Consider the following 532,406-nt stretch of genomic DNA (forward strand, 5'->3'; position numbering starts at 1 on the left):
CAGAGAAGAACTTCGTTTAGTAGCAGACTCATGTAAATAACTAACACGTACAGCATTTTGAAATCTAATTGCACTGAAGATTCAACATTAACATGACATCAAGTGACAGTTTAAAATACTCCGTTTCCATAAATGCATTACTACAGTTTCTGAATTTCTATATATTAATTGATCTTTTTTCCTTTTTTCTCCTTTTTGCAGTCTTCTTTTTATCATATCACTACAAGTAAACTGAGACTAATGCCAATGTTTACAGCTACATGTAAGATGCTGCTGCAGAATACATAAGAGAAATTGAGTTTGCTTTGTGACAATTCTTGTATCCCAATAGCAATAGCATTTTCCTCCAATCTTCTTTGAAGCTTGCTGTAGTTAAGGAGATGGTTGGAATTCTGCGCTAAAATATTATCCCTTCTCATCCAGGAGAAATAAAAAACTGGACACAGAATCCAAGTCTAATGTATCTTGGGGTAATAGAATGTCCCAGCACAAAATGTGTGTTGTGTCATAAAAGCCCTTTGGTCTGTTTCCATGGATCGGTTTTCTTGAAAAATCATGTGTGACTTTTTTTAACCCCAGTACAGAGATTCTGAAACTAAGAAACTGACCCAGTTAGTTTTAGGATGGTATTTTTTTTTACTCACAAGCAGATCTGGGGGATAAATTTGATTCCAACCAAAACAATAACCTTCCATATTCTATCCCACCATGCCTTCAACGGAACTGAATGTTGAAAGATTCACAACAGGTACTTCTCCATGCATCACATGGGTAAACTATAAAACTTACTCCCACAGGAGGCAGAGATGGCGACCAACTCAAATGGCTTTCAAAGAGGATTTGACAAATTCATGGATAAGACAGTCAGTGACTACTAGCCACTAGAGGCAGTATGCTTCTGAATATCAGTTGCTGGAAACTACAGGAAGGGAGAGTGTGCTCAGGCCCTACTTGCTGTTTTCCCACAGGCATCTGCAAATGGGATACCAGCCAAATGAAGCACTCTTGGCCACCTTCACCATCCGCTGAGCTTCCTCAGCACCAAGTTGCAAGCTTGGTACTTGAGTTCCACCTTTCTTGAAGCAGAATTCAGTTTGCAGAGAACGCACCATCTTGGGCAGTGTTTTTCCACGTGAGCTTTTAAGGCAAGGGTCTGTCGTCTCTCCTTTTTTTTATTTATTATGTGCATCAATGTGTATACACAACAGAGTAGAAAAGGCACACGGGTGGCGCTTTGGTCTAAACCACTGAGCCTCTTGGGCTTGCCAATCAGTAGGTCAGCAGTTCAAATCCCCACGATGGGGTGAGGTTCCGTTGCTCTGTCCCAGCTCCTGCCAACCTAGCAGTTTGAAAGCATACCAGTGCAAGTAGATAAATAGGTTCCGCTGTGACGGGAAGGTAAACAGCGTTTCTGTGCGCTCTGGTTTCCGCCACAGTGTTCTGATGTGCCAGAAGTGGTCTAGTCATGCTGGCCACTAGACCTAGCTCCCTCGGCCTGAAAGTGAGAGGAGTGCTGCACCCCATAGTCACCTTTGACTGGACTTAACCATCCAGGAGTACTTTAAACTTTTTGTTTTGTTTTGTTTACACACCAGAGTGACAAATGCTTGCAAAGTCCCCTCACATTTTCACAACACAAGCAATTTTTTTTAATATAAATGCTACATTCTCAACAAAATGCATTCTGTCTGAATACATTGAATGGATCAAGCCTTGAGCTCAGCATTCTGGGTCAGCACATCACTTTGCTTCTCTGGAAACAGACAAAGAGGCAGATGAAAAGACAAGGATGCAATCTGTTTTTGATGGTCCCCTCCACTGCAAAGTGCTTCCTTGAAGCATTGGCAAGCGGTCATGGCACTTGAATATGGCAAGCTAAGCATTAGCCGTGGGCACCAGTCTCACAGAGCGATGAAGTCCTGTGAAGTAGCAACCTACTTCCAAAGAACTACTCAGCCAGTGCTGAATGCATCAGACTTCAAGTTAACCAGTGAGTAAAAGGAAAGGAGTTTAGTCAGAAGAATGGCCAGTTATAGATAGCCTTAATCAAAGGGCTCAATTAGTCCGACACCTCCCATGAATTAAGGGCTAATGAAAAATTTAAAAACCAATCTTTAAAATTCACCTGTCATGTGATGTCTTTAGCTCAGTCCTCCATGCTTTACTACAGTGATACCCAATGTGATGCCACCCAGACATTGTTGGACTCCACCTCCCTGTTGCAGATATTGAATATTGTGCAGTTTGAAGCGACTGGAAGCATTAAGAACTGACTCCTTTGGAAATGAAACATTGTCCATGCCCATGGAAATATTATTCAAATTTTACTGGCAGAGCTTTCTTTAAAACAGAAGTGTGTGTGTGTGTGTGTGTGTGTGTGTGTGTGTGTGTATGCAATACCTTGTGCTGTCCAGCACAGGCTCAGCATATGAAATAATCCAACCAGACCTATGAGCAAAGGTCTCTCTCTCTCTCTGTCTCTCTCTCTCTCTCTCTCACACACACACACACAAAAACACACACCAACCTGCTTTCCAGCCTCCAGGCTGTTTGCTGTTCCTCCAGGAAAGCCGTTTGCATGCATTGTTCTCTCTGTGGGGTTCAGAGAGACAACTCCATTTTACATCTATACTCTATCCCAAGGACAGATGACACACAATGGCATAGCAAGGTCTGTAACAAAATGCCCTAAATATAGAGAGAGGTGGGCGGGTGTTCCGATGCACGAGCTGAAAGAGGAAGCTCTGGGTCACGTCCATGGGCATAAATAGGTCCCTCGATCCATTTAGACTGCACCCATTGGCCAGATTAAACCTACCAATCGGGCATTGTGGCTGTCCAATATACCCACCCACAACCAAGAGGTTAGTTTCCAGGTCTCACCGCAACATGTGCCCTCTTTTAGAGAGGGCATGCTTTAGTTAGTTAATCGTTAACTCTGCAAGAAGCTCAGAGTCCATTGGAAAACTCTCATGGGGGCAAAAACCCAGCGTTTGCAACACACATTTAGCCATTTTCAATTTTAAACCTTCATTAATACATCTCCCCCCATTTATGTGTGAATTAAACCATTATCCTTAACACTCCCATCATCCCTGACCATTGTCCATGATGGGAATTGGAATCCTGTCACATGTAGAGAGCGCTAACTTAGCCTTGCTTGTAGAAAGGCATGGAGAGTCAATAATCAAACCTAGACACATGCACCTGAAACAATCCCATAGCCTAACTTGATCTGTCAATTTCCTCATAAGGGTGATGTGCCACACTTAAATGTGATGAGGTTTAGACACCATGTTTGCAAAGAGTGACTGTGCCAGATCCCCATGGTTATACTTTGACATAAATCCATTTCTATAAAAGTGTCTCTGACACAGCACAATGTTATTTACATGTCATTTATTTATAAAGAATTATGAGAATCTATAAGTAACTCATTTACATTTATAGTGTTTGTCTTCCAGAAAGGTTTTTAAGTGGGTTGAGAACTTTAGGCGCTCTTCTTCTTGTTGTTTTCAAGTGAATCTTAGCATGAGAGGAGGGAACTGTATTGTTACATTCAATTATAGCTATTCTTTGATGAAGGGCACCACAGCTTTCCTCTGTTTTGAATTTCAGAAACTGGATTCCATTTTCTCTGACATTTAACATAAAAAAATAGTAATCAATATTTTACACTCTGCATTCAGTGGCCACCATCTGCCTACCTATCAAACAAGCATTTGTGTACATTTTAGACATTAAAAATTCCTTTGCCACGTAAACACTACATCTGAAAATAAAATATCAGGAAGGCTTCAGTGGATTCAGGCTTCACTGCAGAGGGATTACGACGCTTAAATCCAAGCACCATGCACATTGATGGCGCTGCGTAAATGAAAAATAAGCTTGCTTGCTTTGCTGGATTAACTCCTCCAAAGCTTAGCATTGAAGCTGCAGTGTTTTGTCATTTGCTTGGGTATGAACAGGATTATTCCTTTGCTAGCACCCAACTTTCCTATGCAGCATTTTAAACATTCATGTTTGAGAAGGAAGGGTCTTTGTTTCTTTGGGGTTTCCCCCTTTCGATACTGTGCCTTCCTACATATATCACTTTTAATTGTATATCTTGACAAAGCTGGAACATGAAGAATATTTCTCAATGCTGAAGGCAATGGGGCATCTCTCAGCAAAGCCAAAACGCATAGACTTTATATGCAGAGCCTGAGTCCAAAGATTTGCTTTCTGTATGCCCAAAGGCTTGGACAGGCTCAACGATGAGTGTTTTTTGATTTAAAAAATGAAAAATTGAATGGCAGAACCTCTTGTCATATTACAACCTGCTTGTGCAACTCTTCCAATGAGGTATTGGTTTGAAATCCCCCAAATCTCCTTGGAATAAGGAACTAACCATGTGGTTATCTGGATTCAGGCCAGTGCGAGGTGCGAGGTGCCAGTGAAGCAGCTCAACTCAGAAAAATCACCGGGGATTGCTTCTATGATTGAGTGGGAAGGCAAACTCCAACCCATACTTTTGAGCTCTACAAAGTGTTGCAGTGTGTGCAAGTGGCAGTCTGTGCTAGGGACTGCTCTCACTTGCACAGTGCTGAATGAGGTATACCAGTGTCCATCACTACCTCCCGGTACTTAAAGACATGGACAGGATTTTTTTCTCCCCACTCAGTCACCATGCAGCAGCGACTAGTGGCTTGGCCTAGCAACCTGTGTTGGCCTAGCAACCTTGGTGGTATACACCCTAACCCATCTGTAGCACAAAAATGTAGTTTCCCCCCTCAATCCAGAATCATTTGCGCTCATCATCAATATGCTGCTTTCAGTCTAGATTGGTTATAGATCCTGCCATCCACAAAGGTGGATGTGAGCAGGTATGAATGCACTCCCAGTGGCATCGCAACAGGGGGTGGGGTGGGGAAGGCAGTTCACCTGGGTGCCATGTCTGGGGGAGGGGTAACAAGAAGGCACCCTGCGGGGGCTCAACCCACTGTGGTGGCGTGAGCAGCCATCACGGTGCCACAGCCACATATAGAGAATCCTCCGTTCGCAGCTGCAGCCATGAGCAGAGGATCTTGGCACCGGTGGCAAACCACTATGTACAGCGTATGTGTGGCGTCGCTACATACGGTGCATGCGCCCTACGTAGCAAAGCCCTGCCCCGGGTGTCACGACACCTTCGTTCACCCCTTGTTACAACCACCTACATCTGCTTTCATCTGTTTCATCTGCCAGTTGACCACTATGAGAGCAGGATGTTGGACTAGTTGTGCCACGGGCCTGATCTGGCAGACTCTTCTTATGTTACAGAACGTGAAACTTACTTCCAGGAAAAAATATCTAGGACTTCACTGTAAATGGCTTATTGCACTGTAAATGCCCAGGCATGTTTGTGAAGAGAATCAGAACTTACAGGGTTAACAGTTCTGAGTGACGTCTCACATCATGAGGCGTGGCTATGTTCACATACGGGAATCTTTCTCTGTGTGTGAGTTCTCTTTCGGTTTTGACCGAGAGGTGAAAGATGTGCGCTTTGTCGCCGGGCTGATTTATGATGTTTTTCTACACGATTAAAGACTGTTGGAGATAAGCAAGAAAGCCTGCGTGCAGTCTGATTTATTACCCACACACTGCAACAGTTTCTACCGCTGTGTAAACTCTGCTAAAGGGCCAAAGAGGCTGGAAGAGGTTTTGACCGGCGTGGACAGCACAGTGGAGCAGCTGAGAAGAGTGCCGGACGCCATTTTGGCCCCATAATGTTTACTTGAAAGTAAGCCCCACTGTTTCCAATAGTGTTCACTGCCATGAATTCTACTCATATTGACCCAGAGCAGATTCCAACATATAGTAGTACTGGTAGTAGTAGTAGTAGTTGTTGTTATTTGAATTTATATACCACTCTATATATACCACTCACAGAAAAGATCCACATAAAAACCGCAATTAGCAAAGTAAAAACTTAAACACGTTGCAGGATTCCCCCCAAAATAGACTAGAGGCAATTAATATTTCATGTGGCAGAGTTTGCTACTGCTACTGAAGGCAAATGAGCATAATGGTCACAAGTCCAATACATTCAGGATTGGCACTGTCTATAAGAAATCCAGTTGCAGCAGACTTAACTTAAACTTTACAATAGCTTATCATAAAACCGTAACACTAAGCATACTATATACAGAACACTGCACCAGAAAGAAAGAAAGAAAGAAAGAAAGAAAGAAAGAAAGAAAGAAAGAAAGAAAGAAAAGAGTGAAGCCCAGGTTCCTTCTGGCCTTATTATTATAGTCAGCATGACCTTGCCAGAAAGAGATAACAGAACCAGTTTAAGCCAGCTGTACTCAGCTCCTCTGAAGGAGTAACCCAAACATCATGAACTTTCTGCTTGCACCAGTTTGTATCACACAAAAAGAAGCTTCCTGAACCCTCTTGAATCAATTAGAACAGGCAACACATCAGATCAATACTTTCTGTACCAAGAAATGATTGTAGGCTTGGTGTATGTTTACTCACAATGTCATTGGGCAGGTGCAAATAGACTCCACATCACCAGAAATGCCTGCATCCATGTTCATCTTTTTCAAATGGACATACTGTGGGGTATTGCAGAATCAATCTGCAATGAGCTTTTGGTTTTGGGTTTTTTTTGCAATGAAACCAGTTTCTCAAAAAGAGCTTTACAGGGACAAAAAAAATATGCAATAGCTCTAGATGGTTTGTGGACTATGCTGAAAAAACAAGCAACCAGTCGCCCTTGATTCAATAATAAAATGTTGTATGCATGCAGCCACTGTAATGCTGCCAAGGGGGTCATAGACCAGCCATATATGTATATGTATTCCTTTTCCAACAATGTTTAGACCATGGGTAAGCAAACTAAGGCTGGATCTGGCCCAATTGCCTTCTAAATCCAGCCCATGGATGGTCCGGGAATCAGTGTGTTTTTACATGAGTAGAACGTGTCCTTTTATTTAAAATGCATCTCTGGATTATTTGTGGGGCATAGGAATTTGTTCAAATACATTTTTTTCAAAATATAGTCTGAGGGACAGTGAGGTCTGAGGGAAAGTGGACCGGCCCCCTGCTGGAAAAAAAGTCTGACCCCTAGTTTAGACCTTTTGAGGCACAATTTACAGATCCCTGGCCGTCACAGAGCATCTATTGTTTATCGTGCTTCCAACTCAAATGACAACACCATTGGTCTAATGTGGCAGAGCCATCATTTCTCTACGTTAGGTGCTTGAGGATCCCTTTCATTCTGCGAGCCTGCTTGGAGGTATATGGGCATAGATAAATGCTTTCCCTTTCTTTGGAGGTGCAAATTATCTCCAGGCTAGGTGAGTTATGAAGGGCCACCAGGATTGCTTATGATGCACCTACCCAAAGTGTGGACTGGGCACTGTATATTTCTAAGGTGGCTAAGACTCTGTGTTTTGAATTTGCATTTGCAAATTTGAATTGCATTTTGAATCTTTGTTTCTTCAATACTGACTGATTGTGTACAGTGGTACCTGGGGTTACAGGCGCTTCAGGTTACATACGCTTCAGGTTACAGACTCCACTAACCTAGAAATATTACCTCAGGTTAAGAACTTTGCTTCAGGATGAGAACAGAAATTGTGCTCCGGTGGCGCAGCGGCAGCAGGAGGCCCCATTAGCTAAAGTGGTGCTTCAGGTTAAGAACAGTTTAAGGTTAAGAACAAACCTCCAGAACGAATTAAGTTCTTAAGCCGAGGTACCACTATACATACCCCTCCTTTCTACAAGAAGCTCAGGGTGGTCCCATGGTTCTCCAGTCCTCATTTTATCCTAACAACAACCCTGTGAAGTAGGGGGAAGGAAGACAGAGGTAAAGGGGGGAAGAGAATATGGTCCAAGGTCACCCAGTTAACTTCATGGCTGAGTGTGGATTTGAAACCCGATCTCTTCAGTCCTTGTCCAACCACTATATTCTAACCTCTATGTCACTGTAATGTGGAGGCAGGTATACTTTTTCTCCCTTTAAGCCTGTCTAAGACAGACATCCATATATTGCATCACTCATTGCCATGCCTTCAAGTTATTTCTTCCCTTTGACAGAAGGCAGCTGCACACCAGCAATTCGCTGTGCATTGCCAGATGGCAAATTTGTCTGACCAAAAGCTCTGATACCAAAGCCTTCCCCTTAAACAATTGTGACATTCCTTTTAAAGTGCACCATGGTTGAAATATGCCTTCCAGCTAGTGTGCGATAATGGCCCTTAATGGGCTTTTTAAAGCAGGTTGTTCATATTAGCTGGTTACACTCAATAAGCTTAAAAGAAAAATTAAATAGAATTTTATTACACATAAAGTCTGTATTATATACTACATTGACTCAATACCTTTCATTTAGCTCTTTCCTACACTTGTTTACAGTGCTTAACTGGATTAGTTTAAAAAGTAAGGGACTTAAGAATCTGCCTTCTGCTAAGTCAGGTCACTTGGTGCACTCCAGAAGTGTTGGACTACAACTCCCATCAGCCCAGCAATTGTCTGGGAAACGGAAGGTACAAAATATCTGGATGGTACCAGATGTGGAAGCTTAGTCTACATTATCTAGCAGCAGTAGCCCAAGATTTCAGACAGGGATCTTTCAGACTTATCCTGGAGAACCTAGGAACAGAACCTGGGACTTTTTCCTACAGAACCTCTGCTCTGCCACTGAGCTACAGAAACAAACATTAGTTCACCCACAATCAGAGAATGGTGGTTTTGGAAAATGTGTGTAACAGGCTACTGATAAATGACTGGTGGACTATCTTTCATTGGATGGTGCAATAAAACATACTTCTGGCCTTTAGAAAACAGAACACAAGTTGAGCATCCATGTTCTGTGGATCTGAAAGGTCTTGAGTCTAAATTCTTACTTCAACCTTTGTTTAAAGTCGCTGTCTTCTCTGCCTTACAACTGCTGTGTCAAGATGTGTTGTCTAGTGGGAATAATGCTTTCTTTGCTTATGGAAATTGCCCTGCAGTTAATGTCACTGGTTCTCTTGTTGCTTTTATCAGATATCATTCTGGCCAGTCAGGTTAATTTGTTTCATCTGAACAATGCTGTGTTTCCAGCTATTGCTTGAAAACTGATAAAAGCTGGTCTAGTCTAGCCCTATAATATGTGTTTGGCATTTAATTTACATTGCCTATTCTGGATGGAAGTAAACAGTTTCAGACATTTTCCTCTAGAATCTAGGGAGAGAGAGAGGGGTGGAAAAAACCTCCACAAAAGCCAGACCATGGCGCTTTGAAGTATACACAGGGCTCCCTCTGTTCTAAGCATGGAAGAACAGGACTTGCCAAGTAGATAGAAAAAGAAGCTGGTGTGCTGAGCATAGAATGGCTAAGTACTGCAAAGTTGGACAGGGAAAATAGTGAAGAGTTGATGTGGCCAAGAATGAGAATAGGAAGTAGACTGAGAAGCATGGACAGGGCAGTTTTCAAGATACACATGGCTGGGAAAAGAAAGGACCCCAAAGAAATAAGGTCAACACCTGTCAAGACTCAGGCTCCTACAGGAAACCTATCACCAAGAAATGCCTACTGTCACTTGCTGCCATCAGTTGTCAGTATTGCTGCCTGATAGTTTCCCTGCCCCCATTTTCCTCTGCTCCAGAGGAGCAAAGCTGAGAATCAGTTGCTCTTGCTTGCCTTCCCACCAACTCACGAGATGGCCATAGTCCCTGTGCTGAGTAGAAGCATCCAATAGCAAAGGTGGCAAAAGGGGAGTTGGGTCCATTGAGGGAAGAGGATTCAGTCTTGTCCAAAAAACTGGAGCTGACACTGGGTAGGAAGAGCTTTCGATGGTTGGCAGAAAAAGTGGACAAGTAATCAGAGGTCCGTATAGTTAAAGCTATGGTTTTCCCAGTAGTGATGTATGGAAGTGAGAGATGGACCATAAAGAAGGCTGATCGCCGAAGAATTGATGCTTTTGAATTATGGTGCTGGAGGAGACTCTTGAGAGTCCCATGGACTGCAAGAAGATCAAACCTATCAATTCTTAAGGAAATCAGCCCTGAGTATTCACTGGAAGGACAGATCCTGAAGCTGAGGCTCCAATACTTTGGCCACCTCATGAGAAGAGAAGACTCCCTGGAAAAGACTCTGATGTTGGGAAAGATGGAGGGCACAAGGAGAAGGGGACGACAGAGGACGAGATGGTTGGATAAGTGTTCTCGAAGCTACCAGTATGAGTTTGAACCAAACTGTGGGAGGCAATGGAAGACAGGAGTGCCTGGCGTGTTCTGGTCCATGGGGTCACGAAGAGTCAGACACGACTAAACGACTAAACAACAACAATCAGAGGTTTAGGGTCCGGAGAAATGTGGAGCAAACGAGGAGGAGAAAGTAACAGTGGGTTGAATTCCCCCCCCCGACATTTATGGCCCAGCTTTTCTATTATGTGCTTGAGGCATCATTCGTTGCTCTCTCTGCCTATTTCATCCTCACAGGCTGAGAGACCGAGGCAAGAAGAAGCTAGGACTGAACCTGATTTCCTAAATCCTAGTCTGACATTGTAGCCATGCTGACTCTTAAACTAATCAGCTAAATCTTGACCTCTGACTATACTATGAATCCTACTGGCCAACGAAGATGTGATTAGTTTAGACTAGACAAGGTAGCTGATTAAATTATACAGTGTGGATAATAATGGTCTGATACTGTCGGAGGTTTGCAGGAGAGAAAAGATTTTCTTGGTTCAAGGCAACAGTATTTGTCTTGTGTTGTGCTAGGGAGGTCATAAAGCAACACTCAATTTGAACTGTGATATTAATCAAACCCGTATTTATTTTATAAAGGTCTTAGTATCTCCTAATTGAAAACTTCAATTTGCTGCAAATACCTTAGACCTTTGAAATGGAGACACCTTGAAGAGCTGCTCTCATACATTAGTGCTCTCCATATCATCAAAAGGCTATGACCTCAAGGGCGACTTTGAAGTGGCGCAGAGAAGCATAAAATGGAAGGGTCACATGTTCGCAGGAGGGTTCCAGGCCTAAAATTTTACTGTACCCTTTAAACTAGCAAATTATATAATCTGTAATTTTTATCAGGCATACAAGGAGCTCTCTATTAAAAGGCTCAATTAACTTTAGAGCGCTTTTATTAAGAGAAAGGTCATTTGAGTGATACTTTTGGAATCATTGTCCTGTACTTTTCCATAATGCCATGCAATGATGCTGCAAAAAATAAAAAAGGAAGTAATTAAAAAACAAACAAACTTGGGTTCCCTAGTTAAACACAGGAGATAATTGAGTAATAAGCCTATATTTAGAGAATTCCGCTGATTCACAAAAGCTTTATACAGAATGGAACAATAGCTGCAGTTTTGCATTCAATAGGAATACTTTTGGGGGAAGAGAGGGATTTATAGAAATGTTAAAATAGTAATGAAATAATAGAAATGTTGGAAAGGATAGACAAAGTAAAGAATAATTGCTTCTCGTATATATCTAAAAGGAGATCTTTATTAAGAGAATTAATGATTTTAAAATATTATTTTGGTTTTGTTGTAAAGACACTCTACACATAGATGGCTAAAATTCATTTAGCTTCATCTCAGAAGAGAAAGAACCACTCAAAGCTAACCTTTTCAGTATGGCATTGATCCTGCAACTTTATCATTAACAGGTCTTCTAGGAGGAAGGAGCAATTTCCAATTACAGGGCTACTTAAGGTAGACCCATTCAAATGAATGGATATTAGTAACTTGGGCCCATTAATTTAAATGGGCTTACTCTGAGCAGGACTTAGCTTAGGTAAATAAATCAATGATAGATGCAATCCAGCCTTTCCTGAACATTTAAATATAAGTGCCCCATTGCAGCTGAAGTTAGTTGTCCCAAAAACTGATGAGACAAGCTAATCATAACTGAAGTCCCATTGCTTTGAATGGGGTTCTGTCAGACTAGGGATGAGCACGTCTGTCAATTCATTTTATCTCTGTTTCTCATCCCTTCCACCCCCATCTTCGTTCACTTCTCCACATTTCCACATAAGTTTGCAATTTATTTTTTTTGAAAAAATACCTGCGAGAAACCATCTCGGCATTTGTATGTGAATTTCTTCTGAATTTCTTCCACAGTTCACCTCCCCTCCCCCCCCCCCCAAAGTAAGGTTGAGGGGTGGCTTGGTGGAAGGGGCAGAAGCTCCATTTTGATTATATATATTGAGGTTTTCATGTTGATCTTTTCTGTGAACTGCCCTTAGACTTCCTGGTATAGGGTGGTATAAAGGTAAAGGAACCCCTGACCATTAGGTCCAGTCGTGACCAACTCTGGGGTTGTGGCACTCATCTCGCTTTATTGGCCGAGGGAACTGGCATACAGCTTCTGGGTCATGTGGCCAGCATGACTAAGCCGCTTCTGGTAAAACCAGAGCAGCACACGGAAATGCCGTTTACCTTCCTGCCAGAGCGGTACCTATTTATCTACTTGCACTTTGACGTGCTTTCAAACTGCTAGGTTGGCAGGAGCTGGGACCGAGCAATGGGAGCTCACCCTGGGAGCTCACCCCATCACAGGGATTCAAACTGCCGACCTTCTGATCAGCAAGTCCTAGGCTCTGTGGTTTAACCCACAGCGCCACCTGCGTCCCACAGGGTGGTATATAAATTCAATAATAATAATAATAATAATAATAATAATAATAATAATAATAATAATAATAATAATACAAAATTTCAGATTCAGAAATTTTGCACAAACCCAAGTGTGAACATCCCTGGTCTCCTCAGCAGATTCTAGCTTTAAATATTTTCTAAATAATAATGCACACCAGCTAAGGTAGCAACAAACAGCCTAGATGATGATATTCACACTATTCTAACTGAGCACAGCCTTCTGGTAAATACTGCTTTGTAATACCCAAACACCTTCTAGATTTTATTTTAGCTCTATCTTCCCACTGGATGTCAAAGTAGATTTTTCTACACAAAGGATATATGTAGCCACATGTACCAGAGCAATAATCCTCAACATCTTCAGACCAGGGACCCACCTCTAGCCCAGATATGCCTTTGGGGACTCACTTTTTATTCTACACCACAGAATTTGTGCAGAGATTGTATTGCTGCTGCAAACCACCTTAGGTCAGGCCATGATTCACTTGTAGATCCCAAGGGACTTAGAAGTATTTTCTCCATCTGAGAATTATGGCACAACTAATTGAGGCAGCAAGACATCTATGATTGAATCACCCATATTTTTATTTAAATGGCAACCACAGGACAGAGGGCAATTCCAATTTACCCTGCAAGCCCTTGCTGCCCAGATACCTATCATCCATTAGGAGAAGCCGTAGGAGTTTAGGAAGCAATCTGGGTTTATTGTTGCTTGGCAGGGAAAGGAGCCATTGGCTGCTGGAGGGCATATTTAGCTGACCAAAACTGAAACCAAGTCAGGGAAGTCATATCTGGAGAAGGCAAAATGAAAGCAAGGAGACATATTGAGCAAGAAGGCATCATAGAACAACGATTTCAAGTGGTAGACCCACAAGAAAGCTAGTTTATGAACTGTGTTGCTTGCATTTTCCTGCTCTACTACAGAATGTCAGCTTATGCTTCAATTCACAAACAAGCACAATGGAAACTCTAACATTGCCCTTTCTGCTTCCTTCCAGTGTGGGCAGAATACTAATGCTACAATACAATCAAGCAAGGTGAAATAGCTTGCTTGGAAACCCTGAGAAAATATGGGCTGGTGCTAGCATGTTGGTGTCATAGATCTGTCCCGGTATTCATCCTGTTGGACCTTTTCCTAAATTGAATCTCTCCTTGCCAACAAGAAAAGTGAGAAAGGTAATAGTAATAGTAGTAATAATAATAAAATCCTTCACATGCCAGCATTTTTTTATATATATTATTTTTTTTGTGAAGGAGAAAATCAGTTTGTTCTATTCCTGCTGTGTATCATTTTGGAGGTTCGAAAATCAATTTGTGCTTTTTGCTTGCAAGTGCTTCTTTTCCTTGATTAAAAATGTTATAATCTCTTCTGCTCACAGCCGGGAGGTTCCTATATGGTAGTTTAGGAAGCATTTTGTACAATGGCCGTTTCTTGAGGGATAGAAGTATTTGCAGTCTAATTTGTATCAATATACCCACACGTTTCCATAATGTATACAAAATGGTTTTACAGACATAATTTGCAAAGGTCAGATTTGACCAAATATACACAGAGAGTGAATTTATATGGTGGTTTTTGTGTGTGTTCCCCCCCCCCCGCCTTTTTTGCACTTGATTGAAACTATTACGTGTTAGGCTGGTGATTCTGAAAGGTCTATCATGCATCAAACGTTTTGCACAGCCTCTAGAATATAAAACAACATATTTCTGTTCTTGTTAAATTTATTACCTGCCCTGCACCAGCAGGTCCCAGAGTGGGTTACAATGATTTTAAATTCAGGCAGAAACAGATTACAGCCACAAGAATAGGGCGGATCCTGAAAACAAATGTCTCATGTGTCAAAAGGCAAGCGTAAGGAAGTGTGTCTTCAGCACACCAGCGAAGGAAGCAATCTTGTGATTCGTGCCTTGCAGGGGGTTGGACTAGATGACCCTCAGGGTCTCTTCCAAATCTACAATGATTTGCCAAATGCTAAACAATATGAAGAAGCCAGACATACTTCTTTGCGGAGGAAATTCCACAACTGGCTTCCTCAACCTTGGCCCTTTAGATGTTTTGAGACTACAGTTCCCATCATCCCTGACCACTGGTCCTGCTTGCTAGGGATCATGGGAGTTGTAGGCCAAAAACATCTGGAGGGCTGAGGTTGAGGAAGCCTGTTCCACAACTTAGGGGCTGCCACAGAAAATATCCTCTCCTGCCCAACTTCTGAGGCAGGTGGAACTAGATCAAGTTTTATTTGTGTGTGGCACAATGGTTCATTCATTAAGCTGTCGCAAGAATTGTACAGAATCCGCGATTTCAAGCAGCCTGGCAATTGAAATTTTGATGGAATAATCTACAACTGGTGCCAGTGCCAGGCTATTTTGCACACCAGGCAAGGTTAACTGCTTGCACACAAACATACCCCTCAGCTGGAGGACTGTAGGCCCAGAACAGGTGTGTGTCACCTGCCTCATCAAGCCCAGGTGCTGTAATCAGCATGCGGAGTATAAAAGGGCAACAGAGCTGAGGTGCTGGGTCTGCTCAACAGTTGGTGGGTCTCAGCTTGGGTGCGCCAGGATCTCTGAGGGACTTTGGACACATGGACTGACCCTGGGCTGGGAACTTGATGTACTGACTTGCTGCCAGGTAGGCCAGGGCTTCAAGACCTTCACAAAGAACTGTCTAACAAAACAGATTTGATCTTTCTGTATTTTATTAGGATGTACCGTTGACAGTGTAAGAGCACCCACTTCTCACTGAGGTCAGTGGCAGTTTGGGGTGCATTGCTCTTGATTTATTTTTTTTATTTTAAAAACCCCACTCCCCTCAGAAGCACTCTTCCCATCTCCTGGCATCAGATTTGAGGGCAGAGCTGGTGACAAACTAAACCAGAAGGACAGGGCAGCTCCTGCAATACAGTCCTTTCCTCAGATAGCTATATATTTAATATTTCATGTTGCAAGACAGTCATCTATCTATCTATCTATCATCTATCTATCTCTATCATCTTCACATGACAGGTCAGCGCTATAGTTTTGCTCACCTTTTGCTTAGGAACACCACTGTTGTGTTTGTCCCTTGTTTTCTAGTATTGCCACTTTAATTACGGGAGCAGATATATGCTTTTAGTGTTAATCTGGATAGAACACGACTGCCAAAAAATAAAATTAGATGTTCAATTATATTTGGGCACTTTTCAATTCTTCCCAGAGGCTGATGACACTTATTGGATTTATTCCCCACCCCCTCTAACCCTGAAATATGTGGAAATTGGAACTTTATCCAATTTACTAGTTATGGGCTGCACAAAGAGGCAGGATAACCCTCAAGATCATTTTAACTATTGGCCTGATGTGGAACTCCTCTGAATCAGAGATTGTACATTTATCTGAGAATGGAACTTCTCCTAATAATATGCTCCAGGCTTGAGATAAAAAGCCATGGGACAGCCATTTCTGCTGGTTCTGCATAACTTGGAGCTATAGCATGAATTCACAATTGCCTTTATGTATTTTCTAAATAGTACTGAAGCTGGAGCATACAGTTTTGATTTTAAATAACTGAGCTGAAATTACCCCCCCCCCTCTATATATATATTCAGCAGTGCTGGGAAGTCTCCTCAGTCCAGGGACTTACCATTTACATTGTCTTTCTTTCCCCTTCCTTTCCATTCTTCTCTTTCGTGTTTGGTAGTGTAATGCTGCTAACTAATATGAATATTTGTGCAGCATTGTGATGTCATACCATTTCTTCTTCTTTGGCAATCACTCATAGCCGAGTAAGATTGTCTTCCATAAACATGGTTTCAACAATGAGTCCTTAAGTGACTGTGGAGGCCAATTTTGAATCCACATGTCCTTCCACAGTGGGCACATTGCTTCCCGGGCAGGAGTTGATCATGGTGTGGATTTGCCAAGCATGCCTTCCTCTTAGCACGTTTCTCCATTGCGCTCTGAGTTCAAGTGTCTTCAAAGTCCATGACACCTTTGGTAAAAGCTGTTCTCCAACTGGAGCGCTCGCAGGCCAGTGTTTCCCAGTTGTCGGTGTTTATACTACATTTTTTAAGATTTGCCTTGAGACAGTCTTTAAACCTCTTTTGTTGACCACCAGCGTTATTGTCAGGGGTTCAGGAGCAGAGACAAGGGAAAGGGAGGAAACAGAGAGCGAGGGGGAGGAGGCAGAAGAAAGGATGAGTGATGACGACGACCCGAGATCTCCGAGTCTTTCCAGTGAATCAGAAGATTCACAGAAAGCAGCACCAGTGGCCAGGGCAAGGGGGGAGCCTAGGGGGACACCCCAGGAGGAAAGGGCCAGAGGGGGCTCAGAGGGGAGCAGTTGGAAATCGGGACCAGCGTCACCAACAGAGAGCAGGGGAGAGGAAGGGCGTCAGGTATCAAGCGCTGGCAGCTCACAACAGGAGGGAGGGCACGAGTCAGGAGTGGCCACACCTCCATCGGGGAGCGAAGAAACGGTCAGACGGAAAGTGGAAGGTTGGGCGCGTGCGCCAAGTTCAAATGCACAGGAAGGTGGCGCAGTAAGCAGCCCGGAAAGGGAGCCAGGTCCTAAAGCCCAGCGCAAGGAGGCAGGAGGGTCCGGGGGGTCGGCGTCAGAAGAATCCAGGAAGGAAGAGACCCAGGGGGGCAGAGGGACCCAGAGAAGAACAGTCAGGCGGAAAAGGTGGAGTAAGGCTAGGATATTAAGTTGGTGTACAAGGGGCGGAGACTCAGACGGAGCTTCGCCGGTCTAACCCATAAGACGTAGAGTTGCACGCAGCAGCTGGATAATGGAAACTGTAACTCAATAAAGACTTTTACAAAGTGATTGCTGGCTAGCGTGATCCTCTGTGAGCTAGGATCTGGAAGCAGCTCTGACAGTTATGCTTTCCATTTTTAAGTTCAGAATAGAGTAGTTGCTTTGGAAGACGATAATCAGACATCTGCACAACATGACCAGTCCAATGAAGTTGATGTTGAAGAATTATTGCTTCAACACTGGTGATCTTTGCTTCATCCAGTATACTGATATTAGTTTTCCTGTCTTCCCAAGTGATGTGTAAGATTTTTTGGAGACACCGCTAATGGAATCTTTCAAGACATTTGAGATGGCGTTTGTAAGTAGTCCATGTTTCACAAGTATACAGTAAGGTTGATAGTATAATAGCTTTGTAAACAAGCATTTTGGTTTCCCTGCGAATGTCCCGGTCCTCAAACACTCTGCACCTCAATCAGGAGAAAGCTGCACTCACAGAGCTCAGGCGATGCTGGATTTTGGCATCAGTGTTGACCCTTGTGGAAAGATAACTGCCCAGGTAGGAGAAGTGACCGACATTTTCCAACATTACATCATTGAGTTGGATTTGTGGCACTGCAGAGGGGTTATTTTGTACTTGTTGGTGCAGCACTTTTGGTTTTTTGGATGTTGAGTGACAGGCCAAGCTTTTCGTAAGCTTCTGCGAAGATATTTAGCATGGTTTGAAGGTCATCCTCTGAGCGTGCGCACACTACGTTGTCATCAGCATACTGAAGCTCTATGATGGAAGTTATGGTAACCTTACTTTTTTGCTTTCAGCCTGCTCAGGTTGAAGAGCTTTTCATCTGTTAAACAGGGTTGTGTTGGTGCCCCAAATCTATTAATTATTTCCATTGCCATGATCCTACATGTCGAAGGGAAACTCCCTACTGGGGTAGAAATCATATATCAAACGTACCGTTTACCATGATTTTAAAGGGTGAATATTGATGCAATCAAAGTGTTTTTCAGGAATGATGTCTGCCTCACCAAATTTGCTAATTTCTACCCAAACAAATAAAGCTGAAGAGTGCCCTATGTGGCTCAAATCAGGGGATTTTTATTGCTAGAATTTATAATTGCACCCAAGAATTCCAGTTCGACTATCCTTTATGGGGTTGCTGACTCCAGATCCACATAGTGCTTCCAGTTGTAAAGGCTTCCACATTCGCTTCAGTAGGAAAGAAAGTTTAGCCCTTGCAAAGGGAGGTCTACAATGAACTCACACATTTCTTCAAAGTGAATAAGCCTAGTTACGCAACCTATGAGCATAGAATTCAATTCCAAGTGATACCAGGAAGGCCCCATCCCTCATTAATTTCATAAGGGCCTAAAAAAAATTCCCCAGCATGGTCTTGGGGGCTAACTGGGTGCTGTGTTTTTAGAGCTAGTTGGGCTATTTTTCTTTTCCTTTATGGTGGTTTGGGTATTTTTGGATTGGTGCATATGTTTGAAATGTTTAATGGATTTAATTTTAATTTTATGGGATTTGGATTTTATACAGCCGTAAACTTTGGGCAGGATTAATCTCATGTGTTCTATCAGTGCAAGCCCTATGTGAGGGCTTCTACTTGTGCAACGAAGTGCTTGCTATTTTGTTGAAGATGATTTGAACTCTATTAAACTCTATCCTGAATCAGAGAACAATATAGTCAAGTTTTGCTTTTACGTACCATTGATTTCAGTCAATGCAAGTAGCTCTTTTGCTTTGAAATTACTGAAACGCAGGTGATCTTAACTTCGGATGGATTATGACCACAAATCTACCTGGAGTATTTCCATGTAGTTATTTAACATATTGCCGTCAAAGTTATGACTACCCAAGGCTAGAAAATTAATGTTGGTCTAATTAACTAAGGAGAGGAGGCAGTTTTCTCTGTGAACTGTAAAGTATTCTGCAGCTGGGAACAGGTTAAAAAAATTAAGATTTCTGTTGAAGTCCATATTATAATAGTATGCTGTATTTGGCCTCAGGTGGTTGGGAGTCTTATGGTGATGACCACAGCCATTTCAGATAGATTAATTTCTAATCTCCGGAGTTAATTTTAGCTAATTTGTTTAAAAGTTTAATTAGTATTATATCTCCACATTAAATTGCATAATAATCTATTTTTTAAGAAACTCCATTTTTCAGCTGCCTCGTTTGAAATTTAGTTAATAAGTAGAAAACTCTTTTCAGAAATTAAAGGCACGTTGTTGATATAGAAAAGTTGCTTGCATAGTGGCAATATAGTTAATTCAACAGCAAATAAACAATGGAGACTTTAAAACATGGAATTAGTCAATCTAAATAAAATATTTGTTACAAACACAAGTAAAATAATAATCCCAGTATGACCCTTCTTTGCCCTCCTTGATGTACAGAACCCATGCATGAGCAGGTCTACATAGAGGGATGACCTCAATAGGCCTCTGAAGACTTTAAGGGAATGAGACCTTCTTCTCCCAACCAAACTACATCTTGGCATGCTGCCGCAGTGCAAGGTGCCAGATGATATGCCTGGCCAATGACCACCCATCCTATATACATGTGGGGCATTGTTGTAGTCAAACCAACAGCTCACGATTTGCCAGATTTGCACAGGGCTGAGGCTCGCAGAGCTTTCCTGAAAAAAATTGCTAGAGAACTCTGTGAAATTGCTTTCTTGTCTGTCTTGGCAGAAAGCTGTAACACTACATACTTCCTTCATGTCTGAGCAGCCTCCTCTTTCTTCATCATGCTTCCAAGCTGACCACTCGTGCATCTCTTAGCTTTGCAGCTCAGATAGCATTTTGTAACTTAGCAGTTATAAGCCTGCCTTCATTTTGCTACTGTAATTGCTGCTTCAAGACCTAGATTATGTAAGTAAATACTCCTTTTATTTCTTTACAAAACAATGTGTGGGGGGTTGTTGTTTTTAAGGTGGAGAAAATGGATACTACTGGGGAGAATCCAGTCTGCCTTAAAGAATCTTGCATTATTGTTTGTAGAAGGTTGTATCATCCTTGTCTTAGCTTATAAACTTAAGCTGCAAAGGAAGGGTAGTCTGCTGATCTAATGTGAGCATGGAAAAATAATGACTGCTCCCCGCTTAAAACGGAGGGCACCCTTTGTGTGGACGCGCGCAGCCCTGGATCTGGAGCGGCCCCATCAGCATAGGCTTGGCTTTGCCTTCCCTCAGGTGGGATACCTGGAGGTCCCCGCCTACCTCAGTCAGTTGTCCAATCCCACCTGGGGGAAGCGTTGCCAAGGAGACCAGGCCAGGTAGGGAGAGGGATTACCTGCCCACACGATAGAGAGAGGATCTTACCTGGGAATCCTCACTTGGCTCCAGAGCTTCTCCAACCCTACCCACCCTCAGTTAATGTCTTCCTTTGCAGGTTAACTTTTCTTCATAGGTTTTGCAGGTTAACTTTTCTTCACAGGTATGCAGGCGCTGCTACGTTAAGGTCGCTGTTAAAGGGCCGGAAAGGAATTTCCCTGCATTGGCAGGTTTCGCCTTTCCCGTAGCAAAACGTCACAACTTTGGCGGTATCAGGCCTTGGGCAGAATCCTTTAGTCCATCTTCCTCTTTTCGGTGGCGATACCAGGGTTCCCCATTAAAGGGGTTTCTGTTGGGAGGCTTTGACCGTACGCCGAAGGTCGTCATTGCTCTCCCCTGCGGCAGCGGCGTAACGGGGGCGGCTATCTCTGCTTGAACATATGTTCTCCAGAGCCGGCCCATCCCCCCCCCACACACTGGATAACCCTGATGCTCCCTAGGTCCCCGGCTGGGGACTGGGGAGGGAGAATGCTCAATGCCTGAGCCAAGGTCTACCCACATTTGAAATTTAATAAAGTTGTGGCCAATTTAATCCCATAGCACGTTGTCTTGAGTCATTATTACACATGACGGCGGGGACCGCTCAGGATCTGGGGACTCTGCCTGTCCACGCAATAACTAAACAATACATAATCTCTTGGTGTCTAAATCCATTCCTACAGTATACCCTCTCTCATTTGTGGGTATTGAATTCTGTGGGTGAGGCCTAATAACCTTCAGATTGTTTTGTCCCAACTGCTAGCACCATGATTGCGGGAGGGGGGGGGCTGAAAGAAGTGGAACATGCAGACTGATAATACTTTTATGTGCTCTGATCTTCTTGAGTATCCTGTGCAAAATGGCAGTGGTAGGATGGTGAGGCCGCTCTTAGTCCTAGGGTTCATGGCTTCCTTGCTCCATTACAGAGCAAGCCATAGATTGAACCAAGCATAGATCACTAATCTAAATTTACTCTAACTCAGGGCAGTGATTATACTTTCTTCCCAGCTCCTGAATCCTTCCCTAGGCAGTCTAACAGCAAAGGTACTTTCTTTTGCTATTGTTTAGTCGCTTAGTCGTGTCCGACTCTTCATGACCCCGTGGACCAGAGCACGTCAGGCACTTCTGTCTTCCACTGCCTCCCACAGTTTGGCCAAACTCATGCTGGTAGCTTCGAGAACACTGTTCAACCATCTCATCCTCTGTCGTCCCCTTCGTCTTGTGCCCTCCATCTTTCCCAACACCAGGGTCTTTTCCAGGGAGTCTTCTCTTCTCATGAGGTGGCCAAAGTATTGGAGCCTCAGCTTCACGATCTGTCCCTCCAGTGAGCACTCAGGGCTGATTTCCTTCAGAATGGAGAGGTTTGATCTTCTTGCAGTCCATGGGACTCTCAAGAGTCTCCTCCACCACCATAAATCTTCATACTCTCTCCTTTTGTTTTTCTTCCTGAAACCAATCCTGAACTGCTGCAATCTTTTCCCTCCCTTTTCTAGGCAACCAACCCTCTCTTCCCAATGGGTAGCTGGTTCCTTCACATTCTCAGGTGCCACACTCTCTCCAGGGGAGGCCTGTATATTTGCCCTCCTAGCTGCCTCTCCTGCTCTTTGTACATCTCCTGACTTTTTCTAAAACCACGTGATAATGCCATTTTTAGAAAAGCAATAGCTGTGGCTACATCTAAGTATTTTTTTTAAGGTTATTTATTTTCATACAATTTAATTTCCTGTCGTTCAGTTCAGTTGGAACTCTCAAAGTGTTTCACAATTAAAAGATAAAGCAACCGAAATGCACAATCAATTACAATGCACAGGAAGTAAAAGCAGCAAATAGACTGGGGGGGGGTGGAGTTGGAGAAGTCAGCAAAATTAAAGTTTCAAAGCGGCTTATAAAAAAACTAAAAGGTTAGATGAACAAAGGAAAATTGCTGAAAATGGGCTCCAGGCAAGTGTTTCTGGGAAACGACTTGCACCACTAAGAATGTCCTCTCCCTCTTGTTATCTCCCACCTCTACAGAAGATGCTAGTACCTGTATTAGGACCAGTGAAGATGATCTCAATATTTTGGAATGCTCATGTTGAGTCTACACTGTAGAAGTAAGAAGCCCTTTAGATATCCAGGTCCCAAGCTGTATAGTCCTTTAATGGCTAAAACCAACTGCTTCTACCAGACCAGCAACCAATTAAGCTGAGGACCTGATACAGAAATGCTTTGTGATTTAGAAGAGTTATTGGAGCTTCAAACACTTACAACCAGAAACGAACCAGGAACTGAAAGATGGGAATTAAGGAAACAACAGGTTTATACAAACATATTATGGGTAAAGGTAAAGGTAAAGGGACCCCTGACCATTAGGTCCAGTCGTGACCGACTCTGGGGTTGCAGCACTCATCTCGCTTTATTGGCCGAGGGAGCCGGCGTACAGCTTCCGGGTCATGTGGCCAGCATGACTAAGCCGCTTTTGGCGAACCAGAGCAGTGCACAGAAATGCCGTTTACCTTCCCGTCAGAGTGGTACCTATTTATATACTTGCACTTTGGCGTGCTTTCAAATTGCTAGGTGGGCAGGAGCAGGGACCAAACAACGGGAGCTCACCCCGTCATGGGGATTTGAACCGCCGACCTTCTGATCGGCAAGTCCTAGCCTCTGTGGTTTAACCCACAGCGCCACTTGCGCCCCTATATTATGGGTAAAAGAAGATAATATCCATGGCTGGCCATACCATTAGACAACGTGAGGTAGCCACCTCAGGTGGCAAAGGCTGGGTGGCAGAGATCAGCAGCAACATGTTAGAGGACTTGAGGGCTGCCCTGAACTCCCTAAAGTAGCCTCCTGCCCCCGGTTGCAATGGAGAGCACTGTAAGATACAACTACCAGGCTTCTGGACATAGACTAGAGGGTGCTCTTCCTGAGACAGCAAAACACCTTGGGATGACTGTCAATGCCAGATGTTTTGGAGCTGCTAGAGGGCTGTTGGGATCCAACTGAACCTGCAGAGTCTCCTTTTAATAGACTTCATCCCAAGGCAACAATTATTTCAATATTCAGACAGAAGACAATGAATAAAACATAGAAAATAGGAATAAGAAAAAGCTACTGTGCTGCTGAAACTGATGCTGGGAACAAAGATCAGGAGCTCTTATCCATTTTGTCCTGTTTATGAATATCTGAAATTCAGAAGCAGATCTAGGTGGCCGCTGTCCTGAAAAGATGGACTTGGACGGTTCCCAACACGACAATGCCTATGTTCTTGTGCCTATATGAATGTTAGGGAAATGTATTCCCTTTCATATTGCTTACACACACCTCAGCCATAAATCTCTTTAGTCTCTCACTAGCTCATATTCCCATAAACATTTCATGCAGTTTTCACCTGCTTTGTAAATCACTCTTTATATTAGCAAGGAGGGTTTGCAGTGTGCAGGGAGTATTAACAGCAGGAAGACAGTGCAGGAGTGGATGACTAAATGGTGGATTCCCTGTACATTTGAGGGGAAAAATGTCCCGGGTTTGGAATGATGCCAAACTATTCCCCTTTTCTCCCCACCCCCCTGCCCTGCAAACACACAATAGGGTTCAAAAGCGATCTACATGCTACCATGAAATTTTGGCATCAGTCATATGCACACAGAACCCTTCAGGTGGATAGAGCTAGGCTGAAAGAGAATGGTGGAAGAGAATTGGGATCATCCGGAATGGATGGTTTTGATAACAAGTGGTGACCCTTTACATTTTAAAAGTTTGGGAGGAGTAACTGATCTTGGAGGATGAATTTCCTCTGAGGACAATGCCCCCTTCACCTGCAAAATATTTTCATGGATTGTTATCTATTCACCCCATTGAGACCCATGGGAAAGTTGTGGGGGCTGCTATACAGTTAACAAGAATGAGGAGGAATATAGGATAAACAGTTTCGTATAACTTAGCTTAACTAATGCATGAACGGGTTAATGCCAGTCTTAGTTAGGTCACTCCACCCCCCACCTTCAGGAAAAGGAAGTTGACATATACTCGGAGTCGAGTGTGGATTTCATGCTCTTTATCCAGCTCATAGGAGTGAGGAATGCCAGTTCCCCCAAAATGTCTGCCTTATATACATTATTTACACAATGGGCCCCACGTGATTGGCTAATTCCGGGATTCTCCTGTAGGCTGTGGATTGTGGATTCACTTCCACCTGGAGTTGGATTGGGTGGCTCCTGCGGACCAATCGGACTGCTGCATTCTGAATCCTATTGTTCTAGGACCAATCAGACTACTGCATTTTGGATCCTATTCAACTCAGTACATAACAGAAGTCAAGCCTATTGTTCCTAAGGTCTACATGGGAACTCTGGTGTGGAAAGGCATGTGGGCTGGTTGATCCAAGCTCAGACCATATGGCCTTCTACAAGACATTCTTGTGTTCCTGTACCAATAATTTGGCAACCTTCACCACTGTAATGAGCCCAAGTCTTACTGCCTGTGTTTTCTGAATGCTGTATGGAAGAGCACATGAATTTGACTTGTGGAGAGTTTGTAAGTAAACAGATTTTAGCTTTCCAAATGTGTGGTCTTTTTCTATGCAGGGAAAGTGAGAAACTTTGGAAGGAACTCACAAGGGCATATTTTAAAGGTCTGACAGCCTATATTGCCACACTTTACTTTGCGGCATATTTTGTGATTTTAAATCTCAGCTGGGGTTCTCCTACCAAAGTGTACTTGCCCCACATCTTGATCTTGGCATCCAAGGAATTCTCTTTTTATACCTCTATTTTTCATTGCCAATGAACAGGGGAGAGCTCATCTCCTTCTGTGTATTCACTAAGAATCAAACCATTCACAAGGCCTCTTGCGTACTGCATGCACATCTCCCCTCAGTCTTGTGCATGACATTTTCAGTCTGCAATCTGTTGAATGGTGTGTGACTGGTTGAATCATCACCAGTGCTGGTGATAAGGCCTTAATGACAAAAACAATTTCTCCAAATGCAGCCACTCTGAATTAACAATATCTGATGTCTCAATTAAGATTTTATTTTGTTAAGTAAAAGGGAAAAAATCTAAAAGAAAACACACAAACAAACTTATGCTTTATTTTAGATATGAGACATAGGATTTGAGAGAGCTGACATAGAATTTAATGACTGTAGGAACTTAGCTTGCTATGTCCCTCATTTTGCTCCTTAACCCCTTTAGCCTTTTGTCTAGTGTCAGTTTGCAAAGTTTGACAGCCATCCCAAAGGAAGCATCAGCAGTAGAAAGACACTATTGCCTTCCTAACCTCTTGTACTCTCTATCTCATCTACATCCTGAAGCTGGCTGAGAGTCTCAATGATTATGGAGAGAGAGAGACAGAGAGAGAGAGAGAGAGAGAGGCTGTTGAAAATTTAATTTAAGGATATCCAATGCAGATATTAGTTCTACTGCATGCACAAGTACCCTTGACAATCTTGTTTCTGGTTCCATCCAATTTAGTTTTTGTTGGTACATGTTTGCAGAAACTACAGTGGTACCTCGGGTTAAGTACTTAATTCGTTCCGGAGGTCTGTTCTTAACCTGAAACTGTTCTTGACCTGAAGCACCACTTTAGCTAATGGGGCCTCCCACTGCCGCCGGAGCACAATTTCTGTTCTCATCCTGAAGCAAAGTTCTTAACCCGAGGTAATATTTCTGGGTTAGCGGAGTCTGTAACCTGAAGCGTATGTAACCTGAGGTACCACTGTATTGTGCTTGTTGACATTGTGTGTGTGTGGTTGGAAGCACTGTAGAGGTGAAATTGACAAGGAACAAAGCTTGCCAGTCTCAGTGCATAAAAGCAGGGTAAAACTTGTTGGTTCTCTTGTGAGCTGGTGTTCTGAGACAGTTTGATCCTTAAGTATGTATATGTAATGCTAATACTTCCTTACTGAAATGTGTTTATAGGAACTACAAAGCAAGAGCTCCTTTTTAGTTTGATGCCAAAGAGCTCCCTCTGTGCACCACAAGGAGAATAGCTCTTTAACACCGGTAATTACAAAAAACAGATCTATTCATCCACTGTTCAGCTCGACATCGATATTAATAAACACAAACTACTAAATACCCCAAGTCTCCAGATTTACCCTGGACCAATTCACATCCCAAGGTTTCTTAAACAATTGCAAATATCATATGATGGATTAAGTAAACATGGCTTTCATAGCTCAGCTGGGGTGGACTGCAGGTTTTTTGCTCCAACGTATTGATGAGAGTGACAGGACGCGGGTGGTGCTGTGGGTTAAACCACAGAGCCTAGGACTTGCCGATCAGAAGGTCGGCGGTTCGAAACCCCGCAATGGGGTGAGCTCCTGTTGCTTGGTCCCTGATCCTGCCAACCTAGCAGTTCGAAAGCACGTCAAAGTGCAAGTAGATAAATAGGTACGGCTCCGGCGGGAAGGTAAACGGCATTTCCGTGCACTGCTCTGGTTCGCCAGAAGCGGCTTAGTCATGCTGGCCACAGCTCAGGGAGGTGTATGCTGGCTCCCTCGGCCAATAAAGTGAGATGAGCGCCGCAACCCCAGAGTCGGTCATGACTGGACCTAATGGTCAGGGGTCCCTTTACCTTTCATTGATGAGAGTAAAAAAACTCATTTGAGAACCACTTCTTTGACTTGCTGTGTGAAATAGCTTGAGGATTATATTTCACTTTTCATCACATCACTTCAAACGATAGTTGCTATACAGGGACTTCCCACCCTGTAGGTCAATATTTTAAAGACATGCTAGTACACCCTTTGGCTTCTGTGTATCTGGTTGAATTTGGTTTTTTGTTTTCTCCAGCTACCAAACGCAGGTGTTGAGTTTACTTGAGCAACGTGACTTAGGACCATCCTTTTCAATAAGCTTTAGTTCTTTGTAGAGCCGAGGCTCCAATTCTAACTTTGATTCTCACTCTTCCTTTCATTTTAAAATGTTCAGTCATTTTTCTTCCATTTCACAGCTTGATATTTCCCACTTCTTCTTTAATTCATTAATTTAATAAAGTAGAAATGAAATACCCTATGATCAAAAGCCCTTATTTCATGTTGGGGATTATCACCCTCTGTTCCCATACCAAATCCTTGAGTTTGACAAAGACTGCTTTTAATTTATAGCACAAGCCTAACTAGTGTCTACTTGGAAGTAAATCCTATTAAGTTTAATGGGACTTACTCCCTGATAAGGGGGTTAGGATTGCAGCTTTAATGCTTAATGCTGTTTAGAAATTTGAATGGGGGGTACATGAAATCACTTTATCTGTGATTTTAAAAATATGGTCTGCCAGCAATCACAGTGAAACAGCCCCATATGCATCTGCTCAGGGTATAAAGCCATGGAAAGCAGAGGAAGCCATCTTAGCCCATTAGAAATAATTCAAGAACCACAGTTGGGCAATAAACACCTTTTTCAGGACAACCCAAAATGTCACAACACTTTGGTAATGAGATTATCTCTTCTACTTCAGTGTTGCTGTCTTAGCCCATTGCTTCATTCCTCCAGCAATATGAGCTGATAATGGAGCTTCATTCAACATTGAGCCAAGATATCTCAGATTTTTTTTTCAACATTTGGGGGAGGGGCTGTTGGAGGATTCCACCCCCCCCTTCTCCCTCTTCAAAAAGAATATTAAGAAATATGTCTTTTCATTTTACTACCCACAAAGTTGCCTGGAGAATATTGCATCACTCAAAGCATGTATCACTTAGTTCTACCTTGATCAACTCTTTACTAGAGGATGGACATTCTAAGCATCAGAGTCACTTACAATGTTAATTACTTTAAGGGGAACATTAAAGACTGAATATTTCTCCATGGAGGAGGAGTACTTTCAGTTCTAAGCTCTAAGCTTGGTGTGAGCACCAGGAAAATTTTATTTGTGTTCTATGAAACTAAAAATTCATACATACGTTGATTCCAGCTGGACTTCCTTCAGATAAAGTTGCAATACAACTGTGAACAAGCTAATCAGAAGTATGTCCATATAACTTTGTATTTCACAGTGATCCCTAAAGCCTATGTCAATTATCTTTGTTTGAAATGATTCCTTCACAACATGAACAATCGCTCCAACAATAACCTCACAATGGCAGCTTACTGCAAAAACTAATCCATCCAATACAACATTATTATTTCTTTGAACCGTTGCCTGTCAATTTTGCAGTACCTGGTGTGCCAAGATTTAAAAACAATCATGATCAATTTTATATTTCTTCTTCGGTGTGTCAATAAGTCTGGGATCATTTTCACATTTTGTCTAGGATGAATGCAAATTTGAACTTTCAGTGGAAAGCTATTATATTTGACAGAGGAAAAAGTCTCCATGCCTTACACTACAGAGAATTAATCCCGGGTTTTAAAAACAAAATAAAGATATATGTACAAAAAAAGTATACTATTAAACTAGAAAAAAAGAATAAAGACAGAGTATGAAACGACAAATTCTTTGAAATTCGTCTTCAGACAAACTGCAAAACTCCATTGAGAATATAAATGGCAAACACAGTAGTAAGCCCTTTCTAAAAGTATAACCACAACAGTTTCCTTTAAATTCACATCAGATATATGTTGTTTCTTTCTTGACAGTTGTTATGAGGCCCAACATGTATTTAAAAAGACATTATTAAACAGAGAAAGGAAGCTTTCACTGAATATGAATGATATGGGATTATTTTGAAAATATGTTTGAATTTTTTGAAAGTTCTGAGAGCCCAACATGGCTATCCACCCATTTCTGAAGAGCTTTGTGCATACACACACACACACACACACACACGATTGGTGAGATCTTTATAAAGACCATGTTAATAAGTCTATAGATATAGTGTGACAAGAGGTGGAAAAGGGACATGAATCCATTCAAGGCAGAAAAAGAAGAGTTCCCCCCTCAAGATTGTATTTACTTCTGCATAAAATTTGTGTTCCCCTTGGCATGCTTATACAGTGGTACCTCGGGTTACATATGCTTCAGGTTACAGACGCTTCAGGTTACAGACTCCGCTAACACAGAAATAGTGCTTCAGGTTAAGAACTTTGCTTCAGGATGAGAACAGAAATCGTGCTGCGGCAGCAGCAGGAGGCCCCATTAGCTAACGTGGTGCTTCAGGTTAAGAACAGTTTCAGGTTAAGAACAGACCTCCGGAATGAATTAAGTACTTAACCCGATGTACCACTGTATCTCCTCCTTTTTTCTCAGTACCCATCATAGAAATATAGGGAGCTGCCTTACTGAGTCAAGCCATTGGTTCAGCAAGCTCAGTGTTTACACTGACAGGCAATGACTTCAGGGTTTCAGGCAATGAATATTCCCTGTCCCGCCTGGAGGTGTTGGAGAATGAATCTGGAACCTCATGCATGAAAAGCAGATGTTCTACCACACCTCAGTTGAGTCCTCTGTTAACTTGTTCAGCAGTTGCGGCCTTGAATTTCAGAGACTTGGGTTCAAACCAGCCAAAGGCTTGCTGAAATTTGGCTCAAGTGTATCCATATGTTATGAGGCACATCACTGTTTAACCTCAGGACACAGCCTGCTATTAATCTAAATAGAGCTCCTGGACTAAAATTGTCTATCAAAAACTTCACTTGTGGTTTATCACTACTGTTAAGTTGTGGGTGAACATATCAGACGACACAGCGATTCTTCAAACAGCTCTTGTTTATTCACAGGCCAGGACAGAACTGAACTGAAGGGTTCAGTCAGCCTGCTTATATAGAACTCCAGTACAACGTAACTGTAACAACTTTCTAAAACTATCCAATCACTGAACGTCACTTTCGATCCCTTATTTACATAACTATCTACAGTATCCCCCTGCTGGCCCAGGGTGAGAACTTCAGTACATAACTACAACAGCTACTCACTTTGGGTTTTAGCAATTTGTCAGCGCCTAAATGATATTGAGGGTCAGAACAACTTGGCCTCAATAAGGAAATTTTGCCCATAGTATGACTATTTTCCACCTTCCCATCTCGACACTCTGGCCCCTTATCTGCATAACATAGCAATTCTAAAATATAGACGTGTTTTTACTCATGCAAGATTGACTGCATTGCCCTCGGCTGTACTTGAGGGACGATTCCGACAGATTCCACACGAAAAATGCTTATGTCCCTGTGGAGATGGCAGTACCGAATTGGTGGCGCATGCCCTTCTGGCTTGCATTCTTTATAAAGACTTGAGGAATAAGGTTATCGCCCCTCTTCTATTGCCTATTCTGGGTCACCCAACCACTGCCACAGTGTCCTTTCTTTTGGCAGATCAAGATGAGCAGGTGACAGCAAAAGGTTGCAAGGTTTTCAGCTGGGGCAATCAAAATAAGACCCACTGTTTGACTATTGATTCAAAACCCTAAAATGTATTTTATATAGTTGACTTTTTATTTCTATTCTTTGTATATCATATTTGAAATACACTCAGAGTCCTGCAGTGATTTCATGCTCTTTATTGCAGCTTGTAAACCGGTGATTGAATTTCCCCCCAAACCTCAGGCTTTTATATACATTTACACAATGAGTCCCGTCTGATTGGCTGATTTTGCTTCCCTCCTGGAGCCTGATTGGGCTGCTACTGCAGGCCAATCAGTTGTTGCATTCTACGATCCTACCAGCTTGATAGGTTGATTAATTTCCTCCTGGGGTCTGATTGGGCTGCTGCTTGAAGCCAATCAGTTGTTGCATTCTAGGATCCTACTTGCCTATTGTTCTAGGACCCAAGCTTAGCACATAACAGTATTGTTTTATTGCTATGGCTGATGGCTGATGCCTGATGCAAATAAAGATTCAATCAATCAATCAATCAATCAATCTAAATAGAACATTACAGGGTAATGGGCACATCTCTGCAATATATCATACATAGAGCTATTTGAATTTGGGAGTTGCTTCATTATGGACTTAGATAATTTCACTTGCAATGTGCTTCATTTTTAGATCCCATGTACTGTATTTTTCCATGTATAAGACTTTGCTATTTTATTCCAAAATCATGTTCAAAATGAGGAGTCGTTTTATATATGGGCAGTGCATTGTGGGGGCGTGGGATCGGTTGCGCGTTGGAGATTGTTACTGGTGGCTGCTGTTGTTGTTGATTGGCTGTCGCTGCGGCAATAGGGCGGGCGATTTGCTGTTTTTTTCTGCAATGAGACAGAGGATAGGTTGTTTTGGTGAAACATTGTCAGTCTGGCAGGTGAGCGATTTTTGGCATTTCCCCCTTAAAAAAGCTCAACAACTTTGGATCCCCCCATATTTTCTTAATTTTAAGTCCCCCCAAATAGGGGGCATGTTATAGACGGAAAAGTACGGTATATGAGCAAACAAATTCAAGTTGGTTGTGTATATTTTCCCAGGATGACTTGGTTGTGTCAGTTACTGCAGTGCTTAAAAAATCCTCTTGTATTTTTCCCTGATCATTTCTCCATCAATAAGGCAAGAAATTGCACTCAGCTATTATTAAAGGAGGAGAAATAAAATCCCCATGGGTAGGGTGCAGTTTTTTTTATGCATTTGCTTTACTTTTGAGATGGCAAAGGAGTTTTTATGAGTTTCATTTTTCTTTCCACAAATTATCCCAGTGGTGGTCTCTACTCTTCAGTTAAATCCCAGGGGAAGACATTATGAGGCATTTCCTCTCATGGGGCTGTTTTTTTCTTTTCAGAAAACATGGGTGCTTGGGAAGGCTGCAGAGTTCTGGATATATATATATATGAAAGAAAAGCACATAACCACTCTGGGTTGCTTCACAGTGATGATGCAAGTTTAAAAACATCAAATTCTAAATGAATTCTCAAGCACTCTGAGGTGCAAAGATGGAAGCCTGTTTCACAGAGGAAGAAAACATCTGAGAAACTGGAGGATAGTTTTACTCTGCGCTAATTTGAGCCCCTGCACATGTCCAAATAACCTTGGGGCAAACTTTTTCATAGCTGTGGCAGTTTGTACAGTACCATCCTGCTAACTGGCAGGGAAGATTTTCCTCCCCACACACATCAGGAATGTATAGAAAAATATCTGGTAGAATGTGCAGTCATAATTTGTGTGCTCTGTCATGTGAAATATCACTCTCTATAACAGAGAAAATCTGTAGGTTTTTTTGTAATATATGCTGCTTCAGGTTGATTTGTTTTTTAAAGAAACCCAACAGAATTAAAAAAAAAACGCAATACAGAAAATATAATCTGAACAAAAATCACCCTAACAATGTACAGTGGTACCTCGGGTTACATACACTTCAGGTTACATATGCTTCAGGTTACACACTCGGCTAACCCAGAAATAGTGCTTCAGGATAAGAACAGAAATCGTGCTCTGGCGGCGCGGCAGCAGCAGGTGGCCCCATTGGCTAAAGTGGTGCTTCAGGTTAAGAACAGTTTCAGGTTAAGAACAGACCTCCGGAACGAATTAAGTACTTAACCAGAGGTACCACTGTAATGGTATACATGCTATACAAGTTCAGTGGGACTTACTCCTAGGGAAGCGTGTACCAGGATACGAGTCTAAAACAGCTCAAGTTTAAAATCCTAGGAAATGTATTCAGAAGTGTGCATGCTTCTGATATGGGAACAGTTTCATCATCTATTGGAGGGGGGAATGTAAAATATCTGTTTCAGGGAAGATTGAAAAACAGTGAGGGGCTTGTTCCTTTTGTCTCATCTCCATTCCCAACCTCCTGGCTTAATCATTTTGGAATCTGCTCAGAATCCTTTACAAGACAGAAGATGCTGTGCTTATCAGGCCACTGTTTTGCTTTGCTGAAGCCACGAAAGCTCAATAAAGCTGAGTTCTTTACATTACAAACAATTTCACTGCTAACTCACTCATTAATAATACTCAGAATTTCACTGGGCAGCTCATTAACACCAGGGTGCTTCAGTGCCACTGCTGTTGATGAAACATTTTTCTGCAGCCACATTCTGCCTTATTTTTAAAGGAATAATGCAATACCAAAGTCTCCCCCCCTTTTTTTGTTTTGTTTCCTCCCCCCCCCCATCAAGGACTCATTGTTGGTGGTATTGTTTTTGCTAAAGAACACCATCTCAAGTATTCCTTTAAACAATGCACAAAGGCATCTGCAGAGTAACTGAGCTATAGAAGAAATCAGTAGGATACATTGCCACACATTTGAAATAAGAAGTTGATAAATGTGTGGCATGACAGAGTGAATAAGAGATATATAATGAGAAGCTGTTTTCTTGCCTGAAAGAACACACACACGACAACAACAAAAGCAACACAAAATGTCCTCAATGGAAAAGGAAGTCTAGAAAGTGTTGGTATTTTTAGTGTTTGTTTTCAACTGGTTTACAAGAATAAAAGGAGAATTGCCTGCATGCCTAGATCCAGGTTTGGGGGCAAATACTCGGAGTGAGACAGCCCCAACAGAGATTTAAAATCACAAAGCACGCAGCAAAGTAAAGTGTGGAAATATAGGCTGTTAGACCTTTAAAATACCCCCTTCTAAGTCGCTTCCAGTGTTCCCCTTACTTCTTCCTTAGCGCAAAAAGACCACAAACTCTTCAAAGGTCACACAGGAAAACAAACATGACTTGCTAAAGTCATGGAGTCTCGGCCTGAAGTGATCAGCCCAGAAGTCCTTTCTGGCTGGATTCACATGGTTGAATGAGGGGGCGTGACCTAGTTAATCCTAGCAGAACCGCTTACTCTATGGTCTTAACCCCTTCGTGCATTAACTAGCACTAAGTATGCTGGTTATATGAGGCTGATATTTATCCACAGGGACACGGGTGGCGCTGTGGGTTAAACCACAGAGCCTAGGACTTGCCGATCAGAAGGTCGGCTGTTCGAATCCCCACGATGTGGTGAACTCCTGTTGCTTGGTCCCTGCTCCTGCCAACCTAGCAGTTCGAAAGCACGTTCGAAAGTAGATAAATAGGTATCGCTCTAGTGAGAAGGTAAACTGTGTTTCCGTGCACTGCTCTGGTTCGCCAGAAACGGCTTAGTCATGCTGGCCACATGACCCGGAAGCTGTATGCCGGCTCCCTCAGCCAATAAAACGAGATGAGCGCCGCAACCCCAGAGTCGGCCACGACTGGATCTAATGGTCAGGAGTCCCTTTACCTTTTTATTTATTCCACAGGAGTGCCTGGTCCATGGGGTCATGAAGAGTTGGACACAACTAAACGACTAAACAACAGCAACAAATTTATCCCACAGAAAGCACCAAAGAATGCAAATGCTTCATTGGTGCTGAAAGGCACTTAGTAAGTTACACTGTGCTGAACTTTGTAACTGCTTTGTTCTGGAGATCTAAAGCACTTATTGTTAGCTGTCTGCTTGGCATTCATATTGTGTGTGACAAGTACTGGAGGGAAAACGTTCATAAATATATCATTTAAACAGGTGTGTAGTATTCTTTGGTATAATAAAATTGTACAAAATGGAGGGCAAAAATCAGTTAATCAAGGGTAACATGAATGTACAAATTGATATTGATATGTTGTATTTACGAGTGGCTAAATCTGGTCCATTAAACCACTGCAACCCTGACCACCGGCTCACTAATATATTTAAAAGGGTCAATAGAAAAAAGAAGCATGTCAGTTTATACCTGTACCCAACCAGCCATGTGTTGTCAACAGCATATGATCTTAATGTTCTCAAACAGTCGTGATGGATGAGTGTCCTTTCATTCTTTATTATTGACATACAGTGCCATCTCTGATTAAATTATGGTGACATTCTTTTTCTTTTCTTTTTTGTAATGTATCAAATGTTGCCTCCTTAGGGTTGCAAGATCACAGCAGAAAACAGTTCACAATAAAAATATAATTGTTTTCAAAGCAACAAGAATAGGGGGAACAGCAGCAGTGTTGTTTCAGGCTGATGACTGTTGAAGCAGAAACATATTATGTTGGCAGGGACATGGATGACCAGGGAAGAGGGGGCAAGATGGGTTTCTAGGGCTAAGAGCTCTTCATTTTGGGTGCCATGACAGAGGAAGGTGTTTCCTGTGCCTTCAACTGTGCTTCAGCTAGTGATAAAACATGCAAAAAAGAGCCTCTCCAACTGACCTCAGTAGATGCACAGGATTCTAAAGAAGATTGTGGGCCTTGAATGAGTTCCACTCTGTGTGGGGCAATGTCTTTTGGTCTCATGCCAGGCTTGATGCCTCTAAACAGCATCTCCTGAAGCTGGGCCTTTGTCTTCCCAACTGTGGCTTCATAATCAAGCTGTTAATTGTCTCCTGAATGCATTCCCTTAACCTCCATTTAGTTTCAGCTCTTGCTGCTTTTCCTCAAGTTCATGACCCAAAGCATAATTAGTAGTTGTAGTGACAACTCATTGGATCTCTTATGGTCTGTTTTATTGTCGGGGCTGGATGTCTTTGTTAAAAGTGAGGAATATCATTGAGGCAGGCAGATATTGACTTTCCCCGACACTTCCAAACAGAGTCACAATGCTTTGAGACACAGATCTAAACTTTAGTCTCCTATAGAACCATATTGCCTTCGTGGGCATCAATAATTGCCAGTGGATACGCTCTCATCATTCGCCCTACAGCGGAGTCACATTGCAATGAAACATGAGAACAAAGAGCAGCGTGAATAATTCAGTTATTTAGTATTTGTTGAATAGATTTTTATTGACAGCTTAATTTTGTTGCAGACGTCGGAGAAAAATATATGATGATGGCTGCAATGCAGTCCCTGTTAGGAATTTTTAAATTCTGGAGAACTCACTCTGTCATGCAGCAAAATCTGTCTACTTTGTAAGTAAATCTGAGTTCCTTGGCAAGTGTGTTTAGGACAGCAACTTAAATTTAACCCATATGATCCATTTACCGGTAATTCCATTTTAGACTTTTTCTTATTTAAAATCCATGCTTGCAGTGATCAGAAAAGGAGCATGTTCCACGTCATTTGTGGGGCAAGTGGCCAAACAATACATGTATAAACCATTCACATCTTTTGTATGATGAACTCTGGTGTCATGCTTTGTATGATGCACTTGAGAAGAGAATGAAGGGGGGCAAGGGAGGGAAGCTTTTGGCCTAGAGGGTGCCCCGAGGGCTGACAGAAAGGAACATTTGGTTCCTGTGCCTGTTGTAGAGCACACCCTATGGCGCATTTCCATCTTCCATTTACATGTCACTCACATTGCCCTCTGAACAAAATCCATTGTAAAATTTTGCACAGCAGTACCCTCCTTCATTTTATTTGATTCAGTTCTGGATATAATGCATTGCCTTCTCAATCACAAAGGGTGATGGGCGTAAATTTATAAGTGGCTTTTAAAAAAAAAACCACTATAAGAACATAACCCAAGTATTTCAGGCAAGATTCTGATATTTCTTCAAAAGCGGTGGCATGTTACCATAGAATTACACAAATGGGAAGGTGAAATGTCACAAGTTTGAGATGACAACATCCATTCAGTGGTGAACAAGCACAGGCAGATGTTTCAAGTAATGCTAAGATGATAATATTCTTTATATATAAAAAGTACTTCTCTTTAAGCTCTATATGCTTGTATTCTGACTGCTTCTTCAAAATGACTTTGGCCTTGAATGATGATCAGTCAATCAAGTGAAGCTTTCCCCAGTTTTTTTTAATAACCCCAAACAACCAAGGAGCTGAAATTTTCAGGGGGAGCACTTCCGGGTGAGCGCCATCGGCGAATGGCGGAGTTCCTCCGACTGGAGGAACTGGCTCCGTGGAAACTGGGTCTTCCCGCCGTGGCGAAGGTGGGGACCCACTAGAAATCCCAGGCGGAGGAAGCCTGGGAACGTGGGGTTCGGCGGGGCACCAGGAGTGCCCCCCCTACGCACCGGGAACCCCATTTTGGGGCTCTGGAGTGAAGTGGGGTGAGCGGCACGGTGCTGCGAACTGATTGCTACTTTCACGGAGTGAAGCTGCACAGCCATTGCCGGAGAGTGCTGACTTTTTCCTGTGGACAATTGGATTTAAAACAAGTACCCGTGAGTAGAAACGGAAAATTGGATCAAGAAATATCTTAATTTGGCACCGAAGCGGGAAGGTTCAAAACAGGAAGTCCACCTTCCGCTTTTTGTACATAGACTGAAGCAAAAACCTTGTAAGCTAAAGCCTGGAAAGTCGTTAAAAAAGTTTAAATTTCCTTCATTTATAATTACTGAAACCCCCTTGGAAGCAGGAGAAAAGGGGGGGGGGACTTTGTTTAACGCCTGCAGGAGAGGGAGTGAAGAAAGATAAGTTTCCACCGTCTCTAACCTGGGAACGGGGTGTCAGAAACAGAGATTCTTGGAGAGGTTCATTGACTGTGATGGGATACTTTGACAGATAGCTAAAGAAGAGAAATAAATTGATTCCAATGTTTCCTTCTGCATTCTAAAGAAACAAAATATCTGAAAAATGAAAGTAATTTTCCTTTGTTGGACTTGCCTTAAAAAAATGGATACAAATAGAAATTGTCTCCTCTAGAGGGAGCTTGCTAAATTGTTGCTGCGTCTACTTGAGGATTCTACAGCTGTCAGATTAAGATCGTGGGACCAGTCCTTTTTGACCTTGACTAAATATGAGCTGGGAGGAAGTTTTGGTGCTTGCTTTATGCAAGACAAGTGCCTTGCTGGAACAGATGCATAAGAAGATGGATTTGATGAATGAGAAAATGGATTTGATGACTGTTGTGGTTAATAACTGTGGACAAACAGGGAATATTGATACAGAAACTATTCAGGGACCAACTCAGGAACCTGTACTGATTGGGCAAGTGCAGAAGATAATGGAGGAGGTTGCGGTTGCACCTCAAATAATACAAATGGAGAGACCCGAGGCCCTACAGGAGCATAAGCTGCTGTCTTTGAAGATTGAAGTTGGAGTCGGCCAGGGGGAGTCTGGAGCTGAGGAGGTTCTTAACTTTGGAGAGACCTCGAAATATGTTTTAAAATATTTTTTGGACTACATTGATGATTGTGGGGAGTGGGACTCTGGGGAATGGGCTGGTTGGATGAAGGGAGACGAAGATAATTTTGGGTTGGAATCCCCCAGAGACCTACTCCCCAACGAGAAAGGAAAGAAACTAAGAAAGAGACCAACAAAAGACAAGGAAAAGTGCAAGTATAAACAAGAAGAAGAAGATCTGCAGAAGGTACATGGAAGAGACTTAAGGGCCTCGGACATTAGATTACCAGGTTGATGGACTACATAGAATGGACAGTAAGGACTGACACGACCCCGAGACCAGGAAGAAGAGACGTTGGATGAAGATTGGAAGAAAATTTATAAAGATTTTTTTTGGGGGGGGGAATTAGCCTAAAATTAATGAACATTAGGGAAAATGTTGGAATGAAACTATATGACTCTAGTAGAAAAGATATCAGGAGTTATGTGTAATCGAGTATTAAGTGTTAAGCTCTAAAGTATTTTTTGGTAAGATAAGGTTAAATAACTTAAGGTAATTTGAATAACAGAATATGGGGAAAGGATGGAAAGGATTTGTTGAGTTAATTAATAGGTTAAATTGTTTTTGATTTTTCTTTTCTTTTCTGTAATTTTGAAATTATTAATAAATATTATTATTTTTTAAAAAAGAAATTTTCAGGGGGAGATTGGAGTTTCCCACCCAACTTCCATCTCCCCGCTCAAAAGTTTATTTCAGAGCTGCCCTCCCACACCCAGAAGAAAAGATATAGGTATCTACAGAATTACAGGACAAAAGAGAGAGGTTGATTCTACATCATACACACAGGGGTGGGTTTCTGTTTGGCTACATGCTTTTCTTCCTGGTAGCTTGGTAAAGCAGCTGAAGGGCAGTTTTTTGAAGAAGTACCACAAAAGACAATAGCGTTAAGAAGGATGCTCCCCACCGAATTCTCTGATGCAGGATGCTTTATCAGTAAATATAAGAAAATAGACTGTTGTAGAAATAAGACATTATGTGGCTGCATGCCGTAAAAGTAAGAAAATAACATGTTAGAGGATAACTGCCCAGTACCCACAACTGGGTGTTGTTTAACTTCAGTCCTGAGAAGAAGAAATTGTGACTATTCCATAAATGTAGAGAAACAAAACAGCTCTCATTAAGGACTGTTGTCTGGCTCTCATAAAATGAGATTGGTTCTCCTCTGCACCACACCCAACCTGTAGATGATTGATATTGTTTCAGTTTCGTTCAACAGTGTTAGCTGAGGTTTTCTTGTATGCCCTGCTGAATGGTTGATTTCTTTACAGAAGGCACAAAAATGCAGCCAAAACCTAGTCTCTTGGTTTTCTTGATGTTCTGTTCTTTGACTTGGGCTATGATCCTAACCTCGCTTACCTGGAAGCGAGCCCCATTGAATTCACTAGCACTTACTTCCAAGTAGTAATGGCTAGAAATCCCCACAGGCCCATTTTCAGCCCACGCTTTCTGTTCCATGGCATTTGCTCACTTATTCTGGCCTAATAGGCAGAAGGAGTTAGAAGCAGGTTCTGGCAAGGCAAAAGTGCCAGTAAATATATATATCTCTATCCTTTAGGTTGATTGGTTGACTGACTGAACTGCAAACTCACTCTTCCTTCCAAAGTGATAGATTTTCTTTTTTAAATAATAATAATAATAATAATCTAAAGTGAAAGGCATTGTACGAAATCCCATGCTCCTTGAAAAGCTTAGATTTTCTATAGCCATTTTTTCCCTAATGTTGTTTTCAGGGATAACAGGTTCTTCCAAACATTTGGTGCCTGACGATTTCTGCTAAGTTAGACATGTGGTCTGCTGATCCCAAGTTTCTCAGAATGTTGTTGATTTTGCACAGCCATATCAACAAATCACACCATGGAAAGGCAGTACCTCAGTGGGAGAGCATCTGCTTTGAATACAGTAGGTCCCAGGTATGGCTGGGAGAGATCCCTGCCTGAACCCCTGGAGCGCTTGACATAAGGTTCCTATGGTACTTGTAGGTTGTCAATTAATCTTCTGGCTGTGTTATGCCTACTGCTGCCAAGCTCTAATGCAGGGATGTGAACGTGTGGATCTCCAGATGTTACTGATTGTGGCTGGTGGGATGTAGGGCCATACATACCATACATTTAAAGCACATGACTTCTCCCTCCCTGCCCCCACCCCCCAAGAGTCCTGGGAACAGGAATTTGTTAAGAGTGCTGGAATTTGCAGCTCTGTGAGGGTAAACTACAGCTCCCGGTATTCTTTAGGAGAAGACCTCTTCTCCTCCCAGAGGGGAGGGGTTGTGAGTGGGAGCCGGTTCCTGCGTCGGCAGGGGGGCGTTCCCAGTCCCCTGCACCAGTCATTCCGGCTGCCATGCCGCGCCCCTGCCACCAGCCAATCGGCCTGGTTTAACTACACCTAAGCAGCCGCGGCAGCGCTGCGTACTCACTTTGCTCCGGATTTTCGTCAAGCAGATAGCGGGTCCTCGACTCACAAGCGATGTCCTTGAAATGTGTGCATGAAGCCTTAGAGTCAAACATCTGGAAGAGCAACAGCTTCCCTATCACTTCTGTAATGAGCAAAATTGTGCTTGTTTTGTTTTGTTTTGAAAGCAAGTAAATGGAATCTAAAAGTAAATGGATGCGGGTGGCGCCGTGGTGCAAACCACAGAGCCTAGGGCTTGCTGATCAGAAAAGTCGGCGGTTCGAATCCCCACGATGGAGTGAGCTCCTGTTGCTCTGTCCCACCTCCTGCCAACCTAGCAGTTCGAAAGCAAGAAGTGCAGGCAGATAAATAGGTACTGCTCTGGCAGGAAGGTAAACAGTGTTTCCGTGCGCTGCTCTGGTTCGCCAGAAGCAGCTTAGTCATGCTGGCCCAGAAGCTGTATGCCAGCTCCCTCGGCCAATAAAGCGAGATGAGTTCCGCAACCCCAGAGTCGTCCGCGACTGGACCTAACGGTCAGGGTCCCTTTACCTTTACCTTTAAATTGAATCTAAAGTAAGAAAGCAAGCTAATGTTGACAGTAAAAGTGTGTCTATGTGGGGTGTTCAAATGTGAATTAAGTTTCAGAATGAGAAGGAAGGAAGGACAAAAGTGGTTTCCCTCTGGCATCAAAAGATTCACAGATCACTGCAAAAAGTTTCAGCTCTCCTTAGGCTCAAGTAATTAAAATGAAACCACCGTGCCATTTCTAATTAGAGTTACAGATCCCAGAAACATTTTCTGGTCATGGTGACAAAATCCATCATAATTTTAAAAAGCAGGATATACACTGCATATTCTGGGTAGTGGCATTGTAATGACGTGAATGGTGTCGAGCTTTTCTGATCTGTTCCGTTCCTTTTATTTTCTTGTTGGTTTTGATATGAAACAAACAGAGACGGAAAACAAAACAGAAACAAGCAAACATAGGGATGATGGATGACACAAATCGCATATTGTATTCTGTGGCAAAAGAAAAGTTAATGCAAGAATTCCAGATCTCATAGGAAGCCAAAATAAAGTGTTGTTGTAAGTGGTGTTTACTTGTATACGAAATAAAATTCCTCCAGACAATTGTCTGGTGTTGCCATCTTCAAACATAGAATATAACTTTTTTCCAAAATAGCAATGTTCCTGTATCAAAGCATAAATTGAATTCTTGTAATGTTTTCCGTTCAAACATGCATCAACCAATAGAAAGATTTCTAGATCTTTTAACATAAACATCTTATCATTATGTCCAAATTAAATAGGAGAGCAAGAAGGATAACCGAATCCACTTCTTAATAATTGTAGCCATTTCTTTGAAAATGAGGAACTAAAATGTATGGACCTTTGGGTACTCCCACCACAGTTGGAAGTATGTTCCCCCTGCACCAGAGCCTTGCCAACAAATGGGAGGCGTGTTAGATGTTATTTGTGACATCCGCACTGGGGTCCTGTACCACCTATGGTTAAGTGTGGTTTCTCTAGTATGGCCAAGATTGAATTTATTGGCTAATCAGACCATATTGCATTCCAGTGCTCTGGTTGTGCAATGCTCACCCTAGAGAGGCTTGCTTGGTGTCTAAGTTAGGGGCCTTTTCTTGCCAGGTTGCTTTCCCAGACATTTTTAATTCTTTAGTTCTTTTATAATTTTTAATGCTCTTTATAAGGTTTGCCATTCATGGTTTTCTATTTTCTGTTTTTATTATCTGTGCTTGCTTGTTCTTTTTTAAAAATAAAATAAAATAAAATACGGCATTCAAACTGTATTTTTCTGTGCCCCAGAGAATGTAAGTTACTGGACAGTATATCAACATAATAAATAAACTAAAGTACACCAGAGAGAGCAACATATGGTCACTGTTATATTATTGGAAGCTCACAGTGGGATGGGAGGGACCCAGATATAGACTGCAATGGCAAGTATGCGAACCCCAATAATATAAACAGAAGCTTCTGCCAAGCAGATCTGTTTTGTTGTTAATCAGGGTAGTCAATATGTGCATGTGTGTGTTTTATCTCATGTGTAGGAAGTAGCCATAGACATCCTATTACACCAGGTGTTTTTCTTTGGCTAGCTTTAGTAATCCGTTTGGCTGAATCCACGCAGGGAATATTAAATCGTGTAAACTGTTGAATGACAGCCCTGACAAATGCCATTGAACGGGAGGAGGCCCATCAGCTCTCCGCTCTCCGTTCGCTAGCTCTTAGCTAGCAGCCAACGAATGGAAACTGCCTTGGCATCCAAGTGGTAAAGTTTAGCCATGCTCTTGGCATACAGACAATGCTTTTAGAGTGCCGTTGGCCGGTTCCCTGCATTTTCATGCAGGCGCTTGGAGCTTTCCCAGCGACAAGGTTTTGGAGAAGTGGCACAGATGTGTGATACACTTTCTTTTCAGCTTAATTTTTCCCTGCATTCATTCATGCCACAGGTCTCCTTACAGAGTCAGGCATCGGAGCCAGAGCCTGAACGCCGAGGCCCAAGTGAATTACACAAATGTTTCAAGACCTGGAAAGGCGTTCAAAGGGGCATGGCTGCCAGAGCCGTATTTCTTTGCCTGGTGGCTGTTTCAGGTGACGGCGATGCGCTACGCCTCGGCGACTCTGGAGGAGGAGGGGCAAGCTGCGAGCACGACAAAGAAAATAATATGTGTTTATATCATTAACCGCAAGGTTGACTCCAGCAATAGAGGTCTAAATCACAAGCTCATATATTTTTTGACATTTTTAATGCTTATATGAAGCAGCATAACGTGCTCTCTGACAATTTCAATTAAACGGTCAGGATGTGTCTAGGAGGGATGAAACAAAGCACAGGTAGGGTTGAGTCAAAAGGAGAATTCAGCTTGCCTGAAGAATTTGTATTAGGATGCAGACTCAGGACTGGTGATAGGTTAGTTCCGTTCAGGGTGGATTTAGCAGGGATGTGGAAGCAATTCAATTCAATTCACATCTAAAGGCAAATCTACCCAATCTGCACTTTTGGAAACAATACGTGAACTGAAACACAGCCGCCAATTGAAATTTAAAGTTCTCCGGATTTTGCAACACAGTTCTCCAGTCATGTAACGTGTAAAAAATGGCATGTGTTAGTGAAAATAACATTTAAAAAAGTGAATGAATTTTTAAAAATATAATTTTTAAATTTTAAGAACTGGGGTTCCATTTCTCCCCTCCTACCTGGTGCTGTGGTCTAAACCACTGAGCTTAGGGCTTGTCAATCGGACAGTCGGAGGTTTGAATCCCTGCGACGGGGTGAGCTCCCCTTGCTTGGTCCCAGCTCCTGCCAACCTAGCAGTTCGAAAGAACGTCAAAGTGCAAGTAGATAAATAGGTACCGCTCCAGCGGGAAGATAAACGGCGTTTCCGTGCGCTGCTCTGGTTCGCCAGAAGTGGCTTAGTCATGCTGGGCACATGACCTAGAAGCTGTACGCCGAGTCCTTCGGCCAGTAAAGCGAGATGAGCATGGCAAACCCAGAGTCGTCCGCGACTGGACCTAATGGTCAGGGGTCCCTTTACCTCTACCTCTCCCCACCTGTACCCCTTTGTGTTAGTTATGCCTTTAGGTTGTAAGCCAGGAGACAGGGGTGGTCTTGTTTTATATTGATCTGTATGATGCTCTGGAAGCGTTGAAGAGCAGGGTAGAAATGCTTTAAACAAATAAAAAGACACAGGAGACATGAGCAATTGGCCATTGGCTTAAAAAGATTGCACCATGCCCAGCCGTGGTTTGTGACTCCAATTTTGCTTGATGCATTACCAAATCATAATATGTAGAGCAACACCGTGATTGCATTATATTATAATTCAACAGTGGCAAGCAGAAGTAATGCCAGGCAGGTTTGCAAAATTCTGTGGGTACTATTGTCAGAGAGAGAGAGGTTTCTTTCCCTATTTGTTTTCTGTTATCATTCTGTAAGTCTGCTGCTTGCCTGGGTTTGAATGCCTGTCTCTGTGATGGAATAAATTGTGCTTGGTATGAGTAGCCGTTCCCTTCCATCACAATACATTTAGGTGAAAGAGGGATCCCCTGTGTTTACTCTCACATTTCTACAGTCTAGACAGGACAAGTAGGTTTTAACAATACTCATATTAAAAATTCATTGCCTCTGGAGAGCTGCCACATGGCTTTATTAGGCTGTAACCTTTTCAACCCAGGTAACTATGAGATAAGTTCCAAAGAAACGAATGTGGTAGTGCAGAGACAGCAAAGACACACAAACACACAACACCAGCGGCAGCATACCGAACATCACTACTGGGAAGCTACTGTGTTTCAAATCCTTCTGAATATACAACCTCTGTAAAGTATTTTAGGGTGAACGATACTGCAAGTATCTGTCAAATGGGGTCTTTTTAGATGCCGTGACCTGGAAGCAGGAGTGCAGTTAGGTAAAAATGCTACTTTCCTATCACCACTGTTTGGAAGACAAAATTAGGAAGGAGGAGGAAGATCTAGAAGGTCAAAATATGCTGATTTTTGGCTCTGTTTAGCAATGTTTCGGCCCTGAAATATCTGGTGGCCAGAGATTTCTGTCAAGCATGGTGGGAGGAAGCAAAGGGACGCAATTCAGCTCACATTTCAGCGCAAAGCTACCCAGTTTGCACTTTCTGAACCGAAATGCTGCTGTTTGGGTCGTCGTCCCCCCACCAAAAAATGTTGCAGTTATGTGATGTGGTTAGCCAAATGTGCACCAAATTAGAGAGAAGCGCACATAATGAGTGCAAGTAACAACCACCAAACCATAGTATTTGGCAAAAAGTGTTCCTAAAATAGCAATGAACACTTACCTGCAAGAAAGCAGGAAATATGAATATTGTTCTAGATTCAGTTTATTCCTCAGGAGTGCGAATGTGAAGGATATGAGACTTCAGCATGTTCCATGGTGAGCCAGTGTGGTGTAGTGGTTAAGAGCGGTAGTCTCGTAATCTGGTGAACCGGGTTCGCGTCTCCGCTCCTCCACATGCAGCTGCTGGGTGACCTTGGGCCAGTCACACTTCTTTGAAGTCTCTCAGCCCCACTCACCTCACAGAGTGTTTGTTGTGGGGGAGGAAGGGAAAGGAGATTGTTAGCCGCTTTGAGACTCCTGAAGGGGAGTGAAAGGCGGGATATCAAATCCAAACTCTTCTTCTTCTTCTTCTTCTTCCATTCGAGTGGTTTTTTTTTTTAAAAAAAAAAAACAATGTTCTGCTTACTTATCCCATACAACACTTGTTACTTGTACACAGTTGATGACAAAACAAAATTAAAAGAGAGAAATGCTGCTGCTGTGCTCTCTCTCTCTCTCTCTCTCTCTCTCTGTGTGTGTGTGTGTAGACTGTTGTAGAAACATAGTGAACTGAATTTAAGATTGGAAGAAGTCTGCTCCTCCCTCTTGGTTCAGCAGTGTTGCAGGACGGCTGAGGCTTCACTGGGGCCCCAACAAGGGAGCTGGAACAGCGGCGCCCCTTCTGATAGGTGGTGGGGGCTTAAGCCCCCTCCACCTATCAGGAACTAGATCCTGGCCTGCACCCAGCTTTGGCTAATGGGGATGCAGGCTGGGGACTTGGACTATGCCAGGGGGTGGAGCCAACATAGCAGGTAGGCTTCCGTCGGATCCACCCCTTGCCCATTTAAGCAGTCCGCACCTGGGGCTCAGCCTGTTTGTTGCTGCACCAGGTTTCCCTGCCCACCCACGCACCCTCGGTTTAAGCCGATGGTCAATGACTTTGCTGTGGCTACAGTGGTCGTCGTCAGTGTGGTGTAGTGGTTAAGAGCGGTAGTCACGTAATCTGGGTAACCGGGTTCGCGTCTCCGCTCCTCCACATGCAGCTGCTGGGTGACCTTGGGCCAGTCACACTTCTGTGAAGTCTCTCAGCCCCACTCACCTCACAGAGTGTTTGTTGTGGGGGAGGAAGGGAAAGGAGAATGTTAGCCGCTTTGAGACTCCTGAAGGGGAGTGAAAGGCGGGATATCAAATCCAAACTCTTCTTCTTCTTCTTCTTCTTTCAAGGGGCTGGGTAGGAATTTGCCCACTGGGATAAATGACTCTTACCCGGTGGTTTTGCCTACCTCATAACAATCGTCACAACTGGTTGGGCGTTGGGGCAATCCTTTGTTTTGGATAGAGGGGAGGTTGTAGTCTTCGCCTGCCCCTGAGGTATCCCATTAAAGCAGCGGTTCTCAATTTATGGGTCCCCAGATGTTGTTGGACTACAACTCCCATCATTCCAGAGCTCTGCCTTGCTAGCTAGGGGTGATGGGAGTTGTAGTTCAACAACGTCTGGGAACCCACAGGTTGAGAAAGGCTGCATTAAAGGGATCCGGGTGTATATAATGAAATGAAAAAGGTACTTAAATGTACCTTCCCTAAGAAACCAGAGGCCTTTCTCTTGGGCATTGTCGGCCAATTGGTGTCAAAGAAAGATAGAACATTTTTTATGTATGCCACAACAGCAGCAAGAATACTCATAGCAAAGTATTGGAAGACACAAGATCTACCCACTCTGGAAGAATGGCAGATGAAGGTGATAGACTACATGGGACTGGCTGAAATGACTGGCAGAATCTGGGACCAGAGGAAAGAGACGGCGGAAGAAGATTGGAAGAAATTTAAAGTTTATCTTAAGAGATATTGTAAAATTAATGAGTGTTAAAATGTTATGATTATAGAAAGTAAGTGGACTACAGCTGTAAAGATTAAGTTAAAAGAAAAGAAAATAATATAACTAGATAAAATTAAGGGTGAGGATTTGCTGAATTAAATTTGAAATTGGAATGCAGAAAGGGGAGGTATGAGGAGGTCGGTGAAGTAAGGTTTAAGAAAATAAGATTTTGAAATTATACTTGTTTGTTTTTGTGTTTGTTTGTTTGTTTGTAGTATGTTTATATAATTTGTGAAAATTCAATAAATATTATTATATAAAAAAAATAAAGAGATCCGGGTGGGGAGTGGCCATGTCCTCTGGTCCAGGCGGGCCCAAGACATACCCCCAGACGACAATCCTTGCAGGGGTCACCCTATTTGATGTCAGTCTAAGGAATCTGGATTGACCACACGTTACTTCCGGCAGGTGGTATTTTGATTGCCCCATGCCCAAGCCAAACCTCTTTCATCTGTATTCAGTAAAGTTGTGGCCTGTTTTGACCCAAAAAACCCAGCCTCATTGGTCTCTTATTTGCATGGGTTGGGGTAGGGGGAATCCGACACCTTATCCTGCAAAAAGAAACCAAAACTGACATATTTGTTTCTCCCTGGGTAGAAGCATCAGACAGAGGGAGGCATCAGAAGTGGGACTTTGCAGCTGCCAGGCACCCAAGTTAGCTAAATCGGAGTCCTTTGCTTCTGTTTTCTTAGCTATTCAAGTGGAGGTTTTTAAAAGGGTGGGTGAAAATCCTGCTTTCCTGGCCATGCACTTCCCTCACTCTCTCAATAAAGCAGATTAATGGCCTGGGCTGTAGGTGAGGTATTGATGAGTCCATAATGACTACCATGTGCTTGTCTACAAAATCTTTGCAGCTTCACTTCCTAAATCATCTTCCAATGCTTCCTGTGACTTATATGCGGGTTGCCAGCTCGGCTCAAACTCGCCTCCTGTGAGTTTTGCTTGTGAACCAATTTAGCAATTGGAAGGCAAAGTCATTTATTGTTGTTGTTGTTTTGCTTAAGGTTTAATTTACCTGGAGTTTAATTAAATAACTTTGTTGAAAGCAAATTGCCCAATTTAACATAATAGAATGTGGGTGAACTCGTAAGTGATTCACGCCCTGTGCTTACCCCTTCAGGGATGTGCCTCAGCTAAAGGCACCAGTTCATATAAGAAGACCTCCATTGTTTGTATTCACAGCTGTAGACTTTGTTTCATATTATCCATCAGTAACTATTTTCTGTGTGGAAGAATTTCTTGGGTAGGATAGTAAATGTGGGTATCCAGGATAATTTCAGTAGCATATGAAGAAGCCTCGTGAAATGACACTGTTCTGTACTGAATAATACTCAGCTTAGAAAATTGAGGTAATTTTAATCTGTTTTAGCGTTTTAACTTTTGTATGTTTTAAAGTATGCCCGTAATTTTTTCCCTGGATTTTCCTGTCTTATCCTTTCGTAAACTGCTTTGAGGCTTTACAACCAAGTGGTGTATTTTATGAAACAAACATTTGGATCAGAAAGACTGTTTGAACCCCAGCTCCAGTGTAAAACTCATGGTGTGATGTCAGGCCCAGCGGGGCTACACTGGGCAGGGCCCTGCCCAGCACCAGTGACATAGCTGGGATGGCACGAGGGGGGTAGCAGCTCCCCACTCCCATCCTGCGTCACTGAAAAGGCCCGGCCACAACACCACCCACTGAAAAAGGTGAGCGGATGTCTCACAATTGTGCAAAGATCAAATGGACAGAAACCCATTCCGAGTTTCTCAGGCGCAGGGTGGAATGAAAATAAATAACATGCATGTGATAAAATAAAAAGTGCCTGTTTGCTGGAGTTCCGCAAATGGCTGAGGAATTCCATGGCCGGTTAATAATTAAGGGATATTGATTACTAGGAACATATATCAGGGATGTTCACATATATTAGAGATTTTCACACCGAGAGGGGATATGGTTCCAGGTCTTTGGGGTAGCGACACACAAGATACTGTCTCACACAGACTGAGCTGCTTCTATTGCATTGTTGTGCATGCTTCATGTTGCGCCAGTGATGGCTGGTGGCAGAAGACAAAGACAGCAGCTGGAGACAGAGACAGCTAATTCTCGTTTTGTCTCCACCCTTTCCCCTGTAACAGTGAGACCAAGGAGGAGGAAGTTGACAGACAGTGGATGTAGGAAAGAAGACCGGCACGTGGGGGCTTGCTGAGGGCAGGCTGGTGTCAGTGTGGTAGCACTCTGTTCACTGCAATGAACTAGTCTGCATCAGCTGCATATTATTGCACAACGATAGGCGCTCCCCATTCCATCAGCTTCTCCCAACTTCCTAGGCATGCCTCCCTCCCATGGCCACAGGTGGGCAGTTTTAGTGCTAATTCTTGGGCGGGAGAAGTGTCAAAGGGGTGGGGATGGGGTTAAGAGTGAACTACTATATTCTACAGCATTTTGGCTGCAAAGGAAGTCTGTGGCAGTGTATGGGATTAATAGGGACGGCTGAATCTTTCAGTTCTAGCTGCTCTGATTTTTCCACCTTAAACTCAGTTCTCCATATTTCCATTGCAATTTGCCATATATATATATATATATATATATATATATATATATATATATATGTTTTATTTTGAAAATCCATATGAAAGTGGCTCAGCATTTCTGTGCAAGTTTCTTCATTTTTGTATACAGTTTTGTCTGTCCCTGGCATTTTTGCAAGCAATTTTCCCGTGGGTGTTGTTTTCATGAATCGTATCCACAGACTTCCCTAATAGATGCAGTTTTGTGCACAGTGCATCTCAAAGCTCAGAGAAATGTGGATTTCAAAGGATAGCTGTGTTTTGGTTTGTATATTAGTCTGAGAAGTGTGAATTCGGTATCCTTATGAAAATACAAACATTAGATTTCTACCCCCTCCATAGGGACTAGTGCAGTGCGAGGAGGAGAAACCAAGGAGGTACTCCAGCAACTTGGGACTCTCCTAGTGTTTTGGACTACAATGCCTATCAGCCAGTCCAAAACATCCAGAGGGCACCTGGTTGGTGATGCCAGAGGCTTTTCCCATTCCTGCCACCCTTTATTCAGCCCTCCCACTTCTCCCACTCAATCTCTCCTGGTCTTCAATGCATCCCATGTCAATGCGCAGACTCCAGCTCCACGCTGATTAATAAGAGTGCAGGGCAGATTTGGCATAACCTCAAATGCTCCTTCGACGGTACAACCATTAAACAAGTCACTGGGGTGGCTGTAAATATTCTGAACAATTGCTTTTCGAATTACAGCATTCCACAAATGAATCACTGGACTCTATGTCCTTATCATGAAAGAAAGGTGAAGGACCAGCCAGCCGATTGTCAGATGCTGAAGAGTGATGCTTGCACTGGCTTCCATTAGTGTATTTAAAGCTTTCAGCTCACTGATTAGTATAGTCTGCCTCCCAGCTCTCTCAATATCACGTCTGTTTCAGTTCTCCCGAGCCCCATTAAAAATCTTTACTTCATCACTTTCTTCTTATAGCCTCCTCGGTGGTTTTGAGAGTGTAGCAGAGGCTTCACAGCTACCCTTATAGTCTGATAAAGTGGGCAATTTCCAGATACCTGCTCTGCCTTTATAGTCCACAAGTAACGTTAAAACATTTACTAGCAAGGATCCGTTCCAATCGTTATGAACTGTTTGTAAGATTCAATGCACATGAGTGTTTGAGACAATCCTAATTGCAACGTTCAGAGCTCATTCAAAACAACAGGCAATCCTTCCTTGCCTCTCTCTTAGGAATGATAGTCATAAAGTAATTCTGTTCTTTAATTTATTCGGGGCCTGCCCAACCCCAAGTTAAATGTATCGTCTCTCACTTTCTCTGGCGGAAAGCATTCGGGAATAAAAGAGTTCTTCACTCTTAGTGTTTACTAAGTCATTGAAAGCAATTCTGTTTTAATGCAGTAAAATTTGTCAGGGCCATCTCTCTGTCCCCAGCTTGCAGTGTTTAGCATTGCAGCCGAAGGCTTAGATCTCACGAGGAGCATCAGTGGAAAAGCTACGTCTGGGCTGTACCACTTCAGAATGCAGATGGGGCTGAAATGATTAAAGGCTTCTCTGTACTACAAAATGGGGCACGGGTGGCACTGTGGGTTAAACCACAGAGCCCAGGACTTGCTGATCAGAAGGTCGGCGGCTCGAATCCCTGCGATGGGGTGAGCTCCCGTTGCTCGGTCCCAGCTGCCAACCTAGCAGTTCGAAAGCACAAAAGTGCAAGTAGATAAATAGGTACCACTCCGGCAGGAAGGTAAACGGCGTTTCCATGCGCTGCTCTGGTTCGCCAGAAGCGGCTTAGTCATGCTGGCCACATGACCCGGAAGCTGTATGCCAGCTCCCTTGGCCTATAAAGCGAGATGAGTGCCACAACCCCAGAGTCGGCCACGACTGGACCTAATGGTCAGGGGTCCCTTTACCCTTCATACTACAAATTAATAAACTAAAAATGTCAGTCCACATTAAAAACAAGATCCCAGGAAGGAAAGTCCCAATGTGCCTTTTCCCCATGCGCAGGAGTTTTTATTGCATGGGGTGTATTCAGGCATGTGAGTGAGTGTGTGTGCGCGCACACACATGGATGTACATATGAAAACCCCAGGCAAAGTTTGCTAGTAATTACCCTTAATTATTAGCCAGTGACAGAATTCCTCAGACATTGTGGCTCCAGCAAATGCACACTTTATTTATCCTACATTTATTTGCCAGAGCCCAGCACATGTCTTCGGCTTCTGATCTATTAGCCAGTCAGTCTTTTACCTTCCTTTCATGGTAGGATATAAAGTCCAATGGCACATTTAAATGCTGCATCCCCAATCAATCTATTCCACTGGCGACTCAGATGAATTAGAAAGGTAGGAACAAACAAGCCCTAGTCATTTCAGAAGAGTCTGGCTTCCCTTCATCACTCAGAACCATTGACAAGGTTTTAGGTCCCTGCCTTCCAACTTTCCTTTCAACATCTATTACACGTTTTGGAAAGCTGTCTGTTAGCTATGTGTTTGGACACCTCTCAAGTTATCCTGACCAAATTATGCATGGTGGTCCCTGAACTCAAGGAGCAGATATTTGGATGCAGTTGGGTGCCATTTTGAATCAAGGTGGTGAACTGAACTTTTCAAAATGGCACTGATTTCAACCACTTCATTTCAAAACAGCATTGTGGGGGTTTTTTTGGGGGGTGCCTTAGAATTTCTGAGCAATGCAGGGTACAGGGCTGCTAGTTTAAAATAAAACATGAAATGTTTTGGGCAGTGGATATATGTAATGCCATTGATGCTTCCAAGGGAGTTATTTAGACCGGGATGCCATGGTTACAGACACTTAACTAGCTGGTATACATTTAAAATCCATATAACTTAGGTGGAAACATAGCAGTATGACTAGGGGCCTGATCCTCTAAAGGGCAGATATGGTTGAGCACTAATGAGGCTTACTTTACTTGTTACAGTATTAGGCATATGAATAAGATGTTTTATATGCACACTTAAAAATGGAAAATGGGATTCTGCATGGACCAGGAAATAAGGAGATAAAAGATGTTTGGGTCTTTCAAGGGTTAGGGATATGTAATGGGGTGGAGGTGGTAGAGATAATTTTGCTGTTCTTTGTTCTTAAAAGCCTCATTCATTTAAATGTGTTTGAATCAAATTCATTTCATTATTCATTAGCTGCTATGCCATTCATTTTTAATCCAGCCCCAGCTTGAAGCTAGGAATCTTAGAGCCAGAGCATCCTCGACCGATGCCTGCCAAGCCTCTACACTGCAGATGCTCAGCTGAGAGGCTGAATATTTGAGTGTGCCCAGGAGATAGGCTTCTGACCTCAGGAACCCAATTAGGGCTAAGCCTTCATTGGCCAGACTGTACAAGGAAGAGGCAACAGAGTCACCTTAGTCCTGCTTATAATGCTGTGAAGTCCTGGTTAGGGAAAGAGCAGTAATGTAACAAAAACGTTTACAAACACAGGGAGTCAAGGAGTTGCGGTTGGCAGTAGCTACCCACTGGCCATCCATTTGATGGCAAACCAAGTTTTGCCTTGACACGTCTGAAAAAAATCCTTAGCCTAAATGTTCGCGGCAAAGGAACTGTAGTTTCTGCCTTTTTGGAAGCGGGGCAGTTAATAAAGTCATGAAGAATTAAAAACTAATTTGTATTAATACCTTCACCCTAGCCTTTTAATAAAGTCTTTTCATCTTTACTCATATTAATGCAACTGAAAATTCACAAAGAATCACTGACTACCAAGCATGGATGTGCAAAAGAGTGTGTACAGCCCTCTCCCTGTATTTATGAGAAGGTCATGCTCCTACAAATCCAGTCAAACGAAGAGAAGGAACACCCTCCAAATATAGGCATGCAAACTATAAAAATTCTGCAGAGCAGAAAAATATGTTTCTGACTACACAAAGCTGCTGAAAATTTGATGAGCAATTAGCCAAGTGGGATTTGTAGACTGTAAAGTTGATTTTTTAGTAGGTTACATTTAGTAGGTTATGCCAGCCTACTGTTACTTTTGAAGAAATGTTTATTTTTCATTTTGCTGGTTTTAGCATAACTCATGATGAATATTCATAGGGTCTTAGTGACAATTTATATATATATATAAATGTGTGTTCTATCAAATTAAAGTTTCAACCTAAGAATCTACAATCTTAAAAAATAAAATAAAATAAAATATGAGCTCACTTGCTTGCTCAAGGCCAATATGTACATAAGCTTTTGCAGTTTGATCCTATGGGAAATGCCATAGAGTTTTGCAATTCGTATTCCAGTCTTTTAAAGAAAGCAATAAGAAAAATATCTAAATCCTTTTCCATTATCTGGGATAACTCATTTGATCCTTTGACTTGAACCCTCATTATTTCTTGGCAGATTGGCAATTAGATAAACCATGAATATAATTTGATGCCGGGGGGGCGGAGTCTCAGCAGAGTTAAGTTTAGGGTGGCATCATACAGGTTTAGGTTCAGGAACATCAGAGTAAGCAGCAAGTAGGAAGGAAAACAGAAAACACAAGAAGACAACAGGAACTCAGAGTAGGAAGCATCTTTTGAGGAGGGTCCATAGATCAACCACAGAACATGCACATTGTAAGATAACGTTCTATCAACAGAGAAGGGAAGATCTTCAAGGATGGGAAGCTGGGGGAAGAAAGGAAAGCTCCTAGGTGAGAGCCCACCTTCTTTGTGTGGGACAAGGTGTAAGATACAACTCTAATAAAGGCTTCATACATCCTCCTCCTGTTCTTCTTCTGAGATAGTTCAGTCGGGAGAACATGACACTGTTAATCTCAGAGTTGTGGGTTTGAGCCCCACATTGGGTAAAAAGATTGGCATTGGACTGGATGACCCTCATGGTCCCTTGGCAACTCTACAATTCTGTTCTTCTTTTTCTTCTACTACTTCTTCTCTTTGTGTTTTTCTGCCTTTCTTTTCTTTTTCTTTTTCATTTTGTTTGCTTCTCCCTCTTCGGTCTTTATTTAGATTAGTTTGCCTTTTAGTTTATTCTATCTTGAAAAGTTTCAATGAAAAGAACTGATAAGCAGAAGACCCTTAGTTATTCCTTGGCTAAAAAGACACCAGGTAGACCAGGTAGCATGTGTTGGAATGAAGAGTGTCTGAAAATCACTGCTTATCCATGTAGGCAATGGTGGACTGAGTTATACTTCACCACCTGGTGCCTTACAGATGTTTTGGACTACAACTCCCACCAGCCCCAGCCAGCAGAGCCAATGTTCGGGGGGGGGGGATGATGAGAGTTATGGTGCAAAACATCTGAAGGGTAGCATGTTGGGGTGGTTAGAGTAAATAAAGGCACCTTCCCAAAGTTCCAGGAATGCAGGACAAGCCGAAAAGAACCAAAGCCTAGCAGTTTATGGAAAGCAGATGTCCATGTGAAACAATTAGCTTGTTATTTCAGGAGAGGATGTAAGAGAAAAAAAGTGGTCATGGGGATGCACACAGAACCTTTTATTGTGGGTCCCTCCCCTGCCTTCTTCTTAGGGAATAAGACCACAGATTTCCTCTATCTTTACATTTGCTGCTGCAAGGACTGATGAGACAATAGCATCTTTCTCTGCCCATCCCAGTCACTTAGGTAAAGGGTAAAGGGGACCCCTGACCATTAGGTCCAGTCGTGGCCGACTCTGGGGTTGCGGTGCTAATCTTGCTTTATTGGCTGAGGGAGCCAGCGTACAGCTTCTGGGTCATGTGGCCAGCATGACTAAGCCGCTTCTGGCGAACCAGAGCAGTGCACGGAAACACCGTTTACCTTCCCTCCGGAGCACTACCTATTTATCTACTTGCACTTTTGACGTGCTTTCAAACTGCTAGGTTGGCAGGAGCAGGGACCAAGCAACGGGAGCTCACCCCGTCGCAGGGATTCCAACCGCCAACTTTCTGATTGGCAAGTCCTAGGCTCTGTGATTTAACCCACAGCGCCACCCGCGTCCCCCCAGTCACATAGAGGCACGTTTAAAGATGGCATCTGCATCAGAGAAGCTTCGCAATCCTGCCATCATTGATGCCAGCACCCAAAAGCAAGATGACAAAAGTGGCTATGTTTCTGTTGACTCCCAAATAAACACTTCCCTGTTCAGAATATCTATCTGACGTATTGTGGGTGCTAAAGCTAGATCAGTGTTTGACTGGCAATTGTACATATGGGGCTGCTAGTTCATCTCGAATATATCCAAGCTTTTTCTCACCGAGAATGGGGGGTGGGGAGAAAGCTAAGTGAAAAAGTGATGTTGAGGTGTTCCTGTTGCCTGGCATTCATTCTGCATGGCAAGCGAGAATTCTTCTTCCAAGTTCTCCTGCTCTTTTATTAGGAAGGGTGTCAGTTGCCGTGAGCTCTTTTAATTGCCCCTGTTTCACTGCACTATGTTTGGAAGTAAAGAAAGTATTTGATGAAGAGGCCTCTTCATCACAATTAAGAAGACTGAGCAAAGTGGAGGTCAGCTTTGTACCTGCAAGAGATTAAATGCAATCACTGGAACCAGAACCATGCAACCTTGACAGTTAGCCATGGAAGGTAATAAATCGCTATCGTAAGAAAAGAGGAACCATTAAATTGTCTGACTGATTGCAAAGGGGCATTAATTCATTCAATTAGTAATGAGGAAAACAATCGGCAAAAGAGAAGTGACAGACAGAGCGCTGCAGGAAAATGCTGGCCTTTAATTAAACACTAAAGTATCTATAGCATAAATTATTGTAATGGTTGGCTTTGAACATTCGGTGTTCTCAGCTATCTCTTCAATTAAATCAAATGAAGAGATCAGAAAGTGATGTGGGTGGCTTGAAAGGGGGGGGGGGATATTCCCAGCTGTTGGCGTGATATTTTATTGATATAGAATTTTAGACAATGTTTGTTCTACTTAAAGTAGACCCAATTAAATTAGTGGGCATGACTTGGAGGGCTCATCCACACTTTCCCTTGTCTTGTGCCTAGAAAACATGGGTCTTGGCGGTTTTGCCTTTGTCTCACTGCTTTTTCCAGAAAACCTGTTCTTTAGAGCTGAATCGGAACAAACAGCAATCCACGGAAAACTCGATTGCCGTTCGTTCTGGTTCAGCACTAAAGATCGGTTTTCACCAGGGGAAAGCAGCCGGGCAAGTGGAGGTGTGAATAAGCCCTGAGTAGAACTTAGGTGGCTGCAACCCATAATATTTACATTATGTTCTCTGAGTGTGACACAAGTCACCCTAAAAAGGCAGGAGGCATGGCGAAAGGAGACATACCACTTTTGACGTCTGCCACTGTAGAATTTGAAGGATGTTTTGATCACTTGATGGCTGTTTTTTTGTACCTGATTCTCTTAATTGCATTTTTGAGTTGTGATATATTATTTGTTGTACAGTGGAACCTCGGTTTTTGAACATAATCTGTTCTGGAAGACCATTCGACTTCCGAAACATTTGAAAACCAAGGATCAATGGGCAGTAAGCAAAATCCATTGAAAAAATGGAAAAACGCACCTCAGAAGCCGTTCGACTTCCAAGGTGCATTCGAAAACGGAAGCAATTACTTCCAGGTTTTTGGTGTTTGATTTCTGAATTGTTTGGCTTCTGAGATGCTCGAAAACCGTGGTTCCACTGTACTTTGTGATACCCCTATAACAAGCAGTGCAAAAATATTTAAACAAATATTTCAGGGGCACCATTTTCAATTGATTGAGGGCTTTTATTCTCTCCCCCTCTCTCTCTCTCTCACACACATGAATGCTTGTTTGCATACATTTCAGACTCAGTTCGTTCTCCTAGGAAATAACTGTGTCTCAGTTTATGATATGTGCAGGAGTAAAAATCCAACAAATGGTCTTAAAATACACTGCTTTTAACTTGTGAGAAGAGGCCTTTGAACCTTGCAGTCAATCATGCGCTGCCACAATCTCTTTGCCAACACCTCCACCAACACTGAAACTGGACATGTTACAAACAGAGATACAAACTCCCCCTAGTGGCACAAGAAACTGGTTTCTGTTCTCACCCACTTGTATATTAATCTGAGTGAGAGCACCTCATATCCCAGACATTAGCCATAAAAGTATATAAGTCCTCCACTAAAATGGAAACTCTTCACATCTATTTAGGCTACAAGCCTTACATGGCAGAATAGCCTATTGATTCAGTGGGATTTCATTATTAGTAGTAATGCACAGAACTGCCCTGTTAAAGGACTGTATCCAGTGTCCAGGCTGTAGCCCTAACTCCATGGCTGGAACTGAGAGCTTGGGCAGCCTGTTCTCTCTTTCTCATCAAGATCTTGGGTCCTCTTGGGTCCATTGGTGTTCTTTCCTTTTTTGCATCTTCAAACAGGCAGGAAGAGCCCTGCTCTTGTTGAACTAGCGCCCCCTGCTGGTGACAAATTGACTTTCTCAGAAGAAATCATGTTCTTTCCCCCTTATTTTAAAAAGAAAAAAAATCACTTGTAAACGGAGGTAGTATGAGCCACTGAAATTGATGTCACAGGACTGTCAATTTGTTGATTCACAAGTGACAACCAGTTTAAAAAAGCAATATAGGTGTGTATACATTTTAGTCTCTGCTGCAGGCACTTACTGTATTAGATAGTGCTCACTATAGGAAGCGGGGAACCATTTCTACCCATGCTATGCCTGGAACAGTTTTGTAATTGTTTTAAAGGATTATTTTAAAATATCTTACTGTGTTGTTGTTGTTGTTTTAAAAAAACCCACAAGGATCCTTGTGCAGCCTTACAAACGATCACATTTGTTACAGCAGAAGTTTTCTCAGTCTGTTGTAGGACATGTTGTGCTGAGTTGCAAATAAATGTATATAGCATACCCCACAAATGTCCTGGAAAAACCAGGACATCCCTTTTTTTTATTGCGAGAGAACGGCGTTCATTTTGGTTGGCGTGACCTCTTGCGATTTCACAGCACGATTCCCACCCCCCAAAGCACTTTTGTGGGGGAAACCAGTGGTGCAAAATTGCACGAGATCACGGAAACCAAAATGGCCGCTGTGCTTTCGCAACTAAAAAGGGGAAGATGGTGACCAGGAAGATGGCATTCTGAAATCTGGCTTCCAAGTATTGGAGTGGGTATCATATAAGGCTATATATGTGTGTGCAGCTGTTAGGGTGCTTAGGGGAACACCCAGCTTTACACATATTGTGTCAGTATTTGAAGATCTGCATTGGGTTCCTATTAGCTACGCAGCTAGGTCCAAGGTTTTGATGTTGACAGATAAAGCCCTAAACTACTTGAGATTAGGATACCTTCTAAACTATCTCTCCAAGCTGATCTTTAAAATATTCTGAGGAGACCCTGCTGGTTTTTCCATGACCAGCAGATTGTCCCTTGTTGACATTACGAAAATTGGCCTTCTTGCCCTCCCTTGAATTATTTGTGAGACAGGGACAAACTTGAAGCACCTCTTAAAAGCTTTCTTCTTTACCCAAGCTTTCCTGGACTCTTAATTTTTAATTCTCTGTTACACTAGTTTTACTAGTGATACACAGTTTTGCTTTGATCAAGTTGTAAGAAAATATTTTACTGAATGTTATTGTTGTACCTTAACTGCAGTTACGAGAACCACTTAGATAATTTTTAAAAGTTATATTTTGGGGGGTACAAAAGATTTATAAATAAATGAATGAATTGTGCGCCAATTTAGGGAGCTCACAAAAGAAGAGTTTTGTTTCTTCAGTTGTTTACAGAGGAAGCTTGTGAATAACAGACATTCTGCCACCCAAGTTAAATATTAGTTCATCCTTTTGTTATCAGCGAGGAAGTTAAGCACCTTCTAAAATCTCTTCTCCTGGAACCAATGAGATTTAAGGAAGAGTAACTTTGGCTAGATCATGCTTGTGCTATTATATAATAAGTTAAAGGAATAAAAAAGATGCAATATTAGAAGCAAAGGCAGAATAAGGTACAGTCATAGGAGATTATGCAAATGTATAAAGCTAAAAGAAGGAGGCGGCATTTTAAGAAACACAACACAAACCACAGCCTTGCATGCTTAATAACTTTTGAGACAAAAAGCGAAATAAATCATACCTCCATATACACACTTAAGGGTTCTCAGCCAGCTGTGACTCACCAGAAAAAGGGATCTTGGGCTTGTGGTGGATGGCTTAATGAAAGTGCTGCACTGGGGTGTGGTAGCTGTGAAAAGTGTATTTTCTATGTTGGGGGTGATCAGAAAAGGCATTGAAAAATGAACCTCCCAGTATTGAAATTTCTTCATACATATCTGTGGAGCAACCACAAATGTAATACTGTGTATAGTTCTGGCTGCAGAAAAGGTCCTTTATACTAGAAATGTTTACTACTCTTGTGTCCTTTTAGTTTAGGAAAAGGCAGGTGTCCTGGGCCAGGAGTCAGCTTCACCTGCTGAACAGCAGCCTGAAGGGGGAGAAGGCAGAGTGACTCCACCTGCAACTGATCAGCCTTCAAGGACAACAGAGGAGAAGGCACTGATGAGAACCAGCTGGCTTCAGACTTCTCAAGCAGAGCTTCTAGCAGAAGTCAGATGCTGGAAACAACTCCTGTAGTTCCTGGCCAGACCTTGTTGCTTCCTGCTCATCTTGACCCTTGACCATCGGATTCCCTGATCCCTGGACTGTCTGACCATGTATATTGCTGTTCACCCAATCCTAGGACTGGACCTGACTTTGGATACTGCCTCGTCTCCAGGCAAGTCCACCTCAGAGACTCTTCTAGTTGGCTGGCCTTCCCCCTCCACTAAGCTCCGCTTGTTCTTGCTCAGCACAAGACTACCACAACAGGTAAGGCAGGGGGCATGATAGAGGGGTGTCAAATTCTGCATGGTGAACAAAACATGGATAAATAGAAGCATTTATTTTCCTACTCCTCCTGTCCTAAGGCTGGAGCTGGACAACATCCAATCAAGCTGAATGATGGGAGATTTGGGACAGACAAGGGAAATTGCTTATTCACACAGTTAAAAGTATGGACTTTGCTACCACAAGATACAGTGAGGGCCACCAATTTAGATAGCTTCAAAGCATGGTTAAATGCATTCATGAAGGGTAAAACCATTAGTAGATGCAATGCTTTTTTCTGGGGGGAGGGAGCGGGTACGCAGGGGTACGCATACCCCTAAACATTTTGTGAATCTTTGTACTTTTGTCCATTTACTGTATTTATTTTTCCCAATTTGAACTATAAAATGGTGATTTTCTTGAGTCAAAATGAGAGTACCCTATACATTTTTTAAAGAAAAAAGCACTGAGTACATGTCCTCTAGCAACTTGCCTCTGATTATTGGGGAACAACAGTGGGACAGGATAACTACCTTGCGCCTTGCTTGTGGACTTCCAATAAGCATCTGTTTGGCTACAGGGAGAAATAGGATGCTGGACTTTATAGGCCATGTGTGGGGAACCTTAGGCCCTCCAGATATTACTGAGCTACAACTCCCACGGGGTTCTTCATGTCCTCTTTGAACCACCAGTTCCAATTTTCTGTTTACAAGCATGAGAAGGTGCCTTGTATTCTCCTCGCCAAAGTTAACGGAATGGGAGAAACTGAGGGAATTGTCAATTAGAATAGTTGCCAATCTGGCATGAGCTGAATGAAATGTGTAACATGGATAGTATGAAATGGAGACAGTCTGGGGAGCTAACTATAGTTAGAACGGAATTTATTTTGGTGCTACTAATCCGGCTACTTGATAGCTCTCCAAGACATGACAGTTATTGTGCCACAGAACTGAATACTCTGCAGAAAGGCAATTATTCCCCCTCTGCCTCTGCAGGCCTGCCACACAAATGTGAGTTGAGGAACACAGCCCTTCATTTAACGAAATAATTAGCTCAAATGGAAACTTGTAGCTGGTGTTCAGGTCAGTTTCAGTTCATGTAGCCTTTACAAAACCTACGTGTCACGATCTAGTCATAAATAGGTCTCTGAATCTAATACTGTAGCTATCACTGGAATCCTGTTTAGGGTATTGTGATATCGAAAGCACTGAGGGATCTTTGATCAGTCATGTGGTAGTTGTGCTGAGAGATGGTAGATGGTTGCATTCTGCAGCCCCCACCACAATGATGATTCCTTACCTAGCTTCCTCCAGATTATTTTGGAATCCAACTCCTACCATCACTGAATATTGCTGATTGGGATGGATGGAGTTGTACTCTGAGACATATTGAGGGCACCAGATCAGAGGAGGTTAATCTATATGAGGCCACTGAGAGAGGTCATCTGGTAATTTGGGGCAAGGTGTTATCAGTATGTTGATGCTACCCAGCTCCCTCTCAAGTTGGAATTGAGCAATGTACTGAATGAGCTAGATCAGTGCCTGGGAGCACTGAATGGGAACCAGTAAACTGAAACTGGGTCTAACAAACTACAATAAGCTAATCAAACCAAACTTATTTCCCAAGGCTGAATTCTCTTTGCATCAGTTCTCTAATCCAGATTACAGATTACAAAGTGCCAGTCTTAAATAACAATGGAATTGAGACCCAAGTACAGTGGTACCTCGCAAGACGAATGCCTCGCAAGACGAAAAACGCGCAAGACGAAAGAGTTTTCCGTTTTTTGAGTCGTTCCGCAAGACGAATTTCCCTATGGGCTTGCTTCGCAAGATGAAACGTCTTGCGAGTTCTTGCGAGTTTGTTTCCTTTTACTTAAAGCCGCTAAGCCGTTAATAGCCACTAAGCCGCTAAGCCGTTAATAGCCGCTAAGCCGTTAATAGCCGCTAAGCCGCTAATAGCCGTGCTTCACAAGACGAAACAACTGCAAGACGGAGAGACTCGCGGAACGGATTAATTTCGTCTTGCGAGGCACCACTGTACCAAAAATAGTACCTCCTCCAATATCAGCTCTTTTGCAGGGGTGGACTAGTTGATGGTGCAGAATAGATTTAAAGACATTCCTGATCACCCAAGGCACTTAATGAATGCCAACCTTGAAATTATTTGCTGTGTGGGTATTGAATCTGGTTTTTTTACATGTTTTCAGCTGTTTGATTGTGTTTATTTTTAAAAAATACATATAAAAGGGTAGGATAGAAATTTAATAACAAAATAAATAAAATAAATAGCATGCAAGAACAGCCCAGCAATCATGGAAACAAGGCCATCATGGTACAGTGGAACCTTGGTTCTCGAACGGCTTAGTTGACAAACAAGTCAGCTCCTGAATGCCCAAAACCTAGAAGTAAGTGTTCCAGTTTTCGAACATTTTTCAGAATCCGAATGTCTGTTGTGGCTTCCACGTGATTACAGGAAGCTCCTGCAGCGAATCGGAAGCCACGCCTTGGTTTTCAAATGTTTTGGGAGTCGAACGGACTTCCAGAATGGATTAAGTTTGAGAACCAAGGTTCCACTGTACTTCTTATTGGTGGAATACTGCCTAAGTATTTCCCTTGTGGTATATGGCTTAGCTGAAACATTTCTGAAGAAAATTTGAGAATTTCCCCTCTTCCCCTGGAAAATTTTTGAGAATTTAACCCCCAGAGAATATTCACTTGCATGTCTTTCCTATTTTGTTGCCAGCACATAGGGTGGAGAATCTCAGGCACCACTGTGGAATTACGTGAACTCTGCAGTGCATAGACTGTGGAACTCAGTTCCACAAGAGGCAGTGGTGGCCACCAACTTGGTTGGCTTTAAAAGAAGATCAGATAAATTCATAGAGAATGAGGCTACAAGTGGCTGCTAGCCACGATGGCTATGGTCTGCCATGGTTGGAACAGTATTGTTCCAAGTACCAGCTGCTGGAAGCCACAGGAGGACAGGATGTTCTTGTACTCAGGTGTCCTACAGCTGCTTGTCAGAACAGGATTCTTGACTTGATTAGTCCGATCCAGAAGGCTCTTCTTAGTTCTTATGATCCACCCCAACCTACTTCAGTACTGCTGATGCAATAAGTTTGACTCCTGTTCCTTCCAGCCCTTCTCTCTTGGCTCATTGCTTCCTTCATTTACCAACAACACTATAGTTTCGTTCACTATTAGCCAATATGCAGTTTCTCAGATTAGAATTTTCTGATAAATTTTCTGAGAATTTTCTCTTTGTTCTCCCCACAACTGTTGGAGAATTTGGAGTCTTCTCAGGCAGTGTTTTCTAACTGCCCCTCCATTCCCCCCAAATGCCAAGCTATTTCCCCATCTTAGAAGAAAATTTCAGAAGTGTATTTTACAAGTGAATGGTATAATAATACTCCTTGCGGCTGAAATACTGTACATTTCTGCCTTGTTAGTTTCACACACACACCCAGCCATAATAGCAACCTTTGTTTTGATACAGGATATTTTCCACGGATTAATGAGATTTTGAATCATTAATCTCCAGGAAATGTCCTTATTGATTAGGATATCTTTGACCTCTAGAAATGCCACTTATCTCCCAGAGGTTGTTTAGGTTTCACAAATATATATATTTCCAAGGCAATGGCAAGTAGATGGAAAGGATGCATATTGGCAGAAGCTCTTAAAGCTGCCCTTCAGAAGTGTTCTGGGACATAATGTACAATCTTACGCTGTTGTACGAAGCACCATTTTGATTATGCGTACTGAAGACTCTTAGAATGTAACCAGAAGCCCTGCCAAAAGCTAATTGGACATGTGTGTCTCTGCCTGCTTCCTGCTTGTGACATTTACATCAGATGTGAGGTACTTAGTCAATATTTGCTTTTTACCTTGATCATTTCCTTGACCTTTTCAGCATGAAATGGGTTCTCTTCTTGTAAGCCACAACACAGAATCTCTCTCTCCCTCTCCTCTCTCTCCCCTACTTGACAAGCTTCTTTTCGTTCAGTGCTTCCTGCGGCGTTACTGAGTCACAAATGCTGCTGCGGACACCACAGTCTCACAGGGCACATGTTTTGCACTACTGAGATTTGATAGCTATTTTTTAATAAGAAACACCACCACCTGTTCAGCAACTGCGCTCTGAGAAGTTTGTTCTGTAATCAACACAACACACGCATCAATGCAGTGCTTCCTGATACAGCAATTTTGGTCTGACCTGCAACTCATGCTAGCTGACGTACAAATATAGGTCGTGCTGATTTCGCCCTGGAATGCTAAACCAAAAGTGGGGGACATTAAGTAAGAGGCCACTCTCCCCTCCCCCTCCCCAATCCCAATACTGTGCTAATCCTGCTGAATCTAACTAGTACGTTTCCGAGCACAATTCAAAGTGTTGGTGCTGACCTTTAAGCCCTAAACGGCCTCAGCCCAGTATACCTGAAGGAGCATCTCCACCCCCATCGTTCAGCCCGGACACTGAGGTCCAGTGCCGAGGCCCTTCTGGAGGTTCCCTCATTGCGAGAAGCCAAGTTACAGGGAATCAGGCAGAGGGCCTTCTCGGTAGTGGCACCTGCCCTGTGGAAAGCCCTCCCACCAGATGTCAAAGAGAACAACAACTACCAGACTTTTAGAAGACATCTGAAGGCAGCCCTCTTTAGGGAAGCTCCCAACCCTTCTGGGATCCCCAATATTTGCGGGGAGGCAATGTTCCAAAAAACCAGGGCCAAGGGCAGAGCTAAGAGTGATGCAGATTCAGTGGCCAGTTCTTCCTCCTCCTGCTGCTGCCATGGAGGGGAATGAGGGTGAAAGCAGCTCCCAACCAGTAGTGGTGGCAGGAGGAGGAGGAGCCACCAGCCATTGAAACTGTGCTGTTGCTGTGTTTGGCTCTGCCTCTTGGCTCCTCCTGACATCTTGACACCATGTTGGGATGTCACATGCGCAGTGTCGCCCCGCCCACCCCAAATCTCCCTCACAAGTTGACGCCTCTGATCTTGTAACAGCTACAGCCGTGTTTGTTATAGAGGAGAGGGGAAACAGTGTCATTTAAAGCAAATGGCTATATGCCATTGGGACGCGGGTGGCGCTGTGGTCTAAATCACAGAGCCCTAGGGCTTGCCGATCAGAAGGTCAGTGGTTCGAATCCCCGTGATGGGGTGAGCTCCTGTTGTTTGGTCCCAGTTCCTGTCAACCTAGCAGTTCGAAAGCACGTCAAAGTGCAAGTAGATAAATAGGTACTGCTCCAGCGGGAAGGTAAACGGTGTTTCTGTGCGCTGCTCTGGTTTGCCAGAAGTGGCTTAGTCATGCTGGCCACATGACCCAGAAGCTGTCTGTGGACAAACGCCGGCTCCCTTGGCCTATAGAGCGAGATGAGCGCACAACCCCAGAGTTGTCTGCAACTGGACCTAACGGTCAGGGGCCCCTTTTCCTTTACCTATGTGCCATTAATGGGCACCTCTTGTGCAGAGGGATACTTGCATGTTCATTATAATAGCCTCTTTGTAAGTAGACCAGCAAATTCACCAGAAGTGTAGGTGCTCCTGACAAATAATCACATGTGGGCTGCAGCACACTGGGAAGAATGGTGCTCTCTTATTCTCCCCAAATGACACTGCTGTGTTAGGACTCAAAAGCAATCATCGCAAGATTGTGGGGAGGGGCACACCTCTGTATATAAGGAACTCATTATCAACGTGTATGAACCAGCTTCTGTTCACCCCCTTTAAGCACATCACATGGGATCCAATCAAGCGATGGCTTGCAGATTGAGGAGCTTTGGTGGACATACAGAGCTTTGCACTTCACATGGGCTCCTTTAGGAGAAAGCACTTGAATGTGTACAGTAAGGATAAAAAGAAGTAGGATGTCTAGAAGCTCCACATGGGTGCTGCAATGTGTAGGGATGTGTATAGATGCTAGGAGATGATTTATTTATTAGATATTATCTTTCCTTCCTCACGTGTGTGGGTTCAGCAGAGTGCAACTCCTTTGCAGCTTAAAAGGGAAGCTTAGTTAAGCTAGTTCTCTCCTTTTAGCTTAAGTAACCCAGGATACTTTAAGGCAGACTGGATTATCCTGGTATTTCCCACTTTTCTCCCCCTTTAAATAACAATCATACAATCTTTTGAAAGGTAAAAAGCATTTACTCACTCAAAGTGTAACAGATACAGTAGCTTTGTTCAGGCAGGTTTGAAGTGATAATCCAGTTGCAAAGATATACTTTAGTCCAGGTTTTTTTAATTAAAAAAATTAAGGATTTTCTTAGTTCTTTTTTCAGGTTGTGTTTTCTACAGATCAGTTACATTTGTTGTGAGACATTAGTGCTGTATGCAGTATAAGGTTGGGGAGAGGAAGGGGGTGGGTGGGATGGTAAAGTTTATATTTTTCTACTTCGTGTATGTGTGGGGTTTTGTGTCAGCATCACTTGGGTAGGTTCACTTCCTATTCGCTTGGTAGTGAGAGAGGTTGGGGGTAGACTAGGGGGTAGTTGGTTGTCTTTGGTAGGCTTCAGTGACAATTGTTTGTGTGTGTGAGGAAGTACCGTATTTTTCGCTCTATAAGACGCACCAGACCACAAGACGCACCTAGTTTTTGGAGGAGGAAAACAAGAAAAAAAATATTCTGAATCTCAGAAGCCCGAAGAGCAAGAGGGATCGCTGTGCAGCGAAAGCAGCAACCCCTCTTGCTGTTCTGGCTTCTATGATAGCTGTGCAGCCTGCATTCGCTCCACACATTTCCCCTTACTATTTAGGAGGGAAAAAGTGAGTCTTATAGAGCAAAAAATACGTTAAGTTGTCGGATCAGGTTAGCCATATTGATTCGTATGCTGTTGATGGATTCTTGTTTTGTTGGGCTGTGTGTGTGATAAAGGGGAGCCATACCAGAATGAAGGCGTCTTCTTCTGTTTGTTCCATGTCGATTTCATTCTATTGGTGAGCTTTTCTAGTGTTATATACTAACCTTGGATCCTAGAACAATAGGCAAGTAGGATCCTAGAATGAAACAACTGATTGGCCTGCAGGAAAAGACCAATCAGGCTCCAGGAGGCAAGCAGAATCAGCCAATCAGACTGGACTCATTGTGTAAATAATGTATATAAAAGCCTGAGGTTTGGGGGGCAATTCAATCATTGTTTTACAAGCTGCAATAAAGAGCATGAAATCACTACAGGACTCCGAGTATATTTCATCTAGTAAGGCTGTTTCCCATGCAATTTGATACCAGTGGTCCATGTTTACTTCTGACCAGTCTCTTCAACGTCTAGCTTTGATGCTTCTGGCTGCTGAGATTTAGTTCAGTTTAAAATGGAGTATGAGCTGTGGTGCAGATTTGGAATATGTTCTCACATTGCTGGAATGAAGGTGAAAGAGGAAAGGGGAAGCGCCTATTCCTCTCCCCCTGACAGGGCAGAATGGGAATGTCTTTCAGAGTTATCTCTAGGAAACTTACAGGACTCTGAGCTTCAGTTCCTATCAAGTGCCTATGTAGCAAACATGCATTCTTGGTTTGACTGCTTTTGACTTCTTTGTTAATATCCCACAGAGTGAACCAAGACTTCTGGGCTAGGGCAAGTGTTGAAGCCTTAGTCTCACCAAATATGCAATTTTTATGCAACTGATCTTTAACCAAACCTCTGGGGGACATCAATTCCATTCCCATTTTACACATTGAGAGATGAGGCTAAGAGATAATGACTTGCCCAGGTTACAAAATGAAATTATAGGCCAGCAGGGAAATCTAGGGTCCCTCTGCACGGCACTTTGCTTGTTGGATCACGCTAGCACCAGGACAAAGCCCAAGGGTGCACCATGAATGCTTAATGGATTAGTTAAAGCTTCAGACCTAGTATAAATATCTTGACTCTACCATTGAGATAGCCATCCATGACTCTAATCTCCCTCTCCATTCTTTAGAACTTGGGAAAAAGAGGGAGATATATTTCCTTAAAACTTTAGAATGCCAGATTTTTAAAGAATGCCCCATAAGAGAAATCTGTCTACTGAGAAAGGTGCTTTACATTTCAAAGATACTACAGTCTTTCACTTTTGTGCACTATAGAGACTATCTAATGGCTTCCAGTGGGATACAGCATTCATTCCACTTAAAATGAAAAGCGCCTTTGGTATTTGAACATATTTATGAAACCATGAATGTAGAGATGTGCTTACAATTCCACAGTAATCCACAAAAGGATTATGCTGAGGCACAAGATAAGTACAACTGCCTGAAGTAATATGAGGACATAAAATAAGAAACATCCAGAAGAACATTAACTGTTTTTAATAAGCTGCAACTTCTGCATTTCCATTTTGGACTAAAATTCAAAAGGTGGGTGGCAAGAATTCTCCATTATGTTTTTTGAAGCAAATCTTTGATCGGGTAGCTAAACTACTGATGGCCTTGCGTCTGCCTGTGAGCTGTAGCCCTCATGAATTAGTGAGCATATTTATTCTTTTCACTAATGATGTGAAGCTCTCAGAGGGCTGCAAGGGAGAGAAGACTTTTTTTGCATTGTATGAATTGCATTAACCTGTTCACAGAAACTGTAAACCTGCTAGTTTGATCCAACTTCTCACTTGGTATCTGTAAAGTAGCAGCCATCATTCAAAGTAACTGTAAAAAACAAATATTTTGCCATTGTTTTAGCTGTGAATTAAGCGCTGCTTTCCTGTGACTAACATTGAGTCTATAAAGCACCCTTGGACATGAAAGGAGGAAGTGAGAGAGGAAAGAAAGCCTCTCCTCCTTACAGAGGGGAGGAGTTGTGAGAAGGAGCCATTTCCCGCATTGGCAGGAGGCGTGCCACGCCCCCAGGTAGCCAACCAACCAGGTGGAGGCTTGGGGCAGGGCTTAGCCGCTCAAATGCGACTGCGGCAGCATTTCCCTTTCATTCTGCTGCTGGTTTGCGTCGGATCACCCATCCTCCCTCCCTTTAGTTCATTGCTTGGTTCTTGACATTGCTATGGACCTCTGGTGGGTTGCCTTGGTTGTCCAAGGGGACTGGTAGGAATTTTTATCCAACTGGCAAATTGGCACCGACCACTTGGTTTTTCGCCTACCTCGTATCAAATCGCCACAACTTCTAGGTATTGGCGGTTAGGCATTAGAATATTTTTGTGTATTGGAGGGCAGGGTGTGGCCATCACCTACCCCTCCACTTTATGGGTATCCCGGTAAAGGAATCCGGTGGTTGTGGATCCTGTCTGACGCCCTTGCTAGCGGCGACGGCCATGGCACAACCCCCAGTGACATCAGGGGGAGCTTTCAGTTTTTCAATCAACCCACTGGTGGTTAACCCTTGTTAGACTCACCCCTTCCTGAGGGGATGGAGTCATGCTCTGATGTTTTATCCAATGCCTAAGCCAATACCTCTCACATGCTGTAATCAATAAAGTTGTGGCCTTTTTTAGCCCATTAACCTAATATACAGTGTCCATGTGTCTTTCTTATCCCCAAGCGGGTGGCGGGTCCTTGAATCACAAATATTAGGGGCTTGTGCTTTTCCCCATCATTCTACTAGACCGGGTGGCGCTGTAGGTTAAACCACAGAGCCTAGGACTTGCCGATCAGAAGGTCGGCGGTTCGAATCCCCACAACAGGGTGAGCTCCCATTGCTTGGTCTCTGCTCCTGCCAACCTAGCAGTTCGAAAGCACGTCAAAGTGCAAGTAGATAAATAGGTACTGCTCCGGCAGGAAGGTAAACGGCATTTCCGTGCACTGCTCTGGTTTGCCAGAAGCGGCTTAGCCATGCTAGCCACATGACCTGGAAGCTGTACGCTGGCTCCCTTGGCCAGTAAAGCGAGATGAGTGCCGCAACCCCATAGTCGGCCATGACTGGACCCTAGTGGTCAGGTTTCCCTTTACCTTTAAGGTAAATGTTTCCCCCCCTGGGGGCCCCATTCCCTCCTGGAAAACCTCTCAGGAAATGCAGACGGTTGAGGTAAGAGGCAAATGTAGATAGATGAATGGATGTGATTGCTCCCTTTGAACAGTAGGCTATAATCCCCCACCCAAATCAGAGGTTTCCAAAGCCACCAATTCCCATCTATTCACCCTCCATCCATCCAGGAAGGCAACATGTATTATTACAGTTAAGGAAACATTCCAGCCAGGCAAAGCACTCAAGGAGCTGGGTTAGCAAGGTCTGTGAGGGTAGTGGAAAAGAGACTGTGCCCTAGTGAGATTCCAGATGGCTGGATTGTGGCCTAGAAGACTGCAGTTGACTCCTGGGCCTAAAAAGCTAGCATCACACAGTTTTCTGCATTGTATTTTACAACTTCTAACTGAATTGCAACCATCACGAAGATTATATGGTCTTTGTGAAGAAGTCTTTTATCCTCCTCATCAAATAGTAATCATCTGAACTTAAACATTGGCTAATTAACAGAATGTCTCATAAAATACTTGCCCCACCACAAATCTCACCACATTTTCATATTCCCAGCTCATGTTGCAATATGTTACATGAGTCTTATACCTCACACCGATATAGTGAACACAGATCTCCGCTCATACAGAGGTGTGCATCATTTTTTAAAAAAGCTGATTCTCATATATTGGCTTAAATAGAGCACATTGCCTGCTTGCTTCAAAAGGAGGAGCAGTCATTGTCTGAATCAGGCTCTCCCTGAGCTCTTCTTCCCAGACTCTTTTAACGCACCCCATGGCCATATATCTTAGCAACTACTAAAGATGAAATTGTTGATTCCTGCAAACCACATAGCCATTTGAGATTCCCATCCTCTGAAATAGTGATAAATAGTGATATTTACTTTTGGTAAAAGAGTTGTGTTGTGGCATTTAGGTCATTGTTCTGGAAAATAGCAGAAGGCTTCTTTTTTCTTTTTACAGCTGGATTTGCTATGCACCAACCAATGAAGCATGGGAAGTGATCAGTCAATCAGTCTACCACATTGCCAGTGCCAGCTGTACTTCCTATGGCTTCCATGCACAGTAGGATTCCTGTTTGTTGAACTAAAAACTGGACTGAGGAATAGATTGACCATTATTAAATCTGAGTGGTGGTGGTGGTGGTGGTGGTGGTGGTAAAGAAAGCAACTTGTTACAGGAGGAATCCAGTTGGTCCCCTGAAGCTCACGGAAAGGCTTTTGATCCAGTGGAGACACCCACTAATAATGGAAGTCATAAATGGAAGCATTTGTCCCTCTTTCAACTTCCACACTATTTGGAGTGGCCTCCTAACTCTTAGGAGATGATGGGGAGTAGGGATACAGGTGTCATGGGGGCAATCGCCTCTTCCTCTTCTATTAACAGTTTCTCTGCTGGATCAAAGGCCCTTCCATGAGCACATACGGGTGCCAACTGAATGTCACCATATATTACCATTTTGATTTTGTTTTTCCCCTTTCTGAAAGGAGATCGGAGTGGCAGGCACTCCACTCACCCATTTTATTCTCAGAAGAACCTCATGAAGTTAGCTAGGGTGATAAGGGACTGTCAACCAATGAGTTTCATGCCTGCATGAGGATTTAAAACGTAGTTCTCCCCTGTTCTAGTTGACACTCTTAACTACTGCACATGAATATAGAAAACATTAGTAGCGACAATCTTAAAAAGGCCACTGATGACATGAAAAAGCCATGTTCCTCTTCTTGAATTTGGCTACTCCAGCTTCTGCAATAGTTCTATGACTTGAGTTTTCCCCAAGAACCTTCTGGGCATCATATTGAGAAAGAAAACCTCAGTTTAATGAGTTACTGATAAGGAGGTATATTTTGATGTGAATGTGACCTAGGGGGCAGGGGGAATGGAGGAGTGGCTGTGGAAAGAAAGAAAAGAGTGGAAGGGTATGTTTGCAAGCAAATTTAAATACTCAAAACAAAGGCATTGCAAACATACAAGCATAATGGTTTTTAATTCAGGCAGTTAACCTTAACTACTATAGCATGGCATAATGGAAACAAAGATGAGGAATGCTTGCAAATGAATCAACGTAAAAATGATCTGTCATGTCATTGGGAGCCATCCAGGAATGCGTGGACTAGTTGAAATTGAAGGACAGAAATAGAGGTGGCATTCTATGACCTTCAGTTGTGCTAAGATGTTGGACCATTGCTTCTGGTGATTTCTGTAGCACTAAATTAGGGCATAAAAGTTTATGTTTCTAGAAATTAAATGGTTCTAGTATAAACATAAATAAAAAGGTGCATAGCTGAAGAATGCTGCTCAGTGTCAAACTGATGATATTTCAACATAATTTCATTTTGTTACCCATTTATAATCCCATTAAAATAAATTATTTTGATTCCATAGTGCACGCTTCCAGTCAAATTACAATATTAATATTTAAAACTGTTATTCTTATGAAAATATATATACAGATCCGTTCTTCTATTTAATATTTTAAAACTAAACAATTTCTCTCTCACACTGTGCATATGTTTGTGTGTGAATATATATGAGAGGGAGTTTTAGTTGTGGGCCCCTTATATTGAAGGACATGGAATAAAGCCTCTTTAGATTTAAAGAAACCAACATTTATTTTATTTATGAAAAGATTTTTAACTTTCTGCCCTGCATCAATTAAATATCAGGGTGGTGTACAAAATAAGTTTTACAGCCTTAAATACAGCCACAAAATAACCACAATATATTTCATAGGAAATTATTCATAAATGGAAATATATAAACAAACAAAACACCCACAAAATATTGTCAAAATGGATGGGAGAGAAGTTTGGAAAAGAGATTCTTACTGTCCAGTAATATAATATAATAATAATAATTTATTATTTATACCCCACCCATCTGGCTGGGCTTCCCCAGCCACTCTGGGCGGCTTCAAACCAAATATTAAAATATAGTAATACATCAAACATTAAAAGCTTCCCTAAACAGGGCTACCTTCAGATGTCTTCTAAAAGTATGGTGGTAGTTTTTCTCTTTGACATCTGGTGGGAGGGTGTTCACAGGGCAGGCAGAGTTAAGTACAATGGTCATTGCTCCAAGGACATTAAAACTTGGTTAGATTTACATTTACCCTCATCCACCTTTAAACAAACATTCCCCATGAAAATACATAGGCTAGAATAAATCACAGGGACTTTGCTTTGCAAATAAGTGAATGTTTAACTCAGTTTCCAGAAGTTGCAGCAAGCAAGTCTCCATCTCCTGGCAGAAAAAAAGGATCTAAATAGCTTTTTTAAAAAGCAACAACTTTGCATGATCCTTTTTGTGGGGAAACAATCTTTGAGTTATCAAAGATGCAGACTACAAAATCTCCTTTTAGAGAGATTCAGTTCATTTGCAGAGAGCCATGTCCACATTGCTTCTTGCTTGTTCCAGGAAACACAAAGAAAGGGAGAAAAGAGAGTGGGGGCAGAGGAGGGCAACCAGGATCGTCAAGTGTCTGGAAACCAAGCCTTATGAGGAACTGTTAAAGGAGTCGAGTATGTTTAACATGGAAAAGAGGAGAATAAGAGAAGATATTATAGTCATCTCCCAATACCTTAAGGGCTATCACATAGAAGATGGAGGAAGCTTGTTTTTGCCTGAACACAAGCTTGCTCCTGAACCAATGGTTTCAAGGTACAAGAAAGCAAATTCCGACTAAACATTAGGAAAAACTTCTTGACAATAGCAGCTGTTTGACAGTAGAACAGTCTCCCTTGGGAAGGAAGTTGTGGACTCTGCTTCAGTGGCGGTTTTTAAGCAAAGGTGGGATGCCCACCTGCCATGAACGCTTTAGTTGAGGTTCCTGCATTTCATGGAGCCAGACTAGATGACTCTCTTCCAACTCTACAATTCTGCGATTCTAAGCTCAGATGGAATATGAATAATACATATTATGAAAGTCACACAAACAAAGCCAAGAGGATGCAAGTGTGGTTAACAGCCCATACATGCTTGGCTTAAAATATTGGTGGGAAACTGAGGGCTGAATGCAACTGTCCACTCTCTGCTCCCTTTGCCACAGGACACACCCCTCTCTGTCCCTGCTGTGTCCCCAGGGGAGATATTTCCCCCCTGGCTGCAATATGTCCTCTTGCTTTTTTGGACAGAGGATAAAGAGGGATGTGCAACTAGTCTACTGTGCAAAGATAACATTGATATTTGTTGCTCCATCTACTTTTGCATTTGGCCCCATCCACCCCTGGCACACAGTTCTCAGATTGCTTCCCAGGAGGGGGCATAGCCCTTAGGCTGGAAAAGCCACCCCCCCCACTCACCTAAACGTTTTGCCCATATGAGCAAAATATGGGTCAAATTACACATTTTTTAAAAAGAGAGAAGCATGCACATTCTTTTTCTTTGATCTACAGCAAATAGCCATACGCCCCCCATTTGTTATCAGGATCAGAGTGTGCAAGTCTCCTCCCCAAAGGCTACATGGCCTAGAAAACAATCCCACCTCTAACGAAATACAAATAAGAGATGTAACCAGTACTTGCTGGTGCCCATTGAGAATGGAAGGACAGAAGGCTGGAAGACCAACAGTAGGTGGAGCCAGAGGCAGTGACAGGTAAAGCTAGAAAGCCAATGACAGGCAGAGCCAACCAATTTTACTTTTGTCCTCATCCTCCACTCTGCTGAATTCTTCAAGGACAACACTGAGGATGAGGAGGAAGCTGACAGCCAGTGTTCCCTGATTAGTTGTATGAAAGAAGGCAAGAGATGGGACACGGGTGGTACTGTGGGTTAAACCACAGAGCCTAGGGCTTGCCAATCAGAAGGTCGGTGGTTTGAATCGCCGTGACGGGGTGAGCTCCCGTTGCTCAGTCCCAGCTCCTGCCAACCTAGCAGTTCAAAAGCACGTCAAAGTGCAAGTAGATAAATAGGTACCGCTCCAGCGGGAAGGTAAACGGCATTTCTGTGCGCTGCTCTGGTTCGCCAGAAGCGGCTTAGTCATGTGGCCACATGACCCGGAAGCTGTACGCAGGCTCCCTCGGCCAATAAAGCGAGATGAGAGCCACAACCCCAGAGTCGGCCATGACTGGACCTAATGGTCAGGGGTCCCCTTTACCCTTTATCTTTAAGAAGGCAAGAAGAAAGGGGCTTGAAGGCAGAATGAGGTTGGTGGGGCAGTGTCCTATTTGCCCTGATGGAACAGCCTCCACAGGATGCAGTTACATGCTAAGAAATAAGCATAAAACAAAACTTGATCCTAAGTAGGAACACGAATTCTGGAACCCAGCGTGGGTCACGTTTCATCAAGGTAGGCTGGATGACTAGTGGGAAGTTGCTGGTTGACAACTCTGAGGTGAACAATGCTTTCAGTGTACAAGAGCTAGTTGGTGCCCTTTGACTGACTTTGTTTTATTTTACAGTTCCCATTTATTCAAAACTTTTGGTTCTCAGATGCTGCTTTTCATGTACAGTTTTTCCATCTTCATTTTCTTTTGTCCAAATTAATCTCCCGCTGGCATCATGCTGTCTTTTGCTGTTAAGAAGCATGCTAATTGAAAAAAATAAGCTCTGATTAAATTATCAAAGACCTCATTCTCCCCCTCTCTAACTGCTTTATAATTTCAATAAAACTTTTGGAAAAAAAGTTAATTGAAATAGTAAAACATCCTAAACATTAAAAGCATAAATACATAACCATCATTCCCAAAAGGTGGTAGATTAGAAAATAGTTAGAGCGGTTTATGAAAACGCAGGATTATCTCTCAACAAGTGGATTAATATAAAATGTGAATTTGGGGAAACTGTTGATCAATCTGCATCTCAATTGCATTTTATTATTCTCTTTGTTATCTGGGGTAACAAAGAAAATATATATTTAAATTAGAATCCTATACACACGGAACATGTGTACTGAATGCAATTGAATTTACTCCTGGGTATGGATCGCATGGCCTTCATTGCACATCCTCTTTCTGTTTGTTGAATTTCATATCATTTTAGGCTAGGTTTTCAAGGAGCTTAATTTCCTTTAGTGTTTTCTCTGCTACACAGAAGCTTTTGATGTCTTCCTCACCTGCAGTTCCATTTCCCAGGGTGCTTTTGGAGCCCTTACTTAGCATGGTGGTGGGGGGTGTCATTGTAGAGGAAGACCAGTTTCTGGATTCTAGTTATACGACTTGTTAGATATCATTCCACCAGCAGGTGCCCACTTCAAACCTTGTGGGCGGTAATTAAATAGTTTTCTTTAACAGCAACAATCTCTTTGGCTCACTGCTCCAGAGAGGGGCGGAAAAACAGAGTTCTTCCTCCAGCTTCTGGGGCAATTCAGCTTTGAGAGTTCGTCACTGCTGTCTCAAATGATCAGGTAGTGATTGACATTTGTGAAGGGGTGAGACCAGTTGCTACAGACATGACTTCCATGTTGCTTTGCATCATCTCAATCGCAACACTCTTCAGCAGAATCAACTGACATTCATATGTCAGCCAGGAAATTCTGAGAACTTGGTATGTGAACCTAATTCATCTATATCTGTTATACTGCTCCCTTCTGCTGTAGTAGGGCTCTTCTTTTCTTCCTGCTCATTCATTTTTTCAAATTTGATTTTTGAGAATTCTGATACACAATCTCTAGATTTTGCAATGCAGTTCTCAGATCAAACAGGTATCAAAGTGCATTTTTAAAATGTTTGATTTTAGATAAAACACACTTAGAAATCTCTATTTTGTGGTAAGTTGCATATGAATTTTCATGCAGATATTTTAAAAAAACAATACAGAAAAATGTGGAAAAAGCAGAACAACCTTATGAATGAACACATAACAGTGACACAGACCAGAAATAAACCTGCCCATCCATTCCTAATCATCCATTAATTTATATCATATCATTGCCATGCTTTTTCAGCCCCAACGCTGTTCAGTATCAGCTGAGGTTATTTGTTTTTGCTAGGAGAAAAATTGTTCTTCTGCTGCAACACAGCCTGCAGGTAAACAATGGAAAGTGTCCTCTGACAAAAGGTCATGAGGTGACCATTTGGGCTATCCGATGATCGTTTACTAAGCAAACACCTGGGAAAAAAATGAGTTCTGAAATTGCACATCACACCAACCTTCAGGCTAGGCATGGCAGAAAGGAGATCCTTGCCACTTACGCTGACCCATCGGACCAAATCAAGCATCAAATCCATTTATGTTCACTTTCTCAAGAATGGTGCCTACAGGCTTTGACATGGGAGCGATGTCCAGTATCTAATATAAATAGAAACCAAAGAGCTCGAAACAATTTTATGATGTAGCTTATTCACCCAGGAATCTTTGGACAGTACATTTCATCTGCCCTTCAGGAAGAATTGCAAAACACTCCTTACAATATTTTATCCCCAACCCTTTGTATCAGAGTTGGGGAACCTTCGTCCCAGAAACTGGATGTTTCTGGCCCTCTGGAATCTCACTAGATTCCATCTCAGTGGTGCTGTTCCATACCTTTTTATCTTGTTAGAGTGTTTCCTTAACTGTGTTAATGCCTCTTGTCTGCCTGGATGGACGATGGAGAGGCGTGAGTCAGTGGGGTGTGTCAAACCTCTGACTTTTACATGCCTGAAATGTAACCTACTGTATAAATATAAAGGTCACATCCATTTATCTGCCCACTCTTGTCTCTTGTCCCATTCATCACTGCCAAGTGGCCCCTACACAGCTGTCCACACGGTAATGTGACCCTTGGTCTGAAAATTATTCCCCACCCATTTTTTTTAAATGTCCATTGCTGCACTGTTGTGTTTTTTTAAAATGTCCATTGCTACATTGTTTTTTGGGGGAGGGACGCGGGTGGCGCTGTGGGTTAAACCACAGAGCCTAGGACTTGCCGATCAGAAGGTTGGCGGTTCGAATCCTCGTGACGGGGTGAGCTCCTGTTGCTCAGTCCCTGCTCCTGCCAACCTAGCAGTTCAAAAGCACGTCGAAGTGCAAGTAGATAAATAGGTACCACTCCGGCAGGAAGGTAAACGGCGTTTCCGTGCGCTGCTCTGGTTCGCCAGAAGCGGCTTAGTCATGCTAGCCACATGACCCGAAAGCTGTACGCTGGCTCCCTTGGCTAAAAAAGTGAGATGAGCGCCGCAACCCCAGAGTCGGTCACGACTGGACCTAATGGTCAGGGGGCCCTTTACCTTTACCTTGTTTTTAATAACTTCTATAGATTTATCCCTAAGTACAAAGTGCTTTACCATTCTTAATTCCATTTATACTCACAACCAGGGCTTTTCCCCAGCCAGAATATGCTGGAACTCAGCCCCGCACCTCTCAGGTGGGCGCCATTGCCATTCTAAGAGAACGAGGGAGGTGTTCGTGGTGAGTTCTGGGACCTCTCTTTCTAGAAAAAATAGCTCTGCTCACAACAACCCTGTGAGGTTGCTAAATCACGACTCCCTGCCCCCCCCCAGACTTCTTGGATAAGTGTAAGGGCTGAGCACAGTTTTTTATGTAAGTTTCCCATAGTCAAACTGTTGCATTGCCCTGAATTTTCAGCATGTTGCAAGGCCCATAAAAGGTATAAAATATTCTCAATGTTAAGTGCTATGATACAAGCTCTCCTGGGTAAGCTTATTGTCAATATCCACAGATGGTGAGCACTAAAGCAGCTGGTACTGAAAAATACTGCCTGCCTTTACTTCGGTGCAAATAGCAATGCAGGGACTGGAATATTTTAAATTCAAAGGCTAAGAAATATTGCTCCCCTTGTTCTTTCCTACCCCATGATAAAAACTTAATCCTAATCATCCACTTAAAAGTAATTGTAGTCTATAACGATCTCCCCTCCCCACCAGGAGTCTCTCAAGCTCTTTATCCTGCTTACAACAATTGTATCACCTGATTTCTTAACAGATAGGTAGCCGTGTTGGTCTGCCATAGTCAAAATAAAAAAATTCCTTCCAGTAGCACCTTAAAGACCAACTAAGTTAGTTCTTGGTATGAGCTTTCGTGTGCATGCACACTTCTTCAGATACACTGAAACAGAAGTTGCCAGATCCTTCTATATAGTGAGAAGGCGGGGAGGGGTATTACTCAGAAGGGTGGTGGGAATGGGAGATTGGCAGATAGCTGAGATGAGCCTGTTGACGACTCTTAACGACTGTAATAGGTCTTACAGGAAAAGGCAAGGGGTGAGAAGGTGAGAAATGGCTTAGTCATGTATAATGGGATAAGAATCCAATGTCTTTGTTCAAACCAGGTCTCTCCATGGTTTTAAGTTTGGTAATGAGTTGCAATTCAGCAGCTTCTCTTTCCAGTCTATTTCTGAAATTCCTTTGTAGTAAAACTTCTGTTTCAGTGTATCTGAAGAAGTGTGCATGCACACGAAAGCTCATACCAAGAACTAACTTAGTTGGTCTTTAAGGTGCTACTGGAAGGAATTTTTTTATTCTGATTTCTTAAGGATGGGAAATGGTCAAAACAACCAAGCAGTGTGACTTGTTTGTATGGGGGGGAAGGAGGTTCTTGGGTCAGGTTAGCCATATTGATTTATAAACTGTTGGGGGGGTAGGTGGATCATTCTGAGGGGGGGCAGTCCACCCCAGGTACCAATCCAAAGGGGGGTGACAAAATCCTGCCCCCTTGTTGGCAGGCCCCCCAGGGCACGTGCCACGCCCCCTGGACATGCGCCACACACCCCACAGGTGGCACACCATGTCCCCCATAGGAGGCATACTATGCCCCCCATGGGCGGAGCGCCATGCCCCCTGGGACACGCACCACGCCCACAGGGATCAGCGCCACTCTGGGTACCGGAGCAGGTTGCTTTGCTTCTGGGGATAGGTCATTGTCCTGTTGTGCTGCATATGTTATGAAGGGGAACCACCCCAGGATAAAGGCGTCCTCCTTTGCTTGTCCCCATGCTAGTTTGTTTGTTGCTTAACTTCTCAAATAGGGCTGTTTCCCATATATTTTGGTACCAGTGGTCTATGTTAACTCCTGCTAGGTCCTTCCAGTGTCTAATTGCTATATTTCTAGCTGTTGCGAATAAGTGACTTATCATCATCATCATCATCATCATCATCTTTGTTGGAAGCCACCCAGTGGCTGGGTTTCCCCACTCTGCCACTCTGTGCAGCTTCCAACAAAGATTAAAATGCATCAAAATTTCTCACATTAAAAACTTCCCTGAAGTTCAGATGTTTTCTAAAAGTCAGGTAGTTGTTTATCTCTTTGACATCTGATGGGAGGGAGTTCCACAGGGTGGGCGTCATGTGCTTGTGTGTTGTTCTCTTGGAAAATATTTAATAGGGCTAGTCTAGAATTGCTTCTATTACCTGTTTTGTTATTTTGCAACCAATTGAACACAACCAAGCAAGCTCTGGATCCCCTCTTGCAATACCCCCCCTCTCTCTAAGGACCTACCCACACAATGCTGACACAAACCCCCACACTAACACTAGGCAACAGAACAAAAGAACAATACCCCCCACATCTGTCTCCTCCCTCTCTTTTCCCCTAACCACAAGATGTCTATGACAAGTCTCTCTCGCTAAATGAAACGAACTGTGAAAATGACTCCGATTTGAAAGTGGAGACAATAGATGTACCTTTACCTGTTCATCTGTTTGTTTTGCACCACAAAAAAAAAATGTTTCATATAAACTACTGTTTAAAAAGCAGGCCTGCCAAAGAGGATTGAACTAATGAAATTCATCTAATTTGTCAATCAACTCTCAACTCCATGCTTGGCTATTGTCAGAGGTTGTTAGAAAGTCGGTTCAGCTGTTGAGACTCCAGTGAGTCCCGAAGCCTCATCTTGCACCTTAAGCTGAAACTCCGGACCAGAGACAAATCTGCCCTTATCACACTCACCCCATGTTGATGCTGATTTTGTACATAATGGTTTTTAGAAACAATAATGGTTGCTCCAACAACCAGGGTTTCAAAACACCCTACCCTGGTCAACTAGTGATTTGATCATACATTTGTGAAATTAACCCAGATATGGTTTCATGAAATTGCCTACTCAATTTCTCCTCTCCCAACCAGAAGGCTGAAAGCCAGCCAGCCTTGGAACTTTAGATCGAGACTACCAGTATGTCATTTCTGAGACCTAGTTTCTGAGTGCTAATATTAAAGGACTTGGGGGTTTCAGATCCAATCGAAGTCAGATGACACAAGAGCAATGCTGATGCCACATCTTGTTCTTCTGTGCACCTTACAGCCCTCCCTGAATAGCACTGCTGGAAATTTGGGGTGGGGTTCTTCATCAGAAAAAAATACTATTAAAGTTAATAAAAAGTAGCACAACATTTTCCAGACCCCAATGCTACTATTTTTAATGTTAAAGGTAGTGTCAAAGGGCAGCACTTTTTCCACTTTTGAGGTGACACTCTTTGGTTTAAAAAAAATAATGCTCAGAGGTATCTGCCCAGATGGACAATTGCTCCACAGGAAGAGTCAAGACACATGTTTTCCTTCCCATAAGTCCTTATATCTGCTCTGCCTCTCCAAAAAAATTCTGCATGAATAAAAAAGGTAAAAAGCTGCGCTAATGTTACTGAGTGCAAAAATGCCTGATTAAAATGTATGTTTTCATTGTACGGTAATTATTTGAACAAATCAGTCTTTCATTGCATTCTGCCATGGCACACTTTGCATTTGGTGTAAAGCAACATGTAAAAAGGGAATTGGAAGCAATGGCCACATTTATTTCCAAAAGATAACTGCGGTGCCCAGAATTATTTGAAACTCATCTGAAGCATGATTTTCTCCATCAACAAATTCTGGGCACTCTACTTTACCACTCACTGTGTTACAATTCCCAGCAATGCTGTGAAGCACCCAGAATTATTTGAGAAGAGAAGTGCACTTTGAATGTGCTTCAAAGGTATCGTTTGTACTCAGTATAAGAAACCTAGAGAAACTACGATGGTCAGATTTGTCTACCCCTACTCAGAGGCACTGCCACTGTCTTCAGTTGAACTTACCATTGTTTAGGACTGCAGCCTAAGTTACAACAATGCAGCTAAGTGTAATAGACTGGCTGGATACAGAGGAGTGGTGGGAGACACCAGCTGGGGAACCCCCAGGGAAACCCCTAAGGGAAGAAGGCTCAGAGCCAGGGGATTGGTGGTGGGATAACAATGAGTGGTCAGAGGGAGAAGACTGGGAGAAGATGGTGCCGGAAGCTGAAAAGGTAACAGTCTAGTGAGCAGGAAGAGTCTATGGCAGACAGCTGTCCAGAATCAGTGGCAGAAGTAAATGCTGGAGAGTAGGGAGCAAGTGGCAGCGATGAGTCTGGCTGGGGAGGAATCTTGCCTGTCTCCCCCTCCTGCAGTGACCAGCTCCCTTCCCCCCTAGTCTCCCAGAACCCATAGAGGTATGCAGAGTGTGGAGCAAAGACAGGCAAGAAGAAGGCGCCTCCGATTGCTTGGGAAAGGATCTGGGGTAGGGAGGAGACTTACGAGAGATGTGGGGACCATCAGTCCTTGCAACTGCTTCATTGGGGCAAGAGCGACCCAGAAGAGTTGCTGTGTTCTATAGCAGGCTTACTCAACCTCGGCCCTCCAGATGTTTTGGGACTACAATTCCCATCATCCCTGACCACTGGTCCTGCTAAGCTAGGGATCATGGGAGTTGTAGGCCAAAACATCTGGAGGGCTGAGGTTGAAGAAGTCTGCTATATAGACTTGGCCTCCTGAGCTGTTTGCCGCTTTGAATAAAGAGTTAACTTCCCTGATGCGGTGTGACTTACTATTGGCCTGCTCCTGGCTCCCACCTCTGACACTAAGTTTGCTAAGGGGAAAGGAAGCAAAGGCAACAAGTGACACTTGAAGCAGCACTCTGCTAATGCATTGCACAATAAACTCTGCACCTCTGTGCCTCCACTGCTTATTCTGCATTGTAGAGGTGTCTTGCTGTATAAGTAGCTCTTGACAACACTGCACTGCTTATTTCTTTTATTACATTGTGTGATAATTAATCTCTTGTGCATATGAGAGTGTGTGGTATATTTCTCTAAGAGAACCTGCAAGTTTTAGGCCAGCAGTAAAAATATTTTCTAATAACGGAGGTTAAATCACTAGTCTACAACTGGGGTTGTATGCTTTCGTACTACCTTTTATTTTAAAGCCATATTTCTCCTATAAGTGGTTTTTATTCCAGTGGAACCACCTACATAGCCTTTTCTGTGTGTTCCTTTGTCTCACCATCAGCATTAAGTGGATTTAAATACTTCACTTGTAGCAGAAAGCGTGTGGTCAGCCACTCTTCACCCACGCCCCCCCCCAAAGAAAGGTGGTTTGACAAGTGACCCTGAATGTCTTCCAGAGCTGTCTGTAGGAAAGGGAACTGGCCCCAACCCAGCTGTCAGACTTTGATTCAGGGGGGAAGGCTTGCCAAGGCAGGAGTTATCTATCAAAAAGGCAGCCATAGGCTAGGGGAAATATATCTGATCTAAAGCTGATAGTGTGTGAAATCAAAGGTTGTGAATGGCTACTCAAGGGAGACCAAATACATTTCTATGGTGTTGCAGTACAAATGGTGTTTGTAATGGATTGTGGCAGGACAGAGGCCTAAAGAATTGAACACAAAGCTCCAATGCATGTTTGCAATATTGGAGGAGCACCTTGTAAGATGGCAAACTTGGCAATGATAAACATGACCCAAACATATATGTGCTTAGTCAGTGATTAGCAATTTTTTTGTACTCACTTATCAAGTTGCTTGATGAAAAATTGAATACATTCAAAACTGGCTTGCAAATTTTTGTTGATTACCATCTAGAACAGCTTGGAAGGCTATTTTTTGGGAGGCTATTTTCAGGCTCAGTTTTTGAACAGACATTTGACAACATCTAATAAGGTTTTGGGTGTTAGGACACGTTCCAAGACCAGGTTGGATCTGCCAGAGGTTCCAGGCAGCATTTCCTCTCCAAAAATTGCAGATGTTCCATTCAGGCAGAATCCCATAATCCAGACAGAATTAAACTCTTTGGTAGAATATCTTTCAATCATATCGAAGAATCTTTCGATCAAGAACAGCAACCGGTGGATCTAGAGTGCAAAATGGCCCCTCCAAGTCCAGTTCTCTCAATGAATTGATCATAATGAGATCAACTGTGCTAACTTGTTAATCCTCATACTCAAAACCAAGTTTAACTATTTGTTTTGTAAGCATATTTATCATATTTGTTTCAGTCCAATCTTGTCTTTCCTTTGTTGCCTCCCCACATTATGAAGTTCAACTCCCAGGGGGCAGTGGTCCTTTCTACTGATGATTTATGAAACATGGTAAAATGCCATGTACACTGATGGTGCTGTATAATGTTGTGAGTCTGGACATCTTTAATTCCGTGAAGTGAGTGGCCTATTATTGTGACTTGCTTAATATCACATCTGTTGGGTTGTTAATGGCTCTCGCAGACTATGGGTGGGTTGTGGGGTTTCCCCTCTTTGAATAACAGACATTTTACCTTCTGTGCATGTGGAACACACAGTTTAGACAGAGAAAAGATTAAGCTTAGAGTTTAACTGTAGGTAACTAAGCATGGATTCAGGATCTCTCTCTCTCTCTCTCTCTCTCTCTCTCTCTCTCTCTCTCTGCATTTTATTCAGAATTAGTGGGTATAATATCTGTACAGTGTATTTGCTTCCATTACAATCTGCTTGTACATTTGTAACAGCACTAAGAAATCCCAAGCTTCTAGTGATTTCTCATCCAAAGAAAACCGAATCCTGTAGCACAGTCCTTAGGGATCTGGGGATATATTGACAACCATATAATGACAACCAGGATGAAAAGGATGTTAACAGTGGCATGCAGATGGATTCTGGGAGTCATGTGAATTCCTTTCTTGGAAGATTCAGCTTCCTGACTGGATTAGATTATGCAGAATACAATCCCCTGACCAGCTGCTAGAGTAGCACATGTAACGAGCCAGTAGATGTGAGGTTGAGATCCATGATATTTGGACAACTATTAAATAATAAGTAGTCACACAGCAAGGATATTCTACATTTTGCTAATGATTCGATTTTGTCAAGTTATAAAAATTGGACCCAGAGTGTCCTCACAATAAATGAAAATGCTGTCCCCCGGCTTATTGTACATTGGTGCTATCTTTATTTCTAATTAGTGATCTGTCATCTTACTAGATTCATCCCATCCAGCCATATTGACCATTAAAGGTAAAGGTAAAGATACCCCTGACCATTAGATCCAGTAGTGAACAACTCTGGGGTTGCGGCACTCATCTCGCTCTATGAGCCAAGGGAGCCAGCATTTGTCCCCAGACAACTTCCGGGTCATGTGGCCAGCCAGAGCAGCGCATGGAAATGCTGGAGTGGTACCTATTTATCTACTTGCACTTTGACGTGCTTTCAAACTGCTAAGTGGGCAGGAGCTGGGACCGAACAATGGGAGCTCACCCTGTCATGGGGATTTGAACAGCCGACCTTCTGATCGGCAAGCCCTAGGCTCTTTGGTTTAGACCACAGCACCACCTGTGTCCCTATATTGACCATTATGGCAGTATAAAACAACAGACAGTCAGATTTGGTTATGTGCTAATGTCACTGATGGAATATCGAGGGTGATGCTTATTGGACCTGATAACATCTAACTAATCAGAAATCATATAATATTACTAAAGGAAAATGAAGCCTTTTCAGGATAATGCTTCCTAAAAAGTGAGTTCCATTCCCTTGCACAACAACACACCAAAAAGTCACTAAGGGCACAAGGCACGTTTCATTCTAATGAAAACACTGATGAAAATTGCTCTCCCATTGACTCAACCTTGTTTATAAACTGCTGAAATTTGTTTGTTTTTAAATAGCAAAGGTTGTGGGTTAAATGGGATCTATATATTACATTTATAATATCATGCTAGATCTTCAGGGTAAAGTGATTTCATGGAACAATTTTTCATAAAGCAGTGTATGGAAATTAGATTCGAAATTACAGTTCAGATATTACGAACAGTTAATAATATTTACATGTGGGGGAAAAATGATTTTGCAATCCTCAAAGGTACTTGCTCATCTTGAAAAAAAGAACTGAAATTGGGTTTCATGTCATTCTTGGCCTCTAAACATATTCTGTATGAGCAATGCTTAAACAGTTATTGAACCATTTTATTCTCCAGCTTGATGGGAGAAATGAGTTGTGTTGGGCTAACAGGAAAACACATCAGTAGGAAACATGCCTCTCAAACGTAACTGCCCTTTATTGTCCTTTAATGCTACATAACAAGAATGGAAAAAGAAACTAACTCTGGAGCTCTGCAGCACGCAAACTATAGGAGCTAAAGAGGTCCAAAAAGTACTACATTGAACACACAGAGCCCCCTGAATACATAACACTCCTCCCCACTTAGTGAACATAATATTTTCACCAACAGAGAGGTACCCATTCATGCTATAGTCTGTGTATCACTGATGGGAGTAGAAACCCCAGGTGACTCTGCTTCATCAGCTCCTGTGGACAGAGGGGTATTGTTACTTCTGTCAGTTAGTGGCTCCAGTAAGTCCACAGGAGTTGTAGCAGGAACATCTGCTCCAGATTGCTCTAGGTGAGAAGCCTCTGGTGGCTCTGCTGTTGTAGCATCACTTTAGGCAGAACGCCTTCTCAGCTGATCAACAGGGCGAAGCCACACCAGCCCATCTGTGCTCTGGACCGTATATGACACAGGTCCTGTAACTTCAATTACAGTTGCAATGTAGCCTTATTGGAGTTCACCGATTGGGTCTGCGTTGCTCCGGGACAGGAGGAAGGAAGTCAAAATGACACCGAGGTTGGTTCAAAGAAAGAGTTTATTCTGCTCTCCGGATAGCAGAAGGCACTTGCTTGATTAGTCCCCAGCAAGTCCAAAGAAATGACAGGTTTCATGCAGTTTATATATCCTCCAGGCACCCTCTCACTCCTCCCCTAGGAGCCCAACCACGTCGGCGTACATACACAGGTTGACATCACATATGTTCCTGCTCTGGTACTCTCAACCATAAAAGGATCTTCCTTCCTGTACTTCTGACCATAAAAGGATATTCCTGTTCCTACTCCTATCTTGGAGCAAGAGGTCACTACTTCCGAGAACATGCTCTGGCGTTAGTCCCAGACTTGGGTCTCTGCGTCATTTGTGGCCAGGACATAAGATATGTCTGTGTCTGTTCTACTGGTAAAGTCAAAGCCAGTCTTGCCGTCAAACTGATAAGGAGAGAGCTGTGTTCTTGTTTTGCATTTGCTCAACAGCTAAAGTTTATGCATTTTAGCTAAGGAGAAATGGGGATTTTGGTGCAGTTTAAAAACTGCCTGCACAGTCAGTTTTGGGGTTTTGGAAACCCATTCCTTCAACAAGAGCTCACTTGGGTCCAGATCCATAGTTCCTAGCAAAAACTAGGTCTTGTGGCACAAATGAACAGTGATTAAGAGCTGAGAAAGCATCCTCAAAAGTACTTCCTTAATTATCCTGTAGAGTCCTCTGCTAAGTGTGGATGGAGATGGGACAAGTCTTGAGCTGTTGCCCCATTAGTAATTAAGCAGGATTTGGCTCCTATTGTTGAACGTGAAGTAACATGTTGAGCAATGAGGAGCTTGGCAAGTCTTGTTGGCCAGTCACCCCCAATAATTATTGTTGTCTTCATCATCCATTCTGCTTGATCATTTGCTAGAGGATAACGGGGTGCAGTGGTGACTGCTCATATAAGGTTTCTGTGCACAAATTCCTGAAATTCAATTGATGCAAATGTGGACCCATTGTCAGAGACTATAGTTTCAGGCAACGCATGTGTTGCAACTGATTGTCATTGGGTATGAATGTTGTTTAAGTGCCTTATTCACAGTGTATTTGTAATCTCCATAAACTGGCATTTCTCTGCGGAGGCTCCACAACTTTGGAATAGCTTGCTTTCTGAGGTGTGGCATGCTCCAACATGGCTTTCATGTTGACTACCAGCAAAGATACAATTCTTGGACCAAGCATTTGAAGTGGGATAGTGATCTGAGCGTGCATTTATTTTGCTTTCTACAGTCTGTGAAATTTCTCTTTGCGATTGTTCGTTCTTCTTTTGGTTTCCTTTATTGTTAATTACATTGCTTACCGTGTGCTAGCCTGGAGCCTTGGAGCGAAGACCAGATCACAAATATCTAAAGAAATAAAATAAATAAGCCAATCATTGCAGCACAAATTAATAAAGCTAAAAGCAGCAGTGGAAAGCACCAACATGATGATCAGCAGTAACGTGCATCAGAGTGTGAAAGCCTGCTTCAGTTGCTGGCAGAAAGCAGATAAAATGGAAGATGGCCTAGCCTCTTTGGGCATGGAGTTCTGCATGTAGAGGACCACTACAGAAAATCCCTTATTGCCGGTTGCTGCTGAGAAGCACACCAGCCAATGTAAGAGGGGCACGCCAGCCAATCTTAACAGATAAGCAGATTCCCGTACAAGGTAGCGGTTCTTTGAGTAGCTTGGTTTAGGGCTTTATAGATAATATCAAGCACTTTGATTTGCACTTGGAAATGGATGGGGATTTTTGTGCAACTGATAGAATGAATAAGTCACACAATCCTAGCACCTTGTCTCAGTCAAGATTGAGCCAAAGCTTTCTGCACGAACCTAAGTAACTGAATTTATGGCTGAATTCTATACGGTTCAAAGTGAACTAGCTTTTCATCCTGTCTGATTAAAATATCTGCACAACTTGAAGATTGGCACACTCCATTATCAGCATAAATTAGCTCGGTAAACAATATCAGGTTATCAATCTTGTATGAATTATTGTTTGAGAGAAGCATCCATGGCTACATTCAGAATGTCATAACACAGTAAGGCATCTTCGTTAAGAAGCAGTGAAGTCTGAAGTCGGAGACTAATGCCCATTTTTTTGCATCTCTATGAAAAGTGCATTCCTTGTGCGATGTTGCATTATCATTCATGAACATATGGTTTCTGGAATGAATTATAATATTAGAAATTAGATTTTAGCCATCAAGACATTGATTTGCACTGCTCTGAAATAGGTTTCCAGGAACCATCACCTTCCAGATGCAGTAGTTCTGGGAATTAAGTCACAAGACATTAGGTCAAGCAGGTAAATGTCGAAGGCGGAGGATTAAATGCTCAAGGGCAGCGGACATCCTTTACTGATTTTAGACTTTATTCCAAATGCATCATGTGCAGAAACGTTCTAAGTCCCACTTACAAATGAACCCAGTCTGTGTGTGTCTTCAAACCAACTTGAAAAGTATAAGCTGTAATTTATTGGGGATCAGGAAGAGAAAACACGGTACTTTGGGTGGAGGATTTGCAAATGAATCTCTGAAAGCCTTATAAGCCACTGCCCCACAGACACCAAGACCTCTCTTTCTAATCACTAATGTGTCCATCCATTTCCACAGGCATTTCCCTGTGCCATCCATTAACTGAGAAAATGAATTCAGAGCATTCACGACTTGTGGAAAAACCTCTGGGGTTTAGCAGTTGTCAGCTAAAGCTGAGTACGTCAAAGGAACTTGGTTGCCATTCCTCCTGTTTCATTTCCCCTTACGTTTGCATCATTCTTTCTGCCCCCACCCATGGGATTAATAACCCGCTTTCTCAATTTTTGACAAATGGATTCCATTCTCCCCAATGTAATTGCATTCAATATTTAGTATTTTGCAAATATCCTTTTGAGTGTTCTTTGCACACAGTTTCTCCCTCACCCCACCCACCCCAATTTTTCATGCTATTATTTCTGGGTTGTTATAAGTGGTGTTGCAGCATTCCTGTATTTCTCCTCCTCGCTGTGCTGTACTCCAGAGGAAGGAACACATCAGAAATACAGCGCTCCATATTTTCCAGGGGCCCACAGCTAACTATGGGAGAGATGAAGAATTATTTGATGTTATTCTATTGCCACAATTCACTTACTCCAGAGCCTTTCGCTCTGAAGCAAATGGGCTTCCAGACTAAGGTTTCCAGGACACTGCTAAAATATGCTCCATAGGGGATTCTCTACAAGAGCATTTAACAGGGAGTCATTATGCCTTACAAGTTTTAACTATCTTCTCTCTCCTCCCCACCTCCCAATAATCAGAGCAAAGTGAAAATGTGCCTCTTTTTCTGAAGGGTTTTGAGAAGCTGGATTTTAAACATGTGAGTAACTGTGAGGACAGGAACGCGGGTGGCGCTGTGGTCTAAACCGATTAGAAGGGCTTGCCGATCAGAAGGTTGGTGGTTCGAATCCCCACGAATCCCGTTGTTCGGTCCCTGCTTCTGCCAACCTATCAATTTGAAAGCACGTCAAAGTGCAAGTAGATAAATAGGTACCGCTCCAGCGGGAAGGTAAATGGTGTTTCCATGCACTACTCTGGTTCGCCAGAAGTGGCTTAGTCATGCTGGCCACATGACCCAGAAGCTGTCTGTGGACAAACACCGGCTCCCTTGGCTTATAAAGTGAGATGAGCGCCGCAACCCCAGAGTCGTCAGCGACTGGACTTAACAGTCAGGGGTCCTTTACCTTTTAACTGTGAGGACACTACAGTTAATTAAACCAAATGACACTGACCAACATGGCTTTGTGTTGCTACTTCCCAGGGATAGCGAAAGGGTATCATAGTATCGTATTTTAGTGGAACTTTAAGGGGATAATATTGACCCTAACCACCACCCCCTCCCATAAAACAGATTGCAATATACTTTTAAAATACAGAGTAATTAATAATCAAACCATAAAAACAATATCTGTCATATGAATCATTCAAATAACAAATAAGTTAGCAGAGGAGATAAAGCCCCAGTTAGAAGCTCACTGCGCAAAACCTAACTAAACACAGGCTGGAGGGTTTTCTTTTTCTATTTTTAATCTTTAAAATCCATCTAAAGGCCAGTAAAGAGTAAGACTTGCATACTTCTCAGGGGAGGTTTTTTCAAGTGCACTGTGATGGAAACAGTAGGTTCCTACATCATGTAGGTTCAGGGTCCAGTTGTAATGTGAGACTTGCAGCGGCAGTTTCACCAACCGTAATTTGCAGCTGTGTAGCTGAGTCCATAGACTATGTTCCCCGACTTCCAGATAAATGTTGCAGGAGATCAACATGACACAATTGCATTACCATGATTTCATTTCTATAGGCAGGAGGAAATGATTCGGGTAATTATGCTTTTATAATGTGTAGTTAGATTAATTCAGATCAACTACAGTTGCATTCATGCATGCAAATGCACCAGGGAATATTAATTACGACAGTAATAAGAGAGAAAGTATTCTGTTTTTAGATACTTGATTAAGTCTCAAATCAGCTGGGTCACTGCTGTAAATTCCACCACAAGCCCTAAGCTGTGCTAATGGGGACAAGAGTGGTCAGTGTTCCCCAGTCTAGGTTTACTGGTTTTATGTTTAAAGTGACCCAGCAATTAGTCTTTCTGTATGTGATAAACATCAGTTTGAACAGGAAGGAGAAAGGGCATTGATTGATCTGGGGACTTTATTTTATTTTATTTATGGCGTTTCTATCCCACTCTTTTCTCCAAGGAGCTCGAGGTAGCAAACATGATTCTCCCCCTCTTCATTCATTCCTCACAACCACCTTGTGAGGTAGACTAGGCTGAGAGACTGAAGGTCACCCAGTGAGCTGCTTGGCTGAGTGAGGATTTCAACCATGGTCTCCCAGGTCATAGAATCATAGAATCATAGAGTTGGAAGAGACCACAAGGGCCGTCGAGTCCAACCCCCTGCCAAGCAGGAAACACCATCAGAGCACTCCTGACATATGGTTGTCAAGCCTCTGCTTAAAGACCTCCAAAGAAGGAGACTCTACCACACTCCGTGGCAGCAAATTCCACTGTCGAACAGCTCTTACTGTCAGGAAGTTCTTCCTAATGTTTAGGTGGAATCTTCTTTCTTGTAGTTTGGATCCATTGCTCCGTGTCCGCTTCTCTGGAGCAGCAGAAAACAACCTTTCTCCCTCCTCTATGTGACATCCTTTTATATATTTGAACATGGTCAAATATATAAGGTCCTTTTTATGCAATCAAGTATGGGCAAGAGAGAACAAGAGAGAACTCAAAAGTGAAGCTTTGTGAATTCTGCTGCTTTTCTCAACTATCAGAATAGTTAGCCTCACTGATCTGTCAAGTGGCTGTTGGCTCTCGCAGGAGAATTCAGTCAGTGGGGAAAAACATGCCCAGGCAGACTGCTGAACCCAGTGCTTGGATTGCCAGTTGACTGACTTTGTTGGACTTTCTTTGTCATGAGGTAGCCAACAACCTGGATTGGCAGTGAACCACTCAGACTGACCCATCACCTACAGCAGCCTTTCTCAACCTGTGGGTCCCCAGATGTTGTTGAACTACAACTCCCATCACCCCTAGCTAGCAAGGCCAGAGCTCAGGGATGATGGGAGTTGTAGTCCAACAACATCTGGGGACCCACAGGTTGAGAACCGCTGACTTACAGGAATCAACTTGGGTTCATTTCAGCTTGAATTCCACTTTGTTGCAAGTTGCAGACATTGACCCTTAATTTTATTGATTTATAATAAGGAAAATAGACTGAAGATGTTGACATTATGAATTGCATCATGTTTTGGATAGGCAATACTATAGAATTAAGGCTGCAATCTTCCCCCTGCTTTCTGAAATTACATAAGACTTACTATTCAGTAGGCATTAAGATTCCCCCAAACATGTTAAGGCACTTGTTCCAATTTAACAGGTGGGGAACAGAGGCTAGCAAGTAATATCTATCATAGCCACGGTAAGATATGAGCACAGGCCTTTCAATTCCATGCACAACACTTCATTACTGAACTACACCTGTATTCCTGTAACTAGAATATGATGCAACAAAATATGGTAACCTGCTAAGTATTTCCTTATTATTAGGTGAATTGCAGGTGGTGTGTGAGAGCTCCAATGACCCAAGGAGTCCAGATGAAAGGAAGAGATAATGCCCTTATTCTATTTCCTTTAGCCAAAATGAGGAGGCGAGGAGTAGGAGAAGAAAGCAGACGAAAGCAGCAGAGTCTGAGAGGTAGATTTTGAGCTCTGGACAGGCAGCAGCATCTTGGTGTGCTGGCTGTGTCTCTGGAAATCAGATGCAGGGACAGTGGATTTTGGGTGCCGGTGGAGTGCTTAAGCTGTACCTCCATCCATGTGTCATGGACTGTATGTATGGACACAGAGGAATGGTGGGAGGAACCAGCTGGGGAACCACTAAGGGAAGAAGGATCCAGGGAGTGGTAGTAGGACAATGATGAGTGGTCAGAGGGAAAACAGGGAGAAGACTGGGGAGAGGAGGTATTGGAAGCTGAAGAAGTAACAGGTCTAAATGAGCTGGGAGAGTCGATGGTAGAGAGAAGTCCAGAAGCTGAGGCAGAAGCTGAAGGAAGAGAGTGGGATGTGGGAGACCAAGAAGCAGAGATGAGTCAGACTGATGAAGAGTCACGGGTGTCTCCCCCTCCTGCCTAGACAATCTTTCCTCCCCCTCTTGTTTCCCAGAACCAGAAGAGGAATGAAAAGGGCAGATGAGAGGTTGGTTGGACGCAGGTACAGTCTCCAGTTGCTTGGGTAAAGCCTTGGAGAGCAGGGGACCTTCAGTCTCAGCAACTGATTTTCATGGAGGAAGACTGCCAGGAATGAACTGCTCTGCTCATCAGGCCTGACACTTAACCAAGTCTGTGGAGATCGTGTTTTTGCTAATATAGAGTTAATTCCATCTTGGAATTGTGTGGATACTGAATGGCATGCTCCCCGTGACACCCTGCTTAGATACTTGCAAATAAACACAGGATGTTGGCATGTCCTGAGTCAGGCTATTGGTCCATTATATTGTCTACTTTGACTGGCAACAGGCTCTCCAGGGTTTCAAACCTGGAGTTATTCTCAGCCCATTCTGAAGATGCCAAGGATTGAATTTAGGACCAATTGAGCACAAAGCATGTGGCCTGCTACTGAGCCATGGCCCTCCCAACCCCCCAACATCTCCAGGGATCTCCTTCCAAAAGCTAAGCACTCTACACCTAAGCCACTTACTGCTTAGAGCAGCCTTTCTCAACCTTGGGTTCCCAGATGTTGTTGGACTACCACTCCAATCATCCCTGACTGCTGCCCCTCCTGTTTATGGAAGGTGAGATTTGTAGTTTAACAACATCTGGGGACCCAAGGTTGAGAAAGGCTGGCTCAGAGAGTTGGGGAGAGTGTAGCAATATAATCAGAAGTCTTTGAGTCACATGGGTGTTCCATCTCAGGCCGACGTCATTGTTGCAAGGCATCCACAGAGGCAGTGACAGAATCTGATCTATCCTTTTCTTTGTTGAGAGTGACAAAATTAATTTTTGATGTTAGTAGCTTGCAATAGATTGCAGCAAATATGCTGCAGCTGGCAAAATAACCAAGAGGGGGGAAAGCTGCTAATATATTAAATGTCATGCTGGTAATGAACTGTCAAAATTTTGTTACCGACAGCTGAAGTTTGCAGCTTGAGTCAACAACAAAAATAATTTTAAAAATAATTCCAAGCTTCCCCTTTCTTTAGGCAAAATTATAATTGATTTTTTTAAAAGTCTGGGGTATAAACAAAAACAAATCTCATTGTGCGTGTTTTTCACATAGCTTGTTTAAAAATGAATATACTTTCAAATAAGAAACCCTTGCTTATTCATTCAGCTTGCACCAAATGTATTAGTCATGCTTCAGTAGAATCTACATGTTTGATACTAATTATTTCCCTTGTAATACATCCAGTTCACTTTGGGATCTTAATGACATTTTCTTGGGATATAGCTTTTTCTTGGGGTTTGAATTCATTCTGAAATACAAATGGATTTCAGGCAATGCAAACATAATGGCCTTGCAAGCCATTAAATCATCAACTTTTAGCATTTTAAAATAGTCCCCAGATGGGAATGCTCATAATTTGGTGTAAAAATTGAAAAACCCAACTGTGGGCACATTCCACCAAGTAATACTGCTTTTAAAAATCCTGATTTTATACTATTGGGAAGTAATTCCCAAATAGCACAGTGTGGCAGTATGCCTTAAAAAAATAATAATGGATCTACAACTTTGTGTCTGTTGGAGTGGAGAGATCATGTGCAGCACTGAATCCCACATATATTTGTCAGTATGTGGACAGTGACACAGCTACAATATCTTCCTAGCTTCCCAGCAGATGGGTCATGGGTGTCTATCAAAAGGAATGGAGGAGGCAGGAGGGACGGCAGCATGGTGGAAATGCACCAGCAGGAGTGTTGATAGGCTCTGTCTGTGAGTTTGCACCATGATGACCTCCCTGCTGTCTTCTCACTCTCCCTCCCGGAACGTAACAGTAGCCTACCTACCAGGAAGTTAGCATAATGGCTTTGCTCCACCTGGTGACATAATTCAGAAGAACTATTTACTGGGTTTTAGTTGACAGGTGATTGGGACAATGAGAGGTATCAGTTCGACCTGCAACAAAACTGTCCAGTGTGGGCCATGGCTGTTCATGGCTCCAGTCACTCCACTCAGTTCTTTCTGCTGCTAGTTTCCATCCCCACCTCCAGCAGTCAGCCATTATTCTTCCTCATAGGGCTGTTTCTTTGGGAAGGAGCCCCTAGAGTTGTTTTTTTGGGGGGAATATTTCTGAAAACCTTGGGATTTCCCCAAGTGAGCTGATACACCCCTCCTTTTGTGTGTATGTGTGGTGCCATTTTGGCTATGTAATAGTAAAAAGGAGAAGCAATGCCCCATAAACACACTTATATTCTAGTAACCTGAGTGACTGCAGGAAGGAAGGCAATTGTGGCATAGCCTCTCCTCCTCCCGGAGGGGAGGGGTTGTGATCGGGAGCCATTCCCGCCTTTGCAGGGGGCGTTCCGGCCCCTGCTTGCCGCTCCCGGGCAGCCTACCAATGGAGGGGAGGCTTGAGGGTGGGGTTTAGCCACTCAAATGCAGCTGCGGCAGCTCCTTCCCCTCATTGTGCTGCTGGGGAAAATCCAGGAAACTCTTAAATCGTGTGGTAGCGCGCAAATTGCGTTATATGAATGGCCAGGTTATTCCGCATGCTGACATCCGGATCGGCGAGGAGACTTTGTTCCAGGATGACGGTGTTCATCTTTCAGATCTTGGCAATGATATATGGCTGGCTGACATCATCCAAAGCCTTAGGGATTGGTTGCAGCTGTGAGGGTATTGGCGGCGAGCCTCTTTGGCCCGGGTGGCGGTTAGGCATTGGAATATGTTGTTGGTGTATGGAAGGGCAGGATGTGGCCATCGCCTACCCCTCCACTTTATGGGTATTCCGGTAAAGGAATCCGGCGGTCATGGATCCTGTCCGACGCCCTTGCTGGTGGCTAGGGCCATGGCACGACCCCCAGTGACATCAGGGGGAGCTTTCAGTTGTTTTTCCATCAACAGGCTCCTCCCACTGGTGGTTAACCCTTGTTAGACTCACCCTTCCCTGAGGGGGTGGAGTCAAGCTCTGCTGTTTTTTCCAGCGCCTAAGCCAATACCTCTCTCATGCTGTAATCAATAAAGTTGTGGCCTTTTTTAGCCCATTAACCTAATATACTGTGTCCATGTGTCTTTCTTATCCCCAAGCTGGTGGCAGGTCCTTGAATCACAATCTGGGAGGCAATGCTAAAAGGGCTGTCAGGAAGGAAGGAAGGAAGGAAGGAAGGAAGGAGAGAAAAAACAGAGCCCTACCAAGAGCTGACTGGGAATATGGTTCAGATAAATATTCTTTAGTTTTAAGTGTGGGATTTGCTTCCAATTATAATTGAAAACTGTGTTGCAGGTATCAAAAGTTTAGGACATACTGCTATAGGAATTGCCCAGAAATAACACTCCAGCCTTATCAATGGTGAATGGCATCTTGCAACTCAGCCGGGCTACGTATGGAGTATGATGGCTCAAGTGAATGCAGCTCAATTCATAAGTACAGCTCCTGTTAGCAAGTGAAATGGCCAATGAAACTCGTTGCATCCACCAGAAAGAAAGAAATGACTGAGCTTGTCTACCAGTCCAGGTGGGGCTGTAGAATACTTGTAGTTTTTTGACACAGTGTAAAACTTGTTCTGTTGATCAATAGCTGCCACGAAAAGGGAGCTGACCAGTTTTGGACCGCTCCTACTTGTTGTTTCTTTTACAAAACAAACACGCATGTGCATGTGATGCATGTTAATCTGTACATACAGGGCATGATGCTTCCCTGTACATGGGCAGTAGAAATATTCCTGCAGAGTAGACAGGTTCAACTTATAGACTCCAGGCAGCCCCAATTGCTGGGGATGATGGGAGTTGTAGTCTAACAGAATCTGGAGATGCCCCACTCCTGACATGGAGCAGAACAAATTCCTCCTTGTCCTAGATCATGAACATAGGCCCCTGTACATAACAGGGGACAGTATGTCTGGGCCCATCTCCTGCATTCCCATTCAACCCTTTCTCTGCTTCATAAAGGAACACAAGCTAATGTTCCTTGACAAGGATATGGGAAGTGAGCACAGGCCTCTCATTTGTGATAATCCTATTGCCCTATCTGGATATTTAAAGAACATGTGAGGGGTGGCAAAGTATATAGATGGTGCTGTATGCACCAGCACCTGTTGCAATATGTCCACATGCACCAGCCTTGTCGGTTTCAACTCTTCATCCTAAACCAGGAGGGAGCAATTTACCACCGGCTGCACCTGGCGTCTGAGGCAATTACCTCAGTTTGCTTCATAGAAAAGCCAGCTCTGGGTCTCAGACTACAGCTGGCAGGATGGGGATGTTGGGGCCTGTTTAATATAGGTGATGTGGCGATCACACAGGGTCCCTGGACGTTCCACCATCTATTGATCCCTGTGCCACCACTTTATTTCTCGCTGCCACCACCCAGGCCCCACCTGGTACAATACTGAGTCCAGTCAGGGTTAAATTGGAACATAAACTTCTGTTTATTTATTGCGGTTTAACAAGCGTGTGGTTTCATAAACGGTATCAGTCAATTACAGTCATGGGGCGCCTATCCAGACCTATAGCTTCCGCTACCTGCTCTCACTCACTAAACCACCTCTCAGATTTTTACTTGTCTTCCTAGTTCCTAACTGTTCCTGACTCAGCTTATTTCAGTACACTAACTCAACCTACCCACAGACTCTATCCCAATTCACTCCCACTCCAACCAACCTCCCAACGAACTCCTCCCTTTGCCCCTCCCAGAGCTGGTTTTATAGTCCCTCTGACTCCACCCCCCTGGGTTCTGATTGGGTAACCTGTTTAACTATTTTTCCTCCAGCAGTCTCATATGTTAATGTCACAGTGACCCTCTTCCCCCTTAACACCTTTTTCAGAAAAATGGTTAAATAAGGCTTAAGTGTTGTGTTGTGTGTGTAGCTAGGAGAATGAGGAGGGTGGGACCTGTTTTCTGTTGCATCTTTTAGAGCTCCATCCCTACATAGGTCCTGTACTGACTTGGGGAAGGATAGTACTTCTTATCTGTTACTGAAAATGTGACACACTACATTTATAGAACTCAACTGGCCATTACAGGAGCCTGCTATTAGGTTTATAGCTTGATGAGAAATAATGGTGACAGGCTGTCTATTTCTATCTTTTCCTGCAGGCATTGTGTGCCAGTCTCCAGAACTAGGTGAAAGTAGGGGGGGGGACCTATGCCGATATTCAGGGTGCTGGGGGGGGGGAGAGAAGCTGGCTTTTTGAAGCAAAGAGCATCAATCATGATCAAAAGCAAACTTTTACACAGGTCCTATGGGTGACGGATAATTAGTGGATTCTAGTTCTGATTCCCCTTACTATCTTTCAGTAAAACCAGGATTTTTTTTCCACCTGGAAACCTATAACACTCCCACCCATGGGATCTGTTGTCTGTTCTGGAGACCCTACCCATTCCATGCTTGGTCCATATTGAATATTATTTCTAGACCACGCTTCCATAAAAATACAAAAAGGTGGTATGCAACATACAAAACCACAACAAAATTAATAAAGCCATCAATGAAATCTTGTTGGGAAGACAAATTTAGGTTTCAGAGGCCTACGTGAATCGAACAGTGTTCAGAAGACTGGGACAATTCATGCCCACTCTCTTCTGGCAGGGAGTTCCACAGGACAGAAACATGCATGTTTCTAACTCTGTTAGGCTGGGAGACAGAGACAGCAACAGATCCATGATCTACTGGTGAGCTTTGTGGCTCAGTGAAGATTTCAACTTGGATCTCCCTGGCCTAGTGCATCACTCTAAGCTTCACCTCACAACTCTGATCTCTTCATCACTCCCAGATGCATCCAATCAAAAAATGTGTTCAAATAACATGTGCTTAATGAAAGCGTTGGTTGCATTAGTGGCAGGCCACATCATATCTTGGTGGGACAGACCCAGGGACAGCCTGACCTTGTCTTCCCACCCAGTGCCAGATTTACGTATAAGCTAAACAAGCTATAGTTTAGGGCCCCACTCTCTTGGGGGGGCCCCAAAAAATTTAAAGGAAAAAAAAACCCTGGATGTACATTTCCAAAATATAAGATAAAAAAATAAAACCTACACACAGCAACAGTGTTTTGTGTTGTGTAGGCTCCTGTGATGGCTCTAGCCTGCTCTGGATAAACAAGAAGAAAGAAGCCTCACTCCAGGATTGCCTTGTCCTCTAAACTAATGCTGCTGTGTGTTGCTGGCCACATGGGCAGAGGGCCTGATGCTTCTATTAAGAAGGTGCAAAATGATCAGCTGAATTACTGTGGCATCACCTTGCCCTGGCTCCCCGCAGTTCACATGCCTGCACACAGTAATCCTTCCATTAGCCCCACCCACAGGTGGGCAGGAACATCATTGCCAGAGCATGCCAGTTTCTGATTTGAGTCATCCCAACAGAATGTGCTGTGTTGTCTTAATAGAAGGCCTGAGTTTCTGTGACCAGCCCGGAATAACAGCTAATTGAAATTGTGCAGAGTACTGCAGAAATGAGTATTCTGCTGAAGTGTCATCTGAAGTATATATCTCTCCTGTAGCTGTTCTGACCATTCCACTACTCTTTCCTAATGTGCTCTACCTCTGAATTTAAATCTGAATCCTCAGTGGAAATCGTCAGGTGGAAGCATTTCCCTTTAACATGTTCTACTAATGTTTCTATTCTACTGATCCATATATGGTGGTACCTCAGGTTACAAACGCTTCAGGTTACAAACTCCACTAACCTGGAAGAGTTACCTCGAATTGAGAACTTTGCCCCAGGATGAGAACGGAAATCGTGTGCTGGTGCTGTGGCGACAGCAAGAGGCCTTATTAGCAAAAGCATACCTTTAGTTAAGAACAGTTTCAGGTTAAGAACAGACCTCCGGAATGAATTAAGTTCGTAACAAGAGGTACCACTGTATTGGACAGTCATAATGGTATCATTTTTCAAAGAATGTTGCATATTCCATGCCTCTAGGCAACCAAATGATTACTTTTTGAATATGAAAAAAGACAGGAAAACAGTTAATGTTTTCACACTTGGACACTTTTGCTTGTCAATCTACTTTGTGTACAACTTCCCTTGAACTCGTTTATTTTTTCATATATATTTTCTGTGTGTGTGGGTTTCAAATGCTCTCTGGTAGAGCTGCCCCTGATTTCACCAACATTTAGGGGTGAATTTTGGTAGAAACCCAGGTTGGTGACAATTAACAAAGCCACCTCCTGGGTCTTCTAGACTTCTATTCAATATGACTTCTTCTTTAAGCTGTGAGGTGAAATCAAATCTTGCTCAATGCCACAGGAAGCTTAGTTTTTGTTGCATACAGTATATACCATGCTGAATTCTTATTTCATTCTGTAAAAAGGCATCCTTACAAAATGCATTTGAGAAATGAAAGAAGCAGTGTTAGAAACTGAGATGTGAAAGCTAAATGGAACCTTAAACCTACTCCTTAAGCTGCTCCTTAAATTAAAAGCAGTATTATATCACTTATAACAGTCATGGCTTTCCCCCCAAAGAATTCTAGGAACTGTAGTCTGCAGAGAGGATTCTGAGAGTTGCTGGGAGACCCCTATGCCCCTCACAGAGATGGTTTAGTGATCATTCCCTCTTCCCAAGGAACTCTGGGGATTGCAGCTCTGTGAGAGGAATAGGATGTTTCCTAACCATTCTCAGCACCCTTAACAAACCACAGGTCCCAGTATTCTGTGGGGGAAGCAGTGACTGTTTTAAAGTGGTATAAGGTAAAGGTAAAGGGACCCCTGACCATTAGGTCCAGTCGTGACCGACTCTGGGGTTGTGGCGCTGATCTCGCTTTACTGGCCGGGGGAGCCAGCGTACAGCTTCCAGGTCATGTGGCCAGCATGACTAAGCCGCTTCTGGCGAACCAGAGCAGCGCATGGAAACGCCATTTACCTTCCTGCCGGAGTGGTACCTATTTATCTACCTGCACTTTGATGTGCTTTCAAATTGCTAGGTGGGCAGGAGCAGGGACTGAGCAACAGGAGCTCACCCCATCGCAGGGATTCAAACTGCCAACCTTCTGATTGGCAAGCCCTAGACTCTGTGGTTTAACCTACAGCGCCACCCACATCCCCAACTACCACTAGTCAAGTGCAAAACTACTGCAATACAATTTTGCTCTTGACTAGTGGTAGTTGACTGATTAAATGCTGCTGTAGCCTCCGCTATCCCCCCAGGGATTCCTGAAAGAGCAGGGGCAGCCCATCTCATTTAACCCCCTGACGTAAAATGGGAAGGTTCCACCCTGCGTGCCCTCCTTGCAACCCCCATTCAAGCCTCGCTGTGGCTATGCTTTCCAGGCTCCGGTGATTTTGCAGCACACTTGTGAGTTCTTGCTGGAGCTGCTGCTGCAGCTGCTTCTGCTCACTTTTCGGGCAGTTGAGGCCTGGCTTAGTTTGCCTCGTGGAAAAAGAGACAGTATTGTTATGTGATTAACAAAATGCTTGTTTACAAAACTATTGTACTACCAACCTTACTATATGCTTGTGAAACATGGACCGCTTATAAACGCCATCTCCAACTCCTCGAAAGATTCCATCAACGGTGTTTCTGAAAAATTTTACACATCACTTGGGAAGACAGGCGAACTAATAGTGTACTGGAAGAAGCAAAGATCACCAGTGTTGAAGCAATGATTCTTCAACATCAACTTTGTTGGACTGGTCATGTTGTGCGGATGCCTGATTATCGTCTTCCAAAGCAACTACTCTATTCTGAACTTAAAAATGGAAAGTGTAATGCTGGTGGTCAACAAAAGGGGTTTAAAGACTACCTCAAGGAAAATCTAAAAAAATGTAGTATAAACATTGACAACTGGGAAACACTGGCCTGCGAGCGCTCCAGTTGGAGAACAGCCTTTACCAAAGGTGCCATGGGCTTTGAAGGCACTCAAACTCAGGACGCAAGGGAGAAACGTGCTAAGAGGAAGGCACACTTGGCAAATCCACCCAGAAACCAATGTCTCCACTGTGGAAGGACGTGTGGATCCAGAATTGGCCTCCACAGTCACTTAAGGACTCATTATTAAAACCGTGTTTATGGAAGACAATTTTACTCGGCTACGAGTGATCGCCAAAGAAGAAGACCTTTCCTCCATAGCAGAAATAGATGACTAGAATGACCTTTTCAAAGGCAGCGCAGTAGGCCACCCTCCATTCCAAGACACCCTGTGGAATCCCCATTCTCAAATTGATAACTTTATTCACTTCTTCTCTCCTTCCCCCTGCTGTGGAAGAGGAAGAGAAGATGAGCTCATTGGTCCTGCCTCTCACCTCACCTATGATGCTCCTGAAGCCTTCTATATGTTGGGGGCAGGGCTGGATGAATTGATCTGACTGAATTGAAAGTGTCTTGCAAAGAGCCCCTGTATGGTGCTTTGAAGCATTGTTGACCAGCAGGCTAGAAGTCACCACCTATCAGCTCAAGTAGAGTCCTGGTGCAATATAGAACCCTGTTCTTCTCAGGTTCATAATGATGAGAGCAGGCTTTCTGCTGCAGAAGTTCAGCCCCCCAACATGCGTGAGCTTCAGGAATAGTGAAGAGGATTGGCAAGATGGGTGGGGCCAATCATCTTGAAATCATTGGGAGTAGGAGTGCATGAATAAGGCTATAGTTGTGGGTCAGCACCCTTGACCCACGGCCATACTGGAGGGGAAATGCACTCGGAAGAAACTAATATTCTGTTTAGGCCAGTCTGAGAGGGAAATTGGCAGTGAATGTAAACCAAGATGTATTGTGAGGGATGCACAAATCTGACTGCTTTTGATCCATGTCACTACTGCACATTTTAACCTTTAATTCTGTTCCATTCCAGTTCTGCATTATCATTTTATTTTTTAAAAAAGCAACTCAAACTATTTTAATATGTATTTTAAGTATTTAAATACATATTTTATCTCAAAATACATATTTAGCTGTGTGTATCCTTTCAGCGGAGTGGAGGAAGTAGCTCCCTCAGTGGCATGAGATGAGAAACTACTTCAGGTCTCATTTGCAAAACCACACAGGCTTACGTGATACCAGCAAATATGGGGGTCACATCTACTTTTCTTCCTGGTGTGAGGGCAGATCCTAGCAGAAGATCAGTAGCTTCAGTTGATACAGTGCAGAATCAAAGTACTTTTCTGCTGAGGCTGATGTGGGAACAAAATGCTGCTATTTGAAAAGTTAGGTGGCAGTAAATCATCAATACAGCCACCTTTATGCTTCTTTCAAAGGAAGTACAGAATTCAATATTGATGAGGTGGAGAACTAGCGAAAAGGATTTGGCACGAAAGGTAATCTCTTAGATGTCCAACTTGCTTTGCTAATCGTCTGGCAACCACTTTACATTGCTGGCTTTCTGCTTAACTAATGGATAAACACTATATTTTAGTACATGCTGTTTTTAATATATTCCACTAAGGCCCCATACTGTTACCATTGTCAAAGGTTTAGCCTAGAAAGCCACGAAGCATTGAGTGTTGCTATATAAGGTAGCTGTCAAAAAGTTGTGTATATGTGCAACTGATACAGTAAATCAGGGTCTCTGAATGAACATTTTTGTACAATACAGACAAAGAAGATGCAATGTTACTGTAAAATAGCCAGTACATAGGCCTGCAAATGGATTGATAAATCTGTATTTCTCTAATGTTTTTTCTACACGCATTAGCTCCAAACTTGGTCATGCTCAGTCAATGGGGTTCTTCTGCCTTCAGTGATTCTACTCTCAAGGCTGGATATCACCCATAGCTCTATTCCTTTGAATTTCCATATTAATCTGGCTTTGTTAGCATTTAAATTGTCTTAAACATATCTGTTTTAGTATGCATTTAAATGCATATTGTATCTCAAAAGATATCTATAAATAGTATTCTCTGAATAAGATAATCGATTCATTTAAATATATTCAATGCACATTTTGATGTGCTTCAATGGCCAAGAACAATATCCAAACATCTGGAGAACTGTGAGATCTATTTGATAGCCAAATTCCGAACTGTATATTGCTCTGATCAGGACATTCCATATTGGAAATTGCAAAGATCAATTTCTCCCAAGTATGCCTAGACCTGTGGAGTCCCTTTCAGGTATTTAGTTGTAAATGCCTACCTGCTGTTATAACACTATTGAGAATGGCGATGCTCAGAAATGCAAGTATTGAGCTAAAAATATAGGGTATACCACTGCTAGAGAATTGAATGAAGCTGTAAAGTAAGCCTTTTTTGGAAAGTCCATAGAAAACAGGGTCCCTCAAAAATGCGCCCTTCTTCACTACTATTATAATGGCTACCAGTGCACCCCCCCACCTTCATGACTCACGTTTCGGTTCTCCTGTTTTTGTAAAGACAGGCACAACTTCACTGAAATGAAGAGTTTGGTGCTGTTCAACTCCATTTCTGAACTAGGTAAAAAATGGATAATTCCAACTGCTAATGTAGTGGTTTGACTTCACCCCCAGAAGCGCACTCCATTGTCTATCAAGACAGGTGGATGCGAACAACAACTATATGCGGGGTCACATTGTTTTAGTGCTCAAGCTATGAAAACAATGCCATTTTATGCTCTTTATATAGCAATTCATGGATATGTGATAAATGTTGCTCCTCTTATTGCTGTAGTTATGGTTTTACTCAAAATCCCACTCCCTTGGGCCACACCTTTTGGTCACAACCAGAAGGGAGGTGAGATACAGCAACACAACAGGCATGTTTTGCCCATCCAGCTTGTCAACATCCTTCCTGAATTGTGGTGCCCATAACTGGACACTAGATTCCAGGTGTGGTCTGACCAAGGCAGAATAGTGTGATACTACTAATTCCCTTGATCTAGACACTATACTTCGGTTGAGGCAGCCTAGAATATCATTAGCTTTCTTTTTGCTGCTGCATCACACTGTTGACTCATGTTCTGCTTGTGGCCCACCAAGACCCATAGATCCTTTTCACATGTACTGCTAGTAAGCCAGGTATCCCCCATCCTATATTTGTGCATCTGGTTCTTCCTGCCTAAGTGCAGAACCTTACTTTTGTCCCTACTGAAATCCATTTTCTTAGCTTGCGCCCAGTTCTCCAATCTGTTAAGGTCATTTTGAATTCTGATTCTGTCTTCTGTGGCACTAGCTACCCCTCCCAATTTGGTGTCATCTGCAAATTTGATGAGTACCCCCTCAATTCCTTCTTTCAAGACACTGAACAATAACAGGCCTGATCCCTTTATTTCTGGGTCCTGTCACAATTCTTCAGGTGTTTCATCCAAGCAAGAAGATACATCAGTACAGATTTTGCATTACTTGCTCTTTTAATGGCAACACTAGATAGTATTCTATCTTCCTTGTGCATTATGCTCCTGATACAGATAATCATAGTTTTCTCGAGTTACACTGTGTCTGTGATTTTCTTAGCATTTTCTCATTGCCATTCCAAAGTGTCTGTCATAAAACCAAGTAAAACAAACTACTTAATCCTCTTTTGAGTTATTCATTATTGTAGCCATTCACTGCATAGAAAACACCAATTTCTATAATGCGCGAGGCTTGGAGTTAGCAATGTTTTCCGTGAATAAAAAGCAAACAGTTGAGTGTTCGTTAATTATAATTTGGCTACACAAATCAATACCATTTCTAATTCAAGTACTCTCCAGAGGCTATGTGCAGAGTGCTGAAGGAACGTCATGTTAAACAATATGAAACACTGCATGTTTACTGACACATGTGCTTTATGCAATTTTTAAATAACGTTCCCTGAGAACGAACATGTTTGTTCTGCAATTAGCCGTGACAGAAAACATGTTCTTTGCTAATCTGCATATATGCCTTCAGTGTTTGCATAAAGTATGGGAAATCAAGGTATGCTTTGAAATGCAACAAACCTCCAATAATATCATACATGCCCAGAGCAGTTTACCACTATAGCTGCTATAGAAATGTATATCCATAAAAACAACAGGTTCCCAGGAGATTTACATGGTGCTGCTTTCATATCCCATTTGTAAAATTTACCTAGTTATGCCCTGCTTCTGAGAGAGATTCGTTTAGTTGCATAAGAGAATAAATTTACATTTAAAAGTATCCAGGAGCCTGGGCACTCAAAACATCAAAAAAACAAATAATGCCTTTAAAAGGTTCATAAAAAAATTAAAATTCATTGGGGGGGGGCTACAATCTCTCTGGCAGCGGTACCTGCTAGTCCTTCCCCTGTAGGAGGATGGAACAGTAAATTATGGGGCTCTCTCTAACCCACGGTGATACTGTTTCTTATCTAACTGTATGGGTTTTTTTCTTATAGTGAATCAGGCTGCTTACCAGTTTGATAGTGAGATAGACTCCCCAAAAATTACACTGTGGTTTCTACATCCCCAGGGGAGGAGGGCCTATCACTTTAAGTGGGTTGTGCCAAAGTGAATCAGATGAGACTGGAAGGGACATCTGGGGAGGAGAATGATTCAGCAACAGAGAAACCATGGCTTCCTTTAACAAGGCACTATTTGGTTAATAAGTTTATATCATGTTAGGGTTGGAGTCAGGCGTAGGTCAGCAACAAAACAAAAATTCAACCAATGCCAGTGAGTTCTTTATTTTTTTTAAAAAAAATAATATTTATTAGCCAGTGAGTTCTTTATTCAAGGAAACAAACTGCAGCTCTGACCTCAGCAACTCATTCTAGGAGGTCTTGTAGTTGCAAAGACTGGTGGTCTCCACCTTCCCAGTAACCCCTAGGATTGCTCCTCTCCAGGGTCTTTCTCGTGCAGTCTCTGTGCACAACTCCCCTCCCCTCCGCTCTGTTCATTTGATTTCTCTCTGTCTTCTAGGAGACCAGGGGAGAAGGGAACAGGTTGCAGCAACAGGGGGAGACCCCCTGGCTTCTTCAGTTGCCTGCCTCTCTGTCCCATCTGCCTTGGAGTCTGGACAATGCTCAGGCATAGCCCCTTCCTGTTCACTAAACCCTGCCCCCTTTTCTGCTTCTGACACCTCCCAGTTTGCTCCTTGTCCACTCCTTGTCATCCCACCACCACTCCCCTGGCTCTGAGCCTTCTTCCCCTGAGGGTTCTCCAGGGGGTGCCCTGTTTTTTGTGCCTCCCACCACTCCTTTAGACCCAGCCAGTCCATGACATCTTACAGTACGTTTATAGGCATCCTGGGTTCTGCAAATTATTAACCTAAGAATAACACATGAAGTTTGTGAATTAAAAAGGGGGGGAATGGATGTTAACTACCAAGGGCACCTCCCCTGGCCCTGCAAAATATGGCCTGAACTTCTAGGAATACACCATGTTGTCGTGTTGTTTTGGGATGCTGGTAGAGTTGAAACTGGAGGTGGTGGGAAATATAGGGGTGATGATTTGGGGAAATGGGAGCCATGAGGTAGTACTGTTCTTTGAGGAGGAACATCCACTCAGAGCGCGGGCCTGTCATCTGAAGGAACATTTTGGTCAATACAGTGATGCCTCGCAAGACGGAAAACTCGCTAGACGAAAGAGTTTTCCGTTTTGGAGGTGCTTCGCAAAACGAATCTCCTATGGGCTTGCTTCGCAAGACGAAAATGTATTGCGAGTTCCTGCGGGGTTTGTTTCCTCCCCCCCTTTTTCTAAGCCGCTAAGCCGCTTATCAGCTGATCCGATAAGCCGCTAAAAGCCGCTAATAGCGCTAATCCGCTAATCCGTCAATGGGCTTGCTTCGCAAGACGAAAAAACCGCTAGACAAAGAGAATCACAGAACGGATTCTTTTCGTCTTGCGAGGCACCACTATACAATATAATTCAATGTCTGCAGTGGCAAAGTGAGAGGGAAATTTTATATTGTTTCGTTTATAGACCTAGACGGTAGTCTTTTGTGATGTATGCATGTAAGATTGTATCTAATTGAGTCATACTCGCGACTTAAAGAGAAGACTCATTGGCGTCTATGGACTTGACCAGTGCTATTTTTCTATACAAAGAGGTGCTAGGGCTCACCATAAACACCTCTTAGAATGGCAATGGTGTCCACCTGAGAGATGCCAGAACTGAGTTCCAGCAAGTTAAGACTGAAAAAGAACCCTGGACTTAACTTAGCTATTGCTAACTTAGGTCCATTGATATCAAAGAGTCTTTTCTGAGTATGACTTAGTGAGATCATATATATATGCACACACCCAAGGGAGTGCCAGTTCTAAAGCATAGCTCAAAATAGCTTTAAACTAAGCAGTACAATTCTAAATCATAGTATATAGTCTTTTTGATACTTGTGTAATAATCAAAGCTATAGAACCTGGGTTCCAGTACAGCTGCATGTCACAATAACCCAAAATGTAGTTAGGAAACCTGTGTCCTAATCTGCATTGTGAATTCAATGAAAAGGTGTGTTCCATCTGCACTGTGCCTCATATCAAAGAGCCCATCCAGCAAGGGAAACATTGGGGAAAGGACCAGGAATTGAGTATGTGCTGCCCCAATACCTGTAGGCCATGAATGGAAGTAGGTAAGCAGGGGAGACAAATATGTACAAATGGAGAGGAAAGCTCTTTTACTGCCTCGGTAGTTCAGTGCCTGTGATTCCCCATATATATGTGAAAGAAAGAAAACTGTGGCAGAGAGAGCCAGGGAATGTAACATACATAAAAAGTCAAAAGAGGACACAGCTTTCCATGAAAGTAGCATATGCTAACAGAGGAAAATCTAGAAATGATTACCGGAGGTTACAAGCACCTCACCATAGCAGGGAAGATTGGGGCCAGGTGATCTGTATGCCTGCTCAGTCCATAGTAGGGATGGGAGATAAATTTGTTTCAGTTTAGATTCAAAGTCAAACCTACCTACTGGTGATTTGTGCTTCCGGAAACAATACGTGAACCAACAAAAAATCCATTCTTTGAAATTCTCAGTTCACTGAATTTTGCAACAGATTTCTTCAACTTACCGATGTGTGCAAAAAAAGCATATGCTAGGGTAAAAGTGTGCATAAAAATGCATATATTAGTGAAAAGTAGCATGCAGAAATGTGTTAAATTGGGGAGGCATGGCTTTGCAAAAATTATACATAAATGTGCTCGCTAGGAAACATGCACTAAAATCTTGGTGAATTTTCATGAGTACATTTTAGGGAAGGGGACGCAAACTGGTGTGGAAATGTGGAGACCTGAATTTAAGATTTGAAAAATGAGAAATGGAAGGAAACCAAAAATGACAGAATCACCCATCCCTAGTCCCTACTCACAAGGAAGCACTGTGGGAATTTGTCAGTAGCATGACTCCACAGTGACAGTCCCCTATGCTGGCGTCTTCCAAGAGCAGCCCACTAGTTTGGATAGTATCATTTCAACCTCTGGCCAGTGGTAGCACTGGTTCAAGACTCTCGAAAAGGTCTATACCAACACTTTGTTTCCTAATACAAGTGTAACCAAATGATTTTTATTCAAGCATTATATATGTGTGTGTGTGTGTGTGTGTGTGTGTGTGTACTAAAGATGGAAACACATAATTAAATTTGCAGGGGAGGGTATCAAATAATACCTATAGTACCTGAGATATGTTGAGGAGGTTGTAATACTTACAGTAATGAAGTTCATTCCAGTCTTTTGGAGTATATGTTCTGAGAAAAATACAGATGTGCCTAGCACTTCCACATTTCCATGTAAACAGATCTATATTGGAACATATCACCAAGTTGTCACATTTCGATGAGAATATTACTGACATTTCTGATGATTGCAGCATCTGTAGAACATAGATTTTCCCAGCTGAACCCGATAGAAGCCTACCTCTATTCATCCATGTCAGATGAACATCTGTCAGCATTAGCACTCTCCAGTTCAAGAGTAATGGTGCCAGTTTATCGGAGTACGTCTGTTTTATTGATGACTCAATTTCAGAAAGACACGTATGTTTGTTTGTGTTCTTATTTTGGGCAGAGACGTATCGTTCCACACTTTAGTTGTGTCATATTTACAGAACAAAAGGACACTCCAGTGTTGCTTTCATTCAGCAATGTGAAATTACTACAATCTGTTTAAACTTCTGCATGTTGCTATTGCAGCTGTGATTTTAATTTTTCATCGAGGGTCTGCATATAAATTTTATTTTCTTGTTTCAAGGCTGGGTAACAAGCCCTGGCAATGAAAATGATTTGTGCAGTTCATGTTGATGCCCTTGTTTGCTGGTGACCATCCTACAAGGACACAATGAGCTGAAAATATTGAAAGAGGATCCTTGTCAGTAAACTGAGCTGCTTTCAATATTTAAGAAAAGGATATAAGCTTTTTTGAAAGCTGACCAAAACCTTTCATCCAGGTCTGAAAAGAACAATAACAAAATTCACTGAAAACTGAAGTTTTGCATGTTGTTGAATGGCTAAGAAAAACATTCTAACTTCTAAAATGTTAACCGAGGGGGCAAAACCCTGCCTATGAATTTGACACATATGATTAGATGTACTCTACACTTAGGAAAAAAATATTTTTGAATGTTTATTCATTTCCTTTCATCTTACTAAATAGCTCACCTAGATTTTAAAATATTGAAATGAGTCCTTATATTAATCACTATGCAGCATCCGTGTTTATGTATCGGCATTAAGGTTTAAACTCTTATATTTGAGAGCAGTAAAATGATAAAATATTGCTGAACTTTTCATGCAAGCTCAGACACACTGGGATTTAATTTTGTAACTTGGAACCCTATTAATTCATTTCTGTTACCTCCAAAAATTGCCGCACTCTAGCTGTTTTTCCATTATTCCTGCTCCGTTCCCAACAGGATTATTTGACTACAAAGTAATTTACCCTAGCTCCATAACCTCAGAACCTGAACTAGCATGCATTAACCTCCTGAAGAAATAAACTAGATACACAGTTCTGCCTGCTTACGTGTTTGAAGCTTTCAACCACATTTATCTGTCCTCCCTAAGGTATCAATTATATTGAAATTAAAACTATCCACCTGTCAGATTTGATGCTCGTTTGCAGTATGCTCAAACTCATCTTTCCAAAAACACAGTCATAAATCTAGATTTTATTTCTCAACGTAGTGTTGACAATTACCTGTGTTACACTAACTTCACATAAAGCAAAATGAGAAGAACCTCACGGGTCAAATCCAAATCTAAACATGCTAGCCTCTAGGAGTCCTTGGATCAGAGGTGTTTGCTGTAATGTTCTCTGCTAAACCCCCAACATCACTGTTTCAATCAATGAGTTTCTGGCATGTTTCCAAAGGACTCCTGCAGAATGATTTTGGTTAAGAAGATGGAAACAACTTACAAACATTATAGCCTAAGGTTGAGAACACTTGCTGCATTATACCTGCAGGCCTTATGCCTCTAAACCTGAATACAGATTTTGCTATCCATGGATAACTAAGGGGGTATAGTGGCAGTTATTTCTTTAGGGTGAATTCTGGCATTACATTTTCAACAATTTTTTTTCCTATCAGATGTTTGCATGAGAATTTTACATGCATATTTCTGATCCACTATGAGTCATGCATTCCAGAAAGAGCCTTAAGAAACTAGAGTTTGTGTGGCATGTTTACATTGCTGTGATTATCCCAAGTTCAACTAATGAGAACACACGTGAACTGAGAAGTTAATTAAGCTCTTACAGTCCAAGCTGAAAACCTATCTTACCCTTCAGCTTCTTCTGAAAGCAGCAAAACATCATTCAGAAAGTTCAACAAGGGTATGCTAATACTGATTTTAAGAGAAATCCCCACAAATAAACATAGGTATGTATATTTGAATTTGTGTGTATGATTTGCATAAATTGTTTTGGACCAAAATGTGTGGTTTCTTATCACACGCACAAATCCTTTGTGTTCTTGTTGCAGCTGTTTCACTAATGGTGCAATCCAATGTTTGTCTATTCAAAAGTATGTCTGACTGGGTAAAAACAGGCTAAGTTTGTATATAGTTGAGTCTTTAGTGTGTAGATATATCTGCTCATTACTGGGACAAAAACAGAACCATTTGTTCTAAGGAATGTGGACTGGCTAAATATAATTTTTCTTTTCACCTCTTTATTTCCTGCTGATACCTGCAGATTTTTTAAGATATAGCCCCAAAGCAGAAAATCTTTTTGTAGTCCTTTTTTAGGGCTGTGTGATTATTTGTTTAAAGAGCACCCTCTACCAATACTCATTGGGTGTTTCTCTTTACGGTTTCAGAGGTGCTGGCATCAAATGTGAACAACAGAGGATGAAAGGATTGTTTGAAATGTAGTGATATGGCTCCTTCATTAATTAGAACCATCTTTCAGTTCCTTAAAAAAGAAGAAGTTATGTTAACACTTTAATCATTTGGAAATATAATTTTGATTTCATTTTACTGATGCCTTGTTGAAAGATACAATTTACACAAGGAACAGGAAAGGGGGAAATGAGAGAGCGTGTGCATCTTTTCCCAAATCTCCACTTGCAGGCTAATATTTCAATGTACCTTGAAGTTATTAATAAGGAAAATTAATTAGTGCTAAAAAAAAAATCCCTCATCATTCCTGCTATAAATTTAGAAATGTAAGAGCTGCATGATAATAATAATTTGCATGGCCATCTGCCTGGAAGTGAACTTTAAGGAGGATGGAGAAAATGAGTGGGTCTAGCATTTTACCTAATGGAACAATTAATCCCTATTGACATGCCTAGGCCTAACCCCAAGGAATAGTAGAAGCTGAGGTGAAATACGTAACCTCGGGTCCCTGGCCTAAAGAATATGATACCCTTAAACTAGGGCTGCCATACATCCAGATTTTCCCAGACATTACTAGGATTTCAAAGGCGGAATTGACATCCAAGGGGAACTTTCGGGGTGTCCGGGTTTTTACTTTTTGAAATACAGCAACCCTACTTTAACTTATGCTTGGTCAGTTTCAATTCCATGGGCAGAACCTAAGCCAAAGGTCTGATATTAGCCACCAATCATTGATGTTGGTATCTAAAGTCTCCACTGTTGGGGCAAAAGTGATGGTCATCAACAGTTGTTAACACTAGTCCAATCTGGTGTTGGTGGTGTTTTTTTGCCTTGCCTTCACAGGAAGTAGAGAAACTCCCTGTGTGATTAGTGGTAGGTCTACTTGTCAATAAAAAATAAAGGGTGATGGCTGGTTCAGTGACTCTCTGCTAAATATAATGTTTGGCCTCAGGGATATGTTTCATCTCCAATTTCATGTATGGCAATCCACATCTACACCCACTCTAGGGATTCTGGGGTCTGAAGATCACAAGATACTAGAGAATGGTATGATCTCGTTTTGAATCTTTCTTCACCATGTCAACATTCCCTAATGGGTATTCACTAAACTATGGGAATAATGGGAGTTATTGTCTGAAAGGTACCACATTGGGTATCCTTGTACTAAGATGTGACCTTGCAAGGTATAGGGAAGGGTAGAATAACATCTGCTTTTCATGGATTGGGTCCGATCCATGGTGTGTCCAAGTAGAGAGGTTTGGCTGGCACCATCATTACATGTCTTTAGAGGCTAGGCAAAAACATTCTTCTTTACTCAGGCCTATGGCTATTAAATAATCTATGGCCTGTAAAAGTGTAGGAGAAAGAACTGCTATTATTATGATTATTTTACTATTAGGCTGTCTGTCAGTATGCTTTTTACTATGTTTTTATCACTGATGTTTTGTAATGTGTTTTTAATGTTGTACACCACCCGAGATCTTTTGATGAAGGGCCGTATATAAATTGAACAGATAATATAAGAATAATAAATAATAGGAGAGAACCTTTTCTCATATCCTAGAGTCAACGTAGACAACTCATGACAGGGCAATTTCCCAGATTCCTGTTTGTGACTTCAGTGGGACATCGGAAAGTTGATGTGTTAACAAAAAGATTATACTGAGAGCAGCCCCCCCTTGAAATAAATTGACTTTAGACCCACTGAAATCAGTCGGCATTATTAGCTTTTCTAAGAAATCGTGTCCTCCTCACAGAGAGCACGTGTTGCAGTGAGATCATCAGGACTGACCTCACTTCTTGTGTGGGTGGGAGCAATTGGATAGCCACAACAACCCGATTGGTGGTTCCTTGGTTGCTGGGGTAATTCTGGCCATTGGGATTGTTTATACATTAACTGAGGGACCTATATATACTGCTGCATGTTGCGTTGAGCTTTCTCTTTTTGCCTTGTGCCTCAGAACACCGTCCCTATATTTAGGGTCCATTATGACCCTGCTATGCCACTGTGGGTCGTCTGTTTTTGGGACAGGGGCCTGGTAGCAATTTTCCCACTTGGCGGACTGGCTGGTGCCACTTGGGTTTCACCTGCCCAGTAGCAAATCGTCAACTTTGTAAGGTTTGGCGGTTAGGCATTGGTTCAACATGGAGTTGAGGGGAGGTTGTCACACTTGCCCCTCCAATGTGCAAAAGGGTATTCCGTTAAAGGAATCCAGGGGCTTGCTTTGCTTTTGTCCGATCCCCTTCCAGGAGTTAGGGCCACGCCAGAGCCCCTGGGAGCATTTGGGGTGAGCTTGAGACTGCGCCTGGTCCAATGCTCCCCCAGGATGTTTACCTGTACTGACCTCTGTACTGTCCAGTCGTCAGTGCTGCCTTGCCAAGGTCAGTTGCAGCTAGTCAGGAACCAATTCCTAAGCCAACCACTCACAATCTGTAATCAAGAAAGCTGTGGCTAAAATTATGCCAATAACCTTAAACTAAATTCTGTGTCAATTGTGTCTTTGTTTATTGGGGGAGGTCTTGGGATCTTAACATGCAATAGCTTATTACATACAACCTGTACTAACCTGCAGGTCCAGTATCAGCATTCTTAAGCATCCAACGGAGCATGAGCAAACCAGTTGGGTGTTGATAGCTCCCTCAAGCCCTCTCGCTTGGCAGCCATGAGACCCTGTGCTAAAAACTCCCCCCTATGTCCTGGAGCACTCAACACAGCACCACTCTGTGGCACTAGGGGATTTTAAATGGCATTTTCAAACTCACCAGCACTGTTGTCAAGGAAGGCTGCAGCTCGGGAACTGAAGAACAAGGTATCCCTCCACCTTCACCCTACAGGCAAACCATGGCAGCCAAGAATGGAAATGCCTCGCTGTGGAAAGTTTGGCCTCTTCTTCCAGCCAAGTTGCTTGAGTGCTATTCATTTCCCTTTGGCCTATGAACATTAAAGCCGAGGGTGAGCTACACCTAGTTATTAAAAAGATGTGGCCAAGTGTGACTGAACAGCTGTATGCGATAATGCCCTTTTCTTGCTGTCGAAAAATAAATAAATAAGTGGCCGCCGTTCTGGGAACACAGCCTATCAGGGTGTGCTAAAATAGTTTACAGCTTAGCTGTTCATTGCTGGATTTGGATTGCCATGAAGCAGAGTGCTAAAAACTCTCTGAGGAAAATGACTATACCTCCCTTATCATTTACTCCCTGTCCAGCCGTACTGCCATGATACTAGGTATATATATGTGTGTGCGCGCACACACACACTGTTTTACTCTTTAAAAACCATTAAAGCTCCAAAGTTAAAAAAATTCCCATTATGTTTACTTCACAATGTAGTGTGAGAGTATGAAATAATGCAATCTAGCGTAGAAACACGGACACTAATAACAGAGAAAGTGAGTCACAGGATTGCTTCCTTCATTTCCCCATCTTAACATTTGCAACAGCCCATAAGGCAAACCATGAAAGCCTATTCTTCATTGGCTGAATGAGTCACAACAGAGCATTGACTCTATCTGTGGGGAAATGGGTCTTCTGCAGCTTGCCTATATTGGGAGGGAAATGCCTCTGAATTCATGCAGGCCTCTTACCCTGTAGAGGAGCCAGGAGAGTATATTGGGGTTTTTTAAGTGGATGGTTTTTCAGAGCTGCTCTATGCTCAAGTGAGGTGCAGTAGTCTCTCATTCTAAGCTTGTTATTTGCAATGTTAGGGTAAAAGTTATAGGGCAGTTGTAAACACTGTAGAATTATTTGAGGAATGCTGAATGGTTTTCTTTCTACAATTCTAAGATGAATTTATGAGATTTGCTCATCCCAGATGAATGTATGGCTCATGAGATCATTCCCTTTTAGATTTGATACGTCTCCAAATTATGTATTGCAGTTCTCAGCTTTTAAATGTTACTTTTTGTGTGGAAATATGCCTTTAAATAGCAGGTAAATGTGATTTTCATTTTGTTTTTATATTGTTCACAGATTAATGAGGAAACAGGATGAAATGAATTTACTAGTGAATGTATGTGAAAGTTACACCAACTGGAAACAGATGCATCTGTCCATTACTATAAGGTAAATACATATATAAGGTATATAATTTATAAAGTATATAAATTGCTTTGAACACTTGGAACACACTATATATGTAGAGTAATATTATTTTGCTAATTTTAGTATTTTTCTGTGAAATATCTGCCCTATCTGTCAGAGATAGAACACTGAACAACAACTAATTTCTTGAACCAATATGACAATTCCTTTGACATTTGACATTTCTGAAGTGTAACTGACTATGCCGGTTTGACAAATGACATTTAGTCATGTTAAAGTAACAAGGTAAAGAACATCTAATAATGTAAATGTAATCTGATGTGATTTCTCAAACTGAAGGCTGCAACCTTGTATCAGCTTCCTGATGCTAATGTTTATGAAGAATGAAAGCACCGAGAGACATTCTGTGCACTAGTTTTAGTGTGGAAATCCATAAATCAATAATGGGTTTCCATTTCCTTATTATTCTAATGTTTGCTATATTTAGAAGCGTCAGATACTGTTTAGCTGTAACACTCTTCGAAATAATAAGTACTGACAAAACAGATTGTTATCTGTGGACATGCATTAGAATGGTTCTGGCTGTAGTTAAATATAGGTTTTTAATTGTTTGATTATCTGTTTAGGAAACATTTGTATCAAAGCAAAGGATCACAGGTCATCATGTGCAGCAGCAAAGTTCTTCACACAGCACATAGTTAAATTAGGAAATCGTTACCACAGAAGAAGTAGTGATGGCTCCTAACTTACATGGCTCTGAAGGGGAACAATGGAGTACACCTCTGGGGTGAAATCAAGCTATTGGAGAACCACACAGACCAGTAATTCATAACTGCTACTGACCATTAGCAGCAATGAGGTGACCTCTCTGGAGTGCAAGCCTGGGCCTTGTGTATGGAGGTCCTGGGCTAACCATACAACAAGACCCCCTTCTCAGCTTTGCTGATGTGGTCCAAAGGAAAGCAGAGCAATACATTTGGCATCAGCCTGGCTGCAGGAGTTACTGGAAAGAGGCGTACAAGACATCACCCTTTAAGGACTCCACTCCGGATTTGGATTTAATGATTAGTCTTTTCTTCTACTGAAGATGTCCCACAAGGAAGTGAGTACAGATTTTTCCTTGGGGTTTTCTCTCAAAGCCTTTCTCATGAATGACCATAGCCACAAGGCAGAAGAGGTTTAGGATCAGTGTTTTCCATCTCCTAGGTGGGCTGCCTTCCCAGGCTGATGAGCTGTGGCAGTCCCTGATTGCCCTCTACAGCACGTGCAGAAACCGCCTTCTTGGCCATTGAACCCACAATTAGTCTCATCCACTCAATTCGCCAGAGCCTGTCTTCACATTCAGGGGAAGCTCCTAACTCACTGAGGGTTTGAGACCCATCAAACCCTCAGTGTTTCCTGCTTGGCAGGGGGTTGGGCTCGATGGCCCTTGTGGTCTCTTCCAACTCTATGATTCTATGATTCTATGATTCTAACTACAATCACTTGGTTAAGCCAGCCAGTCAAAGCCGTTCCCAGGCTGTCTGGCAGCTTCTAGGAGCCACAGGTGATAGCTGAATAGGGATCAAAGGTGGACAAACTACCCCAGAACGATCATGACGTGTATGCAAAAAGTAAAACATAAATTAAATGTCAGGGATTGAAATGTCAGAGCGGCATTTATGGTTCAAAGACCTCCTGGAATAAAATACTTTTAACTAGGTGTCTGCACCTTTGCAAGAACAGTCCCTGCCTGATTTCAACTGGGAGGGAGTTCCATAAAGGGACGCGGGTGGCGCTGTGGTCTAAACCACTGAGCCTAGGGCTTGCCGATCAGAAGGTTGGCGGTTCGAATCCCCGCGATGGGGTGAGTGCCCGTTGCTCAGTCCCTGCTCCTGCCAACCTAGCAGTTCAGAAGCACGTCAAAGTGCAAGTAGATAAATAGGTACCGCTCCAGAGGGAAGGTAAACGGCGTTTCCGTGCGCTGCTCTGGTTCGCCAGAAGCGGCTTAGTCATGCTGGCCACATGACCCGGAAGCTGTACGCCGGCTCCCTCAGCCAGTAGAGCGAGAAGAGTGCTGCAACCCCAGAGTCGTCCGCGACTGGACCTAATGGTCAGGGGTCCCTTTACCTTTAGGCGACTGCACCTTTGCAAGAACAGTCCCTGTCTGATTTCAACTAGGAGGGAGTTCCATAAAATTGGGCCCGCTAAACTGAAATCACAACTCCTCATTGACATAAGTTGTGCTTCTGGTCCATCAGGAACAACTAACATTGCTTCCCCATGATGATCCCAGTAAATGGCTTCAAACACATGGGGATAAGGCAGCCCATAAGATGTACTTGGCCTAAGTTGTTCAGGGCTGGGCACACTAGCACAAGAACTTTGAACCTGGCCCAGTGGCAGATGAGAAGCCACTGCAAGTCTTTTAACACTGGCGCCATGTTTGGGCAGTGGTCTTCTCACACCACCAGTCTAGCTGCTGTGTTCACTAGCTGAAGCTCTCAGACATAACTGATCAAAATAGCCACTAAAACATAGCATGGAAAACCTCCCTAAGAGCTGCTCATATATACAATGATGGTTCTTATGTTTGTTGTGGTGTACAGCTATATATCTCCAGAATAGGGTCCAGATGGTAGGGAGCACCATGTAGAGAAAGCTAAGCCCCAATGCATACAAAGTCACTCTGTTCCAGGGATCAGAGGAAAATTGCTAATCTCACCCTCACTACCTATGCCATCATGACAATCTTTCTTGACAGGCTACGCAAAATGGAGTTATATTACTATAAGGAATGCATTCCATCATCCTCAATTTTGGAGGGAGTTTCATATGGTGAGTGCCGTCATGAGTATGTTTTTCATTTAACACAATGTCTAAATGGTTTTAATTTTTACTGAGGACATCGCTAAGAATTTTTTTTAGCCGTAGAAGAAGAATGCTAGAGCACGGACGTGCTGTGAGATATAATGAGATAGCATCCCTGGGGTTGCGTCATGTTAATAGTTTGAAATATTTGGTGGTCCAATTTCAGATCCTAGCAATAGATCATCTGCTGTAATTAAAGAGAGGAAGTAATAGATAAAATAGAACAGAAGAGAAAGAAGCTTTCTGGATTTATAAGTTGAAATCAATGTCTCAGCTGGAACTAAGGAAGAAATTGATTTATATGCTTATTTGGAAAGGCGATGAAAAAAGCAATACTAAGCCAGAAGGCTTAGTAGATCCAAGTAGATCTATTAGACATTTATTGTGTTTTTTTAATTTTGAAAAAGTGTGAGACTTAATTGTATTTAATCTTTGCTAACATTTTGCTGAAGCATTATTGAGCTATGCACACATGCAACTTTCCCCTCAAAATGGAAGGTTTAGAACTACTTTTAACCAGGAAGCACTCCAAAGGAATTTCCATGTGCAAATTTGAATGAGGTGGATATCCTCCCCAATCTATGGCAAGCTTTGCAAAGGGGAAGGGAAGAGGAAGTACCGTATTTTTCGTTCTATAGGACGCACATTTCCCCCTCCAAAAATTAAGGGGAAATGTGTGTGCGTCCTATAGAGCGAATACAGGCTGCGCCGCTAAGCCCAAAGCCAGAACAGGAAGACAGAGCACTGTGGAGCGCTCCGTCTCGCTGCTCTAGCTTGGGGACGGCTGCGTGCAGACCTCTGCAGGGCAGCGGGGTGCCTTCACCCCGATGTCCTGCAGAAGCTAGCAAGGCTGTTCCCAAGGCAAAACAGCGAGATGGAGGGCTCAGTCTCGCTACTCCGGCTTGGGGACGGCTGCACGCAAACCTCTGCAGGGCAGCAAGGTGCCTTCACCCCGCTGTCCTGCAGAAGCTAGCAAAGCTGTTCCCAAGCCAGAACAGCGAGACGGAGGGCTCCGTCTCGCTGCTCTAGCTTGGGGATTGCTGCGCGCAAACCTCTGCAGGGCAGCGAGGTGCCTTCACCCCGCTGTCCTGCAGAAGCTAGCAAGGCTGTTCCCAAGCCAGAACAGTGAGACGGAGGGCTCCGTCTCGCTGCTCCGGCTTGGGGACAGCTGCGCGCAAACCTCTGCAGGGCAGCGAGGTGCCTTCACCCCGCTGTCCTGCAGAAGCTAGCAAGGCTGTTCCCAAGCCAGAACAGCGAGATGGAGGGCTCCGTCTCGCTGCTCTAGCTTGGGGACGGCTGCGCGCAAACCTCTGCAGGGCAGCGGGGCGCTGCGCTCCAAAGGCTTCAGGGATCTTTGAGGCTGGCGGTGGGGGAGAGCAGCGCTTCCCCCCACCGCCAGCCCCACAAGCTCTGGTGAATGTACCTTGAACGCACCTTGTTTTAGAGGGGGAGAACAAGAAAAAAAATTCCCCTGTTTTCCCCCTCCTATGGTCCGGTGCGTCCTATGGTCCGGTGCGTCCAATGGAGCGAAAAATACGGTAGCTAAATATTGCACAGATATGTGCCAAGCAGTTAATTAAACTCCACAGTAGTTCAAATAGGTCTAAACCAGCCCAACAAACCAAGGTTTTCAGTTTGGGTGGGAGGGAAATAAGATTTTGAGAAACTATTTCTGTACAATGGAAGTAGAATAATAAGCTAGGTTTACCAATACTGAGCTAGATAGACCAATTGTCTATTTAGCATAATAAACACACAAGACGTAACTGGCTGTAATTTTGAATAAATAAGGTATACTATTCATGGTATCAATTTGTAGATTTCAACAGAAGTCTCATAAAGTTCAACATAAAAAGCATAAGACCCAGTGGATCAGTTCATTCTCTAGTCAGTTCATGCATAAGGTCCATACATGTATTCCACCTGTCTGTTCAAATAGTCCAAAATCCACATGAAGGGTTGTTACAGTTCCACGGAATCCTTTCACGGTCTAAGACAAGGATTTCTGGAATATTAGCCTTGTTTCGCCATCCTAGGCTTCATCAGTAGAACAGGCTCTGGGTAATGCAAATAAATACAATATCGTAATCTCACACATTTTTACAGCAAAATTAATGTAAAAAAACCATAAACAACTGTACATACCATATGTAATATTACAGGATAGTGGGTCTTATAACATAGTAGTGGTTGCAGTAAACAGTGAGATGAGAAAGACATGAAAGAGTTTGAAAGAGTGGCTGGGGCAACCAGATGGGTGGTGGTGGTGGTTGTTGTTTAAACTAAGAAAACGCCTTTTGAGAAATATTGCTGATCTTATAGAAACATTCTGGGCTTCTCTTGAAATCCTTTGTTGTTTTGGCTCAGGAAGAACCCACAAATGCACTTTTGGCAACATTTAGTGGCAACTTGAATTGAAACTGTTGAGTAGTATAGCACAGTGTTCTTCAGTCTTGGGTCCCCAGGTGGCGTTGGGCTCCAACACCCATCATTCCTGACAATTGTCTAAGCTGGCGGAAATGATGGAAGTTGTAGTCCATCAACATGTGGGGACCTAAGTTTGAACAGTGACTATAGGGAAGTGCAGTTTTCGTACTTTTTCATAGCAGGAGCAGTGATGTCATGTGCTGGAACGGCAGTGGTGTTAGCTTGGTGGTTGGAGGAGAGGATTGACTAGGCACATGGCCTCTTTGTGTTCCTCAACCTCAGCCCTTCAGATGTTTTTGGCCTACAACTCTCATGATCCCTAGCTAGTAGGACCAGTGGTCAGGGATCATGGGAATTGTAGCCTCAAAACATCTGGAGGGCCAAGGTTGAGGAAGCCTGGAATAGGCTAACCTATCAATTTCAGTATCTCTGTGTTTCTCATTTTTCCACTCTTAAATTCAGTTGTCTGCATTTTTCAGTTCACTTATTTTTTTAATCTACATTTTAGTGCAAATTATAAACACTCAAACAAACAAACAAACAAACATAAATCATAACCTTATTAAAACTAATCTTATTAACATTGTTAAGTGACTTCCTCGTATCCCCCTAGCTGAAATTCAATGCATATCATTTTAACGGTTTTCCAAATCAAAATTCTTATAAACTTAACTTAATCACTTAAAATCTTTCTTTCTTATCAATTCAGCTTTAAACATATTAATTCTGTTGATGGATGGCCATCCTGACTCGGCCCCAGACACACTGATCAGATGCTTGGAAGCTGTGGCTGGATGGTTACGTGGGAGCTGGTTGAAGTTAAATCCTTCGAAGACAGAGGTCCTCTGGCTGGGATGGGATGATATGGGATTGAGGAAGCAATTCCCATCTCTTGCGGGGGTGCAATTAGTGCCAGCACCGTCCGTTAAGAGTTTGGCTGTAATCTTCGATACCTCCCTCTCCATGGAGGCGCAGATTACAGCTATAACAAAGACGGCATTTTTTCATCTCCGCCAAGCTAAGCAGTTGGCTCCTTACCTCTCTCGCCCTGACCTAGCCACTGTGATCCATGCGATGGTCACCTCCAGACTGGATTATTGTAACTCGCTCTATGTGGGGCTTCCCCTGACCCAAAAACTCCAGCGGGTGCAGAATGCCGCAGCGAGACTCCTTACGAGGTCTTCACTGCGAGATCACATTCATCCGGTGCTATACCAGCTGCACTGGCTCCCGGTGGAGTACAGAATCAGGTTTAAGGTGCTGGTTTTAACCTTCAAAGCCCTATACGGCCTAGGACCCTCGTACCTACGGGACAGCCTCTCCTGGTATGCCCCACAGAGGAACTTATGGTCTTCAAATAAAAACATCTTGAAGGTCCCAGGCCACAGAGAGGTTAGGCTGGCCTCAACTAGAGCCAGGGCTTTTTTGGCTGCGGCTTTAACCTGGTGGAACACTCTGTCACAAGAGACAAGGGCCCTGCAGGACTTGACATCTTTCTGCAGGGCCTGCAAGACAGAGCTGTTCCACCAGGCCTTTGGTCAGGGCGCAGCCTGACTCCCTCCTTTGGCAATCTTTACAGAACTTTAGTTTATGGTTGCCATCAATTTTGATTTTAATTAATTTTTATAATGTTTTTAGAATGTTGCACTATTTTAGTGTTGTTAGCCGCCCTGAGCCCGGCTTCGGCTGGGGAGGGCGGGATATAAATAAAATTTATTATTATTATTATTATTATTATTATTATTATTATTATTATTATTCTCATTACATATTTAAATCCTAAACCTATCTGATAATTGCTGCCGAACGGTTTGGAAGCCAAACGCTGAAAACCTAGAAGTAACTGCTTCCATTTTTGAACGTGCCTCAGAAGCCGAATGGCTTCTGAGGAGCGTTTCTATTTTTTCCCCATTGAACTTGCCGACGGCACTTTGTGCCTTGGTTGTCAAACGGTCTTCCAGAATGGATTACATTCGTCAACCAAGGTTCCACTGTATACACATCTGTGCAAAATATTTCCCCTGAATATATTGCATTTACCGTATTTTTTGTCCCATAGCACGCTCCGTCCCATAGGACGCACCTAGTTTTTTTTGGGGGGGGAAATAAAGGAATTTCCCCCCCTTTATTTCCCCCCCAAAACCAGGTCAGGGAAACCAAACCAGGTCGGGGAACAGTGGTATGGCGGCACTGCACCTCCCCGCTGTCCCCGGAGCTTGTGGGGCTGGCCGATGCCTGCCCGGCACGAGGGGCGCTCTGCTTCAGGGTGCCCCTCGCGCCGGGCAGCAGGCTGCTATCCGCAGCCTAGGGAGCCCTGCGGGAACTCCCACAGGCTCCCCAGGCTTGCTCATAGCTACCTGAAGCCTCTCGCTCTCCAAGCTTCAGCGAAAGCTTGTATTCGCCCCATAGGACGCACACAGATTTCCCCTTCATTTTTGGAGGGGAAAAAGTGCGTCCTATAGGGCGAAAAATACGGTATGTATGCTGTTTTGATGAATATATGCATTTTAATGCACACTTTACCCTAGTGTATGCATTTTTGTATAGATGGCTTGGCTGAAGAACTGCACTGCAAAATTCGAAGGATGATTGTGTTTTGGTTCATGTACTCTTTGGAAGGTGTGACTTTTACTCAAATTTCTCCCTGGTCCCTAGTCCTTTGTGAAGTTGGTTAGGCTAAGACTCAGGGTAACCCAGGAAACATCATGGCTGATCAGAGATGTGAAACCTGCTCTCCCCACCCCAAGTCCAACATGCTAATCAATATTCTACTATTGCCAGCTCACTATTCTCTCACTGTCAGCTGGTCTTAATAAATTAGATTCTTCTTGGGGGTTTGGCTGTGAGAATTTGTCATGATGAACTCCTGCACTAAACATTCACCAATACACTGATTAATTGGGCTTAAGTGAAAGATTGGACCCCTTTTAGAAGACTGAGCCATGAAATGGATAAAGGTGGAAGATAAATTTATGGTGCTTGTATACAATCCCTCTGCCCCGGTATGGTTCAGAATATTATTCTGACTCCAGTTATTTAAACTTTGTAACTTCTGGCCTCAAATGAGCAGCAACTAAAAAGCATTATCAGAGTTAAATGATGCCAGTTTGACAGATTGACTATGAAGAGCAATATCCTGCCCGTAACATTATTTGACTTTTAGGAAGGAGTGTCTCCACCCCCGTTGTTCTGCCCAGACGCTGAGGTCCAGCACCGAGGGCCTTCTGGCGGTTCCCTCACTGTGAGAAGCCAAGTTACAGGGAAACAGGCAGAGGGCCTTCTCGGTAGTGGCACCCGCCCTGTGGAACGCCTAATAATAATAATAATAATAATAATTATTATTATTATTAAATACCTCGCCCATCTGGCTGGGCTTCCCCAGCCACTCTGGGCGTCTTCCAACAAAATATTAAAATACAGTAATGCATCAAACATTAAAAGCTTCCCTAAACAGGGCTGCCTTCAGATGTCTTCTAAAAGTCTCGTAGTAGTTGTTCTCATTTCTACTGAAATGAGGCTGCATTTTAATGTTGTGCTTGATCTTGTTTTTAATTTGCATTTTAATCAATTGTTTTTATCTGGTGTTAGCCACCCTGAGCCAGGTATTAATAATAATAATAATAATAATAATAATAATAATAATAATAATAATTAATACCTGGCTCAGGGTGGCTAACACCAGATAAAAACAATTGATTAAAATGCAAATTAAAAACAAGATCAAGCACAACATTAAAATGCAGCCTCATTTCAGTAGAAATGAGAACAACTACTACCAGACTTTTAGAAGACATCTGAAGGCAGCCCTGTTTAGGGAAGCTTTTAATGTTTGATGCATTACTGTATTTTAATATTTTGTTGGAAGACGCCCAGAGTGGCTGGTGAAGCCCAGCCAGATGGGCGAGGTATTTAATAATAATAATAATAATAATAATAATAATAATAATAATAAGTGTCTTTAACTGGATCTCATTCCTTTTTTCCAACAAATAATTGGACTGAAGTACCGTATTTTCCGCTCTATAGGATGCACCGGACAATAGACGCACTTTGTTTTAGAGGGGGGAGAACAAGAAAAAAAAAATTCTCCCCCTCTCTGCCTAGTGCCCCTTCAGTGAAGCGGCAGGAGGCGCTGCGCAGAGAGGGGGAGAATTTTCCCCCTCTTGTTTTCCCCCTCTAAAACAAGGTGCCGCTTAAGGTGCGTTCAGTCGTCTTCAGGCGGCTACCTTGGAAGCCTGGAAAGCGAGAGGGGTCGGTACGCACCGACCCCTCTCGCTCTCCAGGCTTCAGGTTCCTTTCAATCTGCTCTTTGGGGCTGGCGGGGGGAAGCCCACCACCAGCCCCAAAGAGCAGGTCGGGGAGCAGCGGAAAGGCGCGCAGTGGAGAGGCTGCTGCCATAGTCGCGCGTCATCTCTCCAGCTGGGATTGGGTCGCAGGGCTATGGCTTCTTTGCTCCATAGGACGCACACACATGTCATGCAGCGGTGACAAAAAGAATCAGTTGAGATCACAACTCTGTGAGATTTTAGAGGGAAATATTAATGAGTATGAAAATAGTTGTGCTTAACAAGAGAGGGAAATATTTGTCAGGCACTCGTTCCTGCAAACCGCTACTTCCATCATAGAACTGTAGAGTTGGAAGGAAACCCAAGGCTCCTCTCGTCCAACTGCAATGCAGGAATCTCAGCTAAAGCATCTATGAGAGTCGGCCATTCAACCTCTGCTTAACAACCTCCAATTTCAGCTCTCATCTAATCAAATTTCAGTACTTCGCCCACTCAGTTCCAGGACCTTTTCATGGTTCTCGTCCAGAAATTGTTGGGCGCAATGCACAAGACTCACAACTTGCATTGTGATTATATACACACACACACACACATATATTCCAAGAATCATATCACATACTTTCCATAGCTGTCAACGTTTTCCTTTTTTTAAGGGAAATTCCCTTATTCCTAATAGGATTCCTTGCAAGAAAAGGGAAACGTTGACAGCTATGCATATTTTCTTATCTTATACAATGTTTTGGTCTTCCATCAACCACATCTGAAGATTTTTCAATCTTTATCACTTAATCTACATTTCTTAATTTCTCTATTGCTTTTACTTATCCTTAACTAAGGTCGCCCCTCGCGCTGGGCGGCAGGCTGCTATCCGCAGCATGGGGAGCCTTGCGGGGAACTCCTGCAAGGCTCCCCACGCTGCGGATGTCTGCCGGGTGCGGGGGGCGCTCTGCTTCAGGGCGCCCCACCCGCCGGGCAGCAGGCTGCTATCCGCAGCCTAGACATCCCTGCGGGACCACCCGCAGGGCTGCCTAGGCTGCGGATGTGTTCCCGAAGCACCAGGCACTCTGCTTTCAGGACGCCCGACGCTCCAGGAAGCAGGCTGCTATCCGCAGCCTAGACAGCCCTGCGGGACCTCCCAGTGGGCTGCCTAGGCTGCGGATGTCTTTCTGAAGCCTGGAGAGCGAGATGGGTCGGTGCGCACCAACCCCTCTCGCTCTCCAAGCTTCAGCAAAAGCCTGCACTCGCCCCATAGGACGCACCCAGATTTCCCCTTCATTTTTGGAGGGGGAAAAGTGCGTCATATAGGGCGAAAAATACAGTAGTTCAAATATTTACTCCGGTCCTCTGAGAATCTCTAGTCCTGCAGGTTTCGGATCCTTCCTGTCATCTAATTCTGCATAGTCCATTAATTTCGTCTGCCAATGACTTGCATTGCTAAGGGGTTGTGAAAAGCATGCACAGTAACCAGTCCCATTATGTGAGTGTTTCTCTGGATGGAACCTGTTATATAATCGCTGTTAGTTAGCTAAATAAATTTAGCTAACCAACTACAGTGGTGCCTCGCAAGACGAAATTAATCCGTTCCACGAGTCTCTTCGTCTAGCAGTTTTTTCGTCTTGCGAAGCAACCCTATTAGCGGCTTAGCGGATTAGCACTATTAGCGGTTTAGCGGCTATTAAAGGATTAGCGGCTATTAAAGGATTAGCGGCTTAGAAAAAGGGGGGAAGCGGAAAAAAATTGGAACACTTGCAAGACGTTTTCGTCTTGCAAAGCAAGCCCATAGGGAAAATCGTCTTGCGAAGCAGCTCAAAAACGGAAAACCCTTTCGTCTAGCGAGTTTTTCGTCTTGCGAGGCATTCGTCTTGCGGGGCACCACTGTATGTCCATCTAGTGAAAGGGCAGATTGCCAAGGACTGGGTAAGATTTCTCTCTAGTGAGTGACATCTAAACAGGTCCTCTGCATGTGTAAATGAACGGACTGGGGACCAATAAAGTTAGGTGCAAAAATAAAACATACAATTCATTAAAACAATTAAGGCAGCAGAAAATTTATCCTGATCTGCATTGAAATCAGAAATTTGTTTGCAACCCTTTCAGTAACATGTAAGGAAACAGAAAGTCATGCCCTCCAACATTTCTGCAATGAAAATAGGGAAGTCTGTTTGTTGTTGTGGTTGTTATTTATACCCCACCCATCTGACTGGGTTGCCCCAGCCACTCTTGACATAAAACATGATAAAATATTTTAAAAAACCTTTCCTATACAGGGCTGCCTTCAGATAACTTGTGCAGTTAGGTCGTATACTTACTTATCTCCTTGGCTCGGGGGTCGTATAACTCCATACCCTCCAGCATTTCTCCGATGAAAATTGGGAAGTTCTAAGGAAAAGCAGGACATTTCAGAATCAAATCAGAACCAGGATGGCTTCTATAAATCCAGAACTGTCCCTGCAAAATAGGGACACTTGGAAAGTCTGGAATGCTCCCAAATCTTTGGGAAATCTTCCCAGGAAAGTTCTTAGTAAAGGGAAAGTAAACTTTCTCTACATACACTACAGTGTAGAAGAACATGGTTAGCAGATTCCATTGCCCCATTTCCACCCAAACATAACTGTTCATTAACTGTCTTGTGGAGGCCCTTTCTGTGATTTCCCTTTAGTCTGTCAAACTACTATTCCTAAGCCAGCCTTCGCCAGCTGGTGGTTTCCAGATGTTTTGGACCACAACACTCAACAGCCTCAGTCAGCACAGCTGTATGATGGGAGCGTGCTTATGCAGTTTGGGACTGTTAGGAGTTTAGTTCAAAAAAATGCAAATGAAGTACAGTGGTACCTCAGGTTACAGACGCTTCAGGTTACAGACACCGCTAACCCAGAAATAATACCTCAGGTTAAGAACTTTGCTTCAGGATGAGTACAGAAATTGTGAGGAGGCGGTGCAGTGGCAGGGGGAGGCCCCATTAGCTAAAGTGGTACCTCAGGTTAAGAACAGTTTCAGGTTAAGAACGGACCTCCAGAATGAATTAAGTTCTTAACCTGAGGTACCACTTTAGCTAATGTACCACTTTAGTACCATGTCATTACAGAGGAGGCAGGTTTAGTCGTTGTCTGAGGACTATCCCTGCCTCCGGGTCTGGTCCTGACCGGATGGATACTAGAATCAGCAAGGGATACCCACATGACCTGAAGGTGCTGCTGTGCAATGCCAGGTCAATGATTCATAAGACCACTGCCATCCATGACTTGATCATGGATGGAGGATCTGACCTGGCATGTGTAACAGAGACTTGGCTGGATGAAGCAGATGGGCCTGTCCTTGCCGCTGCTTGTCCACCAGGTTTCTCTTACGCACAGCAACCCAGGTCATGTGGGCGGGGAGGGGGGGTTGCAGTGATTTTTAGGAAGTCATTAGTTTGCACCAGGCGTCCTATTGGGAAGACCCAGTTTTCTGAGTGCATGTTCTGGAAGTTGGGCAATAGGGGCAGTACAGGATTCCTTTTGGTGTACCGACCTCCCCGCTGCGCCAAGGATTCCCTGCCCGAGCTGCTTCAGGTCGTGGCGGATGTTCTCCTGGAGACACCTAGCTTGGTCGTCCTGGGGGATTTTAACATCCATGCCGACACGACCTTACAAGGGGCCGCTCGGGACTTCGTGGAAAGCAAAATGGCCTCCATGGGGCTGTCCCTGAATAAGTCTGGCCCAACCCATAGCCGTGGACATGCCTTGGACCTGGTGTTTACCTCTATGGATGTTGGTGATCTGACACTAAGTAAAAGCGAAACGAAAGAAGTGCCATGGTCAGATCACTTCCTGGTGCAACTGGACTTCTCTGCGACCCATCCCCTCTGCAGGGAGGTGGGACCAATTCGGATGGTCCGCCCCCGCCACTTAATGGATCCAAATGGTTTCCAGAGAGTGGTAGGGGATGCTTTATCCCATGTTGATGGCCTTTCAGCTGATTCCCTGGTGGCCCGCTGGAATGTGGAGTTAACCAGGGCTATTGACTGTTTGGCTCCGAAGCGCCCTCTCCGATTGCATGGAGCCCGGACAGCCCCGTGGTTTTCCACAGATCTGAGGGCAATGAAACAATCGTTGAGACGGCTAGAGCGCCGGTGGCGGATAACTCATTCCGAATCTGACCGGACACAGGTTAGAGCTCAACGTCGAGCCTACCAAGTGGCGATAGCGACGGCGAAGAAGAATTTCTTCACCGCCTCTATTGCATCTGCAGAAAACAGCAGCAGGAGACTTTTTCAGGTGGTTCACAATTTAGCGGAACCACCTGCAACATCGGGGCCCAGTACGGGCCACATGTTCTCCTGCAATGATTTCGCAAAGTTCTTTGCAAATAAAATCGCTCAGATTCGGGAAGAAGTAGACTCCACCGTGGGAGCAGGGCCGGGGCGGGAGAGTGCAAGAGTTCTGTCTAGTCAAGTTGAGTGGGATCAATTCCAATCTGTTACCTCCGAGGATGTGGACAGGCTGCTTGGACGAGTGAAACCAACCACCTGTCTCCTGGATCCTTGCCCATCCTGGCTTATAAAAGCTAGCCGGGAAGGACTGGGCGATGGGCTTCGTGGGGTGGTGAATGCTTCCCTCCGTGAGGGAGCCTTCCCAGACCCGCTGAAAGAGGCGGTTATTAAACCGCTTCTTAAAAAACCATCTTTAGATGCGGCCACGATGGCCAATTATCGCCCAGTCTCAAATCTTCCATTCTTGGGCAAGGTGATTGAGCGAGCGGTTGCCGAACAACTCCAGGCACGCCTGGAAGAAGCGGACCATTTGGATCCCTTCCAGTCGGGATTCAGGCCTCATCATGGGACTGAAACTGCCTTGGTCGCACTGGTTGATGATCTCCGGCGGGCTAGGGACAAAGGTGAGAGCTGTTTCCTAGTTCTGCTGGATCTCTCAGCGGCGTTCGATACCATCGACCATAGCATCCTTCTGGACCGTCTTGGGGGGCTGGGAGCTGGGGGCACTGTTATACAGTGGTTCCGCTCCTTCCTCCTAGGCCGTGTTCAGAAAGTGGTGGTGGGGGATGAGTGTTCAGACCCCTGGGCTCTCACTTGTGGGGTGCCTCAGGGTTCTGTCCTCTCCCCCATGCTTTTCAACATCTACATGCGGCCGCTGGGAGAGATCATCAGGAGGTTTGGGCTGGGTGTTCATCAGTATGCGGATGATACCCAGCTCTACCTCTCTTTTAAATCAGAACCAGTGAAGGCGGTGAAGGTCCTGTGTGAGTGTCTGGAGGCGGTTGGAGGATGGATGGCGGCTAACAGATTGAGGTTGAATCCTGACAAGACAGAAGTACTGTTTTTGGGGGACAGGAGGCGGGCAGGTGTGGAGGATTCCCTGGTCCTGAATGGGGTAACTGTGCCCCTGAAGGACCAGGTGCGCAGCCTGGGAGTCATTTTGGACTCACAGCTGTCCATGGAGGCACAGGTCAAATCTGTGTCCAGGGCAGCTGTTTACCAGCTCCATCTGGTACGTAGGCTGAGACCCTATCTGCCTGCGGACTGTCTCGCCAGAGTGGTGCATGCTCTGGTTATCTCCCGCTTGGACTACTGCAATGCACTCTACGTGGGGCTACCTTTGAAGGTGACTCGGAAACTACAACTAATCCAGAATGCGGCAGCTAGACTGGTGACTGGGAGCGGCCGCCGAGACCATATAACACCGGTCTTGAAAGACCTGCATTGGCTCCCAGTACGTTTCCGAGCACAATTCAAAGTGTTGGTGCTGACCTTTAAAGCCCTAAACGGCCTCGGTCCAGTATACCTGAAGGAGCGTCTCCACCCCCATCAGTCTGCCCGGACGCTGAGGTCCAGCGCCGAGGGCCTTCTGGCGGTTCCCTCACTGCGAGAAGCAAAGCTACAGGGAACCAGGCAGAGGGCCTTCTCGGTAGTGGCGCCCGCCCTGTGGAACACCCTTCCAGCAGATGTCAAGGCGATAAACAACTACCTGACATTCAGGAGACATCTTAAGGCAGCCCTGTTCAGGGAAGTTTTTAACGTGTGATATTTTATTGTATTTTTGGTTTTTATGGAAGCCGCCCAGAGTGGCTGGGGAGGCCCAGCCAGATGGGCGGGGTATAAATAATAAATTATTATTATTATTATTATTATTACCACTGTATTGGAATTGCTGTGAAAGTAGCATGACAACTCTTTAAAGGTAGCTTGGATATCTACAGTCTCAAACACGAACCCAAGACAATTCACTATATTTATACCACAGAGCAAGGATGTTTCATTCTCGGCTCTTTCTGTCACTGCCAGTGACACATTAGAATATCTGCCACTTTCAGGGAACCTAGCGTTACCTCATTAAGTCTGAGGAGCTAAAAATGGTTTGAAAAACCAAGGAGAAAAAAATAACATCTCCTCCCCACAGCCATATACTGTTGCTCCTCCAGCAAAGTCAGGTTTCTCCATATAAACTGAACACACTGAAATATTTGATTGGGTACAATGTACTAATTAAACAAGGTTTCATGGATTTGACAACTTGCATTGGTTTATAAAGAAACTGAAATGTGATGCTTTCGTACTGTGGCCTGTAGTAGGGCATGGGAAAGAATATAGCGAGTTGCTTCATACTGAGTCAGTTTTCAACCTAGCCAGCCATTCCAGCAGCACTTGTTGGGAATGGTCAAACAAGTGGGATCTCCAGGCAGTGGCGTAGTGTGGGTTACCAGTGCCTGGGGCTGCTTGGAGGACGGTGGGTGTGAGGGATGGAAACAGATGGAGTATGCATGCACATTCAGTTGCCTAATGGCATCCACATCATCCAGGAGATTACAGTTCCATTCACTTCTTGGTTTGCATGGAGAAGCTGTTTTTGACTGAGCCCAGTGATGGAAGCATGCAGCTGTATTGAGGCAGCACCAGTTGTTGAATTTTTGCACTCCTAATAATTTTGCACCCGGGGCAACCGCCTCTGTGGCCCCCACTATGCCACTGTCTCCAGGTAGGGTTTGGAAAGAAACTGTCATTCAGTGTAGAAAATAGTGATGGACCCATGGTCCCATAAAGCAGCTTTTTATTCCACTGTGCAACATGGAAGTAAAGTGAGGTGCCCATGGAGAAGATCACTCTCTTCCACCAATGGCATTCGCTGTGTTTCTGTGTTGAGAAAGGAAGTGTCTTTCTCAGTGCACAGCACTGAAGCCAAATAAGTGCATGCAAAGTCCTAATAATCGAACCATCACTCTATTTCTCCTTCTTCATGTGTTTCTGTTCTTATCCCTTTCTCTTTCCTCAAAACTGGCTTTCTTGGCTATGGGTAAACGAAGAGAAAACCCAATTACTTCCACCATTGATCTTGGTAGTTCAGTGTTAATTAGCTTCTGTAACCCCAGCCATTAACAAAATGATTCAGAGTTTCTTCTCTGCATCACAGTGAATGAGGTCTGAAGGTCATATAGAAGATGGCTTGAGTTGTTTTCATCCATAGCTCCCTTGGTTTCGCCTTCAGCACACACTGGAATGTGCCACAATGGCAGTGGAACAAAGGTCAAGGGCATTTTTTTGCTGGCAGAAATGTGATTCGATTCTTCAATGCAGTTCTATCCTTTATAAAGACATGGGGTTTTTTTATCACCGTTTGTCTTTTGATAGCCCTCTGTCTTCAACAGCATGGTAACTTTTATTTTCGTGGCTGGGAGAAACCCATGAATTCCATGATGAGAGAAAGATGGCAGATAAATTGGAGGCTGGGGAAGAATGGGCAGGAATTCTTCAGCTCTTGTAAAAGAGTACCAGTAATCTCACTTATGCTTAAATCAACACATCCATTTTCTTTGGGGATGTCCCAGTTATAACACAGAATATGGTTAGACTTTTAAGTGCCCCTTACCTCCCTTGCACATATTTACATAGAGTAGACCCCTGCTTCAGACCTTTCCCCTCCAAAGCATGGAGAACAATGGGGTCCAGATAACTGGGATGCTTTAGAGCAGTGGTTCTCAACCTGTGAGTCCCCAGATGTTGTTGGACTACAACTCCCATCATCCCATTATCCCTGAGCTCTGGCCTTGCTAGCTAGGGGTGATGGGAGTTGTAGTCCAACAACATCTGGGGACCCCACAGGTTGAGAACCGCTGCTTTAGAGGGAGTGGAGCCACTGAGTGTAGCTCCATTCTGCCCCTCAAATGTATTGCTCAGTGCTGGTGTGATGACTATTATGGCTCAGTGGTACAACACCAGTTCAGTCCTGGGCATCTCTAGCACACAAGGCTCAGGCAGCTAGAAAGTGATGGGATTTGCTACAAAGCCACTTCCTGGAGTAGGCAATACCTGATTAGAATAAACTATCTTCCTAGGTTCCCTTTTAAGTATTCACACTACTGTATGCTGCTGAATAAAACAAAGCCACCAATGTACAGTGGTACCTCGGGTTAAGTACTTAATTTATTCCAGTGGTCCGTTCTTAACCTGAAACTGCTCTTAACCTGAAGCACCACTTTAGCTAATGGGGCCACCCGCTGCCACTGCGCCGCCGGAGCACGATTTCTGTTCTCATCCTGAAGCAAAGTTCTTAACCAGAGGTACTATTTCTGGGTTAGCGGTGTCTGTAACCTGAAGCGTCTGTAACCCGAGGTACCACTGTAAACTCCTTCAAAAAGACAGCACAAGGTAGTTGGCAATTATGACATCATCTGGCCACAAGAGACCTTCCTCCCTAAACCAATTTGTTAGCTGACTTTATGCTCCGAGGCACGTCTAATGTAGCGATGGATGTTCTCATTATTCCTTAAAAGCCGACTCTAATAGGTTGGAATTTTACTAAATTATTTGGCCTTAACGGTGTTTTGCGGTAATGAGTTCTCCAAGTTAATTAAGGGTTAATTAGTAATCTAGTAATTAATAATTCAGGGCTGCCTAAGCTGTGCTTACCAATAGTTTTGACTTTCCTGTCATTTGCACATCGAGGAGGCTAATTCGGCGCCTGATTCTTCATTTGCCCTTTACGTTCTTGATGTTATAGGTGTGTTTCTTTTTGATTTTGAAGACATTTGCAAAACATCTTACTTCTAAATCATCACACGATATAAATTACCAATATTATGACCCCCATTATAATTAATACCTTTGGCAGAATGTTTTAAGAAACACATATGCACTTTTGCACAAAGGGGATTCAATGCAGTAAGAACTAGCTTATAATCTAATACTCTAAGCACACTTTCAGAGCTGCACCATACATTTAAAGCACTCTTATACCACTTTCACAGCCATGGCTTCCATGAAATAATCCTAGGAACTGCAGGCTGATCTGAAGAGCTAAAAGATTTTGATAAGTTCAGAATGATGACACTGGGTTGCAACTGCTAAGATTGCTGTGATCCTTTGGTTGGTGAAATGAAATCATGTGTAATCTGGAAATGTTTAAGAAACATTGTGTTGGATGCGGTTCTTTGCAGCCTCCTTATTTCTGAGGCTGTTCCTATGTACATCTGCATTTCAATAAAGGGAATTTCTTGCATTTATTTTCCCTGGGAGCCTGCATCCTTTTGGGTTTCTGGGTAGAATACCTCCAGTCTAGGAACCCCATTTAAATTTAACATACTGGCATTGGGTCAATGCTAATTACGAACAGCTTCAGTAACAGCAGTTTTGCACACGAATCATAGTTGATGCAAGTCATTGCGAACTGTTTGGTTTCCAAAGACTTGTTTTATTAACTTTGCTAATGTCTTTACAATCACAGGGTTGCATTGAAACAGGTTATTGTTGTTGTTTAGTCATTTAGTCGTGCCCGGCTCTTCGTGACCCCATGGACCAGAGCACGCCAGGCACTCCTGTCTTCCACTGCCTCCCGCAGATTGGTCAAACTCATGCTGGTAGCTTCGAGAACACTATCCAACCATCTCGTCCTCTGTCGTCCCCTTCTCCTTGTGCCCTCCATCTTTCCCAACATCAGGGTCTTTTCCAGGGAGTCTTCTCTTCTCATGAGGTGGCCAAAGTATTGGAGTCTCAGCTTCAGGATCTGTCCTTCCAGTGAGCACTCAGGGCTGATTTCCTTAAGAATGGATATGTTTGATCTTCTTGCAGTCCATGGGACTTGCAGTCCAGCACCATAATTCAAAAGCATGAATTCTTTGGCGATCAGCCTTCTTTATGGTCCAGCTCTCACTTCCATACACCACTACTGGGAAAACCATAGCTTTAACTATACAGACCTTTGTTGGCAAGGTGATGTCTCTGCTTTTTAAGATGCTGCCTAGGTTTGTCATTGCTTTTCTCCCAAGAAGCAGGCGTGTTTTAATTTCGTGACTGCTGTCACCATCTGCAGTGATCATGGAGCCCAAGAAAGTAAAATCTCTCACTGCCTCCATTTCCTCCCCTTCTATTTGCCAGGAGGTGATGGGACCAGTGGCCATGATCTTCGTTTTTTTGATGTTGAGCTTCAGACCATATTTTGCGCCCTCCTCTTTCACCCACAATAATAGGTTCTTTAATTCCTCCTCACTTTCTGCCATCAAGATTGTGTCATCTGCATATCTGAGGTTGTTGATATGAAAAAGGTAGATAGCAGCAAAGAAAACCAAGCTCACCGGCCACAAAACTGTGGTTACACAGTGACAATTGCATTCCAGTTAAGGAAACAGAGTGTGCAATCTGCCATTATAGAAGGAGCAGAAAGCGTCAAAGCCCAGCAAGATTGAAACAGACAATGCCAGTTGCTGCTCAAGAAAGGTTGGAGTCCCACAAATTTGTTGCAGCCCTCATGCCTTTTCTGGAACTGAAGCAGGGAAAAAGGTCAGCTTCCAAAGGCATCAGTAGCAAACTTTAAGTATTGAATGGAGAAAATTGCAAAGGAGTTGTGGGACACATAACTGCCATCAGTTTGTGATTTAATGGCCGCCGACACACTTTTATCATCTGAAATGCCTTGCAATGTTCTAGAGAGTTGCCAGCCCCAAGGCCAGGCTTTGAGAAAAGGAGCATAGGGAAAGCATGTTCCGTGTCTTCGCTTTTGTGCCCTTCCAAAGGCACGCAGAATGGCACTAACATTGTACTCTTTTTGGCTAAGACATTTTTATTTGCTCAGGCTGTTAAAATTGATGTGCACTATGTTGTTTTATTGCAGAGTGGAGAACTTTCTTCAGCCCGTCTTGCCACCGTCTTAATCATAGACTCCCCTCCCCCTATTTAACATGTTAAAATAATCATACATGTTTATTATAGGATATTATTTGGCTCTTATTTTTACTATGCATTAAACGTAATGGGTTGTTTGGACCTGAATGGTAAATGGTGAACCTGTGAAGTAATTATAAAAAAGCAATGTATTATACTGAATGAATCAACAATTTAGTAATTAAGCAAACTTCAGCATCGTTTTCCTTAATTAATGACTCTATAATGTGGCAGAGTTGGGTTATCTTCTCTGTTCCCAGAGCTCACGTGAACTTTTTTACCAAGTGGAGCACTTTCACTGAGTAGATTTAAACCAATCGGTTGTGAGTAGCTAAGCGCACATCAAATTAAAAACATCCCACTCATTTGGAATTCTGTATTGCAGTTAATTAGAGCCAGAGAAAGACCAAAAGCAGAATCTTAAATTGGTCTCTGTTGCATTCTACTGTGAGAGGGATGGCAATGAATCCTTGGACCTGCTCAGACTCCTCCAGGGCACAATGTGTACAAAAATAAATAAATAAATCCCAGAAGAACAAATCTTGAGAGTCTAAACCCACTGAACCCTCACTAATTAAATCTTCAGGCTACATTCTCGACCAAACCAAATCGCCACTCAAATGCAGTCTTTCAACCGTTGTTGTTGTTTTTTTAAAGTACAAAGTCAATGTTTAGTGAAAATCTAAGAATGCTGTGATCCCAACAAGGCAAAAAAAAAGCTGTCTCCCTGTTTCCATAAACTGCTAAGCTAAGCAAAAAAAAAGAATGCCAGAAATTAAAATGCATGTCTATTAATTTACAGACAGGAAAGCAAGCCACACAGAAAATGATATAATGATGGAAAGGAACCTGCATAGGAAATCTAGAGTCATCTCGCTGATCCTGCTTGAAAGAGAATGCTGGACCATACAGTCTCTGCGTAATTATTATTTTCTTAACATGAACATTTGATAAAGCAGTAACTACAAAATGGAATCGAGTTCTACAGTCCGTTGGCTATGATTGCAGTGTGTATGACCAAATACATAATTACTAATTTCAATTGGAGGTGAGCGTGATCAGTTTTTCATTTAGAAAACTTCACTGTGAAGGTATAGTTTCTACAGACAAATCTTGCAACCACTGCATATGTCAATATTTTCACTAAGTACTACATTTCCAATATTCCATGCTGGTAGCAACGTTGACTCTCTTGTTTGCCAAAGGCTGCAGTAATCTTGAGATATCCTAGTAGGATAAATCAAGATACTGAAATTCTTCCCACATGTTTGAGTTTTTGGTGTGAGTCCATAAAACTGGGGTGCGAAACTTGCAGTCCTAATTTCATGAGCCCTTGAGTCACTTTCCACTCCAGGGCTACCTGCTATTGGAATGTGGCCTCTCATAGATTACCTTCAAGGAAATGTGGCTCCATAACCAAAAACAGATTCCCCAATGCTCCCATAACAGCTTGAAATAAGATTTTCTCCAAATGGCAAAAATTTTATGTCCCATAAGGACATTAAAGGACTTGCCCTGAGGCACGTGTCCCATAAAACCAGGGGTCTGCACTAGACAGGACTTAGTTGCAGACCACCATAGTTTGGTTGGTTGGTTATTTGTTTGTTTGTTTCCCACCCTTCTCCCGGAAGGAGCCCAAGGTGGCAAATGGACCCATAATTTCAAAACAAAAGCAAGATATATACAGTGGTACCTCAGGTTAAGAACTTAATTTGTTCTGGAGGTCCGTTCTTAACCTGAAACTGATCTTAACCTGAAGCACCACTTTAGCTAATGGGGCCTCCTGCTGCTGCCACACAATTTCTGTTCTCATCCTGAAGCAAAGTTCTTAACCTGAGGTACTATTTCTGGGTTAGCGGAGTCTGTAACCTGAAGTGTCTGTAACGTGAGGTACCACTGTATTTTAAAACATTCTAAAATAAGTTCCACTTAAAAACATTATTCTATCCAGTGATCTCAGGGTTGCCAGGAACAGCAATTTTCGGCCGCCTGAGTAAACAGGGATGCTTTCAAATTTCTCCTAAAAGTTACTATTGATGAAGAAAGGTGTACCTCACTAGGGAAAGCATTTCACAACCACCACTGGAAATGACCTGTCACAAGGCAATGCCAACTGGTATCTGAGCAAATATACATACAGTGGTACCTCGCGTTAAGTACTTAATTCGTTCCGGAGGTCCGTTCTTAACCTGAAACTGTTCTTAACCTGAAGCACCACTTTGGCTAATGGGGCCTCCTGAAGCGTATGTAACTTGAAGCGTATGTAACCTGAGGTACCACTGTATTCCTATCACAATCAAGAAGTTCCATGAAGAATTAGGGTCCTCTTCTGCTTCAAGGCTTCACTGGTTTCAATCAGACCTGCTTAGAAGTTGGGGGCAGCTGTGTACACTTACCCTGGGCCTTGGAGGGCTAAGCCAGCCAGGGGGTCCCACTAGGGACCAGCTACTTTTTTGTTTGAGTTTATAACTTTTTTCTAACAAGACTCCTGCCCTGAGCATCAGACAAGCTCTGCAAGGGCTGGGTTTCAAGGCACTTCCACCTGCAAAACCCTGCCTACAGATGTCCCATGAATGGGGCAGAGTCCTGCGTAAGGTGATTCCTAACCATTTCCTCATTCCACACACTGGAAATCTGGGCCAGGACCAGACGTAGTTCCAAGAACATGTACTTTCAGTGAGGAAGTTTCAGGATCTCCTGCACTTCCAGAAATGTCTTTGAAGATTCTGAACAGCTGAAAAGACTTTGAGAGCCTGAAATGAATTTTTTAAAAGCACCAAATGGCATAGTGCAAATGGCTTTTAAAAGGAAACAATCCACAAGGCACACGCTTTACAGCAGTGTTGTGTCATATTTCTACCTCCAGATCAAAACACAGGAGCAATTGCCATACTTGCGCCTGCCATTCATATTCTTAAGCGCCGTCAATAAACCCTTAAGACAAGCAACTCACTTGTAATGTACCAATTTCTATGCTTGTGGAACACAAACTGTTTCTTGGTGATAACATTTTATTTAATTATGTCTGCGAGCATCATAACTTATATTGATGAACATGGATTGGTGTAGTTGTTTAAGCCTATAATGAACTAAATGTTACACAGAATACAATTTTCCTCTTCATTTACTTTAATTTATTCTGGTTGTAAATGCTGTCGCTTCCATGATTATGGAATAAATCTCACTGTAGGATCAATTACTACAGTTTAAAAATTAGACTTAAGAGGTGTTTAGTAATTATGGACTGGTTTTGTGCCATTAGATCTCAGCATTATTCTTCATAAACTATTTTTTAGCCCTAATGACACACATCATTAAAGTTAACACTTTTAATGTGGAATCTTGTCAGAATACAAGTAGTGTCTAAATTTGTTGTTGTTATTATTTTTCAAATGTACATGTTAAATCATACTCATTTGGCCAGTTCAAAGAAAAAGAACCACGTTTAAGACTAACTGAAGTCCAAGCATAGTGAAATAGGTTCATTTTGTTACTTAAGTGCATATAACTTTGGTCCTAAGCTACTGAATCTAGCCAATGCTAAGAGCTTTTAAGGTCCAGTGATTTGAAGCAGAATTTTAAGCATGTCCTCAAATTTCCCATTGAAAATAACAGGACTTCATTTTAACTCTCATAGTAATGCACCAGTTGTGTGGGATGTTTATTTACTTAGAAGATTTATAGCCCACCTTTTATCAGTACTAATGTCAGGGTATTATAACATAAATTTGGGTTTTTTAAGAAACAACAACGATTTTTTTGGGGGGAAACAACCAGTCAAGGATGAAATGGTTTCTCATTAAAAACTCCAAAAGACCAAGGAAACAGAAAAAGTGGATTAAGCATGGAATCTTTTGTGTTTCTGTACAAATAACTTAGAAAGATTTACCACTTTTACTCCTTGTGCTTTCTTACTACTGTGTGGGAAAGCACATTAATCTGACCTTTGAACAGTTTGTAAGTAAACAGTTTTTAACTTCCCAAAATGTGTGGTCTCTTTCCATGATAAGGAAAGTGGGGAACTTTGGAAGCAACTTAGAAGGGGATATTTTAAAGATCTAACAGCCTATATTTCCATTTGTGGAATATTTTGTGATTTTAAATCTCTGCTGGGGTTCTCTCACCAAACAGTACTTGCCCCAAACCTGGATCTTAATCATCCAGGAAATTCTCCTTCTTATATATCTACTATATTTATATTTAACCCAATCAAATTATCCATCAGAATCCATACACATTCATTTCATTCGTACCTTCCCTTTCTCAAATACACACTTTCCCTCACATCGCTGTCCATATGCTGTGGTTAATAATGTCATTAAATATATTAACTGCTGAAAACATGCCATGTCCTTTTGTTGCAAATGTAGACTGAACATTAATACACATTTGAATAAACCTGCTGTCATATTTAATATAAATAAGCCTGCCCTCTTGAAACTTCACAGCTCTGCAGAAGAAATAAAATGAAATTATGCCCCATATATTAAATTTATAGTACCCAACCTTTCAGCATTCCAAGAAAAATGATTTAAATGTCCCTGAAACCAGCTGACAAAGGCAAATCTTTAATTCTTGCTGATGTCTACTTGATTTTTCAGTAACGTTCTCCGACTTTAAAAGCTAAGATCCACTTGTCTGTTAGAGAGACATAGATTAGGTGGTTCCCTCAGTTCATTTTCTCCTGTGTATTTTATTTGGGATTTGAGCTGTTAGTGAAAGGTCACAGTTGTCCTTTGGCTTTTTGGTAGAAACTATCCATTTGTCAAATATCAAGTTCTTTACAAAGGTTCTTTCAGCCATTACAACTTTTTACAGCTATGTTCTATGACGTGAAAGTATCACCAACTTCTGCTTATAGAAGTGGTTCATTCATGTTCTGTTGTGTTGAATTTTATAGGTGCTCTGCAATGCATTTTAAAATAAAAAAATTCCCCCAAGCTCACAACATAAAATTGACTGACACACCAGTTATGGGGATCAGAGCAGAGAATCTGGGTAAATGATGGTGGCCCCGTTCCCCAGATTAGTAAGAATCTTTAGGCATTTTGGATTGGTAATTTTAAGACTGTGGATGTGTTAATTTGTGGTGGTATTCGTGAAATCAGAGAAAAGTAGCAGAAGCAGGCAAGTGGAGCGTTGGAATTGAGGAGAATTTCATTTGGTCTGCATCTTAAGGGGAACTGATCTAATGTTAGCACCTCCCAAGCTAAATAAAGACCGAGCAGCAGAGAAAGGGAAGGTATGAATGAAAGGAATGTGTATGGATTCTGATAGATAATTTGATTAGGTTAAATATAAATATAGTAGGTATATAAGAAGGAGAATTCCCTGGATGATTAAGATCCAGGTTCGGGGCAAGTACTATTTGGTGAGAGAACCCCAGCAGAGATTTAAAATCACAAAATATTCCACAAATGGAAATATAAGCTGTTAGATCTTTAAAATATCCCTTTCTAAGTTGCTTCCAAAGTTCCCCACTTCCCTCATCATGGAAAGAGACCACACATTTGGTAAGTTAAAAATGGTTTACTTACAAACTGTTCAAAGGTCAGATTAATGTGCTTTCCCACACAGTAGTAAGAAAACACAAGGAGTAAAAGTGGTAAATCTTTCTCAATTGCCCTACACCAAGTTAGACCATTCCTAAGCACTGTCTACACTAAAGACCACACACAATTTGATGACTGTATGATACATGGTTATCTTATACACAGGAAAGGACAGTGTTGCCATTAAGACACTTAATAAATAAAATCAATGCTAAACTATTGTACAAAAATACTTAATGTTGACTGTATCATTTACATTGTATATACATGAGATGTTTCTTCCAGGTTGGGGGTATATAAGGCTTGTTTGTTAGGAGGGTTTTCAGAAGCTGAAAAAGAAGGTTTTTTAAAAAAAAGTATTGTCTACAATGACAGGCAGAAGCTCTCCAGATTTTCAGCCAGTATTTTCTCCTAGCCTGGGATTGAACCTGGGACCTGATGAGAGGTTTATCACCCATATGAATTTGAAAATGGCGTAATATGACATCAAAACCATTTTCGGAGCCAACAGAAAACTAATAGTACTACATCCTGCTGTCTCAACTGGAAAGCCTATATAGGCCGGTCTCAAGCTGGTTCCCTCCAGACACTTTGGACTACAACTTCCATGAGGTCCAGCCAGCATGGCCGTCATGGCTGCACCTGATAGGAGTTAGAGTCCAAAACATTTGAATGGCATCATCTGTAAAATCCAAGGCAAGGCAAAAAGCCTGTTAAACTACTACAACAACAACAACAACAACAACAACAACAACAACAACAACAACAACAACAACAACAAAACTGTGAATACAATTATTTTTAGGTAGAGCTGTATGTGTATATAGTATCACTACCATTTGAATTTGTTCTCTTTTCAGCCGGTATAGTGCTAATGAGTGAGCAGTTTATATCTACTCCATTTAATTGCACTCCTTCCTTTTCTTTCTTTTTTCTCTTTCGACGGGGGGATGTCTACTAAGGATAATTGAAAAAAGTAGCAAAGAAGGGAACTGAAGCTGAAAGACACAGCAAGGGAGAAGAGTCGAGGAGAAAAGCAATAAGTGGATGTAGAAGGGGGAAAGCCATACTCCTGAACTCAATGGTTCTCATTCATGAGCTAGTGAGTTCAGAATCATTCCCTAGACGTTTAAGCCACAAGATCTACGCAAAGCAATGAATGCACCTCATTGTCTTCAGAAAAGACGTTTTTCGATGAGGCTGCTCTCAAGAAGGGGAAAGAAATCTGTAAAATGGCCTGATTGTGATGCAGAAAGGGAACTACTATTTAAAATGCACCTCAGCATCTTATATTGGTCATTCAGAAAAATGTGGCTTCTTGCTCCCTTTATTTATAGCTGTGGTGCAATCTGAAGGAGAGCAATAATTTAGCTACAGGAGGCAACCAGTTTGGAGCTCCTGCAATTTATTCTGTGGAAGGGCAGCTTTTTCCGATGTAGGAAGCTGTTGGTGCAACGCTAAAAGCTACCAGGAAAGGGCTTCTGACTATTATCCAAATCAAATCAGGAAGTTCCCTGATTTCTCTTAAGTGACTGGAGTGGCCAGAAGATATTATCGCAAATTGATTTCCCCTTATTCTAGAATATTGCATCCCAAATCATTATCATCATCAACAACATCATAATCCTCCTCCTCCTCATTTATTCATTCATTCCTATTATTTGGCTACCTTGTGTGATTTCTTTTCCAATTCAGAAATAAAGCTCTTTGTTGAGATTAATCCATAGAATCTCACCATGTCACAGAATATAATGGATGTCTCTCATTGCACACCCAACACAGCTATACAGGAATACAGGACCAGTGAGAATCAAGACTATAGGTTCAAACATAGCCACAACTTCCTGGTTGACACAGCAGGGGGAATGGATCCGTCTAATGAACAACATGGGTACTGGCCAATATAACCCAGCCCATCTGCTGGGTAACCAGAAGGAGTTGCAAACAAGTAGGACCAACCATAATGAAGGTTGCTCCTGGAGGTCCTACTGACAACCAGGTGTGTATGATAACCAAACCCTCGTCTCCTAAGCTATCTTTACAGTAAATCAGCTCTGCCCCTTATGACGATCTCCATGTAAACTACAGGCCCTGCCAAGGGACGTCATGACAAATTTGCTGCAACATCTAAACCAATGCACACACAGCCTTGCTTAGTGGATGGCAAGCCCGCCAGGCCAACTATGACAATAAGTAAATTTATTTCCCAATCTCTTTGACCCAACCTTTGTCCACAGCAAGGGTGATTCTCTCGAAGGGAGGATGAGTGAGAAGCTTACTGCCAGAAACCACCCTGCTGTGGCCAAAGCCTGGGCTCTCTATATATGGCCGGGTGGAGTCAGTCCAGTCTATGCTTGCAGTCCTCACCCTCAGGGAGCCAGCCATGACTGCTGATTGGCTCCCATGTCCCTGGGATTCGGACTTGGATGCTGAACCTAAGGAATCCCATCCTGCACAGGATTCCCCGTTTCCAGAACCAGCTGAGCTGGGACATGAGCCTGAAGGGTCCTCACCTGTGCTGGATCCTCAGGTGCAGGCATCAGCTGAGTCTGCTCTGGCTCCTGAGGTGGTGGAGAACCCATTGGAGGTTGCCTCTGGGTCCGGTAACCCTCCAGCCTCTCCTGAGCTGCAGAGGCTCAGGGCAGAGAGGCGGAGGGAACTAAGTTCCCGCAGGAGGAGTGCTCTCCTCCAGGCCAGGAGAGGTGAGTCACCTGAGGATTGGGGGCACCCTATGCCTCGGGGCAGATAAAAGCCAGCCAGCCTCAGTCCCAAGTTGCGTGAGTGACATTGTTGGTTGACATTTCCTGCCTGAACCCTGTCCTGCTTTCCTGCCAGAGCTCCTGACCTGCCCTGGCTCCCTGCTTGCAAGCCTGTTTCTGACTTCACCTGACTCCCTGCCCTGCAGCCAACTTCAGCTTTTATGGACTGCCTCCAAGTAGCACCTTTGACCACGACTGGACTAGGACCTCGCCTCTCGGTTTACCCACAGGACCAGCACACTATGCCAGTAACAACTAGGGAGCCAGCCAGCTCCCACCTGCCATTCCAGAGGCACAATGCTGGCCTGAAGTGGAGGAGCAGCTAACCAAGCATTCCTGTACTCACCCATTTCTTTGTTGATAGCTCAGAATGGGGTTCCCAGGGGCAGCATCTAGATCTTGACGTGGCCCCACGGCCATCAGCTTGACTGGCCTGGACTACACCAGCCTTTGCCTGCTCTCTTGCTTCCCATCCTGGTCAGCATGAGTGATGGGGCTGCAGATGCAGAACTGACTCTGCGGCTCCATCATGCTCTGCCACTGCCAAGCTGCCACTGGGATTGCTCTGCCAATGCATCAGACAGGTTTGGCTAGGCCAACTATTTCTAGGCATTGAAGTATCTGCAATGATTTAGAAGGGAAACTTGCAGAGATAACCAATCCAGAGCTTTTCCTATTTCCCAGGATGGAATTACACACACACACACACTATTCATTCTTACAATATGAATTTCGAAAATGAAATTAGTGTGTTTGTTTCTCTTTGTTCTAAAAGTACCCCATGAATTCTCTGCTTTTACTTCTTGCAGGGCTGAGAGAAGTAGCTAGGGTTGTTGTTTTGCAGTGCTGAGAAGTATTAATATATCTCCATCTGACAGGATTCCTCCAGTGCAACATATATTTGAACAACAAGACAGGCCACTTCATATAGAGATTTTTCTTTCCAGAAATGTGAGTTGCTGACAAGATCAGGGATTTTGGCCTCTTCCAAGCAGAAGTTTCGAAGCAGCACCAAATCAGAAAAAAGGAACGTTGGACTTCCCTTTGTTAATCAGATAGAAGAACATTGTTCTTTTGCTGCACAAAAGTTACATGCCCTCTAGTGCAGGGAGTGACAAAAATCTTGAATTAATTAGCTGAAAAACCATACAGATGGTGAATAATTCTAGACTGTTTATGCTCCAATGAGATGCTATCAGGGACTACGATGAACACCAACCTTGGCCTTTCAGAAAGGAAGTGCTGCCTGTCAGTTTGAATGGTCTCTCTAAAAATAGAGATGGAGTGAGTCACAGAATAATATAAATCTGTTAAAGGTATTCCATTTTGGAATATCATCATAGGATAGAGGTGACAGGCATCAAATGGTATCAATGAGGAGCAAGAGAGCAGTTATCTACCTAGTGCTTGTTAAAAATATATCACTAGTGATATTTATTTCCTGGGCATTTCATCACAACAGAACAGAACCATTTCATTTTCATGGTATTCTGACCTTGTTCCAAGCCACACACACACTGTGCATTTTATAGGATCTGGGGATGTAGACCTCCTGAACCGAAGATGACTGCTGCTGTCAGTTTTGATAGTGCTGGCCACAGGAACCGGATTAGTTTGTTTCGTAAAAGCATGAACATGAACTGAAATTAGTTCCTTTCGGGACATGCTGAACCGTTGAACTAGAACTAGCTCCTTTTAAAAATGAACTTTTCCGTGCTCTGATTTACACTTTAAGATACACCAGAGAGGACATCCTTATACCTCACTATTCAAGTTTAGTGCAAAGGAACTTGGTGGTGTTGCCCGCACATTTGTGGCAAGCTAAAAACTCTGCCCAACTTCTGTAAACTTCTACCCTTCAGAACACTTGCCCTATCTTTCTTGTGCATGACGGCTTCTACTTACTGGAAGTTGGAATCTAGTGATATTGATGTAAATGTGTAGTTGGTTTAGTTATTCCATAATAGTTTTTTTTAACTGCTTATTGATTTTATTAAATTTTGTGTATTATTATTTTGTGTGTGTGTGTGTGTGTGTGTATTGTTGTAAACTGCTACAAGGATCTTTTGGTCTAATCAGCAGAATATTCCACCGAATGAATGAATGGATTAGCATAGATTACCGCACATATATCCCCAGGTGCCTGATATATTGTTTTTATACCATACTGCACCATTATGTATACATGGCTGGAGATGATCTGCACAGAGAATCCTGCTTTTGCATGCAGATTAGCCGGAACACTTAAATACAATTATTTGTAATTTCATACTGGAAGCTACATAAGGTACTTTGCAAAAACACAAAATCTGTCTACCAGTTCAGGCAAATCTTATGCAGAATTACATACAAAATGGATGGCAGCCTTCTGACTCATAACAATGTTGCCTTATAGCTAAAATGAGATGGTTATTTCTGAAACTGAAGCCGCAGTTCCAATATATTCAAATCTGGAGCAGAAATGGGAAATGTGGACAATCAGCAGCATTAAAAGATATGCCACAAAAGGCTGATTAAGAATCATATCTGCAGTGACATCTTGTGCACTGGTTTATTTATTATGCCAATGGGAAATCAAACACTTCAGAAACTAAGAGTCTGGCTGGTGTGGTGCATAAGGCCCAGACTTAAACAACAGCAAAAATATTATAGTGGAGGATGAGGCAAAATCCAGTGCTTACTGATACAATTGGTACGGGGCAGGGGGAGAGAAATAGCCAAGAACAACCATCCACATGCATCTTAATGCATATACACCTTAGCAGAGGCGCGCACACACACCTTTACAAATACATACACATTTGCACATTAACAAATGCAGGAGGATAGTTACTAGGGATAAGGACTTAAACTGGTAGATGGATAGTCTGGGGCTGGATCTACACATATATTTAAAAATGCTGTGAAAATGCCTTAAAAACAACCCAATGATTTAAAATATATATGGAATCTGCCATTACCTCACCAGTGACATCTACTGTCACATTTCTATAATGCACTTAATACAAACGTAAAATGTCATATTTGCAGCTGTATAGCTGAGTCCTAGGTCAGCTAGAGGGAGGAGGAGGAAAGAGGAATAGAGATGAGGCTGTGGTATAGCGTGTTCTCACTAAAAGAGAGCACGTGTTGCGGATGGGGCCAGCCTAAGCACCCTTTAGTTGCCAGCCACTTGATCCAAAGGGACTTGGTTCAGATTGGTGGCTGGTGTTGCTGGGGTAAAAGCGATGTTGCCAATTTAGGGGTGGGACCAGAGGTTATTTAAGCTAAGCCCGTAGAATGTTCCTTTCTCTTTTGCTGTGGACACCGGATCAGTACCGGAGTGATTGCAGCAGGAGATTGGTTGTATACTCTCCCCCCCTTTTCCTCGTAATTTCTCCTTTTTTCCTCTTCCTTCCCTTATCAGTTACTGTTCTTATTCTGCCTCAGCTCATTGCTTTCTATAAATCTATCATTACTGTTATTATTTAATTTTAATTTATTTTCTTCCCTGTGTCTTTGTTTGACTTGGGGGGGGGGTGGTCTCCTGGTCCCAGGCAGCGTACGGCCCGATTCTCGGCCGAGCCTTTCACGGGCCAGGGGCTAGGCCTCCCTCCCGGCCCGCCCTCTGCATAGGCCCTAGGGCCCAGTGGTTTGGCGGCCTCGCCGGGCCTGGTAGGGGCCCGTAAATTTTTTGCATTCCCCCCTATTCTCCCGCCCCTCTTCGGGTGCCGCCGGGGATCCTCGGGGGAAGCGGGCTCCTCCGGGCCCTCTCCGCCTGGGGAGCGGGGGTTCCGTTCCCGCCCGCCCGCTCGCCCGCCTGCAGGCTCCCGGCCGGGGTACCGGCCTCGGATCGCGGCGCGGCGGCGGAGCCGCCATCGGGTGCCGCTTCCCGCCCTACCGGGCGCGCTTGGGTCGGGGGACCGAGGGCGGGTGGCCTACCTTCAACGGGGTGGGCCTCCCGGGCTCCTTTTGCCAGCGCGGTGGTTGGTGGCGCCTTTCACTCCCCTGGGGTGCGCTGCCGCCGCGATCCCCTTTGGCGGGCCGGAGGCTCGGCGCGCCCGCCTCCTCAGCGGGCCTGTGGCGCTTTCAGCGCCTGGAGTGATAATTCCAGCCCCGTCCGCTGCTGGGCCTGGGGTGCTGGTGCTTTGGTCGGCCGGTGGCCTCCCATTTGGTGGCAAAATTGGCGGGAGCGCCATTTTGCCTTCCCTTCTCGGGCCACGTGGCGGCCTCTGGTGGCCAGGACGTGCAAGAGCAGGCCTGGCCTGCTTGAGTGGGAGCCTTTGGGGCTGAGCTGGCCTAGTGTAGGCTCAATTTAAACTCAGGTGGTGGCCTCTAGTGGCCGTTCTGGTAATCGCAGGGTTTTTTAACTACCTGTTTATTGTTGATGGTGTGGCTGTTTATTTAGCCACTTGTTTGGTTTTACTTTAATATAATAATTAGCGTTTGAATTCACAGTACTTGCAGCCGTATATATTTATTCTAATTTAATTTATCTTACTTTATCTAATTTTATTTATTTATTTATTGTTATTTAGCTTTAATTGCGGCTATATAGATATTGCCTGTTGATTGGATATTTCTTTGTTTTGCCAATATCAGGAATGGCTCCAAAGAAAGCGACGGCGAGACCTGGACTCGCACGTACTTCAAAGCGCCCTATTAAAGGCCCATCTCAGGCTTTACGTTCACCTGAACCCAGCCAGACACTGAGCCGTTTACAATCCATGGTCACTGGTTTGGTGGGTGACCCAGTCGCAATGGCGCGGGTCGAAGCTGAGATGGAAGGCTTGGTGCAACGCTACGCGTCGCCTTCAACCTCCTCTGCGCAACCAACGCCTCCAGGGGTCGATTCTTCTTCAGTGTCTTCGGCTAGTGAGGCAGAGGGAGAACCTTTAGCGTCTGGGTCCTTCTTACCTGCCTCGCAACCGGCGCAGTCCCCGGTCTTACCAGTGTCGCAGGTTGCTGCGCCAAGGGGTCGGGGCCTTGCCGGGGGAGGGGCCAGGAGGAGGGCACCGGTGCGAGGTCGGGCGGTGCGGGGTTCACCCGCTCGGCCCCTCCTAGCTGGCAGTCCGATTCCGGGTCCCTCACAGGTTGTTTCTTTCCAGTCTGTTGCAGGCACTGTTCAGCAAGATGATTTATCGGAATCTTCAGTGGAGGACAGCCTTCTGCCACCGCCGAGGTCCTCTTCAGGCGGGCACCGCCGCCGCAAAAAGAGCTCCAAGAAACGCGTTAAAAGGAGACGGAAGGATACTTCGTCTTCCTCTTCAGGTACTACCTCGCAGAGTTCCAGCAGTGATGAGGAAGCTTCCTTGAAGCTTTATTGGGGCTTTGGCGAGACCTCGGGGCTCCCTAAGTGGGTTTGGGAGCGGAGGGCAAATTCCCACAGGGCAAAATATGGGGCGGTGCAGGAGTGTCGCGAAGGGGTCTTGGTGCCTGACGTAAAAGTCTCCACCAACTCAGCTAGGGACCTTATTCCCGGTGCCCACTTGTCGACCAAATTGCGCTCCAGAATTTTAAACGGTAGATACGTAGATATATTCAGCCTAGCTCCTCCAATCGATGGTCAGGAGCCTTTGGATAAAGGCTTTGCTGCCTCAAAAAAGCGGGTGGTGGTTGCTAAGGCTGATAGGACTTTTGAGCGTTGGCTAGATAGTTTTCAAGTCTTTGCCGGCGTCGTTTCAGCTGCCTACCCTAGAAGGTCTTTGCACTTATGGGTGTATCTCTCTATAGTCCGTTCGGCCTTCACGATGGCCGGAGAATCGGCTGCGCTGTCCTATGATCAGAATTTTAGACGTAGAGCGGCCAAGATTCCCACGGCTCGCTGGGATCGGAAAGACTTGGATGTTTGGACCACTTATGTGGCCCCACGTATTGAGAAAAAAGTCCCTGAGCCGCAGAAGTTTAAGATCCTCCCCCAAAGGGCGGGTCGCAAGTCGTTCTGTTGGGACTTCAATAAGGGTGCGTGTCAGCGCCAACCCTGTAGGTATTTGCATTTGTGCGACAAGTGCTCTGGGAATCATTCAGCGTCAGGGTGTTCTTCGGGGCGGCGTCCCTTTCGTAAAGGAGGGGGCTCCCAGCAGCCCCCAAAAGTTGCTCCCCAGGTTCCAGCTCCGGGAGCCGGGAAATAGTGCCCTATCTACATTGGCATATACCCCGGTGCGGCTTCAGCCGTTGCTGTCTTTATTAGAATTGTACCCGGACAAGGAATCAGCGTCTTATTTGCGGGATGGTTTTTCTTTAGGTTTTAGGATCCCAGTAGCATCGAACCCTGTAGCGGGCATTCCTGTTAACCAGAAATCCATTAAGGATATGCCGGAAGTGGCGCGTAAGAAGATAAAAAAGGAACTGGCTTTACATCGTATGGCCGGCCCCTTTTCTGTTCCCCCTTTCCCCAACTTGCATGTTTCACCTTTGGGTATAGTTCCTAAAAAAGCCCCGGGGGAATTTCGCCTCATTCATAATCTCTCTCATCCTAGAGGCACGTCAGTAAATGACGTGATTCCCCCGGAGCTTTGTTCGGTGAAATACGCTTCTCTTGATCACGCGATCAAGATGATTCGGAAGTTTGGGACTGGTGCCCTTTTGGCCAAGTGCGACATTGAGTCGGCATTTCGGCTGCTTCCGATCCATCCCGATGATTTCTGGCTGCTTGGTTTTCAGTTTGAAGGTGGTTTCTATGTTGATAAGGCCATGCCCATGGGCTGCTCAGTGGCCTGTGCAGCATTTGAGCGTTTTAGCTCATTCTTGGAATGGGCCTTGCGTTATAGGACTGGAATGGGCGGGGTCACTCATTATCTTGATGATTTTTTATTGGCTTCCGCGAATGATACAGGGGACTGCGTAGCATTGCTGCAGTCCTTTGCCTCCTTGACGGAAGAGCTGGGCGTGCCACTGGCAGCTGAGAAGACGGAAGGCCCCTCCACTCAGCTGACTTATTTGGGTATCTGGTTGGATACCGTGGCTCAAACCTCCAGCCTGCCGGCAGACAAGATTACCGCCTTGAAGAGGGTCATTGGGGAACTCCTCCCCTTGAAGAAGGTCACATTGCGGCAGCTGCAGTCGTTGTTAGGTCATTTGAATTTTGCGTGCAGAGTTGTTGCCCCCGGGAGGCCGTTCTGCTCCCGCTTGGCTAGGCTCACCTCAGGATTGAGGGCTCCGCAGCACAGGGTGCGCCTTTCCTCTCAGGTGCAAACTGACCTTCGTGTCTGGTTGGAATTTCTTGAGGATTTTAACGGAGTGTCCTTGTGGCAGGATACCTTGAACCTCCACAATGATTTCCAGGTACACTCTGATGCAGCGGGTTCCCTCGGGTTCGGCTTGTTTTGGGACGGGAGATGGTGCGCTGAACGGTGGCCTCCTGCTTGGCGTGGGGAGGCCATAACTCGGGACCTAACTTTTCTTGAGTTTTTTCCTATTGTAGTGGCCGTGCACTTGTGGGTTGAGCATTTCAAAGACCATCGAGTTTGTTTCTGGTCTGATAACCAGGCAGTGGTGAATATACTAGCCAAGCAGTCTTCACGATCGCCTAGGGTATCAGCCCTGCTTCGGGCTTTCGTTCTACATTGCTTGCGTTTTAACATTGTTTTTTCTGCTCGCTTTGTGCCGGGTGTATCTAACGAGATTGCCGATGCTCTGTCCCGTTTTCAGATGGAGCGATTCAGATCCCTGGCGCCAGTGGCTCGAGAACGTCCGGAAATTTTCCCGGATCATCTCTGGAACCTTGGCAGCATTTAGTTTTACAGGGAGTAGCTGCATCTGTTGCCCCCTCTACTCTTAGGTCCTACAAGAAGGCCTGGACTGACTTTTTGTTATTTAATGGTCAGTTGGTTGGGGAGGTTACTGCCCCCCCTTCCACTTCTCAGGTGCTCAAGTACTTGGCGCATCTATTCCAAATGCGACGGGCCGTTAGGACGCTGCGGCTCCATTCGGCAGCGATCTCCTTTTTTAGCAGGGCCTATTTTAACAAGGATCCATGTGGAAAGTTTGTAGTGCGCAGAGCTTTGGAGGGGTGGGGGCGACTCACCCCTTCGCGGGCTGTGCCCAGACGGCCCATCACATTTGAGTTGCTGGGTCAGATGCATAAAAAATTACGTGGCATCTGTTGGTCCAGGTTTGAGGCTCGACTATTTTCCGCAGCCTTCTCATTAGCTTTCTTTGGGGCCCTGAGAGTGGGTGAGCTGGTCCTTGAGCCCATGCGGGATGGAGGTTCCAGGGGCTTGCTGTTGCAGGACGTGAGCGTGTCTTCGACCGACCTGCAGATTCATGTTAGGAATTCAAAGACGGATCAGCTGGGCAGGGGAGCAGTCATTAGGTTATCAGCAACTGGGGAAGCCGGGCCTTGTCCGGTAAGGGACCTCAGGAAGTACCTGGCCGTGCGGCCTGTGGGTGAGGGGGCCCTGTTCATACATGAAAATGGGCACCCACTGGTGCGGCACCAATTCGCTAAAGTGTTGCGTAAATCTGTGGCAGCATGTGGCCTTGTGGCAGCGGAGTTTGCTCCTCATTCCTTCCGGATTGGTGCCGCAACGACAGCTGCGCATTGGGGTTTATCTGCAAAACGGATAAAGGACATGGGCAGGTGGAGGTCGGATGCGTTCAAAGCGTATGTGCGGAAGTGATGTGGTTTGTGTACTTACATTTCTGTTTTAACCCTAGGTCCGGGCACTATCCATATCTGGATAGTGGGGCACAGTATTGTGCACTGGGCTGCTGTCAGAGCTCGCCAGTCTGGATTGGGAGATGGCCTGGGCCTACCGCAGCACGTACAGGTGTCCTGGATCTCCAGAAGGGGGATGCTGTGGAAGGAATTCTTACCACTCATGCAAAGGCGTGTCCTCTTGGTTGGTCCACCTGCGGCGATCATGGTGCAGCTTGGGGAAAATGATCTGGTTTCCTCTTCTTGCTATGGGCTGCGTACTGCTATTGTACAAGATCTTAAGGATCTGGCGGCTATGGTTCCCAATTCCACATTGATTTGGTCACAGTTGCTGCAACGCCGCATTTGGCGTGGTAGTCCCAGCCCTCAGACTGCCGAACGCTCAAGGAAGCGGATTAATTCCGCGGCAGGCAAGCTAGTGGTGGGCTTGGGCGGATTCGTCATTCCTCATCCTCTAATTTCATTCAGGGCTGCAGAATTCTATAGGGCCGATGGGGTCCATCTTTCCTCAGTTGGGAATGATGTGTGGCTGGATTCAGTAGTAGCCAAGTTGAGGGTGTGGTTTGATTTGTGAATGGTTGGCGGCGAGCATAAGGGCTCGGGTGGCGGTTAGGCATTGGTTAAATTGGTTGGTGGAGGGGTATGGATAGGCTGGGCCTGCCCCTCCAATGATGATGCTGCATGGGAATTCCGTTAAAGGAATTCTGGGGCTTACCATCCCCTTGTCCAAACCCCTGGAATCGGGTGCGGGCCGTGTAAGACCCCAAGGAGCATGCGGGGAGGAACTGAAGGGTCTGTGACGCAGCCCCAGTTGCCCTGATCTTGTTCCTCCACACTGACTTCCGCTGGAATCCGGGAGTCAGTGCTATCCCCCAAGGCGGGGGGGGATAGATAGTCATAACCAATGCCTAAGCAACCATTCACAATTTGTATACAATAAAGTTGTGGCCAAAATCATGCCAAAAACCTTAAACAAAAATAATGTGTAATGTGTGAGTTATTTGGGAAGGGTGTTTGGGGGGACCTCAGCACGCAAAGCGTGTTCTCACTAAAAGAGAGCACGTGTTGCGGATGGGGCCAGCCTAAGCACCCTTTAGTTGCCAGCCACTTGATCCAAAGGGACTTGGTTCAGATTGGTGGCTGGTGTTGCTGGGGTAAAAGCGATGTTGCCAATTTAGGGGTGGGACCAGAGGTTATTTAAGCTAAGCCCGTAGAATGTTCCTTTCTCTTTTGCTGTGGACACCGGATCACCCGCCCGCCCTCCCTTGATTGGGCTTTCGCTTTGACCTTGCTATGCCTGTCATGGGGTCGTTCGCATTGGTGCGGGGGCCTGGTAGGAATTTTTCCTTTTGGCTGATTAGTGCGTGCCAATTGGGTTTTGCCTACTGCGTAGCAAATCGTCACAACTTGTAAGGTTGGCGGTTAGGCATTGGTTAAATTGGTTGGTGGAGGGGTATGGATAGGCTGGGCCTGCCCCTCCAATGATGATGCTGCATGGGAATTCCGTTAAAGGAATTCTGGGGCTTACCATCCCCTTGTCCAAACCCCTGGAATCGGGTGCGGGCCGTGTAAGACCCCAAGGAGCATGCGGGGAGGAACTGAAGGGTCTGTGACGCAGCCCCAGTTGCCCTGATCTTGTTCCTCCACACTGACTTCCGCTGGAATCCGGGAGTCAGTGCTATCCCCCAAGGCGGGGGGGGATAGATAGTCATAACCAATGCCTAAGCAACCATTCACAATTTGTATACAATAAAGTTGTGGCCAAAATCATGCCAAAAACCTTAAACAAAAATAATGTGTAATGTGTGAGTTATTTGGGAAGGGTGTTTGGGGGGACCTCAGCACGCAACAGAGTTTTTTGCTCCCAGTCTTACCACCACAACCAAACCCTGATGCTCAGGGGATCAGCTGCTTAAGCTGCCTTCTTTGTTACCTTGATTATAGGCTCTCAGTGTGTGATCAGAGTGGTATAACAGTAATCAAGTATGTGCTGTTCTAGTATTATACTAATACTTGTTACAAAACTATCATCATAGCCCTGGAAAAAGAGGCGCAAGCGTTCTGGGAGAGTCCAAGGGCCTTGTACAAGCAAAGGACTGCTTATGGGCCACTGGGAAAGAGGCATAAGGACTCATGAGACCTTCCCAGAGCCCAGGAAGTGAAGCAGAGGGCAAGGCCCATTCGCGGCAGGTAGGGGTGGTCATGGGACAGGAGGTTCTGGGGGTTCCTGGCTTTACAAGATTTTGCTTTGTACATGGACCCCTAGAACTGAAGACTTGCGTAAGTGGCTTTTTCATTAAACTATCCACCATGACCCCAAAAACCTCTTTCACCAGCTCAGATGCCATTAACGAATAAGTGAAGCTTTAAATTTATTTGCCCAATGTGCACTAGCATTCTTCATGGTTATTTGATGATTCCTAACCAATATTGTTCAGAAATGTTGGTTCACATTTAAAATGGCTGGTGTTTAGATGAGAACTTTGTGACTCTTTGCAGGCACCCCAATCTCTGAGCAGTGATGCCTGCTCTTACCTAGGATTCGGTTTCTTTGGAGTAAAGGTCAGTGGAGAATCTACTGTCTTTGGAATATATAGTTTTATGTGCACATATATCCTCTTCATGGATCACTACCTTGTCGTGGCGAAGGGGCTTGAATAACTCAGAGAAGCTATGAGCTATGCCTTGCAGGGCCACCCAAGATGAACAGGACATAGCCAACAGTTTAGACTAAATATGATCCACCTGGAGAAGAAACTGGCAAACCAGTATTTTGCCAAGAAAATTCCATGGACATAAAAAAGGAGAAGGTTTGAGAAGAAAGTGAGAGTTTCCAAGGCATGCTCTGATTCCTGGGGTCATGGAGAGTCGAACACGACTAAGACGACTAAACAAAACAAACAAGTGCACATATATATTACCTGAGCACAGGGTGGAAGGGCTCACAGCATTAACACTCCAACAGATATTGCTTCCCCATTAGGTTTCCAGAGGAAGGCTCCGAAATCATAGCTTGGAGCTAAAAAAAAGTGAAGCTTTTCTCTCTTGTTTCTAGTCCAGCTAAATGCATACACACCCTAGCCAACCTGGTCTAATGTTCTCCTTCCCAGGATAAAATGGTACCCAGCCAGGTGAAGGCACACCCACCTGCCTCTGTTGCAGCAAACTCTTCAGTTGGTGGTACTTAACAGGGCCACCATATTGACAAAGAAACTGGTTTGATCAGTTAAGAAGATTCCCTCTTCTACCAGCCATCAAAGGCTTTGTTTGGACCTATGGGCATAATCTAAACCAAACTCCAATCCTACAGCAGCAGCAGCAGCAGCAGCAGCAGCAACAACAACAACAACAACAACAACAACAACAACAACAACAACAACAGCAACAGCAACAGCAACAACAGCAACAGCAACAGCAACAGCAACAGCAACATTGATTTTTCAACATGGCCCAAAGAAATTTAAGAACACAATGCTGTTATGCTAGGTTTAAGGATTCCCATTTTCTTCACTTCATTCTGTTAAGTACTTACCAATAAGGCTGTGAATTATTCCTCTCCCACACTATTTAGCAGCTTATGCAATAGTTTTAGATTCATCACCTTGGGGATTTTGAGCAGCAAACACACAATGATCAGCATTATGTTTCAGTGCTATGAAAATAAAATACTAACTACCACCGCAAACCAACCCCCCCCACCTTTATTGACTTTTAACTTTTAGAAGTTTCTGAGCCAAGAAGTACAGTGGTACCTCGGGTTAAGAACTTTATTCGTTCTGGAGGTCCGTTCTTAACCTGAAACTGTTCTTAACCTGAGATACCACTTTAGCTAATGGAGCCTCCTGCTGCTGCCACACAATTTCTGTTCTCATCCTGAAGCAAAGTTCTTAACCCGAGGTACTATTTCTGGGTTAGCGGAGTCTGTAACCTGAAGCGTATGTAACCCAAGGTACCACTGTATATGCCATTTATTCTATTAAGTATTGTTAAGAAACCAGGATGGCTTTTTGGTTAAAATTATAATAAGCACTTTACCAAAGAAGGTTACTTCCTACCCTTAGTTTCTTCCATATTTGTAATAGTAGTAGTAGTAGTAGTAGTAATAATAATAATAAATTTCTACCCTGCCCATCTGGCTGGGTTTTTATTATGCAATATATATTTTTATACTATAATAAGGAATATAATTTTTAAAAAAAAAATTATATTAGTAGCTAGTATATAATACATTTTGGGGGGTTTGGGCAGGGAATTAAATTTCTCTGTTCTGCTACTTAATATTGCTTCATACAGGTGTTTGTGTTTGATTTTATATATTTGTTTTATTTAAAATACTTTCAACCTACTTTTCATCACAGGGTGATACCATGTCTGTGGTGCAATAAAATAAACTGAACTGGGCATGTGCCATTAAAAACATGTGCTTCATTCTCTATGACAATAATATGACATCAAAACCTGGCAGTTTTTGTTTTGTTTTTTTAAGAAAAAGGTTTTTATCCCAAAGCAAAAAGCGTTCATTCTATTTTTAGATTTATTTTACCATCAGAACTTCACAGACGGGGCCAGGAAATGCTGCTTCAGCGTAGACATGTCATAGTTAGCACAATATGAATACCACAATGTGATGCAGATTTGTGAAACAAATTCCTTGCGGGGATTGCAAAGTGAGTAACCTCTAACGTGTTTCAAATTGTAAGGGAAGGGGCTTGTAATTGAGGCAACAAGCTTCATCTTGTCCCTCCCTTGTGCCTCTTTGTCTTCCAGGCTGTTGATGAATTTTGGAGGAAGGAAGGAGGACGGAAGAAACGGCTTGTTTATTGGAACCAAAGAACAGATGTGTATGATGAGCATCTGGGGTGAAATAGAAATGTGTGCACCGATATATTACACAAGAATTTCTACCCCTATCACTCTCAATTAGCTTTTGGAAAGCACTGACTACAATGTCACCAGCTGCTCTCCCAAGCAACTGGGTACTGTCTGCAGAGGGAAATAGACCTTGCATAATGGCTGCTGCCTGACATTTCATTCTTGCACCTTCCGATGAAGGGCTATTAATCCTGCCTCCCTTTGAAAGCAGTGGCAATGGCCGTGCACTTCCCAGCTCCTTGTCTACATTATCCTGATTCATGTCAAACCCAAAAACGTGGTATCAGCTTTCACCTGCCGCAGCTCTGCCTTGTTCACGAGTAGGTGGACCAGATGCTGGAGTTCCTGTACCTTTTAAGGATTTTTCAGCGGTGTGTGCAAATCAGGGATGAGAAGTCTGTACCCCTCCAGTTGCTAAGAAACTACAACTCCCATCATCCTTGATCATTGACCATGCTGACTTGGACTGATGGGAGCTGAAATCCAATATCTGGATGGCTGTAGGTTCCCCATCCCTCATGTATATTCAGTGCTGGATTTACATATAAGCTAAACAAGCTATAGCTTAGGGCCCCACTCTCTTGGGGCCCCCCAATAAGTTTCACTATTAATTTACGTCTTCTTAATTGTATTTCAGTTCAACAATTACTTTGATAAAATACATATTTTGTTATGTGCAAATGGCTTTAGGTCCATAAATTTCCATATAGCATATATTCAACACAAAAACCAGTGATAATTTGTTGTTGACAAAGGACAGTTGGGCATATAAAGGGCCCCATTACCTTCAGTAGCTTAGGGCCTCATCAAACCTAAATCTGGCCCTGTGTATATTGCTCCATGCATCCCAATCTCTGATTGGGGTTTCATTGGAATAAAGGTCACTGTAGACTATATAGATATAGTTTTCTCTACACATACACACAATTTGAGCATAAGATGGTAGGGCTTCCAGCATTAACGTTCCAGCAGACCTTGCTTCTTCATTAGGTTCTTAGGGAGGCTGCCCCCCAAAGCCAAAGCTTTGGATTCAGCACAGACACAAGTCAAACCTCTGTGTCTCTTTTCCAGTACCCTACATCAGACCAGACTACTCCAAGACTAGCTCTCAAGCCTATAGTTGACCAGTTCAACAGTTACTTCTACTTATAGGTAGGTAGCCATGTTGGTCTGCCATAGTTGAAACAATAAAACATTTTTTCCTTCCAGTAGCACTTTAGAGACCAATGAAGTTTGTTATTGGTATGAGCTTTCGTGTGGAATGATTTTTTAAAATTTTGTTTCAGTTTCAGTTACTTCTGCTGTTGACTACGGTCTTACAGATATAAAAAACAGGCATGGTTGAAACCACCAACCCTGCAGTACTATAGCAATACGATGGTAGAGCTTTTTTGCGGCTGTGGGTAGTGGCTGTGTCATTAACTGTGTACAGGACTTTGTTTTAAAGATCTTCCAACCTTTTGCCACAAGAGGTGGTCTTAAACACTAGAAGGAAGAAACTGCATATTCCCACTGCTCCATTCCTATCTTGATCTTCCACGTCTTAGGGCCCAGATGTCCTACCCTATACTTTTCTGGACCTATTTCTTCTGTTGCTTCGATACTCCCTGTTGCCTTCGTGGTGTAGTGGTTAAGAGTGGTGGACTCGTAATCTGGTGAACCGGGTTCGCGTCTCCGCTCCTCCACATGCAGCTGCTGGGTGACCTTGGGCCAGTCACACTTCTCTGAAGTCTCTCAGCCTCACTCACTTCACAGAGTGTTTGTTGTGGGGGAAGAAGGGAAAAGGAGATTGTGGGCCGCTTTGAGACTCCTTAGGGTAGTGATAAAGCAGGATATCAAATCCAAACTACTACTACTACTACTACTACTACTACTACTACTACTATTCTTCTTCTTCTTCTTCTTCTTCTTCTTCTTCTTCTAACTAGCTGCAGTCTGGGACCCAGGCAGACTTTATAGCGTGAAGCCCAACTGTCTCTACAGTGTTACTGTTGGTTTAAGGTTTGGGGCATGTCTCTGAAGTTCCCACCCTCCTTGCTCTGTGGGACTCTATCTCCTTGGGCTACATGACCCACCAGGTCCCAGCTGCTTCCCAGTCCTGTAGAGCTAGAAGACGGTCAACTAGACATCCTTGTAGGTAGTTGCAAAGGCATAGGAGAGGTTTGGGGGTATTTCAAGGAAGGCATGCAAAGCCCAGTTTCTTTTTAAAGCTGCTTCAAATGTATTAATCAACACAGGTCTAATAGATCTCACAGTATGAAACGGATGTTGGGAGGGGATACAGCTTAGAGAAGAGCACATGTCTTGCATGAGTTATCCTAGATGTAATTGCTGACGTCTCTATTTAAAGGATCACAGGCTTGCAAAGCTTGGAAAGCCTTTTGCTCAAAACTCTAGAGATAGGCGTGTCAGTCAAAAGAGGCAGACCTTGCTAAATGAGTTATTGATTTGAATCAGTATAGGGAAGTAGTTCTTAACATAAGATCCTCTGCTTTTACTGAATGCCTAACAGTATCTCATATGAGGTGACCACTTGATGATGGTGGGTAACATTGGAAGCCCCCAAAATGTTCCTCCTGAACTCACCAGCCATTCCGCTCTGTGGGGGGAGCAGAGCTGTCTGCGTCACATGACCTGTCTTGCACCTGCTAAACTAGCCTGCTTCCCTGAGGTGTCATGGAGGACACTTTTCTATTGCCGTGTTGAAGCTAGATACAATTGTCCTCTGTGCATTTCTTTTGCCCCAGGCGGCAAAATGTCTTGAGCGAGTCATATGTGTGTGATCTGCAGATTTCCATTCTGGGTGATGCAGAAAACGTGTGAGTTGAATAGGTCAAATCATGTGTGTTTCTGCTTTCTCTGCTTGTTATGCACATCCGAATCAGTTCTGACAGGATATTTCATATTTCATTTTCTTCCAAAGAGCAACGTGACAAATCCTTTGATAGGGCCAGCTTTTGTGGCAGCACATTAATAGTCAATTACTTGCCATTTTTAGAAGTGTCTTCTGTGATGTGATCAATAGATTTCCCCCTCATCCCAATCCTATGTTAAGGTGCCATCTGTGTGATGAAAATCTGTCTTTGATATGGACACAACTTGCCCACAGGTCACCCAACATAATGAGTGTTTTTCACTAAATTAGCATTTCATTACTCATCCCTAACTCATTGAATATACAGGCCAGCAAAAACCATGGCAGAAGTGAGAGCGTGTGCTTATTTCACCTACAGCTAAAACTTTAATTCTATTAAAGACATGGTTGGTTAAATTTCTGTGCTCCATTATTGCCACAGTTAATGCAATGCATTATTAAAGTTTAATTCTTCTAAATATTACAGACCACCTAACTCCCCAGAATCAGAATGACAAAGTGAAGGAACTCTGCCAGAAGTTGGGTAAACCTGAGTGGGTTGGGGAGGGTGGAGAGAGAAACATATAAAATACCGTAAGCACATCTTCCTTTGCCATATTCTGAAATGCTAGGAAGAGTACTAGCAATCTGATTATGGGCAGTGGGTTCTGTATATTTCAATAGTAAATTATTCACTTCGAACTACAGACCATTTTCTGCTTCAACCAAAATTTAATGAAACTTAACAGCAGTAGCAACACTGCTGTTAAGGTAAAATGAATGACTTTGTTTCACATTACTGTGTTTGGGAAACCGTGTAAGTAGGCTTCGAAGCTGGACTCATTAATACTGCAGAGTTTTCATTTAACACAGGTCTAACACTTTTTAAGTATGGGCCTAAGGTTTCAACTGTTGGTTGCACCAAAGGAATATAATGATAGATGATAATGATGATGATGATGATGATGATGATGATGATGATGATAATAATAATAATAATAATAATAATAATAATAATAATAATAATAAATTTATACCTTGCCCATCTGGCTGAGTTTCCCCAGCCATTCTGGGTGGCTTCCAATCGAGTGTTAAAAACAATACAGCATTAAATATTAAAAACTTCCCTAAACAGGGCTGCCTTCAGATGTCTTTTAAAGATAAGATAGCTACTTATTTCCTTCACATCTGAAGGGAGGGTGTTCCACAGGGCAGGCGCCACTACTGAGAAGGCCCTCTACCTGATTCCCTGTAACTTCACTTTTTGCAGGGAGGGAACCGCCAGAAGGCCCTTGGAGGTGGACCTCAGTGTCCGGGCTGAACAATGGAGGTGGAGACGCTCCTTCAGGTATACAGGTATACAGATAGATAGATGATAGATAGATAGATAGATGATAGATAGATAGATAGATAGATAGATGAATAGATGATAGATAGATGATAGACAGATAGATGATAGATAGATGATAGATAGATAGATGATAGATAGATAGATGATGATGATAGATAGATGATAGATAGATAGATGATAGATAGATAGATGATAGATAGATGATAGATAGATAGATAGATAGATGATAGATAGATAGATAGATGATAGACAGATAGATGATAGATAGATGATAGATAGACAGATAGATGATAGATAGATAGATAGATAGATGATAGACAGATAGATGATAGATAGATAGATAGATAGATAGATAGATGATAGATAGATAGATAGATAGATGATAGACAGATAGATGATAGATAGATGATAGATAGACAGATAGATGATAGATAGATGATAGATGATAGATAGATGATAGACAGATAGATGATAGATGTGAATGTTTTTATTTACCGTGACCGGCTAATGGGTTTACGACCCAACTTAGCTTTTAACAACAGCCCGGCACGCTTCCTTCAGCTGCGCGTTCTTGCTTCCTCTGGTCACGGCTAGCAGAGTGAACACAGCGGTCAAAGCTGTCACGTTGCTTCCCACAGACACACAGAGCCTTCTTTTGTGTCTATTTACAGTTGTTTATTGCGACATTTCTCAAAACTCTCCAGGACTCCTTGCAGACATGGCAAAACGCGTCCTTTCCTCTCAGCAACCAAGAGAGAACGGAAAACTCCTCCCAGCTTCTAAAGTTGACGTCAGAATGTTGAGGCATCATGGGACAAACTTAACCTGTTAAGTTCCGACTCCAACACCCCCTCTTGCGTCACATTCTGACAAAACATGCGGATTTACCACATAACTCTCAGGTTCACACTGTGCGAAACTTATCCACGCACCAGTGGCCTGATATCTTTCAGGTGGAATACCCTTCGTTGTGCGACTTGACCGTCTGGGCACAAACTCAGATGTTTCCCTTGACACAACATCACCAGCAGGTGTGTCCTCAGCATCCCAGGATTCCCCCTCTGACTTATAACGACTTCGAATCTTCTCCCTTACACTCACCGGAGAACTAGGCTCACTCTTGACCTCCCTTTTAATAACTTGTGGAGATGCCCCACCCTGCTCCAGACCTTGGTCTGTGACCTGGTCGTCATCAGCAGACTCAGCCTCTTCTTCCTCCTCAGAATCTGAAAGACATTCTGAGAGAACATCACGCCCAACAGGAGTCTTTGACCTTACATCCTGTTCATAGAACTCAGCGTGTTTGCTGATCAGCAACTTACTCTGATCACCTGAAGGGAAAGCAAACCTCCATGCACGTGCTGCTGGCTCATACCCACAGAAGATCATTTTCCGGAACTTGGATCCATCTGGCCCTTGCAAAGCCTCAGGCACTGGCACAGACGCGTGCGAACCAAACTTGCGCAAAAAATGAATCTGGGGTTTCCTGCCATGCAACAAACCAAATGGTGTGTCACCTACCATTGAATTGTAGGTACGATTCCAGGTGAAGCTTACATACCTGATTGCCTCCAGCCAAAACTTTGGTGGCAACCCAGAATCTGTCAGCAACACCTTTGCAGTCTTAACCAGAGCTTCACATCTTAGCTCAGCCCACCCCCTCTGATTGGGTGAAGTCACTGTGTGACGTATCCCTTTCTTGTGAAAGAACCTCTGCAAAGCAGATCCTGTAAACTCAGCTCCTCTGTCACTTGTGACAGCTTGCACTTTGGTGGAAAACCTTAGTTCCACTTCCTCTACCCAACTTTTGATCAGTTGTGCTGCCTCTTCTCTGGATTTTAGACCGTGAGTCCAGGTGTTCTGCGTAAAGCTATCCTGCATTGTCAGCAGAAACCTTGACCCTCCCAGACTTGGTTCCTTTACAGGACCCATCAGATCTATGTGAACCATTTCAAAGGATTTGGTGTGTACCCTCTCAGTGTGTACTGGGTAACTGCACCCTTTCACCTTTGCCTGTCTGCATGCTTCACAATCTATGACACATCCACATTCGACAATGTGACAACCGTTAGCGACCTCGGGTAGAATCTGTAGTTCTTCTACAGAACCATGAGCTGTTCTAGCATGCCAGAGATGGGCACATTGCTCATGAGCGGGAATTTCAGCACACAGGGCTTGTGCTTTCTCAACCTTCCCCTCACCCTCCAGAGACGTTTTAAGAATGAAAAGATCATTCTGCCCCTTTTTAACCTTGGCAAGCATCCTCCCTCCTTTGGAGATTGTGCAGGTTTCACCCTGAAAACAAACCGTAAATCCCTTTTTCAGTAAATAAGGCACAGATAAAAGACAGCGTTGCATCCCAGGAACAGTACAACACTCCAACGTTTCCTGTAAAACACAAAAATGCAAATTTACAGCATTAGTCACATTATTTCTCTGTTCATTTGCAAACAGTACAGTTCTCCCGGCAGGAATTGCCGTGCAGTCCCACTTCTCGACAGCAGGTGTCTCTGGAATCAAATTATGATTAGCTGCAGAGTCTATAACAAAACAAAACTCAGAGCTTTTTTCACAGCTGTTCTCAAACAATGCCATACTAGCAGTTATTTGATAAATCTTCCCCTGGTCGTCACGTCCACCAGACTCAGTTGCTCGCCTGGCTCCTTTCCCAGGCTGATTTCCATGGTAACCCGACTGGTTCCCATGTGATTTGACCTTGACAACATCCTGCCTTGCCTCCTTGCTCCGGTGGGGGCAATTTCTTCGCAGATGTTCTGGAGAATTACACACGTAGCAACGACGAGTGGAAAAAGCCTGAACTGTGCATTCCACTGGCCTGGCTCCGCCCTTACATCCAGAGCTCCCGGTGCCAGCTTTGCCCTCTTTCTGGCGTCGTTCTTCTTCGTCCTGCAAGCGCCCAGACACGTAATTCAGCGTCAGCTGTTGTGGATCCATAGACTCCAGAGTTAGACACAGATTGTCATAACTCTTGTCCAGAGAGCTGAGCAAAATGTACACTTTCTGCTCCTCTGGAAAAACGACATTTAACAGTTGCAGCTTGTTAAACACGGCCAGCATATCAGTTACATGCTTCCTGATGCTATCCCCAGGACGTAACTTCATCTCAAACAAGCGTCTGGTGGTGTGTATCTTTGCCCCAGCCGTGGTTCTGTGGTGCACCCGTTCCAACGCTTGGTAAGCGTCACAAGCATTATCCAGCCCCTCAACCAAAGGTAGCTGTGAGCCATCCAGGCTAAGGATGATTGCTCCCAGGGCCCTTTGATTTCTCCTCTGGGAATTCCGGGCATCTGCTATTTCAGCTGCTGTAGCTCCAGCCCCTGGTGTGGGCAATGGGGGTCCCTGCACGGCCTCCCAAAGACCCTTGGCCACCAGCCATGCCCTCAGCCTCCTGCTGTATTCTTCCCAATTCTTGCCGTCCAATTTTTCGAACGGTACAGAGTATGAATCATGTCCTTCTGCCATCTTCCCCCGGGGCCCAGCGTACTCACGTAAACAAACAGCCGCTCTCCAGCTCCCGGTCTAGCAGGTTAGCTCCCAGCTGAGATCGTCTGCCTCACCACTTCAGGCAGGACTCAAAGCTGTCTCAGGCATCGGCATCAGCTTGCCTTCAAACGCTAGGCACAGCTCTCAGCTCTAAGTAGCCTTTTTCCAACAGGCTTTCTGTCCATAGAGAAACGATTCCTGGCAACACAGCATCCAGCAACAGCGTCTCGCAGCTTGCTTGCTTGCTTCAGACACAGGCCCCGCTTCCGTCAGCGCCACTGCCTCCGAACGCAGAACTTCAAAGCATTCCAGCAGCCCCAGCGACAGCTTTACAAGCGGTGATTTATGGCTTCCATAACCTGTGAATGTTTTTATTTACCGTGACCGGCTAATGGGTTTACGACCCAACTTAGCTTTTAACAACAGCCCGGCACGCTTCCTTCAGCTGCGCGTTCTTGCTTCCTCTGGTCACGGCTAGCAGAGTGAACACAGCGGTCAAAGCTGTCACGTTGCTTCCCACAGACACACAGAGCCTTCTTTTGTGTCTATTTACAGTTGTTTATTGCGACATTTCTCAAAACTCTCCAGGACTCCTTGCAGACATGGCAAAACGCGTCCTTTCCTCTCAGCAACCAAGAGAGAACGGAAAACTCCTCCCAGCTTCTAAAGTTGACGTCAGAATGTTGAGGCATCATGGGACAAACTTAACCTGTTAAGTTCCGACTCCAACATAGATAGATTATAGATAGATAGATAGATAGATGATAGATAGATAGACAGATAGATGATAGATAGACAGATAGATGATAGATAGACAGATAGATGATAGATAGATAGATAGATAGATAGATAGATAGATGATAGATAGATAGGTAGATAGATAGATAGATAGATAGATAGATAGATAGACAGATAGATATCTCCTGCCTGCCTTTCTTCCACCAGGAACCCAAAGTAGCACACTTGTGGCTCCCAGAAAATCTCCAGTCCAGATGCTGGATCAGACCTGGACCTGATTAGCTTCAACCAGGTGATGGCCTCTAGTAACAACAACAACAACAACAACAACTTATAATTTATGTGCTGCTCAAAAAATACTAAAAGCACAATACAACATCACACACTAAAACCTTCCCTGAACAGGACTGCCTTCAGGTGTCTTTTAAAAACTGCATAGCTGTCTTATCTCTTTGACACATGCTGGGAGGGCATTCCACAGGGCCAGTGGCATTGCGTGAGCCCACAGCACCTGGGGCGGGCAGGTGAGAGTGCCAGGGGGCGTGGTGTGCTGGGTGCAGGGCGCAGTGGGAAAAGAAGCCGAGGGAGAAACGACCTTCCTTAGCCACAGCACCTTGCAGGGGCAGGGCTGATGGAGCTTGTTCCTCTGCACTCTGGATTCCAGCTACGCCACTGCACAGGGAGGATGTGACTACCGAAAAGGCCCTCTGCTTGGTTCCCTGTTAACCTCGGCTCTCAAATGAGGGAACCGTCAGAAGGCCCTCGGAGCTGGATCTCAGTGTATACAGGGCAGGAGCTGTTTGGGGCTTTAAAGATCAGCACAAACACTTGGATTTGTGCTCAGAAACATACTGGCAGCCAATGCAGTTCTTTCAGGACCGGGGTTATATGGTCTCGGTGACCACTCCCAGTCATCAGTCTAGGTACCGCATTCTGGATTAGTTGTAGTTTCCGAGTCACCTTCAAAGATAGCCCAACGTAGAGCACATTGCAGTAGTCCAAGAGGCAGGTAACCAGAGCATGTACCACCCTAGTGAGAGGTAGGGTCTCAGCCTGTATACCAGATGGAGCTGGTAGACAGCTGTCCTGGACACAGATTTGACCTGTGCCTCCATGGACAGCTGTGAATCCAGAGTGACTCCCAGGCTGTGCACCTGGTCTTCCAGGCACACAGTTACCCCATTCAGGACCAGGGAGTCCTCCACACCTGCCCTTCCCCTGTCCCCCAGAAACAATTCTTCTGTTTTGTCAGGATTCAAACTCAATCCATTAGTTGCCATCCATTTTCCAACCACCTCCAGACACCCACACAGGACATTCACTGCTTCCACTGGCTCCTAGAGCTGAGTATCATCTGCATAATAGTGAACACCCAGCCCAAACCTCCTGTGGCATTTGTCAAATTTCACATGGTTCCTAGGTCATGAGACTTAATTATTTTACTTTATCATTCATGCATGAAGCATTTTTAATTTCCCCTTCCCTTCACAATGGATGAAACTGAAGGTTTGAAATTCTTTGTAAAATGTGTTATTGAAAACTGCACCGTGGAACTGTTTGAGCATTCCAGTAAGGCCTAAGGGATGAAATTATTTCCTGATCTCTCTTTAAGGGAAGGGAGCTCAAGTTATTTTTATGATAAATTTTACATTCAGTGGTTTGAAAAGTCCTGTTATTAATCCTTTCCATGTAGGCCAGCCACTCCAGATTGCCTTTCTAGGAAGTACATCTCGGCCTCTTAATTAATATGAATCTGTTTGACTTACACAAAGCGGATCGTCTACCTATTGAGAATCACCTCAGCACACACTTCGGGTTCCTTATGTGGCATTAACAACCAGCAATTTTTTAAATTAAATTTTAAACACCTAATCTCATAAGAGTTCGCTACAGAGACAGATATAACTACAGGAAAATTGGCAGTCCTTTTCAAAGGCTGGTATAGGGACAGTTTATTTACCTAGATGCTCTGAGAAGACGAGCTTCCTTCAGACCCTCTTTGATCATGTGACTTGTAAACATGTCCCTTATACTGAATGCATTGTAAATTTATGCTCACTGGAAGGGCAGATCGTGAAGTTGAGGCTGATTGCCAAAAATTGATGCTTTTGAATTATGGTGCTGAAGGAGACTCTTGAGAGTCCCATGGACTGCAAGAAGATCAAACCTATCCATTCTGAAGGAAATCAGCCCTGAGTGCTCACTGGAAGGACAGATCGTGAAGCTGAGGCTCCAGTACTTTGGCCACCTCATGAGAAGAGAAGACTCCCTGGAAAAGACCCTGATGTTGGGAAAGATGGAGGGCACAAGGAAAAGGGGATGACAGAGGACAAGATGGTTGGACAGTGTTCTCGAAGCTACCAGCATGAGTTTGACCAAACTGTGGGAGGCAGTGGAAGACAGGAGTGCCTGGTGTCCTCTGGTCCATGGGGTCACGAAGAGTCAGACACGACTAAACGCTAAACAACAACAACATTATCAGAATTGTAGAGACTGATGCTGTATTATATTTGAAGAACTCTGAGCTATTAGGAAACTGCTGCAAAATGCTGCATTTGGGTGCCTTTCGACTGTGGCTGTTTTGTGAGAAGGATTAAAACACATACTGGAAATGTACTGCTAGGAGTTTGAGGTTGGGGGAAGTAAGCAGTGGTGGCGGCTGCCCAGAGGACTCCCAAGAAGAAGGGAAGAGGAGAGGAGGCCAAGGGAACACTCCCCAAAGGGAGGGTGTTCGAAAAGGGGTGAAGGGCTGCCAGCTCTGCTTGCAAGGGGTGGCGTAACTGAGTTTCTGAGGCTTGGAACACATCTCTCCACAGGGGAGCCACAGAAAGAATGAATTTGGTCAAGGGAGCCATGGACTCAAAAAGGTTGAAAACCTCTGTCTTAGACCCTTCTAATCATTGCATCCAGCAAGTGTCAAAATATGAGCCAGGCTAGCTTTCTGATGAAGTGATTCCTCACGTGACGAGCCATTAAGGGAAAGGGGCTCTGTGTGAGATGGCAAATGGGTGGGGGACCCCAGCTCGTGGCTAGTTAGAAGGAGAAAGAAGAGTTTATAGATGGAAGCTGCAGTGATGGAAAAGCAGCAAGCTGGGGAGAGAGTCAGAGCAACGTTTGATTTCTGAATCAAAGGCTCTAGGAGAAGCAAGACTTTCTTGGAGTGTTAATGCTGCAAACTCCTCCACTGTAGACTCAGGTTGTATATATGTGTAAATAAACCATATATCATGTAAACACTGCGGTCTCTGCTGTGCCTCATTCCCAAAAGGAAACACAAATTCTGGGTAAACGCCTGGAACCCCTGGAATCTCACACTACTTGGAAATTGGGATGGTGCGCAACTGTGTGCTTGTGCAATTAAAGTGTTCTTTTGCCCTAGAACAACAAATCCACCTTTAAAAAAAAGGACTTGTGAGTTAAGGAAAGTTAAAGCTCTAAATGGCCTTGGTCCAGTATACCTGAAGGAGCGTTTCCACTCCCATCGTTCTGCCCAGACACTGAGGTCCAGCACCGAGGGCCTTCTGGCGGTTTCCTCACTGCAAGAAGCCAAGTTATAGGGAACCAGGCAGAGGGCCTTCTCGGTAGTGGCGCTTGCCCTGTGGAATGCCCTCCCATCAGATGTCAAGGAAATAAACTGCTATCTGACTTTTAGAAGACATCTGAAGGCAGCCCTGTTTAGAGAAGTTTTTAATGTTTGATGTTTTATCGTGTTTTCAATATTCTGTTGGGAGCTGCCCAGAGTGTCTGGGGAAATCCAGCCAGATGGGCGGAGTATAAATAAATAATAATAATTATTATTATTATTATTAGCGAATGCACTGAAAAGTGAGGGGTTGAAAAGTGAATGATTAATGGGAAGATGTGCAAACACCCTGCAAGCAAACTAGAATGAATGCTCACCTTGGTATGACCACACTGTAAACAAATCAGAATGAATGCTCAGTAAAGCCCAGACATAATCTCACCACCATGTAAACTTTGTGCAAACAAGTGAGGAGGAATCTTGAATGAACAGGCTATTTGGAGGACTTCTTTCATCATTACTACTACAATGGGGAAGAGCAAACATTGCAATAATTGGTGCAAGGAGGCGGGGTACACCCACAAAATTTGTTTCCAAGAAATGTTGAATTGCAGATGATAAATCCTTTATTCTGACTACAGTCAAGTTTATTCAAGCAGCCAAGGTAAATCAATTTAGATTGCTTTTAGCAAATGGATTTTTATGTTCATCTACTTCATGATGCATTCTCATTGCTCTCAGTGTCAAAGTATCTAATGTAGCCATCAGAAAAGTGAATGTCTGCCATACTGTGTTATCTACTAATCTTTGCCCTAATCTGGACAGCTGCAAAGCCCAGGAAACTCCTCCACCAACATGGAAATCTCCATTCTTTTAACTGGGTAGAGCTCAGTGCAAGCAAAAGGAATATGCGTATACAACCTGTTCTCCACTGAAATTAATGGGGAAGAAGGACACGTGTGCCTCAAAATTCCTGTAGACACAAGCGATTGCTTCAGGGGTTGCTATCCTTTTTGAAACAATGGGCATTTTAAATTTTGAGAGTGCTAAGGGTCACAATCACAAAATAACAGCAGTGGGCAGGGGGGTGGCATAACAGAGAATGGGTGGCAAGGGGGCATGGTGCAAAACAAAATTAGTCAGCCACCTCCGGCGACCTTCTGCTTATCATGGTAAATCAGCTATGTCCTGCTGGTCCTGAGTGCGTGTTGAGGTCCCCAAGCCACCCCAATAAAACACAATTCACACAGAATTTTTGTTTAAGGTTTTCGGCAGAATTTTGGCCACAACTTTATTAAAATACAAAAAATGTGAGTGGTTGCTTCGGCATTGGTTGCAACTATCTGTCCCCACCCGGGGACAGACTGACTTTCGCACGCCCGCAAAAGTCAGAAAGGGAAAACATTTTGGGGAGAAAGATGGAGCTGGGTACCATGCCCTCACCTCTCCCCAAATGCTCCCAGGGGCTCTTGCATGGCCCTAGCCCCTTGACAGGGGTTACGACAAAAGCATGGTGAGCCCCTGGATTACTTTAACGGAATTCCCTTGCAGCAGCAGCATTGGAGGGGCAGGCACAGCCAATCCATTCCTTTCCACTAACCAATTCATACAACCAATGCCTAACCGCAACCGTACAAGTTGTGACGATTTGCTACGCAGTAGGCAAAAACCAAATGGCACCAGCCAATCAGCAAAATGGACAAAATTCCTACCAGGCCCCTGCCCCCAAAGCAGATGACCCAAGGACAGGTATAGCAAGGTCAAAGCAAACAACTCTAAATACAGGGAGGGTGGGCAGGTAATCCGATGCACGCAGCGAAAAGAGGAAGCTCAACGCTGCGCGCTGGGAAAATAAAACTTCTTGGCTGTCAATCAAAAAATGGCAACATCAAATTCTCCCCAACGACAAGTGGAGCCCAATCGCAATGGTGGCCAACTACCTTTACCCGCCCAGCAACAGTGGGATGTCTTGTAAGACCCCACTGCAACATGAAGGAGAACACGCTTTGTGGAGATCATGCAATATTCTCTCTCTCTCACACACACACACACACATACACACAATCTTACAGCAACAGGAAGCATTCCTCAGTGCTGTACCAGACAAAATATACAAGGTGTTCACATCACACTCACTCTCATTTTACAGAAATTCCATAGCTTCCTTTCTAGGAGGGCAATTGACCATTGTCAGTTTCAAATGCCAGAAAGAGATCATATAGGTTGGGGTGAGGGAAGTGCGCTTGTTCAAGCAGTGTTCCCAGAACCTGTTTGTGTCCATAAGTCCCCAAAGGGGTTGAAGTGGTTTAGGATTTGGTGAAAGACCATCTCTCAGTTAGTTCAGGTCTGGACAACACAGCAAGCTGGAGCTTGTCAGAAATGGAAGTCTGCAAACACTACTTTGTGTCCACACTAGAGAAAGAGGCAGGGTCACCCTCGCATCACTAAACCAGTATTACATCTGAACCAGCCTATTATAAGACAGTCTTCAACGTCCCTAATAGCAGCCTCGGTGCAGAACTGGAGCCATATCTGTAGAGTTAATGGCAGCAGTGAGGTATCTCATCCCGAAAGGATTTAGAAGGGATTCACATAATGCATATCCAACTTTTCTGCCATACTGCAGATTTGACAAATTTGATGGATTTTTGTTTAGAACAGCATCGACAAGGATGATTAAATGATTATACTCTTCAGAGGATGATGATATATTTTCCTGGGGGTGGGAGGGGAATAATGCTCTTTTCTGTTTAATATTCTGTCAGGTCTATTGAAAGAAGCTTTTGCCTTTAAGTATTCAAGCAGTTCTAAGAAAAAGTGTCATCTTCTTGATAATTATGTTTTCAAATAAATTCAACACACTAATTTTCTTGCAGGTGGCATTGACCAATTTGCCAATCAGGAAACACCTGAAAGCAACTCATTTATGCATTCTGAGACATTATATCTTCCCTTAATGTACCTACAGCAACATACCGGTATATATTGCGACAAAAGAAAGTAAGTTATTCACACAGCACAAAGTTGAACTCTGGAATTCATCCACAGAAGACATATTGATAGCTTTATCCTCTAATCCTCTTTTAAAGTAACTTCTAATATTGGATGGCTTTAGCATACTCAGGAATCAAAAGTTGTGTGTCTCTTTTGTAGGAAATGTACACTTTTTGTGCATTCTGCATTGTGCATACTGGCCACATTCTTCCCCCACTGTCAGAATTCCAACTGCTGGGAATCACAACTGGGGAGAGTGCTGTTGTACTCAGGCTCTGCCTTTTGAACTACCCATAAGCCACTGGTTGACCACTGTGACAACAGAATGCTTGACTGGTTGGGCCTTATCAAGCTGGTGTTCTTACATGCTCCCTGGTTCCCCAAGCACTGAGAGGTTCCAGGGGCAGGACTACCAGGCATCACTACCACTAGATGAGAGGATGCTAGAGCCTTATTGTCAGGCTTCAGGGGATCGACTTCCTCCCCACCCCACCCCCCAGTGGCAATAGATAAGAGATCATACAAAAGGAATGCCTTACCAGTTAGAATCTTTAACAATCACAGCAAGAGAACAAAGAACACATCTCATAGAAATGGTGGTGCTCCCAGTTAAGGGACACTCCCCCCTCCGTCCCTATTAATCTACATCACTCCTACGTTTTGTAATCTGAGTTTGTACCTTCTATGCTTTCTGTTCTGACACTTTCTGAGCTCTTCGTGACTTTGGAAAAGGGGGGTGGGTGCTATCCAGAGACTGTGCATCTGTTAAGTCTCTCTCTCCTAGTGTTTCTTCTCCTAGCCGTTCCCTATCCAGTACTTCCCAGCTTCTGCCTTCTGAACTATGCCCCTCTGCAAACCGCTGTTCCAAATCTATGCTATCCTCCTGCTCCTGGGAAGATTCAGGATCAGGGGGAGACTCCCACCATTCTTCCTCAGTGCTGCTCTCGTCAGCACAGTCCCTGACACTTCTCATGCCATTTTTGTCACCTTTCCTTTACACACAAATATTCAAGCAGAGCTTAAGTGGAAGCTAAGGCTCACCTGCCGAATCCAGTACATCAACCGCTACACAGATGCCCAGAAATACAACCTGCATCTCTAAGGTGACCTCACCCAACTTGCAGTTCTCTCTGGGTTGCATCTAACATTAGCCATGCTCAGAGTTGGAGCAACTGAACTTCATGGACATGGATAGCTCAGGGTCTATTAATTTCAGTTGGTTGGTTGGTTGGTTGGGAGTAAAGGTGAGTGATTTGCCAAGATTTGAATTTGGGAAACAGACAGGGACATGGGGTTGTAGCCAACTATTTATTGCATGCAAGAAATCATTGAGGACCCCAGTGCTACAAGTGAATTGCTCATTTAAAAGGCCATTCACAGTTCTAAATGCTGTGAACATTCTCTTGTCAAATCTCAGACTCTAATCGGGCAGCATTTTAAGATTAAAATCATCGTGATCAGGCAGCAGGTTCACAGCAAGATATGTGTATATATGTGTTTATATACTGCACCAAACCCAGACTCGAGTAGACATCCTTAATATGAAATGGAGACAAGGACAATAGGAGGCAGAACCAAGCTGTGGAAGAACACAAAATGGGGAGAAGTTTTTGCCCCTCAACTCATCTCATATTGGGTAGGTGATTTGCTTTCCTGTTTCCCATGCATGATAAATCTGCACTGTTTTCCTCTTGGCTTTCAGATTAAATGTGCTCTCCTTAATGCTTATTCTCTTCAGCATTTATTATCTCCTCCCTTTCTTCAGTCCTCTGAATCACCGCAATGGGAAGCGATATTAAGTGGGTCTTACTGAAAGTTAATGGATTTAGGAGCTCAGTGAGATGCGCACACACAAAGATTTTAAGTTCTATGAAAAGCCTGGATTCAGATGTGACCTACATATGCTAAAACAGCTCAGCTTATTAACATAACATATCAAGGAATAGGTCTTCATTCCAGTAGTCACTTCAGGAAACTGGGCTTCTTACAGCAACTATTCAAGGGGGAAAGATTGGGGTGTTACTCCCACCCAGGAGGACCCTCTCATTACTCTGATATTATAAAGAAGCAGAGAGAAAAATCGTGCAGTTACTGTCATAAGTGTATCTATTTGGGGTATTTATACCGCAGAAAGGATCAAACAGAACTTTCCTGATACATAAACAACATTCATTATAAAACTATATAAAACAGCACAAACTGAAGTACAACCTCCTTTTCCTACAAATGGAATAAATCCCAGATTTGGCTCATTTCCCATGGGTTGCAAGCTCTCCACTCCCTTCTTCCCCTGTATTAAAGGCTCATTTGAGCCAATTCTTCTTCTGGAATAGCCTCGTCAGTCTCGTTTCCACTGATACGGTAAACTAGTATCTAATCTGCGCCATGCCAATTCAGACTTCAACATGGAAGTCACCTGAGGAAATCCTCCACTACAGTGGGTAGTTACACTTCAGGTTACATACGCTTCAGGCTATACACTCCGCTAATAAAGAAATAGTGCTTCAGGTTAAGAACTTTGCTTCAGGATAAGAACAGAAATCGGGCTCCGGCGGCATGGCAGCAGCAGTTTCAGGTTAAGAATGGACCTCCAGAACGAATTAAGTACTTAACCTGAGGTACCACTGTATATCCAAATAAAACAAATCCCTGCACAAAGAAAGCTAGAACTCAGGAAAGTTCTAGGCTAAACATCTCGTTCCTGACACCTAGCTTTCTACATGGGAGGGGGGTCCATGTTTGCCTTTGAATTGACAAAAAGCACAGGTGAAGAGGCCATGGACAGCTCTTGTGCAGAGCTCAGGCTTAATATTGCAATGAAAGCAGAACTCAGATGTTGCCTCAGCAGTAGTTAGTGTCAGTCCAAGCCGTATATAGGAGCTGCAGCTCCGCCACAGAGCTGTCGTCTCTGAGAGGTTCCTCTTAGAACAGCCCAGTCTTCTCCTGAAAACTTTATGCTGATAGAGTGGAGGAGATTTTGAAGATGAGTTCTCTAAGTCGGAGAAGGACAACACGATGTCTTCATGGCTTCCTGGGCACTTCTAGCAGGTTAGTTGTTTCTGCTGTCAGTACTGAGGGAAATTCCATCTGCCACACTAAATCCTAAGCCTCACTTTCTGAAGAAGTGGAGTCAGGCCCCACTATCATAACATGGAGGAGAGTTTTATTGCAAGAAATGCAATTATCAATCAGAAATCGTATAGTCCAGATTAGGGATAGAACAGAAATTTGACCCAGTTCTACTTTCAAGGTGAATCCATCTAACCTTCCAAAAACAAATGCAAGAACTGACACACAACCACCCTTCAAAAACCACACATCTCTGAATGCAGTTCTGCAGCACATATACAGTGGGAGAAAATGCAGGTACAGTAATAGGGTTGATTGTGCAGAAAAGTAATAGAATCATAGAATTATAAAGCTGGAAGGGATCATAAAGGTAATCTAGTCCAGTCCCCTGTAGTGCAGGAATTTTAACTCAATCCTTCATTCTTCCCACATGCCAAAGGTGGTATGAAGTTTAAAGACAAGAGGAATATAAATTTCAAACTTGAGATTTAAAACTCAAATTATACAGAAATGTATAATTTGTGTGAACAAAGTAAAACCGCAATCTGCAGCAAAAATAGAGTTAAATGCTTCTACTGCCTTTAATCTTAACACTGAATATGCCTATATAGGGGTAGACCCACATTAAACAGTTGTGCTTAGCTCCCATTGAAATAAATGGGAAATGATCAAGTGATGAATTTCTGTTTAAATTTATCTCAATGAGCCCTAAGCACTTAGTTTCTTCATCTACCTCATATTATAGTTATTGGTATATATAAACCTGCAACCAAAAAACATGAACACATTGGGAGCTGGGGGAGTATACGACAGAGGTAGGCTAAATGATCACTGATGAATTTAAACAAAAAACAAATATTGGATATGGAACTGAACTTAAGACGGAAAAAGAAAAAAGAAAAAACCCCAGAGAGAAATGGTCAGAAACTGAAATAGACAAACTCATTTGTCCCCAATGCAGACACAGATTTATCAACTCACTGAGAAAGAGGCATTTTTCCTCAGGGTTGGGGAACCTGTGGCCCTTCAGATGTTATTGGATTTCAGTTTCCATCAGCCTTTGCCAACACGGTCAAAGGTCAATGGTGACTGGAGTTGGAGTCCAAAAACATCAGGAGAAGCAGTGGTTGCCCATCTCCATGGTAACTAAGAGGCAGGTTACCCTGACTGACCAGGCACTGAGGATTGGGGCGAATGTTCTCAACTAATTCCACCGCACAAGCTGAAAGACAACATGAGATAAATTCGACATACCATTGCTAACCAACTGATTGCACGTTTTCTACAACCGTTGCATTTTTTTAAAAAAAGCATCTCACTTGTTTTTTCCTTCAGAAACCAAGACCTTTTCCTAAAATGTGGCTTGGTCCTGCCATTTTAAACACATTATGGAGTATGATATGTAAAATGATAATGCTTTCTCTCTCTTTGAAGACAATCAATTTATTTTATTTTTCCTTCCAGAGCCTTTCTGTGCTGACGGTTATCTGAAAGTAGCACATGCTTCTCTTGGAGTCTTAGTTCTTACATGAATGAACGGTTTTGTGAAGGGAATCAGGGGCAAATCCGTTTATTGTTTGCCTTTCTTAAGACCAAAAAAAAAAAAAAAACCCCTCTAGAATTTACTTCTGTTTTCTCTCCTCCAGTTCAAATTACTTGATATGCTATGGATGAGCTTGAATGTACTGTAAATGTATTGTTCTCTGCATCACAATCTGCAGCTGTAGATCAAAGGGATGGAGGGCGGAAACTACTCACAAGGCATAGTAAACCACAGGAGTGTTTATGTACAGTGACTGTTAACTGGGCTGGAGGAAGGGGGTGCGGTGGGGGCGAGTCGTACAGGGTGTCAGCACTGAGGGGGTGACAAAATGGCGGGCGGCACTCACCGCGGGGCCTGCAGCACACCCGAGACACGCGGCTCTCCTGGGAGTGATGCAGTGGCTTGGGCGCGCACAGGCTCTGCGCTGCCCCAAACGGTCCACCTGCTGCCTCCCCCCACAGCTGTAGGATGGCTGAGTGGGAGGAGGCAGGTGGACTTTTCTGAGGCACCTCCCAGGTGGGCACCATCGCCATTCTAAGAGAACAAGGGAGAAGTTCATGGTGTGCTCTGGCACCTCTTTTTTTTCTAGAAAAATAGCACTGTGTATAAGATTGCTTAGATTGAAATCCTAAACATACATAACCTGAGAAATCATCCCCACTGAACTCAAAAGAGCTTATTTCCGAATAGATATGCATAAGATTTAGCAGTTAATCATGACTGGGTTGGGCCCCAAGAAGGCAGAGAACACAAGTCTTTTTGGGTTGTTTTGTAACTGAGTTTAGAAAGTGGTCCATTTCATCATTATTCACTTTTCTCCAACCTGAATATTTCATCTGTACCTTTTATTCAGCCTTTTCTTTCTAGATGCTTTGAATTTATATTACACTAATTTAATAAGATGTTTCAAAGATATTAACTTCTTTCACTTATGTTTGACAGTAGACTGGTTTGATTTGTCCCACACAGTGGCAAAAAATAATAAAAAAATGACTGACATATCAATTTTATCTAGCTTCCACTTATTTCTGTAACAGGAACCAAATATTATCCGAAATCTCCAATTAGAGTTACTATTATTTTTACAGAAATCCATTGAAGCTGTCGAAGGCATCATGGTCTTATATAGTTTGATTCATTATGTCCTAGCCATGATGACTATATACTTTATTCATTTCCAGTAATGTTTTTGCATTTTGTTAGCATATCTAAAGGCATGCTCCTAGACTATGTTCCAGGAAGAGTGACTAAAGCTAAATAAAATATTTATGGTTTATCTAAAACGTGGTGTCAGCTATTCAATTTCTATAATGATTGGCATAAACTTTTATTACTTCTGATTGCCACACATTTACATAAGTATAAGTTAATGAAGATCCCGTTACCGTAATCTAAAATGGGCAAAGAGAAAAGACCCAGAGGGTCATTTAACAATAGATTCTGAAATTATGCAAATGCACTGCAAAATATTTTACTCAACGTTCGGAAAGCACGTCAGGACTAAATCTATAGTGGCTGTTAAAACAGATGAATGAAACATGTCATAATGTATACATCCCGTTGCCTCCATTGCAAATGAGAATCTCTCCAGAGAAAATCTCCTGAGTCCAAGAGTACAGAATTATAGTAGCTTCCTACATTTTGAGATATCATTATGATTATCATTATGATTATCCACTTTCTGTCTTACACGTCACAAGGTCACAGGGAAGATTGCAACAGTATAAAAACACTATATTAATATCAGTTAAAATAATTTACAATCAGAAGAAAAGAGTGGGCCCTAAAAACAACAACAACCCCCCCCCACCAAAAGCCCATAATCAGTTCCAGGAAGAAGAGGAATAATAACAATAATTTACAACTAGCAACCAGGAACATACAACCAGCTGATGACACACCCACACCCACACTGTAAGAAGATGTACATCAGGGCCCTACCATTGGGCAGAATGAGATGAGAAATGCTACGAGGTGGGTAAGAGCGTTGAGATGTTGGCAGACAGGCCTATGTGTGCCACATGGTCTGGCCTGCCATGCACCTAGGGATAGGGACGCGGGTGGTGCGGTGGTCTAAACCACTGAGCCTCTTGGGCTTGCCAATCGGAAAGTCGGCAGTTTGAATCAACATAACCGCGTGAGCTCCTGTTGCTCTGTCCCAGCTCCTGCCAACCTAGCAGTTTGAAAGCACGCCAGTACAAATAGATAAATAGGTATCGCTGCAGCGGAAAGGTAAACAGCGTTTCCATGTGCTCTGGCTTCTGTCACGGTGTCCCGTTGCACCAGAAGTGGTTAAGTCATGCTGGCCATGTAACCCGGAAAGCTGGCCACGTAACCTGGCCTGAAAGCAAGATGAGCACCTCACATCATAGTCTCCTTGGACTGGACTTAACCATCCAGGGGTCCTTTACCTTTACAGTGATACCTCTGGTTATGAACTTAATTCATTCCTGAGGTCTGTGCTTAACCTGAAGCTGTTCTTAACCTGAGATACCCCTTTAGCTAATGGGGCCTCTCACTGCCACCGCGCCGCCGGGACGCAAATTCTGTTCTCACCCTGAGGTAAAGTTCTTAACTCGAGGTACTACTCCAGGTTAGCGGAGTCTGTAACCCGAAGTGTTTGTAACCTGAGGTGTTTGTAACCCGAGGTACCACTGTACTTTGCACCTAGGAATGTCTGGACTCATTAAAGACCATCCTAACCCATTTCCATTAATGGAAAATCCTGAAGACCTGCCTGGAAACACATAATTAAAATCACTTACGATGTGGTCCAAGGGTTGTGCACTGTCTCCGTTCCCGCCGCCCAATTCCCCAACTTGAAAAATTGTTAAATCATGCATCCAGCCACTCGTTTATGCTTTCCCCATACAATTCCCCTTGAACACGATCTGATCTTGTCCCTCCTAGGGTGGCTAGCTCCCAGAGGGAGGCCACTCCCAGGAGCTAGTCCCACATGCTAGAGAGCAATAGTGGCTGCTTCTTTCAGACTGCTGTCATCCCAGAAAGGCATACCGTATTTTTCGTCCTATAGGGCGCACTGGCCCATAGGATGCACCTCGGGGTTTGTTTGTTTTTTGCCGCCCGCAAGCCTTGTGAGCCTGCGGGAACTCCTGCCGGGCTTGCAAGGCTTGCGGATAGCTTCCTGAAGCCTGGAGAGCGAGAGGGGTCGGTGCGCACCGATGCCTCTTGCTCTCCAGGCTTCAGCGAAAGCCTGCATTCACCCCATAGGACGCACACACATTTCCCCTTCATTTTTGGAGGGGGAAAAGTGTGTCCTATGGGGCGAAAAGTATGGTAATTCATGGCCTATAGTGCTCCAATTACCCACCTCTAGTATGTTGACCCTGTGATGAATGATTAGTCCCACAGACATAGATTGATTGAAATTTGAATCCATATACTGTACACAAGATGCCTTCTGATGATGACTAAAACATAACAAAATCAAATACTTTTCTTCTCATGGCTTCAAAATTCTTCCCTTATGTCTTATTATTTCAGACAAAAACACTTCTAGTTTTCTTTGTTCTCTTACAATAAGGCTGTATTGAAAACACTGTTGCAGAAAGAAGAGGTTGAGAAATGTAAGACTTTGCTTCATAAGATGACTCTAGAAAAGTAGGGCATGGATTTATATTGCCAGCGAGTATAAAGACCAGTATTAGAGATTTGTCTCTTGCATAGAAAGGTGTTATCTCTATTCATAGTTCTTATGAGATGCTTTTAATTTTTGAATATGCAATTTCATCTAATATAAAACTTCTGCACCTATAATAGTACTAATGGTCAATTAAGTGAGGAAGAGTGGAACTTCTAATAAAACATTTTTTAAAATCTCATTAAAAGATAGAGATAAAAGTTGGAGAGAAGAAACTTAAAAAGTGAACTATCTCCCTCAAGGTAGTCTAGTTATTTTTTAACAGTAGAAAATCTGTTGGTGAAATCTATCCAACAGATAATGTATTAGCGGTCTCCTAGAATTAAAAAGATAGATGGCTTAGAAAGCATGTGGATGAAATCAAGAACACAGCAAAATATTATAAAGTTATTAAATGATTATTTTGTTTTGAATAAACACATGACTTAGAATCAAGGGCACTTTGAAGACTGGTGCTGCACCACCCTGCATTCTCAAGTTCATGCTAGAATAGGGGTAGCGCTATTGACACCCGCAAGATGTTGTTGCACTCCAAACTCTCATCAGCTCCAGCCAGCATGGCTAATGAGCAGGGATCATGGGAGCTGTAGTCCACTAACACTATGAAGCTGGACCATAAAGAAGGCTGATCGCCGAAGAATTGATGCTTTTGAATTATGGTGCTGGAGGAGACTCTTGAGAGTCCCATGGACTGCAAGAAGATCAAACCTATCCATTCTGAAGGAAATCAGCCCTGAGTACTCACTAGAAGGACAGATCCTGAAGCTGAGGCTCCAATACTTTGACCACCTCATGAGAAGAGAAGACTCCCTGGAAAAGACCCTGATGTTGGGAAGGATGGAGGGCACAAGGAGAAGGGGGCGACAGAGGACGAGATGGCTGGACAGTGTTCTTGAAGCTACTAACATGAGTTTGACCAAACTGTGGGAGGCAGTGGAAGACAGGCGTAGCGTACTGGCGTGCTCTGGTCCATGGGGTCAAGAGTCGGACACGACTAAACAACAACAAGGACCATGAAAGGACACCATGTTGGCTGCCTGGAATTTCCAGACACAACTGTGAACATAATGTATGTTGGGTTGGGAACTTGTTCAGCACAAACAGACATCTTCAAAAGGCAAACAACAAATTCACATATCTTTCCCTCCACTTCTGATGGTAAAAGGTGAGTGTGGATGCTTATATAGTAGTGCTGTCATATGTCTGGACATTACTGGGATTTCAAAGGCAGCAATGACATCCACAGGAAATTTCCGAAAGGTGGGGCTTTGTTCTGGATCTTAGGCAAGTCAATTAAAAAAAAAATCACGGGTTGTTGTTTTTTGGTATTTTTTGTAAAATAAAACTTTGGCCTTTCTCTAAAAAAAGTTCAACAGCTTTGGGGGTTATCTTAAAAAGAAAATATGAGATGAGGGAAACTACAAATTGTAAAGGTCATCTATTCATCTCTACTGGTGAATTCACACTTCATATTCTCTTCAACTAGAACAGGATTTGAAGATGCAAATTACTGATTTCTGGTTGCATATTATTTTTATTAGCGTAGAAAAAAAATGGCATTCAGAATCTCTAGAGCTGTAGCCTCTCTCACTTGGCAGAGACTCTAGAAGGTCTCAGACAGAGTCTTTCCTGGCCCTAACTGGAAATGCCAGTGAATTAATTTGGCAAACTTCAATTTTCCAGTCTCCTCTTCCTGGATGCACCCCACTCCGCTGTAAGCACATCACTTTTTTTGGAATATCTCCAGGTGGGAAAATATTGCACTAGCACGGGAGGGAAAAAAGACTTTGAAAGATGACCCACTTCTTCATGCCTGCTTCTCAGTGCAAAGAATATTGGCTTGCTGCAAGGTTAACTCAAGCTCATCAGGTGATTTAAAAGGGGTGACCATGTCACTATAGGATCAGCTCATGAATAAGTGTGCTTGCTAACATGTCCTTTAAGTCTTCTTGACTGCGGTGAGGGTGAATTGGGTTTGCTGAGTGATATTGGTAGTAATGGGGACTGCAAATAAGTAAGATTAGATCCCAGGCTGCTTATTTGAGAACATTTTAGGAACAATGGTGTATGTGTTAATGACAGAGGTTCCTTTCTTTTTCTTTTCTTTTTTTAAAGTGTGTGCCAAACACAACTGCTTCAGGTAATGGGATAAGTTTAGATACTATATTAAGATAATTATAAATGGGGGGGGGGTTCAATTAGACCAATTCATGGAGGATAAGGTTTTCAGCAGCAAATTGAGTCCTCCTCACAGAGGGCACGTTTTGCGGGAAGATAATCAGGACTGATCTCACTGTTTGTGTGGGTGGGAGCGATTGGATAGCCACAACAATCCTGATTGGTGGTCCCTTGGTTGCTGGGCAAATCTGGCCAATGGGAAATTTTATGTATTAACCGAGGGACCTTTATATACCACTGCACATTGTATAGAGCTTCCTCATTTCGCTTCGTGCACCAGATCACCCACCCACCCTATATTTAGGGTCTTGCTATGACCTTGCTATGCTGTCGTTGGTCATCTGTTTTGGGGACAGGGGCCCAGTAGGAATTTTCCCATTTGTTGGATTGGCTGGTGCCACTTGGTGTTTGCCTGCCGCATAGCAAATTGTCACAAGTTTGTAGGGTTTGGCAGTTAGGCATTGGTTCAAGGTAGTCTGGAGGGGGGGTTGGAGCCCCTGTCCCCTCCAATGCGCAAAGGTGTTCCATTAAAGGAATCCATGGATTCGCCATGCTTTTGTCGACCCCATTCGTGGGGTAGGGCCACGCAAGAGTCCCTGGGAACATTTGGGGTGAGCTTGAGTCTGTTCCTGGACCATTGTTCCCCCACGATGTTCCAGTCATCAGTGCTGCCTTGCCAAGGTCAGGCGCAGCTAGTCGGGAACCAATGCCTAAACAAACCACTCACTATCTGTAATCAATAAAGTTGTGGCCAAAATTATGCCAATAGTCTAAAAACTAAATTCTGTGTCAATTATGTCTTTATTTATTGGGAAGCTCCTGGGGATCTTAACACGCAACTAGCTACAGTGGCTATGTTGAACCTCCACAGTCGGAAGCAGTATACCTCTGAATACCAGTTGTTGGGACCCACACATGGGAAGAATGCTGCTGCCCTTGGGTCCTGCTTATGGGATTCCCAAAGACCCCTGTGAGAAGAGGATGTTAGACTAGATGGGCCTTGGGCCTGATTCAGCAGAGGGATTCTTACATTCTTATCATCTGTTCATACCCTCCAACATTTCTGTAATGAAAATAGGGACACATTATTCCATAATAAGGGATGCGGGTGGCACTGTGGGTTAAACCACAGAGCCTAGGACTTGCTGATCAGAAGGTCGGCGGTTTGAATCCCCGTGACGGGGTGAGCTCCCGTTCCTCGGTCCCTGCTCCTGCCAACCTAGCAGTTCGAAAGCACAATAGTGCAAGTAGATAAATAGGTACCGCTCCAGCGGGAAGGTAAGCGGTGTTTCCGTGTGCTGCTCTGGTTCGCCAGAAGTGGCTTAGTCATGCTAGCCACATGACCCAGAAGCTGTATGGCGGCTCCCTTGGCCAATAAAGCGAGATGAGCGCCGCAACCCCAGAGTCGGCCACGACTGGACCTAATGGTCAGGGGTTCCTTTACCTTATTCCATAATAATAACAACAACAACAGTAATTGTTAAATTTATACCCCTCCCATCTGACTGGGTTGTTCCAGCCACTCTGGGCGGCTTCCAACATATATAAGAACATAACAAAGCATTAAACATTTTTTTTTAAAACTTCCCTATACATGTCTTGGTTTGGGGGTCGCTTAACTCCAATAGTTCTCCCCTTAAAAAATAAGGACGTCCTAAGGAAAAGAGGGATGGTTGGACAGTGTTCTCGAAGCTACAAACATGAGTCTGACCAAACTGCGGGAGGCAGTGGAAGACAGGAGTGCCTGGCGTGCTCTGGTCCATGGGGTCACGAAGAGTCGGACACGACTAAATGACTAAACAACAACAAAGGAAAAGAGGAACATTCTGGGATCAAATCAAAAACTGGGATGGCTTCTGTAAATCTGGGACTGTCCTGGAAAATAAGGACAGTCTGTGTGCATTCAGCACTCTGCAAAGGACTAATGAACAAGCAGAAAGAATATATATATATATATCCCTGCCAAAAAAGAGAAAACAATTACAGAGATACAGATTGTCAGAACAATTTCTATAGAACAAATGATAGCGAACCATTTGTTAATTTAACGTACTTTGTTTTCTTACAAATGTTTCTCCAAATGGCTGTCAGACAATGTAGTAGCTGTGAAATGTCTTGGGCTATTTCATTTTTATATATTTACTGCCATAATATACAATGGAAATGGTAGGAGGGCTATGAAACCGGTTTCTGTATATTTGATTTATAGAATGCTTATAAACAAGAGTCCTTTTAGCAAATTACTGAGTATATCTGCAATGTCTCTGCTGCAATAATTTATATGTATTCTCAAGTGGATGTTTTTTATATGAATCTGGCATCCATTCCTGAAAACATTTAGCTCATCATCAATAATGGTGGTATGCTAATTTATCAATGCTTCTTTTCTTTCTTTACTTTATTTGCAAAATGTAATCTAAAAAGTTAACACACCACTCAAAATCTGAACTGCTAAGCAGAAGTAGTTCAAACAGTCCCTTAAAAAAATATCCATTTTCTTATTAGCACCCACTATGAGAGTGACAAAGTAGGAGCACAGAAATGTCAAGCCTGCTTATCAAATATTATTAGAGGTGAATTGTAAAGTCTGCATTAAACTGGATGTTGGTGTTAAACACATGGTTGGAAGTAAAATGAAAGTTCCAAAAGGTTAATAAAAATGGCAACAAGAAAACACTTTTCCCGTGGAGGAAAATAATTTCTTTCTCTATTCTACGATATCAAAATTGTTGTCAGGACAACATGTTGTAGTACAGAATTGCTTAATCTGGCAATTACTTGCAGGCATGAGTGCTCCTAGGTAAAAGAAAGGGATCTGCAACAGTACACAACTCGGTGGGGAAGACAGGACAAATAAACCTTCCTAGCTAAGCTTAGTCCATTCCCTCTGTGAGGTGTCTTCCCCAGAATGATACAGTTCTACCTCAGAAGTCGAACGCCTTGCGAGTCAAACGTTATGGCTCCCAAATGCTGCAAATTGGGATGTGAGTCTTGAAGTTTGCAAAAGTTCTTTGGAACCTGAACGTCTGTCACGGCTTCTGATTGGCTGCAGGAGTTTCCTGCAGCCAACTGGAAGCCGCACCTTGGGTTCTGAACATTTTTAAATTTCGTTCGACTTTTCAGGTACGACTGTACAGCCTTCACGCACATGACATTGCTGCTCTGAAAATACACCCCGTAGTTTCTTTTGCTATTTTCTAAAGCTGAACCATAAAGAAGGCCGATTGCCGAAGAATTGATGCTTTTGAATTATGGTGCTGGAGGAGACACTTGAGACTCTCACGGACTGCTAGAAGATCAAACCTATCCATTCTGAAGGAAATCAGCCCTGAGTGCTCACTGGAAGGACATATCCTGAAGCTGAGGCTCCAATACTTTGGCCACCTCATGAGAAGAGAAGACTCCCTGGAAAAGACCCTGATGTTGTGAAAGATGGAGGGCACAAGGAGAAGGGGACGACAGAGGATGAGATGGTTGGACAGTGTTCTCGAAGCTACCAGCATGAGTTTGACCAAACTGCGGGAGGCAGTGGAAGACAGGAGTGTCTGTTATGCTCTGGTCCATGGGGTCATGAAGAGTTGAACACGACTAAACAACAACAACAAAGCTGAACCATTATACAGGCTCGATTATTTCACACATAGGCCATGCACACATTACCGGGTTAAAACACAAGTAGGTCATTCTTTTTCTCATTTCGGATAGAAGCTGGTTTGGTGGAAAATCCATCAAAATGCAGTATTTCATTAAAAAAAACTATGGGAGAAATACAGGAGAAGTTGGGATTGGGCACATTGCTTCTAAACCTGCAGCTTGAGTGCTATGAATGCAGGTGAACACATGGGTGTAAACAGCCAAAGTGCCTCTTCACACATGACAACCTTTTACAGGCAGCGCATGGGGGGGCAAGGAGGGCTGTGGACCTGGGCGCAGAATTCTGAGGGGGTGCAATCCAGTGCCCCCACTCGCTGCGGGGAGGCAAGCTGTGCCCAGGCTGCAGCGCCTTCTCCTTGCAGCCAGTGAAGGGGCGCTTGCCCCTGGGCAGAACTTCTGCTGGCCAGAGCCCAGACTTTTCCTGGTCCATGCCAGTTGTTCCCAGGGCCTCCCTCCTGGCATGTGTCCTTGGGTGGGGCGCACGCCCCACAGAGGGGCATGGAGAGGCGAGCTGCATACTCGCCTGGATCTGCCAGCCCCCGCCTTGACATTGCATGGCCAAGGAGAGGTGGCCAAGGAAGGGGGAGAGCTATCTCCACAAAGCAGCTTTCAGATACAGTGGTACCTTGGGTTAAGTACTTAATTTGTTCTGGAGGTCCGTTCTTAACCTGAAACTGTTCTTAACCTGAAGCACCACTTTAGCTAATGGGGCCTCCTGCTGCCGCCGGGCCGCCGGAGCACGATTTCTGTTCTCATCCTGAAGCACTATTTCTGGGTTAGCAGAGTCTGTAACCTGAAGCATATGTAACCTGAAGCATATGTAACCTGAGGTACCACTGTATTGATAAAAATCCATTTCTGGAGTGCAATATAAAAACATTTAAAATACCCTCTTTATACCAATGCCTAAAGCCAGTACAGAAAAAACACACAGTAAATTCAGCTAGGTCACACATACAGTCCCACTTTATAAACCTACCCTGAAGCCTTTGAGCTATAGCTCAAAGGTATGGGGAACTTTTGGTGCTCCCAGATGTTGCTGGACTACAACTCCCATCATCCATGGCCATTGGCCATGCTTCCTGGGGCTGATGGGCATTGCAGTTCAGCAGCAACCAGAAAGTAAAAGGCCCCCCACAGCTGAGCTATAGGATGTGCTTTCTTATCAGTATATTCAGGTACATGTTGATGTCATTTAACACATCTCTAAAGCCCCTGATTGGGACACGGGTGGTGCTGTGGGTTAAACCACAGAGCCTAGGACTTGCCAATCAGAAGGTTGGCGGTTCGAATCCTTGCGACGGGGTGAGCTCCCGTTGTCCCAGCTCCTGCCAACCTAGCAGTTCGAAAGCACGTCAAAGTGCAAGTAGATAAATAGGTACCGCTCTGGCGGGAAGGTAAACGGCGTTTCCGTGTGCTGCTCTGGTTCACCAGAAGCAGCTTAGTCATGCTAGCCACATGACCCGGAAGCTGTCTGCAGACAAATGCTGGCTCCCTCGGCCAATAAAGCGAGATGAGCGCCGCAACCCCAGAGTCGGCCACGACTGGACCTTTATCTTTACCTTTAAAGCCCCTGATTGCACAGACCCATGTTCAATCCACTAACTTCTTTTCCCCCTTCCACCTAGAACATTCATTGCAGGTGTAAAGTTGATGGTTCCTAAATCACATAGGTGGATTGTTGTTTTTTTAATCCAAAATAAAAGACACCAGAAGCGTTCTCAGGAAAACTGAATGTGCAAGGTGTCTGATTTATTACAGGGTATAAAAACAAAATAAGGTTTTGTTTTTAATGCGGAAAAGTACCTATATTATGTTCCCTGCTGTTATGAATTATGCAGTTTTTACTCCTTCTGAATTGTCATGGAAATTTCATAGAGCTGGTGCTGAATTTAGTGAGCATTGCTGCAGACATTAGCCCTGAAGAGCTGTGGATTCCTGCCACTCTGACGAGAGCCTGGATGTAAATGTAATACACGTTTCTATTGCCCCAGCTGTTTTGCTTAACCACCTGGTATTATGTAAGTTAATGAAAATCAGATTTCAAATGAGAACGCTCATCACAGGCAAAAAAGTGTGATGAGAAGTCTCAGCACAAGCACACCAGATTTTTTTTAAAAAAACAGGACCTTATTCTGCATTGAATATGTTCTGTATTTTCCCACAATTTTATTCTAATGCATGTCATCTTTTTAGGGGGGTGGCGGCTTTATTTCTTTGCCATCTTTCCATAGGCATTGGGTGCAAGGCAGCTCAGAAAAAGAAATTACATAAAAACACCAACGATAGATTACTATAGAAATAAACAAAGCAATATTATAACAAAGCAACAGCAATAATGCAACAGATCTATTAAATCCACCTAGCGCATATTGACTACATTTTGTATATTCTTTGACCATTAGGCATAATCCCCCATCAACATACATAACGGCTGGGGATTTTGGTTGAATGTATATTCCTCAAGGCCTGCTGGAGATTATGTATAGTGGAAAGAGAATGCACAGAATTCAGCCAGGATATGTACATTCCCCTAGGGCTTGTTGGCGGCCATGAATAATGATCAGAAAATGTACTAAATTCCATTGATAGATAAGTGACGGCTGGTAACCCCTGGACCTGGTGAGTAGCCAAGGAGGTCATTCAGGGATGGCCAGTAAACTCACAAGGTTGGGACCAAGGAGATGACATGGACAAGGTCAACTTGTTCTGCTTTTCTTCCCCTCCTCCTCCATTGCAATGTTCTGGACAGAAAAACATCGCAGTTGTGTATTACTCAGTGCCTAACTAAACTGAAGAGTGACTGGCCTTGATTTAGAAGCAGTCCCTGCTATCACAATTTCAAGTGTGGATTAATGTGACATTAACTGTACATTATTCAGATGTAAGCCCCACTAAATTTCACAGGGAAAGCTCCTAGATAGGACTGGGTCTTGAATGTGTTAGTCTTAAAGGTGCCACACGGAGCTGTTAACAAGACACACGACCCCGAAGAAAGGCTTAGCTCCCACCCCAGTTTATTTATTTCTATGGGGTCATCCGGAGTTTTGTAGTATGTTGTCAGCAATATGCTGATGACACAAAGCTCTACTTCTTCTTTATATCTGCAGGCGTGGCAGCGAATGGGCTGGACTGTCGTCTTGCCTTGGTAATGGACTAGACCAAGCATGTCCAACAGGTAGATCGTGATGGCAGATCATTGGTAGATCACCGCAAAGAAGCTCAAAAACTTTGACCCGAAACCCTAAAAAATGGGCCTTCCTCCTCTCTACAAAAAGCTCAAGAACCTTGACCTGAACCCCCCAAAAGGGGGTAGATCACTGCCAGTTTTTAACTCTGAGTAGATCGCAGTCTCTTGAGAATTGGCCACCCCTGATGAGAGCCTAAAAGACTGAAGCTCAGCCCAGAAAAGACTGAGATGCTATTGGTGGACAGTTTCCCAGACTGAATAGATGGGAAGTTGTGTGCTCTTGATGGCGTTACACTCCCTCTGAAGGAGCAGGTACACAGCTTGGGGGTACTCCTGATCCTTTGCTGTCACTTGAAGCTCAATGACCTCAGTGACGTGGAGTGCCTTCCATCAGCTTCGGCTGGTGGCCCAGCTGAGCCCCTATCTGGACAGGGACAGCCTAACTACTGTTGTCTATGCTCTGGTTACCTCCAGGTTATATTACTGCAACAAGTTATATGTGGAGCTGCCTCTGAAGACAGTGTCAGAAGCTCAGCTGGTGCAGAATTCACCGGCCAGGTTGCTCACCGGGGCAAGACAATTTGAGCATACAACGCCAATCCTGTACTGGCAGCCAACCAGTTTCCAGGCCCAATTCAAAGTGCTGGTTTTGACCCATAAAGCCCTAAATGGCTCAGGACCATAATACCTCAATGTCAGGGACTGGGCAGAGAAGGAACGGTGAAGACCGCGACCCAGGGAGGAGGAAGAGAAAGACAGTATAGATTTACAACAGGTGTTTGAGGGAGGAAGCAGGTCAGAAGAAGATGAGGGAGGAAACTGGGAAATCACGGGAGAGCCAGAACAACACTGGAGGATTCCAGACCCTCCATCTCTCAGAACCCAGCAAGCCTTAAAAGTAGGAGAGCAAAGAGCTCAAAGACAGATGACAGGTAGCAGCACCCGTGGAGGAGCTGATGAGAAAGACAAATGAGAAAGTGGGAGAGACAGGGATGGAGATTCACTCAGGACAACGCCATTATCCAAGAGGCTGGGTTCTATAGCCTCTCTCAATCTCTGTAAAGATTGAAATAAAAAAGGATGGTAAGAAACTTTTCCTTGTCTTTATACTTTCCTGGGCAACCAGCCGGGAGCCACTGACAGCATCCTGACACTCAAGGGCTGCCCCTCCCCATATGAACCAACCTTATCTGAGACCCTTCTACGTGTGGCTCCTCCATGAGAGGTCTGGAAAGCGGCAACACAAGAGAGGGCCTTTTCTGTGATGGCTCCCCACTTATGGAATGCTCACCCTCATTCATATCTTTAGGCACCAGGGGAAATCATTCCTATTCTCCCAGGCCTTTGGCTAATTAAACAATCTATGGCCTTTTAAACTATGGAGGTATTGGGTCCCGCCCCCCATGGTATGTTATTTTTGTGTTTTTACATTGTAAACTGTCCTATGTTCTTTGGATGAAAGGGGGTACAGAAATAATAATAATAATAATAATAATAATAATAATAATAATAATATACATTTTTTTTCAAAATGTGGAGGGATATACAGTCCTACCAGGGTGTAGGAGACCAGGGTTAAAATCACGACTAATCTATGATGCTCCCTAGCTGACCTTGGGCTATTCACTGCTATCCTACAGCTGAGCTGATATTTCAGTCTAGGTCCAAGTTTTTCGGTTTGCTAGACCACCTGATTTACATTCTCAGCTATGGTCATGTTTTGGTATTGATCTTCTTTCTGGCCTTGAATCAATCCCATAGTATCCTGCTCCTTCCTGCCTGGGTCCTGACACCTCCAAGTATATACTGCAACAAAATATTTGCAAGAAAAACATGCTTCTTTCTCATTATGTATTTCTTCGGCTTCTCCATTATAGTTGAAGCCTAGCCACACCAGGCATTTGGGCCCTTAAGCTAGCAGCACACAAAAGTATGTGATTAATTTTAATCATGAGAGTTGTTCCATTGAAATCAATGACATTATTAATTTGCCTATTAGATGTTTCCAATGAAAAATAAAGCCCACAAAAAGGCAGAAAGTCTCCAGGCTATGAGAAAAGCACAAAAGTTTGCTCTCAATCAGAACAATCAAAGATTAGATAACTAGAAAATTTTGTGCAGGGAACATTCTCTATTACTTTGCACATCATTATTTAAGCAAAGCACATTTCTTGTAGCTAAAAGGAAGAATGAATTATTTAGAAAGCTCTCATTTTACAAATAATGTAGTTGTTTGACTTCTGCACCAGAATCACATTAACACACAATAAGTTGGCGCATGTTAATCATGATGGAAACTTTGCATGTTCCAGAGCTTGCATGGAGAGTTTCAGCATAAAAGGGGCCATTGTCCACATTTAGATGCAACACCGGTGCTATTTTTCAAGAAAAATAGGTGCCTGAACTCACCACGAATGCCTCCCTTGTTCTCTTATAATGGCAATGGCACCCACCTGAGAGGTGCTGGAAAGGAGTTCGGGCGAGTTCCAGCTGAAAAAAGCCTTGCGCAACTCTAAGCAAACTATTCAGTGCATGAGCTCAACACTAGTGCACATAGCTTGAGCATTCTCTCTTTGCTCTCCACTTCCTCCAGTGGAGAAACAACCAGCAGGGTGGCTGTTCTAGTATCACATCCGCTCCAATGCTCACGGCTTGTTGATCCCAAACAAACCAAGATTAAGGAAAAAACCTTGGCTTCAGTTCATGGTTTGTTTCAATCAAAAACAAATGATGAATGTTTATTAGACATAACACTAAGCTCCATGGTTATTTCAGATCGGGGGGTGGGGAGAAGTGTGGGAGAGCTCTGCAGTTGCACACCACCCCACAGCTTGTGCAACCATTACTTTGGTTTGTGTCTTCTCCACAGCTGGTGGAGAAGGTTGGCACTGTGCACCTGGCTTCCTGTCAATCACATCACTCTGCTTACCAGGAGGGGGACAGAGAGAAGCAAGGGCAATGAGGACTTTGTGCGAGCAAAAAAGTGTGAGCAAAAAAGCATCAGGAGCACTGGATTGGCTCTACCACATGCTTCTCCCACTACTTCATCGCTACTTGGACTACTGCAATGCGCTCTACGTGGTGCTCAAGGTGGTTCTCCCCCTTCTCATTTAATCCCCACAACAGCCCTGTGAGGAAGGTTAGGATGAGAGGCAAGGTCACCTGGCAAGCTTCTAATATTATTTCTCACAAAAAGCTTGGGGGGGAAAGTTTCCGAATGCAACCGAAGAGACAACTGTGATGTCAGCATAAGACCAATTGCCTGAGGAGGCAGTTCCACAATGGGAACACGATTACAAAATCAGTTTTATCACAGTTGATAAAACTGATTTAGGGAATGTGTCTATCTGGTTCTAACATCCTGTGCTAAAATACTCCTAAAGTCTGCACACTGGATTCCCACAGCCACAAAAGACAAATTTTGCAACCTATAGAAATTATGCAGATTGGGCAAATGCATACCTCTTTCTCAAATAGTCATGGGATTGTCTAAGTCAGGGGTCAGCAAACTTTTTCAGCAGGGGGCCAGTCCACTGTCCCTCGGACCTTGTGGGGGGGTCAGACTATATTTTGAAGGGGGGGAATGAACGAATTCCTATGCCCCACAAATAACCCAAAGATGCATTTTAAATAAAAGCACACATTCTAATCATGTAAAAACACATTGATTCCCAGACCGTCCATGGGCCGGACTGAGAAGGCGATTGGGCCGGGCCTTAATTTGCCTACCCATGGTCTAAGTAATTGCTGGAAGTACAGCAACAGTGATCATTCATTTTGTAACTTATGAGTTAATTATGTAAAAGTCAGACAACTAGCCAAGGAGGAGATGAGTAGAGGTGTTGATTAGCAACCAGAGTGATATTTTATTCATTTTGGTAGCAAGTGCTCTGTGGAGTTCTGTATGCTTAGCTGAATGTCTCTGTGCTATGTACAAGGCCAGACAGAAAAAAAGATGAAATATCTCTGCTCTTTTCTCCTCAAATTATGCACTACTTTTGTTCTGTTTCCTCAGTAAAGTGTTATCAAGTTTTATTTTCTATCTGGACCCCACATGTATTATTTAAGTGACTTCCTAGCAGCACCATGCAAGGCCCATTCAAAACCTGCTGGGCACTGAAATCTTCAATAGAGGAATTTCTCAGGTACCCTTTTTGTGGGGTTACAGGACCCCAATGATGGCATGCTATCTCTGGAGAAATCATTCTGAAGCCTCCTTTGGCAAATTTTGGTGCCAGGTAAAGTATTTTTTAAAAAAAAAAATCTCAAAGCTTTTATAGTTTGACAGCATTTTTAGAGTAAAAAATGAGCTTGGGTTTCTCTGATGAGAACATTTTTGCATGGATCATTTTTTATTCTCTTATCTGCTGTTTTACCACTTTTATCTCTGGTTCTGCGATTAGTCATCTGACCTGCTGCTCTGCAAATAAATTACATTTGCCGTTACATCCCCAATGGAATTCTGTTTTGCATTGCTCACTGCTTTGGGAATTTGGTTATACGTTTGAAAGCCAGGTCAATTCTAAGCAGGGTCAGCTCCAGTTTTAAGGGAGCCTTCAGCACAGAGCCCTGCAAAGAGTCGCTTCCTAAGCTCTCATGAACCTTGGTGAGTTCACCCTGGCAGGCAGCAGAAATAGCCCCGTGAATAACACATGGCCTGAACTATATTCAGGATGCTGAATTCCAGGGCTAAATTCTCTCTTGTGTAATGAAATCACAAAGTTGCAAAAGAATACCTATGTATCACTATCTGTGTCTATTGGTTGCACACACAAACACACACACACACACACACTTTAGAAGGTGTTGTTTCATTGGATTAAACTGCAGTGTCTTCCGAAAGGAGTTGACAAATACCATGAAGAAAAATGCCTGTTTCCCTTCCTTCAACTTAAATACAGGGCAAAAAACCCATCCCTTCTCTTTACCTAGTAGCCTATGAAGCACTTTACCTGCCTTCCAAAGGATGTCACTGGAAATAAAAAGCATTTCTTTCAGCTGCTGAATCTGATGGTTCGTATATGTATTTTGAATTTGTTCTTTTTTACTTGTAAATCTGGAGGATTTTAGGATATACTTGGTGGAATAAGATCGCATTGTATTAGATCTTTATCTTCCTTTATATATTGAGCCAGCTTTTTCAGTGGTTTGGTCAGTGCCAGATTTATGTAAAGGATAAGTAGGGCCTCTAAATCTAGGGGGCCTTACTTCCGGGTTGGCGCCATCGCCGAATGGCGGACTCCCTCCGAGCTCCGGAGGGAGTCTGCTCGGCAGGGGCTGGGTCCTACCGCGCCGGCGACGCGGGGACCCTTAGAAACCACGGGAACGGATCCCGTGGACATGGTGACTCGGCTGGCACCGTTATCGCTCTCCCGGCTTGTGAAAGAGCCTTTTTAAAGGCTACGGATCGGGCGCCGGGGAGTAGCGTGGTGCTTTGAGTCCTCCGCTTCCCCTGCCGGGCGCAGCCGCATGCCATTCGGCGGAGAGCGCTGGCTTCTTCCAAAGGAAATTCGGACAATTGATCAACAACCCGTGAGTAATTGGGCAACCGGGTTTAAAAGGAGGAAAAAAGAAAAATTTTTCCGGATTTGGCACGAGCGGGAGGGGATCCAAAAAAGGAAGTCAGTCCCCTCCCTGATTGTAAACATGCTAAAACAAGGACTGAGAAACCAAGATCTATTCAGAAGCTTATTGATGATAAAAATTACCAACTCCACGATGTGAATTATAAGAACTGTGCTGGAGGAGAGGAGTCGAGGGTGAGGAAAAAGCAACCCCCCCCCTGGGAACCGGGGCGATTCGGACAGCCTGGCGAAGAGAGATGGAGATTTTGACAGCTGTCAAAGGAGCTGTCAAAACTGGAAATTATAAAGAGGACTTTGCTACAAGTTCTTTGCTGGTTAATTTTGTTACAATTTGATATAAATTGGATATAAACTGTCGGGAAAAAGAAACAACAAATTGACTTTTGGATTAGAGGATACAAAGTTATTGTAATCCCTCTAGAGGGGATTCGGGACATTACAAGTGTCGTATGTGGAAAACTACTCTGGGATGTGTAAAGGTCTTATCTCCTGGGAAAGCTGCAGAACTGAAATATTATTTTGTCTACAGAGGTGACTATAACACAATAGAATCTTCCATTGAAGCAAGAAAGGAACTGGACGTAAGTCTGTGTCCCTGAATAACAAACCTCTGTAGAGACGTTAAATTTTGGAACAAGAATGTTTTGACAGCTGAACAAGACAGAAACCTGAGAAACCAAGAAATAAAAGAGTAGATGACTGAATACGACACGGAAAGAATAATGGGAGGAGCAACAAAAGATTAAAGAAAATTATAGGCCTCTATTAGATTGGATTTTCGACGTTAAACATCATTAAGACAATCAAATCCGAAGAAAACAGCATGATGGACTGAGATAAATTTGGCTGTGGACTTAAGATCTCCAGGCCGACAACATACAGACAAATGGACATGGGGAATCAAAACCGGGGAAGGGAGGGGGAACCTTAGAATCCAAAGGCTTTGTAACCAACTTTTTGAATTTCTCTATACTTTCTATCTTATATTCTTTATAACTTTGATACTTTACGTTTCTGTTTTTTTTTTTTTTTTTAGAAAGGGGGAACTCGTGGAAGAAATGAGAGCGGATCTTGGGGAAAATTTTGTTCTATTATAAGACGAGGAGTGATGCTAAGATGGTGTAAATTTAAATTGGTTTATGAGTATAATATATTAGGTTTAATTGGGGATGAGAACTTGTGGAACCAACTTGGATAAAGGGGAATACAATCGGGAGGGGAAGGAGGAAGTCCCAGAAAGAAGGTTATGAAAAGAAGGGTCTAAGTTAGTTTCTCTTTTTCTTTCTTTCCTTTATCTTTCTTATTTTCCTATTCTGTTATTATTGGAAATTTTAATAAATATGATTAAAAAAAAAAAATAAATCTAGGGGGCCTTGCCAGCCTGCCCGCTCCCCAGTGCCGCAGTCTCCCCACTCCCAAAACTGTATACCCAAGGCTTCATGCAAGGGCAGGGCAACTCAGACACAGCAACTATGAGATTCAGGGCTTGCCAGTGGAGCCCAATTTGAAGCTTGAAAATTTTATTGTCTGGCTCCAGTTCACAGCCAAAGTCTGCAAAATCTTATAGATATAAACAAAATCCATCTAGATTGCCCTGGTGCGGGGGGCCCCTTAGGAACGGCCCACGGGGCCCAATTTCACCCAATTGCTCCAGTTGCCCTAAGGTCAGCCCTGATGAGACTGTGCAGGGGTTGGACTGACAAGCCCTGCACCTTTTAGGTCCCTGGTGTCACTATTCAGAGTACAGACTCAAGGACTTGTTATGGAAATAAAGGAGGGGGCACTTATTGGAAATCAGTTTTGTCATCTCTTCCCAACCCCGAGACAATGAGCCCAGTCACCTTTTATTCACAGTCGCATAAGCACTACATTACAGCATGGCCATAAACCTGTATGTTCAACCGCTGAAATATACACCCAATATGTAGCAATGGAGATTTATGTTACTGCATTATGAATGAACACTGTGTTTTATGAATGGACTCTGTATTTTGTGAATTACCTAAGAGCCACCAATAGGGAGCTCTAGAATCTGACAGCTAACCAATTGGGTACTACCAAACAGTGACCCCTATTGCTGAAAGCAGGTAACCAGCAGGAAACGCTTCAGCTCAGCCTTTGCACTGTTGACTAAACACCCCCTGCTGTGCAGATAATGAAGAAAGCTCATTAATTGTATCCCTTCTGGCGTCCTGGCCAACTCTATTATGCTGGTGTAAACCCTGGTGCACCAGAAGCCCAGAATAGCAGCAAATAAAATCTGTTCATACGTCAGTGACTAATAAGACTTGTCAACCAGTTCTTCCAAAGTCTTCCTAAATTATAAAGTTCCAAAATACAGGCCAAAAGAGAGCAGGTCTGGGAAGAGCAAGCCATACAGTGGGCACCACCAGTGAAAAGGCGCTGCTCCGTGTAGCTCCGGCACTGTCATTTGATAGGGTGCCTGCTTGCCATCCTTCTTGACCTGGAATGCTCTCTATTGGAGTCTCCAGATCCAGTACAAAGACCATAAGAAGGGAGAGTAGGGACCTTGAAGTTCCCAACAGCTGTTAATCAAGCAAGCAAGCACACAGGTCACCTTTGTCACAGTCAGGACACCTATGTCCTGGCCAGGCCTGCACCCAATCTTGTTTTTCTACAATCTTGTTTGTCCTCAGTAACCAAAATGATATTATCAACATATACAAGCAGAAAAGTTGTTTTCCTTCATTTGAAGGAATCGTACAAAACAAAGTGGCACTAATAAAGAAAAGTTCCAGGGTGGCAGCAGAAAGCAATCTAAAAATGCTTTTGCAGCTCATTAAAACTGACCAGCAATATCAAGTTATAGGGAAACTGGTGCTATCAACAGTAATCCTTCTAGGTGGTTAATTGGTTCGGCAACTTCCATGCACATGACGTGTGATGCTAATTATTTCCCCCAAGATTTAAATGATAACTAATCAGTGGCAGCTACAGTTGCAAATGACAACAAAATATCTGTGAAAGGAAGAGGAGCAGATTTGCTCAAGTGTGTTGCAGATAAAAATACTGTTTGTAATGAAGTGAGAGCAGTAGTTTACTTGCTCAAATTAACAAATAATAAAGTTTTGAGAATTTAAATTCTAGATTAAAATTGATTACTTAATTGAGAAGGGGATTGTAACAAAAACACTGGGGCCTAATTTGAATAGTAGAGTGCCTGGTATCAGGTGGGCAATCTCATCCTTTATTTCCACACTGTGGCGGCAGACCAAGGCACTCGTCAGGGGAGCTATGAGATTCAGGTGAGGGTCAGATGCCTTGTCATTCCCAGCAAGTATATACAGTGGTACCTCTGGAGGCAAATGGGATCCGTTCCAGAGCCCCGTTCGCATCCTGAAGCAAACGCAACCCGCGTCTGCGCGTCTTGCAATTCGCTGCTTCCGCGCATGCACGTGACGTCATTTTGAGTGTCTGCACATGTGTGAGCGGCGAAACCTGGGAGTAACACATTCCATTACTTCTGGGTCGCAGCGGAGCGCAACCCGAAAAGGCTTAACCTGAAGCGACTTCAACCCGAGGTATGACTGTAACAGGATGACTCGGCCTGCCCAACATATACAAGCAGAAAAATTTTTTTCCTTCATTTGCAAAGAATCGTACAAAACAAAGTGGCAATGTGGCCTGCCCACAAAAGGTCACAGGCAACACAAAGTTTACAAAATTTAGTTATTGCAAAAGTTTTTCAGTGTTAATTTTATGCATTTTTAAAAATCACCATGGCTTTTAACAATAATATCTTACGTTCTTTAAAGGAGAATTGTGAATTGCAGAATTTTAAATATCCCATCGTCGCTTCCATTTTCTTCTAGTTGTGAGGGGGGGGAGGGACCTCACAAGTGGAGTAGCCTAGGGCTTCTCTTCATCTAAATCCAGCCCTGGTTTTGGTGTTTTCAATTCTCTTTCCTAAGGGGCTAAACTCTGTTCCGTAGCCATTACAGCTGAGTATTGATTGGAGTTTGTGTAATTTCAAGGACTATCTATCTAACTTGGAATTTTGGATCTATGTTCCCACTACTCTTGCAGTGGGTTTTGCCTAAGCACTACTACATTACAGAAAAAGGGAAATGTGCAGCTTCTGGATTTGGGTGGAAAATCTGATTCAGTTAATATTTAAAGCCCAGTCTAAACAAATCACACTTTCTGAAATAATGAGAACCCAAACATACTGTAGCTATCCTTCTAAATTCACACCAGGCCTTCTCGGCAGTGACGTCCTCCCTGTGGAACGTCCTCCCATTGGATGTCAAGGAGATAAAGAACTACACAACTTTTAGAAGACAGCCCTGTATCAAGAGGTTTTTAATGCTTGATGTTTTTATTGTGTTTTTAGATATGCTGTAAGCTGCCCAGAGTGACTGGGGAAACCCAGCCATATGTGTGGGATATAATAAAGTTGTTGTTGTTGTTAGATAGATAGATCAATTTTTAAAACCGCAGAAACTGAGTAAATTTAAATTGTCAGGTCTCAGGAATCATTAATATTGCAGTTGTTGTATAAGGTATTGTTATTTTGACTGCAGTGTAACTGAGATAAATAAAATAGTGGAACATGGAAAAAAATAATAATCAAACCATCAATTATAGCACATGGGCGGCCACCTAAATTATAGAATGTGGCATCTGAATGATTGGAATAAATAACTGTGTTATAATTTGGCATTGTTATAATGAGGCTATTATTGCATTGTAACTGAAAACTAATAAAAACTATTATCATAAAAAAGACACAGAGGTGTACCACCCAGCGGGAAAGGCTCAGAGCCTGGGGAGTGGTGGTAGGACAACAATGGGTGGTCAGAGAGAGAAGAGGGAGAAGACTGGGAAGAGGATGTGTTGAAAGGTATAGCAAGGCTCAGTGTGCTGGGAGAGTCGATGGCAGAGAGAAGTCCAGATTAAGAGGCAGAAGCTGAAGCAGGTGAGTATGAGGAGGGAGGTTAAGAGGCAGAGAGAAGTCAGGCTAGTGAAGAGTCACAGGTGTCTCTTCCCTTCTTGCTGTGACAACCTCCCCTTCTCCCATACTCTCAGAACCAAGAGAGGTATGAAACGGGTGGAGCAAAGGCAGACTTTACATGGGCACAGTCTCTGATTGCTGACAAGCAGCCCTGCTGAAGAGGAGACATAGATGGCTGCAGGAAAATACTGACTTTTAGTGTTGGCAACTGATTTCATTGAGTAAGACCTACAGGGCATGAGCTGCTGTGCCCATTGGGCCTGAAATCCAGCTAAGTCTGTGTAGCTCATGTTTCGCTAATAAAGAGTTAAGTCTAGCTTTGAATTGTGTAATTTACTGACCGGCTTGCTCTGCAACAGGTCTTTCCACCCTTAGTAGATTCATAAGCTACAGTGACATAGCTTAAAGAGTGCTTTAACAATCAAGCCTGCTACCTAGGGAACTCTGAGAATGGCAGCTCTGCGAGGGAAACGGGTCTTTTAACAAATGCCAGAGCCCTTCACAAACTACAGTTCCCAATATTCTCTGGGAGACGGCATGACTGTTTAAAGTGGTGTGATGCTGCTTTAAAGGTATACAGTGGTGCCCCGCAAGACGAATGCCTCACAAGACAGAAAACTCGCTAGACGAAAGAGTTTTCAATTTTGGAGGTGCTTCGCAAAACGAATCTCCTATGGGCTTGCTTCGCAAGACGAAAATGTCTTGCGAGTTCCTGCGGGTTTTTTCCCCTTCCCCCCCTTTTTCTAAGCCGCTAAGCCGCTTATCAGCTGATCCGATAAGGCGATAAGCCGCTAAAAGCGCTAATAGCGCTAATCCGTCAATGGGCTTGCTTCACAAGACGAAAAAACCGCTAGACGAAGAGAATCACAGAACGGATTCTTTTCGTCTTGCGAGGCACCACTGTAACTGCACATGGGCCCCTAATTCTTCAACAGGTAGCTGAAAATTAAGGATTTGATATTATCTCTCCACCTCCAGTGACTGGGACAACCATTTGTCTTTGCTTTCCCAATGTGGCTAGACTGCGCTAAAGGTTAAACTAGACATGACATTGAATATGTTTTTTGTACAGTGGTATCTCGGGTTAAGTATTTAATTTGTTCCGGAGGTCCGTTCTTAACCTGAAACTGTTCTTAACCTGAAGCACCACTTTAGCTAATGGGGCCTCCCGCTGCTGCCGCGCTGCCAGAGCACAATTTCTGTTCTCATCCTGAAGCAAAGTTCTTAACCCGAGGTAATATTTCTGGGTTAGCGGAGTCTGTAACCTGAAACGTATGTAACCTGAAGCGTATGTAAACCGAGGTACCACTGTATTTAACATTGCTTTAAAAATATGGAAATAGACCACATTTCATATGGAGGAGCTAAACAGGATTGAAACCACAACAGCTGAACAGGATTGCCACTCTTCTATCCTGCCACTCTTCCAATGACTGGGAGATTTCCACCCAATCTTTCGGGGGGGTAGGTTCACAGCAGGAGGGAAGAATTAAAAGTCCCCCACCTGCATAATGTGATTCCATTCCTGTTGCTGCTCAGGGACCATAGAGGTGGCTCTTACCATATTTAGAATACGTATGCCCAATGCAATAATGTCGGACCAAGTGCAGCCCTGAGTGGCAAGTGACTTTTGAATCTGGGAGAAGCCTCTGAAGCAATTTGTGATATTGCTCAAAAATCGAAGTCCGGGATGCCACTGGGCCTGTGCAACCCTTGAGCAGCCCTAAAGTAGCTCTCTGGAACCCAGCCACTGGAAATATTGCAAGCATCCCTCAAATTAAAATTATGTGTAATATGCTTTAATCATCACCTCCTGACAGGGAATTGGAGAAACTGTCCACATTAATTCTCTTTGTGACGTGCTTTAAGCCAGCTAGAGTCTGGACTTGCCCAAGTAAATAAATACAGCAAAATAGAGCCACTCGGAGAACTGAATAAATTGTTTTTGAGATATATACCTCAAAAACACACACACACTCTCTCTCTCTCTCTCTCTCTATATATATATATATGAGAAATGTTGATTTAGATTTTAAATCATCAGTGCTTTCTCACATTTGAATACATTAATTAAATCTACTAAGCTATAAATTTTAACCGTCTTAAATAGCCTTCTCAATTTTATGGATTTTACAATTACAGAAACAGTTTCCAATAGCAACAGATCCCATTTAAATCCATAACAAGCATCTTAGAAGCATTTAGAGTCTGAACTCAATTGAAACTCTAGCCAAAAATAAGATTTGGCTTTCTAATACTGCCTTCCAGAGTGGTACTTCCTAAATCTCTTTGCAGCACACAGTTTTTCATCATTTGGTTTATGAAAAAAGGTGGTTGCGTTTACATAATAAATGGCATAAGTACTCAAAAGCAATCCTCATCTGTGAAGTAAAGGAATAATATTTATGTAATATACAACAAGAAGGAAAATTCACCATAATTTCAAAGTTTGGATGAGTAAGGATAAGGCTTGTTCAACCTTTGGAAGCACACAGAACCATTAACAAGAGTAGTTCCGCACATGCAGATCTACTAAAAAAAATGTTGACCTATGCTTTTTAAAAACCAGACCTGTGGTCAGTCCTTTCTCAAAGCTTGAGCCCTCTTTTACTTCTCAGCTATTATGTATGCAGGTACATTGTACAGTAACAGCTGAAGAACCACCTAAAATGACTCCCAATTTCTTCTGGTGATGCTGATGGAGGAGCTTTCCTTCACATCTGACCGAACTCAAGAACTTTCCGGGATTTTACTAAAATCGGGAAATCACAATTTCAAAGGCGGATGACATGACAACATGTACCATGAATGGAAAGCTTCAAACCATATTCAGAGGTAACTACTCAGAGGAAGCTGGGAAAACACTTGTTTTCAATAACGTAAACCTGAAAGCCTCTGGCAAGATGCCCAGAATGAACTAATCTCAATTTCTACAAGCCATTGTGGGTGATATGGGGGCAAGACTGTTCACCAGTGCTACAAATAAAGCCAATTGAAATGCAAATAAGTAAACAGCACTGCAAAAAAAGGGGGGAACCATTTATGTAGCAGAACTCAACGGAAAGCTAAATCATGGCTGGGAGACCTGGAAAGCCCATGCTTTTGAGAGGAGGATTAATTTATGAATCCTGGCAACTTAATTCAAAAGTGATCAGCAGGAAGCTCTTCTACGTTTCTGTGGAATGCAGGATTTGCTTTGGAAGGACCATAATAGCCTGAAGAGTCTATTTACTTTTGAGTAGACATGGTTAGAATTGAACTGTGACTCTGGAAAGAAGACAAAGTCCCTACCAGAGAGGAATGGCAAACCAAGTTGATGGACTATGCCAAAATGGCAAAACTGACTGGAAAACTCAGGACCCAAGAGGACAAAAACTTTATTAAAAAATGGGAGAAAATTATAAGTTATTTAGGAGACCACCATAAGCAGATGGAAACATTGGCAGGATTTTGATGTCACTTGTAGTGTAACAAATACCATGGACAATATGGATTGATAGAGTATGGAAGAATATGCAGTTGTAAATGGAGGGGGTGGAGGGAAGTCGTGAGATTCGGAGTAATCTCTGTCTATGGATATATATTTGGATTTTTATAACTTTGTATTTGTAAAATCAAATAAAAATGATTTTCAAAAAAGGATTTCACTGTATCTCACTGTGCTTAATCTAAAATACCGTATGTAGTTTGCACTGCATATCATTGGATATACCAAGAATTAATTACAGGGGACAGTGATTATTAAATGATTAAAGGAATCGTAGATTTAAATGAGTGAAATACGGCCTCAGTGTAGAGTGTACAGATACACATCACACACCCCCAAAGAGGACAAATAAGGGCGCCAATTTGCATAAATGTTGCATATGCTGATATACATGATTAAACACACTACGCTACGTCTCACCATATTGGTGAAGACTGTGGCTGGATGGTGTCTTCTCAGTCTGCACTTCATGTGCCAAACTGTTGACGGGCAACTTCAAGGGCAATCCTCTCAATTCTTAGGGTTCTTTATCTTTAAATTGACTTGGGCCGGACAGCCTTTCAAAAAGAGGACTCACTAGGCAGCCATTCAGATAGAGGACACAATGACCCTCTGCTTTAGTGGTACAAAGCCGTTCAGTAAAGAAAATGGTGCGGCTCTGTCTCTCATTTGCTCATAAAATAACATACATATTTTGGTCCCTCTCGTCAGAAAAAGAAAATCAGCTATGTTCAACAATTTTTTATTTATTTATTGTTACATGGATGCATTGGCCCCCATCCATACCTGCACATAGGAATTGTTTCATTGATTCATTACTGTTGCGAAAGAGCAAGAGATATTTCAGCCCAAGTAATGAATGAATTTTGCATGAAATGAGATTTCCATTTCTAAAATCTTTATATAGTCTTTCTGTGCCATTAAGCTTTCTGAAATGTCTTTAAATGGCTACAAATCATGTTGGTCATTTTGGAAAGTCACCTGGTGGATTAATGCTAACGATTCAATCACCTAATGGTTCTTAAGAACAAAATATTACATGAAGATCAACTTTTTTAGATAGGGAAGAATTTGTTTCTGAAAATTATTCCATCTAAGAAATTTGGAATTGACCTTCTAAAACAGTGAATAACTCTCCCTAAAATATTGATGGCTTTCCCAACTCCCTGTTGGCTGAGAAGCAATACCACTATATAGTACTCAAGACATCAGCTATACCCATTTCTTAGACATAGATTAAGTTTCCACTGTCACTGAAGTTATTTGGATTCTCTTTGGGGACCAGCCAATGAAGATTCAGTAATCAGTTAAATGCTAACTGGTTTCATGAGGTAAGAATTGTAACGTAGATTTGTGAGTGCAATAAGATATTTATATTTTGATAAACTGTCATGCCAATGTCTTTTTAATGTTTACCCTTACTGGTATTTTTAAGGCATATTTTAGATTGTTCTTTGGAAATCACGGTAAGCAAGAATCCTCTGCACACGTTCTAGCTTGTCAACATCATTCTTAAATCGTGGTGCACAGAATTGAACACAGTATTCCAAGTGTGGTCTGACTAAGGCAGAATAGAGTGATATTACTACTTCCCTTGATCTAGACACTATACTTCTGCTGAGGCAGCCTAGAATAGCATTAGCTTTCTTTTTGCTGCTGCATCACACTGTTGACTCATGTTCCGCTTGTGGTCCACCAAGACCCATAGATCCTTTTCACATGTACTGCTAGTAAGCCAGGTATCCCCCATCCTATATTTGTGCATCTGGTTCTTCCTGCCTAAGCGCAGAACCTTACTTTTGTCCCTACTGAAATTCATTTTCTTAGCTTGTGCCCAGTTCTCCAATCTGTTAAGGTCATTTTGAATTCTGATTCTGTCTTCTGCGGCATAGGCTACCCCTTCCAATTTGGTGTCATCTGCAAATTTGATGTGCATCCCCTCAATTCCTTCTTCCGAGTCATTTATAAAGATGTTAAAAATACAGACCCAGGACAGAACCCTGTGGTTCCACTTGTCACTTTTTTCCAGGATGACAAGGAACCATTAATGAGTACTCTTTGGGTTCGGTCAGTCAACCAGCTACAAATCCACCTAACAGTTACCTCATTCAACCCACATTTTATCAGCTTCCTGTTGCTGGTTTATAGTTGTGGGTGCGATTTTATTCTTTATTTGTGGATGAGATTTTATTCTGCTGATTTCTCCTTTTAGATTATTTTTTAAAACCTTATGATATTTTAATTGAATCTGCCATTCATCACCCTGCATTCTCAATATTTTGATTAAAAGATGTTATTGATTATGAAGGTGTCCTTGATTAAACACTGCAAACCCTTTTGCAAGTTTTCAAAGTAACACAGCAGTGTTCCTTGGCAGGTTAATTCTTTCACCTAAAAAACCACTACAGCTTATTGCTGGGAGCTGATTAGCTTGCAAAGAAATTGAGCTATGTTGCACTGTTCGCTGTGTTACAAAAGGCCATTCTGTCCCAGGATAGACCTGAGGACTCCAGGGAAGGCAAGCTGCATGATGTTGGAATTTGGTACATATCAGATGCACACAGAAAACCAGTACAGGCACCTGGAATAAAGTACTGTATTAGAAAATCAATACAGTTGCACAGTATATGGTGTTGGGTCAATAATACTGTCTCTACGGGAGGCAAGTCCAGGAAGTCACACTTATAAGTGTTGATGTAGCAGTTTTGCCATAGGAAATTCAAGCCAGGATCCCAACTTCTTACATGATGATGACTGCGCAATACTTCACTTTCTGGCCAACAACCAGGATACTAAAGTTTACCAATTCATTTCTACAGTCTGGAAAACTGCTGGTGAATGCAGATGGTTCTGGCCCATTGCATTTGTAATGCAACTGCTAAAGACTGCCTCCTTATGAGCTGAAATTACAGCTTATTGACAGCAGTGCAGCTATATAAGTTTTTATTCATTAAAAATAATAATACAAGTACAAATTGAATGGAAGCGAGCTGGAACAAGGAAACAACAGAAAAAGTACTTTTGCATGAGGGGGGGGGGAGTATGGAGAGATCCAATTTTTAAAGCTAAACTAATGTACAGCTTCTCTGTGGCAAGTGATCCTTGTCCCAGTGGCCGTGTTATCTAATGTTGGCTATGGAGCTTCTCTTCATGTTGTGAATCTCCAGTCTAAATGTAACGATACCATTTAGGGCACCTGCCGCTTCTATTTAGGAGGTGAGGCCCACGTAGGAGGCAGAGTGAGGAAGTAGCGAAGACCTCTTGTATATAGTTCTCTAAACTCTTTTTCGTTCAACTCCTCTGACCTGCTCATCATTAAGCAGAGAACATTACACGGTACCAGGAGAGGGATCAGCAAGAGGGCAGAAAATTGAGATTGAAAGATGGAATGGCTTCAAGGCCCAGGGGAGTTGAAACTGAGTGGCAATGCAGCAGATTCCTGGAAAAGGCTTAAGGAAGAAGACTGCATGCAAGCTACAGGAGTGGTTGAAAGAGAAGATCCGCAAAGGTGGCCATATTTTGTATATAGCAGGGCATGGGGTAGTAGATAACTCCCAGTACATTTCCGAGCACAATTCAAAATGTTGGTGCTAACCTTTAAAGCCCTGAACGGCCTTGGCCCAGTATACCTGAAGGAGTGTCTCCACCCCTATCGTTCAGCCCGGACACTGAGGTCCAACGCTGAGGGCCTTCTGGCAGTTCCTTCACTGCAAGAAGCAAAGTTACAGGAAACCAGGCAGAGGGCCTTCTCGGTGGTGGTGCCCGCCCTGTGGAACACCCTCCCATCAGCTGTCAAGGCAATAAGCAGCTATCTTACTTTTAAAAGACATCTGAAGGCAGCCCTGTTTAGGGAAGTTTTTAATGTTTAATTCTGTACAGTGGTACCTCGGGTTAAGAACTTAATTCGTTCTGGAGTTCAGTTCTTAACCTGAAACTGTTCTTAACCTGAGGTACCACTTTAGCTAATGGGGCCTCCTGCTGTTGCCGCACTGCCGCCACACATCTTCTGTTCTCATCCTGAAGTAAAGTTCTTAACCCAAGGTACTATTTCTGGGTTAGCATAGTCTGTGACCTGAAGTATCTGTAACCTGAAGTGTCTGTAACCCAAGGTACCACTGTATTGTGTTTTTAATATTCAGTTGGGAGCTACCCAGAGTGGCTGGGGAAACCCAGCTAGATGGGCGGGGTATAAGTAATAAATTATTATTATTATTATTATTATTATTATTATTATTATTATTATTATTATTCAACTAGTTTCTCAGTAGTCCATACCCAAATTCAATAAGGCTTATGAAAGATTTAAGTTCTGCCTCAGAGTACAGCAGAAAGGGTTCTTGACTGGCCTTAAACTAATGAGTTAGACATACAACTTGGGGTCCCTAACAGAGTCATTATTTAGAGATCAGATAGTGTTGGGAGTTAGAGACTGCAAACTGAAAGGGAAAAAAAAGTCTCATGCAATCTGACTCTAGAAAGGGCAGTCAAGACTGCACAAGTTGCTGCTGCAACGAAGGTAGAATGCAGATCTTAAGAGAGAGAAATGCTAAACGTTTCCATTAAAACAGAGGAGACAGAAACCCTAGGAATCCAGGATGCTGTAGGAGTTGGTTTTCACAGAAGGGACAGCTCCGGGGGAGGGGGGGGAGTCGGAGAAACAGGGAAATGACAGGTTTATCGGCATGCAACATGCACACACCTCTGAATTAATGTCTCACCGAGAGAACCATGTGCATTTGTGGAGGCAATCAAAGACACAACACTCTTGCAATAGGGAATCACTTCATTGGTTGCCCAAAAATATGCAACTGCTTCGCAAAAGTATGTTACTAACTAAAGCAAGCTCAACAGAAAATATAGTGAGTGCAAGCAGGCACTTCATCCCAGGACAGTGCAGAGGACGACTTCTACTTCAGTGCTGTAATAAGAACAGGGCAGGTGTCAGACATATGGACCATTGCCTTAGAAATAAACGAAACTGTGCTGGAATACAAATTGGACAAATGTGACCACTGACCATACAATCTTTCAGAATCTTAAAAAAACACACACAAGAAAAACCTGTCCTGTCTGAATGCAAAATGTAAGACTGAAGGTTTACACTGGGGAAATAAGTCCATACAGAGGTGTCTGTGAATTGGAGATCAGGTTCCAATATCAGATAGGGGCCCTCCCATTTGTGATAGCGTAGGAGGAACACAGCAGAAAAGACATCAAGGTGAAAACACTGAGCTAGTCATGTCATTGGCATACATCTGCATGGAGAGACAATGGAGGAGTGCGCCTTTGGGGGTGAAGTCAAACCACTGGAAGGTTGCAGTACATGCAGTGGCTGTAGTAACATGCTTTATTTCAGCTGGGGCAGATGGAGGCATACATTTTTGCTGTTACTGATGCTTCTTCTCTCTGCACCCTTCCCAGCAGTTATTTCTCCTCTGGTCACTACGGTGGATATGCAACCTAACTGTCTCAAGGCACTGCAGTCATCTGCAAGAGATTCCCACATGGTGGGGTTCATGTTTCCAGACTTCTTGTCATGTCTGCTGACATCTTTATAACACAGGATTGGTCATACATCAGAAAATTAAGAATCTTCTGAAATGAGCCTGAGGGGGGTCCAGTTGAAACCAGAAGGATTCACAGAAACTTACACACACACACACACACACACACACACACACACGGCCAAAATTGTGGAAACTTTTGGATAAAGTGTATTTCCAAGGTCTGGTGGCTCATAACACCAATTTTCTTTGGAGTGATACCATAAAATTATATATCAATGGAAAAATAATTTAATGAAGAATGTAATGCAACACAGTTTGTTCCATTATCTGTATCCTATCAACAGCTATAGCCAAATAACCAGAAAAAGGAAGGGCAACTTGCTTAGGTTGATTTGCAGTAGCTTTCCTTCATTTGAATGTAGCCAATGAGCAGGAGTGTTTAGAGGAAACATGTGACTGTACCTTTTAGGGCACCTCCCATATCAAGCTTAGGAAGTTTAGAAGCATAATACAAAAGTAGCTAAAGGAGAAACATAGTTGTACATTGTACACAGTTCTTTAATGAAACAATTTATTCTTCGACTCCTCTGGGCTTGCTCATTCTGAAACAGAGAGCATTATAGATCCCGCACCACAACTTCCAGGAAAGTGGAACATGAAGCCTCCATCACAATGTGTGCAGGGAATACATTGCAAAATTCCCTGCAGGGAATTTGATTGCTTCCCATGGTAGGGATGGGAGGGAAAGCAACGACGTAGTTCCATTAGCGCAAATATTTCCATTTGAGCAATGAGGATTCCTATCCCTCTTCCCTTGCCCTCCCCAAATCTGCCAAGGAGTGTTGGTGGGGAACAAACTGAAGCTGTGGGTGCACCATATATTGAAAGCATAACTTTCCAGCATAAATCCTGGGAAAGCCTCTCCTCCTTACAGAGGGGAGGAGTTGTGAGCAGGAGCCGTTTCCCATGTTTGCAGGGGGTGTTCCAGCCCCTGTCCAGATGACCTGGCCGCCACGCCCCCAGGTAGCCAACCAATCAGGGGGAGACTTGGGGGCGGGGTTTAGCCGCTCAAATGCGGCCACGACCGCACTTCCCTTTCATTCCGCTGCTGGTTTTCGTCGGATCACCCGCCCACCCTCCACTGCTTGGTTCTTGACATCGCTATGGACTTGTGGTTGGTCAACTTGGCTGTCAAAGGGGCCTGGTAGGAATTTTTATCCATCTGGCAAATTGGCTCTGGCCACTTGGTTTTCCGCCTACCTCATAGCAAATCGTCACAACTTTTAGGTATTGACGGTTAGGCATTGGAATATGTTTGTGTATTGGAGGGCAGGGTGTGGCCATCACCTACCCTTCCACTTTATGTGTATTCCAGTAAAGGAATCCGGCGGTCATGGATCCTGTCCGACGCCCTTGCTGGTGGCTAGGGCCATGGCACAACCATCAGTGACATCAGGGGGAGCTTTCAGTTGTTTTTCCATCAACAGGCTCCTCCCACTGGTGGTTAACCCTTGTTAGACTCACCCTTCCCTGAGGGGGTGGAGTCACGCTCTGTTGTTTTATTCAATGCCTAAGCCAATACCTCTCACATGCTGTAATCAATAAAGTTGTGGCCTTTTTTTAGCCCATTAACCTAATATCCTGTGTCCATGTGTCTTTCTTATCCCCAAGCTGGTGGCAGGTCCTTGAATCACAACTGTAATTTACTGCTCACAGAGCTGCAATTCCCAGTACCCTTAAGAAACTACGTATGTGCTGCAAAGTATGGAGTGTACACAGCATCAGAGCAGGGAGAGGAGGGGAAGATCCAATGCGCAGCCAGGAAGTTGCAGTAATTGAACTATTTTGTTGGATGTCCTACTTCGTTTTATACTAACCCCAAAGTATTGGTTTCTCCTCAGACATACTGAAAGATTCCTGTCTCAGGTTGTTTTCAGCAGACGATGAATCACAGGGTGAGCTGTAAAGGCTCGGACTAGGCAGTATAGTTAAGAGATTAATTAAAGTCATGCACATAAAATATTATGGAACCATCAACCCAAACGCCTATTATCAGCAAAATCCTGACAATGAGAGGGCAAAGGGGACAAAGCAGAATTTGAAAGTGGAGGGGACCAAAAGAAACAAGTTCTGAACAGATGTCAAGAAGTCTTTTTTCACGTAGAGAATTATAGAACTGTGAAGCTGCCTCTGAGGCAAAACTATTGAGGCAAAACTCCAGGGTCATTAAAGAAACAATTACGTACCATCATGTGGGAAGTAGTATACTAAAGAAAATTAGCTTTAATAAGTCAATTGGTTTTTTTTGCTAATTTGCTGGAAGACTTTTCTCTCCTTAAATCATATTTATTTGTTTAGGCTTGGGGATATAGTGTTTGCTTACACTGTCAGTGGGGGAAATGCAATGAGATCTTGAGTGAAGATGCATGAAATAAATATACATATATAGCAGAAACTCAGCTTATAATAGATTCTCCCCGGCTAAACATATGGGCTATGCTCCGTGTACTCAGTGTTGAAATAAAGGCTGATGATGTAGACAGAATTATGATAACATCATTTGCAAACCTTGTCTACACCATTGCCGTGGTTATCTAAACTTTTCATTGTGCCAGACTTAACTTCTCCACGGAGTGCGCTCTCTCTCTCTCTCTCTCTCTCTCTCTCTCTCTCTCTTCCCTACAGCAGAGGCATCTGCTGCCAGACAGTTAAACACCAAATGAGACAAACTGACACTTCCCAGAAACCTTCCAAATCCTCCATCCTATGAGACTCAGTTTAATGCATCCTCACTCAGCCCAGAGCCAGTATCAAGAGATGGTTATGCTGGGCACCTGCTAAGACCCACAGGCCACTGGTGGGGCTCTGCCACCAACCCCCACAACTGCCGTTTCTGCCTGTTCAACTTGACCTCTCTGAGCACTGAGAGGAGCAAAGAGAAAGATCAGTAACAACCTCATGCCATATTCTCTCTAGTTCACATGTTACTCACTTGTAGGGCATAAGTGTGTGCAGAGAGAAGCACAACCATGCTTTCATCCTCACCCTAGATGCACCGGTGGTATTTGACTCCTAGTAAGTTAGCGGGACACGGGTGGCACTGTGGGTTAAACCACAAAGCCTAGGGCTTGCTGATCAGAAGGTCGGCGGTTCGAATCCCCATGACGGAGTGAGCTCCCATTGCTCAGTCCCAGGTCCTGCCAACCTAGCAGTTCAAAAGCACGTCAAAGTGCAAGTAGATAAATAGTTACCGCTCAAGTGGGAAGGTAAACGGTGTTTCCGTGTGCTGCTCTGGTTCACCAGAAGCGGCTTAGTCATGCTGGCCACAGGACCCGGAAGCTGTATGCCGGCTCCCTCGGCCAATAAAGCGAGATGAGCGCTGCAACCCCAGAGTCGTCCACAACTGGACCTAACGGTCAGGGGTCCCTTTACCTTTACTAAGTTAGCAAACATGTATAAGACAAGTACAAATACCTGCTGGAAACATAAAGAAAAAGAAGGCACTTTCTACCATATGTGGTGAATGTGTAAGGTAACAAAAGCGTTCTGGGAAATGATAATGAATTGGAAAAAAAAAGCTCAGGAACCAAGAAGACCAAAACTTCAATAAAGAAGGGGAAAATTTATAATTTGCTTGAGAGACCACTGTAAGCAAATGGAAACATTAGCAGGATTACAATAACACCTGTAATGTAAAAGATATTATGGACAAAATGGAGAGACATAAAATTTGGATATGAAATAATACGCAGTTGAAAAGGTTTACAATAGGACCCATGGAGGGAAAGGTGGGAAGTCTAGAGATTTGGAGAAATCTCTAAATATGGATATGCATTTTGTATTGTTGTAACTTTACACTTGTAAAATCAAATCTATCTATCTATCTATCTATCTATCTATCATCTATCATCTATCATCTATCATCTATCTATCTATCTATCTATCTATCTATCTATCTATCTATCTATCTAAATTCTCATCCTAGATGCCGCATTGTTTGCTTCCCACAACCACATGTTGCTGTGGTTGTGTGTGGAGTAAGTGTCTGTGAATGCACAAGCACCTATTTGCTTGGCAGATCAGGATACTTGATCGTGCAGGTCCCTTCATCACACACAGCCCCTACTCATGGACTGGCCTTTGTTCTCATAACACAATGCACAATATTTAGTTGTGCGGAGGGATGCTGTGAATATTTAGTTGTTGGGTGCTGTGAAAGTGCCCACATTTCTCTGTACTGTATGCATACATTAATTTCAACAGGGCTCATTCCCAGGTAAATGGGCACAGCCTAAAGATATACACAGTGCTATTTTTCTAGAAAAAGAGGTGGCACAACTTGGAATGACAATGGCACCCACCTGAGAGGTGCCAGAACTGAGTTCTGGTGAGTTCCAGCTGGGGGGGGGAAAGCCCTGCATACAAAGAACTCATGAAAAGGGCTTCTGTGTTTCTCAGAAGTGGTGTGGTGTGGATTGGGTCCAGAGAGAGAGAGTCAAGTAAATGATCAATGGTAGCAGTAGTGAAGAGGGAGGGAACACTCGGAGGTGCTGATAGTATCTTGCCCAATACGATGCTAATGAATAACTGATCTTGCTTTATTCATCTTAGGGCAAACAATGTCTTCTGCAGGGGGAAAGGGGCTCCATGCATTATTTTCTTTTATCTGTTCTAACTGGAATTATATGGGGGAAGCATTTTGCCTTTATTCACACAATGATAAGGCTAGCATGCTGCGGTAAGGCTTTAAATCATTGTGGCAGAACATGTCAGTCACACATCATCAACTGTACATCTGCTACAAATGAAAAGATTTAGTGGGCGGGGGGAGCAATTGTGTTCTGGCTGAACATGCTCCATTCTCCCTTTCTCTGTCCCTGAACAGGAAGCCAAATGTTTTCTGTACAATAATCCATTCAGAATTTGAGTTTGTTTGTTCACAAATTAACTGAATATGCAGAGATATGTTCGCTATTCAGAACGGTTTGAAAGGCCTTTTGATGCAAACAAATTGCAGAACAGCAAGTGTCTGTTTGCTTTCCAAAAAAAAGGAGGGGGAGTGTGAAAACAGCCCATACTAAGCAGCAGGGCTGGTCCTGACAACTGAAGTCTTGCTTTTTGTCTGCCAGATCCCTGTCCCTGACATAAACAAGGCCAGTTTAACTGCTAAAATGTTATTTTTTGGGGGAGGGGGAAAATTATCTGTTGATCAATATGCCTAAGGACCCTTCCTTTCACTTCACATCCTGGCTCAAATCCACCTTTGTGACATTTGACCGGCTCTGAAGCAAATGTGCATTTGGGAAAATGAAGCGAAGCACTCTTGCAACTTGCAATGTTAAAGATTTTCTGTTTGCTTCATTCATTGTTTGCAAATATAGATGAAGACAATTGTGTGAACATTCACATGCCCTATTTGTTATTAATTTAAATTGTGGGGGTGGGGTGGTCATGGAGGATGAGAGTATCTAATGGTTCACGGGAGTATTCAATTCCTCGGTTATTTTGCACCCAGCTAGGATAAAATAAAATCACTCTTGGATTTGATTTGATTGTAAGCCCCCAAAATGAACAAGTGAGGAAGAGAATATATACTACCAGTCTTGAAATTGCCAACATATAGATAAATGCATTTAGCTCATTTGTAATCTTGTTAAATGACAGGCCAGGTGTGGCTGTTGAGCCAACAAAAGAAAAGAGCTATTCAGCACAAGATTGTAATTAACTTTGTGTCAATCTTCATTCCCGCAACCGAAATTAAATGCATTTATTTGCTCCAAAAATATTGCTTAACCATTTACTAATCTTACCTGCAATCCTCTTGCAAATTCCTTAACAGATCTGCCCATTTTTACAATTCATTAACCAGAGATACTATAGCATCATCACAGCATTCTTATAAGATGCATTATAAGATACTACCTAGGCAGTTATCTTTGCACAAGAGCCAACATTGATGCCCAAATCCAGCATTGCCTGAGCTCTGCAAGTGCGACTTTCTCCCGATTGAAGTGCAGAGTGTTTGAGGACCAGGACATTTGCAGGGAAACCAAAATGCTTGTTTACAAAGCTATTGTACTACCAACCTTACTGTATGCTTGTGAAACATGGGCCACTTATAAACACCATCTCCAACTCCTTGAAAGATTCCATCAACGGTGTCTCCAAAAAATTGTACACATCACTTGGGAAGACAGGCGAACTTGTATCAGTGTACTGGAAGAAGCAAAGATACCCCGAGTTGAAGCAATGATTCTTCAACATCAACTTCGTCGGACTGGTTATGTTGTGCAGATGCTTAATGATTGTCTTCCAAAGCAACTACTCTATTCCAAACTTAAAAATGGAAAGCAGAATGCTGGTGGTCAACAAAAGAGGTTTAAAGACTGTCTCAAAGCAAATCTTTAAAAATGTAGTATAAACATTGACAACTGGGAAACACTGGCCTGCGAGCGCTCCAGTTGGAGAACAGCCTTTACCAAAGGTGCCATGGGCTTTGAAGACACTCGAACTCAGGATGCAAGGGAGAAATGTGCTAAGAGGAAGGCACGCTTGGCAAATCCACGCCGTGATCAACTCCCACCTGGAAACCAATGTCCCCACTGTGGAAGGACGTGTGGATCTAGAATTGGCCTCCACAGTCACTTATGGACTCATTGTTAAAATTGCGTTCATGGAAGACAATCTTACTCGGCTACGAGTGATTGCCAAAGAAGAAGAACATAAGATGCATTCCTGCATAAACAGTGATGCTGTAACAGCTTTGTTATTCAGAGTCTTGATCTAATGACTATATTTAAAGAACAATGGTGTGTCCTTTTCGTTTCAGAATGTTCTTTGGACCAGTGCCAGGGTGTTTGGGTCTTACAGATTCAGGTGATATGGGGAATGCAGAGGATTAAGGAATCATTGAAAACTATATCCATCTCCATTCCAATAATGGATGTCTTCCATCCCCATGATAACACTATCACACACCACTTATTTGTGTGCATTTTCATGGTTTTTATAATAAATTAATTCCACCGCACTGAGACCAGCTCATAGTTCTTCTGAGTCCTCAGTCCTGCCAGTCGGGAGGGTTTTACAGCCACAAACGGCCTGTGTTTATAACCGGCAGGCCATGGTTCTTAAAAAAAAAACAGCCAGCCAGCCCACATTCTGATGGAATAAATGGCAGAATTGTCAGAATGATAGAACCGTATCTGTTGTGGTGGAGGCAGGAGGAGTGTTTGGTCAGCCTATGGCAGAACAGTTGGGCAGACTCACTGCCAACACATCCATTTTGAATATCTATCAGAAACCATTTCACAGTCTCAGATATGTTTGCATAGTGGAGAGAAGTCAATGAACATATTCGTTTCATGTTAAAGATCATTTTGATAGTTTTTGTGGGTATGTCTTGACCATTCTTCAAATGCCTGTATATTTTGAGAGAGTCTCAGAGAGAGATCGGATGTTTAACAAGTAAAGTTAGAGGGAACCACAAGCAGCCTTCCTGTCAAATGTCCAAAGCTGAGGCTCACACCTATTCCCCAAAGGCACATTTGTGGGTTCTTCCAGTGTATGGAAACCATACATGTCTACTTGGGAAACGGAAGAACTGGTGTTGCTTTTGGTCCCCCTTGCAAGGTTATAGCTTCAACCCAAGTCAGAGGAGGTCATGGATAGCGCAACAACTTTGACTTCCTGACAATTTTCAATGAATGATCTGCAGAATCATAAAACTGTATGGGACCTTGAGGGTCTTCTAGCCAATCTCTTGCAATGCAAGAATCTCAGCTCAGTCATACATCACAGTTGGCCACCCAAACTCTGCTTAAAAACCTTCAAGGATAAAAATCCATGAGTTTCATTCTGTTTAAGGACAGTGCAAGAAACAGATGACTTGTCAGTAGTCACCTAGGTCATCTCCTCCCCTTCTTTTTCTTTCTTTCTTGCGGAAACATTTGATTGTCTGTAGTCTGCAGGGACCTTGCCTGTTCTCCAAAATATCTCAAAGATCATAGACAGAGGCTCTGAGTTTACATCTGCAAGCTCCTTGCACCAGGCCCTCGAGATCTGAATTCTAGCTAGGTGTTCCCTTACTACCTCTTTTCCTATCTTGGGCTGCAGCTCCCTCCTTGCATCATTGATTCTGTTATCACCAGGTTGGGCACTGCTTTCCTTTGAGAGTGAAGACAGAGGCATAGATCTCCAATCCTTTGATCAGGAAGGTGGGAATTCACAGTTTGCTGATAATTCAAGGCTTGGCAGTTCAAGCTGGCACAATTTCTTAAGATGGTTGTGGGCCTTTGGAATTGGAATTGACCCCCACGCACTCTCATTCATGAAATGAAGGTGAATAACAAGACGTTCAAACAGTAATTAATAATTTAAATTGCTGCATTCACACAAACCATTACCTTCATTAATATTAAATGTCATTGTTCACTTGGCAAAGGCAATTCTTCTGTAAATATAGAAACTAGGTAATTATCAGTTTGGATTATTTGTTTGCAAGGTCAACAATCCCTAATGTACAGTAAACGTAAGCCACAGAATAGAAAATGAAAATCCCCTTTGCAATAAAGAGAAGAGTTGTAGGGAACAATTCTTTTTAAAAAAACCCAAAGAAACCCATCAAATTAGAAGCATATGGAACTTGTTTGGTATATGCTCTAAATCAATGGTTTCACACTGTGTTCCCAGAATCTGTAGGAAGCTTAGGAGGGGTGCCTCAAAGAGAAGATTAGTAATGACTGATAAACTTCTCTGAAAGACAGCTTGCTTCTGTCTCCTGATCCTCTAATGCGATGGGAAGGAGTGTGGCACAGGAAAGCATTGGATGAATTCCAAAGTATAACCACATCTAGTTGGGTGACTGACAGTGACACTCAAATGGTTTGGACAGGTTTCCATGTGAATTGAATTTGCACCCTCCAGAATCTTCCCCAGCACACAGGGGGTTCCTTCATAGACAAAGCAACATTGGGAAGTTTCCTTAGAAGTAGAAAGTTAGAAAAGAAATGTTCTAAATAAATAAATAAATACTGATATGGCTATTGCGAGATGGGAATAAAACCTTTATAAATTAGTCAACTAAACCACTGTGTGACTGAGGTAGCAAATCCTCAAAATTCATGGTGTGGAATTTTTTTTATTTTTTTTTTATTTTTTGCCAAGGTAACTGACAATTCAAAAGTTATGAAGGCTAAATTAGTAAGCATTACAATGTAGCATTAACTCAAGGAATGCTTCTCGCTTTGGAGAAGCTGATTTGCAGCAGAGAAGGGTGGAAGGGAAAATTATGCATGCAAACATGAGCTTAAGGCATGTATGGAAAAAACTATTTTGTTTTCATCTTTAGAACTGAATTAGTTTTTTTCTTATTTATTTGAATTGCATTAGTTCATATGGTTCTGTCATGGTTTTCAATGGAAGACCCAGTCAGCCTTCCACTGCCTGTAATGTTGATGTTTTCCATTCATGTGACTTGAAATTTGCAGGGATTCTGCTTCATTTCATATAGAGAGAACAAATAATCTCATTTTATAGGTGGTTTGTAAGAATAGACAAGACACACTCTAATTGTGCATTTCAAACCAAGCAGAGATTTCCTCCACTCTGTCAATTTCACTACTCTCGCTTTCTTCTCTTTTCCTGTGACTTATCCATAAAGTAAGTATTGGTGTTCTAGCCTATTTCTGCAGTGCAAAGCAATGGGTGCTATCCAACTAACAAGCCACATCAGTGCAAACATTTCCACTTGCACAATGAAAGTTTCCCCTTCTCCCCCACATGTGAGCCCCATGCTCCCCCTAAATCTGCTCTGGAGAGTTGGGGGAATCCTTAGAACACATTCAGGGAGTATGTGGGGGAAGGAGAGAGGGACATCTGATTGTACGAGTGGACATCATTGTGCTGAAGGGAAGTGTCTAACAATGCAAGCAAGTTAGACTTGGTGAACTTATGCATGAACAAATTTTCATTTATATTTATTTGATCAAATGAGAAACAAATAAACATTTGTTTCATTTTTCATTCATTTTTTAAAAAATTCTGAAGCTGGAGAAGGAAGTTGATGGTGGTTTCAGGGTAAAATAGGTAGCAGAAAAAATACCAAACCCTCCCGTCTTCACCTTCTAATATTCAAGTGTCAGGGACAGGGCAGAGGAGGAATGGTGGAGACCGCCTCCCCAGCCTGACCCTTCCAGAGAAGAAGGAGACAGTTCAGAAATAAAACAGGGAGTTTGAGGGAGGTCACAGCTCAGAGGCAGATGAGGGGAAAAGCTGGGAAGTAATGGGAGAGGAGGAGGAAGAAGAGGGAAGAGACAGCTGACGCACTCAGTGTCTTTAGAAAGCATTCCAGACCCCACTTCTCCCAGAACCTGGGGGGCCTTGAAAGTAGGAGAGCAAAGATCTCAAGGGCAAAAGGCACTTTTCAGCTCCCCGTAGTGACGACATGAGGAAGTGGGAGAGACAGAGGGGGTGTGGTTTCATTCAGAGCAACACAATTACTAATTTCTAAGCCTCTCTCTGTGAATATTGAGTAAATAGCATTGGTAAGTACTTTCCTTGTCTTATCTGTTCCTGGCAACCTGCAGTGGGGGGTTGGATCCTCTGACGCCTGACATCAAGGGAGAAGCCCTTACAGTGGTACCTTGGGTTACATACGCTTCAGGTTACATACACTTCAGGTTACAGACTCCGCTAACCCAGAAATATTACCTCGGGTTAAGAACTTTGCTTCAGGATGAGAACAGAAACTGTGCTCCGGTGGCGCGGCAGCTGCGGGAGGCCCCATTAGCTAAATTGGTGCTTCAGGTTAAGAACAGTTTCAGGTTAAGAACGGACCTCTGGAACGAATTAAGTTCTTAACCCGAGGTACCACTGTACTTGCTAACTTCCCCTGCTTTGTCTCTTTATTTGACTTTTACAGTTCCACAATACACAAAGACATTTAGAAGTCCAATCAATTAAGTCATATTGAATACATCCACAACTACTGCTTCATTTGATTTGTGTTGAGTCCAACACAACAAAAATGATAAACACCCCCCACTGCCACCTCCCTCCCACATATCTGGGTATGTTTATACACAATTGCATTATAATGTCTAGTTTGTCCCTGATGTGTGGCAATTGGCTGGTTAGGATACAGATCACTACATCCTGGAAATCAGGACTGAGCCTGATGTGGCAAATTACAGACTTCCCATTCGTTGCCTTGGGCAAAGGCATTCAAAGGACTGGCCAGCACACCGAAACAATCATTCTATATTCCTTCACAATGTCATCCACCACTAGGAATGAGCAGAACCTGCTTGCTCAGATTATTAATTAATCTCATTATAGTAATTAATTACAAAGTGATGTGTCCATGCTGACTGAGCGGATTTGGGGCCTGGAATTTAGACTTTTTGTGCTCTGTTGCTCAAGGCCATCACAAGGTGGGAAACTGTCATGAGGATACTCCTTGACAGGAATTAAAACTGAACTAGTTGAGTTCCGCGTCTTCTTTTTACAGACGGTTACCTGTATATGGCATTAATATTCCCATAACGGCTGCATTATTTTACCTCTTACTCCATAGACAGTTGTGCTTCTAAATAATGCATTCCAAACATAGCTCAGAATTCCTTTCTTTGTAGAAGTTGTTAAAAGGATAAAATAAAACAGGTCTTTGTGAGCTATTCTAACCCAGAGATGGGGAACCTGTGGCCTTCCAGCAGACCCTCCAAGTGTCCCTTTTTCCATGGACAGTCCCGGATTTACAGAAGCCACCCCGGTTTCTGATTTGATCCTGGAATGTCCTGCTTTTCCTTAGGACATCCCTATTTTACCATTGTACTGTGGAGAGTGTATAAACTTATGGTCTGTATGTGTGCTTTGGGAGCTGCATGGTCAGGGGAAAAACAATGCTGTCCAGGGTTGTTAAGACGGCGGAGAGAATAATTGGGTGCACTCTTCCCACCTTGGATCAAATCTATGCTTCCAGGTGCCATAAGAAAGCTGCAGAGATAGCAAAGGATAGTGCGCATCTCAGAAACTATCTCTTTCAGCTTCTGCCTTCTGGAAGAAGGTACAGGGTTATAAAGACTAGGACTAGCCGCCTGAGAAACAGATTCTACCCAAATGCGATTTTGGTTTTAAACGCATTGTAAGGTGTCTCTGTGGGAGTATATTGTATTTAAAAATGGGGTATCAGAGTTTTTAGGGGGCTAACCAGGTTGGGATAGCAGGCTTGTTGGTTTTTGAATGTCTTATGTAGATTTTTCAATTTTGGTGTTCTGTATGGGACAATGACAATAAAGATTATTGTATTGTATCGTATTTTCATCAGAGAAATGTTGGAGTGCATGGAGTTATGCAACCACTGAGCCAAGGAGATAAGTAACTATACAACTTTAAAAAAATATCTGAAGGCAGCCCTGTATAGGGTAGTTTTTAATGCTTAATTTTTTATTATGTTTTTATATATGTTGGAAGCTGCCCAGAGTGGCTGGGGAAATCCAATTGGATGGGTGGGGTATAATTATTGGTATTATTATTGTCCCTATTTTCATTGGGGAAATGTTGGAGGGCATGTTTCCAGATGTTGCTTGATGCCAACTCCCATCATGCCCAACCAGCATGGCCAACTGTGAAGGAAGATGGGAGCTGTAGTCAAGCAACATCTGGAAGGGCACAGATTCCCCAACCCAGCTCTAATCTCATATCTCATTCCCAAATGCACTTGCTCAGAAGTAGGTCCTGCTGCATTCAATGGGATTTATTCACAAGTAATTGCATATTATGGATTTTGGCCATTGACCATACACAAGGCAGCTATAGTGGTTTGTGGACTTACTTCTAAGCAAACATAAATAGAGTTAGGCTGTACAAATCAGGCAATGTCCATTCCTTATGCTTATGTCCACAGCCTCTAATCATTTTGCTAGCACTGACTCCAATATTGACCCTAATTTTAATTTCATTAGTTTGAATTTTGCCTTGTGGTTTGGGCTGGGGTTTTTTTTGTGCTGCTTTGGATTCTTCTGGCGGTTCCTATTGGCTTTCTGTGCTTTTTACGCATCTTTTATTTGCCATTTTAGGCACCTCTAGATAAATCTCTTTAAAATTAAATAACTGTCTTTATTGTTTCTGGATCCGAGCACACACACACACAAAAAAACAACCCAAGAAGAAATAGATCTATCTATCTCATTCCGCTCTTCAACAGTTAGAACAGTTCAGATGCTCCAGGGTAAGAAAAAGTTGACCCCCAGACCGTAACAAAGAGCAAATCTTTATTGCAAAAAGCTTTATCATTTTATTTGGCCAGAGGGCTTAGATGAGCCCTTATCTGTCCTGATAGAAGGAACATTCAACTCTCCTTGTAATATATGTATTATTTATATCAGTAGCTGATCCAATTTGTCACTGGAATTTACCTGCCACTCCTCCCCATACTGGGATCGTTGCCTGAGCTCTATTCAACATATTAGGAGATTTGTTGCGGCAACAAGGGTATGGTCTAGCTAGGGGGAAGCCCATAAATCACTAGATTTACAGATTATAAACGTACAGCGTTTCTTAAATCTACCTTTGATATATGAGTCTCTCTGTCTCTCCGCCCCCCCTTCCTGCTTATGGCTATACTTGAGCACAACACCTGCATGGTGTCTTCCGTCTAATGGCCATTTCTCCGTTTTCATGGATACATCTCCAGACCATGGTTTTACCTGAACCACCATTAATCGAAGGTCCTTGAAAATCTAATTCCAGTGCCAAGCTGTGGAACACGTTAAGCAAGCACAGAACAGAGACACTTTGGAGATGTGCAGAGACTATTGGCATTATTTTGCACAATTGTCCAGTTACTTCTGAACAGGCGTCCTGAAGACTGCACTGCACAGGTTTATTATAGTGGAGTAAGTTCAGCTAAGTCTCCCCATTGGTGTCAAGATTACCATAATAACGTAGTTAATATTAGTACCAACTTTCCATGCAGATTCAATTCCTGGCACCTCTAGGCAGAGCAGGGAAAGATTCCTGTCTGCTGCCAGTCAGTGAAGACCAGGGATAGGGGAATCTCTGGCCCAAAAGCCTGATGCATACCATTCCAGGGACAGTCCCAGAATTATGAAAGCCATCCTAGCTTCTGATTTGATCCTGGAATGTGCCTATTTCCCCTGCCAGGGCTGCCGCCACTCAGCTCAGGAAAGAGGATGAGCAGCAGTTGTCCAGAGTGGCAGTTGTGTGGGGGCATCCTCCCTTGGGCAGCTTGTAGCAGACAGCAGCTGAGGAAGAGGAGAGCCTGCCATTGCAAGGCCCAGTCCCACGTCATGCACTGACTCTGATGGGCAACAGAAATTACAGATATGGGATATGGAAAAATCATGGATGGAGAGTTGGAAATTTACGGCTTGCGAGGCCATAAAGGACAATTTGATAGGGATGTTTTACAGGTGGTATTTAACACCAACCAAAATATGTAAAATGTATAAAACAAAATCATATTTATGTTGGAGGTGTAACCAAGTAGAGGTGATACTCCTATATATGTGGTGGACTTCTGATAAAAATTAAAGGCTTTTGGGATATGGTATAAAGGTAAAGGGATCCCTGACCGTAAAGTCTAGTCACAGACGACTCTGGGATTGTGGCATTCATCTTGCTTTACTGGCCGAGGAAGCCGGCGTTTGTCCACAGACAGTTTTTCCGGGTCATGTGGCCAGCATGACTAAGCCGCTTCTGGTGAAACCAGAGCAGCGCACGGAAACGCAGTTTACCTTCCCGCCAGAGCAGTACCTATTTATCTACTTTATATATCTACTTTATTATTATTATTTTTTATTATTATTATTATTATTATTATTATTATTATTATTATTATTATCTACTTGCACTTTGACGTGCTTTCGAACTGCTAGGTTGGCAGGATGGGATATGGTATACAAAGAGCTAAAGAAAATGTTTAAACAAAACTTTGTTAAGAAAACAGAAGCTTTTTTTACTGGGGATATTAGATACGAATATAGCCAGAGAAAATAAGAAAATATTTATTTACACTACAGTGGCTGTGAGAACCCTAATTGGAGGTCTCTCCTCCCCGCCCCCCGTGCAAATTAAAGTAGCGGGAAGAACAGCTGGGGGCACTAGGAGGAAAGGAAACTATGCACAGATGAGGGGCACCCGCTTTCTTCCCTTTCACGTGGCGGCTTGGATCCAAGCCACTGTATCTCTTATATCTATGAATGCAGCACAAATAACACTATATCTTCATACATTTGGGATTCGGAGGGGTAGGGGAAAATGTTCGATGACAGAATATCCAAGTTTCTGGAAAAGCTAAAAAGCACAAAAGTGTTTGTTTTAGAAATTAAACTGTTCACTGCAACAGAAGGTTTATCATGACTGTTTATGGAGTAGGCCAAGACGACAATAATGTAGAAGTTACAGAGTTTTAGTAAGGTCAGTAATCAAAAAGTAATTATTCTATGTAGTGTTGTGTTAACACAGGCCATGGAGAGAGCCCATTTTTTATTGGCTACCAATAATTTTAGCCTCGATATCCAAAGTATTCTATATAAGTGGCAGACTAATAGCAAGACTTGACTGAGTAAGCTCATTGCGACCTGCTAATAAACAATGCATGCTGGCAGAATTCCAAAAAGGCTTTTATTTGCTAATCATAAACCACTGTCTTACAATTTCAGCTGCTTGCAGAATATATATATATACTGTATATATGTGTGTAGTGTGATTCATTGAACAAGCTGGTTGCAATAATACTGGGGCAAAGTTCACGTTGACCTTCAAGGAAAGCTGAATGCTCCCACTTTATATTGATTGTGGTTTGATCCTGAAAGCACTTACACTCCCAGGCTTCAAATTGAAATAGGGCAGGACTTGTGCTGCCAGAGGGTTTTTTATATATATTATGAACATTTTTGCTAGTGCAAGAGGCAAATCACTTCTATATATCAAATCACAACCTATATATTTTTAGTTTAGGATCCAGTTATTTGAATAATTGAAGACTAGTACTTGATTTTGATCTTCAGACATCATAGTTGTCAAAATGCAGAAGACATCGCTATTTTAAGAAGCAGTTCTGAGGATTGCCCTTCCTTGCTTTTTCTTTTCTCTTTTTGGAACAGATTTCTGGTACAATGTGTCACTGGGCCACTTTTCAAGTCAACTTCTTTCCTTCCCACTTTTTGTCACAGAAACATAAATTTGTCCAGGTGTTCTGTGTTTGAGACTAAAACCTGACCTCCATCTCAAAGCTGCTCCTTTTCAGTCTTAGCTTGCTGAAATGTCAGTGTTATTATTCTTGTACCTCAGTTGTTGAATTGATAAAGAAGAGGTTTGGATAGTTCTCCCACCTACCTTGAGCCTTCTGTTTCTTAGAACAGAACCCACTCTGGCGGTCTGCGGCACCATTCACATAACAAGAAATACCATATAGAGAGATCAATATTTTCAAAAGTAGGGGGTCTGTGGTTTGGCTTTTGACAAAACATGGGGAACCACTGGTCAACGGTTTGGAGGGCTGGAGAACGTGATCTCTGAATGAGACGGCCATATTTTGGACAGGTTATTTTAGATGGTTACACAATATTTCTTGTTCTCTTCCTGGCATGGACGTAGCCAAGGGGGGCAGGGAGAGGCAACTGCCCCCTTAAATCAATAAAAATCAATAATAATACATAGTGAACTGAGGTTCTCCCCCCCCCCAACAAAAGGCCTGTCCCCCTAACAAAAATCCCAGCTATGGCCATGCTTCCTGGTCATACTGTACGACCAGCTGGACTTGCTCACTTTCCCAGTTTTGAGCTGACAAACCTGACAAGTTGTTTCAAGAGAAAATGTTATTGTGAAAGTAGTATACATACCATAAAGATGTGTCGTGTGTGTGTGTGTGCTGGTATTGTTTCGGTTTTGGTTTATTATGTATTCTGTGCTATCATTTTGTGTTTTTACGTTGTGAACCACCCAGTGCTCTTTGGATGAAGGGCAGCATACAAATTTAAGAAGTACAGTGGTACCTCGGGTTACATACGCTTCAGGTTACAGACGCCGCTAACCCACAAATAGTGCTTCAGGTTAAGAACTTTGCTTCAGGATGAGAACAGAAATCGTGGTCCGGCGGCGCAGCGGCAGCAGGAGGCCCCATTAGCTAAAGTGGTGCTTCAGGTTAAGAACAGTTTCAGGTTAAGTACAGACCTCCGGAACGAATTAAGTACTTAACCCGAGGTACCACTGTAATAATAATAAAGATTTCCTTAAATTTGAGACTTCCCCTTCCTAACTGCTAATGGGGAGTTCCAATGATGTGAAATATACGGCACGTGCTCATTCACTGCACTTGAGATGTTTCCATCTGACTTAGCCCAAGATTTTTAAACATTCTTGTAAATCAAAGCCAAAGAAGGAGCAGTTTATTTGATTTGTATTTTAATATTATGAAATAGCTGCCATTTGAAAAACATTCTGCAACAATGTGCCTGAGATTAATTTGCAAAAAGTACACATTTTTGAATATCTAAAAATAGTGTTGCCAAGCAACAAGGCAGAAATATGAAAGTATCTCACTCAGAGGAAGTAAACCACTTGTACCTTCTAAAAGCATATGCAGATGAATTCTGTCCTATAAAGCTGAGAGTCATTTCTGAGGTCTCCCCCCCCCCCACCCCAGCATGTAATTTTCAACTAGGATTCATGGTTTAGGCCCTTGAAAGCCTTTTCATTTGTGAAATACTTGTTATATCTGTCATGAATATGATTTGGAGATATTGGGAAAATGTTTGAAACAATGCCAATTTGCTTTTTATTATTCATTACACTACTGAGTTGGTATTAGTATTCTGCCGGGCTCCAGAGTAATATTGAACAGTAGTTTTAGAGATGTTTCCAGATCCAGTTTATTCTCTGAAGCTTATGCCTTTGTAGACACACTATCTCCAGAGGGACAGAGTGATATTGGCAGGCCAGCAGAAATGGTAATTGTGTCGAAGAAACACAGCAAATGATGAGGTGCTCTAGTGGGAAGCTAAAAGAAAGTGCAAGGTTTAATTACAGTCTGCCGATCCACAAACTGTGAAGAAGGAGAAGCCTGTACTATGTATTTGGCATTGATTTGTGAGTCATTATTAACTTTCCAGCAGCCTCTTCAGCATTACAGTAGATAAAGCTTTGCGCAACAAAAGTGGCACCTTTACTTTCTTTGTACTGTTAAATGCCCCCAACAAGTCAGAAGCGAATATGAGTATTTTTCGCTATTTTTCTATAACTGCACACACAATGGAGAGAAAGAGTTCCTAGTCTGTCTCAGAATGAACCCAGAAAGTTTCCAAGTTCTAACCTTACTGAGTTCTTAATAAAGGTTGAGCCATAACTTCTGACACCATGCAAATGCAACCTCCTTGGGTAGATGGACATATGTGATCTGGTATCACATTTTTCACAGGCTACCTAATCACACAGAAAGAACTTATATGCAGATACGGCTTGCATGCACAGACCCAGAGCCCATCACTGTGTGAAGATCCGTGGCAAGGTCTACTGCCCTCCCACAACCTCTGCTCACAAGCTGATTTAAAGAAGGCCCTTCAGCTAGCTATACAAACAAATCCTTGGAATTTTGCAATCAACATAGCAAAATCCATCCCCATCTTAATTTGCACAAATTGTTGTAAGCCGCTATGATATACTTCCATGATACAGCGGTACAGAAATATTTCTATAAATAAATAGAGGTAAAAAAATAAATAAATTTATGTTTGCTTGCCTATTTGTGTGGATTTATTTGAAATGTGAATGCTCAGCCTATAGGCCAAAGTTCTCAAGGTAGCTTACAATATATTTAAAGCATGTTTAAGATGTCCATTATAGGGTGTGGCTTCCTCCTAGAGGCCGCTGCAGCTGTCACTCATACTTTCTGGCTCTTGACAACAGATACAAGAGGCTTAGATGCAACAGAGGCAAAAGCACCCACCTAGTGCCCAGATATTCCAACTGTCCACAATGAATGGCGACGTAATTCTGTTTCAGAAGTGATTTCCCATGTGTTTGCGTCCGTTCCAACCACACCATTCACAACTCTTCTTTTTGGGGTGTTTGTGCTGACATAATTCATTCTTTGTTCGCTTGAAAATATTTGATTCCCACCTTTCTACCTGATAATAGCCAGGGGTGGCATACCATTAAATAACTAACATACACAATATACTTAAGGTTTTTTAAATTCTGTTAAGGCTGCTGCAGACTGGAAAGGGTGGTCACACCCCTAAACGTCCCCCCCCCTTTTCCTGCACACAGCAAACTACCACGTTGAACTAGATGCAGTTGCTAACGCAAGATTGCTGGACTAATTGAGTCTGGAAGCCCAGTCACTTTGATAGGCCTTGTGTGCAGACTCATGAAACAACTTTTCATATCCTCCAGGGAAAATGGGTGGATAAAGCCTGCCTTTCAATTATATGTTCTAAAAGCTGTTTGTTTTCTGTCTGTGTGTTTTTTCTCAAGACAGTCAGCCCTGGCCTAAAAACACTGGCACTTTTATATCAAATGGCTGTTGGATTCCTCGTTTCCTTGATATCAGACCAAGGTCTACAGGTTAACTCTTCTCTCTGAGGAAAGACCTTTGGAAAGGCATCAAATGAGGCTCCATTTCCCATGGTAAACATTTCCCCCCCCCCATATATAAGCAACAATATATCTGCAAAGATACACATAAAAAAATGTCCCTGGGTGGCAAATTCACACAGCTGAGCTGGAAACCCACTTACTTGTTTGTATGGATGTGGCATTCTTGTGTGGACATGAAAGCATGCCTTTGTAGTTGCTCTTTCTGCTGGTCGGCAGGTCTCTCTCCCCGTCTCTTCCTTGCCAGGGTTATTTCTCTAGTTTAAAGGTTCCTCTGCCTTTGAGAGAACAAATACACTGCTGGAAATTAGCCAGGAGGAAACTGAACCTCAATGGAGCTCTATGTTAAAAGAGACAGACAGAGAGAGGGAGAGAAAATCTCATCCAGTGTTTCCTCCTCTGTTTCTGCCTTTTTGGAAGCAGAACTCAGGACCCAGGTGGCCTAATTCTTCCGTACACTGAGGCCCTTTTAAAACAGCTACAACTTTAAAGCTTCTTTACGTTTCCAGTTCAAACAGAGGTTTCAGTGTAAATCAGAAACGATGCTTGTTGTTTTATTCAGAATTTCCCTTTTCTCATCTTATTATGTTCATTATTAATACCATAACTAACTGCTAACTCAGTGCTTCTTTCTATTTACTTTTTGTTAATCTGGGATATTTCCATATATGTGGAGATAAAAACAACCTATTCCCAACACAGTATTGATGGAGATCGCTCTCATAAAAGATAAAGCAGCTGAGTGATGCTAGGCTTAGAGAATGTAAAAGCCCAGACCAGTGCGTGTTGGATTCATTATAAGAATCTCACTGGTGGTACAAACGAACCATTCAACTCATTTATCCAGCACAGAGATACTACCCTACCTACAAACACATAAGCTTGGCACCCTTTGGGGGCAAAATCTCTGTACTTTCTTCTTCTTCTTGCAAAGAGTAATGTAATTACACAAAAACACTATAAAATAGAACTATGTAACAAGATTTTACATGTCAATAAAACTTAACCATAAATTAAAACTAGGGATCATAACCGTGTTCTTTGTGTGGACAGGCGGAGTCCCCAGATCCTGCACGGTTCCCCCGTCATGTGGAATAACGACTCAAGACAACGTGCTATGGGATTAAATTGGCCACAACTTTACTAAATTTCAAATGTGGGTAGACCTTGGCTCAGGCATTGGGCGTTCTCCCTCCCCGGTCCCCAGCCGGGGACCTAGGGAGCATCAGGGTTATCCAGTGTGTGTGGGGGGATGGGCCAGCTCTGGAGAACATATGTTCAAGCAGAGATGGCCGCCCCCGTAACGCTGCCGCCGCAGGGGAGAGCAATGACGACCTTTCGGTGTACGGCCAAAGCCTCCCTTCAGAAAACCCCTTTAACGGGGAACCCTGGTATCGCCGCCGCAAGAGGAAGATGGACAAAAGGATTCCGCCCAAGGCCTGATACCGCCAAAGTTGTGACGTTTTGCTATGGGAAAGGCGAAACCTGCCAATGCAGGGAAATTCCTTTCCAGCCCTTTAACAGCGACCTTAACGTAGCAGTGCCCGCATACCTGTGAAGAAACGTTAACCTGCAAAACCTGTGAAGAAAAGTTAACCTGCAAAATAAGACATTAACTGAGGGTGGGAAGGGTGGGAGAAGCTCTGGAGCCAAGTGAGGATTCCTAGGTAAGATCCTCCCTCTATTGTGTGGGCAGGTAATCCCTCTCTACCTGGCCTGGTCTCCTTGGCAACGCTTCCCCCAGGTGGGATTGGACAACTGACTGAGGTAGGCGGAGACCTCCAGGTATCCCACCTGAGGGAAGGCAAAGCCAAGCCTATGCTGATGGGGCCGCTCCAGATCTAGGGGCTGCACGCGTCCACACAAAGGGCGCCCCCCATTTCAAGCGGGGAGCGGTCATTATTAACTGTCTGTAATTTTAATTATTAGCTGTTGCATTCATGCAACCTTCCATTCCCTGTCTTGGAATAATGTGCAGCCCAGAACGTAATCATACTTTGAGTTTTGAACTTCTCCAGATTTGCAATGCAGTTGCTAGCACAAACAAATGTACAAAAATGTATTTAAGAATGCATAGTTTGATTTTTAAATGTACCATTTAAGACAGAATCTGTTCAGAAATGCACATTTTGTAAAAAATACATTTGAAAGCACATAATAAATAACAGTTTAGTGTGAATTTTCATGCAGATTTCACTTTGAAAAATTGCAAAAATCATGATTTTAAAAATGCAAACAAGAAATGGGTCATATGTGCTCAGTAGCAGACCATGTGCTTTGAAGACAAAAAGTCCAAGGCTCAATCACTAGCATCTTCAGAAGTGGCTTGAGAGATGTTGTGCCTGAAACTATGGAGTCAGTGTAGACTGTGATATGTTTATGTGCTTCTTTCTGCACCTATTTATGTGATTGCACACCTCCCTGTTAACCACGTACCATGGACTCCTGGAAAGTAGCTGAACAGTTGACTTTATTAAGTGGGCAACAAACAGAATTGGCTCTTGGGTCTGCATACACAGAAATGGAGGAAGAGGAAACACAACGTTCCATCCACTGAATCATAGGAGCAGAAATGCATGCAGTCCATTGCAAACCTTCCTATTTCCAAGGGTCAGTCCCAGATTTACAGAAGCCATCCTATTCTCTGATTTGATCCCATAATGTCCTGCTTTCCCTGTTTTTATCAGAGGAATGTTAGAGGATATGGAGTTATGTGACTCCTGAGCCAAGGAGATAAGTAACTATACAACTTTTAGAAGACACCTGAAGGCTGCCCTGAACAGGGAAGTTTTTTAATGTTTAAAATTTTTATCGTGTTTTTATATATGTTGGAAGCCACCTAGGGTGGCTGGGACAATCCAGTCAGAAGAGTAGGGTATGATGATGATGATGATGAAATAGGACATCCCTGTTTTCATCGCAGAAATGTTAGAGGGTATGCCATCTCCTTTTACACACCTTATACTGAACTAGAAGGATCAATGGACTGACTCAATAGAAGGCAGCTTCCTATGATCCAAATTAATATGGAAACAAGATGGAAAATCCATTGAGTTTTATAAAATAGGTAAAGAGTAAAGGGGCCCCTGACCATTAGGTCCAGTCGTGACCGACTCTGGGGTTGCGGCGCTCATCTCACTTTACTGGCCGAGGGAGCCGACGTTTGTCCACAGACAGTTTTTCCAGGTCATGTGGCCAGCATGACTAAGCTGCTTCTGGTGAAACCAGAGCAGCACACGGAAATCCCGTTTACCTTCCCACAGGAGCGGTACCTATTTATCTACTTGCACTTTGACATGCTTTCGAACTACTAGGTTGGCAGAAGCAGGGACCGAGCAATGGGAGCTCACGCCGTCGCGGGGATTTGAACCGCCAACCTTATGATTGGCAGGTCCTAGGCTCTGTGGTTAAACCCACGGTGACACCCGCATCCCTTTATAAAATAGGCTTTGGCTAAACAATGGAAACTTTGCCTGGACCTGCTTTTTCTGGTTCTAAGTGTAAGAGACAAAGCACAGAGTGATCAGTGATATGCTGAACTTTGAATAAAAATAAAAAAATAGATCTACAATCTGGAAGAAAATTAGAGGCCTTCAAAGAAGACAGGCCCTGCTAAACTAAACAATGAACAGAAGGGGTGGGGGGAATCTCAAGCACAATATCCTAGCATTTCTCACAAGAATCTGATTATTAGTGTTAAGGACTCAACATTCAGAGTTATAATTAAACAGTAAGCCTCTTTTAGCAAAGGCTCTAAGATAAGCCCCGGCTTCAAATAAGAAAATGTGAGCCTGAGTAAACATCAATCAGTTTCTCCTTCGGTGCAGAGATCTGCGTTATTATTATTAACCCCAATGAATCTTTCCCTTTTGTCAAACATGGTCAGGTGGGGATGAAGGATGCTAAAATGCTAAAACTGGGACCTTAATTCTGCAATCACGTCTTCCTCTATCTGCGCCTTGCTTTCTTTACAAAAATCATAATACTGCTATATTCGAAATGACAGGCGTAGCAGAGGCTAAAGGTAACAGCTAACCAAAAATGAAACAAAACTATCTCTCTGATAAATCACAGTTGTTTCTAAGAGAATTTCTAATGTTACTTTAGGGTGTTTAAAACTATATCTGACTTTTATTTTCAGAAAAAGCAGTTCTTCTTTTCAGTCATTCAGCTGTGGCAGTAGAATAAAACTAGGGAACTTTTTAAAGGCACCATCTTGCATGCATGTATTTAGCCATGCACGGGTACTTTATATTTGGGATGCTTGAAATTATATTGAAAGAGATCTAAATTGCAAACTATCCTGGGCTTTTGTAACATGTCATGGGGCCAGTGCTATTTTTCTAGCCAGGACCCACCATCAACACCTCCCTTGCTCTCTTATAATGGCAATGGTGCCCATCTCAGAGGTGCCATAACTGAGTTCTGGCAGACAAAAGCCCTGCCTGGGACCATTTAGTGAAGGTGGGCTATAATTAATCATCAATAAAGGAAACACATAAAAAACCACTGGGACAAATGAAGGTTGGGTACTGGCTGGAGCTTATGGCATCATCATGACTCAACATAACCTGGCATGATCATAATTCCTTCCAGTAGCACCTTAAAGACCAACTAAGTTAGTTCTTGGTATGAGCTTTCGTGTGCATGCACACTTCTTCAGATACGTGTGTGTGCATGCACACGAAAGCTCATACCAAGAACTAACTTAGTTGGTCTTTAAGGTGCTACTGGAAGGAATTTTTTTATTTTGACTATGGCAGACCAACACGGCTACCTATCTGTAACTGGCATGATTATGTCATCTTGGGCCTCTTTGCAGCAATGGTAACAGTCTGGCAAATTGACAACCACTCCTGTCAACATGCCAGTTTCAGTCTCATACTCCCAGAATTTGGACTGCTAATTTGGGACTGTTTCAAACCATTCCCAATCTGGTATCATATCTGGACCACAGCTAATTAGATTTGTCCATTCCAGCTATCATGCTCTAGAACAGGAGCCACCAACCATTCTGAAACATTAGGCAAATATAGGCTTTTGAGAAAGTGCTGTGGATGCCAGTCACAAAATGGGTATAAGGTTGCCACTCCATACTCACTGTCATACATACTCGCCGCACACATGCATACATACATAATTTTATTTGTATGCCACCTTTCCACAGTTCAAACCATGCTCAAGGTGAAAAACATACTTAACTCCAACATAATGAAAGCAGTCACCAATCATCAGCAAAACATTAAAAATACAGAACCAAGACGAACAATTTCCATGTAAATCACAAGATCTAAAACAAAGACACAAAAATCCAACAGCAACATCCCCCCACCCAACAACACCCCAGACCAAGAGTTTGTTCAGCAGCCTCAGCTTTTGTAGCTGGAGTCAGTCAAGGCCCTTGTTATGTACTCTGTGTTTGCCTGAGCTTAAGTCTGGGCTAAGGATTCTGAGCCCCTGTGTTCTGATTCGATACATGACATCTGGTCACAGAACATTTCATGATTTGGGCCTCTGCCATTGGACCTTAAACTCTGGGGTATGATTCACAGCTTGGAAGTTTAGACAGCCAATCACGTTGGGAGTGGGAGTGGCCCAGGCCTCCAGAAATGTATATAAGCAGTTGCTTTGCCCTTGTTGTCCAGTTCTGTTAGTTTAATAAAGGTTCTTGCTGTTATCACTGTGTTTTCCCTCATGGCAACCCACCTACACTTCAGCTCTGCCCTCTCAGGCCAAGTGGGAAAAGGCCTGCAAGGCGGAGGGCAAGTCTTCCAGGACTCACAGGCACACATTCATATTTCTTTCTCTCTCACACACTCGTGTACTTCACGTATACACAGCTCCACATACATCTCCCCCTCACTCACAGAGAACACAACCTCCCTCACTGCCTTTCTCACATACACACCACATACTTCTCTAGGTACACACCTTGCCTTTTCTTTCAGAGACACAGGCCATACATAAATATCCCACTCTCTCTGCCCAAGTGTATCTCTCCCTTTCTCACACAGACCAGTTGGGTACACAGAGGACATGTCCATATCCCCAAAGTACATTACTCTCAATCACACACTCATAGAGAGCATATTTGATAACACACACACCCTATTCAGAAAAGCTCCTTCGTGGACTTTTCTGTCCTTTAAACAAAAAAAATGAGGGCCACTAGTCATGTTGGTGATCCTTGCTCTAGAAAGAATGAGACTCATATAGGCAGTGAGATGACCTTCCAGTACATTTTATCTTACATAATCTAATTGAAAAGAGACACAACACAAATTGGTATATTAATAAAGATGCTCCAATACAGAAGTCATGGGAAATCCTGAGTTCAGACCTAATGGTTAAAAGTACATCTCAGCCCAACCCCCAATCAATAATCATAGCAACAGTACAACAATAAAACACTAAATAAAAATCAACAAAATTAATTTCCCGCTGTTTAAAATGCCTGGGCAAACAGAAATGTTCTGTTTCCTGGCATGGAAAAGAATGCTTGGTTGCGATAACTTTTCCATATCTATATTTCTGTGGAACCATATGAACGCTTCGCCTAATCAACAATATGTAAATACCATAAATTACTATCAACCTTAATGTTTTCCTAACATAATTTTCCCTAGGCATAGAAGATTCACTATTGCTCAGGAAAAAACCCACCAAATTGTAAATAAGGTTTCTAGGGCTACGAGAGATGCTGGGCCCTGAGTTATTTATTTTAATAACTAATTCATAGCTCGGTGAGTGTACTTTACTAGTCTCGCATTAACAGTTGATATGCCCCAAGTTACTTTCTTCATTTAGAAATTCCCTTAGAAAGCAGTAGCATAATATTATCGAGGGAACAATTTCTCCTGTTTCTCTGTATAAATCAGATGACACTGAATGATAGTCATTTGTAGGAGCTCCATAGATCTTCACTGTCTTTAATGGTTTTTTCATACATCCTGTCTCCTTTCGGATTCACTTTAATGGTCTATTCACAAAGTGTAAATTAGTCCTCAAAGCAACCAAGAGAGATATGTCAGGGAGGGGGGAAACGTATGCAAAATAGAAGGAGGATGGATAAATTGCTGGAGTGTAGAGTCACTTTCCCTTGTTAAATCCAAGCAGTTCCTAGGCAAATTTAAGAAATTCTCTATGTGTTATTCTTCTGGCCATCATCATCTACCTGTTGTAATTAGTAATCCACATGTTGCAATTGTTGAGAACTAGTGATGGCAGGGAAATTTGATTCAATAGACATTTAAAGGCAAATCCACATAATTTGCACTTTCTGAAATAATGCAAGAACTGAAATTTGCAAGTATAGGGAGAATTCTTTGTGCCCCTCACAATCTCTGTTTTGGAGGATAACACACAAAGGAGAGCCCACACACCATTACAGAAGAGGCGGATTTAGGGCAGCATGCTGCACTGGGCGTCGAGCCTAGGGGGCGCTGCAGGGCAGCGCAACTATGACATTGTGAATTGGGCAGAATGGAAGGGAAGGGGTGATGGGGCACCGAATTTTGGGCTCATACGGGATGCCGCTAAAATTTGAAAGACCAAAGTCCACCCCCGATTACAGCACCCACATATGTTCCTCAGCAGATCACACAAAAGAGGCAACACACAGTATTAGGAGCCATGTGAAATTACTGTGAATGAAAGTTGTAAAAGCAATTGGAGAAGGAACGGATATTTGGGGATATTTACCAACCCTTGAAGGGACGCGGGTGGCACTGTGGGTTAAACCACAGAGCCTAGGTCTTGCTGATCAGAAGGTCGGCGGTCTGAATCCCCACGACGGAATGAGCTCCCGTTCTTCAGTCCCTGCTCCTGCCAACCTAGCAGTTCGAAAACACGTCAAAGTTCAAGTAGATAAATAGGTACCGCTCCGACGGGAAGGTAAATGGCGTTTCCGTGTGCTGCTCTGGTTCGCCAGAAGTGGCTTAGTCATGCTGGCCACATGACCCGGAAGCTGTATGCCGGCTCCCTTGGCCAATAAAGCGAGATGAGTGCCGTAACCCCAGAGTTGGTCACGACTGGACCTAATGGTCAGGGACCCCTTTAGGTAAAGGTACCCCTGCCCGTACGGGCCAGTCTTGCCAGACTCTAGGGTTGTGCACCCATCTCACTCAAGAGGCCGTGGGCCAGCACTGTCCGAAGACACTTCCGGGTCACGTGGCCAGCGTGACATCGCTGCTCTGGCGAGCCAGAGCCGCACACGGAAACGCCGTTTACCTTCCCGCTGGTAAGCGGTCCCTATTTATCTACTTGCACCCAGGGGTGCTTTCGAACTGCTAGGTAGGCAGGCGCTGGGACCGAACGACAGGAGCGCACCCCGCCGCAGGGATTCGAACCGCCGACCTTTCGATCGGCAAGCCCTAGGCGCTGAGGCTTTTACCCACAGTGCCACCTGCGACCCGGGACCCCTTTACCTTTACCTTTTACCAACCCTTGGAGTCCTCCCTGATATAAATGAATACAAAACATACTTCCTAATCTACAGTATTTGCATGAGAAAAATGACTGTGGACAACATTTCCTTTATATACATTTGTTGGGGGGTTATTTGAATATTGGGCTTGGAGAATGAGACTACCTGCCTTAACAGTTGATGTGCTAACTAGCCACTAAAGATTGGGTAACTAAATAAATATATCTATGCTACCATATTGAAGCTCAGAAGGCAGAATAGCAAAAGAACATGAGAGGTCTCAGCAGGGTTGTGTCTGTGCAGGTGGACCTACTACAGAAGCATTTGCCTGATGCAATGTGACACTTTGGCCAGAGCATATAGTCAATGGACCCCTCCAGATGATCTGTTTATTATACATTCATCCACATTTGCTTGCACAAGTAGTCCAGCCTTCCTTGAACCTTTGTTCTGATTGGTTTACTGGGAGGTTATATGACAACCAGCATTCATCCTGACTTGCTCGCAGGGTGTGCATGTCTTCCCATTAATCATTTGATCATTCCACGCTTTTCAATCTGCAAAAGTCCTTCCTTAAATAAGGAGTGGATTTGTAGTACCAGGCTGACAAAGCACTTTAATCCACCTTAATTGCACAAACTTAAATTCCGGTGTATGCTTGAATCCCTCCTGCAAAACACTTGCAGTCTGGCGGGACTCGCTATCTTTCACACAGTGTGACTTCCAAAGTATACTAGAAAATGCTGAACTGATATATAAGGAGAATATTGGTTATTATCACGACTGTTTCCATTTCCTATTCACTGTTTTGTCTTTGATCTTCTCAAAGCCCTTTCATCTTTCTCCGTAGGATATGCCCCCCCTCCGCCCACCCAAGTGCTCTCATTTGAATCTGGCCTACAAACACCAGAGTCCACTTGAATTCTTCAGAAACCTTGAATCCTTTACCACCAATGCTCAAGTTAAGGAAAAAATATCTTGAGGGGCAGAAAAGCAGACTACAGGGCTTTCCACAAAAGTCTTCCACCACACTCGCTTCAGTTTTTATTCATTTCTTCTCAGCTCTACAAGAAACAACTGCATAGTGTCAACTATAATAAGATCCACTGTGGCTCAGAGTAACAGGCTCCCTCTGTTGTTCAAAGAGGGTAAGATCTGTCCTTTCAAGTCCATGAAATGTGGAGATGAGTGGTTGGGTAGATATAGGAATAGAGAAGATAACCATTATAAACTGCGTTTGGTGGTTCTGACCTGGTTGAGCTTTGCTCCCACCAAACTACTTCTTTTATTGAGCACCAACTGATGTCCAAGCTACTCATGCAGCTAATCTTTTCTTTTCTTAACCCTATCAAAAAAGCTTAACTCATTTCTTGAGACTAAGAAGTGAGAAGGGAATTATTTAAAATTTTAAAAAACACACACATGGAGATATAAATAATTTACTCAATACTGATATTTATTTATTTTTTTAATTCCATTCCTAGGCAGATACAGTGCACTTCAAAACCATCCATAGCTGAATTTCACAAAGAAATGGATCCTCTGGAGAACTCATATCCCGCTCCTAGCTAACCCTGCCCCTGACTTCTGAGCATTTGGTTGAAAACTTTCCACAATATTCTCAACTGCATATACAATCCCAGGACTTCAGGATTGCCAAAGTCTATTTTTTTTGCCAAGCGCATAAAGCTGAATATGCACGTTAAATGTGTGTAAGTTGCGAGTTACCTGTACGATAGCTTCCAAAGGGCATGTACAGTGATACCTCAGGTTAAGTACTTAATTCGTTCTGGAGGTCCGTACTTAACTTGAAACTGTTCTTAACCTGAAGCATCACTTTAGCTAATGGGGCCTCCCGCTGCTGCTGCACCGCCAGAGCACCATTTCTGTTCTCATCTTGAAGCAAAGTTCTTAACCTGAAGCACTATTTCTGGGTTAGCGGAGTCTGTAACCTGAAGTGTATGTAACCTGAAGCGTATGTAACCCGAGGTACCACTGTATGTGGGATAAACTTGCCGCAAGTTTCCAAAGATTCCGCCTTGTCTTTTATTTCCGGCCTCTCTGTCTTTGAATGAGCTCTTCTTCTTGCCCTTTTATGAGCTCTTACATCTTTGCAGGCCTCTGTGCGCCTTCTGTAAGGTGATATTTTCCAGCTGACCTTAGGTGCACTTTCATTCTCGAATCTTCTAAGATGTGTAGGAAGGAGACATCAGGCAGGAGATGGCTTAAGCCACTATCCTCAGAGGAGTATATTTAAATCATGAGAAAGTTAAGAGTGAAATAAAGGTAAAGGTAAAGGGACCCCTGACCGTTAGGTCCAGTCGCAGACAACTCTGGGGTTGTGGCACTCATCTTGCTCTATAGGCCGAGGGAGCCGGCGTACAGCTTCTGGGTCATGTGGTCAGCATGACAAAGCCACTTCTGGCGAACCAGAGCAGCGCACGGAAACGCCGTTTACCTTCCCACCGGAGCGGTACCTATTTATCTACTTGCACTTGACGTGCTTTCGTACTGCTAGGTTGGCAGGAGCAGGGACTGAGCAACGGGAGCTCACCCCGTCACGGGGATTCAAACCGCCGACCTTCTGATCAGCAAGTCCTAGGCTCTGTGGTTTAGACCACAGCACCACCTGCGTCCCTAAGAGTGAAATAGGTTCATTCAAATTGGCTGAAGCTGTAGGATTGTATGTGGGAGATTGATCAAGTCATCAAAATGTTGAAGGAACAGAGACTATCCGCCTGGAACAGGGAGCTAGGAAAACTGCAATTCTGCGCTTGCAAAGGTCAACTCTTTTCTGAGTCCTTAAACAGGAAGATCCCAGGCTATGACTCATTGTCCTATGGCTAATTCTGTTGGAGAAACTCTTAAATGGGCAACATACACACTGCCAGTTATGCACTCCAATGGAGGCTGGCTTGGACCAAACCTGTCGCTGAGCTCTTTAGGAAACAGAGAGCTGGTTGGAGTGCAATGAACAAATGGACCTATTTGGAAAGCCTAGTGGCTTGTATCAAAGACCCCCCCCCCAGCTGTAAATGTGATCAGAATTGTTGTGAACATCACTCAGGGTCCATTAGTGCATCAAGGTTTAACCCCTTCAGTAAGTTGCTTCCGTCCCAAGGTCTTGCTATAGTAATCTCTGCTCCCACCTATTGCTTAGCATCTGTTCTTCAAAGAATGTCTATTTGGACCAGGACGCTGCATAAACTTTGCATTTTTTTATGTGGCTGGCCTTCTCTGTCTTTTAGACTTTGACCTGAAAAAGCATACTGTAGGACTTCTTAACCTGATTCTACAAGGCTGGTTCGTGATCCACTGAAGCGGTTTTACCAATGGATTGCAAGAGTCCTGTGGATGGCACTTAGTCTTCCGGTAATGGACGGGTGATTTTAGTGCATTATGGATGAGTGCTGTGCAGGATAAAGTGCACTTTACACCAAGGAAGGAGGGGAAGGCCCCCACACAGGAGAAAACAAAAACGAAGCCTCCTTGCTGTCCAGTACAAATGAACAAACCCCAGCACAGTGCGAACATACTGTAAATATGCTTGAATATATTCAAAGGTGTAATCACTAATGTAAAGCAATTTTAAGCTGGGAACTGCATTTAATTGTTCAAAATAAATATTCTGCAGTGCTTCACCTGCCACTTTCTGCATTCTGCTGCTCTCTGATAATTACACTCACACGCGAAGCCTGCATTCCTTTGCAATGTTCCTTTCGTTTTAATTTTGTAAGTCGCATGTAATATATTATTCTTCCAGCAACAGAGCACTTCTGTCAGGTTTTAGACAACCTATTTGCCACAGAGCACAGCTCATGCAGATAGACTGATAATTTTCTTGTTGCTTTTGGAAATCTAGATGCAAATGGAGAGAACTGTCAACATCTTTCTTATAGTTCATTACTTTATTGAGAGAATCCATGTATAAATAAAGGATATCTCTTAATAGACTCTATCCAATTCATATGCAAGGAAGTTGCCATTTCATCCCAGGCATAAGTGACTAACCATTATTTTTTTGTGTCTGGTCTCAACCCCATAGTGTTCCACCTTGAGGAAGAACCTTGGAAGGCATCCAGTAACTAAATATGTGAGTGCCTTTCTGCCACATTTATCTCTTAGTCCTTAAGACACATTCCCATTAATGGAAAACTCTGTCTCAATACCCTTGGAGGAAATCGCTATCACTTAAAGAAGCCAAGTGTCACCAATTTTCCATAGTATTGGTTATGTCTGTGCAATCAAGCAGAAATCAGAACCAAGACCTCTTGGATCACATTCTGAATTTTATGTAAAATTAGAAGCCCTCTACAACTCAGCAGTATAAACTATCTGGGAAAGTTCCAAGATCCATTTGCTGGCACCTGGAAAAAACACGTGGAAAGCGCCCAGACTCTGATTAAATGAGGTTTGAGATTACTTAACCTGATTGTTGTTAATTTTTCTTAAATCGTTAATGAATTCCAACACTTAACACAAGTTACTAATTTTGTGCCACAGTCCTGAGTATCTAATTATCTGCTTCCTTGTCTCTTAAAGTTGATCAGTCATTCTCTTGAATCTGAACCAGAGGCTAGTGTGGTAATGTGAATTTAAATGAACCAGCATAGCCACGGCAAAATCTGAAGCTTTCTTTCAGCCAAAAAGAGAGAGGAAAATATCATTGTTTTTAGATGATTCACTAATGTTGTATTCCTTGTTGAAGAAAAATCAGTTGTAGGGGTTGTTTTAATTACAAAAAAAGCCTACATTTGCTGTTAAGTACTAATATTCCTTTTTCTTCTTTAGAACTTCAGAAACTGATTGGCTTGGGAGATATCTGGGAAAATCACTTCCAGAAGATTTTCATATCCAGACCCAAAGAATCAGCAAATAATATGTGCTCAGTCCTTAGCACTAAATATAGGAAGCTGAATCACAAACTCTGTATTCCTTTGAAACAAATTACTAGTCAAGTTTCCATTTCTTAATCCTATATAATTTTATTTTCTGCCTAAAAGTCTTCTGCCTCGAGCTAAAATGCCACCACCTTTGTTTTCTAGGGATGGTGGAGAAGATTTAGGAGCAGGAGTGGAGGAGGGAGAGGAGACTCTTTCCAGATGTGTTAGATACAGATTAAAATTGCAGTATTACTATAATAACCCTTCCTTCACCTTCAGCTTCAGGCATGGAGCATAAAGTACCAATGGCAATAGGATGTAGGGGAAGTTGAGCCATTAGAACAAGTGGGGCACTGCACCACCAACCTCAGTCTCCCCATAGCTGGTCCCCACTTGCCTACACCATGTTTACAACCAGCCCAGGGGGCTGCCCTGGCTGTTAGCTTTCTCCTCCTTGGTCTCAGTTTTGCCCTTGTAGGACTCAACAGGGAGAAGGATGGGGACAAAGCTCTGCCTCCCATTGGCTCTTGCTCCATCTACTTTTGGGTTCTCCGCCTTACGACCTGCAAGAACCAATGGGCATCAACCAACACAGACAGGATGGCTGTTTTTGTAAGTTACTGCTGCACTGGGATTCAGAGCAGAAGATAATGAGGTGATAGATGATAGCTTTATTGAAACAGACTGTGAGAGAATAAAGAAGGTGATACAGTAGTGCCCCGCAAGACGAATGCCTCGCAAGACAAAAAACTCGCTAGACGAAAGGTTTTTTCGTCCGCGATTTGCCTCGCAAGACGAATTCCCCTATGGGCTTGCTTCGCAAGACGAAAGCCCATAGGGAAATCTCCGGGGACCTCTTTTAAATGCTAGCGGTGGGGAGCAAAGCCTTTCCCCCCCCTCCGGCCTTCAGAAGAGGTCCAGGAAGGCTGGCGGGGGCCAAAAGGCTTTGCTCCCCAGCGCCAGCATTTTAAAAGCAGTCCGGGATAGCAGGGAAGCGCTTCCTGCTATCCCGGATGGCTTTTGAAGGCAGGAGAGATCCGCGAAGCCTGGGCGCGCTGCGCGCAGGCTTCGGCATGCCGGCAAGTCTCCGCCAGCAGCGGCAGCGCTGCCGCTGCTGGCAGAGAGATCCGCGAAGCCTGGGCGCGCGGCGCACAGGCTTCGGCATGCCGGCAAGTCTCCGCCAGCAGCGGCAGAGCTGCCGCTGCTGGCAGAGAGATCCGCGAAGCCTGGGCGCGCTGCGCGCAGGCTTCGGCATGCCGGCAAGTCTCCGCCAGCAGCGGCAGAGCTGCCGCTGCTGGCAGAGAGATCCGCGAAGCCTGGGCGCGCTGCGCGCAGGCTTCGGCATGCCAGCAAGTCTCCACCAGCAGGGGCAGAGCTGCCGCTGCTGGCAGAGAGATCCGCGAAGCCTGGGCGCGCTGCGCACAGGCTTTGGCATGCCGGCAAGTCTCCGCCAGCAGCGGCAGCGCTGCCGCTGCTGGCGGAAAGGTCCGGGATGCCTGGGCCGGACAGCTTTTGAAGGCAGGCGGGGGGGGGAGCAAAGACTTTCGCCCCCGCCAGCCTTCAGAAGAGGTCCAGGACCTGTTCCGAAGTGGGGAGGTGGGGCGGGGACACCTGGCCCCGCCACCCCACTTCAGAAAGCTCTTCCGAAGTGGGGAGGGGGGCCGGGGACACCTGGCTCCGCCGCCCCACTTCGGAAAGGTGTTCCGAAGTGGGGAGGGGGGGCGGGGACACCTGGCCCCGCCGCCCCACTTCGGAAAGCTGTTCCGAAGTGGGGAGGTGGGGCGGGTACACCTGGCCCCGCCGCCCCACTTCGGAAAGCTCTTCCGAAGTGGGGCGGGGGGCGGGGACACCTGGCCCCGCCGCCCCACTTCGGAAAGCTGTTCCGAAGTAGGGAGGTGGGGCGGGGACACCTGGCCCCGCCGCCCCACTTCGGAAAGCTGTTCCGAAGTGGGGCGGGGGGGGCGGGGACACCTTCTGAAGGCGGGCAGGGGGCGAAAGTCTTTGTCCCCCCTGCCTGCCTTCCCAGGGGCTTTTAAATCGCCCCGGACAGCGGAGAAGTCCTCCGCTGTCCGGGGCGATTTTAAAATGCCGCCCGCCAGCATTTTAAGATCGCCCCGGACAGCGGAGAAGTCCTCCGCTGTCCCGGGGTTTTTTAAAATGCTGGGGGTGGGAAGAAAAGCCCTTGTCCCCCCCCCAGCCTTCAGAAGAGGTCCGGGGACAGACTGTCCCCGGACCTGGCCTGAAGGTGGTTTCCCTAGGAACGCATTAATTGATTTTCAATGCATTCCTATGGGAAACCGTGCATCGCAAGACGAAAAAACCGCAAGACGAAGAGAATTGCGGAACGAATTAATTTCGTCTTGCGGGGCACCACTGTAGTTGGTGTGCACAGAAGAAAAGCTGTAATGGTAGCTTCTTCATAACTGCCATCAAAAACAAGGTTTGCACGGAGCAAGTATAGCAAAACTCTATTATGAAGGAAGAGTGGCACATATCTCTCCATACTCCCCTACCTACCCATAGCATGCTCATGCAGCAAATGGTTCATCTATTATTATTATTTTTAAAATTTATATACTGCTCTATGCTTGCAGATCTCAGAGCAGTTCACAACATAAAATCACAATATAAAACCACAAAACACATTATAAAAATGAAAAGCAAGAACAACCCAATAATCCCACCTCCACAACACATTTCAAAAGGGCACCAGATGTCTATCTATCTCATTACACCCCCAAAATAAATATAGGAGCTTTGATGGAAGCAGCAGAGCCTTAACACCTTGACTATGGGGATAGGGGGAATCAATATTGTGTGAACTACACAGCCAGGATTCCACCAGCAGGACATAGCTAAAGTATGAAGCTGTCCAGTGGTGAGGGGGGAGCAGCAATGACTGCACCATCTCAAATGTTGTGTTATGCCACACCTCACAGGAGCCATGTTGTGTTACGTCACAGCCCCACGGCAGCTGTTTTCTGACGAGGACCCAAAACACTTCCTCAGAATTTTAAATGTGCCCACTGGTCCAAAAAAGTTGGTGACCCCTGATTTATATAGAAAAGATGAAAGGTGGATCTGTTTCCTACGTATTTTTTAAATGATCCCCCCTCCCGACTTATGACAGATGTTCATGATGGTCTCCATTTTTTAAAAAAAATAACTCTTCCCTGATTTCTGTTCTAGAGCAAATTTTGCTGTTGTTGTCCTTATTCCCTAAAGGACCGGTCCTAGTGATCCCCATCCTGCTTTCGTAGCGTGTAGGATCTGGCTCCAAAGTCCTAGAGCTGCCATAATACAACTGTTGAATAGTGGAAGAGATGGACAAAGGACACAGCTCTGTTGGATTCACAGCTCTTTACTGCAGCAGTTAGAACTGCTCCTGGAATCAGACTGACTGAAGCCTAGCTGGCTGCTTTATATAATACAGTGGTGCCTTGCAAGACGAAAAGAATCCGTTCTGTGATTCTCTTCGTCTAGCGGTTTTTTCGTCTTGCGAAGCAAGCCCATTGACGGATTAGCGGATTAGCACTATTAGCACTATTAGCGGCTTTTAGAGGCTTATCTGCTGATCGGATCAGCTGATAAGCGGCTTAGCAGCTTAGAAAAAGGGGGGGGGAGGAAAAAAACCAGCAGGAACTCGCAAGACATTGTCGTCTTGCAAAGCAAGCCCATAGGAAATTCGTTTTGCGAAGCACCTCCAAAACAGAAAACTCTTTCGTCTAGCGAGTTTTCCGTCTTGTGAGGCATTCGTCTTGCGGGGCACCACTGTACTAAGTAACTTGAAACAGTAACAACTCACAACTAGCTAACCAATCAGGAGCGACAGTTTTCAATTCTTCATTTACATACTGGTGACCCTGAGTGAGAACTGCAACTTAATCTTAATACATAACAACAACAACAACTTCCTTTTTCATGCCAGAACTAGAAAGAAAGGCCCACTGCTGCCTTTGGTGCTGTCGTGCCACTACTTCTCTTTCAAGCCCGGCATGATACCACTGCCTTCAAAGAAACTGCAGCTTCCTCCTGGGAGCAGGATGTAAGAAACAGAGAAGAATGTGAGAGAGCTCCCTTTATCCTTCTTGTATGACTTTCTCTGGTATTCTTTTGGCAAAAGTAAACGAGATGGCATTTTATGGCAAGTGATGAAGTGCTGCTTCCTTAAAAGAAGTACTGGAACAAGATTTCTTAGAAAATAATTATCTGATATTTGTGTGTGTTTTTGGAGGGGAGGTGCTCTGCCTTGAGAATTTCAGCCCACATACAGAATATTTAGCAAAATACTCCCTTTTTGCCAGCCACAAATAAGATAAAGATTTTTGAGTGCACCTAGTTAAGTATTATTTTAATGTTGAGGAAGGAGGCAGTGGGCTTAACTCTTTCTAGTTTTCAATTCATAGTGCACTGCTGCTTTCATCCACCAGTTTCATTCAGCATTAACTGAGCCAAAGTATAAAATCTCAAAAGAGAATGTTCTCAAGAGATTTTCCAAGAAATTTATCTCCTTCCCAAATCGTTAGAGAATTCCACCCACCCTAAAATAACATTCACTGAGAGCTAAACACAAACACGCACACACACAATCTCTGTCTGTCTGTCTGTCTGTCTGTCTCTGTTTCTCTCTCTCTCTCTCTCTCTCTCTCTCTCTCTCTCTCACACACACACACACACACACACACACACTCCTGCAGCACACAAATAAGGTGGAGAACTTTTGGAGCCCATTTTTGCTTAGACCTAATTCACACCCTGCACTATTTCCACTTCAACCAATCCATGGGATTTACCAGTAAGAAACTTAAGTGACAATGCTTTGAGCAAAAGGTAAGTAAAGAAGAAGAATCCTGATGTTATCGCAGCATGAGGGGAAATGTATGCCAGTTCTCAAACTCATGTTCTTTGAGTTGCTGGAATTAAATAATTACCATAAGAAAGAGGCAGCTTACATTCCTGCATTGAGCATTAAATCTTTTATGTTTCAAATGCTCGGCTAATAGTAGAGCTTTGTTCCAGGCACTATGAAGGGTGTAGATCATCACTTATATTCCAAGGGGGACTTCAGTAGTATTGCAAAGCCTCTTCTCTTGAAAAGATTAAATAATTAGAACTATTATTCACAAGAACAAACCCACTGAGCTGTAAATGACAGCCCTAAGTGTAATATATGATCTGATCCCCAAACATTTCACATTCAGCATAAAAAGTAAAGCTGAACAGAAACAGTCTTCTTTAATCTTTGTTTTCACTCTGGAAAGAATTTACTTCTGTTTGTTGGTGAGCTTTTAAATTGCCCCTTCAAAACTTCGCCTGTTCTTTGTTCAAGATCTGGATTGCTAGAAGGATATGTGGACTACATGCCTGCCCCCGAGACACACACACACACACACACACACACACACACACTGTTCAGGAAACAGTAGCTATGACGTCTTAAGCCGTGGTGGTTGGTGCTGATTGTGACTGGCAGGGCTGGAAGTCCAGATGGAGGCAGTGCCATTGAGAGGCAGAGCCCATTCATTTTAGTTCTGTCCCCATCTTCTTTCCTAAAGACTTCTGCAAGCGTAACACTAAGGAGGAGGAAACTAACAGCCAGTGACATCCTTGTTAAGTAGACTGGTTGTTACGTAGGGAGGCAAGTGCAGGCTGGCTAGCGGCAGACTGAGGATGATGAGACAACATCCCATTCGCCCTAATGGATCAACCTCTACTGATAACACTGACCCTATTTGGGCATTCTTTGCTCCTATGTTGAAAAACACAGGAGAGCAAGGAGTGGGGCTACACTGAGTAGTCTGTTCCTGACACTACATGCTCCTCAATGGATATTCTCGCATAATGCACAAACATCTGTAGCAAAAGAGCCTTGCCTGCACGAAGGCTTCCCCAATCATTCACTCACTCTTTTGCATAGGCTGGGCGCTTCCCCTCACCCATGTCTGACTCCTGGGAAATGTACAAAACAACATTATTTGGGGGGGGGGTCAAACCAGCTGACAACTTTATTGATTACAGATGCAGAAGTTTGGCATAGGTATTGGGTATAACCATTGAACCACCAACTCGCTTGTTGATGTATAACTGTTAGGAATCAACCTGAAGAGGTCCTATGATGCACATCAAGTAAGAACCTCCTGCTGGGTTACTGCCTTGGGAAGTGCTATGGATCTAGCGCCCCACCTGGGGTTCTGGACAGAAGTAACTCCTTCAGGATCCCTTTATCAGGATACCCCTGGAGACTAGAAGGGATGGCAGAGGCTACAACCTCCCCTTCACCCAAGACTAAGGCTTAACCAATGCCTAACCTACCAAAGTTGTGAGTGAAGCCCCCCTTGCCACATACATTTGTGCTGTTATGGAAAAGGAATCAAATTGGGTGGAAAGCGAGATGTGGGGATTAGAGGTCTTGGGGATACTGATGTTTGGTGAAATTCTGTGCATGACTGGAAACTTTTTCATAAAGCATCTACAATGGGATATTTGTTTGTACGGATGGAGGTTGATGAGATGGGCAATGGAAACCTGTGTCCATATTTTTTGGGGGATCAACAAACTGTTAACACACCATAATACCTCCAACCTCCGAAGAACACCACATACAACATAGACCAAGGTCACCAAGAAGATCAAAATGGCACCAACTGAGGGGAAGGCAAAAGACAAAGAGACCACAACACACACACACTCCATGGTGACAACGATCCAATGACAGAACAGGAGCTGAGGGAATCGGAACTGAGACTAACAGAAATCATGAATAAATTGCCAACTCCTCCAGAGACAAAGATGAACGACCTGGCTTCCAAAGTGGAAACCTTCACTGGCACAATCTCCACTCTAGAAAAGAAGACCCAGATGCAAGAGATGCAAATAGATCAGCTCCAAGAGGAAAACACAGAAATGAGAAATAAATTAGCTGACCTGAAAAGTCGTCTGTAAACCTGTTAACACCAAGGAAATAAGTGGCTTTTAGTTATAGAGCAAGTATCTTCTATCAAGAATGTTTCATTCACAAACAATCGTCACCAGCATTTATCTTCCTTTATCAGCTTCACACACTGATACAATCTGCAGAATAATTTCAACTTGGGTGCTTAAGACCTGACTGCCAAGTCCCGTTGGGAAGCTTCAGAGGGTTGCACAGCAGAGGCTGGCATAGAAATCTAGGACACTATCCAGCACAAACCCTGCAAGGTCTCTATGGGAACCTTCCCCACTCCCAGCCCTCCACTTCCCCGCAAGTCTCATCAGCGCTTGACAGACTGGGAAACCTAATATTGAAGACAGACATAACACCGAGTGTGGTGAAAATGATTTGAAAGCACATTTTATGAATTCTTGAAGCATTATTAGTACTATTGCAGGGCAGTGAAAAGCAGATCCACCACGCTTAAGCAAATGTTATGTCTATGTTCAACCCCAAAACAGGTGTGGTGGACAACTGATTCAGAGTAGCAGCTTGTTTGTATCTCCACCACTATTGAAACTTCCAATCCCCACCCCCAAGCTCAACATTTGTTTCCTTATAAGTCTCCCTTTTCCTTGAGAAATGGTCACTTGCTATAATATAAAGTGTTGCCACCATTTTTGCCATTACCAGTACACCTCTTTTCTCTCCTCTCCTGGAAATGTCCACAAACCTTTTAATATTTTTCTCAAGGTTAGCTTACTGTTATTCCCTAATGGTATTTATGCCTGGGAGGCTTTTAGGCATGCCACCCAATTCCAGCGATCTAAGCCGCGAGGTGCTTTGCAGATGTTTGCCGTGTCTTTTTCTGCGCTCCTTAAGAGCGTACCAAGTGTGCTGCATGCTATCTGCTAGAGGTCTGTGTGCAGGCGCAGATATCCTCAGGCACAGACTTCAGTGATACTGCTACATAATCAAAACTGCACTCTGAAGAAACAGGCATCATCGGATTGCAATAGAAAGCCAGTGATTCCTCTTGCTTCGGCCTCGTCTCAAAATCCTCTTTGATTATTTGCCCAAGGTTGTACAAGATCAGGAGGGCTTGTAATTTAGCTCAGCTCTCCAAACCCAAGGTCAGTATCTTGCCATTGGACTTAGTCCCATTTAACTTTGCTACACTGGTCTTCTGCTTCTTTTCCCCTTTTAAGCAGCATAGGAATATAATACTATTTGTGCAATTTTCTCTTTCCTAAAGGGCAAAGCAATTACCATGCACAGTGGTAACTGGAATGCAGTTTTGCTACCAACTGTTTACTTCCTCTCCTCTCACCGCTGCTCTTCAGAAAACTCTCTGGTCCCTTTTCTCATATGCTCTTGCACTGGTGCCAGTCAAATGGTGTACTTGGCTGTTATCTGATCCATATGTCAAAGCCTGGAATGGGTTCTTTTCCCTACCTCTCTGCTGAGCAATGATCTGTGTCTAGCTACCTGCAGCATCTAATGCCTAACCTTTGTTTTGCCTGACTTGAAAGGAAGCAAAGTAAACAACTACTAGAGGCAACATGGTGCCTGCCTACTAATGGCTGCTTCTTTCCCCACATATATCTTTGGAATGCGTTTACGAGCCGATTTTGCAGAATTGTGTGCTTTGAAAATCAAGCCAGTGCCTAATGAGATCCATATGCAAGCTCATCAAAGGGTTGTGTCCCTACAGCCACATAGCGCTGAAAACACACACAGGCCAAAGAGCCGTTCACAGAGCATTAATCAGGAATCATGCATCAATGTGAGCCACTTCGCCACACAAAGGCAATGAATTTTTACTGGCTGCCATTCAGCTAATGGAAGGATTATATTACTCATGATAGAAATTGCCTATCCAGCTGGCTCTAGGCATCTTTCTTGCACAGTGAGAACTCTGATTACAGTTGTGCTCTTTTTCCTTGCGTGTTCCAAGAATTCTGTGCAGTTTTATTTAATGCTACCTAAGGAGAGCCAGAGGGACATGGGTGGCACTATGGGTTAAACCACAGAGCCTAGGGCTTGACGATCAGAAGGTTGGCGGTTCGAATCCCCGCAGTGGGGTGAGCTCCCGTTGCTCGGTCCCAGCTCCTGCCCACCTAGCAGTTCGAAAGCACATCAAAGTGCAAGTAGATAAGTAGGTACCACTCCAGCAGGAAGGTAAAGGGCATTTCCATGCGCTGCTCTGGTTCACCAGAAGCGGCTTAGTCATGCTGGCCACATGACCCGGAAGCTGTATGCCGGCTCCCTTGGCCAATAAAGTGAGATGAGCACCGCAACCCCAGAGTCGGCCACGACTGGACCTAATAGTCAGGGGTCCCTTTACCTTTAAGGAGAGCCAGAGTTCTGAAGCACCATAGAGATGAGTGTGATGAGCTTTCTTGGCAAGACCATATAGCCCTATTCAGACACTCCTCCCCTCCTTCTCTCTCTCTTGTTTCTCCATCACCTGCCCTGCAGCCTTCTATGCTGGAAGATCAGGGTTGTAAATCACACAAGGTGCCTTCATGGGTCCCCACTGCAGAAGTTCAGCCTGGAGGATGGTGCCAAAGAGTGCACCTTTGCTCTAACTCCTCACATGATTGGGATTGCCTGAGCACTTTATCCAGAAATAGCCTGCCGCCTATGAAATGTAACATCACAGCAGATTTATCCGTCTTTAATATGCTACAGGACTCTTTGTGAAACTCTGCAAAGACTTTTCTCCTGGAATTTAGCTAAGGGAAACGTTGCGTTGCCGCAGATCTTTGACATTTGTTTGCTACAAAATGCGGAGACACACCCTTTATTAGTTCTGCTGCCTCTGCGCCACAGCGCAAACACTGCAGGGCTTACATTGAATATTATCTGTCTATTCAGATGAAAGGTGAAAGAGGTCTATGTGGGGTGGAGAACCCTACTAAAACCTGCTCTCTGTATTTCATTCGTACCTTTATATTTTCACAGTCTAGTATCATAGAAGAGATTAAACTGAGGTGAATTGCCATCATGATTATGCTGTCCATTTATTGTGAGTGGCTTGGCCACTAAAAATGAATGTTAATTAGTAGGCAAGCATGAAAGGAGAAAAAGTGGGTGGATTCACGTGCCCTGGCCAGAGCCTGCCTTCTGGCGCTACCACATACCTGGACCAGAGAAGAGCCTCACCATTTATTTGCAGATGTGTACACACTCACATACCCTCCAAGTTTCCCAGGGGCAATTCTGGAGTTATGGAAGCCATCCTGGTTTCTGATTTGATCCCGGACTGTCACACTTTCCCTTTGGATGTCCCTGTTTTCATTGGAGAAATGCTGAAAGGGATGGAATAGGATGTCCTGCTCTTCACCTGAGAAATGTTGGAGGGGGGGTGCCCTCCACCACCCTGGGAAAACCCTTTTCACCCAGAAGCTGGTCCAGGAGCATCATTATTTTTGCACACACACCCTGGGCCTGCTCTGTTGGAGGGAGCCAACTTAGCCAGCCACTAGGTACGCCCCAAGGGAGGAGTGGAGAATCATTAAACAATGTGTTTAGTAGAGGTGGGGGGTTGCTTTAAGAAATGGCTGCCTCATAAAGCACCCCGGGTGGAATGCAGTAAATTAAATAGGGCACACTCCATGCCTGGGAACACTTAAGACTGACCTTTTCATCAATCATTGGGACTTAAAATGCCTTAATCATCAGCTGTATAATACTTAATTTACATGTTAACTCATCAGTTGAACTTACACTCAGAATTATAGAACTGGGCTGTCTTCAGGTCAGAGGAATCGCTCAGCATAATGTGGTGGTGTCCAATTTTGGAATACCCTCTCCAGCAAGGTCTGACTGATGCTGACACAACAGTCTTTTCCAGAGTCACATTTTTCTTTCCCAGGCATTTTGAAATTGGTTTTATGGCCTCTGTCTGCTTAATAGTTCTGCTGGTTGGTTGCCTCTCAGTGTTTATGTTTATATGAAGAACGCAGGGTGGGTGTTTGGTTTTTTTTGTCTTTGTTTAGTGTATTGCATTTTAATTATTGTACACTGCCCTGGAATCAACTTAGATGATGGGTATTTTAAGCATTTCTAACATAAATAGCAGAATAATCTATGTGGGATTTTTCTTATGTCTGTTCCCCCATTCCATTGAGCTATAGCAAGCTTACCTGGTGGTGGTAGACTTTGGCAGGTGTTAGTTGTAGCTTCTGCTAGGGTTCTGGGCCTCTGCACATTACCCTAAAATGCCAAGTGCATCTTGCTATAGAACTATATTGAAACTTCGTCTGTCCACCCAAAACTTATGTATGTTTGTTCCTGTGGCTTTATCCAATTCCCTTGAGGTAACCTGCACCTCACTGGTGGAATATATGTTCTTTGTCCAGAAGGTCCCAGCTTCAATCCCTAACATATCCCTTTCTGTGATACCTCAGCAAGTCACTCCTACCCCCAGTAGACCACACTGAGGTGGGTGCTTCGTATATACGTTGTTAACTAAGTACAGTATGAGAAAAGTTGGCCAAACTTCGGATATTAAGCTCCTTGTTAAAATGTCATGAATTTATAGTGGTTCTTGCAGGTGTTCACATTTTATCCCAAAGCATATTGTTAATGCTTTCCACACACCCCCCTAAATTACAAATTACATTTTCACTTTGACCAGGGTTCCCGCTACCTTATGTTTTTGTTAATACATTTTCTTTTGGAATTTGGGTGAATGTGCATATGTCAATATGGATAGATATGTACATTTGTGGATTCTTCTTAAAAGCCCAGCAGCAGAAATTGACTTTGTAGCAGTCTATTTATAGCATGATGATATTCACACTAGCTATAGATCCAAGACTTTTTCAAATAGTCCCTCTCCCCAATGCATTGCAAGAAAGTGATGCTATGTTTTTCCTTTCCTTTTTTTTTTAAAAAAAGACCAATATTTGTTGTTTGGTTTCCTGGTGAAATTTAACACGTGGTTATGAGCTTGTGGGTGCCAGACTCCCTTAAATTCCTGGGCCCAGTAGGTGTTGGAATTTAATCAAGGCTTGGGGAGTTAAATTGGATTCCAAACTGCTAATCCCTGGACCCAGATTCCAGTGTTCAGGAGATTGCCTGGGAGATGGGCCGTTCAGAGAACAAGTGGGCCATTGAGGCAACCAATGAGAGTGGGCTCTGTGCCAGATGGCAAGAGGGTGGGGCCCCAACTCTGAACCACAGCCAGAGATTGAAGGAGGGCGAAAGCTGGCTGTGACATCACCAGGGAAGGGAAAAGCTTGCAGGCTGGTAAGGGCAACAAACTGGAGACATGGTCAGAGCATGATGGCTGATTTCTGTTTGAAGGGTATGGGAGGCTATGGAAAAATTAATGTGAAACCCTCCATCATAGGCTCAGGTTGTATATATGTGAAAACAAACCATATATCATAAGGACACATCAGTATCCGCTGTGCCTCATTCCCCAAAAGGAAACACAAACCCTGGGTGAGCGCCTGGAATCTTGCACTACTCAGAGATCTGGGTGGAATATACAAATTTTGCACCATACTTGTTGGGGGTCAAGACAATCAACTGAATTTGTAAAGGAAAACTTTTGACCTATTAATAGAAAGGTGAAAAAACAGGATGCCATACAAGGCTCTCAGTAAAGCTTTTTTGCTGGGTAAATACAGAGGGAAACACAGTTTAAAGTGCACAGTGGTGATGAATTATTTTTTTTAAATCTGAGGACATGTGAAAGCAAATAATGGTAAGCGAATTGTATTGTGTTTTTATCTGCTGTAAGCAAACTGGGCACCTCGTAGCGGGTAAGAATTAGTTGTTGCTGCGTTAATCTCACTTCTTCCTTATTCTGCAAATCATTTTTGCAACTGATTCTCCATTATAAAGCTGCCAACAGTCTAGATATATATATATTTTTAAAGCTGCTCAAGGCTTATTCTTTGGTCTTTAATTACAGGTTGATTTACAGAAAGAGGCATGTGGATTCGTGTGTGTGTATGTCTGTGTGGAGATAACCTTCATCATCAGCTACTAATGTCAGTAGATCAAGCAGTTGTTAAAGGCAGTTACAGTATACAAGCCTGTTACTTACCCAAGTCCCTGTAACAATACTGCAGTAGCACTCATAGACTTCACCCTTCTGAGAGGTTATCTATGCCCCAGAAGTGGGCTCACCCTGTGGGGTAAAGCAGCAATCGGCTCCCACCAGTTGAGTTTCTGACCCTTTCTGAAAGTGAGGAGGAGGCAGTGAGGTGTGAATGCACATGCAGAGCCAATCTGGAGCCCCCAATCTTGTGTCAGTGCAACAATAACCTCACCACTGCCACACACCGTCTTCTCTCCTTTCCACTGACTTTGCTGTCTGGAGGCTGTTGCTGCAGCTCCACTCCTCCAGGTGAGCTTCTCCCATTAAGCTCAGGTATGTGCTAAACCCCACTCTTGCAGCTGTTTACTGAACAGTATAAACTTTAAACATAAAATGGAAGTGGTGTATATTAATGCACCCAAACAAGCAAAATTCAAATATTCCCAAATGGTGCGTCGTGCTGTTGCTGTTTGGGGTAGGGCTACCAGACGTCCCCGGTTCCTGGGGACAGTCCCCGGATTTGCAAATCTGTTCCCGGACAAATTCCATCCCCGGAATGTCCCCAGATTTGCCAATCTGTCCCCGGGAAGCATGGCAGCGGCAGGCTCAGCAGCCCGGAGCGAACTTGGTAGTGCAGTTGGCTCTGGCTGGCTCCGGGCTACTGACTGCTGCTGCCACAGCCGCTGCTGAAGGGGAACTGGGGACGTTCGGCGGTACAGATTGTCGTGATTCAAGCCTGCCTTCAGGAGAAACTGGCCACTCTCCAGGCACCCAGCTTAAATCACCAGTTGACCTCCCTGTCTGCATTCCCGGCAAGATTCAGGCAAGGTCACGATCGGCGATCCTTCTCAGCGTGAGAAGAACGCACCACTCTTTCCTGCCCCCCCAGGGGCAGGGGAAAGAGATAGACAGAAACATATTTACATGCCTTTATTTCTGTCTTTGCAGCATTCCAGAGAAACACGTCTGCTCTCTTCAAACTCCAACAGCAGAGAGACAAACTCCACCTACTGTACTTCCAGTACAGCTCATATTACACTGTGAGCTAATTCCGGTGCTTTGCACTGTGAAAAGACTGTCCCTTTGTTTCCCACGGAACAGTACCCAACATTCCCATTATGTTTTGCTTCCAAGCTACATTACTTCTTTTCCTGCCCCCTTCCCCTGTTGTTTTGACTGATGGGGGAGGCTCGGGAGTTGCGGGCAGGCAGCTGTTGCCCAGGAGGGGCGCAAGGCATGCGGTTTCTCTGCCAGGCAAGGTGCAAAGCTCTTCTTTCACACCCTGTGACACATAAATGTGCAGAGTTTTTTTAAAACTGGGCAACGGCGCGCCACCCACCCATGACTCCTGAGCCTCCCCCAATCTCCTTCCCCCTTCCCCCTTCATTTTGACAGAGGCCCGGGAGCCACGAGCGGGCAGCCATTGCCCAGTTTTTTTAAAAAAAAACCTCTGCACATTTCTGTTTCACAGGGTGCGAAAGAAGGGCTTTGCACCTTGATACAATATGCATGTGTGCTTGGGCCCAGGGTCTTTTGCGTCACCACCCCCTCTACTGACTCCCTGTTGCTACTCGGTTTTTTTTTTAAAAAAGTGCCCCCGGATTCATTAAAAAAGATCTGGTAAACATAGTTTGGGGTGTGCTAAGACTGTCTGAAATCCATGTCAGGATTCCTCAGGGTGGATTTTGGACTCACTCAAGTTGAATTGCAAAGCAAGGCATCCAGAGTCTTGTGTTGCCCTGATGACTTGCTCACCAAGAATTACTGCAGACTTTCTTTTACTTTTTGGTGTAAGTGAAGCAAAGCTGATTACCGTATTTTTCGCCCTATAGGACGCACTTTTTCCCCTCCAAAAATGAAGGGGAAATGTGTGTGCATCCTATGGGGCGAATGCAGGCTTTCGCTGAAGCCTGGAGAGCGAGAGGGGTCAGTGCGCACCAACCCCTCTCGCTCTCCAGGCTTTGCGGACCTCTCCGCAAGCAGCGGGAGAGCTCCCGCTGCTTGCGGAGAGTTGCCGGCATGCCAAAGCCTACGCGCGCTGAGATCAGCGCGTCCAGGCTTCGCGGACCTCTCCGCAAGCAGTGGGAGCCAGCGCTGGGCTCCCACGGCTTGCAGAGAGCTGCCTGTTTGGGGGCTGGGGTCGGGGGAAGCTCGGGCCTCCCCCGCCCCAGCCCCGCGCCTGGGGGGGAATAATTTTTTCCCCTTTATTTCCCCCCCAAAAAACTAGGTGCGCCTTATGGGACGGTGCGTCCTATAGGGCAAAAAATACGGTATGTGAGAAATACCCCATTGCAGCTTCTGTGGGAAGGAGAGGAGCGGGAGAGCATTTGAACAGGGAAAGCTATTTCACAAGGAGTCTCCAATCACATAGCTTTGGAGAATATATAACATTCTTATAGCTCTTCTACAATTTTTGTCTCTCTGGAGCTGGACATTTATGAGTTCTGGTGGGCAAAGCCGAATCCATTTTCCTACCCCCTTCCTCTTTTCCAAACTGCTTTCTACTCCAATTACAGGGTTAAGTACTTAATTTGTTCCGGAGGTCCGTACTTAACCTGAAATTGTTCTTAACCTGAAGCACCACTTTAGCTAATGGGGCCTCCTGCTGCCGCCGCACTGCCGAAGCAAGATTTCTGTTCTCATTCTGAAGCAAAGTTCTTAACCTGAAGCACTATTTCTGGGTTAGCAGAGTCTGTAACCTGAAGCGTATGTAACCTGAGGTACCACTGTACTGACAATGCACCCTATCTCCTTTTAATTATTTTGTTTTCATTCCATTTTTCTTGTTTTTTTCATTTGATGTTTGTGGAAATATTGCCCTTGGATAAGTTGTTAGAGTACACGTTAGAGTATAGTGCTATCTCTTGACAATCCTTCATTATTTTATTTTCCTATTGTTTTAAAGGGTTCCTCGCACAAAAACCTCTTTCTCTATGATTTGGCTGGTTTCTTACCCAGGGGTACCTCTCTCATGTCAGCAGTTTTCAGACTGATTGCCCACAAAACTAAAGGAGATAAAATGATTCCTAATTTACTCAGACCCAAATGGTAAAGGCTTCCGCAGCTGTCATTCTGAAATTTGGCAGGCTTCATCCCCTTTGAAGGTATGACTGTGGCTGCATTTTTAAAAATTCTATCCCGAAACAATAAAAAAAAAGTTATAGACATTTCCTTCTGGGGGGTGGGGGACTTAAAAGTAAACAATTTTACCCCCCCCCCCTCTGAAATTGTAAGATCTGGGGACTTCCGGGTTGGCGCCATCGCCGAATGGCGGACTCCCTCCGAGCTCCGGAGGGAGTCTGCTCGGCAGGGGCTGGGTCCTACCGCGCCGGCGACGCGGGGACCCTTTAAAACCACGGGCACGGAGCCCGTGGACATGGGGACTCGGCTGGTACCGTCAGCGCCCTCCCGACTCGTGAAGGAGCCTTTTTAAAGGCTACGGATCGGGTGCCGGGGAGCGGCGTGGTACTGTGAGTCTATCGCTTCCCCTGCCGAGCGCAGCCGCATGCCATTCGTTGGAGAGCGCTGGCTTCTTCCATTTGAAATTCGGACATTTAACAACAACCCGTGAGTAATTGGGTAACCGGGTATAAAAGGAGGGAAAAAAGGAATTTTTTTTCGGATTCGGCACGAGCGGGGGGGATCTAAAAAGGAAGTCAGTCCCCTCCCTGATTGTAAACATGCTAAAACAAGGACTGAGAAACCAAGATCGATTCAGAAGTTTATTGCTGACAAAAATATCAACTCCACGATGGGATACTACAAGAATTGTGCTGGAGGAGAAAAGTCGAGGGTGAGAGGGAAAAGGCAACCCCCCCCCCTGGGAACCGGGGCGATTCGGAGAACCTGGCGGAGAGAGATGGAGAGTTTGACAGCTGTCAAAGTAGCTGTCAAATCTTGAGAATACAAAGAGGACTTTGTTACAAGTATTTTGCTGGTTAATTTTGATACAATTGGACATAAATATGGATACAAAATGTCGGGGGGGGGGAAGAAACAACAACTTGACTTTTGGATTAGAGGACACAAAGTTACTGCAACCCCCCTAGAGGGGCTTTGGGACATTACAAGTGGCGTATGTGGAAAACTACTCTGGGATGTGTACTGGTCTTAGCTTCTGGGAAAGTAGCAAAACTGAAATATTGTTTTGTCTACAGAGGTGACAACACAATAGAATCTTTCTATTGAAGCAAGGTAGGAACTGGACGTAAGTTTCTGTTCCTGAATAACAAACCTCTGTAGAGATACTAGATTTCAGAATAAGAATGGTTTTGCAGCTGAACAAGATAGAAACCTGAGAAAGTGAGAAACAAAAGAACAAAGGACCAACTACGCCACGGAAAGAACAATGGGAGGAGCAAAAATGACCAAGGGAAATTAAAGGCCTCCATTAGACTGGATTTTTGAAATTAAACATTATCAAAACAAGCAAATTTAAAGAAAACTGGCAAGATGGATTGAGAAAAATTTGGCTGTGGACTTGAGACCTCCAGGCCGACAACATACAGACTGATGGACATGGGGAATCCAAACCGGGGAAGGGAGGGGGAATCCTAGAATCCAAAGGCTATGTAACCAACTTTTGGAATCTTCTTCTATCTTCTATCTTTTATCTTTCTATATAACTTTGGTATTTTGATTTGACATGTTTTGGAAAAAAAGGGGGAATTCGTGGAAGGAAACGGGGTAGATCTTGGGGGAAAAATCTTTGTTCTATTTTGTTAAAGATGAGGAGTGATGTTAAGATTGTAATTTAAACTGGCTAATAGGTACAACATATTAGGTTTAAATTGGGAACGAGAACTTGTGGAACCAACGTAGGGAAAGGGGAATACAGTCGGGAGGGGAAGGAGGGAGTCCCAGAAAGAAGGTTACGAAAATAAGGGTTTAAAATTGGTCTTTCTTTTTCTTTCTTTTCTCTATCTTTTCTATTTTTTCTATTCTGTTATTATTGAAAATTTTAATAAATATGATTATAAAAAAAAATGAAATGGTAAGATCTGTCTTTGTGGAAGACCAACCATAGATACCATTCAGGAGGGGAAACTGTGTCAGCAAATGGCATCGGATTCTACCAGAAAATTTAAAAATATGGTTTTTTTTTTCTCATTTAAAATTTAAAGGTGCCCAGTACAAAACGAAAAACCCAAGATGTATCTTCCCGTCAATTTGGCAAGTTTAATCCTCTCAGAAGGGGTCACTGTGCCTGCAAATTTCATCCACTTTCATTAAAGGGGAGGCCGGTTATAGACATTTATTGATTCACTATAATAGTGAATGGTGGGAAACACCAGCTTGTTTTTAATTAAGCTGAGTTAGACCAGAATCATGATACAAATTGGGCAAACCACAGATCAATCCAGAACAGATGGGGCCGTAACCCAGAAACAGAAACAGATCCCTACCAAATCTTGAAGCTAGTGCATATCTCTAAGAAGTACACATTACGATAATTCTAAATACACATATGGTGCACACTTTCATCCAATTTTAGTGTATGGCCTAAATAAAGCAGCAGTTTTAGGATGCATGTAAACAAATCTATTAATATTTGCAACTCAGAATGAACTAAAGCCCTGCAATTTTTGAACTTCAATGGCTTGGGAAAATATCTATGACATTTTTATCCACCCTTCTAAACATCATGCTGAATTGTTTTTTATCTGCTGCCATTATTTTATGTGTTTGTGTGTGTGAGAGAGAGAGAATATAAAAGTGTCATTGTTCTACCATTCCACTGCTCAAAATTCAACATTGTTTAAAGCAACTGCTTCCACCTCTTTGATTTCACACCCTCCATTCCATACGAGGAACAAAGAACTCCATCTCAGACTCACTATCGCAATCACTGGCTGATGTCGCAGCACTCACGTGTAGTATAAAAGTACTCTACAAAGACACATCAGAGCTACAATGGAATAACAAGCTTAGATAGGAACAAGAGGCTCCCCCCAAAAGGAGTTTGCTTGAGACAAGTGCTCGGCCCACTTCTTCAATCACAAGATGGTGTTACTGGGCACCATGACATCTTCATAGGAAAGCATTATCTCAAACAGACAGTTGGTGGAGACATAATGCTTATAATGCCTCTTTGGGTCGTATGACGTGGGCATGTTCAGTGATGTTTTTTATTGGGGGAAAATCATTGATATCTGCAGAGGTCTGCTTACTTTTAAATTATACCCCTGTGATATGGGGACTAATGGCAGGATAACAAAAGTGGATTTTGTGAGCCCTTTTGGTCACCTGGAGCCTGAAAGGACAAGCACCCACCATCCCTTATGTAATGGTCCGAAGTCCTGACTGACTGTCAGGGACCGTGCTGAAGAGGTCTGCACTGAGGAGGAATGGTGGGAGCCTCCACCTCCCTCTGCTCCTGATCAGGATCCTGAATCTTCCCAGGAGCAGGAGGACATAATAGATTTGGAATGGTGGTTTGCAGAGGGACATCGTTGAGAAGGCAGAAGCTGGGAAATACTGGATAGGGAACAGCTAGGAGAAGAAGCACTGGAAGAGAGAGAGCTTTAACAGATTCACTTTCTCTGGAAGAAGAGCTGCTAAGGTGGCAGAACAGAAAGCACAGAGATTATGAGTTCAGGTTACAAGACGCAGTAGTGACGTGGGTGACTAGGGAGGAAGTGGGTGGGGCCCTTAATTGGGAGCACCACCATTCCTAGGAAATGGATTCTTTGTTCTCTCGCTGTGATCATTAAAGTTTCTAAATGGTAAGAAGACTCCTTTTCCTTCGTTCTGCCAAGGCAGGGAGGAAGCCAATTCCCTGAAGCCTGACACTGACCTTGCGGCATTTGTACATATTTCTTATAAACGTCAATTTCATTTGGATATCTATCCTGATATTTGAATAGCATATATCAACTTACATATTTAAAATAAGCTGGATGTATTGATAGGTATTGTATTTATAATGTGTGGCTTTTTTGCCCTTTCTTGGTTAAACTTGCTATAATTTTTTTTTTAAAAAAAAAAGATGCTAGTATTGTTTTGTGGCAGGACAAGTCACTACAGTGGTACCTCGGGTTAAGAACTTAACTCATTCCAGAGGTCCATTCTTAACCTGAAACTGTTCTTAACCTGAAGCACCAATTTAGCTAATGGGGCCTCCCGCTGCCGCCGTGCTGCTGCTGCTGCACAATTTCTGTTCTCATCCTGAAGCAAAGTTCTTAACCCGAGGTACTATTTCTGGGTTAGCGTAGTCTGTAACCTGAAGCGTATGTAACCTGAAGCATCTGTAACCTGAGGTACCACTGTACTTCTATTCGTCCAGCTTCATTGGATTACTGGGCTAGTGCTGCCACAACCAAATCAGTCCATCTTTCTCGTTTGTGCAATTCCACAAATACCTGCAGTGTGTTTTGTCAAAACAGCTCGACATTGTCAGTCAAGCCAGCTGAAACTAAGGAACATAGCTTCACACCTGCATTGGCTATTCGGTGTGCGTAATTGAATTTTTGTGCTCATTTTACAAGCAGGTTTTACATAATGTAAACCCATGCTTTGCTACCCCACCTCCTCTGCGGAAGCTCTTAAAAATCTGGTTTCAGAATCATGGTGCACTGACTCTGCCCTATGCCTCGTAAAACAATAGTCACGAGAGAAAGGAGGCAGACTGCACATTGGAGTTCAGATAGCAGTTAATTTCCTATCTGTCAAGAAATCTAGTCATTGAGCATCAGGATAATTGGAAATAATGGCTGGTGGCTGCAGTAATTCTGAATAATCTAAATTTATACAGTGTGAGATGTCATGACAGACATGAAGCAAAATTATGGCACTATTGTACTAGGAGCACAACACTGATGTACTCATGGTGCTTTGAAAGAACTGAAACTAATCTCTCAAAATTTCCTGCAGATCTCTGATATTTAAATGGAATACATTGGGACTAGGGCTTGGCTATCTGTATTCATAGAATTGTAGAGTTGGAAGGAACCCTAAGCATCATCTAATCCAACCCCCTGTGATGCAGGAACATGCAGCTTTCCCATATAGGGGATCAAACCTGCAGCCTTGGCATTATCAGTAGCACGCTCTACCCAGCTGAGCTATCCAGGCCCCAAACTTTCTCTCACACTGATGTCTAAGGGGCAACTCCGTTGCTACAAAGGGAACAAATATTTGGCTTGCAGTACAGTGGTGCCCCGCAAGACGAATGCCTCTCAAGATGAAAAACTCGCTAGACAAAAGGGTTTTGCGGTTTTTGAGCTGCTTCGCAAGACGAATTTCCCTATGGGCTTGCTTCGCAAGACGAAAACGTCTTGTGTTTTTTTGCAAGTTTGTTTCCTTTTTCTTAACACCGTTAATACAGTTGCGACATGACTTCGAGGAGCAACTCATAGAACGCGGTGTGGTAGCCTTTTTTGAGGTTTTTTGTGATTTTTTAAGCTTTTCCAAAACTTTTCCGACACCGTGCTTCGCAAGACGAAAAATTCGCTAGACGAAAAAACTCACGGAACGAATTAATTTCATCTTGCGAGGCACCACTGTACTAGGTACCGCTCCGGCAGGAAGGTAAACGGCATTTCCGTGCGCTGCTCAGGTTTGCCAGAAGCGGCTTAGTCATGCTGGCCACATGACCTGGAAGCTGTCTGAGGACAAACGCCGGCTCCCTCGGCCTAAAGAGCAAGATGAGCCCGCAACCCCAGAGTCATCCACGACTGGACCTAACGGTCAGGGGTACCGTTACCTTTTTACTTGCATATGAGTGCATGAACACGGCAATAATTATGTATCTAGCAATTTTACTAACATTCAGTTCAACCCAAATTCTGCTGGAAAATTTGGGGTTCCACCTCAATGGAATTGCAAGCAAAATGACAACAGGAATTTAAGTATCCGTTTCCGCTTCCGGCAATTGCACGACCCTGTCACCGATAGACTTCAGCATACTGTGCATATAGATGACATCATCATTCTGTCTCCTTACATAGCAAAGCCATTAATCAGGCTGTTTTGATGGATTTGGGATATGAGAATCCAGATCTGAATGGAAATAATGTGCTTGACTTTCACGAGAAGGGATAATAGTCTAAGTGTCTACTAGAAATTAGATCAGGATTCAACTGGGGTTGTGTGCAGTTGTACCCAAATCTAGACCTGGCTGGTTTGAGGTGGAAACTGAAAGCGGAAAAAGCATGCAAAAAAATAAAAAAATGCTGGGTATGTTAACTACTGGAAAGCAAAAGTGTATATACCAGGCTTGGCCTATCCTTCTAATTATAAGGCATACGTCACAACACCAGTAGGGCGTCTTCTGCCCATCTAGACCCCAAGATGGCTGCAAGTAGACTTGGGAAACATATTTTCCCCATGGACTTATGCTATTTAAACTGGTACTATTTCTGACATTGTTGCAAGGATGGTACACAGAGTCCTTCTCTAGTATAGCTATGAATAGCCTGATATGTAAATCAAATCATTTTTACCTTGATCCTATGGAATGCTTTCAAGAAGCCTTAAATTCATTTACCAAGGAAAAGAATAAATAAATTTTCTCTAGATGCTGCCATAATAATAAATCCATATAAAACACCAGGGCAGATCAGAACACTAGAATAATTATTTATTAAACACATTTGACAGCCAAGACAGAGACAAAGCAAGTGCAAAAGCGAGAAGAGAAGGCTACCCTTGATCTAAAACTCGGTTTGCTTGGGGAAAAGGTAAATTAAATTATCTATCTTCTTGATGAAAGCCATTCTTGTTTACTTAGGAAGTGGATATTCACATTACAAGAATTTATTCTTTCACTTAATCTAATAACCTGGCCTTCAAGAGATTTTGCCCTATGATTGAGCCGTCAGAAGTACACTAACAGCACCACCGCTATTAGTTCCACTAATCAAACCTTAAATGTTAGTGATGTACTCTATCTAGCAGGGTGAGCCGGAGAGCACATTCTAAAAATAGGTTGGGTGTGTGGTGGACAGAAAACAAAACTTTTGCTTTCATATATCACTGTAGCTTTTTGCAGCTGGTTTCAAGGAGAGTGTCCAATCCAATTAACTTTATGCTGTGAAAAGAGCTTCATGCTCAGGTTTCCCAGCTGAGAAGCTAAAAGGAAGGACATTGGTTCACCTTCAATGAAAACAGCAAGGCCTCAGCGACCCCCCTCTCCCACCAGAAGCAAACCAGGAATGCTCCAAGAAAACGCATGTGGCAAAAAGGAGCGCTAGGCTGCCCCTTGGTGGGCTTACTCACTTGTGATTGGCCAAGCAGATAGCCAGCCAGTCAGGATTCTTTTTATTGAAAAAATGATATATATATTTTTCGCTTCTCACTTCCCTCTGTGGCCCCATAGCCTCGCGCTGTGGTCCCCCGTTTACGCAGTTTTCACCTGGGTCCCCCATCGGAATATCCTGGGGTGTCCCAGGGGGTCATAAGGCCCCCAGTTGGGAAACACTGCTCTATGGCAGTAAGAGAGATGTGATACGACTGGGAATGAGATGCCACTGTCACATCCCTGAAGGCCTTGCACACCAACCTTTGACTCTCTCATCTTCTTGGTCAGCTGCCTTAGCCTCAAGGGAATGAATATGCAATCATACCTCATGTTACGTCTGCTTCATGTTACGTTTTTTCAGGTTACGTCCCACGGTGACCCAGAAGTACCGCAAAGGGTTACTTCCAGGTTTCGCCGCTCGCACATGCGCAGAAGCGCAAAATGACATCACGCACATGAGCAGAAGTGGTGAATCGCAACCTGCTGCGGGTTGCATTCTTTTCATGTTGCGAATGGGCCTCCGGAACGGATCCTGTTCACAACCAGAGGTACCACAGTATTCCCTGAGAGTCAGGAGCTCATTGTACCAAGCACCCAACCACGTCAACTGCCTGGTAGGAAGAGAGTGATACATGTGGCTTTCTGTACAGCACATTGAATAAAACCCACACCACTGCTGGCTTTCCACATGCATACCTGCTATTGTTGTTTATGGAGCTTCCTTACTTTAGTACTTGTAATTGTAAAAAGGTGGGGGCGGGGGCCATAATCTTCCCAGATGTGCACACCTTGCTACCAAAGTCACACAGTTGCCTAACTTGATTGCTACCTTGACAGTTTCTCCCTTTGGGCTAAGGTATTTAATCAGGTGGGAATCCTCTCTTGTTCACAGCAGTTCTTTTGGGCAGGCGAGAGGCCTTCAAATCCTTTCCTTCCCACTAGTGGTCTAGAAGCAGCTTATTGCTATCTTCTCTGTTTGTTGTTTTCTGTCAGGGTCTGGAATAATGGCAGGCCACTCTTTTACAACAGGCTGAACACACTCCTCATTTAGTAATGTTACTGGAAATCGGCTGCATGGTTTCTGGAAGAATCATGCTGCTTTAAGCCCAGTCAATTTGTATTCGTTTTGTGTTGGTCACTTACATCTCAATATTAAATGAATAGTATTACTGTCCCTTTCCTACTCAATGAACATTAATTATCATCGTATCTTGAATTCAGTGGCAATTTCTGATCGAAGATATAAATGCAAATGCAGTTTGTTTAATTATGCAAATTAATCAGAAGGTCTTTTGTCTTCAGAGTTTGTACTTGCTCACCTAAATCCCTGAGAAGCAACATTAAAACATGTTGAATCAATTTTCTGCAGTTAAATACTTGACTTCAGGACCCAATTGTATGTGTCAAAGACGAAGTCAATAACAAGAGTGCAATACTGCCGGTGAAGAAATAAACAATAAAAAGTATGTTTGAAATGGGACCATTATCGGCTGTGGCACATGTGCCAATTTGATATATATTGACATTTCGGGCATGTAAATTGGCTTCTAATATATTATCCTGCTTCATTCTCTAATTTATAATATTTTAGATCCAAGCTCTCAATAGGAACAAAGCCATACAAATGACTTTACTGTATTTTTCTGTACCTTGTTCATAATGACAGTGAAGGATCTCATTATTCATCTCATTTATAAAACTATTGCAAACTGAAGTGTGTGTGTGTGTTTTAGCTAGTCTCCAGTATTGCTGTAATTTAAAACCATTGAGCTCCTCCGCTTTTGTTTTGAAGAAACTGAATATTGCCCTGGGCTAATTCTGCCATACTATCTCCAAATATGCTTCTCTAGCATATATTTTATTTGTTGCCTTGGTTGTAAAAATTGACAGAACTCAGCTGTTTATTGAAGCAAAGAACTATCACTACAGCAATAAAGGGATAAAAAGAAGCAGAAAGGTCACTGCCGGTATGTTGCGTGCCTTAATAAAACCTCATATTTGAAAACCACGTTTATTTGACAATCCAGGCTTCACTTTCCCAGTTGAAAGCAGTACAAAAGTTAAGTGTACAACAGTTTGACCCAGTTCCTGGGGAGGGAGAGAGAGAGGAAGCACAACAGACTCCCTTGCGGTTCAGACCACTGGGCAAGCCTGACCAGGAAGCTTTTATAGGGATAGACAATGCTATATGACCAATTCTAGACAGTTGCTTCTGAAACTTATTTGCTAGTCTGTTAAGCTTTTCATCTTTGTGAAGAGGTTTGTGCTGTTCGGACGCTGGCCTGACTCTCCTCATATGCAAGACCAGCTGTGGGACTGAATTCTGATAGCTTTTGTGAGACGCTGTGGCGCTGTGGGTTAAACCACAGAGCCTAGGACTTGCCGACCAGAAGGTCGGCGGTTCGAATCCCTGTGACAGCATGAGCTCCCTTTGTTCGGTCCCTGCTCCTGCCAACCTAGCAGTTCGAAAGCACGTCAAAGTGCAAGTAGATATATAGGTACCACTCCGGCAGGAAGGTAAACAGCGTTTCCGTGCGCTGCTCTGGTTCGCCAGAAGCGGCTTAGTCATGCTGGCCACATGACCCGGAAGCTGTACGCTGGCTCCCTTGGCCAATAAAGCAAGATGAGCGCCGCAACCCCAGAGTAGTCCGTGACTGGACCTCATGGTCAGGGGTCCCTTTACCTTTATATACCTGCATGGTGTCTATACTTTTATTTGCAATTCTGCTCCAAAAGAAGTCCTCCTTTCTTCCTGATAACCACTCTTTCTCAAACTCTTAATATCTATCTAATACTGACTCCCAGCTCAAGAAGAAAGGAAGAAGGGAAAAGTGTGGAAGATGGAGCAACCATCCTCCTACCTTGTTCCCTTTCAATAGAGTTGAACAGAACGAAATTATTTATGCCAGGTCCTGTCCTGGCATAGACTTCTGGCATGCTTGTGGGTGGCTCTGAGAAATGGGGAGGTTAGCACTTGTACTTGTTGACTAGAAGGGAAACCAAAATGCTTGTTTACAAAGCTATTGTACTACCAACCTTACTGCATGCTTGTGAAACACAGACCACTTTCAAACACCATCTCCAACTCCTTGAAAGATTTCATCAACGGTGTCTCCGAAAAATCTTACCCATCACTTGGGAAGACAGGTGAACTAATGCCAGTGTACTGGAAGAAGAAAAGTTCACCAGTGTCAAAGCAATGATTCTTCAACATCAACTTTGTTGGACTGGTCATGTTGTGCGGATGCCTGATTATCATCTTCCAAAGCAACTGCTCTATTCCGAACTCAGAAATTGAATGTGTAATGCTGGTGGTCAACAAAAGAGGTTTAAAGACTCTCTCAAGGCAAATCTTTAAAAATGTAGTATAAACACCCACAACTGGGAAACACTGGCCTGCAAGCACTCCAATTGGTAAACAGCCTTTACCAAAGGTGTCATGGGCTTTGAAGATGCTCGAACTCAGGACAAAATGGAGAAACGCCCTACGAGGAAGGTATGCTTGGCAAACCCTCACCATGATCAACTCCCACTCGGAAACCCAGTGCTTTTTTTCTAAAAAAAATGTTGAGGGGTACTCTCATTTTCCTACTCATATTGAAATACTGCCTCTCAATGAAGCCAAACTTAGATTCACAAAATGTTTAGGGGTATACGTACCCCCATGTACCCCCAGAAAAAAGCACTGAGGAAACCTATGTCTCCACTGTGGAAGGACGTGTGGATCCAGAATTGGCCTCCACAGTCACTTACAGACTCACTGTTAAAACCGTGTTCATGGAAGACAATCTTACTCATCTACGAGTGATCTCCAAAGAAGAAGATGAGGCAAAATATGGTTTTGTTTTCTCTTCAACTCCAACCTGTGCGGACTGCATCACTAGTGCAGAGCCAAGACTTTCTGCTGCCAGAGAAGAGACAGTGCTGATAATAATCAGATTATGCTTGCAGAAACACTCCCCATAGACATCTGGCTGGCCAGGATAAGAAGCGAAGAGGCCTATGATCTGATCACCAGGGATCCTCTTATGTCCTATCTAAACAACAGGCACATATCAAAACCTCACAAACAATATCTTAACAGCTCCCAGCTGAAGGTTTAAACAAAATGGTTACATTTTTCTGAAAAGAGAAAAAAAATGGCAGAAAAGTTTTGCAGTGATAGCTGACGACTTGCTGCGCCATCTCAGTGGGCGGAGGGCAGTTTCTGCTATATCCATGGCAAAAATCATAGTGCTGCAATAATATTGTTATAATAAAGTGTCAAGCAGATATGCTAGTCACTCGTGGAAATATTTAGATTTGATGTGCCAATTTGTCACATTTTACATTCTACACCTCATTCATCCTTCTAAAACAGCTAGAGAACACATGTGAAATAATTTGTCAGCACAAATCCCTCAAAGCCCAAGTGCTCCAATATGCTCAGATATCTCAGCGTTTGTTAACAAATGTATGGTGACTCTCTTGTTAAGAACTGTATTAATGCCTTTTCCTGAAGAATACTATAAAATAGCTAAATGTTAGAACTATTTTTCCATTTCAAATTTAATCCTTAGATGGGAAAATGAGGAAAATGTGTGCATGCTAACAAGAAGTGTGATACCCTCTGTTCTAAGCACAGGAGTCTTGAACTCAGTTCACAATACTTTATTCCTTTAATAAGAGGTCCAGGAACTGGCTTCAGTTACAGGATTTCTGCCCATGCTAATCAAAACGGATGCATGCAACATGTCTACGAGCATGACTGCATTTACTCCCATCTGTCAAGATGGCATCCTGCCTGTTCACAAAATATAATGCCAATTTTAGTGATTCGTAGGTGCAAATCAAAGGACGAGTGCAGAAAGTGGTAGACATAAAAAATGTAGGATGTTAAAAACCATTTTTAAAAATTCAGTATATCCCTAGAGACAGTCATAACACAACTGCTGGAGAAGGATACAATGAAAATGGATTTTATGAGGTAAACATTTAACCTTTCCCCACAACTACAAAAGGAAGCTGACCAAAAAATCCCCCAACATTTTGGCATAGATAAAACACTTGAAAACTCTCTCTCTCTCTCTCTCTCTCTCTCTCTCTCTCTCTCTCTCTTTACATGCATTCTATATATTTGGTTGCATAGTTTCACACAAATGGGTGTTAGCACTCCAAATGTATGTTTGTATATTCTTGAAGGATGTTTTTAAATTCAAACCTTACCTATGAATTACAATTCATTGCTTATCTGTCCAGTAACTTTGTTTCAAAATTCTGTGCAAGTTTATCTGAATGGCACAATGGAATATAAATTACCCCTAACAGCAAGCAACAAGGTGAACCAATTACTTGCTGGCCTCCATGGGAAGAACCAGGCAAGTTAAAGCCAGTTAAAAATAATAAAAAAGAAAACGTTTCAGACGAGATTAACACTGAAAAGTGAAGCCACGTCCACACACAAAAAAGGAAGCAGACGATGGGGGGAAAGAACAATGCGCAGAAATGGAAAAGTCTAATGAATTGTAGTAAGACGATCGTGGGAAGATGAACGAACCTTGGAGAACAGAGTCAGAAAATCTATATGTGCCGAGGCGAGGAAAGGAGAAGAGAATGATCCATTGTGTCAAAAGCAGCAGATAAGTCAAGTGGAATAAGAAAGGAAAGGAGCCTTCTGGATGTAGCCACAAGCAAATCATTAATAACTGCAGTGGGCCTGTCTCAGTAGAACAGCCAAAGAAAAAGGCAAATGATAAAAGTTCAAAGACAGAATGGAATGCAGAAGAAAACTCAGAGGACAAACCGACTGCTGAAAGGATCATTCTAGCGACAGATCAGCTAGTAGCTGATTCTTGAAATACACATAAACAGGGACTTATTTTGAGTTGTTTGGGAAATTGGATAACATGAGCCTACCAGTTGTCACTGAACTGCCTTATTTGTTTACTCAGCGGTGTAATTCCAGAAACTATGTTATTACGGTAGCAAAAAGTCTAGTGAGATGCACAAATATCAGCAACCAAATGCCACTTCCCAGCATTGGAAAATCTCCAAATGAATATCTTGATGCACTGCCTGTCATTCAAGATTGGGACGTGCCAGGGTAGAAAGACAAAAGTATAAAATACATTTGTTTTTGAAGATTGATTGATATATAAATTGCAAGGATCTGTCCATAAACTGGAGAACCCTATAGTTCTAAAGATGCTATTCCGTTTTAACAATTTCTAATAGGGCCGTCATTCTTACAAAGTAGAATACATTTCTGCAATAACTAATCGGGCAACTATAGATAAAGTAGTGTGAGAACTGCAATCTGTATTATTAGAACAAAGTTTTCATGCCCTATAGTATTGAAAGAGGTTGTGATAAAGCTGTTTTTAAAAGCAATAAAACATTTGAATGAAATAATTCTGCTAATATGCATGTAAAATGAAAAGGGTATGAAGATAGAAACAATGTACGAGACAACGATTTTCTTTTTAAAGCAAAAGCTAAAACTTTAGTATATGTTTTATTAATTTTCAGAATCAATGGCCATCTGTTCAAATGATATATTCTCTCAATTAATGAATTAAAAATAAACTCTCCCAGGCTTTACTCTGTTTGTGAATCCCCAAGCATATGCATTATAACACTTATTTTTCTAAATTACCGTGTGAATAAATACTTGCACTCATGCTTACTTCCTCAATTTTCTCATGAGACCAATGCATTCTAAAAACCCTTCTTTGCTGAATTAGATTCAAATTGAACAACTTGTTTTATTTTCCACAAAGTTAACTTTTCAGACACCTGTATAGTTGTCTATCCACATTCTCTGAAACCTCAGTCTCTTCTCTCGCCACACAGAACTACATACACCACAAAGCACTGGAAGAGTTATTTTGGAGACCTGTTAGGAACATAAACCACAGAGCCTAGGACTTGCCGATCAGAAGGTCAGCGGTTCGAATCCCTGCAACGGGGTGAGCTCACGTTGCTCGGTCGCTGCTCCTGCTAACCTAGCAGTTCGAAAGCACGTCAAAGTGCAAGTAGATAAATAGGCACCGCTCCGGCAGGAAGGTAAACGGCATTTCCGTGCACTGCTCTGGTTTGCCAAAAGCAGCTTAGTCATGCTGGCCACATGACCCGGAAGCTGTTCGCCGGCTCCCTCGGCCAATAAAGCGAGATGAGCACCGCAACCCCAGAGTCGGTCACGACTGGACCTGATGGTCAGGGGTCCCTTTACCTTTACCTTGGAACATAAATAGATCTCTGAAGGACAGACTAAAGTCTAGGCTCAGAAAATCATTGATTAAGCTAGGCATTAAGACTGGGTCTCTCACACCTCTGGAATTATATCATAGGCATTGCATTTCCATGAAAGTGAATAGGGAGAGGCACTTAAAATAGGTAAAACTAAAGGTAAAGGACCCCTGGATAGTTAGGGATGTAAGAATCCCTACTTTGCTGTCTCACATGAAGCTAAAATTTGCACTCCTCTTGTCCGAGCCCACATTCAAAAGCAGGATTTTTCATTGTGTGAATTATAAAGTGTTTTTGCAATGTTTTGGTAAGTAGATAGCATGGCACATTCCCTTATGTGGAGAGATGGAGCCAGTAGCTAATGGCTAGAGATGTCATTTGGAAACGGTCATATCAGCATAAATATACATGGAGGCTGATACTTTTGTAGTTGTGGACCCCCTTTAAAAAACAAAGAAACAAACAAGAAACCAGCAACACATGGAGTGTTATTATGGTGCCCTTATGAGGCTGAGACTCATAAATCCCCCTTTAAAAAATAATAATGCATCGACTCCATTCAAACCTGAAGAATTTAAGTCTGCAGAACATGAAGATTGCAAAAAAATGTGCAAACCTGTTTTTCTTTCCTTAAGTAGATAGCCTTGAAGATTTCCCTTCGTCAAGAGAATGACCTTTATATAACAAAAGACTGGTTAGGGATCAGTGATTTGTTGCCATAGTAGCTAATGGTCAGAGATGTTGTCCAGAAGTACAAACATCAGCATAACACACTACATTATCATATTAAGAGTAAGAAATCCATTTTTTTTTGCAGTGTCTCAGTAATTTGCCACAAAAATCACTGAGCAAATAAAATGGGGGTGGGGTTAGTTCCTAGGCAGATTTGGCGTATTAGAACACCTAAAACCTGTATAAAAATGCAAGTTTGCAAAATTTCTCTGTTATCCTTAACTCTGAATACACTACACTTTCTTTAAAGCCCACTATTACTAAGAAATTGCATTGTACACAATGGCAGATTTGCAATTTTCAATGTTGGAAGTATTCTGTTAATCTTTGGAAGCTGCTGGTTAAATGCAGTCTCTTTCCTTAGCCATCCTCTTAAGGCAACAATCTTACCTGTTCCTTAAACCAGCTTTATGATTGATATTTCCATCTGCAGCAAGCCCTTCAAAACAGCAGGTTTCTTATAACAAAGCAGAGAGCCCTCCTTTCTATACTGATATGTGTTCTATGACTGACTGTTGCAAGAGCCTAAGACTAAGTGCTTAATAGGTCTGGGGATAGCGCACGAAAATGTTTCATAAGGTGCCAAGTGAAATAGGACTTTTGAAAAGTTTTACATGGGAAAAACAAGCCCCCCTATGAGGAAAACAAACAGAACTCTGCTACAGTAATTGCAACCATTTATTTATGTATTTGTAGGAGTATTTCTAAATACCTATATCTATAGATAGATAGATGATAGATAGATAGATGATAGATAGATAGATGATAGATAGATAGATAGATAGATAGATGATAGATAGATAGATATGGTAAAAAGTTAAAGGACCCCTGGATGGTTAAGTCCAGTCAATGGTGAGTATGGGGTTGAAGCTCATCTCGCTTTCAGGTTAAGGGAACCAGCGTTAGTCCACAGACAGCTTTCTGGGTCATGTGGCCAGCATGACTAAACTGCTTCTGGCGCAATGGAACACCGTAACGGAAACCAGAGAGCATGGAAACACCGTTTACCTTCCCGTCACAGTGGTACCTATTTATCTATTTGCATTGGTGTGCTTTAGAACTGCTAGGTTGGCAGGAGCTGGGACCAAACAATGGGAGCGCACCCCGTTATGGGGATTTGAACCGCCAACGTTCCGATCAGCAAGCCCAAGAGGCTCAGTGGTATAGACCACAGCGCCACCCACTCACCTACACACACACACACACACACACACACACACACACCCTGTAAAATAGAATCTTCAGTGAGACTTACTTCCAAGAAAATATACGTAAGATGGGGTTTCAGATTTGGTTGATTCATCGATCAATTGCCAAGATGGCTTCTAAGTGTTTTACAAGTATATATCAAAGACAAAGAGAGAACTGAACCAGATGCTCCTACTACCCCTGTTGCAGCTGTTTTCGTTTCTCTTTATGCAGAACTACATGGCCATTTAACGTGCCATCCGATGAATCTCCACATTCGCTTCATGTGGGGTTTGAAGTTCCATCCAACAACAAGCTCCTTTAATTAGTTCAGCATATGCCATTCTGTCACTGATCAAGTGCCAAGAACTTCCAAGATTTTGGAGGCTTTTGAGTGTGCTCTGGAGATAAAGTCGTGCTGAGAGCCACATCATCAGTACGGTACGAAGACTTGTCATATAAAAAAGGGTTTCATCCGGTGTGGCACATGGAGTCCTGTTCACACAACAGGACTGCCCTCATGCACTCCCAAAGTATGTTCTGGAAGATCCCCCAGCCCTCTGGAGCAGATTTTGGGAATACCAATTTGAACAGTTATGACTCTCCCCACAGAATCTTGGGAACTGTAGTTTGTTAAGAGAGTTGTTAGGAGACACTCCCCCCATTCCATTCACAGAGCTACAATTTAAAGAGTGGATTAATAATCAATCCCTCTTCCCAGCAAATTTAGGGAATCGTAGTTCTGTGGGGGGACTAGCAGTTTCCTAACCTCTCTCAGCACCCTTAACAAGCCACAGTTCCCAGGATTCCTTGGGAGATATGATACTGCTTTAAATGTCTAGTGCAGACAGGGCACAAAAGCCTGTGACACGGAGGCCAAAGTTTAATGACTTAGTTTCAGTTTAATTACTTAGGTTTTGTCTTTAGATGATAGATTTGAGGTTATCTCCATACCCAACCTCCACTCTTACTCCATACCCTCCAACATTTGTCTGATGAAATTAGGGATGTCCTATTCCATAATTTTATTATTTATACCCCACCCATCCGACTGGATTGCTCCATAATAAAACATTAAACATTAATGGTCTGCCTTCAGAAGTCTTCTGAAGGTTGAATAGTTACTTATCTCCATACCCTCCAATATTTCTCCAATGAAAATAGGGATATCCTAAGGGAAAGTGGGACATTCTGAGATCAAATCAGAAACGGCTTCTGTAAATATGGTACTGTAAATCCATGAGATTCTGCTAACCCTTTCCATATTTTGCAAAGTAAAAACCAGGACACCCCAAAAGCTGTTGAGCTACAAATATGCCCCCCCCCCCAATTCAATCGACTTGCCTAAGATCCAGGAGAAACCGCCAGAAAATCCCCTCAGACGTCACTTCCACCTTTGAAATCCCAGTAATGTCAGGGAAAATCTGGGCATATCGTAGCCCTACCTTTCCTACATTCCTACATTGCTTGAATACAAAGTATAACTTTTATTTTAGCAAAGATCACAAAGAATTTTTTAGAAGATTGCTCCCCCCCTTTTTTTTTTTTGCTGGTATCACATTTATAGCAACTGACAGAGCTGTATACAAGAAGCCATTGACAGGTCTTCAAAGATGTATGGAGAACAAGCTAGTCCAGGAGTGTTTAAAAGCTACTGTGAGAAGGCTAATGGTCACTTTATTTTCCGCACCCATAGTAAATCAGTGGCAAAAAAAAGAAAAAAGTTTAAAGGCAATACCCTATGGCTGACATAAAGTAAGTAAAGACAGCATTTCACAAAGGTAAATGCCAGTGAACCTTCCAAATGCTTTAAGGAAGGGATTGAGGGTGAAAGATAAATTGGTTGCTGCAGATGTCAAAGAAGGATCACTGCTAAAAGCAGTCAGTCAAGGACTGCCAGTCTTCCCTGACAGGCAGAACTGAAAGAAATCTTCTGGCATGACAAGTTTCCCATTAACATTAAAAATCGCCTAAGAACTCATCTGGAATATGCAGACGCAATATGGATATGAAAGCAGCTTCTTAAAGAAATGAAGCTTCTTGATATATTACATGCATTTCCCTGCTCCCCCCGCAATGCAATTGTGTTCCCATGCCTGAAATTTATTTGCTTAAAAACTTAATATCCTTCCTTCCAAACTATGCATTTGAGGCACCTTAGGTTGCACGTACATATTCACACATTGCCAATATGTGTTGCATTTTGTGGAACTGGCAAAGCTGACCGGGAGAATCCAGAACCAGGGTGGCCAAGCGTTCCAGAGAGATTGGAGTAAATTTATACTATATAGAGAGAATCACTGTACAAATATAAAGACACTAGCAGGATTGAGATAAAACTCACAACAATTAAAAGAAGGATCATTCTATTTGTGAATAAAGTGGTTAATAATATAATATAGATATAGGATAGAGCTGAAAAAATGTGTGGAAATAAAATAGAGATATAAGAAAATGGAGATATAAGAAGATGGAGGGAGGGAAGTTGAGGGCTTGGCAGAGCAAATGATATCATGGTGTTATATTGCGATGTTATAAAAATTGTTAAAATTGGAAAATTACTTTCATTCATATATATATATATATATATATATATATATATATATATATATATATATATGCTTTCGTAGATTTTCACGGGTACAGGAATGCAGGTTTTGGTGTCTTCGGGTGTCTTCCCGTGTAAGAGTCGGGGTGTCTGGGCGACGTTTCGACGAGGTCTCACTCGTCATCTTCAGGCTGGTGCTTTCGGCTTCTTGTTACTGGAACAGAGCAGAATCTGGTGTTTGAGTTCCTATAAATACTGTTGAGGGGTGTGGTGTATAGCCTCCAACGTTTTGGGCAGAGAGGAAGTTCCTAGATTAGTGTGCCTTTTCTTCTTTTGTTCCTTAATTACTTGAGGGATATCTTGAGTGATTTCATGAGTGATATTCTGAATACCACTGGGTGGGTCATTAAGTGTATATAATACACATTATATAATATGTGTTGCATTTTATGGAGAAACAAACAAAAAGGCATGTTCCTGCTGCATGGAACTAAGAGTTTCCAGGATCAAGCAGTGTATAATGTTAAACACATCACTTGAGGGCTAGGGTTTGTTATTATTATTAATAATAATAATAGGTATAGGTTGTCGAGTTTTCATCAGTGTGCAGAGAGGGGAGGCTTAATTCTTCCCCACTCCCCCAGCCACCATCTTCCTGAATATTTTCCCTGCTCTGCTGCTAGTATTTCAAAAATAAAAGATAGTTGAATTGTCAGCAATGGATCTCATCATCCACCACCCCATAGCAGCACAGAGGATTTTTGCTGTTGCCAATGGGAGCTTTTTTCTAAGACCAATGGAATTTTCATTGGTGGCAATGGGAGCTTTTTCTCTGAAACTAACAGACATACTAGAGACAATGAAAATCAGGATCACAGCAGGGGAGGGAACGGTTAAGCCTCCGTTCCCCACGCAATGATGTCCCAATGGAAATCTCCCCCCACGCATTCACGCACACAAACTGATGCCTACTAATAACAATGTTTTAAACCCCAATGTCCCCTCAAGTGCACCAGAGGTGGTTTGGCCCACCTAATCAACAAGATGCGGAAAAAGGGAGAGAGGGGAATAAAAGAGAAGGGACACATATTCAGAGTTCAGTTGCACCTCCGGTATATTGCAAGACTTCTAGGAAAGGCAGGGTGCGTAATCTATAAATAGAATCTCCAGCAACAGAGTCCTGGATGGAGGGGAGTCTAAAAGCTGGAATGAGACAAGTCCCAAGAGGAGAAGGTTAAACATGACAGTGAAATCTGAGAGGGCAGAGAATCAGGACTGCATTTCGGCAGTTTTTGCACAGGAAATGAGGTGACCTGGCAAGAGACTGGATATGGGGATGCAAAGCAGAGGGGAAGAATAAAGAATAGGCTTTGTGCCTGCTCCACAAGTTGTTAGTACCTCCATGTAATTGACACAGAGAGTATGAGGAGGAGAAGGTTTCGGAGGAAGGATGAGAAGTTCCGTTTTCGACATACTGAATTTGAGACAGTGATGAAACATCCAATTACCTATGTTATTCTTGTGTTTTCTCAGATGAAGGCTGAGGTGCTACATGCTGGGAGCAGGAACAGATACAGTATGTGCGCCACTGCCATCTCGCTAGTTTCCTTTATTCCAACGTCGATGAAGAATTTTTCCTGCCAAAATATTATTGCCAATGTTGAAACCCAGGTGGAAACCTCAGACAGATGGTGTGCAATGTGGAATCGGATGAAAGGGGAGTGTTCTGTGCAATCAGCTTACAGGTGGCACTAAAAGCCATAAGATTTGATGAGGGCTAGAGTGTAGAGTGGTGCCGTGGTCTAAACCACTGAGTCTAGCGCTTGCCGATCAGAAGGTCAGCAGTTCGAATCTCCGCGACGGGGTGAGCTCCCATTGCTCGGTCCCTGCTCCTGCCAACCTAGCACTTCAAAAGCATGTCAAAGTGCAAGTAGATAAATAGGTACCGCTCTGACAGGAAGGTAAACAGCGTTTCCGTGCACTGCTCTGATTTGCCAGAAGCAGCTTAGTCATGCTTGCCACATGACCCAGAAGCTGTACGCCGGCTCCCTCGGCCAGTAAAGCAAGATGAGCTCCGCAACCCCAGAGTCATCCACGACTAGACCTAACGGTCAGGGGTCCCTTTACCTTTACTAGAGTTTAGAGTGAGAATAGCAGAGGACTGAGAATATATAACTGAGGGATCCCAACTGGGGGGGGGGCTAAAAAATGCATTCTCGGTGTACAACTTAATTCAAAAGTACCACTATGCATTAACTCGCCTCATGTTTTAGATATGGGAGATGACTTGTGGGAGTACCCTCTGTTTCCCTTCCTAGATTCATGTCAGGGGACTGAGGAGGAATGGTGGAAACCACACACACACACACACACACACACACACACACACACCCCAATTTCTACACCTACCCAAGAAGAGGAGGACAGCATAGATTTAGAACAGTGGTTTGCAGAAAGGCATAGCTCAGCGGCTGCAGAGGGGAGGAGCTGGGAAATATTGGGGGAGCAGCAGCAAGAAAAAGCAGCACCAGGGGAGAGACAGCTGACAGACTCGGTGTCTCTTGAAATCTTTCCTGACTCCCCCTCTCCCAGGCGTGCCTTGAGAGTAGTAGAACAGAAAACTCAAAGGCAGAAAGCACAGATCAGCCAGTGCGGGGGTGATGTAGAATAAGAGATACTGAGGGGGTGGGACTTTACTTGAAGCTATCTAAGGGAGACTGCATTCTTTTGTCTCTGTGAATATTTAATAAACTACTTGGTAAGAGCTCTTCTTGGGTTTCTTTGTTTTTTGTTTTGTTTTGTTTTTTTGTTTTGTTGCTTCTTGGCATCTCACCCTGAGAGGGATAGGATTCCCTGAAGCCTTAACAATTCATAGTGGATGTCAATAGACATAAAAAAGGAGAACTGAACATTTCACCAATATTCCAGGAGAGCTAAGTGACTACTCTAGGGTAAGAAAATTCCAGATGTTGCATGATTATTGTGCTCACATGACTCTGCCCTTTCTTGTAATCTCTATGAATGCAGAAAGGCTAGAGGAGGTCTTTTGTGAGTCGTTGTTCAGAAGGCCAGAGATGAAGAAATTCTACCCTGGAAGTAGTGTGTGGAAGACCATGATATGAGATAGAGAGTCCTAACAGCTTGCAAAGACAGATGAAAAGAGGGAAGGCAATGTCATCAATGAAATATCCCAAGACATTCTGAACTGAATCTTTTTTGTGTCTTCACTGACTGACAGAAATAATGTTTAGAAGATGACTTTGAAATGTGATCTGTCTCATACAGCAGTGTCGATAAATTAAAGGTTATGTGGGACTGTGCTCAAGGGTCCAGAAAATGATATTGTTGTGATTTTGGAGGGTGGGCGGGCTGCATGCCTGAGTACCTTCTAATTCCTGGATCTATCAAGGATCCAATTGCTGGAATGGTCAGACAAGTTTCTTGGTAATGGCCCCCTAAGAGTGGGTCATTCAAGGTAATGAAGGGAGTCCCTCTGTGCCAGAGATCAAGTAGGTGGTTCCTCCTCCCTCAACTGCCAGTCAGAAAGACAAAAGCTAAAGTTGAGGTGTATGAGTTAGAGTTAGAAGCAGGAGGCTACAGGCTGGGCAGCTGAGAGACAGAGCCATGCCTGATTTCTGCTGGGATCCAAGGCTGTAGTTATGGGAGAAGCAAGAACCTCCTGGGGTGCTAATGCTGTGAACCCCGCCATCGTAGACTCAGGTTGTGCACATGTTTTTTAAAAAACCACATATATCATAAAGATACCAGTCTCTACTCTGCCTCATTTCCAAAAGAAAACATGAACATAGCAGCACTGCAGATCCTGGACACCATCTCAGTGAAGAATGAATACACAACAACATTGCCATCTCATTAGCTACTCCTTTACAACAATAATAAAAGTTTTTCACCCTACCAAAATATTTCTCCATTTGTTGTTGTTTAGTCGTGTCCAGCTCTTCATGACTCCATGGACCAGAGCACGCCAGGCACTCCTGTCTTCCACTGCCTCCTGCAGTTTGGTCAAACTCATTCTGGTAGCTTCAAGAACACTGTCCAACCATCTCGTCTTCTGTCGTCCCTTTCTCCTTGTGCCCTCAATCTTTCACAACATCAGGGTCTTCTCCAAGGAGTCTTCTCTTCTCATGAGGTGGCCAAAGTATTGGAACCTCAGCTTCAGGATCTGTCCTTCCAGTGAGCACTCAGGGCTGATTTCCTTCAGAATGGAGAGGTTTGATCTTCTTGCAGTCCATGGGACTCAAGAGTCTCTTCCAGCACCATAATTCAAAAGCATCAATTCTTCGGCGATCAGCCTTCTTTATGGTCCAGCTCTCATTTCCATACATCACTACTGGGAAAACCATAGCTTTAACTATATGGACCTTTGTCAGCAAGGTGGTGTCTCTGCTTTTTAAGATGCTGTCTAGGTTTGCCATTGCTTTTCTCCCAAGAAGCAGATGTCCTTTAATTTTGAGACTGCTGTCACCATCTGCAGTAATCATGGAGCCCAAGAAAGTAAAATTTCTCACTGCCTCCATTTCCTCCCCTTCTATTTGCCAGGAGGTGATGAGACCAATGGCCATGACATTAGTTTTTTGATGTTGAGCTTCAGACCATATTTTGCGCTCTCATCTTTCACCCTCATTAAAAGGTTCTTTAATTCCTCCTCACTTTGAACTTATTTCCACTATTCATACGTACCACTTCATTTTTCAAGCTCATGTTTAGTAAAAAAAGATAGATAGATGATAGATAGATAGATGATAGATAGATAGATAGATAGATAGATAGATAGATAGAGTATCTATCTATCTATCTATCTATCTATCTATCTATCTATCTATCTATCATCTATCATCTATCTATCTATCTATCATTTATACCCCACCCATCTGGCTTGGTTTCCCCAGCCACTCTGGGCAGCTCCCAATCGAATATTAAAACACAATACAGCATTAGATATAGGCAATGGTGGGGCAGATCCATCCCATACATTTAAAGTGCACCCAATACACAATGGAAGCACATTACTCCCCCCCCCCAAAAAAAAACCTTCAGTTCCCAGTACCCTTAACAAACTAGTTCCCAAAATTCTTTGGGGCAAGTCATGTGCTTTAAATATGTGCGGTGTGAATCTGCCCTGATTGTGTGATGCATTCCATTGTAAAGAGATATTTATAACCCAAGGATTGCTTTGCTATATACCGGTAATTGCAATATATACTAAAGATTGGAATTCGAGAGGTATTTTCTCCCCTTTGAATTATGCCTTTCTTTTGAATTTTCATGAAAAGGGGGTCATTATGAAAAAAAAATTGGAGGGTTTGAACTGTCAGTGGCTTTCCACGTCTCTCTATTTTCCACATTTAAGCAAACCAACGTTCCATTGTTGGGTTATTTTATATCTGATACCAGATCTATGCCTGTGCATTCCCTTATATTTGTTGGGAATAGATCATACAATGATTAGTATTATTCTATATTTGCCTTTGTCAATGGGTAGCCCCATTGGTTCCAGACTGTCCACTTTGAGCAGGTTTGCTATTTTAGTGTCTTGAATGGAAAAATGATTCATGGGTGTGAAATTGAAATTACTTGGCAGTTCTTACATCCTCGTGGTCTACTTTGCAGGCACAAAATGTGACAGATTTTGCTGTTCACTAAGAGAAGAGAAAGTTAATACCAAAAACCAGAGACATATTTATTTCTGGCATAGGTTCGTCTAAGGAACATCCTGTTTGTCATGGTAATAATTGCAAAAGAGGGCATGGGATTCATTTCAGCATCTTGGTTTGGAATATAAGTGTGGGTATTAAAAATATATAGAGTGATGGGTAAAAAATGCCCAATATTTAGGTCATCATCAATGTTGGGGTGGGGTGGGGAAGCAGTCCAGTGCTGTACATGTGCAGCTGTCGGCTTAATTTTCATTTGCCACAATAAATGATGGCTTCTTTAATATTGCCTGAAAATGAGGCTGGAGCAAGTTTCAACCTTTTCTCATAGTACTGAGAATTGCACTGAGACTCAGATGCATTCTGCCTTCATGTGAATCAGGGCTGACTTCAAGTTCTCATCTATCATAGGGATGAAGAATTTCAAGCCTGGATCTGAAATGGGGTTTTCCAGGCCTCTCTTTCCAGCCTCAAGTCTCTCCCTGGGCACTGTCACTCCAGAGCCACATGCCTCACCAGACTTGCTCTCCCCCTTGTGTGTTTTTGCTTACCTAGCTGCAAGGTCATAATAAATAACAAGATGCGCTCTTGAACTCTGATAATGTTCCTTGCTTATCAGAATGGAGGCTAGAGAAAGTGTGTGTGTGTGTGTGTGTGTGTGTGTGTGTGTGTGTGTGTGTGTAAACGAGCCTATTGTACAAACTGATAAGACATACAGTGGTCCAGTTAGGTAATTTTAGTTACATAAATGTTGGTCTTATGGGGCGGGGTTCTTTAAATGGTAATGGTCGCACACTGCTCCCATGGGGGCACAGACGATTGCAGCCCCTTGTGCTCTACCTTCTTCCCCGATGGTCACTGCACACTTGCCCGCCAACCACTGTTGGGGAATTCCCCTCAGCCAGTGGTATTCCCACCAAAGAATGCAACTTTGTTTGGGCCAATCAGAGGCCCTGCTTGGAGGGCAGTGCCTCGATAGCCAGCCAAGCAATGGCTGCTGCCCCACGCAGCCTGGCATCGAGGCTTAAAAGGCCAGTTAACGTAATTAATAGTCTTATGGGGTTGGGGGTTCTTTAAATGGCAATGTGAATAACTTCACTTCAGAATGTGGCAAGCAGGGGCGGAGGAAGGGGGTGTGTTGAGTGCGGGCCGCCCTGGATGTCACCACTGAAGGGGGTGACAAAATGCCGGGCGGCACTCACCGCAGGGCCTGCAGCGCATCCAAGCCACACTGTAGGTGGCTGAGTGGGAGGAGGCAGGCAGACTCCAGAGGCCCTGCAATATGCCCCGCCCTATGGGCGGCTCGCCTCACCCCGCCCCGCCCCACCCCGCCCTGCCCCTATGGGTGGCTCGCCTGCCCCTGGGCGCGCTGCCCCAGGTGCCCGAGCCACCCCAGGCGCTGGTGGCAAGCCATATTAGAATTTCTGCTGTATGATTACAGTCATAGGATTGTTGTCTTTCACATGATGGTACAGTGGTACCTCGGGTTACATACGCTTCAGGTTACAGACTCCGCTAACCCAGAAATAGTACCTCAGGTTAAGAACTTTGCTTCAGGATGAGAACAGAAATCATGCTCCGGCGGCGCGGCAGCAGCAGGAGGCCCCATTAGCTAAAGTGGTGCTGCAGGTTAAGAACAGTTTCAGGTTAAGTACGGACCTGCGGAACGAATTAAGTACTTAACCTGAGGCACCACTGTATATGTTTTGTCTCCACAGAGTGAGAAGTTACGGAGACAGGATCTTTGTGTTACTGTGTCCCATGAAGTGGGACTATTGTCCTTTGTCCATTTTCTCTTTGCTGTCTGATGCTAGAGAGAGAGGGAGCCATGTTGCAGTGCTCCGTGTGTGTTTATATGTCAATAAAGTAGATTAGCCAAAATGCTGAGTTGCTGAGGTCTGTCACGCAAGTTGCGCAAACTCTGCGGATCCCTAAGTGTGCCAGTTGGCATCGGTCGCTGTGATGTTTGGGCTGAAGAAAGCTTTTGAAGCTCCCAAATGAAAGACCGGGGGGAGAGAACATGCCAGTCGTGCATGTGTCTCTGCCAGGGTCCTACTCGGGTGTAGGCTCAACTCCTGACAAGCCACCCCTGCTGTACTTGGAGGGCTTCCTGCTCATTCTGCTGAATAGGACCAGAAGGTCCTGCACTGATGGCACCACTGAGCATTTTCCAATGCCAGCTGCCAGATGAATATATGGGCCTCCGTTACCTGTAGTCCCCAAGCCCAGAGAGTTAAATAGAAAGTGCTGGGATCCTTCACAGAGCATAATCGCTGCTGCTTTGTGACACCAGAGTGCTGTGCCTCACTGCACATTCTCTGCACAGGTAAAGAACCTGTATGTCACAAGAAGCTTTTGCCGACTAAAGACCAGCGTTCTCTCTCCATAGCAGGATCCCTAAGTGCAGAGTAAACCATACTCCCATCTCCTGTCAGTGAGTTCTCATTCAGCTTGTCACCTACAGAACACCTGCTCAAATGAAGATTCTGAGAATGAATGAATAAAGAAATGATCTGCTTCCCGGGCTGTGCTAATGCTTCTGAATTAAACATAACATTGAACTGTAGCTGTCCCATCCATAACAAAAGCAGACTACACTTTGCTGAAACCTTTCAAAGAGGTTACGCTATGCTGAACTCTGTCATAAAGCTCGGTGGAAGCGTGCCAGCGGAATAAAGCCGAGTGTTTGCCGTGAAAAATCAGGATCAGACTCCATTATCATTAACAGATTAGGAGAATCACTAAATGGGTTGTCACTCGGCAAATTATTTTTCTCCACAGAAGATTGGATACACTTAAAAGGAAGAGTATCTCATTGTACACCTTGTTTGGTTTTCTTAACCAAAAAATTAAAAGAAGACCGTGGACCCTTCGTGTCATCTTTCCTCAAATAAGTGTAGCTGCAAATATCTGGCAGGTATTTTCTATGGCTTAGCTATGGCTTAATAAAAGCTTATGCACAAGGGGAAAGTACTGCATGCAAGCAGTCCATTTATTTCCCCTCCCATTGGAGGTCCCGAGGGATTAAACATGGGACCCAGAGCCAGCCATACCATTATGCAGAGTGTGACAGCTTTCTCAGGATGCAGACATTGGAAAGTGAGGAGCAGCAGTGAGAGGTTGGAAGACAAAGTTGTGTGCCCGTTCAGCCTGCCATGCACTCACTAAGATAGCCTTCAGGTACAGTGGAGGATGGGATGTGGGTGGTGCTGTGGGGAAAACCACAGAGCCTAGGACTTGCCGATCAGAAGGTTAGTGGTTTGAATCCCCGCGACGGGGTGAGCTCCCATTGCTCGGTCCCTGCTCCTGCCCACCTAGCAGTTTGAAAGCACGTCAAAGTGCAAGTAGATAAATAGGTACCGCTCCAGCGGGAAGGTAAACAGCGTTTCCATGCACTGCGCTGGTTCGCCAGAAGCGGCTTTGTCATGCTGGCCACATGTACGCTGGCTCCCTCGGCCAATAAAGCGAGATGAGCGCTGCAACCCCAGAGTTGTCCACGACTGGAGCTAATGGTCAGGGGTCTCTTTACCTTTACCTTACAGTGGAGGATGCTGAAGTGAGGATGCATTAAAGAAAGATACAACTGCTGGTCCAGTCAGCTTCTGAACATGCACCCTGTCCTTTGCCTCAGGCAGCAAAATGTACAGTGGTACCTCGGGTTACATACACTTCAGGTTACAGACTCCGCTAACCCAGAAATAGTACCTCGGGTTAAGAACTTTGCTTCAGGATGAGAACAGAAATTGTGCAACGGTGACACAGCGGCAGCAGGAAGCCCCCTTAGCTAAAGTGGTACCTCAGGTTAAGAACAGTTTCAGGTTAAGAACGGACCTGCAGAATGAATTAAGTTCACATGCTTTTCCATGAAGCTCTGGTTCTTCCCTAGAAAGCAATTGTGATCTACTCTCTTCATGCATGAAGGAGGAAGGGAAACTTACTCTGATAGGAAGAACTATGGCCTATACCTGAACCATTTTTCTTCCATAAATGCTTGTGGGGAATATTTAAAGTCGGGACATGCTGTTCTGAAGCAATGTACAAGCCAAAGTCAAAAGTTCAGAGTAAACTTCTGTAATCCTTAGTCAGGGAAAGCTCTCGCTGAAGTCAATTTGACCCTATACATTTCCATTAGATGGGTATGTAAATTAAGCATCAACAGGGACACAATTGGCTTAGAACAGTGAAAAAAGGTCAATCTATTCTGAGGGGTTGAATGAGTCTTTCTGCCCACCACCAAGCTCAGTAATTCAAGCCATGTAAATAGAATATTGATAGAGCACCACTTGAAGGATGGGAAGATGTAAAAAGTCACAGCAATTTACCATCTGACTTAATATGAGGAATAATTGAGACTGAGTGGTTTTCCATGCCCCACATTTTCAGCTTTCCTTTGGTTATTCAGTCCCCTCTTGTTCAGGGAAGTTTTTAAAATTTGATGTCGTATTGTGTTTTAACTTGTTGGAAGCTACCCAGATTTGCTGGGAAATCTCAGTCAGATGGGCAGCATATACATCATCATCATCATCATTATTATTTGATCATTGCTGAACAGTTGAGCCATCTTTTTTAAAATATGCAATGCTTTTTGTTTAATCGTTTAGTCATATCCAACTCTTCGTGACCCCATGGACCAGAGCACGCCAGGCACTCCTGTCTTCCACTGCCTTCCGCAGTTTGGTCAAACTCATGTTAGTAGCTTCGAGAACACTGTCCAAACATCTCATCCTCTGTCATCCCCTTCTCCTTGTGCCCTCCATCTTTCCCAACATCAGGGTCTTTTCCAGGGAGTCTTCTCTTCTCATGAGGTAGCCAAAGTATTGGAGCCTCAGCTTCAGGATCTGTCCTTCCAGTGAGCACTCAGGGCTGATTTCCTTCAGAATGGATAGGTTTGATCTTCTTGCAGTCCATGGGACTCTCAAGAGCCTTCTTTATGGTCCAGCTCTCACTTCCATACTGGGGAAACCATAGCTTTAACTATACGGACCTTTGTCGGCAAGGTGATGTCTCTGCTTTTTAAGATGCTGTCTAAGTTTGTCATTGCTTTTCTCCCAAGAAGCAGGCATCTTTTAATTTTGTGACTGCTGTCACCATCTGCAGTGATCATGGAACCCAGAAAGTAAAATCTCTCACTGCCTCCATTTCTTCCCCTTCTATTTGCCAGGAGGTGATGGGAGCCAGTGGCCATGATCTTAGTTTTTTTGATATTGAGCTTCAGACCATTATTTTGTGCTCTCCTCTTTCACCCTTATTAAAAGGTTCTTTAATTCCTCCTCACTTTCTTCCATCAAGATTATGTCATCTGCATATCTGAGGTTGTTGATATTTCTTCCGGCAATCTTAATTCTGGTTTGGGATTTCGCATGATGAGTTCTGCATATAAGTTAAATAAACAGGGAGCCAATATACAGCCTTGTCATACTCTTTCCCCAATTTTGAACCAATCAGTTGTTCCATAACCAGTTCTAACTGTAGCTTCTTGTCCCACATAGAGATTTCTCAGGAGACAGATGAGGTGATCAGGCACTCCCATTTCTTTAAGAACTTGCCATAGTTTGCTGTGGTTGACACTGTCAATGAGGCAGAAGTAAATGTTTTTCTGGAACTCTAGCTTTCTCCATAATCCAGCACATGTTTGCAATTTGGTCTCTGGTTCCTCTGCCCCTTCAAAATCCAGCTTGCACTTCTGGGAGTTCTCAAGTCCACATACTGCTTAAGCCTGCCTTGTAGAATTTTAAGCATAACCTTGCTAGCATGGAAATGAGTGCAATTGTGCAGTAGTTGGAGCATTCTTTGGCACTTGCCTTCTTTGGGACTAGTAAGCAAAATATTATCGTCCTATAACCAACAGGCATTTGACAGTATTCTTATTTCTTCTTCAGGAATAGTACTTTATCTTATTATCCATCTTGGCTGAGAAACACAAGTACCGATATGCAGCTAATAAGGTGTTACTTACTTTTAAATGTGAGATTAAATTTCTCCCTCAGGGGGACAAAGACAAATTGCAATTTCTGTTCAAGACAATCTTCTGCACTTGGAGTAGGAAAACGGTACCCTTCAGATGTTGTTGGACTTCAACTTCCATCACAACCTACCATTGGCTATACTAGCTGAGGTTGTTGGGAGCTGAGGTCCAATGAGTCTGGAGGGTATCATGTTGGCTACACTATTCCATCCTTCATGAATCACTGTCTATATAGTTATGATCTCATGATACTGGGCAAATTCAGAACTCAGTGAGTCAATTTGTTGAGCTTAGCAGAGGTATTATAACAAATGCAAGCAATTCCAAATCCACCTTTAGAATGTCAATTTATCCAAAAGATAATAAAATCATAAAATTGTAGAGCTGAAAGGGACCCTAATAATTATCTAAGTCCAAACCCCCCAGCAATGCAGGAATATGCAGCTCTCTCATATGGGGCTTGAACCAGCAACCTTGGCATTATCAGCACCACGCTCTAACCAACTGAGCTAGCCAGGATGTCAGAAATGTAGAAATATCATAACATCTATATGAAATTCTGCCTGGTCTCAACTACTCAACCACTATGGTCAAAGAATAATGCTGGAACCAGTGCTGTGCCAAAACCTAAGTTTTCTTCCCCTTCAAAAGAGGCTTCGATTTTTCTGCCTCATTTGTGGGGCACTTTAGACTTTGCAAATATAATTTTGGTGGGCGCAAGTTTTTGTTTAGTCTTAGAACACATACAGTTTGAGATGCAACGCACCACCCAAGCAAACATATCAGAGAGGTAGGTGGAGCTGAACTCTCCCATAATGCTAAACATAAAGCAAACGTGAAAGCAAAGGGGCCACTTTCAGCACACAATTCTCTTCTCTCAACCCCTTCTGCTTCCAGTTTTATGCTCTAGATTCCCCCATCCGTGCCCATGAGCTCTGTGCATATGTGAATGTGGTCTGAAAGCACATCATGCACTGCAGAAACATTGCAGGCATGCCCCATGTCTGGTTAGTTCTATTGACTAAAGGAGGGATTCACGTGTAATAAATTCATTAATGAATCCCTTGGCACACAGGAGCTCTGGGAGTGCATCAAATCTTCTACCTGCAAGTGATCACTGGACTGAACATAAATATGAAATATATTGCAGGGTCCTAATATTTTTTGAGTCTGATGATCGCTATAAGATAGGTTCTAAATACCTTGCAGTCACATTTAAAGACTTGTCGCACATTGACAGTCGAGAATGTCTGAAAGATATTTTTAAACAAAAATTAATGCTCAAGTTTCTGTCTTACTTGCCCAGATGAAACTTTCATCTGTCTCACAACGCCTAATCAGCCAAGTGCCTGCGTTTCCACACACTTGAAAAAAATGAAATCACTTGTACCTAATGAAATTACTTTACTTTCTGTCTGCTGGCTTATCAATGCAAGTTCCATTTCCACAGACGAGGATGGTTGGTTAACGAGGGACCTCAGTGCAGGTCCACTGAGTGACAGAATTTTGCACCGCTGATTATACATTGCTGGGTAAACTGTGGCCTACAAACTTGAAATGTATGCAAGCTTCCCAGATTCTTAGCCCTGCCCTGTGTGTGTGTGATTTGGGAAGAACAGATGAATCAACCTGGTGCAATCAGTGATGAAGCCAAGCCCTTTGGACTGCAATATCTCATTTCTAATTCTGCAGCTCACCTGTCAATGAAGGAGTGATCTCTAACCTAATTATATTAGTCCATGTTCTTTCAGTTTGAGATTGCTCTAGGGATCCCAGACAATTTGAAATACAGTACAAGGTTCTGAGATAATATGTCTAAGCAACTGTCATCCTCTTGCCCTAATAGATTTTGCTAGTTCCCAAGCACAGACTCTTTATCTTTCCCTTATGGGTGTACTTCAGTATTTGAATTATGCAAGGCCCATGTCACACAAGCAGTGACAGGAAGTCAATATTCTATTTACCTTTTTTATCAAAGCACTTGTAATTTGGAATAATTCTACTTCATGGTATTAGACTGGAAATTGCTAACAATAATTTTTAACTATCTTTTTTTACCTTTAAAGGCAATGATAAAGCCATGTTTTATTCATCATAGTGCTCTTTTTTCCTTATCGAAAAACAAATAAGCTTCCCTATATGAAAGACTGCTGCCAATTGAAATTATCTGAAAATAAAAACAAACATTTAAAAATGACTCTCAGGTGAGTACTGATGTCAGAGCGGATTAAACTATTGGCTCATTAAGTGAGGAGAAAGGGCAGGAAGTCCAATAAGCTACATCAGAAATTAAAACCACACCAGAAATTGTGCTTGATTTCTACATTAGGCATTTTTATGAATATAACAGTAACTGATCCACTGAATTCTGAGACATCTGTGGATCTATAGACTCCATGTCCAGGTTGCCAAGTTCATTTTAATGAATGGATCCAAGGAACAGGCAAGACAGGAAAATGTCTAGGCTAGGTCCTCCACTGAGAAACTGCCATGGGTGTTCATTGGTTGTGATGGGATGGATCTGTCCCACAAGCTAGATTCAGAACTGGAACACTCTCTGTGGACCATTTCTGAGAAGTAGGTGGGCCTTGAAAAAACATGTAAACATAACAGGCTGTATAACAACAATTGTAAATTTATTTACTAGAAACCACCTGGCCATGCAAAATTGTGATCTCGTTCGTAGAGAGAAAGTTTAGGGTATATTTTATTTTGCATAATTGGCAACTTATACCTTGAATACAGTGGTACCTCGGGTTAAGTACTTAATTCGTTCCGGAGGTCCGTACTTAACCTGAAACTGTTCTTAACCTGAAGCACCACTTTAGCTAATGGGGTCTCCTGCCGCCGCCGCGCCGCAGGAGCACGATTTTTGTTATGTACTGAAGTTCTCACCCTGGGCCAGCAGGGGGATAATGTAGATAGTTTTCACTCAGGTCCACATGTGCAAATAAGGGATTGAAAGTGACGTTCAGTGATTGGATAGTTACAGAAAATGGTTACTGTTGCGTTCTAGTGGAGCTCTATATAAGCAGGCTGGCTGAACCCTTCAGTTCAGTTCTGTTCTGGCCTGTGAATAAACAAGAGCTGTTTGAAGAATCGCTGTGTCGTCTGATATATTCACCCACAACTTAACAATTTCTGTTCTCATCCTGAAGCAATGTTCTTAACCCGAGGTACTATTTCTAGGTTAGCAGAGTCTGTAACCTGAAGCGTATGTAACCCAAGGTACCACTGTACTTGTTTAACAGGGTTGCCATATCTTGAAGAGCAAAAAAGCGGTCCAAGCCACTGCCAGTCTGAGCGGGGTAAAGAGGCACATGGGGTCGCCACCACCATGCCTGCCTTTTCCCCAGGTCGGGCTGGCAGTGGCCACAGCGTGCAGAGCACCCGCATCCACAAGCCTCTTTCCTTGGCTCAGGCTGGCAGCATCAGAGGCATGCAGAGGAGCCCAAGCCCAAGCCCAAGCCCTCCACCCACACCCAGACATTTCCTTTAAAATGTAAAAAACCGCCTGGATGGGCATGTTGGTCCCCCAAAAGAGGACATTTCCAGGTTTTCTCAGAAATATGGCAACCCAGGTTTAACTTCGCTTCTTTTTAAAAAATGGGTTGTTTGTTTCTATTTTAAAAATGCATTGTTCTGGACTGGAGTCATAGCGGGCAGAGAAGCAAGCGGGACGGCACCATGGCCCCCGTCACCTGGGCAGTGGTGTTACTGCCACATACTGGGACAGTGAGGCAGCAAAGCAGAGCAATGGCAAGATCGGCGTTGTTCTGGTGCCAAGGAGCCAGATCTTGTTTGTGCCCTTCCATGCCCGCTGTTCCCGCATTAGGTGAAATATTGTGGCATGTCTGAGGAGAATGCGTTTCTCATCTAAGCTGCCTCTCCAATCTATTCAATCTCTTTATTGGTTGATCAATTATCTTAAATGGATTGTTGGAGTCTAGAGATGTATATCTAGATTGGTGCTGATAGCAGTCTTCTTATCAGCAAACACATTTTTTTTCAGTAAACATGTTTTTACAAGGGACAGCTCCAATTAAAACTCCACTCAAAACCCATATTTTTAAATCAGAGATTAATGAAGGAATAGAGATGCCGTGGCGCTGTGAGAAACCGAGATTTAAACATACGCAGCCCAGTTATTCAGAAAGAAGAAAGCCAGGCCATGTGTGACAAGAAAGATGAGAAGGCAGGACTAGTTTTAGGTCTGACATTTCCCCCCAGGTTGATTCATATGAGACCTGACATTTCTCACAATTGTCTATTCTTTGCTAGTTGTCTCCAGCCTCTTATTGATTTGGTCTTATGCATTTAGCAATCCCCACATACATACCCCAAAAAGATGAAAAGAAACGAGTTGTATTTGAAAAGGAGATGACCATCATTCAGGGTTTCTTAGATCATTGCAGAATTGCTGAACTAGTTCCATGAGAAAGTTTGGATCCCTCCACATACCGAGCAATCATGGTAAAAAGGTAAAGGGACCCCTCACCATTAGGTCCAGTCGTGACCAACTCTGGGGTTGCGGCACTCATCTCTCTTTATTGGCCGAGGGAGCCAATGTTTGTCTGCAGACAGTTTTTCCGGGTCATGTGGACAGCATGACTAAGCCACTTCTGGCGAACCAGAGCAGCACATGAAAACGCCGTTTACCTTCCCGCCGGAGCGGTACCTATTTATCTACTTGCACTTTGATGTGTTTTTGAACTGCTAGGTTGGCAGGAGCAGGGACCGAGCAACGGGAGCTCACCCCGTGGGGATTTGAACTGCCGACCTTCTGATCGGCAAGTCCTAGGCTCTGTGGTTTAACCCACAGCACCACCCACGTCCAATCATGTACCAATCATGGTAGCTATATATTAACTGCAGAAGAGGAGGCTGTGCACTTCTGAACATCTGTTGCTGGTAGACACAAGCAGCGAAGGGGCACTGTATTCAAGTTTGCTTGTGGGCTTCCCATAGGCAGCTGAATGACCACTAAGTAAACACAGTGCTGAACTTAGATGGGCCTTTGGCAGCAACATTCTTCTTGGGTTCTTAATCTCCTGCATAACAGCAAATCTAGTCCAGACAAGTAAAAGAACTACTTGATGCTGTGAAGCTATCGTTTTAAATTTTAAATTCTGAGTCTTTAATGTTATCGCCAGCTCTTTGCTCATACTTTCCAACATTTCTCCAATGAAAATAGGCACGTCCCATTTCATAATGATATTATTATTTATGCCTCGCCCATTTGGCTGGGTTGCCCGAGCCACTCTGGGCAGCTTGCAACAGATGTAAAAACACAATGAAACATTTTTAAAAAACACTTCCCTATACAGAGCTGCCTTCAGATGTCTTCTAAAGGTTGTAGAGTTAATTATCTCCTTGGCTTGGGGGTGAAGTAACTCCATACTCTCCAACGTTTCTCCAATGAAGATAGGGACGTCCTAAGGAAAAGCGGGACATTCCTGGATAAAATCAGAAACTGGAACAGCTTCTGTAAATCTAGGACTGTGCCTGGAAAATAGGGACACTCAGAGGGTCTGTTTGCTGCATCTTAACACCTTGTTCTGATCCAATGCTGCACAGACACTCCATGTGAACTGCTTTACTCACTTCACAAGTGAAGAGTGATCCCTTTCAGTGAACAGAAGAAGAGGAAGAGGAGTCGGAGTCTGGTTTTGATATCCCTCTTTATCACTACCCTAAGGAGTCGCAAAGCGGCTAACTTTCTCCTTTCCCTTCCTCCCCCACAACCAACACTCTGTGAGTTGAGTGAGGCTGAGAGACTTCAAAGAAGTGTGACTGGCCCAAGGTCACCCAGCAGCTGCATGTGGAAGAGCGGGGACGCGAACCCGGTTCACCAGATTACGAGTCCACTGCTCCTAACCACTACACCACACTGGCTCTCCCTACTGATTTGAAAGGGAAGCAAAGCAACTGATAACAGAAGCAATCCATCACACACCCTCACAATCATAGTAAATCATTAATAGTGACTGTGCAGGCTGTCTCAGTCTTTAACATATAGCAGATGAAATCAATGGCAATTCTCTACCAATATTATGAAAAACACTGATAAGCAGTTTACTGCAGACATTTGAGTCCTAGTTTTCAGAGAGTCTAGTACTATTTCTAAAGGATGAATATCAATATCAAGGATCAATGACCTATCTGGAAGGCACAATTCAAGTTTCAAGAAAGAGGTTCAGTGCTTAAGATCTAAGTTTGACGGTCTGACCTCAGATTGTTCTTTGACAGATATGGGGAGGAGTATTGAATTTTAAGATAGTTTCAGGCCTGCTGAACCCTCAAATGGATTTATACAGAGAAGCCTAGAGGAGCCACATAAGGAAGGGAATATAAAATATAATAGAAAAGACAACAGGAAAGCAGTAAGAAGCAAAGATGGAAAGCTGGCAAGAGAACAGAAAACAAAGAAGAACACTATCTCGAGAACAGAAGTAGGAAAGCTCCATTTTTAAAAGGAATAAATGAGAAAACAGATAAAAATGCCTTTGAGGCAAGGGAAGAAATGAGCATTAGGATTCACGACAGAGATCTTGAAACAAGGCTAATTCAAATTCCTGCCTGTCCAGAAGAAATGTTACCCAGAATATGTAAGCGCAAGCTTAAATATTGATGCGTTAAATCACCACATAGATCAGCCATATATTTCTTGAGACCAGGGCGGGAAGCAAATTTTACATAAGGGATGTTATCAAAGACTTATTTTGCATGCACTCCAGCAAATGAACAAACTGGGAACCTCAGAAAGTGAGATTTCAATTCCGTTGTTGAAAGGGGCTTTCATTCTGGAGAGTGTCAAATATTTTCTCTCCAGTCCATTGAGATGAAGAAACATGCACAGGGTAACCAAATCTGTTTTTCAAGCAAATGTCTAAATGGTTCAAAAGGTTTGTTGGTCTGAGCAGCAAAGATCAGGAGCATCAGCCTAGATCTGTTGTTGCTAGTGCTTTCCTTACTGTTATGTACTGAGTTGAATAGGATCCAAAATGCAGCAGTCTGATTGGTCCTAGAACAATAGGATCCAAAATGCAGCAGTCTGATTGGTCCTAGAACAATGCAGCAGTATGATTGGTCTGCAGGAGCCACCCAATCCAGCTCCAGATGGAAGTGAATCCACAACCTGATTTGCCTACAGGAGAATTCCGGAATTAGCCAATCACGTACAGCCCATTGTGTAAATAATGTACATAAAGCAGATACTTTGGGGAAACATTCATTCCTCCTCACCACTATGAGCTGAATAAAGAGCATGAAATCCACTCTCGACTCTGAGTATATTTCACTTACTTTGCTCACACAGAGCCCTGGGATCGATTAGGACAGGCGTGGGAAATCTTTAGCCCTCCAGGTGTCGCTGAACTACAGTTCCCATCATTCCTGATCACTGGTCATGCTTGCTGGCTTGTTGGGAGCTGTGGTTCTACAGCATCTGGACTGCCAAATTTTCTGTACACCTGGAATAGATGAAGGGACGTCTTTCTGATTTAGTAGTAGTATGATTTTCCACAGTGCTTTTTTTCATTAAAAAAAGTGTTTAGGGATACTCTCATTTTCCTACTCATATTGAAATACTGCCCCTCAATGAGGCCAAACTTAGATTCACAAAATGTTTAGTGTGTGAGTACCCCTGCGTACCCCCCAGAAAAAAGCACTGATTGTCCATAATTTAGGACAGAACTAGTGTGGATGTGGATCAAAAAGCAGGGCTTAATTGGTGAGAATCCAGAAGCATTTCTCTTAGAAATTACCAGAATAAAAGAATAAAAGAAAATTATTATAAATTAGTTTGGAATTTAACACCAGTCAGATTAAATCAAATAAACAAGGAATATTCGGTGTAATGTTGGAGGGGATGCCAGGAAACAGGGAATTATGTTCACACGTGGTGGGGGTGTAAATATGTACAATTTGGGGGGCAAAGGGTGCTTAAGGAGATAACAGAAATCACTGGGCTGACCGAAAATCCAGAGGTAGCATTATTATCAATTTACAATAGGGTGGAAGGTTCGCAGGCTAGGAAGGACTTGCTCACAAATTTATCGACAGCTGCACAAATTATGATAGCTAGGAAGTGGAAGGGGCAAGCAGAATATAAAATGGAAGGATGGTATAAAGAGGTGTGGGATATAGCTATTAATGATAAATTAACATGTGCCATTAAGGTAAGACAGGGAAATATGCAGGAGAAATGATTTTGAGGAGATATGGAGGGTGTGTGTAGAATTTGTACTGTTAAAATGGAAAAGGGGTCAAACCATCGCAAGAGGTGTTGACATTTTGGGAGGTTGGACATTTACAATGGAATGGTATCGGTAGTGGGGTGCACATTTTCATTCTTATTTATTTATGACTATTACTTTGTCAAAATAAATAAATTAAAAGAAATTATCAGCATTTCCCCACAGTGCCCAGCCATGAGGCTTGAACAACTTGAGAATGCCCGTAATGACTGCTGTCATCAAGTAATATGATATGAATGCATGTGAGAACCAGCCTTTGTATGAGGGGTGGCGAACCACTAACCCCTGGGTGCATGTAGCCCTCAGCCAGATTTCAGTGGGTCTTCTAGGTCTCCTCTCAACAACCAGCTGTTCAGCAGGGAAGGAAAATGTTATGTACTGAGTTGAATAGGATCCAAACTGCAGCAGTCTGATTGGTCCTAGAACAATAGGATTCAGAATGCAGCAGTCTGATTGGTCCTAGAACAATGCAGCAGTATGATTGGTTGGCAGGAACCACCCAATCCTGCTCCAGATAGAAGTGAATCCACAACCTGATTGGCTTACAGTAGAATTCCGGAATTAGCCAATCATGTGCAGCCCATTGTGTAAATAATGTATATAAAGCAGATACTGTGAGGGGACTTTCATTCATTCCCCCTCACCACTATGAGCTGAATAAAGAGCATGAAATCACTTTGCGACTCTGAGTATATTTCAGAAAATGTTTTAGGTGATGTGAAAAGTGTGCAATTATTGCTCTTCCCCCTGCAAACAAATTATGAAGTCATTATTAAGTTTTCTTCTTGTGGATTGTTTAGGTCTGAACCTCAAAACCTTTTCAAAAGTGCAGCAAAATTGAGGGGGTATGCTTTTTTCATTCACTGCCAATACCTGAAGGACCATCTTCACCCACATCGTTCAGCCAGGACATGGAGGTCCTACTCCAAAGGTCTTCTGCTAGTTCCCTCATCGCAAGAAGCAAAGTTAGAAGGAACCAGGCAGGGGGCCTTCTTGGCAGTGATGTCCTCCCTGTGGAACACCCTCCCATTGGATGTCAAAGAGATAAAGAACTACACAACTATTAGAAGACATCTGAAGGCAGCCCAGTTTCAGGAGGTTTTTAATGCTTGATGTTTTTATTATGTTTTTAGATATGCTGTAAGCTGGCTGGGGAAACCTAGCCAGATGAGATGGACGTAAATATAACAACAACAGTTACATCAGGTAGGCTGTAGTTTAAAGCAGGACAGGAACCTGTGGCCCTCTAGATGTTATAGGATTCTAACTTCCTGTCTCGCCAGAGTGGTGCATGCTCTGGTTATCTCCAACTTGGACTACTGCAATGCCCTCTACGTGGGGCTACCTTTGAAGGTGACCTGGAAACTACAACTAATCCAGAATGTGGCAGCTAGACTGGTGACTGGGAGCGGCCGCAGAGAACACATAACACCAGTCTTGAAAGACCTACATTGGCTCCCAGTACACTTCCGAGCACAATTCAAAGTGTTGGTGCTGACCTTTAAAGCCCTAAACGGCCTTGGTCCAGTATACCTGAAGAAGCGTCTCCACCCCCATCGTTCAGCCTGGACACTGAGGTCCAGTACCGAGGGCCTACTGGTGGTTCCCTCACTGCGAGAAGTGAGGTCACAGGGAACCAGGCAGAGGGCCTTCTCAGTAGTGGCTCCCACCCTGTGGAACGCCCTCCCATCAGATGTCAAAGAGAAAAATAACTACCAAACTTTAGAAGACATCTGAAGGCAGCCCTGTTTAGGGAAGCTTTTAATGTTTAATGCATTACTGTATTTTAATATTGTGTTGGAAGCTGCCCAGAGTGGCTGGAGAAACCCAGCCAGATGGGCGGGGTATAAATAAATTATTATTATTATTATTATTATTATTATTATTATTATTATTATTGTTGTTGTTGTTGACTATTTGTTGAAATGGCTGGGACTGTTGGGGGTTAGGGTGCAAATACAACAACATTTGAAAAGTTCCCTGCCCCTTGTTTAAATATATTCTCTCTTACAGGGAGAGTTGGGGGTGGGATCACTTACAACAGAACAACACTAGGCAAGAGTCTAAGGGAAGGGGGGAAAACCTGTTGAAAATTCAGTATTTCTTCAACAAAGCCCTACTTTTAAGAGTGTTCCACTGTATCGATTTGTTCTCCAGATAAACTTTTTAAAAGTATATTAGAAATGAGTCCAACACTCTTGGCAGGTTAAAAGCCATTGTGATGCTAAATGCTAAAACCATTTCAGAGTGTTGTGCTGGGTAGGGAGTATATAAAGCAGGTATTTTGTGGCAATGCTTTCAGGTATTTTAAATCATAGTCATTAGACTGCTGCAAATAAAGAAGCAAATGGGTTTGTGTTGGTTATTCAAAGTTGCTTAAAATACTTAAAGCAATGAAATTTAGTGAAATGCAAGGTCACATCCTATTGCAGAGTTTTACAGTCTAATCCTGATGCCATCGCAGATGTACTATATGCAACAATATTTTTGTAAAACTTTCTTATGTATATTTCTTATTTATATTAAATTTGTAATGATATTGCAAACAACATTATAGCAACAATATTGCAATATTGCAACAATATTATTGTAAAACATTCTTATTTATATTTCTTGTAGTCTGATCAGAGGTTTTGTTACACTTGAGCAATATATAAATGAAAGTTTAGAAGGGATACAAGAAGGCATCTCAGCATCCCCGGTAAAGGTAAAGAACCGCTGGATGGTTAAGTCCAGTCAAAGGCGACTATGGGGGTTCATCTTGCTTTCAGGCTGAGGGAGTCAGCGTTTGTCCACAGACAGCTTTCCAGGTCATGTGGCAAGCAGGACTAAACTGCTACTGGCACAACGGAACACTGTGATGGAAACCAGAGCGCATAGAAACACCATATATCTTCCTGCCACAGCGGTACCTATTTATCTACTTGCACTGAATGTGCTTTGAGGAGCAGAGAATGTCTTCCTGCTACAGGATCCTTTCGCTCTCTAGAACGTTGCATACAGTTATCTTGTAGCACTCTCCCCTTCGCCAGTGAACCTGCCCCATAGTTTGAGAATACCCGCTGTCCAGAGTATGTGAAGTATTATGATATTTTTAATGGTTTTATTGCCCCATTATCTATGCGCACAGCTTTGAAATTTTGAATAATTAAGTGGTACAGAAATGTCTTAAATACAATTTTTAAAAATGAGTAAAATATTATGCAAACTCATTTATTTCACCAATATTTAAAGGAGAAAGTGTTTTGCTATTCTGTGTTTCTGAAGCAGTTAATGGTGGCCCCCTGTATCTAGTTGGCAATGGCAGGAGTGAAGAAGAGTCCCAAGTTTTCAGAAACAGCCATCTCCCATAGCCAGCTCTGAAAACTCTGTGCGCACTGAAGGCTTGTGATCATGAACCACTGTTTGGAAACACACAACCTCCATAGGTTTTGATGTGGGCTTTTCCAGGCTCTACGACTAGGGCTGAACGTTCATTTGATCTACATCTATACACCCTTCCTTTTCACTGTCCTTGTTTCAGTGTTATCTTCCCCACGGAGTGCCCTGATTGTCAGTTTTGCTATGACCCCATCTTTATGTGAGTCCTGGGACCATTTCTTCTGTTGCTCCAAACAGTACTGACCATTTCTGTTACTGCAAGTGGAAAGATTAGTATTTAATGTTATCTTTATAAGTATAAAGTTTTCTCAGAAGAAATATGTGCCTCAAATGTTGATCCTCTTTTTTTTTTTTAGTCAACTGATTCTCTTGTATTGCACTTCTATTAGAGGCGAGTCTTATCTATCATTGTGTTCCCCTCCCCCTGCTGCAATTCCCCCCCCCCATCAATCTAGTAAGCCCTTGAAAGATCTGGTCCTTCCATCTTTTCTTATCTCCTCCCTCTTCTGAATCACTTCTGGTCAGAAAAGGAATACCAGCCCACAGATACATTATCTGCAGGAAGCAATAAACAATCTTTTTTGACACTGTCCTAAAGTGACCACTCTCTTTTAAATAGCTTAGTTCCTTGGAACACAGAGACATTAACATTTCCTCTGAAGATTTGAACCGCATGGGCTTCTCTTGTTCAGTTTATGAAATAATTAAGGAACATGCATGGTTACTGTCAGGGAACTGACATCAGAGCGAGAGGCGAAGGGGAGGCTCACAGATTCTGCTGGCGAAGGACCCAGCAGCAGGGGGAGAAACACCTCAGTAGAGGGGGAAGCTAATCAGCGCAACACCAGGGAGAAAGGGGGGCAGATGGGGGAATCGGAGGGAGGGCTCCAGGATTCTTCGCTGGACATCAGTGAGGAGAGCCCAGGTCCTCCGCTGCCCACGCCCTCCCTGCGCAGAAGACTCCCGCGCAGTGAGAGGAGGAGGAGACTGGGTGTCAAACAACTTTTATGTTGGAAGAGGTTCAAGAAACGCCCACTGACGGATTCTGCCAGAGACTGAGGCAGCCGCGATGAGCAAGGGCTGTGCAGTCAGAAAGGTTTAACAAGGCAAATTAGCCTAGAGAGGCACCAGTTTACACACGAGTAACTCATAGCCATTACAGTTACTATATGCTTAGTTCACCTCCTGTCAATTAAAGGATCACTGTTTGTTGGAGGTTACATAAATAAAACAATTTGTTTTCTTGTAAACGTGTGTGGCATTTATTGGCTCTAATGTCAAGTTAACCTAGTGCTGGAAATGTGCCTAATTTTGCAGAAGAGAAATGACGTTTTCTGGCTGAAAGGTCACGTGGCTTTTCAGATTTGTAAGAAAGAGGAACATACAAGCTACTCTCTGAGTCAAGATGGAGTCTCTTATTTACCAGTTCTTGTAACTGAAATAAAAATTGAGTCTCTTATATACCAGTTCTTGTAACTGAAATAAAAAATGTATACTTTGAAAAGAGAAACCCAAACCTAATTCTAAAGATGCTTTTAATTTGGCGAAGTTGAAACGAAGTGGATTTACTTTCATGTGATTGAGAAAAGTACTGATTCTGAATATGCTCTCAGTTGGCGAGAGCTGTTATTATACCCATGTGAATCCTACTTTCCCTCTCTGTGGTAAATGCCAACTCTTGCCACATGGGGGCACATTCAAATGACATATTTGTGACACATTCCTAGCATCTTTACAAAAAAAAACCCCTTTTCCACATTAAAAAGTAATGAAAACTGATCCACACCAAATGTAGTTGAGACGTGAGATTATTTCCCATTTCCCTTTTACTAGCCCCTATAGAAAAGAACTAAAAACGCATCACACCCAAAACTCAGAGAGCAGAACAATTTAAATTAGCACTGAGGTAGATGGCAAATCACACTTTTTCACTCTTTATATATACATATATAAAATCCCCTTAAGCAACTGCAGTTATAGATTATTGTGTTTTGCGACAACTGAGCACTGTAATGAAATAGAGACAACTTAATAATATGTAATACAAAAGCTGCAAATGGTGCTCTTTTCCCTATAATTGTTTGGGAAACATGCTCAGGGGTCTATTTAAATTCATGATAACTTCTATCTAAGGCTGCCTGTTTGTATTCAGGACAATAGATATCATTATTTGAAAAGGGAAATGATATATCCTGAAAATTAAATTGCATTGAGAGAGCATCAACGGTGAGGTAAATGATCAAGGTAGAGCGCATAGCATTAATAGGAATTACATGTTCAATTTGCATTTCCAGGATATCTTGCTTTGCTTTTTAAAAAGCTATTGCAGTACAATCCTATGCATATCTACTCAGAAATAAGCCCTATTCTGTTCAGTGCGACATGTACCCAGGTATGTAAGTACAGTGGTACCTCGGGTTAAGAACTTAATTTGTTCTGGAGGTCCGTTCTTAACCTGAAACTGTTCTTAACCTGAGGTACCACTTTAGCTAATGGGGCCTCCCGCTGCTGTTGCGCTGCTGCCATGCGATTTCTGTTCTCATCCTGAGGTAAAGTTCTTAACCCGAGGTACTATTTCTGGGTTAGCGGAGTCTGTAACCTGAAGTGTCTGCAACCCGAGGTTGCACTGTATAGAATTGCAGGCAACATGAGAATCTGCCAATATACATAAAATTTAATTCTGTTCTTGTCTGTTAATATGTATAAAACTTCTTATACCACTACCGTTAAAGGTATATCTGGCCTGATATATCATAAATTATATGGACCAATGGCGCAACATATAGCCATAATTTATTCACGTGAAACAGAAAAGTCAATCAGATATGAAAACCTGGTCCTTCCATAGCCTTCCTTTCAGAAGTAAATGGGATAAATTTACAGCTTAGAAGTATGTGGTATTTATTTAATCCAACTATTAAACCAGGCTTCACCAAATGGCAATCCCAGGGTGGTTTGCAATATGCTGTAAAACAGAAATTAAAACCTCACGACACTATAATATAATTATAAAAACCAATAAGAAAGCAACCACTTAAAAGAAGTTATTGCACACTATAGATACAACAGTAGCTCATGATAACACTAAGACCTTGAGCAATCTAGTGAAATTCCTGCAAAAGTTAGGGTGAACAAGTGTGTCTTAATCGGATGTCGGAAGCCCAATAATTTCTTGCTCATCCTCGCCTCCACTGGGCTGGGAGAAACACTGTTGCATACCTGTTTAATAAAATAACACCAGTCTGGAAGCCTAAAAGAGGAAACTAGGTTCAAGAGAAAACGCAACAGCTAATATGCATACACCAATGAGATTTTATATATCTGTTTATGACTGCTGTATGTAGTACCAGTTTGTGAACGCCTCTTCCAGGATATCCCCATACAGTGGTACCACAGGTTACAAACACCTTGGGTTACAAACACTTCGGGTTACAGACTCCGCTAATCTGGAAGTAGTACCTCGGGTTAAGAACTTTGCCCAAGGATGAGAGCAGAAATCGTGCGGTGGCGGTGCAGTGGCAGCGGGATGCCCCATTAGCTAAAGTGGTACCTCAGGTTAAGAAGGGACCTCCGGAACGAATTAAGTTCATAACCAGAGGTACCACTGTATATGGAATACTAGTCCCTAAGCAGACCAATCTGTGCAATTTCTTTTCCATTCTTCTATAGAAGATGAAGCAGAATTTCATCCCCATTGTCTAGTGATAACTAAACTCCTGTGGACTAAACAGATATTTAAGAAGGGGGAATATATATCATTTGAATTTGAAAGATGTAAAATGAGCCCGAGTAGTTAGCCTGACCTACCAAAGCTCTTTTATGAGAATTTTGCGGCACATCCAGGAGATAAAAATCAAATCACACACATTCGATCCCAGTTCCTCGCTCGGAACACTAGTAAACATTTCCTGGAGATTGCTTCTCATTATAACCAAACAGAATGTTAATAGAACGCCTTCTTACGAGCATGATGGTGATGCAATTTTTAAAGGGGTTTTATCATTCTGTATATAAAACATTAATAAGAGCAAGGAAAAAGCCAGGAGAAAAATGAAGTAATTATCTCAAAAAGTAAACAGTTAAACCAAAAAGGATCGCTGCATAAATCTCTTTAGCAAAATGTCTAATGATACGAGGAAAGCTGGCGTTGTAGAAAGCTTTACATTTTGTTGTCTGATTAATTTCTGTTTTCTGTATTTTATGAGTTTGTTTATATTTAAATATTTTATTGTAAGCCTCCCAGTGCACTTTGGCTACAGTAGGGTGTGTGTGTGTGTGTACACACACACACACATAATGAATTGTGCATGCTCATGCTGTTCTATTTGTTCCTGCAATAGATAATCATAGGTATATCTATCATTCAGCACAGTTTTAATGATCGCAGACGGCATCACTCACCAGCATGTGCAATGTTTTTAACACCATTACAACATAAAGACTTTTGCAAAATACTTAGAAGAAAACAAATGATATCTACTTCTTGTTTGAAACTGACACTGCAATACTGGGGAAACCCAGCCAGATGGGCGGGGTATAAATAATAAATTATTATTATTATTATTATTATTATTATTATTATTATTATTATTATTATTATTAGGACTTGTTTCTGATCAATTATGCACAAGGTGCATAAATATTTTTAGCCTACTATTCACGACAAAACACCTTCATATGCTGGCTTAAATTAAAACAAAAGTTATAAAACACAGTTTTACTATATAATACCACAACTTCAGACAGTAGTTAACAACTTCTTTAAAAAGTCCAACGAAGCAATACCTAACCCAGGTCTTAATAGCACATTCAAAACCAGAACACATTAACCATCAACAGTACAGACTATTTCATATATTAGGAGTTGGAAGATGTGACCCTCCCCCAGACGTTATAGGATTCCAACTCCCATCAGCCCCAGCCACCATGGCCAATGGCTAGAGATGATGAGAGCCATGGTCCGGTTTTGCCTTCCTCATAGCAAAATGTCACAACTTTGGCAGTTAGGGCCCTGGGTGGAATCCTAGTCACCAGACGTTTGGGGTGACTTGGTGTATCACCCTTAGCAGAACATGCAGCATATTTAAGGTACCCTGTTAAAGGGGTCTCGGTATCCAGAAGCCATGCGTGGGGAAGATGGGTCATAGAGGTTCCAGTGGCAGCCTGAGGGTGGCCTTCACAGTAGATGATCATCCCTGGTCCGACCTTGAAATGTCTCTGCCCTCCCACAGGTGACTGAGGCAAATATACACCTGAGCCAAGTCCAGCTGACTTTATTCATCACCCACTTGCTATAGTCACTGCACATTGGGGTGTGTATGTTGCACTGTGGCTGGGGCCGCAACTGGGTCACAGAACACTCAGGACATGTGTGATGAACCATCTTGTGATCTTCCAGAGGTTGGACTACCATTCCAGCTGAATTTTGATCATACTGATTAGGGTAATAGTAGCACCCACTATTCCTACAGCAGTAGCCCCTCTTCTTTCCTGACATCCTTCTACTGGCAACAGTTTCCACCGTAGTCCCATATTTTAGGTTTCACTTTGGTGTCCTTAACATCTAGCTGGGCAAAAACTAAAAATTTGTGGGATGTAATCCACTGAGAGCAGTCAAGTACAACATTCCTTGTTTTCCTAGAGTGGACATGCAAGGGAATGTTTGGTCCAGCTAGTTGAAACTTCCTGTTCCTCCTGGCCTGGAGCGTCCTTCCTGGCAATTGACTAGTGGGTGGGCGTGACCTTTCCAGACCTGGTAAAAGGACAAGGCATGCTGCCACTCTCTCTCTTTTCCATCTTCTTTTTGTCCTGCGAACTTCCTGGAATGAACTGCTGGCTGCCAACCAAGCAGTCCCCCAGGTCATCTTCCTTGTGGGATAAACCTGTTAGTATAAGTTTGTAACTTTAAGCCTTAAGTCTGTATTCAGGGATCACACTGTGCTCTGCCTGATCACGAGTAAACTTTCTTTTTATTGCTAATGAATAAGACTGTGGTGTCTTTATTCTTTTAGGAGGGATTCAAGGGGTCTTACCAGGAAAATATTAGAACACATTTTAATTTTGACAAGCCAGATTGAATTGTGTATTATCTTAAGAAACTCACACAAATTTGCAACTAGTTTTCTGCTGTGTAAAGGGGAATGCACACTGCTAAGTACAGGAACCATAGCTGTCAAGTGTCCCTTATTTGAAGGGACAGTCCCTTATTCCAGTGCCATGTTGTCCCTTATTGATGGATGTCCTTTAAATGTCCCTTAAATGATGTCCCTTAAATTTCAAAGGATGCAGCTCCTCTCCCTCCCTCCCTACCAGCCAGGGAAGAAGGAAGCTCCAACTGTGTTGCTTGGCTGTGTTGCTCACCCTATAAGAAGTCTAAGAATGACTGGGGGGTGGAGCTTGCATGCCTTGTGCTGATCAAATCAGGTGCGTTCCCTGGGGACTCGCCTTTGCTCAGCTCTTCCCAGCAGAGAGGTGACGGTGGTTTTCCTTGAGGCTTCGTTTGGCTGCTGGCTGGGCTTTCTGCCTTTGGCTCAGAGGGGCTCAGAAGTTGAACATACCTGTGCTGAGTGCTCGGATCAGAATCAGATGGATACGTCATTGAAGGCCCACTCACCCTTGCTGGTGAAAAGGTTTGTCTGGAGTGGGGGCACATGGTGGGGGGAAAGGAAAGGAGATCTCGTGGGAGGGGAGGAGGCTGTGTGTGTGTGGCTAGTTAATGCAAGCTGAGGGGGTTTTTGAATGCTGGACGCCATTTTGTTGCACATGCTGCTGCAAACTTTGCAGTGCAAAGCCAGGCCGGGGAGCCATCTTAAGTTGAGGCTGCATATGCCTTGTGGTGCATGTGATTCAGATTGTTTTCAGTTGAACCTCTGGTTACAAAGTTGGCTGGACAGTGTTCTCGAAGCTACCAGCATGAGTTTGACCAGACTGCAGGAGGACAGGAAGACTGAAGTGCCTGTAACAGGTGAGGCTGCAGGTCCCTTATTTTGGCTGCTGGTCCCTTATTTTCAAATCTGTAAGTTGGCAGCTATGACAGGAACTTGCTAGCACAAGTTAAAGGTAAAGGGACCCCTGACCATTAGGTCCAGTTGTGGCCAACTCTGGGGTTGTGGCGCTCATCTCGCTTTATTGGCCGAGGGAGCCGGCGTACAGCTTCCGGGTCATGTGGCCAGCATGACTAAGCCACTTCTGGTGAACCAGAGCAGCGCACGGAAACGCCGTTTACCTTCCCGCTGGTACCTATTTATCTACTTGCACTTTGACGTGCTTTCGAACTGCTAGGTTGGCAGGAGCAGGGACCGAGCAACGGGAGCTCACCCTGTCACGGGGATTCGAACCGCCAACCTTCTGATCAGCAAGTCCTAGGCTCTGTGGTTTAACCCACAGCACCACATATTAATAAGCAATATATCCTCTCCTGACAACCTGAACATTCCCACTAAATTATATTTTCTTCTTCATGGCAGACAACAATCACTTAAAAAATATTATCCACACAAGGACCTACCGAAAAATTCTTTCCCCCTAACACCATATTTTTCCTACTTGAAAATTGTTCAAAGAAATCTGCACACACAGTTACTCTCTGGGCATCTTTCTGCCTTCTTCCTCTTCCATCCCCTGGGCTAAATATAACCCAAGTTCATTCAATGCTCTCTCACAAAGGAGTGTCCTCCCTCTCATAAGCTCTCTTCCAAATCCTTTCCAAACCTGCCAATGAAGTTTATAAACTCTCATGTCCCAAACTGAACAAAGTATTTCAATGGTAAGCAGAATAGGGTAACCTCCCCAGTACAGAAATGTATAGTTATTGAATTTGGCTCAACCCTGGATTTTGGATCCAATTAAAAAAAAATCTCCAAATCTATATTCAACATAGACATAACATTTCCTAAAAGATGTAAAAGACCAAAATATTTTTCCCCCTTCTGTTTCTGTACACACACTATCCTCTGTGATAGTAGTTTCCCAGTTTGGTTTTGCTGACAGACCCAGAACCCTAAGAGAGTCAAGATTCAGTGCATGATGAATGTTGTATTTTGGAATGGGTAGGTGACTAGGAAGTGCTCCTGAGTGCTTTCCTGGCTGTCTGCCATGGTTTGATTAATGGCTAATAAAAAAAATTACAGCACAAAGCATAGAGAAGCAAAACAGTGAAAGAAAGTTAAGAGGAGTGAAAATTTTGAGCATTCACAATAATTCACATACCCCTAGCTTAGCCTAGCGTTCAGCTGTCAATCATCATTCCCTCTATTTCCTAGGCTCAGACTGTGTGTGCCATTATTTACGTCTGCAGAATGGCACTATTCGTGGAGAAACAGGAGGAATCAGGAAGCTTGGAGGAACCCAACATATGAAGAAGTTAAAAACAAATCTTTTTTTGGTGGGGGAGGAGAAGAGAAACCCCCCAACAATACAGTGAGGAGCAACCATGCTCAGTGATCACAAAATGCTGAAGGACTCATTGGGAGGAGGGAAGTAAAATGGAACAGAGTGGCTGAAATACTGAACACCCGCGCTCCACACTACAACATTGTGTTACAGGTCATAATGAATAGGTGTCGTGACCCTACTGAAATATGCTTCATTTAGATGAGAAGTTAAGAGAAAATTGGGATGAGGAATGCACTAGGGAAACATTGGTTGTGTTTTGAGTAACTACTCGGGAGTGGCTCAGAATGACTCTTGATTACTGCCATTATATGAATATGCCCCAGTGATAAACCTCACAGATACTGTAATTAATGAGACCACTGAACATTTTGTTGCAGAAGCCCATTTGGCTCAGCCGAAATAGAACCAGGGTGCATTTGATATACACTCTCTTGATTGCATTTACATGTCTGGCTCAAAACAAATGCTTTTAGATAGGAAAAGGGCATTTCCCCTTCCAAGTCCGTTAGAGATAATATGCAATCATTTTCGTCGCATGTACCCCTTTCAGGCTCTAGGGCAACCTCATCCAAGCTTCTGCTAGAAAGGCATTGTATCATCTTACACTGCAGATAAGAAGAACCGTAAGCCATGACCCTCATATAAAACACATTCGAAAATCACGCTGTGTATTTATACAGTTGGCTATTTTAGCATAGCAGGTTAGGCTCAGATATGATTTCAGTAGGAAAACATGAGATTACGGAAAATGTAATCAAGCGTCTTTCCCCACCTTCCTTGTGGTACATCATTTCAGGACATGGGGCAGATGGGCAGTAAATAATGCAGCTTGATCTCTTCTAATTGCACCTTAACTGATATTAAGCTGGAATTTTTGATTTCTGGAGTCACAATCTAAGAAAGTATAACCACATTAATCAGATGGCTGCTAGTTTCTTCTAGATGGCTAACATTTTAATGGACCGTGCTCTGATCAATAAAGCTGAAAGTCAATTGATTGCATTCTTAGCAGACAAAAATATTTTTCTTGTTGTTGTGGAGTGTGACTAGTAATGCTTTTTTTTAAGTTGACCAAATGTTTTCTCCAATAAGTATTTAATAAACAAAACTGGCAAGAGCCCAGCATATTTAGGTATGTTTCAATCAATCGACATCAATGGGGTCAATCGGGCTCACTTGAACTGTGCATTAATCTAGTCAACCGAGGGAGACGACGATAAAACTGCTGTACAAAAAAACCTGTCCTAAACATGTGGATAGGATGGTATTAATAGTAGTAGTAGTAGTTTCTGAAACATGAAGCTGCAGGTCTTAAACGCAGTACATTCACAGAGTCACCTTCCCCAACCTGGTGCCCTCGAGATGTTTTTTGAACTACAACACACATCATCCCTGACCAGAGGCCGTACTGCCTAGGGCAGATGTGAGCTGTATTCCAAAACATCTGGAAGGCTAGGCTGGAGAAAGCTGCAATGCAGTGAGTGTCGATTCAAGACTTTCAATACATCCATATAGTGAGGGAAGAGACTCCATCAGGCAAGGCTTCTTTCCACCTGCCTTGCCCCACCCTCTGGCCCTAGGAGTGCTCATAAGAGAGCTGGTCCTGGAGGAAGAACTATGAGGGGAGAGACTTCGTCATGCAAGGCCTCCTTCCACCTGCCTTGTCCCACCCTCTAGCCTCTGCTTCTCAATTTGTATTGTATAATTTTATGTACAGTCGTACCTCTGGATACGAACGGGATCTGCTCTGGAGCCCCGTTCGCATCCTGAAGGGAATGCAACCCGCATCTGCGGGTCGCGTATCGCCGCTTCCGCACATGTGCGTGACGTCATTTTTGACTGCGCATGCACGAGCGGCGAAACCCGGAAGTAACGCGTTCCGTTACTTCCGGGTCGCTGTGGAGTGCAACCCGGAAGTGCTCAACCTGAAGCAATTTCAACCCGAGGTATGACTGTACTGTGGCTTGCAGTTGTTTTATTGATTATAGTTAGAAATTATTTATTGTAACTGTTGAGTGGATTTCTGTTTAACTTTTATACGTTGATATTATTTTATACTATTCTAATGATCGTTGAATGTTACTTTTTTGATGTAGGTTGCTTATTTTAAAGTTTTGTTTTATTATCACATTTTTGTATTACATTAGATTGTTATAAGGTGTACAGTCATACCTCGACTTGAATGTGCTTTGGGTTGAGTGCATTTGAGTTGCGCTCTGCGGTAACCAAGAAGTAACGGAGCACGTTACTACTGGGTTTCGCCACTCGCACATGCACAGACGCTCAAAAGGACATCACGGGCATGTGCAGAAGCGGCAAAACGCGAGCCACACACACGTAGATGTGCCATCGCATCTTGCGTTCCGTTCGGGATGCGAATGGGGCTCCAGAACGGATCCCGTTCGCATCCCGAGGTACCACTGTACATTTTTTGTTTCTTCAGCTTTAAGTATTGTAAGATAGAAAGATGGTATACAATTTTTTTAAAAAAATGATGAAGACTGTCTAGTCAACTAATCACTGTGAATGATATAGTTTAAGTATTTGCCAATGCTCAATGAATCAACATGTATAGGTGGTTAAATTCATATATCAAATTTTCTCTGGGGATGGAGAGCCACTATGGGGCACCTGCTTTCTTGGTAGCCACTGGCAAAATGCACATGGCCTTTGTGGTAGGGATGATAAACTGTTTTCCCACAGGTGTGGCTTTAGAGAGTTGGCTAGGCTCATGCATATAGACAGTTATCTCTAGAAACCTGGCTTTTGTCCCACTGCCCTTCTGTGGGGCATGAAAGTGTTTTCAGCTGATTCCAAATATGTGAGACAGCAGTACAGTGGTGCCTCGCAAGACAAAATTAATCCATTCCGCGAGTCTCTTCGTCTTGTGATTTTTTTCGTCTTGCAAAGTACGGCTATTAACGGCTTAGCAGCTTTAAGAAAAAGGAAACAAACTCGCAAGAACTCGCAAGATGTTTCGTCTTGCGAAGCAAGCCCATAGGGAAATTCGTCTTGCGGAACGACTCAAAAAACGGAAAACTCTTTCGTCTTGCACGTTTTTCGTCTTGCGAGGCATTCGTCTTGCGAGGTACCACTGTAGATCATTGCCTCTTTTTTTAATGGAATTTCTTAGGGAAAGAGTCTTATGCATTCATTTATCTAAATGTCATTGACGTTCTATAGATTGTGTAGTCGGCTGCTTCAGGGGGAGAAAGAAGATTGCCTCTTTATATTGCAACCTTGGCCATTCCTCCAAACATCCACATTAAAAGGAATGAAATTATTGCCTATGGACTGTAGTAGAAACAAAGCATTTTTCAGTAGCATGCTAAATCGTTCTCTGGGTTTCTACAGTATAACATCAATTAGCATGGTGTCTCAAAACTGTTCCTATTCTGTTTTTTCATTAGAAATGTGAACACAGTAACCCTCTTTAGGAATTGCTGTTGTTGTTGCTGGTGCTGTTATTCTATCTGCTGCTACTACTACTATTATTAATTCAATTGTTTGAAACAATGATACCATCTGCATTGAAGCCATGCCTCCTTGTTGTTCGCCCTTTTAACTAATTTCAGATTTGGCTCTTCTGGTGGTGAGGCAGCCTGGGATCCTGTATTCTGGTGGGTGATGACTGCAGTTTTCTTCCATATTACTAGGTGACAGCACCGTTGTCAAACCTGTAACAGCTTATTCCCGCTGATTGTTGTTAAGTCACTTCAGAGGCATTTGCAATTAAAGGTGGGCTTAAGAATAACCTTTAAAAGGCCCCTCAAACAAAGACAGTGGTACCTCGGTTTATGAACTTAATCTGTTCTGGAAGTCCGTTCTTAAACCGAAACCGTTCTTAAACCGAGGTGCGCTTTCCCTAATGAGGCCTCCCACTGCCAGTGCCCTTCCACTGTTCTGCTTCCGTTCTTCGACCGAGGTAAAGTTTGCAAACTACTTCCAGTTTTGCAGAGTTTGTAAACCGAATAGTTTGTAAACAGGGCTGTTCTTAAACTGAGGTACCACTGTACATAAATACAGGTTTAGTGATTGTGGCTGCTGTCACGAACCTGGAATTATTCCAGTGCTAGAATATGCAGAGAATAGGCTGTTCAGGTATTCACACACACGCACACACCGGGGTTGGATTGCGGGAGGGTAAGAATGAAGGCACACTAATCCTGTCATGACTACAGTGACTGTCTGTATGCCTCTGAGCCCAAGTGAGGGTTTGACTTATAAAGCTCTTTAAGGCTCAGCCCCCCACTATCTTTTAGAACCCCTCTCCCAATATGACCCTATTTAGACCACTACAGCTGAGGCCCTTCACTAGATTCCCCCCTCTGACAGAAGTTTGGAGGGTGGTAACAAGAGAGGGCTTTTTCAGTTTGGGCACCTTATCTGTGGAATGTTCTCCATCACTGCCTTTTTTGGACACCAGGTAAAGACTTGGACTGAGATGATATTTTTGTTGTAAGTGTGCTGCCAATGGCTGTTATGAGGATTGTTGTTTTTTTGCTTTGTTGCTGTGGTATATCTCATTTTTTTAACGTATTGGAGACCTTTGGGTAATAAAACAACTAATGAATTCTCCTCCACCACCTTCTTCATAGGTTTCCACCTTTTCCATCACGTCCCTGCACTGCTTCCCACAACGTCTGCTCTAGCCTCCTCTGCTTAATGCAGGCTCTCTGTGTCATGTGTGCTTCCAAATTGCACAGGGATCTTACATGGAAAGGGAAAGCTCCCTGCTGTAAATGCTGCCCCTCCAACATACAGAGGGCAACGAAGCCGAGTGACAGGAATGTAACGGAGGCAGAGGAGACAAGAAACCTGTCCTTGCTCTTTGCTGTTGTTGTTTAGTCGTGTCCGACTCTTTGTGACCCCATGGACCAGAGCACGCCAGGCACTTCTGTCTTCCACTGCCTCCCGCAGTTTGGTCAAACTCATTCTGGTAGCTTCGAGAACACTGTCCAACCATCTCGTCCTCTGTTGTCCCCTTCTCCTTGTGCCCTCAATCTTTCCCAACATCAGGGTCTTTTCCATGGAGTCTTCTCTTCTCATGAGGTGGCCAAAGTATTGGAGCCTCAGCCTCACGATCTGTCCTTCCAGTGAGCACTCAGGGCTGATTTCCTTCAGAATGGATAGGTTTGATCTTCTTGCAGTCCATGGGACTCTCAAGAGTCTCCTCCAGCACCATAATTCAAAAGCATCAATTCTTCGGCGATCAGCCTTCTTTATGGTCCAGCTCTCACTTCCATACATCACTACTGGGAAAACCATAGCTTTTACTATACGGACCTTTGTTGGCAAGGTGATGTCTCTACTTTTTAAGATGCTGTCTAGGTTTGTCATTGCTTTTCTCCCAAGAAGCAGGCGTCTTTTAATTTCGTGGCTGCTGTCACCATCTACAGTGATCATGGAACCCAAGAAAGTAAAATCTCTCACTGCCGGTTGGACAAAACTTTGAAAACGGTATAGGTGTGATATATTCTGAACAAAAAGCTAAATTGATAGTGAACAATATGGTTACTGAAGAGTTTAAAATAGAGAAAGGGACACGACAAGGTTGCCCAATTTCCCCATTGCTTTTTATCTCTGTCCTGGAGGTTCTCCTAAACATGATTAGAAGGGACCATTTGATTCAGGGTATCCAGGTCGGAGCTAAATAATACAAACTTAAAGCTTTTGCAGATGATCTTGTTATGACATTACAGGAGCCGATACCTAGTATCAAGAGGGCCTTAGAAGTGATCCAGGAATTTGGCCAAGTGGCAGGTTTTAAATTAAACAAGTTAAAAACTAAGGTTTTGGAGAAAAATTTGACACCGATAGAAAAAGAGAGGTTTCAGAGTGAAACAGTCCTAACATTAGTAAAGAAGGTAAAATACTTGGGGGTGAACATGACATCTAAGAATGTAAACTTATTCAAAGATAATTATGAGAAATGCTGGTCAGAGGTGAAAAAAGATTTAGAAATGTAGACGAACTTGAAGCTTTCCTTGCTGGGTCGGATTGCTGTTATTAAGATGAATGTATTGCCGAGGATGTTATTTTTATTTCAATCATTGCAAATTATTGACAAGATGGACTGTTTCAAGAAGTGGCAAAGAGATGTTTCTAGATTTGTCTGGCAGGGCAAAAAGCCCAGAATAAAACTTAAAATTCTTACTCATGCTAAAGATAGAGGGGGGGTTGCCCTGCCAGACTTAAAACTGTATTATGAGTCAGCAGCTTTTTGCTGGCTGAAGGAATGGCTGCTTCTTGAGAACACTGATGTTTTGGATCTTGAAGGGTATGATAATGTATTTGGGTGGCATGCATATCTATGGTACGGCAAGATAAAAGCACATAAGGCATTTAAAAACCATATTGTCAGAAAAGCACTGTTTCATGTCTGGATAAGGTACAAAGACTTTTTGGAGAGTAAAACTCCAAGGTGGCTATCACCTATGGAGGCGAAGGCCTTGAAAAAACTCAACATGGAAGCTAATTGGCCAAAATACCGGGAAATTTTAGAACCGGAAGGTGATAAATTGAAATTGCAGTTATGACAAACTCAAAGAGAAGGTGCGAGACTGGTTACACTATTTTCAAATAAGAGAGGTTTATAATTTGGATTAAAAAATTGGTTTCCAGGTGGAAAAATCAAAGTTGGAAACAGAACTGTTAGAACCCGATGTAAAGACACTTTTGAGAATGTATAATCTGCTGTTGAAATGGAATACTGAGGAAGAAATAGTAAAATTGGCAATGATAAAATGGGCACAAGACATAGGCCATAACATTATGTTTGCTGACTGGGAGAAGTTGTGGACCACCGGGATTAAATTTACGGCATGTAATGCCTTAAGAGAGAATATTATGAAAATGATATATAGGTGGTACATGACCCCAGTCAAGCTTGCAAAAATATATCATTTGCCCGATAATAAATGTTGGAAATGCAAAGAGATTGAAGGTACATTCTTTCACCTTTGGTGGACGTGCCCAAGGATCAAGGCCTTCTGGGAAATGATATATAATGAATTGAAAAAGGTATTTAAATATACTTTCCCGAAGAAACCAGAGGCCTTCCTCCTGGGCATAGTGGACCAATCGGTTTTAAAGAAGGATAGAACTTTTTTTATGTATGCTACAGCAGCAGCAAGAATTCTTATCGCAAAGCATTGGAAGACACAAGATCTACCCACCTTGGAAGATTGGCAGATGCAGCTAATGGACTATATGGAGATGGCGGAAATGACTGGCAGAATCCGAGACCAGGGAGAGGAGACGGTGGAGGAAGATTGGAAGAAATTTAAAATTTATTTGCAGAAATACTGTAAAATTTATGAATGTTAAGGACATTGAAATGAATCGCAGGGGCTTTAGCAACGAAGTAAAATGTAAGATTGAATTAACAACAGATAAATTAATAGGATATGAATTTGCTGGATTTAATTTTTTAAAAAGGGATACAAGAACGGGAGATGTGAGGAAGTCGGGAAAATAAGTTAATTGAAGATGAGAAATTAAGAAAGAGGGAATTTTTGTTTTTTGTTACTATATGTGTTTTTATCTCTTTTTTTCTTTTTCTTTTGATGTGTTTAATGTTTGTATTTTTGTACTGCATTTTTCTTTGTGATTTTGTATTTTCTTTGTTTATGTATGCTTTTTTATTGTGAAAACTTAATAAAATATTTATAAAAAAAGTAAAATCTCTCACTGCCTCCATTTCTTCCCCTTCTATTTGCCAGGAGGTGATGGGACCAGTGGCCTTGATCTTCGTTTTTTTGATGTTGAGCTTCAAACCATATCCTTGCTCTTACACTCATGCAATTCCAATTGTCTGGGAGGTGTACACCTGAACTAGGCTCATAGGACATCAAAACATTGCAGGGGCTTCCTAATTTTCTCTTCTTGCCCCTTTCCTCGCAGGTCTGAACAGTGTTTGCCTAGTTCCAAAGTAGTGCGGTCTACAGCTGCAATTACAGAGAACATTGCTCTCACCCACAGACTAGAAACTGATCTTGAATAGACAGGGTGACAATTAATTGTTTGTAACTGTCTATATATCTGCAAAGCACTGTTAGGCCTCATGTCATTTAATTTCCCAAAACTGGCAGGAATCTTTAGATCATTGCCCAGGATGCTATTAGATTCAATCAAGAGAGAACTTCTAAGAATCATGACAGCCCAAGAGCCAGTTTTCATTCTTGCCAGAGAAGGAGTTAATTTGCATTTAATGAACATATGTTTCTTTTCGGTGTTCTAAAGGAGGCAAATGAATATATCTAAAACATTTACATATTGAAAAATGTTTCTCTTTTGATTTTCAATCTTTATGATGAAGGGCCATCTTTTTGTATTGGTAATGCCTTGCTGCTGCTATTATTATTATTATTGCTTGTTTCATTTGTATGATTGCAATTATCACTATTTTATTATTGTCTATTGTTTTTGTCTTTTATTGTAAGCAGTCCTGAATGTTTTTGCTTATTCATTCACTCATTTATTGCATTTATATCCTAGCTTTTTTCCTCCAAGGAACTCAGGGTTATCCCCCTTCTTACTTAATCAACACAATAATACCCTATGAGGTATGAGTTAGGACTGAGATGCAGTGGCTTGCCCAAGGTCACTCAGTGAGCTTAATGGCTAAATGGAAATTTGCACTCTAGTTCCCCAGTTCCTAGTCTGACACTTTTAATCATTACATCACATTGGCTCTCTTTTAGGACAGTAGGGTATAAGCAAATAGAAACAACATTGGACTACCTAAGAAGGTGGTGGACTCTCTTTCATTGGAGGTTTTTAAAGAGAGGTTGGATGGTCATCTGTCAGGGATTCCTTAGCTGTGGTTTCAGCATTGCAGGGGTTTGGACCAGATGGCATTCTGGGTCCCTTCCTGCAAATCTATTACTCTAAAAATCTATTATTCTAACAGTAACAACAACAACAACACTTTTACCTTTCTACTTGCATAAGGATTCACATTGATCGTCGAATAACAGAAAATAGATGGAACTGTAAATTGGTTGCTAGACTGTTCTTAGAAGAAGGGTTTCCCAGAAAATGTTGATTACTCCTCCCCCTTTGTTTACTTTGATCAAAGATCTCATGATGTGTGTTAAGTACTAAAGTTCTCACCCTGGGCCAGCAGGGGGATACTGTAGATAGTTATGCAAATAAGGGATCGAAAGTGATGTTCAGTGATTGGATAGTTTTAGAAAATTGTTACACTTACATTGTACTGGAGCTCTATATAAGCAGGCTGACTGAACCCTTCAGTTCAGTTCTGTCCTGGCTTGTGAATAAACAAGAGCTGTTTGAAGAATCGCTGTGTCGTCTGATATGTTCACCCACAACTTAACAATGCCTTCCAGGTGATGCAAAGGGTTTTGCGTTGAAACGCATTCTGGCTTTACACCTGAAAACCTGAGATTGATTTGCATTCTGACCCTCTCTACTATCAGATTTTCAGCCTCTTTTATAAAGCTATTTTATTTACTTTATTTGTATGCCACCCCCTATACCCGCAAGTATAATGTTTAAGGTACAAGGTTTGCTGACGCTACAAAGATATATACCTAATCAACCAAAGGGACCCCCCCCCCCAAGTCTAATTATTTTGCATAGTCAAAAACCAAAGTCTGGGACCTCTTCCCAGACACAAGCTTGCCACCCAAAGCTGTCTGTTCTTAGGAACCATGTGAGCTTTAATCCCAGTGAAACTGAATTTTCTTTCCTTTGTTGAAAGTGGGCTGCACGCATTCCGGCAGCTTTGTTTCTTGAACATATGGGATGTTTGCAAACATGCCATCCTAACATACATGCTTCTACCGGAGGCTTCACTCTGCCAGCACAATACTAGGTAGACCAGACAGATGAGGATTATATAATTTTATATCCAGCAATATACAGTGGTACCTCGGGTTACATATGCTTCAGGTTACACTCCACTAACCCAGAAATAGTACCTCGAGTTAAGAACTTTGCTTCAGGTTGAGAATAGAAATTGTGCTCCAGCGGCGAGGCAGCAGGAGGAGGCCCCATTAGCTAAAGTGGTGCTTCAGGTTAAGAACAGTTTCAGGTTAGGAACAGACCTCCGGAACGAATTAAGTACTTAACCCAAGGTACCACTGTATATTTTTTCCACATCCTATATTATTTGTGTGTCCCAGCATAATGTTGTCGTTAGAGTATTAGGAATGGGAATGGGAAAACTGGGATTCACATCAGCCATGAAGTTCATTGGGTGATTTTGGGCCTGTCACATATTAGCTATGCTTCAGAGCTGTTGTGAGGATAAAATGAGTGGGAAGAGAACCATATAGACCACTTTGAGCGCCTCAGATTAGGGTGGGAATGGGAGATTTAGATCTAGATGGCTATCACTATGTTCACCAAGGCCTTGTTTATTTTAACAATAAAGGATACTCATCAAAAACCCAAGAATTCAGATGAAGCACAGTACAGCCAAAGCAATTCAAAGGCAAGGTGAAGAAGAAGAAGAAGAAGAAGAAGAAGAAGAAGAAGAAGAAGAAGAAGAAGAAGAGGAGGAGTTTGGATTTGATATCCCGCCTTTCACTCCCCTTCAGGAGTCTCAAAGCGGCTAACAATCTCCTTTCCCTTCCTCCCCCACAACAAACACTCTGTGAGGTGAGTGAGGCTGAGAGACTTCAGAGAAGTGGGACTAGCCCAAGGTCACCCAGCAGCTCCATGTGGAGGAGCGGGGAAGCGAACCCGGTTACCCAGATTACGTGACTACCGCTCTTAACCACTACACCACACTGGCTTAGGGAAGAGGTGTAGTCATAGTGAAATAACTACCGCAAGACTTAAACCTTTGGGATTCTTCACTGAATCCAGCTTAAATTTAGAAGAAGAAAATCTAATTATAAGGCTGTTAACACTCATAACTGAAAGCTGAGCTACGTTCTCAACCAAGAGAAGTGAAGTGCCTTCAGTGCCTTGTCACTAATTGGTCATTTGGAACCCGGGGAGCTGAGAAGATTGACACAGTGAAAATGAAAAGCTATTGTCGAGCCACTGATAATTAAATAGAGGCGGACCAGAGGCAGTTCGGTTTTTATCTCAGGATTGAAGGTCTCTGGATGTTTGAAATAGCCCAGCGGAAATCAACCTCTCAGACTGTATAAGCGATGCTTGCTTTGTTTTGCTTTAATCATCCCATTGCCTCCTGGTCCTCTACTAAAGTTAAATAGTCAAGAGTCATAGACATGGGTAGGGTTGAAGACAGGAGACATATTAAAACGGGGGTCTTCTACTGCAGTGCAAAAGCTGGCTTTTGCAATGGGGCTGACAGGTGTCCAGTAGCCTTCCCCCAAGTTAGAGAATGAAGAGATAATGGCCATGAGCTCAAGAGAGCATCTTAGCAGCAACAACTATGGTGGCTCCATTTTGAAGGCAAGCAGGCAGCACTGTAAGCTTGCACTGACTCCTGGGGTGCAATAACGTTTACTCTAATGCAGTGGGATTCTCCTTATAATGGTCTAGCATACTGATCCATGCAAATATTTTGTCTGTGTAACAAAAAGCATGATGCCAACATGTCATCACTTTGCAAGAGGAGTTCCATTTCACACCCAAGAGCCAAAATGTGTCTTTGTAAAGGATGCCATTTTAGGATGGCAACAGTTTGAGTTATCTTTGTCACTGACTTTAAAATTAGATATGTGTTGAAACCTGTCCTCTAATTTCTTGAAAGTTGTGTCCCTCCTTCATTTGTCTGCCTCATTCACAGGGTGCTTTTTATTTTTTTTATATTCTGTTGGGAACGGGGTTAAGCTTTCCTTATTGTCGCAAGAAGGGTGATGTGTGTCCTTCCCCCCTTCCAATGAAAACATTTCTTTAATGCTCTGCTGCCTCCCCAACTACACACACTTCCTGATCTGAAAAAGCCCACGGGAGGAGTTACCCTGTGACATCACTGAAACACAGGAAGTCAGGATGGCTGGCTACTAAGCACCTGAGGTCAGTGGAGTCACTGATTTTGTTTCTAGGAAAAATTCTTCCTTTTACTTAAAAAAAATAATAACTCCATGGTGATTTCTTTAGAAGTAGGGGGGAATCAATAAAAAATAACAACAACCAATAGCAGTCAGGTGTATGGTAGCCACTCCTCAACCTTTCACACTTACAGTGGTACCTCTGGTTAAGAACTTAATTCGTTCTGGAGGTCCGTTCTTAACCTGAAACTGTTCTTAACCTGAGGTACCACTTTAGCTAATGGGGCCTCCCGCTGCCACCACGCGATTTCTGTTCTCATCCTGAAGCAAAGTTCTTAACCCGAGGTACTATTTCTGGGTTAGTGGAGTCTGTAACCTGAAGCGTCTGTAACCTGAAGCATCTGTAACCCGAGGTACCACTGTATAGGAAAGCCTAGTCAATGGTATTATGGTGTTTTCAGGAAATGTAGACTTCAAGTGGAACAAAAATAATAATAATGCACCCATGCAAAATTCACTATTCCCCCCTTCAAATGCCATTTTTCTTTTTGCTTGGTAGAAGAAAACAGAGTAATTTTTTGGCACAGCACTAGTAAGAACTCTGTGGTTGGTACCACTTCTATTAGTTTGGTACTACTTAAATTACTTCCCAGTCAATGAGCATGGTGTAGCAGAACTGAGAAAAAAATTGTTAGAAGGTGGTGCTTCTGATAATATAAGAACAAACTAGCCTTATTTACTATAAGGCTCTTTTCCCTGAGCAATTTCTGCGAGCCGTCAAACATCGCCCAACATGACAGGCCTTTTGCTTGGTTCTGGGATACTATCCACAGTGTGAACTGTTTGCCTGCAGTTCTGCAGATAATGGAGATGGAGCAAACACTGCAGTAAATGAACCTGTCTGTCTCACAGGGTGACATCAAACTGGCTCTTCACACACACAGCACCCAAAATAGAAGTATTATTATGGAAATTGTGTCTTGACACTTTGCTATAACAAACATTTCAGGAACGCCTAGAGTATGTTATCTAAAGCAATTTAGATTTCTGCCGACGGAAACAAAACACTGACTGTCCATAATAATATCTCAGCAGCTAACAAGGAGGGTGCAGCAAACCCCTTCGCCTCCCCCCACCCACAAAAGAGCTTGATCAAAACAACAAAACTGCATTGCCTTGGTGCTTAATTTTTGAATTAAGCAATGCAAGACTCAAGCCTTTCTTCCTCCTCCACTGCCTGTCATTACATACTTGTGGGAATCTAATCATGCATTCTATTTCCATATTCTAGGGCTGAGGCTTTGCATCGGTAAGATGACAGAATTCCCAGGAGTAAGGTATTCAGGAAGGTCCTGGGTTCCCTTGACATGGGAGACGGCTGCCATTTTGTAAGCCGATATTCCATTTTGAGGAGTTTCCATGGAGTAAGTCTTAAGAGGGCTGTGTGAACATTTCTCTGCCTGTCACCTAGCAACCAGGCCCCACTTCTACCCATTTCTCTACCTGCCTAATAATGGCTCCCAACTCACCGATGTAGCAATTTATACTTAAAATCAGTGCTTAGTGTGAATCAACCATCAATAGCATGCAGAATAGAAACTTGCAATAGAAGTGTTAAGCAGTAATAGTGTTAAGTACAGTAGTACCTCGGGTTACAGACGCTTCAGGTTACAGACGCTTCAGGTTACAGACTCTGCTAACCCAGAAATAGTACCTCAAGTTAAGAACTTTGCTTCAGGATGAGAACAGGAATCGCATGGTGGCAGCGGGAGGCCCCATTAGCTAAAGTGGTAACTCATGGTTAAGAACAGTTTCAGGTTAAGAACGGACCTCCGGAATGAATTAAGTTCTTAACCCAAGGTACCACTGTATCATGTTGTGTGCCGTCCACATCCTGTTGAACTCACTGACAATCCTTCCAATGAGTTCAATATCTCTTACTTTTACCTATTGTTGAACCATATATTAAATCAGTGCCATCGCCTCTCATCAATGCTAAATTGAGACCTCAGTTCCAATGTTAAATAGCGGCTGCTGCCGACTCCCCAAATAAAAGACTGACCATGAAAATTAATGCAAAAAGGCACTTCGCAGCGGAAAAACTGACATTGTAAACCAAGGATCTCTGGTTCTGGCTTTGTATCTTGTTAGAGAAATTTGTTTTAGAAACTCAGTTTTGCATTATTGTTCTTGCCAAGTCAATGAACCTAGTCCAGCGCTCCTTGAGTACATCATGGAACACTCTGCTCTGTTCATCAAGCTCTTGCCCAATAATGTTACTCCATTTGGGAACAGGAACAATGTTTGTATGCGTCCCCTTCCATGCAAAGAGAGAAATGAATGATGAAGGCAGACAGATGGAGACAATGCAGTTTGGAGATCAGATCATGGCGACTGAATATTAAGAACTGGGAAGAAATGAACATCCCAAAAGCAAATTTTTAATACGATCAGAGAAAGACCTCATTGCAAAGAAACTGAAGGTACTTTTTTCACCTTTGGTGGACATGCCCGAAGATTAAGGCCTTCTGGGAAATGATATATAATGAAATGAAAAAGGTACTCAAATGTACTTTCCCTAAGAAACCAGAGGCCTTCCTCTTGGGCATTATCGGCCAATTGGTGCCAAAGAAGGACAGAACATTCTTTATGTATGCTACAACAGCAGCAAGAATACTCATAGCAAAGTATTGGAAGACACAAGACCTACCTACCTTGGAAGAGTGGCAAATGAAGGTGATCGATTACATGGGACTGGCTGAAATGACTGACAGAATCTGAGACCAGGGGAAGGAGACGGCGGAAGAAGATTGGAAGAAATTTAAAATCTATCTTAAGAAATATTGTAAAATTAATGAATGTTAAAATGTTGTGGTTATACAAAGTAAGGGATTACAGCTGTTAAAGATTAAGTAAAAGAAAAGAAAAGGAAAAATTGGATAAAATTAAGGGGAAGGATTTGCTGAAATAAATTTGGGTATTGGAATGCAGAAAGGGGAGGTATGGGGAAGTCGATAAAGTAAGTTTAAGGAAAAAAGGAGTTGAAATTATATGTGTTTGTTTGTTTTTGTATGTATTTATGTGTAATGTGTTTTGCGTGTACTGTATGTGTTTTTATAATTTGTGAAAATTTAATAATTTTTTTTTAAAAAAAGAGAAAGACCTCATTGAAACCCTTAAGCTTGTGTTTTTCAACTGTGATAGCTGTTTTAGTGATTTCATCTGAACTGCAGCCCTCCTCGCTCTTACACAATTCCCCCCCCCCAAAAAAAAAGGATTTCTGATGCAAAGAAGAAATGCAAATAGAAACAAATTTCCATAAAGGCTTGAAAATGTGAACTTCCAAGTTTAATAATGAAGGGAAAATGAATCCTAGCATTTCACTTTGTCACATATACTGTCAAAAACATGACAATAACATATTACCTCATTTCTATGCAGACACTATTCTAAATGTGGCAGGAACAGACTTAAGAGAATTAGAACATCTTGGCAATGCAACAGAATAATAAACATCAAAATGGACAGTGATCTGAGCTAACAGCAAAAGGCCTAAACCTGCATGAGGAGGTTCCCTGACTCTTCCACTTTTCTTTTGTTTTCATTTAATAATAATAAATGCATGCATGTTCACAGCTTGATGATTGTAGAGAAAACTACCCTCAAATTTTGTTTCCAATATACATCGGGGTTTCCTTAGCAGACTAAGTACAGGAAAGATTATATGAATACATTTATGGAATGTGCATTTGAAAATGTCAAGAACAGCTTAGAAAAACGTGGCAAAGGAAGCACCTGAACGTTCATCTTTTCTGCACACATAATGTATCCATAATAATGTCCTACAGCCCCTAGGCTTGGCGCTGCTTCCAGGATAAGTGGATTTCGATTCTTGATTGTTTCTACACCAAATCTATGAGTTCACCCACACAATCCGAGCCCAGTGGTTTTTATCAAATGAGAAAGTGACCATTGCCAACATGAATGGAAGCCTAAGCGTGTGCAAATGTGTATTCATGTGTAAAACAGGTTTTTTTTTATTTTAAAAAATCTGCTTTCAGGATTTTTCTCACAATCAAGCGGTATATCAAATTGTATGAAATAAGTAAGAAATGAATAACTAGACCCCATTCACAACATCTACAGCCGTACCTTGGTTTTCAAACAGCTTAGTTCTCAAACATTTTGGCTCTCGAACACCGCAAACCCGGAAGTGACTGTTCCGGTTTCCGAACGTTCTTTTGGAAGCAGAATGTCTGACGCGGCTTCCGATGGGCTGCATGAGCTTCCTGCGGCCAATCAGAAGCTGCGCTTTGGTTTCTGAACATCTTGGAAGTCAAACGGACTTCCGGAACGGATTTCGTTCGACTTCCAAGGTAAGACTTATTCCCGTTTTGTAGTAAATGGAATGAATGAGGGATCCAGCTAACAGACGCAGCTCCAGGTTTTTGTGGGTTCACGGCAGGCTGCCCTCAGTGGGCCCTGCTTGCGTTGACAACCCCGCAGCAGTCCCTGTCACTTGGGTCCCTGGTGGCAGCTGCAACAGCCAGCCTATCCTTGCTAGTGTGTACGTATCATCCTGGTTTCTGTGTGGAAGGGTGAGCTGGAGGGTGTCTGTCTTGTGCTGCTTTCCTCCGGCCAACTTAGTTGTCAGTTTGCGAGCTCATTTTTGTTATATGGCAGATTGAGCTGATGGAACCGAGTCACAGGACTGTGCCTGACAGCAATCGTTAGCTGCAGACGAAATTTCATCACAATAACCAGGTACACCATAGCTCAGCACATGCCTAGTTCCTCTTCTAATCTGCTGTACTCTCACAAGACTAGAACTCTGGAATACTAGGCATTAAATGACCATTTTGAAAGCCAAAAGGGGCTATCCCTTGTTTACAAGCTCATAACTCTTGACATTTAAAGGTTTGAGGTACACAAAGGGTACACAAGTGTACATGAGATAACTATACAACCTTTAAAAGACATCTGAAGGCAGCCCTGTACAGGGAAGTTTTTAAAATGTTTATTATATTTTTATAAACAGTTGTATCTTGGATTCCAAACACCTTGAGTGTCAAACATTTTGGCTCCCGAACACCACAAACCCAGAAGTGACTGTTCTGGTTTGCGAACATTCTTTGGAACCCAAACGTCTGATGCAGCTTACATGACTTCTGATTGGTTGCAGGAGCTTCCTGCAGCCAATCAGAAGCCGCTCCTTAGTTTCCGAACGTTTTGGAAGTTGAACAGACTTCCAGAATGGATTCCATTTGACTTCCAAGGTACCACTGTATGTTGGAAGCCGGCCACAGGGGCTGGGGCAACCCAGTCTGATGGGGGGGTTACAAATAATAAATAATTACCATAGTTTTTCATGTATAAGACAAGGTTTTTCCCTTTTAAAATGTCGAAAATTAGGGGGCGTCTTATACTCTGGGCCATTTCCCCCCTTTTTCTTAAATCTGAGTCCCCCAAAATAGGGGGTGTCTTATACATGGGGGCGTCATATAGATGGAAAAATATGGTGTGTACACACACACACACACACACACACACACACACACACACTCCCTATTTTCATTGGAGAAATGTTGAAGGGTATGCAATGGCTGCTGTTTTGTTGGAGCCCAGGCATTTTTTAAGTCATTGTACCTGAAGCACAGTAGTTATAGGACTGAGGTGCATGTGCACAGAGTAAAATCTGAGTTCAAATGCATACTTAAATAAAAGTTATCCCAACATAGCGGACTTACACCCATGTATAATCAAAATCAGCACCAATTTTTCAGCTTACAAATTGGTTTCATCTTTAAATTTGAGCAAACAGGGTAAAACCACAGGAGCAATTGTGCAACAGAAATTGATTGCCCCAACTCCACTCCCTTCCCAGGCACTGCTATTTTTCTTGTTTGCATCCATCACTGATCTAATCTGTACAAATAATGTGATTTTACAGCTTGTTTCTGTCCACTTGCTTGGGTATTGCTATCCTTTCAGTTTCGCTATCAGCTGCATAGTTGATCATTGTCTAATTTATAGCCAAGGAACATTGGCTAAAGTAACAGATGGAGCAGCTGCATAGACTGAATATGAGCAACTGAAATTCAGACTCAAGCTACAGAAAAACATATGGAATCTTTTCTATAAAAAAAGAACAATAATCTAAATCTCGCTACTTTGCACTTAGAAAATGCTATAGTGTTCAGCAGCTCCATGTGGTCATCTGTAGGAGCTCAAAGGGCAGCTTCCTTTATTTAAATAACTTTCAACTCACTCTTCGACAACAACAAAAGGCTTCTAGAGTGACTATCAGTGATATAGGACAGTCCCTGGCCATGGACTGAGAAACTAAAAGATGCAACAGAAAAATATGGTAAAGGGTATGCAACAGTATTGGGAGATCGAAGAGTTAATAACTGGAGAAAGAAGCGTGGAAAAATAACCCTGGTTGTGGTTTGTCTTACTGATAAGATGGCTGGTAGTTTTTAGCACCTCTAGGCCCCTCTCAATTGCATTTTACATCAAAAGTAACAGATAAATTCCAAAAGTAAGTAGCAGTGTCTGTTCTTACTAGAAGCTTGAGAACATCTCTAACTCTCTCTATTAACAGCAACAGAAAGGGCACAACCGGGTACAACTGAATGTGTGAACTGGGCCTTACAAGCTATACCTGATGCTGCTGCTGCAAATTGATCATAACAGCTCTAGGCCACATGTGCAGTCCAGGTTTTTTCACTGCTTGCTAAGATTGAAACTATTTATATACCACCCATGTAACCAAGTCCCGTAAGCCAGCGATTCCCAATTAGTTTAGTACTGCAGATCCCCTGTTTTTCAAAAGCCAATCCATGGATCCCCTACTTTTGAAAATCTTGATGTCTCTTGCTATGGTGAATGGTGCCACGGACCCCCTGGGTGGGTTATGTGGATCCCCTAGGCAATTTGCAGCTTTTTAAAAAAGTACAAAACACAACCTAAGTAAGTTATTTTTAAAACAACAACACAAGAGCAGAAGAGAAGCCACTCATATGGTGAAACTGGAACGCTAGAGCGGCAAAGCTTGAATCTTATTTCATTTTGGGCGCCATTTTTGGACTCTCTCAAGGTGGAGAGGCAGAAGAAGGGAGAAAACCTGAAATTTTAATGCAGCTGTTGCTGTGCTATTAATACCCTCCCACCCGCTCTGAATAAAAAGTAGCAAAGTCAGGAGTTGCAGCCCTGATGTCTTACCACCTGTAATTATTATTACAGTACTGTACTGTGATGATTGTTATTCCGCCTTTTCTCTAGCAGGGACTCAAGGCGGCTTACAGATAAAATAGAAACAGCTAAAAGCATTGGGGAAATGCGCTTTGAATTTTTAAATGTTTAAGAACGGGAGTCCAGTGGAGCACCATGTCTTCTGCTAAAAGCTGGATCTGGAATGAACGAAAGTCCGAGGGGACGATTTAAGGAGATTGCTGCAACCACTGAAAGGGTTGTGGTTTTTCTACAGGGACAGAGCACAGGGGGTCCTTGGGTTTAAATTTTTATTTCATAAAAATGTATACACCGCTTGTTTGTAGAACAACTGCAAAGCTGTTTACACGACAAAAAACAGTAGAAGCCAGTTGTAAACACAGCAGCATAAAATCGGTTTTAAACCACCATAAGATCAGTAAGGGAAAAGAACTTGGTGCAAAATTGTAAAAACATAAGAAATATGCCTACATAAGGGCCAGGGAGAATAAAAAGATCACCATCAAATCATAGGTGCCAGAGAAACCTCTCTGGGGGTGGGGGGGCACTCATGATACGGCATCACTGGCTCTGACTCAGCATCATCATCATCATCAACCTTTTATTCGACCGTAAGTCAGAAAAGTAGATTTGTCAATACACAGTTAAAAGCTCCTAGAAGATTTTAGAACTTAGCCAACACTAAAATGGGCTAAACAGATAGCCCCATATCAATACAATCAATTGCGCCGCTTAAAAGCTAAAAAAAGAAATTTGGCCACCAAGGAAGGTATAGCTCTAGTGACGTTATTCAGCAAGTGTAAAACCTGGTTTTCTCTGGATAGGAAGCTAGACTGACATAGGAGTGGGTCTATAAAATTTCGTCTAAGCTCTGCATAAGAAGGGCAAGTCAAGAGAATGTGTTCAGTGGACTCAGCCACACCCATGGCACAATGACAGGTTCTCTGGGCGTATGGTATTCCCCCGTACCTTCCCCGCAATATCGCAGAGTCAAGGACATTTAATCTGGCCGCTGTAAGAAGTCTGCGGTATTCCACATAGTGAATTTCTGCAAGGTAGGGGGCTGGTATGGTCCGATAAATCTGGTCCCCTAGGAACATCCCTGGTTTTACCTGGGCTATGTCCTCTTGTCTGGCAATGTCACTCAGTCTCCAGGAGATCACAGCTCTAGCTTGATTATACGTCATAGACTCAAAGTAAAGGTGAGACAATCCGCATCAAATTTACCTTGAGCTGCCTTCCCTGAAGGGTGAGGATGCTCACTTGCGGAGAAGGTACCGGAGGCAGCCCTATAGCAAGAGGTCTATGACTGGGGTGTCTGATGCTAGAGGGGCAAGACACTCCTTTGCCAACCTGTTTGGTCCCTCTCATCCTCCTTGACTGCTGGCCTCCTTTCTGGGGTCCTGATTCTACCTCCCCCATCCCACAAGGATCCTTTTCAGGGTTGTCCAACTCCCTGAGCTCCTCCCACTCCTCCTCAGGATGTAACCATGACACTTCCTTGGGACTTATGACAGGTAACCTGGTCCTAAACAGACTGAGGTTGAATCCTGACAAGACAGAAGTACTATTTTTTTTGGGGGGGGCAGGCGGGTGTGGAGGACTCCCTGGTCCTGAATGGGGTAACTGTGCCCCTGAAGTACCAGGTGTGCAACCTGGGAGTCATTCTGGACTCACAGCTGTCCATGGAGGCGTGGGTCAATTCTGTGTCCAGGGCAGCTGTTTATCAGCTCCATCTGGTACACAGGCTGAGACCCTATCTGCCCTCAGACTGTCTCGCCAGAGTGGTGAAAGCTCTAGTTATCTCTCTCTTGGACTACTGCAATGCGCTCTACGTGGGGCTACCTTTGAAGGTGACCCAGAAACTACAACTAATCCAGAATGAGGCAGCTAGACTGGTGACTGGCCGCCGAGACCACATAACAACGATCCTGAAAGACCTACATTGGCTCCCAGTACGTTTCCGAGCACAATTCAAAGCCTTGGCCCAGTATACCTGAGGGAGCGTCTCCACCCCCATCATTCAGCCCAGACACTGAGGTCTAGCTCCGAGGGCCTTCTGGTGGTTCCCTCCCTGCGAGAAGTGAGGTTACAGGGAACCAGGCAGAGGGCCTTGTCGGTAGTGGCGCACGCACTGTGGAACGCCCTTCCATCAGATGTCAAGAAAATAAACAACTATCTGACTTTTAGAAGACTTCTGAAGGCAACCCTGTTTAGGGAAGTTTTTAATGTTTGATCTTTTATCACTTTTTATTATAATTAATATTCTGTTGATTGCTGCCCAGAGCAGCTGGGGAAACCCAGCCAGATGAGCAGGGTATAAATAATAAATTATTATTATTATTATTATTATTATTATTATTATTATTATTATCATTACTAAATCAAGTAACCTGATCTCAGTGCAGAGACAATGGTTCTTGCAATCAGATCCTTCACATAAATATAGTACAGGATAATGCAGAGATCACTTTGGATTTTAAACAATACAGGAGGTCTGCAGATACAAATTTATGCCAACATGCACTCTGGGTGAATCAGAAAAACCTAACTGCTTTTGAGAGTAAATGTTTAATAACCAAGTAGAGGCTGTGCTGTAGAACTGGGAAGCTGGGAGTACCAAACTGTATTTTTCCCTTTACTGCCTTTGTTATTGTAAAATGTTAATTTATCCTCCTTATATTGAATTTAGTAACTGTAAAGATAAAATAGCCGGGATTGAGTATCAATTTGCATTGCTGCCAGGAACACTGTCATAAAGTATTTCAGATGATTTGTTGTTGCCTGTGTGTTGGAGCTAAAAAGACATACTTAATAATCATGAAATCATTTTTCAAAAAGACATATGACAAGTTCTTAAAAAAACATGTTGCCTCTATACAATCCAGGCAGATGCATGGCAACAGGAAACAATGAAAAGGCGTGGTGGTGGGGAAGAGAATCCTAAATATCAGCCACAGCAGAGATAGACTGGAATGAACAAAAAGAAGGTGGAAATAATGTTCACAAATATTGTGCTACAATGAGATGAGTTTATATTCCTGGAGTGTTTTTCCTCACTTTAATTCAGACAGGGAAATTTATACACATTCCTTTGGTTCCATACTTGATGTAAATCATAACCAAAGGAAACGGAATACACTTTAACCTGTAACATTAGGTCACTCAATAGATTATTTGTTTATTTAGCCTAATACAATGAAGTAGTCCTGGATTTTTCATGCAGCTCTTCTGCTTCTAGGAGAAAAGTCAACATTTGTATTGTATTGCTATGACAATCCATAGCTGAACTATGAAAATTGATGCAGTTGCTGCTGCGGTTGTGAAGTCCAAATCCAAAATGTGTCACAAATTGTGCTGGCCTAGGGTCTCTGTTCTTGACTGAAGATAGATTATCTGTCGATCACCACCACCGTCATCTGCTGTGGCATGCTTGTTGTGAAATTTGCTCCTCTGGAAAGTCTGTCCAGGGACTCGCCATGTATTCTTTCAGAAGACAGTTGGCTATATTTGATCTTCACGAAATTTCTTTGAGCTGGATTAACTGATGTTATATTTAATGGTTTGATAATGATGATAGTCACTCATAATTTTATTGTTCTGAGCAGGGCTTTTTTTTCTCCCCTGGATAAGAAAACAAGGGAGAAGTTCATGGTGAACTCCAGCACCTCATTTCCTAGAAAAATAGCACTGGTCTGATGGTATTAGCTGTTTTCAATCTTCATCAGATAAGAAAGAAGGGCATGAACTGAAAAAAACAAATGTGGGAAATACAACAAAACGTTGCAGCATAGAGTGGTTCTGTTCAGGATTCCAGCTCTTCCTGACCATTCCCCTCTGCCATATATATGTTCATTGTGCTCTGAACATGCTGCTATATCTGTTACGTATGTGGCTGGTGCTATAAGCAATGGCACTCAGAGATTTCAGACAGTTGTTAGTATGTATGATTTCTACAGGACCTAAACATACTAGGTTCCAAACAGCATGCCAAGATTAACAGTAACTCAAAATGGCAGTAAGATCCTCTCTTTCGCATGAGATCTGCAAGTGTGCACCTTCGGATCCAAAGATTTAGTTTGACAGATATCATATTAGAAATCAGGTCCTCCCTTAAAAAGGGTTGCGGTGAGACCTGGACAACTGACACCCTGTGTTGTGGGTGGGTACTATTGGTCAGCCACAACACCCAATTGGTAGGTCCCTCATAGCTGGGTGCAATCTGGACAATGGGAAGCAGTTTAAATGGTTTGAGGGACCTTTATATACCCATGGACGTGACCCAGAGCTTCCTCTTTTGGCTTGTGCATTCGGAACACCCGCCCACCTCTCCCTACTTTTAGGGCATTTTGCGATTGACCTTGCTATGCCATGGTGTGTCGTCTGTTGTTGGGACAGGGGCACGGCAGGAATTTTTCCCACTTGGCTGATTGGCTGTTGCTATTTGGGTTCCACCTGCCATGTAGCAATCCGTACACCATCCGTACGTGAAGGGTATTCCGTTAAAGGAATCCAGGGACTCGATGGTTTGGTCAACCCCTCAAAGGGGGTTGTGCCCGTGCTGAGTCCAGGGGGACATTTGGGTTGCGGAGTTAGCCCGTTCCTGGCTTTCCGCTTATCCAGGTGTTCACCCTTGGCTGACCTATGCTGGAACCCTGGGTCAGCGTTACCTGCATGGCAGGGAGCAAGTCGAACTAGAGCCTATGCAACCAGTCACTTTCTGTAATCAACAAAGTTGTGGCCTAAATTCTGCCAAAAACTAAAACAAAATTTGAGTCATGTGTGAATTTATTTAGGGGGAAGGTTTCTGGGGCTGAACATGCAAATAGAGACAAAACATTTCATTTAGTGACTGCTGACAGCAACCCATGTTGTCTCTCCATAAACCTTTCTAGCAATAATGTAATTGAATATTGTAATTTTATGCCATCGTGTTCAATATTTCAGCACCTACCCCAAAGAGCAGTTGGTGAACTGGAGCAGGGTTATTGCAGGATATGACAGGATATGACATCACACCACATAGGAGGGATGTGAGCTACTGGTACTCACTTGACTCCTTCCCCAGTGTAGGCTTAGATCCTTACACACACTATAAACTTTGAGTGCAGTAGGGTTTTGTTGTTTTTCTTTTTCTTTTCCCTCCAAAATTACCCAGTTTTGCTGCACTGCAGTGTGTCCTTTATGTAAGCAGGATCTGATCCCGTAACCAAATGCTCTTTTATGCTTGTCACTGTTTTGTGGATGGGAGACAAAAGATGAGATCTTTCTCTTTGAACATTTCTCAGTGTGTTTTCCACAGCATATTCCGCAAGCCCTTCATTTGAAACGTAGCTTGTCTCACCCGATTTTCCTCTATTATAGCTGTGCTTTTTCTCATTTATTTTGTAGTTATTTCACTCCTTATCTCAAACAGTTTCTCAAGACGGCACTATCTCATTAAAACAAAAATTGGAATTGTTAACCTCCCTATTCTCAGTAGTTTCTCAAGGCATTCTAAGGACACAAGAGATATAATCAAATACCCTTTCAGCTTTCAGAAGTATTCTTAACAGTGAAAACTGTTTAAAGATGGACAATAAGGTTGTTCCAGTCAAACTCCCATAATGCTCAAGAGTGAGCCAGAAAATGTAATCACATTGTCCTATGTTGAGACTTTTTAAAGTTGCTAATCAAGGGCAGCTTTGAATATAAGCAATAGTTAGATGTACTACAAGTTTGCCAAATCAAGTTATTAAACACTGGTAAACTTAAAACACACATACACCAGCAAACCTGTAATGTTAGCTGCCAGAGCCAAAGTCTTATTTGCCTGAGTATCTGGACTAGAGTAGCCCTGCAACTAGGAATTTCCTTGTTCATTTCTGCTCTTTGAATGGTCCACCAAGGCATTGACCATATATCCTGAACTGGTAGATATGGCTAATTTGGTATCTGGTGTCTCTTCTTTCAAAGCAGCTAGCAAAGCCCTGGCTTAGATTTACAGGCCTTAACAGCATGGGTAGGAAGATAACATGAATTTCATATGCATAAAGTGAATGATTGAACCAATACCAAACCACAACATGACTTGGGCTTGTCCAAATTCATCCAGTCCTGACCTATCCACCTTCTAGACTTCCCCGTGAGCTTCAGTTCCCAGGTGGAAGGTAGAAATGTTCTAGGAAGCAATGTACATGATGCTTCCATATGGAGTACCATCAAAGAAAAGTGCTTTTTGGTGGTAGTCTGCCTCAATGTATAGGTCCTGTTATCTAAATGCTTACTTATCTGAAAAGTCACTCCACATGTAAAGAATTATGCCCAAAACCTCGCTATTGCTTCGCAGATTCAGATATCCAAGAAGCTGGCTTCCTTACTTCCTTGTTTCTTTGTGTTTTGCTGGTTGGTGGCAGCCATTTTCAGGCAGAAACCACAGAGCAAGGGAACAAGTTCAGATATATCGGAGAGCAGGCAAATCAGAACAGGAGAAATCAGACAAATCATCCCCCCCCCGCCCCCCGCCCCACACTCCATCTCTCTTTTGCTGATGAGCTGCCACCATTTCAGGAAGAATCCATGGATAAAGATATGGGATAATCAGCCTCATAAAACCAACATGCTTAAGTCTAATTAATGCACGAAGGGGTTAATACCATAAAGTAAGGTGTCCTGCCAGGCTTAGCTAGGTCAACTTCCCTTACCATAGGAGGAAATAGGTAATAAAACCCCTGCTCCTCCTGTTAAGCTACCAGAAAAGTTCAGAGTACAAAGAGGTACTCTGCTGGGGGAAGAGGGAGAGTATGGAAAGAGACCCTTTAAAAGGATATTTTGGAACTCACTTGTAGGGGTGTATTTTCAAGCTCTAACAACCTATTCCCATGCTTTACTTTGCTGCATATTTACCTCCACTGGAGGGTCTCTCTCTCTCTCTCTCTCTCTCTCTCTCTCTCTCTCTCAGATCTATATATATATATCACCAGCCAGATCACACATTAGAAATATTTCCAATGGAAATCATGGACTTGCTAGGTATATGCTTGCTTAACAAACAATTTCCAGGGAATGCATTGTGTTCAGGCCTGTCTTACCCATAGAGGCTCGTGGTGTGGGGTGCCAGGACACCAAGTTCTGGAGGGTGCCAGGCAAGAGTCCGGGGAACACCGAACGAGCGCACTAAGTGACCGAGGGCGCGCGTGCTGCTCCCGCTGACCGTCAGCTCGGTTTTTTCCCTTTTAGCCGGCAGGTGCCAGATTCTGCTGGCTGCCAGAAGGCTAAAAGGAGAAAAAAAAATGAGCTGACACTCGGCAGGAGCAGTGCATGCACCCTCGCTCGCTCAGCGCAGGCCCGCTCGCTCAGTGTGCTGCCTGCCGTGGCCACTGCGGCACAAAGCGGCCAGCTGAACCAGGAAGTGTCGCATCCAGCCTCTGCCTCTTCCCCGCCAGAGGAGCCACCCTCCAGCCGCTGCCCGTCTCCTCCAGGGGGCGCCGGAGGGATCTTTGCACCACAGCGCCGGATATGATTAAGAGGGCCCTGATTGTGTTCAGTAAATGGGACCTGCATGTACTCAAAATGCCCATCAAGACATAGGCACAAAGCAGTAGCCTTTCCAAACACTCAGAAGAGTCACAAATACTGTGCAACACATTTCTTTAAAGAACTCTCGAATTGGCTCCAAATGTAATGCATGAATTGACGTCAAAACCAGGAGTGTGAAAATGGGATAATGAAGTGTTAGCAATGTAACTGAGTACCTGACTATTGGCCTGATCAGTGACATTTCACTGTGAGATCACTAACGTGGCTAATAGAGTCAGACCAATATAGTTTCTGTTGCTTGCTTTAAAAATTATGCAGTCAAATTGAACAATAAATTTGTAGGACTCTAAGGTCATCTACGAAGGGTTGCACTGCACTGAAGCAATTCCTTTGTATGGGCACACAATCTGACAGTTTATGGCATACAATAAAATAATACTGTTATCATCTGATCAACTACATTAATGTCTGTCGTAAAGAAAGTGGAAGGGGATCAAGGTGAACCATGTAAGAAGCAGTTACAGATAGGTAGCCGTGTTGGTCTGCCATAGTCAAAATAAAAAAATTCCTTCCAGTAGCACCTTAAAGACCAACTAAGTTAGTTCTTGGTATGAGCTTTCGTGTGCGTGCACACTTCTTCAGATACACTGAAACAGAAGTTGCCAGATCCTTCTATATAGGGAGAAGGTGGGGAGGGGTATTACTCAGAAGGGTGGTGGGAATGTAAGAAGCAGGTTCAAGATGAGCAATAAGTTTAAGCAAGACAAATTCAGATGGGAAGGATGCTAGCTTAGCGTAAGAGCTGTGCAAAATATCTCAGGTTCATTCTCCAGGTAGGACTGGGAAAAACACCTGCCTGAAACCTTGGAAAGCTTCTACCAGCTTTCCTGTAGCCCTTCAGGTGTTGTTGGACTTCCTCCCCCATAAGTCCCAGCTAGCTAACATCTCTGGAGGAGCACAGTTCAGCTACCCTTGATGTAGACAGTTCTGAGAAAGATAGAGCAATGGTCCGACGCAGAATAAAGTAGCCTCTTAACAGTTTAGTAAGCAAGCCATATAGTTTGCTTGCTGTGATGATACTTAGCATTTATGTGGTTTCTCCCAGTAGTTCCTGTAAGGTTGGCTGATACTTTTACAACTATCCAGGGACCTTTCGGCTCACAGCTATTACTATAGTATGTGGCACAAAACCTTTACCAATGACAAGTAACATATATCACGTGTGAAAACAGGTCCACAGATTTTCTGCAGTGACAACACAGCCTAAAATGGTAATTCTGGATTGGTAGGGTGGGGGGATATTGCAAGTGTCATGTTACATGTCCCAGCATCTGTACTGGCTCCCCATAACCATCATGGCACAGTAAAAAGGTGATGCTTTTAGGCTATAAGGCAAGTCATTTCTTGTGTCCCACTGTGATTGATTTGGCCAGCTGAATGTGTTATTTCATGGCAACCACATAAGGCAAGTGTAGGCAAGCAATTTATGCTTTAGTCCCCTTTTGTGGAAGTCCTTGCCTTTAGAGACCCATTAAAGAAGTGAGATTTAAATTATATTATTGTTTCAATGTAATGTTTTCACCTGATTTGCACCTTTGGGCCCAACATGAGTTCGCATTCTCATGGTTCATATATGCTTATAACATACGCATTCAGTTTAGCTTTAGCGCATCATGTGGTTCACACATAAGCTTCCTTTTTAGTTCTAAAAGTGATCCCAGTCTACTGATTGGACCACACTTCAGCTGCCACCATTCCTCGCATCAAATGCAATTTGCAAACCTGTATAGTAACAGACTGCCAGTTCCAATTACTAATGCATCCCTTCTCAAAATTTTAAATAAATAAATAAAACTTCTGCCACTTCTATTTCTCCTGCCAAATCCATAACAGCAGCTCCCCTGTTAGCAACAGAACAGTTTTGTGACCGTGTTTATTGTCTGATATGTTTACCAGTTAATCTGCACTATTTTTAGCTGCATTGTGAGGCAAACTGAAAGTTTCACTAGGCATGATGTATAGACAACTTGCAGGAGCAAATCCCAAATATTATCATTTTGGGTGAAAGGTTAGCTTACACCAGGCCCGCTTAACTTATCACTGACCAAGTCCAACACAGTCCCTCTTCCACAGCCAAGTTAACCAATCTTCCATGTGCCTTACAAACCTCTCCTCTTCTTTCACCTATTTTTGCGGTCCAAGGCACAAAAGCTCCCCCATCAAAAAGAAGGTTAACAGAACCCTAGTGACATACCTTTCAAGTGTCCTGATTTTCCAGAGACAGTCCCGGAATTACAAAAGCCATCCCAGCTTTTGATTTGATACTGGAATGTCCTTATTCCCCTGCCAGTGCTGCCAAGGTTGAGAAGGAGAATGAGCCGGTACTTGTCCCAAGTGGTGGTGGCGGCAGTGAGGAAGCATCCTGTGGCCTCGCGGTGGCCGCTGTTGGCTTCCTCCCTTGGGCAGCTCATAGTGGTTGTTGGAGAGCAGGTGAGGAGGAGGAGAGGCTGCCGCTGCCAAGGCTCAGCTCCGTGCCGGGTGTGAGGGGCAGGCAGAAGGCAGGGCCAACCTGGGCGAGAAGAAAGGTAGAGATGCAAAATTCAGTGGCCAGCTTGCTCAATGCTTTGAGCATGTAACACCAATTCTGACCCAACTGCACTGGGTGCCAATTAGTTTCTGGGCCCAATTCAAAGTGTTTGTTTTGACCCATAAAGCCTTAAATGGCTCAGGACCACAATACCTCTGTAGAGGAAATGCTCCACTTTGCGAAGGCAAACTTCGCACAAGACGTGCCACAGCACGTCAAGGAGCGTTACGCTTGCTTTCCCTGACCTTTTGCTTTCTTGGCTAGAAAACAGGGTCCCCCCCTGACCTTTTGTCCTTTCGCAAACTGTTTGCTTAGACATATCGCTGGGCTGGCGGGGAAAACAGACGTTATCAAGTATGGGGGGGCATTTGAGGGAAACACCTGCTGACACATGTATTTGCTAATGCTGGAAATGTGCTTAGATGGAATTATGTTAATAAAGTTCAGAGTGGTTTCACTACCGCTTTCCAACTGTTTTTGCCAATAAAAGGGGCTCTGCCAGTGTGGTGTGAGAGGTTGTGGTGTAGTGGTTAAGAGCGGTAGTGTCGTAATCTGGTGAACCGGGTTCGCTTCCCCGCTCCTCCACATGCAGCTGCTGGGTGACCTTGGGCCAGTCACACTTCTCTGAAGTCTCTCAGCCCCACTCACCTCGCAGAGTGTTTGTTGTGGGGGAGGAAGGGAAAGGAGAATGTTAGCCGCTTTGAGACTCCTTAAAGGGAGTGATAAATCAGGATATCAAATCCAAACTCTTCTTCTGCCAAGCTAGCCAATTAGCTTACTTCTGCACAGCTCACTTGCATTACCAACTCCTGTTCCATGTCTGCCACTTCAACCTCAAGGACCATCTCTCTCCTTATGAACCAACCCAGACCCTGCGGTCATCATCCAAGACCCTTCTTTATGTGCCTCCTCCATGAGAGGTCTGGAGAGTGGCAACATGAGAGTGGGCCTTTTCTGCAGTGACTCACCACTTGTGGAATCCTCCCGCCAAAGAGGCCCACCTGCCATATTCATTAGATATTTTTTAAGCACCAGGCAAAAACTTTCCTCTTTTTCCAGGCCCTTGACTAGTTAAAATCTATAGCCTTTTAAACTGTGCAGGTCATTGTTTTTGTTTGTTACTATGTGGTATGTTTTTGTGTTTTTATATTGCAAACCAACCTGCGATCCTCAGATCAAGGGCAGTATAGAAATTTAATACTATTTTTAAGGGATCTATATTAGTCAGAAATTAACAGATCTAATTATTTTTAATGTGTCTACTTTGAGTAGAATCAACATTGGATATAGTCCTAAAAATTCAATCCAGTTTATAATACAGACTTCTTTTCTTGACCCACAAACTGTGGGATTCGTCATCAAATATAAGTTTTCACAGTGTTCCAGAAGTCAATAAAATCTCAAGCTGTGTGTGGAAACGACGGGGAAATTTCAAAGCATCAGCTTTTGGTAGAGGCCCCCCCCTCCTTATTTTTACTTTTGTAAAGCACTAAGATTCTGTATCCTCTCAAAAAGTAAGTTGGTGCTTGAAATTATAATTATACACGGAGCCCTAACTTTAGGAGCACTAACTTTAGCTTCAAGTGGATTTTTTATTTGAATTTAAATGGTTTTCAATCTGAAAATTGCCAAGAAGACCAGAGAAGTTCAGCAACTTTTAAGGGGGATGCACTAGTTTAGCAGATCCTAATCTTCTAATCAAGTTAAAAATAAAACCTTATCAGTTCCTCTGCAAATGGCATAATTACTTTAAGGAATTGGTAAGAAGCAAGGTATAAAACATACAAGACTGTAGCTTAAAAAACCCAGATGGTATTCCCTGGTTACACTATCAAGTTGTGTAGTAAGCTTTTAATGGAGCAAATATTGATGTTGCCCAAATTAAGCTTTGTTTGGATGACATCCAGCTCCCTGGAGCTCTGGTTACGGAGTCCATAGCTCTACTAGATAAGATTTTGCAAGATGAGGTTAAAGAGGCAATTGCCTCTTAAATTATCAATGATCCCCTGGGAAGGGTGGCTCATGGCAGTCTGTTATGAAAATGTAATGAGATCTGACGAAATGCTTACCAGCATGTAATTGTATGTAATGTGATATTTTAAGCATGTACATGGTGCCTGTAACAAAAAGTACAAATGCTGGGAGAGACATATGGGGGCAGTTAAGCGCATCTAGTTGCTGAATAAACATAACAAAAATGTTGTAGTTGAAGGTGGTAGGAAACCAGTTGTAAATCACATAGCCACAACCCTGTGCATTAGAGCAGAAATATACGTCTCAGTTAATTAGCATGGCTCAAAAATAATGTGGACAGGAAATTCTTTTTCATGGTACATTTCTGCTCAGAAGAAATATGTTTTTAGCTATTGAGAATAGTTAAAAGAGTCTTAGCATTTCTAAGGGGACCACATAGAGATATGCCTAAATCCAACAGAATCAAGCTTGTTGAAATCCTAACTCGGAGTTAAATCCTAGCTCGGTTGTATGTAAACCCTTGTGTACACCTGCGTTTTTCTCAGAATTCTTTGAATATAGGAAGTTTGTTGGTCCAACAAGTCAAGCACTGCCTACACTGGTCAGCAGTAGCTCTCCAGAGTTTCCCAGAGAGGTTGCTCCCATTACCTGTTACCTGTTCTTTTTCAGGTGGAGGTGCAAGGGACTGAAATCTACCTTGGATCTGATCCATTATATTTCTACAGTGCTTTTCTTTCAAATGAACCGCACCCTAGAAATATAGTAAATCAAGTCAAATGGTGTGTGAACGTTCTATTCGGAAGCAGCTTGCCAGTTAGGATGGAGCTGCTACTTTAGCTTCCCAGCAGAGGCTCATTTAAGCAAGTCAACATCTCCCAGTGGGGTTCACAGTTAGGAGGCTATAAAGGGCTGAGGATCCATTTGTTCCCTGCTGAAACAACATATGAGCTTTGTGGTTGTACAGCACAGCCTGAGCCCTCCTATACCCCCAGTGTCTTGCCTCAGTCTGCCTGAACCTTAGCACCATAGCACAGCAACATATTTATTATCCCCAGATTAACTGATAATGACTATGAACGCAATATATTCATGCTATCAGTGGTATTCCTGGCACTTTTGCCAATAGTTCGTTTTTTGTTTGCACTTCCTTTTCAATACAACAAGCATTCCATAAATCAATGCACATCTTGCATTGCATAAATCCTCCTATGAAAGATTGACCCAAGTTAGATAATCAGAAACCACTCCACAGTTTACCCTGCCGACATCATCTCACTATTCGTTTCTTTATCGTCCCACTTTAACTATTGCAGCTATGTGTTCTGAGAATATCATTGCAGCCCAATATAGCAGCTGGCCATTCTGCAAATTTTGTCTTCCTCCATCTATTACAAATCCATGGCCATACTTTTCACCTCCTCAGGCGAGTGATTTTTTCCCTTCTATTACCCCTTTCCAAATCTACAGTCATAGCCTAAGGAAGTGTGATATTTTTATCCTCCACTGTTTGAAAGTTGTGCAACATGTATTAAGGAATGACAATAGCATGAAGGTAGGTTGGCCGCTTGCTCATAACACATCACCAGAAAGGAGGACACAGATGCCCATTTAGAAGTGCTCACTGTAATTTATGATGAACCATAGGACATCTGCCCTTACTAGGGAAGGCTGTGGCCAAGTGGCCCATGTGCCAGATAAGTATTTGGTTCCATCTGCTAAATAATGAAATGTGCAAGATAGTGCTGATATGGATTACATATGTCCTCTAGTTCAGACTTTTGCCTCGGGGCAGGAAAGCCTGGAAGTGTTAGAATTCCTGCTCCATGATTGCAGTCATGGGATTTTTATCTATCACATGACGGTATATGTTTTGACTCCACAGAGTGGGAAGTGACGGAGACAGGATGTTTGTGTTACTGTGTTCCGTGAAGTGGGACTATTGTCCTTTGCTCTTTTTCTCTTTGCTGTCTGATGCTAGAGAGAGTGGGAGCCATGTTGCAGTGCTCCGTGTGTGTTTATATGTAAAAAAGTAGATTAGCCAAAATGCTGAGTTGCTGAGGTCTGTTACACATGATGCGCAAACTCTGCGGATCCCTAAGTGTGCCGGTGTTGGTTGGCATCAGTCGCTGTGATGTTTGGGCTGAAGAAATCTTTTGAAGCTCCTGAACGATCGACCAGGAGGGAGAGAATATGCCAGTTGGGCATGTGTCTCTACCAGGGTCCTACTCGTGTGTAGGCTGAACTCCTGACAGGAAGATCCTTACCTAGCAGTATGTCCAGACTCTTGAAGCACACTACCTAGAAGCATCTGAAGCCAATTTTACATTGTTCCCAATGGAATGTAATAAAGAAAAGGACAAGCCTTGCAAATATAGCTTGCCTCAATATAAAAATAGTGTAATGAGGTAGAGATTGTTCCCTTCCACTCAAAAACAAATAGTTGATATTGGGTTAGAAATCTGTAATAGCTTTAAGAGACAGATTTAGTGGGTCTTAATTATGGAACTTTTGTAAGCCTCGGTGATTTACTTTCACCTACATCTTATAAAATGAAAATATTTTATAGATTTACTAAAAGTTTTCAAGCTTTTCTCTGTTCATGAGCTTTGGGGGTGAAGGAATTCATTTTTATAGCTGTATTAGTGACTATAATTAAATATTAACTTCAAGGTTTGGACTGTGAATAACTATGAAAGCAATCATTTCCTGGAGTTAACAACAACCATTACTTAATAAATTTAGAGCGGTGCCTTTCCAGCTTTTGCTGCTCGTGGAACAGAATATTTACATATTGTCTTTGTAATAGGAATTGCTTCATGGCATTTTGCCTCACATCCCACTTAATCTGAATATAAAAGTAAGAAAGGCATGTCTTGAAGATTTCTTATTGTGAAAAACCTGGGGTTAAATTGAAAGTGATAGATTCAGAATGAATTGAATTTATACCAGGTCAGAATTGTTCCTTGCTGCATCCAGCCAATTTCAACCCAGCTGAAGTTCAGCATTCTACAAAAACATGGTCATAGGATACTTACTTATAAGCAAGACATAGTGGACTGCAACCAGGAATGTGGTGTACTGGGGTGTGTCATTTTAGGGGGTTAAACTTATTTTTTGCAAATTTCTCCAGTAAGAGGGTTGGTCTTAAAAATATGTTTTGGGGTGTGAGGAATTATAATTACTATTATTTTTTGTGACTGGACAACATTTAGCTTGGTAAGTCTACGTTTGATGAAGAAACACATAAGCTGCTTTACTTTTGACAATGTAGCTGTTACAGTGGTACCTCAGGTTAAGTACTTAATTCATTCCGGAGGTCCGTTCTTAACCTGAAATTGTTCTTAAGCTGAAGCACCACTTTAGCTAATGGGGCCTCTTGCCGCACGATTTCTGTTCTCATCCTGAAGCAAAGTTCTTAACCCGAGGTACTATTTCTGGGTTAGCGGAGTCTGTAACCTGAAGCATATGTAACCTGAAGCGTATGTAACCCGAGGTACCACTGTATTACCTCTTAAGCATTACCTGACGACAACAACAACAACAACAACAACATATAACTGCAAGTACCTGGCCATCATTTTTAATTATTTCTATGCAATTTTACACACATTTTACTTACCAAACAAAACTAAATTATATTAGATTCAAGTAGGTGGCCATGCTGGTCTGCCATAGTCAAAATAAATTAAAACAATTCTTTAAAAAGATAGTGAAAAAGACTCTTAAAAACCTAAAAACTCCCTTAAAAGAATCAAGTCCTCAAAAAAGTTATATGATCTAAGAAAGTCTTTAAAAGAAAAGAATTTAAAAATTATAATATAGCACCTTAGAGACCAACTGAGTAGTTTTAGGTATAAGATACCTGAAGAAGTATGCATGCACACGAAAGCTTATACCTAAAACTACACAGTTGGTCTCTAAAGTGCTACAGTATCATTTTTAAATTCTTTTGGAAGGATTCTTTTAAAGAAAGATCTCATATAACTCTTTTGAAAACTTGATTCTTTTAAGGGAGTTTTTAGGTTTTTAAGAAGTGTCTTTTAAACTATCTTTTTAAAGAATTGTTTTAATTAAATTAATTTAACCAAAATATACTTTGAATTCCCAAGTCATGCTACAACTTTTTAGCTCCCCTCATTTTTGAAAGTTGAAAAATGCAACGTGTCCAAATGGTGCAATGAAACCGCCCCTTCTCACACAACTGTAACTGAGAGCAATAACAAACAAGGAAGTCTCTCCTCCTGCAAAGAGGGGAGGGGTTGTGGGCGGGATCCGATCTCCACCTCAAGCTCGCCCACGGGCAAGCGCCCAACCAGGCTGCTTGAAGGGGGCATGGACAGCAGCTTAACTTGTTGCTGCACCAGCCACGCGGTCTCACTTTTCGCCATCCCGTCGCGAGTCACCCACCCTCCACTCCCTCAGAGCTCAGGGTTTGTTTCAATTTCTCTTTTGGCCTTGCTATGGACCTTAGGTTGGTCGCCCAGGTTGTCCATTTGGCATTAGGCTTTGTGGCTTTTTAGCCTACCTCGTAGCAATCGTCACAACTTTCCTGGTACTGGGGGGTAGGTCCTTGAACCACAAGCTTATAATCTAAAAGACAGACAGACAGACAGACAGATATGGAGGGAAATGCACCAGTTCTTAAAGGTTCTAATTTCTGATAATTATCAGCTGGAATGGAAGCTAGTCAGGGAAAAGAGAAGCTTTGCAGAAGCGTGGGAGAAAGCTTTGCTTTGCACCTCCACACCTTCCGCAGCAACCAAGAGGAATGGCCAATAACATTTGACACTTGAGGGAGAAGAAGAGCCAAATGGAGCTTGTCTCTCAGCAGAACTGACAGAATGGGCAAATTATGTGCCTGTTGTTACAGCTGTGAAATTATTGACAATCCAGCCTTTGGTTCTCCATCTTGCAAGATAAGGAAGAAGATAAAAGGGACACTAGAAATGGGATGGAGGGAGTGTGGGAGGAAGTTTGAGCAGTATTCTAGTGTTCGGAGATAAGGAAAGAATGATTGAAAGTGAGAAGGAAGGAGCGCAAGCCTCTTGGACAGAAATAAAAAAATCTTTCTGTGGAGGATGCTCGAAAACTAGGGTAACACAAGAGTCTATGTTGCAAAAGGTTGAACAGCAGACATACATACCGCTACACACATACATACATACTTACATAAGTTCTAAAGAACCATAAAATTACATGGCTTTCACTCACATACGATCTTTGTGAACTTGCACTTACTCTCCTTGTGTTTGAACAAATGATAAACAATCTCCACTCCCAGTGCCACTTTATTATACAGTGGTACCTCAGGTTACAGACACTTCAGGTTACAGACGCTTCAGGTTACAGATGCTTCAGGTTACAGACTCTGCTAACCCAGAAATAGTACCTCGGGTTAAGAACTTTGCTTCAGAATGAGAACAGAAATTGCGTGACGGAGGCAGCAGGAGGCCCCATTAGCTAAAGTGGTACCTCAGGTTAAGAACAGTTTCAGGTTAAGAACAGACCTCCGAGGTACCACTGTATATCCTTTAAGAAATTATGCTTATGTATACTGTGACTAGGGATTTTTTCCGGCCAGAACTCACTGGAACAGAGTTCTGTTACCTCTCAGGTGGGCACCATTGTCATTATAAGAGAACAAGGGAGGCGCTCATAGTGAGTTCCGGCAACCTGTTTTTCTAGAAAAATAAGCTGGAAATCCAATATTAAACCTTCAGGTTTATAAAATGCCTGTTTGGGTGGCATAGTTTAATGAGTCAAACTACTCCTTTGCTATCTCCCTCTGCAGATGCAGCTGATACAATAATATATCAAGTTGGTTGACCTTACTTTTTTTAAAGAGCAGCTAATTACAAATTTTATAACCAAACCACCTCTAAACTAGAGTAAGGCAAACATAGGTGGAAAAGGTCAAGATTACAGATTGCCACAGGAAACAAGGCAACATCCGTTTAGGAAGAAAGGTTGCAATCAACATTATTTGAAGCAGTGCATAGGGTTTCCACTAATTTACTCATTCGTTTGGGTAGCTTCATCAATCACTTTTCAAGCTAGGCAAGGCATGGAGCCTACCTTGTTCCTTCCTGCTGCAAAGCTTAGAGTTACACACCCCATTAGCAGTCCAATAAATCACAAGCTTCTGGGCCCATAACCATTTATTGGGAGATAACGTCGAAGCCTTGTGCCTTCCCCCAATGCAGCATCGCCTGGGATTCTTCACTCCGATCTCCCGTCATGCAACCCATTCCCTCCTGGGACAGGAGCACATGACCAGCAGAGTCCAAAATAGAAGCGTTAGCCTTGAGGTGTAACATCTAATCCTTATTTAGGGAAGCTTTTAATGTTTAATAGACTACAGTGGTACCTCGGGTTAAGTATTTAATTCGTTCTGGAGGTCTGTTCTTAACCTGAAACTGTTCTTAACCTGAAGCATCACTTTAGCTAATGGGGCCTCCTGCTGCCGCCGCACCACTGGAGCACAATTTCTGTTCTCATCCTGAAGCAAAGTTCTTAACCCAAGGAGTCTGTAACCTGAAGCGTATGTAACCTGAGGTACCATTGTATTGTATTTTAATATTCTGCTAGAAGCCGCCCAGAGTGGCTGGGGAAACCCAGCCAGATGAGCAGGGTATAAATTATTATTATTATTATTATTATCATCATATTATTATTATTATTATTTATTGCAATGAAATCAAACATAACAGTACAAAGTAAATATGGCTCCTTTTTCTCTCTCTTCCTCAGAAAGAACGCTGAAACAGAACATCACTGTGAGCGAGCAGTAGGAGAAGGGAACAAACAGCGTATCTCCCTTTCCGCTTATATAGCTCTAACAATCAGCAGCTGAAATGCATTACATACAGACACATGATCCAACAATCCTATATATGCAGCGTAGGGAGGGGTAAAATCCTAACAGACATCACCAATACTACGCTCTTCTTACTGAGGAGCTTGCCTTCTTCCTACTTCCTCAATATCTTCCATAAAAAAACAGGTGAATTTGTAGAAGCAAGAGTTATTCTACTGGATATTATGCTGTGAAGGAGAAAGGTTCACATTGCATCATTGTGTTGAGCACCTGAAATGCCCACCCATTTTAGCAAAATCATGGCCCCACAACTTTCTACAAACAGTAGTGAAAGTGATGGTGTTGGCACAAAAAGTGAGGGGATTGGTCTACCTTGCTACTTCCCCTGGGAATTTTAGCACTGATCTCATTAGGCTGCTATTTATTGTCTTATTCCATTATGGAATCCCACTGCGTAAAATGATCCGTTCTTAATGCCATCTAACAAACACATTTGTCCCAAAGCATCCTTATAAATATAGGTCACAAACCTGAAAAGCCCATGGTAGCCTATGGCCAGAGCCTTTTCTTACTAGAAACTGAAATCTGCTGGATGATGTTTGACATTTCTGCTTGTGAGAGCTAGACATAATGGTACTGAAATGGATGTCTCTAAGTAATGCAGTATGTCTGCTGTTTCCCACAGGATACTAAAAATGACTGGTTACAACTGTGCGTTTCTGTCAAAGTGGAAGCAGTTTATAGTCCCTTGAGCAATGTGGAATCTGCTAGTTGACAGAGACAGCTGACAAAGAAAAAAAAATGCTTAGTCCCAAGCCAGGGGCAACGTAATTGAAAATCACACCTAGCTACAAAGCCAACTGGTTAGTATTGACCATAAAAGAAAGTTTGTTTATTTATTATTTATTTTAAAAAACTTAGACTTTTATTTCATTAAAAATATAACCAAGAGGCTTCCAACAAAAATACATGAAACCGTACAGTAAAAACCATATAAAGAAGTGAGAAACAGACATCAAATAAGCATTGTGAAAAGATGTATTCTTGATTGCCTGCACACTCCTGGCAGAACAGGGAAATTTTCAGCAGGCATTTAAAAGTTGAAATGGAAGGCACCTCCTGAATCTCTGTTTGCAGAGTATTGCACAATACTGGGCTGATAACACTAAAGATTGTGTATCTTGTTGTTATCAAGTGATCTTTGCCAACTCTTGAGAATGACCAACGTTGCTCCCAAAGATGATCTCAATGATTAAGCTGGATATAAGGCAGGCATAGGCAAACTCAGCCCTCCAGATGTTTGGGGACTACAACTCCCACCATCCCTAGCTAACAGGAACAGTGGTCAGTGTTAAGTTGTGGGCGAACATATCAGATGACACAGCGATTCTTCCAAAGCAGCTCTTTATTTGTAAGCTGGAGCAGAATTGAACTGAGGAGCTCAGTCAGCCTGCTTATATAGAGCTCCAGAACAATGTAACTGTTGCCATTTTCTAAAACTATGCAATCACTGAACGTCACTTTCGATCCTTCATTTGCATACAAACTATCCAATCACTGAACGTCACTTTCGATCCTTCATTTGCATAACTATCTACAGTATCCCCCTGCTGGCCGAGGGTGAGAACTTCAGTACATAACACCCCTCCCCACCGAGATAAGGCATTAGTTACAATCGTAATGGTTTCCTTATATACAGCACTACACGTAATGGTTCAATTAGGCACAAAAGCATATCAGTTACATTTCACATACTTAGACCAAGAGTGATACATGTCCAACAGCATAGTCCTTTAAATAAGTTGGGCACTTGGAAACTCTGCCAGACCGCCGGGGACTGGTAGCCAAGTCCGGGGGGCCACCCAATTCTTGCTGAGGCTGTGGTGCGACCCTAGGTGGTGTTGAAATCAAGTCCCCTGGATCCTCTGCTCTGGGTGGAGCCTCCGCAAGTGGAGTGGTCTGAGCCTGTGGTAAGTCTTGCAGACCCTCTGAAGTGGCTTGGTTCAGCTCCACGCTGGCAGTTTGCGAGAGAGGTGTAGGTGGAGCCTCACCATCTGTAAGTGTCTCTTCCGGAGCCACGAGCGCAGTTAGGGGCACCACGGTAGTGTCCGAGTCCCCAACCCTGCGCCTAAGCTGGTCTATGTGCCGGCACCACAAGCGTCCCTCTTCGAGTGCCACCTGGTACGAGCAAGGTCCAGTGACTCCCACTACTGTGGCTGGCACCCAAGGAATGTCCCCCACATAGTTCTGGGCAAAGACCTGGTTTCCTGGAACAAATGACCGTGGCGCGTTGGCACAGCCTGGGGGTTCGGCCACGGCAAAGTCCGGGTGCAGCCGATTGAGCAGGGACCTGAGGCGGCGGCCCATAAGCAGTTCAGCAGGACTCCGCCCTGTGGCCGCATGAGGGGTGATGTGTTGCACGAACAAGTATTCGGCAACCCGCTCATGCCAGTCTCCCCGGTCCAGGCGCACCAGTGCCTCTTTTGCCGAGCGCACCATTCTCTCCGCTTGCCCGTTGCAGGATGGATGAAATGGTGCCGTTAGGGCATGGCGGATGCCCAGTCCCAAAAGACGTGAACTGTGGTCCGTTGTCGGAGACAAGGACATCAGGACACCCATGCGTCGCAAAGAGGCCTTGCAGCACCCGGATGACGGCCTCGGTAGTGGAGGGCATCAAGGCCACCTCCAGCCATTTGGAATAGGCGTCCACCACTACCATAAAGGTCCAGCCATGAAAGGGGCCGGCCAGATCGATGTGCACCCTCGACCAGGGTGTCTTGGGCGTCTCCCAGGTGTGTCCCTTAGCTGCCGGTGGTGCAGGCCTCGATTCTTGGCACGCTTGACAGGCGGACACCCAGGCAGTGATGGCATCGTCCATGTTAGGCCACCAGACGTAACACCGAGCCAACGCCTTCATTTTGACGATTCCTGGGTGGCCAACGTGCAGAGCCTCCAGGACGCGTTGGCGGAGTCTTTGGGGAATCATGAGCTGAGAGTTCATGTTGTCTGGTTGCAAACGGTTGGAACTCCGATGCAAAAGGCCCTTGTGCCCACCCCCTCCACACCCAGTTGAGCACACGGCTGATGGTGCGATCCTGGGCAGATGCGGAGGCCACAGTGGCAGCCGATACAGGCGCTGCCGGAAGATCCTCAATCAGGAGGAGCGATGAAGCAGGACCCGGGTCTTCCACAAACGCTGGAAGAGGGCAACAGCTGAGGGCGTCGGCATGGCCCATTGATTTCCCCAGGCGATGCACGAGCCGGTAGTGGTAGGCAGCCAGGAAAACAGTCCATTGCAGCATGCGCGGCAAGAGGACCAGTGGAGTTGGACGATCACCGGCGAGGAGGCCCAGGAGCGGCTTGTGGTCAGTGATGAGGTCAAAAGTCCTGCCGTAGAGGTATTCATGGAACCTCTTCACTCCAGCCACAAGTGCCAGTGCCTCCTTGTGGAGCTGGCTGTAATTCTGTTCAGTCAGATATAGCGTCCTGGAAAAGTAGGCGAGCGGTGCTTCTCTTCCGTCTGGAAAACGGTGACTAAGGACAGCGCCGATGCCAAAAGGTTGAGGCGTCGCAGGGAAGGACCAGCGGCCTGGCTTCACTGTACTGTACCAGCACACTGTCCGATGAAAGCAGAGCCTTGACCGCATTGAAGGCAGCCGTCTCCCGATCCCCCTGCTGGCCCAGGGTGAGAACTTCAGTACATAACAGTCATGGAGGATGGGAGTTGTAGTCCCAAAACATCTGGAGGGCTGAGTTTGCCTATGCCTGATATAAGGATTTGATCAGTGCTGGTTAGGATGTTGGGTGGCTGAACTGTTCTTGCTGTGTGACTAAAAATCACATTAGTGTTTGTTAGCTGGATCCCTGAAATATTTGCTTTACCAGGACATTTCCACAATGCACAAATGGTTACAATGACAATGGATGTTCTAGCATTCTCGGTTGGCATAAAATTTCTAACTTTCCTTTACTTACAAGGGCCAGCCCTACCATTAGGAAGCTGCCTCAGAAAGCTGCTTCTGGGTGTCATAAAAAGAGAGCAAATTGTTAGTTGTGTCATTATTTTGGAGCCCTAAATCCAACACAAATTTAACATAGCTTAAAGGTAAAGGTAAAGGACCCCTGACCATTAGGTCCAGTCGTGACTGACTCTGGGGTTGCGGCGCTCATCTCGCTCTATAGGCCGAGGGAGCCGGCGTACAGCTTCCAGGTCATGTGGCCAGCATGACTAAGCCGCTTCTGGTGAACCAGAGCAGCTCATGGAAATGCCGTTTATCTTCCCGCCGGAGCAGTACCTATTTATCTACTTGCACTTTGACGTGCTTTCGAACCGCTAGGTTGGCAGGAGCAGGGACGGGAGCTCATCCCATCGCGGGGATTCAAACAGCCGACCTTCTGATTGGCAAGTCCTAGGCTCTGTGGTTTAACCCACAGCGCCACCCGCATCCCTAACGTAGCTTAGGTCCACTGAAATCAATGTGTTCTGCAGGACCTAGTCAGACTACCCCCGGAGAAATATAAAGTAGAAATTGTTTTGGTTTTTTTCTGGGCCAGTTTCAAATGCTTAATTTAAATTCAACTTTTAGAACGCTAAATTCAAATCTACCTTCATTAGCATGAAGAAAGGAAACTGCATCTTGGGGCTTAAGCCCTATGCAGTCACTACAATCCGGTAAAAATAATCATGAGAGGTGGGCCATGGAGAAGATTTTGCTAATTCCATTTCCTATTTTGCCGTTTCAGTTCCCATCTGATGACATCAATTCTGAATTGTTTACAAACTTAATGTTTGACTGTTATATTTACATTGCATATGAATGCAATGTTTCTTAGGGGGTGTGGGTATATGGGGACTATTATATTTATTTTTAGAAACTGAAAATAAGGATAAATAAGAATGAATGAAGAAAAAACCCACCTATCAGTCCTTCTTTCCCCTTGCAACTGAAACCTAAAACAATGCTATTGTTTAATCTTTGGAAAATTCAGCCTATTAATTCTGAAAACTTGGCGTGGGGGGGGGGAGAATGTGCTTTCCAAACTCCAGCTATTATATTATTTTGCATTCTACTAATGTGGCAACTCTACCCAAAACAATTGTACAATTACTGCATTGCAAGACAATTAGCATTAATTCTTGCCTCCCAAGTCAGGAGAGCCGAAAACCACCAAGATCATCAGTGTGTGTACATATATATATGGAAATACAAAGCTCATAAATGCATCTAGTAATTAAAACTAAAATTATGATTCAACAGATGTAATGAGATGTAATTATTAATAACCTCATTAAAGGAGATGATGGATGCAGAAGCTTGCCTGTAATAATTACTTCCTAAAGAAAAGAGGTGCTGTTAATGGGCTAAGCAGTTGATGACACAGAAAATTATAAATAATAGAAATAGCGCACAAATTAATTCTAGATTAGAGAGCTAGAATAGCTTGTGTGTAATAATAGGACAGTCATTTTTCAGCTCTGGATAGGTATCATCATCTATTAGAGATTGCTTTAATTACTCCTTACCTCCTTTTAGTTTTGTTTTTAATTCTCTCTCAAAAGTAGTCATGCTAAATTAAGCTTGTATCTGGGTATCAGTCATGACAAAAAGCCCACCAAAACCACACCAAAGGGTTCTGTGAAGGAGGACTTAATTTTTAGGAAAGTGTGCTCTCCTTTTTTTGTGAGCCTAGATTTCTAAGACAACAGTATGGTTGAATTTACTTACTTGTTGCTTCTGAACATGCATTTCAGCAAATTCACATAGCTCTGCTGAAGATAATTAGTACTTATTGCTAAGCTGTTTTTGGTAGCAGCGGAAGAAGTTTCCTGTTATGTCCAGTGCTCCTTTAGGGGGCTGGAAGAACAATTTGTCATCACCTCTTACGAAAGAAGATTCCTCACCACTCCATGAAATGGTCCTGGCATTTCTTTTGGCATTCAGTTTTTGTTTTTGTTCTTGGTGGTGTTTTTGTCCAGTACGTTACATCCAGTCCTGTTTACTTATAGACATTTACAAAAAAAAAAATGTGCTCATAGCAGTTTATTCAAAGGGAACCCTGCCTAAATACAATAGTAAAACAACCATAACATGAAATAAAAATGATCACTACAACATAGGTAAAGGTAAAGGGACCCCTGACCATTAGGTCCAGTCGTGGCCAACTCTGGGGTTGCGGCGCTCATCACAGCTTCCGGGTCATGTGGCCAGCATGAATAAACCGCTTCTGGCGAACCAGAGCAGCGCACGGAAACACTGTTTACCTTCCTGCCAGAGCGGTACCTATTTTTCTACTTGCACTTTGACGTGCTTTTGAACTGCTAGGTTGGCAGGAGCAGGGACTGAACAACGGGAGCTCACCCCGTCGCGGGGATTCGAACCGCCAACCTTCTGATCAGCAAGCTCAGTGGTTTAGACCACAGCGCCACCCGCGTCCCTGATCACTACAACATACTGCCACAGAATTGTGGAGTTGGAAGCTATCACAAGGTTCATCTAGTTCAACAACCTGCAGTGCAAGAATATTTAGTCCAACATGGGGTTTGAGCCCATGACCCTGAGATTAAGAGCCTCGAGCTGTACCACCTGAGCTATCCGGGTCCCTCCTAATGCTAACTATTCAACAAGGAAGGGTTGAAATGGGGCATTTTAGGAGTGGGGCACCAGACACCAGCAGCTTTGGCTCCACCAAATCCCAGACTTGTGGACCCCCCCCCAAGACCTCCAGCACGGAGATGGCATAGCAATAATTTAAGAGGTGGAACCTGTCCACTTTCTGTCCTGACCATCCAAGCTTGAAATTCAGTGATGGATCCTATAAACAAAAATGGAAAGTGTTATGTACTGAAGTTCTCACCCTGGGCCAGCAGAGGGATACTGTAGACAGTTTTCACTCAGGTCCACATATGCAAATAAGGAATTGAAAGTGACGTTCAGTGATTGGATAGTTACAGAAAGTTGTTACTGTTGCGTTCTAGTGGAGCTCTATATAAGCAGAGTGGCTGAACCCTTCAGCCCATTTCTGTTCTGGGCCTGTGAATAAACAAGAGCTGTTTGAAGAATCGCTGTCTCGTCTGATATGTTCACCCACAACTTAACAGAAAGAAGTAGTTTGCACCAAAGAAGAATGGATAAGTAAAGAGATGAACGATGCGGAATCAGCAAAATTAACAGCTAAAACAAGAAAACCTAATGATTGTTTTGTAGACTGTTGGAAGCCTTTTTCAGACTATTTAAAGAAATATTATAGTATGACGAATTCTCGAGCAGGATTCGAACTATGAGCAGGAGACTGAATGAGAGATTATTGCATTATTGTTATGGTATAAGAGAGAGAAGATGGGGTGCAGCAAGAGGGAGAAATAATTTTTTTTAAAAAAAACATCATGGAAACTGGGGTGGGAAGTCAACAAAACAAAATATTATGTATTGGAATGTATATGTGAAATTTTTGAAAAATAAAATATAACTAAAAAAGGAGAAATGCACTGGTGAATCGCACCTCTGCTCCTCCTTGATCCCACGTAGGACTGTCCTGTAAGAATATGTAATCTCTTCCCATCTCAAAGTAGTCCAAAAGCTGATGGCATTAATCTCACTTCCTACCAAACTCTACCCATTCAGGTTGTGTATCTAGAGCTAAAAGTCCTCACATTTTTTGTAGTATACTCTCCCTTATAAGGGCTCCTAGTTTTAGGACTGAGCAGCAGAGCAAGATTGGTAGAAACAGCCACCTGATAATGGAAGCCACAATGTCTCTCTATCTGGGTATTTAATCCACACATGCAGCCCCAGCCAGTATTTGTAACTAAGGAGTACCTTGCACAGGTATAAAGTGTTTTCTGAAAAATGAAAAATAAAAGGAATTGGTTTTTCAGTCTTACAGGCTGCAAGTAAATTCCGGCTTCCATTAAAATGGTCATTTTTAAGCTTGAAGGCTTAAATGAAAGATAGCTGTTTCTATTAATCATAGACATAAATGCTAAGGAGAATAAACCCTTACTCATCAGTTTTGTTGGGTGTGACAGTTACATTTAATTGACAATCTATCCACAATTTTAATGGATGGCTCTAGTTTATAAAACATATTGGTCCGGGTGGGTTATAAGCATGTAGCATCGACAGAAATAAATAAATAAATTTGGTGATTCAAGCACTTAAATAATAATGGCTGAAAAGCTGAATGTTTATCGTTGCTTTTATATACCCCATAAACGAAGTGATACGGGCGAGACTGCGAAGCCGCAGCGTTTTGAAAGGACCAGATTTCAATTAATGTCATCTTCCACTATCAAAACTGCTGTTATGCAGCTATTCATAATTTCTAAGACCCATAATCAAGAGCTTAATGTACCTGATGGAAGCTGAAATCAGGTCATTAAAAAGTGTTGCATCCTCCAGAGGGTAGGCCATGTACAACTCCAATAAAAGTCTATATGCTCCTAATGGTTATAGCAGAACAGTACTACTCAAAACAATTTCAAGACTCGTTTTAAAGAAAGGATGAGGGTAGCCGTATCTCCCTTGGGAAGGAATTCCACAAATAGGTCCCTCCCTCTTGAAAGGCCTAGTCTGTAGTGGCCCTGCTAATGTCACTAGAAAGAGTAACAATAAACACCTCTAATGTCTAGACCCCTGCGGTTTTTTTGGAGTTGTTGGTCCCTTGGGATTTAAATTTACCATATTTTTCCATGTCTAAGACACCCCCTATTTTGGAGGACATGGGTGGCACTGTAGGTTAAACCACAGAGCCTAGAGCTTGCCAATCAGGTCAGCGGTTTGAATCCCCGCGATGGGGTGAGCTCCCGTTGCTCGGTCCCTGCTCCTGCCAACCTAGCAGTTCGAAAGCACAAAGTGCAAGTAGATAAATAGGTACCGCTCCGGCGGGAAGATAAACGGCGTTTCCGTGCGCTGCTCTGGTTCGCCAGAAGCGGCTTAGTCATGCTGGCCACATGACCTGTATGCCGGCTCCCTCAGCCAGTAAAACGACTTAAGTGCCGCAGCCCCAGAGTTGTCCACGAGAGGACCTAACAGTCAGGGGTCCCTTTACCTTTATTTTGGAGGACTCCAAATTAAGAAAACACTCCTCAGCACTACCCATGTATAAGACGAGCCCCAATTTTAAACCTAATTTTTTGGTTACAAAAACTCTAGTCTTATACATGAAAAATACAGTTAAGTGACTTAGTATCAAAGTAGTAGATAGGTAGCCGTGTTGGTCTGCCATAGTCAAAATTAAAAAAAAATCCTTCCAGTAGCACCTTAAAGACCAACTAAGTTAGTTCTTGGTATGAGCTTTCGTGTGCATGCACACTTCTTCAGATACACTGAAACAGAAGTTGCCAGATCCTTCTATATAGTGAGAAGGTGGGGAGGGGTGTTACTCAGAAGGGTGGTGGGAATGGGAGATAGGCAGATCTGCCAATCTCCCATTCCCACCACCCTTCTGAGTAACACCCCTCCCCACCTTCTCACTATATAGAAGGATCTGGCAACTTCTGTTTCAGTGTATCTGAAGAAGTGTGCATGCACACGAAAGCTCATACCAAGAACTAACTTAGTTGGTCTTTAAGGTGCTACTGGAAGGAATTTTTTTAATTTTAGTATCAAAGGTTATTAGCCCTGACCAAGCCTATTTTTCCTATTGTCTATTCAATGGATTGCTTCTTTGATGTGTCTAGATCCAGCCTTGATGTCTTATTCTTGCTCTCAAATGGTAATTTTATTATTATTATTATTATTATTATTATTAATATTATTATTAATATTATTATTATTATTTATATCCCGCCCATCTGGCTGGGTTTCCCCAGCCATTCTGGGCGGCTCCAAACAGAATATTAAAAACACGATAAAATACCAAACATTAAAAAACTTCCCTAAACAGGGCTGTCTTCAGATGTCTTCTAAAAGTCAGATAGTTGTTTATTTCCTTGACATTTGATGGGAGGGCGTTCCACAGGGCAGGCGCCACTACCGAGAAGGCCCTCTGCTTGGTTCCCTGTAACCTCACTTCTCACAGGGAGGGAACCGCCAAAAGGCCCGCGGCGCTGGACCTCAGTGTCCGGGTTGAACAATGGGGGTGGAGACACTCCTTCAGGTATACTGGGCTGAGGCTGTTTAGGGCTTTAAAGGCCAGCACCAACACTCTGAATTGTACTATTTGAATGGTCTAGCAGCTCATTAAGAAGGAAGGCTAACATTGTTACACGTGTGCATCTCCTTATAGACGGAGTTCCTTGGGTGCCACCCTGCCCATGTCTACTCAAAATTACATCCCGGTGAGTTCAGTGGATTGCAGCCTCATTCTGCTAGTGAGCTGGCAGAAATTCAAGAGGGGGGAATAGCCCTGGATGCAATTGACATTTTTAGATTGTGAGTAATGTTAATAAAAATCACGGCTGCTCCACTGATAATTCTCCACTGTAATACACACTGACATGAATTGTCTCTTTGGTGACCTCTGATAACACGATTCTGAGAGAGCACTCTGGACCAAGGTGCTGACGCAAGCGAGAAACATGCAGAAATAGCAGCCAAACAAGGTTCCAGCTTGGAGCTAGAGGACAAAAATAAATAAATGCCCGAAGAGCAAACAATAACTTTTTTTCTATCTAAACACAAGAGCAGCATTCTTCTTTCCCTCTGGGTGACAGGGATCATGAGAGCATATCACCAAGGGAGTCATCATCCAATAGATCAATGTCTTTTCTTTTGTACTGTGCAAAAGTATTTTATCCACAAGAGTGGGAGAGAATGCTGAATGCATAAAATGATTGCAAAGGTGCTGCATAGAGGTGCTATATACCTGAGCACATATAAATAATTTGTGGGTAGGTATTGGTTGGGCTTTGCGTAACAAGCCGACATATGAAAACGTAACTTGGGTATTCGCAAGACATAAAATAAATACAGAGGAGGAACATTCTCACTTACCCCCCCACACACATTTGGAAATGCCATTTCACTGCAGGCCTCCCTGCTACCCCTTCTTACCAGTACCACTTCAGAACCTAGGCTAAGAGAAACCATACAGAGTAATTTGTTAGAGTAACCATACTGTAAGAACATAAACTGCCAACAAAGGTCCGTATGGTAAAAGCTATAGTTTTCCCAGTAGTGATGTATGGAAGTGAAAGCTGGACCATAAAGAAGGCTGATCGCCGAAGAATTGATGCTTTTGAATTATGGTGCTGGAGGAGACTCTTGAGAGTCCCATGGACTGCAAGAAGATCAAACCTATCCATTCTTAAGGAAATCAGCCCTGAGTGCTCACTGGAAGGACAGATCCTGAAGCTGAGGCTCCAAGACTTTGGCCACCTCATGAGAAGAGAAGACTCCCTGGAAAAGACCCTGATGTTGGGAAAGATGGAGGGCACAAGGAGAAGGGGACGACAGAGGACGAGATGGCTGGATAGTGTTCTCGAAGCTACCAGCATGAGTTTGAGCAAACTGCAGGAGGCAGTGGAAGACAGGAGTGCCTGGCGTGCTCTGGTCCATGGGGTCACAAAGAGTCGGACACGACTAAACAACAACAAGAACATCATAAACAAGAGGTGTCCGCCTTATCAGACCAAGAGCCTATCTAATCCAGCATCCTGTTCTCTCTGTGGTCAAACAGATGACCAGGAGAAACCTGCCAAATGAATTCAAGCACCGGAGCACTCTCCTGTTCTGTGGTTTGCAGCAACACACTCTCCCCACCCCCAGCTCCCTAAATATTCTCTGGAGATTTAGGAGGCACATGGGAAGAGAAGGGAGGAGGTCCCATTACATGAATGCACCTTGTTCCTTGTGTGCATACCCCACTTAGCGCTACACTGAATTTCGCCCCGTGCAACTATTTTGGTAACTATATCCCTGCAGAACATGTGTTAATGTGTTGCGTGACCAAGAGCTGTTGAATAGATGAAATCAATAAACCCTTTTTGGGGGGTTTTTATAATATTTATTGAAAAAAGATTTTTTAAAAAAAATTACAAAAAAATAAAAAGACAAAATTACAGAGAAAAAAGACAAAAACAGAAAAAAAGGAAAAATAAAACCATCATTTTCAAATTCTCCACTTTCATTACCTTCTTTCCATGACCTCCTCCTCCTCCCATCTCTTGTATCTTGATTAATAATTGTCACAGCAAATCCTTTCCATAATTCATAATATTCTGTCATTACATTACCTTGCTCTATTTTCATCTTATCTTATAAAAAACCTTAAAACTTAAAACTTAAATCTTATTTTTACCAGCTTCTCATAACCATTACCTTTTTACCTAATTCTTTAAACATTCTTACAAGAGCCAAGTAATTTCAACATTTTTGCAACGTTCATAAAACATTTCTAATGATAAAAAAGAGAATAAAAACAATCCAATCTTCTTCCAGTGCCCCCTCCCCCCGGTCCCGGGATTGTCAGTCCTTTTTATCCCATTAGTCTGGCACATTAACCTGGTGATCTTATATCTGAGGCCTTCAAATCTCTTCCATGTCCCTTCCGCAATTGTTCTTCATATTTTCCTTTCACTCGTGGGAACTCCAGCTTGGTAGTGTTTTTTACCCTTTTCAACAAATCAGCCCCTTTCTCATAGTCCAGACTAGACTCCATGTGGTATTTTAAAACATGTTTCAAATTCCCTCCAAGATTGGAAGTCCCAACAGCTCCAAACCTTTGACTGCCCATTGCCAGATTCGGAAAGTCCAAACATCCCTGCATAGGAGGGTCAGTCCAACCCCCCCATTTCCAGCCAAACTTTGTCTTTCCAAATCTGGTTTTTTCCAGGTTCATTTGTCAAATCCAAAGGCTCATTTTCTTGCTGGGCCAAAAGTCCCTCCATCCCTGGTGCCCATGATTCAGCAAGGTCCTCTTCTTTCAGTTGTTCTGTCATGGCACGCTCCTGTTTTGGTTCCTGGGTGGGCTCCATATAGTTTCCCACTACCTGTTCAAAGGTTCTGGCCGCATTAGTCATAAAATCCCTCTTCTGACTTAACTGATCCAATAGGGCATTTATTTTACAGAAAGCACCCAACAATGCTTCTGAAGGCATTGTCCTACAAGGTCACAAATCCTTTCCCACAGTTGTAATCAGTAACAGCTGCAAGTTCCCAGGATTTAGTTATAATTTCGCAGTTCCCCCCTAGAGGGAAAAACTTCTGGTTGTTCTTTTCCTTGAAAACAATATCAACAAAGTTTCTTTTTTAAGATATTTTGTCCATATTTGTTCTTTTAAAAGACAAAAGGAAACAATGGAGTCACAATGTTTCTCTTCTTTTACCTATCTGTCAAAGCATTTATTTCTGGTCAATGAGCTTCAAACATCAAAACTGACACCCAGCTCCAAGGTCAGGATGGTGGAAAATTACTTTGCTTTAGCTTCACTTGTGCAGGTTTAAACGGCTCAGGAAAAAGTCCCCCTTCTTCTCCTGCTACCGAAGGGGGGTTCAGTGATTTTAAATGATGAAGGTCGATCCTTTAAAAGTGATTTTTAAGGCTCTAGTTTCCGTTGTCTTTGCTTTGTTCTGACTACAAGGAAACGGAAGGGTGACTTCCTGTTTTAACCTTCCCGTTTCAGTACCAAATTAGGGTTAATTTTAAAGTCCAAATTCCTTTTTATTTTGCCAGTTCTTATTTGAAGTCCAAATATTTAATGTTCCAGTACTCACGGTTGGTTATTTTAGATGCCAAATTATCCCAGGAAAAAGGCAGCGCTCTCCGGCAACGGCTATGCGGCTTCGCTCCTCAGAAAAAGCAATTAACTCACAGCACCGCGCCACTTCCCCCTCTTCACTTCGGAGCCCATTTATGGGTTCCTTTGTGGGTTGGGGGGGCTAAGGGTGCCCGCCGAGTCCCACAGGCTTCATCCGCCTGTGATTTCCAGAAGGGTCCCCGCTACGCCGCAGCAGAAAAGACCCGTTTCATGCGGAGCTAGTCTCTCCAGTTCAGAGGGAGTCCGCTATTGCCGGTGGCACCACCCCGGAAGTCGTTCAATAAACCCTTTTTGAAAACTGGTAGCATCATCTTCGCTTCTGTGCTTTCCTCCCCAGATTGCATCCATGGTACATGTTCACAGATTGCCCAGGGGTACCACTCATGTCTAAGAGACCTATGCATGCACCTCTATATGAGCATGATTAGCAGATGCTATCTTCCATTCACTGAACATGGGCCCCTCCTCCCCATGTTCAGTGAATGCAAGATAGCATCTGCTAATCACGAGGCTCCCAAAATACCCAATCACTCACTACTAGAATACCGTCACACTCTGTACCCCCAGAGGCACATGAGATCAACATCTGATAAAGCTGCTCCACTTCCTCATGGGGCAGAGTTGCGGGCAGGCCGCATGGTCTCCCCATATGCTGAGGGGGCGTGGCCTAGCCCCCACACAATTTGGGAGTCTCAGCTGTGTCACAGCCCCTTGCCAACCAATCTGGATGGTTGGGGGGGCATGGCATAGTGCTTTTAAGGAGTAGCGTGGCCAGGGGAGCTTCCTTCTTGCTTTGGCTTCTGTGGATCTCCCACTCTTGTTATGTGTTCCACATCTTGGCCTTGCTATGGACCCTGGTCGGTTGCCTGTGAAGGGGGCCTGGTAGGAATTTTTCCACTTGGCAAATCGGCACCGGCCATTTGGTTTTCGCCTACCTTATAGCAATCGTCACCACTTTTGTAAGGTTTGGCAATTAGGCATTGGTAAAACCAGGTTCTTGGGAGGGGAGGTTGTGGTCATCACCTGCCCCTCCCCCTTTAAGGGTATTCCGTTGAAGGGATCCAGGTGTGTGGATCTTGTCTGAAGCCTGGGTAGGGGCTAGGGCCATGCCACGACCCCAGAGAGACCCTGGGGAGCTCTTAGTTGATGTACATCAACAGGGCTCCCCCTACTAGTGGTTGACCCTTACGAGACGACCTGCATGGTGGGCAGGAATCAGATATAGTTGGTTCAATTCCAGTGCCTAAGCCAATACCTCTCACATTCTGTAACCAATAAAGTTGTGGCCTTAATTTGCCCATTAACCTAAAATACTGTGTCCATGTGTCTCTTATTCTACAAATGGGGAGGGCTTGGGGCCATGACATGCAAATGGGTTCTTTCTAGAGATAATTTCCCTCCTCCACAGCATGACATGCTCTTACCCCAGACCCACATTCGCCACAGAGCTATCATGGTAATTGCAAGACCTCTCCGTCATGTACCTGAAGTGCTGGCTGCTATTGGAGGTGGGCTACTACTAGGCCAAATGGACTGTTTGTCTCTAAGACTGTCCACATGTAATGTTGGTATGCTGGGGCCCACCTGTGTTATATATGGCCGTCAACAATTCCTTAAACAGGAGCTTTCAGGAATATGCTGAATGTTTCTGTTCAGCAAGATTTAAGACGCAGACTGAAGAGGATACAGATGCATACATTAATGACACTGTGTGTGAGAGAGGGAGAGAGGGGGGGAGAATGTGTCTTTTTTATTAGCGAATCAATGGTATTTCCAACTTACAATGCTTCAGAGTAACCCACAGACACCAAAGAAATATAAATATATAGTCTGAGCATTTTTCTTCAGGCAACAGATGCTCTGATCCTTTAATCAAAGTGACTTTTACATTAAACAGCTTAGCTCAGCTATTACTCTTAGAAAACGTATTTTATTCTGCTTGGCTACATTTATTTTAATGTATGTTTGTTCATTCACATATAGAGTGGTGCTTTGAAATAGTGCTATATAACTAAAAGTCCCCATCATTTCCATTAAAAATTCTTTTTTTCTGAAAATATCCAGGAAACACGGCAGAATAAAATGTTCTGAACCCATAAGAGTTAGAGGAGGGGTTAGTTGTTTGCTTTCCCCAAATGTTATTTTCTCTTGCTTTTAAAATGATTCCTTTCACATAATAGAACTCAGAAACAAAATTGGTGAGAAAATCTTCCAAATATCAGTGCTGATTTTTGTTTAAGTTAAGGGGGATGTAAACTGAGCAGCACATGTGCCTAAAAACTGGCCATTTTACACATTCACCAGGCCTTATGGAGAATGTGCTCATGCTATTCCTGAAGAGGAAATTCTGCATATTTCCCAGTCAATAGACATAATCTCCAGCAGGCCTTAGGAAATGTGCATCTCTCACATACACCTAAGGAACGAAATAGCATCCTTCCATATTTTATCAAGTGTCCTAGCCGAAGTTAAATCATTAAACCAAAATTTGCCTTTTGATCTAAACTGAGATTATTTTGGAGTTACTACCTCTCACTGTGTGGAGCTCAAGTAAGCTGTGGAATAATGCTAAGGCTAGATTTGACTACCAAACCTAGACAGCATCTTAAAAAGCAGAGATATCACCTTGCCAACAAAGGTCCGTATAGTTAAAGCTATGGTTTTCCCAGTAGTGATGTATGGAAGTGAGAGCTGGACCATAAAGAAGGCTGATCACCGAAGAATTGATGCTTTTGAATTATGCTGCTGGAGGAGACTCTTGAGATTCCCATGGACTGCAAGAAGATCAAACCTATCCATTCTTAAGGAAATCAGTCCTGAGTGCTCACTGGAAGGACAGATCCTGAAGCAGAGACTCCAATACTTTGGCCACCTCATGAGAAGAGAAGACTCCCTGGAAATGACCCTGATGTTGGGAAAGATGGAGGGCACAAGGAGAAGGGGACGACAGAGGATGAGATGGTTGGATAGTGTTCTCGAAGCTACAAACATGAGTCTGATCAAACTGTGGGAGGCAGTGGAAGACAGGAGTGCCTGGCGTGCTCTGGTCCATGGGGTCACGAAGAGTCGGACATGACTAAACGACTAAACAACAACAACAAGATTTGACTACATGATTATAGAGGCTACACACAACTGTCTTTCCATACAATGAGCTTTTAAAGTGCTGCCACAAGACTCCCAAGGGAACTGAATCAACCCCTGACCACTTATCCTCATGTTGTTTCAGAAGAATTGCAGGGTATCGTGTTTATTTTATTTTTTTTATTTTATTATTACATTTATACATAGCTTACCTTTCCTACAAAGTGTTCAAGGTGGCCTACCTGGCTCTCCTCCCTCTCCATTTTGTCATCACAACCACCCTGTGAGGTAGGTTAAGCTGAGAGACCAAGACTAAGTCATCAGGCATATTTCATGGCTGAATGAGGATTTGAACCTTGGTCTTATGGGTCCTAGTCCAACACTCTCAACACTGCATCACGTGGCTCTCAAACATGACTCACAAACATGGTAAGTTGGGGCTGGTAAAAAAAAAAACCTACTAAAAAGTTCCACCTCAACTTTCAGTCATTTAACTTGCAGAAATACTTAAAAGAGCTGTATTCTATCGGTTCCCATTTTTCATGGTGGACAATGTCTTCCTGAGCCACGTGGCTGGCAAAAGCCCAGCTGGTGCAGATATCTCCACTACTGGATATCTCAGTGTCCTTTAAATGTTTCATCTATCTTATTTGCCATCCCCAAACTAGAGGAATTCGTTCATGTGGGACTTTGTATCAGATTTTGCTAAAGGTGCAAGGCTGCAATGCATTTAAAACAAAATGCACAACATCGGAATAAAAACTGCACCAAAATTCAGTGTATTTGTAGTATATCTAGAAAGAGGATAGAATAGTAGAAAGAGGAGGTGTTCTGTTGTGAGAGACTGGAGATGCAGAGTAACAAATGTACTTTTGTTGTAAAAAGAGACCCTTTGCATTATAAAATACAATATTCCTTTACTAGAATAAAGTGTATCTTACAGCATCAAAGACTAGGACTTAGGTTCCTGGGGAAATGTTTAGGTCCTGCATTCAGATCAGTTACATTTGTTGATGAAATTTCTATTGTGTTCCTACTGACACTTTAAATCTTTTAACAAGGTGCATTGTCAGGAATGAATTTACAAAGGCTTTACCGTAGCTCCATAAATGTTTTGGCATAGTGGATGGAAAAAGTGCAGGCTTTGAGCAGGACCATTCCGTTAACAGGTATTCTTTTAAATGGATTCCACTGTAATAAGATACAAGGTTTGGGTAATGAGATGGAAAATTGCTAACTACACATTAGGTGATTACAGTGTTTTTGCCCAAATCAATTTTGTCAGACAATAATAAATCTAGAAAATGAATGTCTAGTCTGCATTTTATAGACATCATCAGAAAGGTATTTTTTTGTGAAAATACTTTCCAATTTACTTCTTATCTAGTGGTGCTGGAGAAATTTGACAAAAGCCACATCTTTGATAACCTTATGGTGATGAACCAGGAAAAATAGGATGGGCAGAAGGGGGGGAGGGGCGGACCCAGAAGCATACAGTGCATATTTCTGCTTTCAATTGTGGCTTTGGGTAAAGGCAGATATCTAATGAAATTTCACAGCAGTTATGGGGGGGGGGTTGAGTGTGAGTGTGTGTGTGAGAGAGAGAGGGAGAGACAAAGACAGAGACAGAGAGAGATATTAAATACCGTTACTACTAACATTACCTCAAAACATACTTCTCAGTATTTATCATTTCAGAGTCAACTTTTACTACTCAAAAGCCACAATAAATCCATCAAGCCACTTGGACACAGACTAACCATGTTGTCACCATAAACATAGGAAGAAATACGACTGACCATTTTCAGATTACCATCACTGTTTCCAGAGAATCCAGAATATACATAAAGTATTTTAAGGCTGTAGCTATCCATTATCTCAGTGTTATTTCTGACTAAACACAACTGTAAAGGACTAACTTCAGAAGGGATGCTGATGGGATCCCCGTTAATGGGAGCCCGTGGAAAGCCCTGAAACAGGGTGTTACCTGGGCAGGAAGGGGATAGGACCGAGTCAGCTTGGGATCCACTAGATTCTGATCTGGTCTCACTGCGCATAATGCTCTAGCCTGGCACAGCAATCCTTTGCCTTTTCAAATTCAGATAAGTGCTTGAGCTTATTCCACTTGAAGATAAATCAAGTTCTTATTCAAAATAATTAAACCAAGCCTGAAATATTAAGACATGGAGGAGTACCTTCAGTCTGATTGGAGCTGGAATTTGGAATGCTGTGATCATCATGGGAAGCAGCCCCACGTTATATAGAGTCCTTATCATTGTACTCTCCAATAATGAAAACTCAAATGAGCAGACTGCAACACACTAGGTGTGGGAATCTTAACCATTACTATGCTGTTCCAGGGTGTAAATGGGTTTTGTTGAACCAACTACTTGTCAGGGACTGGCTAGATGAAGAGGAGTGGTGGAAGCTGACTGACCAAGAGCCCCCCAGGAAAAGCACAGAGGGATCTTGGCTCCTGGTGGTGGGAAACTGGCCACACCACGGAGGACGGGACAAGCTGGGAAGTACAGGCATACCTTGGTTTTTGAACAGCTTAGTTTTTGAACATTTTGGCTCCCAGACACCACAAACCCAGAAGTGACTCTTCTGGTTTGCGAACTATTTTTGGAAGCCAAACATCTGATGGGGCTTCCGTGACTTCCAACTGACTGCAGGAGCTTTCTGCAGCCAATCAGAAGCCGCACTTCAGTTTCCGAACGTTTTGGAAGTCGAACAGACTTCCAGAACGGATTCCGTTCGACTTCCAAGGTACAATTGTACTGGAGAGAGCTTGAGAGATCATGAAAAGGAGGAAACTGTTAGAATTCCTGCTCCATGATTGCAGTCATGGGATTTTTGTCTATCACAGTGTATGTTTTAACTCCACAAAGTGGGAAGTGACAGAGACAGGATGTTTGTGCTACTGTGTTCCGTGAAGTTGGACTATTGTCTTGTGTTCTTTCTCTTTGCTGTCTGATACTAGAGAGAGAGGGAGCCATGTTGCAGTGCTCCATGTGTGCTTATATGTAAATAAAGTAGATTAGCCAAAATGCTGAGTTGCTGAGGTCTGTTACACAAGCTGCGAAGACTCTGCGGATCCCTAAGTGTGCCGGTATTGGTTGGCATTGGTCGCTGTGATGTTCGGGCTGAAGAAAGCTATTGAAGCTCCTGAAAGAATGACCAGGAGGGAGAGAACATGCCAGTTTGGCATGTGTCTCTACCAGGGTCCTACTCGAATGTAGGACGAGCTCCTGACAGAAACAGGCAGCTGCCCCAGCACAGGCCAGGCAGGAATCAGACTTGGCAGTTCTACCACAGAGCCACTCTGACAGCTTTTCTGCTGACAGCTTGTAAACCCCCTACCCTCTCAAAATAAGGTGCAGAGAGCCAGGCAGACACAGAGAGCTTGAAGTAGACAGAGGGAGGGGCTTGACACAGAGGGCTAGGGAGTGAAGGGGGAGCTGTAAGCCCATCTGGACAACTGCTTCATCTAGACAGGAACCACCTTGAGAGGTTTCTCATTGTTGTTTTTTTTCTGCTTTCCTTAATAAAGAAATGAAGTTAGCCAAGAGTTTCCCTCTCTTTCTCTGATCTGCAAATGACCTGTTCTCCTTGCCGGCTCCCTGACACTACTTTGCATTAAAAATGCCATTAAAGGAATATAATGGGAGGATAATAGTAGTAGGAACTTTGCTATCAGCAGCAACAACAACCAGCCCAGCCCCAACTGTCTTAGGATGGGTAAAGGTGCCGCAATATTCTTGTATTTTGTTAGTTTTTATTGCTGGAAGCATGCTTCCGTTGGAGGAAGGTAGTAAATCATCCTGTTAGCTCTGCCCCATTATCTTATACACTTCATGTTGGGATTGGAAATACCTCCAAATAGAAATTTATACAGTAGCATTAAATAACTTCAAACTCAGTGTGTTTCTTCAAGGATGAACTAACCATTCCTATGCAGTTTATATCATCGCCTACGGGGGGAAAAATATACTAAATGGTAAGGGAGGGGTTGGGGGAAATGGAAGGGGGCATGGGGTGAGTAGGGATGTATAGTTCTTTTTATAGTTCCCTTTCCAGTCCTTGGAAAGGGAAGTTTAAACAACAAGCAACAAAAAAATAAGTCCACTTAAATAACTATACTTTATGATCAATTTTTTTTTGCAGGTTGTATTGATCAAAACTAATCCCGGCAGTGGCACCTGAACAACAGAATAATGACCAAGCGCCTCCATGCATCTAAATAATAGCACACAGTAGTAAATGAAAAAGAAGACATAAAGGCCCTAAGAGATCACATAAAGTGTGGCATTACAGAATATTAAGTGCTCTGCAGATAACTGGTAACATATGAACAAAATTAAAATAGGCAGTCTGAAGCTGCAAGCTGGGAAACATTAATTCCTTTCACACTAATGTCTCCCTAATGGATGCTTCCAATGCATGATGGGGATTTATTTTTAAATAATGTTATTGCACTACCAGCTGACCTTCCTGTCTCGTTCAATTTACATAAAGAATGAAGGTGCTCAAAAGTTATTTCTTCCCCTCTGTCCAGACAAAACTTCCGAAGGGTTCTGCAATAAAATATAGCTTTTGGGTTCCTCTATGAAAGAACAAGAGTACAACCAGAGTTTATCAATGGTTACTGACGTTGAAACACATTTTGAAGCACACATGCATAGGAATGGTCAGTTACATGAACGCAATCACTCTGGACTCCTCATGACCTACTTAAGAAATTGCACACAGCCATAAAGCTGTGCATTGGACATAACTGGAAGCCTCCAAAACAACCACGATAAAATGTGAGATAATGTGATTGTGTACAAGAGTCCTCAGCAAGTGCGGCAAGCAAGGAATCCTCATTCTAGAAACATGTATTATAACACTGTTGTTTCTGTTTATCTCCCATGTGGAAACCCTTTGAGCTTCTGATCTAATTCCAATTAATTAGAAAGGTTTATATTTTCCTGACTGTTAAGATATTTATGATATCTATGATATCTTCCATTAAATGGTGATCTACACCTTAGGCCAGAGTTTCCCAAACTTAGGGCTCCAGCTGTTTTTGAACTACAGTTCCCATAATCCCTGACCACTGTTCCTGCTAGCTAGGGATGATGGGAGTTGTAGTCCAAAAACAGCAGGCAATCCCAGTTTGAAAAACCCTGCCTTAGGCCAATGGGTCCGAAATCTCACCACCACCATGAGCCACTTGAAAACTGCCGAGGGTCTCTTTTATTGCTTCTTTTATTTCTTATATTGTATTCTAATATATTACAATCTGCTACAAAATTCAAAGAGGCAGTATCGCAAATAACATGGGATAGGGATTTTTCAGTTATGGAGTCCCAGGTGACAATATTTTCATTTGTCCGGGTATTTTTGTTTTGCTGCTTTAAACTTTTATGTACCATTTTAAAGCAGTTTTTCTTTTTCTGGTGCCCTTACTTTTCTACTGTGGTTGTTTGTTTGTTTTTTACTGCAATGCCATTACTGTTTTGTTATAGTTTAAATTCAGACAACCATTCCAAGAGCCTATTGTCTGAAGAGTGGGGTATACATTGTCCAAAAAACACACACAACCAAAGTTGGGTCTTCCAACCAACAAATGCATTTGGAAAATCACAACAAACCAATAAAGTCTCCAGAAATCTATGTGGTTGAAGCAGCCTGCAGAGAAAGATACCCAGACAACCAGATTGATCAGGTCTAACTGTTCATTAAAGTATGATACAAACTTACAGCAAAGGCCTGGTCGCTCCCTCCTTGTTCCTGTTCATAGCATTCTGTGGGCCAGACTCCACAGTGAGGAGATGGCTTGTCTGTACCCAAGTAAAGATACACACAATCTTTATTCGCCCAGGCAGGCTATGTCACATGGGAACACAGGAGGCAGGTGTTACCCATTGCCTGGGATTCCTTGGGAACACAGGTGGCTGGTATTAACCATTATCTCCCTGTCTAGCTATGCCTGGGGCCTGTTGATACATCAAAGTGTGTGGAACACATATGAGCTCAATGCTACAGCTGCTACCAATTAGGTAGGGGGCTTCTTGACTGTCAATATGCTGCAAGCAGGGCTTGCAAACCAGCTCGCCTTTCGGGTCAACACAGTGGCCAAAGATTGCACTCAATGCAGTCAGAGAAAGCACTGGGGAAATGCAGCTGGTTTTGCAGGATACCTAATGGTAAAAGCCTCATATGCTCCAACCTTCAAGTTTATACATGTGGACACCACTCCTCGTCATTCAGTTCAGCTATGCGTTGCCTTTCTTAAGCAACACGATTTTGCAGCAAGAAACAACAACTGTCAACAACATTCTTTTACATTTCGTATCCTCTTGTTTCTTTTTTTAAAAAAATACATTTTTATTAATTTTTAACATATTAATTATCATTCATACAACAAAACTTCTCATCTTATACAATAATTTTTGGACTTCCGTCAACACCTCTGATGATTTTTCATTCTTATCACTTATTATGCATTTCTTAATTTCATATTACCTTTAATTATCTTTAGCTAATAATTTTCATTGTCTTTTTTGAAATATTTCAAATAATTCACCTTACAAAACTTCTTGCAAACCTACTAGCGTAATCTGTTCATCACAATTACTTTTCAAATAGTCCGTAAATTTACTCCAGTCTTCTGAGAATCTCTGGTCCCACAGGTTTTGAATCCTTCCTGTTAGTTTATCTAATTCTGCATAGTCTATCATTTTCATCCTCCATTCTTCTTTTGTCGGTAATTCTTCTTGCTTCCAATTTTGTGCCAATAATATTCTTGCTGCTGTCATTGCATACAAAAATAACTTACAATCCTTTCTGTTTATATCATCACCTACAATGCCAATGTATCCTCTTGTTTCTATGGCGATATCATTTTTACATCTGTACCTTGTATTTCAGGCATCCCCAATCTTCGGCCCTCCAGATGTTTTGGACTACAATTCCCATCATCCCTGACCACTGGTCCTGTTAGCTAGGGATCATGGGAGTTGTAGGCCAAAACATCTGGAGGCCCGTAGGTTGGGGATGCCTGTTCTATTTCCCACCCAACCCTAAATATCTTCATCTCTTTTAAGTTTCATAGCATTTTGCGGGCTGTATTCAACTATTCAATGAAATTGAAATTAACGAACCTAAGCTATTCATGTCCGTTAATGAATAGCTCCAAATACCACCCTTAGTTTTCCCAAACCTCTACCCATTGTACTCATCATCATTGTAACCAGTGCTATTTTTCTAGAAAAAGATGTACTTGAGCTCAAAATGAACTTGTGTAGTGGTTAAGAGCTGTAGTCTCGTAATCTGGGGAACCGGGTTCGCGTCTCCGCTCCTCCACATGCATCTGCTGGGTGACCTTGGGCCAGTCACACTTCTGTGAAGTCTCTCAGCCCCACTCACCTCACAGAGTGTTTGTTGTGGGGGAGGAAGGGAAAGGAGAATGTTAGCCGCTTTGAGACTCCTTAAAGGGAGTGAAAGGCGGGATATCAAATCCAAACTCTTCTCTTCTTCTCTTCTTCTTAGAATGGCAATGGTGCCCACCTGAGAGGTGCTATAACTGAGCTCCTCTGAGCTCTGGTTGGGAAAAAAACAAAAGCCCTGATGGTAACTTTCCTCATTTGCACATTGATAAGTGTGTCCTTTAGTTTAAATCCTCCATGTATTGGAAGCAAATCTAGCAACAGCCCAAAATGCTAGTGGTCTAGACACTAGAGCACCTTTGGAAAAACACTTGCCTTGCCTGTGCTTTCCAGTTTGTTTGAATCACTCTGTAACGTTCTTTGACTCTGTACTGGTTTTCACACAGATGAATTCACATTCAACTGAATGCCACAGCATTAATTTCTCTAGCTGTGTTCATGGTATGACCCTGAGCGAAGCAGCTTTAGGAATGTGATGGTAATTGCTTTAATTTCTTTGCTCGCTGGTGTTCGGTTTCTTTACAATCACTCTGATGGTGCAAGGGAACTATTTGATCCCTGCTTGGCTATACTTTTACATCTCTGTGGAGACTTTGTTCTCTTCTTTTTGCATCTCCATGGAGCTTGGTATATATGATCCATGACTACTCCCCTTCTCTTCCTTCTTAGGTCTGGGTTACTGAATCAAGAAATGACTGCTGATTCTACCTCTAGGGAGCTATATGCTTCCATTTAAAGGGCCAATCTAGATGTCATGGTAAATACGTGACTGCCCCCCCCCCAAAAAAAGGCAGCTTATAGTGGTATTCAATTAAGTATTGCTGGAAAGTACGTTTATTGGAATTAATGGACGTAATTATTCATTATTTCCAATGGATATTGTTCTTAATCTTTAGCATTTCCTGCCCCTCTTTATCACCTAGCATAACTTAGGCATGCCCTGATATTCCGCATCTCTCGCTCTCCATGTGTCTCATGTATATACATCACATTAAATCAGGCTTCCTCAAACTTGGCCCTCCAGATGTTTTTGGCCTACAACTCCCATGATCCCTAGCTAGGAGGACCACTGGGCAGGGATGATGGGAATTGTAGTCTCATAACATTTTTTTTGAAAAAAAAAGTATTGTCTTTCAGGAATGTAAAGTCATACCTCGGGTTAAAGTTGCTTCAGGTTGAGCATTTTCTGGTTGCGCTCTGCAGCGACCCGGAAGTAACGGAATGCGTTACTTTTGGGTTTCACTGCTCGCGCATTTACAGACGCTAAAAGTGACGTTACACACATGCACAGAAGCGGTGAATCGCAACCCATGCGCGAGCAGACGTGGGTTGCGTTCTCTTCAGAATGCGAACGGGGCTCCGGAACGGATCCCGTTCGCATCCAGAAGTACCACTGTACATGGGTTGACCAAGTATTATGCAGTAGTGGATGCTATGGCGAGGCTGTGTCACTCATTGATACTCCTCTGGCTGGGTCGCTGCTGCACACTGGGATGGAGAGGGTCAAGGGGTCAAGATTGTTGGGAAACTGTGTACGTGCAGCTACTCACACAGAGTCAATTAAGGCTTGGCAGACAGCCAAAAGGCAATCTGAAGGAGTAAGTCTGCCTGGTGATAACAGAGACATGGAGACCGCTCCCTGATTGGTCAAGCTCTCTCCAAGGAGTGATAATTAATGGCCTACTAACTGGAATGTGTTAGTTCAGTGTTCAGAGTTCAGAGGTTCAGTTGTTCTGTGTCAGTGTGGGAGTTGAGAGTTGTGCCAGAGAGAGCCAGCTCAAGATCCGTGTTCTGTTCCTGTAAATAGTCCACTGTATATAATAAACACCTAACTACAAGTTCCTGGTTCCTGCTTCATCTATCCTGTCTGCAGCCAAGTTGCCAATTGCTTCCATGGATTCTGCGTGTACTCTGCTAGGTCTGGCTAAGCTCCTGCAACTAGTCAGAAAGTTGCGAAACACCAAATAGGTTTTACCAGTAAAGATTGCCGTGGTAAAAACTAGTCAGTGGAAGCAACATATTGGCTCCACCAGCATGTTTGCACCGCACCAACCTCACTGCCACCTCACCCATCTCATTAATCAGCAGGGAGAGTTTGGATGAGCCGTGCAGCCCCACCCCAATGCCTGCTACTGGCATTATGGGATAACAAAACACAGGCAAGCAGTGCTAGGCCCAAGGGAACATGTCTAGAAACCTCAACATGCAAAGCATGCTCTTTCCCAGGCCTAGCTAAATTCCAAATAGTTTTGCATTCAGGCTCTTCCTCCCTTATCATACTGTAGGTGTGATAAGACCATTCAAGTATGCTCTCTGCTTCACCAATTTCCCATTAATTAGTGCCCATTGCCCCCTGCTATTTTGAGACCATTGATTATGACTCAATGCATTTCAATGTCTGGTTCACCGAAATAACTGTTGATGTAAACGTGTCTTCCAGTTTTTCCCCTATTACACAAACTCCCAAATAAAGTTCAGAATCAATTCAGGGTAATGTCTCAGGCGGGGTTTTCAAAAACAAAACCTGTGACCTCATTATTATCAGACACTAGTCAAAGGAGTAAACTTTAGAAGCCGAGTCAAGTCTCAAAGAAATAATCTCAGCCAACAGAAGAGGATAAAAAACAGATCACCGTGGAGGCCCAAATGAGATTCCTCTTGAGGGAAAAATGAACTCTGAACATTATCAAAATGGAATATAATTAGATCAAGAAAAAGCAGTTCTTCCTACTTCCTGCATTGTGTCAAGCCAATAACAATTCATGACCTTATGTACTGAAAGCCATCTGGTCTCCACCTATATCAGCTATTGTGTACTATTAGGAAAAAGAAAATGAGGAAAAAATTGAGCAGATGGAGTGCCACTACTTATGGATGTGAAGAAATGCACCTGAGAATAACAAGAGCAGAATGATCAGTTTCTATTAATATTTTAAAAATCCTGAGAGAGAACTAGGTGTGGGAGGAGAAGAAGAAGGAGGAGAAGAAGAAGAAGAGGAGCAGGAGGAGGAGGAGGAGGAGGAGGAGGAGAGGAGCAGGAGGAGTAGTTTGGATTTGATAGCCTGCTTTATCACTATCCTAAGGAGTCTCAAAGTGGCTAACAATCTCCTCTTGCCTTCCTCCCCCACAACAAACACTCTGTGGAGGAGTGGGGACAAGAACCCAGTTCACCAGATTACGAGTCCACCATTCTTAACAACTACACCACGCTGGCTCTCAGAGAAGGAACGTGGCCCGTGTTTTCAGTGGCTATATTTCCATGGGGAGGGGTGGATTAAGGAAAAGAAGTGTAGAACCAGTAATGGTTTTCATCTATTTCAGGGTTGGAATCTGAACATAAGAAGAATATAGAAGCCTTCTTGATCAAGCCAATGGCCAGTCTAGGGCAGCATCCTGTTCTCACAGTGGCCAACCAGATGCCTGTTGGAAGCACGCAAGCAAGACCACTTCCTCCTCCTGTGGCTTACAGCAACTGGAATTCAGAAGCATTATCCTCCATGGCTTTCCTAGTCCTCTTCTAAAGCCATCCAGAGCTCCACTAGATCATAGGCCTATCTAGTCTTAGCATCCTGTTTCCCATAGTAGCAACCAGGTACCTGTGGGAAGCCCACAAGTCGGACCTGAGAGTCTCTCCCACTGTTTTCCCCCAGCAATGAATATTCAGAGGCATGCTACGTCTGACCCTAGAGGTAGCATGATGTAGCCATCAGGGCTAGTAGGCGTTGCTCAGTTTACATTCCCAAAAATGTCCCATCTCCTTTTAAGCTATCTAAGTTGGTGGTCATCATCAACATTTTGTAGGCTCAGATTCTGTAGTTTTTGCTATGTGCTGTCTGAAGAAACACTTCCTTTAGCCTGTCCTGAATTTCCCACTATTCAGCCTCATTGACCTTGGGTTCCATTATTATGAGAGATGGAGGGAAATTTTATCTTTATCCACATTCTCCAATCCACACACATATAATTTTATAGCCTTCTATCATGTCTCCTCCTTATTCATTTTTTTCTAAAACAAAGAAGCCAAATGTAACCTTCCTTATAGTTTGTCTCCATCTTTTTTCAGCTCTGCAGTACACTTTTGGGATGTGGAGACCACACCTTAACACAGTATTCCAAGTTTGGACATATTATACATTTGTGTTATCGGTAATGTCTTGGGCCAGTTAGATAATAATACATGCATGCATTTAGAAAAAAGCTCGGATCACTTGAATAGGACATAGATGACCTGATCACTTTCAGAGCAACCAGAGCCCATTGGGTGCTTCCTGTCTATGTTTTCCTCACCACGGACCTGTGCCTTGCAGAAAGCCACATTAGAGCAGTTCAGGTCACAACACAGCACGACAGGACATTTCCATTCCAGTAAATACTGACTTTTGTTTCCAATTTACAGTGCAATCCTAGCCTTGTCTACTGAGAGCTAAGTCCTAGGAATTCAACATAACTTACTCCCAAGTATGTGGGGTTAGGCTGGCAGCTGTATTTGTTAAGCTATAAATGCACATGAAATTCTATGGCCATTTGAGATGTGTGCATATATAAAATACCTAGAAAAAATGATGGGATATTTTGTAACACATCAGAATAAACTGCATCATGTATACATGCATTAGTACTAATAGTTATGTATTAGTTATGTAACTATCTGTAAAGTAAGGTGTGTGTTTGTTTAACTCTGCTTTAAATATTTTCTCTTTCTCTCACATACACACACACAATGTGTGTGTGTGTGTGTGTGTGTGTGTGTGTATCCCTTCACAATCCCTGACATACCAAAAGAAGCGTACCAGCTCTTAATTGTCTGTCCAAGTTAAGAAGATGGTGATGGTGATTGTAGAAGACAGATCAAAATATAATTTTTATTTCAAGTCAACACTGAGTTTATGACTTAACAGACTTCGAAATATTAATCTCTGGTGCTATTGTACCATATCATTCTCTGATATAATTGTACTTTAATATTTTCTTGAATGTTATTGGCAAATGAAACCTTGCTGAATATGCAGTATTTTTCCTTTTTGAGTCTGTAGTTTGATTTCTCCCCCACCCCCAGCTAATTTTAAATCTACTGTTAAGTGCAAAGTGTTAGCATATGTTAAATATGTCATATGGTCAGGAATGAGATTATTCATATTATGTTTTTAGATAATTAAACTTCCGAACTTCTGCAGTTTGGTTTATAGAGTTTATAGCTAGTGCCAAAAGAATCATTGTAAGAAGAATCTACCTATTTTAATGTGACATGGAAATTAGCTAGCTCCAAAGACCCCTCTGGTAGATTCCCCAAGGGCAATTGGCCTCTAGGCTGATGGAAATGGGGGGAAGCCAGATATCCAGTAGAGAAAATCAGCCATATGAAGAAGCTTTGATCTATATTTTAAGTAGCAGCTGCTCAGGATGCTAACACATCCTAAGAAGACCTTTTTTTTCTTTGTAGAGTCCTCTTCGACCTATATTATGTCCCAGTGTGGGAGAACTGTGCAGGTTTGACATTAAAATATGTGTAGGCTGGCAAAGAGTCAGCATGGAGAACAGTCAGGCTGAAGTAAAATTAATAAAAAAGGTGGTAGAAAACATCCCCTCCCCCAATGTGCTTATGAGACCATCTCACAAATATACACAATGATCTGGATCAGGGGTCAGCAAACTTTTTCAGCAGGGGGCCGGTCTACTGTCTTTCAGACCTTATGGGGGGCCGGACTATTTTTTTTTGGGGGGTGAATGAATTCCTATGCCCCACAAATAACTCAGAGATGCATTTTAAATAAAAGGACACATTCTACTCATGTAAAAACACGCTGATTCCTGGAGCATCCGTGGGCCAGATTTAGAAGGTGATTGGGCCGGATCCGGCCCCCGGCCCTTAGTTTGCCTACCCATGATCTAGATCTACTCAGCTAGACTGGTAAAGAAAAAGCAATTTATATGCATTGTATAGGCGATATAACATTGTGCCAACAGGTGGTGATGTGGAGTCCCGTTTATCTCTACCTGTTTTACAACGCTTTTACAACGCTTTAAATGGAAAGGTTTCTTTGATGTGTCTAGATCCAGCCCTAAACAAATGTCAGATGCTTTAATTTTGTCAGCCACCATATCACATACAACTTCCATTGTCTTTTGCTGGTGCGCTTAAAAGGAAAACTGAAACAAAGAGCAAAATAAGCTGTTGTTAGTTTCAGTGGCTGCAGATGTTGGCCTGTTCTGAAGGCACTACCATCGATGCCTATAAGAACATACTCAGGATGTGGAACATATATGTTGACTCATAATGCTCTGCAAAACTCAATCAGCATGGGAAGGGATTGCATTTTCTAACTTTTGACAAATGTTTGTGTGTTAGATGGGGATTCTACTCCATAATGAACATGAAACTGGGTGCACTAGAAACTGCCCTAGACAGTGCCAAGTATTTGCTCTTGTAGATGCAATGAATGAAAACCAATTCCGGGGTCGTGTAGCATCATTCAAGACGAGCACAATAACAGCCAGTCACATGAAACAGAAACCAGAGACTTCTAGCTGATGTCTGTTGCAGCAAAAACAACTCATTGAATTTGTGAGAAACCAATGTGCTCCCGCTCAGCGCAGAGGAATGGGATAACTTCACAGACTTGAGAATCAACACTCCGAAACAATCCCAAGGAAGGAGAAATGATCAAATGATGTGTAGAACTGTCTGTCACCAGGATCTTTTGAGTTACACTTTTGCCCTTTATTGCAAAAACATAAATTAAATTGTCCTTATGAAGCAAGCTGTCCTACCATTTGGACAAATGCAATAGAATTATAATAGCAATCCTTCTGTTTTATGAGGGGGCAATGAAGAAAACTCCAAAGATTGAAGTCCAAACTGTACAGTCAACTGAATACTCACATTTGAAAATATTTAGCTTAGCACATAGGACTGCTGACATTGATAGCGCTACCAGAAGATAAAGTATTTCTTCTGAATAAAATATTAAGCTGGCTACTTATGTCTAACTTGCCATCAAGTCTGACAAGAGAAAGGTCTGTTAAAGGTGAATTAGGAAGCTTCAAAGGAAGGAAGTGTCAGTCCTATATTTCTCAGCTCCATACATCTCTTTTTATCTTGGAAGATACTGTGGTGTTTGGACAGATCAAAGCATGAAATAATAAGTTAACAGCCACCTTGCAAGAGAATTAAATATGCTAAGGAAAGTCATTCATACCATTTAGAAAAGAAATTCAAGAATATTGTTCTGTACTTCTTTTAGAAAAGATGACTACTTGATTGATCTTGGGCCTGAATTCCCATTACATTTTTATAAACATAGATACATGCAAATCATTATAATGGGATCATTTTTAAATAACAAAATGAATACAGGGACATCAGTGGAATTAAATTTGAATGCTTATGTCCCTTTGCTCGGCTGTTTGAAACCGCGCCTATCGCCTCAGCTGAGGAAATAGCTTTCACCCTTGCTGATTCACAGTAAATTGTGAAAGCCACTATTCTGAAAAGTTGTAGCACCCAGCAGGAATGGGAGTAAGGGATTGAGTATTTAGGATCCCTGCCAGACTCCAGCACTTAATGCTTAGGACTGTCAACATAACCAGCTCTTTTTAGGATGAGTGCAACTCTGGACTGACAATGGGCTTTATAGGCCATAGAGCTTTGTCCCACCTACCAGAGACAGGATGCTTCCTTAACCAGAGGAGCGTAGAGAGAAGAAACACACAGAGAGGTCTCAACTGCCACAGCAGGCACTGTGACTCTCCAAAAGTCTGCCTTCCCCCGCAAAGGCGCATTCTCCCATTGTCTGCCAAGACAGATGGATGCCAGCCCAATGTCATAACTTTAGATAGCAGCTTAGGTGGAAACATCTAGAGGAGCTGTTAAGTCTTCTAATTTAAATTAGCAATGCCTCTGCAAAGTGTAGTATATTTGAGCAACATATGTCTATCACAGTGTGGTTGAAAAATAAGATTCTCACTGGGAATATAAATAAATGTCACCTCTTTCTGTAAATTTGATACCTTGCTTGCTTAGTCTCGCTTTGCATGCATGCCGCTACTTGGTTCTCCTAGAAATTTCAAAGTGACTCCATATAGCCAGGATAGTTATGAATCTATGTTCCATGTTCCTAAAGTCTATCGGTCTCTGTCTGCTTCTTTATTCTGCTTCAACACCAAAGGAAGAAAATTGACAGTTACAAAAGCAGAGAGGGAGGCAGGTTACCATATGCACAGATTTTCCCAGACGCTATTTTCAGAGGACAAATCAGGGGCGTATGGCAGCCCCGCCCTGGAATCCCTTCCGCAGCTAAGCCTCTATATGATTCCAACAGGGGCGCATGAGGGAGACAAGAGTAGCCGAACCATCCTCCTGGTAGCAGTGGTGCTGAGATGGGGCAGGACAAGGTGGTAGAAAGGTATGGGGAGGTCCTGGTTGGCAGTGGTGGGCCTGTATATGTGTGTGCATCTGTGGGGCCGCTGCTGCCAACTCAGTGCTCCCCCAACCTCACTGTCACCTCACCCTGTCCCTGGCGCAGAGTGCTGCTGCAACGCCACCTGTTCCTTGTCTGGAGCTTGACCTTCACTCGAGTAGGACCCTGGTAGAGACACATGCCCGACTGGCAGGTTCCCTCCCTCCTGGTTGATCATTTGGGAGCTTCAAAAGCTTTCTTCTGCCTGAACATCACAGCGACTGATGCTAACAGACATTGGCACACTTAGGGATCCGCAGAGTCTGCGTGGTTCATGTGACAGACCTCAGCAACTCAGCATTTTGGCTAATCTACTTTATTTACATATAAACACACACGGAGCACTGCAACATGGCTCCCTCCCTCTCTAGCATCAGACAGCAAAGAGAAAAAGAACAAAGGACAATAGTCCCACTTCACGGAACACAGTAACACAAACATCCTGTCTCTGTCACTTCCCACTCTGTGGAGTCAAAACACATGTGAAAGACAACAATCCCATGACTGCAATCATGGAGCAGGAATTCTAACATGCACCACTTCATGCACCACTGCTGTACAATTCTACGATCGTGGGGGGGAAAGCTGCAACAAAATTTTTTGTTTGTTTTGTTTTGTTTGTTTAGTCGTTTAGTCGTGTCCGACTCTTCGTGACCCCATGGACCAGAGCACGCCAGGCACTTCTGTCCTCCACTGCCTCCCGCAGTTTGATCAAACTCATGCTAGTAGCTTCAAGAACACCATCCAACCATCTCATTCTCTGTCGTCCCCTTCTCCTTGTGCCCTCCATCTTTCCCAACATCAGGGTCTTTTCCAGGGAGTCCTCTCTTCTCATGAGGTGGCCAAAGTATTGGAGCCTCAGCTTCACGATCTGTCCTTCCAGTGAGCACTCAGGGCTGATTTCCTTCAGAATGGAGAGGTTTGATCTTCTTGCAGTCCATGGGACTCTCAAGAGTCTCCTCCAGCACCATAATTCAAAAGCATCAATTCTTCGGCGATCAGCCTTCTTTATGGTCCAGCTCTCACTTCCATACATCACTACTGGGAAAACCATGGCTTTTACTATACGGACCTTTGTTGGCAAGGTGATGTCTCTGCTTTTTAAGATGTTGTCTAGGTTTGCCATCGCCTTTCTCCCAAGGAGCAGGCGTCTTTTAATTTCGTGACTGCTGTCACCATCTGCACTGATCATGGAGCCCAAGAAAGTAAAATCTCTCACTGCCTCCATTTCTTCCCCATCTATTTGCCAGGAGGTGATGGGCCCAGTGGCCATGATCTTCGTTTTTTTGATGTTGAGCTTCAGACCATATTTTGCGCTCTCCTCTTTCACCCTCATTAAAAGGTTCTTTAATTCCTCTTCACTTTCTGCCATCAAGGTTGTGTCATCTGCATATCTGAGGTTGTTGATATTTCTTCCGGCAATCTTAATTCCGGCTTGGGATTCATCCAGCCCAGCCTTTCGCATGATGAATTCTGCATATAAGTTAAATAAGCAGGGAGACAATATACAGCCTTGCCGTACTCCTTTCCCAATTTGGAACCAATCAGTTGTTCCATATCCAGTTCTAACTGTAGCTTCTTGTCCCACATAGAGATTTCGCAGGAGACAGATGAGGTGATCAGGCACTCCCATTTCTTTAAGAACTTGCCATAGTTTGCTGTGGTCAACACAGTCAAAGGCTTTTGCATAGTCAATGAAGCAGAAGTAGATGTCTTTCTGGAACTCTCTGGCTTTCTCCATAATCCAGCGCATGTTTGCAATTTGGTCTCTGGTTCCTCTGCCTCTTCTAAATCCAGCTTGCACTTCTGGGAGTTCTCGGTCCACATACTGCTTGAGCCTTCCTTGTAGAATTTTAAGCATAACCTTGCTAGCATGTGAAATGAGTGAAATTGTGCGGTAGTTGGAGCATTCTTTGGCACTGCCTTTCTTTGGGATTGGAATGTAGACTGATCTTCTCCAATCCTCTGGCCACTGCTGAGTTTTCAAACTTGCTGGCATATTGAGTGTAGCACCTTAACAGCATCATCTTTTAAAATTTTAAACAGTTCAGCTGGAATACCATCACTTCCACTGGCCTTGTTATTTGCAGTGCTTTCTAAGGCCCATTTGACTTCACTCTCCAGGATGTCTGGCTCAAGGTCAGCAACCACACTACCTGGGGTGTACGAGACATCCATATCTTTCTGGTATAATTCCTCTGTGTATTCTTGCCACCTCTTCTTGATGTCTTCTGCTTCAGTTAGATCTTTACCACTTTTGTCCTTTATTATGGTAATCTTTGTACGAAATGTTCCTTTCATATTTCCGATTTTCTTGAACAGATCTCTGGTTCTTCCCATTCTGTTGCTTTCCTCTATTTCTTTGCATAGCCAGGATAGTTATGAATCTATGTTCCATGTTCCTAAAGTCTATCGGTCTCTGTCTGCTTCTTTATTCTCCTTCAACACCAAAGGAAGAAAATTGACAGTTACAAAAGCAGAGAGGGAGGCAGGTTACCATATGCACAGATTTTCCCAGACGCTATTTTCAGAGGACAAATCAGGGGCGTATGGCAGCCCCGCCCTGGAATCCCTTCCGCAGCTAAGCCTCTATATGATTCCAACAGGGCGCATGAGGGAGACAAGAGTAGCCGAACCATCCTCCTGGTAGCAGTGGTGCTGAGATGGGGCAGGACAAGGTGGTAGAAAGGTATGGGGAGGTCCTGGTTGGCAGTGGTGGGCCTGTATATGTGTGTGCATCTGTGGGGCCGCTGCTGCCAACTCAGTGCTCCCCCAACCTCACTGTCACCTCACCCTGTCCCTGGCGCAGAGTGCTGCTGCAACGCCACCTGTTCCTTGTCAGGAGCTTGACCTACACTCGAGTAGGACCCTGGTAGAGACACATGCCCGACTGGCAGGTTCCCTCCCTCCTGGTTGATCATTTGGGAGCTTCAAAAGCTTTCTTCTGCCTGAACATCACAGCGACTGATGCTAACAGACATTGGCACACTTAGGGATCCGCAGAGTCTGCGTGGTTCATGTGACAGACCTCAGCAACTCAGCATTTTGGCTAATCTACTTTATTTACATATAAACACACACGGAGCACTGCAACATGGCTCCCTCCCTCTCTAGCATCAGACAGCAAAGAGAAAAAGAACAAAGGACAATAGTCCCACTTCACGGAACACAGTAACACAAACATCCTGTCTCTGTCACTTCCCACTCTGTGGAGTCAAAACACATGTGAAAGACAACAATCCCATGACTGCAATCATGGAGCAGGAATTCTAACATGCACCACTTCATGCACCACTGCTGTACAATTCTACGATCGTGGGGGGGGGAAGCTGCAACAAAATTTACAGGGCTCAAACCTCAGTTTCCATTCACAGTATTCCTCTGCTAAGCAAATGTGAAATGTGAACACACACTAGCTTAAACCCGACAATTTTCAGGCATATATAAGTTGTAATAAGGGTGGACAGGGCAGAGCAAGGCAGGGCGGGAGGAAGAAAGGGAGATGAAGTAGCTTTCTTTCCTATGTACTTATATAACAGATGAGGTACTTCATTACAACACCCGGGTTTCTTATCCTGTGAGTTTAAATGGAAGCAGAAAACAGTTATGTGCTGCATTAGATTAAATTCCCTAGGATAAGCAGCACAGGAAGAAGAAGAAAAAGTTAAATTAAGTTATACAATTATTTGGTCTGATCAGCCCCAGCGTACAAATAATTGGGAGCACATGCTGCTTTCATCTCGGTTTCCCAGATATAATTCACTTGCGTGCACATTCAAAATCAACACAATTAAACAGACTTTAGGAAAATACAAGAAAAGGACTTTTTTCATCCCTTTAAAAAGCTCATATGCATAATCCTAGGAAGGAGGAGGAGGAATAATTGATCAATTTAATAGTTCTAAAGGTATCTCAGAGGCACAAAGTAATCAAAATAGTAATGTTGTGGAGGCACTGTTTGGAAAGAAACCTGAAAGAAGCAATATAGCCTGGAGCATAATAGCATTATTTCCCCCCGGAGATTTATTATGTATGTAATGCGTAATATCTAAACTTATTATCCTGACTGGTCGGAAACCTCCAAGGAAATTATGTACCATCTTATGAACAGTGGAATTGAGGGGAGAGAAGACGTATAAGCCACAAACGCTTGACGCCAAAAATGTTATTTTAGTCTTTCCCTCTTTAAATATTTGAGCTCTACTGTTATCTTAACAGTTAGAATTTTGTTTTGTAGTGCTCAGTGCAAGAGCAAACACTCGTTCCTCATCGTGATTTACAAAGTGAAATTAAGTCTAGGCTCAGAGTGGTTCGGGAGTGTTATTGTGAAAAGCGCCTCCCAGACCTCAGGATGTGCAAGTGAGTCAATTTTCATGCTGCCTGCATAAGATTCTGTTATGTACTGAAGTTCTCACCCTGGGCCAGCAGGGGGATACTGTAGATAGTTATGCAAATAAGGGATCGAAAGTGACGTTCAGTGATTGGATAGTTCTAGAAAATTGTTACAGTTACGTTGTACTGGAGCTCTATATAAGCAGGCTGGCTGAACCCTTCAGTTCAGTTCTGTCCTGGCCTGTGAATAAACAAGAGCTGTTTGAAGAATCGCTGTGTCGTCTGATATGTTCACCCACAACTTAACAGATTCCAAGCATTGTCTCATGCTTCCTCCATTCAGTGTGAGATAACAGAGCCACATTTTGAACGCACACAGAAGACATGTGTGTAATTTGTTACTTTGGACATCAATTCGAAAGGCCCAGGGAGGATGTGCAACTCATATCTTATGTCAGTGCTTCCTAGAATCACTACAGCCACCTTAAAAAGCAGTGGGTGGGGTGGTGTCAGACTTATGCAAGGAAGATCTGTAGCTCAATAGTAGAGTATCTGCTACACTCCCACAATGGTGAGTGGAACCCGGCACGCCTGGCTTCAAATGTCCTCACTGAAGTCAGACAGAGCAAGGCAGATATAGAAGTAGATATGATACATACTGCCACTCGGTCCTTTACAATGGTACCCTAGAAGATGTAATGTAAAAGTGTTCCTGTATGAAGTCTGGTGTAAAAACACCTACTATATAAATTGTGACGGGACAGAGGGCAGTTCTGACAAGCAAGGCCGAGATGGGCTCTTCTGTCCCACCTGTCAGAAATAGGATGGACATTTAATTAGAGCAACACACCTGTACCACTTAGGGTCAGCCTGTCACACTCGAAGCACAGAGACACACAGTTTTTATCAAGGAGCACATCCCGGTAACAGTTCAAGGCTTCTGCGACCTCAGTATTCGAACAGAATAATGATTTCCATGTTAAAAATTCATTATTCAACTTTAATGTGGTTAGGGAAGATCAATTATGCTTCACCTGAGAGAATAATTGATTTTCTACATGGATTACCAATATTTAAGATAGATTCACGAACTTTCTGGGGAGCTGGCAAATGGCCTGTGCCTGTATCCCTTTCATTTATTTGAGGCTGGTTATTTGAGAGCATGACCTCTATTTTCATTCTTCTGAGAACTCCAGAATAGAAGAAACAAAGACAGAGGAGGTTCTTCTTTCTTCTTTTTTGGCGATCACTCGTAGCCGAGTAAGATTGTCTTCCATAAACACGGTTTTAAATGGTTCCGTAAGTGACTGTGGAGGCCAATTCTGGATCCACACGTCCTTCCACAGTGGGGACATTGGTTTCCGGGCAGGAGCTGATCACGGTGTGGAGGTTAATTTCACCCCAATACAGTATTTACATGTAAATCACAACCCCAAGTAATATTCGCTGCAATCTACCAACTGGCAAGATGTCTATGCCCAGTGGGATTTATGGTCACTCAAATCCCATTCCCAAACGTGCTTCAGTCCAGGTAGTTAGATATGCATGCTACTCTAAACAGAAGCTTCCTCTTGTCTCTTTATCTGTGGGGCACATCCACACTATGAATTTAAAGCACTATGATACCACTTTAAGCAGTCATGGCTTTCTCCAAAGTGTTCTGGGAACTATGTTAAGAGGTGTTAGGAGACCCCAAGGAGATCCCAGAGCTATAATTCTCAGAGTTCCCTCTGGGATTGTTGCTCTCGCAGGGGAATTGGGGTCTCCCAACAAGTGTCAGCATCCTTGACAAACCACAGTTTCCAGAATTCTTTGAAGGAAACCTTGACTATTGCCACTGTGCTTTAAACATATGGTGTGACTCTGACCTTAGTCAGGCCAGTGCATCTGTTTTGCTTCCTGGAAGCAGAAAAACCATATTGCTGTTTTCTATAAGCAGAATTTTGCTGTCAGAAATAGTGAATCTTGCTCAACGCATCCGCACACCATATGGCAGCTGTTACTCTTGCTGCCAAAAATAACAGCAGCCTGTCACATTAGCGCGGGGCTTGTCAAGCTCTGCCACAATGAATGTCCGCACACAAAAGAAAAAAGAAAATTTGTTCAAACCTGAATTTGTGTAACAAAGAAAAAACAAAGAGGAGTTTGGATGGCAGGACATTTCTTTAACCAGAGTAGGGACGTCAGAATTCCAACAGAAATGGAATTAGAAATTTCCAACGTTCACTTATTTTTCCCATGTGCAGAACTGAAATCAATCCAGCAAATAAACTTTATGGTTGGAAGTCCACAAACAATACATAATTGATGATGGGGAGATTTTTTATTTTTTATTTGCATTGTGCTTCCTTTGGTTTGAAATGAATGGTGTGGCACAATGTAATAAGAACAATTAATTGCATAAAATTCCACCATAGAGGACAGTGAAATGGGTAATGTCGTTTTTGTTGGGAGATGAAATGCAGCAGAATGGAGACAGTGCTGCTTGCGACAATCATGGGTCACTAGATAAAACCATTGCCTTCTCACAGCCCGAATCCAGAGGAAAGCAAGAGAGAGAATGATTAGAATGGAGTCATTCAAGGCCAGAATACACTTCAACATGCCCGTGGCAGTGGATCTCTGGAAAGTCAAATAATCCACAATGTCAATCAGCACAAGACAAGTGGACCCTATTTTATGTAGGTCTTAACAGCATTGCTACTACTGTTGATATTCTCCTTTCACGGTATATGCTGGATATTGATCAGATACAGCAGAGATAAATTTCTCGAACTGTATTTCTTGCTGGTTTTTCATTTTAGTTCCTGTCATCAGAACTAAACAACAGAACAACAGAAATAATCTTCATGCCTTTTTATTTCTGCTCTAAAGTTCTGACTAGGGATGTAGCCACTGAGACTCTTCTTTCATGACTTAAAGATACAGACTTCAGTCTTGACTCAAGAGTGGGTTTAACCGTTTATCTTTCTTCCCAGAGAACTGTAACTCAGTGAGGGGAATATAGGCCTCCTAACCACCCTCACCACCCTTAATAAACTACAGTTCCCAGGATGCTCTGGGACAAGCTATGGCTGTTCAAAGCAGTATGTTACCACTTTGAATGTCTAGTGCAGATGGGGATCCTATTGACCTCTGAATCCAAAACACTGTCCAAGACATCTGGAGTATGAAACATGATCCAGTGAACCTATATTGTAAACATTGTTATCTGTATTTTCTGGACGCAATTCAAAGTGCTGGTTATACAGAACTCTGCATGACATGTGAAAGACTGCATTCATCCATATAAATGTTATATGGGTTTTAAGATTCTTGAGGGAGGGTTTTCTGTCTGTCTCACCAATATCTGAAACACATTTAGGTGGTTGTTCCAAGGATCCAGGATTCCCCAGCTGGTCCTACTGCTGATTAACTTCTGCTGGCAGACCAATACATTTCTATTTAGAAAGTCCTTTTGCCAATAAACTGATTTGTAAACATACTGAAACTGATTTAAACTAGTTTTCTATTGTATTTAGTGATGCCTCATTTTAATTTTTTTTTACACATTTATTTTCCTGTTGTTTTAAGGGTGCTTTATTATATATTTTTGTATTTGACTTGTTGTTGTTGGTGACCTTGAGCACCATTTGGTGCAAAGGTAGGGTCCAAAGTCAGCAAATAAATAAGCAAACCTCACTATACTTGGAAGCATATGAGCATATAGGAGTATTTTTAATTTGTCTCTAAGTTGTAACATCTGCTATTCGGTTATCCTTCCTGGAAATGCAGGGTGCTTTGTGACTGATGCTAGGAAGAGTGGCATATCCTCCTTGGGAAAGAAAAGCATAAGGTGGAATCCTGTGCCAAGTCAAACCTGTCAACCCCAATTAAGCTAATGATATCTATCCAATGGCCTTCATCTTCCAAAGGCAAGAGGGACTTGGACTTGGGGAAACAGAGTACATTTCCTTATGTTTGCAGACCTCTGCATTGCCTTTACTGTGCCCTTAGCTAAACGGTGGAGGTTTTGCAGATGTATGCTTGGAAAGACCTCATCACGTTCTCAAAATCAGTTGAATGTAAATAGTAGATTATGTATCTAACGATACAAATTGTTGGACACGGCACACAGACATGTAATGTAGAAGAAGAGTAAAAACAGCCAGGTCCAATAGGAGCGGTCAGACACATCAGGCACAAGTTGAGGACCCAGATTCTCAGAAGGGTCCCACACCAAACCAAGCCCCAGCCTACCACCATGCACTGCCACTCACATGTCATGGCATGTCACATGTCACATGTCATGGCATGTCAGTTTGCATGTCTTAGTGCATAAAGTATTGATCTAATGTCTAGAGATCTTTCCTATTCTGCTTAATTCAAGAGGCTTCTGGAAGCTTCTGTGTGTGAAAGAAACAAGCAGAAGGTTCCTGATGTTTGGGTTATTCCTTCAGAGAAGCTGAGTACAGCTGGCTTAAACTGGTTCTCTTATCTCTTTCTGTCAAGGTCATGCTGACTACAAAAGTAAGGCCTGGCTTTCACTTTCTCTTTTTCTTCTGGTGTGGTATTCTGTACATACTAGGCTTAGTGTTAAGGTTTTAGACTTATTGTAAGTTTAAGTTAAGTCTGCTGCAACTGGATTTCTTAAGGACAGTGCCAATCCTGAACGTACAGTGGTACCTTGGGTTACATACGCTTCAGGTTACAGACGCTTCAGGTTACACACTCCACTAAGCCAGAAATAGTGCTTCAGGTTAAGAACTTTGCTTCAGGATAAGAACAGAAATCGGGCTCCGGCAGCGCGGCGGCAGCAGCAGGCCCCATTAGCTAAAGTGGTGCTTCAGGTTAAGAACAGTTTCAGGTTAAGTACGGACCTCCAGAACGAATTAAGTACTTAACCCGAGGTACCACTGTATTGGATTTGTGGCCATTATGCTCATTTGCATTCAGTAGCAGTAAAGCTCTGCTGCATGAAATATAATTGCCTCTGGTCTATTTTTGGGGAATACTGCAATGTGCTTAAGTTTTTACTCTGCTAACTATACGTCAGAGTTCTGCTCTGGCTCAATATTGAGTTGAATTTCATGACAAGGTGCTTGCCTAATTCCAATTGGTATCAAACTCAAGAGGGCTGAAGCTGCAACAACGAAAGGCTGGTTTCTAGTACAAAATGCCTTCACTAGTACAAACTGCCTTCTGACTATTTGGTCAACCATCAAGATTTCAGACAGGGCACATTCCCAACGCTACTTGAAGATGCTAGGGATTGGACCTGGGATGTTCTGTATACAAAACAGTGGCTCTACCGCTTGATCAAATGCATCCATAGGATACGTTGGTGTTCTGCTCCAGAATTTCATGACATGACACCCTTGCTAAGCACCTGGATGGTCATAGAATCACAGAATTGTAGAGTTGGAAGGGACCCCAATGGTCATTTAGTCCAACATGCTGCAATGAAGGAATCTTTTGCCCAACATGTGACTTGAACTCATAACCCTGAGATTAAGAGTTTATGCTCTACCGACAGAGCTATCCCACGTCAAGTAGGCGGTGCAGTTGCTGACCTTTTGAATGTGAGCCACTCAGCTCAGCTAGGGATGTGGGCAAAAATTAATTCAATTCTCATTATGATGGCCTGGGACTCGGGCTCAGACTCGGAACCAGAGGAGTCTCAGTCTGCACCGAGACTGCGGCCTGATTCTGAAGAGCCCCAGTCTGCACAGGTTCCCCTGCAACAAGCACCAGCTGAGCTGAGCCAGGGGCCTGAGGCTGCCCTGGCTCCAGATGCGGGGATTACCTCGTTGCCCTCTGCTGGGCCATCACTTACAGCTGCTCCACTACCAGTTGGGTCAGGAGAGGCTGAAGCGGCCTCTGGGTCTAGTAACCCACTGACCTCTCCCGAGCTGCAGAGACTCAGGTCTGAAAGAAGGAGAGACCTGAGTACTTGCAGGAGGAGTGCTCGCCTTCGGGTGTGACAGGGAGGTGAGTCACCAGGGGATCAGGACCGGCCGTTACCCCGACAAAGATAAAAGGCTGTCAGACCCCGCCCCAGGTTGCGGGAGCAAAGTTGCTGTTTGCTAGAATCTGCCTGAGACCCTGCGCCCGACCTAGCATGGTTTCCTGCCTCGTGTCCTACCTGGACCCTCGTGGTATCCTTCCTGACTGGACCTGGACCGCGTAGCTCGGGTTAACCCCCGGGCCCAGCACACTCATTTGCCCATTTGCACTTTCTGAAACAATGCAAAAAACATCAACAGTTACCGTATTTTTTGCACCATAACACTCACTTTTTTCCTCCTAAAAAGTAAGGGGAAATGTCTGTGCGTGTTATGGAGGGAATGCCTACGGGTGGCATGCCTACGGATTTTCCTCCTCTAAAAACTACATGCGTGTTATGGTCGGGTGCGTATTATAGAGCAAAAAATATGGTAATTTTCAACTCAGCTAGAAGCTCAGAGAGCTTTCTTCTAGCTTAGTGTATCCCAATGGAATTTTCCAGTGTTAAACCCTTTGGCAATATACATACAGGAACTCTCTGTTTCAGTGTGCACTTAAACAATTATATTTAACAGACTTCTTCAAAGGGATTCCCTATCCAAGTTATTCCTTCCTGATGCTCTCTGATAAGGGAAACCCCAACTTACCCAGTGGAACCTTGCCTCCAACTGGTACTCACACAGGAAGTGCTTTGGTTTGGCTATAGTGTGATTGAAGCTTTCCTTCCTCTCTACAAAGTGGGGTAGATGGAGGTGTGCCCTTTTGCCCCACCGATGAGTTCTGTTTTACGGCTGATATCCCAGGATAATAAACATAATTTGAGGGAAACTCTTGGTTCTCCATAGAAGGAGTCTGAAGATGGGGAAATCTCCTGCATAATATCTCTGCCCATTTTTTTTAATGATTTACAACACTGAACAGATACCATCGTTGTGTGCTAAAGATAAATTTTATTTTAATAGATTTCCTCCTATCACAGTCCAAAGAAGTGCATAGGCTGCTTCTACTGAAAGGAAATGTGAGAGTTTCATCCTATTTCCCCACGTTTGTTGTATTTCATTTGTGAGCAGAATTCTGAGGAAGGGAAAGGAAGGACTGGCCATTGAGAACCCAGATGAAAGGATTAGAATCTAAGAAAAGTTATCCTTGCCATTGTGGAAGTAAATAATCCCCACAAATGACATGCTTATTCAAAAGTAAGTCCATTGAGTTCAAAAGGATGTACTCCCAGGAACATGTGTATGGGCTTACAGATCAAGCTATACCTCTAAATTACATTGTTCACAAAAACAGTTTAAAAGGGAGTCAGTGAAGTTCCATGATAGCAGCCACTATAAACCATACACACTTGCTCCTACATCTCAGCAAAGATAGGTGGGTTTCTGAGGTACCTTTTCAAGTCAAGGATTCCATCAGGGAGGAGCGGTAATCATTCACTAATGAACGGCATGCTTGTTTTACAACTGTAAAGGAATTAACCCAGCAATTAGCTCAAGAAACCAATTTCAAGTTCACAAAGCACAGAAATATACTACCCAATTGTTTCAACTGTTTTTAATGTGACAATTAACCGAACCAAATTGTTGTCAAAGGACTCTATTCTTCGTTACTGCAGCACAATCAAGGCAACGTGTATGGGGTTTGTCTTTCTGGAAACATATACCTGTCTTCTGTGTTATTCCACTCCAATTAAACACTTTAATGGTTCATTTTTATCCAGGGGCAGAAAAACTTTTGTGTTTTCTTCAGGCTATCCAGTCCTCCACTGTACCACACACATTGCTTCTTCCTCTCAGAGCTCTCTGGCAATATGCACCAGACCATCAAATACTGCAGTATCACTATTTATAGAAAACTGTGTAGTATTTAATTATTAAGTAATTTCATTTACGAATCACATATTTCAAAGGGATATATGCCTTAATCACTCCTAGTTCAGCCCCACACATTGCAGGGGTTTTTTCAGGAGCAAAATGATTTTGTCTTATAGTGCACCCAGCAAAATGTCTAGACTGTGGTCAGAAAGCAGTGTCAGACATAGATGACCTGGGTACTGGGAAACATGCAAAGTGGAAAACTGGCTCTTTAAACCTTCTTTATTGAAAATACTCTGGCTGCCCACTAGGCAAACTAGTCCTGTTTCTACTGCATAGCCGAGCTGTCCTGTCCAACAAACTCTTAAAATCACTTGCTTAAGAGTAGTTGCACGTCAACTCTGTGCTGAAAACCATTACTCACAAATTTCAACTGGCATCTTTTTCCCTTTTCTATTACAAAGGCTATAAATAGCCTTTGTTCTTTTCAAGTAGAGTCTAAGGTTGGTTCCAGGTGACCTTTCATGGAGTATTCAGCCTAATTTGTTTGCAGGGAGGCTATACAACATTACATCAAAGGACTGTTATCCCACACTTCCGATCTCTTTCCTTATAACAAAAAGTCCAATATTGTGGTGTGGAAAAATATATATTTCCCCACAGCAACACCAAATCATCTTTAATTGTGCAATCTAAATTTGCTGGTATGTGATTGAATCCCACCCAAGAATAGAGACAATCTGGAAGTACCTAACAGAACAACACTGTACAGTGTTACCTTGGTTCTCAAACATCTTGGTTCTCAAACGCCAAAAACCTGGAAGTAAGCGTTCTGGTTTTCAAACATTTTTCAAAAGCTGAACGTCCAATGCAGTTGCCAGCTATTGTTTCCAGAGCACCTGCACCAATCAGAAGTTGCACCTTGGTTTTTGAACATTTTGGAAAGTCAAGCAGACTTCCGGAACAGATTACGTTTGGTGCTTTTGTTTTTGATATTTATTTTGCATTTTTGTTTTTGAGGCTTTTTCGGTTAATTTGTTTTTGTGACTGTATGGAATCCAGTCCAGCTACTGATTGATTGTGTGACTGTGGAAATAAATAGATGACTATCATCAGTGCAGGTAAGAAAAAAATATTTTTTATCATCTACAATACTGTCTTATTTATTTTATAATACAGTACATTGATTATTGCTTTCATTTTATGGATCAATGGTCTTGTTGGATAGTAAAACTGATTACTGTTTTAGGGGTTGTTTTTAAAAGTCTGTAATGGATTAATCCATTTTGCATTACTTTCTATGGGAAAGCGTGCCTTTGTTTTTGAATGCTTTGGTTTTGGAACAGACTTCCAGAACGGATTAAGTTTGAGAACCAAGGTGCCACTGTAACTCATTATGCCACTAGATCAAATACATGCCCAGCCCAGAAAGTGGGGAAGCACAGAACAAGAAAATACAATAAAGGCATAGAAATGTCAAACAGGCCCAAAGAGTCTCTGGAAAGACCAATCAGGGACACTTTGCTGCCGAAGATGACCACATGACACCCACAAATAGAGGCAGCCAATCAAATCGCAGCATCAGGGACAGAAACCCCCCATAGAGCAGAAGGGCAAAAGATTGCTTGATCTTGATTTACAGTGTGACTACAGACCATGAAAGCGGGGCCTCGCAATCCTACTGGCTTTTTGAGTTTTAAGCAGCAGGTGCTTTAAGTCAGAAATAACCAGATGAATCCAAAATTCTTACAAGGAAATGTTATAATGTTTAGCTTAAGGAAAGTAAGTGAGGGGGAACATGGTAGTGGATTTATACAATTTAATATTTTGTTGGAAGCCGCCCAGAGTAGCTGGGTATAAAATAATAATAATAATAATAATAATAATAATAATAATAATAATAAACATGGTTGGAGACATTGGCTAGAGAGAAGAGTGGTCCCCTCTCACATTTTCTTTCCCCCATTTTAAAAAAAATTTTTTTGACAAAGTAATAATCCTACATAAATAAAAATAAAAATGTGCACCCCACCACCGATACCATTCCATTGTAACTACCCAACCTCCCAAAATTTCAACACCTCTTGTGATGCTTTGCCCCCTTTTCTGTTTTAACAGGACAAATTCTACCAACACCCTCCATATCTCCTCAAAATCATTTCTCCTGCATATTCCCTGTCTTACCTTAATGGAACATGTTAATTTATCATTAATAGCTATATCCCAACACCTCTTTATACCATTCTTCCATTTTATATTCTGCTTGCCCCTTCCAGTTCCTGGCTATAATGATTCATGCAGCTGTCCATAAATTTGTGAGCAAGTCCTTCATAGCCTGCGAACCTTCCACCCCATTGTAAAGTGATAATAATGCTGCCTCTGGACTTGGGGTCAGCTTTATCCCCCCTCACATCTCTCATAATACTTGAACGTGGGGTAATCTAGTGCAGGGCTTCCCAGTCTGTGGTCCCATAGACATCTGATTGGCCACTGTAGGTAGGAAACAGGACTCTGGACTTGATAAATCTTTGGTCTGATCCGACAAGGACCTTCTTACATCCACTGCTTTTCTCTTCAAACAAATGAGACTTGGGAGCATTGAGGATGTGATTCTGGACTAAAAAGGTCAAAGTAAAGGACCCCTGACAGTTAAGTCCAGTCGCAAACGACTCTGGGGTTGCGACGCTTATTTCGCTTTACTGGCCGAGGAAGCTGACGTTTGTCCACAGACAGTTTATCTGGGTCATGTGGCCAGCATGACTAAGCTGCTTCTGGTGAAACCAGAGCAGCACACGGAAACACCGTTTACCTTCCCACCGGAGCAGTACCTATTTATCTACTTGCACTTTGACGTGCTTTCGAACTGCTGGTTGGGCAGGAGCAGGGACCGAGCAATGGGAGCTCACCCTGTCGTGGGGATTCAAACCACCGACCTTCCGATCGGCAAGCCCAAGGCTCCGTGGTTTAGACCACAGCACCACCCGCATCCCTAGCCCTAGATTCTGGACTAGCCAATTCCTATTTTAACATATGCCCCTACTGTGAGAATGTTAGGCATATTAAGTTAATTTCATGCACCTAAATACAGAAGTTAGCTTTCTTCCCAACAATCTTTCTGTTGCAACCGGCACGTTGCTGAATGGGTTGCCCACACCTGTCCCGATTTCATTGTTTTCAAAATAATCTGAGATGGACCTTTGAAATGGATAAGATTTCTATAAACCCCATGGCTTGCCAAATAATCCATGGTGAAGTTTATACCTGCTGTTTCCGCAATTTTCCGTTCAACCTATCACTCACCGCCACATGGTACCTGCATAATTTTTCATCATCCTAAAAAAAAGTTTCCACTTGGTAAATTTTAAGCTCATTTATTTCAAGCATGTGTACTTAACAGCAGCAGCTTAACTGCTGTTTCATAAACAACATTGGCAATTATACCCATTGTGGATTTCTACTTTGGGCGGAGTATAAAAAATTAGCTTCGAATGTTTATGAACGGCTGGATGCAGGTGAGCATTAGATTCCTGCAGGCCAAACTAACAACACCAGTCCTTTGAATGACCTACATTTTTAATTTGGCATGAAACTACTTCAAGCTAGGTGCTGAAACTAATGAGGCTGCCACAACTGTGCAAAGCAATAATCAACTGCTACTTTATTGTTGCGAAGCGCATTAGGCCTATGCGCGAGGTGAACAGAGACAGGTTTCCTTGCTTCAGATTTTATTTTATTTTTAAATCTGTTGCTGCACTCAAACTGTTTCTCTGAAAATGAATAAACATTCCACCTGTCTGCAGGGACCAAAAGGGGTCCAAGATTATTAGTTCCTTTCACAGAAATGCAAAGCAGGAAACACTCCCTTCTGCCATTAGACCTGGGAGAAATTTCAAGCTGATAGATTCCTGCCCCCGGAACATTAATCTTTTGCGATTCAAACAAATGATAAATGGAATATAGCAACAAAGCCAATATATTACACATAGCGGCATATCAAAAGAGGGAAAAAAGTTACTGATATGTAACATTTAGTATTTAAATTATATTGTGCCAGATGCTCTATAGAAAAGTGAAGTGGGCCAATGAGACATGCCGCTAAATGCGTCATTGACAACCACATCTGTTGGGAGGGGAGGTAATAGGTAGAGTGGGCAATTTATTTAGGGCCACTAAACACAGGGATGGCAGGCTTAACCCTTACCTCTCAGCTGTGGTCCTGACAAAAATAACCTCTCTCTACAGACACACGCCCATTATTAGTTCCAGTAGAAAAGCCTCCATTGATGCCAATGGGAACTTCACATCTGGGACTAATAGCAACGTGCAGGGGGAGGGTGCCAGGTCAAGCAGGACAAGAAAGGGTTAAAAGACCCCATGCACCGCAGTCACACAAATAGTAGCACACCTGCTATTATTATTTTTCAACTGGCATGATTGGCAAAGGCACATTTAGTGTCAAATCTAGACTCTGCCAAATGGCTATGATACTGCCTTTCACAGGTGACTTACTTCCGCATACAGACGTTTGCTTCTTTAAATAATAATAATAATAATAAATTTTATTTATATCCCGCCCTCCCCAGCCGAAGCCGGGCTCAGGGCGGCTAACAACAATAAAACAGTACAAAGGTACAACATAAACAACATTCTAAAATCATTCATTATAAAAATTAATTAATTCAAGCCACTAGCAACCATTGGGCCAGAGCTCTGCGAAGATTGCCGAGGGAGGGAGTCAGGCTGTGCCCTGGCCAAAGGCCTGGTGGAACAGCTCTGTCTTGCAGGCCCTGCGGAAGGATGTCAAGTCCCGCAGGGCCCTGGTCTCTTGTGACAGAGTGTTCCACCAGATCGGAGCCACAGCCGAAAAAGCCCTGGCTCTAGTTGAGGCCAGCCTAACTTCTCTGTGGCCTGGGACCTTCAAGATGTTTTTATTTGAAGACCGTAGGTTTCTCTGTGGGGCATACCAGGAGAGGCGGTCCCGTAGGTACGAGGGTCCTAGGCCATATAGGGCTTTAAAGGTTAAAACCAGCACCTTAAACCTGATCCTGTACTCCACCGGGAGCCAGTGCAGCTGGTATAGCACCGGGTGAATGTGATCTCGCAGCGAAGACCTCGTAAGGAGTCTCGCTGCAGCATTCTGCACCCGCTGGAGTTTCTGGGTCAGTCTCAAGGGCAGCCCCACGTAGAGCGAGTTACAATAATCCAGTCTGGAGGTGACCGTCGCGTGGATCACAGTGGCTAGGTCAGGGCGAGAGAGGTAAGGAGCCAACTGCTTAGCTTGGCGGAGATGGAAAAATGCCGCCTTTGTTATAGCTGCAATCTGCGCCTCCATGGAAAGGGAGGTGTCGAAGATTACACCCAAACTCTTAACGGACGGTGCTGGCACTAATTGCGCCCCCGCAAGAGATGGGAGTTGCCCCCCCAATCCCATATCGCCCCGTCCCAGCCACAGGACCTCTGTCTTCGAAGGATTTAGCTTCAACCGGCTCCCACGTAACCATCCAGCCACAGCTTCCAAACATCTGGTCAGTGTGTCTGGGGCCGAGTCAGGATGGCCATCCATCAACAGATAGAGTTGGGTGTCATCGGCATACTGATGACAACCCAGCCCAAAACTCCGAACAAGCTGGGCGAGGGGGCGCATAAAGATGTTGAAAAGCATCGGGGAGAGTATCGCGCCCTGAGGTACTCCACACACCAAGGAGTGGCGCGATGACAATTCCCCCCCAAGCGCCACCCTCTGTCCCCGACCAGAGAGAAACGAGCGCAGCCATTGAAGGACTGTGCCCTGGATCCCCACGTCGGTAAGGCGGTGGTCCAAAAGTTCGTGATCGACCATGTCGAAAGCTGCTGATAGATCTAAAAGAATCAGCAGCCCTGACCCGCCTCGATCCAGCTGTCTACGAAGGTCATCTGTTAGGGCGACCAGAGCCGTCTCGGTCCCATGACCAGCGCGGAAGCCAGACTGGAATGGATCCAGAGCCAATGTTTCATCCAGAAACCCACCAAGCTGTTCAGCAACCGCTCTCTCAATCACCTTACCCAGGAACGGAAGATTCGAAACCGGGCGGTAATTGGATAGATCTAAAGGATCTAATGATGTTTTCTTTAAGAGCGGGCGCACCACTGCCTCCTTCAGTTCCCCTGGGAATGTCCCCGTGCCAAGGGACAAATTGATGATATTCCCCAGGAGGGCCCGCACCTCGTCTGGACACGCTCTAATCAGCCAAGACGGGCACGGGTCGAGAGGACAAGTGGTGGGCTTTCCAGCTCGGAGGAGTCTGTCCACATCGGCTGGGGATATCTGGTCGAAGTGGTCCAATACTGGACCCGAGGACAGTCGAGGGGCCTCCAGTTCCTTTATTGTATCCAAATTGGCAGGGAGGTCATGGCGGAGCAACAAGACCTTCTCCGCAAAAAAGCTCGCAAATGCCTCACAGCCGTGTGTCAATTTGTTATTTAAATTTGGCTGTCCCTCAAGGGACGTTAAAGACCTGATTATGCTAAATAATTGCGCTGGGCGAGAGCTAGCGGATGCAATGGAGGCCGAGAAGTATGACTTCTTAGCAGCCTTCACCGCCATCTCGTAGGTTTTCATAAAAGCCCTATAAGATGTTCTTGAGGCTCCGTCACGGGCACCCCGCCATACTCGCTCTAGCCGTCTGAGGTCCCGCTTCATTTTCCGAAGCTCCTCGGTAAACCAGGGAGCCCGGTTTCTGCGGGGTCGCAGAGGGCGCTTAGGTGCGATCTCATCGATGGCTGCCTGGAGCTGGGCATTCCAGCCCTCAACAAGCTCAGTCAATGAGTCGCCAGGGGGAGCAAGGTCCCGCAAGGCTTGGCGGAATCTCTCGGGGTCCATCAGCCTCTGCGGGCGAGCCCAAATTGGCTCGCCACCTAAGCAGGGTGGGGGTGGAAAGTCAATCCTGGCTTTCAGAGCGTAGTGATCAGACCATGGCACCTTCGTCGGAGGAGACATGATCACATCTATACCGACGCCAAAGATCAAATCCAGCGTGTGGCCTGCTTGATGTGTGGGGCCCGAAACAAACTGGGAGAGCCCTAGTGTCGCCATGGAAGACACCAGGTCCAGAGCCTGTGAGGAGGGAGTGGCATCGGCATGGATGTTGAAGTCCCCCAATACCAATAGGTTAGGGAACTCCAAGGCCCAGCCGGCCACCGCCTCCAGCAGGCCTGACAGGGTGGCTGCTGGTGCGCTAGGTGGCCGGTACACCAGCCAGACAGCCAAGCTCTCCTCGGAGCCCCACACTAGGCCAACACATTCAATGCCGGGGATCGATGGTGATGGTAGAGCCCTGAAAGGACAATCTTCCCGGATTAATAATGCCACCCCTCCCCCCGGCCCACAGTCCGCGACTGGTGGAGGACAGAGAAACCCGGGGGCGCCATCTCTCGTAAGGTAACTGTTGCCCCTTCGCGCACCCAGGTCTCCGTCACACAAGCCAGGTCGACCCCCTGCGAGATAAAGAAATCTCGCAGGGTGGCGGTTTTATTGCCTATAGACCTGGCATTGCACAGCACCAGTGACGGAGGTGAGTAATCCTTGCTCACCCTACCCTCGTCCCTCGGGATGGGGCGCAGATTGGAAAGGGTACGAGCGTATCCATATCTCGATCCCCTTCGCCTGTAACATCTGCCCCCACCGCCATACCTCCCTCGCCCCTCCACGGTAGCAATCCCAGGCCTCATAGTGGCATCCATTGATGGCAATTAATATTATTCTTTCGCAGCCTAGAACAATAAAACCTTAAAACAGTAAAAACAAAAAACAAAAACAACCCAGAAAACAATACAACAATACAAACAAAAACTGCTAAAATTACAAATTCATCAAAATCTAACAAATTCCCCAGCCCACCCAAACATCCATCCCACCCCATATATAGAATCGAAAAGGAAAGGAAATATTAAAAAACAAAAACAAAACAAAACATGTTAAAAAGGGCTCTGCACTCCTCCGGGTCCTCCTGGGCAGTAGCAGCATCAATGGCAACAACCATCCTTGTGAGGCCCCACCCTGGGCCAGATAGTAAGTGGCAGGAGCAGTCCTTGTGAGGCCTGTCAGGCCCTCCCTAGGCCAGGTGGTAAGTGGCAAGAAGGAGCAGGGCCCTCAGGCACTCACGCAGGAGAGTCTTCCTGGGCAGCAGAGCAGTCCTTGTGAGGCCCCAGGCCCCGCCCCAAGCCAGATGGTAAGTGGCAAGAGCAGGGCCCTCAGGCACTCACGCAGGAGAGTCTTCCTGGGCAGCAGAGCAGTCCTTGTGAGGCCCCAGGCCCCGCCCCAAGCCAGATGGTAAGTGGCAAGAGCAGGGCCCTCAGGCACTCACGCAGGAGAGTCTTCCTGGGCAGCAGAGCAGTCCTTGTGAGGCCCCAGGCCCCGCCCCAAGCCAGATGGTAAGTGGCAAGAGCAGGGCCCTCAGGCACTCACCACAGGGGAGTCTTCCTGGGCAGCAGAGCAGTCCTTGTGAGGCCCCAGGCCCCGCCCCAAGCCAGATGGTAAGTGGCAAGAGCAGGGCCCTCAGGCACTCACGCAGGAGAGTCTTCCTGGGCAGCAGAGCAGTCCTTGTGAGGCCCCAGGCCCCGCCCCAAGCCAGATGGTAAGCGGCAAGATCAGGGCCCTCAGGCACTCACCACAGGGGAGTCTTCCTGGGCAGCAGAGCAGTCCTTGTGAGGCCCCAGGCCCCGCCCCAAGCCAGATGGTAAGTGGCAAGAGCAGGGCCCTCAGGCACTCACCACAGGGGAGTCTTCCTGGGCAGCAGAGCAGTCCTTGTGAGGCCCCAGGCCCCGCCCCAAGCCAGATGGTAAGTGGCAAGAGCAGGGCCCTCAGGCACTCACCACAGGGGAGTCTTCCTGGGCAGCAGAGCAGTCCTTGTGAGGCCCCAGGCCCCGCCCCAAGCCAGATGGTAAGTGGCAAGAGCAGGGCCCTCAGGCACTCACCACAGGGGAGTCTTCCTGGGCAGCAGAGCAGTCCTTGTGAGGCCCCAGGCCCCGCCCCAAGCCAGATGGTAAGTGGCAAGAGCAGGGCCCTCAGGCACTCACCACAGGGGAGTCTTCCTGGGCAGCAGAGCAGTCCTTGTGAGGCCCCAGGCCCCGCCCCAAGCCAGATGGTAAGTGGCAAGAGCAGGGCCCTCAGGCACTCACCACAGGGGAGTCTTCCTGGGCAGCAGAGCAGTCCTTGTGAGGCCCCAGGCCCCGCCCCAAGCCAGATGGTAAGCGGCAAGAGCAGGGCCCTCAGGCACTCACGCAGGAGAGTCTTCCTGGGCAGCAGAGCAGTCCTTGTGAGGCCCCAGGCCCCGCCCCAAGCCAGATGGTAAGTGGCAAGAGCAGGGCCCTCAGGCACTCACGCAGGAGAGTCTTCCTGGGCAGCAGAGCAGTCCTTGTGAGGCCCCAGGCCCCGCCCCAAGCCAGATGGTAAGTGGCAAGAGCAGGGCCCTCAGGCACTCATGCAGGAGAGTCTTCCTGGGCAGCAGAGCAGTCCTTGTGAGGCCCCAGGCCCCGCCCCAAGCCAGATGGTAAGCGGCAAGAGCAGGGCCCTCAGGCACTCACCACAGGGGAGTCTTCCTGGGCAGCAGAGCAGTCCTTGTGAGGCCCCAGGCCCCGCCCCAAGCCAGATGGTAAGTGGCAAGAGCAGGGCCCTCAGGCACTCACGCAGGAGAGTCTTCCTGGGCAGCAGAGCAGTCCTTGTGAGGCCCCAGGCCCCGCCCCAAGCCAGATGGTAAGCGGCAAGAGCAGGGCCCTCAGGCACTCACCACAGGGGAGTCTTCCTGGGCAGCAGAGCAGTCCTTGTGAGGCCCCAGGCCCCGCCCCAAGCCAGATGGTAAGTGGCAAGAGCAGGGCCCTCAGGCACTCACCACAGGGGAGTCTTCCTGGGCAGCAGAGCAGTCCTTGTGAGGCCCCAGGCCCCGCCCCAAGCCAGATGGTAAGTGGCAAGAGCAGGGCCCTCAGGCACTCACGCAGGAGAGTCTTCCTGGGCAGCAGAGCAGTCCTTGTGAGGCCCCAGGCCCCGCCCCAAGCCAGATGGTAAGCGGCAAGAGCAGGGCCCTCAGATGTTTTGGGCGACAACTCGCATCATTCCCAGCCATCACAGGTGTGCCGGCTGGGACTGACAGGAGTTGCAGTTAAAAACATCTGGAGGGCAGGAGGTTGGCAAAGGTAACCATCAGGTATTAATATTCTGCCTTACTGAACAAAGTGGCTTACAGAAAATCATTGCAAAAATGACAAAATTTAACCCCTGTGTAGGAAACATGAGCACGTTGGGTGAAAGATTCCTGAACTGCAGGCATTTAGACCCCCTTCGTCCCTTCCAGCTCTACAGTTCTATAATTCTATGAAGAAAATTACAAGTTTCTTTTCTACTTTATCCAAGAGAAAACCTGTGGCTTGCCTTCTGATGAAGGGAGGGAAGAGTGGCATGCAAGAGTTTTATTCCTGTATAAATTTTGTCAAACAAAGATGTAAACGAAAACGAAAAGAAACCAAGCTTGCTAAATAAGTCGTACTGCTTCTCTGGCACAGAGATAAACAGCAACAGAAAGATCTCAGCAGTCAAGGCTATGGGTGGCCCTAGCTTGATTAATAAGAATGAGCAGGCTGAAATTACCCACTGAAATCTTTATTCCGAACTGAGTTCAGCTAGTCCAATTGTTCTGTGTTCTAAATAAATAGTTTGTATTACCTCTAGGAAGGAAAAGAAAAGCAGTCACATGCACAGAGACAAGAACAATCCTAAGATTGTGTCTTGTAGCTTCGGATAGCTCACTTCACACTAAGCAGTTCTCCTGCAGGGAGGTGAATTTCATAGAGAGAAAGGGGTGTGTGCTATTTCGTTGAAATGCAAGAATGAGTATGGCCTTTCAAAGCAAGTGCGCTAATCAGGCCAGCAACAGGAGTGTCAGCCTCCCAATCAGCGTACTTGAAGCAAAAGAACCCTTAGACGTTTATTTTGGGTGCATGAATATTAGCTCAGTATATATAAAAAATCCAATGTGCAAAGCAGCCCTCCAGCTGCTTTGGGTTTCAGCTCTTCTAAAGCGGCTGTCTAAGCAAGGTTTGGGATGCTTTATATGCTAATAAGCACTTAGTTAGAAGCAACATCTCCTCTTTGAAGCTGGGAGTGGAGCTAATGCAACTTGCGATCCAGGCCCCTCTCTGAGCGAAGCTGTGGAGTTAACCTGTTATGTGCTTTAAAACACTGTTTGGTAAGATGCAAATTAAGGGCTAGATTAAGTATCTCATCAGAAACAAGTGGGCCTGACTACACCAACTGCTGGCGTCTGTGTCCAGATCAATGGCTTTGAGGGACTGATAAGTGAAAAGGATGGGTACATAATCTCTACAAATGACCACCCAAGATCTTTCCCCCATAGCTGGCCTAACTTCCAGCTTCAGAGCTTTGAAAACCTTATTCAGGCCAGATCTTTTTCTCCTCTACTAAGGTAAAGGTAAAGTGACCCCTGACCATTAGGTCCAGTCGTGACCGACTCTGGGCTTGTGGCGCTCATCTTGATTTATTGGCCAAGGGAGCCAGCGTACAGCTTCCGGGTCATGTGGCCAGCATGACTAAGCCGCTTCTGGCGAACCAGAGCAGAGCATGGAAACGCCATTTACCTTCCCGCCAGAGCGGTACCTCTTTATCTACTTGCACTTGACGTGCTTTCGAACTGCTAGGTTGGCAGGAGCTGGGACCGAGCAACGGGAGCTCACCCTGTCGCGGGGATTTGAACCGCCAACCTTCTGATCGGCAAGTCCTAGGCTCTGTGGTTTAACCCACCGTGCCACCCGCATCCCTCTCCCCTACTACTTGTGGCCTAAATTTGACAGGTGGGTAGGGTTGCCCTCCTGTCACTCACTTGACATCACAATGTCAGATGCTGATCAGTGGGATTTCAAAGCACCACAGAGGGCTTTCAGAGAGCCCTGCACGGTGCTTAGAAGTGACTCTGCTCCACAAGCTTGCTTGCCATCTATCAGCTGATGGGCAGTGACTTCAAGCCTGCTGTCTGCAGGGATCAGCTATGTCAAGTATAGTAATTTAATTTACTGAAACTGTAAATGCTTATACGCATTAGCGGGCATTTAAATTTGGTTGGTTGTTAAATGAATTCTAGAGAGTTCTCTGGTAGTTCTCATGTGATTGGCTAATGTTGGTTACATGGGGGATATCTAGTGAAGGAAAGACTCCATATTTTTGTGAAGCAAGATGACTGTGCTTTAGAATCCACTGTGAACACTGCTAAGTTGAACAGAGTGTTGGAGTGCTTCTTCTCTGCTTGACAGAAAGAGAGCAAAGCTGTAGGAGAAGGCAGAAGTGGAAGACTCTCATAGAAGCTGCAAGGCATGGCCTGAGATACAGAAGGCTGAGTGCTAAGACCTGGAAAGAGAGGAAAATACAGTTGTTTGGAAGTTAGAAGAAGAGACTGTAAACCCATGCTTGGAGAAGCATGTAACTGTAAATATTATGTTTTAATTCATCTACAACTATAAGTTTCTGCAAGTAAAGTTTTTGAATGTTAAAGTCTGGACGTTGGTTAAATTTTCAAAGAAGGGTGTTAGAGAGAGAGAGTATAATTTCTGAGCTACGATTTTGCTAATCTAACTTCAACAGGCTGTGCAATCAAGTATCCCATGGGGAACTCAGTCACACAAATGATCCAATCACATATGATGTTGGGTGTAGGGCAGGTGGTCATGGTTTGGGGAAAATGGTCTCATGGGTAGGAAAATTAGACCTAAGGCAGAAGGTTTCACCACCGGAGTTTAAGTATCCTTTTCTCCAACTAACCTATGTTCAGATCTTACAACACAGTCCCCTAACTATCTCTGCAAATCAAATTGTTGCACCGTAAAATGTTGCGCATGATTGTTGTGTTCTCTCTCTCACACACACACACACGACTCAGGCATGCAACATAATTGCTTATCACTCACCCTTGATAGATTGATGACTTTGATTCCCCGGTATTCTGGGGTGCTCCAGGAGCACACCACATTTCGTATAACCGATCAGGCAGAGAACACCAGCCCCTTCTTCTGTTTGGTGACAATTATAGTTTGTGTGTTATATAGCCACTTTTTAAAAAGATGTCTGTGGACCAATATAAAAAGGCAAAACGTAGGACAGCAATAAAACACATCTCCAAGAAAGTCTGCAGGAAGTCTGAGTGGCTTAACATAACATGGGAGGCTGGAGAAGAAATTAATTAGCCAGCAGCAGTTTGGCTACACAGATTTATATAAGGTTCTTCCGTAATATGTGGCCTGTCCCTTTTGCTTTGCCACCTAATAGCCAAGGGTGCTAAGTCTTCCTAATTAAAGAGATGATTCTTTAACTGTGAAATCTATATTCTATTATTTTCTCTATTTATTACACAACCTGTCTATTTTAGAGATGGCTCCAGGTTTCACTCCATGAAGATTATTGCTTTTATCGAGGGAACTGGAAATATGCAGCTCACGCGCTCTCTGTGAAGGAAACTTGTTGCATGAAAATTAAATTACCCACTTTGAAGGATGATAAATGGGGGAGGGGTGTTGGCACAGAAGCAGACTGACATGAAACAGTTTCCAAAAATACAATAGCATGGCAGAGGAAGCCATTTCGTCATACACTTTTACTAGTTTATCATGATGATTCAGATTATTTTTATTTGCATTTCAAATCCTCCCTCCTCTTTCAACAAGGTTGAGTTCTATTCATACCCAGAAGTTTCCCATTAAACTGAATGCAAATTCAGAGGTCTACTTCGTCAGGAGGTTCCTAGATTTTGAATAAGTCCTGCAATTTATCTTAGAAATTTAGGAACGGCGCAAATCAGCAAAAAAGAATGAGCACTGCACTAATTTGCCTAAGCTTCATATTTGCTAAGACAGGAAAGGGGTGGAGATTTTGCAAATTGGTCCCTTGCTACGGGACCTTTCACCTTTGTTATCGTAAAGTGTGACCCAATATATTTACAAGTGAGAGCTAGGAGGAGAAAACCCCACTGGAGATATTGAGTGGAGGAGGGGTTGCAGAGGCTTTAAACTGCAATCTTATATCCACTTATGTGGAAGTAAGCCCCAGTGAACTCAATGGAGTTATTTCTGCATGTGGGAATGTGCTGTAAGGAGTAAAAGGTAATAAGGGCAGTTTGTCAAAGACCTAAAGGCTAATAAAAGCACAAGGAGAGAGAACACTGACAGCCAGTCACAGTGTGCTGCATGGCATCTATGAGTGTATATTGAAGAACTGGAATGCCATTTCACATCATTACATTGGATACCATAAAATAAGTAGGGCAAAATCTAGATGAAGACATTTTCTAGTCCCCTAAGAGAATTAAGCATATGAAAAAATTTTCAAATAGGACTTTTTAAAAAAGCGTAATTTTGCTAAGATTATTATTGTTATTGTTGATATTTGAGCTAAAAAAAGAAACGGCAATCTAAGTAACTCAATGAAACTTTTATCCTTGTAAACTGCTTAGAGGTTTTACTACAATCAAGCAGTATATAATTTTTGTTTAAAATAACTGAATAAAAGTCCTAAGTTTCTTATTATGTAGTATGAGAACAGCTGCTTCCTTGTCCATTTCCACCTAGCATGTATACTATGCTCCAGATTTGGTGCTTTGTTCCAATGGACAGTGTTAAACGGGACCAGTTTAGAATTGTCCCAATAATTCACCCTCCAGCTGAGAACACATGGGAAAAAAGCTCTCAGGGAACAGGAAGTACATCAGGAGATTCCCACCTGGGACTGCAGTGACTACTCTAAGATCAGGGCACGTACACACTGTATGATAATGTACATTCAGTACAGGATCCAGGCGCCATTTTGGGGTGCTACACATACAATCTCATCTCTATGTCATCCCTGTTCCACTCTTTTTCAATCTAAAGCACGTTCTTCAGGAATGGTAATAATCCGTTTCGTGCTGAGAAGTCCGCTCATCTTTTACCCAGTGGGTGGCATTGTGGCAGGTTTTATGGCCAAAGGGGTGGAGGGACGCCACCTTTCCCCTGCGTCACGCCAGCTGCATCATCGTTCCTTGGGTTCTGCCCTCTGTGGGATAGCCCTAGCTAATCAACTGGCAGGGTGGATGTGGCCGTGGGCAATTTATCTGCAGCGTGGCCAGCCAGCACCCTCTTTCTCGCCCCATCGCCAGATCACCTTACCCACCCACCCTTTTTTCATACTTTTCTCTGATATGACCTTGCTAAGGACAATTATCCATCGCCATATTGTTGGGGCCAGGTAGGAATTTTTTTTACACTTGGCAAATTGGCACCGGCCATTTGGTTTTCGCCTACCTAGTAGCAATCATCACAACTTTTGTGAGGTTAGGCATTTGACGAAAGTCATAGGGTGCCCCCTATTAGTTGTTGTTGTTTAGTTGTTTAGTCGTGTCCGACTCTTCGTGACCCCATGGACCAGAGCACGCCAGGCACTCCTGTCTTCCACTGCCTCCTGCAGTTTGGTCAAACTCATGCTGGTAGCTTCGAGAACACTGTCCAACCATCTCGTCCTCTGTCGTCCCCTTCTCCTTCTGCCCTCCTTCTTTCCCAACATCAGGGTCTTTTCCAGGGAGTCTTCTCTTCTCATGAGGTGGCCAAAGTATTGGAGTCTCAGCTTCAGGATCTGTCCTTCCCGTGAGCACTCAGGGCTGATTGCCTTAAGAATGGATAGGTTTGATCTTCTTGCAGTCCATGGGACTCTCAAGAGTCTCCTCCAGCACCATAATTCAAAAGCATCAATTCTTCAGCAATCAGCCTTCTTTATGGCCTGGCTCTCACTTCCATACATCACTACTGGGAAAACCATAGCTTTAACTATACGGACCTTTGTTGGCAAGGTGATGTCTCTGCTTTTTAAGATGCTGTCTAGGTTTGTCATTACTTTTCTCCCAAGAAGCAGGCGTCTTTTAATTTCGTGACTGTTTCACCATCTGCAGTGATCAAGGAGCCCAAGAAAGCAAAATCTCTCACTGCCTCCATTTCTACCCTTAAGTGGACTCCCCGCCGATGGACAGGAGTCAAGATATAGCCTGGCTTCACCCCAATGCCTAAGCCAAGCTGCTCTCATCTGTAACCAATAAAGCTGTGGCCTATTTGAAACCATAAACCAAAATACATTGTGTCAGTGTGTTTTATTGTTCTCCTGGGAACTTTATGGCTCATGTGCCTTGGCAAGCAATGTACTTCTCAAACACTTGCTGCATACATGTGCATACAGACCTGAGTGCTTTCTCAGGTCACCTCCTATTGGGGCAGAGCTACTGACACTGCACGGCTGTGCAACTCCCCTTGCCCCGCCATGTTTAACTTGCCTATGATTGAAACGGGCAGAGTAGGAAGTAGTAAAGTAACTTAACCACCTCTGTAAACCAAAATATATCAAGCTTCTATCAATATATCACCATACAAGTTTCCAGGCTTTCTCTTTTGAAAAACCATTTTTAAAATATGATAAAAGAGATCTGCAAAAACACTAATTGAAGGGAGGGGAATAGAGAACAGTGTGGCACACTAGTTTGGAAACATGCCTACCTGACAACACAAATGGTAGGTGCCACCTCAGATGATGTTATTGTCTACAACTGCAAACCATTGTGTACAAAAGTGCAGTGTGAATAAATGACCACTGTTCAAAGGCTATGTGTGTGTGCAGTCTTAGTGGCTTCCTGAAGTGTCCTCAAGATCAGAGGAATTGATGCAATCTCACAAAACTATGTGCAAACAGACATATGCTTCCCATGGGGCTATCTCCATGTGATTTCAGGCATGCGCAAGCCAGAGGCTGAGTGAACTGAGAAAACTGGCAGTGCACTGGCATCAGTTGTTACATGGGGATTATTTGATGACTCCGGCGCATGTGAACATTCCCTGGTTTCGATATGGAGATGACCTAACATAACCAATAGTCGTAAGCATTGATCGGTAACTTGCTATGGCAGCCCTGTGACTAGAACCCACTCCTCATCAAAGGACTAACATGCCTAGCAGACATCTCCAAGGCTATGGCAAGTTTACTTTCATTCCTGTAAACATATGAATATTTTGTTAGCAAAATAATTGTTTGGCATTCTTTAATGCATGCTTTTTATCTCCCTAGAGTGATTCCATGTCACAGCATTTGATTTTAACAGGGGAAATGCCATTGCCACATTTGCAATATTTTACGGCTCCTTGACAAAGTACGTGAAATTAAAGTCAGTGGTTTTAAAGCATACAGGGCACCGTATCATTTATACTTAGATCCTCCTCTCACTAAGATAGACTGATGCGGCAGAATTGTTTTCAAAAGGGAAATATATCTGGTGACATGCTAATAGCAAGTTGCCAGTTGGAGTCAGCAGTTCTCAGCTGAAGGTGGAATGTAAAGCAACATTCTTATAGGCAGAAGGCATTTCTCTTTGAGACGTGCTATAAGCCTGCCGTCTTCCACAATCAGGAGTGAAATAGTACACATTTTGAGTCTAACTGGTTAATCGGACAGTGTACAAGATCCTAGACCAGTCCGGAACACAGGAAGCTTCCTCGTGTCAGGCTAAACTATTTGCAGTGTGGCTTTCCAGCTTCCGTCATCTTGCCCATCAACTGCTTTTAACTGGAGGCCAGGGTTTCAGCTGGAAAACATCTGCATATGTAATACCACTACTTTCCGGCCAAGCTAAGCCTGTGGTGCTACTCTAGAGCTCTATGCTAACCTGGAACGTCTGCCCAGTTTAGCAGCCTGCATTGTTGATGCTGCTTTGCTTAAGAACTTAAGGAGAGTTCAGTGCAGTCCAGCAACCTGTTCCCACAGTGGCCAAGTCGTGGATGCACTTACCGTATTTTTTGCTCTATAAGACTCACTTTTTCTCTCCTAAAAAGTAAGGGGAAATGTGTGTGCGCCTTATGGAGCAAATGCAGGCTGCACAGCTATCCCAGAAGCCAGGAACAGCAAAAGGGATCGCTGCTTTCACTGCGCAGTGATCCCTCTTGCTGTTCTGGCTTCTGGGATTCAGAATAATTTTTTTCTTATTTTCCTCCCCCAAAAACTAGGTGCGTCTTATGGTCTGGTGCGTCTTATAGAGCGAAAAATACGGTAATAACAGTGGCAGTATGTATAGACATGGGGGCGGAGGAGGCTGCAACTTGGGCAGAAACCACCAGCCGTTTACTGAAAAGCTTTAAGAATGAGGTAAAATGGCAGGCTACAATTTGAGAAGAATGAAAGTGATGTCTGCAGCTGGAATTAAGAGATTTAGAAAAGCCAGCAAAGCAGGCTGTTTTAATCTCTTCATTACAGATGGAGAATACAGGTAAAAGCCTACAGCTGATCCTATGAATAAGACTTGGAAGAAAGAAAATCTTACTGAGTTGAAGGGGACTTACTCCCATGTAAACAGTCATAAGGTTGCTGCAATCCTGAAGGCAGGCAGCTTTAAGTACGGTACCATGGTCTGCAGTGTCTGGAATATGAGCCCTATTAGTCTGTTGCAAAACACTGATAGCCCTATCGTCCATGAGGATTTGAACCCAACAACCCAATATTCTGCCTGTAAGACCACAGATTTTCATGCATGTGTAGTTATAAATATGCATAAGTACTTCACATGATTCCTTTTTTTAAAAAAACAAAAAACACCACCACTGTTTGTGAATAGTCTTCAGTGCCAAATCAAAACATGGCGAATTAATTCTATTAAACCCACATAGTTGAAATACATTGATTTTGCAGACAAATGCTTGGGCCCTCTGTTGCAAATAGTTGAGCTGATAGCATTCTTCGTTGCAGCTACCAATTATTGCCGCCTAATGATAGGATGCTATTTTAAGCAGGAAAAGTTCTCGAGGATGCTATTTTACTATATTATTTAGCTTCTGACAAAACCTGTACTAATTTATTAGATGTGCCTTTGATTCCGGAATGCTATTATCTGTAAGAAAGAGGCTGGAATATAAGATGTTTCTTCTCATTTGTCACTCATGCTATTCACTGCAACTCAGTTTCTAAATTGCCTTGGTCCCCAGGGAAATTTCATCACTTTCCATTGACATAATAGTGTGTGTTTTTTTAGCTGACAGAAGTTTGATGTGTTTCCTATAGCAGCTACACTCAAATAACCTGTAAATAATGAGGATAAACCAGCAGAGGTAGTTTTTAAAGGCACTTTAACATTTACCTTTTCTCTGACTCCAAATTGTTAATGGGTTTTCTTCATTTCATAAATTGGGGGGAAAAACCAATGACTCATATATAGTACAGATGAGAAAACAGAAGTGATGGGTTCTGGCATGAAAAAATTAAACTCCAGTGCCCCGTGATTAATATACTGTTGTTAGTTCCAAGGTTGTGATAACTTCCTTTACTACAGGTCACTATTGTTATAATTTTGACTGTACGTCTTGCAACATTTCCCTCAAGCAATTTGTTGCTGTGCTTGTAAAGCTGAAAGGAAGACATACTGACTACAACAGGGGTTATACGCAGTGGCGTAGCGTGGGGGGTGCAAGGGGGGCAGGCCGCACCGGGCGCAACATCTGGGGGGGGCGCACTCACTGCCTCCGGAGTCGCCGAAGAGCCTCGGGCGCAGGCTGTAGCAGAGCTGCATGTCTCGCGGAACCGACGAGCTGTGCGCGCGTCCAGGCTGAAGGCGCCCGGCAGGCAGCGGCTCTCAGCGCTCGCCGCGGAGGACGCGCCAGGCAGCCCCTCCTCACAGCCCCACCTCCGCCGCTGCTGCTGCAGCTGCTGGGCCATGTTGCATTTTCCTCGCCTCTCTGCCCTCCTCCTCCTCTGGGCAAGCGGCGTCGTTTGGGCGGCAGCGCCAGCGGCAACTCGCAGGTTAGGGGTTAGGGGGGGTGCAAATTACTTGCCTTGCCCCGGGTTAGGGGGCGCAAATTACTTGCGTTGCCCCGGGTGCTGACAACTCACGCTACGCCGCTGGTTATACGCCACTGAATTGGGCTGACTTCTCTGAACCTGTTTAGGTCGATTTGAACTTGCAGCAATCAGCACACTATTGTGAACAGTGTGCAGAAAGTAGATGCAGGGTTGCAATATGTCCAGCGTATGACAACCCATGTCGGCAGTGTCATTTTTGCCAATTTTTCTTTAAAAATAGCTCAAAAACGTCTTTGCCAAAAAAGCCCAAAAACTTTAGGCAAAACTTTTAAAAAGCTCATTAACTCTTATGTCCTGATTTTCACTTTTTGAAAGATGGCAATCCTATGATGAAGAGGAGTCACTCTCCCATATTAAAATTTGGGGTTCTCCAATAAGATTGAAGGCCAACATAAACAGACAAAACTATTTAACCCAGCACTTAAATGATTTATGGACTTTTCTGCCATAAGATGCAGCGATGGCCACTAGCTTAGACAAATTCATAGAAGATAGGCCTGCTATAAAAGGTAAATGGAAGGTCCATATTCTAAAGATGATTACTTTTGGGGAAGCAAAAATATAGTAGAGCGTCCTGGAAACATCTTTCTGGCCAGTACAAGAAATAAAGAAAACGAGGACTCAATGGACCCTTGGTCTGATCTAGCAAGATTTTCAGATAAGATGATTACAAATGCAGGCACATGCCCCAAGGGCCATAACTGGGTGTCTTTTAACCCAACATAATCAAAATGATTTATTCATTGCTCTATGTTGTGCTCACCTGCATTATTCTGTGCTGTTCAACTTTCATCCTCACCTGCCAGTTTCTTTTGGCCAAAGCACCCTTCTTCCTCCATTAAAACTGGTGATGTGTCACACAGTTATTCAATTCCTATATCAATGGGGATACATTGGGCTAATGTCCCTCCCATACTCTGCTTTGTACATCAATGCTATATTCAGATGCTACATAAATCCAGTATACAAATGTGTTTGGGGAAAGCAGCTGTGGAATATAAACCTTTCTAGTACGGCAGAGCCAAGATTCCAAACTTTAACTAGTCAAAGCTAATTTTAACTGCCACCCCTCTTCTATATCACTGCCTTATTCTTGTTTGATAGGAACTGAGTGCTGCCCATTGCTTTAGCCAACACATGTTCACCTGAACTGGCTCTTAGAACAGTGTTTCTCAAACTGTTAAGGTGTTGAATGGTATTTTGTATGGTATATTTTGTATCATATTCAGCTAAAAGATGACCAGTGAGACTCATGGCTGGGTGGAGGTTTGAGGTTCCTTCTCACATTCTAGCATTGCTTTCTGAATGCAGCATCTGTGGGCAACATACCATCCTTGGGTATCCATAAGACCTTCTCCAACTAACAACAGATAGACAGAAAACCAGGGGCAGCCACGCACAGCAGCCTCCAGCCACTTGCCATCCACACAGGCCTAGACACATTCTTTGAACATGGTGGGCATCCGGGGCTAGTGTTCTCCTTAGTAGCAAACCCAACCATCTGCTAAAATTAGTGATTTATCCCAGAAACTACACACTAGCCCCCCACTATAGTTGTCAAAAACACATGATCACTCTGTACACACATCTGGTTTTCTTCCTCTTCTCTTTCATGGCAAGAATGGTAACGCATGTCATGCGTGAAGCAACCCTATATTGATTTGTGTTTGACAACACATCTTCAGCTTGTACTGAAGGCAAACTTTCTCTAATAATAACATGCTGTGGTCCCAATACTGAAGAGAGTTTTGTTTTTTTTAATTAACTCTTAGATCCTAATGACTGTTATTTACTTTAGTTTCTGTATTCCTGAGAATCTTGCTTTTTTCCCTTTTTGTATCTGTTAATATTTTGAAAGTCAATAAAAACAATTTGAATCGCAGCAGCAGCAGAATGATGTGCTTCTGGCCAGATCAGACGCAAATCCTCAGACTTGATCTTGACCTGGTTTAATTTTCAGCTTCTGAAATGGCAGTCCCAGGCTCAAAATAATTGTGCTGCTCACACAATCGGAAAAGCAATTGGTGTCTGAGGCTCATGTGAAGCTATAGCGTTAGAGGGGTAACTCTTCACGCTGTATGGTGTAGCAGCAGCTGCTGTTTATCGCTTTGATTGCAGGATCCATGCCCAAAGCACTTTGCAAAGCAGAAGTGAGAGGCTGTCTCCATGAGAAGAGGGCAAGGGAAGGCCAAAGGGAATGGAATAAGTTGCAATACACAAGTGTAGTTACGCATTCACACTTTTCTTTAAGAGGCCATTCAGGCAACAGAAGCAGGAGGGAAGCAGAGTTCAGGAAACCCAGACAAATAAATGAGTTGCCAAGAGAGGTGAAGGAGAAAAGAAATGTGACAATTCCTGCATGTTCAGTTTCAAAGCATAGCATGGGAGAATGGCCACTATTAATTGGAGGAGATGACCTTCAATGATATTAAGAATAGGAAAGACCCAACCCTCTCCATTCCTTCTTTTATTTTTCGTTCTATATCAGGCCCTTTCTGCATTTCCGCCTTATCCATATAGATGAGACCTTAAGCCTCTTGAATACGCACGAAAAAGCTTTAGCTGCTCTGTATGACTGGTCCCATCACCTCCTGGCAAATAGAAGGGGGGGAAATGGAGGCAGTGAGAGATTTTACTTTCTTGGGCTCCATGATCACTGCAGATGGTGACAGCAGCCATGAAATTAAAAGACGCCTGCTTCTTGGGAGAAAAGCAATGACAAACCTAGACAGCATCTTAAAAAGCAGAGACATCACCTTGCCAACAAAGCTATGGTTTTCCCAGTAGTGATGTAGTGAGAGCTGGACCATAAAAAAGACCTTCTACCTGGTTTTCGTAAGCCAGTTGATAGGCATGTTGGTATACTGTGCCATTCCTGAATGCAAGTGAGAAATCAGATGTTGAAATGCACCTTCAAACAAGCTCCCTACCCAAAGCTTATGAGCTAAGGATGCTAAGCTAAAAGCCTTTTCTTTAAAATGTCACATTGTATATGCATGGATTCTTCAGTGTGGGACATCATACACTAATCGTGAACTCAGGTCTTCCCATATGCTTTTAATATTGTCATGCTGTATTTAAAAATTGTTACAACCTCCTCTGAGACTGCATGCTGTTGTTTAGCTGGAGTCTTAATTGCTTTCTGATTCACATCTCTTTGCCTATGCAATAAACTCTCACCTACAACTACCCCAATGACAAAATAGAAAAAGTAAGCTTGCCTTAAGAAAAAGTAAAAGTAAGCTTGCCATAAGATCGCCGAAGAATTGATGCTTTTGAATTATGGTGCTGGAGGAGACTCTTGAGAGTCCATGGTCTTCAAGAAGATCAAACCTCTCCATTCTTAAGGAAATCAGCCCTGAGTTCTCACTGGAAGGACAGATCCTGAAGCTGAGGCTCCAATACTTTGGCCACCTCATGAGAAGAGAAGACTCCCTGGAAAAGACCCTGATGTTGGGAAAGATGGAGGGCACAAGGAGAAGGGGACGACAGAGGACGAGATGGTTGGACAGTGTTCTCGAAGCTACCAGCATGAGTTTGACCAAACTGCGGGAGGCAATGGAAGACAGGAGTGCCTGGCGTGCTCTGGTCCATGGGGTCACGAAGAGTCGGACACGACTAAATGACTAAACAAATGTTGCAGTTAAGGCGACAAATGTTTCAGTGCTCCCCTCCCCCAATACTCTTACCCACACAAAGAAGCTTGCTTTGCCTAGGGGGGAAATACCCCATTCCTTTTAACATGCCTTCTGAATAAGGGGAGCAGAGGATAATTTATGCAAGCGTTCAAACACTCATTCTCTGATCAGCAATCTGAATTGATACATTTCCACTAGAAACACACAACCACACATGCTTTTTGGCATTATTTCACCTTGTTCTTCACAATCAACTGCTGGTGCCAATTAGTATATAACGTTGTTATTACGGTGTGGGACACTTAGTGAGAAGAACAGAAAATTTGGGTAGGGCTATCCTTTTGTCTGAACCTCCACAGTTTGTATAATACCTAACCCCATGAGATCCATGTGGTCACCTTTCTTACTTTTTTTTGCCAAATCCAAATCCAGATAAATTCACTGTACTAATCATTGGCCATGACAAATCTGAACCAAAAATAAATATACATAAAGGGATGCCGCACAACAAATAAAAGTCTCTATTTAGATCTCTGCATCTCCCTTACAGTTCAATGCTATGTTGGACAAATTTGGGGAACTGGGGTCCAGAGGAATGAAAGATGTGAGATCAACACATGATATCATTATCCTGGCCTGGAAATGGATCAATGATTACAGCAAGCTTCATGGCAATCATTCAAGGCCCCCAAATAACGCAAGTAGGAACATTGACCTGTCAAATCTACCCAAATAGCAAGAGGTGCCCCCCAATGCAATAAAACATTTCATTGACTGCTTAAAACCAAACAAAGCCATGGGAGAAGACATGATGCTCCAGAGCTCTTCAATACTCATTCGGAACGGTACTCTTTTGCCAACTAATTAAAAGGATCTTGTTTTGGGAAGCATTTGTCCTGGAAAGTCCTCTTTCTCTTGGCTTCATCAAATCATGACTCAGCCACAGACGGGTTACAGAGAAGCACTTCACCAACAGATGTTAGGGACTTGGTGGGACAGGACAAGAGGAGACAGCTTTTCAGGTATCCTAGACCAAATCCATGTTGGGACTTGAGGGGGGATCACCAACAGCTCAAATAGTGCTCAGAAACAAATTGGCAACCAGTTTGTTGAAGCAGGAGAAGACAGTACCAGAGGGATCCTATCTATCAGTACCAACAGCAACTGCACATGCACCAATGCACCTTCGGTTTTATTGGTGGTGGTGATTTTTTTTTTGTTTTGGATTTTATTTTTTGCACTTTAATTGAAACAAATGTGAAATCTAGACCAGCTGTTATTTCTCAGGTAACTGTATTTTCCAATACAGTGCCAGGAAGCACTGATCGGTGTGGAAACAGGAAGAGTAAAAGGTAACCCTGTTTCTACTGCACTGCGATTGCAACTGCGTCAGAAGTGTGTACGTGTGTGTGTGTGTGTGTGTGTGTGTGTGGTGCTTTCCTCCCTCCCAGTTGTAGTCATTCAGAGAGTTTCCTTCTTTCTGAGCAGATGGTTGAATCTGAAAGCTTTATCTTCCACTGAAAACATAATACACAGGCCAGATGGACATGCAGTATTTTGGGTGCCAGTATAGTACGTGGACCATATGGAGTGCAAGATTTATTGCAGAAGGCAACTATTTTTATATTCATATGTGTGAACAAGATAATACTACCACCTTACTCAGAGATTCTGACAACTTCATGCTTTCAGCATAGAAAGCCATAAGAAGTAAGCGTGTGAATGACATCAGACCCTCCAAGTGTCCCTATTTTCCAGTCTTGGGTTTACAGAAGCCTTGATGGTTTCAAATTTGATCCCGGAATGTCCGCTTTTCCTTAGCACACCCCTGTTTTATCAGAGAAAAGTTGGAGGGTATGGAGTTATGTGACCCTTGAGCCAAGGAGATAAGTAACTATACAACCTTTAGAAGATGTTATGCAAGACAACGCTGGCAGCAATTAACTAAATAATAATAATAATAAATAATAATAATAATAATAATAATAATAATAATAATAATAATAATACTTTATTATTATTTATACCCCACACATTTGGCTGGGTCTCCCCAGCCACTCTGGGCGGCTTCCAACAAAGTATTAAAATACTATTAAAATACGGTGATATGTTAAACATTAAAAGCTTCCCTAAACAGGACTGCCTTCAGATGTCTTCTAAAAGTATGGTAGTTGTTCTTCTCTTTGACATCTGGTGGGTGGGCATTCCACAGGGTGGGTGCCACTGCCGAGAAAGCACTCAGGTTTTTATTGCTCAAAACACACAGATCACTCCGGAGCTCAGTCACTCAGCATTGGCTTCTAAGTTTGCTGTTACCCAAGTCTGAGGTACGCCCATTCCTCCTCCCACTTTTAAAGCCCCACTTCTGCTTCCTTTCCTGTTCACACCTTTCCTTAATCTTTGTGAGCATTACCTCCACCTGTCTCTCCACACTCTCCCCCTCCGTCAGCAATGGAATGCAGCTGACAGAAGACATCTGAAGGCAGCCTTGTATATGCAAGTTTTTAAATGTTTAAATTTTTACTATGTTTTTATATATGTTGGAAGCCAGAGTGGCTGGGACATTATTATTGTTGTTGTTGTTGTTATTTGAATAGGATGTCCCTATTTTCATCGGATAAATGTTGGAGGGTGTGTGACATGTCTTATTAGGAATTTTAGGGGCAAGTAAAATTAATTTCAAACACCTTGTTGTTGTTTTTATTAACCAGTTTAACTAACTGTACAGTAGTACCTCGGGTTACATACGCTTCAGGTTACATATACTTCAGGTTATAGACTCCGCTAACCCAGAAATAGTACCCCGGGTTAAGAACTTTGTTTCAGGATGAGAACAGAAATCGTGCTCCGGTGGCACAGCGGCAGTGGGAGGCCCCATTAGCTAAAGTAGTACTTCAGGTTAAGAACAGTTTCAGGTTAAGAACAGACCTCCGGAACAAATTAAGTACTTAACCCGAGGTACCACTGTACTATTCTTAGCAACAATTTCTCTATTCTTTGATAGTACACAAAATGCTTTACAACTCCAGCCTCACAACAAAACTGTGTCCCAGCTTAGACAAAAGATGTTAACGTTGACTGCTACCTGTGCAAGTGAATTAGAAATGTAAGTTGGGCTTTGTTTTTCCACAAAGAACGAAAAAACATTTGTGTGAGGAAGCAAGCCACTGAAGCTTGATTTCATAGCTCCCTTGTGCAAATCCTTTTTAAAACTCCACATGAAAGCAGGTAATGGAATTCACTCATGCTTCTGGTCTCCCTACAACTGGGTAATGCCCAACCAAATCTATTGCCGGAAAGCAACTTCTCAAAAGCCACTCTTTGTGCTAAATGGCTGAGCATAGATTTGAATTGACCTGATACAAAAACCGAACCCACTAGTATCTATTGCCCGCTGTCACAAAACATATGCTGCTTTGAAAGCATAGTGGTTTTTTGTTCTTCGGAAAACAGTCTTAAATAAGGTGTTTTCTAAAGCAGTGACTCCAAATCTCAGTGCAAACTTCCAAATTTCAAAAGCAAAATGCTTAAAGGATGGACCTTGTTAGGCCTGGACACAATCAAGTAACAAGAACAATGTAGGAATATCTACATCATGCTTCAAAACTTGGTTGGTGTGCACAATCATGGAAATGCGTCAAAATGGGTTTTGAAGGTATAAATAAGTAGTCCCTGAGCAGACATATTAAAAAAAATAAAAATCTGAGGGCTCAATAACAAGGCTGATCTATATATATATATATATATATATACACTTTGAAATGATCTTGTTAAGCCAACTTGGGAATCAAAGATTGTAAGGTGGGGAAGAAACGTTTTAAATACATACATAAAATAGCTGTGATTGCTTATTTGATATGCAATGTTTTGGAAAGTTAAACTGTGAATCAATAAACTTCTATCTAAGGCTGATTTTTCCTTAATTGCATTTTTGATTGATTTTTTTTTTTGGGGGGGGGGAGTTGACTTTATGATAATTTGCAAGACAGAAAGTAAACCATTTTTAATAGTCAAGCCAGGTCTCCCAGACAAGCATTATACACAGTGCTTTTCAGTACTACCTCACAGTAGATATCAAACTACTTTTCCAGTGAATTAATACAACCTCAAAATCATTTGCTAAGCACACTTCTGTGGTAATTAATCATCCTGAAGTAGAACAGCCCTCTAATGTGGCCCTCCATTACTTCTTCTTTTTTTCTATTAGGGCATTGCAGATAACTCTCATAAACACTACAACAAGCGGAGAGATGAAGAAGGTAGATGAAAATATCTGTTGAGAAAAACAAGGAAAATGGATGATGTGGGAAGAAAAGATGGAGAAAAATGTATATATGTCACTCACTGACTTTCTCATTTCATGGATCACTGCTCCTTATTCCCCTCTCTCTGTTTCCTACCACTACATTGGTGATTTGATAATAAAATTTCAATTTGAAGTTGGAATTTTACAGCTGGTTATCGTGAGTCAGCCCATAATGTGCATAGCTCCTGCAGGCAGTTTTGATTCCCATTTTATTACATAACCTCAAACACTGGGCAGTGAGGTTGACAATGCGACCGGTATCTAGCAGAGTGCCCCAGGCTGTGGGTGCCCAGCGCTGAGCGCCGCAATGTCATGGCCTCACGTTGTGGGGCACAGTGGCGCTGCCTCTCTCTGGTGCTGCTTCCGCAGTGGGGCAGAAATCAGAGTTCACAGGAAGGACAAAGATAGAAGCAATGGGGCAGATGGAAGGATTCATCACTTCTCTATGGTAAAACATGTACCTGTGGTTGTGAAGTATCCCACCCCCTTCATCAAAAAAAGCCTACTTGTTACAAAGAAGTGAATGCTAATTCAATTCCACACTGGAAAGTCTCACTTTATTATTATCATTAGGAGTAGTAGTAGTAGTAGTAGTAGTACCCCATCCATGTTTGGAACAAATATAAAAGCATAATAAAACACCAAGCATTTAAAAAAATCCCATAAACAGGGCTGCCTTCAGATGTCTTCTAAAAGTAAGATAGTTGTTTATTTCTGATGAGAGGGCTTTCCACAGGGCGGGTGCCACTACCGACAAGGTCCTCTGCCTGGCTCCCTGTAACTTTGTTTCTTGCAGTGAGGGAACTGCCAGAAGGCCCTTGGAGCGGGACCTGAGGATGAATGATGGGGGTGGAGACGCTCATTCAGGTATAAGTTATAATAAGTTATCTCTTGAAAAGTCCATCAGCCAGTATGTGGAGGACAGCCAGCTTCTCATTCAGCCACAGACATGCAATGCTGTCCTTCAGAGCTATTATCCTTCTTTGCTTGGCACAAAATGTCGATATCATTTCCTCTACGCAACTCGTCTCAAACAGATAATTTGCCAGCAGCATAGGGAAATTTCCAGCCTCTTAATTTGGCACAGAGGAGGCCCTGTAGCGTTTTTTTGATATATTATGTTGTCTGTTCAGCTGTATCACAATTGAATTGTACTTTAGAAGAAGCAAGAGTATGCTCTAAGGCACAACAACAATCCTATTTAGGAGCAACTAAGATCTACTGTTCTAGCCCCAGGTACCAGAAGAACTCAAATTAATAATAATGAAGGAAAAAACCTCAACTTTTCCTCTGTGCTCCATAGTGATGTGTGCAGAGATTAGCGCCATCTAATTGGATCTCTTCGGTGACCAAATCAGCACTTAATGTGTTGCATGACGTTTTCAGTGAGTGAGCAAATAATGTAAAGAAACACAAGAGGCTGAGAGAGAAACGAGCATCTGTCCATGCAGACAGAAGGCTTTGAAAGAACATAAAGCGTGTTCTCATAAAAGAGAGAGCACGTGTTGCGGATGGGGCCGAACAAAACCCCCAGTTAGTGACCAGGCCATTGATGGCAATGGGCTGGAGCAGATTGGAAGAAGTTGTTACTGGGGCAAAATTGATGTTGCCAATTTAGGGGTGGGGTCAGACCCCTTATATAAGCAGGGTCCACAGCTTTCTCTTTCTCTTTCGCTGTGGACATCGGATCTCCCGCTCGCCCTCCCTTGATTTGGCCTTGCGCTTTGACCTTGCTCTGCCTGTCATGGGGTCGTTCGCCTTGGTGCGGGGGCCCAGTAGGAATTTGTCCAATTGGCTGATTAGTGCGTGCCTTTTGGGTTTTGCCTACTGCTTAGCAAATCGTCACAACTTGTAAGGTTGGCGGTTAGGCATTGGTTAAAATTGGTTGGTGGAGGGGTATGGATTGGCTGTGCCTGCCCCTCCAATGCTGCTGCAGACGGGTATTCCATTAAAGGAATTCTGAAGCTTACCATCCCCCTCGTCCAAACCCTGACGGCAGGGTGCGGGCCGTGTAAGCTTCAAGGAACATGCGCGGAGCAGTGAGAGTCTGTGACGCAGCTCCATCTGACTCTGACCATGTTTCCTCCGGGACTGGCTACGGAGTCAGTGCTGTCCCCCCAAGGCGGGGGGGGACAGGTAGTCATAACCAATGCCTAAGCAACCACTCTCAATTTGTATAAAAATAAAGTTGTGGCCAAAATTATGCCAAAAACCTTAAACAAAAATTACGTGTGATGTCTGAGTTATTGGGGTAGGGGTTTTGGGGGACCTCAGCACGCAACATTTGGTTCAATGATATTAATTTAACACATTTTTCCAAGCTTCATAAACATAAGAAGCATCTTGCTCGTTCTGGCCATACTCGAGCGGATATAGCAACCTGCCGTGGCTATTTCTACAGCCCTAGAAATCAGACAGCACGTATCATTTCCCTAGTTACAAAACGGTAACAACCACCACACCTTTTTGTTCTGTTCAAAAAATGCCCTCATTGTATAGCACTATGGCATGGCCGTATATAATATCATGCCATTTCAATCTCATTTCACATACAAATATACTTTTCCTCCCTTTTTGACTGGGCTGTTTTCTCCATTATAGACAGATTGCCAAAAGATTGCATCCCTCTCCCCCTCCTCGCCCTGAGATTTGTTCATTGGTTAAAAGAGTGTGATACAGAGGCAGAAAAGAAGACCTTTCATTTAGCTGATGCATTTTCCATCTCATTTCTCGAAAGCCTGAGGAAAGCCAGTGTCAACAGAGCATACCTTATGAATGTGCATGACTATTGTTCACTTTCAAAATGTTGCAGTTTTTCACAATACAACTGAACCAAACCAAACTTGTGTGCTGCTGAGCTTTTTGTTTTTAAAACCTAAGGTGGCTGTTTTCACCAGTTGCAACAATTATTTTGTGGCTGTTTTGCACTGAGGATATTTTGCTAACAATGGTTAGAAAAATCTTTCTTAACTGGAACTGCTGGATGACCAATGCCAGGAAATGTAAGCAAAATGGAAAGGCAAGCTTTGTTGTTGTTGTTGTTTAGTCGTTTAGTTGTGTCTGACTCTTCGTGACCCCATGGACCAGAGCACGCCAGGCCCTCCTGTCTTCCAATGCCTCCCGCAGTTTGGTCAGACTCATGTTTGTAGCTACGAGAACACTGTCCAACCATCTCGTCCTCTGTCGTCCCCTTCTCCTTGTGCCCTCCATCTTTCCCAACATCAGGGTCTTTTCCAGGGAGTCTTCTCTTCTCATGAGGTGGCCAAAGTATTGGAGCCTCAGCTTCAGGATCTGTCCTTCCAGTGAGCACTCAGGGCTGATTTCCTTAAGAATGGATAGGTTTGATCTTCTTGAAGACCATGGACTCTCAAGAGTCTCCTCCAGCACCATAAGTCAAAAGCATCAATTCTTCGGCGATCTTACGGCAAGCTTACTTTTACTTTTTCTTAAGGCAAGCTTACTTTTTTCTATTTTGTCATTGGGGTAGTTGTAGGTGAGAGTTTATTGCAATAGGCAAAGGGATGTGAATCAGAAAGCAATTAAGACTCCAGCTAAACAACAGCATGCAGTCTCAGAGGAGGTTGTAACAATTTTTAAATACAGCATGACAATATTAAAAGCATATGGGAAGACCTGAGTTCACGATTAGTGTATGATGTCCCACACTGAAGAGTCCATGCATATACAATGTGACATTTTAAAGAAAGGGCTTTTAGCCTAGCACTGTCCTTAGCACATAAGTTTTGGGGAGGGAGCTTGTTTGAAGGTGCATTTCAACATCTGATTTCTCACTTTCATTCAGGAATGGCACAGTACACCAACATGCCTATCAACTGGCTTACGAAAACCAGGTAGAAGGTCCAGGTGCAGGCTGTTCAAATGTACCGGGAGTGGACTTGAGGGAAGACTGCCTGCTTCATCAGCCCTGCCCCCTGGGCCAGCCCTGCGTCCAAGCCTGCCTGCCATTGGCCGATCAGGCAGACAAGCTTGGATCCAGCACCTGATAGGCAGAGGGAGAATTATGCCTCCCCTTACCTGCTCAGACAGGATCCCACTCCCAGAACTCCCTTGTCAGGTCCTGTGTGGCCCATAAAGCCACAAGGAAGGTTAGCGGACTTGAATCTAAAGCACTATGAACTTAAGAAGGAAACACATGCCATTTCAAGTTGCCAGTGTGAAATGAAGTAAATTAAGAATGCCCGAACCACATTACTCCCAGTATTTGGGGAGTTGATCATGGCGGTAACTTAACCATCCTTTTAATTATTAAAAATGACATGGGCAAACTTTAAGGCTGAAAATGCATTAGTTCATAAGAAATTGAGCCAGTGGTTTTATTACTTGTTTTTCTTGTTAGGAAAGAAGCTTTTAAAGCTACTTTGCAGTGTTAATTGCACATTTCTTTCCTGCCTCGCAGAGACTGATATAAAACCACTGAGGTGTTTCTTTTAGTTTCCAGACATCGTGTAAGAGAATAAAACCCACTTAGCATGAATTCAAACCCTCCATCCTATAAACCCTTTTTTATTATTAAAAACATTCTGATATATGCCTCAGCATAAGGAAAAGTGCAATGATGATGAAAAAGAATTTGCAACATGCAAAGCTGGCAATGGGAAAAGTATCCCTGAAATTCTGGTTTCCTTCACCACCACATGTGACAGCAAGGTAGCTTACTCTCAAGTAGTATGAGTTACAGGTGAATCAACTTCTTCCTCACAGCCAAACTACCGTATTTTTTGCTCTATAAGACTCACTTTTTCCCTCCTAAAAAGTAAGGGGGAAATGTGTGTGCGTCTTATGGAGCGAATGCAGGCTGCGCAGCTATCCCAGAAGCCAGAACAGCAAGAGGGATTGCTGCTTTCACTGCGCAGTGATCCCTCTTGCTGTTCTGGCTTCTGAGATTCAGAATATTTTTTTTTTCTTGTTTTCCTCCTCCAAAAACTAGGTGCGTCTTGTGGTCCGGTGCGTCTTATAGAGCGAAAAATACGGTACATGTTTCAAAGGAGATACATGACTGGATCTCCCAACCTCTTTCTTTTTAAATGAAGTGTAGCTACAGGGAGCTACCAGTGTGGTTGAAAAACCAGCAGAATGAGGGGAGTTGTTCCCCCCTACCAACACACACACACACAAACACACAAATGTCATTTTCCCCAATCTAAATTATACCCACACAGCAAAGATTCTTAAGAGGGCAATGGGCTCCGACATTTCTCCCCTCTCATTTCCATTTAAGGGGCAAATGGCAGCTAGGAGTCTGATTAAGATCTCCAAACACCATGGGCGAATGATTAAAAGCCACGGCCCCCTCTCCCGTTCTTCTAATCAAATTGGCAGCCCCATATAGCTGTGCTTATTAAATCAGGAAACAATAAGAAAGCTCTCACAAATAATGTGTAGTTTGGCCTTGAGTCATTCATAGTTGGAGTCAAAGTAACAGACCCTCCAAGTGTCCCTATTTTCCAGGGACAGTTGCAGATTTACAGAAGCTGTCCTGATTTCTGATTTGATCCTGGAATGTTCTGCTTTTCCTTAAAGGTAAAGGTAAAGGACCCCTGACCATTAGGTCCAGTCATGACCGACTCTGGGGTTGCGGCGCTCATCTCACTTTATTGGCCAAGAGAGCCAGCGTACAGCTTCCGGGTCATGTGGCCAGCATGACTAAGCCGCTTCTGGAGAACCAGAGCAGTGCACGGAAACACTGTTTACCTTCCCGCCAGAGCGATACCTATTTATCTACTTGCACTTGGATGTGCTTTCGAACTGCTAGGTTGGCAGGAGCAGGGACCGAGCAACGGGAGCTCACACCATTGCGGGGATTCGAACCGCCGACCTTCTGATCGGCAAGTCCTAGGCTCTGTGGTTTAACCCACAGCACCACCCGCATCCCTTGCTTTTCCTTAGGACATCCCTATTTTCACTGCAGAAATGTTGGACAGTATGGAGCTATGTGACACACACACACACACACACACACCCCAGCCAAGGAGATATAGTAAGTAACTATACAACATTTAGCGGCTGGAGCTAACCAGTCAGATGCGCAGGGTGCAAATAATAAAATTATTCTGATTATGGAATAGGACATCCCTATTTTCATCTGAGAAATGTTGGAGCGTATGCAATAACTGGCTGACAGCATAGGCTGCCGTATTCGTGTGTATGCACTGGCTCCAAGATTTGCTTTGTATCTGTCTCTGTACTTCCTTTAAATATCTGGTGTGTTTCTGTGCTGCTCTGTGCTCCGTCTCCGCTTCCATCTGTAAATTTGGTTCGAAGCTACTTTGTGTAAAACAGAGTGCCGTGTTTCCAAATTCATTATAGTGGGGAATCTAAAAATGGCTGTAACCTCTTCCATTTTTGACCAACGTGGATAAAATTTAAAGGCACATGATCCACTCTGGAGCGTATTAAGCCCGTCAGATTGCAGACAAATAGATCCATGGACTGCCTATGGGCAAAGAATTAACTTCCCTCCATAATTCCTATCAGGCAATATTAAGCAGAGGGTTAAACCACAGAGCCTAGGACTTGTCGATCAGAAGGTTGGCGGTTCGAATCCCCATGATGGGGTGAGCTCCCGTTGCTCGGTCCCTGCTCCTGCCAACCTAGCAGTTCGAAAGCACGTCAAAGTGCAAGTAGATAAATAGGTACCAATCCGGCGGGAAGGTAAATGGTGCTTCCGTGCGCTGCTCTGGTTCTCCAGAAGCGTCTTAGTCATGTTGGCCACATGACCCGGAAGCTGTACGCCGGCTCCCTCAGCCAATAAAGCGAGATGAGCGCCGCAACCCCAGAGTCGGTCACGACTGGACCTAATGGTCAGGGGTCCCTTTACCTTTAATATTAAGCAGACTAAAACTCCATAATCCATATAAATTTCCTGTTTTTGAGTAGGAAGCAGGGGGTTGTATCTTCTTCTTTTTAACCTTATATCGTTTCCTTCCTAAAAGAGGGCATGTGTTGTGATGAGACCTGGACACTGACCACCTGTGTTGTGGGTGGGTTGGATTGGTGAGCCACAACACCCAGTTGGTAGGTCCCTCGATGTTGGGTTCAATGTGGCCAATGGGGCACAGTCTAAACTGATTGAGGGACCTATATAAACCCATGCACGTGACCCAGAGCTTCCTCTTTTGGCTCGTGCATCAGAACACCCGCCCACCTCTCCCTACTTTTAGGGCTTTGTGCACTTGACTTTGCTATGCCGTCATGTGTCTGTCATTGGGGACTGGGGCACGGCAGGAATTTTCCCCACTTGGCTGATTGGCTGTTGTCATTTGGGTTTCGCCAACATGTAGCAAATCATCACAACTTGTAAGGTTGTGGATAGGCACTGGTTCATGTGATAGGGATGGGAGAATGGTCTCGCCATCCCTATGTGAAGGGTATTTCGTTAAAGGAATCCAGGGACTCAACTGGTTTTGTCAACCCCTGAGAGGGGGTTGTGCCCGTGCCAGAGTCCAGGGGGGCATCTGGGTGGTGAACATAGTCTGTTCCCGGCTTTTCACCTTCCCAGGTGTTCACCCTTGGCTGACCTATGCTGGAACCCTGGGTCAGTGCTGCCTGCAAGGGTGCAGGGAGCTAGTCGAACCAGAGCCTGTGCAACCACTCACCTTCTGTAATCAATAAAGTTGTGGCCTAAATTCTGCCAAAAACCAAAACTAAAATTTGAGTCAAGTGTGAATTTATTTAGGGGGGAGGTTTCTGGGGCTGAACACACAAAATAATTAAGTAGCCATGTATTGTTGCTTATACGTTTTTTGCAAACTTTGGAGCTTTTTCTGGTAGTTGTTTGTGTCTTCCAACAGAACTTACTGTGTAAGACTGTCTAGCTGCCTGTGGAATTCTGAAAAGCTCTGCAGGTTGTTTCTTCATCTGTTAGAATTGCTCTACTTTAACACAAACAAAGATATAAACCCAGAGCTCTGTGCTCTCTAGACAACATTTTGGACAGTCCACACCTAGAGAAACAGAGATATATGGTACAGAAATGGAATTATATGGTACAGGAAAGTACAGAAACAATAGAGTAATGGAATGACACAAGACTTTGTGGGACCCTGATCTGGCTTGGAAGGGGGTATTGACATAGTTCAATAATATTTGGGATATAGCAAGTTCAGAACGACTAACTGGGCTTAAAAGAGTTGTAAATGGGGTTACAGAGGAAAATACCTATGATGAATCCTGGTCTCCTTTTTTCATATGTAAGGGAAAAAGAAAGCCTAACAAACCTGTCTTTGGCAAACCTATATGGACTGCCAATGTTTTAAGACCATGTAAAATGATGCCATGAGCTTGGTGCTATGTATTTCCCCCTTTGCTGTGACTGTATTCCCCCCCCCCCAAGGATCCAAACCAGTAAGTAGAGCTTTTTCAACCACTGGCATGCAGCGATGAAGAAGTTAATCTCTGCTTATCATGTAGATAGTACTGTTAAGGGCCCAGAAATTCTATCCATAATGAACATGGTAATGCTAGACAGAATAAGACATATAAAAGCCTACATAGTACCCATTAAAAAGAAATCAAGCCATATTATATTGAAAGCACTGGTGAGAAATCAACAGAAAGTGACAGTCACATTCAGAAATTTTCAGTTTAAAATACATAATGATGACATCTCCAGCACTAACAGGTTTTGGTTTTTTTAATGGTAATAATAATACTCATTAGGCTTTATCCTTGCACAGAATTTTCTATCCAGATTTGAGAGTAATATTACTTTTTTTCAGTCTACGAAATGCTATTTAATTGTTCCCTTGCATTCTGAGGAATGTTGAAAGAATAGGCCGCATTGTCTCATTAATACAACTTTCAGCAGCTGTTGGTTCTTTACAATATGTGGCAAGTATTCTTATAGCAAAATGCCATTGTTTACAAGCAGTTATCTGCACCTTGTTGGGGTTTTTTTGGGTGTGTGTTTTTTAAAAAGTCTGATAGTATATAAACATAGAATGCAAAAATGCATGTGTCAAGTCATAGAGGAAAAATGATGTTTGCATGTTCAAAAATGAATGAACCCCTTTATGGAAATCGAAAAAGTTCTGCCTCAGTAGTTTTGCTGCTCTGATTTAATTTTACTCTGGAATGCAGGAATGAAGATTTATGCTTCCATTAGAATAAAACAGAAATAGCTTGAGTCTGATCCAAAGACCACTGAAGTCACTAATGCTGCAGTCCTCAACTGCATGCACCTTGATCAGTAGTTTGAAACAACCAGGAAGTCAATATATAATGCAAAGTGTGAAAACCTGAAAAGGGTAATTTTACCAGAGATTCTGTTCTTCCAAAAGGTATGATTCCTTTCTTCATAAACAGTAGCCACCAAATTTCAGAATAGCAGTGTCCAGGTTGCCGTGTGTGTGTGTGTGGTGTGTGGTGTGTGTGTATGTTTTGTGTGTCTGTATGTGTTAAGGGTAGGATAACCTGAAGGCAGACTTGCTTCTAAATTTATAGTCGAGCAAGCTGAATATTACAGATTTTGGTAATTCAGAGTCCTGCTTTAAAAAGCCTGGAAGTATTCCCTGCTTTTAGTGAATCCATTATACAGCCATGCTTGACCAGGAAATATTCGCTGTTGTCATCATTACACCAACAAACATTATGTATGCTCGCCCTCTCTGTACATTCCCGATAGTTAACCTTTTAAAATCAATTGCCTTGCATTTCTTACAACATGCTAATTCCTCCAGACCAAGCCATCTCTTGTGAAAGTCCTATTTGGGCAATGCTGCAATGGCATAATTGCCACCAACCTGCCCATGACTTTCCAAACTGCAACCAAAACCAGGTTTACTTGAAAGCAAGTCCTACTGAATTCCATGGGGCTTGCATCCCAGAGTTAATCGGGTTTAGGATATCAGCCTTGGTCAATTTTATTTCTGCATTTCGTCCATCCTGTTGAATAGGTGAGGCTAAGAGATTGTGACTGACCCAAGGTCACAGAGAACTTCAAGTCTGAGAATCTGGACTCTCGTCTCCCAATTACTACTCTGACACTCCACCACACTGTTTCTCTGAATTATAGTCTCCTTGCTTCATAGTGATATTTCTCCGTAAAAATAATATTGTACAAGTCTGAATTTCTATCCAAGTCAATGGTTATTTTTGTTGCTGCTTCAGCTACTCAAACTGCTTCTGGAAATTAAGTTTAGCTCTGCCATTGTGGAAACAATTCTGGTCTTCTTCCTTAGCGCTAATGGGGCCAGACTGTGTGGATGAGTCCTCAGTCATTCAAACCATTTCCCATAAGCCTGAGGACTTGTTATCGTCACTAATTATATTGTTGCTGTGGCTCTTGGATACAAAGCTATAAAGATCAACTGACAATTTCTGGAGGAATCAGTAGCTGTCATTAATTACTCTTTAAAAAAAGAAAAGAAAGTCTATTGTTCATTAGTGTCCTTAGTGGTGATAGCAAATGCACTGGCTAATGGGAGAAGGCTTTTCGTAATTAATATAACTTCTGTCAGAATAAGCATACATAAAATGTAACCTAAGGGGTGGGGTGGGGGGAATACCAGCCCCAGTAAACAGCAACTGATTGTAATAGTTAAATCCCATATGTAATATAATTACAGTCACTCGGTGGAATATGTTTGAGTTTAAATATCTATGCAAGACAGGCTGACAATCAGGTACAAAGCGACTGGGTTTAGGGGGAACGGTTATGTTAAAATTGTTGGCTACTGTTTTTAAGGAAATTCTTGATGTCTTTCAAACAGCATTACATATATATGTCTTCTCAGGTGGAAGTCCCATTGAGTTCAACTTGGGTTACTCACAGCTAAGTAGGTATAAAATTGCAGTCGCCAATTGGTGTCACGCTTCTCTCAAATTCAGTAATGTCCACTCGCCACTTTCTTGGGGGGCAATAGTTGCAGTCCTTCGCTCTCTACCTCCTTTCTTGAGCACATACGCTCGCCAGCCGTTGGAGGGGAATTCCTCCACGACCGAGCGGGATTTCGGGGCGGACTTCCTGCCCAAAAGGCAATTTCAAATAGGTCTATCACAGGCCCCTTCTAGAGGGCAATACCTTGTTGGCTGGCTGGGCCCTGGAGGCCGACTGCATGAGCCTTCCACAGTGCAGTCGGACAGAAAGAAAAACCCTCCCACCCGCCCTGTCATTATTCCATTTACATTTCAGGTCAATTACCTATCATGCTTCTAAATTTATTTTCGTTTTCAGGTTCTTCTTAATGTTGCTTTCCCCCTGGGTCTTATTCCATTCACCCAATGGTTTCTTGTACCCCCTGACCTTGCTAAGGATGTTAAGGATTGCCATATTTGGAGCCGGGAAGGAATTTGCCTGTAGACAAATTGGCCAGTCTGGAGGTTTTGCCTTCCCCATAGTGAAACATCACAACTTTGGGTGGTTAAGGCATTGGGTAGAATCCTAGTGTTCAAACATTGGGTGAAGTGGTGCATCACCCAGTACTGTCATCAGAGTACCCTGTTAAAGGGGTCTCGGTGGAAGTCCCTCTCCAGAATCCAAGTGTAGGGCAAGAGGGCCATAGGGCTTCCAGTGGAGGCCTTAGGATAGCCACATCAGTAGATCGGCATCTTTGGGAGGCCATAACCCTTGGCATGACCCTGGAGAAGTTCCAGCTCTCCAGCGGGAAGCTAGAATGGATATACACCCAATGCCTGAGCCAAAGTTCCACCTACACCTGTGGCCATTTTTAATCCAGATCTCTGTCTTGCCTGAGTTTGTACTGTCACACCTCACCATATTTCTTTTCTTAAATTTCATATTTCTAAGCTGTCATAAGCTATAGTCAAGACAGGAGGGGATTTGGTAACATGTACAAAGTACATTATGTACAGAAGGGTGCAGTAAGCACCATAATCAACTCCCCACTGGAAACCAATGTCCCCACTGTGGAAGGACGTGTGGATCCAGAATTGGCCTCCACAGTCACTTACGGACTCACTGTTAAGACCGTGTTTGTGGAAGACGATCTTACTTGGCTACGAGTGATCACCATAGAAGAAGAGGAGGAGGAGGAGGAGGAGGAGGAGGAGGAGGAGGAGGAGGAGGAGGAGGAGGAGTTTGGATTTGATATCCCGCTTTATCACTACCCGAAGGAGTCTCAAAGCGGCTAACATTCTCCTTTCCCTTCCTCCCCCACAACAAACACTCTGAGGTGAGTGGGGGTGAGTGGGGCTGAGAGACTTCAAAGAAGCAGTAAGCTGCAACTTCCAGTCATGCCAACACACATGAAAATATCAATGTGGGTTTTTTCCATGGAAGAAAACCCTGACACACTGTGTGTGTTCGTTTAAACGTTAAAATCAAAATAGTTCCCACTTTATACCATCAAGGCTCGACTTGAGGACCATAACTTTTACTCCTAAAAGCAAGAATCACTTCTCATTAAACTACCTCACAGCTTCTTTCGGAAAACAAATGTGTGAGCACGTAAAAGAACGATGAGCCCCAGACTTTTTCTATTTATGAAAGGATTGGATAACATCAATCAAGCAGGCAGGCAGCTCAGAACAGAAGTGTCAAAGGATAGCTGAAATTCTAAAATGAAACTTTTACATCTTGCTGTGCCTGGTGTTCTAATAGAACTGAAGGATGTTAATTTCTTGCCATGTTGTGGCAAGAATTATAATTCTTGGCAACCCTGCAGTTCAGGGATAGTCTGTACTTAATCCTGAAATGGATAGTGATGTATTTTCTGACAGATCACTGGAAAGATTGGATGGTTGCATGGCAAGACCCTCAAGCCAACCCCCCATTAGGATAAATAAATTCACACGGACACAGATATTTTGTTTAAAGTTTTTGGGCAAAGGACCTGGGTTCTTTATTGATTACAGGAATGAGAGTGGTATTAGCTTAGGCATTGGCAAGACTATATCTGACTCCTGTCCCCTTTGCAGGAAGTCTGTAAGGGTAAACCACCCAAAGGGAAATTGCTTCGGGGGAACCCGCCTGCATCTCCCCTGGTGTTCCCAGAGGCCTGGCATGGCCCTCACCCTTCAAGCGGACTTTGGACAGTAACCAGGCCCTGGCTTCCTTTAACGGAATACCCTTGAAACTGGAGGGCCAGCGATGGCCAACCTCCCCTCCCCCATTCACCATAAGCCAATGCCTAACCGCCAAGCCTTACAAAGTTGTGACGATTGCTAAGAGGTAGGCAAAAACCAAGCGGCCCGTGCCAATTTGCCAAATGGAAAAATTCCTACCTGGCCCCTGACTCAAGCTGGGCAACCAATCAAAGTCCAAAGCAAGGCCAAAGGATCTAAATTAAAGGGAGGGTGGGCGGGTGTTCAGCAGCGCGAAGCAGGAGCCTGGTACACGTCACGCTTTTGCTTTTATACTTTCCCCTACTATCACTCTTTGACATGATTGGGCAATAGCCCTGGGTAATTGTGGTGCCACCCTGGCGTGGGTGCGATAGCTCCACCCACGCCAGGGTGGGGGGAACCAGGTTGAGAGCCTGTCCACAACCAGGACCATCTATTAAGATGATCCCATTTGTAAGAAGGAATTCTCCCCACTATTCCTACTTGACCCACACCAAAGTCTTCGATACGTGAAAATAATAATATCCAGAAACAAGTTTATAAAAGTATGACATAAACAAGAAAACATTTTTAAGCGACCCATAGTGTCCCCAGACTCCTAGGTAATCCTATTGAACCCTAAAACATATTTTCAGAATGTGAAACTAATGCTCTGAGCATAAAAGAAATTGCATCTAAGCTACACATCGACAACGGTATAGCAGATATCCATGGTAAAGCAGATAGGATAATCTTATTCAGCCATGCTACCTGTCACTAAGAATCCCACTGAAGTAGATTACTATTGCTGAAAATAAGAATTATGCTGGTATAATCCTTGGTTTAGAGAGTCCCACTGATGATTGTGGTGGTTGTTGTTTACCAGAGCTGGGAAGGACTCTTGCTCTCAATCACAACTGGCCCTAGGTTAGGAGTTTTCCTTTTCTCTCCATGGGTACCAAAAGTTTTCTTAGACATCTCATCTTCATTCTCAACATGGTGGAAATTGCATTGGGTAAGGTGCTGAGAGGTGAATGGCCCTAAGCCCTGGGCTCAGGTGCATCTGGCTGGCCAGTGGTCATCCCAAGTTACCAGTGGTCACGTGGTTTTGCACCATGCTGGGTCTCTGATGATAGGTAACTTCCATTGCATGCACCAAGGATGAAGGATGAAGGTTGGGTTTCAGGTTGGAAATACTTTTGGTCAGCAGATCCTAACCCATTGCTATGCCAGCCCAACCTATGTAGGCTGGTCAATAAAGTGTCAGTATTCTCAGCACGCAGTCAGAGGTAACTGGCCTCACTCCAGGCAATCGGCTGAGATACTTGTTGACCTTCCCGTCTGCGTCTCCCGGCAGGATACAGGCAAGGCCATAAATCGGCGATCCTCCTCAAACGTGAGAAGAACACACCCTCCCCTCTACCTCCTCCCTGCTTTCCCCCAGGGAGGGGAAAAGAGACAGACAGCAGTCTATTTACATGTCTTTATTTCTGTCATTTCAGCAGTACAGAGAAATGTGTCTGCACTCTCCAGACTCCAGCAGTAGAGTCACAACTCCACCCCTGTACTTCCAGTACAGGTCAGATGACACTCTGAGCTAACATCCGGTGCTCAGTACAGAGAATAGACTGCCCCCTTTTTCCACTAGTACAGTTCCAGACATCAACATCCTGTTTTGCATTCCAACCACCTGCAGCTGGCTTTTGCATTGCTGCTTTTTTTCTGACATAAAGTTGTGGCCAACGTTTGCCCATACACATCCCTTGGTCTGTTATTGGTTCACACCCCCATCTGTTCAGGATACAGGCTGAATTCCCTCGACCCTTGTGATGTCCTGTGAATGCTCCAAAAACTTCATGCAACTTTTCGCTGTGGCTTTCGTGTCCAACATGCTTTGGGATTCCTTCCTTACATTCAGTGTTGTGAATTAAATATAATTGCTTTTGCTCATATTGTTTTACAGCATAACTCAACAACACTTGATGCAGCTGCACCTAAATACAGAGGATTGTGCAACCAACAGTAAATATGACATTATGCAAGTTCCATGGGGCTCTTATAACTTTGTGAAAGTTGGGGGGGGGGGAGTGCTCGTGTAAGAAATTACTTCCCTTAATTGTTTTTCAGTGTTGGGTCACTATTATGCCATAAATCCTGATCCACAGCTTAGTCACAATGAAAAACAAGTAGATGTATCGTGTGTGTTTGGTTTTCAATGGTGCATCCACTTTTGTGATCATGAACCCCACTGAATTCAATGGTGCTTAAACATATAGTAGGACAAAGTAAAAGACTCCATTCGATTCTCCAACCTTTATTGGCATATGTACAAGATTTCAGAAGGGTTCAATACAAAAAAAAAACCACACACTACTCATCATCAACAACAACTTGCATGTGACACGTAAGTTAGTGTTGTATAGCATTCACGAATCCTCACTGCCTGTTGCAGAAACCTGGCTACTATCTCCATCCTATCTGAGTAAACATAAATAAGGCTACTTTGCATTTGTCTGAATCCTACTCCCTACTAGCAACCAACTGATTAATAAACCTAGATCGAATTGTCTTACACCAGGGGCAGTACAAAAGAACATGCACAACTGATTCTATTAGAGAAGACTCCGTTCTTTTTTTCATTTCCAACACCTTTTCAGATTTTACTTTTAAAGCAAGGATTTGGTTTAGTTTCCTTTATACATAGATAAAAAACACAGATAGAAAGCAAAGGGCATATTGATTGCTTTGTGGGAATTGCCTTATAAAATAACAAAGGACACTAAGTACAAGTGCACAAAACAGAGACCCTTAGCCTTGGATTCCCAGTGTTTATGTCTGCAACGCACACGTCGAAAGCTCGGGTATTGGTTTGGGGGGAGTAGAACTGTCACCTGTTTTAAATTGCTCATGAAACAGGAATGCTAACACTGTTTACAGAATATTGAACTTATTCATCATTGGATTTTTAAAAACATTTATTTGCCTTCTGTAATGATTTGCTTGTTGCTCTACGACAGGCAGGTACTGCATTTCAAAAAAGTGGAAGAAACACCACGTCTGTTGTCTGGAGAGCTGCTCCTGTCGTTTCCAAATAGCAGCCTGGTTAATTTTTTATTATTGACACATCTCTCCAGCCGAGTCTAGGCTCTTCCTCCCACAAGGGAAGGCGCAGAAAGTCTTATCTCTGCCCACCGTAGCTGAAGTGACACAGTCAACGCCTCCAGACACACTTGAGGAGCCTGGCTTGCCAAATCAGACTATTTCTCCCTATACTGCCCCTGCTCCGTAATCTTCTCGCCACTGACCTGGCAAGCTGGTGCTTCTCTTGTCGGAGAGTGACTCAGCTGACAAATTAAATGACCCTCCCCTACTGCTCCCTGAGCGCTCCGCAGACATTAAAGGAGCCCAGCTAGCATAGCCTGTTAAGAACAACTGCAGTTATGGATGGCTGTGCAGAAGCACTCCTTAAAGTTACTTTTCTGAAATGCACATTTTAAAACCTGGTTGTTAGGGACGGGAGTTCGCTGAAAAGCTGTGGGCAGCCCAGATGGGAAGGTGAAGCATTCATTAACATAGAGAACAGCTTCCTCTGCTTGTGAACTGCCTGATTAGACAACACAGCCAGGTACTCACCATAAAACTGGAAGTGTGTGTGTGTGTGTGTGTGTGTGTGTGTGTGTGTGTAAGTTACAGAATCAGAATTGTAGACTTGGAAAGGACCCTGAGGATCATCTAGTCCAGCCCCTTGCAAAGCAGAAATACGCAGTTGTACCATACAGGGATCAAACTTGCAACATTTGCGTTATCAGCACCATGCTGTAATCAACTGAGCTATCCAGGCTCATTCTTAGGTGCTAGTTTCTGTGACTGTGTGTGTGTGTGTGTGTGTGTGTGTGTGTGTGTAGGAGAGAAAGTGAGAGAGCTGCAGGATTGTTGGTGTTTTACTAGAGCTGTGTTTATTTACCATGCACTTAACACACACAATTCTTTTTAAAAAAATATTTTTTGTTGCTCAATTTCCATATAACAAATTATCAAACCATACAATCACCTACATAATTTTACCCCCTCCCCCCCCCCAGGACTTCCCTCTGCATATTATAAAATTGTATATATCCTTACATATCTGTCCATCATGTTATCAACTATAAATTTGTGTATGTTTATTCAAAACCTGCCAAGGAGTCCAGTTCATTTTGTTGTGTACTTAACACACACAATTCAACCTGCGGTTGAAGAGTTTATCCCCACCACACAGTTCCATACGCAACTGCTTGCAATACTTCTCACAGACACTGGCGGAGGAAGAGGAATGCGGGGGGAGCGCACCGCCCCCGGTAGCGAGATCCCAGTAGGGTGCCATTGTGGCTGCCCACGCTGGGCACCCTGTCCCCACAGGTGGCACGCCCCGCCCCCAGAACGCACACCAGCCCCCCCCCCGCCTGCTCTCCACCCCCCAGTGCCGAAGCATGAAGCTCCGCCACTGCTCACACATTTTGTTGAGCCAAAGAAGGCCAATGAGGTGATGGCAAAGCAACATGGGGATGTGGCAGCAACTAATATGTGGGTTACTATATCATTTGTTTACCAGATGGAGGGTCTCACCTACTGTCCTTTCTCAGGTCTCAACATGTCCTAAAATTTTGGCTCCCATTCCAGCTGACATTCCAGATGATGACATTCTCCATACCAATCGAATGTACACCCCACCAGGAATACATACACCCTAGAATCTCATTTGCAGAGTGGGTTTCTGCTTCTAGCATGTTTTGGTATACTGCCATAAATTACAATATTCCCTGGAGCTTAACAAAAATTTAATCGAAAATTATGGGGAGCCCACCCATCCCTCTCCCAGCCGCCAGCCCAATCAAATTTCGCTTGCTAGAAGGATTGGCTGCCAGTTCAATCATGACTATGGTATGTGACTAGTAATGACAAACATTGAACTTGCAACAGGGATGAGACTGGCTGGTGAGCAACAGTGGCATCTAGTGGCCCTGAGCTGCTAGAAAGTACTCATCACCTATAATGTTCAGTCAGTTCCCTCATTATCCTGTGTTCCCAATCATTATTTGTTCTGTATTGTATTGTACTCTATATACAGAGTGCATTATGGTGCAGCCACAATGAAGGCACCATTAAGCACTGGTCACTGAGGTTATGCTCAGGCACACTTGACCAAATGGCTTGCAGGACCTTCATCACATCATTAATTAGCCAAACCATTGGTCTGAAAGCCAGATACCTTCATCTGCCCCACCTGCAACAAAACATGTCTCCCGTATCGGACGCTGTAACTCTACAATGGTTTGACTTCCCCCCCCCAAAGGTGCCCTTGTCTCCCGAGACAAACAAATGCCAACAATTGTCTGAACCACACCCAGGAAGCATGTTTCTCTGTATTGGCACAAAAGCCAAAACCATAAACTGTGGTTTACACATTCTCTAGAAATAATCAAAGATTATTACTGACTCTTTAAAGGAGAGCTTTCTAAAGCTGGGCTGCTACCACTGAAAAAGCCCTTCTTTGTAATTGCAGATTTTTGGGGCTAAAGACATTTAGGGCTTTAAAGGTAAGTACTAGCACACTGAATTAGGTGCAGATATGTAACCAGTGCAGTTCTTGAAAGACTGGAGTAAAATGCAAAAATATGGCTGTACCAGTTAAATTTCTGGCAGCTGAATTCGACACTAAATGAAGCTTCCATGTTCTCTTCAAGGCCAGCCCTGCTTATTATGGATTGAAGTGAGCCAGCCAGGAGGTAACTAGAGCACGAATCATGTGAGGAATCCCAGGATTCCTTGGAACACAGTTAGAAAAACATCTGATTCGTTTAATAGAGCCTGGAAGTAATAGAGTAGTGGCCTTTTTTAAAGACCAGCATCAATCCTACAGTAGAAGCAGGTGGCATTAACACACGTCAGGGGAAAACTTCCTTCCTATTTTATAACCTTATAAAATTACTGAAGATATCCAAGCAGCTGAAGAAAGTAAAGAGTGAAACATTCAAAAACCTAAATCACCTCAGAAGCATTTCTAGGCTACTTTTCTGAGCCCAGTTAAAACCCCGAGCTACTAAGAGCATCCTCCAAAGTGTGACAAATCCCAAATAAATGTTTTGGCTTGCCAAGCCAAGCCAACTCCTGAGGCAAGCCTGAGTCCAGCACCTAAATAATCTTTTGGGGAATATTTTGAAGAACTGGTGCAGGCAAGTAGAAGGAAAAGTGACCATTGGTTGCACAGCACTTCATGGTGTTTTAATTTCAGCCTGTTACCAACATCCCTAAGGAAATTAATCATATTGGAAACTTCAAAACATATTTCTTAGCAGAGAAGTTTCACTGCAAAGTGGCTCAGGTCTTCACATCTCTCCGAATAAACCTAGTTCCCCTACCTGAAAATTACTGGGCGCAGGGGGTGTCTGTGTGTGTGGTGAGAAGGATTGCGGCAGGATAGCAAGATTCTCAGAATCAGGCTACGTTATTAGGAAAACATTTAGCTAAAAAAAGAAAAACAATTTGTAAATTCAGTCAGTTGCTTTCAAGGTAGATCACAGTTATTTTTAAATCCTCAGCTGTAGTATTCTCAGGATAAAAGGACAGGGGGGAAAGAAACAAACACATTAACATAAATAATACTTAGCATTCATATTTCAATTTAGGGTGTTCAGACCACTCTGCATACATTTTATCAGTAGCGCTTACCATAGCTGCATTAAATTTCAATACAGTGGTGCCTCGGGTTAAGAACTTAATTCGTTCCGGAGGTCCGTTCTTAACCTGAAACTGTTCTTAACCTGAAGCACCACTTTAGCTAATGGGGCCTCCTGCCGCTGCGCCACTGGAGCACAATTTCTGTTCTCATCCTGAAGCAAAGTTCTTAACCCGAGGTACTATTTCTGGGTTAGCAGAGTCTGTAACTTGAAGCGGATGTAACTTGAAGCGTATGTAACCCGAGGTACCACTGTATTGCAGAAGTACAGGCCCCCATACAGTGGTACCTCGGGTTACAGACACTTCGGGTTACAGACGCTTCAGGTTACAGACTCCGCTAACCCAGAAATAGTACCTCGGGTTAAGAACTTTGACTCAGGATGAGAACAGAAATTGTGTGCTGGTGGCGGGAGACCCCATTAGCTAAAGTGGTACCTCAGGTTAAGAAGTTTCAGGTTAAGAACGGACCTGCAGAACGAATTAAGTTCTTAACCTGAGGTACTACTGTATTGGCATCTGTTATCTTCAAGAAGCTCAGCTGCTGGGGTCCAAATATCCAGACTTGCCCTTCTCCCACACCAGATATGCACCAAGTGACCCCAATTTAGGTTCTCACAAGGCCTCCAAGTCACACACTACACAGAGGGCAATGTGCAGAGTTTAAATGATAGCCCCCCCCCCAACTTCCTACCCTGATGCTCCCAAGTAAGCTTACCACAGAGGCCCATTAGCAGGCACCTCACCAGGCTCCCAGACCCTTCAACTGTCTGGGGGAAACTGGGACATCCCTTTTTTTTTTTCACGTGAGAGCATGGCACCTATTTTGGGCTATGCATTCTTGTGCCATGATCTCGCTCCCCCAAAAAATCGCTTGTTTAGGGCTGCGATCTCACTTGGGTCATGGGACTCACACAGGAGCTCAGTGTCCCAGTTTTTACACCTCGATGTGTTGGAGAATATTTTTTTTTGGGGGGGGCACCAGAACTTCAAATTGGTTCTGTTGACCTGGGCTGTGGCAGACATCTAGTGGCTTACCTAAAGTCTCCCAGTGAGTTTAAGATTTCAACCATGAGCCAATGAGATAACTTCAATCTCAGGGATCAAAAGAAACATGGCAGGACTGGAGGTTCTGGAGAATTGATGGGTTATTATGTGGCTGGTTGCGCCTTTTAATAAAATGTGGAAAACGGGGGTGTTGTGAAAGGCAAATATCGAGCCAGAGAATGACAGGATTCAATCAGTCCTGTCTTCAAAAAGCTGGGGTTTTTTCCTAAAGTCAGCGTAGCAAAGAGCAGAAATATATGGAAAAATAGCAATGCATATTACAGTTCAGCGTGCCATTCTGAAATTGCTGCGTAGGATAATAAAGGACTATAATGATGACTATTAGACTTATTGGCATGTTTACAACTCTGTGTTTAATTATTAAAACAACGTGATGTGACTACATAAGCATTGTTATGCTGCCGTTGCACTGCAACAAGCTTCTTGTTATCCTATTTATTTTGCACTGATGATGCACTGAACAGCTGGTCTCTCGACAGAATACCAAGCGAAAATGGTGGAAACCTTAGGGGTGAAGTCAGACAGTGTTGTCCTACAAGGGAGTGTGGACAAATGCAAGACACCTTCCAACAAACCGCTACTTAGGGCAAATGTCTAAGGTTGAAGGTGGCCTTCAAAGTCATACAGCTGACTGTGAAGAATGATGGTGCCAATGCTTAAAAATTAATAAATTCAAATTACATTTTCCTCATCATTAAGATGCAAAATACCAAATGAAACAACAGACCTAAAGGCAAATCTGGTTCCAGTTAGCCCAGTGTACTTAATGTAGCAGAAAGGCATATGGTGGCCTCGGGGAAATAAGCTTTGCTCATTTCAGCCCCATCCCCATTCTGTTTCGGTGCAGTAAGTAATGTTCCTGTTATGAAGTAGATGGAAATTCCAAAAAGAAAACAATCACATTTTGTGTCTGTTATGCTAAATCCTGACAGTTTCCAGCTCATTGCGAGGAATCTATATTGTGAAACTATCTGATTGTTTTATATAACTGGAAATAAAATATGTATTTGAAATAAATATGAGCCACAGTCATACATTTTGCCTCGATGTAATCCTGTGCCCCAGGCCAGCTCAAGACATGTTGCTGCCTGATGAAGAACAGCAAATGCCAACATCTTTCCCTTCCCAAGTCAAGGTACGAAGTATTCCAAATAAGCCAAGCTATTTTTGCACTTAAGCAGCGGCGTAGCGTGAGTTGTCAGCACCCGGGGCAATGCAAGTAATTTGCGCCCCCTAACCCGGGGCAAGGCAAGTAATTTGCGCCCCCCGCTGCCGCCCAAACGACGCCGCTTGCCCGGAGGAGGAGGGGGGCAGAGAGGCAAGGAAAATGCCCAGCAGCTGCAGCAGCAGCGGCGGAGGCGGGGCTGTGAGGAGGGGCTGCCTGGCGCGTCCTCCGCGGCGAGCGCTGAGAGCCGCTGCCTGCCGGGCGCCTTCAGCCCGGACGTGCGCACAGCTCGTCGGTTCCGTGAGACATGCGGCTCCGCTACAGCCTGCGCCCGAGGCTCTTCGGCGACTCCGGAGGCAGCGAGCGCGCCCCCCCCAGATGTTGCGCCCGGTGCGGCCGGCACCCCTGGCACCCCCCACGCTACGCCCCTGCACTTAAGGCACAAAATCCGCCACACTTCCTTTCCCTGACAGTAAAAATGCAACAGTAATTAATAAAATAACCGCAGGAATTCGGAAGCTGAACCATGAATCAGCAAGTGTTGTGAGGCTGTAAAGAAGGGTAATGAGAGTTTATTTAGGCTGGACCATAAAGAAGGCAGATCGCCAAAGAATTGATGCTTTTAAATTATGGTGCTGGAGGAGACTCTTGATCAAACCTATCCATTCTTAAAGAAATCAGCCCCGATTGCTCAATGAAAGGACAGATCCTAAAGCTGAGGCTCCAGTACTTTGGCCACCTCATGAGAAGAGAAGACTCCCTGGAAAAGACCCTGATGTTGGGAAAGATGGAGGGCACAAGGAGAAGGGGAAGACAGAGGATGAGATGGTTGGACAGTGTTCTCGAAGGTACCAGCATGAGTTTGACCAAACTGTGGGAGGCAGTGGAAGACAGGAGTGCCTGGCGTGCTCTGGTCCATGGGGTCACGAAGAGTCGGACACGACTAAATGACTAAACAACAACAACAACAATAGTAAGGAACAGAGAATATGTACTTAGGTGTACTAAGTCAGACCACTGGTCCAACCAGCTCAGTATTGTTAACTCTGATTGGCAGAAATTATCCTGGTTGGGGAGTCTTTCCCAGTCAGACCTGGACATGCCTGGGATTGGATCTGAGAACCTCTGCATCCAAAGCAGTTGTTATGACCCTTTCACCCTATGGGAAAAAGGTCACCCCTGCTTCCTACTGAACTCAGGATTTCTTTGCGAAGAGACATGCCAAGGGTTTAGCTGTGAATAAGGAATTAGAAGCATCACTAGGCTGCTGAATATATTTGAAGGAGAATCTTTATGGTAAACAATTAGCCACTATTTCACAAATCGACAGATGTTTTAGACACAACAAATATACCTCATTTTTAGCCTCGGGGAATCTCATCAGAAATGTAACTCCCCCACAACCACCACCACCACTGCTGATTCCAATAAAGTTTACTTCACAACCTTATAAATCGGTTTGCAGAATTTACATTCCAGTTTCACCAAATAAGGATGAAAGAGCTGGAAGGTCAGGTGCCTCATCGAACTAGCAACTTAAAAGGCATTGCAACATTTCCAAAGAAAACCAGACTTTAAAATGCTGAGATTATAATGCTTCGCAGAGATGGCAAATTAAGAGTTCTTTTTCCCTGGCACAGATTTCTTGGAGGTTATATGAATCTGCAATACTTCTTACAATATCTGATCGAGGTAGTCACATAAACGCAGAAGCTAAGGTGCCAAAATGTGAAAATATCATTTGAAGAATATATATTTTCCCCCTCTTCTCCAGATGCTATTCCACCCTGGTATATTTTGCCAACAGTTTAGAGGAAAGAATTGTATGCTAAAAAGCATCTTTAGAACAAAAGAAAGGCTTGCTAGATCAGGCTATGGTTTCCATGCCCGCTGCTCCTGCTATCTGCCATCTCCCTTTTTTTGACATCAGTGGAAGTTAGACACACTATGATGAAGCTGTTCTGCCCTGCTCTTTCCCCCCAGTAATTGTTGCTGTTCTTGCTGTTAGCACGGTTGCTACCTTTTCTCCTTAACCTATAGCAAGATACCCAGACTCTTCTCCTTCCCTGTGCCCTGGAGTGGGGCAAAGATGGAGCCCCTGGAGGGAGGGAGGGAGGGAGGGAGGGAGAGGGAAGGCACCATCTTCCCATTTTTTATCATGAGGACAGCCATTTTTGTTGCTGTGATCTCACACAATTTCATGCTATGGTCCACCCCCCCCAAAAAACCCCCCTACTTTTTCAGGGGAAAATCTGAATGTCAAATTGTGTGAGATCACAGCAACCAAAATGGCTGCCATGATAAAAAATGGGAAGATGGCATCTGGGAAGGTGGTGTTCCAGTTTTTGGCCCTAATGCCTCAAAGGAATCTTCTACTGACACCTGCCCTGTACCCTACCTTACTTCCTTACTTCCTTACTTCCTTACTTATATACCCAATACCCCAAGCAGTGTGAACAACTGGGTCTAGTCTTGATGTGTGGAGTGCCGCAGGGCGCAATTCTCTCCCCAATGCTTTTTAACATCTTTATGCGCCCCCTTGCCCAGATTATCCGGAGCTTTGGGCTGGGCTGTCATCAATATGCTGATGACACTCAGCTCTATCTGCTGATGGATGGCCACACCAACTCGGCCCCTTACACACTGACCAGATGCTTGGAAGCTGTGGCTGGATGGTTTCGTGGGAGCCGATTGAAACTAAATCCTTTGAAGACAGAGGTCCTATGGCTAGGTCGGGATGGCATGGGGATGAGGGACCAACTCCCTTCTCTTGCGGGGGCCCAATTAGTGCCATTGCCTTCCGTTAAGAGTTTAGGTGCAATCCTTGACGCCTCCCTTTCCATGGAGGCGCAAGTCACAGCAACAGCCAAGGCGACATTTTTCCACCTTCGCCGCATCAAGCAGTTGGTCCCTTACCTTTCCCACCCCGACCTGGCCACAGTGATCCACGCGACAGTCATCTCCAGGCTTGACTACTGTAATTCGCTCTATGCGGGGCTGCCCTTGAAGCTGTCCCAGAAACTCCAGCGGGTACAGAATGCTGCAGCGAGGCTCCTCACGGGGTCTCTGCCATGGGAGCATATTCACCCAGTGCTTTTCAAGCTGCACTGGCTCCCGGTGGAGTACAGGGTCAGATTTAAGGTGCTGCTTTTGACCTTTAAAGCCCTTCACGGCCTAGGACCCTCGTACCTACGGGACCGCCTCGCCTGGTATGCCCCACGGAGAGCCTCAAGGTTCATAAATAACAACACCCTAGTGGTCCCAGGCCCTAAGGAAGTTAGATTGGCTTCAACCAGAGCCAGGGCCTTTTCAGCACTGGCCCCAACTTGGTGGAACGCTCTGTCTCATGAGACCAGGGCCCTGCAGGATCTGATTTCTTTCCGCAGGGCCTGTAAGACAGAGTTGTTCCGCCTGGCCTTTGGATTGGAGCCAATTTGATTCCCTCCGCCCCCTTTTTTCTTTTTTCTTTTCCTTCTCCTGCAATGAGGCTTCGTTTTAATATTTTAATGTTCCATTATTTTAATGTTGTATTTTATTTTTGTTTTTAAGTTGTAATCACTCATCTTGTTTTTATTATTGCTTGTAAGCCGCTTTGAGCCCGGCCTTGGCTGGGGAGGGCGGGGTATAAATAAAAATTATTATTATTATTATTATTATTAGTCACCATTTTATTTCCCTCAATGCTATGTCAGGGCCATTTTGGGAAATTTAAATGGTGATTAGAAACTGCTGCCCAGTGCTACCCAGAGTGCTGCCCACTACTGTCACAGGACAAGCCTGCCAGGGGCGATTGAAAAACAGGGTGCCCATCAGAGGGCCTTTGCTCAAGGCTCCCTCAAACCTGCAGCTGGTGGGCAAGGTACACAGGCTGGGGATCCTTTCAGAACGTATTCTCCTGGATCTGACCAAAATCTTGGCTGCCTAGTCAAAAATGGTAAGCCACACAAACCTTATATACAGTGGTGCCCCGCAAGACGAATGCCTCGCAAGACGAAAAACTCGCTAGACGAAAGGGCTTTTCGGTTTTGCGTTGCTTCGCTAGACGAATTTCCCTATGGGCTTGCTTCGCAAGACGAAAACATCTTGCACTTTTTTCTTAAAGCCGCTTGAAGAGGCGCAGTTGCGACGGACCGTGCTTCTCAAGACGAAAAACATTGCAAGACGAAAAGACTCGCGGAACGAATTATTTTCGTCTTGCGAGGCACCACTGTATACTATTAGTCCTCAAAGTCCGCTTTCCACATTTTTTGGGGGGGGGGTAATTTCCCTGACCTCCAGCCAAATGTCTGGGATCCAGTATTCTGATTCAGTCCACGTAACTACCACGGTCATGATAAATAAGAATACTGTGATACCAAAGTATCTTTTGTTCAACTCGTGCAATACTCTTATACCCCAGACACAGGTCAGAACGAACAACTGATTGCATATTTCTGGCAGGGAAGGCTTCCTTTCAACAAATACATCTGACGTACCAACATGTTCGCTAAGCTACCTACATGGTGGCCATCTGTTAGGGTGGCACCACGTCCCCTTCTTCGAAGTGCTGTGCCAGGATCAGCGGTGCTGGTGAAAGAATGCCAGGGACGAGGAGATGTGGAAGTCTTTGTAACACAGTGAATGCTATTTCACCTGTTAGCCTTTCCTCTACGACTGAAATGCAAAACTGAGATGTGGCCTGTATCTTTTCCCCAATGGGGGGGGGAGTAATAAGCCCCTCTCTGGGTACTAGGCCTCCTCTAGTAAGTACACTCTATTTAAAGCTACACATGTCAGAGCATCCTACGTAGTTTGGCCCTGACAGAGACATGATTTCATTTCAGTTTAATTTTCCTTGAACACCTCCAGACTGTCACTAGTTTGTGATTAGGTTGCAAACCAGGAATTTAGTTTGCGCAGTTTTGGGTGGATTAAAGCAGTTAGGTTAGTGATAGAGATTTTTTGCGGGCAGGAAAGTGATGAGGAAGTGCACTAAAGTGTGTGGTTTGGTACTAACAGGAAGCCTTGTAAACTCTGCATAAATATGTCAGGGTGGCATCGAGGTTGTATAAGAGGTTATACACACAAACAAAATAAAATCAGAGCAGTAGAGGACAGAGTCCCAGGCACAGGCAAAGTCAGCCCTCCAGATCTTTTTGAGACTACAATTCCCACCATCCCTGGCCACTGGTCCTGTTAGCTAGGGATGGTGGGAGTTGTAGTCCCAAAACTTCTGGAGGGCTGAGTTTGCCTATGCCTGGAACAGACAGTGTGTAAGCTCTGTGTACAAGCAAATCAGGATGAATGTTTGTCCAGAAGAGCCTTTTTGTTAGCATCCAGCTCACAAACAAGAGGTTTTTTTGGGGGGGTGTTTTTTGAAAGCCCCAACCAAATTATATGTGTGCAGAGCAAAACACTAAAACTGACAATTCATCTCAAGGAGGGTGGGGAGAGGGAATAAACCCATTCGCTGCTTCCTCTCCCAGATATATAGCCCCGACTGCTTAATTGGGCCAGGTACACCACATGTACAACACTGGTCAGCATAAAGAGTTATCATCCAGACTATTAGTATACCCCACATATTTGCTCTGTCTCTAACTTCCCTTCTCCCAGCTGTTACTCCATTTCTTGTTTCAGATCCCATTTCCTTCCTTCCTTCCTTCCTTCCTTCCTTCCTTCCTTCCTTCCTTCCTTCCTCTCCACTGTGTCCTTTTTCACTTTCACCCCCCCCAGACATATCCAGCTGTCTCTTTCGCTTAGCCTTCTCTGCTCCACTTCCTACTGCTTTTGCAGACTAGCTTCCTCACCACCATATATGCTCCTTTTTCCTTCTTCTGACTTTTTAAAAACCATCTTCCGTCTTCCTTTTATAAGTTTGTCCTTATGCATACCTCAGGCTTCCATAAGCATCTCCCAGCATGCAGAGATCTCCCTCATGTGTTGGGGGTGCTCTTTTGGCTACATACTCACAAACTGATGAGAATAATTATGATGATGATGATGATGATGATGATGATGATGATAGATAGATAGATAGACAGACAGACAGACAGACAGACAGACAGACAGATAGATGTTTGTTAGAGATAGATAGATACATGATAGATAGATAGATAGATAGATAGATAGATAGATAGATAGATAGATGATAGATAATAATAATAATAATGATGATGATGATGATGATAGATAGATAGATAGATGATAGATAGATGATAGATAGAGATAGATGATAGATAGATAGATAGATAGATAGATAGATGATAGACAGATAGACGATAGATATAGACAATAGATAGATAGATAGATAGATGATAGATGAGATAGATAGATGATAGATAGATGATAGATAGATAGATAGATAGATGATAGATAGATAGAGATAGATAGATAGATAGATAGATGATGATGATAGATGATAGATAGATAGATAGATAGATGATAGACAGATAGACGATAGATATAGACGATAGATGATAGATAGATAGATAGATAGATAGATAGATGATAGATGAGATATGAGATAGATAGATAGATAGATAGATGATAGATATAGATCGATAGATGATAGATATAGACAGACAGATAGACAGATACACACACACACACACACACACATACTATGCAATATAGTATACAGGGAGGGAGGGAGAGCAATCGGTGATATTTCCTTACCCTCCATCTTCCAACCCCCAAAAGAAAATACATTGTGAAATACTTACAGCATAATTTTCTGCACTTTTTAGATTCCACCTTTCCCACAGCCACCTGCCATTCACTGATCTATTTAAAATACTGGCCTATTTTTCTCTACAATAGGATTGCTGAAGTTAACTGAAGCTTAATGGAACTATTCCAAACTGAAAGGTGCCTGGACATAAATCATTAAGCAAGTGCACTTCAATCTCTAAACTTTTTGTATCAGGATCAGAAGTGTCATCTTACCCCAGATCCTATTCTGCAAATTCATTTTGTCCAGTGCAAAAGGTGAGGGAGGCATTAGTCATTGCCATCTACAGCAGATGGTCACCAGTTCTGGAACAATATTGTAGCAGTGCTCCATGTGTGTGCCATATTCTTCCTGAATGCCATATGGACACTCTATGGAAGCACAGGTTATCGGTGGAATTTAATCATCACTACCTTGCAAAATCACTTCTCCCTTCTGATACTAGTTGGTGGATACATTGTTTTATTTTTTATTTTGCATATCATAAATCCCTGCCATATTTTACATAAACTAAACCATTCAGTATTCCATAATTATATCCATCAAAACTTATTTACACTGTTGAATTTATCTTAATGCTGCCAATGTTTTCAAGAGTACACAATTTCCCCCCATATAGTCAATAAACATTTTCCAATTTTCTCTAAACATCTGTTCTTCTCATTCTCTTATTCTATATGTTAAGTTTGCAAGCTGTGTATATTCCATCAGCTTAAGTTGCCATTCTTCTTTAGTTGGGACCTCACTCATTTTCCATTTTTGGGCTAACAAAACATCGGCCACAGTAGCAGCATACATAAATAACCTTTTTTAACACCTGGGAGTTTCCGTCTGAATTATCCCCAACGAAAATGACTCTGGTTTGTTTGTTTTTGGAAAAAGGACTTTTAAACATTTTTTTTTCCAATTCATTATGGCTTATTTCCCAATACTCTTTTACCTTCTTACAGGTCCACCACATATGAACGAATGTACCCTCAGCCTCATTGCATCCATGCTACAGAGTATTTCCCCCACTCAGATAACAATCTACATCACAATCACGCTGATTATAATCAAAATTTGGAAACCTCTCTGTCATGCACACATTATAATAGAGCTTGAGGTCATCCAATGAAGATTAACGTTGTAAAATCAAAAGAAAGCACTTCATCACGCAACACATAGCTAAACAAAATTCGCTCCCACAAGAAGTAGTCATGGCCATCAACTTAGATAACTTAAGAAGAAGATCAGACCAATTCATGGAAGATAAAGCTATTGGCAGAGTGTCAGGTCTGGTTTGCCGGCTTCCCACAGGCATCTGGTTGGCTGATGTGAGAACAGGATGCTGAACTATATGGGTCGTTGGCAGATGAAGCAGAACTCTTATGTTCTTATGAAGAAAGCTAAAGTCTAGCAATAGCTCAAGAGTCCCAGATCCCTGTGTTAATTCAGGGATAAAATCACTCCTAGTGCATATCATGTCAATTCCTGGCCAATGCAAGAATGCTAATTGGGTCCTTCAATCAGGATTCAAATTCGCTCAGCAGCAGAGACAAGAAGTATAGCATAACCAGTGCTGAAACCACAGGATTGTAACTAATAATGATTTGTTTACTGGTTAAATTCTTCATTTAAGGGGTATAGAAGATAACGATTCTATGAAATTTGCAAAGGTGGGATCTTGAATACAGTAGAAGATAAAATATGTATGGTTTAATAATGGGATAGATTGATAACTGCATTAAACAACGCAAGCAATCATATCAACATTGTTAAAACAGTCTCCTCCTAACATCCACCGGTCCATCTAGCTGTGAAACAGAAGTTCACTGTTAGTAATCTGCGTAGGGTCATGATCTTGTGCCCTTCAGATGGATGAAGCATCTGAAGAAAAGTTGGACAGATAAAGAGTACCAGGAAAAAGAAGCAAACAAAAAATGATTCTCTGTACACTTTTAAGGTACTGTATATGAACAGGTCAGGACTTCCCCATCTTTTGCATTGATGTCAGTACTTATGTGGGCAGACCAACATAAAATGTAGATAGTGAATCAACATAATCTGTGTGGGAGAGGGAATGGTGTAACTGGGATTATTGCTGCATCACACTTTGACAAACACCAACACTAGTTTTCTGAAACATGTTATGGTTCCAAATACGTTCTGGTGCAATGCATGTTGCCTCCACCATGTTGGTAACTAACGGCAGGATGTTTTCTTCTAATCTTTTCATCATCCAGAATGCCAAGACCTCTTTTACAACCCCATGAACTTCTTCAGTATAGACATAGTTAGACAAAAGTATTGCTAGGTTTCTCATTTTTAAGAAAGTCATAATCTTGAGGATGAACGAGGAACAGAATGTAGAGCTAAAAACATTTAAAATACAACACCTTGGTTTGATTAGGGACCCATCTTACAGAATATGCCAATTAAATGAATACGGAGGTGGCAGAATGTAGGAAAGATAGTCATTAGATTCAGAAATAGAAATCCAATGGGCAAAGTACTAAAGCACACTGAAAAGATATAGTTCAATTTTGAATACCATTAGTGGTGCAAGTTTTAAAGCTGAGACTTCTAATCATGTCCTTAATTAGTATCCTATTAGCTGTATTTTTAAACACGTACTCAGCTTGATAGCTGGCTCTTAATCTCTGTAATTCTCTGCATTGTTTCTTGGCACTACAGTTAAATTATGCAGCACACCACAGACAAGCAATAAATATGAATTTAGGTCCTTTTTTTTACACAGGATTTTTTTTTTAATGCTAAAAAAATGTAATTTCAAAAAGAGAAATAAAGACTGGATTAGGAGCAATGATGTTGCTTCTAGACATTATCAAGCTAACATATCAATATAGTTCTCTGGATACCTTCCAGAAGTTTATCTCAAGTTAGATGGGCCAATGGCCTACTTTGCATTAGTCAGTTCCATCTGTTCCTATGTTTATCTTGTTAGGAGTGAAGCAGCAATGCTTGTAGCAACTTACCTGAGCCAGTTGGTGGTGATAGATGAAAAAAAAAACACCTGTTCTGCCTTTTCACTGATTCCTTATCTTTTAATAATGACTTGTGGTAAACTACATCACTTCCTTTCACAGTTTTACTTCCTTCTTTTGACTTGCTTCTTCAAGTGGTGAGTGCTAAGTACCGCCATATTGGCCACAGAATGGTTTTACTTGCCATGACTAATAAACCTTATGTTTCTTTATTTTTTTTCAACCAGCAGTCTTACCAGACTACAGTGGTACCTCAGGTTAAGTACTTAATTCGTTCCGGAGGTCCGTACTTAACCTGAAACTGTTCTTAACCTGAAGCACCACTTTAGCTAATGGGCCTCCTGCTGCTGCCATGCCACCAGAGCACAATTTCTGTTCTCATCCTGAAGCAAAGTTCTTAACCTGAAGCACTATTTCTGGGTTAGCTGAGTCTGTAACCTGAAGCGTATGTAACCTGAAACATATGTAACCAGAGGTACCACTGCATTTCTTTCTGCACACTTCACCATATATACCAAACGCCAACATATCTCAAGTTTAGAATCTAAAGCTGAGATGCTCCCTTGCCATCTTCTGGGATGCTTTCCTAATGTAGTTTATTAATGTAATATAATAATATAATGTAATCTAGACGGCACACTGCTGTTTGTAAGAAATCCACAGTGGCTTCATATAAATATGCTGGCTGTGCTATTAATTCATACACAAAGTTACATACTTCTGTGGAAGCACTCCCAACCCTTCTATTAAAAAAGAGCTTGGATCCTGGAAGAGATGAACTGTAGTCATTAGCAACTACTAATGGAGATAAGAGTCCAATTCTCATAGCTACTTTTTGATAGGAAATCGAGAGTGAAATGGCCCTAGACCAGAGGGCAGCAGCGGCAAAGATGACTGTAAATTTGAAAAGCCAAAGGAAGCCATGGAGCATTTTAACAATCAGCAAGGCATTTGGCAGAAATACATTTCTTATTCTTTCAGATGTGAGGCCTGATGCTGTTTTACGGGTTGCTTAGACTAAAATGGTATAAGCCACTGATCTGAAGATGTGGACCTGGCTTTAATAAAACTGTGCTGGAGAAAATCAAGACTCGTGGTCTGAAATTAGCAACAGGAACCCAGAGCATCTTGGGGCTTGTCCAGTTTAAGTATCACCTACATCCAAAACTGTGCATCATTACTGTTGGCTTTCATTTATGATCATGTTATTCTTCTATAAGCCCCATTGCAGTTTGCAGTAGGTGGACGGAATTTTTTTTAGTCCTTTTCCCAGCATCACTCACCATTATCCCACATTCCCATGCTCAATTTCTTACCACTTTCTCCTCTGGCTACAGAAGATCTAAACCTTCCCGCTGTCTCAGGTAAGCCCAGTAACCACAGTGTCACCAGGTACAACCTGTGTCTTAGAACCCAAAGGGTTCCCATCAAGGATGAAGCTAGTCACCAGCTACATAATTATTCCATCGTGTATCTTGATCCTACAGCCATAGGCAACCTGCGGCACTTCAATTGTTGTTAAACTGATAGTATATCTGAAGGAGCATCTCCACCCCCATTGTTCTACCCAGACACGGAGGTCCAGCTCCGAGGGCCTTCTGGTGGTTCCCTCACTGCGAGAAGCCAAGTTGCAGGGAACTAGACAGGGGGCCTTCTCGGTAGTGGTGCCCTCCCTGTGGAACACTCTCCCACCCGATGTCAAAGAGAACAACAACTACCAGACTTTTAGAAGACATCTGAAGGCAGCCCTGTTTAGGGAAGCTTTTAATGTTTGATGTATTACGGTATTTTAATATTTTGTTGGAAGCCGCCCAGAGTGGCTGGGGAAGCCCAGCCAGGTGGGCGGGGTATAAATAAATTATTATTATTATTATTATTATTATTATTATTATTATTATTATTATTATTATTATTAAACTACATCTCACATCAGCCCAAAGCAGCATGTCCAATGGTTAGAAATGATGGGAGGGTCAGATTGTTTATTTAATTAAAAGGAAAAGCCACTTTTCAACAGTTTATTTACATAAAATTATTTTAATTATTAAATTCTGGAAGATGAGGGTCATTATTTAGGCTCCTTTCAAGATGCTCTCTCTGCTAACTTGTTTTTTGAGATGTCACAGTCAATAATTGCCTGGTTCAGAATATGAATTTGTCCAGCTTTTAATGTTTGGCTGTGTTACAAATCAAGCACCATTTTCCCGATAGTTTCTTCCTCAGCTTGGAAAATAAAATGAGATTCTGTGTGTATTTCTTGTAAACATTTTATGTGGTTTCTCTCCTCATCCATATCTAAAGCCCTATCATGTTCCCAGATGTGTTTTTGTATTGAGACTGGGGTAGTTGCACTTGCAGGCTTTAGAACTGTAATTCCTAGCAAAATACAATAAGGCACACATTGTACCAACAATACTGTACAAGCTGGGAGAAAACTTCGGGAAAACATCTAAGCATTTTCCGAATGCTTGCCAAGCAAGCTTTTAAATGCAAAAACAATTCCAAATAAAACCACAAAGAGTTCATCTATCACCACTTCTTTTAGTTGCCAAAAGTTGGGCTGCATGGGCAAGTGTAATATTTGACCACGTTTTGAGCTGTTCAGGAATGTCAAACATACACGCAGTGGGTTTTTCTGTTTGATATTTGCCCTTGCTAGCTGGCATTTGAGGGATTGCTCTCTCTGTCCTCTTTTTCAACTGCCAAAAAATAAAACTTCTCTTAAAATCCTAGATGAACCTTTATAAACATTCAGCTGAGCTCACATGGAATTATTAATATATTACACTCCATTACGGAAGGAAGGTCACAGTGACATCTGGTGGCCTATTAAATTTGTCCCAGCCAATTGCAATAGGTAGTAAATTAAGAGGGAATGCCAATTCCATTCGTGCAGTGAAGTTATCCCTTTTTCATTATTATTTTCTTATACGTCTAGCAAGGATTAATCAACGCCTTACCAAAGAAGCTGGTAATGAAAGTCTTGCTGAAGAATTGTGGCTTAATTAGGTATCATGTTACTACACACAACTGGTGACACAAGATGCAGAGCTCAGAAGGCTTTTCTAATTAATACAAAAAATCGGAAGCTTTCATAAATAGCAATCAACATTGATACAGCTGGCACTGTAATTGCACCATTACCATGGAAGATAGCATGCACTTGCATGAGTGGAAAATAACTTTAGGGAATTGTTTTCGAGGTGCCATTCAACACCACTCCAATGAAGAATAGAAAAAGGAATTCTAGTTTGCCTAGACTCTCAATCCAGGAATGGGTGAGATCCATACTATTTGTGATATATTCAAATAATTGTATTATCAGTATCATTTTTTATTGATTTTATGCTGTTTGCGTGTGGAGGTCCCCAAGCCACCCCTCAAATAATTCACAAATCACACGTAATTTTAGTTTAAGGTTTTTGGCACTATTTTGGCCACAACTTTATTAAAATACAAAATCAGTGAATGGTTGCTTAGGCATCGGTTATGACTATCTGCCCCCCCCCCCCGCCTGGGACAGAACTGACTATCCAAACTCCACTGGACGCCAGTGAAGGGAAAACAATGTTGGGGATCAGTTGAGCTGAGCGACAGTCCCTCACCGCTCACCCAAGCAGCTCCCCAAGGCTTGCCGGCCCTGGTCCCATTTCAGGGATTGGACGAAATCGTGGCAAGCCCCAGGATTCCTTTAACTGAATTCCCTTCCAGCACCATTGGAGGGGCAGGCACAGCCTATCTTGACCCCTCCACCACCAATTTTTATAACCAATGCCTAACTGCAACCTTACAAGTTGTGACGAATTGCTAAGTAGTAGGCAAAAACCAGATGGCACCAGCCAATCAGCCAAATGGCAAAATTCCTACTAGGCCCCTGCCTCAAGGCAGACGTCCCCATGACAGGCAAAGCAAGGTCAACCAGAACACAGGGCGGGCGGGCGGGCGGGTGATCCGATGCTCACTGCGAAAGAGAAAGCAGAAGCAGTGAGCCCCAATATTTAAAGCCTATGGTCCCACCCACCCAATTTGCTACATGCAATTTGCCCCAGCAACCAGCAACCCGGTCAGACAATCGTTGCGCCAGGCAATAACCATTAACCTGCCTGGCAACAGAGGGCTGGCCTGATAGCACCCACCGCAACCCGTGCTCTCATTTTAGGGAGAACACGCTTTGCCACCATATGTTTTCTTAATGTTACAACCATTTCTTGCAAATATTAAATAAATATGAAATTTATCTGGGGACTGAAGGATCAGGCCTTGTCAAACACGCAAAGTTACTTGATATTTTCCAATTGGATATATTTATGGACACAGAGCAGTTAACGTGTCTGCTGGCAAATATTGATATCCTATTGCCACAGATTTAGCTAGGCAATACTCAATCATAAAAAAGGGATGGGTATATGTATCCATTACAAATTCTCTCTGTGTTTTATTTTTCCAGTCTTAAGTACAGTTTGCCACATATCTGCGTCAGGTTTTTCTTTTTCAGTCCTCATGAAAATTTATGAGCATTTGAGTGCACATTTGTCACAATCCATTTTTGCAAGCAATTCCCACTAATATAATGCATTTTTATGTTATTTTCAGTAATATAGTATGCATTTTGTGCACACTTCTCCCTAACACAAACATTTGTGTAGACATTTTTTCAGTGGAAGGTTCACATTGCAAAACTTGGAGAAGCGTGAATTTTAAAAAGATAACTGCATATCTGTTTGCATATCATTTCAGGAAGGGTGAATTACACAGGTTTGCGTTAACATGTGCACTTATACCTTGAGCTGTGCATAAACACGAACCCAGAGTCCTTCTTAAAAATCCTCCTCTGCCCTGTCCTCCACTATTTGTTGCCCACTCAATCCCAGAACTCACTTTCAAGAGTGCATTGCATGATTCCTGTTGATGAAGAGTGGCACAGAATACTATCCCTCTTAATCCCAACGCAGAAAGGCAAAGTAAACAAACACCTGAATCTGACACATTTTATATTCTGTTAGGTATGTTAAAGTATTTCCCACTTCCCGTGCACGTACAAATGCAGCTTTTTCTACTTAGCTTGTTTTGTTTATTCCAGTCACTAAACAGTAAAAAAATCCCCAAAAGAGGCCTCACCTAACCGACCAGAAGTCTTACAAATCTGTTGGTATTTGCAGATTTAAAAAGTATCATCATGTTGCAAACACACACACACAGTAATTATTAAGGGGAGTGAATTCTTTACACACAGACAGACACAGAGAGAGAGATAAATCTTAGGTTGTAATGATGCTCCACCAACCTCATTATTTCAAATCATGACCTAATATAGCCCACCCACAGTTGCTTCTACTGCTGTAAATTAAGAACACTAAATATTAATGTTCAGCCTCAGAAACAGTCATACATTTTCCACTGCCAGCTTATTTTATACCTACTGAGGATCAAACAAGGTGGGCAATGATTTGGATCAGATCCACTGATTCATCGCAATCTGAAGCAATTCAGATATTTAAATGGGTCTTGCGTGATATAAAAGTCTGTGCTTTGGATCCAGAATGGCCTATATAGCATATAATTTACTGCAGATGTATCAGAGATCTCCAGAGCAGTGAGAGGAGGCTGCTGGGTTTACTTTCTTTGAGAGGGCAGATGAATCACATACCATCTCATTTGGCCTTGTGTTTGTTTGTTTGTTTGTTTGTTTGTTTATGTACCACACACAAATGTGTGTGTGTGTGTATGTATGTATCTGTGATAGGAATTTTATGGTCTTAGATATATGGTAATGTTCATAACTGCACATACATAGATCAACACAGGAAAGCCAACCTGGAACCATTTTGATTCCTAAACTGAGCAAATGTTTCTCTGCATGGTAAAAATGGAAAAGCCTCCCCATTGTCTCTTCCTCACAAATCCTGTCTCAAAGATATGAATAAGGTGTGAGCCTGTGACCTGGCCCAGGAAATAAGTATTTTACCACTACAAAAGAATGGCCAGGCTCCCCAGAAATCCAATCAAGCAACTTGCCAGACAGGAGATAAACTGTGACAGGAGAAAAACAATATTTAAATTTCTGTGATGTAGGGGGATGTATCTGAGGGGTGGTCTTAGGTTACACCCCTTCTGTGATGTATGCATAATGGTTTCTGGGGGTGGTCTTGATCTAGAGAATGGGAATTTCAAAAGTCTTTATAAGGCCTTGCACGCCATTGTTCTGGGTCCTCTTCCTCTCCTGCGTGTGAGGGGAGTACCCTGTTGCAACAGATCAATAAAGATCAAGCTTACTAGCTGCTTTGCTTCTCAATATTCTCTGGTTGGCCTCTGTTATTTTCTCCTACCAATAGGGAACCTATGTAAGGACTCTATATGGGCTCTTGGATATCCCATAAGGGAAAAGGGCATATTTTTATTTACAACATATCACACTATTTATATACTTCTTTGTTGTGATAAAGCCTCAAAGCAGTTAAACCAGCCTCTTAGCCCCAAAGCATATTCACAAGGCAGATCACAACATTTAAAGCACAAATTGCATTTAAAAAAACAAAACAGCAACAGATGAAACAACCAGCAACAAAAAAGAACCATCTACAGAAGAACCACCTCAAAGTGATTTCCAATAAATACCCAATTTTAAAACATATACAAATATAAGAGCAGCATCAAATCACATATAAGCAGGGATGTGGGCATTTTAAGTTCTTTCTAAAAGTCACTGAAGAGTGAGGCATAGGAGAACATTGAGAAGATGAAAAGATGCCACCTCACTTCAGAAAAACGGGGGTGTTTCTGTCAGTATTTGGGGATGGGATTCAATCACAACCCAGTAAATTCTTGCTGCAGTTACAGGGAACCAGGCAGAGGGCCTTCTTGGTAGTGGCACCCGCCCTGTGGAACACCCTCCCACCAGATGTCAAAGAGAAAAACAACTACCAGACTTTTAGAAGGCATCTGAAGGCAGCCCTGTTGAGGGAAGCTTTTAATGTTTAACAGTCTATTGTATTTTAATATTCTGTTGGAAGCCGCCCAGAGTGGTATAAATAAAGTATTATTATTATTATTATTATTATTATTATTATTATTATTATTTACAATTAAAGATGATTTGGAGATCTTGCAAATAAAATTTAAAAACCTGCTTCTCCAAAAGATTGGACTTATTGTTACAAGCAAAATAACAGGGAAATGCCCTGGAAAGTGCGGAGGTAACACTTGCTTAACGTTTGCAATGTCATCTAATCTCCCCACAAACAAATCAGGCTAAACGCTCATTAAATATCTGGAGTTGTCTAATCTCTCTGCAAACCAGTCTGGATTCTCATTAAACAGCTCATCTGGGAGCACCCAGACCCTCTGACAAAAAAAACATTTGAAGGGCTGAGCAGATTCACGAGGGAGCAAGCACTCAGCTTGCTATGGAATCCAGCTATTTTAAAAAACTTGTAAATACTGTTTGGCCACTATAAAGTGGCTGAATACAGCAGCAATCTGTCTCTCAGAACTTTGCAACGTGACCTCTAAACAATTGATTAAAAAACCCAAAAAACTTTGGGGATTCGGGGCATGCTCAGAGGTCTCGTTTATCTTCTGTCTGCCAGCCCACCAAAAACTGCCAGCCGTTCTGTTGCAAGCGGCCAAGACTGCCTTCCTCCATCCAGGATTGCCAGAGGCACTATATGCACTTGAATGGCTTGATTCTAGGGCAAACCTTAATTTAAAATTGCTCTAATAAATTGTGAGATTTCAGCATTCAAGTGAGGCTTGTCGGGTTGCTGGCAGCTCAGAAAGTCCATATGCAGTTCCCGCGTGTAGCACAGGCCACTAGCAACGGAGTTCAAAGACACCTCAGAATCAGGCGGCGTAACCAGTGGGCTGCAATTCACACCTCCCCGCTTTATATTTTTTCACACAGCTGTTTCATTACGGCTGGCGAAAGAGTTCTACTTTCTTTTGGTGGATCAGCTCAAAAAACGGATGCCATGCTATTTGCATTTAGAGCACTGACACATCAAAGTTACCGCGAAGTTAATGAATCATGCAGTAGTAAAGGAGCTTCCTTTTTCCTTTCCCAATATGGGCCACAATATCAAATGTAGCCACCCTAAGCAAATGTAATAATCTTTAAAAATTATACTCAGTCCCTTGGTGTTGGAACAAACTGACAATATTAATGAAGGATCTAGCAGCACAGCAGTCGATGATCGGGGGAGATATTGGGCACCACAGGCCAAATGTTTACATCTCACCTTCCAACCCCTTAAGGGAGTCATAGAATTGCAGAGCTGGAAGGGACCACTGGGGTCATCGACTCTAACCCCCTGCAATGCAGATATGTTTTGCACAATGTGGGGCTCGAACCCACCACCCTGAGAGGAAGAGCCCCCTGCTCTACCGACCGAGCAATTTTGGGAGGACATTTCTATAGCCAAGCTGCAAAAGCCACTTCCGCCCTTCGGAGGAGGTGGAGTTGCGGGCTTCAGCCCCCCCCGGTGTGATTGGGGGGCTTCCCGACTGCGTCACCTCCTGGCCAGCCAATCGGCTGGCTCTGGGGGCGTGGTCTGCCCTATTTAAAGCAGGACGCAGCCAGGGATCTCCCTCTTTGCTGCCTGCCAGCTGTTCCTGCTTTTCCCACCCTCCCGCCCTATAAGGTTTTCGTTCCTTGACCTTGCTATGGACCTTGGTTGGTCGCCGTTGAGGGGCCTGGTAGGAATTTTTCCACTTGGCAAATTGGCACCAGCCACTTGTTTTTCACCTACCTCGTAGCAAATTGTCACAACTTTCTTGGCATTGGCAGTTAGGCATTGGTATAGTTCTGTAGATGGAAGAGGGGAGGTAGCGCCATCACCTGCCCTGCATATTGAAGGGTAGTCCGATAAAGGATTCCGGGGGGCGTGGCCCTGTCCAAAGCCTGGGGAGAGGGGCCTAAGGCATGCCCCTATGAGTGACCCTGGGGAAATTCCTAGCTGATGTGCATCAGCAGGACTCTCCCTACTGGTGGTTAACCCTTCCCAGACTTCAAGCAGACAAGCTGAAGGCGGATATAGTCGGTTAGGACCAATGCCTAAGCCAATACTGCTCATCACCTGTAACCAATAAAGTTGTGGCCTTATTTAGCCCATTAACCTTAATAATTGTGTCGTGTCATTATTTCCACGGGGGGGGGGGGGCGGGAACTCGCCACACAACAAAGGGACTGCGAGAGAAAAAAGGCCCCTAATGTTTTGTTTCTGTCCAGTGTCAATTCCATGCAAAGTCATGACAGATCATAAAAGAAGAAGAATGCAAATGTTGAGGTAAAGCAGAAAAGCTGACAACCAAGCGCCACTTGGGGTTGGAAGGAAAATTCGTTTCTCTCAACTAGCAACACAAAACCCAGTGAAGAACAAGCACTGCCCCCTGGGTAGGAGGTGAAGCTCCTTGAGCAAGCAAGGCTTTTAAGCACTGGGCGCACTCTCAGCTCTCATGGGATCTTGCGAGATCTGGAAAACCCCTCTTCCCACTGCCAAGACCCACACCACCACCACACCATTTGCACCCTGCGCACAGAGGTGCACAGAGATGTGCCTTCTAACAGTGCCATACGATGTGTACAACCATCAGGAGCAGAGCATGTAAAGTGGCGGCAGCCATGCTGTGCAATTCACTCCCATGTTTACTAAAAATGCTCCTTCAATTTTATCCTTCAGATGCTTGCAAAAATAATTTGTTTAACCAAGCTTTCCCTGAAGATTGGGTGCCTAATGTGCTACTAGTTTATTTGATTGTTGAATTGTTTTTAATGCTTTGCATTTTACATTGCCTAATGCAATCTTATTGTTTGCTGTTTGAGAGAGAAAAAAACCTTTTTGAATGAGAGTATATAAGCTTACTAAATAAAACAATAAAAGAATTAGTACAGTGGTACCCCAGATTACAGACGCTTCAGGTTACAGACTCCGCTAACCCAGAAATATTACCTCGGGTTAAGAAATGAGAGGCACAAATACAAGATGGGTGACACCTGGCTTGAGAGCAGTACATGTGAAAAGGATCTAGGAGTCTTGGTTGACCACAAACTTGACATGAGCCAACAGTGTGACGCGGCAGCTAAAAAAGCCAATGCAATTCTGGGCTGCATCAATAGGAGTATAGCATCTAGATCAAGGGAAGTAATAGTGCCACTGTATTCTGCTCTGGTCAGACCACACCTGGAGTACTGTGTCCAGTTCTGGGCACCACAATTCAAGAAGGACACTGACAAACTGGAACGTGTCCAGAAGGGCAACCAAAATGGTCAAAGGCCTGGAAACGATGCCTTATGAGGAACGGCTAAGGGAGCTGGGCATGTTTAGCCTGGAGAAGAGGAGGTTAAGGGGTGATATGATAGCCATGTTCAAATATATAAAAGGATGTCACATAGAAGAGGGAGAAAGGTTGTTTTCTGCTGCTCCGGAGAAGCGGACACGGAGCAATGGATCCAAACTACAAGAAAGAAGATTCCACCTAAACATTAGGAAGAACTTCCTGACAGTAAGAGCTGTTCGACAGTGGAATTTGCTGCCAAGGAGTGTGGTGGAGTCTCCTACTTTGGAGGTCTTTAAGCAGAGGCTTGACAACCATATGTCAGGAGTGCTCTGATGGTGTTTCCTGCTTGGCAAGGGGTTGGACTCGATGGCCCTTGTGGTCTCTTCCAACTCTATGATTCTATGATTCTATGATTCTAACTTTACCTCAGCATGAGAACAGAAATTGTGTGGTGGTGGCGGGAGGCCCCATTACCTAAAGTGGTGCTTCAGGTTAAGAACAGTTTCAGGTTAAGAATGGACCTCCAGAACGAATTAAGTTCTTAACCCGAGGTACCACTGTAGTTGAAGACTGCTATCCTGTTTCATTTTCAGGAATGCTTCTCCACTTGACAACTTTTGAGCATTCCTCATGCCGGATGCTTCAGTGATCTGTTGCAGATTTATGATTAGTAGCCTCAGAGTCAAGGATCAGATCTTACAACCCTGTCCCAGTCAGGTTGCCCTTGTCTAAAAGGCAGCCTTGTCTAATCACCAAACTGAGAAAGATCTCACCTTTGAAAGAGGCACAGCATGAATAGTGTTAAGTTGTGGGTGAACTTATCAGACGACACAGCGATTCTTCAAACAGCTCTTGTTTATTCACAGGCCAGAACAGAACTGAACTGAAGCGTTCAGCCAACCTGTTTATATAGAGCTCCACTAGAACGCAACAGTAACCACTTTCTGTAACTATCCAATCACTGAACGTCACTTTCAATCCCTTATTGAAAGTGAATCTGAGTGAAAACTATCTACAGTATCCCCCTGCTGGCCCAGGGTGAGAACTTCAGTACATAACAAATAGTTTATTTCTTACCTGTCGGACTGGGATCTTCAGCCCAGCATGGTCAGGCTCAAGAAAAGTGAGGGCAGTTGGGATGTACAGGAGCTCTTCTTTCCCCCTGGCGTCTGGTCCCGCCTCCTCTGTGGACAAAAGAACAGCTTATTCTGTTGCCTTTTCTTTTCCTACTGTCTTCATCTAGCAAGTGCTATTTTTCTAGGAAAAAGAGGTGCCAGAACTCACCATGAACGCCTCCCTTGTTCTCTTATAATGGCATTATTATTCTTATTAGGAGGAGAAAGGCTATCCTTCAAGTAACTTTCAGGTAACCAAGTAATTCATGGCTTTAAACCAATACTTTGAATTGTGCTAAGAAATGAAGAAACAGCCAGGGTAGTTGGCACAAAAGGGAGATAACATGAGCTCTATATGGAAGGGAGTGTCTTGGAAGAGGGGCTGGCTGGCTGTCCGAAACCCCGAACAGGAGTGTTCTACATTGCAACATTAAAATGTGTTTTATTTGCAGGTCATAGGATTATGTGGAGTTGTCTGCTTAAAATTTACTAATAAGTAAGTGAAAACCAGATTCCCTCTTATATTGTTGTCAAAGCATGTAGGTAAACAACTGCCTTGTTAACTTTGTGTACGTAATTTGTGCCCACTGCTTCTAAAATAAATAATAGTGAGCACCTTCTTAAGAAGCTGTGAATTTTGGCTCATCTGTACTGTACCTTTTGAGTGTCGTGTGTAAAATGCATTTTAAACATTTCCGAATATGCTTGTTATTTCTGACTGATGTTCAGCCAAGACTTCTTCTTTTTTTGTAGGTTTCTGGTACAAGAGAATTTGTTTTAAAGCAGCATCAAGAAGGAGAAAAGCTCCCCAGAGAAATGCAATCTTTAGTTTTCAAAGTAAGAAGTTTGCTTTCAATTTACATTGAAAACAGGCAGGGCTTCCGGCTTGGAAAAATTATGCAGATATAAAATGCATTGATTTTCCTAATACCCTAGATGCCTTTGAATTTAATGCTAGCATTAATAATTTACACCGATACTTTAACATACACATATATATTGCAGCCAATGGACTTATATATTCTTTAACAAGCAGGTAGCATTCTATCAATGTCAAAGAGATTTGTAATCTACCCTTACCATTTCATTTACACTAGGTCAAGCCGGGATTTTAAATTGGCTTAAAAGACCAATTGAGGCTACTGCCTAACTTGCTGTTTCAATAACACTATGTTATATAAAAAAATTACTTTTCCCTGAGTCATTTTCTCCTAAGGAAAAATAAATGTCTGTTTCTTATTGCAAAACCTTACCAGTTTTAACACCCTGTTCTATGCTGCTGTAATTTAGGGTGCAATCCTGTACTGTAGTTACACTAGCTGAATGACTTGAGAATAGGGCTGGGGGAGCTCCTGTGGCCCTCCTTTTTATCTGGTCCCACAGGTTATAGTCCTCATTGGTCCAGGTTCACACCCCAAGTGTTTCTGCCCACCTTGAACTCTGATTAATGCCTCTTGTCTGTCTGAATGGACGACAGAGAGGGGTGCGTGAGAGAGTACAGGCAACTCCCAATTTATATGCATCCAACTGACACACGACCATGCTCATTGCGCCAAACCCGGAAGTACCTTTAAGAAATGTAATTTGGTTGGATTTGTAATAATTTGGAAAACTAATAGAAATAACTGGAAAGAATAAAAATGGCAAAAAACGACCCTAAGCTCAGAAAACACAAAAATGGTGCCTAGCAATCCCATGAGCCTTTTCACCAACCTTTGAGGCCTGTGGAGAATAGAGTTTGTAAAAGGAGGTTTGGAGGAAGTGATTGTGGTAAAGTTTGGTGGTCTGGTAAAAATGCTGCTGGTTTTTCAAAGGGTTTCCATAGGTTTTTAGAGAGTGTTTGCAGGCTTTCCCAATAGTGTTTCAAATATTCATGATTTCACATAAATTGGGAGTTTTCTGTACAGTGGTACCTCAGGTTAAGTACTTAATTCGTTCCGGAGGTCCATACTTAACCTGAAACTGTTCTTAACCTGAAGCACCACTTTAGCTAATGGGGCCTCCTGGGGCCGCTGCACTGCCGGAGTATGATTTCTGTTCTCATCCTGAAGCAAAGTTCTTAACCTGAAGCAATATTTCTGGGTTAGCGGAGTCTGTAACCTGAAACGTATGTAACCTGAAGCGTATGTAACCCAAGGTACCACTGTATATAGAAATTTCTCTTCTGTGCCCACCACACATCCATTTTATGTGACTTCATGGAGAGCTGAACTAGAGGGACTGAAGGCCATCTGTGCACAATATCAAACTGTTATTGTCAATCATGGTAGGAAGAGAACCAGGAGGAAGGGGACGCTGCTAATGGTGGCAAGTCCAGTCAGCTCAAAAGGACAAAGTTGCCTCAAAGCTCTAGACGGCAGCAAGAGGCTAACTGCATCTGAAACACAAAATGGAGGTCACTGTTCTCTGCCCTTTCTCCTAGTCAAATAGACACAGCGTTCCACCTCAGCAGGTTCCACACATTGACACTGCATCGTATGCTCCTCCAGACCACAGCTTACAGTCACCTGCCGATGTTGCAGTTTGTTTTTGACAAGCCCCAGACCAAGCATAAGTTATTTTTCCATCACTGAATTCAGTGGAAAGAGGGATTCATCGTCCACAGCCTGGGCCACGTTGGCACAATAACAGGAAGGATCACAAGATATTATGTAACTTCCTTCTTAAAACATTGCTCTGGGCAAGAGAGGCAAAAAGCAGTCGTCACAGTCAGAATTTGCTTCTGGTCTATCAGGAAGTCCCCGTTGAACTCAGTTCTTTGATCAAAGTTTTATGTCTGAATAAAAAAGGGTGTGTGGGATCCTCAACAGGCTCATCACATAATGTCCTGGTCGCCCTGAAGTCAACAGAGGGATTAAATTGTTTTACAATTAAATTGTTCACCAGAGCCGAGTTAAAATTTGTATTATAGCAGATGAAGGTGAGAGACTATATGGGACTGGCTGAAATGACTGGCAGAATCCGAGACCAGGGGAAAGAGACGGCGGAAGAAGATTGGAAGAAATTTAAGATCTACCTTAAGAAACATTGTAAAATTAATGAGTGTTAAAATGATGTGGCTATAGAAAGTAAGCAGAGTACAGCTGTAAAGATTAAGTTAAAAGAAAAGAAAGGATAGCAATTAGATAAAATTAAGGGTGAGGATTTGCTGAACTAAACATTTGAAATTGGAATGCAGAAAGGGGAGGTATGAGGAGGTCGGTGAAGTAAGTTTTTAAGAAAACAAGGATTTGAAATTATACTTGTTTGTTTTTGTGTGTTTGTTTGTATTGTGGTTAGTTATATAATTTGTGAAAATCTTAATAAATATCTTCTAAAAAAAATTGTATTATAGCATGCCAATCCTATATATATATATATATATATTTGCTTTCGTAGATTTTCACGGGTACAGGAATGCAGGTTTTGGTGTCTTCGGGTGTCTTCCCGTGTAAGAGTCGGGGTGTCTGTGCGACGTTTCGACGAGGTCTCACTCGTCATCTTCAGGCTGGTGCTTTCGGCTTCTTGTTACTGGAACAGAGCAGAGTCTGGTGTTTGAGTTCCTATAAATACTGTTGAGGGGTGTGGTGTATAGCCTCCAACGTTCTGGGCAGAGAGGAAGTTCCTAGATTAGTGTGCCTTTTCTTCTTTTGTTCCTTAATTACTTGAGGGATATCTTGGGTGATTTCATGAGTGATATTCTGAATATCACTGGGTGGGTCATTAAGTGTAGATTAGTTGCTAAAGCTTTCGTGTCTTGACCTCTTGAGCTTGTGAAGAGTTTTTCTGAGAAGATGGCTGTGCTGCATTTAGTTGTGCTCTGGCTTGGCTTCGTGTATAGGGGCGAGCTATGGTTTTGTGCCTTGTGCCAGCCAGATCTGTGTAGGGATTGCAGGGGGGTGCAGCATCCGGAGGTGCCACTATAGTTTGGTTACTGGATGGAGTCTGTAATATGTCTGTGGAGAGGGTCTGGGTTTGGGTCTGGTGTGGTTGATTGGTGACGGCGTTCTGTGTGCCTCTGGTTCTGGTGTCGGTTTTTGTGGGGAGGGCTAATTTCCAGATGTCTGGCAGGCGGGACGTGTCGTCACGCTTGTTCATGTTGTGAGGGTGTTTCTCTATCTCGATGGCTTCCATGATTATTCTCTTGTGGTGATGTTCCATGTTAAAGAGCAATAAATTAACAGACGAATAAATGCACGTATCGCAGAACACAAGAATGCCGTCAAAAAAGAAGAAAAAACTTCCTCTCTTTTCCAACACATGAAAGAAACAGGACACGAAATTAATTTTGCAGATTCCAAATTGCTCTTTAACATGGAACATGTTAAAGCTCTGTTCCAGTAACAAGAAGCCGAAAGCACCAGCCTGAAGATGACGAGTGAGACCTCGTCGAAACGTCGCACAGACACCCCGACTCTTACACGGGAAGACACCCGAAGACACCAAAACCTGCATTCCTGTACCCGTGAAAATCTACGAAAGCCAATATATATATATATATATATATATATATATATATATCCAGCCAAGGAAATCCGAACATACACAGAGATTTACATCATTTGCAAGGGCTTCCAGTTTCACTTCAGTATAGGATCTGGGTGCTTATCTCTGTATATTGACTTAGAAAATCTTCTAGTGGAGGTAGTCTGGATCAAAGCACATATCTACCTATACTAGACTTGAACATAGTATCACATGCTAATAGAAATGGAGATGATTTTCATCAATTGCCCCTCTCTCCTCCAGCCTTTTCCACCCTGAATAATCCAAATGGAGTCCAGAGAGAATTAAGACTGATAATACTTTACTGGGTAAATTGAATAAAAACAGTACACAATATGAGGAGAGCCTTGTTCATAGAAAGAGGACGCTACACTGAAACTGGAGAAATTCCCTCAAACTATACAGCCAGTCAGAGCACAGGTTACCTAAGCATGCCACTCTGATTGGTAGCTAGGCAACACCTCCACCACCCTTCTTGATTGGCTGACTGTTAACAGAGTTAACCCTTAGGTTGCTGATTGAATAGTCCCTGCTGTTCTACTTCTAACATGGAAAACCTCTAGAATAGAAGGAAAGGAAAGGAAATTTGTAAAAATCATCTCCTAGTCGTTCTGTTATGAAGGAGCCTGCACTAGGTCAAAGGTCCTTCCATGAACAGAAGGCATATGTCTTTCCAACCAATTTATATTAAGTTTATCTTCTTTTTTACACCATACTTCTTCCCATCCCAAAGACTGCCATGTCCACTTTTAATGTCTTAGGCAACTACAGAGGCAAACAACAAGAACAATAAATTGTCTACATAAGAAACAAAGAGAAAACACCAGCTCTTGCCTGCTGTTGCCAAGAAAATATTGAAGGCAGAGCGATAGCACAAACTAAGGGCTCTGGGAATAAAAGAGAAAACGACTAAAAATCACGATATTTTTTGAACATCTCTTATTTTAAAAATATGTGGAGCTGGTAATTCTACTTATCTTCAGTTCCATATGTAGGCCTGTCTGCACTTCACTGGCTCTTTACTTTAAATGTATAATCCAGTATCTGGCAAAGAATTTGGCATTTTGAGAATTTTATCACCCTACCCCTTTTCTCTTTTATAAAATCAAAATAAAATGTTGATTAAAGTGTTGGCTCTGTTTTCTGTTGAAAGCTCATAAGCCAGCAGAGGTTTGGGGCAGATAATTCAGCTGTCAGGTGAGTTGTTGTTTGGCCTGTAACAACATTTTCTTCTTTTCCCCAAGACAACAAGCTTTTATCTTCTATCTCCATCTATCCATTTGCAACCCATCTTTTTTCTCTTTCCCTCTCGCATCATGGATTCTGAGAGGAGAATGTGAACTTCCTTTATCAATGTTGCCAATGTTTGCAACTCACTGTTTCAGAATAATAATCACAGCCACCTATAATGGCTTAGTAATAATTACGATAGTATAGGGTACCACCTCATCTTTGGGTTGCTATTTTTGTGCTGCTTTTCTCAATATATAAAATAAAGTACCCGGATATGTACGATGCTGCTGTATGCTTTAATCTGTTTTTATATCTGATATTAATATTTTTTAAAAAAAATATTTCAAATAGTTGTTTTTAACAACCTTTAACAATTTTTTGGGTTGCTTTGTTCTTTTTGTAAACTATTTTAAGGGCTTTTTTTTTACAGTCAAGCAGTGTATAAATTTTCTTAAATAAGAAAGAGATGACTACTGGAACCTCAATTTTTAAGCAACCCCCTCAAACAAATCAAAACAATGATAATAATTATGAATTAAGATCCCATTACACTTCCCTAATAAAGCTCCTTGTTTTATATTCTGGATTTATTGTTCTTTCCTAACAGAAAAGCATTCACAGATGTGTATTCTCTTATTATTTTCTTCCCGCCCTGCCCCCACAGGTCCAACACAAAAGTGTTGCTGATTTGTTTGTTGTTGTTTTTTACAGATCTCATAAGTTTCAATAGGACATTCAAGTCTTACGAGAGATTATGTCCATGACAGCCATATGCCAGGTATGGTGGGAAACCTTCACTGATGTGAAGAAATTGGATGCCTCGCACTCTTGCTCTCTTCTTACCCATGAAACAGATTTAAAAGATTTCTATCTCCCTGTAAATGGCAAAGAGAGCAGAGGGAACAAAAAGTGTTGGTAAACTATGGGTGACAAAAACAGCCAATATACCACTAGATAGATCTACTATCACAGATTTTTTTAAGGATCCAAGAGAAAACATCGGCAATTTGAAATAACTGGGCCTTGCTATAATTCACTTTCGCTAATAACTGATTTTACAGTCTTGTCAATTTTGCCTGCAGACAGAGGTGGAGCATGGAAGGAAGCCACAATGATGGAAGAAAAATAATAATAGTATAATAATAGTAATTTATTATTTATACCCCTCCCATCTGGCTGGGCTTCCCCAGCCACTCTGGGCGGCTTCCAACAAAATATTAAAATACAGTAATGCATCAAACATTAAAAGCTTCCCTAAACAGGGCTGCCATCAGATGTCTTCTAAAAGTCTGGTAGTTGTTGTTCCCTTTGACATCTGGTGGGAGGTCTGTATTGGGTACAGCTTGCAAGTAGCATGGTGTGGCATTCAAGCAAGAGAGTTCTGTTTCTGCCAACCCAAATGCTGTCAGAATGGCATTGCTCAGCCTGCCTGCTGGATGTGTGTTGGAAGATGGGAAGAAGCAGCCACTGACAGCTGGAGCCCTGGACCCAGTCATGCATTTCTTGGAGGATGGAATACTGGCACTCTTACCAATAATAGTGGGGAACACATGACCCTCATTCCCATCAGCCCCAGCCAGCTTACCCAAAGATCAGGAATGATGACTGAGCAACATCTGTAGGGCCACACATGCCCCACTCCTCCAACTATACTTGAGAACCTCCAAACTTACTCAGAGAAGAACTGTGCATTTACTCAACGGCCTCATAATTATTAAGTTGTGGGTGAACATATCAGACGACACAGCGATTCTTCAAACAGCTCTTGTTTATTCAAAGGCCAGAACAGAACTGAACTGAAGGGTTCAGCCAGCCTGCTTATATAGAGTTCCACTACAACGTAACTGTAACAACTTTCTGAAACTATCCAATCACTGAACGTCACTTTCAATCCCTTATTTGCATATGTGGACCTGAGTGAAAACTATCTACAGTATCCCCCTGCTGGCCCAGGGTGAGAACTTCAGTACATAACAATAATTATCTTGCACTGTCTCTGATATAACTGGTTTCTGGCAAGCTCAGCACAATGACCAGGCAACATTGCCTTTCCCTGTGATGGAGGAAACTGATAGGACCATTTCATACGTACCTAAAGTATGGAGTTTTATTGTGTGCACCCAGAAATGTAAAGTGAGGTATGCTCAGCCAGGAGAAGTGACTGGCAGAAGAGCCCAAATGAATGTGCACTTAGAGGCAAACTTATGTTTACCTCTGTGCCATGTGTGAAATGGCCCCTAGGGTCTGGCAGATCAAGTGAAGACCATCTGTGCACTTTCCTGTGGATTCAGAGCAAAGATGGAGTCTGTACCAAACTGCCTTAAGAATCCTGCTTTGAGAAACTGTGCTATTTATCAAATTAATTAACGTGTTTTGAAGCCTCATAATCAGCAAACAATGTTTATTCAGCAAACAGATAATGAGAACAGAGAAAGATTTCAATTAACTTAGAGACATTAATGCTATCTCTGTTGTTCCTTCCTCTCTCCTCATTTTCCAAAGTAGTTCTTTAGAAAGAAACATTCTGCCACTTTTGGAACCTGATAAAACTCTCTCGTTCCTTTAACATATCTGACATATTTTGCAATTGCTTCCTCTGAAGCAGATTCTCAATCCATTTGTCCCCTGGCTAGTTGTTAAAATTATGTAAACTTCAGTAGCTTCTAATATTAGCTGGCTGGCTGAGGCTACAATGCAAGTTAGAGCATTGGAAAAAGAACAAAAATGCTCCAGTTCTTCAACAGTTGCATTCGATTCACTTATTCAAGAACTGTTTCATATGATTCCCTGGGAAGGCTTTTCTAATCTGCAGGGAGACTAGCAAACTCTTTGAAATGCCAGAAGGCCTATCAGTCCCTTCCCTTCCCTGACATTCTAAGTCTAAAATAATAATAAAGTACCATAGCAGTAAAAGCTGACATAACATTTCCTCAGCTTTTTTTTTTAAAAAAAAAGACAGTATTCTAATACTCAAATGATTCAGAAAGTGAGAGAAGGCTGTTCTTAATGATACCAACCTTGTCTATGCCAAGCGGCACGGGATAAATGCTCTCGCCATGCTACATTATGAACCCTTTGAAGACTGGTATCCTAAACCCACTGGCAGCGTTTGGTAATTTACAAACTTACACAGAGGTAATAGTTGAATACAGCATTCCTCACTTCTAGTCAGGCAAGCTGTGTATCAAAATGTTAATACACTGACAGGCATGGTCAACGTAGGGTAATAAGATGATTGTCTTTAGCAGGGGTGCTAGTTTCATGATAGCTTTATGGAATGCTTATGTGGAATGTTCTTAAGTGATTTTATGGTACAGTGGTGCCCCGCAAGACGAATGCCTCGCAAGACGGAAAACCCGCTAGACGAAAGGGTTTTCCGTTTTGGAGGTGCTTCGCAAAACGAATTTCCTATGGGCTTTCTTCGCAAGACGACAATGTCTTGCGAGTTCCTGCTGGTTCCCCCCCCTTTTTCTAAGCCTCTAAAAGCCGCTAATAGTGCTAATAGTGCTAATCCGCTAATCCGTCAATGGGCTTGCTTCGCAAGGCGAAAAAACCGCTAGACGAAGAGAATCACAGAACAGATTCTTTTCGTCTTGCGAGGCACCACTGTATATGTAAGTAATGTGCTCCATTATAAATCTAATTGGCCAATAAATGTGTGCAGTGGAACCACCAGGACCAGACAAGTGGGTGCCGTTCCAGAGCTCTACAGCACCCAGAAGGCCCTGAGAAACCCAGGTGACCTTCAAGCAGGCTGAGGGGGTTTGGCCTTTTTCAGAACAAGGAAGGGCACATGCTGCCTCTTACACTATATATATATATCTATGAGGTGGCTGAGGGTAACTTGGTCTTGTTTTCTAACCTTTAAAAGAATGATATTGCAGTGCTCACAACAGCACCATGAGACTCTCTCCTTCAAGTCAACACCCTCAGCCCTCTCACACATTTACAGTAAGGGGTGAGTGGAGAACACCTGGAAGGTCACAAGTTCCTCACCCCTGGTTCATAATGTTATAATGTTGACCTTTATAAGGCAGAGGGTGGAGCGGAAGGTCTCAAACTGGGTCTTCCCATCGTCTATATCCTGCCCCAACCAAACCTTCATATCCACCGCAAGTCCTGTCAGACTGAACTCTGTGGTTCAAGGCTGAACTTCCCTGAGCATTAATAGCTGGTCCCAAAGGCCAATCTTTGCCCACCAGGTGCTATGAAGCCCTACCATCAGTCTTGCCAGTTTCTCTTGGGTGTGATGCTCCAGTTTCCTAATCATTGGTAATCTTGATATCTACTGGGTTTTGACCAAATCTCTCCCCTTTGATCCTTGCTTGCTGTTCTGATGTTCTTCTATAGCACTGAGGCTTGTTCCTCTACACTTCATATGGTATTTTGCTTCCCTCTTGCACTTCTTTGCTGAACAACTGAATTCAATAACTGTCCTACTAAATTAAGAGTCCTTGCCCATTCTTTTCTTTTTCTCTTCAGTCCTTTAATAACTATACATTGTCTTAAGAAATGCTCTCTTTTGTGGCAGAGTGTGAGCTCTTGATCATATGGTGACACAAGACTCACCGCAGGATGAACTAATGATTCACTACCAGGCATTCGAGGAGCTAAAAGCAAAAGAAAGAAAAAGTGAGGTTTGCCAGCTCCCTGGCAGTGTAGGGTAGCATTCATGTCGAGATAATTACTGCCTTCAATATAAGCAGACATTCTCTTGGAAATGAAAGAAGCCCAGCTTCCGTTTTCATCTCAAAATAATTCATATAGTTCCAGGTTTTGTGCTTGTTGAACAAGCGCCTTTCTGTTTTTAATTGGACTGTAATAAAGTGAGTTCCCAGGAAAACAAAATGAGTTTGGGTGTATTGTCTTTACAGAGTTACCATTGCAATGCTCATTAGCTCTGCCATGCTAAATGCATAGTGTTACAGGTTACTTTAAAACATGAGGGAGTGAAAGAATGTTTCAGGCTTGTCCTAATTCTGTCACCACCAGGATGACAACCTTTTTTTTAATTTTTATTACCGCCAGTCAAAACTTTTTAACCAAGCATGTCTCTTAGAATAAGATACTATTTATTGGCCCTACCACTGGGTAAAGTGGGTGTCATAAAAGTGAGGCAAATTGCTTGCTATTGAATTTATTTGTGCTGTGTTTTTCCTTCCAGCAAGAGGCAGAGGCACTTGTGGGATTTTCTCCCTGTTGCCAAAATAACTTGATCAGCCTTACATAATCATCACCTTACCTGGGAAAGGGATGCCTTTTGTTCCTATGCCTCAGACAACAAAATGTCTTAGGCCAATGCTGACTGTTTATTAACCCAAATTACAAGCCATAGAAGACAATCAAGAACCGTAATCAAAGAGACACACAGAATCCAGTTTTAGAAGTGATGTGGATGTGATTAAATACTGATCTATAAAACTAAACAGGAACTAGAAAACAGTTGAAAGGATGCTGAAAAAATGTCTTAGGCCCAGCATCATATCATAACCTAATTTCATTTTGGGCAACAACGACAACACATTATTGTTCTTGTTGGTTGGTTGGTTGGTTGGTTGGTTGGTTTGCTTGCTTGCTTGCAGCAGCAGCAGCATTATTATTATTATTATTATTATTATTATTATTATTATTATTATTAACTCATCAGTCAAAAAAGGCTCCCAGAATGGTTTACAAATATCAGTACTAAGACAGGCCCTGCCTTCAGGCTTACAATCCAAAAGATACAACAAAAGAGGAAAGGGGATTAGAAGGAAGAGGGTGGAAAGAAGTAAACTCAGACACTAGTTCCTAGTTACATATTTGGTTAGCTCCCAAACTTGAGGAACCATCTCAAAAGTCACTGCAATGCAGCTAGATGTTGACGTTAAGATGTAGATCCTCAGCCTTCTTGGGTTTATCGGACAAGTGCAGCCATCTTTTCAGTTCCTCCAAGGAAAATAAGGTATGGTAGGGTTCAGGTGAAACTACCACTCCAGAGCAGATAGCACCAATTGAAGCTTTCTTCCAATACACATAACGGTATTCGGAGCATGGGGGGAGGGTTAGACTTCTCTTCCCTATCTACTGTATTGGTATTCCTGCGTAGGTTCTGTCATCAAGGCTATTTGCATTTCACAAAACATCCATGCAACAAATGCATTTAATGTCTTGTTCAGTTTGACCTTCAGGTCCTTGGTGCATGGTTGATAGGCAGAGGTGATAAAAAAAATAACCGATCAAAATCAACAGACCTTAGAAATGCCTAAGTTTGGCTGGGTTGTGCCTTGCCTGTTTTTATTTCATAGCAAATGATTTGATTTGTGCATTAGAATGCTTGTGGTGCATAAAGCTGAATCTACTATAGCAAATGTCAAGCAGTAGGAGCTAACAACATTTTGGGAAGCAAGAGTATGCCAACATATTGACAGGTTCTCACTTTTTCTTCCCCTCAGTATCTCTGAATAACTCCCCCCAACACACACACACACACAAATCCCAGACAGATCTGCTACATACTAGTATGCCAAGTCACTTTCAGAGAAGCAGACAGATAGATAATCTGCAGACAGAATGCGTGTAGAGTTCTTCAAATATATCACACCCTGATTCATAGCACCAGAAGCCTACATTATTTGCTTGTTGCAAAAACCCATGACTTCATAAACCACCACTGTGACAGTAAAGGTTATTTACCATAGTACGGAATACTATGTACACCCCACAAAGACATAGCATATGAACAGATTGTTTGATTATCTTTCACTGCAGATGAGTGTTCTTTCATTTTAGGCTAAAGAACCAGAATTATGCTCACCCCAGCTTTAAATACTTGAAGCTCTGACTGACTCAGGTTTTTATAAGTCAATCACTTTTGCATGAATATTCCAAGGTAACGGCATGCAATCTGAATATATGCCTTTCCCCTCTCTCCTGCAGTTAATTATAGTGAAAATATTGATAGGAAAGCAGCTTTCGACACCTAATTATATTTTTCATTTTATAACTGTATGTTAACTTTGCTGGCTTTCATTCGCAGGTCATTTATGTTGATAGCAGTTTTCCTGTTCTTGTGTAGACAGACAGACAGACAGACAGACAGATAGATGATAGATAGATAGCCAGATAGATAGATAGATAGATAGATAGACAGAAAGATAGATATAGATAGATAGATATAGATAAATAGATGATAGATAGATGATAGATAGATAGATAGATAGATAGATAGATAGATAGATAGACAGATAGATAGATAGATAGATAGATAGATGAAAGACAGACAGACAATTAGATAGATGATGATAGATGGATGGATGGATGGATGGATGGATGGATAGATAGATAGATAGATTAGATAGATAGATAGATGATAGATAGATAGATAGATAGATAGATGATAGATAGATAGATAGATAGATAGATAGATAGATAGATAGATAGATGAGAGAGAGAGAGAGAGAGATATGATATAGATAGATAGATAGATAGATAGATAGATAGATAGATGATAGATAGATAGATAGATGATAGATAGATAGATAGATGATAGATATAGATAGATGATAGATAGATAGATGGATGGATAGATAGATAGATAGATAGATAGATAGATAGATAGATAGATGAGAGAGAGAGAGAGAGAGAATCCTTATCGTCATGAACTTCCTTGGGGAGCCTTTGGGGTGGGGATAGTCCAAAAGGCAGCAAATAAACATTTCTTTAAATGACTAAAACAGTTGCAGCAGCAACAACAGCTCTTCCTATACCAAGAAATAATAGAACATTCATAATTCCCAGATTTCACTGTGTTGGTAGGTAAGGAAAATGGGACACATAGAATCCCGTCCGGTGAGTCTTCTGCAGCATTTCACTATCCACTTATATTCAGAACAGCAGCAAATTCAATAAGAAGCAAATGTTCTATGAAAAACAAATGTCACTGGCTACATATAAATTAATATACTCACTTGGAGTCCTATAATGCTTAATGCCAGAGATGATGCAGTTAGTGGTAAGGTACAGAAGGATGATGACAGCTGGGAGTAAAGAGATTTTGTACCTTATGTTCTCAGGAAGATAAGTGAGGCAATGGGGAAGAAAACAGGGCATGTGAAACCCTTGAGTGAAATTATAAATCTATACAGCAAGCAGGTAAGGAGGTAATGGAGTGTTACATTTTATTTTGCATCCTGCTCCTAAATGGGGCAATTTATTTAAGGGAGTATAATACAATATTATAGCCAAATAGAAATGTAGAGAGAAAATCCAAGGAACTGTTATTTAAAGCCACACACCTCACGTTCTGAAGTGTCCATTCTCCATAGATTCAGGTTGCTTTCAGCTCATCCCCTATTCATAGTTGTTTTTAAATAGTAAAGGCACCAAATTTGTCTTTTTCCATGGATATGAGTATGCTGAACTGCTTTTGTGTGATATCCTCTATGCAAAAATCACAACATCCTTTTCAAACAGCTCTTTTCTCCAGACTACAATGGGTCACAATCTGAAGGTGCGTTGAACCATTTGCAGAACAAGTTCAACGCAACCAACTCACCATCACTTTAAACTATGTTGACTTCCTCACAAATATACACTGGCAAGTGTATGGGTTGTTGCAGTGCTGTGAAAGCCATACAGTGTCTAAGGAGATAACCTTTGGGGTTCAGCCAGGGGTGCCTTTGTGGCCTCATCCAAAATTGAGAGAGTGCAAAGTGTTAAATATCATACTTCACATTGCATGAAGCATCCACATAATATTATTATGGATATTATCTCAGTTGACTGAATTTGCAATGTGAAATGGAGATGGGGGGCATCTCTTAAAGTATGCCCTAAAGTGACTTTTCTAGAAAGAAGAATTTTCCTTTGAAGTTACCTTCGCTGGCTCATTTCATTCCATGGAACTTGTGGCCAATGAAGGTTTGCGAGTTTTTGTTTTTTGTTGCTCATCACTGCTAGTGATATCCAATGGATAGAGCAATTTTGGAAGGACAAAATTGCTGCTGTTGCATCTTGGCACAGCTACACTCCCTAATCACCCACATTATGTGGCTAATTGTCCTTATTAGTTAATTTCCTCTGTGAATTCTGCTATGCCAAACACACCAACTAAGCCCAATAGCTTAGAGCCATACAGAGCAATCCTAACTGTGTCTACTCAGAAGTAAATCTTATTGAATTCAATGCAATTTACTATCAGGTAAGTGGAGTTAGGATTGTAGTCATAACTGATAACTACAGATTATTTAAAAATATTATGACATGCAATTGAATGAAAAGTTACGTTTTGTGCAAGTTTGTCATGAAGCACCACTTCCTGAACAGAAAAGCATCTTTAGGAGAGGTTAGTTTTGAGTGCAGAAGAAGCAGAGGGGGAGTGCTTTCCCTGCTGAAAGCTTTTCTGTTCAAAATAATAATAATTTAATAATAATTTATTTTTATACCCCACCCATCTGGCCGGGTTTCCCCAGCCACTCTGGGCAGCTCCCAACAGAATATAAAAAATATGGTAAAACATCAAACATTAAAAAACTTCTCTAAACAGGGCTGCCTTCAGGTATCTTCTAAAAGTCAGATAGTTGTTTATTTCCTTGACATCTGATGGGAGGGCATTCTACAGGGCGGGTGCCACTTCCAAGAAGCCCCTCTGCCTGGTTCTCTGTAACCTCACTTCTTGCAGTGAGGGAACCGCCAGAAGGACCTCAGCGCTGAACCTCAGTGTCCAGGCTGAACGATGGGGGTGGAGATGCTCCTTCAGGTATACTGGGCCAAGACTGTTTAGGGCTTTAAAGGCCACACCAACACTTTGAATTGTTTTTGGAAATGTACTGGAAGTCTCCTCTCCCGTTGCTTTTCTCCAATGGGCAAGAAAGTGGCAATTTCAACTACAGTGCTACCTTGGGTTACGAACTTAAATTCGTTCCGGAGGTCCATTCTTAACCTGAAACCGTTCTTAATTTGAGGCGCACTTTTGCTAATGGGGCCTCCCACTGTTGCCACGCGATTTCCATTCTCATCCTGGGGCAAAGTTCTCAACCAAAGGTACTACTTCCGGGTTAGTGGAGTTTGTAACCCAAAGCATTTGTAACCCAAGGTACAAGGTTTTTTCCCTGGACGATGGTACAATCTAGTCAGGATTTTGTGCTGCCCATTTCCCCAACAGCCTCTGGAGTACTGGAGTTGTGGGACCAAACTAGAGGCCATGTCGGAAATCTTTGAATGGTATCTTACATTAACAACAACAATCAATCCCAGAGGCATTTGAATTATGATCACAGAGTTTAAAGGAGGGAGGTTAACTTCCCCGCCTCCACCCAGTCATGTTCCTAACTTAAATCCACCCCAAAGCTGCTGGTTTCCCCTCTTGTTGGAAATGAGACATAGGTCACTGTTAACCAGGAATCAGGTGTTTTGCTTGGGTGAAGCCAGGAGACAGAGCCAAGTATCAGGAGGCCAGACATAACGCAACAGAGCCGAAAGACCACTGTGGCCCAGGCAAGGTCCCAGACTAAGCAGGAATACTTTTATAGTTCTCCCTACTAAGGAAACCAACTTGCCAGCCTGGATGGTGAGAGCCCCTATAATATATGGGACCTTTTTTTCACTGGCCTGCATGTATGAACAAAGACCATATACAGAGATCTTTTTTTTGCCCAAACACTGTCCTGATGGCTCACCAGCTGTCTATGGGTTCTACATACCCTCCAACATTTCTCTGATGAAAATGGGGACGTCCTATTCAGTTAATAAATTATTAGTAGTAGTAGTAGTAGCCAAAATCATGCACCCTGACATTTTGCAGAATTTGCACTGCCTTTAAAATTCTTGCTCCTTAATCATTTCACTACCAATGAATTATAAGCAATTATAAACACTGCTGTGTTTACACAGCAGTAGATTTATAGCATGTTATCCCCAGGCTGTGTTGACATGGTTTTCAACAGTATTTAAAGTCTTGTGGGTGCTGTTCAGCAGCACTGTATTGAACAAATTTTTACACAATGATACACACACACATTCATAGAACCCAGGTGGCAAATGGGCATATCTGGTTTGTGATCACGTTTCTGCTGCTTAATTATATAAATCAATTAAAGGGAAAATTCTACAGCTGGAGCAGTGGAGGCTTAGTAAACAATTTTAAACACAGCAAACATTTATTCACTGGGGACACCAAACTGAGAAGGTAGAACACATATATGCAGCGGTTTTCAGCGAATGTCATTTTTGTTACCTGATTGAAACTCTCCACATGTATTTGTGTGAAGAAGTGTCATCCATCAACTCTAAAACTCATCTCTAACATATCTCTCTCTCTCTCTCTCTCTCTGGAAAATATATTTGGTCAGATCAGATATCAAACATAACTTCTTACGTTAATAATACTAGTGATGTTTTGAGCAAATATAGCCTGTCTACCAACTTTGCTGCTGTTGACAGCTGTTGTTGTTGTTTAGTCATTTAGTCGTGTCCGACTCTTCATGACCCCATGGACCAGAGCACGCCAGGCACTCCTGTTTTCCACTGCCTCCCGCAGTTTGGTCAAACTCATGCTGGTAGCTTCGAGAACACTGTCCAACCATCTCGTCCTCTGTCGTCCCCTTCTCCTTGTGCCCTCCATCTTTCCCAACATCAGGGTCTTTTCCAGGGATTCTGCTCTTCTCATGAGGTGGCCAAAGTTTTGGAGCCTCAGCTTCAGGATCTGTCCTTCCAGTGAGTACTCAGGGTTGATTTCCTTAAGAATGGATAGGTTTGATCTTCTTGCAGTCCATGGGACTCTCAAGAGTCTCCTCCAGCACCATAATTCAAAAGCATCGATTCTTTGGCGATCAGCCTTTATGGTCCAGCTCTCACTTCCATACATCACTACTGGGAAAACCATAGCTTTAACTATACGGACCTTTGTTGGCAAGGTGATGTCTCTGCTTTTTAAGATGCTGTCTAGGTTGACAGCTGTACCATCTATAAAAATTCCAGGTGGGAATGGAGAGAGAGAAATGTTAATGTCCTACAGCCAGAGCCTTGACTTAGTTCAGATAATCCCAGCTTCCACCAACCTGTTGTCCTCAAGATGTTGTGGACTGCAACCCCAGTCAGCAGATTGGCAAAGGCTGGATCAGCCCTTTCATTCTCACCATCATATTTTTAGCCATCTGGGTTCTCTTCCCCCGAAACTTTCCTTCTCTTACTGCAACTCAATGCCTCTCCTAATGTGAGGTTTTCTTCAGGGCTCCTTTCTCTTTAGCTCAGCTCATTTTCTGATTCTGTGCCTCCTCTGTCCTTTTGTTCTTAGGACAACTGCCCTCCCCTTTTATTGAGTTCCCCTGCATACTTCGCTTCACAATGAAAAAGCACTGTAGGGCTAAAACGAGAGGTATGATTGTGTTACGAACTAGAGGAAAGGGGAGTGTTTAGGTGGAGGAAACCTCTGTCAGCAGCATACAGGTGTACAATTCCTGACTAGTCACCCCTGCTGTCATCAGAAGCCACACACAACCCCCTTTTTACCCATCACACACTCTCCATGTGTCCCTATTTTCCAGAGACAGTTCTGGATTTACAGACGCCATCCCAGTTTCTGATTTGATCCTGAAATGTCCTGTTTTTCCCTAGGACATCCCTATTTTCATTGGCGAAATGTTGGAGGGTATAGAGTTATGTGGTGCCTGAGCCAAAGACATAAGTTGCTATACAACCTTTAGAAGACATCTGAAGGCAGCCCTGCACAGGAAGGATTTGTTTTAATGTTTAATTTTTTATTATATTTTTATAAGTTGGAAGCTGTCAGAGTGGCTGGGGCAACCCAGTCAGATGGGTGTGGTATAAATAAAATTGTTGTTGTTGTTGTTGTTGAATAGGATGTCCCTGTTTTCATTGATGAAATGTTGGAGGGTAGGCCATCATGCTAGTGATTCATTCTAGTGAACCACAGTTTCCTTTGTTAGGGGGCTAAGACAAGAGCTTTAAAGGTTCCTTGTTGCTTATCATCAGAGTGAAATACTCATTCATTCCCACTTTGACCCATAGAATTTAATGGGGCTGATGAGAGCTGATCCAACAAAGAAAATGAGGGGGTGGAAATCTGACGCCTCTCCCAACTCAAATGGCACCCCTCAGTTCATGACATCCCTCATTTTAAGCTTCGTTGCTTTCTCCCATACAAGTGACTGCCTGCTATTCACCTCTGTGGAGGAAAGCAAACTGCACATGAGGGGACATGTTGATCTTCTGTGGTGTTATGAAAGCAACAAATATACTCCATCGATGATATTGTGCAACCTGTCCTCCACTGCCAAGAATTCTGCATTGGGTTTAGGTGTTTGGGTAAGCGTGCAGAGATGCACTAAATCTGCACACATTCATAACTGGTCTTTCTCCAGTTACTCATAAAAGGAATTACAATGATTTGCTTTTTCCACAAAGAGTCCTATCTGAATTTGCTTTTTTGTGCACATACAACAAAAAACTGCGAAACCTCACACCAGATGGCCTAAACTTTCCCCTCATACACCTTCCTGAGGGATTTCAGTTCAGACCAATGGAAGTTCAGCAGAGATGGGGGTCTAAGAGAGGTGAAGTTGAGGCAGCTTAACAGCACCTGAGCTTTGACCTACTCTTGCAACAGCTCGTGTTGGCATGTCTGAACTAGGGAACAGAAGATGAATGGCAGAGCTGAGTGAATGACAGGCATATGGCAAAGTCGTGCTCCTATTTCCAGAAGCCAGCTCAAACCCTAAAGCAGGCATTTGACTCTATCTGCCCTTGACAGTTTCCAGCATTACCTTCTACCTTCAGGTATATTTGGCAGGAGGAAATGATTTAGTGGAGTCTGAGTGTGTGAGGAGATGCGCAGGCAAATTCTAGAGCTCCATCTCTTCACACAGCAGTTGTCAACTACAGACAGACTGTCCTCCGCAGGACAAGTATGCTGGCTGTCACCAGTCACTTCAGGCTAACAACAAGGCTGGCTGAACTGTGCGTAAAATGTTCTATTAATTCTTTGCCCGTGGCCCTATAAATCCTGCTGCACTGGTAAATCTGCCAAGGCATTTCTAAAGATTAGGCACTTTGTAGAATTTCCTTTTGATGACTGGCATCTGAAAAAAAAAGTCTTATGAAGTAAGGTGGAATCATTACCCTTTGTTTGAAAGCCAACGTATATTTGTTCCTAAATATGCCTCTCAATTTTGACTTTCATCTGTACTGAGGAATTGAAGAGGTTGCTACATCAGCCTCGGCCCAGTATGCCTGAAGGAGTGTCTCCACCCCCACTGTTGTGCCCGGACACTAAGGTCCAGTGCCGAGGGCTTTCTGGTGGTTCCCTTCCTGCGAGAAGTGAAGTTACAGGGAACCAGGCAGAGAGCCTTCTCAGTAGTGGCGCCCACCCTGTAGAGCACCCTTCCTTCAGATATCAAGGAAATAAACAACTACCGTATCTGACTTTTAGAAGACATCTGAAGGCAGCCCTGTTTAGGGAAGTTTTTAATGTTTGATGTTTTATTGTGTTTTTAATATTCTGTTGGGAGCTGCCCAGAGTGGCTTGGGAGGCCCAGCCAGATGGGCGGGGTATAAGTAATAAATTATTATTATTAATAATAATAATCTTCACCCCCAATAAAACATCTGCCCTAGCCAGAGCAAACAGCAGGACTTGGGATACAATGGTTGCTTCTCCGCTCTCAAAGTGGAGTTTAGGATTGCTCCACTATGGTCCTAGTTGTTGAGCATAGATTTCAAGGAATCTGGCGGATAAAATTAGAGTAGAGAATATAGTATAACCCAGGGGTCAGCAAGATTTTCAGCAGGGGGCCAGTCCACTGTCCCTCAGACTTTGGGGAAAGAAATGAACGAATTCCTATGCCCCACAAATAACCCAGAGATGCATTTTAAATAAAAGCACACATTCTACTCATGTAAAAACACACTGATTCCCGGACCATCCATGGGCCAGATTTAGAAGGCGATTGGGCTGGATCCAGCCCCCGGGCCTTAGTTTGCCTACCCATGGTATAATCTGAAGATTAAATTTTATGAATGATACTCTAATGCATTTGTTGTAGGCAAAACCATTTACTGCCTGAACCCATTGACCCAATATGGTCTACCTGTAAAACGTTCTAAACTGCATTGTGATTTGTTATTGTGAAAAATTTAATCAGAAAGTTAGGTTTGCATACCTCAAAGTATTATTATTATTATTATTATTATTATTATTATTATTATTATTATTATAAAAATCTCCTTAGAAACTCTTTAATTAATGTTGACAAACTTGCTGGTGCATCAAAAGACATCTCATTCTCTACCTCTAGCAGAAATGCCAAAATGATTTTTCAATTTATATGCACTGTTACTTCTGCAGAAGAATGTCTTCTTCGTTAATAACATGCGTACATTAGATACCAATCATTTAAGCGCTCATTCTCAGGTGCTCTATAGGCACTTTGATCTGCTGTAGAGAATACTAAGTGTTGCCAGCTAACAGGTTTTGAAGTTTTGCTGTTGTTCATAGCCTTTTAAAATATACACAAGGGAACGACCCCTTCCATTCCATTCCGCCGCCCCCCCCCAAGAAGAAAGATTGTTTCTTGTTTAAGAGATGTAACCCAGCCTTCAAAGGCCTGGTTAGAAGTCACATCCTTTTCTTTCTCTAAACTCTTGAGAAAAGAATCTGGAGAATACCTAAAGCTAAACTTGAATCTGAATGAAAAAACGGACTGAACCTTATTACCAAACCCTGCTCAATCTAACGCCCATAATTCCAGAAAGGAGGCAGCACATGTGTACAGAGAACAAAAATATTTGTTCTGAGTCAACACAAAACAAAAATGGAATGAAATAGAAATGTGGTTCAAAGCCTGATAAATAATAGAATTGCAGTCCCAGCCACAGCGCCTCGCCCAGCTTAATACTATGTAAGGTGTGACAGCGCAAACTCAGGCGGAAAACAATCTGGGTTGAAAATAGCCACATTTATTGATTACAGGTGTAGGTGAAACTTTGGCGTAGGCATTGGGTGTATATCCACTCCAGCCTCCTGGTGGAGGGCTAGAACCACTTGAGAGTCAAGCCAAAGATTTGGCCTCCCCAAGATGCCAGTCTACTAGGTGGCTGTCCTAAGACTGCCACTGGAAGCCCTGTGACCTGTCTGCACCCACGTTTGGCTTATGGATAGGGACACCCTCTGAGACCTCTCTAATGGGGTACCCAGAATACACCGCTGCTTCAGTACTGGTTGATGCACCAGGGACGTGGGTGGCGCTGTGGTCTAAACCACTGAGCCCCTTGGGCTTGCCAATTGGAAGGTCGGCGGTTCGAATCCCTGTGACAGAGTGAGCTCCCGTTGCTCTGTCCCAGCTCCTGCCAATCTAGCAGTTCAAAAGCATGCCAGTGCAAGTAAATAAATAGAGACTGCTGTGCCAGGAAGGTAAAACAGCATTTCCATGTGTTCCTGTTTCCATCACAGTGTTCCATTGTGCCAGAAGCGGTTTAGTCATGCTGGCCTTATGATCCAGAAAGCTTTCTGTGGACAAACGCCAGCTCCCTCGGCCTGAAAGCGAGATGAGCACTGCAACCCTACAGTCACCTTTGACTGGACTTAACTGTCCAGGGGTCCTTTAACTTTACCTTTTTACTGGTTGATGCACCACTTCACCCAACGCTTGAAGACTAGGATTCCACCCAGTGCCTTAACCACCAAAAGTTGTGGCATTTTGCTATGGGAAAAGCAAAACCTCTAGACCAGCCAATTTGTCTGTAGGGAAATTCCTTCCTGGCTCTGAATACGGCAACCATAGCAAGGTCAAGAACCACTGAGTGTTTTTACTGAATAAAACCTAGAGAGGAAAGGAAAGTTAAATAATAACCTGAAAAGAAAAGAAAAATCTAACTTCAGGGAAAGAAGCCAGCAAGCTACCTTCCTTTTTCCTATGACATCCTTTCCCATTCCACTTTACTATGAAGTGGCTTCTGCAATGGGCATACAGAGTGACATTTCCCATAAGGCACCATAAGAATTCCCACAGCCCTACTAGTACATCTGCCATTCAACAGTAAGCATCTTGGGAGTCCACTTTTAAACCTAGAGAACCTTGTCAGAAGAAGAGACAAAAACAGAGCGGCTTTTTTCCTCCACAGAACTTCAGCTAGATATGTAGGTATAGGTGAGAAAAACAAGATATCATAACTGTCAATACAATACATTTGTAGAGGGAAGGTTTTTGATGTGTAAAGATTTATTATGCTTTTATATATGTTGGAAGCCACCCATAGTTGCTGTGGCAACCCAGTCAGGTGAGCAGGGTACAAATGACAAAATGATTATTATTAAATTATTATTTGAAGTAATATAACTCATGGTATTAGGGTAAGCCCACCCCACTGGAATGAGGTGGCTGCCTCAGGTAGCTAATTCCATACCCCACAAGAATCCTGAGAAAATCAGAGCATGGAGGCCATTTTGGGTGCTGTGATCTCATGCTGAGACCTCTTACACACCCCAAGTGCTTTTTGGGGATGCAATCTCATTGTTGTTGTTGTTTAGTCATTTAGGTCCGACTCTTCATGACCCCATGGACCACAGCACGCCAGGCACTCCTGTCTTCCACTGCCTCCCACAGTTTGGCCAAGCTCATGTTGGCAGCTTTGAGAACACTGTCCAACTATCTCGTCCTCTTTCGTCCCCTTCTCCTTGTGCCCTCAATCTTTCCCAACATCAGGGTCTTTTCCAGGGAGTCTTCTCTTCTCATGAGGTGGCCAAAGTATTGGAGCCTCAGCTTCACGATCTGTCCTTCCAGTGAGCACTCAGGGCTGATTTCCTTAAGAATGGATAGGTTTGATCTTCTTGCAGTCCATGGGACTCTCAAGAGTTTCCTCCAGCACCATAATTCAAAAGCATCAATTATTTGGCGATCAGCCTTCTTTATGGTCTAGCTCTCACTTCCATACATCACTACTGGGAAAACCATAGCTTTAACTATACGGACCTTTGTCGGCAAGGTGATGTCTCTGCTTTTTAAGATCACTGCCTTGTCGTGGCAAAGGGGCTTGAATAACTCAAAGAAGCTATGAGTTATGCCGTGCAGGGACAGCCAATATGGACAGGTCATAGTGGAGAGTTTTGACCAAATGTGATCCACCTGGAGCAGCAACCGGCAAGCCACTCCAGTATCCCTGCCAAGAAAACTCCATGGACAAAGACAACAGGCATACAATCTCATACGGTGCCCCAAAACACATATTTTATCAGTGCTGTGAGAGCACATTCCCAATAAAACTGTCTTTCAGGCTCCTTAAGCTCACATGGGTCCTGTAACGTCTGCAGAAGCACGGATGGGAAGGCACACATCCTAGTTTTGGGACCCAACATGTTGATGGGTATGTAATTTTGGGTGTCACAAAAGGACAACAAATTTTAGAAGTACAAAATTCTTTTTTCAGCTGCTCCAAAACAGTTGAATGATGACCGAGTTTGCTCAAAAGCCACGGAATGTAGAGTGACAATTGGAAAAGGAAAATGGGAATTCAGCGAAGGGGGAAGTGGGATGCCCTGTTCAAAAGGGATGGGTGGCTGGCTGGAACCTTGAAAGGGAACATTCCTTTTACAAGGGAGGATGTACTGCAACAATTTGTTCCCCAGTCCTTTGTTGCAGGACTATTTGAAGCTCAGGAGTTTCTTTTCTTACACTAATGCTAGACCTACAAGGGGGGCAAACGACAAGTATGAAGTGCCCAGCTATGTTTCCCAAACTTGGGTTGCCACCTGTTTTCTGGACTACAACTCCCATCATCCCTAGCTAGCAAGACCAGTGGTCATGGATGATGGGAACTGAAGTCCAAAAACAGCTGGAGACCCAAGTTTGGGAAACAATGGCCCAACTCTATGGGACTCCCTCTCAATTTGCCCCTGGCAAAGTTTAGGCAACAGGTCAAAACCAGTGCTTTTTTCTAGAAAAATAGGTACTGGCACCCACCATGAAGTTGTTACAGTAAGTGCCACACTCTTTAACAACAAAACGGTGCCGGTACTGAGTACCCATGAGTGCCCGCTTAAAACCTGCACTGGTCAAAACCATTTTATTTCAGGAGGCCGTGAATGCTGCTCTTGTTGTTCTTATTTTCTGATGTTTTAATCGATGTTTTAATTTTTTTTCTTTGTAAGAATCTTTGAGACACAAACTAAAATATTTAGTTTCCCATGCATCTTTCACAGAATGATTTAAAAAAAAAAAAAAGCTTTCCAACATCTTCCATTTGTCATGTACTCCAACAAAATAATGAAGGCCAGTCAATAGCAATCATCGGCAACATGTGCTGCGAAGTGAATCATTCCAAGCTGATTCTGCCCCTTCTTGTGGCTAATGGTAGCTGATCCAGAAACAGCGAATTCACTGTGTACACAGTCCAGGTCTGGCTATGGCTGATACATTTGATAAACAGCTTCAGCTGCAGGACTGCCAGTTACAGCCAGGAAGGCAGATGTTGTCACTGAAATTGCCAGTTAATAAGGTGCAAGCCAGGCTGAGAAGCCAGATAGCCTTTACTCTCAGAGCACCGGCCAGCGGCAGGCGAGAAACGATAGCATGAATCACCAGCCACAGAAACAAACATTATCTGTAGAAAGCGAGGCACTAAGCTTCAACTCTGATTAGAAACTACGTTTTCCGACCTGGAAGCTCTGCTGCCAAATCCTAGGTGATTGAGGACCAAACGAGCCACAATATTAAACACATCACCTGAAGTGCTGCGTTGGCTTATTATTAGCTGCCACAGAGACAGGAGAGGGCAAGGCTCTTTGGGACAAAAGCATGGAAGGAGGAACACGGAAGCGTTGCCTCCTGGCATAGCCCCAACAAAAACCACCCATCCCCTGTTATGTACTAAGCTTGGATCCTAGAACAATAGGCAGGTAGGATCCTAGAATGCAACAACTGATTGGCTTGCAGGAGAAGACCAATCAGGCTCCAGGAGGAAGTTAATCAGCCAATCAGACGGGACTCATTGTGTAAATAATGTATATAAAAGCCTGAGGTTGGGGGGGAATATGATCACTGTTTTACAAGCTGCAATAAAGAGCATGAAATCACTGCAAGACTCTGAGTATATTTCACTCCCCATCCCCTGTGGCAACTAATAGCATTATAAGCTCAGGGATATCTCAGATGGTAGAGCATGAGACTCCTAATCTCAGTAGTGTGGGTTCAAGCCCCACGTTGGGCAAAAGATTCCTGCATTGCAGGCAGTTGGGCTAGATCAGGGGTCACCAACCTAAGGCCTGGGGACTGGATCTAGCCCAATCGCCTTCTCAGTCCGGCCCGCAGATGGTCCAGGAATCAGCGTGTTTTTACATGAGTAGAATGTTGTTGTTTAGTCGTTTAGTCGTGTCCGACTCTTCATGACCCCATGGACCAGAGCACGCCAGGCACTCCTGTCTTCCACTGCCTCCCGCAGTTTGGTCAAACTCATGTTAGTAGCTTCGAGAACACTGTCCAACCATCTCGTCCTCTGTCGTCCCCTTCTCTTTCCCAACATCAGGGTCTTTTCCAGGAAGTCTTCTCTTCTCATGAGGTGGCCAAAGTATTGGAGCCTCAGCTTCACGATCTGTCCTTCCAGTGAGCGCTCAGGGCTGATTTCCTTCAGAATGGAGAGGTTTGATCTTCTTGCAGTCCATGGGACTCTCAAGAGTCTCCTCCAGCACCATAATTCAAAAGCATCAATTCTTCGGCAATCAGCCTTCTTTATGGTCCAGCTCTCACTTCCATACATCACTACTGGGAAAACCATGGCTTTTACTATACAGACCTTTGTTGGCAAGGTGATGTCTCTGCTTTTTAAGATGTTGTCTAGGTTTGCCATCGCCTTTCTCCCAAGGAGCAGGCGTCTTTTAATTTCGTGGCTGCTGTCACCATCTGCACTGATCATGGAGCCCAAGAAAGTAAAATCTCTCACTGCCTCCATTTCTTCCCCTTCTATTTGCCAGGAGGTGATGGGCCCAGTGGCCATGATCTTCGTTTTTTTGATGTTGAGCTTCAGACCATATTTTGCGCTCTCCTCTTTCACCCTCATTAAAAGGTTCTTTAATTCCTCTTCACTTTCTGCCATCAAGGTTGTGTCATCTGCATATCTGAGGTTGTTGATATTTCTTCCGGCAATCTTAATTCCGGCTTGGGATTCATCCAGCCCAGCCTTTCGCATGATGAATTCTGCATATAAGTTAAATAAGCAGGGAGACAATATACAGCCTTGCCGTACTCCTTTCCCAATTTGGAGCCAATCAGTTGTTCCATATCCAGTTCTAACTGTAGCTTCTTGTCCCACATGAGTAGAATGTGTCCTTTTATTTAAAATGCCTCTCTGGGTTAGTTGTGGGGCATAGGAATGTGTTCATTCCCCCCCCCAAAAAAATATAGTCCGGCCCCACCACATGATCTGAGGGACGGTGGACTGGCCCACGGCTGAAAAAGGCTGCTGACCCCTGGACTAGATGATCCTTGTGGTCCCTTCCAACTCTATGATTATACAATAAGGTAAACTTTCATAGGTGCCTATGGAAGCTTCTAGGATTTATTATAGCCACCATAGTGGCAGACTGACATTCATCAATGGCATGTGATGGACAGCTGGTGGGGTGGGTCAGCACAGCATACCTGGTCTCCCATCAGCCATGTCATTGTGTTTGCTGCATACCCTTTCAAGTGTCCCTATTTTCCAGGGACAGTCCCGGAATTACAAAAGCCATTGTGAATTCTGATTTGATCCCGGAATGTCCCTGTTTGCTGCTGCCAAGTTCAGGGAAGAGGATGAGCCACTGCCTGTCCTTGGCAGTGGCGGCAGCGAAGGAGCATCTCATTGCCTCTCCATGGCTGCCACTGCCAGCCTCCTCCCTCCGGCAGCTCATAGCAGCTGCTGGAGAGTGGGCAAGGTGGATGAGAGGGTGTCGCTGCCAAGACCCAGGCTCGTGTGACATGTTGATTCTGAGGTGCAGACAGAGGGCAGGGCCGCCATGGGCAGGAAGAAAGGGGCAGCGGAGTACAATGTTTAATCCATTTATTCTAGCAGTTCACTCATCGTAGCCTTCCCCAACACCTCCAGGTGTTGTTAGACAATAATGTCCATCAGCCACCGTGAAGGCCATTTGATCTTCTGTGGCAGAAGTGGCTAATCTGGGTCCATGCAGATTTTCTTAGACTCCAACTTCCATCAGTCCCAGCCGGTGTGGCCAACGGTCAAGAGATGATGGAGTTGTAATCCGACAGGTTTGCCACTTCTACTCCACGGTGAAGGAATGATCGCCAGGTGTGGAGCACACTTCCACCTGCAGACAGGCCTCAGCTGTCTGAACATCACGCCATCTATCTAACCTTTGCTCACTTAGTGGTCTGCTGTGCCCTGTCTGTGACCTTTGTCTCTTTCGTCATACATTGTTCAAGGGGAAAATGACGCGGTAGAAACAGGTGCCAAAATAACTATGTACCACCCCACGATCGCGGGATTGGAAGATGTGTAAAGATCACAGTCCAAAATATATCTGACTGGTTTTGCATACTGTGCTAATAAAAAGAGACTCTACAGAGCTAGCAGGCAGCTTGTCTTGGAGCATGCTTGCCAGCGTGCTTCTGCACAGCTCACCTGCATCCAACCCCCTGTCGTCCTCCGTTATTGCTACACCACGGAGTACTCAAAGTACAAAAGCCCTCTAAGAATTTACATTCTCAGGCAACCACTGAGAAATGGTGAAAAACTAGGAAGTAATATAGAAGGGGTGGGAGGAGAGACTGTAGAGTTTGAAATTTTACATAAATAATGTGAGGAAAGAAGGGTGCACTATGTGTGAGGAGCATCGCAAGTGAAGAAAGAGAAGGGGGAGCACCTGGGAAATGGAAAAGTTTTAGACAAAGTGCACAAGTTTGCTAATAAGCCACAAATAAAAGCAAAAGGCTAGGCACTCCTTGGAAAGTGCGTGCCCCACTGCCGAGGCTACAGCAGCCACACAGCGCCAAAGTTCATTCGAGATGCTCGCCTTTAAATTAAATGTGCCACAAAATTCCCTCGCTCACCCAACTTCACTCGAGTCATTATTCTTGGATGTCAGCTACACATCAAATTGAATGCTGAATACATCTGTAGAGATTCAGGCAAGATGCGGGAGGTTTGCTCTTTCTGTTGCCCTTTTGTCGCTCTTTTTTTTTTTATAGATGAGCAAAGGAAGCTTCAGTTTGATTCCTCTTCTTTCCCTCATGGAGCTCTGGAGAATGAGACAAGCTGGATACCTGGCTTCTCACTTGATGCAATTTGAAGTTTCTCTGCAGACCAACGAACCGTTGAGGAAAGTTGTGGGGCAGAATCTTTTTCTAAAAAGGGGTTAGTTCAAATTAATATTGAGGATTTCTGCTGACCACACTCAGGGGAGCTAACACTTCCAATACCTTTGTGGTTCTGCTAAGATTCTCTGAAGAATTTCAACAGATGCGAGTTGAGAGGGGAAAGGATACACAAAAACATACCGAAACTGAAAGTGAGCTGGAATGTGGGGAGAGGGAGGACAGTAAATAGGAAGCAGCTGTAGGAGAGAGATTTGATTCAGTGGGTCTTTAAAGGCTCTAAGTCTCTTTAGGTTGCCTTGGGCAAGATAATGCAACTAACAAATTTACTACTAATAATGGTGAACCAACATCATTCACACTTTCCTAAATGATATGCAAACCAAAACAGCTATCCTTCTTTGTGTTGCAGTTTGTCAGAAAAAGTAATAAAGGAGGCTGCCTGGGAGGGGGGAGGTAAAAGCACATGGATCCTCAGGAGTTTTGCATTGGGTCACCTCAAATTCACCATCAGATCACATAGCATGTCCATGGCTATAGTCTGCATCAAAAAATCCCGCATTCACTGTTTCGTGGGGCCGCAATGGCCCAAAAATGTAGTTACAAAGCACAGATCCACATGGATCCTCAGGATTTTTGCATTGGGCTACCCCAAAGGTAAAGGTAAAGGTACCCCTGCCCGAACGGGCCAGTCTTGACAGACTCTGGGGTTTGTGCGCCCATCTCACTCAAGAGGCCGGGGGCCAGCGCTGTCCGGAGACACTTCCGGGTCATGTGGCCAGCGTGACAAAGCTGCATCTGGCGAGCCAGCGCAGCACACGGAACGCCGTTTACCTTCCCGCCGGTAAGCGGTACCTATTTATCTACTTGCACCCGGGGGTGCTTTCGAACTGCTAGGTTGGCAGGCGCTGGGACCGAGCAGCGGGAGCGCACCCCGCCGCGGGTATTCGAACCGCCAACCTTTCGATCGGCAAGCCCTAGGCGCTGAGGCTTTTACCCACAGCGCCACCCGCGTCCCTACCCCAAACTCACCGTCAAATCACATATCATGTCTGTAGCCACAACATGAACCACAAAAATCATACATCCACTGTTTCATTCAGAATATATTTTTTTCTTGCTTTCCTCCTCTAAAAACTAGGTGTGTCTTGTGGTCAGGTGCATCTTATGGGGCGAAAAATATGGGTATGTACAAAAATGCATATAGTACTGACAATAACATCCAAAATATATGTTTTATTAGGGGATTTGCATTGCAAAAATATGTATCTTAGGTGTGTATCTTCTATCAACCAACCTGCTACAGGTTTATAATTATTTGGCAGGGTTGACCATGGTTAAGAATCACACATCAAATCAGGGTGACCCCTCCAAGATTCCCATTTTGGATGTGCTATGGCTCATCAGCCCTGTCTGGGCATCCGGACGGAAGTACCTCCCACTGGATTGCTTTAACAGAATATCCTGGTTCCTTGGACTGGGTGGTAGGGGCTTCTGCCTCCTGCCTCCCCCCGCAATTCCATGTTGACTAAGAATCCAACCCAATGCCTTATCTGCTATCAAGTTGCAAAAGTTGCTACGAAGTAGGCAAAATCCCCTTGACAGGCCCAATCTTGTCTGAAGGATAATTCTCCCTGGCCCCGAATACCACACCCAAATATTCCCAAATAGAAGATATTTGGCAAGACCTGCCCAGTTACTTCTGGGCAGGTCTTCAGCATAATGCTTAGGGTAGGTGGGTGGAGAATCCAGTGCCAACTGAGGCCAAGTGCAGGGTGCAGCTGGCATAAATAGCCCTGGAGTGGACCAGAAGTAGTTTTCCCTCTGGTCTGGTACCAGAGACATACCCCCGCCCCCAACTTGCCCATGATTTGCTGCAATCACATGTGAGCCCCAGCAGGCAGCGTGGCCTGTAAGGAGGAAGTAACATCTTCCCCCAGCCTGCGCCAAAACCGGAAATCTGCCTGGCAGCACCATGGCCATGCCAGACCACAACCACCAGTCACCTCTAGCAGCCACTGAGTGGCCCTTTCCTATTATATTCCAAGTGTACCGTTAAAGGATTGATCGACTGTCTTTCAGGCTACCCATATCTACGGAATTGTACAGTAATTCCTCTGCCTATTTTTTTATCATTTCATTTTTTAAAAATGATTTATTATTCTTTCTGTATCCTCCCAAGACCCTTCAACTTCCAGTCATATTTCTGTTAGATTTAACAGGACCTACTTTCTGAAGTGGGAATGTTTTTTGCTAATTACAAAGCCTTCATTCTTGTAACAGTACAGGTTATATATATATATAAATAATATCAACATGTGTATCACATTACAACAGATTTTCCTCAGTACTTCACTATGAATGTGGCAGCATTCTTGTCAGCTAACGGCTCCTGTGAAGAACAATGGCAGGCTATCGATGACAAAGAAGAACTGTCTAATTAGTCTACATTTTTCAAAGAATAATTGCCTGTCAAGTGGTTAAACCATCTTTCTGGAAACACATTTCCCAAAGCTGCAATTGAAATTACAGGTATGCTCATGTGGATCCTTGGTAATATAAATCTTTCTAAAGAAGCTGTCCCACTTCTATTGTTTCATACAAAAATATATTTCCACTGTTATTTTATGTTGGAACTACAGACCATAAAATTAAGCGGGGGGCGGGGGGGGGATATATTTAAAGGGCATTCAGATCTCCAGAAGCTGTTCTGTGCAAATGGTGTGCAGTAGCTCATTCCAAATAACAAGGCCAACAACTTATTTTACATTTCGTGGCAAGTGTTCCCCATTTAGAATGGTCTAAAACACAGCTATTAGAGCCCACCCCCCTTTCCCCCAGCCCCACTAGATGCCATTGGCATGAATACAATACAGTCGGGTTGAAGACTAAGGCTCTGAATATTAATGCTGACACACAAGGTAAAATGGGAGCTATTTTTAGTGTCTCCTGTTCGGTTGTGCTCAGAACAGTAATTTATTCATTATCAGCCTCCATAGGGAATTTTGCTCAGTAAAACTTACTCAATCTGCAGTGTAACAGGGGTAAAAAAAAGACTACCCCAGAAATCATAAGGCACATTTCAATAAATATTAGTATCTTTAGCAACGCTCAAAGGAGATATTTTCCAATACCTCATTATGTCTGGTGCCTGCTGGTTCTAATGGTAATTACACACTAGGGGAGGGCCAGATCTGAAATCGGGATAAACAACTAAATTAGAGTTGCTATTTGCCTATTGTGTTCCACCTGTATCGCTGCCCCAGAAACTGAAGCTGATAGAGACAAAACAAATAAAACACTTACTGTGGAACACTCTGTAGACATTCCTGGCGACTTTCTTTCTGCTGCTTCTTTTTCAAACTGCAATACGAAGAATTTGTCAAATCAGCTAATATCCTGTATTCAAAAGCAAGAGGTTTCACAATGCAGAACAACTTAATGCAAGCATATATTTATTAGATCAAAAATATAATTTATGTATTGCCGCAACATTCATCCACTATATAGTGCAATATTATGTATATTATTTCATGCTGAGAGTATATATTTACATGCTCAGTACAAGAAACAAACAGCATCTAGAATAACTAAAAACCTAGGAACTGATAAAATGCATAACCAGTACTCTTGTTTATTCTTTTTTCCCCCTCCCAGGACAGATATGTCTGTGGCATAATTTAGCCAAGCATCGATACCAGTTCCTCTTGTTATTCACATCATATGGCTCATCTTGTGTTTGGGAGCTTCAATATTTATTTGATCGGGGTGATGAATAATGATTTATTCATAAACCTTTGCAAAGAATTAGGGATTTTTTTTGCAAAAAAGAAGTTCTGTTCTCAAGAAAGGGTTGCAGCCAGGTATTCATTCATTGTGCCTGAGTAAGACTCCAGCAGGGAGCAGCCTTCAAGGCACCCAAGCAAGCACCCAGCGCCCGGAAGATGTTGTGGTCAGGAGGGAGGAGGAAGACAAGACAGCCAAGCATTGGACCCAGCTCCACCTGAGATCCCCTCCCACCCCACCCCAAAATTCACCAGCCGCATCTAGCATTCAATGTAATGAAGGCAACTGCCCATTCATTACGCCCAGGTAGATGTTGTCCTTTCAGATGCCATTTGGGAACATTGGCCATGTTGCCTGTGGCTGAAAGGAAGATATGAAAGGCCACAGGTTTCTTGAAATATACCCGGAGTCGAGTCGATTTCATGCACTTTATTCAGCTCATAGTAGGGAGGAATGAAAGTTCCCCCAGAATGTCTGCTTTATATACATTATTTACACAATGGGCATCACGTGATTGGCTAATTCCGGGATTCTCCTGTAGGCCAATCAGGTTGCGGATTCACTTTCACCTGGAGCTGGATTGGGTGGCTCCTGTGGACCAATCAGACTGCTGCATTCTGAATCCTGTTGTTCTAGGACCAATCAGACTGCTGCATTTTGGATCCTATTCAACTCAGTACATAACATTTCTCATCCTTCCTTCACAGCAACAAATGATTACTCTGGATGAGGCCCATACATGACCTCCCAAACAGAATGCGGTACGCCAGCTATACATGGGAGCCTAGCTTTTCCACTCCCTACTTTTGACTGCACAAACCAGTGACCTACCGGGTATTTGTTAGGCCACAATACATGAGTGGTGTTCAGCTCTGTGGATAATAAGCATGCAAGGCCGTGGCACACGGCGCAATAAAATGATGCACCCTGAGCACAGCGTGGAAGGGCTCTCAGCATTAATACTCTGACAGATCTGAGCTCCTGGGGGCCTCAACCTGCCCAACCACTGCTGCTGGGCCTGATTTTCATCATCCCTGACCACTGGCCATATTGACTGAGGCTGATGCAAGTTGGAACCCAACAACCACTCGAGAGCCACAGGTTTCTCCCAAAAAAGGAGTTCTAGAAATGATAGCTTACACCTCACAGAACTGTGGTTCTCTGCACACTGACTCATTGTGTCTTCTCTCCCCTGTGGAACAGTCAAGGCTACCTAAAAATTATTCTTCCTGTACAGTGGTACCTCAGGTTAAGTACTTAATTTGTTCCGGAGGTCCATTCTTAACCTGAAACTGTTCTTAACCTGAAGCACCACTTTAGCTAATGGGGCCTCCTGCTGCCGCCGCAACGCCGGAGCACAATTTCTGTTCTCGTCCTGAAGCAAAGTTCTCAACCCAAGGTACTATTTCTGGGTTAGCGGAGTCTGTAACCTGAAGCATATGTAACACGAGGTACCACTGTATTGACTCCCCAAAGAAAGAAGCCCCAGAGCCTCTAAAAGTAGGTTGTTTCCTGGTGAGTCTATATCTGGTCATTGGCTTTTGCTTCATTACATAGCTTAATTCGGGGAAAGCTACACCATGGACCCCAATTTAGACCTGATTGTGTGAGTTACGACTACCCCGGTCACGTTGTTGTATCATGATTTACATTGCACAGACGGAAACAGTGGTACACTACGTGGCATTCCCAGCCTCTCACGGCATGATGCTGATATATTATTCAGTTTCTGTATGTTTTGACATATTTACAATATTCAACTGCCAATAAAAGCAAATGCAATTCAACAGAAGCAAGGCCCCCTTCCAGTTCCTTACATTTTAATGTGTCCTTGAAGAATAAAATTCTCTCCCACAATCGAGCAGCAGGAGCCCAGTCAAAAATCCATGCCTTTTTGCGTGCCACATTACAGACTTCACAAACAATAAAACTGCAGCATATATATCTCACAGTAACCATGCTAATGTTAATTAAGAGTAAAGGCAGAAGTGCACACATTATGCAGTATGTAGTTTCTGCAATTCTCTCCTCTGCTCCAATCTGTATTTTATTAGCTACAGGTGACTTCATGTGGAGAAAAAGATTGGAGATGGGAGGAGTTAAATTTTAACCCTTTCTTTTCCAGCTTTTTTTAAAAAATATATTCAGACAAGGATTTATCCATATTAGGAAAATAAAAAGGATAAAGAAGTTTGAAATTTATAAGGAAATATCAGCAGCAAAAATAACATTACAGTGGTACCTTGGGTTACATATGCTTCAGGTTACAGACTCCACTAAGCCAGAAATAGTACCTCGGGTTAAGAACTTTGCTTCAGGATGAGAACAGAAATCGCGCAGCGGCAGCAGCGGGAGGCCCCATTAGCTAAAGTGGTGCTTCAGGTTAAGAACAGTTTCAGGTTAAGAACGGACCTCCAGAATGAATTAAGTACTTAACACGAGGTACCACTGTAGAGGAAGGGACAAGGCACAGGACATGGGTAGGCAACCTAAGGCCTGGGGGCCGAATCCGGCCCAATCGCCTTCTCAATCCGGCCCGCGGACGGTCCAGGAATCAGCGTGTAGAATGTGTCCTTTTATTTAAAATGCATCTCTGGGTTATTTGTGGGGCATAGGAATTTGTTTATTTTTTTCCCTTCAAAATATAGTCCGGCCCCGCACAAGGTCTGAGGGACAGTGGACCGGCCCCCTGCTGAAAAAGGTTGCTGACCCCTGGCACAGGAGCTTCCTCTGGCAATACAGCAAGACTCAAATGCTTCACAGGGGAACACAAGAAAACGTCGCTGTTTTTTGAAAGCGCTTTGTGTCATTTTAACAAACAAACAAATAAGCAAAGTGCATATACATCGTACTTCCATCCATTTCCAGTAGTGCAGGGCCATGAGTACTGTTTCAACCCTTGCCACATAGTTTTTGGGAAGAAGGTCTTCCCAGAAGATTATAATGGTAGGCCAGCCCTACTGTTAGGCAGAGAGAGGCGACCGTCTCAGGTGGCAGAGGCTGGAGGGCAGCAGCTGCCTAGCTGCTTCTCCAGAGCCTAATGGCTATACGTATATTGGAGGATAGAGTTGTGTGCCGTGTGACCTGCCCCACACACCCACAGCTAGCTGGCTTCCCGCTGCCATTACTGAAATAAGATTCAGTTTTCAGTTCAGTTGGCTTCTGCACATGGAATGGTGAGAGCACCTTGTTCTTCACCTCAGGCATTTATGGTATCTGTGAGAGCTATGAAGGGAAACTAAACACCTACAAAACAACCTGGCTGTGCCAGTGCTCAGTATACCATATTTTGCGCCCCATAGGACGCACCGCCCCATAGGACGCACCTAGTTTTTTTGGGGGGGGGAATAAAGAAAAAAAATTATTTCCCTTCCAGGTGCGGGGCTGGAAGAACCAGGTCGGGGAACAGCGGGAAGGCGCGCTCCGCCTCCCCGCTGTCCCCCGAGCTTGTGGGGCTCCCAATGGCTGCGCAGAGCTGCGCTCAGCCTGGGACTGCAGGCAGCTCTGCGCAGCCTTCAGGAGACCGGCGCGAAGTGCACACCGACCCCTCTCGCTCTCCAGGCTTCAGCGAAAGCTGCATTCACCCCATAGGGCACACACACATCTCCCCTTCATTTTTGGAGGGGGGAAAGTGCGTCCTATAGGGCGAAAAATACAGTACCTGAAATATACTCGGAGTCGAGTGTGAATTTCATGCTCTTTATTCAGCTCATAGAAGCAATGAATGAAACTTTCCCCAAAACGTCTAGCTATATATACATTATTTACACAATGGTCCCCGCATGATTGGCTAATTCCGGGCTGCTCCTGTAGGCCAATCAGTTTGTGGATTCACTTCATCCAGAAGCCTGATTGGCAGATCCTGCAGACCAATCAGGTCACTGACTCACTTCCACCTGGAGCTGGATTGGGTGGCTCCTGCGGACCAATCAGACTGCTGCATTCTGGATCCTATTGTTCTAGGATTCAGCTCAGTACATAACAATACCCTATTTGGCTGCGTTCACTTCACTGCCAAGGCCAGTTTCCACACCTTATCAAGCCAGTCTCCTTGCATAAAAGAGGATGAGGATCTCCAAAGGTGTGTTCTCTCCATCCATGCTGCTACACACATAATAAAGGTAAATGTAAAAGACCCCTGGACAGTTAAATCCAGTCATCTCTTAAATAATATTTATTTGAAAAATACAGGTGTATAATAAAACAAAGGTAAGCATTTCTCTTTATGTGGCGGGACCCAACTAGCTTATTAGCTTTTTTTATTTGCTATCCCTCTCCACAGAGGGGTTGGTCACTTTCCTTAAGTATCACTATTTAATGTTCTACTTCCTATCTGTTAGACTGTGGCCCATCCTAGGCTTTGTAAAGAGCAGAAAACCTCACAGAATGAGAAAAGTGAACCAAAGAAAAGTAAATGCTAGATGTGGGAGGGATAGAGAACATGTGGCCCTCCAGATGTTGTCCATGATCGCAGAGAGAGAGAGTATTGTATATGTGATTATGATTTTCTTTCCCAGTGATATATTAATTTATTTATTTTTACAAATAAAATGTATAAATATAAGATTTGGCTCCGAAGCGCCCTCTCTCCCTCTCTAATTGCATGGAGCCCGGACAACCTGTGGTTTTCCACGGATCTGAGGGCAATGAAACGATTGTTGAGACGGCTAGAGCGCTGGTGGCAGATAACTCATTCTGAAGCTGGCCGGACATGGGTTAGAGCTCAATGTTGAGCCTACCAAGTGGCAATAGTGACGGCGAAGAAGACTTTCTTCACCGCCTCTATTGCATCTGCAGAAAACAGCAGCAGGAGACTCTTTCAGGTGGTTCGCAATTTAGCGGAACCACCTGCTCCATCGGGGCAACATGATCTCCTGCAATGATTTTGCAAAGTTGCTCGGATTCAAGAAGAGGTAGACTCCACCGTGGGAGCAGGGCTGGGGTAGGAGAGTGCTAGAGTCCTGTCTAGTCAAGTTGCGTGGGATCAATTCCAATATGTTACCTCTGAGGATGTGGATAGGCTGCTTGGATGAGTGAAATCAACCATCTGTCTCCTTGATCCTTGCCCATCCTGGCTTATAAAAGTTAGCCGGGAAGGGCTGGGCGATGGGCTTCGTGGGGTAGTGAATGCTTCTCTCTGTGAGGAAGCCTTCCCAGACCTGCTGAAAGAGGTGGTTATCAAACCGCTTCTTAAAAAAACCATCTTTAGATGTGGCCAATATGACCAACTATTGCTCAGTCTCAAATCTTCTATTATTGGGCAAGGTGATTGAGTGAGTGGTTGCTGAACAACTCCAGGCACACCTAGAAGAAGCAGACCATTTGGATCCCTTCCAGTCGGGATTCAGGCCTCATCATGGGACTGAAACTGCCTTGGTCTCACTGGTCGATGATCTCTGGCAGGCTAGGGACAAAGGTGAGAGCTGTTTCCTAGATCTGCTGGATCTCTCAGCGGCTTTTGATACCATCAACCATAACATCTTTCTGGACTGTCTAGAGGGGCTGGGAGCTGGGGGCACTGTTATACAGTGGTTCCACTCCTTCCTCCTGGGCCATTTTCAGAAAGTGGTGATGGGGTATGAGTGTTCAGACCCCTGGGCTCTTACTTGTGGGGTGCCTCAGGGTTCTGTCCTCTCCCCCGTACTTTTCAACATCTACATGCAGCCGCTGGGAGAGATCATCAGGGGGTTTGGGCTGGGTGCTCATGCAGATGATACCTCTTTTTCAAATCAGAACCAGTGAAGGCAGTGAAGGTTCTGTGTGAGTGTCTGGAGGCGGTTGGTGGCTGGATGGCGGCTAACAGATTGAGGATGAATCCTGACAGGACAGAAGTACTGTTTTGGAGGGACAGGAGGCGGGCAGGTATGGAGGACTCCCTGGTCCTGAATGGGGTAACTGTGCCCCTGAAGGACCAGGTATGCAGCCTGGGAGTCATTCTGGACTCACAGCTGTCCATGGAGGCACAGGTCAATTCTGTGTCCAGGGCAGCTGTTTACCAGCTCCATCTGGTACACAGGCTGAGACCCTATCTGCCTGCGGACTGTCTCGCCAGAGTGGTGCATGCTCTAGTTATCTCTAGCTTGGACTACAGCAATGCACTCTATGTGGGGCTACCTTTGAAGGTGACCCGTAAACTACAACTAATCCAGAATGCGGCAGCTAGACTGGTGACTGGGAGCGGCCGCCGAGACCACATAACACCGGTCTTGAAAGACCTACATTGGCTCCCAGTACGTTTCCGAGCACAATTCAAAGTGTTGGTGCTGACCTTTAAAGCCCTAAATGGCCTCGGTCCAGTATACCTGAAGGAGCATCTCCACCCCCATCGTTCTGTCCGGACACTGAGGTCCAGTGCCAAGGGCCTTCTGGTGGTTCCCTTGCTGCAAGAAGCCAAGTTACAGGGAACCAGGCAGAGGGCCTTCTCAGTAGTGGCACCCGCCCTGTGGAAGGCCCTCCCACCAGATGTCAAAGAGAAAAACAACTACCAGACTTTTAGAAGACATCTGAAGGCAGTCCTGTTTAGGGAAGCTTTTAATGTTTAACAAACTATTGTATTTTTATATTTTGTTGGAAGCTGCCCACAGTGGCTGGGGAACACCAGCCAGATGGGTGGGGTATAAATTTATTATTATTATTATTATTATTATTATTATTATTGGCACAACCAGTGCTATTTTTCTAGAAAAGGTGGTGCCGTAACTCACCATGAACTCTTCCTTCATTCTCTTATAATGGCAATAGTATTCATGGTGCCGAAACTGAGTTCCGGCTGAAAAAAAGCCCTGGGCAGATGAAAGTTCCCATTTATTTCAAGGGGAGAGCTAACACACACTTCACTGGTCTGTCCAGTGAAATCAATGGATCTCAGAAGTGATTCACTTTCTCAAGATTATATCCAGGTTTCTTGGGCTATGGATGTTAAGCAGTTTTTAGACTGAAACCTATTTGGAAGTAAGGTTCATAGAGATCAACTGAGCTTTCGTCTGATCCTAAGCTCATTAGCCCCGAGAGCCACACTTTCATGTGTCACGCAGCCTTTCCCATCTTTCTGTTCTTGACAACTGTTTCCAAGGGCCTCATGTCATGGCTGAGGAGAGGTTGTCATTCTGACAGGGTGGGCTTATCTCAGGCCTTCTTTCTGACCCAGCTAATTCATAATAAAATGAGCTTTCAAGTTTTTAGGTTGTTCGTCTGCATTCCCGATTAGAAAATATAGTTAATTGGCTCTTATGGTATTGACATGGATGTCATAATTTCAGGAAATTTCTTCATGGCCGATAGCATGACTTTTAATGCAACCAAGATACTTCCAACCTTTCTTACCCGTTTGTGTTAAGGATAGGTTTATACAATCAATTCTGAAGAAAAAGTGTCAACCTGAGGTGACATTTTCCTTTCCTTTTCCATAAGTCATTAGTTCTTTTTAAAAATGGTCTTATCAACCTCATACATCCTTGGGACTTGAGGGTGAATTGAGACGCAATAAAAATGCAAGGGTTGTGTTTTTGTTGCATTTATGTGGTTGTAAATGTGCCGTTTGTACATCTGCAATTAGTAACTAACCAAGATAAATAGAAATGCCTTTCACATTGTAAAGGTCTTTGTCCATAAAATCTAACTTTTCCAAATCCTGCTTCTTTCTTCTCATGCCTTATATTTGTGCTTGCCTGATTGGAAGTGTTCCCTAATCCAAATTCTTAATGTAGAACACATGTCACTGTAGTTTTAACATGCTTTGACATTATTTTCGAGGACAGACCCTAGGTATCATTAAACCCTTTGTTCTAATGTAGCTTCTCTGGCTCTTATATCCAATACTAAAGAGCCCATGTAATGCAACTCCAGCTGAATTCAATATATGTGGAATCTACTTTGTCAAAGTGAAGTGCTCATTACTATAGTGAAGTTAGCAATCCATATTCTCAACAAAGACATTATAAATCCTCTGATAATGCCAAATCTTAAAGGTCACCCAGGGTTTCTTTGAGGAAACAATTCAGACCCTCACAGAGTCACCATCAGAGTTTAATTTCTAATAATAATCCTTCAGGCAACTGGAGACTACAGTGAAAAACAAGAAGCCACTAAACAGATTTCAAGTGACAGAAGAAGAAAAGCACTCAGAAAAGTATATGAAGCATTGCAGCCATCCACTTTTCCATGGCAGAACCCCATAGAGCTATTTTATGTAATAGCTGAGTGGTGGTGGGTGGTGTTTTTTAAAAAATGCAGCCAAGTTTCCCCAAAGGGAGCGAATATCCATTACATAGTCACCAAATAGAAATGTTTTTGTGGGCTGAAGTGGTTATATCTACAGGATTTTTTTTATTCCTTGCTGGTATTGTTGCACACCACCTGTAATGATCTCCAGCAGGCAAGCAAGCTCCGATAACAATTAATGAGTCTCTGGCAGTTTTATGTACGTTTCTTTACAATTTACACCCAGAGAGCGGCTCCAGCTCTGCTGCCATTAGCTACGAGTTGGTCACTCTGAGTCTCCACCCTTCTCACAGCATGATGGGCATCAAAGTCCTGTCCTTCCTCTCTTAGCCAGTGTGGTGTAGTGGTTAAGAGCGGCAGTCTCATAATCTAAGGAACTGGGTTCGCGTCTCCGCTCTTCCACATGCAGCTGCTGGGTGACCTTGGGCCAGTCACACTTCTTTGAAGTCTCTGAGCCCCACTCACCTCACAGAGTGTTTGTTGTGGGGGAGGAAGGGAAAGGAGAATGTTAGCCACTTTGAGACTCCTGAAGGGGAGTGAAAGGTGGGATATCAAATCCAAACTCCTCCTCCTCCTCTTCTTCTTCTTCTTCTTCTTCTTCTTCTTCTTACACTTCCATTGCATTTTAAGCTCTTCAGCTCTTCTGGTTCAAGGAGAAGGTGGGTGAACTCCGCCCCCCACCCCACCCCGGCTATCAAACGAAAATTCCTCTGAACACTGCCTGCCTCCTGGTTGCATAGCAACCCCCTCAATGTCATCTATCTCCTCCCCTCCCTCTGCCTGTGGGCTTTCCGAGTCTGGGAACCCTTGGTGAAGGGGGGCCGGACTTGCACACTCCTGCTCTAGCTGTTGCTGCGATTCCTTGTCTCCCGAGTCAGCCTCTGTCTCCCTTTGTACAGGCATTCCTTCATCTCCAGAATCTGGCCCTTCCCAGGTGTGTGATTCAGCCACGTCCCAGACACCACCCCAATCTCCAAGTGGTGCAATATTGGGGAGTTCCAGACACTTACTCAGGGTCCATGTTTCCTTTTGGAAATGGGGCATGGCAGAGACTGTGATGTCTTTATGGCATATGGTTTACTGACAAATATATATGTGGTATGCTGGCTTGACAGCCCCAGACAGAAAGTCTCTACAGAGGGTGGTGAATACAGCACATGATATCATGGGCTGTCCCTTGAGTCCGCTAGATGACATCGCAAGGGATTGTTGCCTTAGGACAGCATGAAAAATTCTCAGGGATGCCTCACACCCCGACCATCACCTCTTTAATCTTCTACCCTCGGGCAGGGGATATAGACATATAATCAGCCGTACCAACAGGCTAAAAAATAGCTTCTATCCACGGGCTGTTAGGCTGTTGAATGGAAAATAACACAGCGCAACTGACTTGTGAGGTGGTGTGTTGTGCGATAATCACACAGAGTGTGGTGGGGGAGGGAGGCTCATTTAGTTTCATTGTACACAGGTTGTACATTGACATTATTATTTACAACCCGAGCTTGCGATGGGGGGGGGGGCGGGTTCACAGCATCAACACTCCAAGTGGGTCTTGCTTCTCCTTTAGCGGCAGCCTTGGATTTAAACAGAAATCCAAAACCGAACCCTACCTCTCTGCTTTTCCAGCCTGCCGCTGTTCTCCTAGGTGACATTACACAAACTCTGCCCTGTCTGAACTCAGGCCTTGTCTTAACTAAGAGATGGAGGACGGGCTGCATCCATAGGGCAACTGGCACAGAGCCCCCCTCTCCTTTGTTGTCTTAATGACCCATCACATTTCCTTTGTTCTCTTAATGGCACATTACCCCAAGCAATCACCTTAACACAGGAAGTTAGCCTGGCTTTTATTTTAGCACTTGCTGGAATTATAGGTGCCTGGCACCCACAAACTCATAATATTTTTATGTCCTGGCATCGAGATCAATGTTGTGCAAGGTGCAAATGGAACCACAGGGTTCATCACATTTGTTTCAAGGTAGTTGGTGGTGAGGGAAACGACTCCATTTGTTCATTGAAAAATAAAAATCCTAAGCAAAATAAGAAAACAGAAAAACTCTCCTGGAAATAGGAACATCTGTGTAGTACTGAGCGCTGAATCTATTATCCCTCCACTGAGGCCACATGTTAAACACTTATAGCTCCCAGAACTAATTGAAAATGTTTATCTTCCCAGAAAGAACTTAGGCAGTCTTCACTGAATGACTCTGTAGAGCACTCCCAGCCATTTTCTCCTCTACTCATTCTTGGCAGCTGTCCAACAGATCATATATAACTGAAGTACTGTAGCATTCACTGGAACTGGAGAGCTTACCACTTTAGCATGAAACAGATGATGTAATGGGAAGGCTAAGGCAATCCCAACCGCTTCCTTCTTTCCCCTTCAGTCATACCCTTAAAAGCATGCATGCTATGAGGGGAAAGGTCTGTGATGTTGACAGATCTCCCTCTAGAGACCTCTTCAGACAAGAATTGAGGCTCCAGTATGGGGTACCAGAGAGCTGGATGAACTATCTGAGGTCACCAAGCTTTCAGAGAGCACATTTAAAACTTTGAGAGTGTGTCATGGACACCATTCCTTTGTTTGTTTGTTCCTTGCTTCCTCCTTTGCCCAAGTTACTTTTCCACTGCCCTCAGACAGACAGAAAAACATGCTCCTTGATTTTCTACGTTAAAGGATTTCAGGGATGGGGCAGAGAAAAAGGCAGCAAACTGAAGGGTAAGAATAGAGTGTCATGAAGCCCTAGCCTACCCGGTGGCAAGTCAGTATTTCAAGTCCAAAGGTCAGGAAACACAGTCCAGAGTCAAACCCAAAGCACAGTCCACAGAAGTCCTGGACTTGGAGCATCCGAACCAAGGTCCATCAACATGGGCAGTTGAGCAACCACAACACCTCTGCTCTGCTTCCCTTTTATACATCTGCGCTTGATGAGGCAGGTGACCCTCGCCTGCTCTGAGCCTACTCAAGCTGAGGAATCACAACCCTCCTCCAGAGCTAGCGAGCCCCACTTGGCCAGCTAGGGAGCTGGGCTGTGGGCCCTTGCCTCCTGGAGCACCCTTCCTGCTCCCTACGCCTCAGAGGCCATTGTGTTTGTGGAGACAAGGACTCCTCTGTCTCTGGTGATGGGTCCTGCTGCTCTGGTTCCCATGCACTAACCCTCATTACTCCGCACCATCCTCTATCACCCTGTGAGTAGTTCCTTCTTCATCCCCAGCTTGCCCTGGTGTGTCCCAGTCCCGGCTACACCCCTCAATGGGATCCTCTTCCTCCTCGCCGCCATCCTGCCCATTCATGACAGAGAGGAAAACTGCTGACTACGGAAGGAAATATTAAATATATATATATCTGAAAGTAAGGTAATGTAAAGGTAAAGGACCCCTGGACGGTTAAGTCCAGTCAAAGGTGACTATGGGGTTGCAGCACTCATTTTGCTTTTAGGCCAAGAGAACCGGCGTTTGTCCACACACAGCTTTCTGGGTCATGTGGCTAGCATGACTAAACTGCTTCTGGAACAACGGGACACCATGACAGAAACCAGAGCACATGGAAATGCCATTTACCTTCCTGCCACAGTGGTACCTATTTATCTACTTGCACTGGTGTGCTTTTGAACTGCTAGGTTGGCAGGAGCTGGGACAGAGCAACGGGGATTCAAACCGCCGACCTTATAATTGGCAAGCCCAAGAGGCTCAGTGGTTTAGACCAAAGCGCCTCCCTTATCTGAAAGTAACCATCTTGTGACTGAATGGAATCCAATGAAACTCCCAGGCCTCGCTTGAATCAGAGTTTATCTAAGTACGTCTTCATTTGTTCTTCTAGAAGTACGAGTGGGAAAGATACATAGGAAGGGGAAGAGAATAAAACCCTCTCAGACCAAAAAGTGCAGCCAGGCCAAATAATGGGAAATTGCATGATTCCCTCTTCCACCACTCCTCATGTCCTTGTCAAGATCTGTGTGTGAAGCTATCACTACCTTTCATTACCTTAACGAACACTGACAGGTTCAGTTATGATGCTGTGCACTGTAATATGAAACAGAGTGTACTTGCAGCACAGACTATGATAGTCAATAACCTTCCCTGTGGTAATCTGAGAAAATCAAAAACATCATAGAAGGTAGATCAGCAAAATCCATAAATCTAACCAAGATATCTGCATTAGTCTTTTCTCATGTAGGAGAGACAAGGCAGGCTGCAGCCAGCAGTTGTCATATATTTAATTTCTGGCAGTTTTCCTGTTAGAGTACATCAAGTAGTAGATAGTAGCCACTAAACCCTCAGTTTTGTAAGGTAATAAAAGTGAGTCAGAATGAATGTTCAGGATAAAAATAGAAGCATCAGAGCTGGACATAATACAAGGAGCAAAATCTCTCAAAATCACTTAGAAGTGTATGGCCATCTAATATAATCAAAGATGTTTTTATGGTGCTTCACTTATCAAATAAATTGACTGCCTGCAGTATAGCATAGTGCAATATGACTCAAAGAAGCACACACACAAAAATCTGGCTGCCCTTCTAGTGAACCTTTCCTCTTGGAATCAACATGTGTTTCTTGAGCTTTAGCAACAACTTGCAGTATTTAACCTTGTTTACCAGGAACAGAACATGTTCCGCTTACCGTAGTTCTTCCTCTTGGTTTTGAACCGTTTAGGAAGGATGTGCAGTGCTTCTAAAACTCAATTCCTTGTTAAACCTAATTTATTACTGATTTGTTTCATTCCATCACTTCTCATGAAATATCTCAAAGTGATTTTTCATTAATTTCACCAGCAATAAAAACAAGTTCATATGTAAAAAAAAACAAACCAAACTAAAATCATTCCATATACAGTGGTACCTCAGGTTACATACACTTCAGGTTACATATGCTTCAGGTTACAGACTCTGCTAACCCAGAAATATTACCTCGGGTTAAGAACTTTGCTTCAGGATGAGAACAGAAATCGTGCTCCGGCGGCACGGTGGCAGCAGGAGGCCCCATTAGCTAAAGTGGTGCTTCAGGTTAAGAACAGTTTCAGGTTAAGAACGGACCTCCGGAATGAATTAAGTACTTAACCCGAGGTACCACTGTATAAACAATTTAGAAGAATCTCATATGAGAACAATACTGAATGCAATACACATAGGTGTAAGGACCTTCTGCCATCCCAGCAAATGGAGAAAGATGATAAACCAAAGGTCCCAGAGTTTACCAAGGTGACACCAATCAAAATTCAGTCTGTTGGATCCGATGGAAAACTAACATCTCACCTTGATTTCAGTGAGTCTACACTGTATAACTGACACCGTCTCGTTCCAGTCTGCTAAACTGGATTAACTTGCTTTTGCCAGCTTTATACCATATTGACTATCCTGATTTTATAAAAAATTCCTGTAGGAAACTGGTGTCAGGGAGCTGTTTAGAATTATTTCCCATAGAACTACAATTCCCACAGTTCCCAAGAAAAAGAGAATTAGAGTTAGAGGGGTTGAGCTCTGTAGCAAGGACATTCCAGTGTTATTTAACTATGGAAACAAAGACTTTGCCTGCTCCCAAACCTACCAGGACGTGGGTGGCACTGTGGGTTAAACCACAGAGCCTAGGGCTTGCCGATCAGAAGGTCGGCGGTTCAAATCCCCACGACAGGGTGACCTCCCGTTGCTTGGTCCCTGCTCCTGCCAACCTAGCAGTTCAAAATCAAATCAAAGTACAAGTAGATAAATAGGTACCACTCTGGCGGGAAGGTAAACGGTGTTTCTGTGCGCTGCTCTGGTTCGCCAGAAGCGGCTTGTCATGCTGGCCACATGACCCGGAAGCTGTACGCCGCCTCTCTCAGCCAATAAAGCGAGATGAGCACCACAACCCCAGAGTCGGCACCACAACCCCTAATGGTCAGGGGTCCCTTTACCTTTAAACCTACCAGGACACAACTTCTGGGGAACGGAAGTTTTACTAGGAATACCATGTGTCCTCCTTTACAGAGGACTTTAACAAATAAAAATGCCCCACCATTTGTGGCAAGCACAAAATGCAAAGTCTCGCCCCCTCCCCGCAAAAAAAAAAAAAAATTGAAACTGCATCACTGATGGCTCAGACCAGCAAATCCTTGTTAATTAACAGCCTCCAGAGAGTTTGGACACTGACGCATGTGGAGTGAGAATTCAGACTGGTGATGAAAGCCGTAGTTTGAAGACACAAGACTACAGTGCAGCAGTGTTTCAAAAAGTAGATCTTGTTTGGAGCAACTCAGTGAGAAAGTACTCCTCTCCAAGCCGGCAGGCAGCCATCCAATAAGAAGTGCTGAGGACTACTTAAACACTCCCTCCTCCCCCCCCCCCACATATTGATTCATTCAACACAACATCATACAAGTCAGCACAAATATTTGCATCAGCTATGATAATGTGATATTATTGGTACAAATGGAGCAAGCGCAGACAGATGAGAAGTTACATTTACATTTCTGCTGCTTCGGCAGATTCAACCAATATTTACTTCACTTGCCTTAGCATTAATATGAACTGCAAAGAGATTTCAATTCCTCAAAATGCTTTGTCTCTTTAGGAAACCAGAATGATGGTTGTAAAATGACAACACTGCAATTAATCCAGAATGTGGCAACTAGACTGGTGACTGGGAGTGGCCGCCGAGACCATATAACACCGGTCCTGAAAGATCTTCATTGGCTTCCAGTACGTTTCCGAGCACAATTCAAAGTGTTGGTGCTGACCTTGAAAGCCCTAAACGGCCTCGGTCCTGTATACCTGAAGGAGCATCTCCACCCCCATCATCCATCCTGGACACTGAGGTCCAGTGCTGATGGCCTTCTGGCGGTTCCCTCACTACAAGAAGTGAGGTTACAGGGAACCAGGCAGAGGGCCTTCTTGGTAGTGGCACCCACCCTGTGGAACGCCTCCCAGCAGATGTCAAGGCAATAAACAACTATTTTACTTTTAAAAGACAATTGAAGACAGCCTTGTTTAGGGAAGTTTTTAATGTCTGATGCTGTATTGTTTTTAATATTCGGTAGGAAGCCGCCCAGAGTGGCTGGGGAAACCCAGCCAGATGGGCAGGGTATAAATAAATTTATTATTATTATTATTATTATTATTATTATTATTATTACTACTACTACTACTACTACTACTACTACTATGCACCAGTGTCTACGAAGAGCCAGAGGCAGAGCAGTGAAAGCATGGGGAAGTAGCAATGTGAGCCCATTCTCTAAACCATGAAGAAAGCCTGTTGTGTGAACCAGGCCCTTTACACGACTGCCCATTTAAAATTTTCTACATCTGCTTTTTTTAGGAGAAAGGATGGCATGAGCCAGCCCTCCATGCAATTGGGCATCTGTGTGGCCTTTTTACTCCACAGGCTGGCTGCATTGTAGAGGCTCACAACATCCCTCTTGCAATAAACTGCAGCCTTTCCTCACTAAATGTATAAACCAGAGCTGAGAGGAAGGGCCATGTAATGCAATTACAAGTAATTTTGCCTTTTTCATGCCTCTTAGTAGTGCACCTGCTGGACTTTCTTTAGAAGCAGCAATTATTCTCCAGCAATAATGTGCTTAGATCTTGCCCAATCGCATTTTTCAAAAGCAAACAAACAGGAGGAGAGGTCCAGCTTCAACAATTCCATCCCCTGGATGGAAGAAAAAGTTAAGAACTTAACAATTATTTCTGAAGCAAGCAGTATACCGTATTTTTCTGTGTATAAGACTAGCTTTTTTCCTTTAAAATAATGTAAAAAATCTGGGGGCGTCTTATACACAGATATATCTTCTCCCATGGGGGCATCTTATAGACAGAAAAATACGGTAATTTCTCTCTCTCTCTCTCTCTCTTTCTTTCTTTCTTTATTTATTTATTTATTTCTGCAATACAGATACATGTCATAGCAGGGCATCATCTTAGAAAAGACATTCCTCCATGAGAGAAAACTGGGGGAATATGTCTTTTTAAGACGCTGCTTGGCACATGCAGTTTTTATAAACACCTATATTAAACCAGGGGCTATGGCCATTGCTTGCTCTGCTTGCCAGTGCTGCCATTCCCCTTTGCCCCCTTTTCTCCCCACCTGTTCGCCTCCTTCCTTTAACACGTGACCAGCCCTGTCACCCCTCACTCACCCCACCCTACATAGCTTGCTCCAACTGCTCCTCTGCTCAGCATACCCCAATCCCACTGTTCTCTGCCAGCTCACCCAAACCCCCACCCCATTCCCACACATCTTGCCCCAAGTACACAACCCCATCCCTCACAGCTTGCCCCCCCAAACCCATTTCTCACAGCTCATTAAATGCCTAACAGGGGATGGGTGCTTCAGAGAACAGTTTGTTAAACCATTCTCCGAAGCACTTTCCACCCTTCTTTAAATGCCACTTCTATGACCTTGAACGGGGAGGTGCTTCAGAGAAAACCACTCTCTGAAGCACCTCTTATCTTCCTTTAAATGTTTCGCCTTCCTCAACAGCTTGCCAGGGCTGCCTGCCACCTGCACCTCTTGCTCGCTTCTTGTTCTGTTGTCACACTGCAGTCGGCATGGCCACCTAATGGTGTGAATTGCAGAACAATGACAGTTATGCCTACAAAATATACCACATAGAGAAATACTGTATAGCATAGAGCAATTTCCATATAATAAAGATAAATGAACGTCGCCATGATGTAGTTTTCATGCTGGCAGACAGATGGCGCTGCAAACTACTATATCAGGCTTCCTCAAACTCTGCCCTCCAGATGTTCTGAGACTACAATTCCCATCATCCCTGACCGCTGGTCCTGCTAACTAGGGATCATGGGAGTTGTAGGCCAAAAACATCTGGAAGGCTTAGTTTGAGGAAGCCTGTACTATGTGATGACAGGCACTGGATGGGTGACCCTGGTGGGCTGCAGAGGGACAGTCAGGACAGGCTGCAGCAGCCACCCAGTAACTGTTCTGCTGGCTCCTCCCCATCCCAGCCCTAGGCCTTAATCCTCTGGCGACGGAGGAGGGAATGAGAAGCTCCCACTGGGAGCTGAGCTGAGTTGTAGGGACAAAGGTGATGGGATGGGGTTGCTGAGCAGAAGCAGGAAGGCCTCTGTCCATACATACAAACATATGTATAATGTATACACACGCATATATATATTTAAATGCTACCCAAATAATTGGTGGCACCAATTTGAATCTGTTCATCTTATTGTTTAATCTATCAAACACTACCGCAGCAGCAATAAATAATTAGAATTGGTGTCCTGGGCAAGAAACAGCTGATGCTTTCTTCTCTGCTTTCAACAGTTTTTTTCTTGTAGAACAAGAATCTGTTCCATCTTACCTTTCTTTCCAACATGCACAGATGCAAATTTCTTGCTCTGCTTTTGCAAAGTTTCCACTAACCCAGTTCCATAAATTTAATCCTGAGCTACGATGGGATTTTGACCTCGACAATTCATGTCTTCCAAATTATGACCTTGTGTGGTCCAGACACATATGTTGAAAGCGCATGATTTTGCATATTGTTGAGAATGCATGACTATTAAATTTATATATGGATTGAAATTGGCTATATCAGCTCTTCATTCATCAAAAGCAGGTATATTTTGCATGTGCATAGATAAAATCTATAGAGGCAGCTAAGTGCCCCTGAAAGAACTCAATTCAATCCCAGCTAACATACCAAATGATAGACTGCTATTGAGCTTGAGCTATTGAGAAGGTGCGCTATGTCATAATTATTGAAGTATGTTTGTTTGGAGTTGGGCAGCTCAGACTTATTAGCCATTTCCAAGATTGTGTATTGCTTGTTGTGGGTTTCTCTCCGAGGTTGTGCCAAAATTATGCCAAGCTAAGCAACATAATTAATCTTGCTTTATGATTGGTTAGTTTGGTTTACTGTAATTATTTACATATGCTTGGCAGTATGACTGGTATATATATAAACTTAAAACATGAAAAAATAGTCATTAGTCTGCCCCTTGATTAATATGTAGTCCTAGCTATAATGGCACAATGTCTTCAGTTCCCAGCAATCCTTTAGCTTGTCGGTCAGGTGCAAATAATTCCTGCATATTTTTGAGTTAAGATTCCTGCAGAGGTTCAAATGAAGTATGGGGGAGAACTGTTCAGAACAAACAGCATGGCTGCTGAGCATGCATAATGTAATAGCACCTAATAAGGCAAAACAAGCAGGCTAATGGGAACTTCTGTAGTGGAATATTATATATCTAATAGGTGTGTTCAGCCTGAATAATGAGGCAAATAGGGGTGATTTGAGTGAGTTTTTCGGATGACCAAATTGGATTGTGTCATTAACAAGCCATATCAACTTGGAACAGTGACTCCCTAAAGTCCCAAGTCACTCTCTTTATAAAAAAATGGCATTTTGGCATTAAAAATAAAGTGACCAGTGTGGTGTATGGGTTAGTGTCGGACTAAGGAGACCTAGGTTCAAATCGCCATTTGGCCATGAACCTCACTGACTGACCTAGGGCCATTCACTCTTAGCCCAAACTATCTAAAATGTGATTTTATGTTGCAAACCACCCTGAGACCTGCAGGTATAGGGCGGTATACAAATTTTAATACTATTACTACTACTAATAATAATAATAAATAATAAGGTAAAGGTAAGGTAAAGGTAAGGTAAAGGACCCCTGGATGGTTAATTCCAGTCAAAGGCGACTATGGGGTTGCGACGCTCATCTCGCTTTCAGGCCAAGGGAGCCGGCGCTTGTCCACAGACAGCATGTGGTCAGCATGACTAACCCTCTTCTGGCACAACAGGACGCCGTGACGAAAACCAGAGCAGACAGAAGCACCAGTTGCCTTCCCACTGCAGCAGTACCTATTTATCTACCTGCACTGGTGTGCTTTCGAACTGCTAGGTTGGCAGAAACTGGGACAGAGCAATGGGAGCTCACCCTGTCATGGGGATTCAAACTGCCGACCTTCTGATTGGCAAGCCCAAAAGGCTCAGTGGATTAGACCACAGAGCCACCCGCATCCCCTGAAGAAGAATAACAACAATAACAGTAATAATAATAGGAGGAGGAGGAGAACCATGTTTGCTACCTTGAACTCATTAGAGGAACAGTGGCATATAAGTGGAGGGGGGACCAATTGCCTTTCCAATGAAAACAAGGGTTTTCCTGGAGAAATCACCAAGACAAAAAAAGAAAGAACTGCTTGGACACAGATCTGGAAAGCCCAGAACTGTGCCTAGCAACACAGGGCAAGCATGGTGAGCCCTCTCTCAGTAGAATTTTCAGTGTCATCCAGTGGGGCAGAACTTGGGTGGGTTTTTGCAGATTTGCAGATTCAGATCTCCCACTCTACCATGATTATTATCACCATCAGGAATTCATTTACCCTATAAGAACTTATTTATTCAATGCTCCTCATATGACTTGGGACTTACTCATCAAGCCGTCGGGGCACATAGTGGATATAGGTAAAGAATTTGCTTGAAACTGCCTGTTAGTGAACTGGCTGGGAGTTGTGCATTTCAAGCACTGCTTGGCAGGGTTTGACTTTTGTCACACCTTTACTGCAAAAGCACAAAAGGAACATTTTTAACATTCCATCTCTGTCTGCATGACTGTTAACTGATCTCATTCACTGCTGCCTCCCATATGTTTTAAAAACCGTTGTCTACTGAAGTCATAACACAGTAATCAACATTAAAAAAAAAAATTTAGAAGAACTCACGTTTTAAAGGAACCCTCCTTTAATCCATTTCCTGTATCCATAACTTGATTAATGATGCCAGTGTCTTAACAGAGCATTTGGTTAAATGGCAAAAATACTGCTGAGTCCAGGAATTATCCCTAATTTTGATCAGCTGTTCTGTTACCATCATCAGCACATTTAAATATCTTACTGTTCATTCCCTCATTTTCTGTCACTTATGATAGATAAGGCACTCTAATAGTCTTAAAGATGTTCCCAATGGTTTCTTCACTAATGGCCGTCTACCAGCATGAATATCTGCCATAAATAACGCTCTTTTATACTCTCTTGCTAATTTTAATATACTGTTTCTTTTCATGCAGTCCCAGCAACTGCATTTTACAAGAAAATAGTTTATGTAACTTTTTAAATGAAATAGCTTTCATTTATCTTTTATCGGCTCAAACAGAAAATGTGTTTTCACAAATCTTTTCATCCAATCAAGGATATCAATGTAGCTTCTGATCGTCGGCTGTGTAGATGATGCTCAGTTATTGACTTGACATCATACTGAGACTGGGGGCAGATAGCCCAATTTCATGAATCATAGAATTGTTGAGTTGGAAGAAACCCCAAGAATCATAGAGTCCAACCCCCCGTTATGCAACTGTCCCATACAGAGACCGAACCTGCAACCTTGGCATCATTAGCACCACGCTCTAGCCAACTGAGCTATCCTGGCTGAAGTTATGGATCAACTGTGTCATGGTCCAGTTCACTGGTGATCAAAGTCCTGGCTGGGGACGTCGGGACCGGGGGCAAGATGGCGGGGTGGGAGCAGGAATGGGAGTCCAGAAGCCAGGAGTCAGGAAGCCAAGAGTCCGAGGGTCAGGAAACCAGGAGTCAAGGATCCGAGGGTCAGGAAGCAAGGAGTCAAGAAGCCAAGGATCAAGAAGTAAGGAGTCACGAAGTCAAGGATCCAGGGATCAGGAAGCAAAGCGTCAAGGAGCCCAAGGCAGGAAACGTATTGCTGTGGCAATACCCCTTATATCTTCTTGCCACCAGGCGCTGGGTGTTACCAATCGGCCTCACCTGTGAGGCCTTGCCTTGCCTCTTCAGAACAAACTTAGGAAGACCCCAGTCTTGCAGCCCTTCAAACAGAGCAGACATTCCAAGTGTCCCTGTTTTCCAGGTACAGTCCTGGATTTACAGAAGCCCTCCCATGAGTCCCTGTAATGAGTCCCATTAGTTATCACGGATAAATATGTTACCTCAAAATTCCTCAAAGGTTTCAAATCCAGACAACACCCACTTAATGGAAACTACGATTGCTCCTATCCTTTTTCATTTCTTATTCTGCATTTCCAACCCCACCACTACCACCACCACCTACCCACACTGCTTTCTTTCTCAAGCAGTAATTTAAAATAATAATAATAATAATAATAATAATAATAATAATAATAACTGCTGCATTTTGCTTACAGAATGTGACTAGAGCTATTTAAATAAGAGTTGATGTGTAATTTTTCATGAAACGGTGGCATGATGAAAGGAGCATTTTATGCATACACTCAAGAGACTATAAACACAATAAGAAAAATTGCATGCCACGTTGAAAGTGTAAGCACCAGCAATATTTGAATTTTATTAACAAAGAGCCATTTTAATAAAGACAATACCAAATTGTTAATTAATTAAACTGAAAAAAATTATTGCATTCAGCCCAATGGTGCATTTGAAGGAGATGATATGAATGTAGCCGAATCCAAATGGGTTTAGGTTAAATGCCAACAGAAACGTCAGCACTACCTAACAGTATGTACGTGGTGTTTCAAAAGACTCCATGATACACCAGAGATACAGTCTTTTTACTTTCGAAGTTCCCAGTGGGGAACTTAATCCTGCCTTCTTACACAATGACTGTTTTCTCTCAGGAAAATAGTAAAAAATAACTTCAGCTATATGGGAATGCTATCACTGAACCAGTTGTTTGCAACCAAATCCTGCTCAGGGGTCATTGACATAGTTTGTGATGTTTATTCACTTCAGGGAGTATACTCAGAGTAGGACTAAACGGAATACCACCCATTGGGACAAAACAAAAAGCTTTTTCATATGACACCTTTCTCTTCAGGGAACACATGGAGAAGGGCAGCAGGATCATGCCCAGTACATTCTCCCCAATCTCCACACAGGCAGCTGAATGCCTTCATAGATCACACACACACATATACACATACAGAACTTTCTGCACAGTCACAAACCCTGGAAAAGCCAAGATTCCAGTTGCACAAACACCCCATGCGGGCATTAAATGAGGGCATTCAAAATAAGTTAGGAGCAGGATGTTGAAAAGGTCTATATTTCCACATTTTACATTTCTGCATGTTTTGTGGTTTTTTAATCTCTCCTGGGGCTTTCTCACCAAAGAGTATTTGCCCCCAAACCTGGATCTAGGCACTGAGGGAATCCTCCATTCCTTTTACCATATTTAGTATTTCCCCCTCTAAACCAACCAACCAAACAAACAAACAAACAAAAAACCCCCAAACACTTACAATGAGCATGCTAGAGACCATATGAAGCTTCTGGGTTTAACCTGAAAACCTTAATTTCACACAGTCTTATATCTTGCTTCTTTGCCTTTGCTAGTACCTCAGCGTTGTGAATTGAAGTTAATATATAGCTGTTTTTACTTTAAGACAGAAGAATATACTTGCCTTCTGCAGATAACTATAGAGCTATTTTTCCTCATACATTTGTTTGCCATGCATAATGATGCAAAAACTTTTGACCCGCTTTCTTTGACAGCTTCTTTCCATAAATAATAGCAATCCGATCCCTGTGAAGCAGCTCGTGGTGATCAGTGTTTTTTGTTCTGTTTAATCTTTCTAGCTCTCCTTCTTACATTCTCTCTTCTCACATTGTAGGATACCTCTGAGCTCTCCCTTTCCTCTCACCAGCTGCTCTGAGTGTAGTTTCTTACATTCCTGCATTGTTTTCCGCCTCCCTAACTATGATGGTCTTTCAGCCTTTTTTCCTAGTAGACCGTGCCTGTCAAGCGCTGGCAAAAACAAAATCAACATTCTCCTCAAACTGACATGTTCATAGTGCCAACAAGATAAATTGAATCATTTATACCCTGTATTTTTCCTACATTCTCATTTATGGTCTAGGACATTTGCATAATTTCTGTTCACATCATAGTAATATTAGTTTATCTCTTTTGTTCTACCCGTAATGCCAATCACGGAGTTTTGAATTCTGAATTGCCTTCTGTCCTCATCAAAACATTAACAGAGAAGGGATTAATTGTTTATCTTGTGTCTCCACCCAGTAAAACCCTCGCTGGGAAATGTACTCATTTCTTGACACTTTAAATAAACCACACACACCCTGAAAAAACACACACACACCTCCTTTTCTGCCATCACTACAGATTTCAGAGACCATTGGTGATTTTCTTCCTGGTCTACAATGTGAAATATACTCTGTGGACATTTTGTATTGGGCAATCTCAGTCAACATGCTGTACGCTATAATAACGAGAACTGATCTAAGCAGTTTGTCTGTGATGTTAAGATTAGTCAGTCATTTTGGCAGGACATAGTACTACCCACGTAATACGTTTTGTGCTCAAAATGAAAGCTTAAAATGTACATCCCTTGTTCTTAACTGACTCAGGGTTTTTTTAAAAACACACACACACACAATGATGGACTGTGTAGATAAGGAAAGCTGCACCACTTCTGATTTGAGAAGCTAGGGTTTAACAAACACGTTAAAATCTGGTCCATCCCAGACACTGATATTTACAACACGGTTCAAGGGATGCTTCGCTGCCACCATTTCTCTAAAATCTTTTTCTATCATTTAAAAACCGGCAATCCAGCTGCCCATAGCCTCAAGCTAAAAGAGCGGGTTTTCCCTAGTAAAGGAAAGGGGAAACCTCTCAGACCCTGCTTGTTCGAGCCCTCCATGTTTAACTATTCCAAAGTTCTCAGGTGATCTTTAACGCAGTTATCTCTTTCACAACAGCTGTCTGGTGCCAAGCATCTTTTAGAATTGCCTACTAATCCAGATGGTGAACTGATCCTGCTTTAGACTGCAAGCAAAACAGATACTCTGTGCATGATATCCAAAATTAATAATACTTAGATTGAGAGTTTACTCTATGTATCACTAACATTGACTGTCACTCATTGTTCTGTATACTTTGGAAGAAATATGGTTACTGTGCTATTGGGGGGGGGGGGCGGATGGGGACGACCAGGATAAAATTGTGTGGAGTTTTGAAAGTTATGTTGTAGCTTTTGCAGCTGAGCGTTTTGTACATACTTGGATGGTATCTTACTGCAAATATGGTTTATGCTGCAATATCCTCTGCATTTTCCCATTTTTATGATCTGTAGTTATAGATAACTATATACTCAGCTAAAAATAACACGTCAGGTGGTTCCAGCATCAATCCCTAAATTCTTTCTCTGATGTCTAGAGTTTACTGCTGATCATTTCAGACAGAACAAAGGCAGAAAAACTCTGAAGTCCGTAAAATGAACAGAACAGCAGGGTACAAAGCCCACTCTGCCCTCAGAGGCAGGAAATGCAATAATTAAAGTAGACTCTTGAAAAGGTATTAAAGTTAATGGACTGTCCTGCAGTTTCTTGGAAAAGAAGATACAGTACGGTAGACTTCTTTTCAACAAAGTAACTAACTTTCCTCAAAGCCAATTCAGTTAACAACATATTTTACCAACTCTTCCTCCGTTCTCTATTCACCCCTATCGATTGCCATTAAGAAAAGAAATTGTTTACTTGGTTTGCCAGAGGTATGGCAACTTTTAACCCATGTTCTTGATATTGCTAATGGGAGATCTAATACAGTGGTACCTCAGGTTAAGTACTTAATTCGTTCCGGAGGTCCGTTCTTAATCTGAAACTGTTCTTAACCTGAAGCACCACTTTAGCTAATTGGGCCTCCCACTGCTGCCGTGTCGCCAGAGCCCGATTTCTGTTCTTATCCTGAAACAAAGTTCTTAACCTGAAGCACTATTTTTGGGTTAGCGGAGTCTGTAACCTGAAGCATATGTAACCTGAAGCGTATGTAACCCGAGATACCACTGTGTGTATCTGCAAAATGGGGGGCGGGGGGTGGTAAGTGGTCAGTAAACGTAACCATAAATTGAGCTATAGTGTATTCATAGCAAAACTAAATAAATACAGAAGTCTGTTCATTGGTATGCCAGGGAATCATGCTATCGAAAATAATGACTGAAATCAGGGGAAACCATTGACAAGATTAAGATGCAGGACTTGAAATGGGAAAAGGCTTTGCTGTCCTATATTCATAAACCGTGGCCCTTGACACCAGGGCAGGTTCCTGATACTAATCACGATGTACAGCTCAGCTCTCTTGCTGGCTCAATAAGATGACCGTACTACGTTAATGTTCTCATCCTCCCAAGGACATGGGTGGTGCTGTGGTCTAAACAACTGAGCTTCTTCGGGTTGCCGATCGGAAGGTCGGCTGTTCAAATCCCCGCAATGGGGTGAGCTCTCATTGCTCTGCCCCACCTGCTGCCAACCTAGCAGTTTGAAAGCACACCAGTACAAGTAGATAAATAGGTAAAGCTGTGGCGGGAAGGTAAACAGCATTTCCATGTGCTCTGGTTTCTGTCACGGTGTCCCATTGCACCAGAAGCGGTTTAGTCATGGTGGCCACATAACCCAGAAAACTGTCTGTGGACAAATGTCGGCTCCCTAAGCCTGAAAGCGAGATAAGCGCCGCAACTCCATAGTCGCCTTTGACTGGATTTAACTGTCCAGGGGTCCTTTACCTTTTTACCTTACATCCTCCCTGGACTGGGCCCCTTAAGGGTGACAGGATAACATGGGGATCATAATAATGTGTTGAAATCTAGCCACCTTCTCCACTCTAAAATATACCCCACCACTTTGCCTACATATGATGGCCATTGAAAGTATATTGCAGATCATTTTAAAATAGGTATACATTATGTACCTATTTTTTCCCCTTCCCACCAAAAAGGAATTGAACTTGGAACCTTTTGCATGCAAAGTAGATGGTCTACCACTGATCTAGTGCCATTTCTACCTGTCTGGGTGCCTACTGAGACCTTCTCAGAAAACTGCCATTATTTCAACAAGTGGGACCCCAGTTGTTGAACTCTCTTCCCAAGAAAGTCAGCTGGCATCCAATTTGTGACTGTTCAGGTGCCAAGTGAAAACAGTTTCATTCTTGCAGACATTTAGTATTTCTTTTTTATATATATAAGATATTTATTAAGATTTTTTCACACATTACAATAAAAATGGAAAAAGAAAAATGCAAAATAAAAACAGTTAAAAACACATTAATTTTCTGTTTATTATTTTCCTTAAGCTTATTTCCCCGGACCTCCTCATACCTCCCTTTTTTGTATTCCACTTAAATTTATTAGTTCAGCAAATCCTTACCATTAAGCTTTTACCCATTTATAGACCTTTGTTTCATATTCTCTTAAAGCATTACAGCTAGAAACCACTTAATTTCTATCCAACATCATTCTGACATTCATTAATTTTACAATATTTCTGTAAATAGTCTTTAAATTTCTTCCAATCTTCTTCCACCAACTCTTCTTCCTGGTCCCGGATTCTGCCAGTCTTTTCTGCCAATTCCATATAGTCTATCACCTTCATCTGCCATTCTTCCAAAGTGGGTAGATCTCGTGTCTTCCAATACTTTGCAATGAGAATTCTTGCAGCTGTTGTAGCATACATAAAAAAAGTTCTATCCTTCTTTGGCACCAATTGGCCGACTATGCCCAGGAGAAAGGCCTCTGGTTTCTTCAAGAAGGTATACTTAAATACCTTTTTCAATTCATTATATATCATTTCCCAGAAAGCCTTAATCCTTGGGCACGTCCACCAGAGGTGAAAGAATGTACCTTCAGTTTCTTTACATTTCCAACATTTATTGTCGGGCAAATGATAGATTTTTGCAAGCTTGACTGGGGTCAAACTGTGGACCACAGACATTTAGTATTTCACTCTGCTGTTAGGATTATTATTTTAAAATTGATTATATTGTTTTAAATTGCATGTGCAAGACGTATTGTTGATTATATAATGTGTTTGCATGATTATCGTTTTGTAGATGCCTCTGTGATACATTTTGTGAGGAACTGTGTATAAATATGCAATAAATAAATTATCAAACAGTTTTCGGTGGAAGAATGACAGGAGCACCTGTAGAAATGGAGAGATGCCAGTATTTACATACCAGGTATACGACTACTAGGTACTGAATAGGGTTCTTTGTAAAATAATTGTCACCATTTGTGCTCTACTCATCGGTATGGAAAATGATTTATGTCCTCACTAAATCTTCATATTCCATTTTGTATTCCCACCAAAGGCGAAAAAAATTGTGATTAGCAGCTGAAGGCAGAAATCATGTCCAGTTCTAATTTCCTTGTTAGTAGTGAGAAATGGATTCAAATGTAATAGCATTCACTGAAGTTCACAACATGAACCAGCTGCAACAGCAAATGTGCAGGAATAGAGTGGTACCTGCAGACAAAATCAAGTAGTGCACCTGGTCTTTTTCATGCCAAATGAAGAAAAGGTTTTTAAACAGCATTTTGGGGTTATCCATAAAAAATTCTCTTGATTTCTGCTATTACAGTGCTACCTTGGGTTACAAACGCTTCGGGTTACAAACGCTTCAGGTTACAGACTTCACTAACCCGGAAGCAGTATCTCGGGTTAAGAACTTTACCTCAGGATGAGAACAGAAATTGTCCGCCGGCAGCGCAGTGGCAGCAGGAGGCCCCATTAGCTAAAGTGGTACCTCAGGTTAAGAACAGTTTCAGGTTAAGAATGGACCTACAGAACGAATTAAGTCCTTAACCCAAGGTACCACTGTATTGTTATTATTTTATATTTATGTTTATACCCACTTTTTCCTCCCCTGACAGAGACTCAAGGCAGCTTTAATGGCAGTATGCTATAATGAAGAAATCATAAGGATGGACTAGGAAATATTCAGGCATGAAAGGAGAAAGATTTGTCTGTGATAAACAACCACAGAACAACAGGTGTGAAGTCATATACGTAACTGATGAACTACTAGGACAACTTTTGGCATATTTCCAGATCCATCATGCCATGTGCTGCTTCAGGCATTTTCAATATAAAAGTGGGATGTAAATAATGATAGTGCATTATTATTACAGTGGTACCTTGGTTTACAAACTTAATCCGTTCCAGAAGTCCGTTCTTAAACCAAAGCATTCTTAAACCAAGACACACTTTCCCACAGCAGCGGGGGACTCAATTTACAAATGGAACACACTCAACAGGAAGAGAAACATGTTCTTATTCCAAGGCAAAGATCACAAACCAAAACACCTACTTCTGGGTTTGCAGCGTTCTTAATCCAAGTTGTTCATAAACTGAGCTGTTCTTAAACCAAGCTACCACTGTATTCCTGTTATTCTTATATTGAAATACATGGCCCACTGAGGGACAGGATAAGCTTCGAAACACAAATGCCTAGCATCAATTGCCTGGACTCCATGGAGCGAAGACTTGAGAGACAAGATCTGGTATAAAAGATCTAAAGTATTTTAACTATTACTTACAATATTCAGCAGTTAAATACAATCAAGTTTTCTGCTGTGGGCATTTAACTCTTTAGAGTCCAGAGTGGGTAGATAAGCAAATGGCCCCTGTATCCTAACATGGGCAACTCTACCCTAACTTGAAGCTCCAGGAATAGGCTAGTGCGCAGCTTTATTGCCAGCTCACTGTGAAGATGTACTGAGGAGGCACTTGCTAACTGTTCAGCATTAGGCAGTGTAACCTCAGCAGGTCCTAAGGATATCAAGTCAAGTCGTCCTTTTCCCTGCACACACACACACCTCGTGCTGGAAGCAATAGGTGGTGGGTGGTGCAACGCTCTTCACGCCAGAATGCCTCAGAAGCAGCCAAGGTATTTTACCTGACTGCCAGCACTAAAGCTGTGACAGAAATAGCAAGGAGCACTTAGTGGCCTAAGTAGGCACTTTAGTGGGCATGGTAAGCACTTAAGTGGGCTAAATAGACACTTAGGTGGGCATGGTGGGCACTTAAGTGGGCTAAGTGGGGAATTAACTGGGGACTTAAGTTAGCTAAGTGAGAACTTAGCCAACTTAAAGCAGCGCCTGGAAGTCATGTCAGAAGCCTTGCAAAGGCCTCGGAGGTCATGCTTCACGAGGACCCGGAACACTACATCTTGTAACAGCAATTGGCAATGCTCAAAGGCAGGGAAGGGAGAGAAAACACTGCATTCATGCTCTACAGTGAAATGGCTTTTTAGTGTGTAAAGGTAAAGGGACCCCTGACCATTAGGTCCAGTCGTGGCCAACTCTGGGGTTGCGGTGTTCATCTCGCTTTATTGGCTGAGGGAGCCGGCATACAGCTTCCGGGTCATGTGGCCAGCATGACTAAGCCGCTTCTAGCGAACCAGAGCAGCACACGGAAACGCCGTTTACCTTCCCGCCGGAGCAGTACCTATTTATCTACTTGCACTTTGACGTGCTTTCAAACTGCTAGGTTGGCAGGAGCAGGGACCGAGCAACGGGAGCTCACCCTGTCGCGGGGATTTGAACCGCCAACCTTCTAATCGGCAAGTCCTAGGCTCTGTGGTTTAACCCACAGCGCCACCCGCATCTCTTTTAGTGTATAGGTGTCACCGTATCCCTAGCCTTGAGCTGTGGCCTAGATGCCGACTCTGAGAACAAGTCACCAGAAGGCTGTGCTCTGCAGTCTACAAAGGAACAGGGTATACTATATCAGATACAAGCACAACTTCCAAATTAGCAATGAAACTGCAGGTAATACTATCATCCGTGCTTTTATGAGTTATTATATTTTTTTAATGTCACTGTAACTAAGCATAATATTTTATCATATTAATGCTTTGCTGCTAATTTGGAGATTCAGCTGGGAAGACTACTAGCCCTGCCTTTTTATAATATAAATGTGCTCCAGTAAATGGCTCGTTGCATCTGAATTAGCCATTATCAGTACAGGGGAAGGGAATACATACATTTAAGTGGTACTGGAAATGATACCTCTAGACATCAGCCCAATGCAATCTACAGAGGGAAACACAAGTATTTCAGAAGCTCAAAATTTTGCTGCATTGCTTCTTAAAATATAAATTGGTTGGGTTGGGTTGGTTTGCTTTGACTTTAAAGAAATAATATTTGTCAGTGCCACAAAAAAAAATCACAACACATAATATTTCAAGGGTGTAAAACACTATGTTTCTGCCAGTAAAAAGGTAAAGGTACCCCTGCCCGTACGGGCCAGTCGTGTCCGACTCTAAGGTTGTGCGCCCATCTCACTTAAGAGGCCGGGAGCCAGTGCTGTCCTGAGACACTTCCGGGTCACGTGACCAACGTGACAAGCTGCATCTGGCGAGCCAGCACAGCACACGGAACGCCGTTTACCTTCCCGCTATAAAGTGGTACCTATTTATCTACTTGCACTTGGGGGTGCTTTCGAACTGCTAGGTGGGCAGGAGCTGGGACCGAAAGACGGGAGCTCACCCCGCCGCGGGAATTCGAACCACTGACCATGCGATCGGCAAGTCCTAGGCACTGAGGTTTTACCCACAGCGCCACCCGCATCCCACATTTCTGCCAGTAGGTGGCAATAAATATCTACATCACACATAATAGCAATTCAGATTCTGAACCTAAACTTTTAAAGGCATTGTCAGGAGGCAAATAAAATTAACATTTCACTCCTTGAAATAAATAATCAGATTTATGCTCATTCCTTACTTCCCACTCAAGCTCTTTGAAGAAGAATCTGTTTTCTTGGGTTAATTTTCTAAAATGACATGTTCATATATATATTTAAATTCAACCCCCACCCCAACCCCAAAAAACCTAAAGAGATTCACTTGGTTGTCTCATTTATACAGCAAAACTGAGGCATTGGTTAGACTATAATTTACCCTTTTTTAATATACCACAGAATAGTTAAAAGCGTCATTCAGATCAGGCAAGTTTTGAAAGCATTTTGACTTTTTTATGGCTCTTCACTTGTGGCTCTGTAGGTTTTGGGCTACACGACAGCTCCTTAACCAAAGCTGAGGAGGTCCAAGTTCAGACATAATGCTAAGCCATGGTTAATATTAAGTATAAACCACCTACAAGGTTTGATTAACCATCAACCTTAAGCTACTGGACTGGGTTCACACACAATGCAAAGCCATGGTTTAGTTTCATAAACCATGGTTTAGGATTACATGTGAACCAGGCCAATTTGAGTTTATAGCAGATTACACCTCCTTAGAAGGATGTACCAAAACAGCACCCAGGTTGATATGGTTGACTTAATCAGTATTTATTTTATTTAGGTAGATTTTTACCCTGCTTTTTTAATACAAGATATTAAAAAATAGCTACAAAGCAGTAAAACATAACCAATAAAAAATAGATGGCATAGCAAAACATGCAGAAGAGACACAGAGACTTCAGAAACATCAACAGGTCGCATTCAAGTCAGCAACAAAATATCATTTGGAATAAAGGTTCTATAGCTGCCTTTTGAAAAGCTAACAGCACAGCAGTAAAATCACTAGGGTTTCCGTAATCTAGATGCCACTACGAAGTGGGCAGCTTTGAAAGTATGGGTTAGCTGGTCAAGTGCCAACCTATTTCTGCCATCTGTCCACAACCTCCTGGCAGACAAAGAAAACTTTCTGGAAACCAATCTGATCCACACTTTCAAATACAGTCATACCTTGGAAGTCAAATGGAATCTGTTCCGGAAGTCCGTTCGATTTCTAAAACATTTGGAAATCAAGGCATAGCTTCCGATTGGCTGCAGGAGCTGAGTCGGACGTTTGGGTTCCAAAGAACGTTTGCAAATCAGAACACTCAATTCCGGGTTTGTGGCATTCGGGAAACGTTCGACTTCTGAGGTACGACTGTACATCTCATCCTTTTCAGGCTCAGAGCTGGACAGCTTCCCGCCTAAGAAAAGCAGAGGAGAGGTTGGGAGAAAAGCGAAGGGTGGACCTGGCATGGCAGCAACTTAGCGGCCTCAATGTGCTCGTTTCACCTCACCCTCTAGTCCCATGCTCTGCACATAAGTACATACAAAGGCAGTCTGAATTCCCTTTTCTAGGGCTCTATCTACTTTTCCCATTTTTTAAAAAAAGAATTTCTGCTTTTCTGCAAATGTCAGCATTCAAATGTGGATGTGCCATTTTGACTCGATAAACAACAGCACTCACCACATGAAAAGTGAAAACAGAGGTTGGTGGTAATATTATGATTATTTCAATCATAATTCCAGGTCAGGTTAACAACACTACGGTGAGTACAGCTAATACGTTAAATATGGAGAGTTTTTTAAAAAAGCTGTGCATTAACAAGTGGAAACATCACCTTGTACAGAATAACAAAACTATTATAAAAGCTACAAATTCTGCTAAGGCTTAACACAAACATCCTGTCTCCGTCACTTCCCACTCTGTGGAGTCAAAACATATACCCTCATGTGATAGACAACAATCCCATGACTGCAATCATGGAGCAGGAATTCTAACACCGCCCCCCCCCAAACCCCAGGACGATGAGCCCAGCCACCTTTTATTCACAGTCACATAAGCACTAGACTACAGCATGGCCATAAACCTGTACGGCCAACCGCTGAAATACACACCCAACATGTAGCAATGGAGATTTATGTTACTGCTTTATGACTGAACACTGTGTTTTATGAGTGGACTCTGTATTTTTGGAATTACCTAAGAGCCACCAATAGGGAGCTCTAGAATCTGACAGCTAACCAATTGGGTACTACCAAACAGCGATCCCTATTGCTGAAAGCAGGTAACCAGCAGGAAATGCTTCAGCTCAGCCTTTGCACTGTTGACTGAAAACCCTCTGCTGTGCACATAATGGAGAAAGCTCATAAATTGTATCCCTCCTTTCGTCCTGGCCAACTCTATTGTTGTTGTTGTTGTTGTTTACACATTTAGTCGTGTCCAACTCTTTGTGACCCCATGGACCAGAGCACGCCAGGCAGGAGTGTCTTCCACTGCCTCCTGCAGTTTGGTCAAACTCATGCTGGTAGCTTCAAGAACACTATCCAACCATCTCATCCTCTGTCGTTCCCTTCTCCTTGTGTCCTCCATCTTTCCCAACATCAGGGTCTTTTCCAGGGAGTCTTCTCTTCTCATGAGGTGGCCAAAGTATTGGAGCCTCAGCTTCACGATCTTTCCTTCCAGTGAGCACTCAGGGCTGATTTCCTTAAGAATGGATAGGTTTGATCTTCTTGCAGTCCATGGGACTCTCAAGAATCTCCTCCAGCACCATAATTCAAAAGCATTAATTCTTCGGCGATCAGCCTTCTTTATGGTCCAGCTCTCACTTCCATGCATCACTACTGGGAAGACCATAGCTTTTACCATACGGACCTTTGTTGGCAAGGTGATGTCTCTACTTTTTAAGATGCTGTCTTGGTTTGTCATTGCTTTTCTCCCTGGTGTACCAGGAGCCCAGAATAACAGCAAAGAAAATCTGCTCTTATGTCAGCGACTGATAAGACTTGTCAACCTGTTATTCCAAAGTCTTCCTAGATCATAAAGCTCCAAAATACAGGCCAAAAGAGAGCAGGTCTGCAAAGAGTGAGCCATACAGTGGGCAGCACCAGTGAAAAGGTCCTGTTCTGTGTAGCTCCTGCCTTGTCATTTGATAGGGTGCCCACTTGTCCTCCTTCTTGACATGAAATGCTCTCTATTGGCTTCTCCAGGTCCGATATAAAGACCATAAGAAGGGAGAGCAGGGACCTTCAAGTTCCCAACAGCTGTTAATCAAGCAAGCAAGCACACAGGTCACCTTTGTCACAGGACGCTTATGCCCTGGCCAGGCCTGCACCCAATCTTGTTTCTGTACACTCTTGTTTGTTCTCAGTAACCAAAATCATATACAGTGGTGCCCCGCAAGACGAATGCCTCGCAAGACGGAAAACTTGCTAGATGAAAGAGTTTTCTGTTTTGGAGGTGCTTCGCAAAACGAATCTCCTATGGGCTTGCTTCGCAAGACGAAAATGTCTTGCAAGTTCCTGCGGGGGGTTTCCCCTTCCCCCCCTTTTCTAAGCCGCTAAGCCACTTATCAGCTGATCCGATAAGCCGATAAGCCGCTAAAAGCCGCTAATAGCGCTAATCCGTCAATGGGCTTGCTTCGCAAGACGAAAAAACCGCTAGACGAAGAGAATCACAGAACGGATTCTTTTCGTCTTGCGAGGCACCACTGTATCAACATATACAAGGAGAAAAGTTGTTTTCCTTCATTTGCAAGGAATTGTACAAAACAAAGTGGCACTAATAAAAGTTCCAGGGTGGCAACAGAAGGCAAACTAAAAATGCTTTTGCAGTTCATCAGAACTATCCAGCAATATCAAGTTATCGGAAAACCGGTGCTATTAACAGTAACCGTAGTTGGTTAATTGATTTGGCACGTAAGGTCTGATGCTAATCCCCCTCCCCCCAAGAGTTAAATGATAACTCATCAGAGGCAGCTACAGTTGCAAATGGAAACAAAATATATATGATAGGAAGAGGAGCAGGTTTGTTCAAGTGTGTTGCAGGTAGAAATACTGTTTGTAATGAAGTGAGAGCAGTAGCTGCTCAAATAAACAAATAAGAAAGTTTCGAGGATTTACATGTGAGATTAAAATTCATTTTAATGACCTGTCAGGTGATTAACTCATCTGTCAGGAGAGCTATGAGATTC

The 532,406-nt window shown here is 43.3% G+C and overlaps 1 protein-coding gene across 2 annotated transcripts; it reads right to left on the bottom strand.

Annotated features, from left to right (window-relative positions):
* Positions 1–121,729: 121,729 nt before the first annotated feature.
* On the bottom strand, positions 121,730–466,396 carry LOC309541729 (uncharacterized protein). 2 transcript variants are annotated; one of them, XM_082239932.1, is made up of 5 exons: positions 466,192–466,396; positions 464,901–465,007; positions 340,124–340,438; positions 129,208–129,277; positions 121,730–122,242 (listed from the first exon to the last, which is right to left on the bottom strand). In XM_082239932.1, exons 3-5 carry the CDS (start codon positions 340,338–340,340, stop codon positions 122,218–122,220), a joined length of 312 nt encoding a protein of 103 aa, XP_082096058.1. In that variant the 5' UTR covers positions 340,341–340,438; positions 464,901–465,007; positions 466,192–466,396; the 3' UTR covers positions 121,730–122,217. The 2 variants fall into 2 exon arrangements, 1 of the variants encoding a protein (XP_082096058.1); XR_014223838.1 differs by lacking the exons at positions 464,901–465,007; positions 466,192–466,396 and adding an exon at positions 231,436–231,570 and having other exon boundaries at positions 340,124–340,426.
* Between the last annotated feature and the right edge of the window lie 66,010 nt (positions 466,397–532,406).

The sequence above is a fragment of the Podarcis vaucheri genome (assembly GCF_965113315.1).
Source record: "Podarcis vaucheri genome assembly, chromosome: 10".
Lineage (NCBI taxonomy): Eukaryota > Metazoa > Chordata > Lepidosauria > Squamata > Lacertidae > Podarcis > Podarcis vaucheri.

Excerpts from the sequence above, each read along its gene's own strand:
- LOC309541729 (XM_082239932.1), bottom strand. The coding sequence starts at position 340,340 with ATGAGCTGCCCAAGGGAGGAAGCCAACAGCGGCCACCGCGAGGCCACA. Across the intron at positions 129,278-340,123 it reads AAAATCAGGACACTTGAAAG|AACTTCCCAATTTTCATCGG; the intron begins GTATGTCACTAG and ends GCTTTTCCTTAG. Across the intron at positions 122,243-129,207 it reads CCCCCGAGCCAAGGAGATAA|AGCCTGTTCTACTGATGAAG; the intron begins GTAAGTATACGA and ends TGCATTACCCAG.